Below are 441,045 nucleotides of genomic sequence, written 5' to 3' on the forward strand. Positions count from 1 at the left end.
GCTCGCTGTAACCGTAATGTCAGTGCAAAGGAGTGACTTGCTGGCTTCTCAGCAGTGGGAAGTGTGGCCTGTTTGTGGAGGCCGGAGGGAGGCTGTCTGTGTGAGTGGACACCAGTGCCACATACACACATACAGGTTTTCACTTTTATTATGGATTTAGATTAGACTTAGACTTAGAAGAAAGATTTAGAAGAAAGATTAGATTTAGATAGATAACAATAATATAAACATATTAACAGAATAATAATAATAATAATAATAATAATAATACAAGTGTTATGAACCGAAAGGGTTCCTGTTCTTTTGATGGATGCAGTGTTTAGGGAATCGCGATGGATCATTCAGGCTCAGAGACCAAATTTGGTTTTAACACTTTCACTGTAACATTTATTGATAATCACATCACAATCGTATCAAAATCACATCCCGAGAGAGCTCTCACCCTCACGCAGATCCACACATCCATATTCTCACGCACAGGCCCTGCTCGGAAGAGGTGATCACGTTCTCCCGACAGACGTGGTCTCGGCGGTTCCGGAAAGCGTGCTGGATCTTTTCGGCCCCTGCATTTGATAGTCTAAAGCAGGGGTCCCCAAACGAAGGCCCGTGGGCCAGATGCGGCCCCCAAGGACATTGACCTGGCCCCTGTCCTAAACCTTAGACTTGGGGTTGTCCTAAGTCTGAAATGACTTGAAGGCACACAACAACAACAATCCTAATTTTGGACTATTTCATCCTAGTCCAGCCCCCGCAATAGTCTGAAGGACCGTGAACCGGCCCCCCACTTCAAAAGTTTGAGGACCCCTGGCCTAAAGTTTCGTCCTTCTTTCGGTTCCTTCTGTTCTTACGGCCTGGTTTCAAAACATGCTCAGTCTCAGGCTGCATGACGTATGGGGTGCCAGCTGCACACTTCATTGCCCGTGGTTATTCGGATAGGCCTTCCTGGACCCTCGTTCCGTCTTGCCAGGTGAGAGACGCCTTGCTGATTCCTTGCTTCACCCGCCAAGTCCATCCCATGTCAGACTTTGCGTGGACTCCATTTTCTTTTGAGGCCTGTTTCTTCTGTTCTTCACAAGCACCCACACAAACACTCCAGGTCCTTACACACACACACACCCTTGATACATGAAGACTAATTTATCTGAGTATTTCGCAGTAACTACCCATGCTTTCATTCTAATTGATCATCCAACATTCTCAGCATATAAAACTCTAGTTTCATTTAACCTTGTTTACTTCCAGAATGGAACATATTTTAGTTCAATCTTTCTACAATACACCACATGTGATGAAATGTCCCAACTTTGAGCTTGAATTTCCAAAATGTGCAAGAGTTGCTTTTGTACATATTAGAATGACACTCTTGTGTCAATTAACATCTTTCTCTCCAGGGTGAATTCTATGATTTCTATGTATAAGCTTATTCCATGAAAAGCTCTGTCCACACACCATGGATTTCTACGGTTTCTCCCCAGTGTGAGTCCTTTGATGTCTGCGTAGGCCTGAACTATGAGTGAAGCTCTGTCCACACTCCAGGCATTTATATTGTTTCTCCCCAGTGTGAGTCCTTTGATGTGAACGTAGGCCTGAACTATGAGTGAAGATCTGTCCACACTCCAGGCAGTTATACGGTTTCTCCCCAGTGTGAATCCTTTGATGGGAACGTAAAGTTCCACTCTGAGCAAAGCTCTGTCCACACTCCAGGCATTTATAAGGTTTCTCCCCAGTGTGAGTCCTTTGATGTGAGTGTAGATTTGAACTATGACTGAAGCTCTGTCCACACTCAAGGCATGTATAGGGTTTCTCACCAGTGTGAGTTCTCTGATGTGAATGTAAGTGTCCCTTCTGAGCAAAGCTCTGGCCACACTCCAGGCATGTATGGGGTTTCTCCCCAGTGTGAGTCCTTTGATGTGAACGTAGGCCTGAATTATTAGTGAAGCTTTGTCCACACTCCAGGCAGTTATAGGGTTTCTCCCCAGTGTGAGTCCTTTGATGTGAATGTAGGCCTGAACTCTGAGTGAAGCTCTGTCCACACGCTAGGCAGTTATAGGGTTTCTCCCCAGTGTGAGTCCTTTGATGTGAACGTAGATGTGAACTATGAGTAAAGCTCTGTCCACACTCCAGGCAGTTATAGGGTTTCTCCCCAGTGTGAGTCCTTTGATGTGAATGTAAGTGTCCCTTCTGAGTAAAGCTCTGTCCACACTCCAGGCAGTTATAGGGTTTCTCCCCGGTGTGAATCCTTTGATGTGTTTTCAGCTTTCCATGCTGACTAAAGCTCTTTCCACATTCGATACATTTATATGCTTTCTCCTCCATGTCAACAGAGTTATGTGCTATGTACATTTAATTCCAAGAAGGACACTTGATTCTTGTTTTTCCCTTTCCGATTACTCACAGCACTGGGTTCAAATTCCAGGAAAGTAGATTCCATCTGAACATTAAGAAGAACTTCCTGTTAGAGCTGTTCAGCAGTGGAACTCTCTGCATCAAAATGTAGTGGAGGCTCCTCTGGAATCTTTTAAACAGAGGCCAGATGCACATCTGTCAGGGGTACTTTGCACTTTTCCTGCACGGCAGAGGCCTGGACTGGGTGCCTCATGCAGTCTCTTCCGACTCTACGGTTCTACTCTAGAATCCAAAGAGAATGTAGGAATTCAGCAGGATCAGCCCCTTGAGAGGAATCCTTTTTCCTTGAGGACTGGTTTCCTTCCTGCACTTTGGTTTCCAAATGCCTTAATATCAACTAGAAGCTGGTTCGTTTCCCATCACGGCAGGGGTGGCTCCAGAGAACTCTCACGTCCTGGTCAAGAAAGAAGAAGCAAAAGGTTAGACATGAAGCCGCATACCTCTGGCTCAAGGTAAACAAAGCGAAAAAGGAAAGAAGAAAGGCAAGATGGAAGGAAGGGAGGAAACACAGAAGGACAGGATAAGAGAAGGAAGGAATCACTGAAGGAGGGAACTGGACCCTTTTCCCGTATTGGAGGGCCACACCCATTTCACTGGGTCAGACCCAAACGTGGTTAAAGGAACAGAAGGCAGGCAGGCAGCAGAACTCCTCCCAGCATTCAAGGGTGTAACATATTCTGGATCATGGGTTTCCATGAATTACCAGCATTGTGCTAAATGCTCAAAGGAACAAGGATTTCTTTATTGGTTGTGTCGTTATCTTTCATGCCACAGGGACTCCCCACTCTGCTTCCTCAGCATCTCAAAGGGTCACTCCGGCCACATTTCCCAAATGAATCTTCCAAACTCACAAGGACCTGCATTTCCAACTGGCTAATTTCAAAGGAAGGAGGGAGGCGGGTGTTGCTGAGGGGCAGCCATCACCATTTGCAGTCCTTGTGATTGAATGAAAGCGGGCGCCTCCCTGAAGTTACAAGGCCGCACTTGAGGGAGGGCCACCATGCTTCACCACCAGCAGATGCGCTGAGGGAAAAGTGCCCGGCTCCCTCCTCGCCAGCCTCCTATTTGCCACCCGGCCGCTCACCTGAGCCAGGAGATGGAGGCGCCGTCCCTTCAGGGAGATGGTGGGATACAAAAATAAAGTTGTTGTTGTTGTTATTATTATTATTAGGGGGAGACAATGTGGCACAATATGATGTTGTGTTTTACAGGGACTAACAGATAAATACAACAATTCAAGCAAAATTATGGATCAGGTGAAGGTGATATTGCTCAACTGCTGAGGCCTTGGCTCCTGCTATAAACAGAAAATGATTACAAATCAGATTCTTAAATCTAAAGGTGACACAATTTTTCTAAAGGAAACACATCAATCGAAAGAAGAATGACATAAACTGAAATTTAATGGAACCTCAAATGATGAAAAGACTTATGAATCCTCCAAAGTGAGAGGGAGTGGCATTCTGTGGATATATAAATAAAACTAAATTGTACAAACCACAAAAAGGAGAGTTAGGTCTCCCAGATATTAAATTATATTATCATGCCAACCAAATAAGGTAAGTAGTCAAAGGATTAGCGAAGCAAGAAAAACTGGAAGGGCCAGAACAGTGGTTCTCAACAAAGGAACTGGGTGAGCTCCTGCTGTTAGCCCCAGCATCTGCCAACCTAGCAGATTGAAAACATGCAAATGTGAGTAGATCAATAGGTACCGCTCTGGCGAGAAGGCAACAGTGCTCCATGCAGGCATGCTGGCCACATGACCTAGGAGATGTCTACGTACAACGCCGGCTCTTCGGCTTAGACTCAACTGAACTTAATGCCAAGGGTAAACCTTTACGTTTACCAACCTAACCTGCTTCATAGGAAATCTGCTACAAAACAGGAGCTTTTTGTTGAATTCCAGGGCCAGAGAAGCAGATGGAGGAAAGAGAAGAACGGTCTCCCTCAGGGGAGGGTGCTTGCTCCATCCATATTTAACATTTACACAAATGATCAGCGATTGCCAGAAGGGACGGAGTTTCATCTATGCTGACGATCGTGCCATCACCGCCAAGCAGGGAGCTTTGAAATGGTTGAACAGAAGCTCTCCAAAGCTTTAGGTGCTCTTACTGCCTATTACAAGGAAAACCAGCTGATCCCTAATCCATCTAAAACACAGACGTGTGCCTTTCACCTTGAGAACAGACAAGCATCTCGAACTCAGAGGATGACCTGGGAAGGAATCCCACTGGAGCATTGCAGCACACCAAAACACCTGGGAGTTATGCTGGAACATGTTCTGACTTACAAGAAGTACTGCTTAAATGTTAAGCAAAACGTGGGCACTAGAAATAACATTATACGAAAGCGGACTGGCCCAACTTGGACATCACAACCAGACACAGTGAAGACATCTGCCCTTGTGCTTGGCTACTCTGCTGCTGAATGCACATGCCCAGTGTGGAATACATCTCACCACGTTAAAACAGTGCATGGCTCTTACTGAGACATGCCGTATTATCACAGGATGTCTATGCCCTACACCACGGGAGAAATTATACTGGTTAGCCTGCATTGCACCACCTGACATCCGCTGGGAAGTAGCAGCCTGTAATGAAAGGACCAAGGCAGCGACATCTCCGGCCCATCCTCTTTTCTGGTATCAGCTAGCATGCCAACACCTTAAATGAAGAAATAGCTTTCTAAGATCTACAGAGATACTCGCAGGAAAACCTCAGCAAGCGAGAGTCCAAAAGTGGCAGGCTAAAACTCAGAACCTTAATCAGTGGCTGACGCCGGATGAGAGACTCCCCCCTGGGCACACAGAAGACTGGGCAACTTGGAAGGCGCTGAACAGACTATGCTCTGGCACCACGAGATGTAGAGCCAACTGTCACGACCCAGGCTGCAGAGCACCAATAACCATACACAGAGGCCAGAATCTATCTAATATCTTTATTAAGGAAATATGTAAAGTCAATAAAAATAAGTGTAGAATATAGTTCAGAAGAAGACCTTTCAGGAAAGGTCAATTATAGTCCAGGAAAACAATGTCCAATATAAAATATTAAGGTCCAAAGTTGTAATCCAGTAACCGAAACACTCACTTTGCCAAGCAGAGTGAGGGGAGATGACAAGGTTCTTAGTCCAAGGAACTTGATGTAAGGCTAGGAAGTAAACTTGATTCTTGGAACACAAGGCTTGATACAAGGCAGCAAGGAACGAGGAACAGGGACAAAATCCGTGGTAAATACTTGGCAAGGTCCTGGGAAGCAAGGCTGAGTCCTAGGAAGCAAGGCAAGGTCCGTGGAGCAAAACAAGGCTGGAAACGGGAACGAAGGCTTGGAAGCGGGAGTAGCGCTGTCCACACACAACCTACTCCAGTAGCTGACGAATTGACTCCGCAAGATTCCTACAGGGCAAAGAACCTAAATAGGGTCTTGTTTTCCCACCAAAGAACACTTCTCTGGGGAACCAGAACCGAAAGTCAATCTCAGTGTCCAGATGCATGACTCCCTAAAGTTTCTCATGGAAGCAGGCTTAATCAGCTGAATGCCTGGCTGCGATTCTCAGGCTTCTGCGATTAGCCTGTTGAACTCCTTTTTGTTGTTGATAATAATTACGGCGAGAAAATGGAGGAGATTTTGACTCAGGGCTTGTTTGGCAGATTTCTGGAAGACAAACCTCCTGCAGGTGCAAGGGCTCCAAATCTGGCTGGGAAAGTTCCAATTCTGGCTGAAACGGTGGAAAACCCAAGTTTTCCTCTTCATCTGTCACAACAGCGCTAGGAACGGGACTACATGGCCCATGAGTCATCACACCAACCTTAAGAAATGGGGCCACAAAGTGGAGTCCGCGACATGCGAGTGTGGAGAAGAGCCAACCACAGACTACCGACTACAATGCATTCTGAGCCCTGCTACATGCACAAGGGAGGACCTTCCAAACAGCAACACCAGAGTCACTCACTCCAAGTGGCCAGCTATTGGGCAAAAGAAATTTAGTATTAATGCCAAGTTTTTTTCTAAAAAAAAAAATCTCAATGTTTGCAAATCCATTACAACTTGTACCCTCGGTTCAATTCTGACACGAGAAATAAATACCCAAATAAATAAATAAGAAGGGAGGAGGAAGAGATGGAAGAATGAAGGAAGGAAGGGAAAGGAGCAGGGAAGGAAGGAACAAGGAAGTGATCGAGAATTGGAAAATATATTGACACCTATATATTGTATGTACATAATAATAATAATAATAATAATAATAATAATAATAATAATAATAATATTTTATTCTTATTTCCCACCACCATCTCTCTCCCCGAAGTGACTCGGGCGGCTTGCATGGGGACCAAGACCAGCATAAACAAGGATTCCAAGGTAAAACACAATTAAAAACATAACAAATAAACAATATAATTAAAAGTGTTGAAATGATAAAAAGTAAAAACACCATAAAACGACATAATCAACTGACATCAACTGACCAGTAAGCGGAAAAAGTGGGCATGTTCAGATTCGAGAGGGCAGGGCAAGGGCTTGTGCAAAACGCAGACTATATTTATTTATTCATTTACTACATCTATATATCGCTTTTCTCCCCCTAAGGTAGGCACGGGCAAAGTAAGGCCCGGGGGGGGGGGGGGCGGCGCTGGGCGCTTCCCTCTGGCCCTCCTCCTCACGTTCCCTGTCCTCTTGGCATAAGGACAGGGTGGCCGGCCGCATCCTCAGGCCAAAATACGAGGAGGAAGGCACGTAGCAGCTGAGAACCTTCTGGAGCGCTCCCAGCCACTGCGTGTCTCACCCTCCTCCCCATCCTTATGCTCGAGGACGGCTCAAGGAAGCGGAGCCTGAGAGCCCTCTGGAGCACACTCGGCTGCGGCCTGCCTCGCCCTCCTCTCAGCATAATGCCCAGAGAACAGCCCGAGGAGGGTCGAAGAGGGTCGGGGGAGGAGGATGGGAAGGACCGGGTTCTGGCACAACTGGTTAATAGCCAGCAGCAAAAGATCACTGCTGACCCAAAGGCCATGAGTTCAAAACCCGTGTCGGATTGAGCTCCCCCCCCCCCGTTGTACTTGACCATCATCCAGACATCATAGTCGACCCAACCAAGGATGGATCTGGACCACACTTGCCACGGATGATGGGACTTGCAGTACCTTCACTGACACCTCGACCCCCACCGACAATAGACTGGCCCCACCACCAACTGAACATACTGAGAATGCGTTGGTGAGAATGGACCTTGGTTTTGGGAGTTGTAGTTCACCTGCAGCCAGAAAGCACTGAACCCAGCTGAGGTCAGATCTGGACCCGACTTGGCACACAGACCCAACATGGCCAGCTGTGCACGCAGGCCTGGTTTAATAATAATACAGTAGAGTCTCACTTATCCAAGCCTCGCTTATCCAAGCCTCCGGATTATGCAAGCCATTTTTGTAGTCAATGTTTTCAATACATCGTGATATTTTGGTGCTAAATTCGTAAATACAGTAATTACAACATAACATTACTGCGTATTGAACTACTTTTTCTGTCAAATTTGTTGTATAAAATGATGTTTTGGTGCTTAATTTGTAAAATCATAACCTAATTTGATGTTTAATAGGCTTTTCCTCAATCCCTCCTTGTTATCCAAGATATTCACTTATCCAAGCTTCTGCTGGCCCATTTAGCTTGGATAAGTGAGACTCTACTGTAATAATAATAATAATAACTGGTCGCCATCCCAGGTGACAGTCGCATTGACGAAAAACAACAGGAAAAACTCAGCCGCTCTCAGGACCTCAAGATTGAACTTCAAAGACTCTGGCAGAAACCAGTGCAGGTGGTCCCGGTGGTGATGGGCACATTGGGTGCCGTGCCAAAAGATCTCAGCCGGCATTTGGAAACAATAGACATTGACAAAATCACAATCTGCCAACTGCAAAAGGCCACCCTACTGGGATCTGCACACATCATCCAAAAATACATCACACAGTCCTAGACGCTTGGGAAGTGTTCGACTTGTGGTTTTGTGACACGAAATCCAGCATATCTATCTTGTTTGCTGTGTCATAATAAAATAATAATAATATTGTAAAATGAGTACAATAATATATAATGAAATATTATAATAATTATAATAATAATAATAATAGATCTGTATTTATATCTTTCTCTTCTCCCTCAGGGGACCCAAAGCGGCTGAGAACGTATTAAAATCACATAAACAACAGAGCAGATGGATCACAGAAACACAACGGGAGAGACAGGTGAAGGGACACAACAGGAGCAGACCTTCGAGCCCGAGAGGCGTCCCGTGGAGACCCGTCTGGGGAGGAGGGCATCCTGGGAGTTGGAGTCCTCCCGCCTCCCTCCCCCCCTCCCTCCTCCGAGGACGGGCCTGGCCTCACACTCGCCCTCCGCGGCCTCACACCCCGAGGCAGGCCGGGCTCCTTCCGCCTCCCCCCCGGCACCCCAGGCGAGCCCCCTTCCCTCTCCCCACAGACCTCTCTCTCTCTCTCTCTCTCTCTCTCTCTCCGTCCTCTTCTTTCCCGCCTCACAGACACAGACCAGGCCTCAGGCCAGGCCAGGCGCCGCCATCTTCCCCTTCGTCCTCCTCCTTCCCCGGAGCCCGCCCCCGCCCCCTCCCATTGGCTGAGCCCGGGATGCCCCGCCCACCGGAGGAACCCCATTGGCTGCCTGCCGCTCCCCTCCTTTGATTGACGGGCGGCAGGGCGGGGCTTGTGTGGGCAGAGAGAGGCCTGTGAAGCCGCAGACTGTCCTTCCTTCCTTCCTTCCTTCCTTCCTTCCTTCCTTCCTTCCTTCCTTCCCTCCTGAGAGTTGTAGTATTTGGCCTCAACCGGGGACACCGGGACCCCCACCCAGGATGGGCCTGGCCCGCCCTCGGCACGCGGAGCCCCCCCGGGACTGGCTCAGCCAATGGGAGGGGAGGGGAGGGGAGGGGCTGGCCCCGTGGGAGTTGTAGTTCTCCCTCCCGCCAGAGAGGGCGCCCAGCCCCACCCGGGAGGCCTCTGAGCACACTCGCCCCGCCTCTCGCTCTTCCGCCACCGAGGGAGGTCCTGGCAGATCCTGGGAGTTCAGACACAACCTCAACCACAACAATGACTCGGTCAAAGAACCTGGGCAACGCCGGGTTATTATTATTATTATACTGTTACAATACATTGTTATATAATAATAATAATAATAATAATAATAATAATAATAATATACTATGTGATAATAATATAATAATATATTATAAGGGTATAATAATATATAATAATACTATAATATCATATTATAATGATAAATAGTTGTAATACTACAGTATATTATAGAATAATTTAACACATGAGAATTCCTTCCTTCGTGATGGTCGGCCACGGCATGAGGTCCCAGCCAAGCCCCCTTCCCTTCCATAGCCTTACATCATTATTTTACAATATAATATATTTTATATTATAATAGAAATATTATGTTTTAGTATTATATATTATTATTATTTTATTATTATAGTGTTAAAGTGAGATATGATATTGTTATGAAATAGGATAGGATAGGATAATTATAATATTATAATATAATACAATATTATAATTATCCTATGCGATTTGTTGTCGATCCACTCCTTTGGGCTTCACGCAAATCTACCCTTTGCCAAAATATACAATCCTGTGCTTTGACCAAAGTCAAATTACCATTGTGATATAATATAATAATTATTATGATATTTTATCATATATTATTATATTCTTTTTCTTATGTTATATTATTATGATTATTATATATTCTGATGATGGCTTTCCCGTCCTGCCCCTCTTCTGGTCCTGTCCATCAACGGAGTTCCCCCTCCCTCCCTCCCTCCCTCCCTCCCTGGATGGCTGTTCCGTGCCTGCAGGGGGCGCCATGGAGACCCTTGTGATGTGCTGCAGCATCTCCCTCTGAAGGCCGTTCTCTTGGGAAGCTCACTTTCCTGTTCACAACAGGAAGGAAGGAAGGCAGTCGCTCTCTCTCTCTCTCTCTCTCTTAATCCTTGCTCCTTGCCCGTGGCCTTTTCAGCCTGTCTCTGTGTCGCCCAGTTTGGTCCACATCCCGGTGAGTCTTCTTCACTCCTCGTGTGGGGAGGACAGAAGGAGCAGAGGGACCTAGACCGGGGGAGGGTGTCCCTCTTGGTTCTCTTGGACCTCTCAGGGGCCTTCAATACCTTAGACCACGGTCTCCTTCTGGGATGCCTCGTGGGAATGGGGCTTGGGGGCACCGTTTAGCAGTGGCTCCGGCCCTTCCTGGGGGTGTTGTTGGGGGACACCTTCTCGGCCCCGCAACCATTGTGTTGTCGAGTCCTGAGGATTCAGTCTCGATGACATGGCTTTTTTCCGGCCTGATGACCCCTTTGGCTTTGCTTTGTGGAGACAAAGGGGACTCTGTGTGGTGGTGGTTAAGGCCTCCTTACAAGAAGGCAAGAGTCCAGCCGGCTTAAACGAAGCTGTAATGAAACCACTGTTGACAAACCCTCCCTGGACCCCACTCAATTGGTCAACTTCCGGCCAGTTTCCAATCTCCCCTTTTTGGGCAGTCATGGAACGTGGTGTGGCCTCGCAACTCCCGTTGTTCCTGGAAGACACTGAGTGTCTAGACCGGGCACAGTCTGGCTTTAGGACGGGTCATGGAACTGAATCAGTCTTTGTCTCCTCAGCAGATGATCTAAGCAGGGAAATGGACGGGGGGAGGGTGTCCCTCTTGGTTCTCCTGGACCTCACTTCCGACTTCCATACCGTGGACCACGGTCTCCTTCTGGGATGCCTCACAGAAATAGAGTTAGAGGCACTGTTTTCCTTCCTGTAAGGTCGCTCTCAGAAGGCGTTGCTCGGCCCCATGGCCATTCTCTTGTGGGGTCCTGTGGGGTTCAGTCTTGTCCCCATGTTGTTTAACATGTACATGAAGCTACTGGGAGAGATCATCTGGAGTTCTGGAGTTCAATGTCATGTGCTCCCAGGTGACGTCCACCTCCGCTCCTCCTTTCCTCCTCCTGCTCAGGAGGCTGCTCAGGTCCTGAACTGGTGATTGGCAGCTCTGACGGTCTGGATGAGGGCGAATGGACTGAAACCGAATCCAGACAAGACGGAGGTCCTCCTGGTCAGTCAGAAGGCCAAAGAGGTTATAGGGTTACAGCCTGCGCTAGACGGGGTTACACTCCCCCTGAAGACACAGGTCCACAGTTTGGGGCTGACTCCACATGGTGGAAGTTGTAGTTCACTCTGCATCAAGACACAGCACTGTGACTCCCACTGACAATGGATCTGGACCACAAGTGGCACACAGAACCCTCGTGACCAAAGGAAAATGCTGGAGAGGTTTGTGGGGGAATTCCCCTTAATTTATAGCTGTTGTAAATACTGGGATTAATAGTTCACCCCACAAAGGATGGCCCTGAGCCTAACTTAGCACACAGAGCCCCCATGACCAACAAAAATGCAGGAGGGCTTTGGGGGAAAGTCGCCTTGATTTATAGGAATTATAGTTCACCTACATCCAGAGAGCACTGTGTATGTGAACAACAATGGATCTGCACCAAATTTGGCACGCATATCTGACATAGCCAATTTGGAATACTGGTAGGTTTTGGGGGGACATTTGGGAGTTGTTGGTACTGGGATTTATAGTTCACCTACATCCAGAGACACTGTGACAACCACCGACAATACAGGGACCAAACGTGGCACACAGAACCACCATGACTAACTTAATATACTGGAGGGGTTTGGGGGGGACAGACCCACCATGGTGGGAGCTGCAGTTCACCCTGCAGCCAGAGATCCCACGGACCCCTCTGATGATGCATCTAGAGAGCAGATTTGCCCAATATGACACACTTTAACCAGTGATGGAGTTTGAGGGGGTCAACCTGCCATGATGGGAGTTGTAGTTTACTCACAACCTTATGCATTCTGTAAAATAAAAAGGACTTTTTCAAATAACCCGGGCAACACTGGGTACCCAAGCATGTGTGTGTGTGTGTATTTGTTTTCCAAGATGGCTCCCACTTCCAAAGAGAATTGCGATTCCCACACGAAATGAATTGGTGCAAACGTAGCCCAGATATCCCACATGACCATCTTAAAATACTGGAGAGGTTGTTGGGAGGGGGAATTGATCCCGGATGATGGGAATTACAGTTCAGGGAGAACTTCCAGGGAGCACTGTGAATCCCACTGAGGATGGATCGGGACCAAATCTGGCACGGACCCACCATGACCATATTTAAGTACTGTTGGTTTTGGGGGGAATTGACTTTGGATGATGGGAATAGTAGTGAAGCTGATACCTGGTGAGACTGGCTACCCGCCAAAGTTCCAGGAAGAAGTTAGGACTCACCAGCTGAAGAGAAAAGAGCAGAGAAATCCAGACTGAGAAGAAAGAGCCACGCTTGGGCCTCTTGCACTGCTTCACTATCAGGAGGCCTCCACCATAGCTGCGTGCCCACCATCACTAGGCCTCCCGCCACCACCACTAGGTCTTCAACATCACCAGGGCCTCCGCCATTGCTTTGCCTCGGCCACCATCCAAGAGTATTGAAGGAACTAGCGGAAGTTATTTCAGAACCACTGGCAATTATCTTCGAGAGTTCTTGGAGAACGGGAGAAGTCCCAGCAGATTGGAGGAGGGCGAATGTGGTCCCTATCTTCAAGAAGGGAAAAAAGAACGACCCAAACAATTACCGTCCGGTCAGCCTCACATTGACACCAGGAAAGATTCTGGAAAAGATCATTAAGGAAGTGGTCTGCAAACACTTAGAAACAAATGCGGTCATTGCTAATAGTCAACACGGATTTACCAAAAACAAGTCATGCCAGACTAATCTGATCTCTTTTTTCGATAGAGTTACGTGTTGGGCCGATACAGGGAATGCTGTGGATGTAGCATACCTGGATTTCAGTAAGGACTTCGACAAAGTCCCCCACGACCTTCTGGCAAACAAACTAGTAAAATGTGGGCTAGACAAAACTACGGTTAGGTGGATCTGTAATTGGCTAAGCAAACGAACCCAAAGGGTGCTCACCAATGCGTCGTCTTCATCATGGAAAGAAGTGACAAGTGGAGTGCCGCAGGGCTCCGTCCTGGGCCCGGTTCTGTTCAACATCTTTATTAACGACTTAGACGAAGGGTTAGAAGGCACGATCATCAAGTTTGCAGACGACACAAAACTGGGAGGGATAGCTAACACTCCAGAAGACAGGAGCAGAATTCAAAACGATCTTGACAGACTAGAGAGATGGGCCGAAACTAACAAAATGAAGTTCAACAGGGACAAATGCAAGATACTTCACTTCGGCAGAAAAAATGGAAATCAAAGATACAGAATGGGGGACGCCTGGCTTGACAGCAGTGTGTGCGAAAAAGACCTTGGAGTCCTTGTGGACAACAAGTTAAACATGAGCCAACAATGTGATGCGGCTGCTAAGAAAGCCAATGGGATTTTGGCCTGCATCAATAGGGGAATAGCGTCTAGATCCAGGGAAGTCCTGCTCCCCCTTATTCTATTCTGCCTTGGTCAGACCACACCTGGAATACTGTGTCCAATTTTGGGCACCACAGTTGAAGGGAGATGTTGACAAGCTGGAAAGCGTCCAGAGGAGGGCGACTAAAATGATTAAGGGTCTGGAGAACAAGCCCTATGAGGAGCGGCTTAAAGAGCTGGGCATGTTTAGCCTGCAGAAGAGAAGGCTGAGAGGAGACATGATAGCCATGTACAAATACGTGAAGGGAAGTCATAGGGAGGAGGGAGCAAGCTTGTTTTCTGCTGCCCTGCAGACTAGGACACGGAACAATGGCTTCAAACTACAGGAAAGGAGATTCCACCTGAACATCAGGAAGAACTTCCTCACTGTGAGGGCTGTTCGGCAGTGGAACTCTCTCCCCCAGGCCATGGTGGAGGCTCCTTCCTTGGAGGCTTTTAAGCAGAGGCTGGATGGCCATCTGTCGGGGGTGCTTTGAATGCGATTTCCTGCTTCTTAGCGGGGGGTTGGACTGGATGGCCCATGAGGTTTCTTCCAACTCTACTATTCTATGATTCTATGATTCTACCACTGGGCTCCCACCATGTCTGAGCCTCCGTCAACTCCCACTGGAGCATTGCAGCACACCAAAATACCTGGACTCTGCTCTGATGTACAAGAAACACTCAAGAACGGAAATTGGAAGGTTGGTGGACAGAAAAAGAGACTGAAAGATGGGCTTAAAGCCAGCCTGAAAACCTGTGTAATAAACACCGAGAAAGAACTGGGAAGCCCTGGCTCTTGAGCGCTTCAGCTAGAGGTCAGTTGTGACCAGCAGTGCTGTGGAATTGGAAGAGGCATGAATTTAGGGCGAAAGGGAGAAGTGTGCCAAGAGGAAGAAGGCATGCCAAACCAACCCAGACCGGGACCACCTTCCGTCTGGAATAAGATGCCCTCACTGTGGAAGAACGAACATGCGGGTCAGGAATAGGAGGGCTCCACGTGTCCACCGCGAAGACACTACATTTGAAAGGCCATCATGCTTGCACAACCAGGGATCCCCTAAGTAAGTGAAGTGAGTAAGGGCTCTTCTTCAGAAATATTTGGGTGGCTCTGGAAGCCTTGATTCACCCTTTCCTTCTTTCAGCTTCTTCCTTCCTTCCTTCCGCTTCCTTTTCTACGCAGTGTGCTTTCTTTGGAGAAGAGGGGAGGCTGAACAATCTCTACGTTTGAGACTACGGCTCTGAAGAATATACCAGTGACACCAGATCTGGGTGTAAACACTATGCATGTAACTTCTATTCTGCACGAAAAATCATACCTTGTCCTGGCACCACATATTCACTCACACTCCCACACTCGCCCATCTTCTCGCAAAGGACAGATCCATTTCCTAGCAGAGCTAAATGTCCCCTGAAGAAGGAGAGGGTTTGGGGCAACCGTCAGCCAGCCAGATCGGCTGTGGCCTGGACACGGTCCAAAAGAGGTAGAGGTCGATTCTCAAATCCTGGATCCACAGGGTCACCAAGGTCATCAATACAACAGAAGAGAGGTTCTCAAAGTGTACCCAAAAGTCTTATGGTCCTCCTTGCCGCCCCAAGCGTTTCCACCCCCACCTCAGACTCCCTCGCTGCCCAAAGATTATTTTCCATGCTGCTCCCCTTCCTCGTGGTGGGAGTATTATGGTCTATCTTGCATCACCCGCCCCACACAGGCCGCCAGCTCTTTTCCCCTTGTTTGGCCAGCTGCTGAGCTTAGAAAGGGCAGGGTGGCCAGCCAACCACTCCACCCCTGACCTGAAATCATCCTTCTCCCCTTCTCTCTCAGCCCCTCTATTGCCCTCCTTTGGGGCTGCCTCCCCTGCCTTACCTTTCTGAATCAGTGAAGCTCATGGTCTGCTCTGTACTGCTAAGAATGAAAATAATATGCTCCAAAAACATGTTCTTCCCCCCAAAACATGGCTAGATTTCCCACAATGTATTTTGAAAATGTTTTGTCCGCAGTGGATAATAGTCTTTGTTATGAATGGATGCTCCCGCTAGAAAATACATAACAATGTGGGGAAACTACAATTTCCAATCCTCCCCAAACCAGGCCATGTTGGGTCTGAATGCCAAATTTGCTCCAGATCTCTCATCAGATAGGTTCAGTGCTCTCTGGTTAAGGGTGAACTACAATTCCCATATGCCAAGGACAGTCACCCCCAAACCCAGCCAGTATTTATAATTGGCCGTGTTGGGTCTGTCTGCCAAGTGTGGTCCAGATCTGATACTGACTGGGTTCAGTACTTTCTGGCTACAAGTGAACTATAACTCCCAAAACCAAGGTCAATTCCCCTAACCCCCTGTAGTAAGTTCAGTTGGTCATGGGGCTTCTACGTACAAAGCTTTGTCCCGGTTCATTGTTGGTGTGGGTCATAGCATCTCTCAATGCAGGTGAACTACAACTCCCAGATTCCAGGCAATCACCCCCAAACTCCGCCTGTATTTAGTTGGACATGTTGGGTCTGTGTACCAAGTTTGGTCCATCATTGGTGGGGTTCAGCGTGCTCTGCATGCAGGGTGAACTACAACTTCCACACGGGCGGGTGATTCCCTCCAGTGTGTTCTGTAAGCCATCAGGGTTCTGTGTACACGTGTGTTCCGGATCTAATGAGGGGAACGTGCATGCATGCTTGCTGCTGCTGGCCTCTTCCAGGATATTTTGTGAGAACAAGAAATGCAAAAGCTTTGGAAGAAGCTGCTTGTGGTTGTGGTTTTTATTAGTTAAGAGGAAAGTGTAATAGTGGGACTGTGTGGTGTGTGACGTGGAAATGCATCTTAGACTTTTGGCAGGAAGGGAGGGAGGAAGAAAGGAGAGAGGGAAAAAGGAGGAAGGGAGGGAGAAGAGAGGGAGGAAGAAAGAAGGGATGGAGGAAAGGAGGGAGGGAGGGAGAAAGGAGGGAGGGAGGGAGGGAGAAGAGACGGAGGAAAGGAGGGAGGGAGGGAGGGAGAAAGCAGGGAGGGAGGGAGAAAGGAGAGAGGGAGGGAGGAACGAAGGGAGGGAGGAAGAAAGGAGGGAGGGAGGGAGAGAGAGGAAGGAGAGAGGGAGGGAGGGAGGGAGGAAGAAAGAAAGGAGGGAAGAAAGGAGGGAGGAAATAGGGAGGGAGGAAGGGAGGAAAGAAAGTAGGGAGGGAGGAAGAAAGGAGAGAGGGAGAAAGGAGGAAGGGAGGGAGGGAGAAGAGAGGAAGGAAGAAAGGAGGGAGGGAGGAAGGAGGAAGGGAGGGAGAAGACAGGGAGGAAGAAAGAAGGGATGGAGGAAAGGAGGGAGGGAGAAAGGAGGGAGGGAGGGAGAAAGGAGGGAGGGAGAAAGGAGGGAGGGAGGGAGAAGAGAGGGAGGGAGAAAGAAGGGATGGAGGAAAGGAGGGAGGGAGGGAGGAATGAAGGGAGGGAGGAAGAAAGGAGGGAGGGAGGGAGGGAGAAGAGAGGGAGGAAGAAAGAAGGGATGGAGGAAAGGAGGGAGGGAGGGAGAAAGCAGGGAGGGAGGGAGGGAGGGAGAAGAGAGGGAGGAAGAAAGAAGGGATGGAGGAAAGGAGGGAGAAAGGAGGGAGGGAGGGAGGGAGAAGAGAGGGAGGAAGAAAGAAGGGATGGAGGAAAGGAGGGAGGGAGAAAGCAGGGAGGGAGGAAGAAAGGAGAGAGGGAAAAAGGAGGAAGGGAGGGAGAAGAGAGGGAGGAAGAAAGAAGGGATGGAGGAAAGGAGGGAGGGAGGGAGAAAGCAGGGAGGGAGGAAGAAAGGAGAGAGGGAGGGAGGAACAAAGGGAGGGAGGAAGAAAGGAGGGAGAGAGAGGAAGGAGAGAGGGAGGGAGGGAGGGAGGGAGGAAGAAAGAAATGAGGGAAGAAAGGAGGGAGGAAATAGGGAGGGAGGAAGGGAGGAAAGAAAGTAGGGAGGGAGGAAGAAAGGAGAGAGGGAGAAAGGAGGAAGGGAGGGAGGGAGAAGAGAGGAAGGAAGAAAGGAGGGAGGGAGGGAGGAAGAAAGGAGAGAGGGAGGGAGGGAGGGAGGAAGAAGGGAAGGAGGAATGGAGGAAGGAGGAATGGAGGGGAGACCTTTTTGGGAAAGAAATACATACAAATCAGGGGATGACCCAAACCTGACGACACTTGGCAGGCGAACAGTGGCAGATGTGTCCTCCAAGTGTGGCCATTTTCCTCCTGATAGCCCTAAAAGTGACAGGATGGGGAGCCCGGGACGCGCCCCATTGCCACCAATAGGCCGGATCTAGCCACATTTTTTGGCTGCAGACCGCAAATGACTATCCGGCTATCCAAGTTTTCAGGTGGTATGCAAAAACAGATCCGTGGTCTCCCGAAATTCGTCTAGAATACACGGATCGAGGTTCAGCCGAAATGCACAAGTGTAATATTTATATTATTCTATTATTCTTACAGCTTTCTTAATTTGTCCATCTCAACAAATTCATGAATCTTCATCAGCTGTTTCCATCGTTCTTTGTCTTCCAATCTGCTCTGAGGGAGAGATGCTGTGTATCCTAATATTTGCAGAAATAGTCACAAGATATCCTATACAAATTTACAGAAATATTCTCCAAAAAATCTGAAATATTAAGGAAAATATTCACAAATATATTCCTAGAAATATTATCAAAAATATTCCAGAAAATATTCACAAAGATCATAAAAATTCACAGAAGTATTCACAAAAATACTCACACAAAAAAATTCCTAAATTTATTCATAGAAATAATCATAGAAATATTCACAAAAATATTTTTGAAAATTCCCAAAATAGTTTTATGTTTACAACTTTTTTTGGTTATTTAATGTTTATTTTACTTACATGATATTTGTGTTTACTGTTCTAACGTGGCACAAATCCTGTGCAAAATCATACTATGTTTTTGACATTAATATTGAAATCTGAAATATATACAGAAAGTCTTTGCAAATGTTGACAGAAATATTTGCAAAACTAATAATAAGAATATTGAGAAAAACAATCCTTAAACAGTCTCCGTTACTACGCTAAGCAGGGATAAATCTACAAAAAGCAGAAGGGATGGCCTCGCGGTCCGAGGATCTCCCAGTATCAAGGGTGAGATTTATTAAACAAGGACAAGGTAAGCCAAAAGCGTATTGACTTTGAAAGGAATGCTGTGATGACTCAAAGTCAGCATGGATTTCTCAAAAACAAGTCATGCCAGACCCATCTTATCCCTTTTTTCAACAGTTACATGCTTGGCAGATGCAGGGAATGCTGTGGATGGAGCAGATCTTGATTCCAGCAAGGCCTTCCTTCGACAACGTCCCCCACCACCTTCTAGTCCAATGTGGACCAGGCAAGGCGAGTCTCAGGTGGATCTGGAATTGGTTCAGTGACCGAACCCAAAGGGTGCTTCTCTCTGTTGGATCCTCCTCTTTGTCCTGGAAAGAAGCCACTAGTTGAGTGCCACGGAGAGGGTTCAGTCCTGGGCCCAGTTCTGTTCAACCTCTATATTAATGACTTGGATGAAGGTTTAGAAGGTGTGTTTATCATGTTTGGTGATTGGGAGGGAGAACGAACACTCCAGAGGACAGGATCAGGAGGCAAAGTGACCTCAACAGATGAGAGAGCTGATTGGCCAAAACTCACAAAATGAATGCCAACAAGCACAAATGTAAGATACGACAGGCAGAAAAAATGAAATGCAAAGACACAGGACGGGTGATGCCTGGCTTGACAACAGCCCATGTGAAAAAGATCTTGGAGTCCTCATGGAAACAAGATGAACATGAGCCAAGAGAGTGACGCAGCATCTAAGAAAGCCAATGGGATTCAGGGCTGCATCCAAAGGAGTCGAGTGCCCAGATCGAGGGAAGTCCTGGTGCCTCTTTCTTTTGGTCAGACCTCTTCACCTGGAATCACACTGTGTCCAATTCTGGGCCCCACAGTTCAAGAGATATTGACTCCAAGCTGGAAGGAGTCCAGAGGAAGAGGGCAACTAAAAGGATCCAAGGCCTGGAGACCAGGAATAATCCCTCTTTTGAAGGTCTGGCTAAAATAAGGCAATGGCAGCACATAAACCAAGGTCAAAAGTTCCAATTCACCCAGACAAGCCAAGTACTACGGAAGCAGGTCAGGAGCAAGACTAAGCAACAGCCAAGGTCACAGTCCAACAGTCAGGTGACAGGAGTTCATTCATCAGAGTTCATAAAGTAACAACCAAGAATGCATGAGTACAAAACCAAAGTCAGAGTTTTGAAGTCAAGCCAAATAGGCAAGTGTATAAATATATAGCATCCCTACTTTGCGGATTTTCACTTATTGCTCTTGGTCCTGGAACCTAACCCCCGTGATAGGTGAAGGAACACTGTGTTTTAGTTCAATCTTTCTACAATATACCACATGTGATGAAATGTCCCAACTTTGAGCCTGCATTTCCAAAATTTGAAAGCGTTGCTTTTGTACATGTTTGAATGACACTCTGGTGTCAATTAACACCATTCTCTCCAGGGTGAATTCTATGATGTCTATATATAATGATATTCCGTGACAAGCTCTGTCCACAATTCATGCATTTCTACTCTTTCTCCGCAGTGTGAGTCCTTTGATGTGAACTTAGGTCTCCCCTCCGAGTAAAGCTCTCTCCACACTCCAGTCATTTATAGGATTTCTCCCGAGTGTGAGTGCTTTGATGTGAACATAAGCCTGAACCATGAGTGAAGCTCTGTCCACACTCCAGGCAGTTCTAGGGTTTCTCCTCAGTGTGAGTCCTTTGATGTGAACTTTGATGTGAACGTAGATGTGAACTACGAGCGAAGCTTGGTCCGCACTCCAGGCATTTATAGGGTTTCTCCCCAGTGTGAGTCCTTTGATGTTTATGTAAGTTTCCCTTCTGAGTGAAGCTCTGTCCACACTCCAGGCATTTATAGGGTTTCTCCCCAGTGTGAGTCCTTTGATGTGTACGTAGTCCTGAACTATGAGCAAAGTTCTGTCCACACTCCAGGCAGTTATAGGGTTTCTCCCCAGTGTGAGTCCTTTGATGTGAACGTAGAACTGAATTATGAGCAAAGCTCTGTCCACACTCCAGGCAGTTATAGGGTTTCTCCCCAGTGTGAGTTCTTTGATGTGTATGTAAGTTTCCCTTCTGAGTGAAGCTCTGTCCACACTCCATGCAGTTATAGGGTTTCTCCCCAGTGTGAGTCCTTTGATGTGTATGTAAGTGTCCCTTCTGAGTGAAGCTCTGTCCACACTCCAGGCAGTTATAGGGTTTCTCCCCAGTGTGAGTCCTTTGATGTGAACGTAGTCCTGTACTATCAGCAAAGCTCTGTCCACACTCCAGGCATTTATAGGGTTTCTCCCCAGTGTGAGTCCTTTGATGTGAACGTAGTCCTGTACTATCAGCAAAGCTCTGTCCACACTCCAGGCAGTTATAGGGTTTCTCCCCAGTGTGAGTCCTTTGATGGTTACGTAGTCCTGAACTATGAGCAAAGCTCTGTCCACACTCCAGGCATTTATAGGGTTTCTCCCCAGTGTGGGTCCTTTGATGTGAACGTAGACCTGAACTACGAGCAAAGCTCTGTCCACACTCCAGGCAGTTATAGGGTTTCTCCCCAGTGTGAGTCCTTTGATGTTTACGTAGAGTTGAACTATCAGCAAAGCTGTGTCCACACTCCAGGCATTTATAGGGTTTCTCCCCCGTGTGAGTCCTTTGATGTGAACGTAGAACTGAACTACGAGCAAAGCTCTGTCCACACTCCAGGCAGTTATAGGGTTTCTCCCCAGTGTGAGTCCTTTGATGTCTATGTAATTGTGAATTATGAGAGAAGTTCTGTCCACACTCCAGGCATTTATAGGGTTTCTCCCCAGTGTGAGTCCTTTGATGTTTACGTAGAGTTGAACTATCAGCAAAGCTCTGTCCACACTCCAGGCAGTTATAGGGTTTCTCCCCAGTGTGAGTCCTTTGATGTCTCTTCAGCTTTCCATGCTGACTAAAGCTCTTTCCACATTCGATACATTTATATGCTTTCTCCTCCATGTCAACAGTGCTATGTACATTTAATTCCAATAAGGACACTTGATTCTTGTTTTTCCCTTTCTGATTACTCACAGCACTGGGTTCAAATTACAGGAAGGTAGATTCCATCTGAACATTAAGAAGAACTTCCTGACTGTAAGAGTTGTTCAGTGGTGGAACTCTCTGCCTCAAAGTGTAGTGGAGGCTCCTTTGGGATCCTTTAAACAGAGACTAGATGCTCATCTGTCACTGATACTTTGAGCTTTTCCTGCACGGCAGAGGCCTGGACTGGGTGCCTCATGCAGTCTCTTCCGACTCTATGGTTCTACTCTATAATCCAAAGTGAATGTAGGAATTCAGCAGGATCAGCCCCTTGAGAGGAATCCTTTTTCCTAGAGGACTGGTTTTCTTACTGCACTTTGGTTTCCAAAATCCTTAATATCGACTAGAAGCTGGTTCATTTCCCATCACGGCAGGGGTGGCTCCAGAGAACTCTCATGTCCTGGTCAAGAAAGAAGAAGCAAAAGGTTAGACATGAAGCCGCATACCTCTGGCTCAAGGTAAACAAAGCGAAAAAGGAAAGAAGAAAAGAAAGATGGAAGGAAGGGAGGAAACACAGAAGGAAGGGATAAGAGAAGGAAGGAATCACTGAAGAAGGGAACTGGACCCTTTTCCCATATTGGAGGGCCACAGCCATTTCATTGGGTCAGACCCAAACGTGGTTAAAGGAACAGAAGGCAGGCTGGCTGGCAGAACTCCTCCCAACATTCAAGGGTGTAAAATATTCTGGATCATGGGGTTTCCATGAATTACCAGGATTGTGCTAAATGCTGAAAGAAACAAGGATTTCTTTATTGGTTGTGTCGTTATCTCCCCTGCCACAGGGACTCCCAAATCCGCTTCCTCAGCATCTCAAAGGGTCACTCCGGCCACATTTCCTCAGCGCATCCACAGCAGAAAAGCATGAGCTTGCCCTCCCTCCACTAAAGCCTTGTTTCCTCAAGGAGGCTCCTGGCCCTGGCCACCCCCGTGATCCCGGCCCAACCGAAGAGGAGGAGAGAGATTAGGGAAGGAGGCAGCCGGAGAGGGAAGGAAGGAAAGAAAAGGGGTTTCCGTGCGGAAAGGCCTTTGAACCCTCTCCCGCCCAGCCCACACATTCCTGGGTCTAGCGCCCACCCTGCCCACTTTTTGTACAGACCTAAAAACATGGCTGTTCCAATGTGCCTTTGATTAATTCCGTTCACTAAATGATTGGATCCCTCTAGCTATAACTTAATTCTCGACTCTTGCACTTTACTGTTGTCCCTGCCCTGGGCTTGTACTATCCTGACTGGCCCTTCCAGCCTTAACTTATCATCTGCCTCTCGCACTCTGCCATCAGCCCTCCCCTCGCAGCTGTATTGCACAGGCCTTCCCCTTGCCCCAGCTCGGAAACGGCCATTACGCTTGGCTAAATACTGGTTGTTGTAGGATGAATTATGTTTTTAATTATGTCCTTTATGATGTTGGTATATGTATTTTTATTGTGTTATATTTTGACCTTTGTCTGATTGGGCTTGGTCCCCATGTAAGGTGCCCTGCGTCCCTTCAGGGAGATGGTGGCGGGATACAAAAATAATGTAGTAGTAGTGGTTGTTATTTTTATTAGTAGTAGTATTGGGGGGGGGGGAGTGTGATACAATATTATTTTATACTTTAAAGGGACAAACAAGTGTTGAACAAAGTGTTCAAAGAATGAGTTTTGTTGGCTTCGACTTGGTCTGGACTAAGGTTTATGTACAAGGTTCTGTGGATGAATGGCTCAAGTACTTTGTATTGTTTTAAATCTGTATTTAACTGCTTATGTTTTTATTCTTTTGTATTATTGTGTATTGGCATCAAATTCTGCCAGTTTTGTAAGCCACCCTCAGTGAGAAGGGCAGGATAGAAATGATGGAAATAAAGAAATTAAAGAAATAATAATAATAATAATAATAATAATAATAATAATAATAATAATAATAATAAGTTTAATTATATCCCACTTCCATCTCCCCCGAAGGGGACTCGGGGCGGCTTACAGCAAAATCAAAATACAAACAATGATAAAATATAAAACATCAGGACAAAAACAAAGACCAATAAAGAATATACACAATAAGTTAAAAAACACAACACAGAATTAAAACATCAGGTTAAAAACAATGAGGTTGCAATAGTGGATAAGCAAAGTGTACGGTGCACATTATGGGTAACAAATTCATAAATAGATAAAGTGCATTAGAATCATTTAAGGTCACATTAGGTACGGTAGGGAGGAGTCCTGAGTAATATCAATCAATCAGGAATCGGGAAGAGCGACCAGTGCAAAAGGTCAAGGAGCATAATAATTGTGATGGAAAAAGATGATCTTAACCAAAGGCCTGAGTGAAAAGCCAAGTTTTCAGACTCTTCCGAAATGCTATCAAGGTGGGGGCTTGCCTGATCTCCCTAGGCAGCGAATTCCATAACCGGGGGGCCACTACAGAGAAGGCCCTGTCCCTCATCCCCACCAACCGCGCTTGCGACGCTGGTGGAAGCGAGAGGACGGCCTCCCCCGATGACCGAAGAGACCGCACAGGTTCGTAGGGGGAGAGACGATCCCGAAGGTAGATGGGTCCCAAACTGTTCTGAGCTTTATAGGTGATCACCAGCACTTTGAATTGGGTCCGGAAAATGAGCGGCAGCCAGTGGAGCTCCTTAAACAGGAGGGTTGACCGCTCTCTCTGTATTGGGCTCCCGTTAGAACCAAGGCTGCCGAGCGTTGAACTAATTGAAGTTTCTGGGCCGTCTTCAAAGGCAGCCCCACGTAGAGCGCATTGCAATAATCCAATCTAGAGGTAACTAAGGCGTGAACCACCATGGCCAAGTCAGACTTCACGAGGTATGGTCGCAGCTGGCGCACAAGTTTTAGTTGTGCAAAGGCCCTCTCAGCCACCGCCGACACCTGAGCCTCAAGTGTCAGTGATGAGTCCAGGAGGACCCCCAAGCTGCAATGGACCTGCGCCTTCAGGGGGAGTGCGACCCCGTCGAGCACAGGTTTCCACCCAATGAAACAAAGAAACAGAAGAATGTAAGCGAAATGGTCGATCAGGTGAAGGTGGTATCGCTCAACTACTGAGGCCTTGGCTACTGCTATAAAGGGAAGTTGATTACAAATAATAATAATAATTTATTTCATATATCCCGCCTCCATCTCCCCAAGAGGACTGGGGATGGCTTACATGGGGACAAAGCCCTAAAATCAATAGCTGACATGTAAAAATATTACACAAACAGAAAAGCAACTTAGAATTGGAGCACTTAGCTAACCAACTGAAATGGACGAAACAGAATGCATTTGAGAACGCAAATAAACCAGGGAGATGGTTGGCCAGAATGATAAGAAAAAAGAAAAATAAACAACAAATCACAAAAATAGAATCACAAGGGAAATTGATATACATAGATGATAAGATAAGAGACATCTTTGAAAGTTTTTATAGCAATCTATATAAAAAAGATAATATAGATTTAGATTTAATTGGCGAATATTTAAGTAAGCTAAAATTGCAAAAAATTACAGAAGAACAAAGATTAATTTTAAATAAAGAAATTACAGAAAACGAAATAAAAATGGCTATCAAAAATTTAGACGCCAATAAATCCCCAGGTCCTGATGGATTCACGGCGGGCTTCTATAAATTACAATTAGATGAAATAATTCAACACTTGAAAAAGGTAATGAATGAAGCCCTAACAAAAAAAATCATTCCAGAGACGTGGAAAAAAGCGGAAATTATTTTAATACATAAAGAAGGATCAGATCCAAATAAGGTATCAAATTACCGCCCCATCTCATTACTTAATACCGATTATAAAATTTTCACAAAAGTGCTGGCTAATAGATTTACCGAATTTCTAAAAGAATGGATTTCAGATGACCAAACTGGATTCCTTCCCAATCGCAGTACAAAGAACAACGTCAGATTAATAATAGATTCGATAGAATTTTTCGATGTAAATCATCAAAAGGAGGTGGGCTTTTTAGCAGTGGATGCTGAAAAAGCCTTTGATAATGTCAATTGGAACTTTTTAAAACTACTATTAAAGGAAATAGACATAGGAAATCAATTTCAAAATGGAATCAACGCAATATATCATCAGCAAAGCGCTAGAATTAGAGTAAACAATAAATTAACTAAAGAATTTGAAATAACTAAAGGAACGAGACAAGGCTGTCCCCTGTCTCCGCTAATTTTTATCTTTACATTGGAGATCATGTTAAACTCAATTCAAAAAGATGAAAATTTAAAGGGGATTAAATTGGACAAACAAGAAATAAAGATTAGAGCATTTGCTGATGATGTAATTTGTGTAATTGAAAACCCAAAAGAAACGATAAAAGATTGGTTAAAAAAAATAGAGGATTTTGGATATCTGGCAGGTTTCAAATTAAACAAAAAGAAAACAGTAATCCTTACTAAAAATATGTCTATGAGAAGCCAGAGGGAATTAAAGGAGAAATCGGGTTTGGAAATAGTAAAAAAAATGAAATATTTAGGGATCTGGATAGCTAGTAAAAACAACCAACTATTAGATCTGAATTACGGGGCACAATGGAAGGAAATAAAAAAAGATTTAGGAAATTGGGCAAATCTAAATATTTCACTTATGGGGAGAATTGCGGTTATTAAAATGAATGTCTTGCCTAAATTGTTATATCTGTTCAGGAACATCCCAATTATTAGAGGGGCTAAGGTATTCAAAGACTGGAACAAAGAACTGTCAAAATTTATTTGGAAAAATAAAAAGCCCCGAATAAAATTTAGCACGATGATCACCCCTCAAATGAGAGGAGGTTTCGGACTGCCTGATTTACAACTCTACCATGAGGCGTGTGCTCTGGAATGGGTAATCGACTGGGTTAAATTGGAAAATAAAAAATTACTGACAATTGAAGGATTCAATCTGCGATGGGGTTGGCATGGTTACCTATGCTACGATAAAATGAAAATTGATAAAAATTTTGGAAACCATTTTGTGAGGTCATCCTTGATTAAAATATGGGTAAAATATAGAAGATATTTATATGAGAAAACTCCACTGTGGCTTTCCTCTTTAGAGGCTAACCAACGTAGATTATTGGGCTGGAACAATTGGCCAACATATAAAGAAATCTTAAAAAAATCAAATTTAATATCTGGAATAGTAGGTATCAAAGAAATAGAGGAAGTTCAAAAAAAATACAAGAATATATCCTGGTTCCAATACCACCAAATAAAGGAAAGTTATAACAGAGATAAAGAAACGGGTTTCAATTTGGATAACAATTTTTGGGACAATATACTTCAGAAAAACAAGAAATTGGTAACGATTCTATATAACAAATTAATAGAATGGAATACAGAATCCGTAATAGTCAAGGAATCAATGTTAAAATGGTCTAGGAATATAGGCAGACCCATCACAATGGATGAATGGGAAAATATTTGGAATAAAAAAATAAAATATTGCTACTCAATTGACCTGAAAGAAAATTGGTTAAAAACTATCCATAGATGGTATCTAACCCCCAAAAAACTGGGATTAATGTATCGAAACAGAGACAAAAGATGTTGGAGGTGTAAAGAACAAATCGGGTCATATTTCCACATATGGTGGAATTGTAAAAATATTAAAAATTATTGGAAATCAATCCACTTAGAATGTAAAAAAATGCTAAAAATTAATTTAGAATGTAAACCTGAATATTTTTTATTAGGGTTACTTGAAATGCAAGAGCAGGATCCATTAGACTCCTTAAAAGAAAAAGAAAATAAGATAAAAATCTTTACATATGCAGTAACTGCCGCAAGAATGGTAGTAGCAAAAAACTGGAAGAACCCAGAGAGCCCCACGGTAACAATGTGGTTGGAAAAACTACTAGACATTAAAAATATGGATAAATTAACCTATCTGACAAGAAGAAGCACAGGGAAACCAATGAAACAAACGGACTGGTCTGAATTGGAAATTTACCTACAAGAAGAAATGAAAGGAAAATGAAGCACGAGAATAGAAGGAAGAAAGAAGAGTGGAAGTCCATCCCCTCCATCTAATCAACCCCTCCCCCCACTGTAGATAGGGTATCAATCCGGGAGTCGAATGTCGGCCCCCATTCCTATTCTTCTCCGAACATTCCCCTGCCCCTTCCCAATCCAGAACCCCTCTCTGGCCCACTAGAGAGTTCACCTTTTTGCCTCCTCATCCCCCCAAATACAGGATAGGACTACCCATTTCACCACCCATTACCTCCTCCCTTACCCACTTACCTCGACCTTCCCACCCCAACCTTTCCTTTAGATAGGTCAATGTATTAATGGGAAAAATTTTCTTTTAATAAAGATTACATATCAAAAAAAAAATAGCTGACATGTTGTGATGTAGTCTTTGAGTAATGATACTACTAGGTGCATTAGAGGAGCAAGACTCCGATGAGGAGCAACAAAGGAAGCGGATCCGGGAAAAACTTATGGAGCCTACTGATGATGACACATTTGAGGGCTTTGAGGGGGATGAAGGGGTTGAAAATCAGGAGGATGGGATGACAAGTTCAGAGGAAGAAGTAATGGACTAGACTAAGGTGCGGGAGATCCAGGACATCTTTAGAGAACCCACAAGTAGCGACACGTTTGAGGGTTGGCACAGTGAGGATCCAGCTGGGTCTTGGGGAATTATGGGTTTGGATAAAAGGTGGACTGGGTGGAGGGATCAGCAAGGGGCTTCAGCTGAAAGGAGGTCTGGTGGGGCGTTGTCTGATTCTAGCTCTGAGGAGGAATTGAGGCAACAGGCTGCAGCTGCTAGCAGGGTGTTGGCTGGTTCTAGTTCTGAGGATGATTTGTGAATAAAAGTGGGTTTGGGAAATGGATCACCTTTGCAGTCGGCAGTGTTGTTGGGTGTTCGTGTGTTCATGTGAGCTGTTTGGGAAAACGTGCCTTGGGAATACTTCTGTGAACTTGCTGAGCTGCATTCTACGCTTTGGCTCTATGTATGACCTGGACTGGATTTCACATTGCGGACTTCTTCTCTGACTAGACTGGATTTCGTATTGCTGACCCAGATTGGACTCAACGCCGTTGCCATTGTGTTTGGGTGACTTCAAGAGATGTCTTCGGGCCCCTGCTGGTCGTCAATTCCTGTCTGCTGACGTCCTGCTGGGAATTGGAGTGCCTTCTTTGTTGTTTTACAAGGTTTGTTTTTAAACCAGATTATACTCCGGTTTAATCTGGGTTATTTTCCAAGGTCTGGGGTTTTGTGTTGTTTGCTGGGAATTCTGTGTTTCACACTGAAGATTAAGTGTTCTGAGTCTTTTGAGTTTGTTTTTGGGCTCCTTTTGGTTGTGAACTAATAAACTATTTCTACTAACGTTTGGTCTGGTGCTTTAAGGAGTCTGTGTTGCAACATGACATATGCCTAAAAACAGTAGAAGTTACAAAATTTAAATACATAGAAAGAACCAAACAATTTTAAAACTTTAAGATAAAACACATAGCATATCAGTTAGACAGGGGAGTGGGGCTGTTTAGGATTACGTGGGAGGGGCTGACTTGTGCAAACATGAATAGTGGGACCAGAGTGGGGTAAAGTGCTAGGAGCCGCCAAGGCGATTTGGACTGTATGATGAAAGTGCAGCTGATTATTCTATATAAAAGCATTAGCAACGAGAAAACAGCTAGAAAAACGTGAGTTAGAAAGGACTCAAAAAGATTTGATATTTTTAAATAGACAATACTTTAAATACAGTAATACAGAAACTCCAAATTATTAGCCAAAGCAGCACACGTTAGAAAGGGAAGAAAATAATAACATCTATTAAAGACAAGGAAGGTAAGAATCATACAAGGATGGAAGACAAAATATTAGCTTTTCCAAAATTTTATCAAGAACTATACTCGACAAAAGAAAACTCCAAAAGTAAAATAGAGGAATATATTGAGAAATATTGGAAAAAATAAAGATCCAGGAAACAGATAAATTAGTTATGGAACAATTAATTTCATAAAAAGAGATTGGAGAAATTTCAGATAATTTAAAAGCCGGGAAGACCCCAGGAATGGATGGGCTGGTACCGGAATATTATCGAAAAATTAACATATTAATACCTAAAGTAAAATAATTATGTAATAAGATAATAACAGGAGAGAAGATCTCAGCATCTCGGGAACAGTCTCTGATTATATTAATTTTGAAACCTAACAAGGACCCAACAGAACCCGGATCATATAGACCCATTTAGTTAATAAATCAAGATGCTAAAATTTTAACAGCAATTATGGGGAAAAAAGAATATGGTTCTAAATATACTTCATAATTTAATTATCAAGAAAAGAAATTTCAAAAATGAGTCTTTAATTAATTTCCCCCTCCTGTTTTAAAGACTCAATTAAATATTTGGGAATAAATGTAGTGAAAAATTAGAAGTTGTAGAGACTAATAATTTTATTAAATGAAGAAAGGAAATAAATATAACATTTTTAGAACGCTAAACTCAAATTATCATGGTTTGGAAGGATAGCATTGATTAACATGAAAATATTACCTTTTTTAAAAAAAATTAGAATGTCACCTATAAAAAATTTGTACCAAGAACTTAAAAAATGGCAAATTAATATATTTAAGGTGCAGGTGCTTACCTACAAAGCCCTGAACGGTTTGGGACCATCCTACCTCCGTGACCGCATCTCCGTCTACGAACCCACGCGTTCACTTCGGTCATCTGGAGAGGCCCTGCTCGTGATCCCGCCTGTGTCGCAAGCGCGGTTGGTGGGGACACGAGACAGGGCCTTCTCCGTGGTGGCCCCCCGACTCTGGAACACCCTCCCCAAGGATCTCAGACAGGCCCCTACACTGGCAGTCTTCAGAAAGAACTTGAAGACCTGGCTGTTCCAATGTGCCTTCCCAGATTAATAGGAAATCTCCAATACCAAGTCCCATAAGCACTTTATTAGAACTAGATCGTATATCGCACTCTGCACTTGCCGTAGAAGCCTTATATATCACCTGTCACATCAGCACTTTTAATCTTGTACCCATTACTCTGGCCCGGCCCAGTTTTATTGTATTTTAGCGTATTGTTTATTGCTTGTTGTTTATACTGTTTTAATTGTTTTTAATTTGCCTTTTGTTTTGTATTGTTATATTGTGTGTTGAGGCCTTGGCCTTTGTAAGCCGCATCGAGTCCTTCGGGAGATGCTAGCGGGGTACAAATAAAGTTTAATAAATAATAATAATAATAATAATAAAAAGGAGGGAACCAGATGAGGTCAGATCTGGACCAGACTTGGCACAGAGACCCAATATGGCCAGCTGTGTACACAGGCCTGGTTTAACAACAACAACAATAACAATAATAATAATAGATCTCTTTTTATATCCCTCTCTTCTCCCTCAGGGGACCCAAAGCGGCTGACAAGGTATTGAAATCCCATAAACAACAGAGCAGGTGGATCCTAGAAACACAACAGGACAGACAGATGAACGGGAGCAGACCTCCAGGCCCGAGAGGCGTCCTGTGGAGACCCGTCTTGGGAGGAGGGCATCCTGGGAGTTGTAGTCCTCCCTCCCTCCGCCAGACGAGGACGGGCCTGGCCCCTTCCCCTCCGCCTCCCCCCCGGGCACCCCAGGCGAGCCCCCCTCCCTCCCTCTCCCCACAGACCCCCCCCCCCTCTCTCTCTCTCTCTCTCTCCGTTCTCTTCCCTCCGCCTTCCTTCCCGCCTCACACACACAGACCAGGCCTCAGGCGAGGCGAGGCGGCCGCCATCTTCCTCCTCGTCTTCCTCCTTCTCCTGAGCCCGCCCTCGCCCTCCTCCCATTGGCCAATGAGGGCCACCGGAGGCCCTCATTGGCTGCGTGCGCCCCCCTGCTTTGATGGACGGGCGGCAGGGCGGGGCTTCGGTGGGCGGAGAGGGAGGAAGATGGCGGCCGAGAGAGAAGGCGCCGCCATGAGGGAGGGAGGGACGGACGCGCCTTCCCCGCCGGTGGGTCTCTCTCTCTCCTTCTCGCGGGGGGTCTGGGGGGGGAGAACCACACCTCCCGGGCTCACCGGGCCCGTCTCCCCACACCCTGAACTACAACTCCCAGGAAGGAAGGAACACGGCAGGCCCGTCCCCGCCTGTCAATCAAAGGAGGGGGAGCGGCAGGCAGCCAATGGGGGTCCTCCGGTGGGCGGGGCGTCCCGGGCTCAGCCAATGGGAGGGGTGGGGGCGGGCTCCGGGGAAGGAGGAGGACGAGGAGGGGGAAGATGGCGGCGCCTGGCCTGGCCTGAGGCCTGGTCTGTGTCTGTGAGGCGGGAAGGAAGGAGGGCGGCGGAGGGAAGAGGACGGAGAGGCCGAGAGAGAGAGAGAGAGGTCTGTGGAGAAATACCTTGTTTATGGGATTTCAATACCTTGTCAGCCGCTTCGGGTTCCGAGAGGGAGGAGAGAGGGACGTAAATAGACATCTATTATTATTAATATTATTATTATTATTACTATTACTATTAAACCAGGCCTGCCTGCACAGCTACAGTGTAGTCCAGATCTCCCCTCAGCTGGGTTCGGTGCTTTCTGGCTGCAGGTGAACTATAACTCCCCAAACCAAGGCCCATCCCCAGGGACCCCTGCAGTATCTTCTGTTGGTCAAGGGGCTTCTCTGGGCCAAGTCTGGTCCCGGTCCATTCTCAGTGGGGGTCACAGTGTCAGTGAAGGGACTGCAAATCCCATCATCAGCGGCAAGTTTGGTCCAGATCCACCCTTGGTTGGGTTGACCGTGCTCTCTGGATGACGTTCAAGGACAAGGGAGGGAGATCCGACATGGGCTTCGAACCCTTGGCCTTTCTTTTGATCAGCAGGGATCTCTTGCGCCTGGCTCTTAACCATCTGCGCCACAGCCCGGACTTGGAGTGCCTCTGATGTTGCTCTTAGATGGTCCTCCATTGTGCTCAGTAAGTGGTCTGTGGTTGGCTCTTCTCCACAGTCGCATGTCGCGGACTCCACTTTGTGGCCCCATTTCTTAAGGTTGGATCTGCATCTCTTGGTGCCAGAGCTCAGCCTGTTCAGTGCCTTCCAAGTCGCCCAGTCTTCTGTGTGCCCAGGGGGGATTCTCTCATCCGGCTTCAGTCACAGATTAAGGTTCTGAGTTTTAGCCTGCCACTTTTGGACTCTTGCTTGCTGAGGTGTTCCTGCGAGTATCTCTGTAGATTGTAGTAAGCTATTTCTTGATTTAAGGCAATGGCATGCTGGCTGATACCTGAACAGGCTGCTAGTTCCCGGTGGATGTCAGGTGGTGCGATGCCGGCTAAGCGGTATAATTTCTCCAGTGGTGTGGGGCGTAGACATCCTGTGATAATGCGGCATGTCTTATTAAGAGCCTCATCCACTGTATTAGCATGATGAGATGTATTCCACACTGGGCATGCGTATTCATTAGCAGAGTAGCCAAGCGCAAGGGCAGGTGTCTTCACTGTGTCAGGTTGTGATCCCCAGGTTGTGCCAGGCAGCTTTTGTACAATGTTATTTCTAGCACCCACTTTTTGCTTGATGTTTAAGCAGTGCTTCTTGTAAGTCAGAACATGGCCCAGGGTAACTCCCAAGTATTTGGGTGTGCTGCAATGCTCCAGTGGGATTCCTTCCCAGATATTCCTCAGAGCTCGAGATGTTTGTTCTTACGATGGAAAGCACACGTCTGTATTTCTAGATGGATTAGGGATCAGCTGGTTTTCCCTGTAATAGGCAGTATTTATTTATTTTGTGTCAAAAGCATTGCATAATAAATAAATTTAAAAGTGATGAAATAAAAGAAATCACAAGCAGCTAAATAGTTTTAGACCAAAAGCAGGCAACAGCGAGCACATTGTAGCTTTAAACAACTCCTCCTCCGTACATGAGGCAGGACATTGTGGGTAAGCGTACAAATGCAGAGTTGTTTGTTCAGCTCCACAGTCACACAAGGGGGAGGATTCCTCCAGGGAGTGCCACCTTGCCAGGTTCCCTTTAGATCTGCCCACTCCGCTTCTGAGTCTGTTCAGGGACTTCCAAGTGGCCCATTCTTGGTTTGGCCCTGGAGGAAGGAAGACCCTTGTGGGGGGCCATCCATTTGGGATTGCCTGGTTTAGCTGCCCAGAGGGACACTCTTGCTGTTGCTGGAGGAACATCAAGAGGAGGGAGTGGTGGTTCTCATGAAGCCCTTCCTTGACTTGAGTCTGGTGGGAGGAGGCTGATAGTCATACAATGGGTGGCTTTCACAATGTTCGACCTTATTTCTCTCACCATTAGCAGCAACTTTCCATCGCACGTCAGGAGGGGCAATGCCAGCTAACTTGTAGAGTTTATCAACAGGTGTAGGTTTAAGGCATCCCGTGATGATTCTGCATGTTTCGTTCAGTGCTATGTCCACCTGCTTCGCATGGGCAGACTTGTTCCAGACAGGACAGGCTCACTCAGCAGTTGAGAAAGACAAGGCCAGGGCTGATGTCCTTATTACTTGTGGGTCTGCGCCCCATGCGCTGCCAGTAAGTTTCCACAGGATGTTGTTGCGTGCAGCTACTTTGTGCTTGGTGTTCATGCAGTGTTTCCTATATGTTAGTGTTCGGTCTAAGGTGACACCAAGGTATTTAGGATGGAAACAGTGTCCGAGCTCTTGGCCTTCCCAAGTAACTTTCAGTCTCCTGTTGGCTTCACGGTTACTTAGGTGGAAAGCACACACTTGTGTCTTGGAAGGGTTAGGCTTCAGGTGGTTCTCTTTGTAGTAGCTGGAGAGATCTTTCAAGGAAGTAGTGAGTTGGCTTTCAACTGTTTCAAAATCTTTCGTTTGTGTTGTTAGGCCCAGGTCATCAGCACTCTTTGTGAGTGGTGGTAGTGGCTGATCATTCGTGAAGATGTTAAATAATGTCGGTGCAAGAATGCTGCCTTGGGGCAAACCATTCTGTTGCCTCCTCCATCTACTTTTCTGGCCCTGAAACTCCGAGCTGGGGCAAGGGAAAGGCCTGTGCAATACAGCTAAGAGGGCAGGGCTGATGGCAAAGCAGATGATAAGTTAAGGCTGGAAGGGCCAATCAGATTAGTACAGTACAAATCCAGGGCAGGGACAATAGTAAAGTGCAAGGGCCGAGAATTAAGTTATGGCTAGAGAGATCCAGTCATTTAGTGAACTGAATCAATCAAAGGCACATTGGAACAAACAAGATTTTAGGTCTTTACAAAAAGTGAGAAGGGTGGGTGCAAGTCCCAGGAATGTGGGCTGGGCAGGAGAGGGTTCAAAGGCCTTTCTGCATGAAAACCCCTTTTCTCTCCTTCCTTCCTTCCTTCCTTCCTTCCTTCCTTCCCTCTCGGGCTGCCCTGTTCCCTCCTCTCTCTTCTCCGCCTCCTCCTCCTACTCCTTCTGGCCGGGATCACAGGGGTGGGGAGGGCCAGAAGCTTCCTTGAGGCAACAAGGCTGCAGTTGAGGGAGGGCAAGCTCATGCTTCACCACTGGCAGATGCGCTGAGGGAGAAGCACCCGGCTCCTCCTCCTTGTCAATCTCAACGTGGCTTTGAATTAGCCAGTTAGGAATGCAGATCCTTGTTAGTTTGGAAGATTCATTTGGGAAATGTGGCCGGAGTGACCCTTTGAGATGCTGAGGAAGCAGAGTTGGGAGTCCCTGTGGCAGGGGAGATAACGACACAATCCATAAAGAAATCCTTGTTCCTTTGAGCATTTAGCACAATGCTGGTAATTCACCGAAACCCATGATCCAGAATATGTTACACCCTTGAATGTTGGAAGGAGTTCTGCCTGCCTGCCTGCCTGCCTTCTGTTCCTTTAACCATGTTTGGGTCTGACCCAGTGAAATGGGTGTGGCCTTCCAATATTGGAAATGGGTTCAGTTCCCTCCTTCCATGATTCCTTCTTTTTCCTGTACTTCTGTGTTTCCTCCCTTCCATCTTTCCTTTCTTCTTTCCCTTTTTGCTTTGTTTACCTTGAGCCAGAGGTATGCGGCTTCGTGTCTAACCTTTTGCATCTTCTTTTTTGACCAGGACGTCAGAGTTCTCTGGAGCCACCCCTGCCGTGATGGGAAACGAACCAGCTTCTAGTCGATATTAAGGCATTTGGAAACCAAAGTGCAGGAAGGAAACCAGTCCTCTAGGAAAAAGGATTCCTCTCAAGGGGCTGATCCTGCTGAATTCCTACATTCACTTTACGTTATAGAGTAGAACCATAGAGTCGGAAGAGACTGCATGAGGCAACCAGTCCAGGCCTCTGCCGTGCAGGAAAAGCGCAAAGTACCCTGGACAGATGAGTATCTAGCCTCTGTTTAAAAGATTCCAAAGGAACCTCCACTACGTTTTGAGGCAGAGAGTTCCACTGCTGAACAGCTCTTACAGTCAGGAAGTTCTTCTTAATGTTCAGATGGAATCTACCTTCCTGTAATTTGAACCCAGTGCTGTGAGTAATCAGAAAGGGAAAAACAAGAATCAAGTGTCCTTATTGGAATTAAATGTACATAGCGCATAACTCTGTTGACATGGAGGAGAAAGCATATAAATGTATCGAATGTGGAAAGAGCTTCTCTCATAATTCAAATCTACATAGACATCAAAGGACTCACACTGGGGAGAAACCCTATAACTGCCTGGAGTGTGGACAGAGCTTTGCTCATAGTACAGGACTACATTTACATCAAAGGACTCACACTGGGGAGAAACCCTATAACTGCCTCGAGTGTGGACAGAGCTTTGCTCATAGTACAGGACTACGTTCACATCAAAGGACTCACACTGGGGAGAAACCCTATAACTGCCTCGAGTGTGGACAGAGCTTCTCTCATAATTCAAATCTATATAGACATCAAAGGACTCACACTGGGGAGAAACCCTATAACTGCCTGGAGTGTGGACAGAGCTTTCCTCAGAAGGGACACTTACATACACATCAAAGGACTCACACTGGGGAGAAACCCTATAACTGCCTGGAGTGTGGACAGAGCTTCGCTCGTAGTTCAGGACTACGTTCACATCAAAGGACTCACACTGGGGAGAAACCCTATAACTGCCTGGAGTGTGGACAGAGCTTCGCTCGTAGTTCAGGACTATGTTCACATCAAAGGACTCACACTGGGGAGAAACCCTATAACTGCCTGGAGTGTGGACAGAGCTTTCCTCAGAAGGGACACTTACATACACATAAAAGGACTCACACTGGGGAGAAACCCTATAACTGCCTGGAGTGTGGACAGAGCTTCATTCAGAGTTCAAGTCTACGTAACCATCAAGGGACTCACACTGGGGAGAAACCCTATAACTGCCTGGAGTGTGGACAGAGCTTCGCTCGTAGTTCAGGACTACGTTCACATCAAAGGACTCACACTGGGGAGAAACCCTATAACTGTCTGGAGTGTGGACAGAGCTTCGCTCGTAGTTCAGGACTACGTAGACATCAAAGGACTCACACTGGGGAGAAACCCTATAACTGCCTGGAGTGTGGACAGAGCTTCACTCAGAGTTCAAGTCTACGTAACCATCAAGGGACTCACACTGGGGAGAAACCCTATAACTGCCTGGAGTGTGGACAGAGCTTCGCTCATAGTTCAGGTCTACGTTCACATCAAAGGACTCACACTGGGGAGAAACCCTATAAATGCCTGGAGTGTGGACAGAGCTTCACTCAGAGTTCAGGTCTACATTCACATCAAAGGACTCACACTAGGGAGAAACTGTAGAAATGCACGGAGTGTGGAAAGAGCTTTTCACGGAATAACATTACAGACTTTGTAGAATTAACCCTGGAGAGAATGGTGTTAATTGACACCAGAGTGTCATTCTAACATTTTTTTTTCGTGTCAGGAGCAACCTGAGTTGCTTCTGGTGTGAGAGAATTGGCCGTCTGCAAGGATGTTGCCCAGGGGACGCCCGGACTGTTTGATGTTTTCACCATACTTGTGGGAGCTGGAGCTGGAGCTGATAGAGAGAGCTCATCCACGTTCTCCCCGGGTGGGATTCGAACCTGGCATCCTTCAGGTCAGCAACCCAACCTTCAAGTCACAAGGCTTTAACCACTCCGCCACCGGAGGATTCTAACATGTACAAAAGTGTGATGCCTCATGGGCCTTGTAGTCCTGTTCCTAGTACTATCGTGGCAGATGAAGATGAAAACATGGGGTTTTCGCCGGTTCAACAAGAGCCGGAGTTTCTTCACCTGCAGGATGTTGATGTTTGTCCTCAAGAATTCAGTAAAACAGGCCTTGGGCATTCCTCCCCTCCGTTTCCCAGGAGGGAATCTTACTCTAGAGACAGAGGAGTCAGAGAAGCAAATCGGAGGAGTTTATGGATCGCTGCCAAACAACAGGCTGATTAGGCCTGCTTCCCTTGGGAAATTCTAAGGAGTCATGCATCTGGACAGAGTTGGGTTTCGCTTCTCGTTCTCTAGGGAAAGAGATTGTTGGCGGGAAAACGAGACCCAATATAGGTGTTTGGCGCGGGAGATTCTTTGCGGAGTCAACAGATCAGCTTCAGGAGTGAGATCGTGTGTGGACTTCGTAACCCCAGTTCCTTGCCTCCCGGATCAAGTATTCAAGTTTATGCATCGCTTTGCTTTCAACCACGGACCTTGTTCCAGGATCCACGGATTACCTTGTACCTAGTCACGGACCTTGTGAAAGAACCAAGTTATATCCAGCCTTGTTCCAGCCTTGTTGTCAAGCTACCTTGAACTCTTAAGACTCTGACTTTCCCCACGCTATTGCTTGGCAATAGTGTGTGTTTCGGTACTGGATAAAGAACTTTGAACTCTAATATCATTTATTGGACTATACATTTTTGGACTATATTTGACCTCATTTGAAAGGTCTGCTTCTGAACTATATTCTCCACTTGTTTTTATTGCTTTTATATATTTCCTTAATAAAGATATTAGATAGAGACTGGCCTCCGTGTATGGTTCTTGGTGCCCAGCTGCTAGAGGTCTGACAAAAAGCAACTCTTGCAAATTTTGGAAATGCAAACTCAAAGTTGGGACATTTCATCACACGTGGTGTATTGTAGAAAGACTGAACTAAAATACTAGAGTTTTACACGTTGAGAATGTTGAATGATCAATTAGAATGAAAACATGGGTTGTTACTGCGAGATACTAAAGTAAGAATTGACTATACGGATAGATGGAAGGAATGTTTTAGTCCAAAGCAAAAAGAATGGCTCATGAAGACCTGCAAATTACCCAAAACAAACAGACAACAATGTGAGCAAATGTCAGTTGTTATATTTATTAATGTGAAGAGTGTTATCAGAAGTGTGGTTATATTATATTATCTAAAGGAAATAGAATAATGAGAGATCAAAATTAACAGATAGAATGAGGCCTTTAGGCACAAATCCCTTTCTGTTTTCTAGTTCAGTTGTGTGTCTATGTAAGTAATTGTTTCATTAATGTGTGTGTTTCTGATTTAGTTTGTATCTCATGTAGTAGTTAGTTTCATGTAGTTGAAACATTATATATAATTTCTGCCTTTTTGTATTCTTGCTTTTAATCTCTTTTATTTTTTGCAAAAAAAGAAGGGGATTTATAAGGGTCAAAACGGCTGAAACTGGAGGGGTGGGTAGACCTGGTTTTAGCCCAAAATGGGGTTTAATGTTTAATCTAAAGTGCCTTTGAATATCATCTCTTTCCTTGGTGTTGGTGGCATGGGTTTGGATTCAGTTGTCTTCCTTCAGACATTATTGTTCCTATTATGCTTTATACAACATGTATTCACTGCTTTGATCACCATAGATTCTTTTTCACTGCCTTGTCTATCCCGCAAACCCCTCCAGTGTGTTCTGTTGGTCATCAGGGTTCTGTGTGCTAAGTTTGGTCCACATCCGTCATTGGTGGGCTTCCGAATGCTCTCTGGATGCAGGGTGAACTACAACTCCCACGTTCTGTGTTCCAAGTTTGGTCGTCAGCTTGTTTTGTTCTGAACCGAAAGGGTTCCTGTTCTTTTGATGCCAAGTGTTCAGGGAAGAGTGAGGTCTGTGAGATCAATGAGGCTTTCAGAGACCACGTCTGGTCGCTTGGCTGGGAAATTGTACAAACATGTTCACACAAATGGGAAGGTTAGAAGATTTGGTTCAGGCAGATTTTAAGTTAATAACCTTTAAAAATAGAAGATAAAATTTGGAAAGCACAGGATGGTGGAGCATCTGAGTTGGTTGAGCCTCAGTAATGGTGGAAGCCCAGTGATTTTATTTGATCTATCATGTCAGAAACTAATTGAGAGTACAGTTATAATGTATTTTAATAACACAAAGTTTTTGTTTTTTCGTGTCAGGAGCAACCTGAGTTGCTTCTGGAGTGAGAGAATTGGCCGTCTGCAACGACGTTGCCCAGGGGACGTTGCCCGGATGTTTTGGCATTTCACCATCCTTGTGGGAGGCTTCTCTCATTTCCCCGCATGGAGCTGGGGCTGATAGAGGGAGCTCATCCGCACTCTCCCCAGAAGCGACTCAAGTTGCTCCTGACACGAAAAAAATAAAATAACACAAAGTTAAAACTTGGCATGATACTAGATTTCCTTTGACTAGAAGCTGGCCGCTTGGAGTGCCTCTGGTGTCGCTGTGAGAAGGTCCCCTGTAACGGAAAGCCTTATTTTATTGGGGATTTTTGTCTATGTTATGTAATGTTGATTCAGTGGTAAAGGTGGGCAGGAGTTGGCTACTGCTGATTGGCTATGTGTCACCATGGTAACGTAGAAATGCAACTATTTCGAAGCTAGCACGAAAGGGGCGGAGCTAGCTGGATGAAAAAGGAGGGAATGTTTTAAAAAGAGTGAGTTAGTGAAGTTCTCTAGCCGGTGAGCTTGAAAGAAGATGTCTGAAGTCAGTTAGGTTTAAGTTTCCAGTGAGATAGAGCTGAGGAAAAGGAATACTGTTGAGACAAAGTTCCAGTCAAGTGGTTGATGTTACAGAATGAAAGATATTATCTATATTATGTACAAATGAAACGGAAGAAGTAAACCTTTGCAACCAGTTACGCTTTTTGGACTAAAGAAACCATCAATAAATAATTCTTTGTTTGTAATAAAGACAGTGTTCCTGAGTGGTGAATTGCTCTACTTAGAGTCAGCGGAAGATTTGTCTCTCATCCTTCCCCTCCGTGTCACATCCTCTCATACACGCACAGCACAGACTCAAGGGTTTCTAGCTGGCAGTGGCTGGGATCCTGAAAGAAGGATGGCCCCCTGCCATAGTGGGATTTGAGAGATCCCATCTTGAAAAGGCGTGGGATATTAAGAGGAAGATTCCCTTGGCCTAAATGGAAAGAGCTGTGGGCAGGGTGTCCCACATTTAATGGTGGCAGTGGTTGGGATCTTGAAAGAGAGATTTCCCCCTGCCTGTTTGAGAAGCCACTCTTGTGCCTTTTTTGGAAGTGAGCCTTGCACCCCCCAATGTGCTTGTGGCTGCATTGTAGTAAGGGGTCTGTGTTGGCTCTTCTCCACACTCGCATGTCGCGGACTCCACTTCCTAGCCCCATTTCTTAAGATCAGCTCTGGATCTCGTGGTGCCAGAACGCAATCTGTTCAGCGTCTTCTACGTGCCCAGGAGGGAGTCCCTCATCTGGTATCAGCCATGGACTGAGGTTATGGGTTCTGCCCTGCCACTTTTGGATTCTCGCTTGCTGAGGTGTTCCTGTGAGAATCTCTGTAGATTTTAGAAAGCTCTTTCTTGATTTAAGGTGTTGGTGTACTGACTGATATCCGAACAGAGGATGGGCCAGAGATGTCACTGCCTCGGTCCTTTCATTGCTGGCTGCTACTTCCCGACAGATGTCAAGTGGTGCTGTACCGGCTAAACAGTATAACTTCTCCAGTGGTGTCGGAGTAGATATCCTGTGATAATGCGGCATGTCTCACCAAGGGCCACATCCCCTGTTTTAGTACGGTGAGATGTGTTCCACACTGGGCACGCGTATTCAGGAGCAGAGTAGCAGAGTGCAAGGGCCGAGGTCTTCACTGTGTCTCGTTGTGATCCCCAGGTTGTGTCAGTCAGCTTTCATATGATATTCTTTCCAGCACCACTTTTTGCTTGATATTCAAGCAGTGCTTCTTGTAAGTCAGGGCACGGTCTAGAGCAGGGGTCCCCAAACTAAGGCCCAGGGGCCGGATGCAGCCCTCCAAGATCATTTATGATATAAATGATAATTTATCATTTATAATATATATTCAGTTTTATAATGTAATATTTTTATATCATTTTAAATAATATAATATATTGTATATACATATAATATTGATAATAATATTATAATGTTATACAATATAATATTAATAATACCATTGTAAAGATGTCATGATCATTGTGTTTTATTCATGATTGCTATGTTTAGGTTGACTGTTTAAGGTTATATATTTCAGCTATTCTTATACAGAAGCTGGGAGCCTCTAAGGCATGGCCAGGAAAAGGGGCGTGGCTTCACCTTGCGGGTGGAAGCCTTAGAATTCAAATTTAGCAGTTGGAATTGGGCAGTTGGAGTTTGTCGGTTGACCAGAGCAGTTGGTTCTGTTCAGTGGAAAAGGAGTGAGATCGAGAGAAGAGATTGTGGGAGGAAGTTGAGCAGCTAGAGAGTTTTAGCGGAGAAGGGCTAAAATTAAAGTTGCTGAGCCTTTAGTAGGGATAACTAAAGAGCTGAGGCTACATCCCTAAGTCAAGGAGGACTAGGGTTAACCAGTTAAACTCCCCAGTTCAAGTTTGACCGGGTACAGATCAACTAAGTTCAAGAAGGACAGTATTCCTAACTGAAAAAACAAGTCATATAAAGCTGATACCATACTAAGCTCAGTGAAACTATTGAGAAATCTTGCAACACTTACTGTACAGAAGTAACATCGTTCACCTCAAAATATAACATTCTTGCAACTATCAAGCTTTGTGCTATAAATAAACAAGTCACTGTTTCTTCAAATGTTGCTTATTATTTGAGCAAAGCATCTTTCAAAGGTGGTGGCAGCGACAACATTGACAAGTGGAATACATAGAGGTAGAAGGTGAATCCTTCGCAATTTGTTGACAGAGGTGGGATCCAAAAAGATTCCATCCCTGTCATCACACTTCTTTACATTTGGTGGCAGCGGTGGGATTCAAAAAGATTCCATCCCTGTCATCACACTTCTTTACACCATATAATAATATTAATTATATGATATATCTATATATATAAAAGAGTGATGGCATCAGGGCAGCGGACAAAACTACAGACCCCCCAACCTCGAAATTTGACAACACAACCCATCATTCACGGCTCTAGGTTGATACAACAAAAAGAAAAGAAAAATAAAGTCCTAATTACAGGGAGAGGAATAATAGTTTTTATCCAATTGCTGCCAGTTTGAAGGCCACTTGGTCTCCTAGCAACCTACTCAGCCCAGGGGACAGGCTCAGTTAGGCCTCACTTAGGCCTCTTCCACAGATTATCAGATTTTAACTGGATTATATGGCAGTGTAGACTCAAGGCCCTTCCACACAGCTATATAACCCATTTAGAATCTTATATTATCTGCTTTGAACTGGATTATCTTGAGTCCACACTGCCATATAATCCACTTCAGTGTGCATACTAAACATAAAGACAACCATACAACAGACATTCAATACCACCACTAGCTCAACAATTTCTCACCAACACCACCAGAAAATGCCACAGCAACGCGTGGCCGGGCACAGCTAGTATTACATATAATATTACAGTATAGTGGTATAGTTCAATATAGTAATATATAATGCTAATATTGTTCTATGCTAATAATATAATATATTGTATGTACATACAGCTGCTCTGAGTCCCCTTCGGGGTGAGAAGGGCAGGATATAAATGTAATAAATAAATGTAGTAAATGAATAAATAATTAATTTTAGACTTAGGCTTCCCAAAGTCTGAAATGACTTGAAGGCACACAACAACAATCCTAATTAACTTGACTATCTCATTGGCCAGAAGCAGGCCCACACTTCCCATTGAAATCCTGATAGGTTTATGTTGGTTACAATTGTTTTCATGTTTAGATACGTTGTTTTGCACTACAAATAAGACGTGCAGTGTGCATAGGAATTTGTTCGGTTTCTTTTTCTCCAAATGATAATTCGGCCCCCTCCAGTCTGAAGGATTGTGGACCGGCCCTCTGCTTTAAAAGTTTGAGGACCCCTGGTCTAGAGTGACTCCCATGTATGTTGATGTGCTTCGATGCTCCAGTGGGAATTGGTGGAGACTCAGACATGGTGTAGGTCCAGTGATGGTGGAGACCCATCAATGGTGGAGGCCTTTAAACAGAGCAAGCCAGGCAGCTTACAAATGATATGTACATACAGGACAATATATTATTAGCATAGCACAATATCAGCATTATCTATTCTTATAGAGGGCGACTAAAATGATTAAGGGTCTGGAGAACAAGCCCTATGAGGAGCGGCTTAAAGAGCTGGGCATGTTTAGCCTGCAGAAGAGAAGGCTGAGAGGAGACATGATAGCCATGTAAAAATACGTGAAGTCATAGGGAGGAGGGAGCAAGCTTGTTTTCTGCTGCCCTGCAGACTAGGACGCAGTGGAACAATGGCTCCAAACTACAGGAAAGGAGATTCCACCTGAACATCAGGAAGAACTTCCTCACTGTGAGAAGGGCTGTTCGACAGTGGAACTCTCTCCCCGGGGCCGTGGTGGAGGCTCCTTCTTTGGAGGCTTTTAAGCAGAGGCTGGATGGCCATCTGTCGGGGGTGCTTTGAATGCGATTTCCTGCTTCTTAGCAGGGGGTTGGACTAGATGGCCCATGTGGTCTCTTCCAACTCTACTATTCTATGATTCTATGATTCTATGATTCTTATGTTGTACTATACTGCAATATTATTAGAAATATTACATGTAACGTGCGCGCCTTCCAAAGCTTGGCTGGCTTATAATGGTATTTTAATTATTATTTAATTAATTATTAAGGAGTGCTCAACTCAATGGAACCCAAATGAATACAACTCAAATCTTGGACAAGTCAACGGAACCCAACTCAAGTCAAGTGAACCCAACTTGACTCAAATGAACCCAACTCAGCTCATCAGAATCTGATGCCATGATCCCCATCTCATGCCATCTCCGGACACAGAGCACTGACGGAGAGCACAAGGCCATGGGCCAAAAGGGAGGACAGGACACACGAACCAGCCATAAAACCCAACTGCCCTGAGGTGGGGGGAAAGGGACTCTAGAGTGATTGATGGTACGGTAAAGGTCAAGGTTTCCCCAGACGTTAAGTCCAGTTGTGTCCGACTCTGGGGGTTGGTGCTCATCTCCATTTCTAAGCTGAAGAGCCGGCATTGTCTGTAGATACCTCCAAGGTCATATGGCTGGCATGACTGCATGGAACACCACTACTTTCCCACCGGAGCGGTACCTATTGATCTACTCACATTTGCATGTTTTCGAACTGCTAGGTTGGCAGAAGCTGGAGCTAACAGCGGGCGCTCACTCCGCTCCCCGGATTTGAACCTGGGACCTTTCGGTCTGCAAGTTCAGCAGCTCAGCGCTTTAACACACTGAGCCACCGGAGGCTCCTGATGATACTGTAGCTAGGCCTATATACACGGGCAGTGGAGCAGACTCTTGTATTCTGAACATTAAAGCCGTATGGGATCTTCAGCCCTTGTGTGCCTGGGCTCTCTTTCAAAGAAGACTAACCCACACCTACACAGTTGGAGCTGACAAGCCTTACAATTTGCTCTAAATCCCTTACTCTCTGTAGCTTCTGCCTGCACCAGCATGGAGGAAGGAGAGAGAGAGGACCAACTCGCAGGCATTGTGGGGGAAGAAGCAGGCTCCGAAGGAGGAGAGGGGGCAGGATCTCACACTCCCTTGAATGCAGCTCCCCCCACCCACAACCAAGTGGGTCACACCAGCCCCGGGGGGCAAGAGGCTAGCTCCGGCCTTCCAGCGGCCGCTCCGTCTCCTCAGGCCATCTCCCCCGGCCTTTCTGCGGCAGCCCCTTCCTCCCATCCCATTGGAGCTGACAAGCCTCACTCTTCACCGCCCAAGTCCGTCCCATGTCACGCTTTGCGTGAACTTCGTTTTCTTTTGAGGCCCGTTTCTTCTTTCTTCACAAGCACCCACACAAACACACTCCCGTTTCTTACACACACGGCCTTGATACATCAATACTACTTTATTGTATCACATGTCTGATTCAGTGTCAATTCTATGTATATAATCAGTTTAATATAGTTATATTTAGCGGAAAAGCGAACCGCTCACATAGATTTAAATACCGGGAACTTTGCCGAAGCGCTATGGATCCAATCTGAGCCCAACAGAGTTTAAAACAAGTACCTTTATTATACTGCAGTATAGACGGATGGACAAATCAAAGGTGAATGCCGTGAAGAACATTTGAAATGAAGCTCAATATATAATGCCCTTGTTTACAACTAAGAAGTTCCTCATTTCTTTGGAGCAGTACAGAGTGTTGCAAGCGTGCTTCCTTTATCATGAACAACATTTGTAGAAAAACATGTTGTTCACTTATGTTCCAGTAAGTAGCTTAACCACATTAACCACAAGATGTTCCGGAAACATAGTGGCGACATACGGACACTTGCCTCTCCTCTGGAAGAAGGCAGGTTGCATCTTTAATAGAATAAGTTGAAGCAGAGACCTTAATAATGCATAATTAAAAGCAATCGGAAATAGAATAGAAATAAAATAGAAATGCAGGCCCTTTGGCCCATCAACCCTCTCAATAGAGTCAACATACATCACAGTTCACAATTGCGTTTCTAAGTATTGCAATTCGTTTTCAAATACAGAAAATCGATCAGTCACTCCTTGTAGCCCTCACCTTACTACTGGGTGCATCAATAGATGTAAACATGCTGCTGCCGCTTTGGGTGAATATCCGTTGATTTTATCCCACCAGTGACGTTCTGTCGGGCTGCTTCCTTATGCGGCCACGCTCTGACGTTCTCCATCAACCTCTTGGATCCTAACAAAACCTTTCTTACTTCTTTCCTCATAACTCTCCAAATGTTTCTTCACCTGCTGATTCGTTTTTACTAGTATATTTAATTTTTCCCAATTAATTCCTTATATTTATGGATAACTTTTTAAACTTCAAGTCTATTTCACTGTCTCCATTCTCCATCACGTACACCAAATTCCCAGTTTCATCATCTTGAACAAAAGTTATGTTACATTTACATTTCAACCGAATGTTTGTTTATTGGGTTCTATTATATTTCCATCAGACCATAACATTAGCTGAACAGTAGTAACACAAAGTCATCCCATTCCTGTATCTTGTGTGAATGTATCACATCTTCCATGTTTATAGCACACGTGGTCCTATCTGTGTGAGGTGTGGTGAGCACACATAATCTGCTTCCCGTGCTTCCCATTGTTTTATATCCATTGTGGTGTTTCCTTTATAAGTCTTTGTATCTGAGCACAATATCATCATCATCATTTAACTATTTATTAATTGCCCTCCATCCACGATGCTCTAGGCGATTTACAAGATAAAATTGTAAAGGATAAAAATATATAACTACAAATATTGATAAAATTAACATAGATTAAAAGCTCTAGTAAAGAGCCAGGTCTTGAGTGCGAGGGTCAAAGGCCCTAACTCACGCATGGCTCTCATATGGGGCGGCAAGGCATTCCATAAGGCAGGGGCAGAAATAGAAAAAGCTCTGCGTCTGGTCCTTTCCAAGTGCACTTCTCTAGGACCCGATACATAAAGTAAGTCTCGTTGGGATGGTCGTTGCGACCTCCGATGATGGGAGAAGGAGAGACGGTCCCGAAGGTACGATGGGCCCTGGCCGTAAAGAGTTTTAAAGGTCAGGACTAGCATCTTATATAGACCACGGTAATCAGTTGGAAGCCAATGCAGATGCTGCAGCACTGGTGTTATGTGGCATTTCATGGGTGTTCTTGTGAGTAGCCTGGCTGCCGCATTCTGAACAATATGGAGCTTTCGGGTCGTGGACATTGGAAGGCCAACATACAGGGCGTTGCAATAGTCCAGCCTAGACGTGACCGTGGCATGGATGACCGTTGCCAGCGCCTCATCAGATAGATAGGGTGCCAGTTGCCTCGCTTGTCGTAGGTGGAAAAAGGCCTGTTTGCTGGCAGCAGCGACCTGAGCTTCCATTGTCAGCTGTGAATCTAAAACGACACCCAGGCTCTTAACGGTAGGCGAAGGAGATAGGGCAGCACCATCGAAGGTGGGTAGCAAGTGGGTCAGACCAGTCGAGCGGCCATGCCAGAGAATCTCGGTCTTCGCCGGGTTCACCTTCAGTCTACTAGCACGTAGCCAGTTCGACAGAGCCTCCAGACATAAGGGGAAATTGTCTTACTTGACATTAAAGAAGGCATACAGAATATCCCATTGACTACTACAAGGGTTGTTGTTGTGTCACAAACCATTATCTAAATTGTGTCATGTTTTCTACTCACTGATCTCACAGACCTCACTCTTCCCTGAACACTCGGCAGCCAAAGAACAGGAAACCTTTGGGTTCATAGAATCATAGAATCATAGAATAGTAGAGTTGGAAGAGACCTCATGGGCCATCCAGTCCAACCCCCTGCCAAGAAGCAGGAAATCGCATTCAAAGCACCCCCGACAGATGGCCATCCAGCCTCTGCTTAAAAGCCTCCAAGGAAGGAGCCTCCACCACGGCTCCTTCAGAACAAAACAAGTTGACGGTTTCAGCAGTTTTGTCCCTTATAAATCCCCCTCTTTATGGCAAAAATAAAAAATAAAAATCAAAAAAGAGAGATCAAAAGCAACATTACAAAAAAGGCAGAAATTGTATATAATGCTTCAACTACACATGAAACTAACTACTTCTGTCAGTCTGGCTTCAGGCCTGGTTACAGTACCGAGACGGCTTGGGTGGCCTTGGTGGATGACCTCCGCAGGGAGCTGGACAGGGGGAGTGTGACCCTGCTGGTTCTCTTGGACATCTCAGCGGCTTTCGATACCATCGACCATGGTATCCTTCTGGGGCGGCTCTCTGGGATGGGCCTTGGGGGTACTGCAGGGCCTTTCTGGAGGGCCGTTCCCAGTTGGTGAAGCTGGGGGGCACCTGCTCGGACCCCTGGCCATTGACCTGTGGGGTCCCGCAAGGTTCTATTCTGTTCCCCATGCTTTTTAACATCTACATGAAACCGCTGGGAGAGGTTATCCAGAGTTTTGGAGTACGGTGCCATCTCTACTACTCTTTTCCACCTAAATCCAAGGAAGCCCCTTGGATTCTGGACCAGTGTCTGGCCGCTGTGTTGGCCTGGATGAGGGTGAACAAGCTGAGACTTAATCCCGACAAGACAGAGGTCCTCCAGGTCAGTCGTACGTCCGATCGGGGTATTGGGTGGCAACCTGTGCTTGACGGGGTCGCACTCCCCCTGAAGGCGCAGGTCTGCAGTTTGGGGGTCCTCCTGGATTCGGGGCTGACGCTTGAGGCTCAGGTGTCGGCCGTGGCCAGGAGGGACTTTGCACAATTAAAACTTGTGCGCCAGTTGCGACTGTACCTCGAGAAGTCTGATCTGACCATGATGGTCCATGCCTTAGTTACCTCTAGACTGGACTATTGCTATGCGCTCTACGTGGGGCTGCCTTTGAAGATGGCCCGGAAATTACAACTAGTACAGCGTTCGGCAGCCAGGCTTCTAACCGGAGCGAATTACAGGGCGCGTTCAACGCCTCTGTTTAAGGAGCTTCACTGGCTGCCATTTACTTTCAGGGCTCAATTCAAGGTGCAGGTTATCACCTACAAAGCCCTAAACGGTTTGGGACCCACCTACCTTAGAGACCGCATCTCCCCCTACGAACCCGCACGTTCTCTTCACTCGTCGGGGGAGGCCCTTCTCTCGCTCCCACCATCCTCGCAGTCGCGGTTGGTGGGGACGAGAGAGAGGGCCTTCTCCGTCGTGGCCCCATGGCTTTGGAACTCGCTCCCTAGAGAGATCAGGCAGGCCCCTACCCTCCTCTCCTTCCGTAGGAGCTTAAAAACCTGGCTCTTTCAAAAGGCCTTTGATACTTTGGTGTTGGACTGATCTATCTGCCCATTTTATAATAGCCCCATTCTCGAGGTGTTGCCAATGCTATATTGCACTTTGTCCATTTCAACTGTGAAATTACCTTCCCCATTTCGGCCCATGTTGCACTTTGCCTGAGTTCTATGAATTAGTCTCCAGTGTTAATATTGTATGTTTTATGTTGATTTTAACAATTGTTTTTACTGTAATTGATGTTTTTATTGGATAACTGTTTTTTTGCTGTGTTTTGATATTTGATTGTTTTATCGGGCAAGGCCCCATGTAAGCCGCCCTGAGTCCCTTCGGGGAGATGGGGCGGGGTATAAAAATAAAGTTGTTGTTGTTATTATTATTATTATTATTATTATTATTACATGAGATACAAAACTAAATCAGAAACAAACAGACCTGCGAAACAGTTACCTTCATACAGCTGAACTAACAGACAGGGATACATGCCTAAAGGCCTAATTCTATCTGTTAATTTTTATCTCTCATTATTCTATTCCCTTTAGATAATATAATTACTTCCAGAATGGAACATACAGAGTTCCCTCACTACTTCGCTCTTTGCGGATTCGCTGTTTTGCAGTTTTTCAATAAATTCTAAAAGACGACTATAAATAATACAAAATTACAATGTACAGCCTAAGGAAGGGAGGAAGGAGAAGCCAAAGGGAGAGAAAAGGAGCCCAAGCGGCAACAAGAGGAGAAGGAGGCGATTTATCAACACATGATTTCTTGATAAAGACTTAAAATAGTGTATAACTACTAAAATAATGTAGAAATATATAGCATCCCTACTTCGCGGATTTTCACTTATTGTGGGTGGTCCTGGAACCTAACCCCCGGGATAAGTGAGGGAACACTGTATTTTTAGTTCAATCTTTCTACAATACACCACATGTGATGAAATGTCCCAACTTTGAGCGTGCATTTCCAAAATTTGCAAGTTGCTTTTGTACATGTTAGAATGACACTCTGGTGTCAATTAACCGGGTGAATTCTATGAATTCTATGATGTCTATGTATAATATTCTGTGAAAAGCTCTGTCCACACTCCATGCATTTCTATGGTTTCCCCCCAGTGTGAGTTCTTTGATGTAAACGTAGACCTGAACTCTGCGTGAAGCTCTTACCACACACCCGGCATGTATAGGGTTTCTCCCGTGTGAATCCTTTGATGTTTACGTAGATATCCACTATGATTGAAGGTATGCCCACACTCCAGGCATTTATAGGGTTTCTCCCCAGTTGTGAGTCCTTTGATGTGAACGTAGACTTGAACTCTGAATGAAGCTCTGTCCACACTCCAGGCATTTATAGGGTTTCTCCCCAGTGTGAGTTCCTTGATGTGTATGTAAGTTTCCCTTCTGAGTGAAGCTCTGTCCACACTCCAGGCAGTTATAGGGTTTCTCCCCAGTGTGAGTCCTTTGATGTGAACGTAGACCTGAACTACGAGCAAAGCTCTGTCCACACTCCAGGCATTTATATGGTTTCTCCCCAGTGTGAGTTCTTTGATGTGAACGTAGTCCTGAACTACAAACAAAGCTCTGTCCACACTCCACGCATTTATAGGGTTTCTCCCCAGTGTGACTCCTTTGATGTCTATGTAAGCTTCCCTTCCAAGTGAAGCTCTGTCCACACTCCAGGCAGTTATAGGGTTTTTCCCCAGTGTGAGTTCTTTGATGTGAACGTAGTCCTGAACTACAAACAAAGCTCTGTCCACACTCCAGGCATTTATAGGGTTTCTCCCCAGTGTGACTCCTTTGATGTCTATGTAAGCTTCCCTTCCGAGCAAAGCTCTGTCCACACTCCAGGCAGTTATAGGGTTCCTCCCCAGTGTGAGTTCTTTGATGTGAACGTAGTCCTGAACTACAAACAAAGCTCTGTCCACACTCCAGGCATTTATAGGGTTTCTCCCCAGTGTGAGTCCATTGATGTGAACGTAATCCTGAACTACAAGTATAGCTTTGTCCACACTCCAGGCATTTATAGGGTTTCTCCCCAGTGTGAGTTCTTTGATGTAAACGTAGTCCTGAACTACGAGTATAGCTCTGTCCACACTCCAGGCATTTATAGGGTTTCTCCCCAGTGTGAGTTCCTTGATGTGAACGTAGTCCTGAATTACGAGCAAAGCTCTGTCCACACTCCAGGCAGTTATAGGGTTTCTCCCCAGTGTGAGTTCTTTGATGTGAACGTAGATTTGAACTAAAAGCAAAGCTCTGTCCACACTCCAGGCAGTTATAGGGTTTCTCCCCAGTGTGAGTCCTTTGATGTGAATCTAAGTGTCCCTTTTGAGTAAAGCTCTGTCCACACTCCAGGCAGTTATAGGGTTTCTCCCCAGTGTGAGTTCTTTGATGTGAATGTAGACTTCCATTATGAGCAAAGCTCTGTCCACACTCCGGGCATTTAAAAGGTTTCTCCCCAGTGTGAGTCCTTTGATGTGAACGTAGAACTGAACTCTCAGTGAAGCTCTGTCCACACTCCGGGCATTTAAAAGGTTTCTCCCCAGTGTGAGTCCTTAGATGTGAATATAGGCCTGAACTATGAGTGAAGCTCTGTTCACACTCCGGGCATTTAAAAGGTTTCTCCCCAGTGTGAGTCCTTTCATGCAGTAGCAGATGGCTCCTCCAACTGAAGCTCTTTCCACACTCAAGGCATGTATAGGGTTTCTCCTCCATGTCGACAGTTTTGTGATATGCACACGTGAGTGTTCCCTTTTTCTTTCTGATCAAAATTGGCACCTAGAGAGGATTTCTTCTTCCCACAGGATTTCTTTCATTATTGCCCTTTGGTTTCCAAATTCCTCAATCTCCACTAGATATTGATATTTTCTTTTTATGCCTGTGGTGACTTCATAGGGTCTTCATTTCCCTGATCAAGAAAGAAGAGCAAAAGGTTAAACATGAACCTGCAAACTTCCTTTATTTCCAAGATGATCCTCTTTTCCATTCAGTGCTTGTGTTGAAAATTGAACTACCCAGAAATGGAGATATGAAGGGTCTCAAGGACACACAGAAACAAGCAAAGGTGATCACAGATTTATGAACTATAAGGGATAGATTCAGAAGGAAAGAAGGGAGGGAGGATGAAAATAATGAGTGATTGATGGAAGGAAAGAGGGATGGATGGAAGAAAAAAGGGACCTTCGTACAATACTAAAGAGCCACATTGATTTTGTTGGCTTGACCTAAACATGGCTAAAGAAACACAAGGCAGACAGTCAAACAGACCATAGACAGGACGTCATTCACTCTGAATAATGGGTTTCCTTGAATTACCAGCATAAGTTTAATCTTAAGAGGCACAATGATCCCTTTCCTGATGATTTCATGAATTTCACGTTCCCTTTCAGGCCACAAGGGATCCCAGGTCCGTTTCCTGTGCATCCCAAATTGGACCTCTGCTGCCACCACATTTCCTACATCTCTCAAAGGAACCCCAAATTCCCAAAGATGTTGCCTTCCTGCCTGGCAAATTCAACACCCCATTTAGGCATGCTGAGATGCTCACAGAACTGGTCTCGCCTGGACTAAGTCCCCGTTGGATTGTTCACTCCCTTGGTTGAGCCGCAGGACGGCATGCAAATTCACAGGCACAGCCCTTTCCACCCCTGTCCATTTCCGCCTCTATTTCCTGCCCTCTGTTGTGGGGAAAGGCTTTTCAGCAGGTGAAGGTGATTGAGAGAAACACGGGTTATGTGTACAAGGTTGTAGGAACGTGTCTGCAATAATTTAAGCCATTAAATCCCAACCTGGGGAAGAACGGCACCCACTCTGTCCATTCCTGTCCTGGAAGATGCCTCACAAATGACTTACTGAGCATGAGCAAAACAGAGGGAAAAGGGAGGGAGCAGATAATTCAATTGCCCCCTCCCCCGGCATTAAATAAAAGTATGGGCCTCAATATTTGGCCAACCAAAAGGAAATCTTGAGAAAAACAGAGGCTGTGGGGAAAAAAGTCTGCCTGGATACTTTTTGGAGGATGCCTCCAAGGGCCCGTCCAGACAGTCCCTTCATCCCAGGAGCTTCCGTAGTAAACAGTAGGGTGGCCAGACACCGTTCCCTGTAAACCCAAAAGCAACCGCTAGAAAAGGCAAAAAACGTGAGATTTCCAGGTGTGGGAATATCGTGGTTTTTGCCAAATATCCAGATCTTCGCATGTCTGCATGTCCCTGGAATCGGAAATCACAGGATTTTTGAACTGGGTTTGTTCCCGGGTTTTAGATGCTTGTTCATGATTGGTTGGTTCCTAAAAGGAAGGTGACACTCGAGTAAGAAGGCAAAAACTTTGGCCAGGGAAGAGGAACTTCACCCTTCACCTGTTTAATGAAGGTTGTGGCCGAAAAATCGAGTTCCTGGGGTGCAACAAGTACCTTCACAGTAAGCAGTACACAATGACACAGGAGCAGACACTTTCAAACCAGGAACAGAATGCCATCATTACTATAATTACTCACACTTTGTTGTATGGCCATCGGTGAAGACAGGTTTTGTAGTGTACTTGCGCCAGGGAACAACATGATGATATTGCCAGGCTATACATGTTGGTTCCTCATTGGGTGTGTGCTGACAACATGGGTAACGTAAATGACAAATGCTTACTACGGGCTGTTGGGACAGGGACGTGCTGGAGAGGAATGTAAATATATAGAGACAAGGTCATGCAGGTGGCTAATAGGGAAAGTCATGTGGAACCTAGGAACAGTGCCCTGTTGTTCGATGCCACAAGTACACAACCAAATCTGTCTGGACAGATGGCCAGGCAGCCAGGCTGTAAAAGTAGAAGATAATGACAAACTTCTGTTCCTGGCTTACAATTGCCTGTTCCTGTTTTATTGTGCAGTGCTGACTTGGGCAAGGTGGCCCTGCCCCATTAGGTTTGTTTGTGTGGCAAATACTTCATGAAACGTTTGGAGGGCAGTTTCTCTGGCCAGGACAAAGAACGGAACTGTTGCAGTGATCCGCATATCTGAATCTCTGCAAATCTGCATCTTGCCATTTTTTTAAAAAAAACCCGCTGAGGTTTCAGGCAGAAGTCCTGCAGCAACCATTTTGGGAGCCTCTAACTCTCGGAACAAAGCAGCAAGTCTGGACAATGGAGGCAGAAATCCCAGGACCAACAGGTCTGTATGTGGACCTCTTCTGAAGTTCTGGGATCTTTTGCCCCTGTTTAAAACCCGTGATTTAGTGCTGTCTGGAAGTGCCCCAAGTGGCCTCTACAAGGTCCAAAATGCTGTTCTCTGCTTCTGAAAGGCTTCCCTGACCTGGGACACACCTACCATGTAGAACAAACACAAACTGAGTCCAACCTCAGCTGCCATAGATCAATACTATAGAATTTTTGGGAGTTGCCATTCAATAAGGCATCAGCTGTCATGGATCACTCTATCTTCGAAGGAAGCCTTAGGAGTGACCATGCCATCAAAGAGCTGTGAACAAGAAGCTGTTAATGATGACCATCTGGGTGATCAAGGGTGGGAGAGGGAAGGTAACCATAATGGTTGTTATGGAGACAGCAGTTAGGTTCCATGGGAATGTGTAAACAATGAGGCGGTGAAAGGAAACAGGGAAGAGATATAACCTTGTGCATTAGGGTTAGAGCTTAGAAGCAACTTTCTTTCTGACATTAAGCCCTGTCTCTTCGAAAGGCTCTTTCTCTACCAACAATGAGAGGTGTGTAGCAGCAGGATGTCAGAGACTGGACACCTAGCGAGGCCTTAAGAGACAACCCCGCAGGAGTTCTCCCCCTGTGGGACTGCAGCTCTCATGGCTGCCCTAGCACTCGACCCGTCATTTCTGGGAGAAGACCCAGAAGAGTCACTAAATTTGTGAGAGAATAGAGGACCACAGAGTTTGACCCAGTATCCTGTGGGCCAAGGAGTCCCAGGTCTCTAGAGGAATGGATCATCTTAGCGGGGAGAGTGGAGTATGACAAAGAGCAAGTGAGACAAGGAGCCAGGGATGGCGTCATCAGGAGAAACACCGCAATTGTCAGGATGCAAAAAGCCAACTGACCTTTTCACATCCGACCAGAGCAAAGGGGCGTGGGGGGGGGGGGGGGGAGAGCCGGAAGAGGAAGACCATTTGTTTGGAAAGACTGATTTATGACCTGCTCTGGGTTTCAAACATGGGAAAGAACTGTTGACGGGAAGGTGTGAATGGGAAGGGGGAAACGTGGGAGAGGGAGGGAAGAAGCATCTTGATATACTGGGGGGCTGGCGGAAAAGGGACAGTGTAAGCTTTGTGATCATCTTGGCAAGGCGGATTCAATAAAGTTTCCATAGCCCCAGCTGTGTGAGCCTACCTTTGTGTCCTACACCTTCCAAGGACTGACAGCAATAGCCTTGGGAGGAGGAGGTCCACAGAATCCTCCACAAGGATGGTTGAGCAGCCAGGAAAGAAAAGGACAACGGGATCCTTGTTTCCCATGCGGGAAGGAAAGCCGTCAAGCAGCAGAGTGCTGGAGGGAGCCACATCGGCCCAGGGAGAGAAAGGACAGTCCTGACAGGCCCCACCAGCTAGAATGGGGAAGGACAAAGCCCACGGCCCTACACAGAGAGAGTGAGCACAGGGACCCATGCACCGACTGGGACAGCAAGGACTCCCTCCTGCTGGGAAACGAGAATGATCTGCTCTAAGGAATGCTCGACAGCAGATGTCAGCCACCAGGAGCATCATGCCAGCAGTGAGTCTGAACTGCAAGACCAGAAGAATACCCGACAAAATGGAGAAAGCTGCGATGCAAGATGGCATGGAGGTTCTGGCAGCTAAAAGTGAGAAACACCTGAACCATGAATTTGTTCAATTAAAAAATTACTTTTTCGAATAACTGGGCCAACGCTGGGGACCCAAGCTAGTAATATACTGTATATATAATTATACAATCTATATATGCAGAAATGCTTGACCACTCCAACAACTATCATGTCAGACTACACAGAGAAGCCATTGAAATCCACAAGCATGTGGACAACTTCAACAGAAAGGAGGAAACCATGAAAATGAACAAAATCTGGCTACCAGTATTAAAAAACTCAAAACTCAGAACAGTAAATGGGAAGCAACACTCTGAGGGCAGAGGAGCCCCAAGGACGGCTAATGACTCTGAACAGGGGATGCCCCCCAGGCAAGAGACAAACCTTTCCAATGCTAATTAGGGTGATTAATTGCAACATTAATGCTGGCTTCCAACTGACAAAGGACTCTTGTCACACCCTGGACTCTCCACAGATATATATTTACCTTCCTTGCCTAGTTTATCCATGCCTCACAACCTTTGAGGATGCCTGCCATAGATGTGGGCAAAACATCAGGAGAGAATACTTCTGGAACATGGCCACACACCCCGAAAGACATACAACAACCCTATATATGCATAACCTGGCGCATATTATATAATACGAGCTTGGGGACGAAGAAATCCTCCAAATGACCAAGGATCTGCCTTCCCACCCGGCTCATTCAAACCCACACTGAGGCTTGTTGGGATGTTCCCAAAATGAGTCCATGCTGAACGAAGTTCCATTCAGGCCATTCATTCCCTCAGTCGAACAGCGAGGAAAGAGCAAGGCGAGGAGATAAGCCAGTCCCGTCCGCCCCTCCTGTCAATCAAAACACGACCTGCAAGTTTGGACAGGCAAAAGGAAATCAAGAGGGAACTGGAGGTTGTGCAAAGAAAGGAAAGGTCTTCCCGGGATGCCTTTGGGAGGGAAGAGGCCTTCAAGGAGTCTCCAAAAGGCCTACATGGTTTCCTTTGATTCTGTAAGGCTTCCCTGATTTGGGCCACTAATGCAGCGTGACTCCATTTTAACTGCTCACTGAGACCAAATTCCAGGGAGTTGTAGTTTAAGAAGGCAAGAGCTTTCTGTGGCAGAGACATTTAGACACCACATGAAGCTACAGCTCTCAGGATTCTGCAGCACTGAGTCCCAGTAGTCAGTACAGTAGAGTCTGGCTCATCCAACATAATGGAGTCCCTGGGTAGATCAGGCGCGGGTCAACTTGGGCCCTCCCTCCAGGTACTTAAGTGGCTGAGGGGGAACCGGAAAGGTCCTGAAGCTGTTAGCAATGGTGGTTAGCAACTTTCTACCAAGTTACACTGTAATGTACACCGCCGGGAGGGGTGAGACGTGGTCGGCAAAGGTCGGAAGCTGTGCCCAACGGGAAAGGTCTCCGCCGGCCGCGTCTCTTCCCTCCCGGTGAGCACTCTGTGTGCGGAAAGGCCCACTGCATTGTTCACATCTGGAGAAAGGACGAATGGGAGACCCACTAATTAAATAATAGATGAAATGCAGACTTTTAAACCCCAGTGAAGAAGATTGGAGGTCAACAAAATCCCCTTCTCTGTCTTTTCCCTTCTTTCCATCCCATGTTCTACCTTATACCCCGAGAAAAAAAAATCACCTTCACCCAGGTGGTAGTTGTCCCTACTCTTATCCAGGACCCTTTCCTGTCCCTGATATTCCCATTTTATAACACTGTAATAAATATTTTTGTCAATTAAAATTATATTTTAAAATGCTAATATAATAGTGGTGCAGGAGACACGCCTTAAACAACAGGCCAGGAAATACTTTTAACCAAAAAGAGTGGGAGAAGAATTGGTTTCAGCAGGAACTTCCAAAAGAAATGGCCTGTTATTGCATATCCTCAAATTCTGGCAACCTCAAATGGTTAAGATAAAAAAAAGATTTCTAATGGCAATGATAAAATTACAAACAAAGAAAACACTTGTCAATATTTATGCTTCTAACTATGCAAAAGCTTCTTTCTTTGAAACTTTTTGGAAAGAGATGGAGGATATTGACTGCAACTCTATTGTGGATTTCAATATGGATTTTGAAAAACTATAAAGCCAATTCAAGAGAATCAAGGAAAAATGCTTCTGGATTAGGGTAGAAAAACTGTCAATCATAGATCTCTGGAGGTTCTTACACCCAGAAGAAAAGAACGAAACCTTCTTCTCTGATAGAGAGACACAAGTCATACTCAAGAATTGATATTATTTGGATCACTAAATATTAAGTAAATCTTCATTCAAAAGCGCAAATCCAGTCAAGTATAATTTCAGGCCACTGTCCAACTACAATAGAAACCGCAATCCCAAGAAAGGGATCTGCAAGTTCAGTAGCTTAGCGGTTTAATCCGCTGCGCCACTGGGGGAGGGGAACCTTTACGTTTACCTAAATTATTCTTCATTACTTCATACTTCTTCATACTTCATTATTGAAAGTGGGGCTGACTTAGCATGTATCACAGAAACCTGGTTGCAGGAGGGTGATGAGGTCCTCCTCCAGGAATTATCATCTCCAGATTTTGTTATCACCCACCAGATGCGGACCGGGAGACGGGGGGGGTGGAGTGGCAATGCTCGCACGAGAAAATTTATCTCTGAGGGTGGCTCCCACTCCAAACATCTCTGGTATGGAAAGCGTTGGCCTTGTGTGGGATTCACAGGAGAGTATAGCCTTTCTACTGGTGTACCGTGCGCCTAATGCACCAGTGGACAGCCTATCACAGCTGCTAGAGGTTGTGTCGGAGTGGGCCTTGAGGTTCCCCAGGCTTATTGTTTTGGGGGACTTCAATGTCCATGCTGATGCAGGCTCCTTCTCCTCAGCAGCTGAAGACCTAGTGTCGACCATGGCGACACTAGGACTCTCACTTTATAATACTGGGCCTACACATCAGGCTGGCCACACACTAGATTTGATCTTTGGGGTTGGAATCCAAGTGACCCTAACCTCCGTTTCGGAGGTTCCATGGTCGGACCACTGTGCCCTAGGAATCCGTATAGAGCACACCAACCCACCCAACCTGGGCGCCAAACCTATTTGAGTTCGCCCGAAGAGACTAATGGAACCGGTCAGGTTCCTGAATGCTCTGAAGGCCATAGAACCTGTCAGCGACTCACTGGAGATGCAAGTGGATACATGGAACACCAAATTATCCAATGCACTCGATGAGATCGCACCTAGACGCCTTCTCCAACCCCGTAAGAATCAGTCTCCTTGGTTCACTGAGGAGCTCCGTGCGATGAAACGGGAGAAGAGACGGCTAGAGGTCATGTGGCGGGAACGCCGTGATGAGGAATCGGAATCAGCTTATAAGAAGTCCAGAGAGTCTTATGAGCAGACTATCACCGAGGCAAAAAAGTCGTATTATGCTTCCTTGATAGCGTCTGCAAGCTCACACCCAGCACAATTATTTAAGATCATTAGATCCCTGACAAAGGTCCCTTCTGTTCCAAACAATAATGACCTGGCTCCTTCTGCTGAGGTTTTCCAGAGCTATTTTGCAGACAAGATCTCGCTTCTTCGTCGGGAACTCCCTGCCACGATGGATACAGTAACTGAACTTGAAACTCCGTGGCCACTCTCTGGGCCCATCCTGGACCAGTTTACCCCGCTGGATGCAGAGGCTGTCGACAGGATCATGACTGCAGCTAGGCCGACCACCTGCTCCTTCGATCCGTGTCCCTCCTGGGTAGTAAAATCCTGCCTAGATGGATTACGTGAACCTCTGTTGAATATAATAAATAGCTCCCTTGAGCAAGGAGTTTTTCCAGAGGGTTTAAAAGAGGCATCAGTATCTCCGCTGCTGAAGAAACCAGACTTAGATCATTCGCTTCCCGCTAGCTACCGCCCAGTGTCGGACCTTCCGTTTCTGGGCAAGCTGGTTGAGAGAGCAGCAGTGGAACAGTTGCAGCCGTTCCTCAATGACACAGCCGGACTTGATCCCTTCCAGTCCGGCTTCCGTAGGGGGCACGGGACGGAGACTGTGCTGGTCGCCATCACAGACCAACTTCGCTGCCAGAGGGATCAAGGCGGATCAGCGCTGCTCGTGTTCTTGGATCTCACAGCAGCATTTGATACGGTCGACCACAATCTATTGACCCACCGCCTAGCCATGACGGGGGTTAGGGGGATACCCCTTAAATGGGTGTCCTCCTTCCTCCAAAATCGGGGACAGCGGGTGGTGAGGGGAGGGTTGGTTTCCGCGTGGTCTCCGCTAACTTGTGGGGTCCCACAGGGAGCTATTCTCTCTCCTCTATTATTTAACATCTATATGCGACCGCTTGCCCGACTGGTTTGGGCTCGAGTGCCACCAGTACGCTGATGACACTCAGCTCATTCTGAGGATGGAGGGCCAGCCGGACTCCGTACCCGATAGTTTCCATCAGTGCCTTGAGGCCGTGACTGGATGGTTGCGTGCCAGCAGGTTGAGGGTGAATCCAGCGAAGACGGAGATCCTTTGGCTGGGCCGTCCGGGTGGGAGGGAGATCCATCTGCCTACCCTGGATGGTGAGACACTACGTCCGTCATCTTCTGTAAAAAGTCTTGGTGTCTTATCAGACCCTCTGTTCACAATGGAGGCCCAGGTCTCTGCTGTGAGCAGATCTGCGTTTTTCCATCTACGCCAGGCTAGGCGACTGGCTCCCTACCTATCTAGGAACGACCTGGCGACGGTGATCCAGGCGACGGTCATCTCGAGGCTCGACTACTGTAACGCCCTCTACATTGGCCTTCCTCTGTCAGTGATCCAGAAACTGAAGCTGGTGCAAAACGCGGCGGCTCGTCTTCTCGCTGGGGTGCCGGCGAGGTGGCATATCACCCCAATTCTTCAACAGCTGCACTGGCTACCGATTGAGTACCGGATTACTTTCAAGATACTAGTACTAACTTTCAAGGCCTTACATGGTCTGGGGCCAGCGTACCTGAGGGCCCGCTTATCACCCTACCAACCCCAGAGATTACTTCGGTCTGAAGACCAAAATTTGCTTGAAGTCCCTAACATACGGACTTATCATTTGTCTTCCACTAGGCAGAGAGCCTTCTCGGTTGTAGCCCCTCAATTATGGAATGCCTTGCCAGTGGAAACTCGAACCACCCGAGACTTACTTGCCTTTCGGAAAGCCTGCAAAACCTTGCTCTTCCGACAAGCGTTCAATGGGTGAAAGACTCTATGTCTTTCACTATGTCTGTTTTTATTGTTGCTTTTATTGTTTTTATTGTTATTTTAAAGCCCAATGTATTGTTTTAATCTATTTTTGTAAACCGCTCCGAGCCAAACCAGGAGTAGCGGTATATAAGTTTAATAATAATAATAATAATAATAATAATAAATAAATAAATAAATAAATAACAATAAGGGAGGAGGAAGGAAGGGAAGGAAGAATGGAGTGAGGTGGGAAGGAAGGAAGGAACAAGGAAGTGATTGGGAGTTGGAAAATATAGATAGTGACATCTATATATTGTATGTATGTAATAATAATAACAACTTTATTTTTATATCCCACCACAATCTCTCTCCCCGAAGGGACTCGGGGCAGCTTGCATGGAGACCAAGCCCAGCATAAACAAGGCCTCCAGGTCATTTTTATGAGCGTCCTCAGGTCTTTTATCAAGCCATGTTTTATTTTTAATGTAATTTTATTATGTTTTATCAATTTGTTTTATTACAATGTTTGTACCACTTGGGCTTGGCCCTGTGTAAGCTGCCCCAAGTCCCTTCAGGGAGATGGAGGCGGGATATAAAAATAAAGTTGGTGTTGTTGTTATTATTATTATAACACAATTAAAAACATATAACAAATAAACAATACAATGAAAACAACTGAAACAAGAAAAAGAAAAACATCATAAAAGTACATAATCAACTGACATCAACCGACCAGTTGCAGTACATTACAATATAGTGATAATGCTGATATTGTGCTATGCTAATATATTATAGTATATATGTACAATATAATGCAATACAATATAATACTACACTATTATAATTGTATATTACATATTACATGTAATATTGCAGTACATTACAATATAGTAATAGATAATGCTGATATTGTGCTATGCTAATATATTATAGTATATACGTACAATATAATGTAATACAATAATACTACACTATTATAATTGTATATTACCTATTACATGTAATATTGCAGTGTAGTACAATATAGTAATAGATAATGCTGATATTGTGCTATGCTAATATATTATAGTATATACGTACAATATAATGCAATACAATATAATACTACAGTATTATAATTGTATATTACCTATTACATGTAATATTGCAGTACATTACAATATAGTAATAGATAATGCTGATATTGCCCTATGCTAATAATCTATTGTCCTGTATGTACATACCATTGCTAAGCCGCTGTGAGTCCCCTTCGGGGTGAGAAGGGCGGGATAGAAATGCAGTAAACAATAAACACATAAACAAACAAGTCCAAAGGGAGGGGGGGAGGGGGGGAGGGGGGAGGCCTTGGCGGCCATTGAGACCTCGTTTCTTCCGGGAGGGAGGCAGGCCCCGCCCCCTCCCCTCCCCTCCCAAAGAGAGACCCAGGGACACGCAATCCAGACAGAATATCAAGATAAATATCAATATCAATATCAATACCAACCTCTCTCTCTCTCTCTCCTCCTTCGCGGCTCCAGAGGAAACGCCTCAGAAAACAATGGCGGCGAGAGAGGCTCTGCGCAGGCCCAGCCAGGAACAAGCCCCGCCCCTCCTCCGCCCCTCGACCTCCCATTGGCCGAGTCCGTGACGCCCCTTCCCCCTATTGGCTCCGGCCTTGATGGACGGGTGACAAGGACGGGCGAGAAAGAAGGCGGCTTCTGAGGGCAGAACGGAGGCCCCGCCCCCTCTTCGTCGGAGGGAGTGACGTCAGGGCGTGGGCGGGGCGTGGCGAGGGTTCATTCCGTCACGAAGGGGGCGGGGCTTCTCCCTTTGAGAGACGGGAGGGAGGGGCGGGGCCTCGGCCTGGCAGGGGAAGGGAGGGGCCTCATTGGCTGAGCAAGGGGAGGGCGGGGCCTTGCCTCTCGAAGCCCCGCCCAGCGCAGAGCCCGTTCGAGGGCGCCCCTCCCAGCCTGGCTCTGGTGACGTCAGAGCCCCGCCCCCTCCCTCTCCCCGCAGAGCTGAGTGGCGCGATGGGTCAAGCGGCTCAGGCACGAGAGAGAGAGAGAGAGAGAGAGAGAGAGAGAGAGCGGGCGTCGCGGGTTCGAGTCCCGTCTGCCGAATTCTTAAAACTCCCTCCTCCTTCGGCAGAGAGTCCCGCAGATCCCGGGACAGATCCGGGCAAACCTTGAAGGCTGTCTGAGTGAAGCCGTGGGCTTTCCCCGGACATGGAGGGCAGTCCAGCCTGACTCGGGCACTTGGGGCTCTTCCCCGTTTCTCAGCCCAAGAGCCGGCCTTGTCTGTAGACGCCTCCAAGGGGGATTTGTGTCTTGATGGTGTTTAAATGCAGTTTGTGCCATGCTTGTATTGCAACTGATTGCATCATCCAGAATGTACCGCAATAACATGCTATGCTAGTTTTATATATATTATATACACACAATATATTTACAATAATATATAATAATTATAACATATTGTATATACATAGAATATTCATAATATTATATTGTAATACGATATAATACGAATAATATGCTATAATAATATTAATTATATATTATATTTTACATACAGTAGAGCAATGGTCCTCAAACGTTTTAAGTGGAGGGCCGATTCATGGTTCCTCAGATTGTTGAGGGGCCGAATTATCATTTGAAAAAAAAATTCCTATGCTCACTGCACATGTCTTATTTGTAGTGCAAAAAAACAAAACAAAAAAACCCCCAGCAACAATTACTTATTTATTTATTTACTACATTTATACCCCACCTTCTCTCACCCCGAAGGGGACTCAGAGAGGCTTACAAGTTGTATGCACATACAATATATTATGTTATTAGCATAGCACAATATTAGTATTATATATTACTATATTATACTATACCATTATACAGTAATATTATTAGTAATATTACATTTAATATATAATATATAATTATTATTATTATATTATACAATATTATTATATTGTATTATTATTATTATTATTATTATTAGCCGCCCTGAGTCGCCTATTGGGTGAGAAGGGCAGGGTAGAAATATTGTAATAAATAAATAAATAAATAAATATTATATTGTATTTTGTTATAATATTATTATCAATATTATATGTATACACAATATATCATATTATTACCATATCATTCATTTACAATATTTCATTTACAATATTAGTAAATGAAAGAACAATACCATATTTAAAAATAAAAATAATTTTAACCAACATACTGTAAACTTATCAGGATTTCAGTGGGGAGTGTGGGCCTGCTTCTGGCCAATGACATAATCAAGTAGGATTGTTGGTGTTGTGCCTTCAAGTCATTTCAGTCTTTCGGTGAGCCTAAGTCTAAAACCGAGGGCGGGGGCCTTGGAGGGCTGCATCCGGCCCCCGGGCCTTAGTTTGGGGACCCCTGCCGTAGAGTCTCAATTATCCAACATAAACGGGCCCGTCTCCCCAGACCCCGACGGGGTCCCCAGGTGGGCCTGCCTGTCCGCCCAGCCTGGCCCAGCTCCCTCCCTCCCTCCCTCCCTCTCCGTGCAGGCGAACTAGAACTCCCTGGCGCCCAGGCCACCCACCCCCGGAGATGACGCGTCTCTTGACTGGCAGTCTTTCTGCCCCGCCCCCCTTCTCTCCCGGGGGGACTCAGGGCGGATCCCAAGGCGCACGCGCACGCACACACGCACACACGCCATGCCACGACCAGGCACACGACACGCACACGCAGAGGCCATCTCACGTGTCTCCCTCTCCCGGCTTCAGGAAGGAGTGCTCCATTCCACCCACAGGGGGCGCTGCCGCTTCACCGTCCGCTTGTGACACCGAGTCCTTGATGGTAGGACTTCCTCATTCCTTTCCGCACACTGGCAGCATATTTTATAGTGTCGCAAATGACTTAAATTAGCCTCCCCGCATAAAGCGGTACCTAGAATTGTCTACTCGAGAGATGCACCTGTCTTTGGAGCTGCTCGGATGGGCAGAGAGCCAGGCTCTTCCTGGTCGGGAGCTCAATCCCACCCGGGCTTCCACCCCACGACCTCTCGGTCAGTCATGACTCATTGCAGCTGCGCCACAGCCCGGCCCGGGAGGCAAAGGGGGCCGTGTTGGGCCTGCGTGCGAGCGAGTCCCGGGTCCATCGTGGGTGAACTACACATCCCGGTCCCCCAAGACTCCTCTCAGTCAGGGTGAATCCTCCCCAAATCCCTCTGTGTGCCATGGGAAAGGGCAGGAAAGGGTTGAGGGAGAGGCAGGGGGCGGGGCCAGGCCAGTTCCATTCCACATCCCATCCTTTCCTATGTTCACACAGCAAGCAGAGGAACTGGTCAGCACCTGAACCTACTAGAGAGAGGGGTCTGGGCAGAATTCCCCCTGATTGACAGGACTTGCAAGGACCGGGATGTCTAGTTCACCTGCCACCTACGAACTGCAGAACCCCACCAAGGATGGACCTGGGACTCACTTGGCCCACAGAACCCCCGTGACCAGCAAAAAACACTGGAGGTCTTTGGGGGGAATTCCCCTTGATTGGGGGGAGTTGTAGTTCCCCTCCATCCCGAGAGCACCGTGACCCCAAACACGGAGGGATCTGGGCCCCACTTGGCACGAAGACCCGATCTGCTGGAATGGGATGCCTGCAGGGGATGGGAGGGAAGGGTCTTCCTTCCTGGGAGTCGTAGTTCACCCACCACCAGGGAAACGGGGACCTCCACCGATGGTGGGCCTGGACCACACGTGTCACACGGAACCCCGTGACTCACTCAACCTCCGGGAAGGGTTGGAGCAGAGGAACTCACCCAAGTGGTGGGAGTTGTAGTTCACCCTGCAGCCAGAGAGCAGGCTCAACCCCACCCGTGGTGCATCCTGAGTAAACTTGTCCAACATTACAAGCTTCAAGTACCGATTGAAGTTCTGGGGGTTCACCTGGGATGGTGGGAGTTGTAGTCCACCCACAATCTTATGGATATTTGGACAATTAAAACACTGACTTTGTCAAATAACCTGGACAAGGCCGGGGTATTATTATTATTATACTGTCATTATATTTTATTTTATTATATTACTAGCTGTGCCCGGCCACGCGTTGCTGTGGCGAAGTCTGGTGGTATGGAAAATAAAGTATTGAGGAATTGGTGGTAGTTAAGGTCAAGGGTAAACGTTTTCCCCTGACATTAAGTCCAGTCATGTCTGATTCTGGGGGTTGGTGCTCATCTCCATTTCTAAGCCGAAGAGCCGGCGTTGTCCGTAGACTCCTCCAAGGTCATGTGGGATGACTGCATGGAGCAGCGTTACCTTCCCACCGGAGCAGTACCTATTGATGCACTCACATTTACATGTTTTTGAACTTCTGGGTTGGCAGAAGCTGGGGCTAACAGTGGGGGCTCTGTCAGTTCCCCCAATTCAAACCTTTCGGTCCAGAAGTTCAGCAGCTCAGCGCTTCAACATGCTGTGCCATCAGGGGACATTATTTCCTAAAGGTTGTGAATATACAATATTTCTGATTGGTTTTTTTTTGTCTGTTGGAGGCAAGTATGAATGCTGCAATTAGGAAAAATGATTAGGATGTAATGGCCTTGCAGATTTAAAGCCTAGCTGTTTCCTCCCTGAGTGATTTTTTTGTTGGGAGGTGTTAGCTGGCCCTGATTGTTTCCTGTCTGGAATTACCTTGTTTTCAGAGTGGTGTTGTTTGCGATATTTTATATGCTTCTACTGTCTGTGGCCCTGAGAAAACAGAGGATTGGCCAGACTTTGATGATGGGAATCCTTTGTTGGGAGGTGTTAGCTGGCCCTGATTGTTTTCTGTGTGGAATTCCCTTATTTTCAGAGTGTTGTTCTTTATTTAGTGTTCTGATTTTAGAGATTGTATTGTTCTGTTTTATTATACCACATTAATTTTTATATATTCTGATTTTAGTGTTTTTGAATACTTGGAGCCAGATTGTATTCATTTTCACGGTTGACCGCAACACAATAATAATAATAATAATAATAATAATAATAATAATAATAATAATAGTAAGGATAGTAATGATAATAATAATAATGACTTTGGTAATACATAGTGCTTCACTGCCTTCTCAGCTTTCTTTCTGGAAGAATCCTTTCTTGGGAGGTGTTAGCTGGCCCTGATTGTTTCCTTTGTGGAATTTCCAATTTCCTTGCTTTATTTACTTTCTTTATTTCTTTATTTCTTTATTACTATCCTGGTTTTAGAGATTATATTGTTCTGCATTATTCTATCCTAGAAATTATTTCATATCAAAGTAGAATCTCACTTATCCAACATTCGATTATACAATGTTCTGGATTATCCAACACAGTCTGCCTTTTCATAATCAATGTTTTTGTAGTCAGTTTTTCAAATTCATTGTGATATTTTACTGGTAAATTTGTAAATACAGTACAGTAGAGTCTCACTTATCCAACATAAGTGGGCTGGCAAAATGTTGGATAACCGAATATGTTGGATAATAAGGAAGCATTAAGGAAAAGCCTATTAAATATCAAATTAGGTTATGATTTTACAAATGAAACACCAAAACATCATGTTAGACAACAAATTTGGTAGAAAAAGTAGTTCAATACGCAGTAATGCTATGTAGTAATTACTGTATTTATGAATTTAGCAATATATCATGATATATTGAAAACATTGACTACAAAAATGCGTTGGATAATCCAGAATGTTGGATAAGCGAGACTCTACTGTAATTACTACATAGCATTACTGCGCATGGAACTACCTTTTCTGTCAAATTTGTTGTATAATATTATGTTTTGATGCTTAATTTGTATAACGATTACCTAATTTGATGTTTAATCAGCTTTTCCTGAATCCCTTCTTATTATCCAATATATTTACTTATCCTGCCGGCCTGTTTATGTTGGATAAGTGAGAGTCTACTGTATATTGATCATCTTATATTATCTGCTTAGAACTGGATTATCTGAGGCCCCTTCTTCACAGTTGTATAAAATGCACACTGAAGTGGATTATATGGAAGTGTGGAGTCAAGATAATCCAGTGCAAAGCAGATAATATAAGATTATAAATGGGTTATAGAGCTGTGTGGAAGGGCCTTGAGTCTACACTGCCATATAATCCAGTGCAAATTAGATAATCTGTGGAAGAAGTCTAAGTGAGGCCTAAATCTGCCTGTCCCCTAACTGAAACCTGGCTGTCCCTTGGTTGCTAGGCAACGAAGTGGGCAGAGATTAGCCCTCTAAACTGGCAGCAATTGGATAAAAACAATTATTGCTCTCCCTCTAATTAGGACTTTATTTTTCTTTTCTTTTTGTTGTATCAACCTAGAGGCGTGGATGATGGGTTGTGTTGTCAAATTTCGAGGTTGGGGGGCCTGTAGTTTTGTTGTTTTGTCCACTGCCCTGATGCCATCACTCTTTTATATATATAGATAATTATCAAATAATCTTATATTATTTGATAATAATATAATAGTATAATAAAAATTTATAATAATACTATAATAATCATATTATAATGATATAAACTTATAATAATACACTATATTATAGAATAATATAACAATGACAATAATATTATTACATGATTAAATTACAATAGTAATATACAATATAATATTATAATTATCTTATCCTATCCGACCTGTTGTCGATCCACTCCTTTGGGCTTCACGCAAATCTACCCTTGTCCAAAATATACGGTCCTGTGCTTTGACCAAATTCCAGTTATAATTATGATATAATAATTATTATAATATGTTTATTATATATGATTGTATTCTTTTAAAGATATTATTGTTATTGTTATTATCATCATTACATTATTATGACGATGGCTTTCCCGTCCTGCCCCTCCTCTGGTCCTGTCCATCAAGGGAACCCTCCCTCCCTCCCCCCTCCCTCCCTGGATGGCTGTTCCGTGCCTGCAGGGGGCGCCATGGAGACCCTTGTGATGCGCTGCAGCATCTCCCTCTGAAGGCCGTTCCCTTGGGAAGCTCACTTTCCCGTTCACAGCAGAAGGAAGGAAGGCAGTCTCTCTCTCTCTCTTGTGTCTCTTGCTCCTTGCCCGTGGCCTTTTCAGCCTGTCTCTGTGTCGCCCAGTTTGGTCCACATCCCGGTGAGTCTTCTTCGCTCCTCGTGTGGGGAGGAGGGGAGGAGCGCAGGGACCTAGACGGGGGGAGGGTGTCCCTCTTGGTTCTCTTGGACCTCTCAGGGGCCTTCAATACCTTAGACCACGGTCTCCTTCTGGGATGCCTCGTGGGAATGGGACTTGGGGGCACCGTTTAGCAGTGGCTCCGGCCCTTCCTGGGGGTGTTGTTGGGGGACACCTTCTCGGCCTCGCAACCACTGTGTCGTGGAGTCCTGAGGATTCAGTCTCGATGACATGGCTTTTTTCCGGCCTGATGACCCCTTTGGCTTTGCTTTGTGGAGACAAAGGGGACTCTGTGTGGTGGTGGTTAAGGCCTCCTTACAAGAAGGCAAGAGTCCAGCCGGCTTAAACGAAGCTGTAATGAAACCACTGTTGACAAACCATCCCTGGACCCCACTCAATTGGTCAACTTCCGGCCAGTTTCCAATCTCCCTTTTTGGGCAAAGTCATGGAACGTGGTGTGGCCTCGCAACTCCCGTTGTTCCTGGAAGACTCTGAGTGTCTAGATCGGGCGCAGTCTGGCTTTAGGACGGGTCACGGAACTGAATCAGTCTTGGTCTCCTCAGCAGATGATCTAAGCAGGGAACTGGACGGGGGGAGGGTGTCCCTCTTGGTTCTCCTGGGCCTCTCTTTGGCCTTCCATACCATAGACCACGGTCTCCTTCTGGGATGCGTCACGGGAATAGAGTTTGGAGGCACCGTTTTCCTTCCTGGAAGGTCGCTCTCAGAAGGCGTTGCTTGGCCCCACGGCCATTCTCTTGTGGGGTCCTGTGGGGTTCAGTCTTGTCCCCATGTTGTTTAACATCTACATGAAGCTGCAGGGAACGATCATGTTCGCAGATGACGTTCACCTCCACTCCTCCTTTCCTCCTCCCGCTCAGGAGGCTGCTCAGGTCCTGAACTGGTGATTGGCAGCTCTGACGGTCTGGATGAGGGCGGATGAAGTGAAACCGAATCCAGACAAGACGGAGGTCCTCCTGGTCAGTCAGAAGGCCAAAGAGGTTATAGGGTTACAGCCTGCGCTAGAACACCCTTGAAGACACAGGTCCACAGTTTGGGACTGACTCCACATGATGGAAGTTGTAGTTCACCCTGGATCAAGACACAGCACTGTGACCCCCACTGACAATGGACCTGGACCACAATTGGCACACAGAACGCTTGTGACCAAAGGAAAATACTGGAGGGGTTTGTGGGGGAATTCCCCTTGATTTATAGCCCTTGTAGATACTGGGATTTATAGTTCACCTGCAACCAAAGGGCACTTTGGACCCCACCACGGATGGCCCTGAGCCTAACTTAGCACACAGAACCCCCATGACCAACAAAAATGCAGGAGGGATTTGGGGGAAAGTCACCTTGATTTATAGGAATTATAGTTCACTTACACCCAGAGAGCACTGTCAATGCGAGCAACAATTTATGTGCACCAAATTTCAAATCACATCATTTATTTCGGTCATAGACCAGCACAGGAAATAAAGGTCACAGTTACATACAGACTTGGTACGTTTAGTACATTTAAAATGTACTAAAGATAAAATGTACTAAGATACTAAAGCACAATTGGGTGGGGGGGGGGAGCGGAAGGGGAAACAGGGCAAAAACATACAATGCACAGGTCTACCCGATATGGCCAATTTGGAAGACTGGTAGGCTTTGGGCGGGCCTTTGGGAGTTGTAGATACTGGGATTTATAGTTCACCTGCATCCAGAGACACTGGGACCACCACCAACAATACACCGGGGCCAAACGTGGCACACAGAACCACCATGACTAACTAAATATACTGGAGGGGTTTGGGGGGAACTGACCCACCATGGTGGGAGCTGTAGTTCACCCGGCAGCTAATGAACTACTGCTACTACGATGATGCACCTAGAGAGCACATTTGCCCAATATGACACACTTTAACCAGTGATGACTAATGACCAAAGGAAAATGCTGGAGGGGTTTGTGGGGGAATTCACCTTGACGTACTGGGATTTATAGTTCACCCACAATCAAAAAGCACTCTGGACTCCACCAAGGATGGCCCTGAGCCTAACTTAGCACACAGAACCCCCATGACCAACACAAATGCAGGAGGGATTTGGGGGAAAGTCACCTTGATTTATAGGAATTATAGTTCACCTACATACAGAGAGCACTGTGAATGCAAACAACAATGGATCTGCAAATTTCAAATCATATCATTTATTTCAGTCATAGACCAGCACAGGAAATAAAGGTCACAGTTACATACAAACTTGGTATGTTTAGTACATTTAAAATATAAAGACATTAAAGCACAATAACCGGGGGGGGGGGGGGGGGGAGGGGTGAGGAGCGGAAGGGGAAACGGGGCAAAACATACAATGCAGAGGTCCATCAGCCAGTTATAGAACCAAGAGAGAGGATCACTGGAGACATGGGTCACTTTTGGGACCATCATCCCCTGGCGGACTTTGTACGCACAAAACTTTGCAACATTGTCGGTTGTAGCTAAATGAGTATCTACAAGTAGCAGGGAGGTATAAAAGTGTCCTGAACGGCCTGGGTGCTTGTGTATCAAAGGTAAGATAAGCCTGGTGCGGATATCCCTGGCAAGCGTACCCGATATGGCCAATTTGGAAGACTGGTAGGCTTTGGGCGGGCCTTTGGGAGTTGTAGACACTGGGATTTATAGTTCACCTGCATCCAGAGACACTGGGACCACCACCGACAATAGACCGGGACCAAACGTGGCACACAGAACCACCAAGACTAACTAAATATACTGGAGGGGTTTGGGGGGAACTGACCACCATGGTGGGAGCTGTAGTTCACCCGGCAGCTAGTGAACTACTACTACGAAGATGCACCTAGAGAGCAAATTTGCCCAATATGACACACTTTAACCAGTGATGGAGTTTGTCTCCATTTTCTATCACGTACATCAAATTCCCAGTTTCATCATCTTGAACAAAGTTTATGTTACATTTACATTTCAACCAATTTTTTGTTTATCAGGTTCTATTATATTTCCATCAGACCATAACATTAGCTGAACAGCAGTAACACAAAGACATCCCATTCCTGTCTCTTGTGTGAATGTATTCCATTACCCATGTTATGGGTAACCTACATGTACCATCTTCCATGTTTATAGCACACGTGGTCCTATCTGTGTGAGGTGTGGTGGGCACATGTGATCTACTTCCCGTGCTTCCCATTGTATTATATCCATTGTGGTGCTTCCTTTATAAATCTTTGTTTCTGAGCACAATATCTTACTTGACATAAAATAAGGCATCCAGAATATCCCGTTGACTACTAGAAGTGTTGTTGTTGTGCCACAAACCATTGTCTGAATTGTGTCATGTTTTCAACTCCAGACTTAATAATTCAAGTATACAAATTTTATCTTCTATTTTTTAAAAGTTATTAACTTAAAATCTGTATGAACCAAATCTTCCAACCTTCCCGTTTGTGCGAACGTGTTTGCATGACTTCCCAGCAAAGCAACCAGACGTGGTCTCTGAAGGGCCTCCTGGATCTCACAGACCTCACTCTTCCCTGAACACTCGGCATCCAAAGAACAGGAACCCTTTGGGTCCAGAACAAAACAAGCCAACGACCAAACTTGGCACACAGACCCAACATGGCCAGCTGTGCATACAGGTGAGGTTTGGGAGTGATTGACCTTGGCATGTGGGAGTCGTAGTTCACCCTTATCCAGAGAGCACTGAATCCAGCCAACGTTGGATCTGCAACGCCCACCAATGACGGATCAGGACCAAACCTGGCACACAGAAACCCCAGGAACAACAGAACATACAGGAGGGTTTTGGGGACTGACCCACCCGTGTGGGAGTTGTAGTTCGCCCTGCATCCAGAGAGCCCACCAATGATGGATGTGGACCAAACTTAGCACACACAACCCTGATGACCAAAAGAACATACTGGAAGGGTTTGGGGATAGACAAGATAGTTAAAAAGGACAGATGGTGATTAAAGCAGTGAATACATGTTGTATAAAGCATAATAGGAATAATAATGTCTGAAGCAAGACAACGGAATCCAAACCCATGCCACCAACACTGAAGAAGGCAATGATGTTCAAAGGCGCTCTAGATTAAACATTAAACCCCATTTTGGGCCAAAAACAGGTCTACCAACCCCTCCAGTTTCAGCAGTTTTGACCCTTATAAATCCCCCTCTTTGTTGCAAATAAAAAATCCAAAAAGGGAGATTAAAAGCAACAATACAAAAAGGCAGAAATTATATATAATGCTTCAACTACCCATGAAATTAACTACTACATGAGATACAAAACTAAATCAGAAACAAACAGACCAGCGAAACAGTTACTTACCTAGACACACAACTGAACTAACAAACAGACGTGAACACGTACCCAAAAGCCTCATTCTATCTGTTAATTTTTATTTCTCATTATTCTACTCCCTTTAGATAATATACCGTAATTATTTCCAGAATGGAACACACAGAGTTCCCTCACTACTTCGCGGTTCACTGTTTGCGGATTCGCTGTTTCGTGGTTTTTCAATAAACTCTCAAAGACTATTATAAATCATAAAAAAATTACAATTTACAGCCTAAGGAAGGGAGGAAGGTGAAGCTGAAGGGAGAGAAAAGGAGCCCAGGCAGCAATGGGAGAAGGAGGTGATTTATCAACACGCTATCTGTATATATAAAAGGAGAATGGCATCGCTCCACCGAGCAAAACAACAAAACGAAAGGCCCCCCCAACCTAGGAAATTGACAACACAACCCCTCATCCACGTCTCTACGTTCTTACAAACAAACTACACATCCCAAACCTCCATGGGGCCAAAAAAAACCCAAAAACCGGAATGCTCCATCTGCGCATGCCCAAGAGGCCAGCCCGCGTGCACACACAGCAATCCACACCCCTCCCTCCAACGGCCGCTCCCGCGCACACTCCTTCCCCCCCCCCCCCCTCAGACACTGTCGCCATCCTCCCCACCATCCCACAGCCTAATACTTCTCAGGAGTAGCAAGGTGGGTTCAAAATGCCCCCCCCTCAGGGACCTACCCAATGAAAAAACTACTCAAAACCCACGGAAGATCCCTTTTAAACTCCCCCCCCCCCGCCACCGGACTCACCAAACAAGTAACGGCCCATTTCCTTTCCTCCCCTCACAACTGCAAGGCCTGGCTGCTCAACAAAGAATCCTCCCCCCCCCCCGGCAGGGAAGCAGCCAGCCTTTGAAGGTCCAAGGCCATTCCGTGCTCATCACTCTCTCATCTCAGGACAGTAAATAAAGAGCAACACTCTAAAAACACAGGAATTCCCATCCAGTAAACAATCTGGACCACCTAACACCTCCCAGCAAAGCCTTCCCGCCCCCTCAGAGAGGGAAGCACCCAGGCTTTGAAGGTGTAAGGCCATTCCGTGCTCATCACGCTCTCATCTCAGAACAGTAAATAAAGAGCAACACTCTAAAAACACAGGAATTCCATCCAGGAAACAATCAGGACCACCTAACACCTCCCAACAAACTATTCCCATCACCAAACTCTGGCAAATCCTGTTTTCTGAGGGCCACAGACAGCACAAGCACATAAAGTATCACAAACAACACCACTCTGAGCTACTGAACTTCTGGACCAAAAGGCCACAGGTTTGAATTGGGGGAGCGGAGAGAGCAACCACTGTTAGCCCCAGCTTCTGCCAACCCAGAAGTTTGAAAACATGCAAATGGGAATACATGAATAGGTACTACTCCGGCGGGAAGGTAACAGCGCTCCATGCAGTCATGCCAGCCACATGACCTTGGAGGAGTCTACGGACAACGCCAGCTCCTCGTCTTACAAATGCAGATGAGCACCAACCCCCAGACTCAGACACGACTGGACTTAATTTCACAGAAAAACCTTTACCCTTTACCTTTAACTACAGTAGAGTCTCACTTATACAACATAAACGAGCCGGCAAAACGTTGGATAAGCGAATATGTTGGATAACAAGGAGAGATTAATGAGAAGCCTATTAAACACCAAATAAGTTATGATTTTACAAATTAAGCACCAAAACATCATGTTATACAACAAATTGGACAGAAAAAGTAGTTCAATACGCAATAATGGTACATAGTAATTACAGTATTTATGAATTTAGCACTAAAATATCACAATGTATTGAAAACATTGACTACAAAATGCGTTGGATAATCCAGAACGTTGGATAAGAGAATGTTGGATAAGTGAGACTCTACTGTACCACCAATTCAACAATACTTTATTTCCCATACCACCATACTTCGCCACAGCAACGCGTGGCTGGGCACAGCTAGTTTGTTTATAAAGACTTAAAATAGTGTATAACTACTAAAATAATGTATAAATATATAGCATCCCAACTTCGCGGATTTTCACTTATTGCAGCTGGTCCTGGAACCTAACCCTCGCGATAGGTGAGGCAACACTGTATTTTAGTTCAATCTTTCTAGAATACCTCACATGTGATGAAATGTCCCAACTTTGAGCTTTCATTTCCAAAATTTGCAAGAGTTGCTTTTCTACGTGTTAGAATGACACTCTGGGGTCAATTAACACCATTCTCTCCAGGGTGAATTCTATGATGTCTATGTATAATGTTTTTTCATGAAAAGCTCTGTCCACACTCCATGCATTTCTACAGTTTCTCCCCAGTGTGAGTCCTTTGATGCAAACGTAGACCTGAACTACGAGTAAAGCTCTGTCCACACTCCAGGCAGTTATAGGGTTTCTCCCCAGTGTGAGTCCTTTGATGTGAACATAGACCTGAGCTCTGAGTGAAGCTCTGTCCACACTCTAGGCATTTATAGGGTTTCTCCCCAGTGTGAGTCCTCTGATGGGAATGTAGACCTGCCCTCTGAGTAAAGCTCTGTCCACACTCCAGGCATTTATATGGTTTCTCCCCAGTGTGAGTCCTTTGATGTGAACGTAGAATTGAAAAATCACTGAAGCTCTGTCCACACTCCAGGCATTTATAGGGTTTCTCCCCAGTGTGAGTCCTTTGATGTGAACGTAGACCTGAACTATGAGCAAAGCTCTGTCCACACTCCAGGCATGTATAGGGTTTCTCCCAGTGTGAGTCCTTTGATGGGAACGTAGTCCTGAACTACGAGCAAAGCTCTGTCCACACTCCAGGCAGATATAGGGTTTCTCCCCCGTGTGAGTCCTTTGATGAGAATGAAGACTTGAACTACGAGTAAAGCTCTGTCCACACACCAGGCAATTATAAGGTTTCTCCCCCATGTGAGTCCTTTGATGTGAACATAGACTTGAACTACGAGTAAAGCTCTGTCCACACTCCAGGCATGTATAGGGTTTCTCCCCCGTGTGAGTCCTTTGATGTCTTTGTAAGTTTCCCTTCTGAGTAAAGCTCTGTCCACACTCCAGGCATGTATAGGGTTTCTCCCCAGTGTGACTCCTTTGATGTCTCTTCAGCTTTCCATGCTGACTAAAGCTCTTTCCACATTCGATACATTTATATGCATTCTCCTCCATGTCAGCAGTGTTATGTATATTTAAGTCCAATAAGGACACTTGATTCTTGTTTTTCCCTTTCTGATTACTCACAACAGTGGGTTCAAATTACAGGAAAGTAGATTCCATCTGAACATTAAGAACTTACTGACTGTTAGAGCTGTTCAGCAGTGGAACTCTCTGCCTCAAAATGTAGTGGAGGCTCCTCTGGAATCTTTTAAACAGAGGTCAGATGCTCATCTGTCAGGGGCACTTTGCACTTTTCCTGCACGGCAGAGGCCTGGACTGGGTGCCTCATGCAGTCTCTTCCGACTCTATGGTTCTACTCTATAATCCAAAGTGAATGTAGGAATTCAGCAGGATCAGCCCCTTGAGAGGAATCCTTTTTCCTAGAGGACTGGTTTCCTTACTGCACTTTGGTTTCCAAATGCCTTAATATCGACTAGAAGCTGGTTTGTTTCCCATCACGGCAGGGGTGGCTCCAGAGAACTCTCTTGTCCTGGTCAATAAAGAAGAAGCAAAAGGTTAGACATGAAGCCGCATACCTCTGGCTGAAGGCAAACAAAGCGAAAAAGGAAAGAAGAAAGGAAAGGTGGAAGGAAGGAAACACAGAAGGACGGGATGAGAGAAGGAAGGAATCATAGAAGGAGGGAACTGAACCCTTTCCCCATATTGGAGGGCCACACCCATTTCATTGGGTCAAATCCAAACATGGTTAAAGGAACACAAGGCAGGCTGGCAGGCAGAATTCCTCCCAACATTCAAGGGTGTAACATATTCTGGATCATGGGTTTCCGTGAATTACCAGCATTGTGCTAAATGCTCAAAGGAACAAGGATTTCTTTATTGATTGTGCCGTTATCTCCCCTGCCACAGGGACTCCCCACTCTGCTTCCTCGGCATCTCAAAGGGTCACTCCGGCCACATTTCGCAAATGAATCTTCCAAACTAAGAAGGACCTGCCTTCCCAACTGGCTAATTCACAACCACGTTCACAAATTGAGTCCATGCTGAACTAAGTTCCATTCAGGCATTCATGCATTCCCTCTGTAGAGCCCATGATGAGATGCAAAGACAGGCACAGCTCCAGCCACAAAGCCTCCTTCCTGCCGACTCCCTTCACCTTTGCCCACTTCCCCATTTTCTTCTTTTTCCTCCATCCAGGGGAAATCCAAAGAAAACTGGAGGCCACGGAGAGAAAAGCTCTTCCTTGGATGCCTTTGGGAAGAACCGTCAAGGGCCTGAAAGGTTATCCCTTGATTCTGTAAGGCTGAAAACGAAAACGACTGGGAGAAGAATTGGCTTCCGTGGGAACTTCCAAAAGGAAGGGCCTGGTATTCTATCTCCCCAAACTCTGGCACCCCCACATGGTTAAGACAGATCGAGAAGGAAGGTTTCTAATGGTAGCGATGGAACTACAAACAATTACTCAAGTATAAGCCGGCTTTTCAGCATGTTTTTAATACTGAAAAAGCCCCCCTTCGTTTATACTCGGGTGAGGGAGGGAAGGAGGGAGGCGGGTGTTGCTGAGAGGCAGCTGTCACCGTTTGCAGTCCTTGTCCTTGTGACTGAACGAAAGCAGGTGCCTCCCTGAGGTAACAAGGCTGCACTTGAGTGAGGGCGAAGAGGTCCTCATGCTTCGCTGAAACTGACAAGGAGGATGAGCCGGGCACTTCCACTTCTTCCTCAGCGCATCCACGGCAGAAAAGGATGAGCTTCCCTCCCTCCACTGCAGCCTTGTTTCCTCAAGGAAGCTCCTGGCCCTCGACACCCGACCGAAGAGGAGGAGGAGGCAGAGGAGAGAGAGAAGAGAGAGGAGGGAACCTGGCAGCCTGGGAGGGAGGGAGGGAGGGAGGGAGGGAGGGAGGGAGGGAGGAAGGAAGGAAGGAAGGAAGGAAGGAAGGAAGGAAGGAAGGAAGGAAGGAAGGAGAGAAAGGGGGTTTCCATGCGGAAAGGCCTTTGAACCCTCTCCCACCCAGCCCACACATTCCTGGGTCTAGCGCCCACCCTGCCCACTTTTTGTACAGACCTAAAAACATGGCTGTTCCAATGTGCCTTTGATTAATTCCGTTCACTAAATGACTGGATCCCTCTAGCTATAACTTCATTCTCGACTTGCACTTTACTATTGTCCCTGTCCTGGGCTGTGTACTATCCTGACTGGCCCTTCCAGCCTTAACTTCTCATCGGCCTCTCGCACTCTGCCATCAGCCCTTCCCTCGCAGCTGTATTGCACAGGCCTTTCCCTTGTCCCAGCTCGGAAACGTCCATTACGCTCGGCTAAATACTGGTTGTTGTATGATGAATTATGTTTTTAATTATGTCATTTATGATGTGGTATATATATTTTTATTGTGTTATATTTTTGACCTTTGTCTGATTGGGCTTGGTCCCCATGTAAGGTGCCCTGCGTCCCTTCAGGGAGATGGTGGCGGGATACAAAAAAAATGCAGTAGTAGTAGTAGTTGTTGTTGATGTTATTATTATTGGGGGGGGGGGGAAGTGTGGTACAATGTGGTGTTATACTTTAAAGCAGGGGTCCTCAAACTTTTTAAGCCGAGGGCCGGTCCACAAACCTTCAGACTGTTGAGGGGCCGGATTTTCATTTTTAAAAAAAATACAAATAAATTCCAATGCACACTGCAATGAGATAGCCGTTAATTAGGGTGTTGTTGTTGTTGTTGTGTTGTGTGCCTTCAAGTCATTTCAGACTTTGGGCGAGCCTAAGTCTAAAATGTATTTATTTATTATTTATTTATTTACTGCATTTATTTACTACATTTGTATCACACTCTTCTCACCCAAAGGGGACTCAGAGTGGCTTACAAATTATATGTACATACAATATATTATATTATTAGCATAGCACAATATTAGCATTATATATTACTTTATTGAACTATACCACTATACTGTAATATTATTAGTATGGTCCAGAGAGCGCTGCGACTCACTGTGTCGAATGCCTTTGCAAGGTCAATGAATGCCATGTACAGAGGTTGGTTTTGTTCCCTGCATTTTTCTTGGAGCTGTCGTGCAGTGAAGATCATGTCCACTGTTCCTCTGGAGGGACGGAAGCCATTCTGGGATTCTGGAGGGTGTCTTCTGAAACAGGGAGAAGGCGGTTTGCAAGGATCCCTTGCGAGGATTTTCCCGGAGGAGGTTTGAAGGGAGATGCCGCGATAGTTCCCGCAGTCTGTTCTGTCCCCTTTCTTGAAAAGAGTGATGATGGTGGCATCCTTGAAGTCAGCTGGGATTTTCTCGGTCATCCACACCTTTTCAATGAGCTGGTGGAGTTGTTGTATCAGCTCAGGTCCACCCCCTTTGAAGATTTCAGCAGGAATCCCATCAGGTCCGCTGGCTTTATTGTTTTTTTGTTGGCTGATGGCATTGCTGACTTCTTCCAAACTAGGCAGTGCTGCAAGCTCATCCCTAGTTTGTTGTTGCGGGATTTGTGAGAGGGTCTCTTCGGCCACATTGGAGCTGCAATTCAGCAGGTTCTGGTAGTGCTCTTTCTAACGTAGTGCAATTGATGTTTTGTCCTTCAGAATTTTGGTTCCATCTGATGATGGAAAAAAATCGGGTGCCCTGACAAATTTGTGAACATCCTGCGGCTCCTCCATGATGACATGATGGCAACAGTCTTGGACAGCAACGGCTCCCAAAGTGACCCATTTAAGGTGGAATCAGGTGTCAAGCAGGGATGTGTTATTGCCCCCACCTTATTTTCCATCTTCATCGCTATGATACTTCACCTTGTTGATGGGAAGCTTCCCACCGGAGTGGAAATCATCTATCGGACAGATGGCAAGCTATTTAACCTCAGCAGACTGAGAGCCAAAACCAAGGCACCACAACATCTGTTATAGAACTCCAATATGCTGATGACAACGTAGTCTGTGCGCATTCAGAAGAAGACCTACAAGCCACTCTAAACACCTTCGCAGAAGCATACGAGAAGCTCGGCCTCTCACTGAACATCGAGAAAACCAAAGTGCTCTTCCAACAGGCACCAGCCAATCCCTCTGCAAAGCCAGGAATACAGCTTAACGGTGTAACATTAGAAAACGTTGACCATTTCCGCTACCTTGGCAGCCACCTCTCCACAAAAGTCAACATCAACACCAAAATACAACACCGCCTGAGCTCTGCGAGTGCAGCATTTTTCCATATGAAGCAGAGAGTGTTTGATGACCGGGACATCCGTAGAGATACCAAGGTGCTTGTTTACAAAGCCATTGTCCTCCCAACCCTGCTCTACGCCTGCGAAACGTGGACTGTGTACAGGCGTCACACCAAACTCCTGGAGCATTTCCATCAGCGTTGCCTCAGGAAAATCCTGCAAATCTCTTGGGAAGACAGGTGGACAAATGTCAGCGTGCTTGAGGAAGCAAAGACCACCAGCATTGAAGCGATGCTCCTACGCCATCAACTCCGCTGGACTGAAGGCCACGTTGTCCAAATGCCCTATCACCGTCTCCCAAAGCAGTTACTCTACTCCGAACTCAAGAACGGGAAACGGAATGTTGGTGGGCAGGAAAAGAGATTTAAAGATGGGCTCAAAGCCAACCTTAAAAACTGTGGCATAGACACTGAGAACTGGGAAGCCCTGGCCCTTGAGCGCTCTAATTGGAGGTCAGCTGTGACCAGCAGTGCTGCGGAGTTCGAAGAGACACAAATGGAGGGCTCAAGGGAGAAACGTGCCAAGAGGAAGGAGCGTCAAGCTAGCCCCGACCGGGACCGCCTTCCACCTGGAAACCGATGTCCTCACTGCGGGAGAATATGCGGGTCAAGAATCGGTCTCTTCAGCCACATGAGAACACACACCCAAGATGGAAGACAATCGTCCTCGAGCTACGAGGGATCGCCTAAGGCAAGGCAATATTATTAGTAATATTATACGAATGTAATATAGAATATATAATTAATATTATTATATGGTATTACTAGCTGTGCCCGGCCACGCGTTGCTGGTGGTATGTGGAAATAAAGTATTGAGGAATTGGTGGTAGTTAAGGTAAAGGGTAAAGGTTTTTCCCTGAGTCCAGTCGTGTCCGACTCTGGGGGTTGGTACTCATCTCCATTTCTAAGCTGAAGAGCCGGCGTTGTCCATAGGACTCCTCCAAGGTCATGTGGGATGAGTGCATGGAGCAGCGTTACCTTCCCGCCGGAGCAGTACCTATTGATGCACTCACATTTGCATGTTTTCGAACTTCTGGGTTGGCAGAAGCTGGGGCTAACAGTGGGGGCTCTCTCCGCTCCCCCAATTCAAACCTGTGGTCTTTCGGTCCAGAAGTTCAGCAGCTCAGCGCTTTAACACGCTGCGCCATCAGGGGATATTATTTCCCAAAGGTTGTGAATATACAATATTTCTGATTGGTTTTTTTTTGTTTGTTGGAGGCAAGTATGAATGCTGCAATTAGGAAAAATGATTAGGATGTAATGGCCTTGCAGCTTTAAAGCCTAGCTGTTTCCTCCCTGAGTGAATTTTTTGTTGGGAGGTGTTAGCTGGCCCTGATTGTTTCCTGTCTGGAATTCCCTTGTTTTCAGAGTGGTGTTGTTTGCGATATTTTATGTGCTTCTACTGTCTGTGGCCCTGAGAAAACAGAGGATTTTCCAGACTTTGATGATGGGAATACTTTGTTGGGAGGTGTTAGCTGGCCCTGATTGTTTCCTGTGTGGAATTCCCCTGTTTATTTACTGTCTTGGTTTTAGAGATTATATTGTTCTGCATTATTCTATCCCAGTAATTATTTCATATTAAAGAAGAATCTCACTTATCCAACATTCGCTTATACAATGTTCTGGATTATCCAACGCAGTCTGCCTTTTCATAATCAATGTTTTTGTAGTCAGTGTTTTAAATTCCTTGTGATATTTTAGTGGTAAATTTGTAAATACAGTACAGTAGAGTCTCACTTATCCAACATAAACGGGCCGGCAGAATGTTGGATAAGCGAATATGTTGGATAATAAGGAGGGATTAAGGATAAGACTATTAAACATCAAATTAAGTTATGATTTCACAAATTAAGGACCAAAACATCATGTTAGACAACAAATTTGGAAGAAAAAATAGTTCAATACGCAGTAATTCTATGTAGAAATTACTGGATTTATGAATTTAGCACCAAAATATCACGATATATTGAAAGCATTGACTACAAAAATGTGTTGGATAATCCAGAACGTTGGATAAGCGAGACTCTACTGTAAATACTACATAGCATTACTGCGCATGGAACTACTTTTTCTGTCAAATTTGTTGTATAATATTTTGGTGCTTAATTTGTATAACGATTACCTAATTTGATGTTTAATTGGCTTTTCCTGAATCCCTTCTTATTATCCAACATATTCACTTATCCTGCCGGCCTGTTTACGTTGGATAAGTGAGACTCTACTGTATATTTCTAATCTTATATTATCTGCTCAGAACTGGATTATTTGAGGCTGCTTCTTCACAGCTGTATAAAATGCACACTGAAGTGGATTATCTGGCAGTGTGGAGTCAAGATAATCCAGTGCAAAGCAGATAATATAAGATTATAAATGGGTTATATAGCTGTGTGGAAGGGCCTTGAGTCTACACTGCCATATAATCCAGTGTAAATTAGATAATCTGTGGAAGAGGCCTAAGTGAGGCCTAAATCTGCCTGTCCCCTAACTGAAACCTGGCTGTCCCTTGGTTGCTAGGCAACCAAGTGGGCAGAGATTAGCCCTCTAAACTGGCAGCAATTGGATAAAAAAAATTATTGCTCTCCCTCTAATTAGGACTTTATTTTTCTTTTCTTTTTGTTGTATCAACCTTGAGGCGTGGATGATGGGTTGCGTTGTCAAATTTTGAGGTTGGGGGGCCTGTACTTTTGTTGTTTTGTGAATTGCCGTGATGCCATCACTCTTTTATATATATATAGATTATTCGTGTTATATTGTATTACATTATAATATTATTATCAATATTATATGTATATACAATATATTATATTATAAAACTGAGGGCAGGGGCCAGGTAAATGAGCTCGGAGGGCCGCATCCGGCCCCCGGGCCTTAGTTTGGGGACCCCTGCTTTAAAGGGACCAACAAAGTGTTGAACAAAGTGTTCAAAGAATAAGTTTTGTCGGCTTCGACTCGGTCTGGACTAAGGTTTATGTACAAGGTTCTGTGGATGAATGGCTCAAATATTTTGTATTGTTTTAAATCTGTATTTAACCGCTTATGTTTTTATTCTTTTGTATTGTTGTGTATTGGCATCAAATTCTGCCAGTTTTGTAAGCCGCCCTGAGTCCCTTCGGGTGAGAAGGGCGGGATAGAAATGATGAAAATAAATACATAAAATAAACAAAGAAACAGAAGAATGCAAGTGAAATGGTGGATTAGGTCAAGGTGGTATCGCTCAACTGCCAAGGCCTTGGCTACTGCTATAAAGGGAAGATGATTACAAATAATAATAATAATTTATTTCTTATATTCCGCCTCCATCTCCCCAAGGGGACTCGGGGCGGCTTACATGGGGACAAAGCCCTAAATCAACAGTTGACATATGCACAAAAACAGTAGAAGTTACAAAATTTAAATACATAGCAAGAACCAAACAATTTTAAAACTTTAAGATAAAACACATAGCATATCAGTTAGACAGGGGAGTGGGGCTGTTGAGGATTACGTGGGAGGGGATGACTTGTGCAAACATGAATAGTGGAACCAGAGTGGGGTAAAGTGCTAGGAGCCGGCAAGGCGATTTGGACTGTATGATGAAAGTGCAGCTGATTATTCTATATAAAAGCATTAGCAACGAGAAAACAGCTAGAAAAACACGAGTTTAGAAAGGACTCAAAAAGATTTGATATTTTTAAATAGAGAATACTTTAAATACAGTAATGCAGAAACTCCAAATTATTAGCCAAAGCAGCACACGTTAGAAAGGGAAGAAAATAATAACATCCATTAAAGACAAGGAAGGTAAGAATCATACAAGAATGGAAGACAAAATATTACCATATATACTCGAAGATGAGCCGAGTTTTTCAGTCCTTATTTATGAGCTGAAAGAGCCTCCCCCGGCTTATAATCGGGTCAAGGTCAAGCCAGGCAGTGGAGCCTGGAGACTACAGTATGTTTTCTTTTCCAAAACCTCCCTCCTCCGCTTCTCCTCCCAGGCTGGAGTGATCTTATTTTTTAAGAGAGAGAGAAACAAGAAGAGAATGTTTTCAAAAGCGAAAGAAGAGTGAGTGAGAGCCTCTTGCAAGCCAGGAAGAAGAAAAAGATTGCATGGGTGCAAGGGGAAGAAAAAGAGAGACTCTTGCAAATTTGCAGGATTTATTATTATTATTATTATTATTATTATTATTATTATTATTATTACTATTATTGCAAGAATGTTTGAGTCAATAGGGAGGGAAAGGAGAGGAACAGAAGGTGTGTATTTCTTTTTATTCTTAAGGAAACAAAAATGGGGTGGGTTTTTTGGGAGAGGAAGGGAAGTTTTAAAAAGCCTTTTCTGGCTACTTTTAGAGTTTGAAAAGGGATTAATAAAAGAGGTGGGAAAGGGCAGGAGAAAAGAGGCCAAAGTTGTTTTTAGGAGGGCTTTGCTTGCATTTCTTCCTTGGGCAAATGCATGCCCCAAAGCTTGTAAATAAATCTATATATATAAAAGAGTGATGGCATCAGGGCAACCCACAACACAACAAAACTACAGGCCACCCAACCTCGAAATTTGACAACACAACCCATCATCCACGGCTCCAGTAAGATACAACAACAACAAAAAAAGAAAAATAAAGTCCTAATTAGAGGGAGAGCAATAATTGGTTTTTATCCAATTGCTGCCAGTTTAGAGGGCTAATCTCTGCCCACTTCGTCTCCTAGCAACCAATTCAGCCAAGCACAGCCAGGGTTCAGTTAGGGGACAGGCAGATTTAGGCCTCACTTAGGTCTCTTCCACAGATTATCTAATTTGCACTGGATTATATGGCAGTGTAGACTCAAGGCCCTTCCACACAGCTATATAACCCAGTTATAATCTTATATTATCTGCTTTGCACTGGATTATCTTGACTCCACACTGCCATATAATCCACTTCAGTGTGCATTTTATACAGCTATGTAGAAGGGGCCTCATATAATCCAGTTCTAAGCAGATAATATAAGATTATCAATATACAGTAGAGTCTCACTTCTGGACTGAAAGTTTGAATTGGGGGCGCAGAGAGAGCCCCCACTGTTAGCCCCAGCTTCTGCCAATCCAAAAGTTCGAAAACATGCAAATGTGAGTGCATCAATAGGTACTGCTCCGGCAGGAAGGTAACGCTGCTCCATGCACTCATCCCACATGACCTTGGAGGAGTCTATGGACAACGCCGGCTCTTCAGCTTAGAAATGCAGATGAATACCAACCCCCAGAGTCGGACACGACTGGACTCAGGGAAAAACCTTTACCCTTTACCTTAACTACCACCAATTCCTCAATACTTTATTTCCCATACCACCAGACTTCGCCACAGCGCATGGCCGGGCACAGCTAGTATTATATTCCGTCCGCAAGGGCGTTGCCCAGGGGACGTTGCCCGGATGTTTTGATATTTTTACCATCCTTGTGGGAAGCTTCTCTCATGTCCCCGCATGGAGCTGGAGCTGATAGAGGGAGCTCATCCGCGCTCTCCCCGGTTGGGATTCAAATCCACTAGGCCACCGAAGGCTCCTTGTACAAAATAGTAATAGATGGATAATGCTGATACTATGCTATGTTAATAATAGATTATAGTATATATGTATATTATAATGTAATCTATATATATAAAAGAGTGATGGCATCAGGGCAGCGGACAAAACAACAAAACTACAGGCCCCCCAACCTCGAAATTTGACAACACAACCCATCATCCACGCCTCTAGGTTGATACAACAAAAAGAAAAGAAAAATAAAATCCTAATTAGAGGAAGAGGAATAATTGTTTTTATCCAATTGCTGCCAGTTACAAGGCTAAGTTCCACCCACTTGGTCTCCTAGCAACCTATTCAGCCCAGGGGACAGGCACAAGAATTTGGAGAGACCCCTAAGGGCCATCCAGCCCAACCCTTTCTACTATGCAGCAGGACACAATACAAGCATTCACAACACATGCACAACGTATAAATACTATACAATACTACACAGGGACATAGACCACCTCTATCCTCACCACTTTCACAGTACACAAACAACCAAATGCATACTCAACATAAAGACAACCATACAACAGACATTCAATACCACCACTACCTCAACAATTTCTCACCAACACCACCAGACAACGCCACCGCAACGTGTGGCCGGGCACAGCTAGTCTGGCATCACGCGACCGACAAAACAACAAAACTACAGGGCCCCCAACCTCAAAATTTGACAACACAACCCATCATCCACGCCTCTAGGTTGATACAAGAAAAAGAAAAGAAAAATAAAGTCCTAATTAGAGGGAAAGGAATAATTATTTTTATCCAATTGCTGCCAGTTAGAAGGCTAATCTCTGCCCACTTGGTCTCCTAGCAACTGACTCAGCCGAGGGGACAGGCAGACTTAGGCCTCACTTAGGCCTCTTCCACAGATTATCTAATTTGCACTGGATTATATGGCAGTGTAGACTCAAGGCCCTTCCACACAGCTATATAACCCATTTATAATTTTATGTTATCTGCTTTGCACTGGATTATCTTGACTCCACACTACCATATAATCCACTTCAGTGTGCATTTTATACAGCTGTGAAGAAGGGGCCTCATATAATCCAGCAAGGCCATTACATCCTAATCATTTTTCCTAACTGCAGCATTCATTCTTGCCTCCAACAGACAAAAAAAAACAATCAGAAATATTGTATATTCACAACTTTTAGGAAATAATATCCCCTGATGGCGCAGCGTGTTAAAGCGCTGAGCTGCTGAACTTCTGGACCGAAAGGTTTGAATTGGGAGGAGCGGAGAGAGCCCCCACTGTTAGCCCCAGCTTCTGCCAACCCAGAAGTTCAAAAACATGTGAGTGCATCAATAGGTACTGCTCGCCGGCTCTTTGGCTTAGAAATGGAGATGAGCACCAACCCCCAGAGTCAGGGGGAAATGTTTACCCTTTACCTTAACTACCACCAGTTCCTCAATACTTTATTTCCCAGACCACCAGACTTCGCCACAGCAACGCGTGGCCGGGCACAGCTAGTACAATATAATATTACACTATTGTATATTACATATTACATGTAACATTGCAAATAATATTGCAGTATAGTAAAATATAGTAATAGATAATGCTGATATTGTGCTATGCTAATACAGTAGATTCTCACCTATCCAACACTCACTTATCCAACGTTCTGGATTATCCAAGGCATTTTTGTAGTCAATGTTTTCAATACATTGTGATAAATTCGTAAATACAGTAATTACTACATAACATTACTGCGTACTGAACTACTTTTTCTGTCAAATTTGTTGTATAACATGATGTTTTGTTTCTTAATGTGTAAAATCATAACCTAATTTGATGTTTAATAGGCTTTTGCTTAATCCCTCTTTATTATCCAACATATTCGCTTATCCAACGTTCTGTCGGCCTGTTTATGTTGGATGAGACTCTACTGTAGTATAAAATAATAATATAATGTAATACAATATAATTCTAATACTTTAATACAATATAATAATATCAATTACATCTTATATATTACATGTAAGATTACTAATAATATTGCAGTATAATGGTATAGTACAATATAGTAATAGATAATGCTGATATTGTGCTATGCTAATAATATATTATAGTATATACGTATAATATTATAATGTACAACAATGTAAGAATACTACACTATTATAATTGTATATTACATATTACATGTAATATTGCAAATAATATTGCAGTATAATACAATATATTAATAGATAATGCTGATATTGTGCTATGCTAATAATGTATTATAGTATATACGTATAATATTATAATGTACTGCAATGTAATAATACTACACTATTATAATTGTACATTATATTTTATATGTAATATTGCTATTAATATTGCAGTATTGTGGTATGGTGCAATATAGTAATAGATAATGCTGATATTGTGCTATGTTAATAATATATTATAGTATATACGTATAATATTATAATGTACTGCAATGTAAGAATACTACACTATTATAATTGTTCATTACCTATTACATGTAATATTGCAAATAATATAGCAGTATAGTATAATAGAGTAATAGATAATGCTGATATTGTGCTATGCTAATATTATAGTATACTGTATGCACATATTTATTTATTAGTGACATTTCTATCCCGGCCTTCTCACCCCGAAGGAGACTCAGGGCGGTTTACAAATATATATACATCTATATATATAAAAGAGTGATGGCATCAGGGCAGTGGACAAAACAACAAAAGTACAGGCCCCGCAACCTCGAAATTTGACAACACAACCCATCATCCATGCCTCCAGGTTGATACAACAAAAAGAAAAGAAAAATAAAGTCCTAATTAGAGGGAGAGCAATAATTTTTTTTATCCAATTGCTGCCAGTTTAGAGGGCTAATCTCTGCCCACTTGGTTGCCTAGCAACCAGCCAAGGGACAGCCAGGCTTCAGTTAGGGGACAGGCTGATTTAGGCCTCACTTAGGCTTCTTCCACAGATTATCTGATTTTAACTGGATTATATGGCAGTGTAGACTCAAGGCCCTTCTACACAGCTCTATAACCCATTTATAATCTTACATTATCTGCTTTGCACTGGATTATCTTGACTCCACACTGCCATATAATCCACTTCAGTGTGCATTTTATCCAGCTGTGAAGAAGGGGCCTCATATAATCCAGTTCTAAGCAGATAATAGAAGATTATCAATATACAGTAGAGTCTCACTTACCCAACATAAACAGGCCGGCAGGATAAGTGAATATGTTGGATAATAAGAAGGGATTCAGGAAAAGCCGATTAAACATCAAATTAGGTAATCGTTTTACAAATTAAGCACCAAAACATCATGTTATACAACAAATTTGACAGAAAAAGTAGTTCCATGCACAGTAATGCTATGTAGTAATTACAGTAGAGTCTCACTTATCCAACACTCGCTTATCCAATGTTCTGGATTATCCAATGCATTTTTGTAGTCAATGTTTTCAATATATTGTGATATTTTGGTGCTAAATTCATAAATACAGTAATTACTACATAGCATTACTGTGTATTGAACTACTTTTTCTGCCAAATTTGTTGTCTAAGATGATATTTTGGTGCTTCATTTGTAAAATCATAACCTAATTTGATGTTTAATAGGCTTATCCTTAATGCCTCCTTATTATCCAACATATTCGCTTATCCAATATTCTGCCAGCCTGTTTATGTTGGATAAGTGAGACTCTACTGTACTGTATTTACAAATTTACCACTACAATATCACAATGAATTTAAAACACTGACTACAAAAACATTATGAAAAGGCAGACTGCGTTGGATAATCCAGAACATTATATAAGTGAATGTTGGATAAGTGAGATTCTACTTTAATATGAAATAATTACTGGGATAGAATAATGCAGAACAATATAATCTCTAAAACTATGACAGTAAATAAACAGGGGAATTCCACACAGGAAACAATCAGGGCCAGCTAACACCTCCCAACAAAGTATTCCCATCATCAAAGTCTGGCAAATCCTCTGTTTTCTCAGGGCCACAGACAGTAGACGCACATAAAATATTGCAAACAACACCACTCTGAAAACAAGGGAATTCCAGACAGGAAAGAATCAGGGCCAGCTAACACCTCCCAACAAAAAATTCACTCAGGGAGGAAGCAGCCAGGCTTTAAACTGCAAGGCCATTACATCCTAATCATTTTTCCTAATTGCAGCATTCATACTTGCCTCCAACAGACAAAAAAAACCAATCAGAAATATTGTATATTCACAACCTTTAGGAAATAATATCCCCTGATGGCGCAGCGTGTTAAAGCGCTGAGCTGCTGAACTTCTGGACCGAAAGGCCACAGGTTTGAATTGGGGGAGCGGAGAGAACCCCCACTGTTAGCCCCAGCTTCTGCCAACCCAGAAGTTCAAAAACATGCAAATGTGAGTGCATCAATAGGTACTGCTCTGGCGGGAAGGTAACACCGCTCTATGCAGTCATCCCACATGACCTTGGAGGAGTCTATGGACAACGCTGGCTCTTCGGCTTAGAAATGGAGATGACCACCAACACTCTGAGTCAGACATAACTGGACTTAATGTCAGGGGAAAACGTTTACCCTTTACCTTAACTACCACCAGTTCCTCAATACTTTATTTCCCATACCACCATATTTTGCCACAGCAACGCGTGGCCGGGCACAGCTAGTACAATATATTATGTCATACGACTATATTGCAATAGTATTAGTAATATTGCATGTAATATAAATATAGAATTATCATAGGGAATTATAATTATTATTACATTGTATTACATCATATTATTATTATTAATATTACATGTATATACAATAGTATAATATGATTATATCATTAAATTGATATCATATCATTTCTAAGCCGCTGTGAGTCCCCTTCGGGGTGAGAAGGGCGGGATAGAAATGCAGTAAACAATAAACACATAAACAAACAAGTCCAAAGGGAAGGGAGGGGGGAGGGGGGGAGGGGGGGAGGGGGAGGCCTCGGCGGCCATTGAGGCCTCGTTTCTTCCGGGAGGGAGGCAGGCCCCGCCCCCTCCCCTCCCCTCCCCAAAGAGAGACCCAGAGACACGCAATCCAGAGAGAATATCAATATCAATATAAGTATCAATATAAATATAAATATCAATATAAATACCAACCTCTCTCTCTCTCTCTCTCTCTCTCTCTCTCTCTCTCTCTCTCTCTCTCTCTCTCTCTCTCTCTCTCCTCCTTCGCGGCTCCAGAGGAAGCGCCTCAGAAAACAATGGCGGCGAGAGAGGCTCTGCGCAGGCCCAGCCAGGAAGAAGCCCCGCCCCTCCTCCGCCCCTCGGCCCCCCATTGGCCGAGTCCGTGACGCCCCGCCTACGAGCGGGCCCCTATTGGCTCCGGCCTTGATGGACGGGTGACAAGGACGGGCGAGAAAGAAGGCGGCTTCTGAGGGCAGAATGGAGGCCCCGCGCCCTCTTCGCCGGAGGGAGTGACGTCAGGGCGTGGGCGGGGCGTGGCGAGGGTTCCTCCTCACAGACACCCTTCCGGGGGGCGGGGCTTCTCCCTGTGAGAGACGGGAGGGGCGGGGCCTCGGCCTGGCAGGGGAAGGGAGGGGCCTCATTGGCTGAGCAAGGGGAGGGCGGGGCCTTGCCTCTCGAAGCCCCGCCCAGCGCAGAGACCGTTCGAGGGCGCCCCTCCCAGCCTGGCTCTGGTGACGTCAGAGCCCCGCCCCCTCCCTCTCCCCGCAGAGCTGAGTGGCGCGATGGGTCAAGCGGCTCAGGCACGAGAGAGAGAGAGAGAGAGAGAGAGCGGGCGTCGCGGGTTCGAGTCCCGTCTGCCGAATTCTTAAAACTCCCTCCTCCTTCGGCAGAGAGTCCCGCAGATCCCGGGACAGATCCGGGCAAACCTTGAAGGCTGTCTGAGTGAAGCCATGGGCTTTCCCCGGACATGAAGGGCGGTCCAGCCTGACTCGGGCCCTTGGGGCTCTTCCCCGTTTCTCAGACCAAGAGCCGGCCTTGTCCGTAGACGCCTCCAAGGTCAAGACTGTTAATGTGGGATTTGTGTCTTGATGGTGTTTAAATGCAGTTTGTATTTTTTGTAATGTTTGTATTGCAACTGATGGCATCATCCAGAATGTACTGCAATGTACCTTGACGGTGGGACTTCCTCATTCCTTTCCCCACGCTGCCAGCATATTTTATAGTGTCGCAAACTACTTAAATTAGCCTCCCCGCATAAAGCGGTACCTAGAATTGTCTACTCGAGAGATGCACCTGTCTTTGGGGCTGCTCAGGTGGGCAGAGAGCCAGGCTCTTCCCGGTCGGGAGCTCAATCCCACCCGGGCTTCCACCCCACGACCTCTCGGTCAGTCGTGACTCTTTGCAGCTGCGCCACAGCCTCTTCCCTGAACACTCGGCATCAAAAGAACAGGAACCCTTTGGGTTCAGAACAAATCAAGCAGACGACCAAACTTGGCACACAGAACGTGGGAGTTGTAGTTCACCCTGCATCCAGAGAGCATTCGGAAGCCCACCAATGACGGATGTGGACCAAACTTTGCACACAGAACCCTGATGACCAACAGAACACACTGGAGGGGTTTGCGGGATAGACAAGGCAGTGAAAAAGAATCGATGGTGATCAAAGCAGTGAATACATGTTGTATAAAGCATAATAGGAATAATAATGTCTGAATCAAGACAATTGAATCCAAACCCATGTCATCAACACAGAGGAAGGAAATGATGTTCAAAGGCGCCCTAGATTAAACATTAAACCCCATTTTGGGCTAAAACCAGGTCTACCCACCCCTCCAGTTTCAGCCGTTTTGACCCATATAAATCCCGTTCTTTTTTGCAAATAAAAAATAAAAAACAGATTAAAAGCAAGAATACAAAAAGGCAGAAATTATATATAATGTTTCAACTACATGAAACTAACTACTACATGAGATACAAACTAAATGAGAAACACACACATTAATGAAACAATTACCTACATAGACACACAACTGAACTAGAAAACAGAAAGGGATTTGTGCCTAAAGGCCTCATTCTATCTGTTAATTTTTATCTCTTATTATTCTACTCCCTTTAGATAATATAATATAACCACACTTCTGATAACACTCTTACCATTAATAAATATAACAACTGACATTTGCCCACGTTGTTGTCAGTTTTTTTGTTTTGGGTAATTTGCAGGTCTTCATGAGCCATTCTTTATGCTTTGGACTAAAACATTCCTTCCATCTATCCGTATAGTCATATATATATATATATATATATATATATATATATATATATATGACTATACGGACTATATTATATATATGTCCGTATATATGACTATATATGACTATAGTCCGTATATATGACTATATTATCTAAAGGGAGTAGAATAATATATATATACACACACACACTTTAGTAGATCACAGTAACAACCCATGTTTTCATTCTAATTGATCATCCAACATTCTCAACATATAAAACTCTAGTTTCATTTAACCTTGCTTACTTCCAGAATGGAACATATTTTAGTTCAATCTTTCTACAATACACCACATGTGAGGAAATGTCCCAACTATGAGGTTGAATTTCCAAAATTTGCAAGAGTTCCTTTTGTACATTTTAGAATGACACTCTGGTGTCAATTAACACCATTCTCTCCAGAGTGTACTATGTGATGTCTATGTATAATGTTATTCCGTGAAAGGCTCTGTCCACACTCCATGCATTTCTACGGTTTCTCCCCAGTGTGAGTCCTTTGATGTTTACGCAGAGTTCCACTCCGAGCAAATCTCTGTCCACACTCCAGACATTTATAGGGTTTCTCTCCAGTGTGGGTCCTTTGATGGGAACGTAGGCCTGAACTCTGAATGAAGCTCTGTCCACACTCTATGCAGTCATAGGGTTTCTCCCCAGTGTGAGTCCTTTGATGTCTACGTAGTGCTGAACTATCAGCGAAGCTCTGTCCACACTCCAGGCATTTATAGGGTTTCTCCCCAGTGTGAGTCCTTTGATGTGAACGTAGTCCTGAACTATGAGCAAAGCTCTGTCCACACTCCAGGCAGTTATAGGGTTTCTCCCCAGTGTGAGTCCTTTGATGTGAACGTAGTCCTGAACTACGAGCGAAGCTCTGTCCACACTCCAGGCAGTTATAGGGTTTCTCCCCAGTGTGAGTCCTTTGATGTGAACGTAGTCCTGAACTACGAGCGAAGCTCTGTCCACACTCCAGGCAGTTATAGGGTTTCTCCCCAGTGTGAGTCCTTTGATGTGTATGTAAGTGTCCCTTCTGAGGAAAGCTCTGTCCACACTCCAGGCAGTTATAGGGTTTCTCCCCAGTGTGAGTCCTTTGATGTGTATGTAAGTGTCCCTTCTGAGGAAAGCTCTGTCCACACTCCAGGCAGTTATAGGGTTTCTCCCCAGTGTGAGTCCTTTGATGTCTATATAGATTTGAATTATGAGAGAAGCTCTGTCCACACTCCAGGCAGTTATAGGGTTTCTCCCCAGTGTGAGTCCTTTGATGTAAATGTAGTCCTGTACTATGAGCAAAGCTCTGTCCACACTCCAGGCAGTTATAGGGTTTCTCCCCAGTGTGGGTCCTTTGATGGGAACGTAGGCCTGAACTCTGAATGAAGCTCTGTCCACACTCTAGGCAGTCATAGGGTTTCTCCCCAGTGTGAGTCCTTTGATGTCTACGGAGTGCTGAACTATCAGCGAAGCTCTGTCCACACTCCAGGCAGTTATAGGGTTTCTCCCCAGTGTGAGTCCTTTGATGTGAACGTAGTCCTGAACTATGAGCAAAGCTCTGTCCACACTCCAGGCAGTTATAGGGTTTCTCCCCAGTGTGAGTCCTTTGATGTGAACGTAGTCCTGAACTACGAGCGAAGCTCTGTCCACACTCCAGGCAGTTATAGGGTTTCTCCCCAGTGTGAGTCCTTTGATGTGAACGTAGTCCTGAACTACGAGCGAAGCTCTGTCCACACTCCAGGCAGTTATAGGGTTTCTCCCCAGTGTGAGTCCTTTGATGTGTATGTAAGTGTCCCTTCTGAGGAAAGCTCTGTCCACACTCCAGGCAGTTATAGGGTTTCTCCCCAGTGTGAGTCCTTTGATGTGTATGTAAGTGTCCCTTGTGAGGAAAGCTCTGTCCACACTCCAGGCAGTTATAGGGTTTCTCCCCAGTATGAGTCCTTTGATGTCTATATAGATTTGAATTATGAGAGAAGCTCTGTCCACACACCAGGCAGTTATAGGGTTTCTCCCCAGTGTGAGTCCTTTGATGTAAATGTAGTCCTGTACTATGAGCAAAGCTCTGTCCACACTCCAGGCAGTTATAGGGTTTCTCCCCAGTGTGAGTCCTTTGATGTCTATGTAGATTTGAATTATGAGAGAAGCTCTTTCCACATTCAATACATTTATATGCTTTCTCCTCCATGTCAACAGAGTTATGTGCTATGTACATTTAATTCCAATATGGACACTTGATTCTTGTTTTTCCCTTTCTGATTACTCACAGCACTGGGTTCAAATTACAGGAAAGTAGATTCCATCTGAACATTAAGAAGAACTTCCTGACTGTAAGAGCTGTTCATCAGTGGAACTCTCTGCCTCAAAATGTAGTGAAGGCTCCTTTGGAATCCTTTAAACAGAGGCTAGATACTCATCTGTCCAGGGTACTTTGCGCTTTTCCTGCACGGCAGAGGCCTGGACTGGGTGCCTCATGCAGTCTCTTCCGACTCTACGGTTCTACTCTAGAATCCAAAGTGAATGTAGGAATTCAGCAGGATCAGCCCCTTGAGAGGAATCCTTTTTCCTTGAGGACTGGTTTCCTTACTGCACTTTGGTTTCCAAATGCCTTAATATCGACTAGAAGCTGGTTCGTTTCCCATCACGGCAGGGGTGGCTCCAGAGAACTCTCACGTCCTGGTCAAGAAAGAAGAAGCAAAAGGTTAGACATGAAGCCGCATACCTCTGGCTCAAGGAAAACAAAGCGAAAAAGGAAAGAAGAAAGGCAAGATGGAAGGAAGGGAGGAAACACAGAAGGAAGGGATAAGAGAAGGAAGGAATCACGAAAGGAAGGGACTGAACCCTTTTCCAATATTGGAGGGCCACACCCATTTCACTGGGTCAGACCCAAACGTGGTTAAAGGAACAGAAGGCAGGCAGGCAGGCAGGCAGAACTCCTTCCAACATTTAAGGGTGTTACATATTCTGAAAGAAAAGAAACGGGGTTTTCATGCAGAAAGGCCTTTGAACCCTCTCCTGCCCAGCCCACACATTCCTGGGACTAACGCCCACCCTGCCCACTTTTTGTAAAGACCTAAAATCTTGTTTGTTCCAATGTGCCTTTGATTGATTCAGTTCACTAAATGACTGGATCTCTCTAGCCATAACTTAATTCTCGGCCCTTGCACTTTACTATTGTCCCTGTCCTGGATTTGTACTGTACTAATGTGATTGGCCCTTCCAGCCTTAACTTATCATCTGCTTTGCCATCAGCCCTGCCCTCTCAGCTGTATTGCACAGGCCTTTCCCTTGCCCCAGCTCGGAGTTTCAGGGCCAGAAAAGTAGATGGAGGAGGCAACAGAATGGTTTGCCCCAAGGCAGCATTCTTGCACCGACATTATTTAACATCTTCACGAACAATCAGCCACTACCACCACTCACAAAGAGTGCTGATGACCTGGGCCTAACAACACAAATGAAAGATTTTGAAACAGTTGAAAGCCAACTCACTACTTCCTTGAAAGATCTCTCCAGCTACTACAAAGAGAACCACCTGAAGCCTAATCCTGCCAAGACACAAGTGTGTGCTTTCCACCTACGTAACTGTGAAGCCAACAGGAGACTGAAAGTTACTTGGGAAGGCCAAGAGCTCGGACACTGTTTCCATCCTAAATACCTTGGTGTCACCTTAGACCGAACACTAACATATAGGAAACACTGCATGAACACCAAGCACCAAGTAGCTGCACGCAACAACATCCTGCGGAAACTGACTGGCAGCACATGGGGTGCAGACCCACAAGTAATAAGAACATCAGCCCTGGCCTTGTCTCTCTCAACTGCTGAGTACGCCTGTCCTGTCTGGCACAAGTCTGCCCATGCGAAGCAGGTGGACATAGCACTGAACGAAACATGCAGAATCATCACAGGAGGCCTTAAACCTACACCTGTTGATAAACTCTACAAGTTAGCTGGCATTGCCCCTCCTGACGTGCGACGGGAAATTGTTCCTAACGTGGGAGAAATAAGGTCGAACATTGTGAAAGCCACCCTCTGCATGGCTATCACCCTCCTCCCACCAGACTCAAGTCAAGGAAGGGCTTTATGAGAACCACCACTCCTCTTGATGTTCCTCCAGCAACAGCAAGGGTGTCCCTCTGGGCAGCTAAACCAGGCAATTCCAACTGGATGGCCCCCCACGAGGGTCTTCCTTCCTCCAGGGACAAACCAAGAATGGGCAACTTGGAAGTCCCTGAACAGACTCAGAAGCGGAGTGGGCAGATCAAAAGGGAACCTGGCAAGGTGGCACTCCCTGGAGGAATCCTCCCCCTTGTGTGACTGTGGAGCAGAACAAACAACTCCGCATATGTATGCTTGCCCACAATGCCCTGCCTCATGTATGGAGGAGGAGTTGTTTAAAGCTACGGACAATGTGCTCGCTGTTGCCTGCTTTTGGTCTAAAACTATTTAGCTGCTTGTGATTTCTTTTATTTCATCACTTTTAAATTTATTTATTATGCAATGCTTTTGACACAAAATAAATAAATACTGCCTATTACAGGGAAAACCAGCTGATCCCTAATCCATCTAAAATACAGACGTGTGTTTTCCATCTTAAGAACAGACAAACATCTCGAGCTCTGAGGAATATCTGGGAAGGAATCCCACTGGAGCATCGCAGCACACCCAAATACTTGGGAGTCACCCTGGGCCATGTTCTGACTTACAAGAAGCACTGCTTAAACATCAAGCAAAAAGTGGGTGCTAGAAATAACATTGTACAAAAGCTGCCTGGCACAACCTGGGGATCACAACCTGACACAGTGAAGACACCTGCCCTTGCGCTTGGCTACTCTGCTAATGAATACGCATGCCCAGTGTGGAATACATCTCACCACGTTAATACAGTGGATGTGGCTCTTAATAAGACATGCCGCATTATCACAGGATGTCTACGCCCCACACCACTGGAGAAATTATATCGCTTAGCCGGCATCGCACCACCTGACATCCACCGGGAAGTAGCAGCCTGTTCGGGTATCAGCCAGCATGCCATTGCCTTAAATCAAGAAATAACTTACTACAATCTACAGAGATACTCGCAGGAACACCTCAGCAAGCAAGAGTCCAAAAGTGGCAGACTAAAACTCAGAACCTTAATCTGTGACTGAGGCCGGATGAGAGAATCCCCCCTGGGCACACAGAAGACTGGGCGACTTGGAAGGCACTGAACAGGCTGAGCTCTGGCACCAAGAGATGCAGATCCAACCTTAAGAAACGGGGCCCCAAAGTGGAGTCCGCAACATGCGACTGTGGAGAAGAGCCAACCACAGACCACTTACTGAGCACAATGGAGGACCATCTAAGAGCAACATCAGAGGCACCCCAAGTCCGGGCTGTGGCGCAGATGGTTAAGAGCCAGACGCAAGAGATCCCTGCTGATCAAAAGAAAGGCCAAGGGTTCGAAGCCCATGTCGGATCTCCCTCCCTTGTCCTTGACCGTCATCCAGAGAGCACTGTCAACCCAACCAAGGGTGGATCTGGACCAAACTTGCCGCTGATGATGGGATTTGCAGTCCCTTCACTGACACTGTGACCCCCACTGAGAATGGACCGGGACCAGACTTGGCCCAGAGAAGCCCCTTGACCAACAGAAGATACGGCAGGGGTCCCTGGGAATGGGTCTTGGTTTGGGGAGTTATAGTTCACCTGCAGCCAGAAAGCACCGAACCCAGCTGAGGTGAGATCTGGACTACACTGTGGCTGTGCAGGCAGGCCTGGTTTAATAGTAATAGTAATAATAATAATAATATTAATAATAATAGATGTGTATTAATAGATAATAGATGTGTATTTACATCTCTCTCTCTCTCTCTCTCTCCGCCCCCTCCCATTGGCTGAGCCCGGGACGCCCCGCCCACCGGAGGCCCCCATTGGCTGCGTGCCTCCCAACCCTCCTTTGATGGACGGGCGGGGACGGGCCTGCCGTGTTCCTTCCTTCCTTCCTTCCTTCCTTCCTTCCTTCCTTCCTTCCTTCCTTCCTGGGAGTTGTAGTTCGCCCTCAACCGGGGATACCGGGACCCCCACCCAGGATGGGCCTGGACCGCCCTCGGCACACGGAGCCCCCGGGACTGGGAGGGGAGGGGAGGGGCTGGCCCGGTGGGAGCTGATTTAATGAGCCAAGAGGGGCAAGGATCCGTGGCAGAAGTGGTCGCTCTCACCGCACCAGGGAGTTCTAGTTCCCCTGCATAGAGAGAACACGGGACCCATCTGGTGACGGGCCTGGGCTAGACTGGGAGAGAGAGAGAGAGAGAGAGAGAGAGAGAGAGAGAGAGAGAGAGAGAGACCCACCGGCGGGGAAGTCTCCCTCCCTCCCTCACGGCGGCGCCTTCTCTCTCGGCCGCCATCTTCCTCCCTCTCCGCCCACCGAAGCCCCGCCCTGCCGCCCGTCCATCAAAGCAGGGGGGCGCACGCAGCCAATGAGGGCCTCCGGTGGGCCTCATTGGCCAATGGGAGGAGGGCGAGGGCGGGCTCAGGAGAAAGAGGAAGACGAGGAGGAAGATGGCGGCGCCTGGCCTGGCCTGAGGCCTGGTCTGTCCTTGTGAGGCCGGAGGGCGGCGGATGGAAGAGAACGGAGAGAGAGAGAGAGAGAGAGAGAGAGAGAGGTCTGTGGGGAGAGGGAGGGAGGGAGGGGGGCTCGCCTGGGGTGCCCGGGGGGGGAGGCGGAGGGGAGGGGAAGGGGCCAGGCCCGTCCTCGTCTGGCGGAGGGAGGGAGGACTCCAACTCCCAGGATGCCCTCCTCCCCAGACGGGTCTCCACAGGACGCCTCTCGGGCCTGGAGGTCTGCTCCCGTTCATCTGTCTCTCCCGGTGTGTTTCTAGGATCCATCTACTCTGTTGTTCATGGGATTTCAATACCTTGTCAGCCGCTTTGGGTCCCCTGAGGGAGAAGAGAGGGATATAAAAAGAGATCTATTATTATTATTGTTGTTGTTGTTGTTAAACCAGGCCTGTGTACACAGCTGGCCATATTGGGTCTCTGTGCCAAGTCTGGTCCAGATCTGACCTCATCTGGTTCCCTCCTTTTTATTATTATTATTATTATTATTATACTTTATTTGTACCCCGCTAGCATCTCCCGAAGGACTCGATGCGGCTTACAAAGGCCAAGGCCTCAACACACAATATAACAATACAAAACAAAAGGCAAATTAAAAACAATTAAAACAGTATAAACAACAAGCAATAAACAATACGCTAAAACACAATAAAACTGGGCCGGGCCAGAGTAATGGGTACAAGATTAAAAGTGCTGATGTGACAGGTGATATATAAGGCTTATAGGGCAAGTGCAGAGTGCGATATGTGATCTTAATTCTAATAAAGTGCTTATGGGACTTGGTATTGGAGATTTCCTATTAATCTGGGAAGGCACATTGGAACAGCCAGGTCTTCAAGTTCTTTCTGAAGACTGCCAGTGTAGGGGCCTGTCTGAGATCCTTGGGGAGGGTGTTCCAGAGTCGGGGGGCCACCACGGAGAAGGCCCTGTCTCGTGTCCCCACCAACCGCGCTTGCGACACAGGCGGGATCACGAGCAGGGCCTCTCCAGATGACCGAAGTGAACGCGTGGGTTCGTAGACGGAGAAGCGGTCATGGAGGTAGGATGGTCCCAAACCGTTCAGGGCTTTGTAGGTAAGCACCTGCACCTTAAATATATTAATTTGCCATTTTTAAAGTTCTTGGTACAAATTTTTTATAGGTGACATTCTAATTTTTTTTAAAAAAAGGTAATATTTTCATGTTAATCAATGCTATCCTTCCAAACCATGATAATTTGAGTTTAGCGTATTCTAAAAATGTTATATTTATTTCCTTTCTTCATTTAATAAAATTATTAGTCTCTACAACTTCTAATTTTTCACTACATTTATTCCCAAATATTTAATTGAGTCTTTAAAACAGGAGGGGGAAATTAAAGACTCATTTTTGAAATTTCTTTTCTTGATAATTAAATTATGAAGTATATTTAGAACCATATTCTTTTTTCCCCATAATTGCTGTTAAAATTTTAGCATCTTGATTTATTAACTAAATGGGTCTATATGATCCGGGTTCTGTTGGGTCCTTGTTAGGTTTCAAAATTAATATAGTATATTAATATTAATTATATTAATATAATATAGTAAAATTAATATCTGTTCCCGAGATGCTGAGATCTTCTCTCCTGTTATTATCTTATTACATAATTATTTTACTTTAGGTATTAATATGATGTTAATTTTTCGATAATATTCCGGTACCAGCCCATCCATTCCTGGGGTCTTCCCGGCTTTTAAATTATCTGTAATTTCTCCAATCTCTTTTTATGAAATTAATTGTTCCATAACTAATTTATCTGTTTCCTGGATCTTTATTTTTTCCAATATTTCTCAATATATTCCTCTATTTTACTTTTGGAGTTTTCTTTTGTCGAGTATAGTTCTTGATAAAATTTTGGAAAAGCTAATATTTTGTCTTCCATCCTTGTATGATTCTTACCTTCCTTGTCTTTAATGGATGTTATTATTTTCTTCCCTTTCTAACGTGTGCTGCTTTGGCTAATAATTTGGAGTTTCTGTATTACTGTATTTAAAGTATTGTCTATTTAAAAATATCAAATCTTTTTGAGTCCTTTCTAACTCACGTTTTTCTAGCCGTTTTCTCGTTGCTAATGCTTTTATATAGAATAATCAGCTGCACTTTCATCATACAGTCCAAATCGCCTTGGCGGCTCCTAGCACTTTACCCCACTCTGGTTCCACTATTCATGTTTGCACAAGTCAGCCCCTCCCACGTAATCCTAAACAGCCCCACTCCCCTGTCTAACTGATATCCTATGTGTTTTATCTTAAAGTTTTAAAATTGTTTGGTTCTTTCTATGTATTTAAATTTTGTAACTTCTACTGTTTTTAGGCATATGTCATGTTGCAACACAGACTCCTTAAAGCGCCAGACCAAACGTTAGTAGAAATACAGTTTATTAGTTCACAACCAAAAGGAGCCCAAAAACAAACTCAAAAGGCTCAGAACACTTAATCTTCAGTGTGAAACACAGAATTCCCAGCAAACAACACAAAACCCCAGACCTTGGAAAATAACCCAGATTAAACCGGAGTATAATCTGGTTTAAAAACAAACCTTGTAAAACAACAAAGAAAGCACTCCAATTCCCAGCAGGACGTCAGCAGACAGGAATTGACGACCAGCAGGGGCCCGAAGACATCTCTTGAAGTCACCCAAACACAATGTCAACGGCGTTGAGTCCAATCTGGGTCAGCAATACGAAATCCAGTCCAGTCAGAGAAGGAGAAGTCCGCAATGTGAAATCCAGTCCAGGTCATACATAGAGCCAAAGCGTAGAATGCAGCACAGCAAGTTCACAGAAGTATTCCCAAGGCACGTCTTCCCAAACAGCTCACATGAACACACGAACACCCAACAACACTGCCGACTGCAAAGGTGATCCATTTCCCAAACCCACTTTTATTCACAAATCATCCTCAGAACTAGAACCAGCCAACACCCTGCTAGCAGCTGCAGCCTGTTGCCTCAATTCCTCCTCAGAGCTAGAATCAGACAACGCCCCACCAGACCTCCTTTCAGCTGAAGCCCCTTGCCGATCCCTCCACCCAGTCCACCTTTTATCCAAACCCATAATTCCCCAAGACCCAGCTGGATCCTCACTGTGCCAACCCTCAAACGTGTCGCTACTTGTGGGTTCTCTAAAGATGTCCTGGATCTCCCGCACCTTAGTCTAGTCCATTACTTCTTCCTCTGAACTTGTCATCCCACCCTCCTGATTCTCAACCCCATCATCCCCCTCAAAGCCCTCAAATGTGTCATCATCAGTTAGCTCCATAAGTATTTCCCGGATCTGCTTCCTTTGTTGCTCCTCCGGAGTCTTGCTCCTCTAATGCACCTAGTAGTATCATTACTCAAAGACTACATCACAACATGTCAGCTATTGATTTTAGGGCTTTGTCCCCATGTAAGCCGTCCCCAGTCCCCTTGGGGAGATGGAGGCGGGATATATGAAATAAATTATTATTATTATTTGTAATCAACTTCCCTTTATAGAGTAGCCAAGGCCTCAGTAGTTGAGCGATACCACCTTCACCTGATCAACCATTTCGCTTACATTCTTCTGTTTCTTTGTTTCATTGGGTGGAAACCTGTGCTCGACGGGGTCGCACTCCCCCTGAAGGCGCAGGTCCATTGCAGCTTGGGGGTCCTCCTGGACTCATCACTGACACTTGAGGCTCAGGTGTCGGCGGTGGCTGGGAGGGCCTTTGCACAACTAAAACTTGTGCGCCAGCTGCGACCATACCTCGTGAAGTCTGACTTGGCCATGGTGGTTCACGCCTTAGTTACCTCTAGATTGGATTATTGCAATGCGCTCTACGTGGGGCTGCCTTTGAAGACGGCCCGGAAACTTCAATTAGTTCAACGCTCGGCAGCCTTGGTTCTAACGGGAGCCCAATACAGAGAGCGGTCAACCCTCCTGTTTAAGGAGCTCCACTGGCTGCCGCTCATTTTCCGGACCCAATTCAAAGTGCTGGTGATCACCTATAAAGCTCAGAACGGTTTGGGACCCATCTACCTTCGGGATCGTCTGTCCCCCTACGAACCTGTACGGTCTCTTCGGTCATCGGGGGAGGCCGTCCTCTCGCTTCCGCCAGCGTCGCAAGCGCGGTTGGTGGGGATGAGGGACAGGGCCTTCTCTGTCGTGGCCCCCTGGTTATGGAATTCGCTGCCTAGGGAGATCAGGCAAGCCCCCACCTTGATAGCATTTCGGAAGAGTCTGAAAACTTGGCTTTTCACTCAGGCCTTTGGTTAAGATCATCTTTTTCCATCACAATTATTATGCTCCTCGACCTTTTGCACTGGTCGCTCTTCCCGATTCCTGATTGATTGATATTACTCAGGACTCCTCCCTACCGTACCTAATGTGACCTTAAATGATTCTAATGCATTTTATCTATTTATGAATTTGTTACCCATAATGTGCACCGTACACTTTGCTTATCCACTATTGCAACCTCATTGTTTTTAACCTGATGTTTTAATTCTGTGTTGTGTTTTTTAACTTATTGTGTGTCAGGCTCACTTCAAATGACCAGTCTGAACGCAGATCAAAGATAGCTGCTCTCAAATCCAATCTTTATTGAAGAATACATGACTTTGGAAAAGTCGAGAATGACCTAATGTTTACATACACTCAATTTTATCACTTCTGATGCAACGTAACACCACACGCAAATATCATCATCAAACCCCACCCTCTGGATCACATTACTACCATTCCCACACACTATATCAATTATAATTGTTTATACTTTCAACCCCGAGTTCCCAGGCTCATTTTATCTTCTCCCGCCAGGTGCTTGCAGGGTTATTTATGTTATGAAGCCAGATTCAGGGCTTGGAAATTCAGCCCTGGGATTTGGCTCCATGACATGGCGCCCTCGTTTTCTTCGTCCTCCTCTTCGGTTCTTCTTTCATCATAGTCCTGAAACAAATCAAACAATAACTCTATGTGTCCATTTTGTCCAAAGTCCCCATATACTTTTTCAGTAAGCTGCGATGGAATACTGGGTGTATTTTCCCTAAACTTTTTGGCAATGCCAACTGGAAAGTTACTTCATTGATAACACCCTGTATCCTGAATGGTCCAATATATTTGGGGCCCAATTTTCTCGAAGGTAGCCCCAATTTGATGTTCTGGGTACTTAACCACACTAGATCTCCTTTATCCAATTTATCGCCTTCCACCCTCTTTCTGTCTGCGAATGCTTTATACTTTTTGTGTGCTTCCTTTAAGGATGCAGTCACTTGACTCCAGCATTCTAGCATTTGCGTTTTCCATTTCCCTGCCTCTGTTTCCTCATTCTCTGTCCATCTTGGCAACTGGGGCAAAGGCTGTATTTCATACCCGTAAACTACTTCAAAGGGGGTTTTATTTGTTGCTGAATGTATAGTCGAATTAAAAGCTAGTTCTGCAAAAGCCAACCACCTAGACCAGTCATTTTGTCTCATGTTAGAGTACATTCGAAGGAACTGCCCAAGTGTCTGCTGAGTACGTTCTACTGCCCCGTTTGTCATGGGGTGAAAAGCAGAACTTAGACTTCTTTCTGCTCCTAGCATTTCCAAGAATTTTTCCCAAAATTTTGCTGTGAATTGTACTCCTCTGTCACTGACCACTCTACTGGGACATCCATGCAGTTTGTAAATATGGTTTATGTACAATTCAGCTAGTTTCTCGGCCGATGGTAGTTTTGTCAGTGCTATAAAGTGGGCCTGTTTAGAAAACAGGTCTAATACTGTCCAAATATAACGATGTCCTTTGCTAACCGGCAGTTCCCCCACAAAGTCCATAGCTACACATTCCCAAGGTCTGGTAGGTTCCGCTACTGTTTGTAATAATCCCATAGGCTTCCCTCCTCTCGATTTATTTCTGGCACAATCATCACATTGAACAACATGATTCTTTATGTCCTTCCTCATTCCTGGCCACCAACAATGTTTTGCTATTGCCTTTGTTGTTTTTGTAATTCCTGTATGACCAGCGCTTTGGTTATTGTGAAAACGATGCAAAATCTTAATCCTTAATATTGCTGGGATATACAGTTTTTTGTTTACAAACCAAAATCCCCCCTTCTGCTCCCCCTTTTCTGCGTTGGATGCGATCCACTGATCTCCTTCATAAGACTGTTTCAGTTCGTTTCCCCAATTATCTTCCCCGTCGAGTTCAACAATAGCCGTGTTCTCCTTTTGGGTTTGCGCTCTTGTCCTGACAGCTAAGCCCCATTGCTTATCAGAGAATATTGTCCCCTCTTTTGCTGTGGTTATGCCTTCGTGTTGAGGCATGCGTGAAAGAGCATCCGCCAAGACATTCTGCTTCCCTTGAAAAAACTTTAATTGGAAATCGAACCTGCTGAAGTATTGCGCCCATCTAATTTGTTTGGGGGATAATTTTCGAGGAGACTTTAAATACTGGAGGTTCTTATGGTCAGACCAAATTTCACGTGCTTTTCCTTATCTTCGCTCACGATCAAGATATCATCAAGGAATATGAATACCCCTCTGTACAACAATGGGTGTAGTATTTCATTTATAAGCTGCATAAAGCAACCGCCTCCATTTTTTAATCCAAAAGGCAAAATTTTATATTCAAAATGGCCGAATGCGCAGGAAAATGCAGTTTTCCAAGTATCCTCCGGTTTGATTCTTAATTTATGATATGCTTCAATTAAATCCAGTTTAGTAAATATGCTCCCTTTCTTCAATACGGTAATTAAATCCTTTACTAAGGGCATAGGGTATTTATTGTCCTTAGTAATTGCATTTAAATTTCGATAATCAATGCACAATCTTAGGGAGTTGTCTTTCTTTCTCCTAAATAACACTGGGGCCCCGAGAGGAGAATTGGATGGCTTAATGAAGCCTCGCGCCAGGTTTTTATCAATATATTTCCTCAATTCCTCCTTCTCCTGCACAGACATGGGATACACTTTTGGTTTTGGTAAATTTGCTCCTGGGGTTATTTCAATTTCTACTTCTATATTCCTTTTGGGAGGTAATTTACTTGCCTCTTTCTGATTGAAAACATCCACAAAGTCTCTGTATTCAGGTGGCAATAGCTGTGGGTCTATTTCACCTGCTTCATCTCCTTCGTCCTCCTCTTCTGCAATTTTGCTTATTTCCCATTGCGTCTGCTGTTCTTTAAATGCTAGGCTCTTTCCTCTCCAATCTACTTCAGGATTTGCCTGTTCGAGCCATGGTATCCCTAATATTACGTGGTATGTGGCAATAGGGGCTATCACAAAGGATATTCTTCCTTCCCATTTGCCTATTTTACATGGGACCCCCCGTATTTCCTTTGTAGATACTTCCCCAGCAGCAACTGATCCATCTAGCTGCGAAAATGCAATTGGGGAGTCAAGCACCATCTGCTGGCATTTCAGCGCTCCTGCTAGTTCCGGAGTTATAATGTTCCTAGAACAACCACAATCCACGAATGCCTTGCAGGTGGCCCGATTCTCTAGCCCCGAGATGCAGATTGGCACTACTATCATGCGTTTGTCCCGACTCACCAGTTTTTCCGAAGATTCTGGGGCTTGCACCTCCTCCTCCGCACGCCTCCCGGTTGCTGGCTTGGGTTTTGAGGGTTTTGGCGGCTCCCCCTTCCGTGCCCAACATTCTGCTGCTCGATGGCCCGTCTTCCCACATACAAAGCATCCCGGTTTAGGTTTGTTGTCGTCTCCTCTGGAGGGAATCCCCGGCCTCCCTCCGGACCTTTCCTGCTTCCTCGTTTCTCCTCGGCCTCTCGCCACCGGTCTTTGCTGGCCGCCGCTGCCCCTGAAGCGTTTCACTTGGGCCAGGGTGGACTCAACGCGCCCCGCTAGTTGAATCCATCCCTGGAGCGTTTCGGGGTCATCTCTGTGCGCTGCCCAGCTGAAAACCTCGGGGCGTAGTCCCTCTTTAAATATTTCCACTTTGGTCACTTCAGACCACTCGGGTACCCTTTCCGCGAGGTGGAGGAATTCCTCTGCGTACTCGGGCACCGTTTTGTCCCTCTGCTTTATTCCTTTAAGCTGGTCTCGAGCCCTCAATTGCTCTAGCCGGTCTCTGAACCGGTTTTCCAGTGCGGCGAGGAAGCGGGGCACTGACCTCAGGCATGGGTCGCGTCTGGCATGTAGTTGCACATACCAGCTTGCAGCTCCTCTCTTTAGTGTGTTGCCGATGGCTCGAACCCTGCTTGCTTCGGAGGGGAATGTGTGTGCATTGTCTTCCATGTATCCTCTGATGCTAATTAGAAAAAAGTTCAATTCGGCTGATTCCCCTCGGTATTCTAGTTTGAGATCTTCCCTCCTTGGCATCCATTCTGCGGCCCGTTGATGCTGTCTGGGAGGCATGGGGAAGGGTTGCATCGGGTTTCCTTGGACGGCCTCTCTGAACACGCCGCGCCCCACACCGGTGGCCATTCTGCGCGGCTCCCGAAATTCTGCCGCCGCTGTCGGCCCTTCCACCCATCCGCATACGGGCCTCGCTGTAGCCCCCGCATCTCGTCTTCCCTCGTCGTACAGCACATTCTCCTCCTCTTCCTGGATCTCCTGCTCCTCTCCGCCTTCGTCTGCTAATCCACTGGACCCGATCCCTGGCCCCAGTGGTCTTTCCACCCCGACGCCCATCCGGGGGGTTGGGAGCTCTGTTGGAGATGGCGGCCTCAGAGTTCCCAGAGCTCGCTGGCGCTCCACTTCGCGTGCCATTCTGTCTCGGAACTCCAGCTCCTGCCAATATTCCTCATCTCCCTCGCCCCTCGCCGCCACGGGACTCTGCGTTGATGCTCGCTGGCCCCTCTGGCTCCAATCTCCTTCTTTACTTGGCTCTCTCTCGGCGCCATATCGGATGGGCTCCTTTTGGAGATTCTCTTCCAATAGTGGCACCAACCTCCCCACGGTTTCCGACAGCCTGGATAAATTTGTTTCCAGGATGGATAACCGCAGGGCCACGGTCTCCGGCATGCTTCCTCCAGATCCCCAACTGGTTTCTGCAGCCGCAGAGACGCCTCTTCCTCCCCTGGGAATCCTCTGGGTCACGCCGTCCGGCCTGGGGTACCCCGTAGAGGAAGCTATGGCTTGCAGCGTCTCTTCTCCCAACGGCCGGGCCCCTTGCAAAGGCCTCCCTGCTCCATTTGGGCTTTGATCTCCTTCTCCACTCATTATCACTTCACTGCGAATTCCGCAGGAGGGTGAGAACGGGATTCTCGACTTAAATGTCAGGCTCACTTCAAATGACCAGTCTGAACGCAGATCAAAGATTGCTGCTCTCAAATCCAATCTTTATTGAAGAATACATGACTTTGGAAAAGTCGAGAATGACCTAATGTTTACATACACTCAATTTTATCACTTCTGATGCAACGTAACACCACACGCAAATATCATCATCAAACCCCACCCTCTGGATCACATTACTACCATTCCCACACACTATATCAATTATAATTGTTTATACTTTCAACCCCGAGTTCCCAGGCTCATTTTATCTTCTCCCGCCAGGTGCTTGCAGGGTTATTTATGTTATGAAGCCAGATTCAGGGCTTGGAAATTCAGCCCTGGGATTTGGCTCCATGACAATTGTGTATATTCTTTATTGGTCTTTGTTTTTGTCCTGATGTTTTATATTTTATCATTGTTTGTATTTTGATTTTGCTGTAAGCCGCCCCGAGTCCCCTTCGGGGGAGATGGAGGTGGGATATAAATAAACTTATTATTATTATTATTATTATTATTATTATTATTATTTCTTTAATTTCTTTATTTCCATCATTTCTATCCTGCCCTTCTCACTCAGGGTGGCTTACAAAACTGGCAGAATTTGATGGTTCTCGCAGAAGCAGAGGAAGCAGGAGGACATTTTTGCTCCCTGGCTTCAGGTAGGATTTGGCTAAGATTTGGCTAAGATTTTAAACTGAGTTTGGGCTTGGCTCCTGTGGTCAAAGTCTAACTGTTGTGTGACTGTGTGTTGAAAGAGAGCCAGGTACTTAAGTTGATTGACAGCAGGCATTGTCCCCTGTTAATTGAGTTTCTGGGAAAGCTTTATTTGCCAGTGTGAGTTTCTGCCAGAGCCTGATCCCAGAAGGGCAGTTGGTTCTCGCAGAAGCAGAGGAAGCAGGAGGACATTTTTGCTCCCTGGCTTCAGGTAGGATTTGGCTAAGATTTGGCTAAGATTTTAAACTGAGTTTGGGCTTGGCTCCTGTGGTCAACGTCTAACTGTTGTGTGACTGTGTGTTGAAAGAGAGCCAGGTACTTAAGTTGATTGACAGCAGGCATTGTCCCCTGTTAATTGAGTTTCTGGGAAAGCTTTATTTGCCAGTGTGAGTTTCTGCCAGAGCCTGATCCCAGAAGGGCAGTTGGTTCTCGCAGAAGCAGAGGAAGCAGGAGGACATTTTTGCTCCCTGGCTTCAGGTAGGATTTGGCTAAGATTTGGCTAAGATTTTAAACTGAGTTTGGGCTTGGCTCCTGTGGTCAAAGTCTAACTGTTGTGTGACTGTGTGTTGAAAGAGAGCCAGGTACTTAAGTTGATTGACAGCAGGCATTGTCCCCTGTTAATTGAGTTTCTGGGAAAGCTTTATTTGCCAGTGTGAGTTTCTGCCAGAGCCTGATCCCAGAAGGGCAGTTGGTTCTCGCAGAAGCAGAGGAAGCAGGAGGATATTTTTGCTCCCTGGCTTCAGGTAGGATTTGGTTAAGATTTGGCTAAGATTTTAAACTGAGTTTGGGCTTGGCTCCTGTGGTCAAAGTCTAACTGTTGTGTGACTGTGTGTTGAAAGAGAGCCAGGTACTTAAGTTGATTGACAGCAGGCATTGTCCCCTGTTAATTGAGTTTCTGGGAAAGCTTTATTTGCCAGTGTGAGTTTCTGCCAGAGCCTGATCCCAGAAGGGCAGTTGGTTCTCGCAGAAGCAGAGGAAGCAGGAGGACATTTTTGCTCCCTGGCTTCAGGTAGGATTTGGCTAAGATTTGGCTAAGATTTTAAACTGAGTTTGGGCTTGGCTCCTGTGGTCAAAGTCTAACTGTTGTGTGACTGTGTGTTGAAAGAGAGCCAGGTACTTAAGTTGATTGACAGCAGGCATTGTCCCCTGTTAATTGAGTTTCTGGGAAAGCTTTATTTGCCAGTGTGAGTTTCTGCCAGAGCCTGATCCCAGAAGGGCAGTTGGTTCTCGCAGAAGCAGAGGAAGCAGGAGGACATTTTTGCTCCCTGGCTTCAGGTAGGATTTGGCTAAGATTTGGCTAAGATTTTAAACTGAGTTTGGGCTTGGCTCCTGTGGTCAAAGTCTAACTGTTGTGTGACTGTGTGTTGAAAGAGAGCCAGGTACTTAAGTTGATTGACAGCAGGCATTGTCCCCTGTTAATTGAGTTTCTGGGAAAGCTTTATTTGCCAGTGTGAGTTTCTGCCAGAGCCTGATCCCAGAAGGGCAGTTGGTTCTCGCAGAAGCAGAGGAAGCAGGAGGACATTTTTGCTCCCTGGCTTCAGGTAGGATTTGGCTAAGATTTGGCTAAGATTTTAAACTGAGTTTGGGCTTGGCTCCTGTGGTCAAAGTCTAACTGTTGTGTGACTGTGTGTTGAAAGAGAGCCAGGTACTTAAGTTGATTGACAGCAGGCATTGTCCCCTGTTAATTGAGTTTCTGGGAAAGCTTTATTTGCCAGTGTGAGTTTCTGCCAGAGCCTGATCCCAGAAGGGCAGTTGGTTCTCGCAGAAGCAGAGGAAGCAGGAGGACATTTTTGCTCCCTGGCTTCAGGTAGGATTTGGCTAAGATTTGGCTAAGATTTTAAACTGAGTTTGGGCTGGCTCCTGTGGTCAAAGTCTAACTGTTGTGTGACTGTGTGTTGAAAGAGAGCCAGGTACTTAAGTTGATTGACAGCAGGCATTGTCCCCTGTTAATTGAGTTTCTGGGAAAGCTTTATTTGCCAGTGTGAGTTTCTGCCAGAGCCTGATCCCAGAAGGGCAGTTGGTTCTCGCAGAAGCAGAGGAAGCAGGAGGACATTTTTGCTCCCTGGCTTCAGGTAGGATTTGGCTAAGATTTGGCTAAGATTTTAAACTGAGTTTGGGCTTGGCTCCTGTGGTCAAAGTCTAACTGTTGTGTGACTGTGTGTTGAAAGAGAGCCAGGTACTTAAGTTGATTGACAGCAGGCATTGTCCCCTGTTAATTGAGTTTCTGGGAAAGCTTTATTTGCCAGGCACCTTTACTAACTATCCTTTGCAGTACATACAGGAAAGGCACCTTTACTAACTATCCTTTGCAGTACATACAGGAAACAAAGCAACATAAACAAATACACAAAGACGTGGTTTGTTGCAGTCTGCACATAAAGTGCGTGCATATTACTTAACTGTACAAAGATCCCACTTGGCCACCACGCTCACCAAGAGATGCAACAAAAGCAAAACATTCCCATCACATGCACCAGCTGTCGCATGTTCCGCTTTTTCACACAAAAACTAGACAACTACATCTGCTCCAAATGCAAACAGATGACTCTGATGGAGCAGAGGATCCAACAGCTCGAGCACCGTATTAAGACCCTTAAGGACATTCAGGCACTCGAGCTCTTCTTGGACACTGCACAACACGCTGCTGTAGATCAGCAGCCTGCATCACACCAACACCACCAAGACCATGATCAGGAACCTTATGGGGAGATCAACTCAAAGGTAGACAACCCTCAGGCTTGGAAGGAGGTCACCCATAGAAGGAGACGCAGGACCAGGCAGCCTCCACAGAACTCCTCTGCTCAGCTGCATTTACACAACAGATTTGAAATTCTTACATCATTAACATACAATCAGGAAACACATCTTGTGGAGGACCACAGTTTCTTAGATACCACTCAGTGGACCATCCTGGATCAATGCGCAGGGGATAGCCCTGACAGGGACAGTGCATCACCACAGTCACACTTATGTAATCATGCAAATGCTCCATCCCCAATCATAGACCAGGAGCAACAGGAACATCCTTGGGAGAGTAATGGGCTCTCGGATGTATCTCAATGGATTGTCATTGATGAATGCACTGGGGATGTTGAGGAGGAGGACAACACTTTACACCTACATGATTCACTTCAACAGGAACACTCTTCAGGGGACATACACACTGTCTTGCACAAAAGGGACCCTGTCAATCCTCAAAGGAAACAGGTCTTGGTAGTAGGTGACTCCCTCCTTAGAGGAACGGAAGCCATCATTTCCAGACCGGATGGGATGGCTCGAGAAACATGCTGCCTCCCGGGGGCAAAAATACACCATATCACTCAGAGGCTCAGCAGGCTCCTAAAGCCCCATCACCCTCCCCACCTTATGTTGATTCATGTAGGTACCAATGACACCGCTAGGCATACTTTTCAAAAGATCACAAATGATTTTCGAGCTCTGGGAACAAAGCTAAAACTGTATAATGTACATGTGATCTTTTCATCCCTCCTCCCCGTTGTAGGACATGGCTCTACAAGGGCCGGAAAAATAGTACAGGTCAATAACTGGCTCAGAAAATGGTGTCAAGAGGAGCATTTTGGCTTCCTTGACCATGGTCTACTCTTCCAAGAGGATGGACTACTGGCAAGCGATGGGGTGCATCTCACACAAGTAGGAAAACATCTTTTTGCACACAGACTCACAAACCTCATCAGGCGCACTTTAAACTAAATCCGCTGGGGGAGGGGAACAACAGCCTGGCGAACACTATATTACCCACGACCACAGGGAACCGCCGAAAGGCTAAAAGGAGGGCTGCACAAACACAGCAAGGACCAAGTACAGAGAGCACAATAATCCCAAATAAACAGTTCGAGGGGAGGTCACAGGGGCTTACATGTCTTTACACTAATGCTCAGAGCATGGGAAATAAGCAAGACGAACTCCAACTCCTAGCACAGCACCACACATACGATGTCATAGGCATCACTGAAACCTGGTGGGATGACTCCCATCACTGGAATTTAACCATTGAGGGCTATAACCTCTTTCACATAAATAGAACAAAGGGGAGAGGAGGGGGAGTAGCTTTATATGTCAAAAACAGTTACGTTGCAGAAGAAATGCAAGACTGTAATCCGGGAAACCAGCTTGAAAGCATCTGGATAAGAATCAAGGGAACCGGGTCTCAAAAAGATCTTGTTGTGGGTGTCTACTACAGACCTCCGAGTCAGGATGAAGGACTTGATGAAGCCTTCTGTCAACAGCTGACCAAACAGGCACAAAGAAGAGATATAGTAGTCATGGGCGATTTCAATTATCCCGATATCTGCTGGAAAACAAACTCAGCCAAGAGTACAAAGTCCAACAAATTCCTCACTTGCCTTGCAGATAATTTTATGGTCCAGAAGGTAGAAGAGGCAACAAGGGGATCAGCAACTCTTGATCTAATCTTAACAAATGTGGAAGACCTGATCAATACAGTTGAAGTGGTTGGATCCTTAGGGGCAAGTGACCATGTGCTCCTGCAGTTTGCAATACAAAGGAATGCTGAAACTAAGACAAGTCAAACACGCATTCTGGACTTTAAGAGAGCTGACTTCCAAAAAATGAAGGAATTACTGAGCGGCATTCCATGGACGCCGATATTAAAAAACAAGGGAGTTAAGCATGGATGGGAGTTTTTCAAAAGTGAAATACTCAAGGCGCAAATGCAAACAGTGCCAACAAAGAAGAAAAATAAGACAAGTGCAAAGAAGCCAGAATGGATGTCCAAAGAACTTCTAACTGAGCTAAAGCTCAAAAGTGAAATGCACAAGAAGTGGAAAAGGGGAGAAATCACCAAAGAAGAATTCAAACGTATAGCCAACTCCTGTAGGGAAAAGGTTCGCAAGGCTAAAGCGCAAAATGAGCTCAGGCTTGCCAGGGACATAAAAAACAACAAAAAAGGTTTTTTTGCTTATGTTGGTAGAAAAAGGAAGAAAAAGGAGGCGATAGGGCCACTGCAAGGAGTAGATGGGGTGATGGTGACAGGGGATAGGGAAAAGGCAGAACTGCTTAATGCCTTCTTTGCCTCGGTCTTCTCACAAAAAGAAAGCCATCTTCAACCTCAGCAACATGGAATGGACGAAGGATTGGGGGAAATCCAACCCCAAATAGGGAAACAAGTTGTCCAGGAACACCTGGCCACTCTAAACGAATTCAAGTCCCCAGGGCCAGATCAGCTACACCCAAGAGTACTGAAGGAACTAGCGGAAGTTATTTCAGAACCACTGGCAATTATCTTCGAGAGTTCTTGGAGAACAGGAGAAGTCCCAGCAGATTGGAGGAGGGCGAATGTGGTCCCTATCTTCAAGAAGGGAAAAAAGAACGACCCAAACAATTACCGTCCGGTCAGCCTCACATCAATACCAGGCAAGATTCTGGAAAAGATCATTAAGGAAGTGGTCTGCAAACACTTAGAAACAAATGCGGTCATTGCTAATAGTCAACACGGATTTACCAAAAACAAGTCATGCCAGACTAATCTGATCTCTTTTTTCGATAGAGTTACGAGTTGGGTCGATACAGGGAATGCCGTGGATGTAGCATATCTAGATTTCAGTAAGGCCTTCGACAAAGTCCCCCACGACCTTCTGGCAAACAAACTAGTAAAATGTGGGCTAGACAAAACTACGGTTAGGTGGATCTGTAATTGGCTAAGCGAACGAACCCAAAGGGTGCTCACCAATGCGTCGTCTTCATCATGGAAAGAAGTGACAAGTGGAGTGCCGCAGGGCTCCGTCCTGGGCCCGGTTCTGTTCAACATCTTTATTAACGACTTAGACGAAGGGTTAGAAGGCACGATCATCAAGTTTGCAGATGACACCAAACTCGGAGGGATAGCTAACACTCCAGAAGACAGGAGCAGAATTCAAAACGATCTTGACAGACTAGAGAGATGGGCCGAAACTAACAAAATGAAGTTCAACAGGGACAAATGCAAAATACTTCACTTCGGCAGAAAAAATGGAAATCAAAGATACAGAATGGGGGACGCCTGGCTTGACAGCAGTGTGTGCGAAAAAGATCTTGGAGTCCTCGTGGACAACAAGTTAAACATGAGCCTACAATGTGATGCGGCAGCTAAAAAAGCCAATGGGATTTTGGCCTGCATCAATAGGGGAATAACGTCTAGATCCAGGGAAGTCATGCTCCCCCTCTATTCTGCCTTGGTCAGACCACACCTGGAATACTGTGTCCAGTTTTGGGCACCGCAGATGAAGGGAGATGCTGACAAGCTGGAAAGCGTCCAGAGGAGGGCAACTAAAATGATTAAGGGTCTGGAGAACAAGCCCTATGAGGAGAGGCTTAAAGAGCTGGGCATGTTTAGCCTGCAGAAGAGAAGGCTGAGAGGAGACATGATAGCCATGTACAAATATGTGAGGGGAAGTCATAGGGAGGAGGGAGCAAGCTTATTTTCTGCTGCCCTGCAGACTAGGACACGGAACAATGGCTTCAAACTACAGGAAAGGAGATTCCACCTGAACATCAGGAAGAACTTCCTCACTGTGAGGGCTGTTCGGCAGTGGAACTCTCTCCCCCGGAATGTGGTGGAGGCACCTTCTTTGGAAGCTTTTAAGCAGAGGCTGGATGGCCATCTGTCGGGGGTGCTTTGAATGCGATTTCCTGCTTCTTAGCGGGGGGTTGGACTAGATGGCCCTTGAGGTCTCTTCCAACTCTACTATTCTATGATTCTATGATTCTATGATTCTATGATGCCAATACACAATAATACAAAAGAATAAAAACATAAGCAGTTAAATACAGATTTAAAACAATACAAAATACTTGAGCCATTCATCCACAGAACCTTGTACATAAACCTTAGTCCAGACCGAGTCGAAGCCAACAAAACTCATTCTTTGAACACTTTGTTCAACACTTGTTTGTCCCTTTAAAGTATAAAACCATATTGTACCACACTCCCCCCCCCCATACTACTACTAATAAGAATAACAACAACAACCACTACTACTACTACATTATTTTTGTATCCCGCCACCATCTCCCTGAAGGGACGCAGGGCACCTTACATGGGGACCAAGCCCAATCAGACAAAGGTCAAAATATAACACAATAAAAATACATATACCAACATCATAAAGGACATAATTAAAAACATAATTCATCCTACAACAACCAGTATTTAGCCAAGCGTAATGGCCGTTTCCGAGCTGGGGCAAGGGGAAGGCTTGTGCAATACAGCTGCGAGGGAAGGGCTGATGGCAGAGTGCGAGAGGCCGATGAGAAGTTAAGGCTGGAAGGGCCAGTCAGGATAGTACAAGCCCAGGACAGGGACAATAGTAAAGTGCAAGTCGAGAATGTAGTTATAGCTAGAGGGATCCAGTCATTTAGTGAACTGAATTAATCAAAGGCACATTGGAACAGCCATGTTTTTAGGTCTGTACAAAAAGTGGGCAGGGTGAGCGCTAGACCCAGGAGTGTGTGGGCTGGGTGGGAGAGGGTTCAAAGGCCTTTCCGCATTGAAACCCCTTTTCCCTCCCTCCCTCCCTCCCTCCCTCCCCTCTCAGGCTGCCAGGTTCCCTCCTCTCTCTTCTCTCCTCTCTCTCCTCTGCCTCCTCCTCCTCTTCGGTAGGGTGGCCAGGGCCAGGAGCTTCCTTGAGGAAACAAGGCTGCAGTGGAGGGAGGGCAAGCTCATGCTTTTCTGCCGTGGATGCGCTGAGGAAGAAGTGCCCGGCTCCTCCTCCTTGTCAGTTTCAGCGAAGCATGAGGACCTCTTCGCCCTCACTCAAGTGCAGCCTTGTTACCTCAGGGAGGCACCTGCTTTCGTTCAGTCACAAGGACAAGGACTGCAAACGGTGACAGCTGCCTCTCAGCAACACCCGCCTCCCTCCTTCCCTCCCTCACCCGAGTATAAGCCAAGGGGGGCTTTTTCAGTATTAAAAACATGCTGAAAAGCCGGCTTATACTTGAGTAATTGTTTGTAGTTCCATCGTTACCATTAGAAACCTTCCTTCTGTATCTGTCTTAACCATGTGGAGGTGCCAGAGTTTGGGGAGATAGAATACCAGGCCCTTTCTTTTAGAAGTTCCCACGGAAGCCCATTCTTCTCCCAGTCATTTTTGTTTTCAGCCTTACAGAATCAAGGGATAACCTTTCAGGCCCTTGACGGTTCTTCCCAAAGGCATCCAAGGAAGACCTTTTCTCTCCATGGCCTCCAGTTTTCTTCGGATTTCCCCGGGATGGAGGAAAAAGAAGAAAAGGGGGAAGTGGGCAAAGGTGAAGGGAGTCGGCAGGAAGGAGGCTTTGTGGCTGGAGCTGTGCCTGTCTTTGCATCTCATCATGGGCTCTACAGAGGGAATGCATGAATGCCTGAATGGAACTTAGTTCAGCATGGACTCAATTTGTGAACGTGGTTGTGAATTAGCCAGTTGGGAAGGCAGGTCCTTCTTAGTTTGGAAGATTCATTTGGGAAATGTGGCCGGAGTGACCCTTTGAGATGCCGAGGAAGCAGAGTGGGGAGTCCCTGTGGCAGGGGAGATAAGGACACAATCGATAAAGAAATCCTTGTTTCTTTCAGCATTTAGCACAATGCTGGTAATTCACGGAAACCCATGATCCAGAATATGTTACACCCTTGAATGCTGGGAGGAGTTCTGCCAGCCAGCCTGCCTTGTGTTCCTTTAACCACGTTTGGGTTTGACCCAATGAAATGGGTGTGGCCCTCCAATATTGGAAAAGGGTTCAGTTCTCTCCTTCTATGATTCCTTCCTTCTCTTATCCTGTCCTTCTGTGTTTCCTCCCTTCCTTCCATCTTTCCTTTCTTCTTTCCTTTTTCGCTTTGTTTATCTTGAGCCAGAGGTATGCGGCTTCATGTCTAACCTTTTGCTTCTTCTTTCTTGACCAGGACATGAGAGTTCTCTGGAGCCACCCCTGCCGTGATGGGAAACGAACCAGCTTCTAGTCGATATTAAGGCATTTGGAAACCAAAGTGCAGTAAGGAAACCAGTCCTCTAGGAAAAAGGATTCCTCTCAAGGGGCTGATCCTGCAGAATTCCTACATTCACTTTGGATTATAGAGTAGAACCATAGAGTCGGAAGAGACTGCATGAGGCACCCAGTCCAGGCCTCTGCCGGGCAGGAAAAGTGCAAAGTACCCCTGACAGATGAGCATCTAGCCTCTGTTTAAAGGATTCCAAAGGAGCCTCCACTGCATTTTGAGGCAGAGAGTTCCACCGCTGAACAGCTCTTTTTCAGTCAGGAAGTTCTTCTTAATGTTCAGATGGAATCTACTTTCCTGTAATTTGAACCCACTGCTGTGAGTAATCAGAAAGGGAAAAAACAAGAATCAAGCATCAATATTGGATTTAAATGTACATAACACTGCTGACATGGAGAAGAAATCATATAAATGTATTGAATGTGGAAAGAGCTTTAGTTATAGTACAACTCTACAAACACATCAAAGGACTCACACTGGGGAGAAACCCTATAAATGCCTGGAGTGTGGACAGAGCTTTACTCGGAAGGGAAGCTTACAAACACATCAAAGAACTCACACTGGGGAGAAACCCTTTACATGCCTGGAGTGTGGACAGAGCTTTACTCGGAAGGGAAGCTTACAAACACATCAAAGGACTCACACTGGGGAGAAACCCTATAAGTGCTGGGAGTGTGGCCAGAGCTTCATTCATAGTACAAGTCTCCGTGTACATCAAAGGACTCACACTGGGGAGAAACCCTATAACTGCCTGGAGTGTGAACAGAGCTTCACTGATCGTTCAGGCTTACGTAGACATCAAAGGATTCACACTGGGGAGAAACCCTATACATGCCTGGAGTGTGGACAGAGTTTTACTCGGAAGGGAAGCTTACAAACACATCAAAGAACTCACACTGGTGAGAAACCCTATAAATGCCTAGAGTGTGAACAGAGCTTCACTTGTAGTTCAGGTCTATGTATACATCAAAGGACTCACACTGGGGAGAAACCCTATAAATGCCTAGAGTGTGAACAGAGCTTCACTTGTAGTTCAGGTCTACGTATACATCAAAGGACTCACACTGGGGAGAAACCCTTTAAATGCCTGGAGTGTGAACAGAGCTTCACCCGGAGTTCAGATCTACATTCACATCAAAGGACTCACACTGGGGAGAAACACTTTAAATGCCTGGAGTGTGGACAGAGCTTCTCTCAGAGTTCAGGCCTACGTTCACATCAAAGGACTCACACTGGGGAGAAACCCTATACATGCCTGGAGTGTGGACAGAGCTTTACTCATAGTTCAGGCCTACGTAGACATCAAAGAACTCACACTGGGGAGAAACCCTATACATGCCTGGAGTGTGGACAGAACTTCACTCATAGTTCAGGCCTACGTAGACATCAAAGGACTCACACTGGGGAGAAACCCTATAACTGCCTAGAGTGTGGACAGAGCTTCGCTCAGAAGGGAAGCTTACATACACATCAAAGGACTCACACTGGGGAGAAACCCTATAAATGCCTGGAGTGTGGACAGAGCTTCACTCATAGTTCAGGCCTACGTAGACATCAAAGGACTCACACTGGGGAGAAACCCTATACATGCCTGGAGTGTGGACAGAGCTTTACTCATAGTTCAGGCCTACGTAGACATCAAAGAACTCACACTGGGGAGAAACCCTATACATGCCTGGAGTGTGGACAGAGCTTCACTCAGAATTCAGACCTACGTTCACATCAAAGGACTCACACTGGGGAGAAACCCTATACATGCCTGGAGTGTGGACAGAGCTTTACTCATAGTTCAGGCCTACGTAGACATCAAAGGACTCACACTGGGGAGAAACCCTATAAATGCCTGGAGTGTGGACAGAGCTTTGCTCAGAGGGGAAATCTACGTTCACATCAAAGAACTCACACTGGGGAGAAACTCTATAACTGCCTGGAGTGTGGACACAGCTTCGTTCAGAAGTCAGGCCTACGTTCGCATCAAAGGACTCACACTGGGGAGAAAACTTATATGTGCCTGGAGTGTGGACAGAGCTTTGTTCATAGTTCAGGCCTACGTAAACATCAAAGGACTCACACTGGGGAGAAACCCTATACATGCCGGGAGTGTGGAAAGAGCTTTACTCGTAGTTCAGGTCTACGTTTACATAAAAGAACTCACACTGGGGGGGAACCATAGAAATGCATGGAGTATGGACAGAGCTTTTCACAGAATAACATTATGCATAGACATCATAGAATTCAGCCTGGAGAGAATGGTGTTAATTGACACCAGAGTGTCATTCTAACAAGTAGAAATGCAATGCAACTCTTGCAAATTTTGGAAATGCAAGCTCAAAGTTGGGACATTTCATCACATGTGGTGTATTGTTGTCAAGGACAGAACGCCACAAGATCAAAGATAACAGAGTTTATTGAATTACAGAACTCAAAAATGCCCGTAAAATACAAGGGCCAGGCAGTATTAGCCTTTAAAAGCAAAAAGGGGCAAGGAAAAACGTTCAAAAGATAAACCGGATTAAACCGGAGTTTAATCCGGGTAAAAACAAACTGCTTGCTTCAGCCTGGGGATAAACAAAACAAAAGCCGAGGAACAAACTATACAAAAGAATGCAACTAATTGGCAGCAGATTCCTCTCTGCTGCCAGCACTGTGCTTTGAGTAACTTGCGTCACTCCTACACACAGCAGGCAGGATTTCCAACACGAACAGATCAGCCGAGGATTGTAGCAGTAGAGTAGACCCAGTTCCTTTCCGTAGATCAAAGCCAGAAGCAGACGTTTGTAGTTTCCAAGTCCGAGTAGGGGGAAGTCAAGCCGTGGTCAGTTCAGTCCGAAATTCAAAGCAGGAGATGGCGTCCGTCAAGAAGACGACGGAAGGTCAAAGCTAATGAGAGTAAGCACAGGTTTGCACAAACAAAAGCCCACACAATTCCTCCCGCCGTCTGACCCTGAATTCCAAAACAACTTACGTATCAGCACACGAAAACACACCAGTCTTCAGGAAAGCGTCCCACACAGATCCCAAGCGTTCGTCCAGATTACCTTGCCCAACGCAATTTGCAATTGCTCCCAAGCCCCATTTTATGCCAGTTACAAATCCTCATCACTATCAGCTGCCCTCCTTAACCCGGGCGTTTCCTCATCACTTTCCTCATCAGAGCTGGAACACCTCTGACTACGCCCCACAGCATCTCCAGCTGTGGATCCCGTCCCATCCCTCCAGCTTGTCCATGGGTCTAATCCTGAAGGTCCCCATTCATCTTCCATCCCATCATTGCCAGTGGCACCCAATTCCTCCCTCACCCGAGTCCAATCCATCTCATCCTCCTCCGAGCTAACCAGCCCCTCCTCCATTCTCTCCGTAAACCCCTCAAAAGACTCTTCGTCAGATGGTGCTGCAAAAATATCTCGCAGTCTCTTTCTTTCTCGCTCCTCGAGAGTATCTGACTCTCGAGGAGTCTTACGCCCACGTCTGCCAGTAACAGAGCCATGAGGCTCAATCATAACACTATCCCCTCTCACAAAGGCCTCCTCCCCCGAAGGCGGAGAGGTGGCAGTGATACCCTCCGCTATAGCACCACGACGACTGGAGGTATCTAATTTCAACAGCGAACGATGGAAAACTGGATGGACCTTTAAACTAGACGGTAAACGCAAACGAAACGCAACGGAAGAAATCTTTTTAACGATAGGAAAGGGACCCAAATACCGAGGCGCAAACTTTCCCCCAGCCTGTTTAATATGTTTGGAAGACAACCACACCAAATCCCCTTCTTCCAACTCCTCCCCTGCCTGCCTGTGGCGGTCAGCCTGAGTCTTTTGCGTTGCCTTAGCTTCCAACAGTAAGCGACGGGCAACATCATGCAATGCAGCCATTTCCGAAGAGCGGTACACAGGGTCAGAAGAGACCACATTGGTCGACGGCGCCACACCTCCCCGTGGGTGAAAACCATAAGTTAGCTCAAATGGCGTATGCTGACTAGACGTGTGCACCGCATTGTTGTAAGCGAACTCCGCCACCGGTAACCACTTCACCCAAGCAGTGGGTTGATCTAAACAAAAACAACGTAAATATTGCTCTAAGAGCCCATTAACCCGTTCCGACTGTCCATCCGTTTGCGGATGAAAGGCTGAAGAAACGTTTAACTTAGTACCTAAGCACTCATGGAAGTGTTTCCAAAAGCGTGACACAAATTGCGGAGCCCTATCCGAAATAATCACCTCGGGTGCTCTGTGCAAACGATAGATGTGCTTAGTAAACAGTAAGGCCAACGTAGGGGCCGCCGGAATGGTTGAACAAGGAATAAAATGAGCCAGTTTGCTAAATAAATCCACCACCACCCAAATACAAGTATAACCCCCAGACTTAGGCAAATCCGAAATGAAATCCATGGAAATGATTTGCCATGGCCTCTCGGGAACAGGTAGAGACGACAACAACCCTCTAGGGCGCCCAACAGGCGTCTTACTCTGCTGGCAAACAGCGCAGCTGTCACAAAAGCGCAGAATGTCTTGCCGCATCTTTGGCCACCAGTAGCTCCTGGTGATAAGCTGCACGGTCTTGAACCTGCCAAAGTGCCCAGCCATGGGTTCGTCATGGTGGGCTCTAATCACCTCCAACCTGAGGGCCCCCACTGGTACATAGACCTGCCCCCTGCGTACCAATACTCCGTCTTGATCTTGTAGGTGAGGCAGTATTGTACGGTTACCTGCTGATAACAGCATAAGTTGCTTCTGAGTCCACACATCATCCCTCTGAGCCTCAAGGATCTGGTCATGTAACCCGAGCTCATTATCTACAACACATAGAGAGGCAGTAGGCAAGATGGTCTGACATACTACCTGCCCATTGGTCTTAAACTCCGGCTTGCGGGATAAAGCATCGGCCCGCAAGTTTGCCTTCCCCTCCACGAACTGCACTTTGAAGTTAAACCTGGAGAAAAACAAAGCCCATCGGATTTGACGCTGGTTTAACTTCTTTGCTGTTTGCAAGTGCTCTAAATTCTTGTGATCAGATCTGACCACGATTTGGTGCCGCGCCCCTTCTAGCCAGTGCCGCCACACCTCAAACGCCACCTTAATCGCCAACAACTCCTTCTCCCATATGGTATAGTTCTGCTCGAATGGTGTTAGTTGCCGCGAGTAAAATCCACAGGGACGCAAGGTCCCTGAGGAATCTTTCTGAGACAATACAGCCCCCAACGCGTAGCTAGAAGCGTCCGCTTCTACCACGAACGGTTTGTCAACATCAGGATGTGTTAGTATGTTGTCTGATTGAAAACTAGACTTTAGTTGTAAAAACGCGTCGTGAGCTTCCCGCCCCCACACAAATGGCTGTTTCTTACGCAGGAGTTGCGTCAAAGGCACCGTGAGCTTTGCAAAATTCGGAATAAACTCCCGGTAGTAATTAGCGAATCCTAAGAACCTTTGCACATCCTTCTTAGTCTTAAGCTCCTGCCATGAGTTGACGGCGTCAACCTTATGTGGGTCCATTTTAAGTTCCCTACCTGACACTACATGACCTAGGAACTCCACTTCAGGCACATGAAAGACGCACTTGGAAGCCTTGGCGAAGAGCCCATTAGCCCGCAGACGGTGCAGAACCTGCTTGACATGTTGACGATGTTCTTTCTCGTCCTTAGAAAAAATCAAGATATCATCCAAATAAATCACTAAAAATTGGTCAATTAGGTCCCTGAACACATCGTTCATGAACCTCTGGAAGACCGCAGGCGCATTGCAAAGTCCGAAAGGCATGACTCGGAACTCGTGGCATCCGAAACACGTGTTAAATGCCGTCTTCCATTCATCACCTTCCCGTATTCGGATTAAGTTATATGCCCCCCGCAGGTCAAGCTTGGTAAAGACCTTGGCCCCTTGCACCCTTGATAACAGTTCCGAGATTAAAGGTAGCGGGTACCTATCCCGAATGGTGTATTTGTTTAGGATCCGATAGTCGCAGACCAACCTAAGTTCCCCAGTCTTTTTGGCTACAAAGAATACTGGTGCCGCAGTTGGAGAGCTAGATGGGCAAATAAACCCCTTGGCTAAATTTTCATCTAGAAACTCTCGCAAAGCTTGCCTTTCCGGTACAGTCAAGGCATACAGCCTTCCTGCTGGCAATTTCGCACCTTCCGCTAACTTAATGGCGCAATCATACGGCCTGTGCGGCGGTAACTTGTCCGCTTCTTTTTTACAAAATACATCAGAGAACTCCCCATACTCAGCAGGCACTCCCTCCATATCAGATTGAGTAACGTTCAGAGTGCAACAATCCTGCCTCTTTAAGGTCAATATACGTGTCACCCAATCTACTTGTGGATTTACTACAGCTAGCCAATCCATCCCCAGGATCACATCGTATCTAGGCAAGCTCGTAATATCCCACACAAACGTTCCCGTTACTCCCTGCACTTCCCACATTACTGCTGAGGTTTCATGGTTAACCACCCCAGTCTCCAGCAGTCTCCCATCCGCTCCTTCCACCCACACGTCGCATGCCTTGCGCACTCTAGGAATGCCATGCTTCCTAGCAAACTCAATATCTACATAAGAGACCGTAGCCCCTGAGTCCAGCAGTGCCAAAGTAGAAACAAGTTCCCTTCCCCCAACAGATAATGTAATGGGTACGAAAACATGCTTCCTCCCCTCAGTTGACTGCTTTAGAAGCCCTAATGCGTTGGACTCACGTCACACTAGGGCTGGCCTTTTCCCGAAAGCTGAGAAGGTTTCACATTACAGTTTTTGGCAAAATGCCCAGCATTTCCACAGTACAAACACAACCCCAGCTGCCTCCTACGGCTCTTTTCCTCTGTAGACAGCTTTTTAAAGACCCCAAGCTCCATAGGCTCTTCCCCCATCACCACAGGTGCCCTGGTTACATGCATGGGTGGCGCACACATTGCTTTCGAGTGTTTACGGGCCTCGAACCTGGCGTCCAAACGCAGCACCTTAGCTACTAAGGCATCCCAATTTTCAGCCGGCTCCAAGCGTGCTAATTCATCCTGGAGATAATCACTTAACCCAGCAGTAAACAAAAGCATGAATGCATTTTCCCCCCAGTCCAGCTGGTGTCGATACAAGTTAAACTTATTTAAGTAATCCAAAACAGTCCCCTTTCCCTGTTTCAACCGATACAGAGCCCACCCAGCATTCTCCGTGCGGAGAGGATCCCCAAAAGTGTCAATTAGTAACTTTTTGAAATTATTCAAATTGTCCTTGACTGGGTCATTTCCCAAAATTAAATTAGTGGCCCATTGTCCTGCGGGACCGGTCAACAAACTCAAAATAAATGCCACCTTGCTAGTGTCTGTAGGGAAAGCATGAGCACTGAGCTGGGAAAAATAAAGCTCCACTTGTGCCAAAAAGGTTGGCAACTTGCACCTGGTTCCGTCAAAGCGTTCAGGAGTCAAAACATGTCCTTTAACAGCATAAGCTGTTTGACTGACGGTAAAAGCCGTTTGTAATTGCTCGAACTTAGCCCTTAACTCATCCATCGTCTTCCTGACGGGTTTTATTACTGCAATAACTTTTTTATGGGCGTTGGGCAATCTGTCAAGGACAGAACGCCACAAGATCAAAGATAACAGAGTTTATTGAATTACAGAACTCAAAAATGCCCGTAAAATACAAGGGCCAGGCAGTATTAGCCTTTAAAAGCAAAAAGGGGCAAGGAAAAACGTTCAAAAGATAAACCGGATTAAACTGGAGTTTAATCCGGGTAAAAACAAACTGCTTGCTTCAGCCTGGGGATAAACAAAACAAAAGCCGAGGAACAAACTATACAAAAGAATGCAACTAATTGGCAGCAGATTCCTCTCTGCTGCCAGCACTGTGCTTTGAGTAACTTGCGTCACTCCTACACACAGCAGGCAGGATTTCCAACACGAACAGATCAGCCGAGGATTGTAGCAGTAGAGTAGACCCAGTTCCTTTCCGTAGATCAAAGCCAGAAGCAGACGTTTGTAGTTTCCAAGTCCGAGTAGGGGGAAGTCAAGCCGTGGTCAGTTCAGTCCGAAATTCAAAGCAGGAGATGGCGTCCGTCAAGAAGACGACGGAAGGTCAAAGCTAATGAGAGTAAGCACAGGTTTGCACAAACAAAAGCCCACACAATTCCTCCCGCCGTCTGACCCTGAATTCCAAAACAACTTACGTATCAGCACACGAAAACACACCAGTCTTCAGGAAAGCGTCCCACACAGATCCCAAGCGTTCGTCCAGATTACCTTGCCCAACGCAATTTGCAATTGCTCCCAAGCCCCATTTTATGCCAGTTACAAATCCTCATCACTATCAGCTGCCCTCCTTAACCCGGGCGTTTCCTCATCACTTTCCTCATCAGAGCTGGAACACCTCTGACTACGCCCCACAGCATCTCCAGCTGTGGATCCCGTCCCATCCCTCCAGCTTGTCCATGGGTCTAATCCTGAAGGTCCCCATTCATCTTCCATCCCATCATTGCCAGTGGCACCCAATTCCTCCCTCACCCGAGTCCAATCCATCTCATCCTCCTCCGAGCTAACCAGCCCCTCCTCCATTCTCTCCGTAAACCCCTCAAAAGACTCTTCGTCAGATGGTGCTGCAAAAATATCTCGCAGTCTCTTTCTTTCTCGCTCCTCGAGAGTATCTGACTCTCGAGGAGTCTTACGCCCACGTCTGCCAGTAACAGAGCCATGAGGCTCAATCATAACAATTGTAGAAAGATTGAACTAAAAATACAGTGTTCCCTCACTTATCCCGGGGGTTAGGTTCCAGGACCACCCGCAATAAGTGAAAATCCGCGAAGTAGGGATGCTATATATTTCTACATTATTTTAGTAGTTATACACTATTTTAGGTCTTTATCAAGAAATCATGTGTTGATAAATCGCCTCCTTCTCCTCTTGTTGCCGCTTGGGCTCCTTTTCTCTCCCTTTGGCTTCTCCTTCCTCCCTTCCTTAGGCTGTACATTGTAATTTTTTATTATTTATAGTCGTCTTTTAGAGTTTATTGAAAAACCGCAAAACAGTGAATCCGAAAAGAGCGAAGTAGTGAGGGAACTCTGTACGTTCCATTCTGGAAGTAATTATATTATCTAAAGGGAGTAGAATAATGAGAGATAAAAATTAACAGATAGAACGAGGCCTTTAGGCATTTATCCCTGTCGTTTGTTAGTTCAGTTGTGTCTCTATGAAGGTAACTGTTTCGCAGGTCTGTTTGTTTCTGATTTAGTTTTGTATCTCATGTAGTAGTTAGTTTCATGTGTAGTTGAAGCATTATATACAATTTCTGCCTTTTTTGTAATGTTGCTTTTAATCTCTCTTTTTTAATTTATTTTTTGCCACAAAGAGGGGGATTTATAAGGGACAAAACTGCTGAAACTGTCAACTTGTTTTGTTCTCAACCCAAAGGTTTCCTGTTCTTTGGATGCCGAGCGTTCAGGGAAGAGTGAGGTCTGTGAGATCAGTGAGTAGAAAACATGACACAATTTAGATAATGGTTTGTGACACAACAACAACCCTTGTAGTAGTCAATGGGATATTCTGTATGCCTTCTTTAATGTCAAGTAAGATATTGTGCTCAGATATAAAGATTTATAAAGGAAACACCACAATGGATATAAAACAATGGGAAGCGCGGGCAGCAGATTATATGTGCTCACCACACCTCACACAGATAGGACCACGTGTGCTATAAACATGGAAGATGTGATACATTCACACAAGATACAGGAATGGGATGTGTTTGTGTTACTCCTGCTCAGCTAATGTTATGGTCTGATGGAAATATAATAGAACCCGATAAACAAACATTCGGTTGAAATGTAAATGTAACATAACTTTTGTTCAAGATGATGAAACTGGGAATTTGGTGTACGTGGTGGAGAATGGAGACAGTGAAATAGACTTGAAGTTTAAAAAGTTATCCATAAATATAAGATAAGGAATTAATTGGGAAAAATTAAATATACTAGTAAAAACGAATCAGCAGGTGAAGAAACATTTGGAGAGTTATGAGGAAAGAAGTAAGAAAGGTTTTGTTAGGATCCAAGAGGTTGATAGAGAACGTCAGAGCGTGGCCGCATAAGGAAGCAGCCCGACAGAACGTCACTGGTGTGATGAAATCAACGGATATTCACCCAAAGTGGCAGCAGCATGTTTACATCTATTGATGCACCCAATAGTAAGGTGAGGGCTACAAGGAGGGACTGATCGATTTTCTGTATTTGAAAACAAAATGCAATACTTAGAAACGTAATTGTGAACTGTGATGTATGTTGACTCTATTGAGAGGGTTGATGGGCCAAAGGGCCTGCATTTCTATTCTATTTCTATTCTATTTCTGATTGCTTTTAATTATGCATTATTAAGGTGTCTGCTTCAACTTATTATATTAAAGATGCAACCTGCCTTCTTCCAGAGGAGAGGCAAGTGTCCGTATGTCGCCACTATGTTTCCGGAACATCTTGTGGTCGGCCGATGTGGTTAATGTGGTTAAGCTACTTACTGGAACATAAGTGAACAACATGTTTTTCTACAAATGTTGTTCATGATAAAGGAAGCACACTTGCAACACTCTGTACTGCTCCAAAGAAATGAGGAACTTCTTAGTTGTAAACAAGGGCATTATATATTGAGCTTCATTTCAAATGTTCTTCACGGCGGTCACCTTTGATTTCTCCGTCCGTCTATACTGCAGTATAATAAAGGTACTTGTTTTAAACTCTGTTGGGCTCAGATTGGATCCATAGCGCTTTGACAAAGTTCCCGGTATTTAAATCTATGTGAGCGGTTTGCTTTTCCGCTACATATAACTATATTAAACTGATTATATACATAGAATTGACACTGAATCAGACATGTGATACAATAAAGTAGTATTGATGTATCAAGGCCGTGTGTGTAAGAAACGGGAGTGTGTTTGTGTGGGTGTTTGTGAAGAAAGAAGAAACGGGCCTCAAAAGAAAACGGAGTTCATGCAAAGTGTGACATGGGTCGGACTTGGGCGGTGAAGAGTGAGGCTTGTCGGCTCCAACGGGATGGGAGGAAGGGGCTGCCGCAGAAAGGCCGGGGGAGATGGCCTGAGGAGACGGAGCGGCCGCTGGAAGGCCGGAGCTAGCCTCTTGCCCCCCGGGGCTGGTGTGACCCACTTGGATCGGGGGGGGGGGAGCTGCACTCAAGGGAGTGTGAGATCCTGCCCCCTCTCCTCCTTCGGAGCCTGCTTCTTCCCCCACAATGCCTGCGAGTTGGTCCTCTCTCTCTCCTTCCTCCAGGCTGGTGCAGGCAGAAGCTACAGAGAGTAAGGGATTTAGAGCAAATTGTAAGGCTTGTCAGCTCCAACTGTGTGGGTGTGGGTTAGTCTTCTTTGAAAGAGAGCCCAGGCACACAAGGGCTGAAGATACCATACGGCTTTAATGTTCAGAATACAAGAGTCTGCTCCACTGCCCGTGTATATAGGCCTAGCTACAGTATCATCAGGAGCCTCCGGTGGCTCAGTGTGTTAAAGCGCTGAGCTGCTGAACTTGCAGACCGAAAGGTCCCAGGTTCAAATCCAGGGAGCAAAGTGAGTGCCCGCTGTTAGCTCCAGCTTCTGCCAACCTAGCAGTTCGAAAACATGCAAATGTGAGTAGATCAATAGGTACCGCTCCGGTGGGAAAGTAGTGGTGTTCCATGCAGTCATGCCGGCCACATGACCTTGGAGGTGTCTATGGACAACGCCAGCTCTTCAGCTTAGAAATGGAGATGAGCACCAACCCCCAGAGTCGGACACAACTGGACTTAACGTCAGGGGGAAACCTTTACCTTTACTGTATCATCAATCACTCTAGAGTCCCTTTCCCCCCACCTCAGGGCAATTGGGTTTTATGGCTGGTTCATGTGTCCTGTCCTCCCTTTTCGCCCATGGCCATGTGCTCTCCGTCAGTGCTCTGTGTCCGGAGATGGCATGAGATGGGGATCATGGCATCAGATTCTGATGAGTTGACTTGGGTTCATTTGAGTCAAGTTGGGTTCACTTGACTTGAGTTGGGTTCCGTTGAGTTGTCCAAGATTTAAGTTGCATTCATTTGGGTTCCATTGAGTTGAGTTGGATTCTGATGAGTTGTCTTGAGTTCCATTGAGTTGAGTTGGGTTCCGATGAGTTGTCCAAGGCTTGAATTGTATCCAGTTGGGTGTAAGGCTTGTCAGCTCCAACTGTGTGGTGTGGGTTAGTCTTCTTTTAAACAATACGCCAAGACACACAAGGGCTGGAGACACCTACGGCATTATTGTTTGGAATATGAGTCTGCTCTACTGCCCGTATATATAGGCTTAGCTACAGTATCAAATCACCCTGGAGTCCTGGCGCCTGGAGGTTGCCCATTCCCACCTTCCAGAGTCCCTTTTCCCCACCTCGGGGCAATTAATAATAATAATAACTTTATTTTTATACCCCGCCCCGTTTCCCCAAAGGTACTCGGGCCGGCTCACATGGGGCCTTGCCCGATACAACAATCAAATATCAATCACAAAGCCATAACACAATTAACCCAATAAAAACATCAACATCAGTAAAAACAATCATTAAAATGAACATGAATCATGCAATTAAAATCAGGGGACTAAATTCATAGATCCCGGGCAAAGTGCAGAAAATACCAAAATGGAGAGAGGTAATTTCACACTTAAAATGGACAATAAAGTGCAGTGTAATAATGGTAAGGCATCAGGGATGGGGCAATTATAGAATGGGCAGACAGGTCAATCCAACAACAATTAAATGTCAAAGGCCTTTTGAAAGAGCCAGGTTTTTAAGCTCTTCCGGAAGGAGAGGAGGATAGGGGCCTGCCTGATCTCTCTAGGGAGCAAGTTCCAAATCCGGGGGGCCACGACGGAGAAGGCCCTCTCTCTCGTCCCCACCAACCGCGACTGCGAGGGTGGTGGGAGCGAGAGAAGGGCCTCCCCCGACGAGTGAAGAGAACGTGCGGGTTCGTAGGGGGAGATGCGGTCTCTAAGGTAGGTGGGTCCCAAACTGTTTAGGGCTTTGTAGGTGATAACCTGCACCTTGAATTGAGCCCGGAAAGTAAATGGCAGCCAGTGGAGCTCCTTAAACAGAGGCGTTGAACGCGCCCTGTAATTCGCTCCGGTTAGAAGCCTGGCTGCCGAACGCTGTACTAGTTGTAATTTCCGGGCCGTCTTCAAAGGCAGCCCCACGTAGAGCGCATTGCAATAGTCCAGTCTAGAGGTAACTAAGGCATGGACCATCATGGTCAGATCAGACTTCTCGAGGTACGGTCGCAACTGGCGCACAAATTTTAATTGTGCAAAGGCCCTCCCGGCCACGGCCGACACCTGGGCCTCAAGCGTCAGCCCCTAATCGAGGAGGACCCCCAAGCTGCGGACCTGCGCCTTCAGGGGGAGTGCGACCCCGTCAAGCACAGGTTGCCACCCAATACCCCAATCGGACGTACGACTGACCTGGAGGACCTCTGTCTTGTGGGGATTAAGTCTCAGTTTGTTCACCCTCATCCAGGCCAACACAGCGGCCAGACACTGGTCCAGAATCCGAGGGGCTTCCTTGGATTTAGGTGGAAAAGAGTAGTAGAGATGGCACTGTACTCCAAAACTCTGGATAACCTCTCCCAGCGGTTTCATGTAGATGTTAAAAAGCATGGGGGACAGAATGGAACCTTGCGGGACCACACAGGTCAATGGCCAGGGGTCCGAGCAGGTGTCCCCCAGCTTCACCAACTGGGAACAGACCTCCAGGAAGGACTGGAGCCACTGGAGTGCAGTACCCCCAAGGCCCATCCCAGAGAGCTGTCCCAGAAGGATACCATGGTCGATGGTATCGAAAGCCGCTGAGATGTCCAAGAGAACCAGCAGGGTCACACTCCTCCTGTCCAGTTCTCTGTGGAGGTCATCCACCAAGGCGACCAAAGCCGTCTCGGTACTGTAACCAGGTCTGAAGCCAGACTGCGAGTAGTCCAGAAAATCCGTATCTTCCAAGAATCCCTGGAACTGAGGCAACCACCCGCTCCAAGACCTTGCCCAAGAATGGTAGGTTAGAGATTGGTCTGTAATTACCAAGATTGGTCGGGTCTAATGAGTTTTATGGCTGGTTCGTATGTCCTGTCCTCCCTTTTGGCCCATGGTCATGTGCTCTGTGCCAGCGCTTTGTGTCCGGAAATGGCATGAGATGGGGATCACAACATGAAGCGAGGAACCAACAAGGCGTCTCTCACCTGGCAAGACGGAACGAGGGTCCAGTAAGGCGTATCCGAATAACAATGGAAAATAAAGTGTGCAGGTGGGACCCATAACTCCTACAGCCTGAGATGGAGAATGTTTTGAAACCATGCCATAAGAACGGAAGGAACAGCACGTTCCCCGAAAGAAGGACTAAATCAAATGCCTCAAAGATTCAGCACGCTTTTTCAGAACTGCGGCAACGGAGCGTCCACACCTGTCGGGAGAACCTGATCACCTCTTCCGGGCAGGGTCTGTGAGTGTGAGTATGGATGTATGCATGTGCGTGTGGTGAGAGCTCTCTCTAGATGTGATTTTGATACGATTCTGATGTGATTATCAATAAATGTTACATGAAAAGTGTTAAAACCAAATTTGGCCTCTAAAAGCGCCTCACTGATCCCTCTGCTGCTGCTCAGTCGTTTAGTCGTCTCCGACTCTTCGTGACCTCATGGACCAGTCCAGGCCAGAGCTCCCTGTCGGCCGTCACCGCCCCCAGTTCCTTCAAGGTCAAGCCAGTCACTTCAAGGATACCGTCCATCCCTCTTGCCCTTGGTCAGCCTCTCTTCCTTTTTCCTTCCCTTTTCCCCAGCATCATTCTCTCCTCCATACTTTCCTGTCTTCTCATGACGTGGCCAAAGGGCTTCACCTTTGCCTCTCATCTCCTTCCCTCCAGTGAGCAGTCAGTCGGGCCTTCTTTCCTGGTGGATGGACTGGTCGGATCTTCTCGCGGTCCAAGGCACTCTCAGGACTTTTCTCCAACACCACAGTTCTTCCTTCGCTCAGCCTTCCTTATGGCCCAGCTCTCTCTCACATCCATAGGTCACTACTGGGAATACCATTGCCTTAGCTACGTGGACTTTCGTTGCCAGTGTGATGCCTCTACGTAAAGGGAAAGGTTTTCCCCTGATGTTAAGTCCGGTCGTGTCTGACTCTGGGGGTTGGTGCTCATCTCCATTTCTAAGCCGAAGAGCCAACGTTCGTAGACGCCTCCAAGGTCCTGTGGTCACTGGCATGACTGCATGGAGCACCAATGTTACATTCCTGCCGGAACGATACCTATTGATCTACTCACATTTGCATGTTTCCGAACTGCTAGGTTGGCAGAAGCTGGGGCTGGAATGGTCACTACCCTCACCCAAACCCCTCCAGTCATCAAATCTCGGCCTATCAGGTCTGTGTGCCAAGTTGGGCCCAGATCCCTCCGTGTTTGGGTTCACGGTGCTCTCTGGATGGAGGTGAACTACAACTCCCCCAAATCAAGGTGAATTCCCCCCAAAGGCCTCCAGTATTTTTGCTGGTCACGGGGGTTCTGTGGGCCAAGTCTTGTCCAATTCCATCATTGCTAGAGTTCAGAGTGCTGTTAGATTGCGGGTGAACTATACATCCCAGTCCCTACAACTCATAGAAACCATGGTGAATTCTCCCCAGACCCCCCCCCCCACTCTCTCTAGTATGTTCTGCTGCTGACCAGTTCCTCTGTTTGCTGTGCGCCATAGAAAAGGATGGGACGTAGAAGGGAATTGGCATGGCCCCGCCCACTGCCTCTCCCTTAACCCTTTCCTATTCTTTCCTGTGGCACACAGCAACTGGAGATTGAGGTTTGGGGAGTCCTGACCCTGACTGAGAGGAGTCGTAGGGAGTGGAACGTATAGTTCTGCTGCAATCCAAGAGCCCTGTGAACGCCAACAACGAAGGGCCTGGGACTCACTTGGCACACAGACCCAACACGGCCACCTTGGCATCCCGGGCCGGGCTGTGGTGCAGCCGGTTAGTAGCCATCTGCAATAAATCACGACTGACTGAGAGGTTGTGGGATCGAAGGCCGGGTCAGATTGAGTTCCCGACCATTAAGAGCCTGGCTCGCTGCTCACGTAAGCAGCTTGAAAGACAGTTGCATCTGTGGAGTAGGGCCCGGGCTGTGGCGCAGGCTGGTGAGCAGCCAGCTGCAACAAATCACTCTGACCAAGAGGTCATGAGTTCGAGGCCAGCTCGGAGCCTGCGTTTGTCTTTGTTCTATGTCAAGGCATTGAATGTTTTCCTTATATGTGTCATGTGATCTGCCCTGAGTCCCCTTCGGGGTGAGAAGGGCGGAATATAAATACTGTAAATAAATACATAAATAAATAAATAAATTCTAGGTACCGCTTTAACATGGCTGTTCTGTTGTGCTTTTGAGTAGACAAGTCTGTTATAACCTGGTCCATGTCTACACTGAAACTTGCCCTGCTCACTTTTGAGTTTGATTCCCGTTCAGATTCATCTTCCTTACCGGTTGTATCTATTTGATGTATGTCCTATTTGTAAACGGACACTCCCTAAATCAGTTTTAATTATCGCCCAGATGTGATCCTATATTGGACCTTTAATGCCCGGATGATTGTTTAACATTTTAACTTTGTCGATTTTAACTATGACCTGTTTAAATTGTTTTTAAATTGTGTTGTCTGAGGTCTAAATTGTTATTTTATGATTTTATGTGATTATATTGGGCTTGTTCCCCGGGTGAGCCGCCCCGAGTCCCCTGCTGGGGAGATGGAGGCAGCATGCAAAAATAAATTTATTATTATTATTATTATTGACACAACAACATTGTATGACACAGCAAACAAGATAGATATGCTGGATTTCGTGTCACAAAATCCACAAGTCAAACACTTCCCAAGTGTCTAGGACTGTGTGATGTATTTTCGGATGATGCGCGCAGATCCCAGTAGGGTGGCCTTTTGCAGTTGGCAGATCGTAATTTTGTCTATTGTTTCCAAATGCCGGCTGAGATCTTTTGGCACGGCACCCATTGTGCCCATCACCACTGGGACCACCTGCACTGGTTTTTGCCAGAGTCTTTGAAGTTCAATCTTGAGGTCCTGAGAGCGGCTGAGTTTTTCCTGTTGTTTTTCATCTATGCGACTGTCACCTGGGATGGCGACATCAATGATCCAAACCTTTTTCCTTTCCACAACTGTGATGTCTGGTGTGTTGTGTTCCAGAACTTTGTCAGTCTGGATTCGGAAGTCCCACAGTATCTTTGTGTGCTCATTTTCCAATACTTTTGCAGGTTTGTGATCCCACCAGTTCTTTGCTGCTGGGAGCTGGTACTTGAGGCATAAGTTCCAAGTTTTAGTCAATTGTTATGTTTTGTTTTTGTTTATAATTCTTATAGCATTTTATAGTGTTTTCAGTGTTTTATTGTACAATGTTTTATGCTGATTTTATATTGGAAACCGCCCTGAGTCGCTTTCGGGAGAGAGGGCGGTATACAAATAAACTTTTACTTACCCTGTTTCCCTGAAAATAAGACATCCCCAGAAAATAAGACCTAGTAGAGGTTCTGCTGAATTGCTAAATATAAGGCCTCCCCCAAAAGACCTAGCAAAGTTTTTGTTTGGAAGCATGCAGGATCGGTAAATGTACATACCATAGATTGTTGTACATGGATATAAAGGTAGTAACAAGAAATAATAATAATAATAATAATAATAATAATAATAATAATAATAATAATAACTTTATTCTTGTATCCCACCTCCATCTCCCAGAAGGGACTCAGGGCAGCTTACACAGGGACAAGCCAAACAACAACATAAATTTACATACAAACAGAAATTTAAAACAGTAATTTAAAAACAGCGTAGCAATAAAATATAATATAGAAATTCTTGAAAGGATTCACAGTTTGGTTATGCTGGTTTGTGATGACAACTACTGTACAGTAGATAATAAATTTTCATTTTTAAAAAATTCAACCATAAATGTGAACTCTTCTTTGTGGAAAAATAAGGCATCCCCTGAAAATAAGACCTAGCGCATCTTTGGGAGCAAAAATTAATATAAGACACTGTCTTATTTTCGGGATAAACAGGGTACTACTTACTTACTTACTTCCAATGAATCATTTGGGCCACATAGTTGTGCCTCTGTTTGTAGCCTGTCTGTGCGATTTTCTTACAGCAGCTGAGGATATGATCAATGGTTTCATAGAATCATAGAATCATAGAATCATAGAATAGTAGAGTTGGAAGAGACCTCATGGGCCATCCAGTCCAACCCCCTGCTAAGAAGCAGGAAATCTCATTCAAAGCACCCCCGACAGATGGCCATCCAGCCTCTGCTTAAAAGCCTCCAAGGAAGGAGCCTCCACCACGGCCCCGGGGAGAGAGTTCCACTGTCGAACAGCCCTTCTCACAGTGAGGAAGTTCTTCCTGATGTTCAGGTGGAATCTCCTTTCCTGTAGTTTGAAGCCCTTGTTCCGTGTCCTAGTCTGCAGGGCAGCAGAAAACAAGCTTGCTCCCTCCTCCCTATGACTTCCCTTCACGTATTTGTACATGGCTATCATGTCTCCTCTCAGCCTTCTCTTCTGCAGGCTAAACATGCCCAGCTCTTTAAGCCGCTCCTCATAGGGCTTGTTCTCCAGACCCTTAATCATTTTAGTCGCCCTCCTCTGGACGCTTTCCAGCTTGTCAACATCTCCCTTCAACTGTGGTGCCCAAAATTGGACACAGTGTGATTCCAGGTGTGGTCTGACCAAGGCAGAATAGAATAAGGGGGAGCAGGACTTCCCTGGATCTAGACGCTATTCCCCTATTGATGAGGCCAGAATCCCGTTGGCTTTTTTAGCTGCTGCATCACATTGTTGGCTCATGTTTAACTTGTTGTCCACGAGGACTCCAAGGTCTTTTTCGCACACACTGCTGTCAAGCCAGGCGTCCCCCATTCTGTATCTTTGATTTCCATTTTTTCTGCCGAAATGAAGTATCTTGCATTTGTCCCTGTTGAACTTCATTTTGTTAGTTTCGGCCCATCTCTCTAGTCTGTCAAGATCGTTTTGAATTCTGCTCCTGTCTTCTGGAGTGTTAGCTATCCCTCCCAGTTTTGTGTCATCTGCAAACTTGATGATCGTGCCTTCTAACCCTTCGTCTAAGTCGTTAATAAAGATGTTGAACAGAACCGGGCCCAGGACGGAGCCCTGCGGCACTCCACTTGTCACTTCTTTCCATGATGAAGACGACGCATTGGTGAGCACCCTTTGGGTTCGTTCGCTTAGCCAATTACAGATCCACCTAACCGTAGTTTTGTCTAGCCCACATTTTGCTAGTTTGTTTGCCAGAAGGTCGTGGGGGACTTTGTCGAAGGCCTTACTGAAATCCAGGTACGCTACATCCACAGCATTCCCTGTATCGACCCAACTCGTAACTCTATCGAAAAAAGAGATCAGATTAGTCTGGCATGACTTGTTTTTGGTAAATCCGTGTTGACTATTAGCAATGACCGCATTTGTTTCTAAGTGTTCGCAGACCACTTCCTTGATGATCTTTTCCAGAATCTTGCCTGGTATTGATGTGAGGCTGACCGGACGGTAATTGTTTGGGTCGTTCTTTTTTCCCTTCTTGAAGATAGGGACCACATTCGCCCTCCTCCAATCTGCTGGGACTTCTCCCGTTCTCCAAGAACTCTCGAAGATAATTGCTAGTGGTTCTGAAATAACTTCCGCTAGTTCCTTCAGTACTCTTGGGTGTAGCTGATCTGGCCCTGGGGACTTGAATTCGTTTAGAGAGGCCAAGTGTTCCTGGACAACTTGTTTCCCTATTTGGGGTTGGATTTCCCCCAATCCTTCGTCCATTCCATGTTGCTGAGGTAGAAGATGGCTTTCTTTTTCTGAGAAGACCGAGGCAAAGAAGGCATTAAGTAGTTCTGCCTTTTCCCTGTCCCCTGTCGCCATCACCCCATCTTCTCCTTGCAGAGGCCCTATCGCCTCCTTTTTCTTCCTTTTTCTACCAACGTAAGCAAAAAAGCCTTTTTTGTTGTTTTTTATGTCCCTGGCAAGCCTGAGCTCATTTTGCGCTTTAGCCTTGCGAACCTTTTCCCTGCAGGTGTTGGCTATACGTTTGAATTCTTCTTTGGTGATTTCTCCCCTTTTCCACTTCTTGTGCATGTCACTTTTGAGCTTTAGCTCAGTTAGAAGTTCTTTGGACATCCATTCTGGCTTCTTTGCACTTGTCTTATTTTTCTTCTTTGTTGGCACTGTTTGCATTTGCGCCTTGAGTATTTCACTTTTGAAAAACTCCCATCCATCCTTAACTCCCTTGTTTTTTAATATTGGTGTCCATGGAATGCCGCTCAGTAATTCCTTCATTTTTTGGAAGTCAGCTCTCTTAAAGTCGAGAATGCGTGTTTGACTTGTCTTAGTTTCAGCATTCCTTTGTATTGCAAACTCCAGGAGCACATGGTCACTTGCCCCTAAGGATCCAACCACTTCAACTGTATTGATCAGGTCTTCCACATTTGTTAAGATTAGATCAAGAGTTGCTGATCCTCTTGTTGCCTCTTCTACCTTCTGGACCATAAAATTGTCTGCAAGGCAAGTGAGGAATTTGTTGGACTTTGTACTCTTGGCTGAGTTTGTTTTCCAGCAGATATCGGAATAATTGAAATCGCCCATGACTACTATATCTCTTCTTTGTGCCTGTTTGGTCAGCTGTTGACAGAAGGCTTCATCAAGTCCTTCATCCTGACTCGGAGGTCTGTAGTAGACACCCACGACAAGATCTTTTTGAGTCCCGGTTCCCTTGATTCTTATCCAGATGCTTTCTAGCTGGTTTCCCGGATTACAGTCTTGCATTTCTTCTGCAACGTAACTGTTTTTGACATATAAAGCTACTCCCCCTCCTCTCCCTTTTGTTCTATTTCTGTGAAAGAGGTTATAGCCCTCAATGGCTACATTCCAGTGATGGGAGTCATCCCACCAGGTTTCAGTGATGCCTATGACATCGTATGTGTGGTGCTGTGCTAAGAGTTGGAGTTCCTCTTGCTTATTTCCCATGCTCTGAGCGTTGGTGTAAAGACATGTAAGCCCCTGTGACCTCCCCTTGAGCTTTTTATTTGGGATTATTGTGCTCTCCGTACTTGGTCCTTGCTGTGTTGGTGCAGCCCTCCGTTTAGCCTTTTGGCGGTTCCCTGTGGTTGTGGGTAATATAGTGTTCGCCAGGCTGTTGTTCCCCTCCCCCAGTAGATCTAGTTTAAAGTGCGCCTGATGAGGTTTGTGAGTCTGTGTGCAAAAAGATGTTTTCCTGCTTGTGTGAGATGCACCCCATCACTTGCCAATAGGCCATCCTCCTGGAAGAGTAGACCATGGTCAAGGAAGCCAAAATGCTCCTCTTGGCACCATTTTCTGAGCCAGTTATTGACCTGTACTATTTTTCCGGCCCTTGTAGAGCCGTGTCCTACAACGGGGAGGAGGGATGAAAAGATCACATGTACATTATACAGTTTTAGCTTTGTTCCCAGAGCTCGAAAATCATTTGTGATCTTTTGAAAAGTATGCCTAGCAGTGTCATTGGTACCTACATGAATTAACATAAGGTGGGGAGGGTGATGGGGCTTTAGGAGCCTGCTGAGCCTCTGTGTGATATGGTGTATTTTTGCCCCCGGGAGGCAGCATGTTTCTCGAGCCATCCCATCCGGTCTGGAAATGATGGCTTCCGTTCCTCTAAGGAGGGAGTCACCTACTACCAAGACCTGTTTCCTTTGAGGATTGACAGGGTCCCTTTTGTGCAAGACAGTGTGTATGTCCTCTGAAGAGTGTTCCTGTTGAAGTGAATCATGCAGGTGTAAAGTGTTGTCCTCCTCCTCAACATCCCCAGTGCATTCATCAATGACAATCCATTGAGATACATCCGAGAGCCCATTACTCTCCCAAGGATGTTCCTGTTGCTCCTGGTCTACGATTGGGGATGAAGCATTTGCATGATTACATAAGTGTGAATGTGGTGATGCACTGTCCCCGTCCGGGCTATCCCCTGCACATTGATCAAGGGTGGCCCACTGAGTGGTATCTAAGAAACTGTGGTCCTCCACAAGATGTGTTTCCTGATTGTATGTTAATGGTGTTAGAATTTCAAATCTGTTGTGTAAATGCAGCTGAGCAGAGGAGTTCTGCGGAGGCTGCCTGGTCCTGTGTCTCCTTCTATGGGTGACCTCCTTCCAAGCCTGAGGGTTGTCTACCTGTGAGTTGATCTCCCCATAAGGATCCTGATCATGGTCATGGTGGTGTTGGTGTGATGCAGGCTGCAGATCTACAGCAGTGTGTTGTGCAGTGTCCAAGAAGAGCTCGAGTGCCTGAATGTCCTTAAGGGTCTTAATACGGTGCTCGAGCTGTTGGATCCTCTGCTCCATCAGAGTCATCTGTTTGCATTTGGAGCAGATGTAGTTGACTAGTTTTTGTGTGAAAAAGCAGAACATGCCACAGCTGGTGCATGTGGTGGCAAGTGTTTGCTGTTGGTCCATCTCTTGGTGAGTGCAGTGACCGAGGAGGATTGTGTGTTTTATGGGCAGAATGCTATCCACCTTCATGTGTGTGTATTTTTAAAGTTGTTTTGTTTATTGTATATACTGTAAGAATGTGTTTTACTGTAGTGGTGGGTTCGCGAGCGCCGTCAGGCGCGAGCGACACTGGCTCAGAAAGCTTCAACAGGAAGCCAACACTTTCAATAACAATAGCCTTGCCTCACCTTCCAAACAATGGCAGAACAGCAAGCCTTAATTACAGCTAGCCCACACTCAAGAATCAGCCCAGACTCAGGTTTTTAAAGGTAAAAGAGTCCAACAAACACAGGTTTTTAAGGCTTTTAAGGCTATCTAAGAAAAGAGTAGGCAATCTAAGAAAAGAGTGCACACTCTCAGGTTTTTGAGGAATTATTAGACAGACCTTACCTAAACCAAGGAGCAAGCTGCTTTCCTGCTTCCTCTCCTCACCTCTGCGTGAACTCGTCAGCTTCCTTGCATAGTCTGCATTTTGAGTCATCAGCTGATTTTTCGATCTTGGCCTGAATGGCCTTTGTCCTGATGTCTTGCTCCTGGGCTGCAAGGATCAGGCCTTCTGTCTCCTTCTTCGGGGTCCCATTCGTGAGCCAGAGCCAGGTCTTCTCCTTGTCAGCTTTTCCTTCAGTTTTGTCAAGGAACTTTCCATGCAATGTTTTGTTGTGCGAACTGTCAGCTCTAGTTTGTAGTGCGGTTTTCTTGTACTGGTTTTTTGTCTGCTGTGCTTTGAGGAGTTTCTGATTTTGACTTCAATCAAAGCAGGTTCTTCACTTTGCTTTACATATTCTGCCAGGGCATGTTCTTCTTCTTTGACTGCTTGTTTTACTTGTAAGAATCCTCTGCCCCCTGATCTTCTAGGCAGATATAGCCGGTCAACATCACTGCGAGGGTGCAGTGAATGATGAATGGTCATGGGTTTTCTTGTTTTTCTGTCCAAATTGTCCAGTTCCATCTGTGTCCAGTTTATGATGCCAGCAGTATATCTTATGACAGGTATGGCCCAGGTGTTTATGGCCTTGATGGTGTTGCCTCCATTGAGCTTGCTTTTGAGAATTTTTCTGTATTCTTTGCTGACCACAGTTTTCACATGTTCATGCTTGATGTTGTCCAGCTGTAATATGCCCAGATATTTATAGGCCTCTGGCTGGTGACACTTTATTGTTTGGCCATTAGGCATATTTATGCCCTCACTGTCAATGATTTTTCCCTTCTTCAATGCCACAGTCGAACATTTGTCCAAACCAAACTCCATGCTGATATCAGTGCTAAAAATTGGGACAGTGTTGTTGTTATTATTATTATTATTATTATTATTATTATTATTATTATTATTCCAATGGCTTTCCCATCCTGCCCTTCCTCTGGTCCTGGCCCATCAGTGGAGCTCTCCCTCCCTCCCCCCTCCCTCCTTGGATGGCTGTTCCGTGCCTGCAGGGGGCACCGTGGAGACCCTTGTGATGCGCTGCAGCATCTCCCTCTGAAGGCCGTTCCCTTCGGAAGCTCACTTTCCTGTTCGCAGCAGGAAGGAAGGCAGTTGCTGTTTCTCTCTCTCGTGGTTCTTGCTCCTTGCCCTTTGCTTTTGCAGCCTGTTGCTGTGTCGCCTGGTTTGGTCCACATCCTGGTGAGTCTTCTTCGCTCCTCGTGTGGGGAGGAGGGGAGGAACAGAGGGACCTAGGCGGGGGGAGGGTGTCCCTCTTGGTTCTCTTGGACCTCTCAGCTGCCTTATTTATTTAGTGTCAAAAGCATTGCATAATAAATAAATTTAAAAGTGATAAAATAATGGAAATCACAAGCAGCTAAATAGTTTTAGACCAAAAGCGGGCAACAGCGACTGCATTGTCAATAGCTTTAAACAACTCCTCCTCCGTGCATGAGGCTGGATATTGTGGGCAAGCATACATATGCAAGGTTGTTTGTCCTGCTCCACAGTCACACAATGGGGAGGATTCCTCCAGGGAGTGCCACCTTGCCAGGTTGTCTTTTGATCTGCCCACTCCGCTTCTGAGTCTGTTCAGGGACTTCCAAGTTGCCCATTCTTGGTTTGGCCCTGGAGGAAGGAAGACCCTCGTGGGGGGCCATCCAGTTGGGATTGCCTGGTTTAGCTGCCCAGAGGGACACCCTTGCTGTTGCTGGAGGAACATCAAGAGGAGGGAGTGGTGGTTCTCATGAAGCCCTTCCTTGATTTGAGTCTGGTGGGAGGAGGCTGAGAGTCATGCAATACGTGGCTTTCACAATGTTCGACCTTATTTCTCCCACTGTTAGCAGCAACTTCCCGTCGCACATCAGGAGAGGCAATGCCCGGGAACTTGTAGAGTTTATCATCAAGTGTGGGTTTAAAGCATCCTGTGATGATTCTGCATGTTTCGTTCAGTGCCTTGTCCACCTGCTTCGCATGGGCAGACTTGTTCCAGACAGGACAGGCTCACTCAGCAGTTGAGAAAGACAAGGCCAGGGCTGAGGTTCTTATTACTTGTGGGTCTGCACCCACTGCCAGTCAGTTTCCGCAGGATGTTGTTGCGTGCAGCTACTTTGTGCTTGGTGTTCATGCCGTGTTTCCTATATGTTAGTGTTCGATCTAAGGTGACACCAAGATATTTAGGATGGAAACAGTGTTCGAGCTCTTGGCCTTCAATACTGTAGACCACGGTCTCCTTCTGGGATGCCTCGTGGGAATGGGACTTGGGGGCACCGTCTAGCAGTGGGTCTGGTCCTTCCTGGAGGTATTTTTGGGGGGCACCTTCTCAGCCCCACAGCCATTGCGTTGTAGGGTTCACTCTCAATGACATGGCTTTTTGGGGGCTGATGACCCCTTTGGCCTTGCTTTGTAGGGACAAAGGGGACTCTGAGAGGCGCCCGATGGGGGTGCTGGGGGACACCTGCTCGGACCTTTGGCCTTTGGCTTGTGGGGTGCCGCAAGGCTCGATTCCTTCCCCCATGTTATTGGACATCGACATGAAACCGCTGGGTGAGCTCATCCAGAGCTTTGGAATTTGGTGCCATCTGTGGGCATGTTTCCATGGGAGCATTGGGTAAGTATTGCTTATTCTATTGTATCTTATCTTATTTATGGATGACACCTCTTGGTCCATACTTAATATGTTTCGTTTGCATTTTCTATGTATTTTGCTTTGTTGTTGTTTGCTTAACCTTTAGATTGTTTCTATATTTATCCTCATTGACTTTGTTTATACTGTTTATATTGTTGCAAGCCGCTCCGACTCCCTTCGGTGAGAGGGGGCAGGAGATTGATGCACCCCAGGCCTGGAAACCCCAATGATCACAGCCCCACACCAATCATAGAATCATAGAATCATAGAATAGTAGAGTTGGAAGAGACCTCATGGGCCATCTAGTCCAACCCCCCGCTAAGAAGCAGGAAATCGCATTCAAAGCACCCCCGACAGATGGCCATCCAGCCTCTGCTTAAAAGCCTCCAAGGAAGGAGCCTCCACCACAGCCCCGGGGAGAGAGTTCCACTGTCGAACAGTTCTCACAGTGAGGAAGTTCTTCCTGATGTTCAGGTGGAATCTCCTTTCCTGTAGTTTGAAGCCATTGTTCCGTGTCCTAGTCTGCAGGGCAGCAGAAAACAAGCTTGCTCCCTCCTCCCTATGACTTCCCCTCACAGATTTGTACATGGCTACCATGTCTCCTCTCAGCCTTCTCTTCTGCAGGCTAAACATGCCCAGCTCTTTAAGCCGCTCCTCAGAGGGCTTGTTCTCCAGACCCTTAATCATTTTAGTCGCCCTCCTCTGGACGCTTTCCAGCTTGTCAACATCTCCCTTCAACTGTGGTGCCCAAAATTGGACACAGTGTGATTCCAGGTGTGGTCTGACCAAGGCAGAATAGAATAAGGGGGAGCAGGACTTCCCTGGATCTAGACGCTATTCCCCTATTGATGCAGGACAGAATCCCATTGGCTTTTTTAGCAGCCGCATCACATTGCTGGCTCATGTTAAACTTGTTGTCCACAAGGACTCCAAGATCTTTTTCACATGTACTGCTGTCAAGCCAGGCGTCCCCCATTCTGTATCTTTGATTTCCATTTTTTCTGCCGAAGTGAAGTATCTTGCATTTGTCCCTTGTAAGTTTCGGCCCATCTCTCTAGTCTGTCAAGATCGTTTTGAATTCTGCTCCTGTCTTGTGGAGTGTTAGCTATCCCTCCCAGTTTGGTGTCATCTGCAAACCTGATGATGATCCCTTAACCTAGAGACATCACACTGGCAACGAAACTCCACGTAGCTAAAGCAGTGGTATTCCCAGTAGTAACCTACGGATGCGAGAGAGAGCTGGGCCATAAGGAAGGCTGAGCGAAGGAAGGAAGAGAGACGCTTTGGAACTGTGGTGTTGGAGGAAAACCCTGGGAGTGCCTTGGACCGCGAGAAGATCCAACCAGTCCATCCTCCAGGAAAGAAAGCCCGACTGACTGCTCACGGGAGGGAAGCAGATGAGAGGCAAAGGTGAAGTCCTTTGGCCACGTCATGAGAAGACAGGAAAGTTTGGAGAAGAGCATGATGATGGGGAAAATGCAAGGGAAGAGCATAAATAAAAGGAAGAGGGGCCGACCGAGGGCAAGATGAGTGGATGGCATCCTTGAAGGAACTGACTCCACCTTGAAGGAGGTGCGGGTGGCCTCGGCCGACAGGGAGCTCTGGCCTGGGCTGGTCCAGGAGGTCACCAAGAGTCGGAAGGGACCGAATGAAGAAACAACAACAGAATAGTATAATAATAGGGAAATAGAATAGAAAAATAAAGAATAATCCTACAATAAATAATACAATACAATAATAGAATTGAATAATACTAGCTGGCGGTGCCCGGGTCATTTGAGAATGGTATTATTTGTCTTTCACTGTTATGTATTCTGTTTGGAGTGGGTGAACTACAATTCCCAGAATCGTGGCTCAATCCTCCCCAAACCATGCTAGTATTAAAAGTTGGCCATTTTGGGCCTGTGTACCAAGTGTGGTCCAGATCTGTCGTTGGCTGGCCATCGGCTGGCTGCAGTACTCTGTGGATGGGGGTGAACGACCACAACTCCCAGAGTCCCGGGGCAATTGCCCCGAAACATCTGTCAGTATCCACAGCAGGCAATGTCCAGTCTGTGTGCCAAGTTTGGTCCAGATCCATCATTGGCTGGGTTCACTGGCCTTTGGATGCAGGTGAACCACAACTCCCAAAATAAAGGCCCCTTCCCACAAACACCTGCAGTGTGTTCAGTTGGTCATGAGGCTTCTGTGTGTGAAGTGTGGTCCTGGTCCATTGTCGGTGGGGGTCACTGTTTCTCTGGATGCAGGTGAACTATAACTCCCTTTCCCCCAAACTTGTCCAATAAGTTGTATTGGTTATGGAGGCTCTGTGTGCCAAGCTTGGTCCTGGTCCATCATTGGTGGGGTTCAAAGTGCTCATTCATTGCAGGTGAACTATAAACTACCCCCAAATGTGCAGGCCAATTCCCCTCCAAACCCACCAGTATTCAAATCTGGGCATATCGGGTCTGCATGGCAAGTTTGGTCCAGACCCATCATTGTTTGGGTTCATAGCATTCTGGGTGGAGGTGAACTACAACTCCTCTAAATTCCAATCCCAGTGCTCTGACTTGATGCAGGGTGAACTACAACTTCCACCATGTGGAGTCAATCCCCAAACTCCTCCAGTATGTTTAGTTGCAGCTCAGTTCCGCTCTGTTTGTTATGCAGAGAGATTGGAAAGGGAAGGGCAGTAGGCGGGGTCATGCAAATTTCTCAGAACCCTGGGATGCCTGCCTGTGGTGGAAGAAAAAGCAAAATTTAGGATGAAACAATCCCCAAATAAAAGCATTCCTTGGGTGGTGGGCCGTAGTGTTTGGGAAGGACATTGGCAGGGTTTGGGCTACATGTTCATGGCGCTCGCTGTAACCGTAATGTCAGTGCAAAGGAGTGACTTGCTGGCTTCTCAGCAGTGGGAAGTGTGGCCTGTTTGTGGAGGCCGGAGGGAGGCTGTCTGTGTGAGTGGACACCCGTGCCACATCCACACATATACAGGTTTTCACTATTATTATGGATTTAGATTTAGATTAGATTAGATTTAGACTAAGAAGAAAGATTAGATTTAGATAGATTAGATTTAGATAGATAACAATAATATAAACATATTAACAGAACAATAATAATAATACAAGTGTTATGAACCGAAAGGGTTCCTGTTCTTTTGATGGATGCAGAGTGTTTAGAGAATCGTGATGGATCAATGAGGCTCAGAGACCAAATTTGGTTTTAACACTTTCATTGTAACATTTATTGATAATCACATCACAATCATATCAAAATCACATCCCGAGAGAGCTCTCACCCACACGCAGATCCACACATCCATATTCTCACGCACAGGCCCTGCTCGGAAGAGGTGATCACGTTCTCCCGACAGACGTGGTCTCGGCGGTTCCGGAAAGCGTGCTGGATCTTTGAGGCCCCTGCATTTGATAGTCTAAAGCAGGGGTCCCCAAGCGAAGGCCCGTGGGCCAGATGCGGCCCCCAAGGTCATTGACCTGGCCCCTGTCCTAAGCTTTAGACTTGGGGTTGCCCTAAGTCTGAAATGACTTGAAGGCACACAACAACAATCCTAATTTTGGACTATTTCATCATAGTCCAGCCCCCTCAATAGTCTGAAGGACCGTGAACCGGCCCTCCACTTCAAAAGTTTGAGGACCCCTGGCCTAAAGTTTAGTCCTTCTTTCGGTTCCTTCTGTTCTTACGGCATGGTTTCAAAACATGCTCAATCTCAGGCAGTCGAAGGGTGAGTTGAAATCCAACTGTTGTTTAACTTTATTTACATAACTATTTACAGTTGCAGTTATTTACATTAAGTCCCGGACACATGGCTTGTGTCTCCTCGGCTACAGCGTCCATCTTCAGTGAAAGCTCACGCTGAACACACACTCAGACGACACTCCCCCTGCATTCCACAGACCATGAAGAAAGTTCCGGTCAAACAAACTTGACCCCATTGGTCCTGTGATACATCAATCAAAGCAGGTTCTTATTAACGCCATAGTTACGGAAATGCCTTGCCGAAACCAACACAGAAGGCATTTCTAACAGCCTAGATTGATTTCAACATTTCACACAATTCACAATACCCTGACAATGTGAACGAAGGCCTGAACTATGAGTGAAGTTCTGTCCACATTCCAGGCATGTATAGGGTTTCTCCCCAGTGTGAATCCTTTGATGTGAACATAGGCCTGAACTATGAGTGAAGTTATGTCCACACTCCAGGCATATATAGGGTTTCTCCCCAGTGTGAGTCCTTTGATGTGAACGTAGGCCTGAACTATGAGTGAAGTTATGTCCACATTCCAGGCATGTATAGGGTTTCTCCCCAGTGTGAATCCTTTGATGTCTACGTAGGCCTGAACTATGAGTGAAGCTCTGTTCACACTCCAGGCATTTAAAGGGTTTCTCCCCAGTGTGAGTCCTTTCATGTGAAACTAGATGTCCCCTACGAGCGAAGCTCTGTCCACACTCCAGGCAGTTATAGGGTTTCTCCCCAGTGTGAGTCCTTTGATGTGAACGTAGACTTGAACTCTGAATGAAGCTCTGTCCACACTCCAGGCATTTATAGGGTTTCTCCCCAGTGTGAGTTCCTTGATGTGTATGTAAGTTTCCCTTCTGAGTGAAGCTCTGTCCACACTCCAGGCAGTTATAGGGTTTCTCCCCAGTGTGGGTCCTTTGATGGGAACGTAAGTGTCCCTTCTGAGTGAAGCTCTGTCCACACTCCAGGCAGTTATAGGGTTTCTCCCCAGTGTGAGTTCTTTGATGTGAACGTAGTCCTGAACTACAAACAAAGCTCTGTCCACACTCCAGGCATTTATATGGTTTCTCCCCGGTGTGAGTCCATTGATGTGAACGTAATCCTGAACTACAAGTATAGCTTTGTCCACACTCCAGGCATTTATAGGGTTTCTCCCCAGTGTGAGTCCTTTGATGTAAACGTAGTCCTGAACTACGAGTATAGCTCTGTCCACACTCCAGGCATTTATAGGGTTTCTCCCCAGTGTGAGTTCCTTGATGTGAACGTAGTCCTGAACTACGAGCAAAGCTCTGTCCACACTCCAGGCAGTTATAGGGTTTCTCCCCAGTGTGAGTTCTTTGATGTGAACGTAGATTTGAACTAAAAGCAAAGCTCTGTCCACACTCCAGGCAGTTATAGGGTTTCTCCCCAGTGTGAGTCCTTTGATGTGAATCTAAGTGTCCCTTTTGAGTAAAGCTCTGTCCACACTCCAGGCAGTTATAGGGTTTCTCCCCAGTGTGAGTTCTTTGATGTGAATGTAGACTTCCATTATGAGCAAAGCTCTGTCCACACTCCGGGCATTTAAAAGGTTTCTCCCCAGTGTGAGTCCTTAGATGTGAATATAGGCCTGAACTATGAGTGAAGCTCTGTTCACACTCCGGGCATTTAAAAGGTTTCTCCCCAGTGTGAGTCCTTTCATGCAGTAGCAGATGGCTCCTCCAACTGAAGCTCTTTCCACACTCAAGGCATGTATAGGGTTTCTCCTCCATGTCGACAGTTTTGTGATATGCACACGTGAGTGTTCCCTTTTTCTTTCTGATCAAAATTGAGTTCCACAAGATTGGCACCTAGAGAGGATTTCTTCTTCCCACAGGATTTCTTTCATTATTGCCCTTTGGTTTCCAAATTCCTCAATCTCCACTAGATATTGATATTTTCTTTTTATGCCGGTGGTGACTTCATAGGGTCTTCATTTCCCTGATCAAGAAAGAAGAGCAAAAGGTTAAACATGAACCTGCAAACTTCCTTTATTTCCAAGATGATCCTCTTTTCCATTCAGTGCTCGTGTTGAAAATTGAACTACCCAGAAATGGAGATATGAAGGGTCTCAAGGACACACAGAAACAAGCAAAGGTGATCACAGATTTATGAACTATAAGGGATGGATTCAGAAGGAAAGAAGGGAGGGAGGATGAAAATAATGAGTGAATGATGGAAGGAAAGAGGGATGGATGGAAGAAAAAAGGGACCTTCGTACAATACTAAAGAACCACATTGGTTTTGTTGGCTTGACCTAAACATGGCTAAAGAAACACAAGGCAGACAGTCAAACAGACCATAGACAGGACGTCATTCACTCTGAATAATGGGTTTCCTTGAATTACCAGCATAAGTTTAATCTTAAGAGGCACAATGATCCCTTTCCTGATGATTTCATGAATGTCTAGATTCCCTTTCAGGCCACAAGGGATCCCAGGTCCGTCTCCTGTGCATCCCAAATTGGACCTCTGCTGCCACCACATTTCCTACATCTCTCAAAGGAACCCCAAATTCCCAAGGAATTTCCTCTGTTGTGGGGAAAGGCTTTTCAGCAGGTGAAGGTGATTGAGAGAAACACGGGTTATGTGTACAAGGTTGTAGGAACGTGTCTGCAGTAATCTAAGCCATTAAATCCCAACCTAGGTAAGAACGGCACCCACTTTGTCCAGTCCTGTCCTGGAAGATGCCTCACAAATGCCTTACTGAGCATGAGCAATTTACTAAGTTTATCACGTGCCTTGGCACGTTATAAAACCATATTTCACCATACTGAATTAGTTCACCATCATAATACCCACTGCCTGCCTTGCACTTTAGTTGGCTCAGACCCTATACCTATGCTGTTCATGCACCCTCTGCACTTTAATAATAATAATAATAATAATAATAATAATAATAATAATAATAATAAAACTTTATTTATACCCCGCCACCATCTCCCCGTGGGGACTCGCATTTGCACTTTGTATTGTTGGAGGGGGGTGGGGGAGGCTGGAGGGTTATGGGGACTGCCGGGTGGGGGGAGGGAATGGGTGTGAAAGGATGCCAATCTATAACAGAAAATTAATAATATTATTTTGTAATACAATGTAATACTAATAATACAATATAATAATGTTAATTATATACTATATATTACATGTAATACAGTAGAGTCTCACTAATCCAAGCTAAACAGGCCGGCAGAAGCTTGGATAAGCGAATATCTTGGATTATAAGGACTGATCAAGTGAAAGCCTATTAAACATCAAATTAGGTTATGATTTTACAAATTAAGCACCAAAACTTCATGTTATACAACAAATTTGACAGAAAAAGTAGTTCAATACGCAGTAATGTTATGTTGTAATTACTGTATTTACGAATTTAGCACCAAAATATCACGATATATTGGAAACATTGACTACAAAAATGGCTTGGATTATCCAGAGGCTTGGATAAGCGAGGCTTGGATTAGTGAGACTCTACTGTATTAATAACATTACAATATATTGATATAGTACAATATAGTAGTTTATGGCCAGTATTGTGCTATGCTAATAATATAATATTGTCTGTGAATTTAATGTGTCAGCCGCTCTGAGTCCCCTTCGGGGCGAGAAAGGAGGGCGGGATATCAATGGGTCAGAGAAGGAAATACTGAACCTCTTTCCCCCGTGGGAGTGGCGCTGACCCTTGACCCCGCTGCCCAAGGGAGGGGCCAGACTCCGCCCAGAGAAGCCCCTTGACCACCTGGAACAGGGGTCCCCAAACTTTTTATGCAGAGGGCCAGTCCACAATCCTTCAAACTGTTGAGGGGCCAAATTATCATTTGAAAAAAAATACAAACAAATTCCAATGTACACTACACATGTCTTATTTGTAGTGCAAAAACAACAACAACAAGAACAATTAAATAACAATGAAAGAGCAATACAATGTTTAAAAATAAAAACAATTTTAACCAACATACATTTCTCAGGATTTCAGTAGGAAGTGTGGGCCTGCTTATGGCCAATGAGATAGTCAAGTTAATTAGGGTTGTTGTTGTTGTGTGCTTTCAAGTCATTTCAGACTTTGGGTGAGCCTAAGTTTAAAATTTATTTATTTATTTACTATATTTATTTACTACATTTGTATCACACCCTTCTCGCCCCAAAGGGGACTCAGAGTGGCTTACAAATTATATGTACATACAATATGCTATATTATTAGCATAGCACACTATTAGTATTATATATTACTATATTGAACTATACCACTATTGTAGCGGAACCTTTGTACTACGGTCCTTGCGAGCGCAGTGGGAGGGATTGGAGACGGACAACTGGAGTCTTTCCAAGAAAACAGTTTATTGGCAAGCGGCCGCTGGGGTTCCCCCTAGCACAACACGGTGCTTTCCCAGGGAGAACCCCCAGCGGTGGGCTGAGTAAATATTTATACACATTACAGGGTTCGGGTTATGCCCGCCCACAATCAAATTCATTGGCTTAGAGTTGTGACGCGGCTTGACTTGCATCCAATCAGCGCTGACCAGCGGCCCGGGCGCACTCTTTCTGTGTCGTGTTCACAATCACTCAGAGCGCCTGCGTGCGCACGCGCAGTTTGTTTATCTTTAGCTTTCATTTCTTCAGAAACACGTGATTTCCCAGAAATCACATGTTTCTGTGAGCTTATGCACCCGGGTCGCTAGCTGTCGCCATCTCTGCCCATATAAGGCATTTCCTGGGGTTCTTTAACCTCCCGCCTCACTATACTGTAATATTATTAGTAATATATAATATATAATTAATACTATTGTATGGTATTATTATTATTAGTGTTGTATTACATTATAATATTATTATCAATATTATATGTATATACAATATATTATATTATAAAACTGAGGGCGGGGGCCAGGTCAATGACCTTGGAGGGCCGCATCCGGCCCCCGGGCCTTAGTTTGGGGACCCCTGCAATATATTATATTATTAGCATAGCACAATATTAGCATTATATATTACTTTATTGAACTATACCACTATACTGTAATATTATTAGTAATATATAATATATAATTAATACTATTGTATGGTATTATTATTATTAGTGTTGTATTTTATTATAATATTATTATCAATATGATATGTATATACAATATATTATATTATAAAACTGAGGGCGGGGGCCAGGTCAATGACCTCGGAGGGCCGCATCCGGCCCCCGGGCCTTAGTTTGGGGACCCCTGACCTGGAGGGACCGCAGGGCTCGCTGGGCCTGGGCCTGGGCTCGGGGAGATGGAGTTCGCCTGCAGCCAGAGAGCGCGGGACCCCGCGGAGGGCAGGCCCGGGCCCAACATGGCCAGCTGGGCCCACCGGCCTCCCTTCAGAAGAACCATCATCACCACAGGAACAGGAACAACAATGGATCTCTATGTCTATCCCTCTCTCCTCCCTCAGGGACCCAAAGCGTATTTCTCCACAGACCCCCCCCCCCTCTCTCTCTCTCTCTCTCTCTCTCTCTCTCTCTCTCCAGGCTCCGCCGCGCCCTCCGCCGCCTTCCTTCCCGCCTCACAAAGACGACGACGACGGAGAGGAAGAGACGCCCGCCATCTTGGCCCTCCTCCTCGGCCTCCTTCCCCGCTCCCATTGGCTGAGCCCGTGGCGCCCCGCCCATCACAGGCCGCCCATTGGCTGCTCCCCTCCTTTGATGGACGGGTGGCGAGAAAGAGAGGAAGAGGAGGAGGAGGAGGAGCCCGTCGGCCATGTTGGGCCTGCCCGTGTCCTCCCAAAACAGGGAACGAGAACTCTCCCGCGCCGAGGCCAGGATTAGCCCTTTGTTTACGTGTTTGCTGGCAGTGTTTCCGCCCCGCCCTTCCTTCTCGCCCGAAAAGGACTGGAGGGGGGGGGGAATCTCAATGCACCCTTGATGTTATTTTTGTTATTATTACTGACCTTGAGGCCGGGTGGCCATCTGCCAGGGGTGCTTTTCTTGTGGTGCTCAGAGGCAGAAGAGGGCTGGACTACATGGCCGAAAGGGTCTTTTCCAACCCTTGATATTATTTTTATTGTTATTATTACTGACCTTGAGGCTGGGTGGCCATCTGCCAGGGGTGCTTTGCTTGTGGTGCTCAGAGGCAGAAGAGGGCTGGACTAAATGGCCGAAAGGGTCTTTTCCAACCCTTGATATTATTTTTATTGTTATTATTACTGACCTTGAGGCCAGGTGGCCATCTGCCAGGGGTGCTTTGCTTGTGGTGCTCAGAGGCAGAAGAGGGCTGGACTACATGGCCGAAAGGGTCTTTTCCAACCCTTGATATTATTTTTATTGTTATTATTAGTAACATTGAGGCCGGGTGGCCATCTGCCAGGGGTGCTTTGCTTGTGGTGCTCAAAGGCAGAAGAGGGCTGGACTACATGGCCGAAAGGGTCTTTTCCAACCCTTCATATTATTTTTATTGTTATTATTACTGACCTTGAGGCCGGGTGGCCATCTGCCAGGGGTGCTTTGCTTGTGGTGCTCAAAGGCAACCCACTGCTCAGCTTATAACATCTAGAGGCCTCCTCCATCTCAGAGCCTCCTCCACTGCTCAGCTTATAACATCTAGAGGCCTCCTCCATCACAGAGCCTCCTCCACTGCTCAGCTTATAACATCTAGAGGCCTCCTCCATCTCAGAGCCTCCTCCACTGCTCAGCTTATAACATCTAGAGGCCTCCTCCATCTCAGAGCCTCCTCCACTGCTCAGCTTATAACATCTAGAGGCCTCCTCCATCTCAGAGCCTCCTCCACTGCTCAGCTTATAACATCTAGAGGCCTCCTCCATCTCAGAGCCTCCTCCACTGCTCAGCTTATAACATCTAGAGGCCTCCTCCATCTCAGAGCCTCCTCCACTGCTCAGCTTATAACATCTAGAGGCCTCCTCCATCTCAGAGCCTCCTCCACGGCTCAGCTTATAACATCTAGAGGCCTCCTCCATCTCAGAGCCTCCTCCACGGCTCAGCTTATAACATCTAGAGGCCTCCTCCATCTCAGAGCCTCCTCCACTGCTCAGCTTATAACATCTAGAGGCCTCCTCCATCTCAGAGCCACCTCCACTGCTCAGCTTATAACATCTAGAGGCCTCCTCCATCTCAGAGCCTCCTCCACTGCTCAGCTTATAACATCTAGTGACCTCCTCCATCTCAGAGCCTCCTCCACTGCTCAGCTTATAACATCTAGGGGTCTCCTCCATCTCAGAGCTTCCTCCACTGTTCAGCTTATAACATCTAGAGGCCTCCTCCATCTCAGAGCTTCCTCCACTGCTCAGCTTATAACATCTAGTGACCTCCTCCATCTCAGAGCCTCCTCCACTGCTCAGCTTATAACATCTAGGGGTCTCCTCCATCTCAGAGCCTCCTCCACTGCTCAGTTTATAACATCTAGAGGCCTCCTCCATCTCAGAGCCTCCTCCACTGCTCAGCTTATAACATCTAGTGGCCTCCTCCATCTCAGAGCTTATAACACCTAGAGGCCTCCTCCATCTCAGAGCTTATAACACCTAGAGGCCTCCTTCATCACAGAGCCTTCTCCATCCAGAGGCCTCCTCCATCGCCCGGCTTGCTCTGTTTAAAGGCCTCCACCATTGATGGGTGTCCACCTTCACTGAACCTACACCATGTCTGAGTCTCCACCAACTCCCACTGGAGCATCGAAGCACATCAACATACATGGGAGTCACTCTAGACCGTGCCCTGACTTACAAGAAGCACTGCTTGAATATCAAGCAAAAAGTGGTGCTGGAAAGAATATCATATGAAAGCTGACTGACACAACCTGGGGATCACAACGAGACACAGTGAAGACCTCGGCCCTTGCACTCTGCTACTCTGCTCCTGAGTACGCGTGCCCAGTGTGGAACACATCTCACCGTACTAAAACAGGGGATGTGGCCCTTGGTGAGACATGCCGCATTATCACAGGATATCTACTCCGACACCACTGGAGAAGTTATACTGTTTAGCCGGTACAGCACCACTTGACATCTGTCGGGAAGTAGCAGCCAGCAATGAAAGGACCGAGGCAGTGACATCTCTGGCCCATCCTCTGTTCGGATATCAGTCAGTACACCAACACTTTAAATCAAGAAAGAGCTTTCTAAAATCTACAGAGATTCTCACAGGAACACCTCATCAAGCGAGAATCCAAAAGTGGCAGGGCAGAACCCATAACCTCAGTCCAGATACCAGATGAGGGACTCCCTCCTGGGCACGTAGAAGACGCTGAACAGATTGCGTTCTGGCACCACGAGATCCAGAGCTGATCTTAAGAAATGGGGCTAGGAAGTGGAGTCCGCGACATGCGAGTGTGGAGAAGAGCCAACCACAGACCCCTTACTACAATGCAGCCACAAGCACATTGGGGGGTGCAAGGCTCACTTCCAAAAAAGGCACAAGAGTGGCTTCTCAAACAGGCAGGGGGAAATCTCTCTTTCAAGATCCCAACCACTGCCACCATTAAATGTGGGACACCCTGCCCACAGCTCTTTCCATTTAGGCCAAGGGAATCTTCCTCTTAATATCCCACGCCTTTTCAAGATGGGATCTCTCCAATCCCACTATGGCAGGGGGCCATCCTTCTTTCAGGATCCCAGCCACTGCCAGCTAGAAACCCTTGAGTCTGTGCTGTGCGTGTATGAGAGGATGTGACACGGAGGGGAAGGATGAGAGACAAATCTTCCGCTGACTCTAAGTAGAGCAATTCACCACTCAGGAGCACTGTCTTTATTACAAAGAAAGAATTAGTTATTGATGGTTTCTTTAGTCCAAAAAGCGTAACTGCTTGCAAAGGTTTACTTCTTCCGTTTCATTTGTACATGATATAGATAATATCTTTCATTCTGTAACATCAACCACTTGACTGGAACTTTGTCTCAACAGTATTCCTTTTCCTCAGCTCTATCTCACTGGAAACTTAAACCTAACTGACTTCAGACATCTTCTTTCAAGCTCACCGGCTAGAGAACTTCACTAACTCACTCTTTTTAAAACATTCCCTCCTTTTTCATCCAGCTAGCTCCGCCCCTTTCGTGCTAGCTTCGAAATAGTTGCATTTCTACGTTACCATGGTGACACATAGCCAATCAGCAGTAGCCAACTCCTGCCCACCTTGACCACTGAATCAACATTACATAACATAGACAAAAATCCCCAATAAAATAGGGCTTTCCGTTACAGGGGACCTTCTCACAGCGACACCAGAGGCACTCCAAGCGGCCAGCTTCTAGTCAAAGGAAATCTAGTATCATGCCAAGTTTTAACTTTGTGTTATTTTTTTTTTCCGTGTCAGGAGCAGCTTGAGTCGCTTCTGGGGAGAGTGCGGATGAGCTCCCTCTATCAGCTCCAGCTCCATGCGGGGAAATGAGAGAAGCCTCCCACAAGGATGGTGAAACGTCAAAACATCCGGGCAACGTCCCCTGGGCAATGTCCTTGCAGACGGCCAAGTCTCTCACTCCAGAAGCAACTCGGTTTGCTCCTGACACGAAAAAACAAAAACTTTGTGTTATTAAAATACATTATAACTGTACTCTCAATTAGTTTCTGACATGATAGATCAAATAAAATCACTGGGCTTCCACCGTTACTGAGGCTCCACCAACTCAGATGCTCCACCATCCTGTGCTTTCCAAATTTTATCTTCTATTTTTAAAAGTTATTAACTTAAAATCTGCATGAACCAAATCTTCTAACCTTCCCATTTGTGTGAACATGTTTGTACGATTTCCCAGCAAAGCAACCAGACTTGGTCTCTGAAGGGCCTCCTTGATCTAACAGACCTCACTCTTCCCTGAACACTCGGCATCCAAAGAACACGAACCCTTTGGGCTCCGAACAAAACAAGCTGACTGGAAAGGCGCGCGTGTGTGACAGGGAGGAATCCCTTCTGATCCCACCGCTGCCACCAATTTGGAAAGGCGCGCGTGCGTGACAGGGAGGAATCCCTTTTGAATCCCACCACTGCCACCAATTGAAGGGACGCGCGAGTGTGACAGTGAGGGATGGAGGATGTGTGAATGTATGACAGGGAGGAATCCTTTTATTCTCACCCTTGCCCCCAGTTATGAACAACCTTTCAAGTATGGAGGGAAGATATGTTGGGAGTATATATATATCAGGAGGGTTTAGTGGATAAGGAAGGATAACAGAACTGATGGATTTAAATGAGTAGATATGGCAACTTATATAGAAAAGTACGGTAACTTATATAGATAGGTATGGTAACTGCCACCAACATGAGGTAATGGTTTTCCTTCAGGCTTACAGAGAGGCAAGGAGACTGATCTTTATGAACAACAAAATTCAAGTTTATTTGTACATAAGCGTGTGGTTTCAATCAGTAAATGTTCCGGATCTTAAGTTACAATGTAGTCTTGCTTGAATGGATAGATCTTAAATAACTTCTCTTGAACCAGTAAATAAAACACCCGGTCAACTTATATCACCAGCCTTTCCCCTGAGTGAACAATAAGCTGACGTCCTTAGCTGATTCCCACAGCTCCTAATCTTCTCAAAACCTAACAGCAACACCCCTTTTTAAAAAGGTCTATGCTCTAACTGCCAACTAAGCCACGCCCCCTTCTTCTCCAAAGAGAGGCTGCATTACCATGGCAACCTGCCAAACACTGTTTCCATGTTAGGCCTTTTCCTTGCTAATATATAACTCCTTCTTTTTTCTTTAACAAACAAATAAAATCATATCAATAATCTCTGTTTAACTCCTAACATCCTTACACTGACGACCAAACTTGGCACAAAGACCCTGGAGTTGTAGTTCACCCTGCATCCAGAGAGCATTCGAAAGCCCACCAATGACGGATGTGGACCAAACTTAGCACACTGAACCCTGATGACCAAGAGAACACACTGGAGGGGTTTGCGGGATAGACAAGGCAGTGAAAAAGAATGGATGGTGATCAAAGCAGTGAATACATGTTGTATAAAGCATAATAGGAACAATAATGTCTGAAGCAAGACAATTGAATCCAAACCCATGTCATCAACACAGAGAAAGGAAATAATATTCAAAGGTGCTCTAGATTAAACATTAAACCCCATTTTGGGCTAAATAAAAAGAAATAAATAAAAAAGAGATTAAAAGCAACAATAAAAAAGGCAGATATTATATATAATGCTTCAACTATACATGAAACTAAGTACTACATGAGATACAAAACTAAATCAGAAACAAACACACTAACGAAACAGTTACCTACATAGACACACAGCTGAACTAACAAACAGACAGGGATACATGCCTAAAAGCCTCATTCTATCTGTTAATTTTTATCTTTCATTATTCTTCTCCCTTTAGATAATATAACAACACTTCTATTTCCGATAACACTCTTCCACTGAATAAATATTACAACTGACATCTGCCCATGTTGTTGTCAGCTTGTTTGTTTTGGCTAATTTGCAGGTCTACATAAGCCATTCTTTTTTGCTTTGGAATAAAACATTCCTTCCATCCCTGTGTATAGTCAATTCTTTAGTATCTCGCAGTAACAGCCCATGTTTTTATTCTAATTCATCATCCAACATTCTAAACATATAAAACTCTAGTTTCCTATCATCTTAATTACTTCCAGAATGGAAGGCATTTTAGTTCGATCTTTCTACAATATATCACATGTGATGAATGTCTCAACTTTGAGCTTGCATTTCCAAAATTTGCAAGTGTTGCTTTTGTACACGTTGGAATGACACTCTGGTGTCAATTAACACCATTCTCTCCAGGGTGAATTCTATGATGTCTATGTATAATGTTATTCCGTGAAAAGCTCTGTCCACACACCATGCATTTCTACGGTTTTTCCCCAGTGTGAGTCCTTTGATGTTTACGTAGGCTTGAACTATGAGTGAAGCTCTGTCCACACTCCAGGCATGTATAGCGTTTCTCCCCAGTGTGAGTCCTTTGATGTGTACGTAGGCCTGAACTCTGAGTGAAGCTCTGTCCACACTCCAGGCATTTATAGGGTTTCTCCCCAGTGAGTTCTTTGATGTGAACGTAGGCCTGAACTACGAGCGAAGCTCTGTCCACACTCCAGACATTTATAGGATTTCTCCCCACTGTGGGTCCTTTGATGTGAACTTAGGTTTCCACTTTGAGCGAAGCTCTTTCCACACTCCAGGCATTTATAGGGTTTCTCCCCAGTGTGAGTCCTTTGATGTGAACGTAAGTCTGAATTGTGAGTGAAGCTCTGTCCACACTCCCAGCATGTATATGGTTTCTCCCCAGTGTGAGTCCTTTGATGTGAACGTAGGCCTGAACTATGAGTGAAGCTCTGTCCACACTCCAGGCATGTATAGGGTCTCTCCCCAGTGTGAGTCCTTTGATGTGTATGTAAGTTTCCCTTGTGAGTAAAGCTGTGTCCACACTCCAGGCAGTTATAGGGTTTCTCCCCAGTGTGAGTCCATTGATGTGAACGCAAAACTGAACTATGAGTGAAGCTCTGTCCACACTCCAGGCAGTTATAGGGTTTCTCCCCAGTGTGAGTCCTTTGATGTGAACGTAGGCCTGAACTATGAGTGAAGCTCTGTCCACACTCCAGGCACTTATAGGGTCTCTCCCCAGTATGAGTCCTTTGATGTCTACGTAGGCCTGAATTCTGAGTGAAGCTCTGTCCACACTCCAGGCAGTTGTAGGGTTTCTCCCGAGTGTGAGTCCATTGATGTGAACGTAGGCCTGAATTCTGAGTGAAGCTCTGACCACACTCCAGGCATTTATAGGGTTTCTCCCCAGTGTGAGTCCTTTGATGTGAACGTAGATGTGAAATATGTGTGAAGCTATGTCCACACTCCAGGCATGTATAGGGTTTCTCCCCAGTGTGAGTCCTTTGATGTGTACGTAGGCCTGAATTCTGAGTGAAGCTCTGTCCACACTCCAGGCATTTATAGGGTTTCTCCCCAGTGTGAGTCTTTTGATGTGTACGTAGGCCTGAATTCTGAGTGAAGCTCTGTCCACACTCCAGGCATTTATAGGGTTTCTCCCCAGTGTGAATCCTTTGATGTGAACGCAAAACTGAACTATAAGTGAAGCTGTGTCCACACTCAAGGCATGTATAGGGTTTCTCCCCAGTGTGAGTCTTTTGATGTGTACGTAGGCCTGAATTCTGAGTGAAGCTCTGTCCACACTCCAGGCATTTATAGGGTTTCTCCCCAGTGTGAATCCTTTGATGTGAACGCAAAACTGAACTATAAGTGAAGCTGTGTCCACACTCAAGGCATGTATAGGGTTTCTCCCCAGTGTGAGTCCTTTGATGTGAATGCAAAACTGAACTATGAGTGAAGCTCTGTCCACACTCCAGGCAGTTGTAGGGTTTCTCCCCAGTGTGAGTCCTTTGATGTGAACGTAGGCCTGAACTATGAGTGAAACTCTGTCCACACTCCAGACATTTAAAGGGTTTCTCCCCAGTGTGAGTCCTTTGATGTGAACGTAGGCCTGAACTATGAGTGAAACTCTGTCCACACTCCAGACATTTAAAGGGTTTCTCCCCAGTGTGAGTCCTTTCATGCAGTAGCAGATGGCTCCTCCAAATGAAGCTCTTTCCACACTCAAGACATGTAAAGTGTTTCTCCTCCATGTTGACAGTTATGATTGACTGCGATACAGACATGTGAGTGTTACCTTTTTCTTTTTAATCAAAATTGAGTTCCACAAGACTGGCACCTAGAGAGGATTTTTTCTTCCCTCAGGATTTCTTTCATTATTGCCCTTTGGTTTCCAAATTCCTCAATCTCCACTAGATATTGATATTTTCTTTTCATGCCTGTGGTGACTTCATAGGGTCTTCATTTCCCTGATCAAGAAAGAAGAAGCAAAAGGTTAAACATGAACCTGCAAACTTCCTTTATTTCTAAGATGATCCTCTTTTCCATTCAGGGCTCATGTTGAAAATGGAAGAAATGGAGATATAAAGGGTCTCAAGGACACACGGAAACTAACAAAGGTGATCACAGATTGATGGACAATAAGGGATGGATTCAGAAGGAGAGAAGAAAAGAAGGGAGGGAGGATGAAAATAATGAGTGATTGATGGAAGGAAAGAGGGATGGATGGAAGAAAAAAGGGACCTTCGTACAATACTAAAGAGCCACATTGGTTTTGTTGGCTTGACCTAAATATGGCTAAAGAAACAAAAGGCAGACAGTCAGACAGACCATAGACGGGGCGTCATTCACTCTGAATAATTCGTTTCCATGAATTACCAGCATGTTAAATATTAAGAGGCACAATGATCCCTTTATTGATGATTTCATAAATGTCTAGATTCCCTTTCAGGCCACAAGGGATCCCATGTCCATTTCCTGTGCATCCCAAATTAGACCCCTGCTGCCACCACATTTCCTACATCTCTCAAAGGAACCCCAAATTCCCAAAGACGTTGCCTTCCTGCCTGGCAAATTCAACACCTCATTTAGGCATGCTGAGATGTCCACAGAACTGGTCTCGCCTGGACTAAGTCCCCGTTGGGCTGTTCACTCCCTTGGTTGAGCCGCAGGACGGCATGCAAATTCACAGGCACAGCTCAGTCGGGAAACCCTCCTTCCTGCCCAGCCCTTTCCACCCCTGTCCATTTCCACCTCTATTTCCTGCCCTCTGTTGTGGGGAAAGGCTTTTCAGCAGGTGAAGGCGATTGAGAGAAACACGGGTTATGTGCACAGGGTTGTAGGAACATGTCCGCAGTAATCTTAAGCCATTAAATCCCAACCTTGGGAAGAACGGCACCTACTCTGTCCAGTCCTGTCCTAGAAGATGCCTCACAAATATCTTACTGAGCATGAGCAATTTACTAAGTTTATCATCTCTAATTGGTCCTGCCTTGGCACATTATAAAACCATATTGCACCATACTGAATTAGGTCACAATCCTAATCCCCACTGCCTGCCTTGCACTTTAGTTAGCTCAGACCCCTATACCTATGCTGCTCATGCACCCTCTGCACTTTACAACTGCATTTGCACTTTGTATTGTTGGAGGGGGGTGGGGGGGGGCTGGAGGGTTATGGGGACTGCCGGGTGGGGGGAGGTTATGGGTGTGAAAGGATGCCAATCTATAACAGAAAATTAGTAAACCAAATAATAATAATAATAATAATAATAATAATAATAATAATGCAAAAGGCCACCCTACAGGGATCTGCACGCATAATAATAATAACAACAACTTTGTTTTTATACACCACCTCCATCTCCTCAAAGGGGACTCAGGGCAGCTTACATGGGGCCAAGCCCGAACAAAAACAATAGCAATATAAAACACAACAAAAGACAAGAGACATGCACAATTATAAAAATTTAAACATTAGCCAATAAAAACAAATGACAAGAACTAATAAAAACATGGGTTAAAACGGAGAGGTTGTAAAAGTAGACTGGGTAAGGTGCATCCTATAAATATTGTAAACACGAGGTGACTGATAAAGTGCTGCAAATTCTTGGAAGTGATCACATACAAAGCCTTGAACGGTTTGGCCTTTTTGGCTGCGATAGACATGGGGGCTTGGGTCCCACTTGTCTGGGGAGCCGGCCACCGTCAGGTGGCACCCACCCGCGTAGGGCCAAGCTGCCATTAGAAACAACCTTCTCCAGGGTCGCAAACACTCTGTTGCGCTTCTCCCTGGGATGGTGGCGACCGCTCTCCCTCTCCCCCAGGAAGCTACTCAGGGTATTATCGTGAGTAGCATCTAAGAATGAGTCCTGCGAGGACGGAAGGAGAGAGCAATCAGGGGAAACAGACTGGCTAAACAAAAGCAGTGTCTGTGGGCGGGAATCGGGGGTAGATTGAGGGGGGGCTGGGGTTGAACTAGGGAATACTAAACCAATTCTTGGAGGGGCGGGGATGGAGGCCTGACTCGATAGTTTTGGGCGCTATCCATTCTGGATCTAGTTGTAACATAAGAAGGCAGTTCAAAGCCTGCCATCAAAGGACGAGTGGTCGGATGCAGAACCACCTTCCTGATATTGATGTCCCAAGAGTTCAGTAAAGACTTATAAGCCCAAAGCTCTTCAATTAATTAATTGTCCTCAAAGGTGACAACGAGGCATGTAGAGCAGTCCCAAGCTTGGAAGTCCCTGCGTAGCCAGAAGATGGTCTTGATTCTGACTACATTTGGACTCATTGATAGTATCTGAGTCAGGGACTTCTGGACAGCTCTTCTAGATGTCCATCTACCCCTATTCTGACACGAGAAATAAATACCCAAATAAATAAATACGAAGGGAGGAGGAAGGAAGGGAAGGAAGAATGGAGGAAGGAAGGGAGGGAAGGAAAGAACAAGGAAGTGATTGGGAATTGGAAAATATAGATATTGACACCTATATATTGTGTATACATAATAATAATGATTTTATTCTTCTATCCCATCATCATCTCTCTCCACGAAGGGACTCGGGGTGGCTTTCATGGGGACCAAGCCCAGCATAAACAAGGATTCCAAGGTAAAACACAATTTAAAAACGTATAGGAAATAAACAATATAATCAAAACAATTGAAACGAGAAAGAGTAAAAACACCATAAAACTATATAATCAACCGACCTCAACCGACCAGTAAGCGGAAAAAGTGGGCATGTTCAGATTCGAGAAGGGCAGGGCAAGGGGTTGTGCAAAATGGAGACTATATTTATTTATTTACTACATGTATAGACTGCTTTTCTCCCCCTAAGGCAGGCATGAACCAAGTAAGGTCCGGGGGGGGGGTGGGGGGGTGGATGTGACCCCCTGGGCGCTTCCCTCTGGCCCTCCTCCTCAAGTTCCCTGTACTCTTGGCATAAGGACAGGGTGGCCGGCTACATCCTCAGGCCAAGAATATGGGGAGGAAGGCACGTGGCAGCAGAGAGAGAACCTCCTGGAGCGCTCCCAGCCACTGTGCGTCTCACCCTCCTCCCCATCCGTATGCCGGGATGGAGGCTCGAGGGAGGGACGCGGAAGGCGGCTGAGAGCCCTCTGAGCACACTCGGCTGCGGCCTGCCTCGCCCTCCTCCCGGCATGATGCCCAGAGGACACCCAAGGGGGTACGGGGAGGAGGGACCGGGCAGTGAGCAGATGGTTAAGACCCAGATGCAAGAGATCACTACTGACCGAAAGAAAGGCCAGGGGTTCAAAGCCCGCATTGGATTGAGCTCCCCACCCTTGTACTTGACCATCATCCAGAGCAGGGGTCCCCAAACTAAGGCCCGGGGGCCGGATGTGGCCCATTGAAACCATTTATCCGGCCCCCACGGCACAAGGGCAGAAGGGGGTTGGGCTAAATGACCCAAGGGGTCTCTTCTTCTCTTACAACCCTTATTATTATTACTAAGATCACCTTTTCCCATCATTATTATTATGCTCCTAGACCTTTTGTACTGGTCGCTCTTCCCCTGATTCCTGATTGCTTGATATTATTCAGGATCCCTCCCTACCTAATGTGACCTTAAATGATTCAATTGCACTTTATCTATTTACGAATTTGTTACTCATAATGTGCACTTTGCTTATCCACTATTGCAACCTCATTGTTTTTAATTTGATGTTTTAATTCTGTGTTGTGTTTTTTCACCTATTGTGTATATTTATTATTGGTTTCTGTTGTTGTCCTTTGATGTGTCATATTTTATCAATGCTTGTATTTTGATTTTGCTGTAAGCCGGCCCGAGTCCCCTTCGGGGGAGATGGAGGCGGGATATAAATAAACTTATTATTATTGGGGTTGTTGTAAGTCTTTCGGGCTGTGTGGCCATGTTCCAGAAGCATTCTGGTACCTCACAACCTCTGAGGATGCCTGCCATAGATGTGGGCGAAACGTCAGGAGAGAATGCTTCTGGAACATGGCCACACAGCCCGAAAGACATACAACAACCCTGTGATCCCGGCCATGAAAGCCTTCGACAACACATTATTATTATTATTATTATTATTATTATTATTATTATTAACATTGAGGCTGGGTGGCCATCTGTCAGGGATGCTTTGCTTGTGCACAAAGGCAGAAGGGGATTGGACTCAACGGCCCAAAGGGTCTTTTCCATCCCTCTTTTTATTATTATTATTATTGTTATTATTATTATTATTATTATTATTATTATTATTATTTATTGCTCGGTGGCCAACTATAGTCCCGCCCTCCAACGGTCCAAAGGATCGTGGACTGGCCCCCTGTTTAAAAAGTTTGGGGACCACTGATCCAGAGAGCACTGTCAACGCAACTTACTACTGAGCACTGTCGACCCAACCAAGGGTGGATCTGGACCAAACTTGCTGCGGATGATGGGACTTGCAGTACCTTCACTGACACTGTGACCCCCACCAGAGAATGCACTGCAACCAGAGAAGCCCCTTGACCAACAGAAGATAATGCAGGGATCACTGGGAATGGGCCTTGGTTTTGGGAGTTATAGTTCACCCACATCTAGAGAAACTGTGACCCCCACCGACAATGGACCGGGACCAGACTTGGCACAGAGAAGCCCCTTGACCAGGGGGCCATTGCAAGGAGAAGATGGGGTGATGGCGACAGGGGACAGGGAAAAGGCAGAACTACTTAATGCCTTCTTTGCCTCGGTCTTCTCACAAAAAGAAAGCCATCTTCAACCTCAGCAACATGGAATGGACGAAGGATTGGGGGAAATCCAACCCCAAATAGGGAAACAAGTTGTCCAGGAACACTTGGCCACTCTAAACGAATTCAAGTCCCCAGGGCCAGACCAGCTACATCCAAGAGTACTGAAGGAACTAGTGGAAGTTATTTCAGAACCACTATCTTCGAGAGTTCTTGGAGAACGGGAGAAGGCCCAGCAGATTGGAGGAGGGCGAATGTGGTCCCTATCTTCAAGAAGGGAAAAAAGAACGACCCAAACAATTACCGTCCGGTCAGCCTCACATCAATACCAGGCAAAATTCTGGAAAAGATCATTAAGGAAGTGGTCTGCGAACACTTAGAAACAAATGCGGTCATGGCTAATAGTCAACACGGATTTACCAAAAACAAGTCATGCCAGACTAATCTGATCTCTTTTTTCGATAGAGTTACGAGTTGGGTCGATACAGGGAATGCCGTGGATGTAGCGTACCTGGATTTCAGTAAGGCCTTCGACAAAGTCCCCCACGACCTTCTGGCAAACAAACTAGTAAAATGTGGGCTAGACAAAACTACGGTTAGGTGGATCTGTAATTGGCTAAGCGAACGAACCCAAAGGGTGCTCACCAATGCCTCCTGATAGTGAAGCAGTGCAAGAGGCCCAAGCGTGGCTCTTTCTTCTCAGTCTGGATTTCTCTGCTCTTTCTCTTCAGCTGGTGAGTCCTAACTTCTTCCTGGAACTTTGGCGGGTAGCCAGTCTCACCAGGTATCAGCTTCACTACTATTCCCATCATCCAAAGTCAATTCCCCCCAAAACCAGCAGTACTTAAATATGGTCATGGTGGGTCTGTGCCAGATTTGGTCCCGATCCATCCTCAGTGGGATTCACAGTGCTCCCTGGAAGTTCTCCCTGAACTGTAATTCCCATCATCCGGGATAAATTCCCCCTCCCAACATCCTCTCCAGTATTTTAAGATGGTCATGTGGGATATCTGGGCTACGTTTGCACCAATTCATTTTGTGTGGGAATCACAATTCTCTCTGGAAGTGGGAGCCATCTTGGAAAACAAATACACACACACACACACATGCTTGGGTACCCAGTGTTGCCCGGGTTATTTGAAAAAGTCCTTTTTATTTTACAGAATGCATAAGGTTGTGAGTAAACTACAACTCCCATCATGGCAGGTTAACCCCCTCAAACTCCATCACTGGTTAAAGTGTGTCATATTGGGCAAATCTGCTCTCTAGATGCATCATCAGAGGGGTCCGTGGGATCTCTGGCTGCAGGGTGAACTGCAGCTCCCACCATGCTGGGTCTGTTCCCCCCCCCCCCCCCCAAAAAAAAAACCCCTCCAGTGTATTAAGTTAGTCATGGTGGTTCTGTGTGCCACGTTTGGTCCCTGTATTGTCGGTGGTTGTCACAGTGTCTCTGGATGTAGGTGAACTATAAATCCCAGTACCAACAACTCCCAAATGTCCCCCCAAAACCTACCAGTATTCCATGTATTCCATGTCAGATATGCGTGCCAAATTTGGTGCAGATCCCTTGTTGTTCGCATACACAGTGCTCTCTGGATGTAGGTGAACTATAATTCCTATAAATCAAGGCGACTTTCCCCCAAAGCCCTCCTGCATTTTTGTTGGTCATGGGGGCTCTGTGTGCTAAGTTAGGTTCGGGGCCATCCTTTGTGGGGTGAACTATAAACCCCAGTATCTACAACGGCTATAAATTAAGGGGAATTCCCCCACAAACCTCTCCAGCATTTTCCTTTGGTCACGAGGGTTCTTTGTGCCAATTGTGGTCCAGATCCATTGTCAGTGGGGGTCACAGTGCTGTGTCTTGATGCAGGGTGAACTACAACTTCCATCATGTGGAGTCAGCCCCAAACTGCGGACCTGTGTCTTCAGGGGGAGTTTAACCCCGTCTAGCACAGGCTGCAACCCTACAATCTGTTTGGCCTTCTGATTGACCAGGAGTGCCTCCGTCTTGTCTGGATTCAGTTTCAGTCCATTCGCCCTCATCCAGACCGTCAGAGCTGCCAATCACCAGTTCAGGACCTGAGCAGCCTCCTGAGCGGGAGGAGGAAAGGAGGAGCGGAGGTGGACGTCACCTGGGAGCACATGACGTTGAACTCCAGAACTCCGGATGATCTCTCCCTGCGGCTTCATGTAGATGTTCAACAACATGGGGACAAGACTGAACCCCACAGGACCCCCAAGAGAATGTCCGTGGGGCCGAGCAACGCCTCCTGAGAGCGACCTTCCAGGAAGGACCGGGGCCACTGCAGAACTGCCTCCGAGCCCTATTCCCACAAGGCATCCCAGAAGGAGACCGTGGTCCATGGTATGGAAGGCCGAAGAGAGGCCCAGGAGAACCAAGAGGGACACTTTCCCCCCGTCCAGTTCCCTGCTGAGATCATCTACTGGGGAGACAAAGACTGATTCAGTTCCATGACCCGGCCTCAAGCCAGACTGTGCCCGGTCTAGACACTCAGTGTCTTCCAGGAACAACGGGAGTTGCGAGGCCACCACACGTTCCATGACTTTGCCCAAAAAGGGGAGATTGGAAACTGGCCGGAAGTTGACCAATTGAGTGGGGTCCAGGAATGGTTTGTCAACAGTGGTTTCATTACAGCTTCGTTTAAGCCGGCTGGACTCTTGCCTTCTTGTAAGGAGGCCTTCACCACCACCACACAGAGTCCCCTTTGTCTCCACAAAGCAAAGCCAAAGGGGTCATCAGGCCAGAAAAAAGCCATGTCATCGAGACTGAATCCTCAGGACTCCACGACACAATGGTTGTGGGGCCGAGAAGGTGTCCCCCAACAACACCCCCAGGAAGGGCCGGAGCCACTCCTGAACTGTGCCCCCAAGTCCCATTCCCACGAGGCATCCCAGAAGGAGACCGTGGTCTAAGGTATTGAAGGCCACTGAGAGGTCCAAGAGAACCAAGAGGGACACCCTCCCCCGGTCTAGGTCCCTCTGCTCCTTCTGTCCTCCCCACACGAGGAGCGAAGAAGACTCACCGGGATGTGGACCAAACCAGGCGACACAGGTACAGGCTGCAAAGGCAACGGACAAGGAGAGAGAGAGAGAGAGAGACAGCGACTGCCTTCCTTCCTGCTGTGAACGGGAAAGTGAGCTTCCCAAGGGAACGGCCTTCAGAGGGAGATGCTGCAGCGCATTACAAGGGTCTCCATGGCGCCCCCTGCAGGCACGGAACAGCCATCCAGGGAGGGGGGGAGAGCTCCGTTGATGGGCAGGACCGGAGGAGGGGCAGGACGGGAAAGCCATTGTCATAATAATGTAATGATAACAATAACAATAACATCTTTAATCAAATACAATCATATATAATGAACATATTATAATATTTATTATATCATATCATAATTATAACTTGAATTTAGTCAAAGCACAGGACCGTATATTTTGGAAAAGGGTAGATTTGCGTGAAGGAGTGGGTCGACAACAGATCGGATAGGATAATTATAATATTAGAATTGTATATTACTGTTGTAATTTAATAATGTAATAATAATATTACTGTAATTGTTATATTATTCTATAATTTAGTGTATTATTATAACTTTGTATCATTATAGTATTATTATATATATTTTTATTATTATACTATTATATTATTATCAAATAATATAAGATTATTTGATAATTATAATATAATAAAATATTATGACAATATAATAATAATACCCCGGCGTTGCCCATGTTATTTGACAAAGTCAGTGTTTTTATTGTCCAAATATCCATAAGATTGTGGGTGGACTACAACTCCCACCATGCCAGGTGAACCCCCAGAACTTCAATCGGTACTTGAAGCTTGTAACGTTGGACAGGTTTGCTTAGGATGCACCACGGGTGGGGTTGAGCCTGCTCTCTGGCTGCAGGGTGAACTACAACTCCCACCACTTGGGTGAGTTCCTCTGCTCCAACCCTTCCCGGAGGTTGAGTGAGTCACGGGGTTCCTCACGTGTGACACGTGTGGTCCAGGCCCACCATCGGTGGAGGTCCCCGTTTCCCTGGTGGTGGGTGAACTACGACTCCCAGGAAGGAAGACCCTTCCCTCCCATCCCCTGCAGGCATCCCATTCCAGCAGATCGGGTCTTCGTGCCAAGTGGGGCCCAGATCCCTCCGTGTTTGGGGTCACGGTGCTCTCGGGATGGAGGGGAACTACAACTCCCCCCAATCAAGGTGAATTCCCCCCAAAGACCTCCAGTGTTTTTTGCTGGTCACGGGGGTTCTGTGGGCCAAGTGAGTCCCAGGTCCATCCTTGGTGGGGTTCTGCAGTTCGTAGGTGGCAGGTGAACTAGACATCCCGGGCCTTGCAAGTCCTGTCAATCAGGGGGAATTCTGCCCAGACCCCTCTCTCTAGTACGTTCAGGTGCTGACCAGTTCCTCTGCTTGCTGTGAGAACATAGGAAAGGACGGGATGTGGAATGGAACTGGCCTGGCCCCGCCCCCTGCCTCTCCCTGAACCCTTTCCTGCCCTTTCCCATGGCACACAGCGACTGGACTCACTCGAGAGAGAGGTTTGGGGAGGATTCGCCCTGACTGAGAGGAGTCTTGGGGGACCGGGGTGTGTAGTTCCCCTGCGATCTGGACCCCTCCCACCATGGACCCGGGACTCGCTCGCACGCAGGCCCAACACGGCCCCCTTTGCCTCCCGGGCCGGGCTGTGGCGCAGCTGCAAAGAGTCACGACTGACCGAGAGGTCGTGGGGTGGAAGCCCGGGTGGGATTGAGCTCCCGACCGGGAAGAGCCTGGCTCTCTGCCCACCTGAGCAGCCCCAAAGACAGTTGCATCTCTCGAGTAGACAATTCTAGGTACCGCTTTATGCGGGGAGGCCAATTTAAGTGATTTGCGACACTATAAATATGCTGGCAGCGTGGGGAAAGGAATGAGGAAGTCCTACCGTGAAGGACTCGGTGTCACAAGGGGACGGTGAAGCGGCAGCGCCCCCTGTGGGCGGAACGGAGCACTCCCTCCTGAAGCCGGGAGAGGGAGACACGTGAGATGGCCTCTGCGTGTGCGTGTCGCGTGTCCGGTCATGGCATGGCGTGTGTGTGTGTGCGCGCGTGCGCCTTGGGATCCGCCCTGAGTCCCCCCCCCGGGAGAGAAGGGGGCGGGGCAGAAAGACTGCCAGTCAAGAGACGCGTCATCTCCGGGGGTGGGTGGCCTTGGCGCCAGGGAGTTCTAGTTCGCCTGCACGGAGAGAGAGGGAGGGAGGGAGGGAGGGAGCTGGGCCAGGCTGGGCGGACAGGCAGGCCCACCTGGGGACCCCGTCGGGGTCTGGGGAGACTGGCAGGGATGGTGTCCGGGGGGGAGGAGAGAGAGAGAGAGAGAGAGATCCACTCCCCTCAGGGCGGCTTCTCCTTCTTCCCGCCGAGGCCTCCCTGCCGCCCGTCAATCAAAGGAGGGTTGAGCGGCACGCAGCCAATGGGGGCCTCCGGTGGGCGGGGCGTCACGGGCTCAGCCAATGGGAGGGGGCGAGGGCGGGCTGCGGGGAAGGAGGTCGAGGAGGAGGAGAAGGAGGGAAGATGGCGGCCTGTCTTTCTTTCTTCGTGAAGGGCGAGGGCGGAGCAGAGGCCGGAGAGGCCGAGAGAGAGAGAGAGAGAGACTGAGAGAGAGAGGTCTGTCTCGGGAGAGGGACTGGCTCGGGGGTCCGGGGGGAGGAGGGGGGAGGGGAGGCCGCGGGAGTTCGCCCCGTTTCCCTCCTCGGCTGGGCCCAGACCCCCCCCCCCCGTCTAGATCCCCATAGGACGCCTCGTTGTGTCCCTTCACCTGTCCGCCCCGTTGTGTTTCTGTGATCCACCTGCTCTGTTCTTTCCGTGACGTTAATACGTTCTCAGCCGCTTTGGGTCCCCTGAGGGAGGAGAGAGGGACGTAAATAAAAATCATTATTATTATTATAATTAAACCAGGCCTGTGTGCACAGCTGGCCATGTTTTGCCTGTCTGCCAAGTCTGGTCAAGATCTGACCTGAGCTGGTTCAGTCCTTTCTGGCTGCAGGTGAACTACAACTCCCACAACCAAGGCCCATTCCCAGTGACCCCTGCAGTGTGTTCAGTGGGTCAAGGGGCTTCTCTGGGCCAAGTCTGGTCCCGGTCCATTGTCGGAGGGGGTCACAGTTTCTCTGAATGTGGGTGAACCACAACTCCCCAAACCAAGGCCCATTCCCAGTGACCCCTGCCGTATCTTCTGTTGATCAAGGGGCTTCTCTGGGCCAAGTCTGGTCCCAATCTATTCTCGGTGGGGGTCACAGTGTCAGTGAAGGTACTGCAAGTCCCATCATCGGCAGCAAGTTTGGTCCAGATCCATCCTTGGTTGGGTCTACAGTGCTCTCTGGGTGACGGTCAAGTACAAGGTCAGGAGCTCAATCGGATGCAGGCTTTGAACCCTTGGCCTTTCTTTCGCTCAGCAGTGATCTCTTGCGTCTGGCTCTTAACCATCTGCTCACTGCCCGGTCCCTCCTCCCCGGACCCCCTTGGGTGTCCTCTGGGCGTCATGCCGGGAGGAGGGCGAGGCAGGCCGCAGCCGAGTGTGCTCAGAGGGCTCTCAGCCGCCGTCCGCCTGCCTCCCTCCAGCCACCCTCCCGGCATAAGGATGGGGAGGAGGGTGAGACGCGCAGTGGCCGGGAGCGCTCCAGGAGGTCCTCTCTCCACTACCACGTGCCTTCCTCCCCAATTCTTGGCCTGAGGATGCGGCCGGCCACCCTGTCCTTATGCCAAGAGGACAGGGAACGTGAGGAGGGGGCCAGAGGGAAGCGCCCAGGGGGCCACATCCACCCCACCCTCCCCAGGGCCTTACTTTGCCCATGCCTGCCTTAGGGGGAGAAAAGCAGTCTATAAATGTAGTCAATAAATAAATATAGTCGGCATTTTGCACAAGGCCTTGCCCTGCCTTCTCGGATCTGATCGTGCCCACTTTTTCCGCTTACTGGTCGGTTGATGTCGGTTATATAGTTTTATGGTGTTTTTACTTTTTCTCATTTCAGTTGTTTTGATTATATTGTTTATTTGCTATACGTTTTTTAATTGTGTTTTACCTTGAGATCCTTGTTTATGCTGGGCTTGGTCCCCATGTAAGCCGCCCCGAGTCCCTTCTGGGAGAGAGATGATGATGGGATATAAGAATAAAATTATTATTATTATGTATACACAATATATAGGTGTCAATATCTATATTTTCCAATCCCCAATCACTTCCTTGTTCTTTCCTTCCTTCCTTCTCTCCCTTCTTTCCTCCATTCTTCCTTCCCTTCCTTCCTCCTCCCTTCTTATGTATTTATTTCTGGTGTTAGAACAGAACCGAGGGTACAAGTTGTAATAGATTTGCAAACATAGAGGATTTTTTTAAAGAAAAAAAACTTGGCATTAATACTAAATGTATTTTGCCCAGTAGCTGGCCACCCAGCAGTTTCATGTAGATGTTAAAAAGCATGGGGGAAAGAATGGAACCTTGTGGGACCCCACAGGTCAATGGCCAGCTTTCATTAATTTTCCATATAAATTGTTTTCTTGGGAGACGGAGAACAAGAAAAAGGAAGAGGAGAATGAGAAATAAGGGAGGAGGAGAAGGGGATGAAGAAAAAGGTCTATGCTCTAACTGCCAACTAAGCCACGCCCCCTTCTTCTCCAAAGAGAGGCTGCATTACCATGGCAACCTGCCAAACACTGTTTCCATGTTAGGCCTTTTCCTTGCTAATATATAACTCCTTCTTTTTTCTTTAACAAACAAATAAAATCATATCAATAATCTCTGTTTAACTCCTAACATCCTTACACTGACGACCAAACTTGGCACAAAGACCCTGGAGTTGTAGTTCACCCTGCATCCAGAGAGCATTCGAAAGCCCACCAATGACGGATGTGGACCAAACTTAGCACACTGAACCCTGATGACCAAGAGAACACACTGGAGGGGTTTGCGGGATAGACAAGGCAGTGAAAAAGAATGGATGGTGATCAAAGCAGTGAATACATGTTGTATAAAGCATAATAGGAACAATAATGTCTGAAGCAAGACAATTGAATCCAAACCCATGTCATCAACACAGAGAAAGGAAATAATATTCAAAGGTGCTCTAGATTAAACATTAAACCCCATTTTGGGCTAAATAAAAAGAAATAAATAAAAAAGAGATTAAAAGCAACAATAAAAAAGGCAGATATTATATATAATGCTTCAACTATACATGAAACTAAGTACTACATGAGATACAAAACTAAATCAGAAACAAACACACTAACGAAACAGTTACCTACATAGACACACAGCTGAACTAACAAACAGACAGGGATACATGCCTAAAAGCCTCATTCTATCTGTTAATTTTTATCTTTCATTATTCTTCTCCCTTTAGATAATATAACAACACTTCTATTTCCGATAACACTCTTCCAATGAATAAATATTACAACTGACATCTGCCCATGTTGTTGTCAGCTTGTTTGTTTTGGCTAATTTGCAGGTCTACATAAGCCATTCTTTTTTGCTTTGGAATAAAACATTCCTTCCATCCCTGTGTATAGTCAATTCTTTAGTATCTCGCAGTAACAGCCCATGTTTTTATTCTAATTCATCATCCAACATTCTAAACATATAAAACTCTAGTTTCCTATCATCTTAATTACTTCCAGAATGGAAGGCATTTTAGTTCGATCTTTCTACAATATATCACATGTGATGAATGTCTCAACTTTGAGCTTGCATTTCCAAAATTTGCAAGTGTTGCTTTTGTACACGTTGGAATGACACTCTGGTGTCAATTAACACCATTCTCTCCAGGGTGAATTCTATGATGTCTATGTATAATGTTATTCCGTGAAAAGCTCTGTCCACACACCATGCATTTCTACGGTTTTTCCCCAGTGTGAGTCCTTTGATGTTTACGTAGGCTTGAACTATGAGTGAAGCTCTGTCCACACTCCAGGCATGTATAGCGTTTCTCCCCAGTGTGAGTCCTTTGATGTGTACGTAGGCCTGAACTCTGAGTGAAGCTCTGTCCACACTCCAGGCATTTATAGGGTTTCTCCCCAGTGAGTTCTTTGATGTGAACGTAGGCCTGAACTACGAGCGAAGCTCTGTCCACACTCCAGACATTTATAGACGGAGAACAAGAAAAAGGAAGAGGAGAATGAGAAATAAGGGAGGAGGAGAAGGGGATGAAGAAAAAGGAAGACGGAGAAAGAATAGGAGGAGGAGGCAGAGTGGAAGGAAGGAAGACAAGAAGCAGAAAGAGGAAGAATACAGGAAGGAGGAGAAGGATTAATTAAATCATAGAATAGTAGAGTTGGAAGAGACCTCATGGGCCATCCAGTCCAACCCCATTCTGCCAAGAAGCAGGAAATCGTATTCAAAGCACCCCTGACAGATGGCCATCCAGGCTGTGCTTAAAAGCCTCCAAGGAAGGAGCTTCGACCACGGCCTGGGGCAGAGAGTTCCACTGCCAAACAGCCCTTCTCACAGTGAGGAAGTTCTTCCTGATGTTCAGGTGGAATCTCCTTTCCTGTAGTTTGAAGCCATTGTTCCACTGCGTCCTAGTCTGCAGGGCAGCAGAAAACAACCTTGCTCCCTCCTCCCTAGGACTTCCTCTCACATATTTGTACATGGCTATCATGTATTTTAAATCATATTTTAAAAGCTTAAATCCAGTCAAAGATTATTTTAGATTACTGCCCAGTTATAATAGAAATAGAAAAGGAATCAGGAGGAGGAAGAATAGAGGAAGGAGGAGATGGAAGAGAAGAAAAATAAGGAGGAGGAATAGGGAGGAAGAAGGAGAAAAGGCGGCCCCGGGTTCGGCTGTGGGTCAGAAGCAGAGAGGCATCCGTCCCTGCAAGGCGTAGCTTGGGGAGGCTGAGGTGGTGACCCCACAGAGGCCTGCCTGAAGCTGGGGCCCAAAGGGGGCCCCGAAGGGACCCAGGAATGCATAGGCAAGGCAAGAGAAGGTTCAAAGGCCTCCCTCCACCTTTCTTCATGGAAACCCTTTTTCTTTCCTCCCTTCCCTCTCCGGCCGGCCGTGTTCCTTCCTCTCTCTCCTCCTCCTCCGCCTCCTCCTCCTGTCCGGTTGGGCCGAGATCATGGTGGCGGCGAGGGAGGGCCAGGAGGGAGGGCAAGCGGACACCTCGCCACTGGCAGATGTGCTGAGGAAGAAGTGCCTGGCTCCCCCTCGTCATCAGCCTCGACAGCGCCTCCTCCTAGCTCAAGTGAGCGGCCAGACGGCAAGGAGGGGGATGCCGAAGAGGGGGAGCCGGGCACTTTTCCCTCAGCGCATCTGCTGGTGGTGGTGATGAATGGGGACCACTTTGCCCTTCCTCAAGTACGGTCTTGTTACCTCACGAAGGTGCCCACTTTCATTCAGGCACAAGGAACCCCCAGATGGTGTAGTGGACTAAGTGACTTGAAGGTTGGGTTGCTGACCTGAAGGCTGCCAGGTTCGAATCCCACCCGGGGAGAGTGCGGATGAGCTCCCTCTATCAGCTCCAACTCCATGTGGGGACATGAGAGAAGCCTCCCACAAGGATGGTAAAAACATCAAAACATCCAGGCGTCCTCTGGGCAACGTCTTTGCAGACGGCCAATTCTCTCACTCCAGAAGCGACTCAAGTTGCTTGTGACGTGAAAAAAAATTCAGTCACAAGGGCAAGGACTGCAAACGGTGACGGCTGCCTCTCAGCAACACCCGCCTCCCTCCTTCCCTCCCTCACCCGAGTATAAGCCAGCGGGGGCTTTTTCAGCATTAAAAATGTGCTGAAAAAGCCGGCTTATACTTGAGTATGTACGGTATTTGTTTGTAGTTCTATCGTTACCATTAGAAACCTTCTTTTGTATCTGCCTTAACCATTTGAGGGTGCCAGAGTTTGGGGAGATAGAATACCAGGCCCTTTCTTTTGGAAGTTCCCACAAAAGCCAATTCTTCTCCCAGTCATTTTTGTTTTCAGCCTTACAGAATCAAAGGATAACATTTTAGCCCATCTGAGGCATTTAAACCTTCCTTGCTTAGTTTCTCCATACCTCACAACCTCTGAGGATGCCTGCCATAGATGCGGGCGAAACGTCAGGAGAGAATACTTCTGGAACATGGCCATACAGCCCGGAAAACATACAACAACCCCACCATCTGGAGACCCCTTGAAGGCTTCTTCCCAAAGGCATCCAAGGAAGACCTTTTCTCTCCATGGCCTCCAGTTTTCTTAGGATTTCCTTGAGCCTAGCTAGCTCTTCTTGTGTTGCTGAAAATCTTCCCCTGAATGGAGGAAAAAGAAGAAAAGGGGGAAGTGGTCAAAGGGGAAAGGAGTTGGCAGGAAGGAGGCTTTGTGGCTGGAGCGGTGCCTGTCTTTGCGTCTCATGGGCTCTACCAAGGGAATGCATGGCCTGGATGGAACATAGTTCAGCATGGACTCATTTTGTGAACAAACCTCAACGTAGTTTTGAATTAGCCAGTTGAGAATGCAGGTCTTTGTTGGTTTGGAGGATTATTTTGGGAAATGTGGCCGGAGTGACCCTTTGAGATGCTGAGGAAGCAGAGTTGGGAGTCCCTGTGGCAGGGGAGATAATGACACAATCGATAAAGAAATCCTTGTTCCTTTGAGCATTTAGCACAATGCTGGTAATTCACCGAAATCCATGATCCAGAATGTGTTACACCCTTGAATGTTGGGAGGAGTTCTGCCTGCCTTGTGTTCCTTTAACCACATTTCGGTTTGACCCAATGAAATTGGTGTGCTCCTCCAATATGAGGAAAGGGTTCTGTTCCTTCCTTCCAGGATTCCTTCCTTCTCTTATCCTCTCCTTCTGTGTTTCCTCCCTTCCTTCCATCTTTCCTTTCTTCTTTCCTTTTTCGTTTTCTTTACCTTGAGCCAGAGGTATGCGGCTTCATGTCTAACCTTTGGCTTCTTCTTTCTTGACCAGGACATGAGAGTTCTCTGGAGCCACCCCTGCCGTGATGGGAAATGAACCAGCTTCTAGTCGATATTAAGGCATTTGGAAACCAAAGTGCAGGAAGGAAACCAGTCCTCTAGGAAAAGGGATTCCTCTCAAGGGTCTGATCTTGCTGAATTCCTACATTCACTTTGGATTATAGAGTAGAACCATAGAGTCGGAAGAGACTGCATGAGGCACCCAGTCCAGGCCTCTGCCGTGCAGGAAAAGTGCAAAGTACCCCTGACAGATGAGCATCTGGCCTCTGTTTAAAGGATTCCAAAGGAGCCTTCACTACATTTTGAGGCAGAGAGTGGAATCTACTTTCCTGTAATTTGAACCCACTGCTGTGAGTAATCAGAAAGGGAAAAACAAGAATCAAGTGTCAATATTGGAATTAAATGTACATAGCACTGCTGACATGGAGGAGAAAGCATGTAAATGTATCGAATGTGGAAAGAGCTTTAGTCAGCATGGAAACCTGAAGAGACATCAAAGGACTCACACGGGGGAGAAACCCTATAACTGCCTGGAGTGTGGACAGAGCTTTGCTGATAGTACAGGACTACGTTCACATCAAAGGACTCACACTGGGGAGAAACCCTATACATGCCTGGAGTGTGGTCAGAGCTTTACTCAGAGGGCAGGTCTACATTCCCATCAGAGGACTCACACTGGGGAGAAAGAGCTTCTCTCATAATTCAAATCTACATAGACATCAAAGGACTCACACTGGGGAGAAACCCTATAACTGCCTGGAGTGTGGACAGAGCTTTGCTCGTAATGGAAGTCTACATTCACATCAAAGAACTCACACTGGGGAGAAACCCTATAACTGCCTGGAGTGTGGACAAGGCTTTGCTGATAGTTCAGGCCTACGTTCACATCAAAGGATTCACACTGGGGAGAAACCCTTTAAATGCCTGGAGTGTGGACAGAGCTTCACTCAGAGTTCAGGCCTACGTTCACATCAAAGGATTCACACTGGGGTGGAACCCTATAAATGCCTGGAGTGTAGACAGAGCTTCACGTATAGTTCAGGTCTACGTAGACATCAAAGGACTCACACTGGGGAGAAACCCTATAAATGCCTGGAGTGTGGACAGAGCTTCACGAATAGTTCAAATCTACATTCACATCAAAGGATTCACACTGGGGAGAAACCCTATACTTGCCTGGAGTGTGGACAGAGCTTCGCTCAGAATTCAGGTCTTCATGTACATCAAAGGACTCACACTGGGGAGAAACCCTATAAATGCCTGGAGTGTGGACAGAGCTTCACGCATAGTTCACATCTACGTTCACATCATAGGATTCACACTGGGGAGAAACCCTATACTTGCCTGGAGTGTGGACAGAGCTTCACGAATAGTTCAAATCTACGTTCACATCAAAGGATTCACACTGGGGAGAAACCCTATAACTGCCTGGAGTGTGGACAGAGCTTTGCTCGTAGTTCAGGACTATGTTCACATCAAAGGACTCACACTGGGGAGAAACCCTATAAATGCCTGGAGTGTGGAGAGAGCTTCACGCATAGTTCACATCTACGTAGACATCAAAGGATTCACACTGGGGAGAAACCCTATACATGCCTGGAGTGTGGACAGAGTTTCGCTCGTAGTTCAGGCCTACGTTCACATGAAATGACTCATACTGGGGAGAAACCCTATAAATGCCAGGAGTGTGAACAGAGCTTCACTAATAGTTCCACAGTATCTTTGCGTGCTCATTTTCCAATACTTTTGCAGGTTTGTGATCCCACCAGTTCTTTACTGCTGGGAGGTGGTACTTGAGGCATTTGTTCCAATGAATCATTTGGGCCACATAGTTGTGCCTCTGTTTGTAGTCTGTCTGTATGATTTTCTTATAGCAGCTGAGGATATGGTCAATGTTTTCATTGGTTTCCTTGCACAGTCTGCATTTTAGGCCATCAGCTGATTTTTCGATCTTGGCCTTAATTGCATTTGTTCTGATGGCTTGCTCCTGGGCTGCAAGGATCAGGCCTTCTATGACTAACTTCCCTCTCCCAGCCTTGATCAACCAGATGGTCTCCTAAGGATTCCTTCAAAGATGTAGAGTGATCCATGACAGCTGATGCCTTGTTGAATTGCAACTCCCAGAAATTCTATAGTATTGAGTAGGCTTGCTCAAAAAATTCTATTTCTCCGGATGTCAGAAGTGATTTGTTTGTTTTGTCGCTTTTGAAGCGATTTCCAACGCGGATTATCCCACCGTGTGGATGCCGCGGTTTTGAACCGCGATAGCCTATTTTTCTGATCTCGTCGTATGTTTGTTGGAAGCAAAGCAAGCACTTTTGCAAATCGCCCAAACTTGCTTTGCTGCACTGAGGCAACCTAGCCTGTGGTTTCCTCCCTGTGGCCAATCCGAATGCACGTTGAACTTAGGGGAGGTGCTTGTACGTCCTCAATGAAAAGAGCCTACAGGGCGCCTCGTGGCTCATTCGCACAAGTGATCTGGAGAGGGTGGTTGGGCTTAGCTCAGCAGTGTGGTTCCAGGCAATATTTTTCTGCTGCGTTGGAGCTTCTTTGCCTGGTGGCCGCTGGGCTTTGGGATTAAGAAATTAGAATAGAGCAGAGAGAGCACCCAAAGAACACTGGGGAAAGGGTTGGTTTTTGATAAGACAGTGTTTGAAAAAGGGGCTGTGGGTTTTTTTTTCCCCTCAGGCTTGGCGTCCACCCGTGAGGGCTGTTATTTTCCTGCTGCACCATATTGTCTGGGTGTGGGGGGTGGCTTTCAGTTTTCTTTTAATACTTTTTCGGATAAGAATAAAAGTAAGGAGCACTTATTTCAGCACCTTTTTCGGGGTGTCTGGGGAAACGCTTGTTTGGATTTTTTTTTATAGGCCTTGCCTAATTCCTTAACCATTTGCAGTGTTGCAAATACTGGAATTCCCATTTTCCCCATAATAATACCTTAGGATAAGTGGCTGAATATTTTCTTTCTTTCTTTTTTTTTTGGTTCTATTTCCAACCCTGCTGGACTCCAAAGCAGTGCACCTCGTTTTGCAAATTGTGGCGTATACTAGAATTCCCATTAACCACATAAGACTACCTTGGGGATAAGAGGCTGAAGATTTTCCTTTGTTTGGTTCTATTTCAAACCTTGCAGGTTTCCTCAAAGCACTGCACCTCATTTTGCAAAGTGTGGCATATTCTCGAATTCCCATTAACCCCATAAGAATACCTTGGATATAAAGGCCTGAAGATTTTCTCTTGTTTGGTTCTATTTCAAACCTTACAGGTCGCCTCAAACCCCAGCAAACAACTTTGCTAAGTGTGGCATATACAGTAAAACCCTGCTGGTCCGAGCCCCTCTGGTCCAAGCCTCTGTGCAATCCGAGCACCTGCCTGCTGGCTGGCTTAGTGTGCGTGTTGCTAGGTAGTTAGCAAGCTACCTAGCAACATACAGTGGGCACCTTCCAAGGGGCGAGCGCCTCGTGCATATTGCTAGGTAGCTTGCTATCTACCTAGCAACATGCACGGCTGGCTCCTTCGGCACGCTGGCCGCCGGTGCTGCCGGCCCCCGGTGTGACGAAGGAGCTGCGGCACGGGTGGGCGGGTGAACAGGGAGGGCTTTTGCGCCCCTCCCCCTTCACCCGCTCAATGGCTGGCCCAAATGCCCGCCGAAGGGAGAAGTTTCCTCTCCGATGGGCGCTTGAACCCAGGGAAGCGCAAAGTCAATGGTTGTGGGGCCGAGCAGGCGTCCCCCAGTGACACAATCTGGAACCAGTCCTCCAGGAATGAGTGGAGTCACTGCAAAACAGTGCCTCTAAGCCCCATCCCCACGAGGCAACCACATGTTTCAAGACCTTGCCCAAATAGGGGAGATTGGAAATAGGCCGAAAGTTACAGAATTGAGTGTCGTCCAGTGATGGTTTCTTCAACAGCGGTTTGATCACGGCTATGTTTAGGCTCGCTGGAAACTTGCCATCCCAGAGGGAGGTATTCACCACCACTTTCACCCACTTGGCCAAACCGCCTCTGGCTTCTCTCACCAACCAGGATGGGCAGGGGTCCAGGATGCATGTGGTTGGTCTCACCTCTCCAAGGACCTTGTTCACATCCTCGAGCTCAACCAATTGGAATGAACCCATCAAAACTGGACAAGCAGATGCTTGTGTTACATCCTCAGAGACTGCCGTTAGTATGCCGTCGAAGTTGGGGCGGATCAGAGTGAATTTGTCCGCAAAGAACTGAGCAAATGCTTCACAACAGGCTGCCGAGTTATCAGGGATCCCACCTTGAGTGGTGAGAGTTAACAACCCTCTGATAACACGGAACAGCACCACCGGACGGTCCTTTGCAGACGCAATGTTGGCCGCAATGTAAGCTCTCCTTGCGTCTTTGATTGCCGCGGCATATGTCCTGAGATAGGAACATAGTCGTGTTCGGTCTAACTTGCTGCGCTCTGATCGCCAGACGCACTCTAGTTCCTTCTTTTGCTTCATCGCTGCCAGCTCCTCGGTGAACCAAGGAGCTGGTTTAACTCGGTTACTCCCCCCCACCTATGAAGTTTGATTGAATTGTATTGGTGGTTTTTTGATATTATTACTGTTGTATTAATTTTGTTTTGTTTTATTACCTTATTGTGTTTTAACCTGTGTATATTGTGCTAAGGAGCCCTGGTGGCAAAGTGTGTTAAAGCGCTGAGCTGCTGAACTTGCCGACTGAAAGGTCCCAGGTTCAAACCCTGGGAGCGGCGGGAGCGGCCGCTGTTAGCTCCAGCTTCTGCCAACCTAGCAGTTTGAAAACATGCCAATGTGAGTAGATCAATAGGTACCGCTCCGGCAGGAAGGTAACGGCGCTCCATGCAGTCATGGCCACATGACCTTGGAGGTGTCTACGGACAATGCCAGCTCTTTCGCTTAGAAATGGAGATGAGCACCAACCCCCAGAGTCAGACACGACTGGACTTAACGTCAGGGGAAACCTTTACCTTTTTATGTTGTGCTAATGTATTTGTGTTGTTACTTTTGTAACAATGTGAGCCGCTCCGAGTCCCCGCGGGGAGATAGTGGCGGGGTATAAATAAAGTTTTATTATTATTATTATTATTATTATTATTATTATTAGGTTTACTAATTTTTGGTTATATATTGGCATCCCTTCACACCCATTCCCTCCCCCCACCCGGCAGTCCCCATAACCCTCCAGCCCCCCCCCCCCAACAATACAAAGTGCAAATGCAGTTGTGAAGTGCAGAGGGGGCATGAGCAGCATAGGTCTAGGGGTCTGAGCCAACTAAAGTGCAAGGCAGGCAGTGGGGATTATGATGGTGAACTAGTTCAGTATGGTGCAATATCTATACATATAAAAGGGTAAAGTTGTTTGTTCTGCGACTATAACAACACAACTAAACACCCCAGAAATACGAAACTTGGCAACACAACGCAAAAGCCTTGCCTCACGGTTCTTACAACACAACCACACCACAAAAACACAATCCGGAGCCACAAAACCGAAAAAACCAGCAAACATGCACAACAACGCAACTACATGACCCAAACACACAAAACTTGGCAACACAACCCAAAATCCTTGCCCCTAGGTGCCAACAACAAAAATAAAAGAAAAATAAAGTCCTAATTAGAAGAAAATGAATAATTGTTTTTATCCAATTGCTGACAGTTTTAGAAGCCTAAGCTCCGCCCACTTGGTCTCCTAGCAACCCACTCAGCCCAGGGGACAGGCACAGTTAAGCCTCACTTAGGCCTCTTCCACAGTATGCCGTCACACCCAGGCACCTTTTTAAGCTTTAGGATGTGCTTCTTCCTTTGCCCAGGTGAACTGCGGGGGCCTTACTTAGAAGCTCTGGAAATCCCAGTAACCAAAGGCACTTCAAGTAGAACAATCAAACAAAATTTTATTTTCACAAAGTCCTTGGCAGACTTGGCACATGTAATTAAGGTTGCAAATAAAAACAGTCAACTTATAAAACCTTGCAGATGTTCCTTTCGTGGCTTTTCCCCTTTAGTTGCTGGGTTAACTTCCACCAAAGGCAAAGAGGTCCAGAGATCCTCTTCACCCTAACTCTGAGCTGCTATTAAAAAGGTCTATAACTATCTAAGCTCAAAGCTAGTTTTTGAGGCAAAGTTGGTAGGGCTTCTCCAGTGGCAAAGAAATCCAGAGATGTTCTCTGCCCCAGTGCCAAAGCTATTGGAAAGAACAGGTCTTTCCCCTATCTATACTCAGCACTGGTTTTAAAGGCAGGTCAGTACTTACGATGGCCTTTTCAGAGTTGGCCTGGCTCGGCCACACAAGCACATCTACGTTGTTTCTCCTTCAGTCTAGAAGGCAGAAAAGGCTTCTCAACATGGAGCCTTCTATCTACAAAATGACACATTTGCAGGCTGCAAGCAACAAAGACTTGCAAACAGGCTAAACCATCAGACTGCTGCAGAATCTGCAGCAACCCTGGAGCAAATGCAAACAGATGCTATTCCTACAACTATAAAAAAATGCAAACCAAACCTCTGGGGGACGGAACAGGTGGCAGGACGTGGTGGAGGCACTACGAGAAACGCAAAGAAAGTACAAACTCTCTGCTGATCGTAGGCGCCGAGAAGGAGACAAATTGGGCGAAGGAGATCTAGTTTGGCTGAGTACGAAAAATCTGAAGTTGGGATTTCCATCGAAGAAATTGGCACCACGCTATATAGGCCCATTCAGGGTTACAAAAAGGATAAATGAAGTAACCTATCAGCTGAGGTTGCCCAAGGATTTAGGGAAAGTGCCCCCGGTGTTTCACTGCAGCCTATTGAAAAAGTACAAAGGAACGTTGGACAGCGTATTTATTAAATAGCTGTATTTAATCTTTTTCTTTCAGGACGAAGGGGAGGAGGACGCCATGTCAGAACCCTGCTACTAGAGCCTGGATGTGGCGCTGAGTTTCAGGGTCGCTGACATTGTGATTGTGATTGTGATAAGGCACCTGCATCCCGGGATCCTGAGAAGAAACGGCTGCTGGACTTGGCAGGGTTTTGTTGGGCGGGAAATGTATCTTCAAATGAGGGGGGAGGGTATATAAAGGAATGCTGGCCGACGCCTCCCATGCTTGGCTTTTTCATGTCGATGTTTCCTGCAGTAAAGTTTCTGGTGACAACACAGCGAGTCTCGTGTATTCATTCAGGAGCGGCTGTAGTGAGCCAACAGTCAATGTTATAGTGTCTTATTTTTATATTATTATTAAATAGAATAATAATATATTGCATTATTTTATCACATATTATTATATTATATATTATGCCATTATAATATATTACACTTATTATATTATTGTATGATTATTGCTATATTATAATATTACTGACATCAAATTGGATAGGATAAAATAATTATAATAATATAATATAATTATTCTATCCGATTTGTTGTCAATCCATTCCTTTGGACTTCATGCAAATCTCCCCTTTGCCAAAATATATGGTCCTGTGCTTTGAGCAAAGTCAAATTAGACTTATGATATAATAATTATTATAAAATATAATTCCAATGGCTTTCCTGTCTTGCTCCTCCTCTGGTCCTGGTCCATCAAGGGAGCTCCTCCCTCCCCCCTCCCTCCCTGGATGGCTGTTCTGTGCCTGCAGGGGGCGGCATGGAGACCCTTGTGATGCGCTGCAGCATCTCCCTCTGAAGGCCTTTCCCTTGGGAAGCTCACTTTCCCCGTTCACAGCAGGAAGGAAGGCAGGTAGTCGCTCGCTCTCTCTCGGTTCTTGTTCCTTGTCCGTTGCCTGTACCTGTGTCGCCTGGTTTGGTCCACATTCCAGTGAGTCTTCTTTGCTCCTCGTGTGGGGACCTAGACCGTGGGAGGGTGTCCCTCTTGGTTCTCTTGGACCTCTCAGGGGCCTACGATACCATAGACCACGGTCTCCTTCTGGGATGCCTCGTGGGAATGGGACTTGGGGGCACCGTTTAGCAGTGGCTCCGGCCCTTCCTGGGGGTGTTGTTGGGGGACACCTTCTCGGCCCCGCAACCATTGTGTCGTGGAGTCCTGAGGATTCAGTCTCGATGACATGGCTTTTTTCCGGCCTGATGACCCCTTTGGCTTTGCTTTGTAGAGACAAAGGGGACTCTGTGTGGTGGTGGTTAAGGCCTCCTTACAACTCGTTGCAACCGCCTTACAACTCCAGGTGTTCTTGGAAGACACTGAGTGTCTAGATCGGGCGCAGTCTGGCTTCAGGCCTGGTCATGGAACTGAATCAGTCTTGGTCTCCTCAGCAGTTCCTGGGCAAGGTGATTGAGAGGGCAGTAGCGGAGCAGTTGCAACAGTTCCTAGACAACACAGCCGGATTAGATCCCTTCCAGTCCGGCTTTCGTGTGGGGCACGGGACAGAGACTGTGCTGGTCTCCATCACGGATCACCTTCGATGCCAGCTTGATCAGGGCGGGTCAGTGCTGCTCGTGTTATTGAACCTCACTGCAGCATTTGACACAGTCGATCATAATCTTTTGACCCACCGCCTTGCCGTTGTTGGAGTCAAGGGGACAGCTTTAAATTGGCTGGCCTCCTTTCTTCACAACTGTGGACAGTGAGTGGAGAGGGGAGGCCTGGTCTGAGAGGTCCCCTCTTCTTTGTGGGGTTCCTCAGGGGGCCATTCTCTCCCCTCTGTTGTTTAACATCTATATGCAACCACTTGCTCAGCTGGTCCGAGATTTCGGGCTTGAGTGTTATCAATACGCTGACGACACTCAGCTTGTGTTAAAGATGGAAGGCCCAATGGTGTCTGTACCCAACAGTTTTCATCAGTGCCTCGAGGTCATTATTGGATGGTTGCGTTCCAGTAGGTTGAGGGTGAATCCAGCAAAGACGGAGATCCTATGGCTGGGCCGACCGGGCAGTGGGGAGATCCAGTTGCCAATCCTGGATGGCCAAGTGCTACGCCCGTCTTCACTAGTAAAGAGTCTGGGAGTCCTCTTGGACCCTTCACTGACGATGGAGGCCCAGGTCTCTGCCGTTAGCAAAACCACCTTTCTTCATCTTCGGCAGGCTAGACGGCTGGGCCCCTATCTGTCTAGGGACAACCTGGCTACGGTGATCCAGGCTACGGTCATCTCGAGACTGGACTACTGTAATGCCCTTTACATCGGCCTTCCTGTGTCGGTGATCCGGAAGCTCAAATTGGTGCAAAATGCAGCTGCCTGGCTCCTTGCGGGAGTCCCGATGAGATGCCACATAACACCAATCTTACGGCAGCTGCACTGGTTACCAATTGAGCACCGGATCACTTTCAAAGTGATGGTGCTTACCTTTAAGGCCTTACATTTTCCAGGGCCGATGTACCTGAGGAAACGCCTCACTCCCTACAAACCCCAGAGATCCCTCCGTTCTGAGGACCAAGACCTGTTGGAAATAAATAAATAAATAAATGACCAAAGGAAAATACTGGACAGGTTTGTGGGGGAATTCACCTTGACGTACTGGGATGTATAGTTCACCCACAATCAAAAAGCACTCTGGGCCCCACCAAGGATGGCCCTGAGCCTAACTTAGCACACAGAACCCCCATGACCAACACAAATGCAGGAGGGCTTTGGGGGAAAGTCACCTTGATTTATAGGAATTATAGTTCACCTACATACAGAGAGCACCGTCAATGCGAACAACAATTGATCTGGATCAAATTTCAAAACTCATCATTTATTTCGGTCGTAGACCAGCACAGGAAATAAAGGTCACAGTTACATACAAACTTGGTAAGTTTAGTACATTTAAAATATAAAGATACTAAAGCACAATAACCGGGGGGGGGGGGGGAAGCGGAAGGGGAAACAGGGCAAAACATACAATGCAGAGGTCCATCAGCCAGTTATAGAACCAAGAGAGACGATTACTGGAGACATAGGTAACTTTTGGGACCCATCATCCCCTGGCGCATTTTGTACGCACAAAACTTTGCAACATTGTCATTTGTAGCTGAATGAGTATCTACAAGTAGCAGGGAGGTACAAAAGTCTCCTGAACGGCCTGGGTGCTTGTGTATCAAAGGTAAGATAAGCCTGGTGCGGATATCCCTGGCAAGCGTACCCGATATGGCCAATTTGGAAGACTGGTAGGCTTTGGGCGGGCCTTTGGGAGTTGTAGATACTGGGATTTATAGTTCACCTGCATCCAGAGACACTGGGACCACCACCGACAATAGACCAAACGTGGCACACCGGACCACCAAGACTAACTTAATATACTGGAGGGGTTTGGGGGGAACTGACCCACCATGGTGGGAGCTGTAGTTCACTAGAAGTGTTGTTGTTGTGTCACAAACCACTGTCTGAATTGTGTCATGTTTTCAACTCCAGACTTAATAATTCAAGATTCCAAATTTTATCTTCTATTTTTTAAAAGTTATTAACTTAAAATCTGTATGAACCAAATCTTCCAACCTTCCCGTTTGTGTGAACGTGTTTGCATGACTTCTCAGCAAAGCAACCAGACGTGGTCTCTGAAGGGCCTCCTGGATCTCACGGACCTCACTCTTCCCTGAACACTCGGCATCCAAAGAACAGGAACCTTTTGGGCTCAGAACAAAACAAGCGAATGACCAAACTTGGCACAAAGACCCAGCATGGCCCACTGTGCATACAGGTGAGGTTTGGGGGTGGTTGACCTTGGCATGTGGGAGTCGTAGTTCACCCTTATCCAGAGAGCACTGAATCCAGCCAACGTTGGATCTGCAACCCCCACCAATGATGGATCAGGACCAAACCTGGCACACAGGACCAACAGAACATACTGGAGGGTTTTGGGGACCGACCCACCCGTGTAGGAGTTGTCGTTCACCCTGCATCCAGAGAGCATTCGGAAGCCCACCAATGACGGATGGGGACCAAACTTAGCACACAGAACCCTGATGACCAAAAGAACACACTGGAAGGGTTTGGGGGATAGACAAGACAGTGAAAAAGAATAGATGGTGATCAAAGCCATGAATAGATGTTGTATAAAGCATAATAGGAATAATAACGTCTGAAGGAAGACAATTGAATCCAAACCCATGCCACCAACACCGAAGAAGGAAATGATGTTCAAAGGCGCTCTAGATTAAACATTAAACCCCATTTTGGGCCAAAAACAGGTCTACCCACCCCTCCAGTTTCAGCCGTTCTGACCCTTATAAATCCCCCTTTTTTTGCAAAAAATAAAAAAATAAAATGAGATATTAAAAGCAACAATGCCAAAAAGGCAGAAATTATATATAATGCTTCAACTACACATTAAAGTAAACAGACTAACGAGTTACCTACATAGACACACAACTGAACAAACAGACATGGATACATGACTAAAAGCCTCATTCTATCTGTCCACATTCCAGGCATTTATAGGGTTTCTCCCCAGTGTGAGTCCTTTGATGTCTACGTAGGCCTGAACTATGAGTGAAGCCCTGTCCACACTCCAGGCAGTTATAGGGTTTCTCCCCAGTGTGAGTCCTTTGATGTGTATGTAAATTTCCCTTCTGACTGAAGCTCTGTCCACACTCCAGGCATTTATAGGGTTTCTCCCCAGTGTGAGTCCTTTGATGTCTACGTAGGCCTGAACTATGAGTGAAGCCCTGTCCACACTCCAGGCAGTTATAGGGTTTCTCCCTGGTGTGAGTCCTTTGATGTGTATGTAAGCTTGCCTTCTGAGTGAAGCTCTGTCCACACTCCAGGCAGTTATAGGGTTTCTCCCCAGTGTGAGTCCTTTGATGTGTATGTAAATTTCCCTTCTGAGTGAAGCTTTGTCCACACTCTAGGCATTTATAGGGTTTCTCCCCAGTGTGAGTCCTTTGATGTTTACGTAGGCCTGAACTATGTGTGAAACTCTGTCCACACTCCAGACATGTATAGGGTTTCTCCCCAGTGTGAGTTCTTTGATGTGAACGTAGAGTTGAACAATCAATGAAGCTCTGTCCACACTCCAGACATGTATAGGGTTTCTCCCCAGTGTGAGTTCTTTGATGTGAACGTAGACGTGAACTATGCGTGAAGCTTTGTCCACACTCCAGGCATTTATAGGGTTTCTCCCCAGTGTGAGTCCTTTGATGTCTACGTAGGCCTGAATTCTGAGTGAAAGTCTGTCCACACTCCAGACATGTATAGGGTTTCTCCCCAGTGTGAGTTCTTTGATGTGTACGTAGGCCTGAACTATGAGTGAAACTCTTTCCGCACTCCGGGCATGTATAGAGTTTCTCCCCAGTGTGAATCCTTTGATGTGAATGTAAGCTTGCCTTCTGAGTGAAGCTCTGTCCACACTCCAGGCAGTTATAGGGTTTCTCCCCAGTGTGAGTCCTTTGATGTGTATGTAAGTGTCCCTTCTGAGTAAAACTCTGTCCACACTCCAGGCATTTATAGGGTTTCTCCCCAGTGTGAGTTCTTTGATGTGAATGTAGGCCTGAACTCTGAGTGAAGCTCTGTCCACACTCCAGGCATTTATAGGCTTTCTCCCCAGTGTGCGTCCTTTGATGTCTACGTAGAGTTGAAGTATCACCGAAGCTCTGTCCACACTCCAGGCATTTATAGGGTTTCTCCCCAGTGTGAGTCCTTTCATGCCGTAGCAGATGGCTCCTCCAACTGAAGCTCTTTCCACACTCAAGACATGTAAAGGGTTTCTCCTCCATGTTGACAGTTATGATTGACTGCGATACAGACACGTGAGTGTTACCTTTTTCTTTTTAATCCAAATTGAGTTCCACAAGATTGGCACCTAGAGAGGATTTTTTCTTCCCTCAGGATTTCTTTCATTATTGCCCTTTGGTTTCCAAATTCCTCAATCTCCACTATATATTGATATTTTCTTTTCATGCCTGTGGTGACTTCATAGGGTCTTCATTTCCCTGATCAAGAAAGAAGAAGCAAAAGGTTAAACATGAAGCTGCAAACTTCCTTTATTTCCAAGATGATCCTCTTTTCCATTCAGGGCTCATGTTGAAAATGGAAGAAATGGAGATATAAAGGGTCTCAAGGACACACGGAAACAAAGGTAATCACAGATTGATTGACAATAAGGGATGGATTCAGAAGGAGAGAAGAAAAGAAGGGAGGATGAAAATGAGTGATTGATGGAAGGAAAGAGGGATGGATGGAAGAAAAAGGGACCTTCGTACAATACTAAAGAGCCACATTGATTTTGTTGGCGTGACCTAAACACGGCTAAAGAAACAAAAGGCAGACAGTCAGACAGGCCGGAGACGGGGCGTCATTCACTCTGAATAATTCGTTTCCATGAATTACCAGCATAAGTTTAATCTTAAGAGGCACAATGATCCCTTTACTAATGATTTCATGAATTTCAGGTTCCCTTTCAGGCCACAAGGGATCCCACGTCCGTCTCCTGTGCATCCCAAATTGGACCTCTGCTGCCACCACATTTCCTACATCTCTCAAAGGAACCCCAAATTCCCAAAGGCGTTGCCTTCCTGCCTGGCAAATTCAACACCCCATTTAGGCATGCTGAGATGCTCACAGAACTGGTCTCGCCTGGACTAAGTCCCCGTTGGGCTGTTCACTCCCTTGGTTGAGCCGCAGGACGGCATGCAAATTCACAGGCACAGCGCAGTCGGGAAACCCTCCTTCCTGCCCATTCCTTTCCACCCCTGTCCATTTCCGCCTCTATTTCCTGCCCTCTGTTGTGGGGAAAGGCTTTTCAGCAGGTGAAGGCGATTGAGAGAAACACGGGTTATTTGTACAAGGTTGTAGGAACGTGTCTGCAGTAATCTAAACCATTAAATCCCAACCTGGGGAAGAACGGCACCCACTCTGTCCATTCCTGTCCTGGAAGATGCCTCACAAATGAGCACGAGCAAAACCGAGGGAAAACCTACAGGAAGCACTGCTTGGCTATCAAACAACAAGTGGGCGCTGGAAATAACATGCTACGAAAGAGGACTGGCACACCCTGGGGACCACAACCAGGCACGGTGAAGACATCTGCCCTTGCGCTTGGCTACTCTGTGGCTGAGTACGCATGCCCAGCGTGGAACAACATCTCAGTGGATGTGGCTCTTTATCACAGGACGTCTACACCCAACACCGCTGGAGAAATTATACTGTTTAGCCGCCATTGCACCACCTGACATCTGTCATCATTATCATCATCATCATTTAATTACTTATTAATCGCCCTCCATCCAAGATGCTCTAGGCCAGGGGTCCTCAAACTTTTTATGTAGAGGGCCAATTCATGGTCCCTCAGATTGTTGAGGGGCCGAATTATCATTTGAAAAAAAAATACAAACAAATTCCTATGCACACTGCTCATGTCTTATTTGTAGTGCAAAAAAAATTAGCATTATATATTACTATATTGCACTACACCTTTATACCATAGTATTATTAGTAATATTACATTTAATATTTAATATATAATTAATATTATTATATTATACAATATTATTATATTGTATTATTATTTTAGCCGCCCTGAGTCCGCTATTGGGTGAGAAGGGCGGGGTAGAAATACTGAAATAAATAAATAAATAAATATTATATTGCATTGCATTATAATATTATTATCAATACCATATGTGTACCCAATATATAATATTATTACCATATTATTCATTTACAATATTTCATTTACAATATTAGTAAATGAAAGAACAATACAATATTTAAAAATAAAAACAATTTTAACCAACATACTGTAAACTTATCAGGATTTCAGTGGGCAGTATGGGCCTGCTTCTGGCCAATGAGATAGTCAAGTAGGATTGTTGTGTGCCTTCAAGTCATTTCAGACTTTGGGCGAGCCTCAATCTAAAACTGAGGGCGGGGGCCACGTAAATGGCCTTGGAGGGCCGCATCTGGCCCCCGGGCCTTAGTTTGGGGACCCCTGCTCTAGGCGATTTGTCAGGAAGTAGCAGCCAGTAATGAAAGGACCAAGGCAGTGATACCTCCAGCCCACCCCCAGGTCGGATATCAGGCAGCACACCAACGCCTTAAATCAAGACACAGCTTCCTAAGATCTACAGACAAGATCTACTCACAAGAACATCTCAGCAAGCCAGAGTCCAAAAGTGGCAGGACTGAGACCAGATGTGAGTCTTCCCCCTGGGCACTCAGAAGACAGAGCGACTCAGAAGACACTGAAGAGACCACGCTCTAGCACCACGAGACGCAGATATATTTGGAACACAGGTATCTATACCAAAGATACACAATGTATTATGTTGTTGTTATTTTTGAAGCATAAAACAACAGCTGTATTGATTATATACACAACATAAAGGTACCACTTGTCTCTATCCTGAATCAATGTCCGTACTCGTATACGATTCAAACGGGAGACCTCAGTCTCCTCAAAATAAACCCAATAGTCCAATATATGACGACTTAAAAAGTCACTTGGACCATGTGAGGCATCACGTGACCACCTGGGGTCGCGGCATCAGGAAGGCTGAGAACCACTGGCCGAAAGAGAAGCGGGGTCTGTGGAGCCTCCAGAAAGGAAGACCGAGGGGAGGGGGCTGGAGAGGAGCCCCGTGTGGACCTCGGGAAGGAGGCCCCGAGGGAGGGGGAGCGGGACTCCTTCCTGCAGGGTCGGGGGAGTGGGCCTTGGCTTTGGGAGTTGTAGTTCGCCTGCAGCCAGAAAGCACAAGGGAGGGCCTTCTCACAGCCACTCCAGAGGCACTCACTCACTCCAAGGGGTCAGGAGGCACTCCAACTTTATTTTGATATCCCGCCCCATCTCCCCGAAGGGACTCGGGGCGGCTCACAACAGGGACAAGCCCCAAACAACAACAACAACAACCTATTTGACATAAATTTAAAACATTCCAACCAAATAAAATAATGGGCCAATACATTAAAATCCAAGCAGATAAAACCAGAGCAATTAAAAGCAACCCAGTGGGGAGAGGTTCCATACAGTGGTGTGTCATGGAAATGAGTGACAGTGACCAAGTGCCAGATGCTTTCAAAACAGGAAGAAGTCTTCTCAGGACAGCTCCATTGGGCCTGTTCATTGAACCACCATGTTTTCCATTCCCAAGAGGTTTGGGGAGGATTCGCATCCTGACTGAGAGGAGTCGCCCTTGACCTGCATCCAGAGAGAACGGCCGAGCCAACAACCCTGGATCTGGACCACACTGGCCGCGGAGGACGGGACTGGCGGGACCCTCACGGACACTGTGGCCCCACCCACTCCACTTAATAATAATAATAATAATAGATGTCTATTTATTTCCGTCTCTTCTCACCTTGTCCGCCTCACAGACACAGACCAGGCCTCAGGCCAGGCCAGGCGCCGCCATCTTCCCCCTCGTCTTCCTCCTTCCCCATTGCCCGCCCCCGCCCCTCCCATTGGCTGAGCCCGGGACGCCCCGCCCACCGGAGGCCCCCCATTGGCCGCCTGCCGCTCCCCCGCCTTTGATTGACTCCTGAGCAGAGTTGCCCAACGTCACACCCTTGAAGTCCTGACGGAGTTTCGGGGGAGAACCGGGCATGATGGGAGTTGTAGTTCATCCCATTCCTTATGTGTTTTGGACATTTTTTTTTTAAATAACTTGGTCAAATAACCTGGGCAACGCCGAGTTGTAATAATAATAATAATAATAATAATAATAATAATAATAATAATAATAATAATAATAATAATGTTACAAAATGTTATTATATAATATTATTATTAATTAAATATAGAAGCCTCCGGTGGCCTAGGGGATGAAAGCCTCGTGACTTGAAGGTTGGGCTGCTGACCTGAGCGTGGGTGAGCTCCCTCTGTCAGCTCCAGCTCCATGCGGGGACAGGAGAGAAGCCTCCCACAAGGATGGTAAAACATCAAGACATCCGGGCAACGTCCCCTGGGCAACGTCCTTGCAGACGGCCCATTCTCTCACTCCAGAAACAACTCCGGTTGCTCCTGACACGGAAAAAATATATTATCAAATAATATTATATTATAATAATAATATAACAGTATAATAAAATAATAAATATAATAATAATAATATATAATAACACAATAACATAATAATCATAATGCTGCCCTATATTATAGAATAACCTCACAGTGACCGTCTATGGGAAAGCCTTCCTTCGTGAGGTCCCAGCCAAGCCCCCTTCCCTTAATAATAATAATAATAATAATAAAACTTTATTTATAACCCGCCACCATCTCCCCAATGGGGACTCGGGGCGGCTTACATGGGGCCATGCCCAGACACCATACAATATAACAAAATAAAACAATATATCATAACACAATATAATAGTACAAAAATAATCATATACATTACAACACAGATCAGAGCAGACAGGGCGGGCCACATGAACATTTAATTAAAAACTCGGGAGAGAGAGGCATATAAATAAAGAGAACAGGGGTATAAGATGGAACAGTCCAAACAGTCCAAAGAATAAAATCCAAGGGGAGTAATCAAAGGTATATAACATTTACTCCCCGAAGGCACATCGAAAAAGCCATGTTTTTAGATCTTTCTTAAAAGCCAATAAGGTGGGGGCTTGCCTGATCTCAGAGGGCAATGAATTCCACAGTCGGGGGGCCACAGCAGAAAAGGCCCTCTCTCTCGTTCCCACTAGACGGGCCTGGGATAAAGGCAGTGGCGAAAGAAGGGCCTCCCCGGATGAGCGGAGGGATCGAACAGGTTTATAATAGGAGATACGGTCACGAAGGTAGGTGGGTCCCAAACCGTTTAGGGCCTTATAAATGATGGTATTCACCTTGAATTGGGACCGGAAGGTGAACGGCAGCCAGTGGAGCTCCTTGAACAGGGGAGTAGATCTCTCCCTGTAGCTCGCCCCTGTAATTAATCTGGCCGCCGAGCGCTGAACCAGTTGTAGTTTCCGGGCCGTCTTCAAGGGAAGCCCCACGTAGAGCGCATTACAGTAGTCCAGTCTAGAGGTAACTAAGGCATGCACCACCGTGGTCAAGTCAGACTTCATGAGGTATGGTCGCAGTTGGCGCACAAGTTTGAGTTGTGTGAAGGCCCTCCCGGCCACCGCCGACACCTGAGCCTCAAGCGTCAGCGCTGAGTCCAGAAGGACCCCCAAACTGCGGACCTGTGATTTCAGGGGGAGTGCAACCCCGTCCAGCACAGGTTGCCACCCAATACCCCGATCCGACGTGCGACTGACCAGGAGGGCCTCTGTCTTGTCAGGATTGATCCTCAGCTTGTTCCTCCTCATCCAGTCCGCCACAGCGGCCAGGCACTGGTTCAGCATCCGAGGGGCTTCCTTGGAGTCAGATGGAAACGAGTAGTGGATTTGCGTGTCATCTGCGTAGAGATGGCAACGCCCTCCAAAACTCCGGATGACCTCTCCCAGCGGTTTCATGTAGATGTTGAATAGCATGGGGGATAGAATAGACCCCTGCGGGACCCCACAGGTCAATGGCCAGGGGTCCGAGCAGGAGTCCCCCAACTTCACCATCTGGGAACGACCCCCCAGGAAGGACCGGAGCCACTGCAGCACAGTGCCACCAAGCCCCATCCCAGAGAGCCTCCCCAGAAGGATACCATGGTCGATGGTATCGAAAGCCGCTGAGATGTCCAAGAGAACCAGCAGGGTCACACTCCCCCTGTCCAGCTCTCTGCGGAGGTCATCCACCAAGGCGACCAAAGCCGTCTCGGTACTGTGCCCAGGCCTGAAGCCAGACTGCGAGCAGTCCAGAAAATCAGTGTCATCGAGAAACTCCTGGAGCTGCTTGGCAACCACCCGCTTCCCTTCCACAGATTTACCTCATTTCACAATATAATATATTTCAATTTTATAACAGGACTATTATGTCTGATTCTGGGGGTTGGGGCTCATCTCCATTTCTAAGCCAAAGAGCCGGCGTTGTCCGTAGACACCTCCCAGGTCATGTGGCCACTGGCATGACTGCATGGAGGGCCGTTACCTGAAGTGGTACCTATTGATCTACTCACATTGGCATGTTTTCGAACTGCTAGATTGGCAGAAGCTGGAGCTGACAGTGGGTGCTCACTCCACTCCCCGGATTTGAACCTGCGACCTTTCGGTCTGCAAGTTCAGCAGCTCAGCGCTTTAACACACTTCACCACCGGGGCTCTTAGGGCATTATAATATATTACTATTATTATACTATTGCATGATTATTGCTATATTATGATAATATTGATGTCAGATCGGATAGGATAAGATCATTATAATATTACAATATAATACAATATCATAATTATCCTATCCGATTTGTCGTCGGTCCACTCCTTTGGGCTTCAAGCAAATCTACCCTTTTCCAAAATATACGGTCCTGTGTTTTGACCAAATTCCAGTTATAATTATGATATAATAATAATTATAATAAGTTTATTATATATGATTGTATTCTTTTAAAGATATGTTATTATTATCATTACATTGTTCTGACGATGGCTTTCCCGTCCTGCCCCTCCTCTGGTCCTGCCCATCAACGGAACCCTCCCCCCTCCCTCCCTCCCTGGATGGCTGTTCCGTGCCTGCAGGGGGCGCCATGGAGACCCTTGTGATGTGCTGCAGCATCTCCCTCTGAAGGCCGTTCCCTTGGGAAGCTCACTTTCCCGTTCACAGCAGGAAGGAAGGAAGGCAGTCGCTCTCTCTCTCTCTTTCTCTCTCTCGTGGTTCTTGCTCCTTGTCCGTTGCCTTTTCAGCCTGTACCTGTGTCACCTGGTTTGGTCCACATCCCGGTGAGTCTTCTTCGCTCCTCGTGTGGGGAGGAGGGGAGGAGCAGAGGGACCTAGACCGGGGGAGGGTGTCCCTCTTGGCTCTCTTGGACCTCTCAGGGGCCTTCCATACCTTAGACCACGGTCTCCTTCTGGGATGCCTCGTGGGAATGGGACTTGGGGGCACCGTTTAGCAGTGGCTCCGGCCCTTCCTGGGGGTGTTGTTGGGGGACACCTTCTCGGCCCCGCAACCATGGCGTCGTGGAGTCCTGAGGATTCAGTCTCGATGACATGGCTTTTTTCCGGCCTGATGACCCCTTTGGCTTTGCTTTGTGGAGACAAAGGGGACTCTGTGTGGTGGTGGTTAAGGCCTCCTTACAAGAAGGCAAGAGTCCAGCCGGATTAAACAAAGCTGTAATGAAACCACTGTTGACAAACCCTCCCTGGACCCCACTCAATGGGTCAACTTCCGGCCAGTTTCCAATCTCCCCTTTTTGGGCAAAGTCATGGAACGTGTGGTGGCCTCACAACTCCCATTGTTCTTGGAAGACATTGAGTGTCTAGACCGGTTTAAGTCTGGCTTTAGGACGGGACATGGAACTGAATCAGTCTTTGTCTCCTCAGCAGACGATCTAAGCAGGGAACTGGACGGGGGGAGGGTGTCCCCGGTGGTTCTCCTGGGCCTCTTGTCGGCCTTCCATACCATAGACCACGGTTTGATTGACGGGCGGCAAGGAGGGGCTTGTGTGGGCCGAGATAGCGCCGTGAAGCCAAAGAGGGAGGGAAGTGGCCCCGCTTGGCAGGCCGGAGAGGCCGAGGGGGCGGGGTCCAGGAGGGGAGAGGGCGGGGGTCAGGAAACTGGCCTGCTTGCCTGCCTTCCTTCCTGGGAGTTGTAGTTCACCCTCCAACCAGAGAGCGCGCCCAGCCCCACCCGTGACGCCTCCTGAGCACGCTTGCCCAACATCACACTCTTCCACCACTGATGGAGATTCTGGGGGTGAACCTGGCAGGATGGGAGTTGTAGTTCACCCACAATCTTATGCATTTTGGACCATTGAAACACTGACTTTGTAAGTCGAAGAGGTGGCATTGCTTGTATGAGTGTATGGAGCGCCATTAGTTTTGCGTCGGAGGAATAGGTATTGATGTAGTGATATCTGGATGTTTTGGAACTGTTGGGTTGGGAGAAGGTGGGGTAATAGTGGGGGTTGACTCTGTTTTCCGAATTCGAACCTGCGACGTTTCGTTGGAGAAGTTGAGTAGGTTAGCGGTTGAAGACGCTGCGTTATTAGGGGATATTATGTCCTAAAGGTGGTGAATATACAATATTTGTGATTATTGGGGTTTTTTGTCTGTTGGAGGTAAGTATGAATGGTGTATAAGAGATGTTGTAGGTGTTGTGAATGGGTAGAGATGACGTTATTATTGGTATATTAGAGTTGTATAAGAGATGCTGTAGGTGTGTTTTTGAATGTGGTGTGTTGTTAGAGTTAGTTTGCCTGGCCCATGGCTTTGAAACGGGATATGGTTTTGTTTGGGTTGGTGTGTCAGTGTAGATGGAGGGTAGAAGTTGATTCTAAATGAAGATAATCCAGGTGAAATGTGACATTGTGGATATGGGTGGTTGTGGGTTGGAGTGGGTGGGTGTTGTTTGTATGAATGGAGGAGGAAGGAGAGGGTGGGAGGGAGGAAGTGGATGGTGGTGGTCTTGCTTTGAAAGGGTAGAGATGGGGGTCTGGGTTGTAGTGGGTGGAGCTTGTGTGTAGGAATGGAGGAGGAAGGGGAGGGGTGGGTGGGAGGAAATGGGTGGTCGTGGGTTGTCTTGGGTGGGTTTTGTTTAGAGAAATAGAGGAAGAAGAGTGGGAGGAGTTGGGTGGTGGAGCGTGTAGGATGGGCCTTGATTTGATGAGCGGAGGAGGAGGAGGAAGAGGAGTGGGAAGGAAGAAATTGAGAGTTGTGGTCTTGTTTCGAAAGAGAAGGGGGGTTACGGAGTTTGGAGTCGAGGTGCAGGCTGTGAGGTGGGGTGCGGCTTGCCCTTCCTTATTTCTCGGTGGAGGCCTTCCGGAGGCCTAAGGAGGCCTGGTGGTGCCTCAGAGAGGAGGAGGAGGAAGAGGAGGGGGGTGGCGGGTAGGAAGAAGACCAGGTTTCCCTGCAGTGGAAGCGGCGGCGCTCTTTCCTCCTCCTGAGGGGAAGGTGAGGTCTTGGAGGAGTCGGCCGCGGTGGGGAAGAGGTGGGGCAGCCAGGCGGCTTGGGGAGGGTCGGCCTCTCTCCCCCTCCTTGTTTTTTCTGGGGTTGCCTTTGCCTTCCGGGTAAGGGGACTGGCGGCGGGTTCTGTGTTGGCGCAGGCGCAGTTTGCCTGTTGCGGTTTGTCGGCCGTGTGATTGTGTTTGTAATATAATGGTGTGGTATCATACTGGAGGCGGGGATGATGGTTTGTGCGGTGAATTTTCAAGTTTGGGGGTTTTGGGGTTTTGTTGCTTTGTGCGTCGCCATGACGCCAAAAGCCTTTTATATATAGAAGATTTTATAATATATTATTACATTATATCATAATAAATTACAATTACTATACTATTGTATGATTATTACTATGTTGTGATATTTTCAATGTCAAATCGGATAAGATAATTATAATATTATAATATAATACAATATTATAATTATCTTATCCGATTTGTTGTTAATCCACTCCTTTGGGCTTCACACAAAAGTCAAATTACAATTATGATATATTTATTATAATATTTTATTATATATAATTGTATTCTTTTTATGATATTATATTATTATGATTATTATATATTATGAAGATGGCTTTCCCATCCTGCTCCTCCTATGGTCCTGCCCATCAAAGGAGCTCTCCCTCCCTCCCTCCCTCCCTTCCTGTTCCGTGCCTGCAGGGGGCACCATGGAGACCTTTGTGATGCGCTGCAGCATCTCCCACTGAAGGCCGTTCCCTTTGGAAGCTCACTTTGCTGTTCACAGCAGGAAAGAAGGCAGTCACTGTCTCTCTCTCGTGGTTCTTGCTCCTTGCCCGTTGCTTTGGCTGCCTGTCGCTGTGTCACCCGGTTTGGTCCACATCCCGGTGAGTCTTCTTTGCTCCTCGTGCGGGGAGGAGGGGAGGAGCAGAGGGACCTAGACGGGGGGAGGGTGTCCCTCTTGGTTCTCTTGGACCTCTCAGGGGCCTTCAATATTGTAGACCACGGTCTCCTTCTGGGATGCCTCGTGGGAATGGGGCTTGGGGGCACCGCTTAGCAGTCCTTCCTGGAGGTGTTGTTGGGGGACACCTTCTCGGCCCCGCAGCCATTGCTTTGTGGGGTCCTGCAGGGTTCAGTCTCAATGACATGGCATTTGGGGGCCTGCTGACCCCTTTGGCTTTGCTCTGTAGGGACAAAGGGGACTCTGTCTCAGCCAGCGCGGTGTCTGGGGTCACGGCAGCCTTTGAGGCCTCTGTTGGAGGGACGCTCTTCAACGCGGAAGAAGGCTCTTCCTTCTGGAAGCAAGGCCTCGTCTGGGAAGTGGTCAGAGTCCCAAACAGGAAACAGTATTATCATCATCATCGTTGTTGTTGTTGTATTTATTTCTACTTAGAAGTCAACCCCTTGAACAAGTGATATTCACTAGCATTCATGTAATGGCACACAGGGAACTCAGCTGCTGGACTGAAGAACCATGTCTTTAAACTGCCGAGGATAAAGACATGCCAGTACAAACATATATTTGGTTGGTAGTAGAGGATGGTTGTTTTGCTCTTGAAATTGCAGTTGCCCAAACGGTAAGACACTCTCTTGAAACCTCTTAGTTAAAATAGGCACTCAGAGATCAAAAACAAAGTCTTCTTTGAAAAATAACACATCTTGTCTACTCACAAACATCTTGTATTAATCACCAATCAGGCACATTTCTGATTGAAGTTGGGTTACAGGTATGGTGTAGCTTCTCTGTGTTGAGTACACAGGGCATCACTCTGCATCAGGAGTCCATCGTGAAAGTATAGTTGTACTCACTGTGTAGTGGAATCAGTGGAGTCCGTTGAGACACGAAGCCAATGAAGCAGGCAGACAAGACATCTTGGGTTTCAAGGAGAGGCGCCCAGAGCAGTGTCCCTGTTGTCCACCCTCCGCCCCAAACAATCCTGGAGAACTTCATCTGGAGATCTCAAGATGCTCTGGACAGCTAGCTGGCTTCCCAGGATCTGTTTCCCGAGACAGGAGCCACTTCGGTCTGCCTCCTGGAGAGGAGTCCCATTGCGTCTTCAAGAGGAAGGCCTTTGTTTTGGGAGAAGCTTTGGTGGTTCCCGAAGGGAGGGGAAGGGGCCATGAGGAATCCTGACCCCCTTCTCCAAGATGGCCCCCGCAATGCCTCCTCCTCAGAACGAGGCCTCAAGGAGGAGCCATGAATGAGCAGCTTCCATCTGCACCAGGAGCAAGGCTTTTGTGATGCCAATGGCTTCCGATTGTCCTCTCCAGAGGAAGCCAAAGGCCCCGAATGTGACGTGGAAAATGCCCCCTGGGCTCATGTGAGGATGAAGCCGGGAAACATGAGATCCTAATGGAGTCCCAGAATCCGAAAGGGACCCCAAAAAGGCGTCTTGCCCAACCATGCAGGAACACACTGTTGGTTTGATTCATTTCTTTATTTAGATATACAAAAACAAAACAACATCAACAACAAGAGATTAAAAATACTGTTTCTAGAATAATACTACTTTATCCTATATATAAAAAACCCCAATAACTACAAACAATCTACGTTATCTAATGTAATGACCTGGCATTCTCTCTCTGGTTGTTATCTTCTCTCTGTTTTCTACACCCGTTTAGTGAAAAGCAACCCTTGGAACGTCCTTTCTCACATAGTAACACACTTCTAGTCCCAAACAAACAGACAGTGATGGAGATTTGGCCCCATCGTTGTTGGAGGAACACAATCAATGGGCCCCGGTCTTTCTTAAGTGAGAGATTTCTCCTCAGTCAACGTAGTAAACCTCTTCATTCCCACAAACTCACTTGTTTTCGTCAGCCAATCATTTTCTGACAGAATCACATTTTCATAAGCCAATCATTTTCTGACAGAATCACATTTTCGTCAGCCAATCATTTTCTGACAGTCTTTCCATCTTTAAGTGGAGGTCATTCTTGCTGCCGTTCTCACCTATAGCAATCTCCTCCCACATTTCCTATTAAGTTGTTCATCTCACATCCCAAGCAGATAAGAGTTCAGGTTTCATTTCAAATTTGACTTTAACCATTTCTTCTAAAACCATATGTATTTGTGCCCAGTATTTCTGGGCCTTTTTACCTGACCACGACACATGATAAAAAGTGCCCACCTTTCCCCCACTTTTCCAACAATCTAGAACTGTTGTTACAGATCTTCGCCATCCTTTCTGGTGTCAGGTATCATCTATACATCATGTTATAAAAAGTATTTTTACTCAATTGTAAATTCCACACTCTTTGTCCAAACCCTTTCCCGTTGTTCCCTTTGTATTCGTTTACCAAAATGTTGTGCCCACTTTACCACACAATCTTTCGCCTCCTCCATTTCATGTTTCAACAAAAGTTTATACAACTTAGCAATAACATGGTCATCTCCAGAGTCCAAAACAGTTTCAAGTTACGGTATATCAATAATATCAAAACTTATTATCAAATAAGTTTTTATCCACTTTAAATGCTTACCAATGTACCAGTAAGTTTCCGGAGGGGAGTTCCTCGTCTTTGTTCTATGCTGATGATTATCCAACGCCATAGTTGATGCTTCACTGACAGCCATCAGATGAACTTGTGGTGATCTCATGACGGAGCGGCCTCCAGGCCACTGTATCCTCCCGTCCTGCTCAGGCTTTGCAAAGCCAAGGCAGCGGCCAAAGCGCCTTTGACCGAGTCCATCCAACTGTAAGACCCTTCTCTCTCGTGGCCATTACAGTCTTCACACCAGCATGATGCAGCACTTGGACTATTGACTCTGGAGACCAGCGTTTAAATCCCTGCTCAGCTACAGAATCTCTGACCTGACCTTGTCCCAGTCACACTCTCTCAGCTTTAGAAGCAGGCCAGGGGAAACTTATCTCCCTAATTAATTAGCATTAACAAATCTACGAATAACGCTTGAAAGGCTCGGATGTTTAGTGGTTGAGAGCAAGCTATTCTCGACTACCTCATCCAGGGCAGAAGCAGCATGGCTCTCAAGCTCCCTTTTTATTGCCCGGATCTTATGACTGTCTCACTGAGCCCAAATGAGGAAAAATAATACCTTGCCTGACATTAACAAAGCCAACACCTTGACAAACTGTGGGCCTGTCACACTCACAATGGCCTTATTCTTCTCCTTTTGCTGTATGACTTCTAATGTCTTTGCCTAATAGAAAAGCCAACGGAACTTTGAAATCTTGCAGGGTATATTTTGGTGCCTTTATAGTAGGCCCAATAAACCCCGTTTGTGGATTTGGGGTGTTACTGTATTTCACTACCATAGTCAGCTGTGTGAACAACCCTGGGATATATGCTTGTGTAAATAAAGCCGAGTAGCTGCGCTGCCGAGCTCAACTGAAGGGTTGCCACTCAATTTATCGATAAGCCAGCACAAATTGAGAACGGGATAATTCATGTGAGATAGGCAGAGGAGGATTTATATAATCCCGGCTGGCAGGCAGAAGTTCTGGGGATGTCTCCTTTCTGCATCGCTGACAGGATAACAATCAACTCCAGAGCTATGCGGCCAACCTTAAAGGCAAAATAAATTGGGCAATAAACTCCACATGGGTCTAAAATCACTTCTATCTGCCACTCCAGTCTCAGAATTTTTAACCTATCTAAATTAGCCACCTTTTTAGAAAATAATTTTTAAGTAAAAACAATAATATTGCATAAAGGAGAAATTACATAATATATGATGCTAAACTTATGTGGCTAACTAACTAGCTACTACAACAAAGTACAAAGCTAAATTAGAAACAAGTATCAACAAAACACATACAGTAGAGTCTCACTTATCCAAGCCTCGCTTATCCAAGTTTCTGGATTATCCAAGCCATTTTTGTATTCAATGTTTTCAATACATCATGATATTTTGGTGCTAAATTCGTAAATACAGTAATTACAACATAACATTACTGCGTATTGAACTGCTTTTTCTGTCAAATTTGTTTTATAACATGATGTTTTGGTGCTTAATGTGTAAAATCATAACCTAATTTGATGTTTAATAGGCTTTTCCTTAATCCCTCCTTATTATCCAAGATATTCGCTTATCCACGCTTCTGCCGGCCCGTTTAGCTTGGATAAGTGAGACTCTACTGTACCCACAAAGACACAAACTACACCAACAAACAAAAAATAGACAAGAATGGATCTATTTCTATAAACTTCACACTCTCTATTCATTGTTTTTTATACCGTATGATTCTACTCCATGTAGACAATCCTATACAAGCACACTTCTGCCTTTGGTACCACTTATTCTCATTCATAAATCTGACACTTGACATATGCCCCTATTGTTGTCATGAAAAGTCCTGTGATGTGAATGTAGATTTACATTGTAAGTGAAGGTTTTTCCACACTCCAGGCATGTATAAGGTTTCTCCCAGTGTGCATCCTTTGATGTGTATGTAGACGTGGTTCCTGAGTGAAAATCTGTCCACACTAAAGGCATGTATATGGTTTCTCCCCAGTGTGAGTTCTTTGATGTATACGTAGAATTTCCCTCTTATTGAAGCTCTGTCCACACTCCAGGCATTTATAGGGTTTCTCCCCAGTGTGAGTCCTTTGATGTCTACGTAGGCCTGAACTCTGAGTGAAGCTCTGCCCACACTCCAGGCATTTATAGGGTTTCTCCCCAGTGTGAGTCCTTTGATGTATATGTAAAGTTGAATTCTGAGCGAAGCTCTGTCCACACTCCAGGCAGTCATAGGGTTTCTCCCCAGTGTGAGTCCTTTGATGTGAATGTAAGTGTCCCTTCCAAGTAAAGCTCTGTCCACACTCCACGCATTTATAGGGTTTTTCCCCAGTGTGAGTCCTTTGATGTTTACGTAGAGTTGAACAATCACTGAAGCTCTGTCCACACTCCAGGCACTCATAGGGTTTCTCCCCAGTGTGAGTCCTATGATGTGAACGTAGACCTGAATTACGAATGAAGCTCTGTCCACACTCCAGGCATTTATAGGGTTTCTCCCCAGTGTGAGTCCTTTGATGTGAACGTAGGTCTGAATTATGAGTGAAGCTCTGTCCACACTCCAGGCAGTTATAGGGTTTCTCCCCAGTGTGAGTCCTTTGATGTGAACGTAGGCCTGAATTATGAGTGAAGGTCTGTCCACACTCCAGGCATTTATAGGGTTTCTCCCCAGTGTGAGTCCTTTGATGTATACGTAGGCCTGAACTCTGAGTGAAGCTCTGTCCACACTCCAGGCATTTATAGGGTTTCTCCCCAGTGTGAGTCCTTTGATGTGAACGTAGACCTGAATTACGAGTGAAGCTCTGTCCACACTCCAGGCATTTATAGGGTTTCTCCCCAGTGTGAGTCCTTTGATGTGAACGTAGGCCTGAATTATGAGTGAAGCTCTGTCCACACTCCAGGCAGTTATAGGGTTTCTCCCCAGTGTGAGTCCTTTGATGTGAACGTAGGCCTGAATTATGAATGAAGGTCTGTCCACACTCCAGGCATTTATAGGGTTTCTCCCCAGTGTGAGTCCTTTGATGTGAACGTAGGCCTGAATTATGAGTGAAGGTCTGTCCACACTGCAGGCATTTATAGGGTTTCTCCCCAGTGTGAGTCCTTTGATGTGAACGTAGGCCTGAACTCTGAGTGAAGCTCTGTCCACACTCCAGGCATTTATAGGGTTTCTCCCCAGTGTGAGTCCTTTGATGCATATGTAAAGTTGAACTCTGAGCGAAGCTCTGTCCACACTCCAGGCAGTCATAGGGTTTCTCCCCAGTGTGAGTCCTTTGATGTGAATGTAAGTGTCCCTTCCGAGTAAAGCTCTGTCCACACTCCACGCATTTATAGGGTTTTTCCCCAGTGTGAATCCTTTGATGTTTACGTAGAGTTGAACAATCACTGAAGCTCTGTCCACACTCCAGGCACTCATAGGGTTTCTCTCCAGTGTGAGTCCTTTCATGTGAACGCAGAACTGAACTACGAGTGAAGCTCTGTCCACACTCCAGACATTTATAGGGTTTCTCCCCAGTGTGAGTCCTTTGATGTGAATGTAGGCCTGAATTATGAGTGAAGCTCTGTCCACACTCCAGGCAGTTATAGGGTTTCTCCCCAGTGTGAGTCCTTTGATGTGAACGTAGGCTTGAACTATGAGTGAAGCTCTGTCCACACTCAAGACATGTATAGAGTTTCTCCCCAGTGTGAGTCCTTTGATGTCTACGTAGGCCTGAACGATCAGTGAAGCTCTGTCCACACTCCAAGCATTTATAGGGTTTCTCCCCAGTGTGAGTTCTTTGATGTTGACGTAGGCCTGAACGATGAGTGAAGCTCTGTCCACACTCCAGGCATTCAAAGGGTTTCTCCCCAGTGTGAGTCCTTTCATGCCGTAGCAGATTGCTCCTCCAACTGAAGCTCTTTCCACACTCAAGACATGTAAAGGGTTTCTCCTCCATGTTGACAGTTATGTGTATGATTGACTTTGATACAGACACGTGAGTGTTACCTTTTTCTTTTTAATCAAAATTGAGTTCCACAAGATTGGCACCTAGAGAGGATTTCTTCTTCCCACAGGATTTCTTTCATTATTGCCCTTTGGTTTCCAAATTCCTCAATCTCCACTAGATATTGATATTTTCTTTTCATGTCTGTGGTGACTTCATAGGGTCTTCATTTCCCTGATCAAGAAAGAAGAAGCAAAAGGTTAAACATGAACCTGGAAACTTCCTTTATTTCCAAAATGATCCTCTTTTCCATTCATGGCTTATGTTGAAAATGGAACTACCAAGAAATGGAGAAATGAAGGGTCTTAAGGACACACGGAAACAAGGCAAAGGTTATCACAGATTGATGGACAATAAGGGATGGATTCAGAAGGAGAGAAGAAAAGAAGGGAGGAAGAAAATGAGTAATTGATGGAAGGAAAGAGGGATGGATGGAAGAAAAAGGGACCTCCGTACAATACTGAAGAGCCACATTGATTTTGTTGGCTTGACCTAAACACGGCTAAAGAAACACAAGGCAGACAGTCAGACAGGCCATAGACGGGGCACCATTCACTCTGAATAAAGGGTTTCCATGAATTACCAGCATAAGTTAAATATTAAGAGGCACAATGATCCCTTTATTGATGATTTCATGAATGTCTAGATTCCCTTTCAGGCCACAATCATAGAATCATAGAATCATAGAATAGTAGAGTTGGAAGAGACCACATGGGCCATCCAGTCCAACCCCCTGCTAAGAAGCAGGAAATCGCATTCAAAGCACCCCCGACAGATGGCCATCCAGCCTCTGCTTAAAAGCCTCCAAAGAAGGAGCCTCCACCACGGCCCCGGGGAGAGAGTTCCACTGTCGAACAGCTCTCACAGTGAGGAAGTTCTTCCTGATGTTCAGGTGGAATCTCCTTTCCTGTCGTTTGAAGCCATTGTTCCCTTGCGTCCTAGTCTGCAGGGGAGCAGAGAACAATCTTGCTCCCTCCTCCCTTTGACTTCCCTTCACGTATTTGTACATGGCTATCATGTCTCCTCTCAGCCTTCTCTTCTGCAGGCTAAACATGCCCAGCTCTTTAAGCCGCTCCTCATAGGGCTTGTTCTCCAGACCCTTAATCATTTTAGTCGCCCTCCTCTGGACGCTTTCCAGCTTGTCAACATCTCCCTTCAACTGTGGTGCCCAAAATTGGACACAGTATTCCAGGTGTGGTCTGACCAAGGCAGAATAGAATAAGGGGGAGCAGGACTTCCCTGGATCTAGACGCTATTCCCCTATTGATGCAGGCCAGAATCCCATTGGCTTTTTTAGCAGCCGCATCACATTGTTGGCTCATGTTTAACTTGTTGTCCACGAGGACTCCAAGGTCTTTTTCGCACACACTGCTGTCAAGCCAGGCGTCCCCCATTCTGTATCTTTGATTTCCATTTTTTCTGCCGAAATGAAGTATCTTGCATTTGTCCCTGTTGAACTTCATTTTGTTAGTTTTGGCCCATCTCTCTAGTCTGTCAAGATCGTTTTGAATTCTGCTCCTGTCTTCTGGAGTGTTAGCTATCCCTCCCAGTTTGGTGTCGTCTGCAAACTTGATGATCGTGCCTTCTAACCCTTCGTCTAAGTCGTTAATAAAGATGTTGAACAGAACCGGGCCCAGGACGGAGCCCTGCGGCACTCCACTTGTCACTTCTTTCCATGATGAAGACGACGCATTGGTGAGCACCCTTTGGGTTCGTTCGCTTAGCCAATTACAGATCCACCTAACCGTAGTTTTGTCTAGCCCACATTTTACTAGTTTGTTTGCCAGAAGGTCATGGGGGACTTTGTCGAAGGTCTTACTGAAATCCAGGTACGCTACATCCACAGCATTCCCTGTATCGACCCAACTCGTAACTCTATCGAAAAAAGAGATCAGATTAGTCTGGCATGACTTGTTTTTGGTAAAGGGATCCCACGTCCGTCTCCTGTGCATCCCAAATTAGACCCCTGCTGCCACCACATTTCCTACATCTCTCAATGGATCCCCAAATTCCCAAAGACGTTGCCTTCCTGCCTGGCAAATTCAACACCCCATTTAGGCATGCTGAGATGTCCACAGAACTGGTCTCGCCTGGACTAAGTCCCCGTTGGGCTGTTCACTCCCTTGGTTGAGCCACAGGACGGCATGCAAATTCACAGGCACAGATCAGTCGGGAAACCCTCCTTCCTGCCCAGCCCTTTCCACCCCTGTCCATTTCCGCCTCTATTTCCTGCCCTCTGTTGTGGGGAAAGGCTTTTCAGCAGGTGAAGGATGGGTTCTGGTCTTTGGCTGGCTTCTGCGGTCTTTGGATACAGGTAAACTACAACTCCCAAAATCAAGGCCCATTCCCACAAACCCTTGTAGTATGTTCAGTTGGTCATGAGGCTTCTCTGTGCAAAGTGTGGTCCTCGTCCATTGTCAGTGGGGGGTCACTTTTTCTCTGGATTCAGGTGAACTATAAGTTCCTTTTCCCCCCAACTAGTCCAATATGTTCTATTAGTTATGATGGCTCTGTGTGTCAGGTGTGGTCCTGGACCATCATTGGTGGGGTTTGATTGCAGGTGAACTATAAATCCCAGTACCTACTACTCCCAAATGCCTGGGCCAATTCCCCTCAAAACCCACCAAATGTGGGCACATCAGGTATGCATGGCAGGTTAGGTCCAGGCCCATCATTATTTGGGTTCATAGCGTTCTAGATGTAGGTGAACTACAACTCCTCTACATTCCCCAGTAGGAGTCACAGCAGTGCTCTGACTTGATGCAAGACGAACTACAACTTCCACCATGTGCAGTCAATCCCCAAACTCCTCCAGTAAGTTTATTTCTGCTCAGTTCTGCTGTGTTTGTTATGCAGACAGATTTGAAAGGGAAGGGCAGTAGGAGGGGTCATGCAAATTCCACAGCAATGGAGAACCCTGGGATGCCTGCCTGTGGTGGAAGAAAAAGCAAAATCTAGGATGAAATGGTCACCAAACTAAAGCATTCCTTGGGGTGGTGGGCTGTAGTGTTTGGGGAGGACATTGGCAGGGGCTGGGCTGCATGTTCATGGGGCTCGCTGTAACCAAAATGTCAGTGGAAAAGAGTGACTTGCTAGATTTTTAACCATGGGAAGTACAACCTGTTTGTGGGGGCTGGAGGCTGTCTGTGTGAGCAGGCATCCGGGCCACACACACACACATACGGGTTTTCGCTTTTATTATGGATTTAGATTAGATTTAGATAGATTAGATAGATTTAGATTAAATTAGATATAGAATAGATATAGATACAGATGTTACCTTATAATAATTTGGACCAAAAATTTTAAAAAATGGCAAATTATATTAAACATGGACTGTAATGGAAATAAAGAGTCAGAATAAATACAGTAGAGTCTCACTTATCCAACATAAACAGGCTGGCAGAATGTTGGATAAGCGAATATGTTGGATAATAAGGAGGCATTAAGGAAAAGTCTATTAAACATCAAATTAGGTTATGATTTTACAAACTAAGCACCGAAACATCATGTTATACAACAAAATTGACAGAAAAAGTAGTTCAATACACAGTAATGCTATGTAGGAATTACTGTATTTACGAATTTAGCACCAAAATATCATGATGTATTGAAAACATTGACTACAAAAATGCGTTGGATAATCCAGAATGTTGGATAAGTGAGACTCTACTGTAAAACTAAATGGTATAAACCACAAAAAGAAGGCGGGTTAGGTCTCCCAAATATTAAATTATATGATCATGCCAACCAAACAAGGTACATAGTCGAAGGATTAGCGAAGCAAGGAAAACTGGGCCAGAAGAGTGGTTCTCAACCTGGGGTCCCTCCCCAGGTGTGTTTGGCCTACAACTCCCAGAAATCCCAGCCAGTTCAGTTTACCAGCTGTTAGGATTTCTGGGACTGGAAGGCCAAAAACATCTGGGGAGGGACCCCAGGTTGAGAACCACTGGGCTAGAAGAAGAGGATAAGAAATTAGGATGGAAACCAGAGTGTATTTTGATAGAAAATAAAGGAAAGTCTAAAAAGAATTGGTATAATGAACAGAGTAACCCATTTACATAAATATAAACTTTCTATCTAAACTTTATTTGCCATGCCATACTGTTGCCCTTGACCCGCCTGGCACCTGCTAGTTGGCCACCCCAACGTGGAACCCTTGATCCCTGTATCCTGTCCCGCCGATGGAGTATTTTGTCATTGGTTCCTAAGCCTGTGGTTAATTGATTGATTTGTATGTTTAGCGCACTTATGCTCATTATCGTATTATGTTTTGTTGTTGTCTGGTTTCATTGTTGGAGATAGGGTGGTATATAAATAAAGTTTTACTACTGTTATTATTATTTATTTGTACCCCGCCACTGTAATAAGATAAAATGAAATATGAATATATGGTATCAATGGAAGAGATGAATGAATGAGAGCTAATAATTTTGGAGACACCATTCTAAAATATTAAGGCCTACAATGACTAACTACCTGCTTGCTGAATAGTAATTAAAACCAGCTAATGATAACTGAAATAGTTGACCTGTCTGGTAAACTCGGTTAAGAACTGCGACAGTGAGAAGAGAAATGTTTACATCTGTTTACATCTGTCAATATTTGCTGATTTGATGAACTTTGGGGCAGAGACAATGGTTTTTTAAGTTAAGGAAATGTTTACAACTGTTGAGAAGGAAGTCAACACAAGGCCAACACTAATCAGGAAGAGTCAACATCTGGTCCAGGAAACGGAGATGGAGCCAGGATGTTCCGGGATAGAAGACGTCTATCATTCATTTACAACTTTGGGACAACATCAGAAAAATATTGTTATATAAGTGTCTATGTTTTTACTAAGTGTCTTGTTTAAATTTTATTGTTTTTTTCTAATGTGGAATTTTTTATTATAATGAGTATGTTATTGTCATTTTATACTTTTGATATTAGTGATGTAGTTGGGGCACTGAATGTTTGCCGTCTATATGTATGTTAACCGCCCTGAGTCCCTCTGGGGAGAGAGGGCGGTCTAGAAATAAAATTAACATTATTATTATTATTATTATTATTATTATTATTATTATTATTATTATTATTTATGATGATCCAGAAATTGTGACAAACAGAGATGCTGTTTGTCCACCATGCTCAGTGGAGATGATGCATGGGAAAGTGGCAGATTTGCATGGAAGCGGTCTTGTCACTGGGCCTCCTTTTCTCAAGGGAAGAGGAAGGAGTGCATTTTGGAGTCATGCTACGGGTTGCAGGGAGTCCGTTCTATCTTATCCTTGGCATTGTTCGTAGGAAAAAAGGATGCATTTTGACGTTTTTGAATTATGCTGCAGAGGAAGCAGGGCCTGGCCTAAGCAGGTGCTTCTCCAAGGAGGGAGAAAGGATATGGTAATATCTGGATGGATGCACGAGGATGAATACATGGAGATGTGTGTGAATGCTGAGTGAAAATGTAACCCCCCCCCCCCCGCTTTGTCTGTTGTAGGTTGTTTATCAAGCCAATGTGGTTACATAAAATCTGTATGTCTAATGTCACTCTTTGTTGTTTGTGTAAACGTTCTGATACCTCTCACACTGAAATTGCAATAAAAAGAACCGATGCTTTAAAATTATTGAGAAGTTATTCATAACACCACCATCTCCCCAAAGGGACTCGGAGTGGCTCACAAAAGCACACAATTGTGCAGAACACACAAGACGCAGCAAAATACATAACAAATAAAGCAATAACAATCAATAATTACACAAAACAATAATTCCATTGAATAACATACAACCCTACCGATTAAAATTCAACACTGCAGCAAAGCTGTGGGTACAACAGGCTGTGAACTGTCTCAGTCCATAAAGTACTAACAGAATCCATCCCTAAGGCCTCAGGTTGAGTGAGGAAGGTGCTCATCCTGGTCCAAAGGCTTGTTCAAAAAACCGTGTTTTCAGTTGTGCCCAGAAAGCTTGAAGAGAAGGGGGAACCTGATCTCCTTCAGGAGGGCATTCCAAAGCCACGGGGCCACCACCGAGAAGGACCCCCCCATCGCAGTCTCTCTCTCGCTCTCGTCCCCACCAACCCTACTTGAGACAGTAGCAGACCGAGAAGAGGGCCTCCCTGGCAGATCTTAAACTTTGCGACCATTCATATAAGGAGATGCGGTCCTGAAGAGGTTGGACCCCAAGTGTATAGGGCTTTCTAGGTAACCACCTGCACCTTGAATTGGGCGTGGAAACTTGTTGGAAGCCAGTGGAGCTGTTTTCGCGGGATGGTCCCTGTAACCAGCCCGTTAGTTATTAAAAACCTTTTGGAAATTTGAAAAGAATGCAAAATAAAACTGAGGCCAGGGATTATTATTATCTCCTTTAACACCAGTATTAATGTTAGAAAATTCCGCAGTAAATATTTTAAAACAAATAAGACGTAAGAGTTTTTTAAAAAGAGAGAGAATGGAAATGAGAGACTGGGGTTTAAATAAGATGATAAACACAGACACAACCCAATATCTCTTATTATTACATTATATAATACCATATTATAACATTATTATTATTATTATTATTATTATTATTGAATGTCATTATTATAATATTACTAGCTTTGCCCGGCCACGCGTTGCTGTGGCTTTTCGTAATCTTTTGTTCGCCAGGTGGAATAGCACTGAATAGCCGTGCAGGCTGAAAGCCTGGCCGTTTTCTTTATATGGGAATCCTTGTTTGATGAGCTGGAATACAATGAGTAGTCTTGTTGCAGCAGGTATGAATGCTGTTATTAGTCACCTTGATTAGATTTTAATGCCTTGTAATCTGAAAGGCGGTCTGCTTCCTGAGTGGGGTAATCATTTTTTGGGAGGTGTTAGCTGGCCCTAATTGTATCCTGCCTTGTAGGTTCAAACCCTGGCTGATTCCTGCCTGGTGGAATCCTTTGTTGGGAGGTATTAGCTGGCTCTGATTGTTTCCTGCCTTGTAGCTTCAAACCATGGCTGATTCCTGCCTGGTGGAATCCTTTGTTAGGAGGTATTAGCTGGCCCTGATTGTTTCCTGCCTTGTAGCTTCAAGCCCTGGCTGATTCCTGCCTGGTGGAATCCTTTGTTGGGAGGTATTAGCTGGCCCTGATTGTTTCCTGCCTTGTAGCTTCAAGCCCTGGCTGATTCCTGCCTGGTGGAATCCTTTGTTGGGAGGTATTAGCTGGCCCTGATTGTTTCCTATTTGTAGCTTCAAACCATGGCTGATTCCTGCCTGGTGGAATCCTTTGTTGGGAGGTATTAGCTGGCCCTGATTGTTTCCTGCCTTGTAGCTTCAAGCCCTGGCTGATTCCTGCCTGGTGGAATCCTTTGTTGGGAGGTATTAGCTGGCCCTGATTGTTTCCTGCCTTGTAGCTTCAAGCCCTGGCTGATTCCTGCCTGGTGGAATCCTTTGTTGGGAGGTATTAGCTGGCCCTGATTGTTTCCTATTTGTAGCTTCAAACCATGGCTGATTCCTGCCTGGTGGAATCCTTTGTTGGGAGGTATTAGCTGGCCCTGATTGTTTCCTGCCTTGTAGCTTCAAGCCCTGGCTGATTCCTGCCTGGTGGAATCCTTTGTTGGGAGGTATTAGCTGGCCCTGATTGTTTCCTGCCTTGTAGCTTCAAGCCCTGGCTGATTCCTGCCTGGTGGAATCCTTTGTTGGGAGGCATTAGCTGACCCTGATTGTTTCCTGCCTTGTAGCTTCAAGCCCTGGCTGATTCCTGCCTGGTGGAATCCTTTGTTGGGAGGTATTAGCTGGCCCTGATTGTTTCCTGCCTTGTAGCTTCAAGCCCTGGCTGATTCCTGCCTGGTGGAATCCTTTGTTGGGAGGTATTAGCTGGCCCTGATTGTTTCCTATTTGTAGCTTCAAACCATGGCTGATTCCTGCCTGGTGGAATCCTTTGTTGGGAGGTATTAGCTGGCCCTGATTGTTTCCTGCCTTGTAGCTTCAAGCCCTGGCTGATTCCTGCCTGGTGGAATCCTTTGTTGGGAGGTATTAGCTGGCCCTGATTGTTTCCTGCCTTGTAGCTTCAAGCCCTGGCTGATTCCTGCCTGGTGGAATCCTTTGTTGGGAGGCATTAGCTGACCCTGATTGTTTCCTGCCTTGTAGCTTCAAGCCCTGGCTGATTCCTGCCTGGTGGAATCCTTTGTTGGGAGGTATTAGCTGGTCCTGATTGTTTCCTGCCTTGTAGCTTCAAACCATGGCGGATTCCTGCCTGGTGGAATCCTTTGTTGGGAGGTATTAGCTGGCCCTGATTGTTTCCTGCCTTGTAGCTTCAAACCATGGCGGATTCCTGCCTGGTGGAATCCTTTGTTGGGAGGTATTAGCTGGCCCTGATTGTTTCCTGCCTTGTAGCTTCAAGCCCTGGCTGATTCCTGCCTGGTGGAATCCTTTGTTGGGAGGTATTAGCTGACCCTGATTGTTTCCTGCCTTGTAGGTTTGAAGCCTGGGTGATTCCTGGCTGGGCTAATGCTGTGTTGGGAAGTGTGAGCGAGGCGGTGTGTGTCCTTTTTGTCCCCTCCCATCAAAAGGGCCAGGAGGCCCACAGTTTGGGTGGGCAGTTTGGTCTCCATCCGACTCCCCCTCTCCCCAGGGTGGTGAGGGGCGGCGCAGGAAGAGGGGTGCGAGCTGCCGCTCTTTTCAGCACAGTGTTTTCTGAGGCCTCAGGCGGCCACCTGGCCCTTTTTCACTCCCCCCCCCCCCAGGTCACTTGGGAGGCCACTTGGGTTTGTGGAGTAGTGTGGCGATTGCGGGAATAGCGACTCGCCGGTGTGCCTGTGGGCTCTTAATCTCCGGGTGGTGTGGGGCGTGCTCCTTCTCGGGGTTTGGAGGACGGGTGATGGCGGCGGTGCGGGAAGAAGTGACCGAGGAGCCCCGCGGCCGCCCCCCCCTCGCATCCAGAGGGCCAGGAGGCCCAGAGTTTGACTATCCAGTTTGGTCTCCAGTCGGCTTCCCCCTCCCCCAGGGTGGTGAGGGGTGAGCCAGGAGAGGCAACTGGGAGGCTTGATCCCATGTTGGGCTGGCACAGCGCCCTGCAGGCCTGTTGCTGCCGGCAGTGCGAGGGGTACCCTGGCGTCGAGGTCCAGGACTTCACCACCGGCTCGACTTGCTGTGAGTAGACCCGCCCCTTTAGGCCTAAATGGAATTCCCAGGCTCCCTAGGCAGAGCGGCCAGCCGTGGGGGCTGCCTTTTTCCTACTCCTGGCACGTGGTGGCTCGGGGCTGTTCGGCAAGATGGCGGCAGCAGCGTCGGGGGCAGGTGCGGCCGTTGAGAGGTGGGGTGGGGGTTGTTCTGTCCGCGCGCAGGTTCGCTTTTGGCGCAGGCGCAGATGGTTTGTTGCCTTTTTTTGGGTTTTTTAACCCCTTTTTAGGTTCCTGTTGTGTTTTTTTGTTGTATGAACCTGGAGGCAAGGCTTTTCCATCGTGTTGTCAAGTTTGGTGGTTCTGGGGCGTATAGTTGTGTTGTTATAGTCACGGTGCCCACAACTTTATCCTTTTATATATATAGATATGTCCGATCCAGCTCCACCCCCAATTCCTGGGGACCTTCCTCACTCAACACCCAACATCTGGGCAACGTCCCCTGGACACCCTCCTTGCAGGCAGGCGGCCCATTTCCTCACATCAGGAGACACTTCCAGGGTGCCCAGTTCATCATTATTTGGAATCGACAATGTTCTCTGGATGCAGGTGAACTACAACTCCCAAACGCAAGGTCAAGGCCCACCAAACCCTTCCAGCATTTCCTGTTGGTCATGGGAGTTCTGGTCCAACTCCATAGTTGGTGGAGTTCAGAATGCTCTTTGATTGTAGGTGAACTATAAATCCCAGCAACCACGACTCCCAAATGACAAAATCAATCCCACACCCGCAACCCCACCAGTATTCAAATATGGTATTTGTGCCATATTTGGTCCAGTGAATGAGAATACATCCTGCATATCAGATATTTACATTACGATTCACAACAGTAGAGAAATCATAGTTATGAAGGAGCAACGAAAATAATGTTATGGTTGGGGTCACCACAACATGAGGAACTACTGTATTAAGGGGTCGTGGCATCAGGAAGGTTGAGAACCACTGGCCGAAAGAGAAGCGGGGTCTGTTGAGTCCCCAGAAAAGAAGACCGAGAGGAGGGGGCTGGAGAGGAGCCATGTGTGAACATGGGGAAGGAGGCCCGAGGAAGAGGGAGGGGGCTTCCTTTCTGCTGCCCTGGAGACGAGGCCTCAGCGGAGCCGTGGGTTCCAAGGACAGGGAAGGAGATCCACCTGAACCTCAGGAAGGGCTGCTCAGTGGTGGGAGGCTCCTTCTTTGGAGGTTCTTAAGCAGTGGCTGGGTGGCCATCTGTTGGGGCTGCTTTCGTGGTGCTTCTCCTGCCTGCCTGCCTGCCTGGAAGAAAGAAAGGAGGGGGCCGGGCAGGGTGGCCCTTCTGTGGGATCCTCTGATTCCCATCGAAAAGAGTTGGTTGCATGCTGCAAGTCAGGCGCAGAGGATGACCCGGGAAGGAATCCCACTGGAGCATTGCCGCACAACAACATATCTGGGAGTCACCTGGACCGCGCTCTGACCCACAAGAAGCACTGCTTGGCTGTCAAGCAACAAATAACATCCTACGAAAGAGGACTGGCACACCCTGGGGATCACAACCAGGCACAGTGAAGACATCTGCCCTTGCGCTTGGCTCCTCTGCGGCTGAGTGCGCATGCCCAGCGTGGAATGCATCTCACCACGTTAACAGAGGGGATGTGGCTCTTAATGAAACATGCCGCATGATCACAGGGTGTCTACGCCTCACATCGCTGGAGAAAATATACTGTTCATCCGGTATTGCACCACCTGACATCTGCTGGGAAGTAGCAGCCAATAATGAAAGGACCAAGGCAGTGACATCTCTGGCCCATCCTCTGTTCAGATATCAGTCAGTACGCCAAGGCCTTAAATGAAGAAATAGCTTCCTAAGATCTACAGAGATACTCGCAGGAACACCTCAGCAAGCAAGAGTCCAAAAGTGGCAGGCTAAAACCCGGAACCTCAAGCCATGGTTGATACCGAATGGGAGACTCCCCCTGGGCACACACAAGACGGAGAGACTCAGAAGGCGCTGAACAGACTGCGCTCTGGCACCACGAGACGCAGAGCCAACCTTCAGAAATGGGGCCTCATAGTGGAGTCCACGACATGCGAATGTGGAGGAGAGCAAACCACCGGCCACGGACTCCAATGCGGCCTGAGCCCCACCACGTGCACAAGGGAGGGCCTTCTCACAGCCACTCCAGAGGCACTCACTCACTCCAAGGGGTAAGGAGGCACTCCAACTTTATTTTTATATCCCGCCCCATCTCCCCGAAGGGACTCGGGGCGGCTCACAACAGGGACAAGCCCGAAACAACAACAACAACCTATTTGACATAAATTTAAAACATTCCAACAAAATAAAATAATGGGCAAATACATTAAAATCCAAGCAGATAAAATCAGAGTAATTAAAACAACCCAGTGGGGACAGTGGTGTATCATGGAAATGAGTGACAGTGATCAAGTGCCATATGCTTTCAAAACAGAAAGAAGTCTTCTCATGACAGCTCTATTGGGCCTGTTCATTTCAAAGCGCTCTGGAACAACCATGTTTTCAATTCCCAAGATGTTTGGGGAAGATTTACATCATGACTTAGAGAAGTTGTACTTGACCTGCATCCAGAGAGAACGGCCGACCCAACAACCCTGGATCTGGACCACACTGGCCACGGAAGACGGGACTGGCAGGACCTTCACGGACACTGTGGCCCCACCCACTCCACTTGCCACAAAGAAGCCCCTTGACCCACTGAAGATCCTGCAGGGAATGGGCCTGGGAACGGGCCTTGGTTCTGGGAGTTGCAGTTCACCTGCAGCCAGAAAGGAGGGAACCCAGGTGAGGCCAGATCTGGACCAGACTTGGCACACAGACCCAACATGGCCAGCTGTGCAGGCAGGCCTGGTTTAATAACAACAACAACAATAAATCTCTATTTACATCCCTCTCTTCTCCCTCAGGGGACCCAAAGCGGCTGACAACGTATTAACATTGCTGAAATTTCTAGCTTATAATATTCCTGTCCATAGGAATTTGTACTCATCTGTAAAACAATGTGAAGTGTTTCTCTGTCTATTTATTCTATATAAATCCTCCACATCCTTGATCACAGAGTTCACAACTTTGTGTGTTATCTAATGGGACTGAAATGAAGCCCATTGGATCTGATTCATCAGTTTCAGGTACTCCTTGAACAAACACCTCAGGTCTTTGCATTTGGACCCAGAATGCACATTTATTGGCCGGTTTGACAAGGTTTCCCATTTGGACTTAGGCTGCTATAGTAAACATCATAGAAATTTGGGACTGACTAGCAATTTGCCTTTTCTCAGAAAAATTGACTGTTTTGAGTCTACAGTATTTTATTTCAAATGCGTGTGAAATAAATGTTAAGGTTTATAAGTGCTGTCACTCTCAACTTTAATTTCTTTCAAACTGTAAGCAAAATTGTCAGTATCAACCCAAGCCACAGAAGCCACGTTTTCTATTTTAATGTATTGGATATTCTATATCAGGGGTCCTCAAACTTTTTAAGCCGAGGGCCGGTCCACAATCCTTCAGACTGTGGAGGGGCCGGAAAAAAAATACAAACAAAGTCTTATTTGTAGTGCAAAACAACAACAACAAAAGAACAATACAATATTTAAAAATGAAAACAATAGTAAACAACATAAACCTATCAGGATTTCAATGGGAAATGTGGGCCTGCTTCTGGCCAATGAGATAGTCAAGTTAATTAGGATTGTTGTTGTTGTGTGACTTCAAGTCATTTCAGACTTTGGGCGAGCCTAAGTCTAAAATAATTTATTTATTCATTTACTACATTATTTATTACATTTCTATCCTGCCCTTCTCACCTTCTCACTCCAGAGCAACTGTATGTACATACAATATATTATATTATTAGCATAGGACAATATTAGCATTATATATTACTATACTGAACTAAACCACTATACTGTAATATTATATGTAATATATAACATATAATTAATATTATTATATGGTATTATTAGTATTATATTGTATGAAATGATAATATTATTATCAATATTATATGTATATACAATATATTATGTTATTTAAAATGATATAAAAATATTCTATTATAAATGAGGGCGGGGGCCAGGCAAATGACCTTGGAGGGCCGCATCCGGCCCCGGGCCTTAGTTTGGGGACCCCTGTTCTATCATTTATGGACAATATCCATATCAACCCAACCCTAGAACCACGTTTTCTATTTTAATGTATTGGATATTCTATATCATTTATGGAGGACAATATCCATCTTGGAAAGCTCCAGAGGACTTTCATGCATTGCAGGCACGACTGGTGAGGAGGAGAGACGGGGCCTTCTCGGTGGGGGCCCCTCAGTGTGGAACTCCTTCCCTGGGAGGATCAGATCGGCCCCTTCCGCCCGTCCTGTCATTTCGCAAACAAGAGAAACCATGGCTTTGGGATCAAGCATTTGGCCCGTCATCATGATCTGTGCAATATAGTTGGAACTGGCTTTGGATTGATGGATAGGATTATCTGGCATCAAATCTATGCACAAGAGTCGTCTCATGTTTACATAGGTTGTTTTAATGTTGTTTTAAATTGTTGTTTAAAGGCTTTTAATTGTTGTTGTTGTTCAGGCACGGAATAATGCCACTCACGTAAGCCACTCTGCGTCCTCTTCGGGGTGAGAAGGGCGGGATATAAATGGAATAATCAAAATAAATAACATGGCGGAAACAACAGAGCAGGTGGATCCTAGAAACACAACGGGACAGACAGACAGACAGGCAGGCAGGCGGAGGGAGGGAAACCACTGGAGCAGACCTTCCGGCCCGGGAGGCGTCCTGTGGAGACCCGTCTGGGGAGGAGGGCATCCGGGGAGTTGTAGGCCTCCCTCCGCCCGCCGAGGACGGGCCTGGCCCACACTCCCTCCGCCATCCGGGCCCCTCCGCCTCCCCCCCGGGCACCCCGGCGAGCCCCCCTCCCTCCCTCCCTCTCCCCACAGACCTCTCTCTCTCTCTCTCTCTCTCTCTCCGTCCTCTTCCTTCCCGCCTCACAGACACAGACCAGGCCTCAGGCCAGGCCAGGCGCCGCCATCTTCCCCCTCCTCGTCCTCCTCCTTCCCCGGAGCCCGCCCCCGCCCCCTCCCATTGGCTGAGCCCGGGACGCCCCGCCCACCGGAGGAACCCCATTGGCTGCCTGCCGCTCCCCCTCCTGATTGACTCCTGAGCAGTTGCCCAACGTCACACCCTTGAAGTCCTGACGGAGTTTCTGGGGGAGAACCGGGCATGATGGGAGTTGTAGTTCATCCCATTCCTTGTGTTTTGGACAGTAATAAAAACACTGACTTGGTCAAATAACCTGGGCAACGCCGAGTTGTTATTATTATACTGTTACCATATATTATATTATATTATAAAATTATTTGATTAGAATATAATAATATAACAGTATAATAATAAGATAATAATATATAATAATACTATAATATAATCATCATATTATAATGATAAATAGTTATAATACCACAGTATATTATAGAATAATTTAACAGTTACAATACATGAGAATTCCTTCCTTCCGTCGTGATGGACGGCCACGGCATGAGGTCCCAGCAAAGCCCCCTTCCCTTCCATAGCCTTACATCATTATTTTACAATGTCATATATATTTATGTTATAATAGAATTGTTATATTTTAGTAGTATATATTATGTCATTATTATAGTGTTATAGTGGCTCGATAGCAGTACGTGTGAAAAAGACCTTGGAGTCCTTGTGGACAACAAGTTAAACATGAGCCAACAATGTGATGCGGCTGCTAAAAAAGCCAATGGGATTCTGGCCTCATCAATAGGGGAATAGCGTCTGGATCCAGGGAAGTCCTGCTCCCCCTTATTCTATTCTGCCTTGGTCAGACCACTTGACCTGGAATCACACTGTGTCCAATTTTGGGCACCACAGTTGAAGGGAGATGTTGACAAGCTGGAAAGCGTCCAGAGGAGGGCGACTAAAATGATCAAAGGTCTGGAGAACAAGCCCTATGAGGAGCGGCTTAAAGAGCTGGGCATGTTTAGCCTGCAGAAGAGAAGGCTGAGAGGAGACATGATAGCCATGTACAAATACGTGAAGGGAAGTCCTAGGGAGGAGGGAGGGAGCTTGTTTTCTGCTGCCCTGCAGACTAGGACACAAGGGAACAATGGCTTCAAACTACAGGAAAGGAGATTCCACCTGAACATCAGGAAGAACTTCCTCACTGTGAGAAGGGCTGTTCGGCAGTGGAACTCTCTCCCCGGGGCCGTGGTGGAGGCTCCTTCCTTGGAGGCTTTTAAGCAGAGGCTGGATGGCCATCTGTCGGGGGTGCTTTGAATGCGATTTCCTGCTTCTTAGCGGGGGGTTGGACTGGATGGCCCATGAGGTCTCTTCCAACTCTACTATTCTATGATTCTACCACTGGGCTCCCACCATGTCTGAGCCTCTGTCAACTCCCACTGGAGCATTGCAGCACACCAAAATACCTGGACTCTGCTCTGATGTACAAGAAACACTCAAGAACGGAAATTGGAAGGTTGGTGGACAGAAAAAGAGACTGAATGATGGGCTTAAAGCCAACCTGAAACCTGTGTAATAAACACCGAGAGAGAACTGGGAAGCCCTGGCTCTTGAGAGCTTCCGCTGGAGGTCAGTTGTGACCAGCAGTGCTGTGGAATTGGAAGAGGCATGAATTTAGGGCGAAAGGGAGAAGTGTGCCAAGAGGAAGAAGGCATGCCAAACCAACCCAGACCGGGACCACCTTCCATCTGGAATGAGATGCCCTCACTGTGGAAGAACGAACATGCGGGTCAGGAATAGGAGGGCTCCACGTGTCCACCGCGAAGACACTACACTTGAAAGGCCATCATGCTTGCACAACCAGGGATCCCCTAAGTAAGTGAAGTGAGTAAGGGCTCTTCTTCAGAAATATTTGGGTGGCTCTGGAAGCCTTGATTCACCCTTTCCTTCTTTCAGCTTCTTCCTTCCTTCCTTCCTTCCGCTTCCTTTTCTACGCAGTGTGCTTTCTTTGGAGAAGAGGGGAGGCTGAACAATCTCTACGTTTGAGACTACGGCTCTGAAGAATATACCGGTGACACCAGATCTGGGTGTAAACACTATGCTTGTAACTTCTATTCAGCACGAAAAATCATACACTGTCCTGGCACCAAGCAGATCCATTCACACACACATATTCACTCACACTCCCACACTCAGCCATCTTCTCACAAAAGACTGATCCATTTCCTAGCAGAGCTAAATCAGTCCCCTGAAGAAGGAGAGGGTTTGGGGCAACCGTCAGCCAGCCACTTTCTTTCAGGATCCCAGCCACTGCCAGCTAGAAACCCTTGAGTCTGTGCTGTGCGTGTATGAGAGGATGTGACACTGAGGGGAAGCATACGAGACAAATCTTCCGCTGACTCGAAGTAGAGCAATTCACCACTCAGGAACACTGTCTTTATTACAAACAAAGAATTATTTATTGATGGTTTTTTTAGTCCAAAAAACGTAACTTGTTGCAAAGGTTTACTTCTTCCGTTTCATTTGTACATAATATAAATAATATCTTTCATTCTGTAACATCAACCACTTGACTGGAACTTTGTCTCAACAGTATTCCTTTTCCTCAGCTCTATCTCACTGGAAACTTAAACCTAACTGACTTCAGACATCTTCTCACCGGCTAGAGAACTTCACTAACTCACTCTTTTTAAAACATTCCCTCCTTTTTCATCCAGCTAGCTCTGCCCCTTTCGTGCTAGCTTCGAAATAGTTGCATTTCTACGTTACCATGGTGACACATAGCCAATCAGCAGTAGCCAACTCCTGCCCACCTTGACCACTGAATCAACATTACATAACATAGACAAAAATCCCCAATAAAATAGGGCTTTCCGTTACAGGGGACCTTCTCACAGCGACACCAGAGGCACCCCAAGCGGCCACCTTCTAGTCAAAGGAAATCTAGTATCATGCCAAGTTTTAACTTTGTGTTATTTTATTTTTTTCGTGTCAGGAGCAGCTTGAGTCGCTTCTGGGGAGAGTGCAGATGAGCTCCCTCTATCAGCCCCAGCTCCATGCGGGGAAATGAGAGAAGCCTCCCACAAGGATGGTGAAACGTCAAAACATCCAGGCAACGTCCCCTGGGCAACGTCCTTGCAGACGGCCAATTCTCTCACTCCAGAAGCAACTCAGTTTGCTCCTGACACGAGAAAACAAAAACTTTGTGTTATTAAAATACATTATAAGAGTACTCTCACTTAGTTTCTGACATGATAGATCAAATAAAATCACTGGGCTTCCACCGTTACTGAGGCTCCACTAACTCTGATGCTCCACCATCCTGTGCTTTCCAAATTTTATCTTCTATTTTTAAAGGTTATTAACTTAAAATCTGCATGAACCAAATCTTCTAACCTTCCCATTTGTGTGAACATGTTTGTACAATTTCCCAGCAAAGCGACCAGACGTGGTCTCTGAAAGCCTCATTCATCTAACAGAACTCACTCTTCCCTGAACACTCTGCATCAAAAGAACAGGAACCCTTTGGGTTCAGAACAAAAGAAGCTGACGACCAAACTTGGCACACAGAACGTGGGAGTTGTAGTTCACCCTGCATCCAGAGAGCATTCGGAAGCCCACCAATGACGGATATGGACCAAACTTAGCACACAGAACCCTGATGACCAACAGAACACACTGGAGGGGTTTGCGGGATAGACAAGGCAGTGAAAAAGAATCGATGGTGATCAAAGCAGTGAATACATGTTGTATAAAGCATAATAGGAATAATAATGTCTGAAGGAAGACAATGGAATCCAAACCCATGCCACCAACACCGAAGAAGGAAATGATCTTCAAAGGCGCTCTAGATTAAACATTAAACCCCATTTTGGGCTAAAACCAGGTCTACCCACCCCTCCAGTTTCAGCCGTTTTGACCCTTATAAATCCCCTTCTTTTTTGCAAATAAAAAATAAAAAAGAGATTAAAAGCAAGAATACAAAAAGGCAGAAATTGTATATGTTTCAACTACATGAAACTAACTACTACATGAGATACAAACTAAATCAGAAACACGCACATTAATGAAACAATTACCTCCATAGACACACAACTGAACTAGAAAACAGAAGGGGATTTGTGCCTAAAGGCCTCATTCTATCTGTTAATTTTTATCTCTCATTATTCTACTCCCTTTAGATAATATAATATAACCACACTTCTATTTCCGATTAACACTCTTCCAATGAATAAATATTACAACTGACATCTGCCCATCTTGTTTTGTCTAATTTGCAGGTCTTCATAAGCCATTCTTTTTTGCTTTGGAATAAAACATTCCTTCCATCCCTGTGTGGTGTTTCCTCACTTACCGCGGGGATTACGATCCACAAAGTAGGAACACTATTTTAATTTTAATATTTATACAGTACATTATTTTATTTCCCCCATTGCTGCTGCTTCTCCTCCTCCTCAGGGCTGCCCCCTTGTGGCTCTGGTTGCCTCTGCCAGGGAAAGAACGACGCTCTGTGAGGGAGCGAAGGAGGGAGGGCGGCAGTGGTGGCAGAAGGGCCTGGAAGAGGCGGCCACACTCCTCTCCTGCCACCGCTCCAGACGGCCGTGCCGCGAGACGTGGAGGACTCGGAAGAGGAGGGGACTTGTCCTCTTCCTCCTCCTCCTCCTCCTCTCCTTCGAGAGTCAGGCTGCCGAGGGAGAAGAGGAAGAGGATCGCTAGGAACAAGCAGCGGGGCACCCTCCAAGCCTGGCTCGTCCCTCAGCCATGTGCCCTCCCTCCCTCCCTCCTTCCCAGAGCGACGTTCCTTCTTCCCTGGCAGAGGCAGTCAGAGCCACATGGCAGGGCCAAAGCAAGGAGGCAGCCCTGAGGAGGAGAAGCAGCAGCAGAGGGCTAAATAAATAAATAAATTTCCTGCGAAACAGGGAGTCCGCAATAAGCAAACCACAAAGTAGCGGGGTAACACTGTATAGCCAATTCATATTTTAGTATCTCACAGTAACTATCCATGTTGTCATTCGAAATTGATCATCCAACATTCTCAACATATAAAACTAGTTTCCTATAATCTTAATTACTTCCAGAATGGAAGGCATTTTAGTTCGATCTTTCGACAAAACATCACATGTGATGAAATGTCACAACTTTGAGCTTGCATTTCCAAAATTTGCAAGTCTTGCTTTTGACACTCTGGTGTCAATTAACAACATTCTCTCCAGGGTGAACTCTATGATGTCTATGTATAATGTTATTCCGTGAAAAGCTCTGTCCACACACCATGCATTTCAACGGTTTCACCCCATGTGAGTCCTATGATGTGAACGTAGACCTGAACTACGAGCGAAGCTCTGTCCACACTCCAGACATTTATAGGGTTTCTCCCCACTGTGGGTCCTTTGATGTGAACTTAGGTTTCCACTTTGAGCGAAGCTCTGTCCACACTCCAGGCATTTATAGGGTTTCTCCCCAGTGTGAGTCCTTTGATGTGAACGTAACTCTGAATTGTGAGTGAAGCTCAGTCCACACTCCAGGCATTTATAGGGTTTCTCCCCAGTGTGAGTTCTTTGATGTGAATGTAAAGTTGCAATCTGAGCGAAGGTCTGTTCACATTCCAGGCATTTATAGGGTTTCTCCCCAGTGTGAGTTCTTTGATGTGAATGTAAAGTTGCAATCTGAGCGAAGGTCTGTTCACATTCCAGGCATTCATAGGGTTTCTCCCCAGTGTGAGTCCTTTGATGGGAACGTAAGTTTCCCTTCTGTGTAAAGCTCTGTCCACACTCCAAGCAGTTATAGGGTTTCTCCCCTGTGTGAGTCTTTTGATGTGAAACTAGATTTCCCCTACGAGCGAAGCTCTGTCCACACTCCAAGCATTTATAGGGTTTCTCCCCAGTGTGAGTCCTTTGATGGGAACGTAGTCCTGAACTATGAGCAAAGCTCTGTCCACACTCCAGGCAGTTATAGGGTTTCTCCCCAGTGTGAGTCCTTTGATGGGAACGTAGTCCTGAACTATGAGCAAAGCTCTGTCCACACTCCAGGCAGTTATAGGGTTTCTCCCCAGTGTGAGTCCTTTGATGTCTACGTAGAGTTGAACAATCACTGAAGCTCTGTCCACACTCCAAGCATTCATAGGGCTTCTCCCCAGTGTGAGTCCTTTGATGTAAACGTAGCCCTGAACTATGAGCAAAGCTCTTTCCACACTCCAGACAGTTATTGGGTTTCTCCCTAGTGTGAGTCCTATGATGTGAACGTAGACCTGAACTACGAGCGAAGCTCTGTCCACACTCCAGGCATTTATAGGGTTTCTCCCCTGTGTGGGTCCTTTGATGTGAACTTAGGTTTCCACTTTGAGCGAAGCTCTGTCCACACTCCAGGCATTTATAGGGTTTCTCCCCAGTGTGAGTCCTTTGATGTGAACGTAAGTCTGAACTGTGAGTGCAGCTCTGTCCACACTCCAGGCATTTAAAGGGTTTCTCCCCAGTGTGAGTTCTTTCATGTGAATGTAAAGTTGAAATCTGAGCGAAGGTCTGTTCACATTCCAGGCATTTATAGGGTTTCTCCCCAGTGTGAGTCCTTTGATGGGAACGTAGTCCTGAACTATGAGCAAAGCTCTGTCCACACTCCAGGCAGTTATAGGGTTTCTCCCCAGTGTGAGTCCTTTGATGGGAACGTAGGCCTGATCTATCAGCGAAGCTCTGTCCACACTCCAGGCAGTTATAGGGTTTCTCCCCAGTGTGAATCCTTTGATGTGTCTTCAGCTTTCCATGCTGACTAAAGCTTTTTCCACAATCGATACATTTATATGCTTTCTCCTCCATGTCAGCAGTGTTATGTATATTTAATTCCAATAAGAACACTTGATTCTTGTTTTTCCCTTTCTGATTACTCACAGCAGTGGGTTCAAATTACAGGAAGGTAGATTCCATCTGAACATTAAGAACTTCCTGACTGTTAGAGCTGTTCAGCGGTGGAACTCTCTGCCTCAAAATGTAGTGGAGGTTCCTCTGGAATCTTTTAAACAGACGCTAGATGCTCATCTGTCAGGGGTACTTTGGATTTTCCTGCACGGCAGAGGCCTGGACTGGGTGCCTCATGCAGTCTCTTCCGACTCTATGGTTCTACTCTATAATCCAAAGTGAATGTAGGAATTCAGCAAGATCAGACCCTTGAGAGGAATCCTTTTTCCTAGAGGACTGGTTTCCTTACTACACTTTGGTTTCCAAATGCCTTAATATTGACTCGAAGCTGGTTTGTTTCCCATCATGGCAGGGGTGGCTCCAGAGAACTCTCAAGTCCTGGTCAAGAAAGAAGAAGCCAAAGGTTAGACATGAAGCCGCATACCTCTGGCTCAAGGCAAACAAAGCGAAAAAGGAAAGAAGAAAGGAAAGATGGAAGGGAGGAAACACAGAAGGACAGGATAAGAGAAGGAAGGAATCATAGAAGGAGAGAACTGAACCCTTTTCCAATATTGGAGGGCCACACCCATTTCATTGGGTCAGACCCAAACGTGGTTAAAGGAACAGAAGGCAGGCAGGCAGGCAGAACTCCTTCCATTATTCAAGGGTGTAACATATTCTGGATCATGGGTTTCCGTGAATTACCAGGATTGTGCTAAATGCTCAAAGGAACAAGGATTTCTTTATTGATTACGTCATTATCTCCCCTGCCACAGGGACTCCCCACTCTGCTTCCTCAGCATCTCAAAGGGTCACTCCGGCCACATTTCCCAAATGAATCTTCCAAACTAACAAGGACCTGCATTCCTAACTGGCTAATTCAAAGCCATGTTGTGGCTGACCAGGAGGAGGAGCCGGGTGCTTCTCCCTCAGCGCATCTGCCAGTGGTGAAGCATGAGCTTGCCCTCCCTCAACTGCAGCCTTGTTGCCCCAAGGAAGCTTCTGGCCCTCCCACCCCTGTGATCTCGGCCCAAAGGAGGAGGAGGAGGAGGTGGAGAAGAGAGAGGAGGGAACAGGGCAGCCTGAGAGGGAAGGAAGGAAGGAAGGAAGGAAGGAAGGAAGGAAGGAAGGAAGGAAGGAAGGAAGGAAGGAAGGAAAGAAAAGGGGTTTCCATGCAGAAAGACCTTTGAACCCTCTCCTGCCCAGCCCACACATTCCTGGGACTAGCGCCCACCCTGCCCACTTTTTGTAAAGACCTAAAATCTTGTTTGTTCCAATGTGCCTTTGATTGATTCAGTTCACTAAATGAATGGATCTCTCTAGCCATAACTTAATTCTCGGCCCTTGCACTTTACTATTGTCCCTGCCCTGGATTTGTACTGTACTAATCTGATTGGCCCTTCCAGCCTTAACTTATCATCTGCTTTGCCATCAGCCCTGCCCTCTTAGCTGTATTGCACAGGCCTTTCCCTTACCCCAGCTCGGAGTTTCAGGGCCAGAAAAGTAGATGGAGGAGGCAACAGAATGGTTTGCCCCAAGGCAGCATTCTTGCACCGACATTATTTAACATCTTCACGAATGATCAGCCACTACCACCACTCACAAAGACCTCCAGCTACTACAAAGAGAACCACCTGAAGCCTAACCCTTCCAAGACACAAGTGTGTGCTTTCCACCTACGTAACTGTGAAGCCAACAGGAGACTGAAAGTTACTTGGGAAGGCCAAGAGCTCGGACACTGTTTCCATCCTAAATACCTTGGTGTCACCTTAGATCGAACACTAACATATAGGAAACACTGCATGAACACCAAGCACCAAGTAGCTGCACGCAACAACATCCTGTGGAAACTTACTGGCAGCGCATGGGGTGCAGACCCACAAGTAATAAGGACATCAGCCCTGGCCTTGTCTTTCTCAATTCCTGAGTAAGCCTGTCCTGTCTGGCACAAGTCTGGCCATGCGAAGCAGGTGGACAAGGCACTGAACGAAACATGCAGAATCATCACAGGATGCCTTAAACCCACACCTGATGATAAACTCTACACCTGGCATTGCCCCTCCTGACGTGCGATGGGAAGTTGCTGCTAATGGTGAGAGAAATAAGGTTGAACATTGTGAAAGCCACCCATTGCATGGCTATCACCCTCCTCCCACCAGACTCAAATCAAGGAAGGGCTTCATGAGAACCACCACTCCTCTTGATGTTCCTCCAGCAACAGCAAGGGTGTCCCTCTGGGCAGCTAAACCAGGCAATGCCAACTGGATGGCCCCCCACGAGGGTCTTCCTTCCTCCAGGGCCAAACCAAGAATGGGCAACTTGGAAGTCCCTGAACAGACTCAGAAGCGGATTGGGCAGATCAAAAGGGAACCTGGCAAGGTGGCACTCCCTGGAGGAATCCTCCCCCTTGTGTGACTGTGGAGCAGGACAAACAACTCCGCATTTGTATGCTTACCCACAATGTCCTGCCTCATGTATGGAGGAGGAGTTGTTTAAAGCTACAGACAATGTGCTTGCTGTTGCCTGCTTTTGGTCTAAAACTATTTAGCTGCATGTGATTTCTTTTATTTCATCACTTTTAAATGTATTTATTATGCAATGCTTTTGACACAAAATAAATAAATACTGCGTATTACAGGGAAAACCAGCTGATCCCTAATCCATCTAAAATACAGACGTGTGTTTTCCATCTTAAGAACAGACAAACATCTCGAGCTCTGAGGAATATCTGGGAAGGAATCCCACTGGAGCATCGCAGCACACCCAAATACTTGGGAGTTACCCTGGGCCATGTTCTGACTTACAAGAAGCACTGCTTAAACATCAAGCAAAAAGTGGGTGCTAGAAATAACATTGTACAAAAGCTGCCTGGCACAACCTGGGGATCACAACATGACACAGTGAAGACACCTGCCCTTGCGCTTGGCTACTCTGCTAATGAATACGCATGCCCAGTGTGGAATACATCTCACCACGTTAATACAGTGGATGTGGCTCTTAATAAGACATGCCGCATTATCACAGGATGTCTACGCCCCACACCACTGGAGAAATTATACCGCTTAGCCGGCATCGCACCACCTGACATCCACCGGGAAGTAGCAGCCTGTTCGGGTATCAGCCAGCATGCCATTGCCTTAAATCAAGAAATAGCTTACTACAATCTACAGAGATACTCGCAGGAACACCTCAGCAAGCAAGAGTCCAAAAGTGGCAGGCTAAAACTCAGAACCTTAATCTGTGACTGAGGCCGGATGAGAGAATCCCCCCTGGGCACACAGAAGACTGGGCGACTTGGAAGGCACTGAACAGGCTGAGCTCTGGCACCAAGAGATGCAGATCCAACCTTAAGAAATGGGGCCACAAAGTGGAGTCCGCGACATACGACTGTGGAGAAGAGCCAACCACAGACCACTTACTGAGCACAATGGAGGACCATCTAAGAGCAACATCAGAGGCACTCCAAGTCCGGGCTGTGGCGCAGATGGTTAAGAGCCAGACGCAAGAGATCCCTGCTGATCAAAAGAAAGGCCAAGGGTTCGAAGCCCATGTCGGATCTCCCTCCCTTGTCCTTGACCGTCATCCAGAGAGCACTGTCAACCCAACCAAGGGTGGATCTGGACCAAACCTGTCGCTGATGATGGGATTTGCAGTACCTTCACTGACACTGTGACCCCCACTGAGAATGGACCGGGACCAGACTTGGCCCAGAGAAGCCCCTTGACCAACAGAAGATCCTGCAGGGGTCCCTGGGGATGGGCCTTGGTTTGGGGAGTTATAGTTCACCTGCAGCCAGAAAGCACCGAACCCAGCTGAGGTGAGATCTGGACTACACTGTAGCTGTGCAGGCAGGCCTGGTTTAATATCTATCTTGTTTGCTGTGTCATAATAAAATAATAATAATAACAGATCTCTATTTACATCCTTCTCTTCTCCCTCTCGGAACCCGAAGCGGCTGACAAGGTATTTCTCCACAGACCTCTCTCTCTCTCTCTCTCGGCCTCTCCGTCCTCTTCCTTCCCGCCTCACAGACACAGACCAGGCCTCAGGCCAGGCCAGGCGCCGCCATCTTCCTCCTCGTCCTCCTCCTTCCCCGGAGCCCGCCCTCGCCCCCTCCCATTGGCTGAGCCCGGGACGCCCCGCCCACCGGAGGACCCCCATTGGCTGCCTGCCGCTCCCCCTCCTTTGATTGACAGGCGGGGACGGGCCTGCCGTGTTCCTTCCTTCCTTCCTTCCTGGGAGTTGTAGTTCAGGGTGTGGGGAGACGGGCCCGGTGAGCCCGGGAGGTGTGGTTCCCCCCCCAGACCCCCCGCGAGAAGGAGAGAGAGAGACCCACCGGGCAGGAAGGCGCGTCCCTCCCTCCCTCACGGCGCCGCCTTCTCTCTCGGCCGCCATCTTCCTCCCTCTCCGCCCACCGAAGCCCCGCCCTGCCGCCCGTCCATCAAAGCAGGGCGGCGCACGCAGCCAATGAGGGCCTCCGGTGGGCCTCATTGGCCAATGGGAGGAGGGCGAGGGCGGGCTCAGGAGAAGGAGGAAGACGAGGAGGAAGATGGCGGCGCCTGGCCTGGCCTGAGGCCTGGTCTGTGTCTGTGAGGCGGGAAGGAAGAGGACGGAGAGAGAGAGAGAGAGAGAGGTCTGTGGGGAGAGGGAGGGAGGGAGGGGGGCTCGCCTGGGGTGCCCGGGGGGGAGGCGGGGGGGAGGGGAGTGTGAGCCAGGCCCGTCCTCGGCTGGCGGAGGGAGGGAGGACTACAACTCCCAGGATGCCCTCCTCCCCAGACGGGTCTGCACAGGACGCCTCACGGGCCTGAAGGTCTGCTCCAGTGGTTTCCCTTCATCTGATTATCCCGTTATGTTTACATTGTCCGTCTGCTCTGTTGTTTATGTAATCTCAATACCTTGTCAGCCGCTTTGGGTCCCGAGAGGGAGGAGAGAGGATGTAAATAGACTATTATTATTATTATTATTATTATTATTATTATTATTATTACTACTACTATTGAACCAGGCCTGCCTGTACAGCTGACCATATTGGGTCTCTGTGACAAGCCTGGTCCAGGCCTGACCTCATCCGGGTCCCCTCCTTTCTGGCTGCAGGTGAACTGCAACTCCCAAAACCAAGGCCCCTTCCCATTGACCCCTGCAGGATCTTCAGTTGGTCAAGGGGCTCCTCTGTGCCAAGTCTTGTATAGCATTATGTTATTTAACTGTTGTAATGTTTTATTTTTGTATTATGGTGTATTGGCATTAATTGCCCGTTTTGTAAGCTGCCCTGAGTCCAACGTGTGAGAAGCGCAGGGTAGAAATAATGTAAATAAATAAAATAAGTCCAGTCCCAGTCCATTGCCAGAGGGGGTCACAGAGTCAGTGAAGGTACTGCAAGTCCCGTCATCCGTGGCCAGTGTGGTCCAGATGTATTTTTGGTATGTCCCTCTCAATGGTATCTATGGCACTCTATCTAGGGCTGGACGGCCCTCTGTCGGGAGGGCTTTGGTTGTGTCCTCCACCCTCTCTATGTCTCTCCCTCTCAATGGTATCTATGGCACTCTATCTAGGGCTGGATGGCCCTCTGTCGGGAGGGCTTTGGTTGTGTCCTCCACCCTCTCTATGTCTCTCCCTCTCAATGGTATCTATGGCACTCTATCTAGGGCTGGGCGGCCCTCTGTCGGGAGGGCTTTGGTTGTGTCCTCCACCCTCTCTATGTCTCTCCCTCTCAATGGTATCTATGGCACTATCTAGGGCTGGATGGCCCTCTGTCGGGAGGGCTTTGGTTGTGTCCTCCACCCTCTCTATGTCTCTCCCTCTCAATGGTATCTGTGGCACTCTATCTAGGGCTGGACAGCCCTCTGTCGGGAGGGCTTTGGTTGTGTCCTCCACCCTCTCTATGTCTCTCCCTCTCAATGGTATCTATGGCACTCTATGTAGGGCTGGATGGCCCTCTGTCGGGAGGGCTTTGAGTGTGTCCTCCATGTGAGAAGGCGGTTCGACTAGATGGCCTTTGGGGTCCCCTCCTGCCCTGGTAGCCCTTGATTCTATGGCTCTCTTTCTCTCATTTAACTGTCTAATGCAGGGGTCCCCAAACTAAGGCCTCCAAGGTCATTTACTTGGCCCCCACCCTCAGTTTTATAATATAATATTTTTATATCATTTTAAATAATATAATATATAATATATAAATATAATGTTGATAATAATATTATGTTATACAATATAATAATACTAATAATAATACCATGTAATAATATTAATTAGATGTTATATCTATATATATAAAAGAGTGATAGCATCACGGCGACTCACAAAACAACAAAAGTACAGGCCCCGCAACCTCGAAATTTGACAACACAACCCATCATCCATGCCTCCAGGTTGATACAACAAAAAGAAAAGAAAAACAAAGTCCTAATTAGAGGGAGAGCAATAATTTTTTATCCAATTGCTGCCAGTTTAGAGAGCTAATCTCTGCCCACTTCGTCTCCTAGCAACCAACTCCTAGCAAGCCAAGGGACAGCCAGGGTTCAGTTAGGGGACAGGCAGACTTAGGCTATCTAATTTGCACTGGATTATATAGCAGTGTAGACTCAAGGCCCTTCCACACAGCTATATAACCCATTTATAATCTTATATTATCTGCTTTGCACTGGATTATCTTGACTCCACACTGCCATATAATCCACTTCAGTGTGCATTTTATACAGCTGTGAAGAAAGGGCCTCATATCATCCAGTTCTAAGCAGATAATAGAAGATTATCAATAAACAGTAGACTCTCACTTATCCAACATAAACAGGCCGGCAGGATAAGTGAATATGTTGGATAATAAGAAGGGATTCAGGAAAAGCCGATTAAACATCAAATTAGGTAATCGTTATACAAATTAAGCACCAAAACATCATATTATACAACAAATTTGACAGAAAAAGTAGTTCCATGCTCAGTAATGCTATGTAGTAATTACAGTAGAGTCTCACTTATCCAACACTCGCTTATCCAATGTTCTGGATTATCCAATGCATTTTTGTAGTCAATGTTTTCAATATATCGTGATATTTTGGTGCCAAATTCATAAATACACTAATTACTACATAGCATTACTGTGTATTGAACTACTTTTTTGCCAAATGTATTGTCTAACATGATATTTTGGTGCTTCATTTGTAAAATCATAACCTAATTTGATGTTTAATAGGCTTTTCCTTAATCCCTCCTTATTATCCAACATATTCGCTTATCCAACGTTCTGCCGGCCCGTTTATGTTGGATAAGTGAGACTCTACTGTACTGTATTTACAAATTTACCACTAAAATATCACAATGAATTTAAAACACTGACTACAAAAACATTGATTATGAAAAGGCAGACTGCGTTGGATAATCCAGAACATTGTATAAGCGAATGTTGGATAAGTGAGATTCTACTTTAATATGAAATAATTACTGGGATAGAATAATGCAGAACAATATAATCTCTAAAACCAGGACAGTAAATAAACAAGGGAATTCCACACAGGAAACAATCAGGGCCAGCTAACACCTCCCAACAAAGTATTCCCATCATCAAAGTCTGGCAAATCCTCTGTTTTCTCAGGGCCACAGACAGTAGAATCACATAAAATATCGCAAACAACACCACTCTGAAAACAAGGGAATTCCAGACAGGGAACAATCAGGACCAGCTAACACCTCCCAACAAAAAATTCACTCAGGGAGGAAACAGCCAGGCTTTAAAGCTGCAAGGCCATTACATCCTAATCATTTTTCCTAATTGCAGCATTCATACTTGCCTCCAACAGACAAAAAAACCCAATCAGAAATATTGTATATTCACAACCTTTAGGAAATAATATCCCCTGATGGCGCAGCGTGTTAAAGCGCTGAGCTCCTGAACTTCTGGACCGAAAGGACGCAAGGTTTGAATTGGGGGAGCGGAGAGAGCTCCCACTGTTAGCCCCAGCTTCTGCCAACCCAGAAGTTCAAAAACATGCAAATGTGAGTGCATCAATAGGTACTCCTCCGGCGGGAAGGTAATGCCGTTCCATGCAGTCATCCCACATGACCTTGGAGGGGTCTACGGACAACGCCGGCTCTTCGGCTTAGAAATGGAGATGAGCACCAACCCCCAGAGTCAGATATAACTGGACTTAATGTCAGGGGAAAACGTTTACCCTTGACCTTAACTACCACCAATTCCTCAATACTTTATTTCCCAGACCACCAGACTTCGCCACAGCAACGCGTGGCCAGGCACAGCTAGTAATATAATATATTTAAGGGTAAAGGTTTTCCTCTGGTGTTGAGCCCAGTTGTGTCCGGCTCTGGGGGTGGGGGGGCTCGCCTCCATTGCTGAGCCGACGAAAGAGCCAGCGTTGTCCGTGCCTCCGAGAGTCATGTGGCCACACGCAGTAGTACCTATTGATTTACTCACGTTTTATGTTTTCAAAGTGCTAGGTTGCCGGAAGCTGGGGCTAACAGCGTGAGCTCACCCCACTCCCCGGATTCAACCACTCACCTTTCAGTCCGGAAGTTTAGCAGCTCAGCAGTTTAACTCACTGCACCACCAGGGGCTTCTTCATTATAATATATTACAATTACTATACTATATTATATATTATTTTTATTATTATAGTGTTATATTGTATTCGTATATTATGTTATTATTATCAAATAATATAATATTATATTAGATTTCTTTTTCACAATATACATTATTATTATTTTATCATAATATAATGGTATAAGTATCCTATCCGATTTGTCATCGATGCACTCATTTCGGCTTCACGCAAATCTACCCCTATACAACCCTGTGCTTTGACCAAAGTCAAATTGTAATCATGATATAATATTAAAAATAATTATAATATTTTATTATATATTATTGTATTCTTTTTATAATATTATACTATTATTTTTATAACATATTTTTATATTTTCCCTCCTCCCTCCCTCCCCCCTCCCTTTGGCACACAGCAAACAGAGGAATTGATCAGCAGCTGAACAGACTGGAGAGAGAGAGAGAGAGAGAGGGGGGGGGGTCTGGGGAGAACTGGCCCTGATTTAGAGGAGTTGTAGGGACTGGGATGTATAGTTCACCTGCAATCTAAGAACTGCACTCTGAACCCCACCAATGATGGACCTGGAACTCACTTGGCACACGGAACCCCATGTAACTCAACCTACTGGAGGAGTTGGAGGGGACAGACTCACCATGGTGGGAGTTGTAGTTCAGCCTACAGCCAGTAAGCACACTGGACCCCACTCGTGATGCATCAAGAGCAAACTTACCCAACATACAAACTTGGAAGTATTGATGGAGTTTCTGGGGGTTAACTTGGCATGATGGGAGTTGTAGTTCACCCACAATCTTATGAGTTTTGGACAATTAAAACACTGACTTTGTGATCTTGCTGAATTCCTACATTCACTTTGGATTATAGAGCAGAACGGAAGAGTCGGAAGAGACTGCAGGAGGCACCCAGTCCAGGCCTCTGCCGTGCAAGGAAAGTGCAAAGTACCCCTGACAGATGTGCATCTGGCCTCTGGTTAAAGGATTCCAGAGGAGCCTCCACTACATTTTGAGGCAGAGAGTTTCACTGTCGAACAGCTCTTACAGTCAGGAAGTTCTTCTTAATGTTCAGATGGAATCTACTTTCCTGTAATTTGAACCGACTGCTGTGAGTAATCAGAAAGGGAAAAACAAGAATCAAGTGTCCTTATTGGAATTAAATATACATAACACTGCTGACATGGAGGAGAAAGCATATAAATGTATCGAATGTGGAAATAGCTTTAGTCAGCATGGAAACCTGAAGAGACATCAAAGGACTCACACTGGGGAGAAACCCTATAACTGCCTGGAGTGTGGACAGAGCTTCACTCAGAAGGGACACTTACATTCACATCAAAGGACTCACACTGGGGAGAAACCCTATAACTGCCTGGAGTGTGGACAGAGCTTTACTCAGAAGGGACACTTATATTCACATCAAAGGACTCACACTGGGGAGAAACCCTATAACTGCCTAGAGTGTGGACAGAGCTTTACTCGGAAGGGACAGTTACATTCACATCAAAGGACTCACACTGGGGAGAAACCCTATAACTGCCTGGAGTGTGGACAGAGCTTTGCTCGTAGTTCAGGACTACGTTCACATCAAAGGACTCACACTGGGGGGAAACCCTATAACTGCCTGGAGTGTGAACAGAGCTTTGCTTGTAGTTCAGCACTACGTAGACATCAAAGGACTCACACTGGGGAGAAACCCTATAACTGCCTGGAGTGTGGACAAAGCTTCACTCAAAGTTCAAGCCTGCGTAGACATCAAAGGACTCACACTGGGGAGAAACCCTATAACTGCCTGGAGTGTGGACAGAGCTTCACTCGGAATGGAAGCTTACATACACATCAAAGGACTCACACCTGGGAGAAACCCTATAAATGCCTGGAGTGTGGACAGAGCTTTACTCAGAAAGGATACTTACGTTCCCATCAAAGGACTCACACTGGGGAGAAACCATATAAATGCCTGGAGTGTGGACAGAGCTTTACTCAGAAGGGAAGCTTACATACACATCAAAGGACTCACACTGGGGAGAAACCATATAAATGCCTGGAGTGTGGACAGAGCTTCACTCAAAGTTCAAGCCTGCGTAGACATCAAAGGACTCACACTGGGGAGAAACCCTATAACTGCCTGGAGTGTGGACAGAGCTTCACTCATAGATCAGACCTACGTAGACATCAAAGGACTCACACTGGGGAGAAACCCTATAAATGCCTGGAGTGTGGACAGAGTTTTACTCAGAGTTCAGGCCTACGTAGACATCAAAGGATTCACACTGGGGAGAATGGTATTAATTGACCCCAGAGTGTCATTCTAACAAGTAGAAAAGCAACTCTTGCACATTTTGGAAATTCAAGCTCAAAGCTGGGACACTTCATCACATGTGGTATATTGTAGAAAGATTGAACTAAAATATGTTCCATTCTGGAAGTAAACAAGGTTACATGAAACTAGAGTTTTATATGCTGAGAATGTTGGATGATCAATTAGAATGAAAGCATGGGTAGTTACTGCGAGATACTCAAGTAAGAATTGGCTGTACACAGGGATAGGAGGAATGTTTTATTCCAAAGCAAAAACAATGGCTTATGAAGACCTTCAAATTAGCCACAACGAACAAACTGACAACAACAACATGGGCAAATGTCAGTTGTAATAGGTATTAATTGGGCGAGTGTTATCAGAAATAGAAGTGTTGTTATATTATCTAAATTGAGTAGAATAAAGAGAGATAAAAATTAACAGATAGAATTAGGCTTTTAGGCATGTATCCCTGTCTGTTTGTTAGTTCAGTTGTGTGTCTGTGTAGGTCACTGTTTTGCTAGTGTGTTAGTTTCTGATTTAGCTTTGTATCTCATGTAGTAGTTAGTTTCATGTTCAGTTGAAGCATTATAAATTATTTCTGCCTTCCTTGTATTGTTACTTTTAATTTTTTATTTCCAAAAAATAGGGTGATTCATAAGGGTCAAAACGGCTGAAACTGGAGGGGTGGGTAGAAATGGCTGACTAATCGATTTTCTGTATTTGAAAACAAATTGTAATGCTTAGAACCGCTATTTTGAATTGTGATGCATGTTAACTATATAACTATATAAAATTGATTATAGACATATAATTGACACTGAATCAGACATGGATACAGTAAATTAGTCTTGATGTATCAAGGGTGTGTGTGTGTGTGTGTGTGTGTAAGGAACGGGAGTGTTTGTGTGGGTGCTTGTGAAGAACAGAAGAAACAGGCCTCAAAAGAAAATGGAGTCCACGCAAAGTCTGACATGGGATGGACTTGGTGGGTGAAGCAAGGAATCAGCAAGGCGTCTCTCACCTGGCAAGACGGAACGAGGGTCCAGGAAGGCCTATCCGAATAACCACGGGCAATGAAGTGTGCAGCTGGCACCCCATACGTCATGCAGCCTGAGACTGAGCATGTTTTGAAACCAGGCCGTAAGAACAGAAGGAACCGAAAGAAGGACGAAACTTTAGGCCAGGGGTCCTCAAACTTTTGAAGTGGGGGGCCGGTTCACGGTCCTTCAGACTATTGGGGGGGCTGGACTAGGATGAAATAGTCCAAAATTAGGACTGTTGTTGTTGTGTGCCTTCAAGTCATTTCAGACTTAGGACAACCCCAAGTCTAAAGCTTAGGACAGGGGCCAGGTCAATGACCTTGGGGGCCGCATCTGGCCCACGGGCCTTCGTTTGGGGACCCCTGCTTTAGACTATCAAATGCAGGGGCCTCAAAGATCCAGCACGCTTTCCGGAACCGCCGAGACCACGTCTGTCGGGAGAACGTGATCACCTCTTCCGAGCAGGGCCTGTGCGTGAGAATATGGATGTATGGGTCTGCGTGTGGGTGAGAGCTCTCTCGGGATGTGATTTTGATAGGATTGTGATGTGATTATCAATAAATGTTACAATGAACGTGTTAAAACCAAATTTGGTCTCTGAGCCTCATTGATCCATCACGATTCCCTAAGCACTCTGCATCCATCAAAAGAACAGGAACCCTTTTGGTTCATAACGGACCAAGAGGTGTCATCCATAAATAAGATAAGATACAATAGAATAAGTAATACTTACCCAATGCTCCCATGAAAACATGCCCACAGATGGCACCAAATTCCAAAGCTCTGGATGAGCTCACCCAGCGGTTTCATGTCGTTGTCCAATAACATGGGGGAAGGAATCGAGCCTTGCGGCACCCCACAAGCCAAAGGCCAAAGGTCCGAGCAGGTGTCCCCCAGCACCCCCATCGGGCGCCTCTCAGGGTCCCCTTTGTCCCTACAAAGCAAAGCCAAAGGGGTCATCAGCCCCCAAAAAGCCATGTCATTGAGAGTGAACCCTACAAAACCCCACAATGGCTGAAGGGCCGAGAAGGTGTCCCCCAAAATACCTCCAGGAAGGACCAGACCGACTTCTAGACGGTGCCCCCAAGTCCCATTCCCACGAGGCATCCCAGAAGGAGACCGTGGTCTACAGTATTGAAGGCCAAGAGCTCGAACACTGTTTCCATCCTAAATATCTTGGTGTCACCTTAGACCGAACACTAACATATAGGAAACACGGCATGAACACCAAGCACAAAGTAGCTGCACGCAACAACATCCTGCGGAAACTGACTGGCAGTGCATGGGGTGCAGACCCACAAGTAATAAGAACATCAGCCCTGGCCTTGTCTTTCTCAACTGCTGAGTGAGCCTGTCCTGTCTGGCACAAGTCTGCCCATGCGAAGCAGGTGGACATAGCACTAAACGAAACATGCAGAATCATCACAGGAGGCCTTAAACCTACACCTGATGATAAACTACAAGTTAGCTGGCATTGCCCCTCCTGACGTGCGATGGGAAGTTGCTGCTAATGGTAAGAGAAATAAGGTCAAACATTGTGAAAGCCACCCACTGCATGACTATCAGCCTCCTCCCACCAGACTCAAATCAAGGAAGGGCTTCATGAGAACCACCACTCCCTCCTCTCGATGTTCCTCCAGCAACAGCAAGGGTGTCCCTCTGGGCAGCTAAACCAGGCAATTCCAACTGGATGGCCCCCCACGAGGGTCTTCCTTCCTCCAGGGCCAAACCAAGAATGGGCCACTTGGAAGTCCCTGAACAGACTCAGAAGCGGAGTGGGCAGATCTAAAGGGAACCTGGCAAGGTGGCACTCCCTGGAGGAATCCTCCACCTTGTGTGACTGTGGAGCAGAACAAACAACTCCGCATATGTATGCTTGCCCACAATGTTGTTTAAAGCTATCGACAATGCAGGCACTGTTGCCCACTTTTGGTCTAAAACTTATTAGGTGCTTGTGATTTCCTTTATTTTATCACTTTTAAATTTATTTATTATGCAATGCTTTTGACACGAAATAAATAAGGCAGCTGAGGGGTCCAAGAGAACCAAGAGGGGCACCCGCCCCCGCCTAGGTCCCTCTGCTCCTCCCCTCCTCCCCACACGAGGAGCGAAGAAGACTCACCGGGATGTGGACCCAACCGGGCGACACAGGTACAGGCTGAAAACGCAATGGGCAAGGAGCAAGAACCACGAGACAGAGAAACAGCAACTGCCTTCCTTCCTGCTGTGAACGGGAAAGTGAGCTTCCCAAGGGAACGGCCTTCAGAGGGAGATGCTGCAGCGCATCACAAGGGTCTCCATGGCGCCCCCTGCAGGCACGGAACAGCCATCCAGGGAGGGAGGGGGGAGGGAGGGAGAGTTCCCTTGATGGGCAGGACGGGAAAGCCTTTGGAATAATTTATAATAATAATAATATAATAATAATAATAATAATAATAATAATAATAATAATAATAATAATAATAATAAAAACATTATAAAAAGAATAAGTCCCGGTGGTGAAGTGTGTTAAAGCACTGAGCTGCTGAACTTGCAGACCGAAAGGTCCCAGGTTCAAATCCCCGGAGTGGAGTGAGCACCCACTCTTAGCTCCAGCTTCTGCCAACCTAGCATTTCAAAAACATGCCAATGTGAGTAGATCAATAGGTAGTGCTCCAGTAGGAAGGCCGCATGACCTTGGAGGTGTCTATGGACAACACCGGCTCTTCGGCTTAGAAATGGAGATGAGCACCAACTCCCAGAGTTGGTCACGACTGGACTTAACATCAGGGGAAACCTTTACCTTTTACTATAAAAAGAGTACAATAATATATAATAAAATATTATCATAAGTATTATATCATAATTGTAATTTGACTTTGGTCAAAGCCCAGGATCGTATATTTTGGTAAAGGGTAGATTTGCGTGAAGCCCAAAGGAGTGGATTGACAACAAATCGGGTAGGATAATTATAATATTGTATGATATTATAATATTATAATGATCTTATCCTATCTGATTTGATGTCAATAATATAGTCATAATCATATGATAATATAATAATTGTAATATATTATAATGACATGATATACAATATTATATATTATAAAATAATAATGCAATGTAGTATAATATTTTATAACTATATCATATCACACTTTAACACTATAATAATAAAATAATAATAATATATAATACTCAAATATAACAATTCTATTATAATATAAAATATATTATATTATAAAATAATGACGTAAGGCTATGGAAGGAAAGGGGGCTTCGCTGGGATCTCATGCCGTGGCCGACCATCACGAAGGAAGGAATTCTCATTTATTGTAAGTGTTATATTATTATATAATATAGTATAGCATTATAACTTTGTATCGTTATAATATGATGATTATATTGTAGTATTATTATATATTATTATACCCTTATATTATATTATTATCACATAGTATTATAATATTATTATTATTATATAACAATGTATTGTAACACTATAATAATAATAATAACCCGGCGTTGCCCAGGTTCTTTGACCAAGTCAGTCTTTCCCTGGTCCCAAAGGCCTGAGGTTGTGGCTGAACTCCATCTCCCAGGACCTCCCTCGGTGGCGGAAGAGCGTGAGGCGGGGCGAGTGTGCTCAGAGGATATATATATATTTACCAATCTTATTCTTGTTAAAAGACTGCAACTCCTGGGCATTCCATCGCATTCAGGCAGGGCATTGATTCTGGATGGTAAATCCGCCAGAGAAGGCCCATAACCCTTTTGGTAAGGATTTTCTGTCAGGAAAAACGACCCCAAAACAGCAAAGCATCCAAAAACAGGCAGAAACGGGATCCTTCGAGTTGAGCATCCAGCTCACAGCAAGCAGAGCGTGAAGTGCCATGTGGCTGGCAAGAATGGAGAGCGTCCTTTGGAGGCAAAGATGCCGGGTTCTCTCTAAGATTACAAAAGGTTTCTTTACCAGAAGAATAAGAACGATGGCATTTCTCAAGAGTCCAGAACGGGTCCGCGCTCCTCTCACTCGGCCCATCTCTTCATGTGCTGGTACAGCTGTACCAGAAGCTCCAACTTTATTTTCTTTCTGCTAATGTTTGCAGTCATAGGGCAGGCCACCTGTCCATCATCATTAAGTTTGGTTCCGCCCATTGTTCAGGGCTCTGGGAGGGAAGGAGCCATTTTTAGGTCAGTCTCACTTAAGGAAGCTCAGGTATAGGACGTAGACCAGCTCGTCCCATAGAAAAGCTTCATATCTCAAGAACATCCGGGGATATAGAACATCCGAGGAATCAGAAACAGAAACTCCAGGGGAAAGGTCCCAAAGGTTCTGGCTAAGAGTGCACAGCCTCTCAGCCTCACAGTTCCCGAGGGAAACAGCCCTAAAGATTCCAAAGAAACCTCAGAGAGGGAACAGCACCATAGATCCACGAACCTGGCAGCCTTCAGGTCAGCAGCCCAACCTTCAAGTCACAAGGCTTTAATCCACTAGGCCATGGGGGCTCCTGATAATTATGATATAATATAGTAATTATTATAATGTTATATTATATATTATTATATTCTTTTTATGATATCATATTATTATGATTATTATATATTATGATAATGGATTTCCGGTCCTGCCCCTCCTCTGGTCCATGGAGCTCTTCCTCCCCCCCTCCCTCCCTCCCTCCCTGGATGGCTGTTCCGTGCCTGCAGGGGGCGCCATGGAGACCCTTATGATGCGCTGCAGCATCTCCCTCTGAAGACCGTTCCCTTGGAAAGCTCACTTTCCCGTTCACAGCAGGAAGGAAGGAAGGCAGTTGCTCTCTCTCTCTCAGTTCTTGCTCCTTGCCCGTTGCCTTTGCAGCCTGATGCTGTGTCGCCTGGTTTGGTCCGCATCTCAGTGAGTCTTTTTCGCTCCTCATGTGGGGAGGAGGGAAGGAGCAGAGGGACCTAGACCGGGGGAGGGTGTCCCTCTTGGTTCTCTTGGATCTCTGAGGGGCCTTCAATGCCGTAGACCACGGTCTCCTTCTGGGATGCCTCGTGGGAATTGGTCTTGGGGGCACCGTTTAGCAGTCCTTCCTGGGGGTGTTGTTGGGAGACACCTTCTCAGCCTGGCAGCCATTGCTTTGTGGGGTCCTGCAGGGTTCAGTCTCAATGACACGGCTTTTTGAGGCCGAATGTGTTGTCGAAGGCTTTCATGGCCGGGATCACAGGGTTGTTGTATGTTTTCTGGGCTGTATAGCCATGTTCTAGAAGTATTCCCTCCTGACGTTTCACACACATCTATGGTAGGCATCCTCAGATGGGGCCCAATGACCCCTTTGGCTTTGCTTTGTAGGGACAAAGGGGACTCTGTCTCGGCCGGAAGGAGGCTCTTCCTTCTGGAACCGAGGCCTCGTCTGGGAAGTGGTCAGAGTCCCAAACAGGACAGAATATTGTTATGATTGTTGAGCCTCGAACTCCCAAGGAATGCAACTCAGCCTGGCTGCATGCTTTATCCCTCGCGCCACTCAGCTCTACGGTGAAAACGCCCCCTGTTGGGCTGAAGAGGCCGCGTAAGGGGGGGGGGGGCTCCTGACGTCTGTGATGTCTCAGGGACCCTCGAGTCATGACCCTGCAGCCATTATGGATCAGACTGAAGAGGATATGGGGTTTGTGCCAACTCAGCAAGATTCTGCTCCTTTCCAGATGTCCCCTGTTGACAGTTTTAGACCAAAGTTAATCACAAAAGCCCTTGAAACACAGCCTGGTCCCCCGGAGAGTGCTCCTTTTGATGGGAGATTGCTTGTGAAAACATTCCGCTCTGAGAAGGCGAATAGGAGGAAAAGCGCGAGATTAGCGGAGAGAGAGGACACTAATTAAACCGATTCCCTTGGGAGTTTCCAGGGAGGTTTGCATCTGGCAAGTTGTTGTCTTCAGTCCGTTTCCCTCGGGAAAAGGTGTTCAGGCACCTGGTTTGAGGGGAGATTCGAAGTCCCATAAAAGTTCTGCGCACAGGCTGGCCATCGCGGTGTCAACTTGTCAGTTGGGAAACGAACATCGTCTCTAGTTCCTGCAGCGCACTACTCTCGAGTAGACCGGGCGTTGCGTCTCGTCTCCCTGCCAAGTCTGGACTGCGATTCAGTTCCACCACGACCAACTTTGCCTTGCCTTGTTATCCTAGCCTCTGACATTGAACCTGGGACTCTTGAAAGACCTTGCTCATTTCCCCACTCAAACTGCTTGGAAGTTTGAGTGTGTTTCGGTTATTGGATTTAAAACTTTGAACTCTAATACTGGACATCTAACTTTATATTATTGGACTATATTTGACCTTTCCTAAAAGGACTATTGCTGGACTAAATACTCTGCTTATTTTTGTTTGACTCTTTTATTTCCTTCATAAAGATATTAGATTGTTTATTGGCTTCCGTGTCTGGTTCCCAGTGCTCTCGCAGCTTAGAGGCGTCACAACGTCACAATAGCATAAGCGAGTGAGTAGCTCTTGCCTCCTATGCAGTGGCTCCTGACGTCACGATACAGTGGTCCCTTGCTTTTCGCGCCCTCGCTGTTGCACGTTTTTAAATAAACACTAAAATAATAGTATAAATCATAAATTAATATTATAAATCCCTCCTTCTACTTCCTTCCTAAGGAGAAGCCTCGGGAAGGGAGAGAAGAAGAGGCCGAAGCGGCTTTGTTTTCGCCTCACAAGGCAGCGGCATGAGTGCGCATGCGCGTGCTTGAGAGGCGAGGAAGGGACAGAGATGGTAAACAACACAAATATAGCATCCCTACTTGGCGGATTTCCACTTTACTCGCGTGGTCCTGGAACGTAACCCCGCGATAAGTGAGGGAAGACTATAGCATAAGCGAGCAGGTAGCTCTTGCCTGCCACTCAGTGGCCACAGAGCGAATTGCACCCTCCACGGAGGCTCCTCCTCCTCCTCCTCCGCGAGCCTTTCTTGAGGGGAGGGGGGAGGGACACCTAGCCTGACCCTCTGCCCAAACTGCAAAGAATGACAGGAGGGTCCAGGCTGCCCCCTCTGTGCTGGGCAGGGCTTCCAGAGGCGGGATCCCGCCCCTTTCTCAGCCAATGGGGGCCCTTCAATCCTCCCTCCCTCCCTTTCTCAGGGGGCGTGGCCAGGAAGGAATATCATTCAAGAAGTCACGAAACGTGGAAGAAGGGCTAAACAGTCATTCATTCCTTTGGTGGTATATTTGAGTAGGCAGAGCCTGAACTCTTCCTGACTGTTTTACATTTTTGATGAGATAAATAAACAAAACAGACCCTTCCACTATGCAACAAGATGGAAGTACCTCACATATTTAAATGTTGGCAGTGGAGGGCCAGTCAAACAAAAGGTTCCCTTACGTGAAGGTTTCTGCAGGCACCACTTCTTTCCACCTCCTGCTCAGGCCCTGAACTGGTGATTGGCAGCTCTGACGGTCTGGATGAGGGCAAATAAACTGACACTGAATCCAGACAAGACAGAGGCACTCCTGGTCAGTCCGAAGGCCAAACAGGTCATAGGGTTACAGCCTGCGCTAGATGGATTGTCACCTTGACGTGGTGAGGGGGCTTGCGTGTTCCAGTGAACCTGAGGGCACAAGCACTGGAGTCTCACACTCCCAGGAGTGACCACGGGGAGGATCCAGACCAAGCACAATCCGAAGACCCAAAGACCTCAACGGCTGTGAAGGCAGAAGAAGGCTGCAACAGACTGAGAAGCCACTCTCGTTGTGTTAACCACACCACTGCTGGGACCCCATTCTGTGAAGACTGTGTGTTGACCGGCCGTGCACCAACCTCCACACATTAAAATCACGCACAGGCGTCCTCCAAGAAAAATACAACAGAGACGGAAGACCATCATCCTCGAACTACGAAAGATCGCCTAAGATGGGGTTACGCTCCCCTTGAAGACATATGTCCGCAGTTGGGGACTGACTCCACATGGAAGTTGTAGTTCACCCTGCATCAAGACACAGCACTGTGACCCCCAATGACAACGGACCTGGACCACAATTGGCACACACAACCCTCATGACCAAAGGAAAATGCTGGAGAGGTTTGTGGGGGAATTCACCTTGACGTACTGGGATTTATAGTTCACCCACAATCAAAAAGCACTCTGGACCCCACCAAGGATGGCCCTGAGCCTAACTTAGCACACAGAACCCCCACGACCAACACAAATGCAGGAGGGCTTTGGGGGAAAGTCACCTTGATTTATAGGAATTATAGTTCACCTCCATCCAGACAGCACTGTCAATGCGAACAACAATGGATCTGCACCAAATTTCAAATCACATCATTTATTTCGGTCATAGACCAGCACAGGAAATAAAGGTCACAGTTACATACAAACTTGGTACGTTTAATACATTTAAAATATAAAGATACTAAAGCACAATAACCGAGGGGGGGGGGGAAGCGGAAGGGGAAACAGGGCAAAAACATACAACGCAGAGGCCCATCAGCCAGTTATAGAACCAAGAGAGATGATTACTGGAGACATAGGTAACTTTTGGGACCCGACATCCCCTGGCGCATTTTGGATGCACAAAACTTTGCAACATTGTCATTTGTAGCTGAATGAGTATCTACAAGTAGCAGGGAGGTATAGTGTCCTGAACAGCCTGGGTGCTTGTGTATCAAAGGTAAGATAAGCCTGGCAAGCATACCCGATATGGCCAATTTGGAAGACTGGTAAGCTTTGGGAGTTGTAGATACTGGGATTTAGAGTTCACCTGCATCCAGAGACACTGGGACCACCACCGACAATAGACCGGGACCAAATGTGGCACACAGAACCACCAAGACTAACTTAATATACTGGAGGGGTTTGGGGGGAACTGACCCACCATGGTGGGAGCTGTAGTTCACTAGAAGTGTTGTTGTTGTGTCACAAACCATTGTCTGAATTGTGTCATGTTTTCAACTCCAGACTTAATAATTCAAGTTTCCAAATTTTATCTTCTATTTTTAAAAAGTTATTAACTTAAAATCTGTATGAACCAAATCTTCCAACCTTCCCTTTTGTGTGAACGTGTTTGCATGACTTCCCAGCAAAGCAACCAGACGTGGTCTCTGAAGGGCCTCCTGGATCTCACGGACCTCACTCTTCCCTGAACACCCTTTGAGCTCAGAACAAAACAAGCGAATGACCAAACATGTTTTCATTCTAATTCATCATCCAACATTCTCAACATATAAAACTCTAGTTTCATTTAACCTTAATTACTTCCAGAATGGAATGTATTTTAATTCAGTCTTTCTACAATACACCACATGTGATGAAATGCCCCAACTTTGAGCTTGCATCTCCATAATTTGCAAGAGTTGCTTTTGTACATGTTAGAATGACACTCTGGGGTCAATTAACACCATTCTCTCCAGGGTGAATTGTATGATGTCTATGTGTAATGTTATTCCGTGAAAAGCTCTGTCCACACTCCATGCATTTCTACGGTTTCTCCCCAGTGTGAGTCCTTTGATGTCTACGTAGATTTCCACTACGAGAGAAGCTCTGGCCACATTCCAGGCATTTATAGGGTTTCTCTCCAGTATGAGTCCTTTGATGTAAACGTAGACCTGAACTCTGAGTAAAGCTCTGTCCACACTCCAGGCATTTATAGGGTTTCTCCCCAGTGTGGATCATTTGATGTTTATGTAGATCTGAACTCTGAGTGAAGCTCTGTCCACATTCCAGGCATTTATAGGGTTTCTCCCCAGTATGAGTTCTTTGATGTGAACGTAGAGCTGAACTCTGAGTAAAGCTACGTCCACACTCCAGGCACTTATAGGGTTTTTCCCCAGTGTGGGTCCTTTGATGGGTTTTTAGATGTGAACTACGAGCAAAGCTCTGTCCACACTCCAGGCATTTATAGGGTTTCTCCCCAGTATGAGTTCTTTGATGTGAACGTAGATCTCCACTCTTAGCAAAGCTCTGTCCACACTCCAGGCATTTATGGGGTTTCTCCCCAGTATGAGTTCTTTGATGTGAACGTAGATCTCCACTCTTAGCAAAGCTCTGTCCACACTCCAGGCAGTTATAGGGTTTCTCCCCAGTGTGAGTCCTTTGATGTCTTTGTAAGTGTCCCTTCTGAGTGAAGCTCTGTCCACACTCCAGGCAGTTATAGGGTTTCTCCCCAGTGTGAGTCTTTTGATGTGAATGTAGACCTGAACTCCGAGCAAAGCTCTGTCCACACTCCTGGCATGTATAGGGTTTCTCCCCAGTGTGGGTCCTTTGATGTTGACGTAGAGCTGAACTATCAGCAAAACTCTGTCCACACTCCAGGCAGTTATAGGGTTTCTCCCCAGTGTGTGTTCTTTGATGTTTACGTATAGTTGAACTAGCAGAAAAGCTCTGTCCACACTCCAGGCATTTAAAGGGTTTCTCCCCAGTGTGAGTCCTTTGATGTCTTTGTAAGTGTCCCTTCTCAGTGAAGCTCTGTCCACACTCCAGGCAGTTATAGGGTTTCTCCCCAGTGTGAGTCTTTTGATGTGAATGTAGACCTGAACTCCGAGCAAAGCTCTGTCCACACTCCTGGCATGTATAGGGTTTCTCCCCAGTGTGGGTCCTTTGATGTTGACGTAGAGCTGAACTCTGAGCAAAGTTCTGTCCACACTCCAGGCATTTATAGGGTTTCTCCCCAGTATGTGTACTTTGATGCGAACGTAGTCCTGAACTATGAGCAAAGCTCTGTCCACAATCCAGGCATTTAAAGGGTTTCTCTCCAGTGTGAGTCCTTTGATGTCTTTGTAGGTGTCCCTTCTGAGTAAAGCTCTGTCCACACTCCAGGCAGTTATAGGGTTTCTCCCCAGTGTGAGTCCTTTGATGTGTCTTCAGGTTTCCATGCTGACCAAAGCTCTTTCCACATTCGATACATTTATATGCTTTCTCCTCCATGTCAACAGTTATGTACATTTAATTGCAATATGGACACTTGACTCTTGTTTTTCCCTTTCTGATTACTCACAGCACTGGGTTCAAATTACAGGAAAGTAGATTCCATCTCAACATTAAGAAGAACTTCCTGACTGTAAGAGCTGTTCAGCGGTGGAACTCTCTGCCTCAAAATGTAGTGGAGGTTCCTCTGGAATCTTTTAAACAGAGGCCAGATGCTCATCTGTCAGGGGTACTTTGCGCTTTTCCTGCACGGCAGAGGCCTGGACTGGGTGCCTCATGCAGTCTCTTCTGACTCTATGGTTCTACTCTATAATCCGAAGTGAATGTAGGAATTCAGCAAGATCAGCCCCTTAAGAGGAATCCTTTTTCCTAGAGGACTGGTTTCCTTACTGCACTTTGGTTTCCAAATGCCTTAATATCGACTAGAAGCTGGTTCGTTTCCCATCACGGCAGGGGTGGCTCCAGAGAACTCTCTTGTCCTGGTCAAGAAAGAAGAAGCAAAAGGTTAGACACGAAGCCGCATACCTCTGGCTCAAGGAAAACAAAGCAAAAAGGGAAAGAAGAAAGGAAAGATGGAAGGGAGGAAACACAGAAGGACAGGATAAGAGAAGGAAGGAATCACGGAAGGAGGGAACTGAACCCTTTTCCCATATTGGAGGGCCACACCCATTTCATTGGGTCAAACCCAAACGTGGTTAAAGGAACAGAAGGCAGGCAGGCAGGCAGAACTCCTTCCATTATTCAAGGGTGTAACATATTCTGGATCATGGGCTTCCGTGAATTACCAGCATTGTGCTAAATGCTCAAAGGGAACGGGATTTCTTTATTGGTTGTGTCATTATCTCCCCTGCCACAGGGACCCCCAACTCTGCTTCCTCAGCATCTCAAAGGGTCACTCCGGCCACATTTCCCAAATGAATCTTCCAAACTAAGAAGGACCTGCCTTCCCAACTGGCTAATTCACAACCACGTTCACAAATTGAGTCCATGCTGAACTAAGTTCCATCCAGGCATTCTTGCATTCCCTCTGTAGAGCCCATGATGAGATGCAAAGACAGGCACAGCTCCAGCCACAAAGCCTCCTTCCTGCCGACTCCCTTCACCTTTGCCCACTTCCCCCTTTCCTTCTTTTTCATCCAGGGGAAATCCGAAGAAAACTGGAGGCCATGGAGAGAAAAGGGCTTCCTTGGATGCCTTTGGGAAGAACCTTGAAGGGGTCTCCACATGGCCTGAAAGGTTATCCCTTGATTCTGTAAGGCTGAAAACAAAAACGACTGGGAGAAGAACTGGCATCAGAGGGAACTTCCAAAAGAAAGGGCCTGGTATTTTATCTCCCCAAACTCTGGCACCTGCAAATGGTTAAGACAGATATAGAAGGAAGGTTTCTAATGGTAACGATGGAACTACAAACAATTACTCAAGTATAAGCCGGCTTTTCAGCATGTTTTTAATGCTGAAAAAGCCCCCCTTGGCTTATACTCGGGTGAGGGAGGGAAGGAGGGAGACGGGTGTTGCTGAGAGGCAGCTGTCACCGTTTGCAGTCCTTGTCCTTGTGACTGAACGAAAGCAGGTGCCTCCCTGAGGGAACAAGGCTGCACTTGAGTGAGGGCGAAGAGGTCCTCAACTTCACCACCGGCAGATGAGTGAGACTGACAAGGAGGAGGAGGAGCCGGGCACTTCTTCCTCAGCGCATCCACAGCAGAAAAGCATGAGCTTGCCCTCCCTCCACTAAAGCCTTGTTTCCTCAAGGAGGCTCCTGGCCCTGGCCACCCCCGTGATCCCGGCCCAACCGAAGAGGAGGAGAGAGATTAGGGAAGGAGGCAGCCGGAGAGGGAAGGAAGGAAAGAAAAGGGGTTTCCGTACGGAAAGGCCTTTGAACCCTCTCCTGCCCAGCCCACACATTCCTGGGTCTAGCGCCCACCCTGCCCACTTTTTGTAAAGACCTAAAAACATGGCTGTTCCAATGTGCCTTTGATTAATTCCGTTCACTAAATGATTGGATCCCTCTAGCTATAACTTCATTCTCGACTCTTGCACTTTACTGTTGTCCCTGCCCTGGGCTTGTACTATCCTGACTGGCCCTTCCAGCCTTAACTTCTCATCGGCCTCTCGCACTCTGCCATCAGCCCTGCCCTCTCAGCTGTATTGCACAGGCCTTCCCCTTGCCCCAGCTCGGAAACGGCCATTACGCTTGGCTAAATACTGGTTGTTGTAGGATGAATTATGTTTTTAATTATGTCCTTTATGATGTTGGTATATATATTTTTATTGTGTTATATTTTGACCTTTGTCTGATTGGGCTTGGTCCCCATGTAAGGTGCCCTGCGTCCCTTCAGGGAGATGGTGGCGGGATACAAAAATAATGTAGTAGTAGTGGTTGTTGTTGTTATTCTTATTAGTAGGAGTATTGGGGGGGGGAGTGTGGTACAATATGGTTTTATACTTTAAAGGGACAAACAAGTGTTGAACAAAGTGTTCAAAGAATGAGTTTTGTTGGCTTCGACTCGGTCTGGACTAAGGTTTATGTACAAGGTTCTGTGGATGAATGGCTCAAGTATTTTGTATTGTTTTAAATCTGTATTTAACTGCTTATGTTTTTATTCTTTTGTATTATTGTGTATTGGCATCAAATTCTGCCAGTTTTGTAAGCCACCCTGAGTGAGAAGGGCAGGATAGAAATGATGGAAATAAAGAAATTAAAGAAATAATAATAATAATAATAAGTTTATTTATATCCCACCTCCATCTCCCCCGAAGGGGACTCGGGGCGGCTTACAGCAAAATCAAAATACAAACAATGATAAAATATAAAACATCAGGACAAAAACAAAGACCAATAAAGAATATACACAATAAGTTAAAAAACACAACACAGAATTAAAACATCAGGTTAAAAACAATGAGGTTGCAATAGTGGATAAGCAAAGTGTACGGTGCACATTATGGGTAACAAATTCATAAATAGATAAAGTGCATTAGAATCATTTAAGGTCACATTAGGTACGGTAGGGAGGAGTCCTGAGTAATATCAATCAATCAGGAATCGGGAAGAGCGACCAGTGCAAAAGGTCGAGGAGCATAATTATTGTGATGGAAAAAGATGATCTTAACCAAAGGCCTGGGTGAAAAGCCAAGTTTTCAGACTCTTCCGAAATGCCATCAAGGTGGGGGCTTGCCTGATCTCCCTAGGCAGCGAATTCCATAACCGGGATGGGGGCCACTACAGAGAAGGCCCTGTCCCTCGTCCCCACCAACCGCGCTTGCGACGCTGGCGGAAGCGAGAGGACGGCCTCCCCCGATGACCGAAGAGACTGCACAGGTTCGTAGGGGGACAGACGATCCCGAAGGTAGATGGGTCCCAAACCGTTCTGAGCTTTATAGGTGATCACCAGCACTTTGAATTGGGTCTGGAAAATGAGCGGCAGCCAGTGGAGCTCCTTAAACAGGAGGGTTGACCGCTCTCTGTATTGGGCTCCCGTTAGAACCAAGGCTGCCGAGCGTTGAACTAATTGAAGTTTCCGGGCCGTCTTCAAAGGCAGCCCCACGTAGAGCGCATTGCAATAATCCATTCTAGAGGTAACTAAGGCGTGAACCACCATGGCCAAGTCAGACTTCACGAGGTATTGTCGCAGCTGGCGCACAAGTTTTAGTTGTGCAAAGGCCCTCCCAGCCACCGCCGACACCTGAGCCTCAAGTGTCAGTGATGAGTCCAGGAGGACCCCCAAGCTGCGGACCTGCGCCTTCAGGGGGAGTGCGACCCCGTCGAGCACAGGGTTCCACCCAATGAAACAAAGAAACAGAAGAATGTAAGCGAAATGGTCGATCAGGTGAAGGTGGAATCGCTCAACTACTGAGGCCTTGGCTACTGCTATAAAGGGAAGTTGATTACAAATAATAATAATTATTTATTTCATATATCCCGCCTCCATCTCCCCAGGGGGACTGGGGACGGCTTACATGGGGACAAAGCCCTAAAATCAATAGCTGACATGTTGTGATGTAGTCTTTGAGTAATGATACTACTAGGTGCTTTAGAGGAGCAAGACTCCGATGAGGAGCAACAAAGGAAGCGGATCCGGGAAATACTTATGGAGCCTACTGATGATGACACATTTGAGGGCTTTGAGGGGGATGATGGGGTTGAGAATCAGGAGGATGGGATGACAAGTTCAGAGGAAGAAGTAATGGTCTAGACCAGGGGTCCCCAAACTAAGGCCCGGGGGCCGGATGCGGCCCTCCGAGGTCATTTACCTGGCCCCCGCCCTCAGTTTTATAATATAATATATTGTATATACATATAATATTGATAATAATATTATAATGTAATACAATATAACACTAATAATAATACCATATAATAATATTAATTATATATTCTATATTACATATAATATTACTAATAATATAACAGTATTGTGGTATAGTTCAATATAGTACTATATCATGCTAATATTGTGCTATGCTAATAATATAATATATTGTATGTACATATAATTTGTAAGCCACTCTGAGTGCCCTTTGGGGTGAGAAGGGTGTGATACAAATGTAGTAAATAAATGCAGTAAATAATAAATAAATAAATAAATTTTAGACTTAGGCTCACCCAAAGTCTGAAATGACTTGAAGGCACACAACAACAACAACAACAACAACAACAACCCTAATTAACTTGACTATCTCATTGGCCAGAAGCAGGAGCACACTTCCCATTGAAATCCTGATCAATGTATGTTGGTTAAAATTGTTTTTATTTTTAAATATTGTATTGTTCTTTCATTGTTCTTGTTGTTGTTGTTGTCGTCGTCGTTGTTTTTGCACTACAAATAAGACATGTGCAGTGTGCATCGGAATTTGTTTGTATTTCTTTTTCAAATGATAATCCGGCCCCTCAACAGTCTGAAGGATTGTGGACCGGCCCTCGGCTTAAAAAGTTTGAGGACCCCTGGTCTAGACTAAGGTGCGGGAGATCCAGGACATCTTTAGAGAACCCACAAGTAGCGACACGTTTGAGGGTTGGCACAGTGAGGATCCAGCTGGGTCTTGGGGAATTATGGGTTTGGAGAAAAGGTGGACTGGGTGGAGGGATCGGCAAGGGGCTTCAGCTGAAAGGAGGTCTGGTGGGGCGTTGTCTGATTCTAGCTCTGAGGAGGAATTGAGGCAGCAGGCTGCAGCTGCTAGCAGGGTGTTGGCTGGTTCTATTTCTGAGGATGATTTGTGAATAAAAGTGGGTTTGGGAAATGGATCACCTTTGCAGTCGGCAGTGTTGTTGGGTGTTCATGTGTTCATGTGAGCTGTTTGGGAAGACGTGCCTTGGGAATACTTCTGTGAACTTGCTGTGCTGCATTCTACGCTTTGGCTCTATGTATGACCTGGACTGGATTTCGTATTGCGGACTTCTCCTTCTCTGACCTGGACTGGATTTCGTATTGCTGACCCGGATTGGACTCAACGCCGTCGTCAATTCCTGCCTGCTGACGTCCTGCTGGGAATTGGAGTGCCTTCTTTGTTGTTTTACAAAGTTTGTTTTTAAACTCCGGTTTAATCTGGGTTATTTTCCAAGGTCTGGGGTTTTGTGTTGTTTGCTGGGAATTCTGTGTTTCACACTGAAGATTAAGTGTTCTGAGTCTTTTGAGTTTGTTTTTGGGCTCCTTTTGCTTGTGAACTAATAAACTGTATTTCTACTAACGTTTGGTCTGGTGCTTTAAGGAGTCTGTGTTGCAACATGACATATGCCTAAAAACAGTAGAAGTTACAAAATTTAAATACATAGAAAGAACCAAACAATTTTAAAACTTTAAGATAAAACACATAGCATATCAGTTAGACAGGGGAGTGGGGCTGTTTAGGATTACGTGGGAAGGGCTGATTTGTGCAAACATGAATAGTGGGACCAGAGTGGGGTAAAGTGCTAGGAGCCGGCAAGGCGATTTGGACTGTATGATGAAAGTGCAGCTGATTATTCTATATAAAAGCATTAGCAACGAGAAAACAGCTAGAAAAACGTGAGTTAGAAAGGACTCAAAAAATTTGATATTTTTAAATAGAGAATACTTTAAATACAGTAATACAGACACTCCAAATTATTAGCCAAAGCAGCACACGTTAGAAAGGGAAGAAAATAATAACATCCATTAAAGACAAGGAAGGTAAGAATCATACAAGGATGGAAGACAAAATATTAGCTTTTCCAAAATTTTATCAAGAACTATACTCGACAAAAGAAAACTCCAAAAGTAAAATAGAGGAATATATTGAGAAATATTGGAAAAAATAAAGATCCAGGAAACAGATAAATTAGTTATGGAACAATTAATTTCATAAAAAGAGATTGGAGAAATTACAGATAATTTAAAAGCCGGGAAGACCCCAGGAATGGATGGGCTGGGACCGGAATATTATCGAAAAATTAACATCATATTAATACCTAAAGTAAAATAATTATGTAATAAGATAATAACAGGAGAGAAGATCTCAGCATCTCGGGAACAGTCTCTGATTATATTAATTTTGAAACCTAACAAGGACCCAACAGAACCCGGATCATATAGACCCATTTAGTTAATAAATCAAGATGCTAAAATTTTAACAGCAATTATGGGGAAAAAAGAATATGGTTCTAAATATACTTCATAATTTAATTATCAAGAAAAGAAATTTCAAAAATGAGTCTTTAATTTCCCCCTCCTGTTTTAAAGACTCAATTAAATATTTGGGAATAAATGTAGTGAAAAATTAGAAGTTGTAGAGACTAATAATTTTATTAAATGAAGAAAGGAAATAAATATAACATTTTTAGAATACGCTAAACTCAAATTATCATGGTTTGGAAGGATAGCATTGATTAAGATGAAAATATTACCTTTTTTTAAAAAAAATTAGAATGTCACCTATAAAAAATTTGTACCAAGAACTTAAAAAATGGCAAATTAATATATTTAAGGTGCAGGTGCTTACCTACAAAGCCCTGAACGGTTTGGGACCATCCTACCTCCGTGACCGCATCTCCGTCTACGAACCCACGCGTTCACTTCGGTCATCTGGAGAGGCCCTGCTCGTGATCCCGCCTGTGTCGCAAGCGCGGTTGGTGGGGACACGAGACAGGGCCTTCTCCGTGGTGGCCCCCCGACTCTGGAACACCCTCCCCAAGGATCTCAGACAGGCCCCTACACTGGCAGTCTTCAGAAAGAACTTGAAGACCTGGCTGTTCCAATGTGCCTTCCCAGATTAATAGGAAATCTCCAATACCAAGTCCCATAAGCACTTTATTAGAACTAAGATCGTATATCGCACTCTGCACTTGCCCTATAAGCCTTATATATCACCTGTCACATCAGCACTTTTAATCTTGTACCCATTACTCTGGCCCGGCCCAGTTTTATTGTATTTTAGCGTATTGTTTATTGCTTGTTGTTTATACTGTTTTAATTGTTTTTAATTTGCCTTTTGTTTTGTATTGTTATATTGTGTGTTGAGGCCTTGGCCTTTGTAAGCCGCATCGAGTCCTTCGGGAGATGCTAGCGGGGTACAAATAAAGTATAATAATAATAATAAAATAATAATAAAAAGGAGGGAACCAGATGAGGTCAGATCTGGACCAGACTTGGCACAGAGACCCAATATGGCCAGCTGTGTACACAGGCCTGGTTTAACAACAACAACAATAATAATAATAGATCTCTTTTTATATCCCTCTCTTCTCCCTCAGGGGACCCAAAGCGGCTGACAAGGTATTGAAATCCCATAAACAACAGAGTAGATGGATCCTAGAAACACAACAGGAGAGACAGATGAACGGGAGCAGGCCTTCAGGCCCGAGAGGCGTCCCGTGGAGACCCGTCTTGGGAGGAGGGCATCCTGGGAGTTGGAGTCCTCCCTCCCTCCGCCAGACGAGGACGGGCCTGGCCCCCTCCCCTCCCCTCCGCCTCCCCCCCGGGCACCCCAGGCGAGCCCCCCTCCCTCCCTCTCCCCACAGACCTCTCTCTCTCTCTCTCTCTCTCCGTCCTCTTCCCTCCGCCGCCTTCCTTCCCGCCTCACAGACACAGACCAGGCCTCAGGCCAGGCCAGGCGCCGCCATCTTCCTCCTCGTCTTCCTCCTTCCCCGGAGCCCGCCCCCGCCCCTCCCATTGGCTGAGCCCGGGACGCCCCGCCCACCGGAGGAACCCCATTGGCTACGTCCTGCTCCCCGGCCTTGATGGACGGGCGTCAGGGCGGGGCTTGCGTGGTCCGAGCGAGGCCTGTGAAGCCAACCCGGGAGGGAGGAGGCCCCGCTGGGCAGGCCTGGCCGAGGAGAGGCCGCGGAGGGAGGCCGGAGGGGAGGGGGCGGGGCCGGGAAACCTCCCTCCCGGGAGCCGTCGTTCGCCCTCCCGCCCTTGAGCCCCGCCCGGGAGGCTCCTCAGCCAAGGCGCCCAAGGGGAGAAGCTCCGTCTGAGGGAGATTCTGGGGTGGACCTGGCAGGAGGGGGGGGAGGGGGGGGAGGGAGGGGGAGGTCGCCCACAACCTCAGGCCTTTGGGACCATGGAAACACTGACTCTGTCGGGTTATTATTATTATTATTGTGCTACAATACATCTATATATATAGAAGAGTGATGGCATCACGACGACTCACAAAACAACAAAACTACAGGCCCCCCAACCTCGAAATTTGACAACACAACCCATCATCCACGCCTCTAGGTTGATACAACAAAAAGAAAAGAAAAATAAAGTCCTAATTAGAGGGAGAGCAATAATTGTTTTTATCCAATTGCTGCCAGTTTAGGGGGCTAATCTCTGCCCACTTGGTCTCCTAGCAACCAATTCAGCTAAGGGACAGCCAGGGTTCAGTTAGGGGACAGGCAGATTTAGGCCTCACTTAGACTTCTTCCACAGATTATCTAATTTGCACTGGATTATATGGCAGTGTAGACTCAAGGCCCTTCCACACAGCTATATAACCCATTTATAATCTTATATTATCTGCTTTGAACTGGATTATCTTGACTCCACACTGCCATATAATCCACTTCAGTGTGCATTTTATACAGCTGTGAAGAAGGGGCCTCATATAATCCAGTTCTAAGCAGATAATATAAGATTATCAATATACAGTAGAGTCTCACTTATCCAACATAAACAGGCCGGTAGGATAAGTGAATATGTTGGATAATAAGAAGGATTCAGGAAAAGCCAATTAAACATCAAATTAGGTAATCATTATACAAATTAAGCACCAAAACATCATATTATACAACAAATTTGACAGAAAAAGTAGTTCTATGCGCAGTAATGCTATGTTGTAATTACAGTAGAGTCTCACTTATCCAACACTCGCTTATCCAATGTTCTGGATTATCCAACGCATTTTTGTAGTCAATGTTTTCAATATATCGTGATATTTTGGTGCTAAATTCGTAAATACAGTATACTACATAGCATTACTGCGTATTGAACTACTTTTTCTACCAAATTTGTTGTCTAACACGATCTTTTGGTGCTTCATTGGTAAAATCATAACCTAATTTGATGTTTAATAGGCTTTTCCGTAATGCCTCCTTATTATCCAACATATTCGCTTATCCAACATTCTGCTGGCCCGTTTATGTTGGATAAGTGAGACTCTACTCTACTGTATTTACAAATTTACCACTAAAATATCACAATGAATTTAAAACACTGACTACAAAAACATTGATTATGAAAAGGCAGACTGCGTTGGATAATCCAGAACATTGTATAAGCGAATGTTGGATAAGTGAGATTCTACTTTAATATGAAACAATTACTGGGATAGAATAATGCAGAACAATATAATCTCTAAAACCAGGACAGTAAATAAACAGGGGAATCCCACACAGGAAACAATCAGGGCCAGCTAACACCTCCCAACAAAGTATTCCCATCATCAAAGTCTGGCAAATCCTGTTTTCTCAGGGCCACAGACAGTAGAAGCACATAAAATATCGCAAACAACATCACTCTGAAAACAAGGGTATTCCAGACAGGAAACAATCAGGGCCAGCTCACACCTCCCAACAAAGTATTCCCATCATAAAAGTCTGGAAAATCCTCTGTTTTCTCAGGGCCACAGACAGTAGAAGCACATAAAATATTGCAAACAACACCACTCTGAAAACAAGGGAATTCCAGACAGGAAACAATCAGGGCCAGGTAACACCTCCCAACAAAAAATTCACTCAGGGAGGAAACAGCCAGGCTTTAAAGCTGCAAGGCCATTACATTCTAATCATTTTTCCTAATTGTAGCATTCATACTTGCCTCCAACAAACAAACAAAACCAATCAGAAATATTGTATATTCACAACCTTTAGGAAATAATATCCCCTGATGGCACAGCGTGTTAAAGCGCTGAGCTGCTGAACTTCTGGAGCGAAAGGCCACAGGTTTGAATTGGGGGAGCGGAGAGAGCCCCCACTGTTAGCCCCAGCTTCTGCCAACCCAGAAGTTCGAAAACATGCAAATGTGAGTGCATGAATAGGTACTGCTCCGGCGGGAAGGTAACGCCGTTCCATGTAGTCATCCCACATGACCTTGGAGGAGTCTACGGACAACGCCGGCTCTTCGGCTTAGAAATGGAGATGAGCACCAACCTCCAGAGTCAGACATGACTGGACTTAATGTCTGGGGAAAACCTTTACCCTTGACCTTAACTACCACCAATTCCTCAATACTTTATTTCCCAGACCACCAGACTTCGCCACAGCAATGCGTGGCCGGGCACAGCTAATCTAATATAAAATATATTACATTGTAAAACAATCATGTAAGGCCGCAGAAGGGAAGGCGAGTCCCAGGTCCATCCTTGGTGGGGCTCAGAGTTCAGTTCTTAGATGGCAGGGAACTACACATCCCGGTCCCTACCACTCCTAGAAATCAGGGTCAATCCTCCCCAGACCCCTCTCTCCAGTCTGTTCAGTGGTGGACCAGTTCCTCTGCTTGCTGTGTGCCATAGAAAAGGATAGGACATAGCAGGGAATTGGCATGACCCTGCCCACTTCCTCTCCCTCAGCCCTTTCCTATTATTTCCTATGGCACACAGCAACTGAACTCCCAAGAGAGAGAGGGAGACTCGAAGGGACCGACCGGGATGTGTAGTTCCTCTGCAGCCTAAGAGCCGCCCTCTGAACCCCTCCAACGATGGGCCTGGGACTCGCTTGGCACGCAGGCCCAACCCCAAAGGCCACCTTGGCATCCCGGCCGGGCTGTGGCGCAGCCCATTAGCTGCAATAAATCACGACTGACCGAGAGGTCGTGGGATCGAAAGCCGGGTCAGATCGAGTTCCTGACCGTTAAGAGCCTGGCTCTCTGCCCACCTAAGCAGTTCGGAAAATAGTTGCATCTGTTCAGTTGAAAACGCTAGGTACCGCTTTATGCGGGGAGGCTAATTTAGCTATGTGTTGTCGAAGGCTTTCATGGCTGGGATACTTCTGGAACATGACCACACAGCCCGAAAGACATATAACAACCCTCTAATTTAACTAATTTGTGACATCATAAGACTGCCAGCAGCGTGCGGAAAGGAATGAGGAAGTCCTCCATCAAGGACTCGGTGTCAGAAGTGGAGGGCACCAGGGAGTTATAGTTCACCTGTACTGAGAGAACACTGGACCCATCTGTTGACGGGCCTGGACCAGACTGGGCAGACAGGCAGGCCCCACTGGGGTCCCTGTCGGGGTCTGGGGGAGACTGGCCCTGGGGACCCGGGGGTGGTCGTTCCCCTTCCCAGAGGGCCCTGCGCCCAGCCGAGGACGGGCCTGGCCCTCCCCTCCCCCTCGGGACCCCCGGTGGCGAGGGATGGTGTCTGGGGGGAGGAGAGAGAGAGAGAGAGAGAGAGAGGGACCCACTCCGGGCTTCTCCTCCGCCTTCCCTCCGAGGCCTCCTTCCTCCTCGCTCTCGTCCGTCAATCAAAGGAGGGTTGAGTGGGACGCAGCCAATGGGCGGCCTCCGGTGGGCGGGGCGTCACGGGCTCAGCCAATGGGAGGGGGCGAGGGCGGGCTCCGGGGGAGGAGGACGAAGAGGGGGAAAATGGCGGCGCCTCGCCTGGCCTGAGGCCTGGTCTGTGTCTGTGAGGCGGGAGGGAAGAGAACGGAGAGGCCGAGAGAGAGAGGTCTGCGGGGAGAGGGAGGCTCGCCTGGGGTGCCCGGGGGGGAGGCGGAAGGAGCTCGGGGTGTGAGGCCGCGGAGGGCGTATGTGAGGCCAGGCCTGTTCTCGGAGGAGGGAGGCCTACAACTCCCAGGATGCCCTCCTCCCCAGACGGGTCTCCACAGGACGCCTCACGGGCCTGAAGGGCTGCTCCAGTTCATCTGTCTGTCCTGTTGTGTTTACATTGTCCATCTGCTCTGTTGTTTATGGGATTTCAATACGTTCTCAGCCGCTTTGGGTCCCGAGGGGGGGAAGAGAAGGATGTAAATAGAGATCTATTATTATTATTATTATTATTATTAAACCAGGCCTGCATGCACAGCTACACTGTAGTCCAGATCTCACCTCGGCTGGGCTCGGTGCTTTCTGGAGGCATGTGAACTATAACTCCCCAAACCAAGGTCCATTCCCAGTGACCCCTGCAGTGTGTTCTGTTGGTCAAGGGGCTTCTCTGGGCCAAGTCTGCTCCCAGTGCATTCTCGGTGGGGGTCACAGTGTCAGTGAAGGTACTGCAAGTCCCATCATCAGCGACAGGTTTGGTCCAGATCCATCCTTGGTTGGGTCGACATTGCTCTCTGGATGATGGTCAAGGACAACAGTCGGGAGCTCAATCCGACGCGGGCTTTGAACTCATGACCTTTGGGTCAGCAGTGATCTCTTGCGTCTGGCTCTTAACCGTCTGCGCCACAGCCCGGTCCCTCCCCCCTCCTCCCCGGACCCCCTCGGGTGTCCTCTGGGCATCATGCCGGGAGGAGGGCGAGGCATCCACACACACACCCCCGGGCCTTACTTTGCCCGTGCCTTCCTTAGGGGGAGAAAAGCGATATATAAATGTAGTAAATAAATAAATAAATATAGTCTGCGTTTTGCACAAGCCCTTGCCCTGCCCTCTCGAATCTGATCGTGCCCACTTTTTCCGCTTACTGGTCGGTTGATGTCAGTTGATTATGTCGTTTTATGGTGTTTTTACTTTTTCTCATTTCAACAGTTTTAATTGTATTGTTTATCTGTTATATGTTTTTAATTGTGTTTCACCTTGGAATCCTTGTTTATGCTGGGCTTGGTCCCCATACAAGCCGCCCTGAGTCACTTCGGGGAGAGAGATGGTGGTGGGAAATAAGAATAAAATTATTATTATTATTATTATGTACATACAATATATAGGTGTCAATATATTTTCCAATTCTCAATCACTTCCTTTTCCTTCCTTCCCTGCTCCTCTCCCTTCCTTCCTCCATTCTTCTCTTCCTCCTCCCTTCTTATTTATTTATTTGAGTATTTATTTCTCGTGTCAGAATTGAACTGAGGGTACAAGTTGTAATGGATTTGCAAACATAGAGATATATTTTTTTAGAAAAAAAATTGGCATTAATACTAAATTTCTTTTGCCCAGTTGGAGTGAGTGACTCTGGTGATGCTGTTTAGAAGGTCCTCCCTTGTGCATTGTAGTCGGTGGTCTGTGGTTGGCTCTTCTCCACACTTGCATGTCGCGGACACCACTTTGTGGCCCCATTTCTTAAGGTTGGCTCTACATCTCGTGGTGCCAGAGCGTAGTCTGCGCCTTCCGAGTTGCCCAGTCTTCTCTGTGCCCAGGGGGGAATCTCTAATCCGGCGTCAGCCACTGATTAAGGTTCTGAGTTTTAGCCTGCCACTTTTGGACTCTTGCTTGCTGAGGTTTTCCTGCGAGTATCTCTGTAGATCTTAGAAAGCTATTTCTTCATTTAAGGTGTTGGCGTGCTAGCTGATACCAGAACAGAGGATGGGCCGGAGATGTCGCTGCCTTGGTCCTTTCATTACAGGCTGCTACTTCCCAGCGGATGTCAGGTGGTGCAATGCAGGCTAACCAGTATAATTTCTCCAGTGGTGTAGGGCATAGACATCCTGTGATAATACGGGATGTCTCATTAAGAGCCATGCACTGTTTTAACGTGGTGAGATGTATTCCACACTGGACATGTGTATTCAGCAGCAAAGTAGCCAAGCACAAAGGGTCTGGTTGTGATGTCCAAGTTGGGCCAGTCCGCTTTCGTATAATGTTATTTCTAGTGCCCACGTTTTGCTTGATATTTAAGCAGTGCTTCTTGTAAGTCAGAACATGTTCCAGCGTAACTCCCAGATATTTTGGTGTGCTGCAATGCTCCAGTGGGAGTCCTTCCCAGGTCATCCCCTGAGTTCGAGATGCTTGTCTGTTCTCAAGGTGAAAGGCACACGTCTGTGTTTTAGATGGATTAGGGATCAGCTGGTTTTCCTTGTAATAGGCAGTAAGAGCACCTAAAGCTTTGGAGAGCTTCTGTTCAACCATTTCAAAGCTCCCTGTTTGGGCGGTGATGGCACGATCGTCAGCATAGATGAAACTCTGTCCCTTCTGGCAGTGGCTGATCATTTGTGTAGATGTTAAATATGGATGGAACAGGCACCCTCCCCTGAGGGAGACCGTTCTTCTCTTTCCTCCATCTGCTTCTCTGGCCCTGGAATTCAGCAAAAAGCTCCTGTTTTGTAGCAGATTTCCTATGAAGCAGGTGAGGTGGGTAAACGTAAAGGTTTTCCCTTGACATTAAGTTCAGTTGAGTCTAAGCCGAAGAGCCGGCGTTGTCCGTAGACATCTCCTAGGTCATGTGGCCAGCATGCCTGCATGGAGCGCTGCTACCTTCTCGCCAGAGCGGTACCTGTTGATCTACTCACATTTGCATGTTTTCAATCTGCTAGGTTGGCAGAAGCTGGGGCTAACAGCAGGAACTCACCCAGTTCCTTTGTGGAGAACCACTGTTCTGGCCCTTCCAGTTTTTCTTGCTTCGCTAATCCTTTGACTACTTACCTTATTTGGTTGGCATGATAATATAATTTAATATCTGGGAGACCTAACTCTCCTTTTTGTGGTTTGTACAATTTAGTTTTATTTATATATCCACAGAATGCCACTCCCTCTCACTTTGGAGGATTCATAAGTCTTTTCATCGTTTGAGGTTCCTTTTATTTTCAGTTTATGTCATTCTTCTTTCGATTGATGTGTTTCCTTTAGAAAAATTGTGTCACCTTTAGATTTAAGAATCTGATTGGTAATCATTTTCTGTTTATAGCAGGAGCCAAGGCCTCAGCAGTTGAGCAATATCACCCTCACCTAATCCGCCATTTTGCTTGAATTGTTGTATTTATCTGTTAGTCCCTGTAAAACACAGCACCATATTGTGCCACATTGTCTCCCCCTAATAATAACAACAACAACAACAACAACTTTATTTTTGTATCCCACCATCTCCCTGAAGGGACGGCGCCTCCTTCTCCTGGCTCAGGTGAGCGGCCGGGCGGCAAATAGGAGGCTGGCGAGGAGGGAGCCGGGCACTTTTCCCTCAGCGCATCTGCTGGTGGTGAAGCATGAGGACCTCTTCGCCCTCCCTCAAGTGCGGCCTTGTAACTTCAGGGAGGCGCCCGCTTTCATTCATTCACAAGGACTGCAAATGGTGACAGCTGCCCCTCAGCAACACCCACCTCCCTCCTTCCCTCCCTCACCCGAGTATAAGCTAAGGGGGGCTATTCAGCATTAAAAACGTGCTGAAAAAGTCGGCTTATACTTGAGTATATACAGAATTTGTTTGTAGTTCTATCGTTACCATTAGAAACCTTCCTTCTACATCTGTCTTAAACATTTGAGGGTGCCAGAGTTTGGGGAGATAGAATGCCAGGCCATTTCTTTTGGAAGTTCCCTCTGAAGCCAATTCTTCTCCCAGTCGTTTTTGTTTTCAGCCTTACAGAATCAAGGGATAACATTTCAGGCCATGTGGAGACCCCTTGAAGATTCTTCCAAAAGGCATCCAAGGAAGACCTTTTCTCTCCATGGCCTCCAGTTTCCCTAGGATTTCCCCTGGACGGAGGAAAAAGAAGAAAAGGGGGAAGTGGGCAAAGGTGAAGGGAATCGGCAGGAAGGAGGCTTTGTGGCTGGAGCTGTGCCTGTCTTTGCATCTCATCATGGGCTCTACAGAGGGAATGCATGAGTGCCTGAATGGAACTTAGTTCAGCATGGACTCAATTTGTGAACGTGGTTGTGAATTAGCCAGTTGGGAAGGCAGGTCCTTGTGAGTTTGGAAGATTCATTTGGGAAATGTGGCCAGAGTGACCCTTTGAGATGCTGAGGAAGCAGAGTTGGGAGTCCCTGTGGCATGAAAGATAACGACACAACCAATAAAGAAATCCTTGTTCCTTTGAGCATTTAGCACAATGCTGGTAATTCATGGAAACCCATGATCCAGAATACGTTACACCCTTGAATGTTGGGAGGAGTTCTGCTGCCTGCCTGCCTGCCTTCTGTTCCTTTAACCACGTTTGGGTCTGACCCAATGAAATGGGTGTGGCCCTCCAATACGGGAAAAGGGTTCAGTTCCTTCCTTCCGTGATTCCTTCCTTCTCTTATCCTCTCCTTCTGTGTTTCCTCCCTTCCATCTTTCCTTTCTTCTTTCCCTTTTTGCTTTGTTTACCTTGAGCCAGAGGTATGCGGCTTCATGTCTAACCTTTTGTTTCTTCTTTCTTGACCAGGACGTGAGAGTTCTCTGGAGCCACCCCTGCCGTGATGGGAAACGAACCAGCTTCTAGTCGATATTAAGGCATTTGGAAACCAAAGTGCAGAAAGGAAACCACTCCTCTAGGAAAAAGGATTCCTCTCAAGGGGCTGATCCTGCTGAATTCCTACATTCACTTTGGATTATAGAGTAGAACCATAGAGTCGGAAGAGACTGCATGAGGCACCCAGTCCAGGCCTCTGCCGTGCAGGAAAAGCGCAAAGTACCCTTGACAGATGTGCATCTGGCCTCTGTTCAACGGATTTCAAAGGAGCCTCCACTACATTTTGAGGCAGAGAGTTCCACTGCTGAACAGCTCTTACAGTCAGGAAGTTCTTAATGTTCAGATGGAATCTACTTTCCTGTAATTTGAACCCACTGCTGTGAGTAATCAGAAAGGGAAAAACAAGAAATAAGTGTCCATATTGGAATTAAATGTACATAGCACTGTTGACATGGAGGAAAAAGCATATAAATGTATTGAATGTGGAAAGAGCTTTAGTCATCATGGAAACCTGAAGAGACATCAAAGGACTCACACTGGGGAGAAATCCTATAAATGCCTGGAGTGTGGACAGAGCTTCACTCAGAGTTCAGGTCTACGTTCACATCAAAGGACTCACACTGGGGAGAAACCCTATAACTGTCTGGAGTGTGGACAGAGCTTCACTCAGAAGGGACACTTACATACACATCAAAGAACTCACACTGGGGAGAAACCCTATAACTGCCTGGAGTGTGGACAGAGCTTCACTCAGAAGGGAAGCTTACATACACATCAAAGAACTCACACTGGGGAGAAACCCTATAACTGCCTGGAGTGTGGACAGAGCTTTGCTCATAGTTCAGCACTATATTCACATCAAAGGACCCACACTGGGGAGAAACCCTATAAATGCCTGGAGTGTGGACAGAGCTTCACTCAGAAGGGACACTTACATACACATCAAAGAACTCACACTGGGGAGAAACCCTATAACTGCCTGGAGTGTGGACAGAGCTTCACTCAGAAGGGACACTTACATACACATCAAAGAACTCACACTGGGGAGAAACCCTATAACTGCCTGGAGTGTGGACAGAGCTTTGCTCATAGTTCAGCACTATATTCACATCAAAGGACCCACACTGGGGAGAAACCCTATAAATGCCTGGAGTGTGGACAGAGCTTCACTCAGAAGGGAAGCTTACATACACATCAAAGAACTCACACTGGGGAGAAACCCTATAAATGCCTGGAGTGTGGACAGAGCTTTGCTCGTAGTTCAGGTCTACGTTCACATCAAAGGACCCACACTGGGGAGAAACCCTATAAATGCCTGGAGTGTGGACTGTGATGAGTCATGGGCCATGTAGTCCCGTTCCTGGCACTGTTGTGCCAGATGAAGAGGAAAACTTGGGTTTTTCACCGTCTCAGTCAGAATTGGAACTTTCCCAGCCAGATTTGGAAACCTTGCACCTGCAAGAGATTTGTCTTCCAGAAGTCTGTCAAACAAGCCCTGAGCCTAAATCTCCTACGTTTTCTCGCCATGAGTTTTGTAAACAACAGAGGGGAGTTCGAGCGGCGTCTCGCAGGAGTGCTAGGATAGCTGCTAAGCATTCAGCTGATTAAGCCTGCTTTCCATGGGAATCTTTAAGGAGTCATGCATCTGGACTCAGAGAATAGCTTTCGTTTCTGGTTCTCCAGAGAACTGCTCTTTGGTGGGAAAACTAGACCCTATTTAGGTGTTTTGCCCACGAAGGGATCTTGCGGAGTCAATTCGTCAGCTACTGGAGTAGGTTGTGTGTGGACAGCGCTACTCCTGTTTCCAAGCCTTCGCTCCTGTTTCCAAGCCTTCGCTCCTGTTTCCAAGCCTTCGTTCCCGTTTCCAGCCTTGTTTACCTCCACGGATCTTGCCTTGTTTCCTAGGACTCAGCCTTGTTTTTCCAGGACTCAGCCTTGCCTTGTTTTCCGGATTTTGCCAAGTAATTCCACGGATCTTGTCCTTGCTCCTCGTTCCTTGTTGCCTTGTATCAAGCCTTGTTTCAAGTTACTCCATAGCCTCGCTCAAGTTTCATGGACTAAAGGACCTTGTCATCTCCCCTCACTTTGCCTGGCAAAGTGAGTGTTTCGGTTATTGGATTACAACTTTGGACCTTAATATTTCATATTGGACATTGTTTCTTTGGACTAATTTTGACCTTTCCTGAAAGGTCTATTTCTGGACTATTTTCTACACTTGTTTTTATTAACTTTATATATTCCTTCAATAAAGATATTAGATAGATTCTGGCCTCTGTGTATGGTTATTGGTGCTCTGCAGCCTGGGTCCTGACAGTTTGACTCCGCCACCCTAAGCACCAATTAACCTAGGCCAGAATGTCTACCGGAGCCGGACCGGGAGGCCAGCCACTCAGCTACACCATTGATAAGGATGAAGTGGACCGCATCCGTGATAAGCTCAATGCGCAGGAGGGAGAAATAAAGGGTTTGAAGGAACGCGGAATCCGTCTCCCGGCCCTGGCGTTGCCAACCAAGTTTTCTGGAGAAGCTTCTAAGGTTCATGTTTTCCGTCGCCAATGCCAGGCTTATATAGAGGCCCGCAATGCCGAGTTTCCCCAAGAAGACATCAAAGTGGCGTGGATCTACAGCCTCTTAGACGGGCCAGCGGCCAACTGGGCGACGGCACTGTTCGACCAAGTTTCCCCACATCTAAGATCAGCGCAACACTTCTTGGACCACATTAAGGCGACTTGGGGGATCGAAGACAATTTGGAGGCAGCCGGTCATAAACTCCGGCGCCTCTCTCAGGGGGACAGACCCTTGTCCCAGTACATAGCCGAGTTCCGAGTGCTGGCCCACAGCACCGGATGGAATGACATAGCCCTCAGAGGACAATTTCGGGAGGGTCTCAACATCGAGATGTTGGAGGAAATTTCCAAGGTGGATCCCCCCCACTCTCTTGAAGCACTCATTGATCAATGTTTACGAGCTGAAGTCATGCTTGCCAACAGAAAACAATGGGTCCGAGGCCAGAGCGGTAGAGCTGGGGTGAAACCTCCCGCTCCCACCAGCGTCCAGCCGCGTCCAGTATGGAGACCCCCGCCACCAGCCCCATACCCCAGAGGGAGCGAGGAGGTGCCGATGCAGTTGGGCAATGTGCGTCCCAGATTAGATGCCGCCGAGAAGGCCCGCCGCCAACGCCTAAATCTCTGTTGGTACTGCGGAAACGGGGGCCACTTCGCCAGAGAGTGCCCAGCCAAAGGGAAGCCCGCCGCCCATCTGGCGGCGGCGTCCTCCACGGAGACGGAGACGTCTGAGGCGGCTGGCGCACAGCCGGCGGGGGAAGCCAGCGACCGGGCGTAGAGAGGCTCGCCAACCCGGTCAAAAAACCCACTCAAGAGCCGCCAACCGGGGTCCTATTTCTTCTAGTGGTCACCTTGTGGTCGGCAAAAAAAGGGCCCGTCATGGTCCATGCCATGATAGACTCAGGAGCCACAAACAATTTCATTGATAGAGAGTATGCCGACTCTCTGGGATTACAATATCATGACTTCAAGAACGCCCGTGTGGTGCAAGCCATCGATGGCCGCCCCCTCAAGACGGGCCCCGTAAGCCAGTGGTCGGAACCCACCAGAATGTGGATAAGGGAACATATGGAAGAGATTTCCTTCTTTGTTACCGAGGTTCCCCATTTCCCTGTGATTTTGGGAATTCCATGGCTGACACTTCACGACCCAAGCATCTCCTGGTCCAACAGAGAACTGCAGTTTGCTTCAAAATATTGCCAAAACCATTGCCTTGTAGCCAAGGTCTGCCATGCCACAGACACTGAACCCATTATCACCTTGCCCAAGAAGTACTCAGAATATTGGGATGTATTCAATGAAAAAGAAGCCGAGAGATTACCCCCACATAGACCTTATGACTGTGCCATTGACTTGGTGGAGGGGGCCCCGATCCCGCGAGGACATCTCTACTCCCTGACTGAACCGGAGCAAGAAGCTCTCAGGGAGTTCATAGAGTCAAACCTTCGCAAGGGATTCATCAGACCCTCTCAATCCCCTGCCGCTTCCCCAGTGATGTTTGTGAAAAAGAAGTCAGGGGACTTACGCTTGGTGGTGGACTATAGAGCATTGAACAATATCACTAAGCGGAACAGCTATCCCCTGCCCTTAATCTCGGACCTACTAGACCGACTTCGAGGAGCCAAGGTCTACACCAAGCTGGATCTTCGGGGGGCTTATAATCTAGTTCGCATCAGAGAAGGGGACGAGTGGAAGACCGCCTTCCAGACTAAATTCGGATTATTCGAGTCCCGAGTTATGAATTATGGTTTATGTGGAGCTCCCGCAACGTTCCAGCATTTTGTCAATGACATCTTTCAGGATTATCTAGATCGGTTCTTGATCATCTACCTGGACGATTTTTTGGTGTTTTCTAGATCACAATCAGAACATGAGAACCACGTCAGAATGGTGTTACAACGATTGCGGGATCATGGACTTTATGCCAAGCTGGAAAAATGCGCTTTTGATCTACAAGAGGTAGATTTCCTGGGATATCGTGTCTCGCCACTAGGGCTCACCATGGACCCGGCAAAGGTTTCAGCAGTATTGGAATGGCGGGCGCCAACCAACAAGAAAGAGGTGCAACGATTCTTGGGGTTCGCGAACTACTACCGCAAGTTCATTCCAGACTTTGCCCGCTGGTCTGACCCAATCACCAGCTGCATCCGTGGGAAACAGCCTTTCCGCTGGACAGATCAAGCAGAGAAAGGGTTCCAGCAACTAAAGAAATTATTCACGTCCCAGCCAATCCTTCAGCATCCAGATCCTGAAACCCCTTTTGTCGTGCAGGCGGACGCCTCCGATGTGGCAATTGGGGCTGTACTCCTACAACCAGTGGGAGATCATCTTCATCCTTGTGCCTTCTATTCCCGTCAATTGACCGCACCAGAGAGAAATTACACCATTTGGGAAAAGGAACTTTTGGCCATAAAGGCAGCCTTTGAAACTTGGAGACATTGGTTAGAAGGGGCCAAATTTCCCATTGAAGTCCATACTGATCATCGGAATCTAGAGCATCTAAGTACTGCCCGCAAGCTAAATCAGAGGCAACAACGCTGGGCTTTATTCTTTGAACGTTTTAACTTCCAAATTCATTATGTAACCCCAGCCCAGACCAAGCAAGCAGATGCTCTGTCACGGAAACCGGAATACGCTGCAGGGCGCAAGGAGACCTTTGAGTCCCAGCTGCTACAACCCGAGAACTTTGCCACGCTCACAGTGGGAAACACCAAATCCACTCCCATTGAATCAACTCCCTCAACTCCAGGGCCCCTTTGTGCTCAGGAAATCAGGGCTAGTCAGCAAGCAGATGCCTGGGCACAGGACCAACTTCGCCAAGGACTACATTTTCCCTTTTCACTTAAGGATGGGCTACTTTGCTATAGAAATCATGTTTACATCCCCCCAGGACCGGGCAGGGAAAAAGCACTTCGTCTGTGTCATGACTGCAAGCCAGCAGGGCATTTCGGACTATTCAAAACCATGCATTTGATCCTAAGAGATTTCTGGTGGCCCAAGATCCGCAAGGATGTGGAAAAATATGTCAACACCTGCCCAGTATGCCAGCGCTCCAAGACAAGAAGGGAAAAGCCCTCAGGGCTTCTGCATCCCCTCCCTACCCAATCCCACCCATGGGAAATAATCTCTGCGGATTTTATCACTGATCTACCACCTTCCTGTGGATTCACCACGATCCTAGTGGTGGTGGACCTTTTCACCAAGTTAGCCCATTTCATTCCCTGCGATGGCCTCCCCACGGCCAAAGAGACTGCAGATCTATTCCTCCAACATGTTTTCAGATTGCATGGATTGCCCAAGAGTTTGGTCACAGACCGTGGGTCCCAATTCACCTCTCGTTTCTGGCAAGCACTACAAAAACTATTGGGCATAGACTCTCGTTTATCTTCGGCTCATCATCCCCAAACAGATGGGCAAACTGAGCGCACCAATGCCACTTTGGAACAATACCTTCGCTGTTATGTGAACTACCAGCAGGACAATTGGGCTTCCCTGTTATCGCTGTCAGAGTTTGCCTACAACAATGGGGTCCAGGCTTCTACTAAAGAAACCCCGTTCTTTGCAAACTACGGCTTCCATCCACGTTTCTTTCCTCCTGTCATTGAAACCTCAGAAGTTCCCGCAGCAGAGGACTGGCTGCAGGAACTCAAAGCGGTGCAACAACTTTTGCTCCAGCAACTGGACCAAGCCAAAGAGGACTATAAACGCCACGCAGACAAACATCGCCAGCCGGGGCCCGAAATCAAGGTAGGAGACCGGGTTCTTCTGTCCACTCGCTTTTTGCCCTCCCATCGCCCTTGCCGGAAATTAGATGCCCGTTTCATTGGCCCCTATCCAGTGGTGGCGCAACTTAACCCCGTGACTTTCAAACTCCAACTCCCGCGCTCTATGCGCATTCACCCAGTGTTCCATCGCTCCCTGCTCCTTCCGGCGGATGGTGTGCGCCCTGATGCAGACCGGCCGGCTCCCACTCCTGTTTTGGTGGATGGGGAGGAGGAGTTCGAGGTTCAGGACATTTTGGATTCTCGTTTTCACCGCCGCCGCCTTCAATATCTCATTGACTGGGTGGGTTTTGGCCCCGAGGAACGTTCTTGGAAAGACGCTTCCACAGTCCATGCCCCCGAATTAACCCGCCGCTTCCATCAGACCTATCCCGCCAAGCCGCGGCCTCGCGCCTCGGGGAGAGAGTCCCAGTTTGAGAGGGGGCTTGAGGAGGGGGATAGTGTGATGGTTCATGGGCCATGTAGTCCCGTTCCTAGTGCTGTTGTGACAGATGAAGAGGAAAACTTGGGTTTTCCACCATTTCAGCCAGAAAAGGAACTATCTCAGCCAGAAATGGAGCCTTTGCACCTGCAGGAGGTTTGTATTCCAGAAATCTGCCAAACAAGCCCTGAGTCGAAATCTCCCCCTTTTTCGCGCCGTAGTTATTATCTCCAGCAAAAAGGAGTACAACAGGCTAATCACAGGAGTTTGAGAATTGCAGCAAAGCATTCAGATGATTAAGCCTGCTTCCATGAGAAATTTTAGGGAGTCATACATCTGGACACAGAGATTGACTTTCGTTTCTGATTCCCCAGAGAAGTGCTCTCTGGTGGGAAAACGAGGCCTATTTAGGTTCCTTGCTCCCGAAGGAATCTTGCGGAGTCAATTCGTCAGCTACCGGAGTAGCGTGTGTGGACAGCTACTCCCGCTTCCAAGCCTTTGTTCCTGATTCCAAGCCTTCGTTTTCAGCCTTGTTTACCTCCACGGACCTTGCCTTGCTTTCCAGGACTCAGCCTTGCCAAGTATTTACCACGGATTTTGTCCCTGTTCCTCGTTTCTTGTTGCCTTGAACCAAGCCTTGTTTTTCCAAGAACCAAGTTGCTTCCTAGCCTCGCTCTAGTTTCATGGACTAAAGGACCTTGTCATTTCCCCTCACTTTGCTTGGCAAAGTGAGTGTTTCGGTTATTGGATTACAACTTTGGACCTTAATATTTCATATTGGACATTGCTTCTTTGGACTAATTTTGTCCTTTCCTGAAAGGTCTACTTCTGGACTATTTTCTACACTTGTTTTTATTAACTTTATATATTTCCTTAATAAAGATATTAGATAGATTCTGGCCTCTGTGTAAGGTTATTGGTGCTCTGCAGCCTGGGTCGTGACAGTAGTCAATGCAGAGCCTCAGCGTTTGGTCCTTTTTCCGCCTAAACAACACAGGTGCCCCTAAAGGGGAATTCGAAGGTTCTATGAAACCCCTCGCTAGGTTTTTATCAATGTACTTTCTCAGTTCCTCCTTTTCCCTAGCCGACATCGGGTATATCTTTGCCTTGGGAAGCTCTGCTCCTGGGACTAGCTCTATTTTCACTTCAACCCTCCGCTTCGGTGGGAAATTGTCTGCTTCCTTCTCGTCAAACACGTCCACAAAATCACGATACTCTGGGGGTAATTTATCTGCCAGTTCTGCTATTCTGATAGAGTCTTCCTCCCCCCTTTTTCCCGGCTTCCTCTTGACTTCCTGGCTCCCTTCTTCCAAACTCATCCCGAAAATCATGCTCTTATCCTCCCAGTTGATTTGCAGGTTGGCCTGCCCCAGCCACGGCATGCCTAGTATAACATTATAGTTGGCTATTTGTGATATCACAAATGACACCTTTCCTTCCCAACTCCCTATCTTACACTTTACATCTTCGGCACTGTGCCTAGCTAACGATCCTGATGCTGTGGATCCGTCCAACTGCGAAAATGCTATTGGGGATTCTAGGCTCGTTCTTTCGCATCCCAATCCCCCGGCTAATTCAGGGGAAATGATGTTCCTGGAACATCCACAATCCACAAACGCTTTGCAGGTTGCTTGTTTGCTGCCATTTTCAAGCTGAATGGGGACCACTGTCATAGCTTTGTCCTGACTTACCAACCCCCCCGAATGGTGCCTCATCGGTGGTTCTTCCTCGGCGCGTTTTCCTGCCACGGCTCTTGGTTTGGGTGGGCCTCCGCCTTCCCCTTTTCTCTGCCAGCACTCGGCAGCCCTGTGGCCGAACCGGCCGCACATGAAGCAGCCACTCCTGCTGGCGCTCACGTTCCCTGTCGGCTCCGCTCTCCTCCCGGTTGGGGCTGATCCCTCCTTCCGGCTCCCCTCTTTCATCTGCGGCCGTTGCTGTAGCCCTCCTCGGTGCCTCCTCGCCTGGGCCAGCGATGTCTCGACGCGCCCCGCCAGCTGAATCCATCCGTGCAGTGTGTCAGGCTCATCACGGTGCACAGCCCAGGAGAGGATCTCCCGCCTGAGCCCCTCTTTGAAGAGTTCCACCTTTGTCACTGCAGACCATTCCGGCACCTTTTCGGCGAGGCATTGGAATTCCTCCGCATACTCAGATACCGACCTCTGCCCCTGGGAGACGGTCTTCAACTTCTCCCTCACCCGGATCTGCTCCAAAGGATCTCGGAAACGGGTCTCCAGGGCCCCCATAAAGCGTCGGACTGACCCCAGACATGGGTCACGCCGCGCGTGCAGCTGAACGTACCAGCTAGCCGCTCCCCTCTTCAACACTGCACCAATGGCCCGGATCCGGCTGGATTCCGTTCTAAAAGTGTGAGCATTGTCCTCCATATAGCCCCTCACCGTGGTAAGGAAGAAATCCAGTTCAGAGGACTCTCCCCCAAACTCGATCCTTAGTTCCTCTCGTCTCGGTAGGGGTCCCCAATCCTCCGCCCGTCGCAAGCCCCCTTGCGGACCAGTGGGCCCCGCTGCTGTTTCTCTTGGCCCTGTGCCACGCCCGGCATTCGCCAGGGGCACTAGGGTCTCAGCTGGGAGCATAGCCGGGATTCTCGGAGGCTTTTCCCCTTCGTCGTTACTCTCCTCCACCCGCGTCAGGCTTGTTTGGGTCTTGGGCCGGGCGCCGGGCTCCTTTCGCATTTCCCTTCCCTTCGGTGCTGGGAGGTCTGCAAAGCCCTGGCTGCTTCCCACGCTCATGTCCCACATTGAGCCAGCCCGAAGTTCCCTTCCTCTCTCTGGCTCCGCCAAAAACGCCAGGCGCTCCATCGCCCTCGACATTACTGCCAGGGTGGTCTCCATCGCCGACATCCTCTCCTCCAGAAACACCATCCTTTGTGGGGCTGGGGAAGGTAAATCTTCCTCTCCTCCGGTGCTGTCTCCCTGCACCACTCCACGCCTCTGGGTTACCCCATTCGGCTGGGCATAAGCGGTGGATGACGCCAGGGCCGCCAGCTGGTGGAACTCAGCGTCCGGCTCGGGAGTGGCCCTTCCCGACCTTCCTCCTCCTGCGCCCAAGAGCTCTTCATCCTCCACTTGCATGTTGCACCTCACCGCTACAGCGGGATGGTGTCCGTTATTCTTGGCTTAGTGTCAGCTCACTACAGCCGCTCCTGAATGAACACACGAGACTCTCTGTGATATCACCAGAAACTTTACTGCAGGAAACATAAACATCAGAAAAGCCAAGAATGGGAGGCTCCGGCCAACCATCCTTTATATACCCTCCCCCTCATTTGAAAAGTCTCTTCCCGCTCAGCAAAACCCCGCGCAGATTCCCCGCCAAGTCCAGCAGCCGTTTCTTCTCCGAGTCCTGAGACGCAGGTGTCTTATCAATGTCAGTGACCCTGAAACTCAGAGCCACATCCAGGCTCTAGTAGCAGGGTTCTGACACCAACCCCTTTCTTTCTTTTTGTCATGGAGGAAGAACCCACCCAAACTTCTCAGACAGATGGCCATCCGGTTTAGTTGTGTTGTTATAGTCACAATGTGTTGTTGTGAGTTTTTTGGGTCCAGATTGTGGTTTTGTGGTGTGGTTGTGTTCTTACAACTGGGAGGCAAGGCTTTTGCGTTGTGTTGTCAAATTTTGTATTTCTGGGGCGTTTAGTTGTGTTGTTATAGTCACGATGCATTGTTGTGAGTTTTGTGGGTCCAGATTGTGGTTTTGTGGTTTGGTTGTGTTGTTACAACTGGGAGGCAAGGCTTTTGCGTTGTGTTGTCAAGTTTTGTATTTCTGGGGCATTTAGTTGTGTGCCAAGTTTCGTATTTCTGGGACGTTTAGTTGTGTTGTTATAGTCACGATGCATTGTTGTGAGTTTTATGGGTCCGGAGTGTGGTTTTGTGGTGTGGTTGTGTTGTTACAACCGGGAGGGAAGGCTTTTGCATTGTGTCGCCAAGTTTCGTATTTCTGGGGTGTTTAGTTGTGTTGTTATAGTCACGATGCGTTGTTGTGAGTTTTGTGGGTCCAGTGTGGTTTTGTGGTGTGATTGTGTTGTTACAACCGGGAGGCAAGGCTTTTGCGTTGTGTTGCCAAGTTTTGTATTTCTAGGGCGTTTAGTTGTGTTGTTATAGTCATGATGTGTTGTGATTGTTGTGCGTCCGGATTGTGGTTTTGTGGTGTGGTTGTGTTGTTGTAACCGGGAGGCAAGGCTTTTGCATTGTGTTGCCAAGTTTCGTATTTCTGGGATGTTTAGTTTTGTTGTTATAGTCACTGCGCCCGCAACTTTATCCTTTTATATATATAGAAGATTGGGATAATATAATAATAAAAAACCATATATATATATATATATACACAGTAGAGTCTCACTTATCCAACGTAAACAGGCCGGCAGAACGTTGGATAAGCGAATATGTTGGATAATAAGGAGAGATTGAAGAAAAGCCTATTAAACATCAAATTAGTTATGATTTTACAAATTAAGCACCAAAACATCATGTTATACAACAAATTGGACAGAAAAAGTAGTTCAATAGGCAGTAATGCTATGTAGTAATTACTGTATTTACGAATTCAGCACCAAAATATCACGATGTATTGAAAACATTGACTACAAAAATGGCTTGGATAATCCAGAATGTTGGATAAATGAGACTCTATATCAGGGGTCCTCAAACTTTTAAAGCAGAGGGCCGGTTCACAATCCTTCAGACTGTTGAGGGGCCGAATTATCATTTTTTTTTTAAAAAAAAGAACAAATTCCTATGCATATATCTTATTTGTAGTGCAAAACAACAACAATAACAATGAAAGACAAATACAATATTTAAAAATGAAAATAATTTTAACCAACATAAACCTATCAGGATTTCAATAGGAAGTGTGGGCCTGCTTCTGGCCAATGAGATAGTCAGCTTAATTAGGACTGTTGTTGTTGTTGTTGTTGTTGTTGTGTGTCTTCAAGTCATGTCAGACTTTGGGCGAGCCTAAGTCCAAAATTATTTATTAATTAATTTACTACATTTATTTACTACATTTATATCCCACCCTTCTCACCCCGAAGGGAACTCAGAGCAGCTGTATGTACATACAATATATTATATTATTAGCAGAGCACAATATTAACATTATATATTACTATATTGAACTATACCACTATACTGTAATATTATGTGTAATATATAACATATAATTAATATTATTATATGGTATTATTAATAGTATTGTATAAAATGATATTACCAATATCATATGTATATACAATATATTATATTATTAAAACTGATATAAAAATATTATATTATAAATGAGGGCGGGGGCCAGGTAAATGACCTTGGAGGGCCGCATCCGGCCCCCGGGCCTTAGTTTGGGGACCCCTGCTCTATATTAATAAATCATACAGTAATATAATAATTGTATAATGTGTCTGTTGAGTAGAAAATTCTAAAGGTAAAGGTCAAGGTTTCCCCTGACGTTAAGTCCAGTCGTGTCTGACTCTGGGGGTTGGGGCTCATCTCCATTTCTAAGACAAAGAGCCGGCGTTGTCCGTAGACACCTCCAAGGTCATGTGGCCGCTTTATGCGGGGAGGCTAATTTAAGCAATTTAGGACACCCTCAAGACTGCCGGCAGCGTGCGGGAAGGAATGAGGAAGTCCTCCCACCAAGGACTCGGTGTCACAAGTGGGCGGCGAGGCGGCAGCGCCCCCTGTGGGCGGAACGGAGCACTCCCTCCTGGAGCCGGAAGAGGGAAACACGTTGGATGGCGTCTGTGTGTGTGTGTGGTGTGTGTGGTGATGGCCTGGCGTGTTTGCCGTGTGGGTGTAGAAAGGCTGCGAGGAGAAACCTCCACAGGTGAGAAGAGTGGCGGGGAGTGGGCGTGGCTGGCCTTGGCCCCGGAGAGAGAGAGAGAGAGAGAGAGAGAGAGAGAGACAGAGTGAGTTCACCTGCGTGGAGAGAGAGAGGCCTGGGCCCAGCCAGGGAGGGGTCTGGCCAGGCCGGGCGGACAGGCAGAGCCAAGGCCCCACTGGGGTCCCTGTCGGGGTCTGGCGAGACTGGCCCTGGGAGCCCGGGAGGAGGTGTCCTTCCCCTTCCCAGAGGGCCCTGCGCCCAGCCTGGCCCCCTCCTCCTCGGGACCCCCGGTGGCAGGGATGGTGTCTGGGGGGGAGGAGAGAGAGAGACAGAGGGACCCACTCTGGCCTTCTCCTCCTCCTTCTCTTCGAGTCCTTTCTTCCTCCTCAGTCTCGCCCGTCAATCAAAGGAGGGCTGAGCGGGACCCAGCCAATGGGGTTCCTCCGGTGGGCGGGGCGTCCCGGGCTCAGCCAATGGGAGGGGCGGGGGCGGGCTCCGGAGAAGGAGGAGGACGAAGAGGGGGAAGATGGCGGCGCCTGGCCTGGCCTGAGGCCTGGTCTGTGTCTGTGAGGCGGGAAGGAAGGAGGGCGGCGGAGGGAAGAGGACGGAGAGGCCGAGAGAGAGAGAGAGGTCTGTGGGGAGACGGAGGCAGGGGGGCTGGCCTGGGGTGCCCGGGGGGAGGCGGAAGGAGCCCGGCCTGCCTCGGGGTGTGAGGGAGGGAGGCGGGAGGACTACAACTCCCAGGATGCCCTCCTCCCCAGACGGGTCTCCACAGGACTTGAAGGTCTGCTCCAGTTGTTTCCCTTCATCTGTCTGTCCTGTTGTGTTTCTAGCATCCATCTGCTCTGTTGTTTATGTGAGGGATGTAAACAGAGATCTATTATTATTATTATTGTTATTATTGTTACTATTAAACCAGGCCTGTCTGCCCAGCTGGCCCTATTGGGTCTCTGTGCCAAGTTTGGGCCAGACCTGACCTCATCTGGGTTCAGTCCTTTCTGGCTGTAGGTGAACTGCAACTCCCAAAACCAAGGCCCATTCCCACCGACCCTTGCAGTGTGTTCAGTGGGTCAAGGGGCTTCTCTGGGCCAAGTCTACTCCCGATCCATTGTTGGTGGAGGTCATAGTTTCTCTACATGTGGGTGAACTACAACTCCCAAAACCAATTTCTATTCCCAGTGGGTCAAGGGGCTTCTCTGGGCCAAGTCTGGTCCCAGTCCATTGTCAGTGGAGGGGGGGGGTCACAGTTTCTCTACATGAATATATATTATTAATAATAATAGTAATAATAATGAATATATATTAATATTAATAATGAATATATAATAAAAATAATAATGAATATATAATAAAAATAATAATAATGAATATATATTAATAATAATAATATTATGTTGTAATACAATGTAATAATAATTATAATTCACTATTATAATTGTATATTTATATTACATGCAATATTACTAATAATATTGCAATATAGTTGTATAATATAATATATTGTATGTATATATACTTGTAAACCGCCCTGAGTCCCCTTCGGGGTGAGAAGGGCGGTATATAAATGTCGCAAATAAATAAATAAATAAATAAATGTGGGTGAACTATAACTCCCAAAACCAAGACCCATTCCCAGTGACCCCTGCAGTGTCTTCTGTTGGTCAAGGGGCGCCTCTGTGCCAAGTCTGGTCCCAGTCCACTGTCAGTGGGGGTCACAGTTTCTCTAGATGTGGGTGAACTATAACTCCCCAAACCAAGGTCCATTCCCAGTGACCCCTGCAGTAACTTCTGTTGGTCAAGGGGCGCCTCTGGGCCAAGTCTGGTCCCAGCGCATTCTCAGTGGGGGTCACAGTGTCAGTGAAGGGACTGCAAGTCCCATCATCCGTGGCAAATTTGATCCGCATCCATCCTTGGTTGGGTCGACCGTGCTCTCTGGATGATGGTCAAGGACAAGGGAGGTGGATCCGACATGGGCTTCGAACCCTCGGCCTTTCTTTCTTTCGCTCAGCAGGGATCTCTTGCGTCTGGCTCTTAACCATCTGCACCACAACCCGGTCCCTCCCCCCTCCTCCCCGACCCCCCTCGGGTGTCCTCTGGGCAGTCATGTTATGTTGTAATTACTGTATTTAGGAATTTAGCACCAAAATATCACGATGTATTGAAAACATTGACTACAAAAATGTATTAGATAATCCAGAACGTTGGATAAGCAAGACTCTACCCTAACTGTACAGTAATTACTACATAGCATTATTTCGTATTGAACTACTTTTTCTGTCAAATTTGTTGTATAACGTGATGTTTTGGTGCTTCATTTGAAAAATCATAACCTAATTTGATGTTTAATAGGCTTTTCCTTAATCCCTCCTTATTATCCAACATATTGCTTATCCAACGTTCTGCGGGCCCATTTAGCTTGGATAAGTGAGACTCCACTGTATTTATGTAAGGGGGTTACTCCGTTGGTTATACCAATTCTTTTCAGAGTTTCTTTTACTTTCTATCAAAATATACTCTGGTTTCCATTCTAATTTGTTATCTTCTTTTTCTAGCCCAGTGGTTCTCAACCTGGGGTCCCTCCCCAGATGTTTTTGGCCTTCCAGTCCCAGGAATCCTAACAGCTGGTAAACTGAACTGGCTGGGATTTCTGGGAGTTGTAGGCCAAACACACCTGGGGAGGGACCCCGGGTGGAGAACCCCTCTTCTGGCCCTTCCAGTTTTCCTTGCTCCGCTAAACCTTAGACTACGTACCATTTAGTTATATTTATTCAGGCTTTTTATTTCCATTACAGACCACGTTTACATTTTCATAGGTGACATTCTAAATTTTAAAAAAGGTAATATTTTCATCTTAATCAATGCTATCCTTCCAAACCATGATAATTTGAGTTTAGCATATTCTAAAAATGTTATATTTATTTCCTTTCTTCATTTAATAAAATTATTAGTCTCTACAACTTCTAATTTTTCACTTATTCCCAAATATTTAATTGAGTCTTTAAAACAGGAGGGGAAAATTAATTAAAGACTCATTTTTCAAATTTCCTGATAATTAAATAAATTATGAAGTATATTTAGAACCCTATTCTTTTTTTCCCCATAATTGCTGTTAAAATTGTAGTGTCTTGATTTATTAACTAAAGGGGTCTATATGATCCGGGTTCTGTTGGGTCCTTGTTAGGTTTCAAAATTAATATAATCAGAGACTGTTCCTGAGATGGTGAGATCTTCTTTCCTGTTATTATCTTATGACATAATTCTTTTAATTTAGGTATTAATATGATGTTATTTTTTGTTAATATTCCGGTCCCAGCCCATCAATTCCTGGGATCTTCCCAGGTTTTAAATTATCTGTAATTTCTCCAATCTCTTTTTATGAAATTAATTGTTCCATAACTAATTTATCTGTTTCATAGAATCATGGAATCATAGAATCATAGAATAGTAGAGTTGGAAGAGACCACATGGGCCATCCAGTCCAACCCCCTGCTAAGAAGCAGGAAATCGCATTCAAAGCACCCCCGACAGATGGCCATCCAGCCTCTGCTTAAAAGCCTCCAAAGAAGGAGCCTCCACCACGGCCCCGGGGAGAGAGTTCCACTGTCGAACAGCCCTTCTCACAGTGAGGAAGTTCTTCCTGATGTTCAGGTGGAATCTCCTTTCCTGTAGTTTGAAGCCATTGTTCCCTTGTGTCCTAGTCTGCAGGGCAGCAGAAAACAAGCTTGCTCCCTCCTCCCTAGGACTTCCCCTCACGTATTTGTACATGGCTATCATGTCTCCTCTCAGCCTTCTCTTCTGCAGGCTAAACATGCCCAGCTCTTTAAGCCGCTCCTCATAGGGCTTGTTCTCCAGACCCTTAATCATTTTAGTCGCCCTCCTCTGGACGCTTTCCAGCTTGTCAACATCTCCCTTCAACTGTGGTGCCCAAAATTGGACACAGTATTCCAGGTGTGGTCTGACCAAGGCAGAATAGAAAGAGGGGGAGCATAACTTCCCTGGATCTAGACGCTATTCCCCTATTGATGCAGGACAGAATCCCATTGGCTTTTTTAGCAGCCGCATCACATTGTTGGCTCATGTTTAACTTGTTGTCCACAAGGACTCCAAGGTCTTTTTCGCACACACTGCTGTCAAGCCAGGCGTCCCCCATTCTGTATCTTTGATTTCCATTTTTTCTGCCGAAGTGAAGTATCTTGCATTTGTCCCTGTTGAACTTCATTTTGTTAGTTTCGGCCCATCTGTCAGGACCCAGGCTGCAGAGCACCAATAACCATGCGCAGAGACCAGAATCTATCTAATATCTTTATTAAAGGAATATGTAAAGTCAATAAAAACAAGTGGAAAATATAGTTCAGAAGTAGACCTTTCAGGAAAGGTGAAATATAGTCCAGAAAAACAATGTCCAATATGAGATATTAGAGTCCAAAGTTATAATCCAATAACCGAAACACACACTTGCCAAGCAAGTGTGGGGAAATGACAAGGTTCTTTAGTCCAATGGAGCTTGACAACAAGGCTGGAAACAAACCGGATTCTTGGCAAACAAGACTTGATACGTGGCAGCAAGAACAAGGTCCGAGACGAGGTCCGTGGAAACAAGGAAAGCTTGATACTAGAACAAGGTCCGTGAAACAAGGCTTGGAACTTGGTCCTGGAAACAAGGGACTGGAGTAGCGTAGTCCACACACGATCTCACTCCACAAGTTGACGAATTGACTTCGCAAGGATCTCCTTGCGTAAAACAGCTATATAGGATCTTGTTTTCCCGCCAAGGAACACTTTCCCTGGGGAACAAGAAGTGAAACCCAAACTGTGTCCAGATGCATGACTCCTTAAGATTTCCCAAGGGAAGCAGGCTTCATCAGCTAATTGTCTGGCAGCGATCCTGGCGCTTCGGCGATTCGCCTCCCTAGCGCCTCTATCTCGATTAATATTATCCCTACGAGAGTACGGGGGAGAATTCTGGCCAAGGCTTGTTTGGCTGACTTCTTGTGGGCAAACATCCTGCAGGTGCAGGGGCTCCGATTCTGGCTGAATCGGTGGGAAACCCAAGTTTTCCTCTTCGTCTGCCACAATAGTACTAGGAACGGGACTACATGGCCCATGAGACATCACACCATCTCTCTAGTCTGTCAAGATCGTTTTGAATTCTGCTCCTGTCTTCTGGAGTGTTAGCTATCCCTCCCAGTTTTGTGTCGTCTGCAAACTTGATGATCGTGCCTTCTAACCCTTCGTCTAAGTCGTTAATAAAGATGTTGAACAGAACCGGGCCCAGGACGGAGCCCTGCGGCACTCCACTTGTCACTTCTTTCCATGATGAAGACGACGCATTGGTGAGCACCCTTTGGGTTCGTCCGCTTAGCCAATTACAGATCCACCTAACCGTAGTTTTGTCTAGCCCACATTTTACTAGTTTGTTTGCCAGAAGGTCGTGGGGGACTTTGTCGAAGGCCTTACTGAAATCCAGGTATGCTACATCCACAGCATTCCCTGTATCGACCCAACTCGTAACTCTATCGAAAAAAGAGATCAGATTAGTCTGGCATGACTTGTTATTGGTAAATCCGTGTTGACTATTAGCAATGACCGCATTTGTTTCGAAGTGTTCGCAGACCACTTCCTTAATGATCTTTTCCAGAATTTTGCCTGGTATTGATGTGAGGCTGACCGGACGGTAATTGTTTGGGTCGTTCTTTTTTCCCTTCTTGAAGATAGGGACCACATTCGCCCTCCTCCAATCTGCTGGGACTTCTCCCGTTCTCCAAGAACTCTCGAAGATAATTGTCAGTGGTACTGAAATAACTTCCGCTAGTTCCTTCAGTACTCTTGGATGTAGCTGATCTGGCCCTGGGGACTTGAATTCGTTTAGAGTGGCCAGGTGTTCCTGGACAACTTGTTTCCCTATTTGGGGTTGGATTTCCCCCAATCCTTCGTCCATTCCGTGTTGCTGAGGTTGAAGATGGCTTTCTTTTTGTGAGAAGACCGAGGCAAAGAAGGTATTAAGTAGTTCTGCCTTTTCCCTGTCCCCTGTCGCCATCACCCCATCTTCTCCTTGCAATGGCCCTATCGCCTCCTTTTTCTTCCTTTTTCTACCAACGTAAGCAAAAAAGCCTTTTTTGTTGTTTTTTATGTCCCTGGCAAGCCTGAGCTCATTTTGCGCTTTAGCCTTGCGAACCTTTTCCCTACAGGTGTTGGCTATACGTTTGAATTCTTCTTTGGTGATTTCTCCCCTTTTCCACTTCTTGTGCATGTCACTTTTGAGCTTTAGCTCAGTTAGAAGTTCTTTGGACATCCATTCTGGCTTCTTTGCACTTGTCTTATTTTTCTTCTTTGTTGGCACTGTTTGCATTTGCGCCTTGAGTATTTCACTTTTGAAAAACTCCCATCCATCCTTAACTCCCTTGTGTTTTAATATCGGCATCCATGGAATGCCGCTCAGTAATTCCTTCATTTTTTGGAAGTCAGCTCTCTTAAAGTCCAGAATGCGTGTTTGACTTGTCTTAGTTTCATCATTCCTTTGTATTGCAAACTGCAGGAGCACATGGTCACTTGCCCCTAAGGATCCAACCACTTCAACTGTATTGATCAGGTCTTCCACATTTGTTAAGATTAGATCAAGAGTTGCTGATCCCCTTGTTGCCTCTTCTACCTTCTGGACCATAAAATTATCTGCAAGGCAAGTGAGGAATTTGTTGGACTTTGTACTCTTGGCTGAGTTTGTTTTCCAGCAGATATCGGGATAATTGAAATCGCCCATGACTACTATATCTCTTCTTTGTGCCTGTTTGGTCAGCTGTTGACAGAAGGCTTCATCAAGTCCTTCATCCTGACTCGGAGGTCTGTAGTAGACACCCACGACAAGATCTTTTTGAGTCCCGGTTCCCTTGATTCTTATCCAGATGCTTTCAAGCTGGTTTCCCGGATTACAGTCTTGCATTTCTTCTGCAACGTAACTGTTTTTGACATATAAAGCTACTCCCCCTCCTCTCCCCTTTGTTCTATTTCTGTGAAAGAGGTTATAGCCCTCAATGGTTAAATTCCAGTGATGGGAGTCATCCCACCAGGTTTCAGTGATGCCTATGACATCGTATGTGTGGTGCTGTGCTAGGAGTTGGAGTTTGTCTTGCTTATTTCCCATGCTCTGAGCATTAGTGTAAAGACATGTAACCCCCTGTGACCTCCCCTCGAACTGTTTATTTGGGATTATTGTGCTCTCTGTACTTGGTCCTTGCTGTGTTTGTGCAGCCCTCCGTTTAGCCTTTTGGCGGTTCCCTGTGGTCGTGAGTAATATAGTGTTCGCCAGGCTGTTGTTCCCCTCCCCCAGTGGATCTAGTTTAAAGTGCGCCTGATGAGGTTTGTGAGTCTGTGTGCAAAAAGATGTTTTCCTACTTGTGTGAGATGCACCCCATCGCTTGCCAGTAGTCCATCCTCTTGGAAGAGTAGACCATGGTCAAGGAAGCCAAAATGCTCCTCTTGACACCATTTTCTGAGCCAGTTATTGACCTATCCTATTTTTCCGGCCCTTGTAGAGCCGTGTCCTACAACGGGGAGGAGGGATGAAAAGATCACATGTACACTATACAGTTTTAGCTTTGTTCCCAGATCTGGATCTTTATTTTTTCCAATATTTCTCAATATATTCCTCTATTTTTGGGGGGGAGTTTTTTTTTTTTGTCGAGTATAGTTCTTGATAAAATTTTGGAAAAGCTAATATTTTGTCTTCCATCCTTGTATGGTTCTTACCTTCCTTGTCTTTCATTGATGTTATTATTTTCTTCCCTTTCTAACGTGTGCTGCTTTGGCTAATAATTTGGAGTTTCTGTATTACTGTATTTAAAGTATTCTCTATTTAAAAATATCAAATCTTTTTGAGTCCTTTCTAACTCGTGTTTTTCTAGCTGTTTTCTCGTTGCTAATGCTTTTATATAGAATAATCAGCTGCACTTTCATCATACAGTCCAAATCGCCTTGCCGGCTCCTAGCACTTTACCCCACTCTGGTTCCACTATTCATGTTTGCACAAGTCATCCCCTCCCACGTAATCCTAAACAGCCCCACTCCCCTGTCTAACTGATATGCTCTGTGTTTTATCTTAAAGTTTTAAAATTGTTTGGTTCTTGCTATGTATTTATATTTTGTAACTCCTACTGTTTTTATGCATATGTCAACTGTTGATTTTAGGGCTTTGTCCCCATGTAAGCCGCCCCGAGTCCCCTTGGGGAGATGGAGGCGGAATATAAGAAATAAATTATTATTATTATTTGTAATCAACTTCCCTTCATAGCAGTAGCCAAGGCCTCGGCAGTTAAGCGATACCACCTTCATCGATCCACCATTTCACTTGCATTCTTCTGTTTCTTTGTTTATTTTATGTATTTATTTCCATCATTTCTATCCCGCCCTTCTCACCCGAAGGGACTCAGGGCGGCTTACAAAATTGGCAGAATTTGATGCCAATACACAACAATACAAAAGAATAAAAACATAAGCAGTTAAATTCAGATTTAAAACAATACAAAATACTTGAGCCATTCATCCACAGAACCTTGTACATAAACCTTAGTCCAGACCGAGTCGAAGCCAACAAAACTCATTCTTTGAACACTTTGTTCAACACTTTGTTGGTCCCTTTAAAGTGTAAAACCATATTGTACCACACTTCCCCCCCCCATACTACTACTACTACTACTACTACTACTACTACTAAGAATAACAACAACAACTACTACAACACTATTTTTGTATCCCGCCACCATCTCCCTGAAGGGACGCAGGGTGCCTTACATGGGGACCAAGCCCAATCAGACAAAGGTCAAAATATAACAATAAAAATACATATACCAACATCATAAAGGACATAGTTAAAAACATAATTCATCATACAACAACCAATATTTAGCCGAGCGTAATGGACGTTACCAAGCTAGGGACAAGGGAAAGGCCTGTGCAATACAGCTGCGAGGGGAGGGCTGGTGGCAAAGTGCGAGAGGCAGGTGAGAAGTTAAGGCTGGAAGGGCTAGTCAGGTTAGTACAAGCCCAGCACTAAAGTACACAGAAATCTAAAATACATGTAAAGATACAGTTGTCCTATTACTAACTAATATACAGAATAAAACAATGGTAACAGACAAATTATAATCCTTACAGGCGCATGAAATGCATGGTCAAAGGAATAAACAACTGTATATTGTGGTCACACTTTAGATACATTTATCATAGTCCCATGTAAGTTAATGTTTTGGAGATGCGCAGGAGGAATGTAAACCATAAAGGAATGTAGAACAACAAGGATTCCTGGGTATTTTGTGACCCTTGTTTCTGGATCAAAATCCCTTCTTCAGGTAGCTTCTGAAGGTTCTTTCATGTGTTTGTAGTAGACTTTTCTGCAGCTTTTGTAAACTATATTTAAAAAAGACAACATAATAGATTTGCTGTTGCCAGCACCCAGTAACATTAAACAATTTCTCGTTGGTTTAACACTCATTTAAACAAAAAAAAAACACTAAGGAGTTTGTGGCTCTGCTGTAGCACTTCAGTTGTGGATAATGATCCTACTGCCTTCCATTTGTGAGCAATTAGCTCATGGAGGTAGCTCCCTTTTTAAGGATGGCTAGCTACTTGGAGCACTCATTAAGGGTAATTACAAAAAACAAGAGAGATCTAATTTATCATTTAAGCCATGTGGATGGACTGTATGTAATTTAAATATCCAAAAGGCTTCCCTCTGTAGTAAAATCCTTTTTATGTCCCCATGGGGTTTTATGGTTATCCTTTCTAGAGCACAGAATCTAAAGCTTGTATAGGAGTGCAATTTCTCTAAAAAATGTGAATAAAGAATGGAATCTGATGCTTTATTCTTGATATGTCAGCGATGTTCTAATATTCTGGTTTTTAGAGATCTAGAAGTCATGCCCACATATAAGAGCCCACAAGGACACTCTATAACATATATGACCTGGTCAGTGTTACATGTAGTGAAACTTTGTAGTTGTATATTGAATTTTAAAGTAGGATGTATATATTGTTTGATTCTAAGAGACAACAAACAACACAATGTCCACAGTTTGTGTGGCCTCTAAGGTTGGATTCTTCAAAATGTTGAGTTTTGTTAAATCAGAGTTTATAAGTATGTCCTTAAGATTTCTTGAGCGTTTGTTGGCTAATAGTGGTAAGTTTTGGCATCCAGGGATATCTCTAATTAGGTGCCAATGTTTTCTAATAATTTTGTGGATTTTTGGAGAGAATTGTGTTAAAGTTAATGGCCAAATGATGCGATCATTGTTTTGTTTTGTCTGTTCCTTTAGTAAGTTACTCCTGTCTATAGATTCTGCCTTCCTAATAGCTGGTTTTATGATTCTTATAGGATAACCTCTCTCCTTAAACTGTTTCTTAAAGATAGACACTTCTGTAGCAAGATCCTCAGGGGAACTAGTGTTACGTTTCAATCTTATTAATTGTGCAAAAGGTAAGTTGGTTTTTAATTTATGATGGTGGAATCTGGAGTAGTGCATTATGGAATTTTTATCTGTTGGCTTTCTATAGTTTTTGACCATCAATCTCTTGCCATTTTTGTATACTGTGACATCCAAGAAAATAACATGGTTAAATACAATACATGACAGTATAACATTCACCAGTACCTATAGCCATACAAGTATTAATTTCTCTCCTCCGCCTCTTTGGTTGGGCCGGGGCCACGCGGGTGGCGAGGGCCAGGAGCTTCCTTGAGGAAACAAGGCTGCAGTGGAGGGAGGGCAAGCTCATGCTTTTCTGCCGTCGGATGCGCTGAGGAAGAAATGCCCGGCTCCTCCTTGTCGTCAGTCTCAGCACATCCGCTGGTAGTGAAGAATGAGGACCTCTTAGCCCTCCCTCAAGTGTGACCTTGTTACCTCAGGGAGGGGCTTTGAATTAGCCAATTGGGAATGCAGGTCCTTGTTAGTTTGGAAGATTCATTTGGGAAATGTGGCCGGAGTGACCCTTTGAGATGCTGAGGAAGCAGAGTGGGGAGTCCCTGTGGCAGGGGAGATAACGACACAACCAATAAAGAAATCCTTGTTCCTTTCAGCATTTAGCACAATGCTGGTAATTCACGGAAACCCATGATCCAGAATATGTTACACCCTTGAATGTTGGACGGAATTCTGCCAGCCAGCCTGCCTTGTGTTCCTTTAACCACATTTGGGTCTGACCCAGTGAAATGGGTGTGGCCCTCCAATATTGGAAAAGGGTTCAGTTCCCTCCTTCCATGACTCCGTCCTTCTCTTATCCTCACCTTCTGTGTTTCTTCCCTTCCATCTTTCCTTTCTTCTTTCCCTTTTTGCTTTGTTTTCCTTGAGCCAGAGGTATGCGGCTTCATGTCTAACCTTTTGCTTCTTCTTTCTTGACCAGGACATGAGAGTTCTCTGGAGCCACCCCTGCCGTGATGGGAAACGAACCAGCTTCTAGTCGATATTAAGGCATTTGGAAACCAAAGTGCAATAAGGAAACCAGTCCTCTAGGAAAAAGGATTCCTCTCAAGGGGCTGATCTTGCTGAATTCCTACATTCACTTTGGATTGTAGAGTAGAACCATAGAAGAGACTGCATGAGGCACCCAGTCCAGGCCTCCGCCGTGCAAGGAAAGCGCAAAGTACCCCTGACAGATGAGCATCTAGCCTCTGTTTAAAAGATTCCAGAGGAGCCTCCACTACATTTTGAGGCAGAGAGTTCCACTGCTGAACAGCTCTAACCGTCAGGAAGTTCTTAACATTCAGATGGAATCTACTTTCCTGTAATTTGAACCCAGTGCTGTGAGTAATCAGAAAGGGAAAAACGAGAATCAAGTGTCCTTATTGGAATTAAATATACATAACACTGCTGACATGGAGGAGAAAGTATATAAATGTATTGAATGTGGAAAGAACTTTAGTCAGCATGGAAAGCTGAAGACACATCAAAGGAGTCACACTGGGGAGAAACCCTATAAATGCCTGGAGTGTGGACAGAGCTTCACTCAGAAGGGAAATTTACATACACATCAGAGGACTCACACTGGGGAGAAACCCTATACATGCCTGGAGTGTGGACAGAGATTTACTCGTAGTTCAAGTCTACATTCACATCAAAGGAGTCACATGGGGGAGAAACCCTATAATTGCCTGGAGTGTGGACAGAGCTTCACTCAGAGTTCATGTCTACGTTCACATCAAAGGACTCACACTGGGGAGAAACCCTATAACTGCCTGGAGTGTGGACAGAGCTTCACTCAGAGTTCAGGACTACGTTCACATCAAAGGACTCACACTGGGGAGAAACCATATAACTGCCTGGAGTGTGGCCAGAGCTTCACTCATAGTTCAGACCTACGTAGACATCAAAGGACTCACACTGGGGAGAAACCCTATAACTGCCTGGAGTGTGGACAGAGCTTCAGTGATGGTTCAATTCTACGTTCACATCAAAGGACCCACACTGGGGAGAAACCATATAAATGCCTGGAGTGTGGACAGAGCTTTACTCAGAGGGCAGGTCTACATTCCCATCTAAGGACTCACACTGGGGAGAAACCCTATAAATGCCTGGAGTGTGGACAGAGCTTCTCTCAGAGTTCAGGTCTACGTTCACATCAAAGGACTCACACTGGGGAGAAACCATATACAGTAGAGTCTCACTTATCCAACATAAACGGGCCGGCAGAACGTTGGATAAGTGAATATGTTGGATAATAAGGAGGCATTAAGGAAAAGCCTATTAAACATCAAATTAGGTTATGATTTTACAAATTAAGCACCAAAACATCATGTTATACAACAAATTTGACAGAAAAAGTAGTTCAATACGCAGTAATGCTATGTAGTAATTACTGTATTTATGAATTTAGCACCAAAATATTACAATATTTTGAAAACATTGACTAGAAAAATGCGTTGGATAATCCAGAACGTTGGATAAGCGAGTGTTGGATAAGTGAGACTCTACTGTAAATGCCTGGAGTGCGGACAGAGCTTTACTTGTAGTTCAGGTCTACGTTCGCATCAAAGGACTCACACTGGGGAGAAACCCTATAACTGCCTAGAGTGTGGACAAAGCTTTGCTCGGAGTGGAGCTCTACGTTTACATCAAAGAACTCACACTGGGGGGAAACCATAGAAATGCATGGAGTGTGGACAGAGCTTTTCATGAAATAACATTATACATAGACATCATAGAATTCACCCTGGAGAGAATGGTGTTAATTGACCCCAGAATGTCATTCTAACGCATAGAAAAGCAACTCTTGCAAATTTTGGAAATGCAAGCTCAAAGTTGGGACATTTCATCACATGTGGTGTATTGTAGAAAGATTGAACTAAAATACAGTGTTCCCTCACCTATTGCGAGGGTTAGGTTCCAGGACCAACCGCAATAAGTGAAAATCTGCGAAGTTGGGATGCTATATATTTATACATTATTTTAGTAGTTATACAGTATTTTAAGCCTTTATAAACAAATCGTGTGTTGATAAATTGACTCCTTCATCCGTTGCTGCTTGGGCTCCTTTTCTCTCCCTTCAGCTTCACCTTCCTCCCTTCCTTAGGCTGTAAATTGTTATTTTTTATGATTTGTAATAGTCTTTGAGAGTTTATTGAAAAACCACGAAACAGCGAATCCGCAAACAGTGAACCGTGAAGTAGTGAGGGAACTCTGTATGTTCCATTCTGGAAGTAATTACATTATCTAAAGGGAGTAGAATAATGAGAAATAAAAATTAACAGATTGAAGCTTTTAGGCACGTATCCATGTCTGTTTGTTAGTTCAGTTGTGTGTCTAGGTAGGTAACTGCTTTGTTAGTCTGTTTGTTTCTGATTTAGTTTTGTATCTCATGTAGTAGTTAGTGTAGTTGAAGAATTATATATCATTTCTGCCTTTTTGGTATTGTTGCTTTTAATATCTCTTTATTTTTTATTTTTGTCAAAAAAAGGGGGGGATTTATAAGGGTCAAAACGGCTGAAACTGGAGGGGTTGGTAGACATGGTTTTAGCCCAAAATGGGGTTTAATGTTGAATCTGGAGCGCCTTTGAACATCATTCCTTCCTCTGTGTTGGTGGCATGGGTTTGGATTCAATTGTCTTCCTTCAGACATTATTATTCCTATTATGCTTTACACAACATGTATTCACTGCTTTGATCACCATCTATTCTTTTTGACTATCTTGTCTATCCCCCAAACCCTTCCAGTGTGTTCTTATGGTCATCAGGGTTGTGTGTGCTAAGTTTGGTCCACATCCGTCATTGGTGGGCTCTCTGGATGCAGGGTGAACTACAACTCTCACACGTGTGGGTCGGTCCCCAAAACCCTCCAGTATGTTCTGTTGGTTCTGGGGTGTCTGTGTGCCAGGTTTGGTCCTGATCCGTCATTGGTGGGCGTTGCAGATCCAACGTCAGCTAGATTCAGTGCTCTCGGGATAAGGGTGAACTACGACTCCCACATGCCAAGGTCAATCACTCCCAAACCTCACCTGTATGCACAGTTGGCCATGTTGGGTCTGTGTGCCAAGTTTGGTCGAGATCCGTCGTCCGCTTGTTTTGTTCTGAGCCCAAAGGGTTCCTGTTCTTTGGATGTCGAGTGTTCAGGGAAGAGTGAGGTCTGTGAGATCCAGGAGGCCCTTCAGAGACCACGTCTGGTTGCTTTGCTGGGAAGTCATGCAAACACGTTCACACAAACGGGAAGGTCGGAAGATTTGGTTCATACAGATTTGAAGTTAATAACTTTTAAAAAATAGAAGATAAAATTTGGAAACTTGAATTATTAAGTCTGGAGTTGAAAACATGACACAATTCAGACAGTGGTTTGTGACACAACAACAACACTTCTAGTGAACTACAGCTCCCACCATGGTGGGTCAGTTCCCCCCAAACCCCTCCAGTATATTAAGTTAGTCTTGGTGGTTCTGTGTGCCACGTTTGGTCCCGGTCTATTGTCGGTGGTGGTCACAGTGTCTCTGGATGCAGGTGAACTATAAATCCCAGTATCTACAACTCCCAAAGCCTACCAGTCTTCCAAATTGGCCATATCGGGTATGCTTGCCAGGGATATCTTACCGTTGATACACAAGCACCCAGGCCGTTCAGGAGACTTTTATCCCTCCCAGCTACTTGTGGATACTCATTCAGCTACAACTGACAATGTTGCAAAGTTTTGTGCGTACAAAGTCCGCCAGGGGATGATGGGTCCCAAAAGTGACCCATGTCTCCAGTAATCATCTCTCTTGGTTCTATAACTGGCTGATGGACCTCTGCGTTGTATGTTTTTGCCCTGTTTCCCCTTCCACTACTCCCCGCCCTCCCCCCGGTTATTGTGCTTTAGTATCTTTATATTTTAAATGTACTAAACGTACCAAGTTTGTATGTAACTGTGACCTTTATTTCCTGTGCTGGTCTATGACCGAAATAAATGTGATTTGAAATTTGGTGCAGATCCATTGTTGTTCGCATTCGCAATACTCTCTGGATGTAGGTGAACTATAATTCCTATAAATCAAGGTGACTTTCCCCCAAAGCCCTCCTGCACTTTTGTTGGTCATGGGGGTTCTGTGTGCTAAGTTAGGCTCAGGGCTATCCTTGGTGGTGTCCAGAGTGCTTTTTGATTGTGGGTGAACTATAAATCCCAGTAAGTCAAGGTGAATTCCCCCGCAAACCTCTCCAGTATTTTCCTTTGGTCATGAGGGTTGTGTGTGCCAATTGTGGTCCAGGTCTGTTGTCAGTGGGGGTCCCAGTGCTGTGTCTTGATGCAGGGTGAACTACAACTTCCACCATGTGGAGTCAGTCCCCAATTGTGGACCTGTGTCTTCAGGGGGAGTGTAACCCCATCTTACTTAGGCGATCTTTCGTAGTTCGAGGATGATGGTCTTCCGTCTCTGTTGTATTTTTCTTGGAGGATGCCTGTGCGTGATTTTTTTTTTAATGTGTGGAGGTTGGTGCACGGCCGGTCAACACACAGTCTTCACAGAGTGGGGTCCCAGCAGTGGTGTGGTTACACAACGGGAGTGGCTTCTCAGTCTGTTGCAGCCTTCTTCCGCCTTCACAGCCGTTGAAGTTTTTGAGTCTTCGGATTGTTCTTGGTCTGGATCCTCCCCCGTGGCCACTCCCAGGAGTGTGAGACTCCAGTGGTTGTGCCCTCAGGTTCATTGGAACACGCAAGCCCCCTCACCACGTCAAGGTGTAACCCTATGACCTCTTTGGCCTTCGGATTGACCAGGAGTGCCTCCATCTTGTCTGGATTCAGTGTCAGTTCATTCGCCCTCATCCAGACCGTCAGAGCTGCCAATCACCAGTTCAGGACCTGAGCAGGAGGTGGAAAGACGTGGTGCCTGCAGAAACCTTCATGTAAGGGAACCTTTTGTTTGACTGGCCCTCCGCTGCCAACATTTAAATATGTGAGGTACTTCCATCTTGTTGCGTAGGGGAAGGGTCTTTTTGTTTATTTATCTCATCAAAATGTAAAACAGGAGGAGTTCAGGCTCTCTGCCTACGCAAATATACCACCAAAGAAATGAATGACTGTTTAGCCCTTCTTCCATGTTTCGTGACTTCTTGAATTATATTCCTTCCTGGCCACGCCCCCTGAGAGAGGGAGGGAGGGAGGATCGAAGGGCCCCCATTGGCTGAGAAAGGGGGCGGGATCCCGCCTCTGGAAGCCCCGCCCAGCACAGAGGGGGCAGCCTGGACATGTTGATTCATGTAGGTACCAATGACACCGCTAGGCATACTTTTCAAAAGATCACAAATGATTTTCGAGCTCTGGGAACAAAGCTAAAACTGTATAATGTACATGTGATCTTTTCATCCCTCCTCCCCGTTGTAGGACACGGCTCTACAAGGGCCGGAAAAATAGTACAGGTCAATAACTGGCTCAGAAAATGGTGTCAAGAGGAGCATTTTGGCTTCCTTGACCATGGTCTACTCTTCCAAGAGGATGGACTACTGGCAAGCGATGGGGTGCATCTCACACAAGCAGGAAAACATCTTTTTGCACACAGACTCACAAACCTCATCAGGCGCACTTTAAACTAGATCCACTGGGGGAGGGGAACAACAGCCTGGCGAACACTATATTACCCACGACCACAGGGAACCGCCGAAAGGCTAAACGGAGGGCTGCACAAACACAGCAAGGACCAAGTACGGAGAGCACAATAATCCCAAATAAACAGCTCAAGGGGAGGTCACAGGGGCTCACATGTCTTTACACTAATGCTCAGAGCATGGGAAATAAGCAAGACGAACTCCAACTCCTAGCACAGCACCACACATACGATGTCATAGGCATCACTGAAACCTGGTGGGATGACTCCCATCACTGGAATTTAACCATTGAGGGCTATAACCTCTTTCACAGAAATAGAACAAAGGGGAGAGGAGGGGGAGTAGCTTTATATGTCAAAAACAGTTACGTTGCAGAAGAAATGCAAGACTGTAATCCGGGAAACCATCTTGAAAGCATCTGGATAAGAATCAAGGGAACCGGGACTCAAAAAGATCTTGTCGTGGGTGTCTACTCTAGACCTCCGAGTCAGGATGAAGGACTTGATGAAGCCTTCTGTCAACAGCTGACCAAACAGGCACAAAGAAGAGATATAGTAGTCATGGGCGATTTCAATTATCCCGATATCTGCTGGAAAACAAACTCAGCCAAGAGTACAAGGTCCAACAAATTCCTCACTTGCCTTGCAGACATTTTTATGGTCCAGAAGGTAGAAGAGGCAACAAGAGGATCAGCAACTCTTGATCTAACCTTAACAAATGTGGAAGACCTGATCAACACAGTTGAAGTGGTTGGATCCTTAGGGGCAAGTGACCATGTGCTCCTGCAGTTTGCAATACAAAGGAATGCTGAAACTAAGACAAGTCAAACACGCATTCTCGACTTTAAGAGAGCTGATTTCCAAAAAATGAAGGAATTACTGAGCGGCATTCCATGGACGCCAATATTAAAAAACAAGGGAGTTAAGGATGGATGGGAGTTTTTCAAAAGTGAAATACTCAAGGTGCAAATGCAAACAGTGCCAACAAAGAAGAAAAATAAGACAAGTGCAAAGAAGCCAGAATGGATGTCCAAAGAACTTCTAACTGAGCTAAAGCTCAAAAGTGACATGCACAAGAAGTGGAAAAGGGGAGAAATCACCAAAGAAGAATTCAAACGTATAGCCAACACCTGTAGGGAAAAGGTTCGCAAGGCTAAAGCGCAAAATGAGCTCAGGCTTGCCAGGGACATAAAAAACAACAAAAAAGGCTTTTTTGCTTACGTTGGTAGAAAAAGGAAGAAAAAGGAGGCGATAGGGCCATTGCAAGGAGAAGATGGGGTGATGGCGACAGGGGACAGGGAAAAGGCAGAACTACTTAATGCCTTCTTTGCCTCAGTCTTCTCACAAAAGAAAGCCATCTTCAACCTCAGCAACACGGAATGGACGAAGGATTGGGGGAAATCCAACCCCAAATAGGGAAACAAGTTGTCCAGGAACACTTGGGCTCTCTAAACGAATTCAAGTCCCCAGGGCCAGATCAGCTACACCCAAGAGTACTGAAGGAACTAGCGGAAGTTATTTCAGAACCACTGGCAATTATCTTCGAGAGTTCTTGGAGAACGGGAGAAGTCCCAGCAGATTGGAGGAGGGCGAATGTGGTCCCTATCTTCAAGAAAGGAAAAAAGAACGACCCAAACAATTACCGTCCGGTCAGCCTCACATCAATACCAGGCAAAATTCTGGAAAAGATCATTAAGGAAGTGGTCTGCAAACACTTAGAAACAGATGCAGTCATTGCTAATAGTCAACACGGATTTACCAAAAACAAGTCATGCCAGACTAATCTGATCTCTTTTTTCGATAGAGTTACGAGTTGGGTCAATACAGGGAATGCTGTGGATGTAGCGTACCTGGATTTCAGTAAGGCCTTCGACAAAGTCCCCCACGACCTTCTGGCAAACAAACTAGCAAAATGTGGGCTAGACAAAACTACGGTTAGGTGGATCTGTAATTGGCTAAGCGAACGAACCCAAAGGGTGCTCACCAATGCGTCGTCTTCATCATGGAAAGAAGTGACAAGTGGAGTGCCGCAGGGCTCCGTCCTGGGCCCGGTTCTGTTCAACATCTTTATTAACGACTTAGACGAAGGGTTAGAAGGCACGATCATCAAGTTTGCAGACGACACAAAACTGGGAGGGATAGCTAACACTCCAGAAGACAGGAGCAGAATTCAAAACGATCTTGACAGACTAGAGAGATGGGCCAAAACTAACAAAATGAAGTTCAACAGGGACAAATGCAAGATACTTCACTTCGGCAGAAAAAATGCTAATCTAAGATACAGAATGGGGGACGATGCCTGGCTTGACAGCAGTGTGTGCGAAAAAGACCTTGGAGTCCTCGTGGACAACAAGTTAAACATGAGCCAACAATGTGACGCGGCACCTAAAAAAGCCAACGGGATTCTGGCCTGCATCAATAGGGGAATAGCGTCTAGATCCAGGGAAGTTATGCTCCCCCTTATTCTATTCTGCCTTGGTCAGACCACACCTGGAATCACACTGTGTCCAATTTTGGGCACCACAGTTGAAGGGAGATGTTGACAAGCTGGAAAGCGTCCAGAGGAGGGCAACTAAAATGATTAAGGGTCTGGAGAACAAGCCCTATGAGGAGCGGCTTAAAGAGCTGGGCATGTTTAGCCTGCAGAAGAGAAGGCTGAGAGGAGACATGATAGCCATGTACAAATACGTGAAGGGAAGTCATAGGGAGGAGGGAGCAAGCTTGTTTTCTGCTGCCCTGCAGACTAGGACACGGAACAAGGGCTTCAAACTACAGGAAAGGAGATTCCACCTGAACCTCAGGAAGAACTTCCTCACTGTGAGAGCTGTTCGACAGTGGAACTCTCTCCCCCAGACTGTGGTGGAGGCTCCTTCTTTGGAAGCTTTTAAGCAGAGGCTGGATGGCCATCTGTCGGGGGTGCTTTGAATGCGATTTCCTGCTTCTTAGCAGGGGGTTGGACTGGATGGCCCATGAGGTCTCTTCCAACTCTACTATTCTATGATTCTATGATTCCTGTCATTCTTTGCAGTTTGGGCGGAGGGTCAGGCTAAGTGTCCCTCCCCCCTCCCCTCTCTCAAGAAAGGCCCGAAGAAGGCGGAGGAGGAGGAGGAGGAGCTTCCGTGGAGGGTGCCATTCCCTCTGTGGCCACTGAGTGGCAGGCAAGAGCTACCTGCTCGCTTATGCTACAGTCTTCCCTCACTTATCGCAGGGTTACGTTCCAAGACCACGCGCGGAAATTGAAAATCCGGCAAGTAGGGATGCTATATTTGTGTTGTCTCTGTCCCCTCCTCGCCTCTCAAGCATGCGCATGCGCACTCCCGCCGCTGCCTTGTGATGCGAAAACAAAGCCGCTTCGGCCTCTTCTTCTCTCCCTTCCCGAGGCTTCTCCTTAGGAAGGAAGTAGAAGGAGGGATTTATAATATTAATTTATGATTTATGCTATTATTTTAGTGTTTATTTAAAAAAACGTGAAACAGCGAGGGCGCGAAAAAAAAAGGGAACGCTGTATCCTAACGTCAGGAGCCACTGCATAGGAGGCAAGAGCTACTCGCTCGCTTATGCTGTTGTGACGCCTCTAAGCTGCGAGAGCACTGGGAACCAGACACGGAGGCCAATAAACAATCTAATATCTTTATTAAGGAAATAAAAGAGTCAAACAAAAATAAGCGGAGTATTTAGTCCAGCAATAGTCCTTTTAGGAAAGGTCAAATATAGTCCAATAATATAAAGTTAGATGTCCAGTATTAGAGTTCAAAGTTTTAAATACAACAACCGAAACACACTCAAACTTCCAAGCAGTTGGAGTGGGGAAATGAGCAAGGTCTTTCAAGAGTCCCAGGTTCAATGTCCGAGGCTAGGATAACAAGGCAAGGCAAAGTTGGTCGTTGTGATGCTTAATGGGCCTTGTAGTCCTGTTCCTAGTGCCATCGAGGCAGATGAAGACGAAAACATGGGGTTTTCGCCGGTTCAACATGAGCCGGAGTCTTTTCACCTGCCGGATGTTGATGTTTGTACCCAAGAATTCAGTAAAACAGACCTTGGGCATTCCTCGCCTCCGTTCCCTAGGAGAGAATCCTATTGTGCTGACAGAGGAGTCAGGGAACAGAATCGCAGGAGTTTACGGATTGCAGCCAAACAACAGGCTGATTAGACCTGCTTCCCTTGGGAAATTCTAAGGAGTCTTGCATCTGGACAAAGTTGGGTTTCGCTTCCCGTTCTCTAGGGAAAGAGGTTGTTGGCGGGAAAACGAGACCCAATATAGGTGCCTGACGCAGGAGAATCTTTGCGGAGTCAACAGAGCTGCTTCAGGAGTGAATTCGTGTGTGGACTTCGTAACCCCAGTTCCTTGCTTCCCGGATCAAGAATTCAAGTACTGCCTTGCCTTGCTGTTAACCACGGTCTTTGTTCCAAGATTCACTGTTTGCCTTGTTTCTAGTCACGGACCTTGTTCCAAGATTCATTGTTTACCTTGTTTCTAGTCACGGACCTTGTTAAAGAACCAAGACTATTTCCAGCCTTGTTGTCAAGCTTCCTTGGACTTCTAAGACTCTGGCATTTCCCCACACTATTGCTTGGCAATAGTGTGTGTTTCGGTATTGGATTTAAAATTTGAACTCTAATATCATTTATTGGACATTGCATTTTTGGACTATTTCTGACCTCATTTGAAAGGTCTGCTTCTGAACTATATTCTTCACTTGTTTTTATTACTTTTATACATTTCCTTAATAAAGATATTAGATAGAGATTGGCCTCCGTGTATGGTTCTTGGTGCCCTGCTGCCAGGGGTCTGACAGGCTCCGAGCTGGCCTCGAACTCATGACCTCTTGGTCAGAGTGATTTGTTGCAGCTGGCTGCTCACCAGCCTGCGCCACAACCCGGGCCCTATTCCACAGATGCACCTGTCTTTCAAGCTGCTTACGTGAGCAGCGAGCCAGGCTCTTAATGGTCGGGAACTCAATCTGACCCGGCCTTCGAACCCACAACCTCTCAGTCAGTCGTGATTTATTGCAGATGGCTGCTAACCGGCTGCACCGCAGCCTGGCCCAGTATGCCAAGGTGGCCGTGTTGGGTCTGTGTGCCAAGTAAGTTCCAGGCCCTTCGTTGTTGGCGTTCACAGGGCTCTTGGATTGCAGCAGAACTATACGTTCCACTCCCTACGACTCCTCTCAGTCAGGGTCAGGACTCCCCAGACCTCAATCTCCAGTTGCTGTGTGCCACAGGAAAGAATAGGAAAGGGTTAAGGGAGAGGCAGTGGGCGGAGCCATGCCAATTCCCTTCTATGTCCTATCCTTTTCTATGGCACACAGCAAACACAGGAACTGGTCAGCAGCAGAACATACTAGAGAGGGGGGGGGGTCTGGGGAGAATTCACCATGGTTTCTATGAGTTGTAGGGACTGGGATGTATAGTTCACCCGCAATCTAACAGCACTCTGAACTCTAGCAATAATGGAATTGGACAAGACTTGGCACACAGAAACCCCATGACCAGCAAAAAATACGGGAGGTCTTTGGGGGGACACAGAGGAGTTGTAGTTCACCTCCACCCAGAGCGCACTGTGAACCCAAACACGGATGAGCCTGGACCAGACTTGGCCTGCAGACCTGATGGGCCCACATGTGAATACTGGGGAATTGGCCCAGAGTTGTAGGGACTGGGATGTACAGTTCACCTGCAACCAATGAGCACTCTGAACTCCACCAACGATGGACCTGGAATTCACTTGGCCCACAGAACCCCCGTGACCAGCAAAAATACTGGAGGCCTTTGGGGGGAATTCACCTTGATTTGGGGGAGTTGTAGTTCACCTCCATCCAGAGAGCACCGTGAACCCAAACACTGATGGATCTGGGCCCAACTTGGTACACAGACCTGATATGCCGAGATTTGATGACTGGAGGGGTTTGGGTGAGGGTAGTGACCATTCCAGCCCCAGCTTCTGCCAACCTAGCAGTTCGGAAACATGCAAATGTGAGTAGATCAATAGGTATCGTTCCGGCAGGAATGTATCATTGGTGCTCCATGCAGTCATGCCAGTGACCACAGGACCTTGGAGGCGTCTATGAACGTTGGCTCTTCGGCTTAGAAATGGAGATGAGCACCAACCCCAGAGTCAGACATGACCGGACTTAACATCAGGGGAAAACCTTTCCCTTTACGTAGAGGCATCACACTGGCAACGAAGGTCCACGTAGCTAAGGCAATGGTATTCCCAGTAGTGACCTATGGATGCGAGAGAGAGCTGGGCCATAAGGAAGGCTGAGCGAAGGAAGAACTGTGGTGTTGGAGGAAAGTCCTGAGAGTGCCTTGGACCGCGAGAAGATCCGACCAGTCCATCCGCCAGGAAAGAAGGCCCGACTGACTGCTCACGGGAGGGAAGGAAATAAGAGGCAAAGGTGAAGCCCTTTGGCCACGTCATGAGAAGACAGGAAAGTATGGAGAAGAGAATGATGATGGGGAAAAGGAAGGAAAAGGGAAGAGGGGCCGACCAAGAGCAAGGTGGGTGGATGGTATCCTTGAAGAAATTAACTCCACCTTGAAGGAGGTGCGGGTGGCCTCGGCCGACAGGGAGCTCTGGCCTGGGCTGGTCCAGGAGGTCACCAAGAGTCGGAAGGGACCCAATGAAGAAACAACAGAACAATATAATAATATGAAAATAGAATAGAAAAATAAAGAATATAATATAGAATAATCCTACAATAAATAATATAATAATAAAATACAATAATAGAATATAGTAATATAACAATAATATAAACATATTACAGTAGTCTCACTTATCCAACGTACTGGATTATCCAACACATTTTTGTAGTAAATGTTTTCAATACATTGTGATATTTTGGTGCTAAATTCATAAATACAGTAATTACTACATAGCATTACTGTATTGAATTACTTTTTCTGTCAAATTTGTTGTATAACATGATGTTTTGGTGCTTAATTTTTAAAATCATAACCTAATTTGATGTTTAATAGGCTTTTCCTTAATAGGGATAATAAGGAAGGCCTTATTATCCAACATATTCGCTTATCCAACATTCTGCCGGCCCGTTTATGTTGGATAAGTGAGACTTTACTGTAATAGAATAATAATAATACAAGTGTTATGAACCCAAAGGGATGCAGAGTGTTTAGGGAATCGTGAGGAAAATCCTGAGCTTGCCTTGGACCTTGGCAAGAAGATCCGACCAGTCCATCCCCCAGGAAATAATGCCGAGTGGCTGCTCACTGCAGGGAAGGAGATGAGAGGCAAAGCTGAAGTATTTTGGCCACATCATGAGGAGACAGGAAAGCTTGGAATAGATCACGATGCTGGGGAAAATGGAAGGAAAAAGGAAGAGAGGCTGACCAAGGGCAAGATGGATGGACGGTGTCCTTGAAGGGACTGGCTTGACCTTGAAGGAACTGGGGGCGGTGACGGCCAACAGGGAGCTCTGGCCTGGACTGGTCCATGAGGTCACGAAGAGTCGGAGACGACTAAACGACTGAGCAGCAGCAGAGGGATCAGTGAGGCGCTTTTAGAGGCCAAATTTGGTTTTAACACTTTTCATGTAACATTTATTGATAATCCCATCAGAATCCTATCAAAATCACATCTAGAGAGAGCTCTCACCCACACGCACATGCATACATCCATACTCACACACACAGACCCTGCCCGGAAGAGGTGATCAGGTTCTTCCGACAGGTGTGGACGCTCCGTTGCCGCAGCTCTTGAAAGCGTGCTGAATCTTTGAGGCATTTGATACCCTAAAGTTTAGTCCTTCTTTCGGGGAAGGTGCTGTTCCTTCCATTCTTATGGCATGGTTTCAAAACATTCTCCATCTCAGGCTGTAGGGCTTATGGGGTCCCACCTGCACACTTTATTGACCATTGTTATTCGGATACGCCTTACTGGACCCTCGTTCCATCTTGCCAGTGAGAGACGCCTTGTTGGTTCCTCGCTTCATGTTGTGATCCCCATCTCATGCCATCTCCGGACACAAAGCGCTGACACAGAGCACATGACCATGGGCCAAAAGGGAGGACAGGACATACGAACCAGCCATAAAACTCAATTGCCCCGAGGTGGGGAAAAGGGACTCTGGAAGGTGGGAATGGGCAACCTCCAGGCGCCAGGACTCCAGGGTGATTTGATACTGTAGCTAAGCCTATATATACGGGCAGTAGAGCAGACTCATATTCCGAACAATAATGCCGTAGGTATCTCCAGCCCTTGTGTGTACTCTTTAAAAGAAGACTAACCCACACCACACAGTTGGAGCTGACAAGCCTTACACCCAACTGGATACAATTCAAGCCTTGGACAACTCATCAGAACCCAACTCATCAGAATCCAACTCAACTCAATGGAACCCAAGACAACTCATCGGAACCCAACCCAACTCATCAGAACCCAAATGAATACAACTCAAATCTTGGACAACTCAACGGAACCCAACTCAAGTCAAGTGAACCCAACTTGACTCAACTGAACTCAACTCAGCTTCATGTTGTGATCCCCATCTCATGCCATCTCCGGACACAAAGCGCTGACACAGAGCACATGGCCATGGGCCAAAAGGGAGGATAGGACACATGAACCAGCCATAAAACCCAATTGCCCTGAGGTGGGGGGAAAGGGACTCTAGAGTGATTGATGATACGGTAAAGGTCAAGGTTTCCCCTGATGTTAAGTCCAGTCGTGTCCGACTCTGGGGGTTGGTGCTCATCTCCATTTCTAAGCCAAAGAGCCGGCGTTGTCCATAGACACCTCCAAGGTCATGTGGCCGGCGTGACTTAATGGAACGCCATTACCTTCCCGCCGGAGCGGTACCTATTGAGGTAGTACTCACATTTGCATGTTTTCGAACTGCTAGGTTGGCAGAAGCTGGAGCTAACAGTGGGCACTCACTTTGCTCCCTGGATTTGAACCTGGGACCTTTCGGTCTGCAAGTTCAGCAGCTCAGCGCTTTAACACACTGAGCCACCGGAGGCTCCTGATGATACTGTAGCTAGGCCTATATACACGGGCAGTGGAGCAGACTCTTGTATTCTGAACATTAAAGCCGTATGGGATCTTCAGCCCTTGTGTGCCTGGGCTCTCTTTCAAAGAAGACTAACCCACACCAACACAGTTGGAGCTGACAAGCCTTACAATTTGCTCTAAATCCCTTACTCTCTGTAGCTTCTGCCTGCACCAGCCTGGAGGAAGGAGAGAGAGAGGACCAACCCGCAGGCATTTTGGGGGAAGAAGCAGGCTCCGAAGGAGAGGGGGCAGGATCTCACACTCCCTTGAATGCAGCTCCCCCCCCCCCCCCCCGAACCAAGTGGGTCACACCAGCCCCGGGGGGCAAGAGGCTAGCTCCGGCCTTCCAGCGGCCGCTCCGTCTCCTCAGGCCATCTCCCCCGGCCTTTCTGCGCAGCCCCTTCCTCCCATCCCGTTGGAGATGACAAGCCTCACTCTTCACCGCCCAAGTCCGTCCCATGTCACGCTTTGCGTGAACTCCGTTTTCTTTTGAGGCCCGTTTCTTCTTTCTTCACAAGCACCCACACAAATACACTCCCGTTTCTTACACACACGCCCTGGATACATCAATACTACTTTATTGTATCACATGTCTGATTCAGTGTCAATTCTATGTATATAATCAGTTTAATATAGTTATATGTAGCGGAAAAGCGAACCGCTCACACAGATTTAAATACCGGGAACTTTGTCAAAGCGCTATGGATCCAATCTGAGCCCAACAGAGTTTAAAACAAGTACCTTTATTATACTGCAGTATAGACGGACGGACAAATCAAAGGTGACCGCCGTGAAGAACATTTGAAATGAAGCTCAATATATAATGCCCTTGTTTACAACTAAGAAGTTCCTCATTTCTTTGGAGCAGTACAGAGTGTTGCAAGCGTGCTTCCTTTATCATAAACAACATTTGTAGAAAAACATGTTGTTCACTTATGTTCCAGTAAGTAGCTTAACCACATTAACCACATCAGCCGACCACAAGATGTTCCGGAAACATAGTGGCGACATACGGACACTTGCCTCTCCTCTGGAAGAAGGCAGGTTGCATCTTTAATAGAATAAGTTGAAGCGGACACCTTAATAATGCATAATTAAAAGCAATCGGAAATAGAATAGAAATAGAATAGAAATGCAGGCACTTTGGCCCATCAACCCTCTCAATAGTCAACATACATCACAGTTCACAATTGCGTTTCTAAGTATTGCAATTTGTTTTCAAATACAGAAAATCGATCAGTCCCTCCTTGTAGCCCTCACCTTACTATTGGGTGCATCAATAGATGTAAACATGCTGCTGCCGCTTTGGGTGAATATCCGTTGATTTCATCACACCAGTGACGTTCTGTCGGGCTGCTTCCTTCTGCGGCCACGCTCTGACGTTCTCCATCAACCTCTTGGATCCTAACAAAACCTTTCTTACTTCTTTCCTCATAACTCTCCAAATGTTTCTTCACCTGCTGATTCGTTTTTACTAGTATATTTAATTTTTCCCAATTAATTCCTTATCTTATATTTATGGATAACTTTTTAAACTTCAAGTCTACTTCACTGTCTCCATTCTCGTACACCAAATTCCCAGTTTCATCATCTTGAACAAAAGTTATGTTACATTTACATTTCAACCGAATGTTTGTTTATCGGGTTCTATTATATTTCCATCAGACATTAGCTGAACAGTAGTAACACAAAGACATCCCATTCCTGTATCTTGTGTGAATGTATCACATCTTCCATGTTTATAGCACACGTGGTCCTATCTGTGTGAGGTGTGGTGAGCACACATAATCTGCTTCCCGCGCTTCCCATTGTTTTATATCCATTGTGGTGTTTCCTTTATAAATCTTTGTATCTGAGCACAATATCATCATCATCATTTAACTATTTATTAATTGCCCTCCATCCACGATGCTCTAGGCAATTTACAAGATAAAATTGTAAAGGATAAAAATATATACATACAAATATTGATAAAATTAACATAGATTAAAAGCTCTAGTAAAGAGCCAGGTCTTGAGTGCGAGGGTCAAAGGCCCTAACTCACGCATGGCTCTCATATGGGGCGGCAAGGCATTCCATAAGGCAGGGGCAGAAATAGAAAAAGCTCTGCGCCTGGTCCTTTCCAAGTGCACTTCTCTAGGACCCGGTACATAGAGTAAGTCTCGTTGGGATGGTCGTTGCGACCTCCGATGATGGGAGAAGGAGAGACGGTCCCTAAGGGACGATGGGCCCTGGCCGTAAAGAGTTTTAAAGGTCAGGACTAGCATCTTATATAGACCACGGTAATCAGTTGGAAGCCAATGCAGATGCTGCAGCACTGGTGTGATGTGGCATTTCATGGGTGTTCTTGTGAGTAGCCTGGCTGCCGCATTCTGAACAATACGGAGCTTTCGGGTCGTGGACATCGGAAGGCCAACATACAGGGCGTTGCAATAGTCCAGCCTAGACGTGACCGTGGCATGGATGACCGTTGCCAGCGCCTCATCAGATAGATAGGGTGCCAGTTGCCTCGCTTGTCGTAGGTGGAAAAAGGCCTGTTTGCTGGCAGCAGCGACCTGAGCTTCCATTGTCAGCTGTGAATCTAAAACGACACCCAGGCTCTTAACGGTGGGCGAAGGAGATAGGGCAGCACCATCGAAGGTGGGTCAGACCAGTCGAGCGGCCATGCCAGAGAATCTCGGTCTTCGCCGGGTTCACCTTCAGTCTACTAGCACGTAGCCAGTTCGACAGAGCCTCCAGACATAAGGAGAAATTGTCTTACTTGACATTAAAGAAGGCATACAGAATATCCCATTGACTACTACAAGGGTTGTTGTTGTGTCACAAACCATTATCTAAATTGTGTCATGTTTTCTACTCACTGATCTCACAGACCTCACTCTTCCCTGAACACTCGGCAGCCAAAGAACAGGAAACCTTTGGGTTCAGAACAAAACAAGTTGACGGTTTCAGCAGTTTTGTCCCTTATAAATACCCATCTTTATGGCAAAAAAAAAAATCAAAATCAAAAAAGAGAGATTAAAAGCAACATTACAAAAAAGGCAGAAATTGTATATAATGCTTCAACTACACATGAAACTACTTCTGTCAGTCTGGCTTCAGGCCTGGTTACAGTACCGAGACGGCTTGGGTGGCCTTGGTGGATGACCTCCGCAGGGAGCTGGACAGGGGGAGTGTGACCCTGCTGGTTCTCCTGGACATCTCAGCGGCTTTCGATACCATCGACCATGGTATCCTTCTGGGGCGGCTCTCTGGGATGGGCCTTGGGGGTACTGCAGGGCCTTTCTGGAGGGCCGTTCCCAGTTGGTGAAGCTGGGGGACACCTGCTCGGACCCCTGGCCATTGACCTGTGGGGTCCCGCAAGGTTCTATTCTGTCCCCCATGCTTTTTAACATCTACATGAAACCGCTGGGAGAGGTTATCCAGAGTTTTGGAGTACAGTGCCATCTCTACGCCATCTCTACTACTCTTTTCCACCTAAATCCAAGGAAGCCCCTCGGATTCTGGACCAGTGTCTGGCCGCTGTGTTGGCCTGGATGAGGGTGAACAAGCTGAGACTTAATCCCGACAAGACAGAGGTCCTCCAGGTCAGTCGTATGTCTGATCGGGGTATTGGGTGGCAACCTGTGCTTGACGGGGTCGCACTCCCCCTGAAGGCGCAGGTCTGCAGTTTGGGGGTCCTCCTGGATTCGGGGCTGACGCTTGAGGCTCAGGTGTCGGCCGTGGCCGGGAGGGCCTTTGCACAATTAAAACTTGTGCACCAGCTGCGACCGTACCTCGAGAAGTCTGATCTGACCATGATGGTCCATGCCTTAGTTACCTCTAGACTGGACTATTGCTATGCGCTCTACGTGGGGCTGCCTTTGAAGATGGCCCAGAAATTACAACTAGTACAGCGTTCGGCAGCCAGGCTTCTAACCGGAGCGAATTACAGGGCGCGTTCAACGCCTCTGTTTAAGGAGCTTCACTGGCTGCCATTTACTTTCCGGGCTCAATTCAAGGTGCAGGTTATCACCTACAAAGCCCTAAACGGTTTGGGACCCTCCTACCTTAGAGACCGCATCTCCCCCTACGAACCCGCACGTTCTCTTCACTCGTCGGGGGAGGCCCTTCTCTCGCTCCCACCACCCTCGCAGTCGCGGTTGGTGGGGACGAGAGAGAGGGCCTTCTCCGTCGTGGCCCCATGGCTTTGGAACTCGCTCCCTAGAGAGATCAGGCAGGCCCCTATCCTCCTCTCCTTCCGTAGGAGCTTAAAAACCTGGCTCTTTCAAAAGGCCTTTGATACTTTGGTGTTGGACTGATCTATCTGCCCATTTTATAATAGCCCCATTCTCGAGGTGTTGCCAATGCTATATTGCACTTTGTCCATTTCAACTGTGAAATTACCTTCCCCATTTCGGCCCATGTTGCACTTTGCCTGAGTTCTATGAATTAGTCTCCAGTGTTAATATTGTATGTTTTATGTTGATTTTAACAATTGTTTTTACTGTAACTGATGTTTTTATTGGATAACTGTTTTTTTGCTGTGTTTTGATATTTGATTGTTTTATCGGGCAAGGCCCCATGTAAGCCGCCCTGAGTCCCTTCGGGGAGATGGGGCGGGGTATAAAAATAAAGTTGTTATTATTATTATTACTACATGAGATACAAGACTAAATCAGAAACAAACAGACCTGCGAAACAGTTACCTTCATACAGCTGAACTAACAGACAGGGATACATGCCTAAAGGCCTAATTCTATCTGTTAATTTTTATCTCTCATTATTCTATTCCCTTTAGATAATATAATTACTTCCAGAATGGAACATACAAAGTTCCCTCACTACTTCGCTCTTTGCGGATTCGCTGTTTTGCGGTTTTTCAATAAATTCTAAAAGACGACTATAAATAATACAAAATTACAATGTACAGCCTAAGGAAGGGAGGAAGGAGAAGCCAAAGGGAGAGAAAAGGAGCCCAAGCGGCAACAAGAGGAGGAGGCGATTTATCAACACATGATTTCTTGATAAAGACTTAAAATAGTGTATAACTACTAAAATAATGTAGAAATATATAGCATCCCTACTTCGCGGATTTTCACTTATTGTGGGTGGTCCTGGAACCTAACCCCCGGGATAAGTGAGGGAACACTGTATTTTTAGTTCAATCTTTCTACAATACACCACATGTGATGAAATGTCCCAACTTTGAGCTTGCATTTCCAAAATTTGCAAGTTGCTTTTGTACATGTTAGAATGACACTCTGGTGTCAATTAACAGGGTGAATTCTATGAATTCTATGATGTCTATGTATAATGTTATTCTGTGAAAAGCTCTGTCCACACTCCATGCATTTCTATGGTTTCCCCCCAGTGTGAGTTCTTTGATGTAAACGTAGACCTGAACTCTGCGTGTAGGTCTTACCACACACCCGGCATGTATAGGGTTTCTCCCGTGTGAATCCTTTGATGTTTACGTAGACTTGAACTCTGAATGAAGCTCTGTCCACACTCCAGGCATTTATAGGGTTTCTCCCCAGTTGTGAGTCCTTTGATGTGAACGTAGACTTGAACTCTGAATGAAGCTCTGTCCACACTCCAGGCATTTATAGGGTTTCTCCCCAGTGTGAGTTCTTTGATGTGTATGTAAGTTTCCCTTCTGAGTGAAGCTCTGTCCACACTCCAGGCAGTTATAGGGTTTCTCCCCAGTGTGAGTCCTTTGATGTGAACGTAGACCTGAACTACGAGCAAAGCTCTGTCCACACTCCAGGCATTTATATGGTTTCTCCCCAGTGTGAGTCCTTTGATGTGAACGTAATCCTGAACTCCAAGTATAGCTCTGTCCACACTCCAGGCATTTATAGGGTTTCTCCACAGTGTGAGTTCTTTGATGTGAACGTAGTCCTGAACTATGAGTATAGCTCTGTCCACACTCCAGGCATTTATAGGGTTTCTCCCCAGTGTGACTCCTTTGATGTCTATGTAAGCTTCCCTTCTGAGAGAAGCTCAGTCCACACTCCAGGCAGTTATAGGGTTTTTCCCCAGTGTGAGTCCTTTGATGTGAACGTAAGCCTGACCTAACAGCAAAGCTCTGTCCACACTACAGGCATTTAAAGGGTTTCTCCCCAGTGTGAGTTCTTTGATGTGAACGTAGATTTGAACTACGAGCAAAGCTCTGTCCACACTCCAGGCAGTTATAGGGTTTCTCCCCAGTGTGAATCCTTTGATGTGAATCTAAGTGTCCCTTTAGAGTAAAGCTCTGTCCACACTCCAGGCAGTTATAGGGTTTCTCCCCAGTGTGAGTCCTTTGATGTGAACGTAATCCTGAACTACAAGTATAGCTTTGTCCACACTCCAGGCATTTATAGGGTTTCTCCCCAGTGTGAGTTCTTTGATGTAAACGTAGTCCTGAACTACGAGTATAGCTCTGTCCACACTCCAGGCATTTATAGGGTTTCTCCCCAGTGTGAGTTCCTTGATGTGAACGTAGTCCTGAACTACGAGCAAAGCTCTGTCCACACTCCAGGCAGTTATAGGGTTTCTCCCCAGTGTGAGTTCATTGATGTGAACGTAGATTTGAACTAAAAGCAAAGCTCTGTCCACACTCCAGGCAGTTATAGGGTTTCTCCCCAGTGTGAGTCCTTTGATGTGAATCTAAGTGTCCCTTTTGAGTAAAGCTCTGTCCACACTCCAGGCAGTTATAGGGTTTCTCCCCAGTGTGAGTTCTTTGATGTGAATGTAGACTTCCATTATGAGCAAAGCTCTGTCCACACTCCGGGCATTTAAAAGGTTTCTCCCCAGTGTGAGTCCTTTGATGTGAACGTAGAACTGAACTCTCAGTGAAGCTCTGTCCACACTCCGGGCATTTAAAAGGTTTCTCCCCAGTGTGAGTCCTTAGATGTGAATATAGGCCTGAACTATGAGTGAAGCTCTGTTCACACTCCGGGCATTTAAAAGGTTTCTCCCCAGTGTGAGTCCTTTCATGCAGTAGCAGATGGCTCCTCCAACTGAAGCTCTTTCCACACTCAAGGCATGTATAGGGTTTCTCCTCCATGTCGACAGTTTTGTGATATGCACACGTGAGTGTTCCCTTTTTCTTTCTGATCAAAATTGAGTTCCACAAGATTGGCACCTAGAGAGGATTTCTTCTTCCCACAGGATTTCTTTCATTATTGCCCTTTGGTTTCCAAATTCCTCAATCTCCACTAGATATTGATATTTTCTTTTTATGCCGGTGGTGACTTCATAGGGTCTTCATTTCCCTGATCAAGAAAGAAGAGCAAAAGGTTAAACATGAACCTGCAAACTTCCTTTATTTCCAAGATGATCCTCTTTTCCATTCAGTGCTTGTGTTGAAAATTGAACTACCCAGAAATGGAGATATGAAGGGTCTCAAGGACACACAGAAACAAGCAAAGGTGATCACAGATTTATGAACTATAAGGGATGGATTCAGAAGGAAAGAAGGGAGGGAGGATGAAAATAATGAGTGATTGATGGAAGGAAAGAGGGATGGATGGAAGAAAAAAGGGACCTTCATACAATACTAAAGAACCACATTGGTTTTGTTGGCTTGACCTAAACATGGCTAAAGAAACACAAGGCAGACAGTCAAACAGACCATAGACAGGACGTCATTCACTCTGAATAATGGGTTTCCTTGAATTACCAGCATAAGTTTAATCTTAAGAGGCACAATGATCCCTTTCCTGATGATTTCATGAATTTCAGGTTCCCTTTCAGGCCACATGGGATCCCAGGTCCGTCTCCTGTGCATCCCAAATTGGACCTCTGCTGCCACCACATTTCCTACATCTCTCAAAGGAACCCCAAATTCCCAAGGAAGGTGCCTTCCTGCCTGGCAAATTCAACACCCCATTTAGGCATGCTGAGATGCTCACAGAACTGGTCTCGCCTGGACTAAGTCCCCGTTGGGCTGTTCACTCCCTTGGTTGAGCCGCAGGACGGCATGCAAATTCACAGGCACAGCTCAGTCGGGAAACTCTCCTTCCTGCCCAGCCCTTTCCAACCCTGTCCATTTCCGCCTCTATTTCCTGCCCTCTGTTGTGGGGAAAGGCTTTTCAGCAGGTGAAGGCTGGGTTCTGGTCTTTGGCTGGGTTCTCTGGTCTTTGGATACAGATGAATTACAACTCCCAAAATCAAGGCCCATTCCCACAAACCCTTGTAGTATGTTCAGTTGGTCATGAGGCTTCTCTGTGCAAAGTGTGGTCCTGGTCCATTGTCAGTGGGGGTCACTTTTTCTCTGGATGCAGGTGAACTACAAGTCCCTTTTCCCCAAACTAGTCCAATATGTTTATTAGTTATGGGGGCTCTGTGTGCCAAGTGTGGTCCTGGTCCATCATTGGTGGGGTTTGATTGCAGGTGAACTATAAATCCCAGTACCTACTACTCCCAAATATCCAGGCCAATTTCCCTCCAAACCCACCAGTATTCAAATCTGGGCATCTTGGGGATGCATGGCAAGTTTGGCCCAGAGCCATCTTTGTTTGGGTTCATAGCATTCTGGGTGTGGGAGAACTACAACTCCTTCCCCAGTAGGAGTCACAGCAGTGCTCTGACTTGATGCAAGACGAACTACAACTTCCACCATGTGCAGTCAATCCCCAAACTCCTCCAGTAAGTTTAGTTTCTGCTCAGTTCTGCTGTGTTTGTTATGCAGACAGATTTGAAAGGGAAGGGCAGTAGGCGGGGTCATGCAAATTCCACAGCAATGGAGAACCCTGGGATGCCTGCCTGTGGTGGAAGAAAAAGCAAAATCTAGGATGAAATGGTCCCCAAACGAAAGCATTCCTTGGGTGGTGGGCCGTAGTGTTTGGGAAGGACATTGGCAGGGGTTGGGCTGCATGTTCATTGAGCTCGCTGTAGCCAAAATGTCAGCGGAAAAGAGTGACTTGCTAGATTTTTAACCATGGGAACTATAGCCTGTTTGTGGAGGTTGGAGGCTGTCTGTGTGAGCAGGCATCCGTGCCACATACACACATACGGGTTTTCGCTTTTATTATGGATTTAGATTAGATTAGATTAGATTTAGATTAGATAGATTTAGATTAGATTAGATAGATTTAGATTAATAGATACAGATGTTACCTTATAATAATGTGGACCAAAATTTTTTTTAAATGGCAAATTATATTAAACATGGACTGTAATGGAAATAGAGTCAGAATAAATAAAAACTAAATGGTATAAACCACAAAAATAAGGCAGGTTAGGTCTCCCAAATATTAAAGTATATGATCATGCCAACCAAATAATAAGATACGTAGTCGAAGGATTAGCGAAGCAAGGAAAACTGGAAGGGCCAGAAGAGTGGTTCTCAACCCGGGGTCCCTCCCCAGGTGTGTTTGGCCTACAACTCCCAGAAATCCCAGCCAGTTCAGTTTACCAGCTGTTAGGGTTTCTGGGACTGGAAGGCCAAAAACATCTGGTGAGGGACCCCAGGTTGAGAACCACTGGGCTAGAAGAAGAGGATAAGAAATTAGAAGTATATTTTGATAGAAAATAAAGGAAAGTCTAAAAGGAATTGCTGTAATGAACAGAGTAACCCCCTTACATAAATATAAACTTTCTATCTAAACTTTATTTGCCATGCCATACTGTTGCCCTTGACCCGCCTGGCACCTGCTAGTTGGCCACCCCAACGTGGAACCCTTGATCCCTGTATCCTGGCCTGCTGAAGGAGTATTTTGTCATTGGCTCTTAAACCTGTGGTTAATTGATTGATTTGTATGTTTAGCGCACTTATGCTCATTATCGTATTATGTTTTGTTGTTGTCTGGTTTCATTGTTGGAGATAGGGTGGTATATAAATAAAGTTTTACTACTGTTATTATTATTTATTTGTACCCCGCCACTGTAATAAGATAAAATGAAATATGAATATATGGTATCAATGGAAGAGATGAATGAATGAGAGCTAATAATTTTGGAGACACCATTCTAAAATATTAAGGCCTACAATGACTAACTACCTGCTTGCTGAATAGTAATTAAAACCAGCTAATGATAACTGAAATAGTTGACCTGTCTGGTAAACTCGGTTAAGAACTGCGACAGTGAGAAGAGAAATGTTTACATCTGTTTACATCTGTCAATATTTGCTGATTTGATTAACTTTGGGGCAGAGACAATGGTTTTTTAAGTTAAGGAAATGTTTACAACTGTTGAGAAGGAAGTCAACACAAGGCCAACACTAATCAAGAAGAGTCAACATCTGGTCCAGGAAACGGAGATGGAGCCAGGATGTTCCGGGATGGAAGACGTCTATCATTCATTTACAACTTTGGGACAACATCAGAAAAATATTGTTATATAAGTGTCTATGTTTTTACTAAGTGTCTTGTTTAAATTTTGTTTTTTTCTAATGTGGAATTTTTTATTATAATGAGTATGTTATTGTCATTTTATACTTTTGATATTAGTGATGTAGTTGGGGTACTGAATGTTTGCCATCTATATGTATGTTAACCGCCCTGAGTCCCTCTGGGGAGAGAGGGCGGTCTAGAAATAAAGTTATTATTATTATTATTGTTATTGTTATTATTATTATTATTATTTATGATGATCCAGAAATTGTGACAAACAGCGATGCTGTTTGTCCGCCATGCTCAGTGGAGATGATGCATGGGAAAGTGGCAGATTTGCATGGAAGCGGTCTTGTCACTGGGCCTCCTTTTCTCAAGGGAAGAGGAAGGAGTGCATTTCGGAGTCGTGATACGGGTTGCAGGGAGACAGTTGTGTCTGATACTTGGCATTGTTCGTAGGAAAAAAGGATGCATTTTGACGTTTTGGAACTATGCTGCAGAGGAAGCAGGGCCTGGCCTAAGCAGGTGCTTCTCCAAGGAGGGAGAAAGGATATGGTAATATCTGGATGGATGCACGAGGATGAATACATGGAGATGTGTGTGAATGCTGAGTGAAAATGTAACTCCCCCGCTTTGTCTGTTGTAGGTTGTTTATCAAGCCAATGTGGTTACATAAAATCTGTATGTCTAATGTCACTCTTTGTTGTTTGTGTAAACGTTCTGATACCTCTCACACTGAAATTGCAATAAAAAGAACCTATGCTTTAAAATTATTGAGAAGTTCCTCATAACACCACCATCTCCCCGAAGGGACTCGGAGTGGCTCACAAAAGCACACAATTGTGCAGAACACACAAGACGCAGCAAAATACAGAACAAATAAAGCAATAACAATAATTACACAAAACAATAATTCCATTGAATAACATACAACCCAACCAATTAAAATTCAACACTGCAGCAAAGCTGTGGGTACAACAGGCTGTGAACTGTCTCAGTCCATAAAGTACTAACAGAATCCATCCCTAAGGCCTCAGGTTGAGTGAGGAAGGTGCTCATCCTGGTCCAAAGGCTTGTTCAAAAAACCGTGTTTTCAGTTGTGCCCAGAAAGCTTGAAGAGAAGGGGGAACCTGATCTCCTTCAGGAGGGCATTCCAAAGCCACGGGGCCACCACCGAGAAGGAAGCCCCCCCCCCAATCGCAGCCTCTCTCTCGCTCTCGTCCCCACCAACCCTACTTGAGACAGTGGCGGGACCAAGAGGAAGGCCTCCCTGGCAGATCATAAAGTTCACGACCATAAAAGGAGATGCAGTCCTGAAGAGAGGTTGGACCCCAAGTGTATAGGGCTTTCTTGGTAATCACCTGCACCTTGAATTGGGTGCGGAAACTTGTTGGAAGCCAGTGGAGCTGTCTTCATAGGGGCACGGGATGGTCCCTGTAACCAGCCCCAGTTAGTTATTAAAAACATTTTGGAAATGACACAAAATAAAACTCAGGCCAGGGATTATTATTATCTCCTTTAACACCAGTATTAACGTTAGAAAATTCCACAATAAATGTTTTAAAAGAATTAAGACGGAAGAGTTTCTAAAAAAGAGGGAGAATGGAAATGAGAGACTGGGGTTTAAAGAGGGTGATAAACAGAGACACAACCCAATATCTATCTGCAGGAAGGAAGAGAGAGAATAATTTTTATTATTATCATTATTATTATTATTATTATTATGTCAGTTATATTAGCATATTATTATAATACTATTATTGTATGTCATTATTATAATATTATAAGTCAGCTCCAGCACCTCCCCCGATTCCTGGGGCCATGCACAGAGAGGCCTCCCTCCCTCCCTTACTCCGGAAGGTCTCATATCCAACATCCGGACACCCTCCCCTGGGCACCCTCCTTGCAGGCAGGCGGCCCATTCCCTCACATCAGGAGACACTTCCAGGGTATCCAGATCCATCATTATTTGGAATCGACAATGTTCTCTGGATGCAGGTGAACTACAACTCCCAAACGCAAGGTCAAGGCCTACCAAACCCTTCCAGCATTTCCTGTTGGTCATGGGAGTTCTGTGTGCCAAGTTTGATCCAACTCCATAGTTGGTGGAGTTCAGAATGCTCTTTGATTGTAGGTGAACTATAAATCCCAGCGACTACAACTCCCAAATGACAAATCAATCCCACCAAATGACAAATCACACCCGCAACCCCACCAGTATTCAAATTTGAGCACTTCGGGTATTTGTGCCATATTTGGTCCAGTGAATGAGAATACATCCTGCATATCAGATATTTACATTACGATTCACAACAGTAGCAAAATGACATTCATGAAGGGGCAACGAAAATAATGTTATGGTTGGGGTCACCACAACATGAGGAACTACTGTATTAAGGGGTCGTGGCATCAGGAAGGTTGAGAACCTCTGGCTGAAAGAGAAGCGGGGTCTGTTGAGTCCCCGGAAAAGAAGACCGAGAGGAGGGGGCTGGAGAGGAGCCATGTGTGAACGTGGGGAAGGAGGCCCGAGGAAGAGGGAGGGGGCTTCCTTCCTGCTGCCCTGGAGACGAGGCCTCAGCGGAGCCGTGGGTTCCAAGGACAGGGAAGGAGATTCACCTGAACCTCAGGAAGGGCTGCTCAGTGGTGGGAGGCTCCTTCTTTGGAGGTTCTTAAGCAGTGGCTGGGTGGCCATCTGTTGGGGCTGCTTTCGTGGTGCTTCTCCTCCCTTCCTGCCTGGAAGAAAGAAAGGAGGGGGCCGGGCAGGGTGGCCCTTCTGTGGGTTCCTCCCCACTCTAGGATCCTTTCCCGTCAGGAAGGGTTGGTTGCATGCTGCAAGTCAGGCGCAGAGGATGACCCGGGAGGGAATCCCACTGGAGCACTGCCGCACAACAACATATCTGGGAGTCACCTGGACCGCGCTCTGACCCACAAGAAGCACTGCTTGGCTGTCAAGCAACAAATAACATCCTACGAAAGAGGACTGGCACACCCTGGGGATCACAACCAGGCACAGTGAAGACATCGGCCCTTGCGCTTGGCTACTCTGCGGCTGAGTACGCATGCCCAACGTGGAATGCATCTCACCACGTTAACAGAGGGGATGTGGCTCTTAATGAAACATGCCGCATGATCACAGGGTGTCTACGCCTCACATCGCTGGAGAAAATATACTGTTCATCCGGTATTGCCCCACCTGACATCTGCTGGGAAGTAGCAGCCCATAATGAAAGGACCAAGGCAGTGACATCTCTGGCCCATCCTCTGTTCAGATATCAGTCAGTACGCCAAGGCCTTAAATGAAGAAATAGCTTCCTAAGATCTACAGAGATACTCGCAGGAACACCTCAGCAAGCAAGAGTCCAAAAGTGGCAGGGTAAAACCATGGCTGATACCGAATGGGAGACTCCCCCTGGGCACACACAAGACGGAGAGACTCAGAAGGCGCTGAACAGGCTGCGCTCTGGCACCATGAGACGCAGAGCCAACCTTCAGAAATGGGGCCTCATAGTGGAGTCCACGACATGCGAAAGTGGAGGAGAGCAAACCACCGGCCACGGACTCCAATGCGGCCTGAGCCCCACCACATGCACAAGGGAGGGCCTTCTCACAGCCACTCCAGAGGCACTCACTCACTCCAAGGGGTAAGGAGGCACTCCAACTTTATTTTTATATCCCGCCCCATCTCCCCGAAGGGACTCGGGGCGGCTCACAACAGGGACAAGCCCCAAACAACAACAACAACAACCTATTTGACATAAATTTAAAACATTCCAACCAAATAAAATAATGGGCCAATACATTAAAATCCAAGCAGATAAAACCAGAGCAATTAAAAGCAACCCAGTGGGGAGAGGTTCCATACAGTGGTGTGTCATGGAAATGAGTGACAGTGACCAAGTGCCATTTGCTTTCAAAACAGGAAGAAGTCTTCTCAGGACAGCTCCATTGGGCCTGTTCATTGAACCACCATGTTTTCCATTCCCAAGAGGTTTGGGGAGGATTCGCATCCTGACTGAGAGGAGTCGCCCTTGACCTGCATCCAGAGAGAACGGCCGAGCCAACAACCCTGGATCTGGACCACACTGGCCGCGGAGGACGGGACTGGCGGGACCCTCACCGACACTGTGGCCCCACCCACTCCACTTGCCACGAAGAAGCCCCGTCACCCACTGAAGGCCCTGCAGGGAATGGGCCTGGGAACGGGCCTTGGTTCTGGGAGTGGCAGTTCGCCTGCAGCCAGGAAGGAGGGAACCCGGATGAGGTCAGGCCTGGACCAGGATTGGCAGACAGGCTCCACACGGGCAGCTGTGCACGCAGGCCTGGTTTAATAACAACAACAACAACAAATATCTATTTATATCCACTGGAGCAGACCTTCAAGCCCGTGAGGCGTCCTGTGGAGACCCGTCTTGGGAGGAGGGGATTCTGGGAGTTGTAGTCCTCCCTCCCTCCCACCCCTCACAGGCCGGGCCCTCCGCCTCCCCCCCAGGCACCCCAGGCGAGCCCCCCTCCCTCCCTCCCTCTCCCCACAGACCTCTCTCTCTCTCTCTCTCTCTCCCTTCTCTTCCCTCCGCCGCCCTCCTTCCTTCCCGCCTCACAGACACAGACCAGGCCTCAGGCCAGGCCAGGCGCCGCCATCTTCCCCCTCTTCGTCCTCCTCCTTCCCCGGAGCCCGCCCCCGCCCCTCCCATTGGCTGAGCCCGGGACGCCCCGCCCACCGGAGGACCCCCATTGGCTGCCTGCCGCTCCCCCTCCTTTGATGGACGGGCGAGAGAGAGAGAGAGAGAGAGAGAGGAGGCGCAGGAGGGAGGGCGAGGCATCTCTCTCTCTCTCTCTCTCTCCCCCCGGGGCCAAGGCCAGCCCCCCCCCCCCCCCGGATTATTTATTGATGTGTTTATTTATTTAGAGATTTATTTATTTATTACTAGCTGTGCGTTGCTGTGGCGTTGTCTGGTGGTGTTGGTGAGACATTTGAGTTAGTGGCGGTATTGAATGTCTGTTGTATGGTTGTCTTTATGTTTAGTACTAGCTGTGCCCGGCCACGCGTTGCTGTGGCAAAGTGGTGGTGGTATTGGTTAAAAATTGTTGTGTAATTTTTATTTTACTTTATTTGCATTTTTTATTAATTTTATTGTAAGTTATCTTTTTATTTATTATCTTTTATTATTTTCTTGTATTATTTTTAGTTATTTTCTGTTATTATAGTATTTTATTGTATTAATTTTTTAGTGTTTTTTATTATTTTTTATTGGGTTGCTAGGAGACCAAGTTGGAGGAGCTTAGCCTTCTAACTGGCAGCAATTGGATAAAAGCAATTATTCCTCTCCCTCTAATTAGGACTTTATTTTTCTTTTATTTTTGTTGTATCAACGTAGAGGCGTGGATGATGGGTTGTGTTGTCAAATTTTGAGGTTGGGGGGCCTGTAGTTTTGTTGTTTTGCTCATCGCCACGATGCCACCACTCTTTTATATATATAGATGTACAGCTTCTGTTGGCCCGTTTAGCTTGGATGAGACTCTACTGTATTTGGTTGTTTGTGTAATGTGAAAGTGGTGAGAGTAGAGGGGGTCTTTGTCGCTGTGTAGTATTGTATAGTATGCATACGTTGTCCAAGTTTTGTGAATGGTTAGATTGTGTCTTGGTGCATAGTAGAAAGGGTTGGGGTGGATGGCCATTCGGGGTGTCTCCAAATTATTGGATGGTATAGTTCTATGATTATTATTATTATTGTTGCTGTTATCATCATGATTATTATCTTTATTATCATCATTATGATTATATAGTGGGTGGATGGCCATCTGTCAGGAGTGTTTGGATTGTGTCCTCCTGTGTGGTAGAAGGAAGTTTTACTGGATGATTCTTAGGGGTCTCTGCAAACCTTAGGATTGTATGATGATGTTGTTGTTATTATTATTATTATTATTATTATTATTATTATTATTATTATTATTATTATTGAGAGGCTGGGTGGCCATCTGTTGAGAGTGCTTGGATTGTGTCCTGCTGTCAGGACCCAGGCTGCAGAGCACCAATAACCATGCGCAGAGGCCAGAATCTATCTAATATCTTTATTAAGGAAATATATAAAGTTAATAAAAACAAGTGTAGAATATAGTTCAGAAGTAGACCTTTCAGGAAAGGTCAAATATAGTCCAGGAAAACAATGTCCAATATGAGATATTAAAGTCCAAAGTTGTAATCCAATAACCGAAACACACACTTTGCCAAGCAAAGTGAGGGGAAATGACAAGGTCCTTTAGTCCATGGAACTTGATGCAAGGCTGGAGAGCAAACTAGATTCTTGGCAAACAAGGCTTGATTCAAGGCAACAAGAAACGAGGAACAAGAACGGGGTCCGTGGCGAAATCCGTGGCGAGGTCCGGGGAACAAGGCAGGGCTGGAACGAGAGCAAGGTCCTGGAAACTGGAGTAGCGCAGTCCACACACAATCTACTCCCGAAGCTGACGAATTGACTCCGCCAGCATTCCTTTGTGGGCAAACACCTATATAGGATCTTGTTTTCCCGCCAAAGAACACTTTCTCTGGGGAACAAGAAACGAAACCTATTCTGTGTCCAGATGCAGGACTCCTTAAACTTTCCCAAGGGAAACAGACTTAATCATCTAATTGTCTGGCAGCAATCCTGGCGCTCCTGCGAGTCGCCTCCCGAGCGCTTCTATCTTGATTATAATAAAGGCGGCGAGAAAATGGGGGAGATTTCTGCTCAAGGCTTGTTTGGCTGACTTCTTGTGGGCAAACATCTTGCAGCTGCAAGGGCTCCAAATCCGGCAGAAACGGTGGGAAACCCAAGTTTTCCTCTTCATCTGTCACAACAGTACTAGGAACGGGACTACATGGCCCATGAGTCATCACACCTGCATGGCAGATCGTGGGAGGTGTTAGCTGGCCCTGATTGTTTAGTGTCTGGCATTCCCGTGTTTTAAGAGTGTTGTTTTTTATTTGGTGTTGTGATTTTAAGCTTGTTTAAATATTAGGAGTCAGATTGTGTTGATTGTCATGGTTCATAGCATATATTTAAAATATTGAGTATTAAAATGGGTTGGATATTGTATAAGGTTGGATAAGGTTGTATAGTGGAGATAAATGATTCGGGTGATGGGCGGGCGCTAGGACCCAGGGGAAAGCTTTTCCCCATTGCTTGCCTTTCCTCTTGTCGGCGGCCATTATGCTTTCTCTTTCCCTCCCTCCCGGCATGGCTCCTGATGGTGCGTTGTGGGTTCTGGCCATGTGGAGGTGCGTGACGTGATATGTTGTTGTTTTAACCTTAAGGCGTGGATGATGGGTTGTGTTGTCAAATTTCGAGGTTGGGGGGCCTTTACTTTTGTTGTTTTGCTCGGTGCCGCGATTCCATCACCCTTTTATATATATAGATTTATTTATTTCCATCCTTTCTATGCCGCCCTTCTCACCCGAAGGGACTCAGGGCAGCTCACAATCTGGCAAAATTCAATGCCGTATATAGTACAAAAAATAAAACATAGGCAATTAAAGCAATTGGTTTAGCATAGTACAATAAATACATTTAAAACAGTACAATAACAACCATCAGCTCTGGGTGATTTTGCTTTTTTAAAGTTTCCTATTACCTCATCGATTTCCTGATATGAAATAACCTTTTGTAAAAAATGTTTGTCCTCTTCTCCCAATTTTTCTCGGACCCAGTCATCGCATTGCAAATTATTTTCACCTTTATATAATTTCTGGTAGAAATCAGCAAATGTATCTGTTACAATCCAGGCAGCGAGAGCACCGAAAACCAACACTGAGGCCAATAATCTTTTAATATCTTTATTAAAGCAAAATAACAGTCTGTAAAGATGTGTGAGGGAAGAATCTTTTTGATCCCACCGCTGCCACCAATTTGTACAGATGTGTGACAGGAATGGAATCCTCTTGATCCCACCACACACACAGATACCACCAATTATAAAGATGTCTTATGGATGATGATTTTAATTAATTATTTATTTAATTATCTTCTTCGCTGCCACCAATGGAGGAGATGTCGGCAGATGGCACTGGTTCTTTTTATACCTTCTTTGTTTATTTTACCTCAGATGTTGATATTGCTTAACTTGGTATATAATTGTGACAGAGACTTAGATGGAATTAAATCAAAACAAGTTTATTGCTTGTACAGAGCTTGATGGTTTCTTATAACTTTTTAAAGGCACTTAGCTTAATGGTTACAAACAGATATGAGGTGTTCAAACTTTCAAAATACTTCTTCCTCTCAGCTAAACTAAAACCTGATCCTCCTGGATCTACTGGGATTAACTTTCCCTAATCCACAGCCTCTGTAAATGACCCTAAACAAGTCCCCTAACTTGCTTAGTCTGGCCTAATAGAGGTCTGTCCTTCTGGTTCCCTTCAGTCTTGAAACCAGACTGCTCCCTGTGATTTAAAATCACAGACTGTCTAAAATAAATCCTTTTATTTTAGACCTGACTCAAATTCTTTTGAGTCACCCTGATCCTCCACATGAGAATCAGTCTTCTTCCTGCGACTAAAAATCACAGACTGAAACTGGGTTTTAAAACATTCCCCCTTTCCTTTCCAAATGGCGGTTGGCTCCGCCCCCGTTGTCATAGCAGCCGGTTCTTCAATGCTGGTATTAACAGCTCTAATACTCACCATTTTAAATTAACTAAACCTGACTGTTTAAACAAATCAAATAAACATGTCATCATTAAACAAAATAAAATCATACACTTCTTTACACAGTCCAAAAATGAATTGGTGGAGAAGTTGAGCAAGCAATAGCCCTTTAAGAAAAGGTATAAGATAGTCCAGAAATGTCAAGGAATATGTCCAGTATTAGAGTCCAAAGTCCAGGTACCGAAACACACTCAAACCAAAACAGGGTTTGAGTGGGGAGTCAATCCAGCAGGCAAGAAACACAAACAGGGTTCAAACATTCATGAAAGTTCTTAGAAGCAAGGCAGAAACTTGAGAGCGTAGAAACAAAACTTGGCACATGAAACGAGAGAGAAGTAGACTCAATCCCAGTCTACTCGCGAGTAACAGCAACTGCTGACCGCTCGAGCCAAGAGGCTGGGAACTGGAGGCGACGAAGCTTCTTAACGTTGGGTAACGTTGACACCACGGGGAAACTACTGTGAGCAAGGCTTTTATTGAGGTGCAAAGTCTGCCCCCCAAGGGACCTTCCTCTCCTAAGTTCCCAAGGGAAAGGCTTCTAGCAAGAGTCTCCACGCTCAGCCAAGCGGGCACTCCTCCTCAGCGATGGTTTCTGAGATCTTTGCTCGTTTAGATAGCGTCTTCTGTTGAAGGACACGGATTCTGGAGAGCTTAGGACAGGGGTCCCCAAACTTTTTAAACAGGGGACCAGTTCACAATCCTTCGGACCGTTGGAGGGCCAGACTATAGTTGGCCACCGAGCAATAATAATAATAACAACAACAACAACAGCAATAATAATAATAATAGAGGGTTGTAAGAGACCCCTTGGGCCATTGAGTCCAATCCCCTTCTGCCTTTGTGCACCGACAACACAAGCAAAGCACCCCTGACAGATGGCCACCCAGCCTCAATGTTTAATAATAATAATAATAATAATAATAATAATAATAATAATAAAGAGGGTTGTAAGAGACCCCTTGGGCCATTGAGTCCAATCCCCTTCTGCCTTTGTGCACCGACAACACAAGCAAAGCACCCCTGACAGATGGCCACCCAGCCTCAATGTTTAATAATAATAATAATAATAATAATAATAATAATAATAATAATAATAAAGAGGGTTGTAAGAGACCCCTTTGGCCATTGAGTCCAATCCCCTTCTGCCTTTGTGCACCAAAAGCACAAGCAAAGCACCCCTGACAGATGGCCACCCAGCCTCAATGTTTAATAATAATAATAATAATAATAATAATAATAATAATAATAATGATAATGATAATAATAATAATAAAGAGGGTTGTAAGAGACCCCTTGGGCCATTGAGTCCAATCCCCTTCTGCCTCTGGCACCAAAAGCACAAGCAAAGCACCCCTGACAGATGGCCACCCAGCCTCAATGTTTAATAATAATAATAATAATAATAATAATAATAATAATAATAATAAAAAAAAGAGGGTTGTAAGAGACCCCTTGGGCCATTGAGTCCAATCCCCTTCTGCCCTTGTGCACCGAAAACACAAGCAAAGCACCCCTGACAGATGGCCACCCAGCCTCAATGTTTAATAATAATAATAATAATAATAATAATAATAATAATAAAGAGGGTTGGAAGAGACCTCTTGGGCCATTGAGTCCAACCCCCTTCTGCTTCTGTGCACCAAAAGCAGATGCAAAGCACCCCTGGGAGATGGCCACCCAATAATAATAATAATAATAATAATAATAATAATAATAATAAAAAAGAGGGTTGTAAGAGACCCCTTGGGCCATTGAGTCCAATCCCCTTCTGCCTTTGTGCACCGAAAACACAAGCAAAGCACCCCTGACAGATGGCCACCCAGCCTCAATGTTTAATAATAATAATAATAATAATAATAATAATAATAATAATAATAATAATAATAATAAAGAGGGTTGTAAGAGACCCCTTGGGCCATTGAGTCCAACCCCCTTCTGCCCTTGTGCCGTGGGGGCCGGATAAATGGCTTCGATGGGCCGCATCCGGCCCCCGGGCCTTAGTTTGGGGACCCTTGGCTTAGGACATCTGGCAAGGGAGTAGTTTTCCTGCCTCTTCTAACACAACTAGTAGTATCTCTACATCACAACAGCAGGCATGGGCCAACTTGGGCCCCCCCTCTCCCTCTCTCCAGGCGTTTTGGACTTCAACTCCCACAACTCCCACAAGCCTCAAGACCCTTCCTTTTCCCCTCAGCCACTTAAGCAAGGAAAGGGCCTGAGGCTGTTAGGAACGGCGGGAGTGAGGGCCCAAGTTGGCCCATGCCTGTGTTACACAAAGCAGAGCCCAGAAGGAGCCTTGGATCAGCAATTGAAAGGGGAAATGAAGTGAAAGGGTTCAAAAGGGTTCAAAGAACATGAAAGGCACTGCAGACTAATTCAACCAGAGAAATCAGCCATAGCAGAGCATTTGATGAACCAGCCTGGACACAGAATACTATTTGAGAACACAAAAATGCTGGACCATTCTAACAACTATCATGTCAGACTACACAGAGAAGCCATTGAAATCCACAAACATGTGGACAACTTCAACAGAAAGGAAGAAACCATGAAAATGAACAAAATCTGGCTACCAGTATTACAAAACTCAAAAATCAGAACAGTAAATAAAAAGCAATACTCTGAAAACAGAGGGTTTCCAGACATGAATCAACCAAGGGCAGTTAACGACTCTAAACAAAGGATGCCCCAGAGGCAGGAAGAAGATAGCAGATAAGTTTTTCAATGCTAATTTAAGTGATTAACTACACAACATTCATACTGACCTCTCTCACCCTAGACTTTCCACAGATATATATTAACCTCTTTGCTTAGTTTTCTCCATACCTCACAACCTCTGAGGATGCCTGCCATAGATGTGGGCGAAACGTCAGGAGAGAATGCTTCTGGAACATGGCCACACAGCCCGAAAGACATACAACAACCCTGTGATCCCGGCCATGAAAGCCTTCGACAACACATGGTTCAAAAGGACTTTGAAGGGGCCCCGGCAGAAAGTCAAGAAGAAGAAGAGGAGGAGGAGGAAGAGGAGGAAGTTGAATAAATAAAACTGAACAATTCAAACTTATTTTGAAAACAACTGTTTACTTTTCCTCCTCCTCTCTCGACACACAAGGACTGAAATGGCTCTGCTGGTCACTGTGGGTTGTTGCTGGTTGCTTTCCTGTGTTTGCTAAGCTCCGTCGAGTAGGTGGAGCGAGTTTCCAGCCATTTCGGCATAGTTTGTTTTAATCCGGATTATTTCCCAGGATAATCCAGATTATATCCCGAGTTCGGGTTTTTTTTAGTTCTTTTTGGACATTGTGTTGAGCCCATTTTTGGCTGTTTTCTAGGCTCTTTTGTGTTGTTTTGCAATAGTAAATAAATAAACTTTATTTTTATATCCCGCCCCATCTCCCGAAGGGACTCGGGGCAGCTCACAACAGGGACAAGCCCGAACAACAACAACATATTTAACATAAACTTAAAACATTCCAACAATACACAAAATAAAATAATGGACAAATACATTAAAATCCAAGCAGATAAAATCAGGGTAATTAAAAGCAACCCAGTGGGGACAGGTTTCATAAAGTGCTGTATCATGGAAATAAGTAACAGTGATAAAGTGCCATATGCTTTCAAAACAGAAAGAAGCATTCTAATAACAGCTCTTTTGGGCCTGTTCATTTAAACGCGCTCTGGAACAACCATGTTTTCAATTCCCGACGGAAAATGGGCAGGGAAGGAGCTCACCTGATCTCCTTAGGGAGAGAGTTCCCGAGCCGGGATGGGGGCCACTGCCGAGAAGGAAGGCCCTCTCTCTCCCTCGTCCCCACCAGCCGCATTTGAGACGGAGGCGGGAGCGAGAGGAGCGCCTCCCCGGATGATCTCAGGGCTCGCGTTGGCTCGTAGGAGAGGAGGCGATCACGGAGATAGGCAGGTCCTGAACCGTTTATAGGTAATAACCTGCACCTTGAATTGGGCCCGGAAACTTATTGGTAGCCAGTGGAGCTGTTTAAACAAAGGAGTTGACCGTTCTCTGTAACTACCGTGTTTCCCCGAAAATAAGACATCCCCATAAAATAAGACCTAGTACAGGTTTGGGGGAATTGCCAAATATAAGACCTCCCCCGAAAATAAGACCTAGGAGGGAGCCGCCGCCGCCGCTGCCGCCGGGGCTCCTTTCTCCTTCCTCGGCTGGTGCTGTGTGAAAGCGTCGTCGCTCATGCTTTCCCCTCTCCCTTCCCTTGCTTCCCTCTTTGGCCGGCACTCGCTCAAGAGGGGAAGGAAAAAGCGAGAGAAGCAGCTTCTCCTTAAGCTGTGTGCATGAGATCCTTTTCTCCTGCCTTTCTCTTTCCCTTTGGCCAGGCATGCACTCTTCCTGCCTTCTCATTTTCCCACCTCCTCACCTTCCACGTGGCTGCCTTTCCTGCCTCCTTCCTCACTGGATGTGTGCCAGATAGTGTTTGAGAACCAGGTACATTTTTCAAGAAAGGTCTATTATTATTATTTCTACTTTTTGGAAGTGGGTTTTGCACTACAGGTCCCATCAGGCCTTAGCTATGGAATGGTGGGAGTTGCAGGCCAGCAATGTCTACAGCAGAATGAATGCAAAGAATGGCTTCCTCAAAATGAGCCACATATGGAGTGAATGCTTTTTCTTTCTTCCAAAGCATTTACTCCATATGTGGCTCATCTTGACCCAGAGGAAGCCATTCCTTGCATGCATTCTGCTGTAGACATTGCTGGCCTGCAACGCCCACCATTCCATAGCTAAGGCCTGATGGGACTTGTAGTGCAAAACCCACTTTCCATTGACCTTAAAAGAGTGCTCTGACCATCCACCTGAATGCTGAGTGTATGTGTGAGATGGGCAATCTGCAAACCCCACAAGCTGTTTCCTGTGGCCCTCCATGTACCATAGATTGTTGTATATGGAATAGTGGCAGTAACAAGACATTCTTGATAGGTTTCACAGTTTGTCTGGTTATGTTAGCTTGTAATGTTCATTTTTTTTGTTCAACAATAAATGTGAATTCTTCTTCATGAAAAAATAAGACATCCCCTGAAAATAAGACCTAGCCCTTCTTTGGGAGCAAAAATTAATATAAGACACTGTCTTATTTTCGGGGAAACAGGGTAGCTCCTGTTATTAATCTGCAATAAACTGAGTTATTTATATTGGCTGGCGTCTGACTCGTAACACCTGCTCTAGCTCGACCCTCCCTTCCGTAGGGAGCTCCTTATCAAGGGAACAGCCAGCCCCGGACTGAACTGGGATCAAGAGGATGACTGCAATTTGCACCGAATAAAACACAGGCACACCAGTCCCTCTGTGGAGGTTGCATGGACCAGGTTTATTCCATGAGTTGTGGACAGGCAGCTATGAAAGCTGGAGACTGAAAGCAGCAGCATTCCATCTTGGTTCCTCATATCATTTCAGAAACCTTGGTTGAATTTATCATTTGTGACCGTTATGGCTTCCTTACAAACCCATCTTTTGAGTCCGTAGCAATTACCGTCTTTCCAGGAATAGCGCAAGTGGCCAGGGGAATGCTCTACGAAGGCGCAGTCTTTCTCCGCTGCTTCGTGGTCCCTGGAGAAGTTCTGCTTGCGGCCAGCCCAGTCCCTGAGGGGGGAAGTGCCTTTATCGGAAGAGGATTCAGACACAACGAGGAAGCTGGTGCGGAGGCCTACCTGAGGGAAGGGCCCCATGAAGGGAGGGAGGGAGGGAGGGACGGGCGGTCAGGGCCAGTTCCCTCCGCTCTCTTCTGGTCAGCGCCTGAGGCTGGCACTTTGGGGATGACCTTCCCTTCTCCTCTCTGGGGGTCTTTTTATGGCTAGTAGAACAAGCAGAGACTAGATGGCCATCTGTCAGGAGGGTTTGTCGTGATGAAATATGGTGTGCAGATTTGAAAAATGTGGATTTAATAGGATACTAGCTGTGCCCGGCCACGCGTTGCTGTGGCAAAGTGGTGGTGGTATTGGTTAAAAATTGTTGTGTAATTTTTATTTGACGTTATTTGCAATTTTTTAAATTAATTTTATTGTAAGTTATCTTTTTATTTATTATCTTTTATTATTTTCTTGTATTATTTTTAGTTATTTTCTGTTATTATAGTATTTTATTGTATTAATTTGTAGTGTTTTTTATTATTTTTTATTGGGTTGCTAGGAGACCAAGTTGGAGGAGCTTAGCCTTCTAACTGGCAGCAATTGGATAAAAGCAATTATTCCTCTCTCTCGAATTAGGACTTTATTGGTCTTTTCTTTTTGTTGTATCAACCTAGAGGCGTGGATGATGGGTTGTGTTGTCAAATTTCGAGGTTGGGGGGCCTGTAGTTTTGTTGTTTTGTGGGTCGCCGTGATGCCATCACTCTTTTATATATATAGATACGGTTTGAAACAATTGTATGAAAGATTAATGAATGAAACCTAATAATTGGAAGACACCATTCTAAAAGGAATTAAGGCCTGCAATGACTAACTACCTGCTTGTTGAACTGTAATTAAAAGTTGCTGATGAGAACTGTGACAAATGATTAATTGTTGAACTTTGGGGGGGGGGGAGTGTTTACATAATTGGAGACAATGGCTCTTTTAAGTTAAGGAATTGTTTACAATGTTAAGAAGGAAGTCAACACAAGGCTTGTCTTTACCAACACCAATCAAGAAGAATTAACATCTGCCGGGAAACTGAGATGGAGCCAGGGTGTTTCAGGCTGGCCAAACAACCTGACAGTAATTTACAATTTTGAGACGACATCAACAAAATATTGCTATATATATAAAAGAGTGATGGCATCATGGCGACCGGTAAAACAGCAAAACTACAGCCCCCCCAACTTTGAAATTTGACAACACGACCCATCATCCACGCCTCTAGGTTGATACAACAAAAAGAAAAGAAAAATGAAGTCCTAATTAGAGGGAGAGGAATAATTGTTTTTTATCCAATTGCTGCCAGTTAGAAGGCTAAGCTCTGCCCACTTGGTCTCCTAGCAACCCAATCAGCCCAGGGCCTCAGTTTTGATGTTTAGTGTAAATTAGAAATGGTCAGGACATTAGAGACTCATCTCTGGTTGCTTGAGAGTTTGTATTAATGCTATGGCAGTCGACTCTCATTTAACCGGCACCCAAGGGAATGGTTGATGCCGAATAACTGAGTCGTCTCTGGTTGCTTCAGAGTTTGTATTAATGCTATGTCAGTCGACTCATTTAACCGGCACCCTTGGGGAGTGGTCGATGCCGGATAACGCAGAGTCATCTCTGGTTGCTTGAGAGTATGTATTAATACTATGACAGTCGACTCTCATTTAACCGGCACCCGTGGGGAGTGGTCGATGTCAGATAACTGAGAGTAATCTCTGGTTGCTTGAGAGTTTGCATTAATGCTATGACAGTCGACTCTCATTTAACCGGCACCCGTGGGGAGCGGTCGATGTCGGATAACTGAGAGTCATCTCTGGTTGCTTGAGAGTTTGCTGCTAATCCACCTGGCCAACAAACAAATCCAAAAAGCCACAGCAACGCGTGGCCGGGCACAGCTAGTTGCTATATAAGGGACCTCATTATATTTCAAAAAGTGTGAGAGAAAGGGCCATGCTCTGTGGAGATCGTGTATGGGGAGTGGCAGATCTGCCACGGGAAAGCAGAATTCTGGTCACGTTGCCTCCTTTTCTCAAAGGAAGAGGAAGGAGTGCATCTTGGAGTCATTTTACGTTGCAAAGAGTTGGTTTCTGCTGTAGGAAAAACACAGATCTGATCCTTGGCATTGTTCTTGGGAAAAGAGAAGTTTTGCCGTTTTAGAAGCCTTTTGGAAAGTTTGGGACTGTGTGTTGGCAGGCTGCAGGGAAAGCAGGTCCTCGAAGGGGGCTTCCCTCTCTCCCCAGTGGCTCCCATTCGGGGACACAAGGGCCCCTCCTTCTTGGGCTGGGCTGATGGTCCGTCCAGGCCGGGCCTCAGGGACACGCGGAACAGAGGCCTCTCTGCGTTTTGCCCAAAGGAGGCCAAGGACACAGACCTCCAGAAGGAAGCCCATCCCTCCCAAAAGCCCACCGTACCGCACTCACTCTGTCGTCACTTCGGAGCCATCTGACCATTCCCAGTGGCCTTCCACGTTTTCGTCTGTGAGGCCAATCCAGAAAGGGTCCACAATCTGAGCAGCGATGTAGTTCTGCAATAGAGAGCGAACGCATTATGGTGTCATTGCGTTGTGGCGCTGCAATAGATATACGATAAGCAAATAGCAGGAGTAATAATAAAGGAATCAGTTGGTCATGATGCCATTGAAGCGGAGGGGACAGCCATAGAAATGGCAGTATTAAAGCGCCCATTTGGCAAGGGAGCGATGCAGAGAAACAGCGTGGCAGAGTGGAGGAGGAAGTAAAGAAGGAAGGAAGGAAGGAGGGAGGGAGGGAGGGGAAAGGAGGGAAGGAAGGAAGGAAGGAAGGAAGGAAGGAGGGAGGGAGGGAGAGAGGGAAGGAAGGAAGGAAGGAAGGAAGGAAGGAAGGAAGGATGGAGAGAGGGAGGGAGGGAGGGAGAGAGGGAGGGAAGGAAGGAAGGAAGGAAGGAAGGAAGGAGAAGGAAGAAAAGAAGGAAGGAAGGAAGGATGGAGGGAGAGAGGGAGGGAGGGGAAAGGAGGGAAGGAAGGAGAAGGAAGTAAGGAAGGAGGGAGGGAGGGAGGGAGGGAGGGAGAGAAGGAAGGAAGGAAGGAAGGAGAGAGGGAGGGAGGGAGAGAGGGAGAGAAGGAAGGAAGGAAGGAAGGAAGGAAGGAAGGAAGGAAGGAAGGAAGGAAGGAAGGAGAGAGGGAGGAAGGAAGGGAGAGAGGGAGAGAAGGAAGGAAGGAAGGAAGGAAGGAAGGAAGGAAGGAAGGAAGGAAGAAGGAAGGATGGAGAGAGGGAGGGAGGGAGAGAAGGAAGGAAGGAAGGAAGGAAGGAAGGAAGGATGGAGAGAGGGATGGAGGGAGGGAGGGAGGGAGGGAGAGAAGGAAGGAAGGAAGGAAGAAGGAAGGAAGGAAGGAAGGAAGGAAGGATGGAGAGAGGGATGGAGGGAGGGAGGGAGGGAGAGAAGGAAGGAAGGAAGGAAGGAAGAAGGAAGGAAGAAGGAAGGAAGGAAGGAGATACGGAACCTGTTCCTCGTTGGTCAGGATGGAGGCCAAGTGGGAGTCTCTGGACTGGCAGAAGTTCTCAGCATCAAACCAGGACTTTTTGCTTTTGGAAATATAGTAGAGATTGTTCCCAAAGATGTCCCAGCCATTCACAGACTTGGTCTCTTTGTTGAACAAGGCTCCTAAGAATAATAATAGTAATAATAATACACTTTACGTATATTCCACCCCTCTCCCCAGGAGGACTCAGAGCGGATCACAGCCTATAAACAGACACAGGCAGACATTCAGTGCCTTGATTACGACGACAATGAGACACACAAACACAGACAAAGGCAAAGGCTTCTCCTTTCATTTCCGGCTCTGGAGGCGGTGCTCATCTCTGGCTCTGGGGGAGGCGCTCGTCTCCCTTTCAAGCTGAGGAGCCTGCGTTGTCTATAGACACCTCCTGGTCGTGTGGCCAGCATGATGGCTTGGAGCGTCTTTTTGCCTTTTCCCACTTAAGCGGTATCTATTATCTACTCACTTTTGCTTGTTTTCAAACCGCTAAGTTGGCAGGAGCTAGGGCTGACAGCAGGAACTCGCCCTGTCCCGTGGATTCAAACTGCCAACCTTCAGGCCAGCAGTTCAACAGCACAGGTGTTTAACCCATTGCACCGCCGCAGAACGAAGAGACTGGGGTGAGCAGGATGACCGGGGTCAAGAGTCAAAGGGCTTTGCTCAGCCATGCTTTCCCAAATGGCAAAGTGGGGCCGTATCTCGAGCTACGTATACTTACGATATTTTTTCTTCTGTTCCCCGTATTCCCTCTGAGTGTTTTCTATGTGAGATGGTAACTTCACAACTTCGTTTGACAATCTGGCATCTGCAAAGATTTCTAGAGTTAGGATGGGTTTTTGGAGTCCGTCTCACAGAATCACAGAACCGGATGCCCCCTTCTCTGCCTTTATTTTGTTGGAAATGACAACCTTCTTCAAGCCTTCTCTAGCAATCTGTATGTCTATGACCCTGCTGCTTCCTGCTTCCTGTATGTATGTTCTGGTATGCAGCTTCCTTTACTCTGTGTTTTCTGAGAAGTTATAAAAGAGGCTGCAGCAGACCACATGCTCCTCTCCTTACCTCTCTCTCCTTTTGACTATGTGACCTGTTGAGAGCTGTTTTGTTACAAGAGAGGTACCATGGCCGGATGGGACAGGGAACCATTATCAGCGTTGTTGATATCGAGCTCTTTTCGTTAGGGATTTCCTTCTTGAAGGGGATCCCCCGCTCCTCTCTCGGGCATGAGTCCGAGGATCCTGGCAAGAGGGGGAGCCGCTATGGATCAATCAAGGTTTAGCCAAAGAATTTCTCACCCTCAGGATGTTGAAGAAAGAACTCCGACTTTTATTCAGTTTCAGCTGGAAAAGGATGACATCTGCGATGGTTCGTCAAGAGTCATGACATACATTTACAGATCAACCATTTTATAACAAAAATATGGGAGGTGTGGATTGAATTCCGCGCTACACCTTTTCCCCGCCTTCCTATGCGCTGATGGGTCCTTCCCCCACCAATCAGGGATGAGGAGGCGGGTTTATCTAGGAACAATGGACTGGCTGAGGATTAACGAGGAATTATGATTGAGTCATTGAGTAAATGTCCAGGAGGGGTTTCTAGACTGCTTCTTGGGGTGTAAATATACATTTTGGTCTGGCAGGCTTTGCCAAATTCTGGTGATGGGCTGTATTTGATTTTGAAAGGTGTCATGTCCATGTTGACAGCTGCGGCCATCGTAGACTTTTTGTAAGTGAACCGAGAACCAGATGGTCACCCTTTGCATTAAATGGGCTGCTCCGACGTTCAATGAAAGGGGGGAGACCAAATCTATTGTCCATGCAAGAAATGGGTGTCTGACAGTTTCCTGGTGGAAGGGATTTCCTTCTGAGGTGCTGCAACTTGTTCATTCCTAGCTCAGGTCTCGGTCATTCTTCAATATAAGACATTTTTCACAAGAATAAAGAATACTGGGAAATGTGTGTCAATACAGGAAAAGCAGAAAGATAAGCAGTGCAAACATGTGGTTTAAAACTAGATCTCAGTTACCTTCTGCTATAAATATATGAAATGTAGGACGTAAGCCTTGATTAAAATGTACACACTATCTAACATGGGAAGGGTCCTTGTTATGGTTATTGTGGTCTTTGCAAATTGACCAAGACATCCAGCCTGATGTCCTTGTCAAAACTATGAATTCCTTAAATCATCGGTCACCTTCGATCTCATTGTGAAGAAGCTTTTGGAGCTGGGAAGCTCTGAAGCGTAGAAGAACGGACACTGGGAGATGTCAGTAAAATCAATGCACACAGTTTTACTATGTAGAGCAGCAAATACAGCACATACAGACTAGGCAGACAGACAACTAACAACCAATGACTGATGACTGATAACTGGTCGCTGGTAGCTGGTAGCTGAAGCAAGAGGAAGGAACTCACTTTTTTGTGTGTATTAGTAGTGTTTAAATGAAATTTGTGTCTAGCATGTATTGCATCATCCAGGAAATGGTATAGTGTGTAAAGAGTTCATTTGGTAAGAAGCTGTATTGACCTTGGATGTGTGGCTGGAGCCAGAGAGGAGTGTTTGTTTTGTTCAGTAAACTTTGTACATACTTTTTACATCGTCTCTGACGTTCCTTCGTTCTGCGCTCCACTGACATCATTCATCTGCTGCTACGCTGTGCGCATTACTCTGACAATTTAACTCCTATATACTTGGTTCTGTTTTTCAGATTTTCAGTTTCTGTCATTGCAATACAGGCTTGTGAATCCTCTTTAATCACGATAGGAATTTTACATTGCTCTCCAACATCTGACAGTTGTTGTAACCATTGAATCTCATTTATGACTTCGCACAAAGCAGCATACTCTGATTCAGTGGTACTACATGCTACACTATTCTGCTTACGGGATCACCATACTAACATATTGCCAGCAAATTTCACAATTATGCCTGAGACAGATCTGTCAGAAAAGCAATCAATATCTTCTTCATTGTTTCCAAATAGTAAACAATAATCAATGGTGCCCTTAAGATATCTTATTACTCTTTTTAGTGCGATCTTACATTGACAACTATCTCAAAAATATCTGACGCTGGACTGTGTACCTCTGTATGCTGAACACATGAAGGTTGTGAGTAAACCAAATATGTTATTTTTACCAAAGTCAACTTCATTTTTGTCTCTTGAGTGCATGATATAAAACAAATTGTTTTATGGGAGAGTAGATATATATTTTGCACTGAAAAACGCTTCTAAAGCTCTGCTGTTTTATGCACTGGCAAATCTCTGTTTTCCTAACTGATCAGAGATAACAAGTTATTCAGTCTAACAACTGAAACCACTGCCTTGCATAATTAAATCAGGTTGTATTCCACAAGAAAAGGTTATACTCTAAAGGGTTTTCAGTTCTTCTCTGAAAGGTCATGCTTTTCTAAAAGTTATGATTTCCAAAAGGAGTTTTTCCAAAAGGTTATGAATGGCATTTTCCAAAATATTTGTCCACCAAGAACCCGAAGCAGGTGGCCCGTGGATTGCGAGAGGCGCCTGGACCACTTTTCTCCCTTCGGAAATGTCCCCCAAAAGGCCTGTCAGGATAAAACACCAAACAGAACCCACGGGGGTAGGTATGTGATAGTTTCTCTATGAGGGTTGAATGAAAAGTAATGCCTCCACCTTCATAACTCCTCAACAGATGGCAGTCCTGGTCTGCGGCAGGTCCTGGCTTGTTCAGCAGACTCTCGTCTACAGTTAGTTCCATTTGCCGGGAAGCCTTAGCATTGAACGGTTGTGTTGTTAAAGCGTGAAGTATGGAACCCTGCGCAGACGGGCGGTCAATGAGACGTAAACAACATGCAATCATTAAATTCTTGACAGCAGAAGGTGTCACCCCAAAGAAGATTCCTCAGAGAATGCAAAGCTGTTTATGGGGATTGTGTGGATGTGAGTCCTGTGCGTCGTTGGGTGAGTAAGTTTAAAGATGTTGAGGTGGGAACATCAGCTGTCAAGAATTCAGTGACTTAAGCGGCTGAGGGGCAAAAGGAAAGGGCCTGAGGCTGTTAGGAATTCTGGGAGTTGGAGTCCAAAACATCTGGAGGGCCCAAGTTTGCCCATGTCTGTGTTAGTGTGATCGAGGTGACCCCCCCCCCAGGACTTTGTAAAAGATAGTTCAAAAATCAAGACTTTATGTCCTATATTTCATATATTTATAGCAGAAGGTGATTGAGATTTTTTTACTGGAGTTTACTGTGGTTTACTAAAAATCTCTGCACAAAAGATGTTTGACCTTTTAGCCTGAGGCAAGAGATAACAACTTCCTTAATCCTTTCCTTAACCAGTGACAAAAGCACTCCCTTTTGTTTACCCAGACAAAGGAGTTAGCAAAGGAAAAAAGCCAGTTTTAAACCACATGCTTTACAATCTTTTCCCTTGGATTCTGGACTTTCCTATGAAACTTTATGAACTCTAGACCTTTGGGTGGCTGGGAGTGGGCAAAATGATTTCTGATTCTATGAATGTATTCCTATATGTCTCCCTTCCCAAAATGCCTCATATATGAAAAAATAGAGTGACTGAGGTTTGATTCAGCTACGTGCAGACAGCCCCCCCCCCCCCCAGATGGGCTGGAGTACCCTGCCCAGAGGAGATTATCACCTACCCTTGCATGGACAATTATTCGGGCTGTTCCCCCTTCTGAGTTCGGAGCAGGCCATCAGAAGGAAGAATAGCTCACCCTTCATCCACACAATTATTCAGGAAACAGCTCTCCCTTTGTCAATAAACCAGAGCAGCGTGTCAGACACATATGTAGATTGGACATATTGACTCATCCATCCTTTTCATAATCTGCTTGGCTGTCCATTAATCGCTGCTCAGCCCGCCCCTTGTCCCTGATTGGTAGACTGTAGGAAGCTATCTGATTGGGGGGATTTCAAGCCACCCAGTCAAAGAGCCAATCAGAGTGGAACTGGGCGGGGAAAGGCGGGGAGGGAGATTTGAATTGCTCCGCCTGTCTTTTTGCTTATAAAAATTGCTGCACTGTATTATGTGACATGTCATCACTGCGAACGATTGCGTCTTGACATCCGCGTCAGCTGATTTGAAATAAAGACAACTCGGTTCTCTCTCTTCAAGATCTGGGTGAGATTATTGTGGGAAATAGGGTTTTAATTCGCAGTGCCCACGCTGGCCAGGATCGAATCCTGCGGTCAGAGGGCATCGCCCTAAATTTGCTCGACAACATTTTGGCGACCACGAAGGGACAAGCTTGGGGTCCCAAAAACCAAATTTAACTCCAAAATCCCAAGCTGCTTCCTGGTCTAGAGGCTTTGAGCAAGGTCTCTCAGGAGAAACGTCTGGGAGGGGGATTTGCTCGACAACATTAGTGGAAGGACAACAATATTTCCATCGTGTGCCTTTAAGGAGGCCATGGGAAGTTCATTATGATTTTAAATTTTTCATTTTGTTAATATAGGTTTTAAGTGGGAAGCAGTTGGTGCTAATTGGAATGTATAGTGATATACACCACACACTGGGAAATTGCTGCCATTACACATTGTAGATGTTGATATTCAAAAACATGGTGGAAATTTCTCATGTTCTCGATAAGGCGTTTGAGGGGAACAAAAGAAAGATGAGTATTTCCTTGCTTCCTTCTTTCCCCTTATACACACATCACCTAGCAGCAGCCAATCTGCTTTGCCCCCTTTCGTTCTTAGTTACATGACACAGGGCCACTTCACCTGGTCACAGCCAATCCGCTTCATTCCTTTCCTTTCCCTCTGCTCTGGGCCCAAAAAGGGTAGTTCTTTTAATTCAGTCCCCTTAATTATTTTAAGTCAGATAACAAAGAGTAAGTTTGATCCAGACCCATCAAGCCACAGTGGAGCCCTTGTGGTACAAACCACATACATACATATATACATTGCGTTTTATTGAGGAAGAAGATGATAATTGGGGAGGAGGCTGCAAAGTCAGGCCCAAAGCAAGAAAAGCAGTGAATGGCAGTCCAGAAACTGCCCAAAACCCGCTCCAATACAAGGGCCATCCCTTAAAACAAGGGACACCTGATCTCCCCTCGGAGACAAAGGCACTTCCCTTCCCTAAACCAACCTGAAAAGAAGAACTGTGGGCCATTGTCTACTTACAGTTTGCATAGTTCATATTTCTATTTCTCATTCCAATTGACATCGTATGCTTCAGGTGATTCATAGGTTTTTCAATGGAGCGTAGTTTGTTTGCACTTGTCAAAAAGATATCTAAAGTTGATGAGAGAAAAGGATGAATTCTTGTTGTCATGACAAGAACTGCCTGTTAGAAGGGAGTCCTGGCGTTGAACTAGATGGCCCCAAGGATCCCCCTTTCAGCACTGAGATCATATATGTGGCCCTTTGGCATTGTTGCACCCTAGCACTGAGGCACCCGTTCACCCAGTACCACACCAGAGGCCAGTAGTCCAGGAATAAAATGTTTATTGAGAGAAGAATATAAAAAACTAGCTGTGCCCGGCCACGCGTTGCTGTGGCAAAGTGGTGGTGGTATTGGTTAAAAATTGTTGTGTAATTTTTATTTGACGTTATTTGTATTTTTAAATTAATTTTATTGTAAGTTATTTCTTTATTTATTATATTTTATTGTTTTCATGTATTATTTTTAGTTATTTTCTGTTATTATAGTATTTTATTGTATTAATTTTTTTTAGCATTTTTAATTATTTTTAGTGTTTTTTATTATTTTTATTGGGTTGCTAGGAGACCAAGTTGGAGGAGCTTAGGCTTCTAACTGGCAGCAATTGGATAAAAGCAATTATTCCTCTCCCTCTAATTAGGACTTTATTTTTCTTTTCTTTTTGTTGTATCAACCTAGAGCCGTGGAAGATGGGTTGTGTCGTCAAATTTCGAGGTTGGGGGGCCTGTAGTTTTGTTGTTTTGTGGGTCGCTGTGATGCCATCACTCTTTTATATATATAGATAGAAGGTGCGGGGGGGGGGGGGGGGAGGTCAAATCCAAAATAGACAGACCCAGGATATTTATTTATTTATTGGACTTGTATACTGCTACTCCCAATTTGGCTCGGAGCGGTTTACAGAAGTAGATAAAAACAATACAATTAGCTTTAAAATAACAATAAGAACAGACATAGCCCCGAGTTTTCACCCATTGAAAGCTTGTCAGAAGAGAAAGGTTTTACAAGCTTTCTGAAACGCAAGTAGGTCTCGGATAGTTCGAGTTTCAACTGGCAAGGCATTCCATAAATGAGGGGCTACAATCGAGAAGGCTCTCTGCCTAGTGGAAGACAAACGATAAGTCCGGATGTTAGGGACTTCAAGCAAATTTTGGTATTTGGACCGAAGTAATCTCTGGGATTGGTAGGGGGATAAGCGGGCCCTCAGGTATGCCGGCCCCAAACCATGTAAGACCTTAAAAGTTAGTACCAGCACCTTGAAAGTAATCTGGTACTCAATCGGTAGCCAGTGCAGCTGTTGTAGAATTGGGATGATACGCCACCTCGCTGGCCGCATTTTGCACCAGCTTCAGTTAATTGTTGTGATGTATCAAAAAGATTTCCTTTATCTGTTATATATATATATATATATATATATATATATATATATATATATATAAACAGATAAAGGAAACGCCGTAGATTTAGCGTACCTGGATTTCAGTAAGGCCTTTGTTGAAGTCCCCCACGACCTTCTGGCAAACAAACTAGTAAAATGAGGACTAGACAAAACTACGGTTAGGTGGATCTGTAATTGGCTAAGCGAACGAACCTAAAGGGTGCTCACCTTAATGTTAATGTCATGTTAATCCTGGAAAGAAGTCAAGAGTGGAGTACCATCAGCAGGGCCATTCTGGGCCCGGTTCTGTTCTTAGACGAAGGGTTAGAAGGCACGATCATCAAGTTTGCAGATGACACAAAACTGGGAGGGATAGCTAACACTCCAGAAGACAGGAGCAGAATTCAAAACGATCTTAACAGACTAGAGAAATGGACCGAAACTAACAAAATGAAGTTCAACAGGGACAAATGCAAGATACTTCACTTCGGCAGAAAAAATGGAAATCAAAGATACAGAATGGGGGACGCCTGGCTCAACAGCAGTACGTGTGAAAAAGATCTTGGAGTCCTCGTGGACAACAAGTTAAACATGAGCCAACAATGTGATGAGGCAGCTAAAAAAGCCAATGGGATTCTGGCCTGCATCAATAGGGGAAGAGCGTCTAGATCCAGGGAAGTCCTGCTCCCCCTTATTCTATTCTGCCTTGGTCAGACCACACCTGGAATCACACTGCGTCCAATTTTGGGCACCACAGTTGAAGGGAGATGTTGACAAGCTGGAAAGCATCCAGAGGAGGGCGACTAAAATGGTTAAGGGTCTGGGGAACAAGCCCTATGAGGAGCAGCTTAAAGAACTGGGCATGTTTAGCCTGCAGAAGAGAAGGCTGAGAGGAGACATGATAGCCATGTACAAATATGTGAGGGGAAGTCATAGGGAGGAGGGAGGGAGCTTGTTTTCTGCTGCCCTGCAGATTTGGATGCAATGGAACAATGGCTTCAAACTACAGGAAAGGAGATTCCACCTGAACATCAGGAAGAACTTCCTCACGGTGAGAAGGGCTGTTCGGCAGTGGAACTCTCTGCCCCAGGCCGTGGTCGAAGCTCCTTCCTTGGAGGCTTTTAAGCAGAGGCTGGATGGCCATCTGTCGGGAGTGCTTTGAATGCGATTTCCTGCTACTTGGCAGGGGGTTGGACTAGATGGCCCAGGAGGTCTCTTCCAACTCTACTATTCTATGATTCTATGACTCACGGTCAGTAAAACTACTGGAGCCATCAAATCACCAAACAGCAAATTAGTACTGACATAGCCAAGCAAGACAAAAGGATGTGTGTGACTGACTGACGTTGGGTGGTGTGAGAACGTGACACCTGACACCGATCGCTTGCCCTCCTCCCGGCCTCCTGCGCTGCCCACATAGAAAAGGATTCATTAAAATGAATAAAGGTTTACAATTGTAAATGTTTCGCAGACTCTATTTTAGTTCTTGCAGACCAATGGTAGTCTATGAACCACTGGTTGGGAACCACTGCCCTAAACTGAGAGTGAGACTCACAGATGGAGATCGAGATGATAAAGACGATAACACCGATGGCTGCAGCGACCTGAAGACCGGTCCACAGTTTCTTGGGAGAAGCCATGTTGAAAGGGAAGTTAGTGGCCATGGCTGATGTCCGCTGGTGGATCTTTTGGGCAGTTTCTTTAGCTCTTGCTTTGCCACCTTTGCCCTTTGTGTCTGCCATTGCTGCTGGTTTGGCCGCTGCTGGCTCGACTGCTGCTGGTTTGTCCATTGCTGGCTTGTCCACTGCTGGCTCGTCTGCTGCTGGCTTGTCCACTGCTGGCTTGGCTGCTGCTGGCTTGGCCAATGCTGTCTTGGCCAATGCTGTCTTGGCCACTGCTGGTTTGTCCACTGCTGGCTTGTCTGCTGCTGGCTCGTCCGCTGCTGGCTTGTCCACTGTTGGCTTGGCCAATGCTGTCTTGGCCACTGCTGGTTTGTCCACTGCTGGCTTGTCCACTGCTGGCTTGGCCGCTGCTGTCTTGGCCACTGCTGGCTTGGCCAATGCTGTCTTGGCCACTGCTGGCTTGGCCAGTGCCTTTGCCTTGGAAGCCATGGCTGGAAGGAAGAGAAAGTCAGAGACACCCATGAAGGCAACCCAACAAAGGAGGACAGAGGCCCTGCTTCCCACCCGTCCTCTCTTCCTGCCTATTCATTCCCAGCATTGGATGGTCCCAACAAACAACAACCAGTTGCTCCACAAGGGTTCTGGATGCAAACAGCCCATTTTTTATTAAGCAAAGCAGAATATAAATCAAGCAATCAATCAAAAGGTAATTCAAAGTTGTAGTGAAAGAGTCAATAGCTCCAATAGAGGCACAATGTATCTAAATGTCTAATGATCCAAAAAGGCTAGGTCCATAGGTTCAAACAGCATGGCAAGTACAATAATCCATAAGGCAAAGAATTAGTCCATAGAGTTCAAAGAACAAGGTCCAAGAATCCAAGATAATCCACAAGGCATGGTATTAGTCCATAGAGTCCGGAGAACAAGGCCCAAGGATCCAAGAACGCTGGCAAGGTAAAACATCCACACAGATAAAGCGATGAATTGCTCTGACAAAGAATAATCTGTGAAAGCATACTTTAATAACAACTCAGGAATGCATTTCTCTTCCCACAGCTAGACTCTCATTTGCGAGCTAAACGCTCACTTCTACGGACCTGGGAACCCATCCAAGACAAACGGTCCTCTCTAGATAACTCATTGCTTGTGCTACCGTTTTCTTGCACCTGGTCAGGAGCTAAACCGTCACCCTCATTATTTTCCAAGGCTGAAGTTTCTCCCTCATCATTTCTCAAGAGAAGAATGTCAGCCTGACCGTTATCTGTTTCTCCTGGAATCAGCAGTTCATCCTGCTCAAACTGAAACTGCATCTCTGAGCTGACTTCAGCCTCAGACTGCTGATCTTGAATCCCAAAACCAGAATCCCCTTCATCTTCATCCTGAATCTGGCCAGCCTGTGGCTGGGATACAACAAGGGAAACATTGAGGGACTGCTTCGGGAAATCAACCGAACAGAGGACAGGAGGCAGGAAGTGTTGCGCTCTAGCACTGAAACGCCTTTTCACTCAGCACCACACACAAGTCCAATAGTTCTATCTAAGAATGTTTATTGAAGAAAGCAGGTAAAAAGGGGGAAAAGAGCAATTCCAAAAGGGTCAAGAATAGCAAATACAAAATAGCAATAACCCAAGTCAAAAGTGCCAAAATCCACAGCAATACTTCAAACTTAAGTCCATGAACAAGGCAACAGGAACTTCTCAAAGCTAAACCCTTCAACGAACAAAGGCATGAACGAGAGCAGGGACTTGTTGATACTTGAAACATGAACTTGAGAGCAGTGGAAGACAGGAGAGCCATCCCATCCCTTGGCAACGTTGTCTCCTCTGAGAGGCATAAAGCCAACAACATTTAAAATAAGCCCAACCAAGTAGTCATGAGATCATGCCGAATGCACCTGGACTTCAAGGTCTTCTCACGGACTCTCTCCGAATGTCTAATTAGTTTATTTTTCACTCCCTCTGTTCTCAAACCTAATCTGGCTCCTCGGGAAAACTCCCCATTGAGCGACGGCCATTTTCCAGAAAACGGGTTTCACTTGAACAATCATAGGAATGCAAAACATCGGCCTCAACTGCCAGCAATTCTCTCCTAGCACTGACATAGTCATCACTTTGAAACCCATCAAAACCCTCATCCTCAGACATGTCAGAAAAATCCTCTGCCGCTTGCTGAGCTACAACAGGAACAAGGCTGGCTCCTCATACCTTCTGCTTTTGATTCCTTCTATGAGCTCCAGCTGCAGTCTTTGCCTTGCTCTTCTTCTAGGTCTCTTTGCCTTGAGTGTTCCTCCCATTGTCTCTCTTGCCTTCCTCCAGCTGCCTGTGCTTTCATCATGCCCTATGCACCTTCCTTCCTGTGGCTCAAGCCACTTGCTGATTGGCTAGACACCTGCTGACTCCGGCAGGGACTCACAATGGTCATCACAGCTGCGCCTGAAAGGGAAGGAAGGGCATTGAAAGGGATGGCGTTGGCAAGGAGGGGCACTGAAGCCAGGGGCTGGGGCCTGCCAAGGCACACCAAGGAGGGAAGGGCCGCTAAAGAGAAGTCACCACGGGCGTTCTCCACCCTTCATGACCAAGGTGGTCTCCATCCTTTGGGACCCCAGTGGTCTCAGCTTGGCTTTCTCACCCAAGTTAAGCAGCACCATCCAGACATTATCCAGCTAGCTATTGCTCCCAACGAAGGCCCACTCTGGCTCCAGTCCTGCATTTCTACACTGTTTTTGATATCGAACAACACATACCCCCCACCCCGAATAGAACAAGACAAATCAGCTTCTTCCCCTTCTTATGAATTAACGAAATAAAGATGATTCCATGCCACTTATTCTCTTTGATTTCACTTTATCTCTCAATCTTTGTGCATGACACTTGATTGTGACTTCCTTTACCATTTCCTTATCTGCACGGGGGAGCACCCTATAATATCATATGAAATAATGCATGAGCCCTATGTCCTAGCCTTTCTCTCTCTGTTTCTATAGAATACTAGCTTGGGGACCCGGCGGTGCCCGGGTCATTTGAGAATGGCCTTATTTGTCTTTCAATGTTATGTATTGTGTTTGGAGTGGGTGAACTACAATTCCTAGAAGCGTGGCTCAATCTTCCCGAAACCCTGTCAGTATGAAAAGTTGGGCATTTTGGATCTGTGTACCAAGTGTGGTCCAGATATGTCATTGGGTGGTCACTGCCTGGCTTCTCACTAACACCTGCAGTATGTTCAGTTGGTCATGAGGGTTCTCTGTGCGAAGTGTGGTCATGGTCCATTGTCGGTGGGGGTCACTGTTTCTCTGGATGCAGGTGAACTATAACTTTCTTTCCCCCCAGCTTGTCCATTAGGTTGTATTGGTTATGGGGGCTCTGCGTGGAAAGTTTGGTCCTGGTCCATCATCGGTGGGGTTCGAAGTACTTATTCATTGGAGGTTACCTATAAATCCCAGTACCTACTACTCCTAAATGTCCAGGTCAATTCCCCTCGAAACCCACCAGTAGTCAAATCTGGTCATATCAGGTATGGATGGGAAATATGGTCCAAACCCATCATTGTTTAGGTTTATAGCGTTCTGGGTGTAGGTGAACTATAACTCCTAAAAATTCTCCAGTAGGAGTCACAATGGTCTGACTTGATGCAGGCTAAACTACAACTTAAATCTCCCAAACTCCTGCAGTAAGTTTAGTTGCAGCTCAATTCTGTTGTTTGTTTTGCAGACAGATTTGAAAGGGAAGGGCAGTAGGCGGGGTCATGCAAATTCCACAGCAATGGAGAACTTTGGGATGCCTGCCTGCGGTGGAAGAAATAGCAAAATGTAGGATGAAATTGTCCCCAAATGAAAGTATTCCTTGGATGGTGGTTTGTAGTGTTTGGGGAGGACATTGGCAGGGGTTGGGGTATATGTTGATGGTGCTCGCTGTAACCTCAATGTCAGTGCAAAGTAGTGACTTGCTGGGTTTTGAGCAGTGGGGAGTGTAGCCTGCTTGTGGAGGCTAGAGGCTGTCTGTGTGAGCGGACACATGTGCCACATACACACATATGGGTTTTGGTTTTTATTATGGATTTAGAAGGCAAGGCACGGATGAACTCTGAAAACCCCTGCCCAGGGATCCCTCCCGCCTGGAGCTGCTTCTCAGTCTCTTTCCAGTAGACAAAGGACCGTCCTGCTTCCCAGCCAGTCACCCGCAACTTCCCCTCAGGATAACAGCAACATCAGAGGGACGGGAGGCTGAACCGGGACCCTGAGGATCCACCCAGGATCCCTATGGACACACATGGACTTGTCATTGTCCCCATCCTGGAAGGACGTTTGTGCCTGGCAAGTCTCCCTGGACTCAATACCACCGCCATCCTCTTATTCAAATGTCCAAAGGTTCATTGTCTGTGGCTAAACATCAGCATAATCCACAGGGCGGACCTAGCCCCCCCTCCCCTGCCTCCTGCCCTCCCTCTCCCCTCCATTGGAGGCCTCGGGGAAGCCTGGCCCAATCAGCTCAGGATCCAGCCAAGGTGCGCCTCCTGGCCAATCAGGAGCCACCAGCTGCAGCCAATGGGAACATGGGGCGGGAAAATTTGAATAGAAGTCAGTGTTATTTATTATTACATCACTTCTACCCCGCCCTTCTCACCCATCAGGGGACTCATGTGTTAGCCTGTTGTAAGTCGCTTCTGGTTGTGAGAGAATCAGCCTTCTACAAAGACGTTGCCCAGGGGATGCCCGGATGTGTCACGATCCTGCGGGGCGGCTTCTCTCATGTCCCCCAAGGACCAAGGCGTTGACATCCCCGGCCCACCCCCGTTCGGGTATCAGGCAGCACGCCAACGCCTTAAATCAAGAAATAGTTTTCTAAGATCTACTGCTGCTGCTGTTCTTTTTAAAAAGTTTGTGTTTTCAAATACATTACAACTTGTACCTTCGGTTCACTTCTGACATTATAAATAAATAAATAGTTAGCCTATGTGAACCTTACTGTATAAAGATGCCCAGTTTTGACTGATTCTTTGATGTTTATTTGCTCAGTCGCTTCCGCCTCTTGGTAACTTCGTGGACCATCCCAGGCCAGAGCTCCCTGTCGGCAGTCGTGGCCACCCGCAGCTCCTTCAAGGTGGAGCCAGTCCCTTCAAGGAGACCACCCACCCACCTTGCCCTTGGTCGGCCTCTCTTCCTTTTTCCTTCCATTTTCTCCAGCGTCCTTCTCTTCTCCAAGCTTTCCTGTCTTCTCATGATGTGGCCAAAGTCCTTCATCTTTGCCTCTCATCTTCTTCCCTCCAGTGAGCACCTGGGCTTTCTTTCCTGGAGGATGGACTGGTTGGATCTTCTCGCGGCCCAAGGCACTCTCAGGACTTTCCTCCAACACCACATTTGCAAAGCGCCTCTCTTCCTTCCTTCGCTCAGCCTTCCTTATGGTCCAGCTCTCTCTCGCACCCATAGGTTATGACAGGGAATCCTATTGATAACAAACAAGGCAGGATGGTATGCTGATATTTCCATAAGAGACTGTATAATTAAGTTTACATTAGATTCTGGAGCTGAAGCAAATGTGTTACCATTTAGTATATTTTCTAGAATACCCGGTGCAAAACTAATGTAGTGCTGGTAGCATATGGGGGAACAAAAATACAACCAATGGGAGCAGTTGAGTTTGATTGTATAACAGCAAAAGGAGTGTATAATCTATTGTTTTATGTGACAGATTGCTCGACAACTCCATTATTAGGCAGACCAGCTTGTGAGAATTTGGGTTTAATTCGTAGGGTAGATCTGATACAGACAGAGGGGTTATTAACACAAGAAAAATTGCTCCGCTTATATCCAGAAGTATTCCAGGGTCTTGGTGAGTTTCAAGGACATCACCACATTCACACTGATCCAACAGTGGTTCCCGTGATCCAAGGATGTAAGAGAGTGCCCTTTGCCATACATGATAGGCTAATCAGATGGAAAATATGGGAGTTTTAACAAAAGTGGTAGGGCCCACAGATTGGGTGAGTAGTCTTGTTATCACTGAAAAAAAGAATGGGTCTCTGCGTATATGTCTTGATCCGCGAGGTCTAAATAAGGCAGTGCGGAGACAACATACCATCCCAACAGTTGAGGAAGTTCTAAGTCGCCTAGCTGGAAAGAAAATCTTCACAATAATAGATGAGAAAGATGGCTATTGGCAGGTAAAACTAGATAAAGCATCATCCAGATTATGTACATTCAATACGCCGTGGGGGAGGTATTGTTTTAATCGTTTACCATTTGAGCTTAAATCCTCAAGTGAGGTTTTTCAACAGAAAAATCAAGAAACATTTGGGCATATAAAAGGTGTATATATGATTGCTGATGATATGATTATAGCAGCTGAGACAAGTAAACAACATGATGAGATTTTATTAACGAGTATAGCGGAATCCAGCAGCATCCAGTTAACACCATGTGCATAAGACTCACACCAGGCAGAGAAATGGAAAGAACAAAAGAACTTTACTCTTGCTTGTTGGGTTGAAATATAAAACAGTTCTTGTCAGGACCCAGGCTGCAGAGCACCAATAACCTTGCACAGAGACCAGTCTCTATCTAATATCTTTATTAAGGAAATATATAAAAACAATAAAAACAAGTGAAGAATATAGTTCAGAAGTAGACCTTTCAGATGAGGTCAATTATAGTCCAGAAATGTATTGTCCAATATAAGATATTAGAGTCCAAAGTTTTAATCCACTTGACCGAAACACACACTTGCCAAGCAATAGTGTGGGGAAATAACAGAGTCCTTAAAGTCCAATGTAGCTAGACAACAAGGCTGGAAAATAAACTTGATTCTTGGCTGGAACCGTGACTAGAAGACGAGACAAACATGAAACATGAACAGAGTCCAAGGAAGTCCGTGAGACAAGACAAGGCTGGAAACTTGATCCTGGAAACAAGGAACTGGGATTACGAAGTCCACACACGATCTCTCTCCTCAAGCTGAACAATTGACTCCGCAAAGTATCCCTGGCGCTAAGCACCGATATTGGGTCTCGTTTTCCCGCCAACAGAACTCTTTCCCTAGAGAACAAGAAGCGAAACCCAACTCTATCCAGATGTGTGACTCCTTAGAATTTCCCAAGGGAAGCAAGCCTAATCAGCTTGATTTCTGGCAGCAATGCGTAAACTCCTCCGCTGAACCTCTCTGTTTCCCCTTTCCCGGGAATAAGATTCTTTTCTGGGAAACGGGGGGGAGTTCTGCCCAAGGCCTGTTTGGCTGAATTCTTGAGGACAAACATCAACATCCTGCAGGTGAGGAGATTCCGGCTCTGGCTGAACCGGCAAAAATCCCATGTTTTCCTCTTCGTCTGTCACAATAGTACTAGGAACAGGACTACAAGGCCCATGAGTCATCACAGTTCTGCAATCGTACAATGTCCGTGTAGTTGCATAAGATCAATAACATCAGCATTCTATTTACAGCATAGAATATTCAAACTGCTACTTGACCGTAGCTAGAGAACTTCTCCATTTCTGTACTCTCCCCGCAAGCTCAGATTACCAACTGACAAACCCAGCCATCTGCCAGCAAACTGATACATTGTTTGAGGCGTGGCTTGCCTCTACAAAAACTCAGCTCCCTTTTTACAGAGATCTTTTGCAAGCAACTTTGCAAGGATTTCTTTACACACACACACATAGCAATTTGGCGCAATAGATTTTACATCAGATAATGGAAACAGCACGTGTCAAAAGCATCAAGTTTAACAAAGAAAGGATCCAGTTCAGGATAAACTCTGTTAGATATATGGGCCATATTGTGACTTTATTATTATTATTATTATTATTATTATTATTATTATTATTATTATTATTATTACTCCTATTTCCTGAAGAATCAGAAGAAGGGGATGCCTCTTAAATTTTAATTATGTCTCTATATCCATTGCTTATAAAGTATTGAAGTTGCCTTGAAATTATCTAATTTGGAATTTGTGAGAACAGTTATGAGTGCATAATCGTTTGATTATTTCTATCATGCAGTCAAGCTGGCCACCTTGGAGGTGTCTACGGACAACGCCGGCTCTTCGGCTTAGAAATGGAGATGAGCACCTACTCCCAGAGTTGGACACGACTGGACTTAACGTCAGGGGAAACCTTGACCTTTACCTTTCTCCCTTGGGTGGGATTCAAGTGCTAGAATGGGTCAAAAGCATCCTTGTTACCGCACTGGGAATGCCTCAAGACAACAAGTCCTAACAAGGGGGTGAAATTCAGAAGCCATATATCTTCAAAAAAAAATCAGTCCTTTATATGAGAGCCAGGAAACAGAGAAAATCCCCTTCTTTCTACTTTTTCCTGCTTCTTGCAGTGGGTTGGACTGGATGGCCCATGAGGTCTCTTCCAACTCTACGATTCTATGATTCTTCTTATGGTGTCTGTCAATGCAGCTTCTGAGGGAGAAAGGGACCTTGGGGTCAGCGTGGGATGACGGAGAGATGGCAAAAGGGCGGGATGTTGGTAAAACCGCTTTTCTGAGGAGTGAGGTCAATATCTTCAGGAGGCACAAGGGACTTCAGTTGGAAACTCTGCAGGATGGTGGTGAAGAAGAGGAAAAGCTCCATGCGGGCCAAGGATTCGCCCAAGCAGTTCCGTTTCCCTGAAAAAGAAGAAGAAGAAGAAGAAGAAGAAGAAGAAGAAGAAGAAGAAGAAGAACAAGAACAACAACAACATCAACAACAACAACAACAGAATTTCTCTGCAGGCAAGGAGAAACACATCAAGCTTTCTGATCAGATGCCTCCTGAGATGCAACCAAAGAGTCTTTTCACTTCAAATCACCTTTTCTTGCCATAGCATCTTTGGCCCCTTCTACATTGCCATATAATCCAGATTATCAAATCAGATAGTCCACATTACCTGCTTTGAACTGGATTATATGAGTCTACATCTTCTATATATATAAATGAGTGATGGCATCATGGCGACCCACAAAACAACAAAACTACAGGCCCCCCAACCTCGAAATTTGACAACACAATCCATCATCCACGCCTCTAGGTTGATACAACAAAAAGAAAAGAAAAATAAAGTCCTAATTAGAGGGAGAGCAATAATTGTTTTTATCCAATTGCTGCCAGTTTAGAGGGCTAAGCTCTGCCCACTTGGTATCCTAGCAACCCACTCAGCCCAGGGGACAGGCAGAATCAGGCCTCACTTAGGCCTCTTTCACACTGTCTATAAGATACAGATTATCTAATTTCACCTGGATTATATGGCAGTGTAGACTCAAGGTGCTTCCACACAGCTATATAACCCATTTATAATGGGCTTAATGTCAGGGGAAAACCTTTACCCTTTACCTTAACCACCAGTTCCTCAAGTTCCTTATTTCCCATACCACCAGACTTCGCCACAGCAACGCGTGGCCGGGCACAGCTAGTTGCCATATAATCCAAATTATCAAAGCAGATAATCTGGAATTTAAATGGCAGTGTAGAAGAAGCATTTGTCTTTTTGTGGCCTTTCCCTTTCAACCACCAGCCATCTCATTGTCTTATATTTACTTCTAAAAGATTTCCCTCATCTCCACCTTGCTATGGGTTTGTGGATGGTCTCATTGTTCATTTGGGGAATCCTACACACTTGTATCTCTAAATCCAAATACAGTTTATGGAGACTACTTAAACCCCCCCCCCCCAGGTTTTCTGATTATACGCAAAAATTGCATTACATGAAATTCCTGGAAGGGATCTCCACTGGCCTATTGTAAGCAGTGTAAAAATAGAGCTTGTCCAAGGAAACAAAAGAAATGTACAGCTAATATTATAAAATCACTAGCTGTGCCTGGCCACGCGTTGCTGTGGCAAAGTGGTGGTGGTATTGGTTAAAAATTGTTGTGTAATTTTTATTTGACATTATTTGCAATTTTTTATTAATTTTATTGTAAGTTATATTTTTAATTATTATATTTTATTATTTTCTTGTATTATTTTTAGTTATTTTCTATTATTATAGTATTTTATTGTATTAATTTTTAGTGTTTATTATTATTTTTATTGGGTTGCTAGGAGACCAAGTTGGAGGAGCTGAGCCTTCTAACTGGCAGCAATTGGATAAAAGCAATTATTCCTCTCTCTCTAATTAGGACTTTATTTTTCTTTTCTTTTTGTTGTATCAACCTAGAGGCGTGGATGATGGGTTGTGTTGTCAAATTTCGAGGTTGGGGGGCCTGTAGTTTTGTTATTTTGTGGGTCGCCGTGATGCCATCACTCTTTTATATATATAGATGAAATGCAGTCCACAGAGTATATGAGGAGGCCCTTAACCCTTACATAATTTTGCATGCTTGTTGTGGGAGAATAAGAAGGCTAAAAACACAAGAAGTCACACGCTTTAAAAACAAGCAAACAAAGAAGCATCTGATCCTTTTCCTCATGCTGTGTTTAGGAGAATACTACCTGAGGAGAAAGGCACAAAGGCATCATTCTTCTTGAAGCGTCCATTCTCATCCAAGAAGTTTTCTGGGTTGAAAACATTGGGGCTTTTAAACATTGTGGGGTCATGCAAGACAGTGCTGAGTATTGGGTAGACTGTCATCCCCTGGGAAGGAGAAGAGTGATGAGTTCAGAATTGCAAAATGCAACTTGCATAGCATTCTTCTATCCACTCCTGGTCCATGAGCTCCATTTCAATGTTCTATGTAAAGATGGTGGGACAGTTGGGTTTACCTGAGCTTGGCTCTGCACTTAAATAACTTTTCTTGTGATTTATGGTTGAACTTTCTTTTTTTTAAAAACATCCTCTTGTACCTTAGGGATTAGATATCCTCGGAACTCAGTGTCACAAGTAACCATATGGGCCACACTCATAGGAAGAACATCACTGCATCTCTGCACTTCGTGGATAACGGCATCTGTATAGGGCATCTGCCTCCGGTCTTCAGTGTTTGGGACACGATCATGGCCAATCACTCGATCAATTTCTTCATGCACTTTTGCTGTTAAAGATATATATGATTAACTGTTGTGGGTTTTTTGTTTCTTCTATGAGCACATTCTTCAGGTTACATAGTAAATAAAGAAAAGTTTATGTCAAATATTTTTAGTTTTGTGGGCCTTTAGTATTCACCAAAGTTTTTTCCCCCAGGCTACTTAGATGCTGAGGTTCCACGGCTGATAGTAGCGTAGGAAAATGGCATCCCATATACAAAATGGCAAACAATTCAAACAAGTGCTGGAGAGAGAATGAGGATCTGTTAGCATCCACCAAATCAAGATTTCCTTTTCCTTAAATATTTTAAGCCATATTTTATTGGCTAAGCCTCTTAGATGCAGAACCCATGGTTATAGCAGGTTGACTATCCTCAAATGAGTGTGGAAAAGAGGAAAGTAGGGTGCTTCTTAGCGGGGGGTTGGTCTAGATGGCCCATGAGGTCTCTTCCAACTCTACTATTCTATGATTCTATGGAACCTGACCATAGAATTGACAAGGAGCTCACCATAAATTTCCGCTGGAGGATCTAGAGACTCCAAGAGAAGTATGATCTCTAGGGATCTCTACATCTTCTGGGATGACCCTATGGTCTACTTCTGGCAAAGACTGACCATAGTATAGTTCAACCTGCCAATTCGGGCTAACTGTCAATGCAGCAGCAGCAGCAGCAGCAACAACAACAATACCTTGCACTTCAGGATATTTCGTCAGAAACAAGAAGCCATATTTCAGGGTGCAACTCCCTGTCTCCGATCCAGTAAGAATCAGATTAAGAATGCTGAGCTGCAAGTTCTTGATATTATATTCACTGTCTGAATTGTTTTTTTCCTGAAAGTAGGAAAGAACAACACACCATGAGACAATCTGAATAAGAACCTTAAAGGGCCAGTCTTAAAAGTGTCTTCAAACACTTGGCAGCGTTTCCAGCCAAACCAGTTCAGGTCCAAACTGCAGGTCTAAACATGAAGCAGGCAGCAGCAAGACTACAAGACTTTCCCAATACACAGCACATCAACACCTTGCCTTCTACAAAGACCCCTCACCCCTGAACCCACTTTTATCTACAAACCATCATCAGAGGATGAACTGACCACCGCCCCATCATCATCTCCCACAACTGCTCCCAGCTCTTCACGTGAATTCCTTCAACTCTCCCTCCAATTCCTCCATCTCCTGTCAAGACTTAGATCTCCCCAAAAATCAGTTGGATCTCCTGATTGCCAGTCTTCGCTCCCAGAGAACCCCGTAAAGGTATCACTAGTTGTTGGTGCCTCACAAATAGCTTGCACTTCTCTTATCTTAGTCCAATCCATGGTGTCTCCTTCTTCTCCTTCATTCATTGACCCATCATCCCCAGATAATCCCGCAAACGACTCCTCATCTGTAGGTGTAAGTATGTCCCGGATCCTCTTTCTCTGCTGCTCTTCATCAGATTCCTCCTCCCGAGTAACCCATTTCCCCCTTCTGGCACCCATACTATTGGGTTGTTGTATGTCTTTCGGGCTGTGTGGGCATGTTCCAGAAGTATTCTCTCCTGACGTTTCGCCCACATCTGACAGGCATCCTCAGAGGTGTGAGGCATGCCTAGTTCATCTATACCTCACAACCTCTGAGGATGCCTGCCATAGATGTGGGCGAAACATCAGGAGAGAATACTTCTGGAACATGGCCACACAGCCTGAAAGACATACAACAACCTTGTGATCCCGGCCATGAAAGCCTTCGACAACACACCCATACTATTGTTTGTAACGTTACTCACGGGCTCTACTATAACAGAACCGCTGGTAGGTTGAATGGGAAATGACATTCTGTCCTAGACTGAAGCTAGACAAGTCATATAACCCTGCTCAATTAGAGCCTGGTTGCCCATCTGTGCTTCAGATGCAAAGTATGGAAAATATAGACTGGCATTTTGTGCTCCAGTTATAGAATCTTAACCAAGAGTTCCGGATCCATAATGACTCCATATTCACAATGCTCCCCTTCCTCTACTTTACTAAGCAGAAGACACTCCAAGGAATGGAGGTCTGTTCTGAATTTGACTGCAGCTCAGAATGACATTTCTGACAGGTCCCTTCTGCAAGAGAAGTTGTAAGAGGACTCCTGGTCCAAGGACATGTCATCCAAAGGCCCTGATCATCAGCAAAGCAGCTCTCCGTCAATGTGACAGTTTTTTATAGCAAACAATGTATGCAATTAAAATATTCAAAGAGCCACCTTTGCTCCCTATGAAGGAAGTTTCCAAGCTTGGGAGTAGCTACTGAGAAAGTCTGCTTCTCACCAAACATGCTACTACAGCTTGCAAAGGCTCTCCTTGGACTCCATGTATGCTTTCTACTTTGTGGTATCAATTCTCATCTATTCTGCTCTGCATCCACACTCAAATTGGAACAAAGTGGGATAGATTAAGGCTGTCTTATTGCATTTCCCGAAGTGAGAAGGATTATTGGATAGTTAATGCAGAGCCCTTCTACCTTCATGTGTCAACAAGGTACCTTTTCCATCTGGACAAGGAAGCAATCGATATAGTCACGTGGGAAGTTAGGGTCAAGGGTTTCTTGGTTCTTCTTGATTCTCTTGGCAACGAAGAGCCTCAAATCCTTGGAATCATAGAGCTTACTGTAGATTCCTGGAATATAGCTCAGGTAGTTGGCATAGATGTCATAGAACTGCATAAAGAGAGAACCCATGCTAAATGGATTAGCTTCCATTTTCTGCCAAAGCATCTACAGTAATCCCTTACTTTGTCTTGAAAGGATTTCCAGTGCTAATAACAAAGGGAACATCCAAGGCCTCTGTTTTGTTCTGAGTGGGATGAACCAAAGACATCCCAGTCATCCCCCAAAATTTGTGAACCACCCGGGTTTAATGACTGGGTCATTGTGACTTCAAAGATCATTTGAAAGCAGTCAACTATTGCTAGTGGAAGAGGTGTAGACTGAAGCATTGAAGAGACCTAGACGTAGAAAAACAAAAACAAGGGAGCAAGGAACCTGGGATAGGAAAGCAGAAGAACAAAATATATGAAGACTTCAAGACTTAAAAACCCCCAGAGAAGGAGACTCCACCAGACTCCAAGGCACTGACAAACAGCTCTTACCACAGTGGTTCTGGGGTCTCCAGATGATTTTGGCCTTCAACTCCCAGAAATCCTAACAACTGGTAAACTGGCTGGAATTTCTGGCAGTTGTAGGCCAAAAACATCTGGGGATCCTGGGTTGGGAATCACTGTCTTACCATCAGAAAAATCTTCCTAATCTTTAGGTGGAATATGTTTTCCTGCCATTTGAAGACATTGCTTCATTGTGTCCTAGTGTCTATAGCATCAGAAAACAAGCTTGCCTCCTCCCTCAATATTTCATCCTTTCAAATATTTAAGTGTGGCTGTCATATTGCCAATCACCCTCCTTTTCTCAAAACTAAACATATCCAGCTCCTTAAGCTGCTCCTCATAGGGCTTCACTTCCAAACCTTTGATCATTTTGGTGGCCATTCTAGATTGTCAATATCCTTCTTGAACTGTGGTGTCCATTAGGCTTGCTCAAATAATTCGTTTTCCCCGTTAACCGTTATTAATTCGTTATTTTCGTTTGTTTTGAAGCAATATACGGCATTGGTTGTCCACACGTCTGGATATCGCGGTTTCGAACCGCGATTGGCCGTTTTCCGTTATGGCGTCGTTTTTTTCGTTTTTAAAAAATGCTTTTGCAAATCACCCAAACTTGTTTAAGTGCACTGGGGCAACCTAGCGTGTTGTTTGCACCTTGTGGCCAATCAGAGAGGACGTTTAACCAGGGGGAGGGGCTGGTAGGACGTCCTGAATGAAAAGAGCGAGCAGGGAGCCTCGTGGCTCATTTGCACCGGGAACCTGGAGAGGGTGGAAGGGAGATTCTGGGGGCAGGCAGGCAGGCAGGCAGGCAAGATTGCTGCGTCACAGCCTTGGCTGTGTCTGAGCTAGAGCTAGGCTAAGGCTACAGAAGACCTGGAGAAAAGGTTGGGTGGGTGAGTTTGGGAGGGAAACTGTTGGCTGTTGCTTTTTTAATTTTTTGGGAAGGGCCTGTGGGTGTTTTTTTCCTCCCGAGATTGGCGTTTTCCATTTTCCCACCCGGCCAGCAATTTTTCTGCTGCGCCATTTTTTCTGTTGCGGTGGGCTTTCTTCTTTCTTTTAAACGCTAAAGGGTTTTTGGAAACAAGGGAGCCGATTTGGCCCTTGCCTCATGCAGGGCTGTTTGTCCGTGCCAGGGACGCTTTCTGTGAATAAACAGCCAAGTTTGGCCAAAGGATTGCACCTCCCATTGTCCTTTGTAGAACTAAACCTCCTTTTTGGGAAACAAGGGACCCAGTTTTGCCCTTTGCCAGGGCTGTTTGTCCGTGCCAGGGACGCTTTCTGTGAATAAACAGCCAAGTTTGGCCAAAGGATTGCACCTCCCATTGTCCTTTGTAGAACTAAACCTCCTTTTTGGGAAACAAGGGACCCAGTTTTGCCCTTTGCCAGGGCTATTTGTCCGTGCCAGGGACGCTTTCTGTGAATAAACAGCCAAGTTTGGCCAAAGGATTGCACCTCCCATTGTCCTTTGTAGAACTAAACCTCCTTTTTGGGAAACAAGGGACCCAGTTTTGCCCTTTGCCAGGGCTGTTTGTCCGTGCCAGGGATGCTTTCTGTGAATAAACAGCCAAGTTTGGCCAAAGGATTGCACCTCCCATTGTCCTTTGTAGAACTAAACCTCCATTTTGGGAAACAGGTGACCCACTTTTGCCCCTTGCCTGCTGAAGCAGGGCAGTTTGTCCGTGCCAGGGTCGCTTTCTGTGAGTCAAAAGCCAAGTTTGGCCAAGGGATTGCACCTCCCATTGTCCTTTGTAGAACTAAACCTCCTTTTTGGGAAACAAGGGACCCAGTTTTGCCCTTTGCCAGGGCTGTTTGTCCGTGCCAGGGTCGCTTTCTGTGAATCAAAAGCCAAGTTTGGCCAAAGGATTGCACCTCCCATACTCCTTTGTAGAACTGGAAAGTACAGGTATCCCCTTGTAAAAGAACAAAAATAACTAAAACAGAAATAGACGGTTTTGCGGCAGTTAATATACCCTAAACAGAACACGTTGCCAATCAAGAAACAAGAAATATTTTCCACCACTTAACACGTTGCCAAGCAAGAAACAAAAAATATTTTCCACCACTTACACAACACCTTTCCATCCCCCCATCTGTCTCCTGAAAACACTCCTGTTATCATGAAGCGTTCAGCAGTACGCGGGTCTGGGGGAGCAAGTCCTGCTAGTGGTAAAGCCACAGCCAGGACACTGTGGGGGGCCAAAAAACTTAGGGTAGGTCCCATCCGTCTGGAACGCCGAAGTATGGGAGTGGGTGGACTTGATGAAGAAGCCGGCTGCTCGCATGCAGAAAGTTCACAGCCCTCCACACCGAGCCAGTTGTCTTATGGAGCTGAGACCACAGGACGATCAATGGAACATACAGGTGTAGCCGTCCTGGAACTACAGGTGGTGGATAGTGAGGAAATAGATAACCCCACCCCTCCACCCGCTACTGACAGTGAGGAGGAGGTAGAGGAGGTTGTACCATCCAAACAAAAACTTTCTCTAGCTGACGAAAGGGTGCCCACGACTCCAATCTCAGTGGGTGTCGCCACAGTGGCTGTGGGGAGGCCAAGGTCTTACATTTGGGACCATTTCCATGTCCACTCTCAGTGTGCCACTTTGGCAGTTTGTAGGCACTGTGGGGCAAATATCAGCAGAGGCAGAGACCTGAGACATCTTGCGACCTCGGGGTTGAGTTCTCACTTGAAGCGACACCATCCCTCCATATCGGTAGGAGGGGGAACTGCAAGCCCTTCCAGTGGCAGCCTTAGCACACAAAGTTCTCCTGGTGAAGATGGTGGAAGGCGGACACAGTCCACCTTGGAGGATTGGGCCATTCCATTACCCAGAAAGAAAACGGGGGAAACATTGCTCACACCCCAGCAGATAACCCAAAGTGTGGGAGAGATGATTGCCCTTGATCACCATCCCTTCCGCCTGGTTGAACAAGAAGGCTTCGTACGCCTTATGAAACGACTGTGCCCCCGCTACAAAATCCCCTCCCGTCACACCTTTTCCAGAAAAGTTATTCCCGGCTTGTACGAGGGCTGCAAGGAACGCATTATCCAGATGTTGCGTAGCGCCATGGGAGGACACATCCATTTTACCTCTGATATTTGGTCAAGCTTGGGAGGAGGCCACTCCTACCTCTCTCTCACGGCACATTGGTGGGAGAAGGAAGGCAGTATGGATACATCCCATCGTTGGGCACTCCTCGCGTTGGAGGTAGTTGATCGAGATCACAAGGCAGAGACCATCTGCAGCTATCTGGAAAACATTATGGGGGAGTGGATGCAGTGTAGGCCGGAAGAAATGAAGAGGGGCTTTATGGTGACTGACGCTGGTAAAAATATGATCAAAGCGGTTGAAAGTGCCGGGTTTCAGAATGTGTCCTGCATGGCCCACATGCTTCACAATACCGTCAAGGAAGGTTTAAAGAGCCCAGAAGAGCAGCCAGCCAGCAACGCAAACATCTCCCTGCTGATCGAGCGCTGTAGAAAGATCGCGGGCTACTTCCACAGGAGCATCAAGGCAGCCCGACAGCTGAGAGAAAGGCAGAGCCTTGAAGGCCTCCCGCAGCACAAGCTGCTCCAGGACGTCTCAACTCGGTGGAATTCAACCTTTAAAATGCTTGAACGCATGGTCGAGCAGCAGAAGGCGGTACACGGCATCTCCCTCACATTGGTTGCGCCAGTTAGCAAACTTGTTCCAAATAAGCAAGAGTGGGACACCATCTCCCAGCTAGTAGACATACTAAAGCCATTCAAACATGCCACAGAGACCCTTTCGGACTCAAAAGCCCTTTTTAGCCAGGCAGTGCCCATGGTCTTGAGGCTAAGGAGGCACCTAGAAAGGCTTGGGGCCGGTCGAACACTGGACTCCCTGGCAGGACCGCTGACACCGCCGGCCCAGGAGGTGGTGAGGAGGTTGTCCTTTGCTGTACGGAAACGCCTTGAGCCACTTCTTTCCAGCAAGGTCCATATGCTGGCGGCCTTGTGTGATCCACGGCTAAAGTACAACGTCTGCCCAAAAGACTTTACCGTGTGGAAGGCCCAACTAGTTAACCTTGTAAGGGAGGTCTTTGCTGCCAGGGTGGAGGAAACGGGCACAGCGGCCCCTCTTCCGGAAATGCCTGTCACCCCCAGCACTAGCGCTAGTGGCGAGACTGAAAGTCCCGGGGAGCCGGGAGGTGTTTGCCGTAGGGATACGGATCTCCAGCAGCGACCAGGAAACGTTTTTTTTGCAGAGACGGTGGCCATACTTGCCTGCTCTGAAGAATACTCTTTGCTGGCTTCTGCTCAGAAGGTAGACTCGGCCGAATGCTCAGTCAACAGGTACTTTGAGGAGCCTCCTGAGATAATATCTTGTGATCCATTGGCCTATTGGGCTTCACGCGAACACATGTGGCCGGATCTGTCACACGTAGCCCGCCAGTTCCTCAGCTGTCCTCCCACGAGCGTGCAGAGCGAAAGGGTCTTCAGCCTAGCGGGAGATGTAGTCATGTCCCACCGCAGCTTGCTGGACCCGCAAACAGTTGAGAAACTGGTTTTCCTGAAGGCCAACCTTCCCGTGTTGAATTTCCCAGATTTGGATTTTGACACCGACGGGTCATAGAGCTATAGTTCTCCTTTAATCAGCTATGCTTCAGAGTAACTTTGGCTAATTTTGTGGGTGGCCGGGGGGGGGGGTTGCCCCTTTGGACTCTGTCCAACAACTCTCTCCTCTAACCTACAATGCTTTCCTCTCTCTTTTCCCTTCCTTTCTCGTCTTTATCATTACTCACCGTTGCCCACTGTTGTTTTTGGGTTCATCAATCACAAGGCGCCGTTTCCCGAATCATTGAATCATGGAATCATAGAAAAGTAGAGTTGGAATAGAACTCATGGGCCATCGAGTTCTCCCCCAACAAAAACGCAGGAAGTTTCATTCAAAGCATTCCCGACAGATGGCCATCGAGCCAATGCATAAAAGCTTCTAAAGAAGGAGCCCCCAACACAGTCCGGGGGAGACAGTTCCACTCCCGAACAGCCATCACAGTCAGGAAGTTCTTCCTGATGTTCAGGTGGAATCACCATTCCACTTGTTGGAACCCACTGCTCCGTCCTGTTGTCTTCAGGGCAGCAGAAAATAAGCTTGCTCCCTCCTCCCTATGACTACCCCTCACATATTTGTACATTGCTAACATGTCTCCTCTCAGCCTTCTCTTCTGCAGGCTAAACAATGATGACCAGCTAATAAAGCCTCTACTCATACTGCTTGATCTCCAGACCCTTTTTCATTTTAGTCGCACTCCTCTAGACACTTTCAAGCTTGCCCGCATCTCCATTTATCTGCGTTGCCCAAAGTTGGACATATTATTCCAGGTGCGGTCTGACCACGGCAGAGTAGAGGGGGAACAGGACTGCCTTGGATCTAGACGCTATTCCCCTGTTAATGCATGCCTAAAGCCCATTGGATATTTGCTCTGCCGCAAACCATAGTAGGCTCATTGTTATGTTGTTGTCCACGAGGACTCACAGACAGTTTTCTCACACAGTGCTGTCAAGCTAGGCGTCCAAAAAAATGTCGCTTGGATTTCCATTATCTTTACCGAAGTGAAGTTGCTTTCATTTGTCCCTGTTGAACTTAATAAAGTTACTTTTGGCCCATCTCTGTAGTCTGAAGTTACAAAACTTTTTCTCTCCTGTAATACTGATGCTCTAGAGGTAGAAGGATTTTCTGTGGGAAATTAGTCCATAAAAACCAAGGTAGGAAATGCTTCCTTTTAGGGTTCAGTTCGGATTTCATTCAATTCCCTTTTTTTCTTTTTTTTGGTCAAAAATTATTTCCCACACGAGCCGGGACTGTTTGGTCTTCTCCAGATCCTCGGAGTTCCTGTACAGAAAGAGCAGTGTTACATTTGATGAGGATACTTCGGATAATCATTTTAGGTGAAGGAATACGCCAGACTCACACTTTTCTGAGATATCTGTCCATCTGAACCTTTGAGGATGTGTTTTGCCGCAGGGATTAATACAACACCTCGACTTTGGCCAGCACTTCTCTTAATTTTCATCTTTCACTGTCCCATCGGCTTGAGCGGGTGTGGTCGACGCAGTGGCCGCGGGACGACCGCCTTTGGTTCCCCTTTCCCTCTGGCCGCGCACGCGGACGGCGGCGTTTGCCGGTCAGGGCGTGTGCCTTTGCGGCTGCTTTCGAGGTGTGGGCGCAGGTTACGTCGAGTGCGAACCGCATTTTGCTGGCTTGTTGGTATAACTCAGAGGGTCGAATCATCAAAGACAGTGGAACACCTTCGATTTTGCCCAAATTACTCCAAATGCAAACCTTGTGTCCCATCACCCTGAAAGGCTGTGATTGACAGTGTTGCTGCGGAACGGCCGCCTTTGGTTGTTCTTGCCCTCTGGCCGCGCACGCGGACGGCGGCGTTTGCCCGTCAGGGCGTGTGCCTTTGCGGCTGCTAGTGACCTCTGGGCGCAGGTTCTGTGGCATGGGAACTTCAATTTGCTGGCTTGTTGGCAGGGACGATAGAAGAGGGTGGAATCACCGCACCGCAGAAAGCAGGACACCTCGGCCTTGTCCACCACTTTTCAAAATCTTCTTCTTCCACTGTCCCATCGCCTTGAGAGGCTGTGGTCGACGCTGTTGCCGAGGGACGGCCGCCTTAGGGATCCCTCGCCCTCTGTCTGCGCCCGAGGACGGTGCCCTTTGCCCATCAGGGCGTGTGCCTTTGCGGCTGCTAGTGACCTCTGGGCGCAGGTTCTGTTTGTTGGTAGGACGATAGAAGAGGGTGGAATCACACCGCAGAAAGTCTTACACTCAGAAATAAGACTTGTAGTCTTCTACGATCTATGGAGAACTCTCGGACGGATTCACAAAAGAATTTCCTGTCGGACATCAACGGCGTCATTTCCTTCAAGTCCATGCCATCCTGATGCTATGCCTGTAAGATCACTACCTCCTTGAATTGGACGGGCGATAAAACATGGAGGATGGACCAGTTGGATCTTCTTACACTCCCAGGCACTGTCTTGTTTTTCAAAAAGGAATTATTTTCAAAAGTTCCATTTTTCCCACGCTCTGCCTTCCTTACGGTCAAGCTCTCACATCCGCAGGTTTCTGGACTACGGCATTGCGATGACAATGCGAGTATGCGGTCCTCCAATGTTTGCATGAATTCTCTTTTCTTATTTTGTCTAGTGTGGACATAGCTCTGCAAAACCTCTACTAACTTGCAGGCCACAGTCCACACCTACAGTGAGATGTCGCAAGAATAAATTAAACGTCTGTCAAACCCTCCACATCCAATCCATGTTGTTGACAGTTATAAATCTGTGTGGTTCCCTTTGGCTTCCTTCTCTTACAACCCAGCTTTGGTCATTTCTTCTTTCACCTTTGAGAGAAGGCTCCTCTGCCCCTACTCTCTTTCAGCCAGCAGACTGTTATCTCATACCATAGGTTGTAAACGTGCCTTCCATATATTTCTAATCCTGCCTACAGGTCCTCTAGCCAAGCATGTCGCATTTAATGTTCCAGACAAACGGCTAGATGATTCCAGAGGCTGAACTTCTGCGGCCCTGCCGCAACCCGTTCCCAAGCATGAAAACGGCGGTTGATCCGTTTTCTGTTCCCAGCATGTCAACTAACACTTTCCGTGGGACAGACTATGTGACTTGGAATTCCCAAATAACCCAGCACATTCCATTTATTATCCTCCTAGCAGTTTAAGGCTTTGAAGAGAGTATTCAACATGGCCGACGATGGTGTGACCCCTTTCAGCAGCTTGCCGAGTGACCTATCTGAGAATACTCTTCCTCGAGGCCAAACTCCCGGTCCTGGAATATCAAGAAATACCTTTGAAACGAGGAGGACTCTCAGAGAGTATATAAAACGATCAATGTTAAATGAATACAAAATTTAATATTTCCCGCCAACATCTCCCTGCGTGGACTCGGTGCGGATTACTTGGGGCAGCGGCCCAAGCAACATGAGTACAAAATGAAAAAACATCATTTAGAATTAATTTCTTTTTAATGAAAGTAATAAAATAATTTTATGTCTTGACATCATAAAATATTACGGTAATTGCAAAAATGTCTGCTGTGCTAAAGTATCAGGTGCACTTTTCCAACACTTTTGCTGAAGCAGTCCAGGACAATTCTTTGCGTTTGGTATTCGAAAATGAGGACTGTGTTTTGACGGATGATACAAAAGGCGGTTTACAAGCCAAATTTTTAAACACAGCCATCGTTAAAGGTGGGACACCCTGGCCGAAGCCTCTTGTCGTTTAGGATAACAAAAACATTTTATTTATCTCCCACCCCTTTACAATGCTTTTAAAATATGGGATAAGTGAAATCCCACAATGGCAGGGATAAACCTTTTTTTAATGGATCCCAGCCATTGCCTGCCACAAGTTTTATCTCTATGCGTGTGTCTGAGAGGATAAGACACAGAAGGTATGTGATGCTAATCTTCCGCAGACCCATAAGTAGAGAAAAAAACCTCTCATAAACTCTGTATTGCTGTTGAAAGCAATGAGTTATGTCTTCATGGTTTCTTTTGTCTCCACAGTTGTGCTATGTTTTAGTTCTTTGGATTCATTTCTACTCCATAAAGACAATATCTTTCATTATTTTACATCCACAACTTTACTGAAAATGTATACCAACAGAAGTCATTTCCCTCTTTCCAGATCAGCTGCTAGAGAACTTTAATAACACCAGACACACACACAAGTCCTCCCTCTAGTTCAACGCCATAGAAACATTAACCTTACATCAGAGCCGTAAAACCTTCCAGTTCCAAAAAGCCTTCGAGGACTATGGGGTGGATCGCTGCCAGATGAAGAATTGGTTTCCAGGCCAAGAGTATTTTGCACTTTATTGATTTTTAACTCTCAAACTACCTCATCTATGTGGAAGTATTCAGCCCTTGGCCACAGAGCCGTGTTTTTACACCTCTGTTTTTTAAGCAGGTAATGCTGTATGCTGACTGTGACAGCTTTTTTATTTTATGTGTTATTGATGCAACATTTCCTTTAATAAATATAAAATTTTTGGGTTTAATTGTTCACATTGTATTGTTGACGGGCACGCCCCATGGAAGCCGCTCAGAGTCCCTCCGGGAAGATGGGGCGGGTAATAACAATAAAGATCTTACTGTGGTTATTATTACAATCATTATTGATGTGATGGTGGCCACGACTACCTTGTGGACTGCCAGCTAGCTTGTGTCCACCCGGTAAGGGTGCGGCCAGGGCCACTGACGGTTTGCTGTCAGGGAGTGTGCCTTTGTGGCGGCTACAGACTTTGTTGCTCTGGTCTGGTTGACACATTAGTCAGTGGGGCTTGGGCCCACATTTCACTAGCAGACATGGAGAATACACGCCCATCCCCTTGGGTGGTGGGGAGGTGGCGTGGGGCCGGCCAACGGTGGCCGGCCCCCCTGGGCAGTGGGGCTTGGACCCACAGTTCACTAGCAGACGTGAAGAATACACGCCCTTCCCCTTGGGTGGTGAGGAGGTGGCGTGGGGCCGGCCAACGGTGGCCGGCCCCCCTGGGCAGTGGGGCTTGGGCCCACAGTTCACTAGCAGACGTGGAGAATACACGCCCTTCCCCTTGGGTGGTGGGGAGGTGGCATGGGGCCGGCCAACGGTGGCCGGCCCCCCTGGGCAGTGGGGCTTGGGCCCACAGTTCACTAGCAGACGTGGAGAATACACGCCCTTCCCCTTGGGTGGTGGGGAGGTGGCGTGGGGCCGGCCAACGGTGGCCGGCCCCCCTGGGCAGTGGGGCTTGGGACCCCTTTTAAGTAGCTTCCCAAAAGGCGACACCACCTTCCCCTTGGGTGGTGGGGTGGTGGCGTGGGTAGAGGCTAAGGTCGCTAAAGCAGTAAACTTTGTGGGTGGGCCGGGCCGGTCTCTCAGGGATGCGTTCCGGCCAACTGTGGCCGGCTCAGGGTGTGTTCTTTGCTGCCTGCGGCTTTTTTCTTTCTTTTCTTTCTGCTGCCTCTCGGCCTACGTGGTCGAGTTTCCAACGATGCATCGCATCTCTCTTCTCTCGCAGCTGTCCCTCCACACACGTTTGTGCTATTTTGCCCAAATCCTTCCTTTGGGCCGGGGTCGTCTGGTTTTCTCTCTCTCTCTCTCTCTCTCTGTAGGGGATGCGTTCCGGCCAACTGTGGCCGGCTCAGGGTGTGTTCTTTGCTGCCTGCGGCTTTTTTCTTTCTTTTCTTTCTGCTGCCTCTCGGCCTACGTGGTCGAGTTTCCAACGATGCATCGCATCTCTCTTCTCTCGCAGCTGTCCCTCCGCACACGTTTGTGCTATTTTGCCCAAATCCTTCCTTTGGGCCGGGGTCGTCTGGTTTTCTCTCTCTCTCTCTCTCTCTCTCTGTAGGGGATGCGTTCCGGCCAACTGTGGCCGGCGCAGGGTGGGGTCTTTGCTGCTGAGATAGACATTGGGGATCGGATCCCCACGGGGATTATTTCTTTCTGCTTTTTTCTCCATCTTGGCCATTGCGGTTCGGATCACCACGTTGATTTCTTCTTTCTTTTGGCTGCAATTTTTCCCACTCCCCCTGCCAGTGCTTTTAATGGATCCAAACCCTCATGTGTATCTCTGCAGCTGAGCCCCTGCCCTACTGCTTTAGGGAAAGGGGCAGGGGTGTGGGATCCATGCCCCCCATGTCTAATTCCGCAGTTTAAGCCCATGCCCTGCTGCTTTGGGGAAAGGGGCGGGGGTGGGAGCCGGCCCACAGTGGCCGGCTCCCCAGGGGAGTGGGATCCAAGCCCCCATTTTGCCATCAGGTGATACATCAAACCAACGTCGCAGAAATCTTACATTTCTTGGGAGGGGAGGGGCTTGACCACTGGGGTATAATGGCCTCCAATATGGATGCCTGGGGAAAGTCATTGCGCATTGTGGCAGGCAGCACAATGTGTCTCTTGGCCAATGGCCCCCAATGCCCTAACATTTTGACAGATTTACGGGCACTGAAACAATGTTACACAAGTAGAAGTAGGACTTTCACAGTGAAGGAACCCCTATTGAACAGGAAATAACAATTCAAAAGCAGGAACAGATTTTTTGCAATTGGTAAATAAAGTTTTTTTATATGAACTATAAAATTGCGCAATAAATCTTAGGAAATGGCAAACGCTCTGTAATTTAGCGAACAAGCAGGGTGGATTGTGTTCTCCCACTGTACCAAATTTGAACAGTATAGGTGAAAAAATGAGTGCAGGAGAGCCCCCGAACTCCCCCCCCCCTCTTGGGCTGTTTTTGGGCCACTGCGCATGAGCGTCCGCCATTAACGAATTAATTTCGAAAATAACAAATTTTCGTTAATTTCGAATTTTTTTTGGGACAAAATTCGGAACTGACTTCAGAAACGAAACGCTACCCCCCTCTAGTTTTGAAACGAGTTTAGAATCAATTTTTTCGTGGATCGCTCAAGCCTAATATCTGGGCTACGTCTGCACCAATTCATTTCGTGTGGGAATCACAATTCTCTCTGGAAGTGGGAGCCATCTTGGAAAACAAATACACACACACACACTTGGGTACCCAGTGTTGCCCGGGTTATTTGAAAAAGTTCATTTTATTTTACAGAATGCATAAGGTTGTGAGTAAACTACAACTCCCATCATGTCAGGTTAACCCCCTCAAACTCCATCACTGGTTAAAGTGTGTCATATTGGGTAAATCTGCTCTCTAGATGCATCATCAGAGGGGTCCGTGGGATCTCTGGCTGCAGGGTGAACTGCAGCTCCCACCATGGTGGGTCTGTCCCCCCCCCCCCCCCCCAAAAAACCCCTCCAGTATATTAAGTTAGTCATGGTGGTTCTGTGTGCCAATTTGGTCCCTGTATTGTCGGTGGTTGTCACAGTGTCTCTGGATGTAGGTGAACTATAAATCCCAGTACCAACAACTCCCAAATGTCCCCCCAAAACCTACCAGTATTCCAAATTGGCCATATCGGATATGCGTGCCAAATTTGGTGCAGATCCCTTGTTGTTCGCATACATACACAGTGCTGCCTGGATGTAGGTGAACTATAATTCCTGTAAATCAAGGTGACTTTCCCCCAAAGCCCTCCTGCATTTTTATTGGTCATGGGGGTTCTGTGTGCTAAGTTAGGTTCGGGTCCATTCTTTGTGGGGTGAACTATTAATCCCAGTATTTACAACGCCTGTAAATCAAGGTGAATTTCCCCACAAACCTCTCCAGTATTTTTCTTTGGTCACGAGGATTGTGTGTGCCAGTTGCAATTCAGGTCCATTGTCAGTGGGGGTCACAGTGCTGTGTCTTGATGCAGAGTGAACTACAACTTCCACCATGTGGAGTCAGTCCCCAATTGTGGACCTGTGTCTTCAGGGGGAGTGTAACCCCATCTAGCGCAGGCTGCAACCCTATAACCTCTTTGGCCTTCTGACTGACCAGGAGGACCTCCGTCTTGTCTGGATTCAGTTTCAGTCCATTCACCCTCATCCAGACCGTCAGAGCTGCCAATCACCAGATAATAATAATACAAGTGTTACGAACCCAAAGGGTTCCTGTTCTTTTATTGGATGCAGAGTGTTTAGGGAATCGTGAGGAAAATCCTGAGCGGCCCTGGACCTTGGCAAGAAGATCCGACCAGTCCGTCCTCCAGGAAATAATGCCCAGTGGCTGCTCACGGGAGGGAAGGATATTGGAGGCAAAGCTGAAGTATTTTGGCCACATCATGAGGAGACAGGAAAGCTTGGAATAGATCATGATGCTGGGGAAAATGGAAGGAAAAAGGAAGAGAGGCCGACCAAGGGCGAGATGGATGGACGGTGTCCTTGAAGTGACTGGCTTGACCTTGAAGGAACTGGGGGCGGTGACGGCCGACAGGGAGCTCTGGCCTGGACTGGTCCATGAGGTCACGAAGAGTTGGAGACGACTAAACGACTGAGCAGCAGCAGAGGGATCAGTGAGGTGCTTTTAGAGGCCAAATTTGGTTTTAACACTTTTCATGTAACATTTATTGATAATCCCATCAGAATCCTATCAAAATCACATCTAGAGAGAGCTCTCACCCACACGCACATGCATACATCCATACTCACACACACAGACCCTGCCCGGAAGAGGTGATCAGGTTCTCCCGACAGGTGTGGACGCTCCGTAGCCGCAGTTCTGAAAAAGCGTGCTGAATCTTTGAGGCATTTGATACCCTAAAGTTTAGTCCTCCTTTCGGGGAACGTGCTGTTCCTTCCGTTCTTATGGCATGGTTTCAAAACATTCTCCATCTCAGGCTGTAGGACTTATGGGGTCCCACCTGCACACGTTATTGTCCATTGTTATTCGGATACGCCTTACTGGACCCTCGTTCCGTCTTGCCAGGTGAGAGACGCCTTGTTGATTCCTCGCTTCATGTTGTGATCCCCATCTCATGCCATCTCCGGACACAAAGCGCTGGCACAGAGCACATGACCATGGGCCAAAAGGGAGGACAGGACATACGAACCAGCCATAAAACTCAATTGCCCCGAGGTGGGGAAAAGGGACTCTGGAAGGTGGGAATGGGCAACCTCCAGGCGCCAGGACTCCAGGGTGATTTGATACTGTAGCTAAGCCTATATATACGGGCAGTAGAGCAGACTCTTATATTCCGAACAATAATGCCGTAGGTATCTCCAGCCCTTGTGTGTACTCTTTAAAAGAAGACTAACCCACACCACACAGTTGGAGCTGACAAGCCTTACACCCAACTGGATACAATTGAAGCCTTGGACAACTCATCGAAACCCAACTCATCAGAATCCAACTCAACTCAATGGAACCCAAATGAATACAACTCAAATCTTGGACAACTCAACGGATCCCAACTCAAGTCAAGTGAACCCAACTTGACTCAAATGAACCCAAGTCAACTCATCAGAATCTGATGCCATGATCCCCATCGCATGCCATCTCTGGACACAGAGCACTGACGGAGAGCACAAGGCCATGGGCCAAAAGGGAGGACAGGACACATGAACCAGCCATAAAACCCAATTGCCCTGAGGTGGGGGGAAAGGGACTCTAGAGTGATTGATGGTACGGTAAAGGTTTCGCAGACGTTAAGTCCAGTCGTGTCCGACTCTGGGGGTTGGTGCTCATCTCCATTTCTAAGCTGAAGAGCTGGCGTTGTCTGTAGACACCTCCAAGGTCATGTGGCCGGCGTGACCGCATGGAATGCTGTTACCTTCCCGCCGGAGCGATACCTATTGATGTAGTACTCACATTTGCATGTTTTCTAACTGCTAGGTTGGCAGAAGCTGGAGCTAACAGCGGGCACTCACTTTGCTCCCTCGATTTGAACCTGGGACCTTTCGGTCTGCAAGTTCAGCAGCTCAGCGCTTTAACACACTGAGCCACCGGAGGCTCCCGATGATACTGTAGCTAGGCCTATATACACGGGCAGTGGAGAAGACTCTTGTATTCTGAACATTAAAGCCGTATGGGATCTTCAGCCCTTGTGTGCCTGGGCTCTCTTTCAAAGAAGACTAACCCACACCAACACAGTTGGAGCTGACAAGCCTTACAATTTGCTCTAAATCCCTTACTCTCTGTAGCTTCTGCCTGCACCAGCCTGGAGGAAGGAGAGAGAGAGAGGACCAACTCGCAGGCATTGTGGGGGAAGAAGTAGGCTCCGGAGGAGGAGAGGGGTCATGATCTCACACTCCCTTGAATGCAGCTCCCCCCCCCCCGATCCAAGTGGGTCACACCAGCCCCGGGGGGCAAGAGGCTAGCTCCGGCCTTCCAGCGGCCACTCCGTCTCCTCAGGCCATCTCCCCCGGCCTTTCTGCGGCAGCCCCTTCCTCCCATCCCGTTGGAGCTGACAAGCCTCACTCTTCACCGCCCAAGTCCGTCCCATGTCACGCTTTGCGTGAACTCCGTTTTCTTTTGAGGCCCGTTTCTTCTTTCTTCACAAGCACCCACACAAACACACTCCCGTTTCTTACACACACGGCCTTGATACATCAATACTACTTTATTGTATCACATGTCTGATTCAGTGTCAATTCTATGTATATAATCAGTTTAATATAGTTATATGTAGCGGAAAAGCGAACCGCTCACACAGATTTAAATACCGGGAACTTTGTCAAAGCGCTATGGATCCAATCTGAGCCCAACAGAGTTTAAAAGAAGTACCTTTATTATACTGCAGTATAGACGGACGGACAAATCAAAGGTGACCGCCGTGAAGAACATTTGAAATGAAGCTCAATATATCCTCATGTTCCTCATTTCTTTGGAACAGTACAGAGTGTTGCAAGCGTGCTTCCTTTATCATAAACAACATTTGTAGAAAAAACATGTTGTTCACTTATGTTCCAGTAAGTAGCTTAACCACATTAACCACATCGGCCGACCACAAGATGTTCCGGAAACATAGTGGCGACATACGGACACTTGCCTCTCCTCTGGAAGAAGGCAGGTTGCATCTTTAATAGAATAAGTTGAAGCAGACACCTTAATAATGCATAATTAAAAGCAATCAGAAATAGAATAGAAATGGAATAGAAATGCAGGCACTTTGGCCCATCAACCCTCTCAATAGAGTCAACATACATCGCAGTTCACAATTGCGTTTCTAAGTATTGCAATTTGTTTTCAAATACAGAAAATCGATCAGTCACTCCTTGTAGCCCTCACCTTACTATTGGGTGCATCAATAGATGTAAACATGCTGCTGCCGCTTTGGGTGAATATCCGTTGATTTCATCCCACCAGTGACGTTCTGTCGGGCTGCTTCCTTCTGCGGCCACGCTCTGACGTTCTCCATCAACCTCTTGGATCCTAACAAAACCTTTCTTACTTCTTTCCTCACAACTCTCCAAATGTTTCTTCACCTGCTGATTCGTTTTTACTAGTATATTTAATTTTTCCCAATTAATTCCTTATCTTATATTTATGGATAACTTTTTAAACTTCAAGTCTATTTCACTGTCTCCATTCTCCACCACGTACACCAAATTCCCAGTTTCATCATCTTGAACAAAAGTTATGTTACATTTACATTTCAACCGAATGTTTGTTTATCGGGTTCTATTATATTTCCATCAGACCATAACATTAGCTGAGCAGGAGTAACACAAACACATCCCATTCCTGTATCTTGTGTGAATGTATCACATCTTCCATGTTTATAGCACACGTGGTCCTATCTGTGTGAGGTGTGGTGAGCACATATAATCTGCTGCCCGCGCTTCCCATTGTTTTATATCCATTGTGGTGTTTCCTTTATAAATCTTTATATCTGAGCACAATATCTTACTTGACATTAAAGAAGGCATACAGAATATCCCATTGACTACTACAAGGGTTGTTGTTGTGTCACAAACCATTATCTAAATTGTGTCATGTTTTCTACTCACTGATCTCACAGACCTCACTCTTCCCTGAACGCTCGGCATCCAAAGAACAGGAAACCTTTGGGTTGAGAACAAAACAAGTTGACAGTTTCAGCAGTTTTGTCCCTTATAAATCCCCCTCTTTGTGGCAAAAAATAAATTAAAAAAGAGAGATTAAAAGCAACATTACAAAAAAGGCAGAAATTGTATATAATGCTTCAACTACACATGAAACTAACTACTACATGAGATACAAAACTAAATCAGAAACAAACAGACCTGCGAAACAGTTACCTTCATAGAGACACAACTGAACTAACAAACGACAGGGATAAATGCCTAAAGGCCTCGTTCTATCTGTTAATTTTTATCTCTCATTATTCTACTCCCTTTAGATAATATAATTACTTCCAGAATGGAACGTACAGAGTTCCCTCACTACTTCGCTCTTTTCGGATTCACTGTTTTGCGGTTTTTCAATAAACTCTAAAAGACGACTATAAATAATAAAAAATTACAATGTACAGCCTAAGGAAGGGAGGAAGGAGAAGCCAAAGGGAGAGAAAAGGAGCCCAAGCGGCAACAAGAGGAGAAGGAGGCGATTTATCAACACATGATTTCTTGATAAAGACCTAAAATAGTGTATAACTACTAAAATAATGTAGAAATATATAGCATCCCTACTTCGCGGATTTTCACTTATTGCGGGTGGTCCTGGAACCTAACCCCCGGGATAAGTGAGGGAACACTGTATTTTTAGTTCAATCTTTCTACAATTGTTATGATTGAGCCTCATGGCTCTGTTACTGGCAGACGTGGGCGTAAGACTCCTCGAGAGTCAGATACTCTCGAGGAGCGAGAAAGAAAGAGACTGCGAGATATTTTTGCAGCACCATCTGACGAAGAGTCTTTTGAGGGGTTTACGGAGAGAATGGAGGAGGGGCTGGTTAGCTCGGAGGAGGATGAGATGGATTGGACTCGGGTGAGGGAGAAATTGGGTGCCACTGGCAATGATGGGATGGAAGATGAATGGGGACCTTCAGGATTAGACCCATGGACAAGCTGGAGGGATGGGACGGGATCCACAGCTGGAGATGCTGTGGGGCGTAGTCAGAGGTGTTCCAGCTCTGATGAGGAAAGTGATGAGGAAACGCCCGGGTTAAGGAGGGCAGCTGATAGTGATGAGGATTTGTAACTGGCATAAAATGGGGCTTGGGAGCAATTGCAAATTGCGTTGGGCAAGGTAATCTGGACGAACGCTTGGGATCTGTGTGGGACGCTTTCCTGAAGACTGGTGTGTTTTCGTGTGCTGATACGTAAGTTGTTTTGGAATTTAGGGTCAGACGGCGGGAGGAATTGTGTGGGCTTTTGTTTGTGCAAACCTGTGCTTACTCTCATTAGCTTTGACCTTCCGTCGTCTTCTTGACGGACGCCATCTCCTGCTTTGAATTTCGGACTGAACTGACCACGGCTTGACTTCCCCCTACTCGGACTTGGAAACTACAAACGTCTGCTTCTGGCTTTGATCTACGGAAAGGAACTGGGTCTACTCTACTGCTACAATCCTCGGCTGATCTGTTCGTGTTGGAAATCCTGCCTGCTGTGTGTAGGAGTGACGCAAGTTACTCAAAGCACAGTGCTGGCAGCAGAGAGGAATCTGCTGCCAATTAGTTGCATTCTTTTGTATAGTTTGTTCCTCGGCTTTTGTTTTGTTTATCCCCAGGCTGAAGCAAGCAGTTTGTTTTTACCCGGATTAAACTCCGGTTTAATCCGGTTTATCTTTTGAACGTTTTTCCTTGCCCCTTTTTGCTTTTAAAGGCTAATACTGCCTGGCCCTTGTATTTTACGGGCATTTTTGAGTTCTGTAATTCAATAAACTCTGTTATCTTTGATCTTGTGGCGTTCTGTCCTTGACAACAATACACCACATGTGATGAAATGTCCCAACTTTGAGCTTGCATTTCCAAAATTTGCAAGAGTTGCATTGCATTTCTACTTGTTAGAATGACACTCTGGTGTCAATTAACACCATTCTCTCCAGGCTGAATTCTATGATGTCTATGCATAATGTTATTCTGTGAAAAGCTCTGTCCATACTCCATGCATTTCTATGGTTCCCCCCCAGTGTGAGTTCTTTGATGTAAACGTAGACCTGAACTACGAGTAAAGCTCTTTCCACACTCCCGGCATGTATAGGGTTTCTCCCCAGTGTGAGTCCTTTGATGTTCACGTAGAGTTGAACTATCAGCGAAGCTCTGTCCACACTCCAGGCATTTAAAGGGTTTCTCCCCAGTGTGAGTCCTTTGATGTTTACGTAGGCCTGAACTATGAACAAAGCTCTGTCCACACTCCAGGCACATATAAGTTTTCTCCCCAGTGTGAGTCCTTTGATGCGAACGTAGGCCTGACTTCTGAACGAAGCTGTGTCCACACTCCAGGCAGTTATAGAGTTTCTCCCCAGTGTGAGTTCTTTGATGTGAACGTAGATTTCCCCTCTGAGCAAAGCTCTGTCCACACTCCAGGCATTTATAGGGTTTCTCCCCAGTGTGAGTCCTTTGATGTCTACGTAGGCCTGAACTATGAGTAAAGCTCTGTCCACACTCCAGGCATGTATAGGGTTTCTCCCCAGTGTGAGTCCTTTGATGTGAACGTAGGTCTGAATTCTGAGTGAAGCTCTGTCCACACTCCAGGCATGTATAGGGTTTCTCCCCAGTGTGAGTTCTTTGATGTCTACGTAGGCCTGAACTATGAGTAAAGCTCTGTCCACACTCCAGGCATGTATAGGGTTTCTCCCCAGTGTGAGTCCTTTGATGTCTACGTAGGCCTGAACTATGAGTGAAGCTCTGTCCACACTCCAGGCATTTATAGGGTTTCTCCCCAGTGTGAGTCCTTTGATGTGTATGTAAGCTTCCCTTCTGAGCGAAGCTCTGTCCACACTCTAGGCAGTTATAGGGTTTCTCCCCAGTGTGAGTCCTTTGATGTCTACGTAGGCCTGAACTATGAGTGAAGTTCTGTCCACACTCCAGGCATGTATAGGGTTTCTCCCCAGTGTGAGTTCTTTGATGTCTACGTAGGCCTGAACTATGAGTAAAGCTCTGTCCACACTCCAGGCATGTATAGGGTTTCTCCCCAGTGTGAGTCCTTTGATGTGAACGTAGGCCTGAACTCTGAGAGAAGCTCTGTCCACACTCCAGGCATTTAAAGGGTTTCTCCCCAGTGTGAGTCCTTTGATGTGAATGTAGATCTGAACTCCGGGTGAAGCTCTGTTCACACTCCAGGCATTTAAAGGGTTTCTCCCCAGTGTGAGTCCTTTGATGTATACGTAGACCTGAACTACAAGTGAAGCTCTGTTCACACTCTAGGCATTTATAGGGTTTCTCCCCAGTGTGAGTCCTTTGATGTATACAGAGACCTGAACTACAAGTGAAGCTCTGTTCACACTCTAGGCATTTATAGGGTTTCTCACCAGTGTGAGTTCTTTGATGTGTTTGTAAGCTTCCCTTCCGAGTAAAACTCTGTCCACACTCCAGGCATGTATAGGGTTTCTCCCCAGTGTGAATCCTTTGATGTCTACGTAAGCCTGAACGATCAGTGAAGCTCTGTTCACACTCCAGGCAGTTATAGGGTTTCTCCCCAGTGTGAGTCCTTTGATGTACACGGAGACTTGTACTATGAATGAAGCTCTGGCCACACTCCCAGCACTTATAGGGTTTCTCCCCAGTGTGAGTCCTTTGATGTGTTTGTAAGCTTCCCTTCCGAGTAAAGCTCTGTCCACACTCCAGGCATGTAAAGGGTTTCTCCCCAGTGTGAGTTCTTTGATGTGTTTGTAAGCTTCCCTTCCGAGTAAAGCTCTGTCCACACTCCAGGCATTTATAGGGTTTCTCCCCAGTGTGAGTCCTTTGATGTGTTTGTAGAGTTGTACTATAACTAAAGCTCTTTCCACATTCAATACATTTATATGATTTCTTCTCCATGTCAGCAGTGTTATGTACATTTAAATCCAATATTGATGCTTGATTCTTGTTTTTTCCCTTTCTGATTACTCACAGCAGTGGGTTCAAATTACAGGAAAGTAGATTCCATCTGAACATTAAGAAGAACTTCCTGACTGAAAAAGAGCTGTTCAGCGGTGGAACTCTCTGCCTCAAAATGCAGTGGAGGCTCCTTTGGAATCCTTTAAACAGAGGCTAGATGCTCATCTGTCAGGGGTACTTTGCACTTTTCCTGCCCGGCAGAGGCCTGGACTGGGTGCCTCATGCAGTCTCTTCCGACTCTATGGTTCTACTCTATAATCCAAAGTGAATGTAGGAATTCTGCAGGATCAGCCCCTTGAGAGGAATCCTTTTTCCTAGAGGACTGGTTTCCTTACTGCACTTTGGTTTCCAAATGCCTTAATATCGACTAGAAGCTGGTTCGTTTCCCATCACGGCAGGGGTGGCTCCAGAGAACTCTCATGTCCTGGTCAAGAAAGAAGAAGCAAAAGGTTAGACATGAAGCCGCATACCTCTGGCTCAAGATAAACAAAGCGAAAAAGGAAAGAAGAAAGGAAAGATGGAAGGAAGGGAGGAAACACAGAAGGACAGGATAAGAGAAGGAAGGAATCATAGAAGGAGAGAACTGAACCCTTTTCCAATATTGGAGGGCCACACCCATTTCATTGGGTCAAACCCAAACGTGGTTAAAGGAACACAAGGCAGGCTGGCTGGCAGAACTCCTCCCAGCATTCAAGGGTGTAACATATTCTGGATCATGGGTTTCCGTGAATTACCAGCATTGTGCTAAATGCTGAAAGAAACAAGGATTTCTTTATCGATTGTGTCCTTATCTCCCCTGCCACAGGGACTCCCCACTCTGCTTCCTCGGCATCTCAAAGGGTCACTCCGGCCACATTTCCCAAATGAATCTTCCAAACTAAGAAGGACCTGCCTTCCCAACTGGCTAATTCACAACCACGTTCACAAATTGAGTCCATGCTGAACTAAGTTCCATTCAAGCATTCATGCATTCCCTCTGTAGAGCCCATGATGAGATGCAAAGACAGGCACAGCTCCAGCCACAAAGCCTCCTTCCTGCCGACTCCCTTCACCTTTGCCCACTTCCCCCTTTTCTTCTTTTTCCTCCATCCCGGGGAAATCCGAAGAAAACTGGAGGCCATGGAGAGAAAAGGTCTTCCTTGGATGCCTTTGGGAAGAACCGTCAAGGGCCTGAAAGGTTATCCCTTGATTCTGTAAGGCTGAAAACAAAAATGACTGGGAGAAGAATGGGCTTCCGTGGGAACTTCCAAAAGAAAGGGCCTGGTATTCTATCTCCCCAAACTCTGGCACCTCCACATGGTTAAGACAGATACAGAAGGAAGGTTTCTAATGGTAACGATGGAACTACAAACAATTACTCAAGTATAAGCCGGCTTTTCAGCATGTTTTTAATGCTGCAAAAGCCCCCCTTGGCTTATACTCGGGTGAGGGAGGGAAGGAGGGAGGCGGGTGTTGCTGAGAGGCAGCTGTCACCGTTTGCAGTCCTTGTCCTTGTGACGGAACGAAAGCAGGTGCCTCCCTGAGGTAACAAGGCTGCACTTGAGTGAGGGCGAAGAGGTCCTCATGCTTCGCTGAAACTGACAAGGAGGAGGAGCCGGGCACTTCTTCCTCAGCGCATCCACGGCAGAAAAGCATGAGCTTGCCCTCCCTCCACTGCAGCCTTGTTTCCTCAAGGAAGCTCCTGGCCCTGGCCACCCTACCGAAGAGGAGGAGGAGGCAGAGGAGAGAGAGGAGAGAAGAGAGAGGAGGGAACCTGGCAGCCTGAGAGGGGAGGGAGGGAGGGAGGGAGGGAGGGAGGGAGGGAAAAGGGGTTTCAATGCGGAAAGGCCTTTGAACCCTCTCCCACCCAGCCCACACACTCCTGGGTCTAGCGCTCACCCTGCCCACTTTTTGTACAGACCTAAAAACATGGCTGTTCCAATGTGCCTTTGATTAATTCAGTTCACTAAATGACTGGATCCCTCTAGCTATAACTACATTCTCGACTTGCACTTTACTATTGTCCCTGTCCTGGGCTTGTACTATCCTGACTGGCCCTTCCAGCCTTAACTTCTCATCGGCCTCTCGCACTCTGCCATCAGCCCTGCCCTCTCAGCTGTATTGCACAAGCCTTCCCCTTGCCCCAGCTCGGAAACGGCCATTACGCTTGGCTAAATACTGGTTGTTGTAGGATGAATTATGTTTTTAATTATGTCCTTTATGATGTTGGTATATGTATTTTTATTGTGTTATATTTTGACCTTTGTCTGATTGGGCTTGGTCCCCATGTAAGGTGCCCTGCGTCCCTTCAGGGAGATGGTGGCGGGATACAAAAATAATGTAGTAGTAGTAGTGGTTGTTGTTGTTATTCTTATTAGTAGTAGTATGGGGGGGGGAGTGTGGTACAATATGGTTTTATACTTTAAAGGGACAAACAAGTGTTGAACAAAGTGTTCAAAGAATGAGTTTTGTTGGCTTCGACTCGGTCTGGACTAAGGTTTATGTACAAGGTTCTGTGGATGAATGGCTCAAGTATTTTGTATTGTTTTAAATCTGTATTTAACTGCTTATGTTTTTATTCTTTTGTATTATTGTGTATTGGCATCAAATTCTGCCAGTTTTGTAAGCCACCCTGAGTGAGAAGGGCAGGATAGAAATGATGGAAATAAAGAAATTAAAGAAATAATAATAATAATAATAATAATAATAATAATAATAATAAGTTTATTTATATCCCACCTCCATCTCCCCCGAAGGGGACTCGGGGCGGCTTACAGCAAAATCAAAATACAAACAATGATAAAATATAAAACATCAGGACAAAAACAAAGACCAATAAAGAATATACACAATAAGTTAAAAAACACAACACAGAATTAAAACATCAGGTTAAAAACAATGAGGTTGCAATAGTGGATAAGCAAAGTGTACGGTGCACATTATGGGTAACAAATTCATAAATAGATAAAGTGCATTAGAATCATTTAAGGTCACATTAGGTACGGTAGAGAGGAGTCCTGAGTAATATCAATCAATCAGGAATCGGGAAGAGCGACCAGTGCAAAAGGTCGAGGAGCATAATAATTGTGATGGAAAAAGATGATCTTAACCAAAGGCCTGAGTGAAAAGCCAAGTTTTCAGACTCTTCCGAAATGCTATCAAGGTGGGGGCTTGCCTGATCTCCCTAGGCAGCGAATTCCATAACCAGGGGGCCACGACAGAGAAGGCCCTGTCCCTCGTCCCCACCAACCGCGCTTGCGATGCTCGCGGAAGCGAGAGGACGGCCTCCCCCGATGACCGAAGAGACCGCACAGGTTCGTAGGGGGACAGACGATCCTGAAGGTAGATGGGTCCCAAACCGTTCTGAGCTTTATAGGTGATCACCAGCACTTTGAATTGGGTCCGGAAAATGAGCGGCAGCCAGTGGAGCTCCTTAAACAGGAGGGTTGACCGCTCTCTGTATTGGGCTCCCGTTAGAACCAAGGCTGCCGAGCGTTGAACTAATTGAAGTTTCCGGGCCGTCTTCAAAGGCAGCCCCACGTAGAGCGCATTGCAATAATCCAATCTAGAGGTAACTAAGGCGTGAACCACCATGGCCAAGTCAGACTTCACGAGGTATGGTCGCAGCTGGCGCACAAGTTTTAGTTGTGCAAAGGCCCTCCCAGCCACCGCCGACACCTGAGCCTCAAGTGTCAGTGATGAGTCCAGGAGGACCCCCAAGCTGCAATGGACCTGCGCCTTCAGGGGGAGTGCGACCCCGTCGAGCACAGGTTTCCACCCAATGAAACAAAGAAACAGAAGAATGTAAGCGAAATGGTCGATCAGGTGAAGGTGGTATCGCTCAACTACTGAGGCCTTGGCTACTCTATAAAGGGAAGTTGATTACAAATAATAATAATAATTTATTTCATATATCCCGCCTCCATCTCCCCAAGGGGACTGGGGACGGCTTACATGGGGACAAAGCCCTAAAATCAATAGCTGACATGTTGTGATGTAGTCTTTGAGTAATGATACTACTAGGTGCATTAGAGGAGCAAGACTCCGGAGGAGCAACAAAGGAAGCAGATCCGGGAAATACTTATGGAGCTAACTGATGATGACACATTTGAGGGCTTTGAGGGGGATGATGGGGTTGAGAATCAGGAGGGTGGGATGACAAGTTCAGAGGAAGAAGTAATGGACTAGACTAAGGTGCGGGAGATCCAGGACATCTTTAGAGAACCCACAAGTAGCGACACGTTTGAGGGTTGGCACAGTGAGGATCCAGCTGGGTCTTGGGGAATTATGGGTTTGGATAAAAGGTGGACTGGGTGGAGGGATCGGCAAGGGGCTTCAGCTGAAAGGAGGTCTGGTGGGGCGTTGTCTGATTCTAGCTCTGAGGAGGAATTGAGGCAACAGGCTGCAGCTGCTAGCAGGGTGTTGGCTGGTTCTAGTTCTGAGGATGATTTGTGAATAAAAGTGGGTTTGGGAAATGGATCACCTTTGCAGTCGGCAGTGTTGTTGGGTGTTCGTGTGTTCATGTGAGCTGTTTGGGAAGACGTGCCTTGGGAATACTTCTGTGAACTTGCTGTGCTGCATTCTACGCTTTGGCTCTATGTATGACCTGGACTGGATTTCACATTGCGGACTTCTCCTTCTCTGACTGGACTGGATTTCGTATTGCTGACCCAGATTGGACTCAACGCCGTTGACATTGTGTTTGGGTGACTTCAAGAGATGTCTTCGGGCCCCTGCTGGTCGTCAATTCCTGTCTGCTGACGTCCTGCTGGGAATTGGAGTGCTTTCTTTGTTGTTTTACAAGGTTTGTTTTTAAACCAGATTATACTCCGGTTTAATCTGGGTTATTTTCCAAGGTCTGGGGTTTTGTGTTGTTTGCTGGGAATTCTGTGTTTCACACTGAAGATTAAGTGTTCTGAGCCTTTTGAGTTTGTTTTTGGGCTCCTTTTGGTTGTGAACTAATAAACTGTATTTCTACTAACGTTTGGTCTGGCGCTTTAAGGAGTCTGTGTTGCAACATGACATATGCACAAAAACAGTAGAAGTTACAAAATTTAAATACATAGCAAGAACCAAACAATTTTAAAACTTTAAGATAAAACACATAGCATATCAGTTAGACAGGGGAGTGGGGCTGTTTAGGATTACGTGGGAGGGGCTGATTTGTGCAAACATGAATAGTGGGACCAGAGTGGGGTAAAGTGCTAGGAGCCGCCAAGGCGATTTGGACTGTATGATGAAAGTGCAGCTGATTATTCTATATAAAAGCATTAGCAACGAGAAAACAGCTAGAATAACGTGAGTTAGAAAGGACTCAAAAAGATTTGATATTTTTAAATAGAGAATACTTTAAATACAGTAATACAGAAACTCCAAATTATTAGCCAAAGCAGCACACATTAGAAAGGGAAGAAAATAATAACATCCATTAAAGACAAGGAAGGAAAGAATCATACAAGAATGGAAGACAAAATATGAGCTTTTCCAAGATCTTACCAAGAACTATACTTGGCAAAAGAAAACTCCAAAAGTAAAATAGAGGAATATATTGAAAAATATTGGAAAAAATAAAGATCCAGGAAACAGATAAATTAGTTGTGTAACAATTAATTTCATAAAAAGAGATTGGAGAAATTACAGATAATTTAAAACCCAGGAAGACCCCAGGAATGGATGGGCTGGGACCGGAATATTATCGAAAAATTAAAACCATATTAATACCTAAATTAAAAGAATTATATAATAATAACAGGAGAGAAGATCCCACCATCTCGGGAACAGTCTCTGATTATGTTAATTTTGAAACCTAACAAGGACCCAACAGAACCCGGATCACATAGACCCATTTAGTTAATAAATCAAGATGCTAAAATTTCAACAGCAATTATGGCAAAAAGAATGAATGAATTTATATATAAGTATATCAATGAAGATCAATGTGGTTTCATAGCAGGGAGACAAATGTCAGTTTAATGGGTAGGGTTCTAAATATATTTAATTATCAGGAAAGGAAATTTTAAAAATGAGTCTTTAATTAATTTTCCCCCTCCTGTTTTAAATACTCAATTAAATATTTGGGAATAAATGTAGCGAAAAAATAGAAGTTTTAGAGACTAATAATTTTATTAAATGAAGAAAGGAAATAAATATAACATTTTTAGAATACGCTTAACTCAAATTATCATGGTTTGGAAGGATAGCACTGATTAAGATGAAAATATTACCTTTTTTAAAATTTAGAATGTCACCTATGAAAATTTAAACGTGGTCTGTAATGGAAATAAAAAGCCATAATAAATATAACTAAATGGTACGTAGTCGAAGGTTTAGCGGAGCAAGGAAAACTGGAAGGGCCAGAAGAGGGGTTCTCCACCCGGGGTCCCTCCCCAGGTGTGTTTGGCCTACAACTCCCAGAAATCCCAGCCAGTTCAGTTTACCAGCTGTTAGGATTTCTGGGACTGGAAGGCCAAAAACATCTGGGGAGGGACCCCAGGTTGAGAACCACTGGGCTAGAAGAAGAGGATAACAAATTAGAATGGAAACCAGAGTATATTTTGATAGAAAATAAGGAAAAGACTTTGAATAATGAATGGAGTAACCCCCTTATATAAATATAAACATTCTATCTAAACGTTATTGGCCATGCCATACTGCTGCACTGGACCTGCCTGGCACCTTATGGCTGGCCACCCCAACGCTGAACCCTTGACCCGCTGTTGGAGTATTTTGTCATTAGCTCCTAAGCCTGTGGTTAATTGATTGATTTGCCTGTTTATTGTATTTATGCTCATTATTGTATCATGTTTTGTTGTTGTAAACTGCCCTGAGTCCCTTGAGGAGATAGATAGGGCGGTATATAAATAAAGTTTTATTGTTGTTATTATTATTTATTTGTACCATCTCCCCAAAGGGGAGCGGCTCACAAAAGTACACAATTGTGCAGAACACACAGTAAGATAAAGGTCAAGGTTTCCCCTGACATGAAGTCCAGTCGTGTCCGACTCTGGGGGTTGGGGCTCATCTCCATTTCTAAGACAAAGAGCCGGCATTGTCCGCAGGCACCTCCTAGGTCATGTGGCAAGCATGACTGCACGGAGCGCTGTTACCTTCCTGCAGAAGCAGTACCTATTGATCGACTCACATTTGTATGTTTTTCAAACTGCTAGATTGGCAGAAGCTGGGGCTAATAGTCAGAGCTCACTCTGTTCCCTGGATTCGAATCTGCAAATCTTTTGGTCAGCAAATTCAGAAGCTCAGCGGTTTAACGGTTGCGCAACTGGGGGGAAACCTTTGCATTTACCTAAATAAATAAATAAGAAGAAGGAAGGGAGGGAAGGAAGAATGGATTGAGGTGGGAAGGAACAAGGAAGTGATTGGGAATTGGAAAATATAGATATTGACACCTATATATTGTATGTACATAATAATAACAACAACAACATCTTTATTCTTATATCCCACCACAATCTCTCTCCCCGAAGGGACTTGGGGCGTTTTACATGGAGACCAAACTCAGCATAAGCAAGGCCTCCAGGTCATTTTTATGCGTGTCCTCCGGTCTTTTATCAAGCCATGTTTTATTTTTAATATGAATTTATTATGTTTTATCGATCTGTTTTATTACAATGTTTGTACCACTTGGGCTTGGCCCCGCGTAATCTGCCCCAAGTCCCTTCAGGGAGATGGAGGCGGGGTATAAAAATAAAGTTGTTGTATTGTTATTATTATTATTATTATTATTACTCACTCTCAATGAGCTAGTCAACACCTGGAATGTCAGTTTGTTGGCTGCCTTGGATGAGATTGCCCCCAGACGCCTCCTTCGCCCTCACCAGAATCGCTCCCCCTGGTACACTAATGAGCTGCGGACGATGAAGCAGGCACGAAAGCGGCTGGAACATCGGTGGCGACAGAAGCCCGACGAGGTGTCACTGTCCGCTTTCAAGGCTTTTCGCAGGTCCTACGAATTAGCCGTCAAGGATGCTAAAAAATCTTACAATTCTTCCTTAATAGCCTCTGCTAGATCGCGCCCAGCTCAAGTATTCAAAATCGTTCGTGCTTTGACCAGTCCGGCTCCCTTAGTCCAAAACCCAGCAACCACGGCTCTTACAGCAGAGGCATTCCAGAAGTTTTTCACTGATACAATCACCGTGCTTCGGCAGGAACTGCCCCCTACAGTTGATACCTTAAGTGAGCTTGAGACTTTGTGGCCGCTTAGTGGGCCTATCTTTGACCGATTTACTCCGCTTGACAAGGAAGATGTCGCTAGAATCCTGGCTGTTGCAAAACCAACCACCTGTTCCCTTGATCCGTGCCCCTCTTGGTTGGTGAAGAGCTGCCTGGAAGGTCTACTCGATCCGTTGAGTAATATAATCAATGGCTCTCTTGAACAGGGGGTCTTCCCGGACAACCTAAAAGAGGCAAGGGTTCGTCCCTTGCTAAAGAAGCCTAGCTTGGATCCCATGACCCTTGCCAACTATCGTCCTGTCTCCAACCTCCCATTCTTGGGCAAGATGATAGAGCGGGCTGTGCTGGGACAATTGTAACAATTTCTGGATGATACAGCCGGCCTGGACCCTTTCCAGTTAGGCTTCCGCCCTGGCCATGGGACGGAGACAGTCCTGGTTGCCATTACAGATGAACTTCGTCGCCAATCTGATAGCGGCGGATCACCACTTCTGGTACTTCTCGACCTTACCGCAGCGTTTGACACCGTTGACTATGATCTAATGATTCACCGTCTCGCCATGTACGGAGTTCGCGGTCAGGCCCTCAATTGGTTCAACTCATTTCTGCGAAACCGCAGCCAATGCGTGGAGTATATGGATCAAGTCTCTGATAGATCTCCCCTCCTATGTGGGGTACCCCAAGGTGCAATTCTCTCCCCTCTTCTCTTCAACATTTACGTTAGACCCCTTGCTAGTTTGGTTCGGAGTTTCAGCCTAGACTGCTATCAATATGCAGACGACACCCAACTCCTTCTGCGCCTGGAGCCTGGAGCAACGTCAATACCAGACAATTTCACCTTATGTCTGGAGGCTCTGTCGAACTGGCTACGTGCTAGTAGACTGAAGGTGAACCCGGCGAAGACTGAGATTCTCTGGCATGGCCGCTCAACTGGTCTGACCCACTTGCTACCCACCTTCGATGGTGCTGCCCTATCTCCTTCGCCCACCGTTAAGAGCCTGGGATTCGCAGCTGACAATGGAAGCTCAGGTCGCTGCTGCCAGCAAACAGGCCTTTTTCCACCTACGACAAGCGAGGCAACTGGCACCCTATCTATGTGATGAGGCTCTGGCAACGGTCATCCATGCCAAGGTCACGTCTAGGCTGGACTATTGCAACGCCCTGTATGTTGGCCTTCCGATGTCCACAACCCGAAAGCTCCGTATTGTTCAGAATGCGGCAGCCAGGCTACTCACAAGAACACCCATGAAATGCCACATAACACCAGTGCTGCAGCATCTGCATTGGCTTCCAACTGATTACTGTGGTCTATATAAAATGCTAGTCCTAACTTTTAAAACTCTTTACGGCCAGGGCCCATCGTATCTTAGGGACCGTCTCTCCTTTTCCCATCATCGGAGGTCACAACGACCATCCCAACGAGACTTACTCTATGTACCGGGTCCTTCGATACCATCGACCATGGTATCCTTCTGGGGAGGCTCTCCGGGATGGGGCTTGGTGGCACGGTTTTGCTGTGGCTCCAGTCCTTCCTGGAGGGTCGTTCCCAGATGGTGAAGCTGGGGGACACCTGCTCGGACCCCTGGCCATTGACCTGTGGGGTCCCGCAAGGGTCTATCCTATCCCCCATGCTATTCAACATCTACATGAAACCGCTGGGAGAGGTCATCCGGAGTTTTGGAGGGCGTTGTCATCTCTACGCAGATGACACGCAAATCCACTACTCGTTTCCATCTAACTCCAAGGAAGCCCCTCGGATGCTGAACCAGTGCCTGGCCGCTGTGGCGGACTGGATGAGGAGGAACAAACTGAGGATCAATCCTGACAAGACAGAGGCCCTCCTGGTCAGTCACTCGTCTGATCGGGGTATTGGGTGGCAACCTGTGCTGGACGGGGTTGCACTCCCCCTGAAATCACAGGTCCGCAGTTTGGGGGTCCTCCTGGATTCAGCGCTGACACTTGAGGCGCAGGTGTCGGCGGTGGCCGGGAGGGCTTTCGCACAACTAAAACTCGTGCGCCAACTGCGACCATACCTCGTGAAGTCTGACTTGACCATGGTGGTGCATGCCTTAGTTACCTCTAGACTGGACTACTGTAATGCGCTCTACGTGGGGCTTCCCTTGAAGACGGCCCGGAAATTACAATTGGTCCAGCGGTCGGTGGCCAGACTAATAACTGGGGCGAGTTACAGGGAGAGATCCACTCCCTTGTTCAAGGAGCTCCACTGGCTGCCGTTTATTTTCCGGTCCCAATTCAAGGTACAGACCATCACTTATAAAGCCCTAAACGGTTTGGGACCCACCTACCTTCGTGACCGTATCTCCTATCATAAACCTGCCCGATCCCTTCGATCGTCAGGGGAGGCTCTCCTGTCACCACTGCCAATATCTCAGGCCTGCCTTGTGGGAACAAGGGAGAGGGCCTTCTCTGCTGTGGCCCCCCGATTGTGGAACTCACTGCCCGGTGAGATTAGGCAAGCCCCCACACTAGCAGCCTTTAAGGAAGACCTGAAAACATGGCTCTTCCGTTGTGCCTTTGGAGAGTAATCACTACATACACCCCTTTTGCTGCTCTCCTTCAATATTTGTCCTCCAGATCGCACCGCCACTTTATGACCCTGTCCTCTGTGGTTTTTACTCCTACTTCCTTTCTCACCTCGAGTTTTAATCTAGTGTTCATGTGGTTTTATTGTTCTTTGATCTTGTTTAATGTAGTGTATATTTTCTTTTATTGTGTTGTTTAATGTGCTATGATTTGTTGTTCTATTATATTTTGTTATATTGTATTGTTCTGGGCATGGCCCCATGTAAGCCGCCCCGAGTCCCCGTTGGGGAGATGGTGGCGGGGTATAAATAAAGTTTATTATTATTATTATTATTATTATTATTATTATTATTAGAGAAGTGCACTTGGAGAGGACCAGGCACAGAGCTTTTTCTGTTTCTGCCCCTGCCTTATGGAATGCCTTGCCACCCTATATGAGAGCCATGCGTGAGTTAGGGCCTTTTACCCTAGCACTCAAGACCTGGCTCTTTACTAGAGCTTTTAATCTATTTTAATTTTTTAATCAATATTTGTATGTATGTATTTTTATCCTTTACAATTGTATCTTGTAAATCGCCTAGAGCATCGTGGATGGAGGGCGATTAATAAGTAATTAAATGATGATGATGAGGATGATGATTATAACACAATTAACAATATATAACAAATAAACAATACAATGAGAACAACTGAAACCAGGAAAAGTAAGAACATCATAAAAGTATATAATCAACTGACATCAACCGACCAGTAAGCGGGAAAAGTGGGCATGTTCGGATCCGAGAGGGCAGGGCCAGGGCTTGTGCAGAACGCAGGTTGTATTACTTTATTTCCCACCGCTTTTCTCCCCCCAGGACAGGCACGGGCACAAGAAGGCCGGGGGGGGGGGTGAAGTGGCCCCTTAGGCGCTTCCCTCTGGCCCCCTCCCCACGTTCCCTGTCATCTTGGCATCAGGACGCGGTGGCCTTGATGGGAGTTGTAGTTCACCTGCATCCAGCCACAATGGGACCCGCACCCAGAATGCCCTGGGACCAGACTTGGCTCAGAGAAGCCCCATGAATAATAATAATAATAATAATAATAATAATAATAAAACTTTATTTATAACCCGCCACCATCTCCCTGTGGGGACTCGGGGCGGCTTACATGGGGCAGAGGCCCAAACAACACAAGGACAAAATATAAGGAACATAATACAATCACAATATAAAACAGATAAAACAATAATGCAATATATCAATTAAAACAACAATACAGGATAAAAAATTACATTAAAAACACATAAAAGGCAAGACCGTAATAAATACAGGATAGATTATTAAAAACCCTCTGGGTCTGATTCATTAATGACTATCTCCGAAAGCCTGCTGAAACATCCAAGTCTTCAGTTGTTTCCTGAAGGAGGGTAGAGAGGGAGCCAACCTCATCTCCCTGAACAGTCTGCGGGGATTTAGGGTCTTGGTCAGGGGTCCCCAAACTTTTTAAACCGAGGGCCAGTTCACTGTCCCTCAGACCGTTGGAGAGCCGGACTATAGTTTTTTTTTAAAAAAAACATAAATTCCTATGCACACTGCACATATCTTATGACACTGCTTTTGGCTAATAAGATGCTCAATGTCTGGTTCCATATTTGTTCCCTCAGGCAGGAAGCATCCAGGCCTTGAAGCTGCAAGGCTTTTCAATATTAATCAATGTGATTAATTGCAACATTCTCACTGGCCTCTAACAGAGAAGAGTTATTTCTCCCACCCTGGACCTTTCACAGATATATAAACCTCCCTTGCCTAGTTTCCAACAGTCCTCACAGCCTTTGAGGATGCCTGGCATAGATGTGGGCGAACGTCAGGAGAGAATGCTTCTGGAACATGTCCATGCAGCCTGGAAAACTCACAGCAACCCAGTGATTCTGGCCATGAAAGCCTTCCACAACTCAGAAGAGAAATGTTTGCGTTGTACACAAGGGATTCCTAGCCTAAGGAACCCTATGAAATATATAGGGCTGCCATAAGTCCATGCATGCAGATCTTTTTCCTCAATGCTGCAGATTAGAACTGCTCAAAAAGGTGCACAGCTGGTTGGGGGATTCTGGGAATGGCAGTCCAAAAAGTCCCTTCCCCAATCAATCCCCAAAGGTCTGCCAAGGAATCCCAGGCACCAGAGGCTTTCACTTGCCTAGTTTCCAACAGACCTCACAGCCTCTGAGGATGCCTGGCACAGATGTGGGTGAAATGTCAGGAGAGAATGCTTCTGGAGCACAGCCATACAGCCCGGAAAACTCACAGCAACCCAGTGATTCCAGGCATGAAAGCCTCCAAAAACAATGTCTTTATTACAGAAGCAGCGCGGAGGGAGGGACTTTAGGACCCAGCTCGCCCTTTTCCTCTCCTTCCTTCCTCTTCTACCAAAGCATGGGCGGGGGAGAGAATTTAGGAGCCCGATCACCGGTCTCCTGTTTTTCCTCTCCTGCCTTCTCTTCCAAATTGGCAAAAGAGACAGTGCGTCGTCTTCTTCCTCATCCAAAGCCATGGTGAAAGCACTGCTTTGGAAGAAAAGAAGGAAGGAGAGGAAAGTATGCCGCCCAGCCTGCAGCCATGCTACCGCCGCCACCACTTTGGAAGAGAGGGAAGGAGAGGAAGAGGAGAAGGACGACACGCAGGCTCCTAACGTCCTTGCCATGCCTGCTACGTCGGAAAAGAGGAAGGAAGGAAAGGAAAAAGAGAAGAACACGTGGGGGCTCCTGAAGTCCCTCCCCCCCCTGCCCGCCTGCTCGCTGCCAACAGCCTTCAGAAGCAGCAGCAGCAGCCTTCCTCCTCTTGGCTGCCCGTCCCCCATCCGGGGCCGGATAAATGGCTTCAGCGGGCCGCATGTGGCCCGCGGGCCTTAGTTTGGGGACCCCTGGTCTTGGTTTTGGGGGTTGTAGTTCACCTGCAGCCAGAAAGGAGGGAACCAGCTGAGGTCAGGCCTGGACCAGACTTGGCAGACAGGCCCAACATGGGCAGCTGTGCACACAGGCCTGGTTTCACAATAATAATAATAATAATAATAATAATAATAATAATAATAATAGATCTCTATTTATATCCCTCTCCTCCCTCTCGGGACCCAAAGCGGCTGAGAACGTATTGAAATCCCATAAACAACAGAGCAGGTGGACAATGTAAACACAACGGGATAAACAGATGAAGGGAAACCACTGGAGCAGGCCTGTGGAGACCCGTCTGGGGAGGAGGGCATCCTGGGAGTTGTAGTCCTCCCTCCCTCCCGCCCTCCCTCCTCCGAGAGCCCCGAAGGCAGCCGGGGACGGGCCAGGCCTCACGGACTCCCTCCCGCGGCCTTCCTTCCCTCACGCCCCGAAGCAGGCCGGGCCCCTCCGCCTCCCCCCCGGGCACCCCGGCGAGCCCCCCTCCCTCCCTCCCTCTCCCCACAGACCTCTCTCTCTCGGCCTCTCCGTCCTCTTCCCTCCGCCGCCCTCCTTCCTTCCCGCCTCACAGACACAGACCAGGCCTCAGGCCAGGCCAGGCGCCGCCATCTTCCCCCTCTTCGTCCTCCTTCCCCGGGGCCCGCCCCCGCCCCTCCCATTGGCTGAGCCCGGGACGCCCCGCCCACCGTAGGTCCCCCACTGGCTGCCTGCCGCTCCCCCTCCTTTGATGGACGGGCAGCAGGGCGGGGCTCCTGAGCAGAGTTCCTCAACGTCACAACCTTTAAGTCCTGACGGAGTTTCTGCGGGTGAACCGGGCATGATGGGAGTTGTAGTTCATCCCATACCAAATATTATATTTGAGTATTATATATTATTATTATTATTATTATTTTATTATAGTGTTAAAGTGTGACATGATATTATTATGAAATATTATATTACATTGCAATATTATTTTATAATATATATCATGTCATTATATTACAATTATTATATTATCATATGATTATTACTATATTATTGACATCAAATCGGATAGGATAAGATAATTATAATATTATAATATAATACAATATCCTATCCGATTTGTCGTCGATCCACTCCTTTGGGCTTCACGCAAACCTAACCTTTGCCAAAATATACGATCCTGTGCTTTGACCAAAGTCAAATTACAATTATGATATAATACTTATGATAATATTTTATTATATATAATTGTATTCTTTTTATAGTAAAGGGTAAAGGTTTCCCCTGACGTTATGTCCACTCGTGTCTGACTCTGGGGGTTGGGGCTCACCTCAATTTCTAAGCCAAAGAGCCAGCGTTGTCCGTAGACACCTCCAAGGTCATGTGGCCATTGGCATGACTGCATGGAGCACCGTTACCTTCCTGCCGGAGCAGTACCTATTGATCTACTCACATTGGCATGTTTTCGAACTGCTAGGTTGGCAGAAGCTGGAGCTAACAGCAGGCGCTCACTCCACTCCCAGGATTTGAACCTGGGACCTTTCGGTCTGCAAGTTCAGCAGCTCAGTACTTTAACACACTTCACCACCGGGACTCATTCTTTTTATAATGTTATATTATTATTATTATTATTATTATTATTATTATTATTATTATTATTATTATATATTATTATATATTATTCCAAAGGCTTTCCCGTCCTGCCCATCAAGGGAGCTCTTCCTCCCTCCCTCCCCCTCCCTCCCTGGATGGCTGTTCCGTGCCTGCAGGGGGCGCCATGGAGACCCTTGTGATGCGCTGCAGCATCTCCCTCTGAAGGCCGGTCCCTTGGGAAGCTCACTTTCCCGTTCACAGCAGGAAGGAAGGAAGGAAGGCAGTTGCTGTTTCTCTGTCTCGTGGTTCTTGCTCCTTGCCCATTGCGTTTTCAGTCTGTACCTGTGTCGCCCGGTTGGGTCCACATCCCGGTGAGTCTTCTTCGCTCCTCGTGTGGGGAGGAGGGGAGGAGCAGAGGGACCTAGACGGGGGGGAGGGTGTCCCTCTTGGTTCTCTTGGACCCCTCAGCTGCCTTATTTATTTCGTGTCAAAAGAATTGCATAATAAATAAATTTAAAAGTGATGAAATAAAGGAAATCACAAGCAGCTAAATAGTTTTAGACCAAAAGCGGGCAACAGCGACTGCATTGTCTGTAGCTTTAAACAACTCCTCCTCCGTACATGAGGCAGGGCATTGTGGGCAAGCATACGTATGCGGGGTTGTTTGTTCTGCTCCACAGTCACACAAGGGGGAGGATTCCTCCAGGGAGTGCCACCTTGCCAGGTTCCCTTTAGATCTGCCCACTCCGCTTCTGAGTCTGTTCAGGGACTTCCAAGTGGCCCATTCTTGGTTTGGCCCTGGAGGAAGGAAGACCCTCGTGGGGGGCCATCCAGTTGGAATTGCCTGGTTTAGCTGCCCAGAGGGACACCCTTGCTGTTGCTGGAGGAACATCAAGAGGAGGGAGTGGTGGTTCTCATGAAGCCCTTCCTTGATTTGAGTCTGGTGGGAGGAGGCTGATAGACATGCAGTGGGTGGCTTTCACAATGTTCAACCTGATTTCTCTCACCGTTAGCAACAACTTTCCATTGCATGTCAGGAGGGGCAATGCCAGCGAACTTGTAGAATTTATCATCAGGTGTAGGTTTAAGGCCTCCTGTGATGATTCTGCATGTTTCGTTCAGTGCTATGTCCACCTGCTTCGCATGGGCAGACTTGTGCCAGACAGGACAACCTACTCAGCAGTTGAGAAAGACAAGGCCAGGGCTGATGTTCTTATTACTTGTGGGTCTGCACCCCATGCGCTGCCAGTCAGTTTCCGCAGGATGTTGTTGCGTGCAGCTACTTTGTGCTTGGTGTTCATGCCGTGTTTCCTATATGTTAGTGTTCAGTCTAAGGTGACACCAAGATATTTAGGATGGAAACAGTGTTCGAGCTCTTGGCCTTCAATACTGTAGACCACTGTCTCCTTCTGGGATGCCTGGTGGGAATGGGACTTGGGGGCACTGTCTAGCAGTGGGTCTGGTCCTTCCTGGAGGTATTTTTGGGGGACACCTTCTCGGCCCCACAGCCATTGCGTTGTGGGGTTTTGTAGGGTTCACTCTCAATGACATGGCTTTTTGGGGGCTGATGACCCCTTTGGCTTTGCTTTGTAGGGACAAAGGGGACTCTGAGAGGCGCCCGATGGGGGTGCTGGGGGACACCTGCTCGGACCTTTGGCCTTTGGCTTGTGGGGTGCCGCAAGGCTCGATTCCTTCCCCCATGCTATTGAACACGGACATGAAACCGCTGGGTGAGCTCATCCAGAGCTTTGGAATTTGGTGCCATCTGTGGGCATGTTTTCATGGGAGCATTGGGTAAGTATTACTTATTCTATTGTATCTTATCTTATTTATGGATGACACCTCTTGGTCCGTTATGAACCAAAAGGGTTCCTGTTCTTTTGATGGATGCAGAGTGTTTAGGGAATCGTGATGGATCAATGAGGCTCAGAGACCAAATTTGGTTTTAACACTTTCATTGTAACATTTATTGATAATCACATCACAATCCTATCAAAATCACATCCCGAGAGAGCTCTCACCCACACGCAGACCCATACATCCATATTCTCACGCACAGGCCCTGCTCGGAAGAGGTGATCACGTTCTCCTGACAGACGTGGTCTCGGCGGTTCCGGAAAGCGTGCTGGATCTTTGAGGCCCCTGCATTTGATAGTCTAAAGCAGGGGTCCCCAAACGAAGGCCCGTGGGTCAGATGCGGCCCCCAAGGTCATTGACCTGGCCCCTGTCCTGAACTTTAGACTTGGGGTTGTCCTAAGTCTGAAATGACTTGAAGGCACACAACAACAACAATCCTAATTTTGGACTATTTCACCATAGTCCAGCCCCCCCAATAGTCTGAAGGACCGTCAACCGGCCCCCCACTTCAAAAGTTTGAGGACCCCTGGCCTAAAGTTTCGTCCTTCTTTCGGTTCCTTCTGTTCTTACGGCCTGGTTTCAAAACATGCTCAGTCTCAGGCTGCATGACGTATGGGGTGCCAGCTGCACACTTCATTGCCCGTGGTTATTCGGATAGGCCTTCCTGGACCCTCGTTCCGTCTTGCCAGGTGAGAGACGCCTTGCTGATTCCTTGCTTCACCCGCCAAGTCCATCCCATGTCAGACTTTGCGTGGACTCCATTTTCTTTTGAGGCCTGTTTCTTCTGTTCTTCACAAGCACCCACACAAACACTCCAGTTCCTTACACACACACACACACACACACACACATCCTTGATACATCAAGACTAATTTATTGTATACATGTCTGATTCAATGTCAATTATATGTCTATAATCAATTGTATATAGTTATATAGTTAACATGCATCACAATTCACAATAGCGGTTCTAAGCATTACAATTTGTTTTCAAATACAGAAAATCGATAAGTCAGTCATTTCTACCCACCTCTCCAGTTTCAGCCGTTTTGACCCTTATAAATCACCCTATTTTTTGAAAATTAAAAAATTAAAAAAAACAATACAAGGAAGGCAGAAATAATTTATAATGCTTCAACTGAACATGAAACTAACTACTACATGAAATACAAAACTAAATCAGAAACTAACACACTAGCAAAACAGTGACCTACATAGACACACAACTGAACTAACAGACAGACAGGGATACGTGCCTAAAAGCCTCATTCTATCTGTTAATTTTTATCTCTCATTATTCTACTCCCTTTCGATAATATAATATAACAACACTTCTATTTGTGATAACACACTTCCAATTAATACCTATTACAACTGACATTTGCCCATGTTATTGTCAGTTTGTTCGTTGTGGCTAATTTGCAGGTCTTCATAAGCCATTGTTTTTGCTTTGGAATAAAACATTCCTTCCATCCCTGTCAATTCTTACTTTAGTATCTCGCAGTAACTACCCGTGCTTTCATTCTAATTGATCATCCAACATTCTCAGCATATAAAACTCTAGTTTCACGTAACCTTGTTTACTTCCAGAATGGAACATATTTTAGTTCAATCTTCCTACAATACACCACATGTGATGAAATGTTCCAACTTTGAGCTTGAATTTCCAAAATGTGCAAGAGTTGCTTTTGTACATGTTAGAATGTGTCAATTGTGTCAATTAACACCATTCTCTCCAGGTTGAATTCTATGATGTCTATGTATAACCTTATTCCAAGAAAAGCTCTGTCCACACTCCATGCATTTCTACGGTTTCTCCCCAGTGTGAATCCTTTGATGGAACGTAAAGTTCCACTCTGAGCAAATTCTTATGATTCTATGATGTACAGTAGAGTCTCACTTATCCAAGCCTCCCTTATCCAAGCCTCTGGATAATCCAAGCCACTTTTGTTGTCAATGTTTTCAATATATCGTGATATTTTGGTGCTAAATTCGTAAATACAGTAATTACAACATAACATTACTATGTACTGAACTACTTTTTCTGTCAAACTTGTTGTATAACATAATGTTTTGGTGCTTAATTTGTAAAATCCTAACCTAATTTGATGTTTAATGGGCTTTTCCTTAATCCCTCCTTATTATCCAAGATATTCGCTTATCCAAGCTTCTGCCGGCCCGTTTATCTTGGATTAGTGAGACTCTACTGTATTACCTTATTCCGTGAAAAGCTCTGTCCACACTCCATGCATTTCTATGGTTTCTCCCCAGTGTGAGTCCTTCGATGTGAGTGTAGATTTGAACTATGAGTGAAGCTCTGTCCACACTCAAGGCATGTATAGGGTTTCTCCCCAGTGTGAGTCCTTTGATGTGAACGTAAAGTTCCACTCTGAGCAAAGCTCTGTCCACACTCCAGGCATTTATAGGGTTTCTCCCCAGTGTGAGTCCTTTGATGTCTACATAGAGCTGAACTATGAGTGAAGCTCTGTCCACACTCCAAGCATTTATATTGTTTCTCCCCAGTGTGAGTCCTTTGATGGGAACGTAGGCCTGAACTACGAGTGAAGCTCTGTCCACACTCCAGGCAGTTATAGGGTTTCTCCCCAGTGTGAATCCTTTGATGTGAACGTAGGCCTGAACTAAGAGTGAAGCTCTGTCCACACTCCAGGCATGTATAGGGTTTCTCCCCAGTGTGAATCCTTTGATGTCTACGTAAGCCTGAACAATCAGTGAAGCTCTGTTCACACTCCAGGCATTTATAGGGTTTCTCCCCAGTGTGAGTCCTTTGATGTGAACGTAGGCCTGAACTCCGAGTGAAGCTCTGTTCACACTCCAGGCATTTAAAGGGTTTCTCCCCAGTGTGAGTCCTTTGATGTGAATGTAGATCTGAACTCTGAGTGAAGCTCTGTCCACACTCCAGGCATTTAAAGGGTTTCTCCCCAGTGTGAGTCCTTTGATGTCTACGTAGGCCTGAACTATGAGTGAAGCTCTGTTCACACTCTAGGCATTTATAGGGTTTCTCCCCAGTGTGAGTCCTTTGATGTGAACGTAGGCCTGAACTCTGAGAGAAGCTCTGTCCACACTCCAGGCATTTAAAGGGTTTCTCCCCAGTGTGAGTCCTTTGATGTGAATGTAGATCTGAACTCCGAGTGAAGCTCTGTTCACACTCCAGGCATTTAAAGGGTTTCTCCCCAGTGTGAGTCCATTGATGTGTACGTAGAGCTGAACTCTGAGTGAAGCTCTGTTCACACTCCAGGCATTTATAGGGTTTCTCCCCAGTGTGAGTCCTTTGATGTCTACGTAGAGCTGAACTCTGAGTGAAGCTCTGTTCACACTCCAGGCATTTATAGGGTTTCTCCCCAGTGTGAGTCCTTTGATGTGAATGTAGGCCTGAACTACAAGTGAAGCTCTGTCCACACTCCAGGCATTTGTAGGGTTTCTCACCAGTGTGAGTTCTTTGATGTGTTTGTAAGCTTCCCTTCCGAGTAAAACTCTGTCCACACTCAAGGCATTTATAGGGTTTTTCCCCAATGTGAATCCTGTGATGTTTACGTAGATATGAACTATGAGTGAAGCTCTGGCCACACTCCAGGCATGTGAAGGGTTTCTCCCCAGTGTGAGTCCTTTGATGTGTTTGTAGAGTTGAACTATAACTAAAGCTCTTTCCACATTCAATACATTTATATGCTTTCTTCTCCATGTCAGCAGTGTTATGTACATTTAATTCCAATATTGATGCTTGATTCTTGTTTTTCCCTTTCTGATTACTCACAGCAGTGGGTTCAAATTACAGGAAAGTAGATTCCATCTGAACATTAAGAAGAACTTCCTGACTGTAAGAGCTGTTCAGCGGTGGAACTCTCTGCCTCAAAATGCAGTGGAGGCTCCTCCTTTAAACAGAGGCTAGATGCTCATCTGTCAGGGGTACTTTGCGCTTTTCCTGCACGGCAGAGGCCTGGACTGGGTGCCTCATGCAGTCTCTTCCGACTCTATGGTTCTACTCTATAATCCAAAGTGAATGTAGGAATTCAGCAAGATCAGCCCCTTGAGAGGAATCCTTTTTCCTAGAGGACTGGTTTCCTTACTGCACTTTGGTTTCCAAATGCCTTAATATCGACTAGAAGCTGGTTCGTTTCCCATCACGGCAGGGGTGGCTCCAGAGAACTCTCATGTCCTGGTCAAGAAAGAAGACGCAAAAGGTTAGACATGAAGCTCTGGCTCAAGGTAAACAAAGTGAAAAAGGAAAGAAGAAAGGAAAGATGGAAGGAAGGAATCACTGAAGGAGGGAACTGGACCCTTTTCCCATATTGGAGGGCCACACCCATTTCATTGGGTCAAACCCAAACGTGGTTAAAGGAACACAAGGCAGGCTGGCTGGCAGAACTCCTCCCAGCATTCAAGGGTGTAACATATTCTGGATCATGGGTTTCCGTGAATTACCAGGATTGTGCTAAATGCTGAAAGAAACAAGGATTTCTTTATCGATTGTGTCCTTATCTCCCCTGCCACAGGGACTCCCCACTCTGCTTCCTCGGCATCTCAAAGGGTCACTCCGGCCACATTTCCCAAATGAATCTTCCAAACTAAGAAGGACCTGCCTTCCCAACTGGCTAATTCACAACCACGTTCACAAATTGAGTCCATGCTGAACTAAGTTCCATTCAGGCATTCATGCATTCCCTCTGTAGAGCCCATGATGAGATGCAAAGACAGGCACAGCTCCAGCCACAAAGCCTCCTTCCTGCCGACTCCCTTCACCTTTGCCCACTTCCCCCTTTCCTTCTTTTTCCTCCATCCAGGGGAAATCCAAAGAAAACTGGAGGCCATGGAGAGAAAAGGTCTTCCTTGGATGCCTTTGGGAAGAACCGTCAAGGGCCTGAAAGGTTATCCCTTGATTCTGTAAGGCTGAAAACAAAAACGACTGGGAGAAGAATGGGCTTCCGTGGGAACTTCCAAAAGAAAGGGCCTGGTATTCTATCTCCCCAAACTCTGGCACCCTCACATGGTTAAGACAGATATAGAAGGAAGGTTTCTAATGGTAGCGATGGAACTACAAACAATTACTCAAGTATAAGCCGGCTTTTCAGCATGTTTTTAATGCTGAAAAAGCCCCCCCTGGCTTATACTCGGGTGAGGGAGGGAAGGAGGGAGGCGGGTGTTGCTGAGAGGCAGCTGTCACCGTTTGCAGTCCTTGTCCTTGTGACTGAACGAAAGCAGGTGCCTCCCTGAGGGAACAAGGCTGCACTTGAGTGAGGGCGAAGAGGTCCTCATGCTTGACTTCCGGTTGGTGGCAACGTGGTGGACAACGTGTCTCCTTGGAGCTCCAAGGGGACAGCCTGGTTTGGAGCTAGGGGTGGTGGTGACCCCCCTCCCTTGCGGTGGATCGAGGCCCAGGGGGCTCTACCCTCACAGCGCGACCGGCCGACGGCATCAGGAGGGGCGCCTCCCTCAAGGAGACGTCCCCAAAACGCCCGGCAGCGGCGTGCAAAGAGGGGCAGCTCAAACCGAAAGGCACAGGGGACGAAAGTCTCCCTAAAGTTCCATCTGCCACCAGCCACCAACATTACGAGAACTGCTAAACAGAACGAAACGACAAAAAAAGAATACATTTACCTCTGAGGGGAGGAAGCCAGTTAACTTCTACCCGGATAAGAGAGGAACGGGCGTGCGCCAGATCAAAAGACGGGGGGAAAAAAGCATCAAACGACAGGTGAGAAAGAGCAACGGACGGAGGTGAGGGGGAAGAGGAGGAGGCGAGAAGTGTGGAAAGGGAAGGGAGAGCAGGAGAGCCGTCCAACACACAAAGCCGACAACTGGTCTGTGTGAGAAGACAGAGTCGCCATTACTGCGACCTTGAGGATTTCTTGTTGAGTCTACAAGACTTGTCTTTATAAACAACTGTGCTAGCGAGAGCGGAGGCCAGAGAGACAGGAAGCCACAAAGACGGAAGAAGCTGGAAGGAGAGGAGGACGGGAAAGAGAACTCAGGAAGGGAGGAGGGACGAGTGGAGAAGCAACAAAGAGGTTCAGCAGGAGGTGGAGCCAGAGAACAGAAGGAGGAGAGGGGAGTAGAAGAGAGAGAGAGAGAGAGGAGGCTGAGCGACGTAAGAACGCTAAAGTGATAGGCAGACTTACAGAAGGAAGACAGAGCTATACAAGGGGGGGGGGGGAAGGAGAGAAATAAAGACAAAAAGCGAAGTTTGGAATAAACAGTTAGCATAGGGGAAGCACAGTGAAGGATATAAGGAAAATAAAGAAGATAAAGAAAATAAATATCAAATAACCACAGCAATGAACTAATCACTAAATCACAACTAAATCAAAAAGCTAGAATTCTAAATTGAATCAACACAACACAAATCAATTAAAGATTAATCAATCTGTTTTATCAAATTACAAAGCACAAACTGCTAAATACCAACAGCAACTATAGTAACAACTAAATTAATTAAAGTAATAAAAATAAATCAAATTCATCCAAAGGACCGACCTGACTTAATTTCCAAGGTTTGGTTTCCTTTTGGTGGGGCCAATCCATAATAATAAAATCGAATTCTTTGACTGACGCTACTAACCCCCCCCCCCCCCGCCCCCCCCCCCCCCCCCCCCCCCCCCCCCCCCCCCCCCGTCTAGCTTCCACCAACGGATAGGTGAACAAAAGACTGATAAGGGGTTGACAAAATTCCCGATAAAAGATCACCAAAGACAACTACTAAACAATAATGTACAATACTAAGGGAAAGGCCGTACAAGGCCCAAGACTACAAGCCAAGAGAGACTCACTTCCGGAGGAGATAGGGTTCAAAGAAATATTACTGGAAATGCAAAAAATTGCATTAAGACAGGACACCCAGTTCCAAGCTTTACACGAAGAAATTCAAAGTTTCAAACAAGAGTTAAAAGAAGAAATGAAAACATTGAAGGAAGACTTGGAGAAGGTGAAGAGAGATAATCAAAATATGATTAAATCGCAAAGTAAGTTAGAGTACAAGGTGGAGAAACTGGAGAATTTGAATCAGAAATCTCAACTACAAGCAGAAATGATGGAAAATAGAGAATTAGAGTAACAACTAAGAATTAGACACCTTGAAGAAATGGCAAAAGAAGATCTGAAAAAAATAATAATAGAATTGTTAGCTGAACTGATGAACACCAGCGCAAACGAAATAGACCAAGACCTGGATAGAGTATATCGGATCACAACAGGATACTCCAAAAGAAACAAAACTACAAGAGATGCAATAATTACTTTCAGCAGAAAACGTATAAGAGACGAAATTTTAAAAGAAAATGCCAAGAGATCGATATTATACAAAGACAAAAGGGTGATCATAATGAAAGAGGTGTCGCAACAAAGTTTGGCTAGACGTAGAAAATATGCCTTTTTGACGGAAGAACTGTCTAAACGAAGGATTAAATTCAGATGGGAAAAAACAGAGGGGATCACAGTGACATTTAATGACATAAGATACTGGCTTAATACAGAAGAAAAGGCTAGAGCCTTTTATGAGACGCATATGAAAGAGAAGGCACAATTATATACACCGAAAGATTACAACATACAAGAAAAAGGGAAACAAAGGGACAATCAAGGAAGGAAACCTGATGAAACAGATGAAGATGAAGATGGCCCGGACGATGAACGAAACGACGAGAGAGAAAGAGAACTCAAGAAACTGAGACAATTTTCACCAGAGAACTATCAATTACTGACGTCACAAGAGGTGCTTCAATGGGAGATGCAAGACAACTCACATGAATAGAGACCTAAAGATCTTCTCAAACAACATTAACGGGATCAATTCCCCAAATAAGAGGAGAAGAGTCTTTAATCACCTGATACAAAAAAACTACGACATAACAGCTTTACAGGAGACGCACGTGAACAATAAACACACAAAACATCTGATACAAGAAAGATTAGGGAAGGCTTTTTATGCAACTGCGAATGAAAAAAAACGGGGAGTGGTACTATATATAAAGGAGTGGATTCACGCAAATCAAGTATTTAAGGACAATGAAGGGAGGTATATAGGGGTTGTTATAGAAATAAAAAATCAAAAAATACTGGTTTGCAATATTTATTGTCCAAATGGTCCAAAGTTGAAATTTATAAAAGATCTGAATAATAATATAGTACAACAAGAATTCGACGAGTTAATAATTTTAGGAGATTTTAATGGTGTAGCTGATGCGACCAATGACAAATCAAGTAGTAATGGCAAGCAAAATAAGGGGAAAACCAACTCCGGTCAACTACCTAAACAATTGGTAGAAAAAGGAAGAAAAAGGAGGCGATAGGGCCATTGCAAGGAGAAGATGGGGTGATGGCGACAGGGGACAGGGAAAAGGCAGAACTACTTAATGCCTTCTTTGCCTCGGTCTTCTCACAAAAAGAAAGCCATCTTCAACCTCAGCAACATGGAATGGACGAAGGATTGGGGGAAATCCAACCCCAAATAGGGAAACAAGTTGTCCAGGAACACCTGGCCACTCTAAACGAATTCAAGTCCCCAGGGCCAGACCAGCTACATCCAAGAGTACTGAAGGAACTAGCGGAAGTTATTTCAGAACCACTGGCAATTATCTTCGAGAGTTCTTGGAGAACAGGAGAAGTCCCAGCAGATTGGAGGAGGGCGAATGTGGTCCCTATCTTCAAGAAGGGAAAAAAGAACGACCCAAACAATTACCGTCCGGTCAGCCTCACATCAATACCAGGCAAAATTCTGGAAAAGATCATTAAGGAAGTGGTCTGCGAACACTTAGAAACAAATGCGGTCATTGCTAATAGTCAACACGGATTTACCAAAAACAAGTCATGCCAGACTAATCTGATCTCTTTTTTCGATAGAGTTACGAGTTGGGTCGATACAGGGAATGCTGTGGATGTAGCCTACCTGGATTTCAGTAAGGCCTTCGACAAAGTCCCCCACGACCTTCTGGCAAACAAACTAGTAAAATGTGGGCTAGACAAAACTACGGTTAGGTGGATCTGTAATTGGCTAAGCGAACGAACCCAAAGGGTGCTCACCAATGCGTCATCTTCATCATGGAAAGAAGTGACAAGTGGAGTGCCGCAGGGCTCCGTCCTGGGCCCGGTTCTGTTCAACATCTTTATTAACGACTTAGACGAAGGGTTAGAAGGCATGATCATCAAGTTTGCAGACGACACAAAACTGGGAGGGATAGCTAACACTCCAGAAGACAGGAGCAGAATTCAAAACGATCTTGACAGACTAGAGAGATGGGCCGAAACTAACAAAATGAAGTTCAACAGGGACAAATGCAAGATACTTCACTTCGGCAGAAAAAATGGAAATCAAAGATACAGAATGGGGGACGCCTGGCTTGACAGCAGTGTGTGCGAAAAAGACCTTGGAGTCCTTGTGGACAACAAGTTAAACATGAGCCAACAATGTGATGCGGCTGCTAAAAAAGCCAATGGGATTCTGGCCTGCATCAATAGGGGAATACTGTCTAGATCCAGGGAAGTTATGCTCCCCCTCTATTCTGCCTTGGTCAGACCACACCTGGAATACTGTGTCCAATTCTGGGCACCGCAGTTGAAGGGAGATGTTGACAAGCTGGAAAGCGTCCAGAGGAGGGCGACTAAAATGATTAAGGGTCTGGAGAACAAGCCCTATGAGGAGAGGCTTAAAGAGCTGGGCATGTTTAGCCTGCAAAAGAGAAGGCTGAGAGGAGACATGATAGCCATGTACAAATACGTGAAGGGAAGTCAAAGGGAGGAGGGAGCAAGCTTGTTTTCTGCTGCCCTGCAGACTAGGACACGGAACAATGGCTTCAAACTACAGGAAAGGAGATTCCACTTGAACATCAGGAAGAACTTCCTCACTGTGAGAGCTGTTCGACAGTGGAACTCTCTCCCCGGGGCCGTGGTGGAGGCTCCTTCTTTGGAGGCTTTTAAGCAGAGGCTGGATGGCCATCTGTCGGGGGTGCTTTGAATGTGATTTCCTGCTTCTTAGCAGGGGGTTGGACTGGATGGCCCATGTGGTCTCTTCCAACTCTACTATTCTATGATTCTAATTCTTACAACATATGAAGAATCTAAATCTAATTGACATCTGGAGACATCAAAATGAAAAACAGAAAGATTATACCTTCTATTCTGGAAGACATGAGTCTTGGTCTCGTATAGATATGGCTTGGTTGACAAATGCGTTAGCAGTCAGGACAAAGAAAATTAAAATACTACCCAGAATTCTATCAGACCATTGTGCCCTAGAACTTACAATAAAAGGAAGAAACAGCTCCTATAGATGGAGATTAAATGAGAACCTACTGAAAAAGGAGAAAGATATAGAATTAAATAGAAAGTTACTAAAGGAATATTTAGATTTAAATAAAGGTAACGAGACCTCTAAAAATACCCAATGGGAGGCATTGAAAGCTGTAATGAGAGGATATCTTATCCAACAAAATTCAATTAAGAACAAAAACAGAAACAAAGAAATAAAGGAATTCATAGAAAATATCAATATAAAAGAGGAGCTACTTAAAAAAGAACCAACAAATAAGAAAGTAGTTATGGAACTAGAAATGCTTAAAAAACAGCTACAAATATTACAAACAGACAAAATAGAGAAACAGCTGAAGTATATTAAGCAAAACCATTTTCAGAACGCGAATAAGATTGGGAAATGGCTGGTTAAAAAAATAAAGGACAAAAAACAAAGACAACACATCATCAAAATACAGAAAGATGGAATTACGTACTTGGAGGAAAACAAAATCGCCGATCAATTTATAAACTTCTATAACTGGCGAAATTGATATAGCAATCCGTAAACTCAAAAATAATAAAGCACCAGGGCCAGATGGATTCACTGCCATTTTCTATAAGATTTTCAAAGAAGAACTAGGCCCATTGTTGAAAGATATACTCAACAACATTCTAGACAACAAAGAAATCCCCATATCCTGGCAAAAAGCCAATATATCCCTAATACATAAAGAGAATACTGAACCGACAGAAATCAAAAATTATCGACCCATTTCCTTATTAAACCACGATTACAAAATCTTTACGACAATTATGGCAGAGAGATTAAAAAACTTTATGAGAAAGTGGATTTCGGAAGAGCAAGTAGGTTTTCTGCCCAACAGACAAATAAAAGACAATATTAGAATTCTAATTGACACAATCGAATATTATGAAAAGCACAACGAAAAACAGATGGCATTATTATTCATTGACGCAGAGAAAGCTTTCGACAAGGTCAATTGGGACTACTTAAAATTATTGCTGAAAGAATTGGACATTGGATTTAAATTTAAAAATGCGGTTGAAGCTATATATTCGAAGCAAGTAGCAACACTAATAATTAACGGTCAAGAAAACAGGAAAAGTATTCAGATCAATAGAGGCACACGGCAAGGATGCCCTTTATTGCCACTTCTATTCATTCTAATCATGGAAACATTAGTGAGGAAAGTAAATGAAGACAAAAATTTGGAAGGGTTAAGAATCAGGAGTCAAAATTACAAAATGAGAACCTATGCAGATGATGTAGTCTATATTATTGAAAACCCAAAGAAAAATATTAACTGTTGGCTAGATACTATAGAGGAATTTGGAAAATTAGCAGGTTTCACAATGAACAAACAAAAAACTAAGATATTAACTAAAATATAGATGGAAAGGGGAAGGAACACATACAGCAAATATCAGGGTTAAAAATAGAAAATAAAGTAAAATATTTAGGAGTGACAGTGACATCAAGTAATCCAAAATTATTAAAAAATAATTATGAGCAACAGTGGAGTAAAATCAAGAAAGATATGGAAAAATGGAAATACCAAAATATATCACTATTAGGCCGCATAGCAATAACAAAAATGTCCATCCTTCCCAAATTACTCTTCCTTTTTCAAACACTACCTATAATAAGGAACAATTACCTCTTCAAAAAATGGAATACCGATATAACAAAATTTATATGGAAAAACAAAAAACCCAGAATAAAGTTAAAAATATTAACAGACGACAAGAAGAGAGGAGGACTGGGTCTCCCGGACCTCAAATCATACTACGAAGCCTGCAATCTGGTGTGGGTAAAGGAATGGACTACGCTAAAAAACACCAAATTGTTATCATTAGAAGGACATGATCTCCGTTCGGGATGGCATGATTATGTGTGGTATAACAAAAGAAAGACAGAGAAAAACTTTGGAAATCACTTCATCAGGGCAGCACTAATCAAGATTTGGGAAAAGTATCAATTGAGACTGTATAGTAAAACCCCACTCTGGATATCCCCCACAGAAGCGAAACATAAAAGAGAATTGGGCTCTGAAAATTGCTTACATACCAACAAATATTAAAAAGAAAAGACAATGATGAATTAGCAATAAAGACACATGAAGAAATTAAACAAGAATATCCAAAGATAACATGGTTTCAATACTATCAAATATTGCAACGTTATAAAGAAGACGCCAAATTAGGTTTCAGCCAATACATAGGAACTTGGGAACTAATTATGCAAAAGGATAAAAAATTATTAAGACATTATACCAAATACTATTGCAATGGACAACAGAAGAAGAGCAGATTAAAGACTGTCAAGTTAAATGGGCTAAAGATCTAGGGCACAATATAAACTTAAATCAGTAGGAAGAAATATGCAATAAAAAATTAAAATATACTGTAGCAATTGAGATACAAGAGAATTGGTATAAAATGCAATTCAGGTGGTATTACACTCCAGCCAAAATAGCCAAATTTAATAGACGGATATCCAATAAATGCTGGAAATGTGATAAAGAAATAGGAACGTTTTATCACCAATGGTGGAAGTTTAAGAATATTAATAGATATTGGGAAAAAATACATCAGATAACACAAAAAATACTTCAAGTCAAGTTCCCATTAAAGCCGGAAATGTATTTATTAGGAATGACAAGTCAAAAATTGAAGGAAAATGAAGATAAAATGTTTTTCCTAATGAGCACTGCTGCAAGACTAGTCCTAGCTAAAGTTTGGAAACAAAAAAATATACCCACTACAGATGATTGGATTATAAAATTGCTGGACTTAATACAAATGGACATTTTAACACAGAAATTAAGTGACGGAAAAAAGAAGACGGACTGGACAGGCTTCAGAGATTATATTCAAGAAAATGGAAACACATTTACAATAAATTTATCTGACGCATGAAGATGAAAACTTCTAGAGAGTCAACTGGAACAGAAAAACGAACTAAAAACCAACTAAAAACCCTCAAGAGGACAATGGGAAGTTTTTATTATTATTATTATTATTATTATTATTATTATTATTATTATTATTATTATTCTTTTCTTTTTTCTATATATTTTTATGTGTTTTTTTTTCTCTATCTCCCTTTATCTTGTTTTTCTCCTTATGTCTCTTCACCTACTTCCCCCCCACCACCACCTCTTTGCAATATCCCCACCAATTTTGTTTTCCTTGCTTTCGCTGTATCTACACTTATAAACCAATAAAAATTAATTACAAAAAAAAAGAGGTCCTCATGCTTCACCACCGGCGGATGCGCTGAGATTGACAAGGAGGAGGAGCCGGGCACTTCTTCCTCAGCGCATCCACGGCAGAAAAGCATGAGCTTGCCCTCCCTCCACTGCAGCCTTGTTTCCTCAAGGAAGCTCCTGGCCCTCGACACCCGACCGAAGAGGAGGAGGAGGAGGAGGCAGAGGAGAGAGAGGAGGAACCTGGCAGCCTGAGAAGGAAGGAAGGAAGGAAGGAAGGGGAAGGGGAAGGGAGGAAGGAAGAAAAAAGGGGTTTCCGTGCGGAAAGGCCTTTGAACCCTCTCCTGCCCAGCCCACACATTCCTGGGTCTAGCGCACACCCTGCCCACTTTTTATAAAGACCTAAAAACATGGCTGTTCCAATGTGCCTTTGATTAATTCCGTTCACTAAATGACTGGATCCCTCTAGCCAGAACTTCATTCTCGACTTGCACTTTACTATTGTCCCTGTCCTGGGTTTGTACTGTGTTCATCTGACTGGCCCTTCCAGCCTTAACTTCTCATCGGCCTCTCGCACTCTGCCTTCAGCCCTCCCCTCGCAGCTGTATTGCAAAGGCCTTTCCCTTGCCCCAGCTCGGAAACGGCCATTACACTCAGCTAAATACTGGTGGTTTTAGGATGAATTATCTATTTAATTATGTTCTTTATGATGTTGGTATATGTATTTTTATTGTGTTATATTTTGAACTTTGATTGAGTTTAGTCCCCATGTAAGCCGTCCTGCGTCCCTTCAGGGAGATGGTGGCGGGATACAAAAATAAAATGGTCATCATCATCATCATCATCATCATCATTAGGGGGACAGAGTGTGGCACAATATGGTGTTATGCTTTACAGGGACCAACAAAGAATGCAAGCGAAATGGTGGATGAGATGAAGGTGATATCGCTCAACTGCCAAGGCCTTGGCTACTGCTATAAAGGGAAGATGATTACAAATAATAATAATAATAATTTATTTCTTATATCCGGCCTCCATCTCTCCAAGGGGACTCGGGGCGGCTTACGTGGGGACAAAGCCCTAAAATCAACAGTTGACATATGCATAAAAACAGTAGGAGTTACAAAATATAAATACATAGCAAGAACCAAACAATTTTAAAACTTTAAGATAAAACACATAGCATATCAGTTAGACAGGGGAGTGGGGCTGTTTAGGATTACGTGGGAGGGGCTGGCTTGTGCAAACATGAATAGTGGAACCAGAGTGGGGTAAAGTGCTAGGAGCCGGCAAGGCGATTTGGACTGTATGATGAAAGTGCAGCTGATTATTCTATATAAAAGCATTAGCAACGAGAAAACAGCTAGCAAAACATGAGTTAGAAAGGACTCAAAAAGATTTGATATTTTTAAATAGAGAATACTTTGAATACAGTAATACAGAAACTCCAAATTATTAGCCAAAGCAGCACATGTTAGAAAGGGAAGAAAATAATAACATCCATTAAAGACAAGGAAGGTAAGAATCATACAAGGATGGAAGACAAAATATTACCGTATATATACCGAAGATAAGCCAAGTTTTTCAGCCCTTATTTATGAGCTGAAAAAGCCTCCCCCGGCTTATAATCGGGTCAAGGTCAAGCCAGGCAGTGGAGCCTGGAGACTACAGTATGTTTTCTTTTCCAAAACCTCCCTTCTCCGCTTCTCCTCCCAGGCTGGAGTGATCTTATTTTTTAAGAGAGAGAGAAACAAGAAGAGAATGTTTTCAAAAGCAAAAGAAGAGTGAGTGAGAGACTCTTGCAAGCCAGGAAGAAGAAAAAGATTGTATGGGTGCAAGGGGAAGAAAAAGAGAGACTCTTGCAAATTTGCAGGATTTATTATTATTATTACTATTATTGCAAGAATGTTTGAGTCAATAGGGAGGGAAGGAGGGAAACAAGAGCAACAGAAGGTGTGTATTTCTTTTTATTCCTAAGGAAACAAAAATGGGGTGGGTTTTTTGGGAGAAGAAGGGAAGTTTTAAAAAGCCTTTTCTGGCTACTTTTAGAGTTTGAAAGGGGATAAATAAAAGAGGTGGGAAAGGGCAGGAGAAAAGAGGCCAAAGTTGTTTTTAGGAGGGCTTTGCTTGCATTTCTTCCTTGGGCAAATGCATGCCCCAAAGCTTGTAAATAAATCTATATATATAAAAGAGTGATGGCATCAGGGCAACCCACAACACAACAAAACTACAGGCCGCCCAACCTCGAAATTTGACAACACAACCCATCATCCACGGCTCCAGTAAGATACAACAACAAAAAAAAGAAAGAAAAATAAAGTCCTAATTAGAGGGAGAGCAATAATTGGTTTTTATCCAATTGCTGCAAGTTTAGAGGGCTAATCTCTGCCCACTTCGTCTCCTAGCAACCAATTCAGCCAAGCACAGCCAGGGTTCAGTTAGGGGACAGGCAGATTTAGGCCTCACTTAGGTCTCTTCCACAGATTATCTAATTTGCACTGGATTATATGGCAGTGTAGACTCAAGGCCCTCCCACACAGCTATATAACCCAGTTATAATCTTATATTATCTGCTTTGCACTGGATTATCTTGACTCCACACTGCCATATAATCCACTTCAGTGTGCATTTTATACAGCTATGTAGAAGGGGCCTCATATAATCCAGTTCTAAGCAGATAATATAAGATTATCAATATACAGTAGAGTCTCACTTCTGGACCGAAAGTTTGAATTGGGGGCGCAGAGAGAGCCCCCACTGTTAGCCCCAGCTTCTGCCAATCCAGAAGTTCGAAAACATGCAAATGTGAGTGCATCAATAGGTACTGCTCCGGCAGGAAGGTAACGCTGCTCCATGCAGTCATCCCACATAACCTTGGAGGAGTCTATGGACAACGCTGGCTCTTCAGCTTAGAAATGGAGATGAGTACCAACCCCCAGAGTCGGACACGACTGGACTCAGGGAAAAACCTTTACCCTTTACCTTAACTACCACCAATTCCTCAATACTTTATTTCCCATACCACCAGACTTCGCCACAGCAACGCGTGGCCGGGCACAGCTAGTATTATATTCCGTCCGCAAGGTCCGTCCACAAGGGCATTGCCCAGGGGACGTTGCCCGGATGTTTTGATATTTTTACCATCCTTGTGGGAAGCTTCTCTCATGTCCCTGCATAGAGCTGGAGCTGATAGAGGGAGCTCATCCGCGCTCTCTCCGGTTGGGATTCGAATCCACTAGGCCACCGAAGGCTCCTTGTACAAAATAGTAATAGATGGATAATGCTGATACTATGCTATGTTAATAATAGATTATAGTATATATGTATATTATAATGTAGTCTATATATATAAAAGAGTGATGGCATCAGGGCAGCGGACAAAACAACAAAACTACAGGCCCCCCAACCTCGAAATTTGACAACACAACCCATCATCCACGCCTCTAGGTTGATACAACAAAAAGAAAAGAAAAATAAAGTCCTAATTAGAGGGAGAGGAATAATTGTTTTTATCCAAGTTCCACCCACTTGGTCTCCTAGCAACCTATTCAGCCCAGGGGACAGGCACAAGAATTTGGAGAGACCCCTAAGGGCCATCCAGCCCAACCCTTTCTACTATGCAGCAGGACACAATACAAGCATTCACAACACATGCACAACGTATAAATACTATACAATACTACACAGGGACATAGACCACCTCTATCCTCACCACTTTCACAGTACACAAACAACCAAGTGCATACTCAACATAAAGACAACCATACAACAGACATTCAATACCACCACTACCTCAACAATTTCTCACCAACACCACCAGACAACACCACAGCAACGTGTGGCCAGGCACAGCTAGTCTGGCATCACGGCGACCGACAAAACAACAAAACTACAGGGCCCCCAACCTCAAAATTTGACAACACAACCCATCATCCACGCCTCTAGGTTGATACAAGAAAAAGAAAAGAAAAATAAAGTCCTAATTAGAGGGAAAGGAATAATTATTTTTATCCAATTGCTGCCAGTTAGAAGGCTAATCTCTGCCCACTTGGTCTCCTAGCAACTGACTCAGCCGAGGGGACAGGCAGACTTAGGCCTCACTTAGGCCTCTTCCACAGATTATCTAATTTGCACTGGATTATATGGCAGTGTAGACTCAAGGCCCTTCCACACAGCTATATAACCCATTTATAATTTTATGTTATCTGCTTTGCACTGGATTATCTTGACTCCACACTACCATATAATCCACTTCAGTGTGCATTTTATACAGCTGTGAAGAAGGGGCCTCATATAATCCAGCAAGGCCATTACATCCTAATAATTTTTCCTAACTGCAGCATTCATACTTGCCTCCAACAGACAAAAAAAACAATCAGAAATATTGTATATTCACAACTTTTAGGAAATAATAGCCCCTGATGGTGCAGCGTGTTAAAGCGCTGAGCTGCTGAACTTCTGGACCGAAAGGTTTGAATTGGGAGGAGCGGAGAGAGCCCCCACTGTTAGCCCCAGCTTCTGCCAACCCAGAAGTTCAAAAACATGTGAGTGCATCAATAGGTACTGCTCGCCGGCTCTTCGGCTTAGAAATGGAGATGAGCACCAACCCCCAGAGTCAGGGGGAAATGTTTACCCTTGACCTTAACTACCACCAATTCCTCAATACTTTATTTCCCAGACCACCAGACTTCGCCACAGCAACGCGTAACAATAGTGTAACAATATTACACTATTGTATATTACATATTACATGTAACATTGCAAATAATATTGCAGTATAGTAAAATATAGTAATAGATAATGCTGATATTGTGCTATGCTAATACAGTAGATTCTCACCTATCCAACACTCACTTATCCAACGTTCTGGATTATCCAAGGCATTTTTGTAGTCAATGTTTTCAATACATTGTGATAAATTCGTAAATACAGGAATTACTACATAACATTACTACGTATTGAACTACTTTTTCTGTCAAATTTGTTGTATAACATGAAGTTTTGTTTCTTAATGTGTAAAATCATAACCTAATTTGATGTTTAATAGGCTTTTGCTTAATCCCTCTTTATTATCCAACATATTTGCTTATCCAACGTTCTGTCGGCCTGTTTATGTTGGATGAGACTCTACTGTAGTATAAAATAATAATATAATGTAATACAATATAATTCTAATACTTTAATACAATATAATAATATCAATTACATCTTATATATTGCATGTAATATTCCAAATAATATTGCAGTATAGTACAATAGAGTAATAGATAATGCTGATATTGTGCTATGCTAATAATATATTATAGTATATACGTATAATATTATAATGTACTGCAATGTAATAATACTACACTATTATAATTGTTCATTACCTATTACATGTAATATTGCAAATAATATTGCAGTACAGTACAATAGAGTGATAGATAATGTTGATATTGTGGTATGCTAATATTATAGTATACTGTATGTACATATTTATTTATTCATTAGCGACATTTCTATCCCGCTCTTCTCACCCCGAAGGAAACTCAGGGCGGTTTACAAGTCTATATACATACAATATATTATGTCATACGACTATATTGCAATAGTATTAGTAATATTGCATGTAATATAAATATAGAATGATAATAGTGAATTATAATTATTATTACATTGTATTACATCACAATATTATTATTAATATTACATGTATATCCAAGAGTATAATATGATTATATCATTAAATTGATATCATATCATTGCTAAGCCGCTGTGAGTCCCCTTCGGGGTGAGAAGGGCGGGATAGAAATGCAGTAAACAATAAACACATAAACAAACAAGTCCAAAGGGAAGGGAGGGGGGAGGGGGGAGGCCTCGGCGGCCATTGAGGCCTCGTTTCTTCCGGGAGGGAGGCAGGCCCCGCCCCCTCCCCTCCCCTCCCCTTCCCAAAGAGAGACACACAATCCAGAGAGAATATCAATATCAACACAAACCTCTCGCTCTCTCTCTCTCTCTCTTTTCGCGGCTCCAGGGGAAGCGCCTCAGAAAACAATGGCGGCGAGAGAGGCTCTGCGCAGGCCCAGCCAGGAAGAAGCCCCGCCCCTCCTCCGCCCCTCGCCCTCCCATTGGCCGAGTCCGTGACGCCCCGCCCACGAGCGGGCCCCTATTGGCTATTGAAAAGTATTATTAACTACAACTCCCAACATGCCCGGTTCTCCCCCAGAAACTCCGTCAGGACTTGAAGTGTGACGTTGGGCAACTCTGCTCAGGAGCCCCGCCCTGCCGCCCGTCCATCAAAGGAGGGGGAGCGGCAGGCAGCCAATGGGGGTCCTCCGGTGGGCGGGGCGTCCCGGGCTCAGCCAATGGGAGGGGGCGGGGGCGGACTCCGGGGAAGGAGGAGGACGAGGAGGAAGATGGCGGCGCCTGGCCTGGCCTGAGGCCTGGTCTGTGTCTGTGAGGCGGGAAAGATGGCGGAGGGAAGAGGACGGAGAGAGAGAGAGAAAGAGAGAGAGAGAGAGAGATAGAGGTCTGTGGGGAGAGGGAGGGAGGGAGGGGGCTCGCCTGGGGTGCCCGGGGGGGAGGCGGAGGGGCCCGGTTGGCGGCGGGAGTGTGGGCCAGGCCCGTCCTCGGCTGGCGGAGGGAGGGAGGGAGGACTACAACTCCCAGGATGTCTGGTGTGTTGTGTCTCAGAACTTTGTCAGTCTGGATTCGGAAGTCCCGCAGTATCTTTGCGTGCTCATTCTCCAATACTTTTGCAGGTTTGTGATCCCACCAGTTCTTTGCTGCTGGGAGCTGGGACTTGAGGCATAAGTTCCAATGAATCATTTGGGCCACATAGTTGTGCCTCTGTTTGTAGTCTGTCTGTGCGATTTTCTTACAGCAGCTGAGGATATGATCAATGGTTTCGTCAGCTTCCTTGCACAGTCTGCATTTTGGGTCAACAGCTGATTTTTCGATCTTGGCCTTGATTGCCTTTGTCCTGATGGCTTGCTCCTGGGCTGCAAGGATCAGGCCTTCTGTCTCCTTCTTCAGGGTCCCATTCGTGAGCCAGAGCCAGGACTTCTCCTTATCAACTTTTCCTTCAATTTTGTCAAGGAATTTTCCATGCCATGTTTTGTTGTGCCAGCTGTCAGCTCTAGTTTGTAGTGCGGTTTTCTTGTACTGTTTTTTTTGTCTGCTGTGCTTTGAGGAGTTTCTGATTTTGACTTCAATCAAAGCAGATTCTTCACTTTGCTTTACATATTCTGCCAGGGCATGTTCTTCTTCTCTGACTGCTTGTTTGACTTGTAAGAGTCCTCTGCCCCCTGATCTTCTAGGCAGATATAGCTGGTCAACATCACTGCGAGGGTGCAGTGAAGGATGAATGGTCATGAGTTTTCTTGTTTTTCTGTACAAATTGTCCAGTTCCGCCTGTGTCCAATTTATAATGCCCGGTATGGCCCAGGTGTTTATGGTCTTGATGGTGTTGCCTCCATTGAGCTTGCTTTTGAGAATTTTTCTGACCCTTTGTGTATTCTTTACTGACCACAGTTTTCACATGTTCATGCTTGATGTTGTCCAGCTGTAATATGCCCAGATATTTATAGGCCTCTGGCTGGTGACACTTTATTGTTTGACCATTAGGCATATTTATGCCCTCACTTTCAATGATTTTTCCGTTCTTCAATGCCGTTGTTGTTGTTTTGTTGTTATTAAACCAGGCCTGCCTGCACAGCTGACCATATTGGGTCTCTGTGCCAAGTCTGGTCCAGATCTGACCTCAGCTGGGTTCAGCACTTTCTGGCTGCAGGTGAACTACAACTCCCAAAACCAAAGTCCATTCCCATTGACCCCTGCAGTATCTTCAGTTGGTCAAGGGGCTCCTCTGTGCCAAGTCTTGTATAGCATTATGTTATTTAACTGTTGTAATGTTTTATTTATTGTATTATGGTGTATTGGCATTAATTGCCAGTTTTGTAAGCTGCCCTGAGTCCAACGCGTGAGAAGCGCAGGGTAGAAATAATGTAAATAAATAAAATAAGTCCAGTCCCAGTCCATTGTCAGAGGGGGTCACAGAGTCAGGGAAGGTACTGCAAGTCCCGTCATGCGTGGCCAGTGTGGTCCAGATGTATTTTTGGTTGGGTTCACAGTACTATCTGGATGTCGGTCAAGTACAACTCTTGTCAACCATGGAGTGAATTCTCCCCAAACTTCTCTAATATGTTCTGTTGCTGATCAAGTCCTCTGTGAACTTTGTGCCACAGGATAGGGTAGAAGAGGGTCAAGGGAGAGGCGGTGGGCGGGGTCATGCAAATCAAGGAAGCCTGGGGTGTCCATTCTGGAGGAGAAACAACATCTAGGAGGAAATAGTCCCCGCATGAAAGCCTTGCTTCCCTTGGGTGGGGGGCAGGATGGTGTCTGTGGGGGACACGGGCAGGGTCTGGGCTGCATGTTCGTGGCACTCGCTATAACCCGTAAAGTCAGGTGAGGAAGTGACGTGGTGGCTCCACTGCATTGGGAACTATAGTCTGTTTGTGGAGGCCGGAGGGAGGCTGTCTTTGTGAGCAGACACTTGTGCCACATACACACAAACAGATTTTCACTTTTATTATCTGTATAGATAGATAGATAGATAGATAGATAGAGGAAGAAGATATGCACAATATAAAGGTACAACTTGTCTCTATCCTGAGTAAATGTCCGTATTCATATAGGTTTCAAATGGGAGGCTTCAATCTCAAAATAAACACAATACAGTAGAGTCTCATTTATCCAAGCCTTGCTTATCCAAGCCTCTGGATTATCCAAGCCATTTTTGTAGTCAATGTTTTCAATATATCGTGATATTTTGGTGCTAAATTCATAAATACAGTAATTACAACATAACATTACTGCGTATTGAACTACTTTTTCTGTCAAATTGGTTGTATAACATGATGTTTTGGTGCTTAATTTGTAAAATCATAACCTAATTTGATGTTTAATAGGCTTTTCCTTAATCCCTCCTTATTATCCAAGATATTCACTTATCCAAGCTTCTGCTGGCCCATTTAGCTTGGATAAGTGACTCTACTGTAGTCCAATAATACAATTCTTTATTGATTAGTCGCTTTTGACCATATCAAAACATGAAAAACATACAATACGTACACACTTACGCATACATACAATAAAACCATGTAAAGATACAAAACATCCCGACCTGCGGCCTAATAACCCGCTCCTAGACAAATACAGAGTAAAAAGGTTAAAATTAGTAATTTCCTAAGGTAAGGTTTGAACGAGGACAAGTGTCTTGTCCATAGAAAATTTTAAGTTTGGATTTTGTTAATGGCAATAATGTATCAGGTCTCAACTTCCATCTTCTCACGAATGGCCAGCGCTTTTTGCGTAAAAGGGGTCAGTTTTAAAGTAGAGTTTTTATCTGAACCCTGTAGAAGGATGTACAATTCCTCCTTATTCTCTGAGTGAGTCTGATTCTCCAGCAGAGGGTCTAAATAGAGAGATCGAATCCTGGTGTAGTAGGGGCATTTTAAGAAAAAATGTTCAGAGTCCTCCACTTCTGCATCTCCCTCACGACACCCACAGGTTCTCTTCGTATAGGGGATATTCTGATCTCTACCTAGCTTGGAGAATAGTCCAATATATGATGATTTAAAAGTCACTTCTACATATCCTGAAGGACCATCTGTGGCATCCGAGTTTGTAGTGGTGTCAGAGATTGTGGTGGTGTCACATCCGAGTTTGTGGTGGTGTTCTGCACGGTGACCAGGGCACAACAAGGTATCCCAGGTGTATTCCTTGTTTCGGTGTTTGGAACACCTTCTTCAGGTGATTGATTCTTCTCAGTGCCTTTAAATATAACTTAGTGTTCCAGTATGGGATAAGTTTCTGGCACTATATTTCCATGTGTAAAAAAGAACAACAACATACATAAAATAGATATGCTACTGTAGTAACATTAAATCAATGCATAACCTTATACACAATAATCACAGTAATGTTCTCTTGACTTACATTTCATTAGGCAATCACTGGCTTTGCTGCAGGACATTCTATAACGAACAATTGCTCATAATCCTCGTAGTCCTTAAATACATGTTGCAAGTAGCAAGTGAAATCGAGTTTGCCGTTCAGGGCCTGTCTGCCAAGTGTGGTCCAGATCTGACCTCAGCTGGGTTCACTGCTTTCTGGCTGCAGGTGAACTATAACTCCCAAAACCAAGGCCCATTCCCACTGACCCCTGCAGTATCTTCAGTTGGTCAAGGGGCTTCTTTGTGGCAAGTTTAGTTGAAGTCGGTTGTTGGTGGGGGTCACGGTATCAGTGAAGGTACCGCAAATCTCATCATCCGTGGCAAGTGTGGTCCAGATCCATCATTAGTTGAGTTGACAGTGCTGTCTGGGTGATGGTCAAGTACAACTCCTATAAATCGTGGTGTAAATTCTCCCCAAACCTCTTGTTCCCCGGTTTGTGCCATAGGAAAGGGTAGGAAAGGGTCAAGGGAGAGGCAGTGGGCGGGGTCATGCAAATCAAGGAACCTTGGGATGCCCATTCTGGAGGAGAAATAGAACATCTAGGGTGAAATTGTCCCCGCAGGAAAGCCTTCCTTCCCTTGGGTGGGGGACAGGATGGGGTCTGTGGGGGACACGGGCAGGGTCTGGGCTGCGTGTTCATGGCGCTCCCTGTAACCTGCGTGTCAGTGGGGGAGGGCCGGGGTGTCTCCTGCTCAGTGGGAACTAGAGCTCTTTCTGGAGGCCGGAGGGAGGCTGTCTGTTTAAGTGGATACCTCAGCCACATATACACTCACACATTTCCCCCTTTTAGTACTTGTATAGATCTCTCTCTCTCTCTCTCTCTCTCTCTCTCTCTCTCTCTCTTTGGGGGGGAGGGGCTGGGCGTAATGGAGGGCTCCCAAGACAGGCCTCAGCCATCCTCCCTGTTGACACCTCTCCTTAATTCTGGCCAATCGGCTCTCTGGTCTGTGGAGGTCCTTTGGGGCCCTGGTCCTGCCGTCTTTCTTTCTTTCCTTCCTTCCTTTGGGGCTACAGGCCACCCCTCCCCTCCCAATATTTATGTATTTATCGTGTCAGAAGCAAACCGAAGGTACAAGTGGTCATGTATTTAAAAACACAAAGTAAACAAAACCTTGGCCTTCTACTAAATGTCCTTTGACCAGAACCTGGCCCCTGGGAGTGAGTGCCTCTGGTGTGGCTGTGAGAAGGCCCTCCCTTGTGCACGTGGTGGGGCTCAGGCCGCATTGGAGTCCGTGGCCGGTGGTTTGCTCTCCTCCACATTCGCATGTCGTGGACTCCACTATGAAGCCCTATTTCTGAAGGTTGGCTCTGCGTCTCGTGGTGCCAGAGCGCAGCCTGTTCAGCGCCTTCTGAGTCTCTCCGTCTTGTGTGTGCCCAGGGGGAGTCTCCCATTCGGTATCAGCCATGGTTTTACCCTGCCACTTTTGGACTCTTGCTTGCTGAGGTGTTCCTGCGAGTATCTCTGTAGATCTTAGGAAGCTATTTCTTCATTTAAGGCCTTGGCGTACTGATATCTGAACAGAGGATGGGCCAGAGATGTCACTGCCTTGGTCCTTTCATTATTGGCTGCTACTTCCCAGCAGATGTCAGGTGGTGCAATACCGGGTGAACAGTATATTTTCTCCAGCGATGTGAGGCGTAGACACCCTGTGATCATGCGGCATGTTTCATTAAGAGCCACATCCCCTCTTTTAACGTGGTGAGATGCATTCCACGCTGGGCATGCGCACTCAGCCGCAGAGGAGCCAAGCGCGAGGGCCGAGGTCTTCACTGTGCCTGGTTGTGATCCCCAGGGTGTGCCAGTCCTCTTTCGTAGGATGTTATTTGTTGCTTGACAGCCAAGCAGTGCTTCTTGTGGGTCAGAGTCCAGGTGACTCCCAGATATGTTGTTGTGCATCAATGCTCCAGTGGGATTCCCTCCCGGGTCATGCTCAGAGCCCGACTTGCAGCATGCAACCAACCCTTCCTGACGGGAATCAGAGGATCCTAGAGTGGGGAGGAACCCACAAAAGGGCCACCCTGCCCGGCCCCCTCCTTTCTTTCTTTCATGCAGGAAGGGAGGAGAAGCACCACAAAAGCAGCCCCAACAGATGACCACCCAGCCACTGCTTAAGAACCTCCAAAGAAGGAGCCTCCCACCACTGAGCAGCCCTTCCTGAGGTTCAGGTGGATCTCCTTCCCTGTCCTTGGAACCCACGGCTCTGCTGAGGCCTCGTCTCCAGGGCAGCGGAAAGGAAGCCCCCTCCCTCTTCCTCGGGCCTCCTTCCCCATGTTCACACGTGGCTCCTCTCCAGCCCCCTCCTCTCGGTCTTCTTTTCTGGGGACTCAACAGACCCCGCTTCTCTTTCAGCCAGAGGTTCTCAACCTTCCTGATGCCACGACCCCTTAATATAGTAGTTCCTCATGTTGTGGTGACCCCCAACCATAACATTATTTTCGTTGCCCCTTCATAACTATGATTTCTCTACTCTTCTGAATCGTAATGTAAATATCTGATATGCAGGATGTATTCTCATTCACTGGACCAAATATGGCACAAATACCCGAAGCGCTCAAATTTGAATACTGGTGGGGTTGCGGGGGTGGAATTGATTTTGTCATTTGGGAGTTGTAGTTGCTGGGATTTATAGTTCACCTACAATCAAAGAGCATTCTGAACTCCACCAACTATGGAGTTGGACCAAACTTGGCACACAGAACTCCCATGACCAACAGGAGATGCTGGAAGGGTTTGGTGGGCCTTGACCTTGCGTTTGGGAGTTGTAGTTCACCTGCATCCAGAGAACATTGTCAATTCCAAATAATGATGGATCTGGGCACCCTGCAAGGAGGGTGCCCAGGGGAGGGTGTCCGGATGTTGGATATGAGACCTTCCGGAGTAAGGGAGGGAGGGAGACGTCTCTGTGCATGGCCCCAGGAATCGGAGGAGGAGCTGGAGCTGAATTATAATATTATAATAATGACATACAATAATAGTATTATAATAATATGCTAATATAACTGACATAATAATAATAATAATAATAATAATAATAATAATAATAATAATAATAATAATAATAATAATATAAACCAGGGGTCCCCAAACTTTTTAAGCCGAGGGCCGGCCCACAATCCTTCAGACTGTTGAGGGGCCGGATTATCATTTGGAAAAAACAAAAACAAACAAATTCTGATGCACACTGCACATGTCTTATTTGTAGTGCAAAAACAACAACAACAACAAGAACAATAAAAGAACAATACAATATTTAAAAATAAAAACAATTTTAACTCAACATACATTTATCAGGATTTCAATGGAGAGTATGGGCCTGCTTCTGGCCAATGAGATAGTCAAGTTAATTAGGGTTGTTGTTGTTGTGTGCCTTCAAGTCATTTCAGACTTTGGGTAAGTCCAAGTCTAAAATGTATTTATTTATTTATTATTTACTGCATTTATTTACTACATTTGTATCACAGCCTTCTCACCCCAAAGGGGACTCAGTGGCTTACAAATTATATGTACATAGAATATATTATATTATTAGCATAGCACAATATTAGCATTATATATTACTATATTGAACTATACCACTATACTGTAATATTATTAGTAATATTATATGTAATATAGAATATATAATTAATATTATTATATGGTATTATTATTAGTGTTATATTGTATTACATTATAATATTATTATCAATATTATATGTATATACAATATATTATATTATAAAACTGAGGGCGGGGGCCAGGTAAATGACCTCGGAGGGCCGCATTCGGCCCCCGGGCCTTAGTTTGGGGACCCCTGATATAAACTCTTCTCTCCCTTCCTTCCTGCAGATAGATATAGGGTTGTGTCTGTGTTTATCATCCTCTTTAAACCCCAGTCTCTCATTTCCATTCTCCCTTTTTTTTTTAGAAACTCTTACGTCTTAATTGTTTTAAAACATTTACTGCGGAATTTTCTAACGTTAATACTGGTGTTAAAGGAGATAATAATAATCCCTGGCCTCAATTTTATTTTGCGTTCTTTCCAAATTTCCAAAAGGTTTTTAATAACTAACGGGCTGGTTACAGGGACCATCCCGCACCACTATGAAAACAGCTCCACTGGCTTCCAACAAGTTTCCGCACCCTATTCAAGGTGCAGGTGATTACCAAGAAAGCCCTATACACTTGGGGTCCAACCTCTCTTCAGGACCGCATCTCCTTTTACGAACGGTCGCGAACTTTATGATCTGCCAGGGAGGCCCTCCTCTCGGTCTGTCACTGTCTCAAGTAGGGTTGGTGGGGACAAGAGCGAGAGAGAGACTGCGATGGGGGGGGGCTTCCTTCTCGGTGGTGGCCCCGTGGCTTTGGAATGCCCTCCTGAAGGAGATCAGGTTCCCCCTTCTCTTCAAGCTTTCTGGGCACAACTGAAAACACGTTTCTTTGAACAAGCCTTTGGACCAGGATGAGCACCTTCCTCACTCAACTTGAGGCCTTAGTGATGGATTCTGTTAGTACTTTATGGACTGAGACAGGTCACAGCCTGTTGTACCCGCAGTTTTGCTGCAGTGTTGAATTTTAATCGGTTGGGTTGTATGTTATTCAATGGAATTATTGTTTTGTGTAATTATTGATTGTTATTGCTTTATTTGTTATATATTTTGCTGCATCTTGTGTGTTCTGCACAATTGTGTGCTTTTGTGAGCCACTCCGAGTCCCTTCGGGGAGATGGTGGTGTTATGAATAACTTCTCAATAATTTTAAAGCATAGGTTCTTTTTATTGCAATTTCAGTGTGAGAGGTATCAGAACGTTTACACAAACAACAAAGAGTGACATTAGACATACAGATTTTATGTAACCACATTGGCTTGATAAACAACCTACAACAGACAAAGCGGGGGGGGGGGTTACATTTTCACTCAGCATTCACACACATCTCCATGTATTCATCCTCGTGCATCCATCCAGATATTACCATATCCTTTCTCCCTCCTTGGAGAAGCACCTGCTTAGGCCAGGCCCTGCTTCCTCTGCAGCATAGTTCCAAAACGTCAAAATGCATCCTTTTTTCCTACGAACAATGCCAAGTATCAGACACAACTGTCTCCCTGCAACCCGTATCATGACTCCAAAATGCACTCCTTCCTCTTCCCTTGAGAAAAGGAGGCCCAGTGACAAGACCGCTTCCATGCAAATCTGCCACTTTCCCATGCATCATCTCCACTGAGCATGGCGGACGAACAGCATCGCTGTTTGTCACAATTTCTGGATCATCATTAATAATAATAATAATAATAATAATAATAATGTTAATTTTATTTCTAGACCGCCCTCTCTCCCCAGAGGGACTCAGGGCGGTTAACATACATATAGACGGCAAACATTCAGTGCCCCAACTACATCACTAATATCAAAAGTATAAAATGACAATAGCATACTCATTATAATAAAAATTCCACATTAGAAAAAAACAATACAATTTAAATAAGACACTTAGTAAAAACATAGACACTTATATAACAATATTTTGCTGATGTTGTCCCAAAGTTGCAAATGAATGATAGACGTCTTCCATCCCGGAACATCCTGGCTCCCTCTCCGTTTCCTGGACCAGATGTTGACTCTTCTTGATTAGTGTTGGCCTTGTGTTGACTTCCTTCTTAACAGTTGTAAACATTTCCTTATCTTAAAAAAAAAATTGTCTCTGCCCCAAAGGTTCATCAAATCAGCAAATGTTGACAGATGTAAACATTTCTCTTCTCACTGTTGCAGTTCTTATCCAAGTTTACCAGATAGGTAAACTATTTCAGTTATCATTAGCAGGTTTTAATTACTCTTCAGCAAGCAGGTAGTTAGTCATTGTAGGCCTTAATATTTTAGGATGGTGTCTCCAAAATTATTAGCTCTCATTCATTCATCTCTTCCATTTATACCATATATTCATATTTCATTTTATCTTATTACAGTGGCGGGGTACAAATAAATAATAATAACAGTAGTAAAACTTTATTTATATACCACCCTATCTCCAACAATGAAACCAGACAACAACAAAACATAATACGATAATGAGCATAAGTGCGCTAAACATACAAATCAATCAATTAACCACAGGCGTAGGAACCAATGACAAAATACTCCTTCAGCAGGCCAGGATACAGGGGTCAAGGGTTCCACGTTGGGGTGGCCAACTAGCAGGTGCCAGGCGGGTCAAGGGCAACAGTATGGCATGGGAAAAAGTTTAGATATAATGTTTATATTTATGTAAGGGGGTTACTCTGTTCATTATACCAATTCTTTTTAGACTTTCCTTTATTTTCTATCAAAATATACTCTGGTTTCCATTCTAATTTCTTATCCTCTTCTTCTAGCCCAGTGGTTCTCAACCTGGGGTCCCTCCCCAGATGTTTTTGGCCTTCCAGTCCCAGAAACCCTAACAGCTGGTAAACTGAACTGGCTGGGATTTCTGGGAGTTGTAGGCCAAACACACCTGGGGAGGGACCCCAGGTTGAGAACCACGCTTCTGGCCCTTCCAGTTTTCCTTGCTTCGCTAATCCTTCGACTATGTACCTTGTTTGGTTGGCATGATCATATAATTTAATATTTGGGAGACCTAACCCGCCTTCTTTTTGTGGTTTATACCATTTAGTTTTACAGTAGAGTCTCACTTATCCAACGTTCTGGATTATCCAACGCATTTTTGTAGTCAATGTTTTCAATACATCATGATATTTTGGTGCTAAATTCGTAAATACAGTAATTCCTACATAGCATTACTGTGTATTGAACTACTTTTTCTGTCAATTTTGTTGTATAACATGATGTTTTGGTGCTTAATTTGTAAAATCATAACCTAATTTGATGTTTAATAGACTTTTCCTTAATGCCTCCTTATTATCCAACTTATTCGCTTATCCAACATTCTGCCAGCCTATTTATGTTGGATAAGTGAGACTCTACTGTATTTATTCTGACTCTTTATTTCCATTACAGTCCATGTTTAATATAATTTACCATTTTTAAAATTTTTGGTCCAAATTATTATAAGGTAACATCTGTATCTATATCTATTCTAAATCTAATTTAATCTAAATCTATCTAATCTATCTAAATCTAATCTAAATCCATAATAAAAGCGAAAACCCGTATGTGTGTGTGTGTGGCCCGGATGCCTGCTCACACAGACAGCCTCCAGCCCCCACAAACAGGTTGTACTTCCCATGGTTAAAAATCTAGCAAGTCACTCTTTTCCACTGACATTTTGGTTACAGCGAGCCCCATGAACATGCAGCCCAGCCCCTGCCAATGTCCTCCCCAAACACTACAGCCCACCACCCCAAGGAATGCTTTAGTTTGGTGACCATTTCATCCTAGATTTTGCTTTTTCTTCCACCACAGGCAGGCATCCCAGGGTTCTCCATTGCTGTGGAATTTGCATGACCCCTCCTACTGCCCTTCCCTTCCAAATCTGTCTGCATAACAAACACAGCAGAACTGAGCAGAAATAAACTTACTGGAGGAGTTTGGGGATTGACTGCACATGGTGGAAGTTGTAGTTCGTCTTGCATCAAGTCAGAGCACTGCTGTGACTCCTACTGGGGAATGTAGAGGAGTTGTAGTTCACCTACATCTAGAACGCTATGAACCCAAATAATGATGGGCCTGGACCTAACTTGCCATGCATACCTGATGTGCCCACATTTGGTGGGTTTTGAGGGGAATTGGCCCAGGCATTTGGGAGTAGTAGGTACTGGGATTTATAGTTCACCTGCAATCAAACCCTACCAATGATGGACCAGGACCACACCTGACACACAGAGCCATCATAACTAATAGAACATATTGGACTAGTTGGGGGGGAAAGGGACTTATAGTTCACCTGCATCCAGAGAAAAAGTGACCCCCACTGACAATGGACCAGGACCACACTTTGCACAGAGAAGCCTCATGACCAACTGAACATACTACAAGGGTTTGTGGGAATGGGCCTTGATTTGTAGGCAGGTGAAGGCTGGGTTCTGGTCTTTGGCTGGGTTCTGTGGTCTTTGGATACAGGTGTATCCAAAGACCACAGAACCCAGCCAAAGACCAGAACCCAGCCTTCACCTGCTGAAAAGCCTTTCCCCACAACAGAGGGCAGGAAATAGAGGCGGAAATGGACAGGGGTGGAACGGGCTGGGCAGGAAGGAGGGTTTCCCGACTGCGCTGTGCCTGTGAATTTGCATGCCGTCCTGCGGCTCAACCAAGGGAGTGAACAGCCCAACGGGGACTTAGTCCAGGCGAGACCAGTTCTGTGGACATCTCAGCATGCCTAAATGGGGTGTTGAATTTGCCAGGCAGGAAGGCAACGTCTTTGGGAATTTGGGGTTCCTTTGAGAGATGTAGGAAATGTGGTGGCAGCAGAGGTCTAATGTGGGATGCACAGGAGACGGACCTGGGATCCCTTGTGGCCTGAAAGGGAACCTGAAATTCATGAAATCTTCAGGAAAGGGATCATTGTGCCTCTTAAGATTAAACTTATGCTGGTAATTCACGGAAACCCTTTATTCAGAGTGAATGAAGCCCCGTCTATGGTCTGTCTGACTGTCTGCCTTTTGTTTCTTTAGCCGTGTTTAGGTCAAGCAAAAAAAATCAATGTGGCTCTTTAGTATTGTACGAAGATCCCTTTTTCTTCCATCCATCCCTCTTTCCTTCCATCAATCACTCATTTTCATCCTCCCTCCCTTCTTTTCTTCTCTCCTTCTGAATCCATCCCTTATTGTTCATAAATCGGTGATCACCTTTGTTTGTTTCTGTGTGTCCTTGAGACCCTTCATATCTCCATTTCTTGGTGGTTCCATTTTCAACATGAGCCATGAACGTAAAAGAGGATAATCTTGGAAATAAAGGAAGTTTGCAGCGTCATGTTTAACCTTTTGCTTCTTTTTTCTTGATCAGGGAAATGAAGACCCTATGAAGTCACCACAGGCATGAAAAGAAATTATCAGTATCTAGTATAGATTTAGGAATCTGGAAACCAAAGGGCAATAATGAAAGAAATCCTGCGGGAAGAAGAAATCCTCTCTAGGTGCCAATCTTGTGAAACTCAATTTTGATCAGAAAGAAAAAGGGAACATTCACGTGTTTATATCGCAGTCAATCATAACTGTCAACATGAAGGAGAAACCCTTTACATGTCTTGAGTGTGGAAAGAGCTTCAGTTGGAGGAGCCATCTGCTACGGCATGAAAGGACTCACACTGGGGAGAAACCCTTTGAATGTCTGGAGTGTGGACAGAGCTTCACTCATAGTTCAGGACTACGTCAACATCAAAGGACTCACACTGGGGAGAAACCCTTTGAATGTCTGGAGTGTGGACAGACCTTCGCTCGTAGTTCAGGCCTACGTCAACATCAAAGGACTCACACTGGGGAGAAACCCTTTGAATGTCTGGAGTGTGGACAGACCTTCGCTCGTAGTTCAGGCCTACGTTTACATCAAAGGACTCACACTGGGGAGAAACCCTTTGAATGTCTGGAGTGTGGACAGAGCTTCACTCAGAGTTCAGGACTACGTCAACATCAAAGGACTCACACTGGGGAGAAACCCTTTGAATGTCTGGAGTGTGGACAGAGCTTCACTCAGAGTTCAGGCCTACGTTCACATCAATGGACTCACACTGGGGAGAAACCCTTTGAATGTCTGGAGTGTGGACAGAGCTTCACTCAGAGTTCAGGACTACGTCAACATCAAAGGACTCACACTGGGGAGAAACCCTTTGAATGTCTGGAGTGTGGACAGACCTTCGCTCGTAGTTCAGGCCTACGTCAACATCAAAGGACTCACACTGGGGAGAAACCCTTTGAATGTCTGGAGTGTGGACAGACCTTCGCTCGTAGTTCAGGCCTACGTTTACATCAAAGGACTCACACTGGGGAGAAACCCTTTGAATGTCTGGAGTGTGGACAGAGCTTCGCTCATAGTTCAGGACTACGTCAACATCAAAGGACTCACACTGGGGAGAAACCCTTTGAATGTCTGGAGTGTGGACAGACCTTCGCTCGTAGTTCAGGCCTACGTTTACATCATAGGACTCACACTGGGGAGAAAACCTTTGAATGTCTGGAGTGTGGACAGAGCTTCACTCATAGTTCAGGACTACGTCAACATCAAAGGACTCACACTGGGGAGAAACCCTTTGAATGTCTGGAGTGTGGACAGAGCTTCACTCATAGTTCAGGAATACGTCAACATCAAAGGACTCACACTGGGGAAAAACCCTATAAATGCCTGGAGTGTGGACAGACCTTCGCTCGTAGTTCAGGCCTACGTTTACATCAAAGGACTCACACTGGGGAGAAAGCCTTTGAATGTCTGGAGTGTGGACAGAGCTTCACTCATAGTTCAGGACTACGTCAACATCAAAGGACTCACACTGGGGAGAAACCCTTTGAATGTCTGGAGTGTGGACAGACCTTCGCTCGTAGTTCAGGCCTACGTTTACATCAAAGGACTCACACTGGGGAGAAACCCTTTGAATGTCTGGAGTGTGGACAGAGCTTCACTCAGAGTTCAGGACTACGTCAACATCAAAGGACTCACACTGGGGAGAAACCCTTTGAATGTCTGGAGTGTGGACAGAGCTTCACTCAGAGTTCAGGACTACGTCAACATCAAAGGACTCACACTGGGGAGAAACCCTATACATGTCTGGAGTGTGGACAGACCTTCACTCGTAGTTCAGGCCTACGTTCACATCAAAACTCTCACACTGGGGAGAAACCCTATACATGCCTGGAGTGTGGACAGACCTTCACTCGTAGTTCAGGCCTACGTTCACATCAAAACTCTCACACTGGGGAGAAACCCTATACATGTCTGGAGTGTGGACAGACCTTCACTCACAGTTCAGGCCTACATTCGCATCAAAGAACTCACACTGGGGAGAAACCCTATAAATGCCTGGAGTGTGGACAGAGCTTCACTCATAGTTCAAATCTACGTAGACATCAAAACTCTCACACTGGGGAGAAACCCTATACATGCCTGGAGTGTGGACAGAGCTTTTCTCTGAGTCGAGCTCTACGTTTGCATCAAAGGACTCACACTGTAGAGAAACCGTAAAAATGCATGGAATGTGGTCAGAGCTTTTCATGAAATAACATTATACATAGACATCATAGAATTCACCCTGGAGAGAATGGTGTTAATTGACCTCAGAGTGTCATTCTAACACGTAGAAAAGCAACTCTTGCAAATTTTGGAAATGTGGGCTCAAAGTTGGGACATTTCATCACATGTGATGCATTGTAGAAAGCCCCCTCGATGGATTGTCACCTTGTCATGGTGAGGGGGTGGTGGTGATTGTCACCTTGTCATGGTGAGTGTTCCAGTGAACCTGCGGGCACAACCACCGGAGTCATGCACTCCCAGGAGTGGCCACAGGGGAGGATCCAGACCAAGAACAATCCGAAGACCCTAAGATCTCAACGGCGGAGCAGGCGGAGGATAACATGGTACGGTTTCGTATGTCCCTGCTCCCCGTGGTCTCCATTCCCTTTATCTTTCTCACCCGAGTTTGTATCTTTGTATTCATGTGGCCGGCCCTGTTTTTCCTGTTTCTTTGATTTGCGTTGTAGTATATATTGTATATTATTACTTATTGTATTGTTTAATTGCTCTATGTTATGTTGTATTTATACTTGTTATATTGTTTTGCTCTAGGCATGGCCCCATGTAAGCCGCCCCGCGTCCCCGTTGGGGAGATGGTGGCGGGGTATAAATAAAGTATTATTATTATTATTATTACGGTTCGGGACCTGCCTGTCTTCGTGACCGCGTCGTCCCCTATGAACCCACCCGTTCGCTGAGATCTTCTGGGAAGGCCCTCCTCTCACTTCCGCCCTCCTCACAACTGCATTTGGTGGGGACGAGAGAGAGAGAGAGAGAGAGAGAGAGAGAGAGAGAGAGAGGGCCTTCTCGGCCGTGGCTCCCCGACTCTGGAACTCCCTCCCCAGGGAGATGAGGTTGGCTCCCTCTCTACCTTCCTTCAGGAAACAACTGAAGACTTGGATGTTTCGGCAGGCCTTTGGAGATACAGTCATTAATTAATCAGCCCCAGAGGGTTTTTAATAATCTATCCCGTTTTTATTACGATTTTACCATTTATGTGTTTTAAATGCAATTTTTTATCCTGTATTTTTGTTTTAATTGATATATTGTATTACTGTTTTATCTTTTTATAGTGTGATTTGTATTATGTTGCCTATGTTTTGTTCTATGTTGTTTGGGCCTCTGCCCCATGTAAGCCGCCCCGAGTCCCCACGGGGAGATGGTGGCGGGATATAAATAAAGTTTGATTATTATTATTTATTATTATGTTACAATTGCTGTGAAGGTGGAAGAAGGCTGCAACAGACTGAGGAGCCACTGTCGTTGTGTATTCACACCACTGCTGGAACCTCACTCTGTGAAGACTGTGTGTTGACCGGCCGTGCACCGACCTCCACACATTCAAAAAAATCACGCACAGGCATCTTCCAAGAAAAATTACTGGAAGACCATCATCCTCGAACTACGAGGGATCGCCTAAGAAGAATTGTAGAAAGATTGAACTAAAATACAGTGTTCCGTCACTTATCGTGGGGGTTATGTTCCAGGACCACCCGCAGTAAGTGAAAATCCGCAAAGTTGGGATGCTATATATTTATACATTATTTTAGTACAGTAGAGTCTCACTTATCCAACATAAACGGGCCAGCAGAATGTTGGATAAGCAAATATGTTGGATAATAAGGAGGGATTAAGGAAAAGCCTATTAAACATCAAATTAGGTAATGATTATACAAATTAAGCACCAAAACATCATGTTTAACAACATATTTGACAGAAAAAGTAGTTCAATACGCAGTAATGTTATGTTGCAATTACTGTATTTATGAATTTAGCACCAAAATATCACTATGTATTGAAAACATTGACTACAAAAATGCGTTGGATAATCCAGAATGTTGGATAAGCGAGTGTTGGATAAGTGAGACTCTACTGTAGTTATACACTATTTTAAGTCTTTATCAACAAATCGTGTGTTGATAAATCGCCTCCATCTCCTGTTGCTGCTTGGGCTCCTTTTCTCTCCCTTCGGCTTCTCCTTCCTCAGGCTGTAAATTGTAATTTTATTGGATTTATAATAGGCTTTTAGAGTTTATTGAAAAAGCGCGAAACAGCGAATCTGCAAACAGTGAACCGTGAAGTAGTGAGGGAACTCTGTACGTTCCATTCTGGAAGTAATTACTGTATATTATAGTAGAATAATGAGAAATAAAAATTAACAGGTAGAATGAGGCTTTTAGACACGTGTCCACGTCTGTTTGTTAGTTCAGTTGTGTGTCTAGGTAGGTAACTGTTTCGCAGGTTGAACTACAACTCCCACACGTGTGGGTCGGTCCCCAAAACCCTCCAGTATGTTCTGTTGGGGATTTATAAGGGTCAAAACGGCTGAAACTGGAGGGGTTGGTAGACCTGTTTTTGGCCCAAAATGGGGTTTAATGTTGAATCTAGAGCGCCTTTGAACATCCTAGCCTTCTTCGGTGTTGGTGGCATGGGTTTGGATTCCATTGTCTTCCTTCAGACATTCTTATTCCTATTATGCTTTATACAACATATATTCACTGCTTTGATCCTCATCTCTTCTTTTCCACTGCCTTGTCTATCCCGCAAACCCCTCCAGTGTTTTCTGCTGGTCATCGGGGTTCTGTGTGCTAAGTTTGGTGCCCATCTGTCATTGGTGGGCTTCCGAATGCTCTCTGGATGCAGGGCGAACTACAACTCCCACACACCAAGGTCAACCACCCCCAAACCCTCACAGTTGGCCATGTTGGGTCTGTGTGCCCAGTTTGGTCCAGATCCGGCATCCGCTTGTTTTGTTCTGGACCCAAAGGGTTCCTGTTCTTTGGATGCCGAGTGTTCAGGGAAGAGTGAGGTCCGTGAGATCCAGGAGGCCCTTCAGAGACCACGTCTGGTCGCTTTGCTGGGAAGTCATGCAAACACGTTCACACGAACGGGAAGGTTGGAAGATTTGGCTCAAACAGATTTTAAGTTAATAACTTTTAAAAAATAGAAGATAAAATTTGGAAACTTGAATTATTAAGTCTGGATTTGAAAACATGGCACAGTTCAGACAATGGTTTGTGATATAACAATAACTCTTCTCGTAGTCAATGGGATATTCTGGGTGCCTTATTTTATGTCAAGTAAGATATTGTGCTCAGAAACAAAGATTTATAAAGGAAGCACCACAATGGATATAACACAATGGGAAGCAGATCACGATTGCCCTTCAGACCTCACGCAGGTAGGACCACGTGTGCTATAAACATGGAAGATGGTACATGTAGGTTAACATCATGGGTAATGTGATACATTCACACAAGAAACAGGAATGGGGTGTCTATTTGTTACTACTGTTCAGCTAATGATATGGTCTGATGGAAATATAATAGAACCTGATAAACAACAGTAGGTTGAAATGTAAATGTAACGTAAGCTTTGTTCAAGACGATGAAACTGGGAATTTGGTGTACGTGATGGAAAATGGAGACAAACTCCATCACTGGTTAAAGTGTGTCATACTGGGCAAATGTGCTCTCTAGGTGCATCTTCGTAGTAGTAGTTCACTAGCTGCCGGGTGAACTACAGCTCCCACCATGGTGGTCAGTTCCCCCCAAACCCCTCCAGTATATTAAGTTAGTCTTGGTGGTTCTGTGTGCCACGTTTGGTCCCGGTCTATTGTCGGTGGTGGTCCCAGTGTCTCTGGATGCAGGTGAACTATAAATCCCAGTGTCTACAACTCCCAAAGGCCCGCCCAAAGCCTACCAGTCTTCCAAATTGGCCATATCGGGTACGCTTGCCAGGGATATCCGCACCAGGCTTATCTTACCTTTGATACACAAGCACCCAGGCCGTTCAGGAGACTTTTGTACCTCCCTGCTGCTTGTAGATACTCATTCAGCTACAACCGACAATGTTGCAAAGTTTTGTGCTTTAGTATCTTTATATTTTAAATGTACTAAACATACCAAGTTTGTATGTAACTGTGACTTTTATCTCCTGTGCTGGTCTATGACCGAAATAAATGATTGGATTTGAAATTTCCGGGCTGTGGCGCAGGCGGGAGATCAAGCCAGCTGCAATTAACTGCAATGAATCACTCTGACCAGGAGGTCATGAGTTCGAGGCCCGCTCGGAGCCTATGTTTGTTTGTCTTTGTTCTATGTTAAAAGGCATTGAATGTTTGCCTATATGTGTCATGTGATCCGCCCTGAGTCCCCTTCGGGGTGAGAAAGAAGGGCGGAATATACATGCTGTAAATAAATAAAATAAATAAATTTGGTGCAAATCTATTGTTGTTCGCATTGACAGTGCTCTCTGGATGTAGGTGAACTATAATTCCTATCAATCAAGGTGACTTTCCCCCAAAGCCATCCAGGGAGGGAGGGAGGGGGGAGGAGCTCCGTTGATGGACAGGACCGGAGGAGGGGCAGGACGGGAAAGCCATGGTCATAATAATGTAATGATAAGAATAACAACAATTACTTTAAAAGAATACAATAATATATAATAAACATATTATCATAATTATTATATCATACTTATAACTTGAATTTGGTCAAAGCACAGGACAGTATATTTTGGACAAGGGTAGATTTGTGTGAAGCCCAAAGGAGTGGATCGACAACAGATTGGACAGGATAAGATCATTATAATATTTATTTATTTATTTATTTATAGCATTTATATTCCGCCCTTCTTTCTCACCCCGAAGGGGACTCAGGGCGGATCACATTACACATATAGGCAAACATTCAATGCCTTTTAACATAGAACAAAGACAAACAAACATAGGCTCCGAGCGGACCTCGAACTCATGACTTCCTGGTCAGAGTGATTCATTGCAGTTGCTCTCCAGCCTGCGGTCATTGTTATATTATTCTATAATATAGTGTATTATTATAACTTTATATTTGTATTATTATATATTTTTATTATACTATTATAATATTATCAAATAATATAAGATTATTTGATAATTATAATATAATAAAATATAATGACAGTATAGTAATAATACCCTGGCATTGCCCAGGTTATTTGACAAAGTCAGTGTTTTAATTGTCCAACTATCCATAAGATTGTGGGTGGACTACAACTCCCACCATGCCAGGTGAACCCCCAGAACTTCAATCGGTACTTGAAGCTTGTAATGTTGGACAGGTTTACTCAGGATGCACCACGGGTGGGGTTGAGCCTGCTCTCTGGCTGCAGGGTGAACTCCAACTCCCACCACTTGGGTGAGTTCCTCTGCTCCAACCCTTCCCGGAGGTTGAGTGAGTCACGGGGTTCCGTGTGACACGTGTGGTCCAGGCCCACCATCGGTGGAGGTCCCCGTTTCCCTGGTGGTGGGTGAACTACGACTCCCAGGAAGGAAGACCCTTCCCTCCCATCCCCTGCAGGCATCCCATTCCAGCAGATCGGGTCTTCGTGCCAAGTGGGGCCCAGATCCCTCCGTGTTTGGGGTCACGGTGCTCTCGGGATGGAGGGGAACTACAACTCCCCCCAATCAAGGTGAATCCCCCCCAAAGACCTCCAGTGTTTTTTGCTGGTCACGGGGGTTCTGTGGGCCAAGTGAGTCCCAGGTCCATCCTTGGTGGGGTTCTGCAGTTCGTAGGTGGCAGGTGAACTAGACATCCCGGGCCTTGCAAGTCCTGTCAATCAGGGGGAATTCTGCCCAGACCCCTCTCTCTAGTAGGTTCAGGTGCTGACCAGTTCCTCTGCTGGCTGTGAGAACATAGGAAAGGACGGGATGTGGAATGGAACTGGCCTGGCCCCGCCCCCTGCCTCTCCCTGAACCCTTTCCTGCCCTTTCCCATGGCACACAGCGACTGGACTCACTCGAGAGAGAGGTTTGGGGAGGATTCACCTTGGGCTGAGAAACGGGGAAGAGCCCCAAGGGCCCGAGTCAGGCTGGACCGCCCTTCATGTCCGGGGAAAGCCCATGGCTTCACTCAGACAGCCTTCAAGGTTTGCCCGGATCTGTCCCGGGATCTGCGGGACGCTCTGCCGAAGGAGGAGGGAGTTTTAAGAATTCGGCAGACGGGACTCGAACCCGCGACGCCCGCTCTCTCTCTCTCTCTCTCTCTCTCGTGCCTGAGCCGCTTGACCCATCGCGCCACTCAGCTCTGCGGGGAGAGGGAGGGGGCGGGGCTCTGACGTCACCAGAGCCAGGCTGGGAGGGGCGCCCTCGAACGGGCTCTGCGCTGGGCGGGGCTTCCAGAGGCAAGGCCCCGCCCTCCCCTTGCTCAGCCAATGAGGCCCCTCCCTTCCCCTGCCAGGCCAAGGCCCCGCCCCTCCCTCCCGTCTCTCAAAGGGAGAAGCCCCGCCCCCCTTCGTGACGGAATGAACCCTCGCCATGCCTCGCCCACTCCCTGACGTCACTCCCTCCGGCGAAGAGGGGGCGGGGCCTCCGTCCTGCCCTCAGAAGCCGCCTTCTTTCTCGCCCGTCCTGGTCACCCGTCCGTCAAGGCCGGAGCCAATAAGGGCCCGCTCGTGGGCGGGGCGTCACGGACTCGGCCAATGGGGGGCCGAGGGGCGGAGGAGGGGCGGGGCTTCTTCCTGGCTGGGCCTGCGCAGAGCCTCTCTCGCCGCCATTGTTTTCTGAGGCGCTTCCTCTGGAGCCGCGAAGGAGGAGAGAGAGAGAGAGAGAGAGAGAGAGAGAGAGAGAGAGGTTGGTATTGATATTGATCTTGATCTTGATCTTCTATCCGGATTGAGTGTCTCTGGGTCTGTCTTGGGAAGGAGGAGGGGGCGGGGCCTGCCTCCCTCCCGGAAGAAACGAGGCCTCAATGGCCGCCGAGGCCCCCCCTCCCCCTCCCTTCCCTTTGGACTTGTTTGTTTATGTGTTTATTGTTTACTGCATTTCTATCCCGCCCTTCTCACCCCGAAGGGGACTCACAGCAGCTTAGAAATGATACATCAATTTAATGATATAATAATATTATACTATTGGATATACATGGAATATTAATAATAATATGATGTAATACAATGTAATAATAATTATAATTCACTATTATAATTCTATATTTATGTTACATGCAATATTACTAATACTATTGCAATATAGTCGTATGACATAATATATTGTATGTATATAGACTTGTAAACCGCCCTGAGTTTCCTTCGGGGTGAGAAGAGCGGGATAGAAATGTCGCTAATCTATATATATAAAAGAGTGATGGCATCAGGGCAGTGGACAAAACAACAAAACTACAGGCCCCCCAACCTCGAAATTTGACAACACAACCCATCATCCACGCCTCAAGGTTGATACAATAAAAAGAAAAGAAAAATAAAGTCCTAATTAGAGGGAGAGGAATAATTGTTTTTATCCAATTGCTGCCAGTTTAGAGGGCTAATCTCTGCCCACATCGTTGCCTAGCAACCAAGGGACAGCCAGGTTTCAGTTAGGGGACAGGCAGATTTAGGCCTCACTTAGACTTCTTCCACAGATTATCTGATTTGAACTGGATTATATGGCAGTGTAGATTCAAGGTCCTTCCACACAGCTATATAACCCATTTATAATCTTATATTATCTGCTTTGCACTAGATTATCTTGACTCCACACTACCATATAATCCACTTCAGTGTGCATTTTATACAACTGTGCAGAAAGGGCCTCAGATAATCCAGTTCTGAGCAGATAATATAAGATTAGAAATATACAGTAGACTCTCACTTATCCAACGTAAACAGGCCGGCAGGATAAGTGAATATATTGGATAATAAGAAGGGATTCAGGAAAAGCCGATTAAACATCAAATTAGGTAATCGTTATACAAATTAAGCACCAAAACATCATATTATACAACAAATTTGACAGAAAAGGTAGTTCCATGCGCAGTAATGCTATGTAGTAATTACAGTAGAGTCTCACTTATCCAACACTCGCTTATCCAACGTTCTGGATTATCCAACGCATTTTTGTAGTCAATGTTTTCAATATATCGTGATATTTTGGTGCTAAATTCATAAATACAGTAATTACTATATAGCATTACTGCGTATTGAACTACTTTTTCTGCCAAATTTGTTCTCTAACATGATGTTTTGGTGTTTCATTTGTAAAATCATAACCTAATTTGATATTTAATAGGCTTTTCCTTAACGCCTCCTTATTATCCAACATATTCGGTTATCCAACATTTTGCCAGCCCACTTATGTTGGATAAGTGAGACTCTACTGTACTGTATTTACAAATTTACCAGTAAAATATCACAATGAATTTGAAACACTGACTACAAAAACATTGATTATGAAAAGGCAGACTGTGTTGGATAATCCAGAACATTGTATAAGCGAATGTTGGATAAGTGAGATTCTACTTTGATATGAAATAATTTCTAGGATAGAATAATGCAGAACAATATAATCTCTAAAACCAGGACAGTAATAAAGAAATAAAGAAAGTAAATAAAGCAAGGAAATTGGAAATTCCACAAAGGAAACAATCAGGGCCAGCTAACACCTCCCAAGAAAGGATTCTTCCAGAAAGGAAGCTGAGAAGGCAGTGAAGCACTATGTATTACCAGAGTCCTTATTATTACTATCATTACTATCCTTACTATTATTATTATTATTATTATTATTATTATTATTGTGTTGCGGTCAACCGTGAAAATGAATACAATCTTGCTCCAAGTATTCAAAAACACTAAAATCAGAATATTAAAAAATTAATGTGGTATAATAAAACAGAACAATACAATCTCTAAAATAAGAACACTAAATAAAGAACAACACTCTGAAAATAGGGGAATTCCACACAGAAAACAATCAGGGCCAGCTAACACCTCCCAACAAAGGATTCCCATCATCAAAGTCTGGCCAATCCTCTGTTTTCTCAGGGCCACAGACAGTAGAAGCACATAAAATATCGCAAACAACACCACTCTGAAAACAAGGTAATTCCAGACAGGAAACAATCAGGGCCAGCTAACACCTCCCAACAAACAAATCACTCAGGGAGGAAACAGCTAGGCTTTAAATCTGCAAGGCCATTACATCCTAATCATTTTTCCTAATTGCAGCATTCATACTTGCCTCCAACAGACAAAAAAAAAACAATCAGAAATATTGCATATTCACAACCTTTAGGAAATAATGTCCCCTGATGGCACAGCATGTTAAAGCGCTGAGCTGCTGAACTTCTGGACCGAAAGGCCGCAGGTTTGAATTGGGGGAACTGACAGAGCCCCCACTGTTAGCCCCAGCTTCTGCCAACCCAGAAGTTCAAAAACATGTAAATGTGAGTGCATCAATAGGTACTGCTCCGGTGGGAAGGTAACGCCGCTCCATGTAGTCATCCCACATGACCTTGGAGGAGTCTACGGACAACGACGGCTCTTCGGCTTAGAAATGGAGATGAGCACCAACCCCCAGAATCATACATGACTGGGATTAATGTCCGAGGAAAACGTTTACCCTTGACCTTAACTACCACCAATTCCTCAATACTTTATTTCCCATACCACCATTCTTCGCCACAGCAACGCGTGGCCGGGCACAGCTAGTAAATAAATAAATATGTACATACAGTATACTATAATATTAGCATAGCACAATATCAGCATTATCTATTACTCTATTGTACTATACTGCAATATTATTTGCAATATTACATGTAATATGTAATATACAATTATAATAGTGTAGTATTATTACATTGCA

At 45.9% G+C, this 441,045-nt stretch overlaps 19 protein-coding genes, 1 long non-coding RNA gene and 2 pseudogenes across 30 annotated transcripts; 8 read left to right on the top strand and 14 right to left on the bottom strand.

Moving 5' to 3' along the window:
* Nucleotides 1–18,566: 18,566 nt before the first annotated feature.
* LOC134294589 (zinc finger protein 135-like) lies at nt 18,567–31,692 on the bottom strand. Its single transcript, XM_062966150.1, has 2 exons — nt 31,623–31,692; nt 18,567–22,356 (listed from the first exon to the last, which is right to left on the bottom strand). Exon 2 carries the CDS (start codon nt 21,873–21,875, stop codon nt 20,586–20,588), a length of 1,290 nt encoding a protein of 429 aa, XP_062822220.1. The 5' UTR covers nt 21,876–22,356; nt 31,623–31,692; the 3' UTR covers nt 18,567–20,585.
* Nucleotides 31,693–31,797: 105 nt separating this feature from the next.
* LOC134294587 (zinc finger and SCAN domain-containing protein 2-like) lies at nt 31,798–40,904 on the top strand (annotated as a pseudogene).
* On the top strand, nt 32,115–271,462 carry LOC134294598 (zinc finger and SCAN domain-containing protein 2-like). Of its 3 annotated transcripts, none has more exons than XM_062966170.1 (2): nt 32,115–32,239; nt 269,378–271,462. In XM_062966170.1, exon 2 carries the CDS (start codon nt 269,856–269,858, stop codon nt 270,735–270,737), a length of 882 nt encoding a protein of 293 aa, XP_062822240.1. In that variant the 5' UTR covers nt 32,115–32,239; nt 269,378–269,855; the 3' UTR covers nt 270,738–271,462. The 3 variants fall into 3 exon arrangements, with proteins under 3 accessions (XP_062822240.1, XP_062822238.1, XP_062822239.1); XM_062966168.1 differs by lacking the exon at nt 32,115–32,239 and adding an exon at nt 173,245–173,370; XM_062966169.1 differs by lacking the exon at nt 32,115–32,239 and adding an exon at nt 264,723–264,815.
* Nucleotides 46,002–63,981, bottom strand: LOC134294584 (zinc finger protein 709-like). Its single transcript, XM_062966141.1, has 2 exons — nt 63,317–63,981; nt 46,002–52,768 (listed from the first exon to the last, which is right to left on the bottom strand). Exon 2 carries the CDS (start codon nt 52,573–52,575, stop codon nt 51,127–51,129), a length of 1,449 nt encoding a protein of 482 aa, XP_062822211.1. The 5' UTR covers nt 52,576–52,768; nt 63,317–63,981; the 3' UTR covers nt 46,002–51,126.
* On the bottom strand, nt 71,376–88,851 carry LOC134294607 (uncharacterized). Its single transcript, XR_010001413.1, has 2 exons — nt 85,420–88,851; nt 71,376–77,920 (listed from the first exon to the last, which is right to left on the bottom strand). It is a non-coding gene; the product is annotated as an uncharacterized LOC134294607 (long non-coding RNA).
* LOC134294572 (zinc finger protein 658B-like) lies at nt 94,459–234,248 on the bottom strand. Of its 2 annotated transcripts, none has more exons than XM_062966115.1 (2): nt 233,917–234,248; nt 94,459–97,021 (listed from the first exon to the last, which is right to left on the bottom strand). In XM_062966115.1, the coding sequence occupies exon 2, from the start codon at nt 96,558–96,560 to the stop codon at nt 94,836–94,838; it is 1,725 nt and encodes a 574-aa protein (XP_062822185.1). In that variant the 5' UTR covers nt 96,561–97,021; nt 233,917–234,248; the 3' UTR covers nt 94,459–94,835. The 2 variants fall into 2 exon arrangements, with proteins under 2 accessions (XP_062822185.1, XP_062822186.1); XM_062966116.1 differs by lacking the exon at nt 94,459–97,021 and adding an exon at nt 225,487–230,336 and having other exon boundaries at nt 233,917–234,241.
* On the top strand, nt 100,875–130,538 carry LOC134294571 (zinc finger protein 850-like). The gene is made up of 2 exons (XM_062966114.1): nt 100,875–100,989; nt 119,746–130,538. The coding sequence occupies exon 2, from the start codon at nt 120,230–120,232 to the stop codon at nt 122,009–122,011; it is 1,782 nt and encodes a 593-aa protein (XP_062822184.1). The 5' UTR covers nt 100,875–100,989; nt 119,746–120,229; the 3' UTR covers nt 122,012–130,538.
* LOC134294595 (zinc finger protein 84-like) lies at nt 100,893–242,431 on the top strand. 2 transcript variants are annotated; one of them, XM_062966162.1, is made up of 2 exons: nt 100,893–100,989; nt 238,905–242,431. In XM_062966162.1, exon 2 carries the CDS (start codon nt 239,681–239,683, stop codon nt 240,794–240,796), a length of 1,116 nt encoding a protein of 371 aa, XP_062822232.1. In that variant the 5' UTR covers nt 100,893–100,989; nt 238,905–239,680; the 3' UTR covers nt 240,797–242,431. The 2 variants fall into 2 exon arrangements, with proteins under 2 accessions (XP_062822232.1, XP_062822233.1); XM_062966163.1 differs by lacking the exon at nt 100,893–100,989 and adding an exon at nt 234,476–234,570.
* LOC134294601 (uncharacterized) lies at nt 145,124–152,028 on the top strand. The gene is made up of 3 exons (XM_062966173.1): nt 145,124–145,383; nt 151,087–151,255; nt 151,582–152,028. The coding sequence occupies exons 1-3, from the start codon at nt 145,139–145,141 to the stop codon at nt 151,777–151,779; spliced, it is 612 nt and encodes a 203-aa protein (XP_062822243.1). The 5' UTR covers nt 145,124–145,138; the 3' UTR covers nt 151,780–152,028.
* Nucleotides 148,599–151,092, bottom strand: LOC134294585 (zinc finger protein 420-like). The gene has a single exon (XM_062966142.1). The coding sequence runs from the start codon at nt 150,889–150,891 to the stop codon at nt 149,443–149,445; it is 1,449 nt and encodes a 482-aa protein (XP_062822212.1). The 5' UTR covers nt 150,892–151,092; the 3' UTR covers nt 148,599–149,442.
* Nucleotides 159,441–162,957, bottom strand: LOC134294573 (zinc finger protein 658B-like). The gene has a single exon (XM_062966121.1). It carries the CDS (start codon nt 162,772–162,774, stop codon nt 161,128–161,130), a length of 1,647 nt encoding a protein of 548 aa, XP_062822191.1. The 5' UTR covers nt 162,775–162,957; the 3' UTR covers nt 159,441–161,127.
* LOC134294568 (zinc finger protein 850-like) lies at nt 176,853–433,608 on the top strand. 3 transcript variants are annotated; one of them, XM_062966108.1, is made up of 2 exons: nt 176,853–177,233; nt 429,216–433,608. In XM_062966108.1, the coding sequence occupies exon 2, from the start codon at nt 429,432–429,434 to the stop codon at nt 431,379–431,381; it is 1,950 nt and encodes a 649-aa protein (XP_062822178.1). In that variant the 5' UTR covers nt 176,853–177,233; nt 429,216–429,431; the 3' UTR covers nt 431,382–433,608. The 3 variants fall into 3 exon arrangements, with proteins under 3 accessions (XP_062822178.1, XP_062822177.1, XP_062822180.1); XM_062966107.1 differs by lacking the exon at nt 176,853–177,233 and adding an exon at nt 234,470–234,570; XM_062966110.1 differs by lacking the exon at nt 176,853–177,233 and adding an exon at nt 416,476–416,811.
* LOC134294609 (zinc finger protein 664-like) lies at nt 177,823–186,789 on the top strand. The gene is made up of 3 exons (XM_062966179.1): nt 177,823–178,022; nt 180,369–181,413; nt 186,512–186,789. The coding sequence occupies exons 1-3, from the start codon at nt 177,823–177,825 to the stop codon at nt 186,551–186,553; spliced, it is 1,287 nt and encodes a 428-aa protein (XP_062822249.1). The 3' UTR covers nt 186,554–186,789.
* LOC134294588 (zinc finger protein 135-like) lies at nt 189,302–195,945 on the bottom strand. Of its 2 annotated transcripts, XM_062966149.1 has the most exons (3): nt 195,858–195,928; nt 194,646–194,800; nt 189,302–192,494 (listed from the first exon to the last, which is right to left on the bottom strand). In XM_062966149.1, the coding sequence occupies exon 3, from the start codon at nt 192,276–192,278 to the stop codon at nt 190,971–190,973; it is 1,308 nt and encodes a 435-aa protein (XP_062822219.1). In that variant the 5' UTR covers nt 192,279–192,494; nt 194,646–194,800; nt 195,858–195,928; the 3' UTR covers nt 189,302–190,970. The 2 variants fall into 2 exon arrangements, with proteins under 2 accessions (XP_062822219.1, XP_062822218.1); XM_062966148.1 differs by lacking the exon at nt 194,646–194,800 and having other exon boundaries at nt 195,858–195,945.
* LOC134294567 (zinc finger protein 850-like) lies at nt 203,899–223,124 on the bottom strand. Its single transcript, XM_062966106.1, has 2 exons — nt 223,007–223,124; nt 203,899–209,110 (listed from the first exon to the last, which is right to left on the bottom strand). The coding sequence occupies exon 2, from the start codon at nt 208,886–208,888 to the stop codon at nt 206,927–206,929; it is 1,962 nt and encodes a 653-aa protein (XP_062822176.1). The 5' UTR covers nt 208,889–209,110; nt 223,007–223,124; the 3' UTR covers nt 203,899–206,926.
* On the bottom strand, nt 250,098–322,809 carry LOC134294583 (zinc finger protein 420-like). 2 transcript variants are annotated; one of them, XM_062966139.1, is made up of 2 exons: nt 322,739–322,809; nt 250,098–253,189 (listed from the first exon to the last, which is right to left on the bottom strand). In XM_062966139.1, the coding sequence occupies exon 2, from the start codon at nt 252,726–252,728 to the stop codon at nt 251,265–251,267; it is 1,464 nt and encodes a 487-aa protein (XP_062822209.1). In that variant the 5' UTR covers nt 252,729–253,189; nt 322,739–322,809; the 3' UTR covers nt 250,098–251,264. The 2 variants fall into 2 exon arrangements, with proteins under 2 accessions (XP_062822209.1, XP_062822208.1); XM_062966138.1 differs by lacking the exon at nt 322,739–322,809 and adding an exon at nt 260,685–260,822.
* LOC134294600 (zinc finger protein 239-like) lies at nt 282,495–297,434 on the top strand. Its single transcript, XM_062966172.1, has 2 exons — nt 282,495–282,636; nt 293,395–297,434. Exon 2 carries the CDS (start codon nt 293,867–293,869, stop codon nt 294,707–294,709), a length of 843 nt encoding a protein of 280 aa, XP_062822242.1. The 5' UTR covers nt 282,495–282,636; nt 293,395–293,866; the 3' UTR covers nt 294,710–297,434.
* On the bottom strand, nt 308,785–394,052 carry LOC134294578 (zinc finger protein 658B-like; annotated as a pseudogene).
* LOC134294592 (CD209 antigen-like) lies at nt 332,359–347,713 on the bottom strand. 3 transcript variants are annotated; one of them, XM_062966157.1, is made up of 8 exons: nt 347,557–347,713; nt 345,802–345,843; nt 345,286–345,741; nt 342,316–342,426; nt 336,914–337,000; nt 336,157–336,317; nt 335,099–335,202; nt 332,359–332,655 (listed from the first exon to the last, which is right to left on the bottom strand). In XM_062966157.1, the coding sequence occupies exons 2-8, from the start codon at nt 345,839–345,841 to the stop codon at nt 332,466–332,468; spliced, it is 1,149 nt and encodes a 382-aa protein (XP_062822227.1). In that variant the 5' UTR covers nt 345,842–345,843; nt 347,557–347,713; the 3' UTR covers nt 332,359–332,465. The 3 variants fall into 3 exon arrangements, with proteins under 3 accessions (XP_062822227.1, XP_062822225.1, XP_062822228.1); XM_062966155.1 differs by having other exon boundaries at nt 345,286–345,843; nt 347,557–347,712; XM_062966158.1 differs by lacking the exon at nt 336,157–336,317 and having other exon boundaries at nt 345,286–345,843; nt 347,557–347,712.
* On the bottom strand, nt 351,899–356,963 carry LOC134294602 (putative inactive cytochrome P450 2G1). Its single transcript, XM_062966174.1, has 3 exons — nt 356,111–356,963; nt 355,760–355,901; nt 351,899–353,958 (listed from the first exon to the last, which is right to left on the bottom strand). The coding sequence occupies exons 1-3, from the start codon at nt 356,225–356,227 to the stop codon at nt 353,777–353,779; spliced, it is 441 nt and encodes a 146-aa protein (XP_062822244.1). The 5' UTR covers nt 356,228–356,963; the 3' UTR covers nt 351,899–353,776.
* Nucleotides 372,851–379,724, bottom strand: LOC107983841 (oocyte zinc finger protein XlCOF6-like). The gene has a single exon (XM_062966111.1). The coding sequence runs from the start codon at nt 379,722–379,724 to the stop codon at nt 377,859–377,861; it is 1,866 nt and encodes a 621-aa protein (XP_062822181.1). The 3' UTR covers nt 372,851–377,858.
* Nucleotides 396,913–416,373, bottom strand: LOC134294586 (zinc finger protein 420-like). The gene is made up of 2 exons (XM_062966146.1): nt 416,279–416,373; nt 396,913–401,005 (listed from the first exon to the last, which is right to left on the bottom strand). The coding sequence occupies exon 2, from the start codon at nt 400,529–400,531 to the stop codon at nt 399,086–399,088; it is 1,446 nt and encodes a 481-aa protein (XP_062822216.1). The 5' UTR covers nt 400,532–401,005; nt 416,279–416,373; the 3' UTR covers nt 396,913–399,085.
* Nucleotides 433,609–441,045: the final 7,437 nt, after the last annotated feature.

The sequence above is a fragment of the Anolis carolinensis genome, unplaced genomic scaffold, assembly GCF_035594765.1.
Source record: "Anolis carolinensis isolate JA03-04 unplaced genomic scaffold, rAnoCar3.1.pri scaffold_17, whole genome shotgun sequence".
NCBI classification, from domain to species: domain Eukaryota; kingdom Metazoa; phylum Chordata; class Lepidosauria; order Squamata; family Dactyloidae; genus Anolis; species Anolis carolinensis.

Coding starts and splice junctions, on each gene's coding strand:
- LOC134294600 (XM_062966172.1), top strand. CDS start 293,867: ATGGAGGAGAAAGTATATAAATGTATTGAATGTGGAAAGAACTTTAGT.
- LOC134294571 (XM_062966114.1), top strand. CDS start 120,230: ATGGAGAAGAAATCATATAAATGTATTGAATGTGGAAAGAGCTTTAGT.
- LOC107983841 (XM_062966111.1), bottom strand. CDS start 379,724: ATGGAGAAGAAATCATATAAATGTATTGAATGTGGAAAGAGCTTTAGT.
- LOC134294568 (XM_062966108.1), top strand. CDS start 429,432: ATGAAGGAGAAACCCTTTACATGTCTTGAGTGTGGAAAGAGCTTCAGT.
- LOC134294583 (XM_062966139.1), bottom strand. CDS start 252,728: ATGTACATAACTGTTGACATGGAGGAGAAAGCATATAAATGTATCGAA.
- LOC134294586 (XM_062966146.1), bottom strand. CDS start 400,531: ATGGAGAAGAAAGCATATAAATGTATTGAATGTGGAAAGAGCTTTAGT.
- LOC134294589 (XM_062966150.1), bottom strand. CDS start 21,875: ATGGAGGAGAAAGCATATAAATGTATCGAATGTGGAAAGAGCTTTAGT.
- LOC134294588 (XM_062966148.1), bottom strand. CDS start 192,278: ATGGAGGAGAAACCCTTTACATGTCTTGAGTGTGGAAAGAGCTTCAGT.
- LOC134294602 (XM_062966174.1), bottom strand. CDS start 356,227: ATGCCCTATACAGATGCCGTTATCCACGAAGTGCAGAGATGCAGTGAT. Junction 355,902..356,110: donor GAGGATATCTAATCCCTAAG/GTACAAGAGGAT, acceptor TCTCCTTCCCAG/GGGATGACAGTCTACCCAAT. Junction 353,959..355,759: donor CTTTGTGCCTTTCTCCTCAG/GTAGTATTCTCC, acceptor CTTCTTTTTCAG/GGAAACGGAACTGCTTGGGC.
- LOC134294584 (XM_062966141.1), bottom strand. CDS start 52,575: ATGGAGGAGAAACCCTATACATGCCTTGAGTGTGGAAAGAGCTTCAGT.
- LOC134294601 (XM_062966173.1), top strand. CDS start 145,139: ATGGCTTTTTGGGGGCTGATGACCCCTTTGGCCTTGCTTTGTAGGGAC. Junction 145,384..151,086: donor TGTTTCCATGGGAGCATTGG/GTAAGTATTGCT, acceptor GTGACTTCATAG/GGTCTTCATTTCCCTGATCA. Junction 151,256..151,581: donor ACACACAGAAACAAGCAAAG/GTGATCACAGAT, acceptor ATTCCCTTTCAG/GCCACAAGGGATCCCAGGTC.
- LOC134294573 (XM_062966121.1), bottom strand. CDS start 162,774: ATGTCTGTATCGCAGTCAATCATAACTGTCAACATGGAGGAGAAACAC.
- LOC134294567 (XM_062966106.1), bottom strand. CDS start 208,888: ATGGAGGAGAAACCCTTTACATGTCTTGAGTGTGGAAAGAGCTTCAGT.
- LOC134294572 (XM_062966115.1), bottom strand. CDS start 96,560: ATGTACATAGCACATAACTCTGTTGACATGGAGGAGAAAGCATATAAA.
- LOC134294598 (XM_062966170.1), top strand. CDS start 269,856: ATGGAGGAAAAAGCATATAAATGTATTGAATGTGGAAAGAGCTTTAGT.
- LOC134294609 (XM_062966179.1), top strand. CDS start 177,823: ATGGTGGCGGCGAGGGAGGGCCAGGAGGGAGGGCAAGCGGACACCTCG. Junction 178,023..180,368: donor TTCCCTCAGCGCATCTGCTG/GTGGTGGTGATG, acceptor TCATAATTCAAA/TCTACATAGACATCAAAGGA. Junction 181,414..186,511: donor ATTTTCCAATACTTTTGCAG/GTTTGTGATCCC, acceptor TTTTTCTTTCAG/GACGAAGGGGAGGAGGACGC.
- LOC134294592 (XM_062966155.1), bottom strand. CDS start 345,841: ATGGCTTCCAAGGCAAAGGCACTGGCCAAGCCAGCAGTGGCCAAGACA. Junction 342,427..345,285: donor TATCATCTCGATCTCCATCT/GTGAGTCTCACT, acceptor CATCAACTTTAG/ATATCTTTTTGACAAGTGCA. Junction 336,318..336,913: donor GGAACAGAAGAAAAAATATC/GTAAGTATACGT, acceptor TATTATTCTTAG/GAGCCTTGTTCAACAAAGAG.
- LOC134294595 (XM_062966162.1), top strand. CDS start 239,681: ATGGAGGAGAAAGCATATAAATGTATCGAATGTGGAAATAGCTTTAGT.
- LOC134294585 (XM_062966142.1), bottom strand. CDS start 150,891: ATGGAGGAGAAACCCTATACATGCCTTGAGTGTGGAAAGAGCTTCAGT.